Source organism: Acomys minous (assembly GCF_964271855.1).
Source record: "Acomys minous genome assembly, chromosome: 15".
Classification (NCBI taxonomy): Eukaryota; Metazoa; Chordata; class Mammalia; order Rodentia; family Muridae; genus Acomys; species Acomys minous.
The window spans coordinates 12947886-13481887 of record NC_140497.1 but is presented as its reverse complement, the minus strand read 5'-3'; the positions used below and the strand labels follow the sequence as shown (position 1 = coordinate 13481887).

The 534002-nt window shown below is 44.1% G+C and overlaps 16 protein-coding genes, 4 long non-coding RNA genes and 1 pseudogene across 45 annotated transcripts; 10 read left to right on the top strand and 11 right to left on the bottom strand.

Annotated features, from left to right (window-relative positions):
• Positions 1–26297: 26297 nt before the first annotated feature.
• Positions 26298–45717, bottom strand: MRPS31 (mitochondrial ribosomal protein S31). Its single transcript, XM_084759314.1, has 7 exons — positions 45499–45717; positions 39884–40171; positions 39008–39166; positions 36820–36963; positions 32586–32665; positions 28014–28157; positions 26298–26591 (listed from the first exon to the last, which is right to left on the bottom strand). Exons 1-7 carry the CDS (start codon positions 45621–45623, stop codon positions 26359–26361), a joined length of 1173 nt encoding a protein of 390 aa, XP_084615440.1. The 5' UTR covers positions 45624–45717; the 3' UTR covers positions 26298–26358.
• An 18332-nt stretch (positions 45718–64049) lies between these two features.
• SLC25A15 (solute carrier family 25 member 15) lies at positions 64050–84348 on the top strand. The gene is made up of 7 exons (XM_084759317.1): positions 64050–64184; positions 66617–66731; positions 72848–73106; positions 77790–77927; positions 79567–79736; positions 81605–81763; positions 83670–84348. Exons 2-7 carry the CDS (start codon positions 66677–66679, stop codon positions 83792–83794), a joined length of 906 nt encoding a protein of 301 aa, XP_084615443.1. The 5' UTR covers positions 64050–64184; positions 66617–66676; the 3' UTR covers positions 83795–84348.
• A 1919-nt stretch (positions 84349–86267) lies between these two features.
• On the bottom strand, positions 86268–169934 carry LOC311584715 (phosphatidylinositol 3,4,5-trisphosphate 3-phosphatase TPTE2-like). Of its 9 annotated transcripts, none has more exons than XM_084759297.1 (28): positions 167575–169934; positions 160066–160161; positions 157277–157330; positions 151823–151861; positions 149664–149717; positions 148045–148098; positions 146576–146629; positions 144394–144441; positions 139066–139119; positions 133486–133539; positions 132213–132281; positions 129708–129758; positions 127936–128097; positions 125807–125926; positions 123562–123661; positions 123380–123443; positions 122616–122680; positions 117314–117374; positions 116484–116565; positions 116275–116363; positions 113478–113539; positions 110977–111057; positions 107048–107153; positions 104490–104581; positions 99434–99526; positions 91599–91669; positions 89793–89874; positions 86268–89528 (listed from the first exon to the last, which is right to left on the bottom strand). In XM_084759297.1, exons 2-28 carry the CDS (start codon positions 160122–160124, stop codon positions 89439–89441), a joined length of 2010 nt encoding a protein of 669 aa, XP_084615423.1. In that variant the 5' UTR covers positions 160125–160161; positions 167575–169934; the 3' UTR covers positions 86268–89438. The 9 variants fall into 9 exon arrangements, with proteins under 9 accessions (XP_084615423.1, XP_084615421.1, XP_084615420.1 ...); XM_084759295.1 differs by lacking the exon at positions 167575–169934 and adding an exon at positions 163855–165010; XM_084759294.1 differs by lacking the exon at positions 167575–169934 and adding an exon at positions 161724–162472.
• A 2535-nt stretch (positions 169935–172469) lies between these two features.
• On the bottom strand, positions 172470–205210 carry THSD1 (thrombospondin type 1 domain containing 1). 3 transcript variants are annotated; one of them, XM_084759284.1, is made up of 6 exons: positions 205074–205139; positions 193187–193290; positions 192901–193051; positions 188657–189616; positions 178623–178781; positions 172470–174117 (listed from the first exon to the last, which is right to left on the bottom strand). In XM_084759284.1, the coding sequence occupies exons 3-6, from the start codon at positions 192956–192958 to the stop codon at positions 172739–172741; spliced, it is 2556 nt and encodes an 851-aa protein (XP_084615410.1). In that variant the 5' UTR covers positions 192959–193051; positions 193187–193290; positions 205074–205139; the 3' UTR covers positions 172470–172738. The 3 variants fall into 3 exon arrangements, with proteins under 3 accessions (XP_084615410.1, XP_084615409.1, XP_084615411.1); XM_084759283.1 differs by lacking the exon at positions 193187–193290 and having other exon boundaries at positions 205074–205210; XM_084759285.1 differs by lacking the exons at positions 178623–178781; positions 193187–193290 and having other exon boundaries at positions 205074–205210.
• A 3799-nt stretch (positions 205211–209009) lies between these two features.
• VPS36 (vacuolar protein sorting 36 homolog) lies at positions 209010–237822 on the bottom strand. The gene is made up of 14 exons (XM_084759315.1): positions 237664–237822; positions 230558–230626; positions 228515–228585; positions 224711–224825; positions 223679–223768; positions 222313–222399; positions 219853–219885; positions 219688–219765; positions 218469–218603; positions 216764–216829; positions 214173–214237; positions 213571–213655; positions 212272–212348; positions 209010–212149 (listed from the first exon to the last, which is right to left on the bottom strand). The coding sequence occupies exons 1-14, from the start codon at positions 237757–237759 to the stop codon at positions 212056–212058; spliced, it is 1161 nt and encodes a 386-aa protein (XP_084615441.1). The 5' UTR covers positions 237760–237822; the 3' UTR covers positions 209010–212055.
• A 1453-nt stretch (positions 237823–239275) lies between these two features.
• On the top strand, positions 239276–262067 carry CKAP2 (cytoskeleton associated protein 2). 2 transcript variants are annotated; one of them, XM_084758886.1, is made up of 9 exons: positions 239276–240744; positions 249580–249661; positions 251213–251285; positions 251375–252165; positions 252958–253162; positions 253733–253903; positions 255120–255189; positions 260170–260395; positions 261556–262067. In XM_084758886.1, exons 1-9 carry the CDS (start codon positions 240636–240638, stop codon positions 261800–261802), a joined length of 1974 nt encoding a protein of 657 aa, XP_084615012.1. In that variant the 5' UTR covers positions 239276–240635; the 3' UTR covers positions 261803–262067. The 2 variants fall into 2 exon arrangements, with proteins under 2 accessions (XP_084615012.1, XP_084615013.1); XM_084758887.1 differs by lacking the exon at positions 239276–240744 and adding an exon at positions 241514–241568.
• Positions 262068–266407: 4340 nt separating this feature from the next.
• NEK3 (NIMA related kinase 3) lies at positions 266408–297119 on the top strand. 5 transcript variants are annotated; one of them, XR_014774978.1, is made up of 15 exons: positions 266550–266710; positions 271323–271491; positions 274964–275057; positions 275139–275236; positions 276819–276902; positions 280030–280097; positions 280185–280271; positions 285211–285265; positions 287483–287683; positions 288781–288853; positions 290235–290378; positions 291417–291551; positions 293814–293937; positions 295170–295368; positions 296986–297119. XR_014774978.1 is itself a non-coding variant. In XM_084759310.1 (14 exons), exons 2-14 carry the CDS (start codon positions 271375–271377, stop codon positions 295273–295275), a joined length of 1386 nt encoding a protein of 461 aa, XP_084615436.1. In that variant the 5' UTR covers positions 266408–266543; positions 271323–271374; the 3' UTR covers positions 295276–295661. The 5 variants fall into 5 exon arrangements, 3 of the variants coding, with proteins under 3 accessions (XP_084615436.1, XP_084615435.1, XP_084615434.1); XR_014774979.1 differs by lacking the exon at positions 296986–297119 and adding an exon at positions 296722–296968; XM_084759310.1 differs by lacking the exons at positions 266550–266710; positions 296986–297119 and adding an exon at positions 266408–266543 and having other exon boundaries at positions 295170–295661.
• Positions 271404–301138, bottom strand: LOC311584729. Its single transcript, XR_014774983.1, has 3 exons — positions 299834–301138; positions 272241–272427; positions 271404–271535 (listed from the first exon to the last, which is right to left on the bottom strand). It is a non-coding gene; the product is annotated as an uncharacterized lncRNA (long non-coding RNA).
• On the top strand, positions 299264–340726 carry NEK5 (NIMA related kinase 5). Of its 3 annotated transcripts, XM_084759303.1 has the most exons (20): positions 299264–299909; positions 301145–301282; positions 302256–302340; positions 306011–306108; positions 310474–310557; positions 310969–311039; positions 312796–312882; positions 314340–314394; positions 316971–317171; positions 317253–317335; positions 320288–320354; positions 321140–321256; positions 323669–323755; positions 324709–324801; positions 326690–326758; positions 327983–328109; positions 328559–328684; positions 331911–332045; positions 336190–336301; positions 338144–340726. In XM_084759303.1, the coding sequence occupies exons 2-20, from the start codon at positions 301166–301168 to the stop codon at positions 338265–338267; spliced, it is 1938 nt and encodes a 645-aa protein (XP_084615429.1). In that variant the 5' UTR covers positions 299264–299909; positions 301145–301165; the 3' UTR covers positions 338268–340726. The 3 variants fall into 3 exon arrangements, with proteins under 3 accessions (XP_084615429.1, XP_084615430.1, XP_084615431.1); XM_084759304.1 differs by lacking the exon at positions 301145–301282; XM_084759305.1 differs by lacking the exons at positions 336190–336301; positions 338144–340726 and adding an exon at positions 332976–334019.
• Positions 315293–319372, bottom strand: LOC311584733. Its single transcript, XR_014774987.1, has 2 exons — positions 318882–319372; positions 315293–315606 (listed from the first exon to the last, which is right to left on the bottom strand). It is a non-coding gene; the product is annotated as an uncharacterized lncRNA (long non-coding RNA).
• A 2353-nt stretch (positions 340727–343079) lies between the features above and the next one.
• ALG11 (ALG11 alpha-1,2-mannosyltransferase) lies at positions 343080–350386 on the bottom strand. Its single transcript, XM_084759307.1, has 4 exons — positions 350305–350386; positions 349263–349493; positions 345289–346220; positions 343080–343737 (listed from the first exon to the last, which is right to left on the bottom strand). Exons 1-4 carry the CDS (start codon positions 350346–350348, stop codon positions 343466–343468), a joined length of 1479 nt encoding a protein of 492 aa, XP_084615433.1. The 5' UTR covers positions 350349–350386; the 3' UTR covers positions 343080–343465.
• A 230-nt stretch (positions 350387–350616) lies between these two features.
• On the top strand, positions 350617–418721 carry ATP7B (ATPase copper transporting beta). 5 transcript variants are annotated; one of them, XM_084759279.1, is made up of 21 exons: positions 350618–351084; positions 384566–385790; positions 390780–391025; positions 392515–392678; positions 395590–395751; positions 397647–397723; positions 400246–400420; positions 401743–401976; positions 402590–402681; positions 403185–403312; positions 403419–403573; positions 403989–404123; positions 406853–407047; positions 408524–408706; positions 409640–409781; positions 412195–412338; positions 413813–413955; positions 414487–414690; positions 414771–414888; positions 415991–416093; positions 416707–418721. In XM_084759279.1, exons 1-21 carry the CDS (start codon positions 351001–351003, stop codon positions 416969–416971), a joined length of 4374 nt encoding a protein of 1457 aa, XP_084615405.1. In that variant the 5' UTR covers positions 350618–351000; the 3' UTR covers positions 416972–418721. The 5 variants fall into 5 exon arrangements, with proteins under 5 accessions (XP_084615407.1, XP_084615405.1, XP_084615406.1 ...); XM_084759280.1 differs by lacking the exon at positions 350618–351084 and adding an exon at positions 353983–354000; XM_084759278.1 differs by lacking the exon at positions 350618–351084 and adding an exon at positions 373913–374395 and having other exon boundaries at positions 390783–391025.
• Positions 398962–400231, bottom strand: LOC311584731. Its single transcript, XR_014774985.1, has 2 exons — positions 399849–400231; positions 398962–399608 (listed from the first exon to the last, which is right to left on the bottom strand). It is a non-coding gene; the product is annotated as an uncharacterized lncRNA (long non-coding RNA).
• Positions 418722–437559: 18838 nt separating the features above from the next.
• LOC311584721 (putative protein FAM90A7) lies at positions 437560–449642 on the top strand. The gene is made up of 5 exons (XM_084759313.1): positions 437560–437604; positions 445988–446125; positions 446962–447173; positions 447374–447455; positions 448373–449642. Exons 2-5 carry the CDS (start codon positions 446015–446017, stop codon positions 449303–449305), a joined length of 1338 nt encoding a protein of 445 aa, XP_084615439.1. The 5' UTR covers positions 437560–437604; positions 445988–446014; the 3' UTR covers positions 449306–449642.
• On the bottom strand, positions 438111–442418 carry CCDC70 (coiled-coil domain containing 70). 4 transcript variants are annotated; one of them, XM_084759318.1, is made up of 3 exons: positions 442352–442370; positions 441422–441549; positions 438112–439028 (listed from the first exon to the last, which is right to left on the bottom strand). In XM_084759318.1, the coding sequence occupies exon 3, from the start codon at positions 438948–438950 to the stop codon at positions 438273–438275; it is 678 nt and encodes a 225-aa protein (XP_084615444.1). In that variant the 5' UTR covers positions 438951–439028; positions 441422–441549; positions 442352–442370; the 3' UTR covers positions 438112–438272. The 4 variants fall into 4 exon arrangements, with proteins under 4 accessions (XP_084615445.1, XP_084615446.1, XP_084615447.1 ...); XM_084759319.1 differs by lacking the exon at positions 441422–441549 and having other exon boundaries at positions 438111–439028; positions 442352–442418; XM_084759320.1 differs by lacking the exon at positions 442352–442370 and having other exon boundaries at positions 438111–439028; positions 441497–441549.
• Positions 449643–462817: 13175 nt separating the features above from the next.
• On the bottom strand, positions 462818–465407 carry LOC311585053 (beta-defensin 12-like; the record flags this gene model as incomplete). The annotated part of the gene is made up of 3 exons (XM_084759823.1): positions 462818–462951; positions 464935–464976; positions 465338–465407. 3 exons carry the CDS (start codon positions 465405–465407, stop codon positions 462818–462820), a joined length of 246 nt encoding a protein of 81 aa, XP_084615949.1.
• A 2425-nt stretch (positions 465408–467832) lies between these two features.
• Positions 467833–470172, top strand: LOC311585052 (beta-defensin 15-like; the record flags this gene model as incomplete). The annotated part of the gene is made up of 2 exons (XM_084759822.1): positions 467833–467881; positions 469982–470172. The coding sequence occupies 2 exons, from the start codon at positions 467833–467835 to the stop codon at positions 470170–470172; spliced, it is 240 nt and encodes a 79-aa protein (XP_084615948.1).
• An 8780-nt stretch (positions 470173–478952) lies between these two features.
• LOC311585050 (uncharacterized protein) lies at positions 478953–499325 on the top strand (the record flags this gene model as incomplete). Its single annotated transcript, XM_084759819.1, has 4 exons — positions 478953–479013; positions 480784–480828; positions 497022–497174; positions 499025–499325. 4 exons carry the CDS (start codon positions 478953–478955, stop codon positions 499186–499188), a joined length of 423 nt encoding a protein of 140 aa, XP_084615945.1. The 3' UTR covers positions 499189–499325.
• On the bottom strand, positions 488001–488528 carry LOC311584476 (ras-related protein Rab-2A-like; annotated as a pseudogene). The gene has a single exon. The product of its transcript is annotated as a ras-related protein Rab-2A-like (transcript).
• A 15080-nt stretch (positions 499326–514405) lies between the features above and the next one.
• LOC311584477 (beta-defensin 14-like) lies at positions 514406–515372 on the top strand. Its single transcript, XM_084758830.1, has 2 exons — positions 514406–514516; positions 515184–515372. Exons 1-2 carry the CDS (start codon positions 514459–514461, stop codon positions 515330–515332), a joined length of 207 nt encoding a protein of 68 aa, XP_084614956.1. The 5' UTR covers positions 514406–514458; the 3' UTR covers positions 515333–515372.
• A 9179-nt stretch (positions 515373–524551) lies between these two features.
• On the top strand, positions 524552–527311 carry LOC311584684. Its single transcript, XR_014774960.1, has 2 exons — positions 524552–524948; positions 527073–527311. It is a non-coding gene; the product is annotated as an uncharacterized lncRNA (long non-coding RNA).
• Positions 527312–534002: the final 6691 nt, after the last annotated feature.

Genomic DNA, 534002 nt, shown 5'->3' with positions numbered 1-534002 from the left:
AGTTCTTCATGTTGTGGCGACCCCCAACCCTAAAATTATTTTCGTTGCTAATTCATAACTGTAATTTTGCTACTGTTTTGAATCGTGATGTAAGTATTTGTGTTTTTTGATGGTCTTAGGTGTCCCCCTCTAAAAGGGTCATTCAACCTCCAAAGGGGGTCACAACCCACAGGTTGAGAACCGCTGGCTTAGAGGATGATGCACACATTCCTGTTACAATGTTTTTCTGAGGATTTCCAGGTGTACTGAGAAGCCCTCACTGACCTCTCCCTCTAATCCCCTGTGGTTTGTGCTGGACAGCTGCTGATAGATGCACAAGTGAGTATAATCACATCCCTACCGGGTTTGCAAACCCTTCTGGCAGTTTCTATGGCTCCTAATGCCAATTAAACCACTTAATTTGTATAAAAAATTCATTGGAACTTGTTTAATGTTTTTCTCCCCTTTAAAGAAATAACTAGCTCCTCGTGGGCTGGCCTCCTCGGACAGGGCCCGATCACTAGGTGTGTGATTCAGATTCATGTGAGGACTGGGGTGGGTGCTGAGAGCTTATGGATAAGAAGACAGACTCACTAGGCTGGGTTGTGGCACAGGGCTTGCCTGCCTGGCCTCACGTTTGATTTCTTTTCTTTGAATACTTATCTTCTTGTGTTTCAATGGCTCTGATGGGTGGAATTTCAGGCTGATTTGGAAGAGATGTATTATGTAAGTAGAAGATGTTCTAGTCTGTCAAAATTTGGACTTTCCCTTTCTTCCTTTAAATCAGGCATGGCTGGAAAGTGGACATGGGGACATTTTCATGGGCTCCTTCTACAGACCTGCAGGACTGGCTAGCTCTTAGCCGTTTTTGTATTCTGCTATAGCGAGATGTCTTCAGGCCACTGGGGGTGTACACCCCAAAGCAGATGGTGAGACCCTGGTCTCTTGTTTCCAAGCCACGAGGTGAGCGGCATTGGGTGCCCTTTCTCCATATACCCAGAAAGCAATGGGTGTAAACGCTGAAAATGTCTGTGGGTAAGGAGAGGTGTTGGCATAGCCCACTGTTGAGAGAAGAATTTTGGGATCTCTTCCCTCCCTGTGTTTCTCCTTTTCCACTCTTATCTCTTCAAGTTGACATTTAAGACATTTCATAGTCGGCTTGGCCTAAGACTGCGCGTGACCTTGAGTAGGGTTTTTGTTTGTTTGTTTTTCATGATTAGAGTTGATGCTTGAAGTGTCAGCAGAACGTATGAAACAGCCCACAGCCTCCAGAACTGTGGGAAAGGATTGGAATCGCTTTAAAAACTCCCACCTGGTAGACTTTAACTAAAGCAGTTGAGACGTGGGCATGGGATGACCATTTCTTATCACTGTCTATACTAAGTGTATATCCAAGTGTAATTGAAGAGGAAGCAATTCACTTTCTTACCTTCAATCGTTGTTAAATCACACCTGTTAGTCAATGGTCTTACAGCTCCAAGCCTTGATGGAACACATCTCTCAGTAAGATGCAGACGTGTGAGACTTGGAGACCGACCTCTGCTTTGCACTGACTCTGCCTTTGCTTCTTTTGTCCCCCTTTCCTTAAATAAGAGTAACTGGGGCTGGAGAGATGGCTCAGTGGTTAAGAGCACTGCCTGCTCTTCCAAAGGACCCAGGTTCAATTCCCAGCACCCACATGGCAGCTCACAACTGTCTGTAACTCCAAGATCTGACACTTTCACACCAATGCACATAGATTAAAACTAAATAAAATATTTTAAAAAGAAATAAAAAATATGAGAGTAACTGAATTGTGTAACCGATGGCCCTCTGGGTCTGCTCTGCAGAGCGGTGGGGTTTCGGTCTCCTTTAAAAGGCCTCTTGCAATCACTGTGCTCACTCCACCCTGTAACTGGAATGCTCACCTTAATGTATTCTCACTGCTTCCTTATGACCCTAGGCTAACAGGGAAAGGGAGGAAATCAAGGGCAGGCTGCAGTGCTTCCCGCCCTGCGGTTCCTCCATCTGCAGGCTCTATGTTCTCAGGATTCCACCGAGACTTAGCACTTTACAGCCTTTGGGCTGTATCTCGGGTTCTCAGGGGTGGGGGTGGGGGTGAGGGCGGGGAGGCAGTGGTGGCTGCCGCAAAGCCTTGCCGAGCCAAGCCCTATCGCTAGACCTACCTTGATTCCCATTACGCCTCCCCCACCCTCCCCCGCTCTGCACCCCACAGTCAGCTGTGGCTTTTGATCCGTTGCTGGTGCTTATTGGCTCCCTAAGGCTTTGTCCTAGTCCCAGGTTCTCCCATGGTATGTCTTGGATCCTGTATTATACTGAAGACAAGGAGCTAAGTGTTGGAGGAAAATATTTTGCAATTCCTAGGGATTGTGGTAACGTTTATCTGACCTCAACTTAAATCACCAGTATAGACAGCAAAACACTAGATTACAGGCACCAGAGGCTGTTGGTTATTTACCAAAAAACAAAGAGAACATTACGTTATCTAGCAGTACATACTCATTAGGGGAGAAAAGGAAGTTCTTTGAAAAATGTCCCCACTTGCATATAATTTGCTATTATGACCACCGCAGAGTATGCGCTTCATATCGAGTGTAAGCTCATTTTCCCTCTGTCTCTTTCCCACGGACTCCCTGCAAGGCCATAGCTGATTTCAACACCGCTGGACTCCCAGAAAACGTCTTTAGTAAATTACAGCTCCGGACCAATTCCCGGTCTCCCGCTCCCTGCCTCACTCAGTCAGCTCTAGGAGTATGTACCTTTGACTCTGTTAGCCTGTTCCCCCCTGCTTTGTTCAGGTTTTGCTGGAGTCCCGTGCAAGAGACATTGTCTTCAGTCATCCATCTCTCCCTCCTGTTAAGCCAACAGTTTCCTTCCATCAGTGCAGCTGCCAGAGACCCCACTCTTATCGCCGCATCACAGGAAAGTGCCAGCAAATCCAGAAGAGGTTTGCTTAGATTCTTTAACACACAGTGCTGTATGGAATCCCCTGGTTTTCATATTCAACAACAATAACAACAACAAAAAAATCATCTTTCAAATGGAGAGCCTAAGTCTCATCTATTACCTTGATTATGGTAGCATACGGAGCTGCTACTTTTAGGAGCAAAACTTAATATTTAGGATGCTTAGATGATGTATTAGAATATATAAAAATGGCATTGATGCTGGAAAATGTGTCAGTGTGGCTCCTCCTTTATCGAAGGCCAGCTCCTCATACCACATATGCTTAGGGTCTCTTTAGCCTGCGCAGAATCTCGACTCTTATATAGATTTCCTGTCTTTCTATGTCTGTCTGTCTGTCTGTCTGTCTGTCTGTCTGTCTCTCTCTCTCTCTCTCTCTCTGCCTCTTTCTCTCCTGAATATGCATTGTGTATGTATGTGAGCATCTATATCTTTACACATTCAAGCGGAGGTCAGAGGCCAAAGTTGGGTGATCTCCTCCATCCCTTCTCTAGCCCTGTGTTTCTGAGCACTCACTAGCTCAGCATGACTGGCTGGGTATTGAGCCCCTGGGAACGCCCTGCCTCTGACTTCCTTTACCATGGGTGCCAGGGATCTGAACTCAGGGTCTCATGTTTGCATAGTTAGCGCTTTGCCCATTGAACCATCTCTCCAGCACTGAACAAGCCTTAGAATGATGTGATTTGTAGTTCATTTCTGCATTTTGAGTTATTTATCTTGAGTTCATTTAATCCCCAAATCTGGGCATTTGAATCTTTCATCAACCTCTGAAATTTTCTTTTTTTTTTTTTAAAAAGATTTATTTATTCATTATTATGTATACACTGCTCTGCTTGCATGTACTCCTGCAAGCCAGAAGAGGGCGCCATATCACATTACAGATGGTTGTGAGCCACCATATGGTTGCTGGGGAATTGAACTCAGGACCTTTGGAAGAGCAGGCGGCGCTCTTAACCACTGAGCCATCTCTCCAGCCCCAACCCCTGAAATTTTCATGCCACTGGATATTTGATAATTAGTTTCCATTTTCATCCTGTGTGCTTTGTATTTCTTCATTTTCTCATTTATTATTTCTGTTTTCTTTTCTATATGTTTTCACTCCTTTGTCTCTCTGTGTTGAATTCTGGGTAAGCTTTTTGGGTATATTTCTATTCATAATATTTTCCACCTTTTCTATAGAAAATCTTATTCAAAAATTGATTTCTCTTATTCTCTCTCTTCCCTTTCTTATCCTTGATTTTAATACCAGTTATGACATAAACATTCAAGTACTTATTAGTTTCCAAAAAAGCATATATATATATATATATATATATATATATATATATATATATATATATATATATATACGAAAATGAACATGTAACAATGTGGCCCTTCCTTTATTGAAAGCTAACTCCAGTGCGTGGTTTCTGTACACTTGTAGACATCCTAATTGTTCTCAGTGGATTAATAAAAAGAGGAGGCATGAAGTTAGGAGGAAGAGGTATTATAGGCACAAGGGTGGAGGAGCTCAAGCGGGAAGCGAGAGGGGTATTTTATCATGTTTTGTTATATAAACATATCGAACTTTTAAACAATAAAAGAAAAAAATGTAAAGGAAACACGTTGAATCTCATGGTACAGGCCTGTAATCCCAGCTACTTGAGAGACTGAGGCAGGAGGATCACAAGTTTGAGGCTTGCTTTGTTTGCAGTGGTAGTCCCTGAGCAACTTACTGAGACCTGCCTCAAAATTAAACAAAAATTAAAAACTGGGATAGAGGGTGTAGCTCAGTGGTAGAGACCTTCCCTCATTCACAGGAGTCCTGTGTTCACTCTTCATTGCCGCGGGAGAAAAAGAGAAGCTCTCAGTTTAGAAATCCAAGTCTTCCTGCTTCCGCTGGCTGTAATCAGCAGGCACTGAATGGAAACTACTGGCCATTGGGAACTTCAGGATGTGTGGCTGTTTGCCCTGTTTGGCATGGGCTGGGGCATTCCTTCTGCCACAGTTGGCAGAGTGGTACTCAGGTCCTCCAGCTCGAAAGGAGATACATTTAGTTGGATGTTTCTCGGCCTGAATAGCCACAAAGATGGAATTTTCCAGAAAGTTATAGAGGATGCATGCGTAAGTGCGCGCGCGCGCGCGCGCGCACACACACACACATACACACAAACACATACATTCACACACTCCTACTCAGCCTAGAAAAAGAGCCCGTTATGATTTAGAGGAAACTGCTATCAACATTAATGTCAAGTCTATTTTTTGTTTGTTTATTTTTGTTTTTGAAGACAGAGTTTCTCTGTGTGTATACCTGGCTGTCCTGGACTCACTATGTAGACCAGGCTGGCCTTGAACTCACAAGGCTCCACCTGCCTCTGCCTCTCGAGTGCTGGGATTAGAGGCGTGCACCACTACGCCCGGCCTCAAATATATCTTTTAACCTATTCTTCAAACTCACCCATTGACTTTTAATTTCCATCATTATTATTTTTGGTGGTATCTTATTGTTTCTGTCATTAATTCATTAAATGACCTTTATTTGTAAAAACGTGTTTAAATGTGTGCAATTCTCCCAAAAGATCATTCTAAATTAGAAGTTCCTGACTCTGGGAGTTCTGGACAGGGCAACAGTTTAACTTCACCCCTAAACCCACGTAGAACAGTCACACATTTTCATACCAACACACACACACACACACACACACACACACACACACACACACACACACCACCACCACCACCACCACCCCTTTCATCTATAACCAAGACCAGTGCAAGTAAATTTTCCTCATTGTGGGTTTTCTGGTGTGAAGTCTTTCCTGTCTGTATTTATTGCGGGTCTCATTTCCAGCTGCCAAACTGTGTGTACCCAGGGCTTTGCCTCTTCGCCTCGGGAGGCCACCAGGACACAGTACACTTGGAAGCTAACGCTGTCCACTCTTCCATGACTGCCAGAGCAGGCTGCCAGAACCGGTGTACTGCCACAATTTCATGCTTTCTCTTCTAATTTTTTTTAAAACTCTTAAGAATTTTCCATTTTCCCCCAAAATATAATTTCATATTCAAGAGAAAAACCTTTGAAATGTATCATGTCCAGTATGCTCACGTCCTGTTTTACTGGGGTGTGTACAGCAGTGGAAACACAACTACTGTAAGTGCTCACTCAGACAAGGTGCCGCATTTAGCACGCTGTCTTGGCACAGGGTCTGTGCTCAGGGTAAGAGAGAATGCCACAGGTTCTGGCTCACTTGACCTAGTTTCCTTTTGTTTTCTCCCTTCTAATTAATTCCTTGCTGAAAGCACAGGAAGCAAAACTCTCCTGTAATCCTGTTTGAATCTTTCTCCTGCCACTTTCTAGTCAAGTGACCTTGCGGCGGGTCAGAAAAGTGACACACATCTTGGCTCGACACACAAAGCTTTGCAGTTCACCCATGCAAGTTGGCTGTGAGTCCAGAGAAGCTGTCATCTCTGCAATAGCAAAGCCACACTGGCTGGCCAGGTCCCCTGATTCCATATGACACCTCCACGGGGAACTGGGGCAGGTAGGCAAGGGGCATGGGCAAGGAAGAAAATCCTGGTTCGGCCATCGCAATTTTCTTAGTCTCCTCACGCACACTCATTTCCCCCTCTGTCTATAAAGTGTAAATAATGCCTCTGAAGACTGTTGTGAGGGTGAGCGGTACAAACAGAGAAGCAATAATGCATACATCAGGGTCCTGGCAAGACACGGATGACACAGATGTCCTTAGAAGAAGCGATAAATGGAAACAGGTACATGAGCCTTAAGAGAACGGAGAGTCATGCTTGCAGCGCTCCTCGGCTCTTTGGTGTGTAGTGTTTTCATTTTCATTTAGTTCCAGGAAACTTTTTTATTTTTATTTTTTTCTTGATTTCTTCTTCGACTCATTCATCATTCAGTAATGAGTTGTTTGATCCCTATGAGTTTGTGATTTTACTAGGGTTTTTTGTCGTCTTTTTTTCCCCATGTTTTATCTCATTGTGTCCACGTGTATGCACAACATGATTTCAATATTTTAGAATTTATACAGATTCATTTTGTGTTCCAAGATGTGGTCCATTTGGGAAAGCTTCCACGTGCTGCTGTGGAGGATGTGTGCTACTTGGTGTTTGGATAAACTGCCCTGCCGATATCAGCTAAGATCATTTGCTGGTGTTTCTTCACTTATTTTTTGTGTAGTTGATCTGTCTATTGGAGAAAGTGGGGTGTTGAAATCACCTACTATTGATGGATGGATGTTAACCTATGTCTATCCATTAGTACAGTTTTTTTTTTCCTTTTTATGAAGATGGGTGCACTGGGGTATAGTGTGTATGTTTATGATAGTATTGTTTTCTTATTTAATTGTTTCTTTGATTACAATGAAGTGGATTTGTCTCCTCTGATTAGTTTTAGCCTGAAGTCTATTTTGTCAGATATTAGGATAACAGCACCTGCGTACTTCATGGTCTCATTTGACTGGAGCACTTTTGTCCGTCTTTCACTCTCGTTAAAGCTGTGTCTCCCTTTAGAGCTGGGATATGGACAGAGCCCTTTGCACGGCCTCCACTCTCCAACTCCATATTCAGACTTCCCAGGTTCTCCTCCAGGGCACAGCTTTGAGTGCCCCCCCACCACCCAGTATTTATTTTCTATAACCTACCAGATCTGGCCTGGGACCCGTAGCCAGTGCCTCAACCTATTTTAACCAGCTCTGACTTGCAGCCACTGAGTTCTAGGCTTCCACAGGGTCCTTCGTCCTGAACGCTGGTCTAGCCCCAGCTCCTCCTCCTGCTCTGCAGTCATCGTCTATGCTTCCAGCAGGACCAGCCCTAGCTGCAGCCGCCCACAGGACACTTTTCTCTGCCTCCACCACCCAGATTTCCCACATCCTCCTCCAGAGTCCAGCCTGGTGGGTACCACTGACCTCCTCATCCACACCTTTTCTGAAATCTATGATATTTATTTAGTCTGGGTCCCACAGCCTACTTTGTACTTCCTAGCCGTCACTGCAAAGGAGCTCTATCTTGAGCCAGTATCCTTCCTACCTACCCTCTGGACCCTTCCACGTCCTAACCAACATTTCCAGTAAGACCTATCTACTCCCACACTCCTGGCTTGGAGCAGGATGCATATCTTATAGACTCGCTCAGTCCCCTCTGCCCACGTGACTTCATCCCCCGCAAGCCCTTCCCACCTCTGGGACCAACCCACCCCCAAAATCTTCCCTCTCAACTAATGCTCCATCCATAAAAAACTCAGAACTGACAAAGCCAGCCCAGATGCTCGGAACTTATTGAAGGAATACCAACAATATGAAACATCACGCCAGTGTCTCGTCTCTAAAACCTACCAGTCCTGTAGAAATGCTTGCCTCTGAGAATTACCTAGATGAACTCTGGGACACAGAAGCTAAAAGAAAAATAACCATAAACCTCAACAAAGAATCCCAAGGGTTTAAAGAAGACACAAAGAAGCAGCTCAGTGAAGTCACGGAGGAAGCGCTAAAGGAGAATCAATCCCTGAGTGATGCCGAGGAGAGCACACACAGGCTGCTCACGGAAATGACGGGGACTACGCAGGACTCGAAAACAGAACTCAGTCAGGGCATAGGAACACCGAAGACGACTCAATCTGAAATGAAGATGGAGTTGAAAAACCCAACAGCCCAACTAGAAAACTCAAAGGAAAGCCTTACAAGTAGAGTGAGTCAAGCAGAAGACAGAATATCAGGTCTCAAAGATCAAATAGAGGACCTAGACCAAAATAAAAAAGGAACATAAAAAAAAATTTAAGAATACAGGAAAGGAACACACAGGAAATGTGGGACATCATGATAGAACCAAATCTCTAAATTATAGGCAAAATGAGGGGGAAGGGCAGAGGCATAGACCAGCTCATCAACAAGATCATAGGAGAATATTTCCCTAAACTACACTAAGACACAGCTGGCCAGGCGTGGTGGCGCACGCCTTTAGTCCCAGCACTTGGGAGGCAGAGGTAGCCAGGTTACTGTGAGTTTGAGGTTACAGGTTACAAAGTGAGTCTAGGACAGCCAAGGCTACACAGAGAAACCCTGTCTCGGGAAAAAAAAATCTATCTGCTGCCAACAAGAAACACATCTTAGTTTTAAAGATAGGGCCCTCCTTAGAGTAAAAGAATGGACGAAAGCACGCCAGTCAAATGGGATCATGAGCAAGCAAACAAAATAAACAAAATAAACTTCAAACTAAAAATAATCAGACGCAATAAAGAGGGTCATTTCCTTCTAAAGAGTTAGCCACAAAATCTTCACTATCCTAACTACACATGTATCACACCCAGCAGTGTCCAATTTCATTTTTAAAAATCTACTAGTGGAATTAAAGACTCAGATTATGTGTTTTTCTTTTTTTTTAAGATTTTATTTATTTTATATATATGAATGCTCTATCTGCATGTGCACCTGCAGGCCAGAGGAGGATATTTGATCACATTACAGATGGTTGTGAGCCACCATGTGGTTGCCGGGAATTGAACTCGGGACTTCTGGAAGAACAGACAGTGCTCTTAACCTCTGAGCCATCTCCCCAGCTCCTCAGATTATGTATTTTTCAATGTATTTTCTTTTTTTTGTATACTTACTGTTTAAATTATGATATGTCCTGGGGGATTTTATGTGCTGGTCTTGTATGCTTGGTGTCCTGTATGCTCCCTGTATTTGTGTGAGTGAGCCTTTACTTAGTTTGGGGAAGTTTTCTTCTATGATGTTGTTAAAGATCTGATCTACGCCACTGACTTCAAATTCTTCTCCCCCATCCATACCTATAATTGTTTAGTCTTTTCATAGTGTCCCACATTCCCACATTCCTTTCCTGTGTTTTTAATTTTTGTGTAGATCCTTTACTTTATCTTCTAGTCCTGAAATTCTAAATTCTATCTTCTGTCTTCTGTTTGATTCATTTTGCTTGTAAGGCTTTTTTTTTTTTTTTTGATTGTCCAAGACAAGGTTTCTCTGTGTAGTCTTGGCTGTCCTAGACTCACTTTGTAGGCCAGGCTGGCCTTTAATTTATGGGGATATACCTGCCTCTTCCTCCCTGAGTGCTGAGATTATAGGCATGTGCCACCACGCCCAGCTTGTAAGGTTTTCTTTTGAGTTTTCTAGCTGGGCTATTGCACTATTCCATCTTCATTTCAGGTTGAGTTCTCTTCGATGTTGTTATCCTTTACTGATTTCTGTTTTTAAGCCCTTGGTGGTATTCACCATTACCATCAGCCCTATGTTTGTGTTTTCTTGGGAATCGCACAGATATTTGTTCTCTTTAAGGTCTCAGTTTAATTTCATCGAGCTGTTTCTTTGTGTCTTCTTTAAATTCATTGGATAGTTTGATGACATTTATGACATTTATGACACTTAAAATTTTTTCTCTGTCCTGAAATTTACCTAGGTAGTTCTTGTGGGCAAATCTTTCTGCAGGACTGGTAGGTTTTGGAGAAAAAATAGTGGCTTGGTCTTTCATACTGTTTGTATTTTTGCAGTAAGACCTGGGCTTGTGGACTGCTTTTGTTAGTTTTGTGTTGCATATGAACAGATCAGGCTGGGCCTTGAGATTGGAAGAGGAGGCTGGGGTGCTATGCAGGATGTGTATGTCCTGGTTTAAATATGTAGTCCAAAAGAAAATTATTTAATATTAAAAAAGTAAACTTGTTTTTGTACTTTTTAATTTTGTAACTTTGTACTTAATTAAAAATTTTTTGTCTTTATACTTCATTGTAATGTATATCATTTGAGAAACGTACTTAGAGAGCCATATAATAATCAATCAATCAATCAACCCATCAACAAATCAATCTCTCTATATATGCATATATATGTTTATGTATTTATGTATCCATTGTAGAGACACACAGGTGTCTCCTTTTCCTCCTTTCTAACTGCTTATACTTAAATTTGACCTGTGTACTATCTCAATTTTATACTCAATAAACTGTTAGGTTTGCTTTCTTCTCACTTGTACTGAAGTTGTTTTCTGTAGCTCAGCCAAGCATCTTGTTTAATGTGAGTGGAAGCTCCTGCTGTGAGATTCCTGTGTCTCCTTTCAGTCACTGCTATAACGCTCACGAGGACGACTTTCCCACCGCGCCTTCCTTCTTTCTCCATCTCTCTTGTGCTATTTTCTCTCCCTTCAATGCTTTCTTTTCTGAATCCCCATTTCTGCTGGTGAGCAGCAGAAATTTGACCAGGCAGTCAAGTTTCTAGCACCCAACATCCATGGATTAATCTGTATTACCAAATTATAGGATGTTAGAGATGAAGCAACCGTGCTTAACCCCACTCATTAAGATAAAGAACCCAAGCCCAGGAAAGGATTTGCGCAGAAAGAGACAGGAAAATCATAAGACTCTTGTCTTCTCAAGGCTTGGCTGAGAAAGTCCTGTCCTTATTGGTCATGAGGGGACTCTCCTAAGCCTTTTGGTTTTCCCATGTGCTCTGGGTATCTGACAGCGCATCCAAGTTGCAGCATGCCTCAGTATCTTTTTTTTTTTCCTGTGACTCCCACAGAGGGATGGTTGACAGGACTGGTCTTTAAGATCTGTAGGTTGGGCTCCACACAAGCTGCTGACCTTTCTAAAGCTGTCTGCTGTATGGAAAAAATCGCACAAACTCTGCTTCCAAAACTGGCTGCTTATCTAGAAACTTCTAGATGTCAGCTGGTAGCAACTTCCCATTGTCTATCAATCTTCAGTCTCACAGTTCTTTTCCTATCAAGTAGCAATCTCTCTCAAAGATAAAGATGAACTTGAATAGTTGAGGGCTTTAAAAGGTCAATAATTCAGCCGGGTGCAGTGGCACATGCGCCTCTAATCCCAGCTCTTGGGGAGGCAGAGGCAGGGGCTTCTCTTTGAAAAGCCAGGTTCTTTTTTCATATAAAACAATTTGCAATCACACACACACACACACACACACACACATACACACATACACACACACACACACACACACACACACACACACTGAGTACAAAGTTCTTTTGTTTTATTCTTGCTTTGTTGTTTTGTTTTGTTTTTCCAGACAGGTTTTCTCTGTGTAGCCTTGGCTGTCCTGGGCTCATTTTGTAGACCAGGCTAGCCTCGAACTCATACAGATCCACCTGAGGCTCGAACTCATAGAGATCCGCCTGCCTCTGCCTCCCGACTGCTGGGATTTTTGTTTTACTCTTAATAACTGAAAACTGGGAAATATTCCAAATGTCAATCGGCCAGTGAGTAGATAATTGTGCGACCCATACAATGGAATACAACAGAGCAATAGAAAGCAGTGGAAGAGTAAAGTCCTGGCACATGCGCGCCGTTGCTGAAGCTTAAAATAGTTTTGCTACTAGAGACAAAGGACTGTGAACTGCACAGACCTCCTCACGTGAAAACAGAAAAGGTAGCACCAGGTTGACCAGTGTCTATTACAATGCACTTAAGAGAATGGTTTGCTGGCAATGAAGATGACTCAGTGTGTGGACTGCAGGGGTGATCTGAGGCAATTCCAAGAGAAAGAAAAGAGACTAACTCGTGATGTCACTTACCTGAGAGTGACTCTGGTTCTGAAGAGTTCTGATCTCACCGCTTTTGAAAAGCCATCCTCTGTGTTTGTTGATGGCCACTGCAAATATGGCATTGAAAAATAATGAGGAACTTAAAAAAAAATATTTACTTTACATCTCTATCGAAGCTTCTTCCCTTCTCTCCCCTGGGTCCCACCCTGCCACCCTCTTCCCTGTTCTCCCCCCTCCTGCCCATCAGAAGAGGGAAGCCCCGCCCACCAAGGCGCCTCTGCACATCAAGTCACATCTGTTTTTTGTTTTGTTTGTTTGTTTTTCAAGACAGGGTTTCTCTGTGTAGCAGAGCCGTGGCTGGATGTGCTTTGTAGACCAGGCTGGCCTTGAACTCACAGAGATCTGCCTGCCTCGGCCTCCCAAGTGCTTAGGATTGAAGGCATGAGCCGCCATCACCTGCCAGGTCACATCTTTTGTCCTAATTAATCTGCTACAGCAGTCTCGCAAGGGAGGAAATCGTTTTCTGGTCTCAGTGGCTTGAAACAGCACATAAAGCCATGTTCAGACGTTATCAATCTATGCTCACTTGTCACTTTCAGCACTTTTGTGTGTGTGTGTGTCTGCATTTTGTGCACACATTCATTCTTCTGAAGGCTAAATAAAGAATTGGTAAAAAACCAAACTATACAGTCAGCTCAGCTCATAGGGGTTAATTATATTGGGAGTACAATGCATAGTAAAATTGATTACACTGTTTTTCTTAAAGGTCTTAAAAGCCATACGTACTTTTTCTTAAAAATCTACTTAATTTTAACTAGGCTGAAAGCAGAATGAACTATCATAAACAATGTCAACCCACACTATTTACTTGGTTACAGGTTGGATCTATGTTTAATTTGTGAAAAGCAAGCTCCAAATAGCATTTCTCAGAAAGCTCATCCCAGAAGTGTTGTATGCATTTGTCACAGCCCACTGAATTGCAATTTTTCTTTCTTAATTTTGTTTTTAAAATTAAAAATATAATTACATTTGCCTTCTTTCCTTTTCTCCTTTTAACCCTTCCCGCCTTCCCCTCCAACTTACTCCCTCTCAAAATCATGACCTGTTTGTCTCTGTTAAATACGTATATAAATTCATTTTCATATTTCGCATGCATACACACACATCATGGAGTCTATTTAGCACTGCTTGTCTGTATACGATTTCAGGGCTGAGCCCTTGGCATTGGATAACCAATGAGGGGACCGTGCATGGGGGTAGCCAGTTCTCCTCCTCTCAGCACTCCTCAGCTGCCTGTAGTTTTTGTCTAAGATTTATCTCTCCTACATTATCGTGGCTATTGGTGTTGTCTTTTTTGAGGTCTTGTTAGGGCAGCCGGATGGTTGCAGTATCACGAGGATAGCTTCCCTCTTGTTTCTAAGACGCACAGCCTCACAGCGTGCTTCCTCATCCTCCTGCCCTTGTAATCTTTCCGCCCCATCATGCCAAGTGTCTGTGAGCCTCGGGTGCAGGAATTGTGTTTTAAACTTATCCACTGGGTCTAGGCATCCCATGATCAGTTGTTCTCTGGTTGTGGCCAGTTGTGGTTTTCTGTAATGGTCTCTGTCTGTTGCAAAGAAAAGATTTTTGGTGGACGAGAACCCAGGTCAACTGTAGGCAGGATGATGAGTATTTTAAATGTAGGTAGAAGTCGTAAGTTCTCCTCTAAAGTCCATGATCTCATGGACTCTCGGGAGATGACTAAGTTTCCAGTACCCGGCATGATTTCCCTCCTATTGACTGGACCTTAAGTCCAATTAGAGAGCTGTTGGTTACCCCCAAGATGTGAGTGCCACTATTCAACCCTTAGGCATGTCTTTTGGTGTTGATCATTTCCTAGATCTGACATAGTTAGGTGTGTCTGTACAGGGCTCAACCACACATGCATATCCTAGAAATCTCAAAGGTGGGACAATTACACACATGTATGCCTGAGTTCTGTAATAGATGTGCATGTGCAGGATCACACGCATGCATTTCCTAGCTCTGTCATAAGTAGATTCACACAAATGGGTTTCCAAGGTCTGTTATGGGTAGGTGCATAAATGCAAGTTAGCAAACATACGTCTCCTGTCTCTGTCATGGCCAGGCCTATATGTGTGTGCTTATTCCCATGAGTATGTTCTAGCTTCCTTGCACCTAGGCCTGTCAGGGGTAGGTCTAGCCATGCATTTTCATGGGCAAATGTATTTAGTAGCTCTGTCATAGGTAAGACAGCATGTGCAGGCTCATCCACTTCCATTTCTAGGTTCTGTATGTTCATGTTCACACGCTCTGTCTTGGTAGGTGTATATGTGCAGTTCCTCAAACATGTGTTTCACATCTCTGCAATAGGTATATACATATGTGCAGTTTCACATCCATGTATCCCTTACCTTTCCCATAGGTAGTTATATACATGTGGCATCACACACAGATGACGTAGCTAGGTGTATATGTGAAAGTTCTCTTACATGTGTTTCCTACCCTTGTCATGGCTGCATGTGTGCAGATTAACACACTTGGAACTGCAGGATCTGTCTTAGGTAGGTATCTGTGTGATGTTTGCACACATAATTTCTAGCTCCATCTTAAGTAGGTACAAATGTATGTGTGCACACATACACATAGTGTGACGGTTGGTATTGATTGTCGGCCTTACAACGTCTGGAAGCAGCTAAAACTCAAAGACCCACTCTACGTCTGGGTCATGACAGGTGTGCAAACCGATGTGCCACATGGGTGTGCTTTGGCACAGGTTGGCATAAAAGTAAGTGAGTCCTCACCAACGAGTGGTGATAGTAGGGCACGGCTCACATATAAATGAGTAAGTCCAGGATGCCACATGGGGACACTGGGACATGGCACACATGTGAACAGATGAGCCTAGGATGCCATGCAGTGGGGTGGGACATGGAATACATGTGAACAGGCATGCCTAAGCCACCATACAGCATCTCTGGAACATGACATGCATGCAAAAAGACATGTCCAAGCTTGCCCTTTGGTGGCACGGGGACAGGACATGGATCCAAATAGGTGGGACCAGGCTGCTGTGTGGTGGTGCTGGGACATGGCACATGTGAGACTAAGAGAGCTCAGGTGACACATGCTGCCTCTGGGACACAGCAGACCTGTGAACTGCTGTGGCCAGGTCACCACTTACAGGTCCTGAGATATGGTAAACATGTGAACAGACAGGCCACCATGTGCCATTGCCCAGACGTGGAAAACATGCAAACAGTGGCGTGCCCAGCCTGCCATGTGGTGGTCCTTGGGCTTGGCAAGTGTGCAAACAGGTGTGCCTGGGCCAGCAGGTGGTGGCACCGGAACATGGCAGGCATGCCAACAGGTGTGAGCAGATGTTTCCAGGCAAATAAAGCAAAAAGGCATGCCCAGGCTGATACGTGTTGGTATTGGGACAGGCTCTCAGGTGAACTGGCAATACTGCGCCCCCATGTGGCAAATATGGGACATGACAGGCATGTAAACTGACAAGTCTGTCACATGGCTGCCCTGAGATGTGATAGGCATGCAAAAAGGAGCATTTGCAGTTCTTGAGCATGGAAGGAGTGCTAACAGGCACGGCCAGGTCTCCAAGTAGCAATGCTGGAACATAATAGGTGTATAAGTCATGTGTTAGTGCATGGACACAGTATGGCTATACCATGTAGCTGCCTAGAGACAAGGCGGGTGTGAGAACAGGTGTGCCAGCCTGGACATGGTAGGTGTACAAATGTGTTTGCCCAAGCCACCGCATGACAGTGCTGGGACACAGCAGATGTGAAGGCAGGCATGTTCTGGCTGCTGGCTGGCAGCACTAAAACATAGTAGGTGTGCTAACAGGTGTGCTCAGGTTGGTGATTTGAGGTTCTGGGACAAAAATATATGTGCAAAAAGGTTATGCAGGCTGGTACTAGGATGTAGCAGGCAGTGCTAGAACATGGTATACACACGAACAGGCGTGCTCAGGTAGCCACATGAAAAGGTGTGCCAAGTCTGCCGTACTGAGGCTCTGGAAAATGGTAGGTGTGCAAAGAAGTGTGTGAGCAGGTATTCCCAGGCTGCCACGTGCTGGTGCTGGGACACAGAAATCATGCAAACTGGTATGCTTAGGCAGCCATGTGGCAGTGCTTGGACACAGTCTGCGTGCAAAAAAGGTAAAGCCAGGCTGCAATGTGGTGGTGCTAGGATATGGTGCATACATGAATAAGCATGTCCAGGCTGCCATGTGGTGGCCCTGAGACACAGTGAACAAAAATAAGCATGGCTAAGCCACCATTTGATAACCCTGGGATATGACAGGCATGTAACGGGCATGCCCAGGATGTCATATGATGGTGGTGTGACCCAACAAGTGCAAACAGGTATGCTGAAGCCACCATGTGGTGGTACTAGGACACAGTAAGCAGACAAATAGATGTACCTAGGCCACCATGAGGTGGCGCTTGGATACAGCATGTCTGTGAACAGGCATCGTCAGTGAATGTGGAGGTGCTGGGACAGTGCCACCATGTGGCAACTCTGGGAAATAGCATGTGTGCAAAAAGGCATATTGAGGCTACCCAGTGGCAGTACTGGGTTATAGCATGTATGTGAACAGGTGAGGCCACGCTGCCCTAACAGCCATGTCTAGCCTGCCATATGGCATGCCAGGGACAAGGCAGGGCTTCAAACAGGTGTGCCCAGGCACACAAACAAACATGCTCAGACTTCCAAGTTTGTGGTGCCGGGCTATGGCAAGCATGCCAACGGGTATGTTCCTGCCACCATGTTGCAGTGCTGGCATGCTCATGAAAGGCATAGCCAGGCCACCAAGTGGCAGCTCACCCAGGAATACCTCAGGCATGTGAACAAGCACCCGAAGGTGGCCAAGTGGCTGAGACCTGCAAGTGTGCAAACCTGAGATGTGCAGGTTTCTAGTTGATACGGTTTTGCCTATGGCAAACAGGACTTGCTGTCTAGGCAGATACTGGCCATGGTCCCTTCTCAAGGGGGAAGAGCAGATGTTACACTCTTGGGAAGGGAGGAGGGGCAAGCAGGTTTACAGGGCAGATGTCAGTAGATCAAGGTTAGCTCTGCTGGCTCAGATCAGGATACGTTCTCATTATGTTTTCTTATGCCCGTGTAATCTAATATTTCCTAAGTCAGATTGTTAATTAATCATCATTAATGCCAATGTTCAATTTTAATTGAAAATATATTTTTCATACAATATATTCTGATCATGGTTTCCCGTCCCCTAACTCCTCTCAGATTCTCCCCACTTCCTCAACAACCAAAATCCACAGCCTTTCTTTCTCTCTCTCAGTAGAAAACAAACAGGTTCCTAAAAAAAAAAACGAAGTAAAATAAAACAAAAAAATAATGTGACAAAACAAACAAGCAGGGGTGAGGGAAGACCCCAAGAAAAAACATAAGAAACACACACGGATGCTGAGACAAAAACATTCACTCATGGGGGTGGGGTGGGGTAGGGGTGAGGCTGGAGAGATGGCTCAGAGGTTAAGAGCACTGGCTGTTTTCCAACAGTCTTGAGTTCAATTCCCAGCAACCACATGGTGGCTCACAGCCATCCATAACATGATCTAGTGCCCTCTTCTGGCCTACTGCCACACATACAGGCAAACACTGTATACATAATAAATCTTTTTTTAAAAAAACCATTCTCTCATATAGAAACATAAAACAGAAAATCAGAAAATATAATATATAAGCAAAAGACCTGTGAGGTTAAAAAAAATAACCTAGACAAAGCAATATAAGACAAAAAGTTTCAAAAATACCATTGAGTTTGTTTTGCGTTGGCCGTTTTCTGCTGGGCATGGGGTCTACTCTTGAGAGTAGTTTGAATGGCCAGAGAGAGACTACTGGAGAAAACCAACTTTCCCTGTGTGGGTGGTTATCAGTTGGTGACAGCTTCTGGGCTAGGGATGGGGTAATGTGTCTATTTTCCCTCTCAGTGCTGGGACCTCATTGGGCTGTTGCAGTCTCTGAGAGCTCGTGTGAATATTAGTCCTGTTGTATTTAGAAGGCCTCATTTGCTTTGTCCTCGATCCTATCTGCCTCATAGACTTTTCTTTCTTTCTTTCTCTTCCACAGCGTTCCCTGAATTCCAAGGGGAGGGATTTGATGGAGACATCCCGTTTAGGGCTGAGTGTTCTGTCTCTCACTTCTGTGAAATGTCTGGCCGTGGGTCTCTGTATTTGTTCCTATCTGCTGCAGGAGGAAGCCTCCAGTGATGGCTGAGTGAGACACTGATCTATATGTATAGCAGAATGTTATCAGGAGTCATTTTATTGCTACATTTTAGTTTTTTAAAAGTAGTGTTTGGCCAGGCGTGGTGGTGCAACCCTTTAATCCCAGCATTAGAGAGGCAGAGGCAGGTGGATCGCTGTGAGTTCAAGGCCAGCCTGGTCTACAAATCAAGTCCAGGACAGCTACACAGAGAAGCCCTGTCTTAAAAAAACAAAACAAAAACAAACAAAAATGTAGTATTTGGCTTTACCCTAGGTCTCTGGGTTACCTAGTCTCGGGTTCTTGGCCACCCCAGTGGCACTGGGTATGGGCTCTATCTCATGGTGGGGGCCCTAAATCCAATCAAATATTGGGTGGATTAGCTTTGTGCCACTATGGCGCTAGCCCGTCTTGCAGCCAGGCCATCGCTATAGACGGAAAGGCTTATAGCTAGGTCAATGTTTACCTTTCTCCTTCCGTAGCACACAGAGTCACTTCCTGTACCACGCACACTAATCATTAGGGGTGAAGGTTCTAGCTAGGCACCAGCGTGGCTTCTGTGTGTTCAGTGAGCTCTGTAAGTGCTATGGGACCATCAGTCTGTGGAGAAAAATCAACAGCCTTGACAAACAGCCTGAATTGTTTGAAGGCTTCCATGGGGCTACTTTGTCCAATGACTCACTTAAATATACTCCATTACTGGTACTGGAGGTCTCATTTGGTGACAAGAGATGTCACAGGGCTGTAAAAAGAGACCACATGCATGAATGTTCTCACGCCCGCCATGCACCTGTGCTGTCTGAGGTGGTATAGCATGTCTGTTCACACGCCTGCTGTGTCCCAACACAACCACATGGCAATGGAGGCTCGCCTGTTTATACACCTGCCGTGCCCCAGCATCTCCACTTGGTTGTGCAGGCATGTCTGTTTGAACACAGCCACGTGGTAGTGTGCTCATACATGTTCACATGCCTGTGCTGTCCCAGGGTCTCCACATTGTGACGCTGCCTCACCTGTTGACGTGCTCTGTGTCAGCCAAAGGCCGAGTGAGCACAGCTGTTTGCATAGGTCTGGTTTGGTGTCTAAGAGCCCCCACATGGTGGGCTCCACTTGTCTGTGTGTGCCATGTCCTAAGATACGGCCTCATAGTATGAACTTACCTCTTCATATATAGGCACCATGACGTGGTAGCATAGTTAACCTGTTCACATGCTGGCCATGCCCGAGGACACAGACTTGCCTGCTCAGGTGGCTGTTGTGTTCCAGTGCCACCACATGCTGGTTCAGGAATGCCTGTTCACATGTGTGCTGTGTCCCAGCACCACAATGGGGTAGCCTTGTCATACCTCTTTATAAGTGGACTATGTCCCAGTGCTGCCTTGGCGTGGCATATGATTGTCTGTTTACATGCCAGCCATGCCCCGGTAATGGCACCTGGTGACATAGGCATGCTTGCTCAAATGTCAGCCATGTCCCAGAACCTCCAGGTAGTGGCACTGTCTTGCCTGCTCACACACATGCCATGGGCACTAGCATGTCATGTGGCACCCTGAACATGCCTGTTTTCATGCCTGCTGTGTCCTTGTACCACCACGAGGCATTGCAGACAGGCATGTGTGCACTTAAACCTTGACCCATCTCCGTCACATGACAGCACAAACATACCTGTTCTTACGCCTGCTGGTTCAACGACCACCCTGAAATGGCACAGGTAAGCCCATTCTGACCCCATGAAATAGTGCTGGCACCTTTGTATGCACACCTGTCATGTCCCACAACCAATGAGTGGTAGTGTGACCTTGTGCCAGGCCCCCCACTTGGTCCCATGGACTCCCCTGTTTACATTTCTGCCATGTTCCATAGCTGTGACAAAGACGAATGGGCGGAGTTGTTCTTATGCCTGCTGTGTCCCAGCACTGCCACACGGAGGCCAGGCGACTGTTCGAACACCTACCCTCTGTCAGTGGCAGCACATGATGGCGTGTGGCACTGGGTACACTTATTTGCAGGAGTACTTGTCTCTGAGCTGCCATCTGGCTTTGTGAGCGCACCTGTTTGCATGCCTACAGCCACCATAAAGTGGCACTGCTGTTCCTGATGTGCCCTAGCGCTGCCCTGTGGGGTTCCTGGCATGCCTGTTTGTACAAAGTCCATATCCTAGTGCCACTGCATGGCAGTGAGGGGACACCTGTGGGCATGTCTGCCGTGCTCCTTCATCACACCTGGTCATATGTGTGCTGATTCCCAGCACTACCACCTCTGAGTGTGATCTCTTCCCATTTGGATGAGAGCCCTGTCCCAGCTCAGCTACAGGGTGCATCAGATCCCCTGTTCACTTGCCTACCAAGTCCCAGTGCTGCCTCATGATGGCGTTCAAACACCTGTTCACACAAAAGCCATACACTGCGACATAGCAGCCTGGACTGGGCCTTCACATGGAACTTGTGTCCTAGCACCACTATATGGTAGTACAGGCACACCTTTTTGCACAGCCATCATGTCCCCTGCTGCGTACAACTACTGCCATACCATGGGCCTGGTCATGCCTGTTTGCACACCTGCTGTGTCCCAGAGCTGCTACCTGCCAGCACAGGCACACCTATTTGCACTCATGAGGTGTCCCAAGGCTGCTCATGGTCATGTGGGCTTGCCTGTCGGTATGCCTGCCATGTTCCTGTGCCACCTATGGTGGACGGGGCACATCTGTTCACACGTGTGCCACCATGTCCCAGGGTGAGTCCTGCTTTCTTGTTTGCATACGTACTGTGCTCTGGATTACCTTATATCCGCCATGTCCCAGCACTGCCATATGGTGGTGTAGAAATGCCTGTTCCCTCGTGTGCAATGCCCACACTTCCCACAACACCATGCGGTGATCTGGGCTCACCTCTTCACACATGAGCCCTGGCACAGGGGCTTGATATGACAGTGTGTGTTAGCCTGTTCACATGTCAGCTGTGTCCCAGCACCACCATGCGGCAGCAATGGGCTCACTTGTTCACACCCATACTGTGTCCCTCTTGGCTCAGGTTCATCAGCCCAGAAAACATACATACAAGAAACATTATATGGTCTCAACAGGTTATATTTAGGAATATATATATATATATATATATATATATATATAATATATATAGGTGCATAATAATGATCAGTGAAATAAGAAGCCATGAATTTGCATCAATGAGGAGGGATATATGGGAGGACTCGGAGGGAGGGTGAAGGGGGGGAAATGTTGTAAGTAAATTGTCATCTCAGCCAGGTTTTGGGCACATACACCTTTAATCTTAGCACTTGGGAGATGGGTCTCTGAGTTCAAGGGCAGCCTGGTCTATAGAGTGAGTCCTGGGACAGCCAGGGCTACACAGAGAAACCCTGTCTTGAAAAAAACAGAAACAGTGGGGGTTGGAGAAATGGCTCAGAGGTTAAGAGCGCTGGCTGTTCTTCAAAAGGTCCTGAGTTCAATTCCCAGCAACCACATGATGGCTCACAACCATCTATAATGAGATCTGGTACCATCTTCTGGCCTGCTGGCACACAGACACTGTATAAATAATAAATAAATCTTTAAAAAAGAAAACCAGAAACAAACAATATAAATACATACATATATACACATATGTATATACTCTCAAAAATAAACAACAACAAATGGACTTCTCTTTCTAGTGTCACCAGAGAATCAGGACGTGGGGTCCCAAATCAACAAGGAAGAAGCTCACGATGAGCCTATACAATAGCCACCTACTCTCCTGGAAGTAACTCCTTACACATGTTCTGTAAATAAGCCCAATAAAATTCCTTGGTTTACAAAGCTGGACTCCGGTAGAAACCTTACTTTCCTCTTACTGGCGACTCCTCGGGGGTGAACAGATATTTGTTCCCATTTCCCCAGGAGTGAATACAACAGCCTGGGACACCCACTCCATCCCTCTGTTTTACATCTCTAGGATAAATCTCTAGCAGTTCGACAGAATACGGGGCTATGAGCCTGACAGAGCCCTGACAGGTAGAATAGGGAAAGAGGCCCTAGAAAGATAAGATGCCAAAAGTCCAGCTTTTCCCACACCCTCCTGACTTGAGACTCCTCCTTCACCCCCTCCCCCTTGACCAGTCCGGACTGCTCAGACATGGTCAAGGCTGGTCCTGAACATGTTTACCTGAGGCTATGGGTGTTAGATCAAACTTGATGGAGGAGCTATGGGAGTAAAAGCAAGCCCAGGCCACAGCTTCTTCAGAAGCAGATTGTTCCTTTAGTCAGAACAACTGAGGACCACCTGTCTCCCCCTGGAAGTGAAGACTGTGCACACGTGGTGCAGGAGGTTTGGCGTTTTATAGGGCAGAAAAGGGGAACTTTGGGAATGGAAGAGTCCATCTTCAGGTCAGTCAGCACTTTATCGGAAACTTCCAGGATCCTGCCAGCCCACAGGTGTTATCTGTCAAGCCGGCTTTCCTGTCTCAGCTCACCTGAGGCCTTCAGAGCACTAACCCTTCATTCCAGACCCCGAGAACAGATAAAACAGAAGGAGTGACTATTCTCACTGATGGCTTCCTGCTGGAGGGGTCTGTGGTCTCACTGATGGCTTCCTGCTGGGGCTAGGCTCAGACTCCTTCCCCAGGATCTAAGACGGCATGGGTCAAGTTACCTTCACGCAGGAGGAGGGTTTTGTGGTTGTTGTTTGTTTGACTGTTTTGGTTTTTCAAGACAGGGTTTCTCTGTGTAGCCCTGGCTGTCCTAGAACTCACTCTGTAGAACAGGCTGGCCTAGGAGGGGGATTTTAAGTTGATTGTCTGCAGCAGATTGTACAATTACCATCATGAGCTCCTGGAGAAGCTTTTTGAGAGCTATTAATTAGACAGAGGGCTACACTGAGTTAGATGAGAGCATGGTTTAGTGGCCCAGCTGGTGATCTAGCCTGGATAGCCATTGTCCTAATGTGGACCTAGTGATGGCAATGATTTGATGCAGGAAGAACTTCTGCAAAACATTTAAAAGACAAGGTAGAAATGTGAGAGGATAATAAGGAGTGATCATGGGGAGGAGCCAGAGTGGGAGGAGCCAAAGCCCAACCTTAGGAGGCCGCTTGTCAGTGAAGTACCGTTGGATTCTACCTTGAGCCATTTTGGATTTGCTATTGCATCCTGCTTGTCCCAGGATGAAGGTACAAATCCCATCCATATTAGCTGGTTTTATGTCAATTTCCACAACTAAAGCCATCTGAGAGGAGAGAGCCTCAACTGAGAAACAGCTCCATTAGAGCAGCTGTAAATAGCTGGACACGCACACCTGTAATTGCAGCATGTGGGGAGGCAGGTGGACGCACACACCAGCACTCAGGGAGGCAGAGGCAGGCAGATCTCTGTGAGTTCAAGGCTAGCCTGGTCTACAAAGTGAGCTCAGGACAGCCAAGGGTACACAGAGAAGTCCTGTCTCAAATCAATCAATCAATCAGCTGTACACAAGCCTGTAGGGCTTGTAATTGATGTGGGAGGGCCCAGCCCATTGTAGGTGGTAGCACACCTGGACTGGTGGTCCTGGGTTCTATAAGAAAGCAGGCTGATGGGCTGGAGAGATGGCTCAGCCATTAAAGGCTAGGCTCATAACCAAAAATAAAAGCAGGCTGGGCAAGCCACGGGGAGCAAGCCAGTAAGCAGCACCCCTCTGTTGTGGTTAATTTAAAAGTATGGCCTAATAATTGTTTATTATTAGGCTAAAGTCATTATTACAGCATTATTTTCTAACCCACTATCAAACAATAAAACACAGACACCTGTTATATTTTTAAATGGCCTTGGTTCATCTGGGGCAGGGTAGATATTAATCCTCTAAACTACCTTCCATTTTGGGGCAGGCATCCCATACCCTGAGCCAATGCCATCTACTTCTAATAATTTCTATCGAGTTACCTCCCATCCATAATCCAAAATATTTGCTTATGCTCTTCATCCAGGCCAAATCTTCCATCTACGTCAGCTTCTCCTCCACCTCACCATGGTGCCAGCCTCCTTCCATCTTCCTCTCTCAAGCCCAGGAACCTTAGCCACACCTTTCCACTTGCCCTGCCCAGGTGTGATGACTTTTTATTGGTCAAGCAGGAATAAGTTCTTAGGCAAGGTTAAAAACAATTGGGTTATGTAAGCCTGCTCATTTGGGCAGCAACCAGAGCAGCCCCAACACCCCTCCATGGCCTCTGCATCAGCTCCAAACCTGCCCTGACCTCCTTTGATGAGGAAGTTTTTTTGTTTTGTTTTGGTTTTTTTTTTTTGCTTGTTTGTTTTGGTTTTTCGAGACAGGGTTTCTCTGTTTGGGGAGGACGTAGACAGACTTTGGGGTATTGAGAGTCCCACGAGCTGTTCTGTAGCCGCCTGGAGGAACGCTGAGAGCAGTGAAGAGATGGAGGCTCAGCTTGTGATACTTCAGAGGGAAGCAGAGACTCCCCGGGCCATTTAAGAACCTGTGGTTCTGGCTGGGCGTGGTGGCGCACACCTTTAATCCCAGCACTTGGGAGGCAGAGGCAGGCTGATGTCTCTGGAGTTCCAGGACAGCCAGGGCCACACAGAGAAATGCTGCCTTGAAAAGACAAAACCAACCAACCAACCAATGAAGAACCTGTGGTTCTGGTTAGTTGGGGCTGAAGAATCCACAGTGATTAACAAGATACCAGGGCCACTATAGTGAAATCTTTGCTTGGCTGGGATAATGGATGCTGCTCAGCTGGGGCTCAAGAATCAGCTCCTTCCTGCATTCCGCTGTGCTGGAGGCTTGGTCCTTATTGTAGGAGGCTTCGCTCCTTAACAAGTGGGCTTGTGTTCACCTGCAGCCAGGAGGACTTGAAGGTGGGAGGAGAACACGTTGGGAGGGTCTGGAAGGAGCAGGAAAGAGGGCCAGGGTGGATATGACCAAGACGCACTGCATGTATGTGTAAAACTGTCAAGTAAGACATTTTAAATTTCAGTTAAAATGAAAGAAGTAGGGGGCTGGAGAGATGGCGCAGAGGTTAGGAGCACTGACTGCTCTTCCAGAGGTCCTGAGTTCAATTCCCAGCAAGCACATGGTAGCTCACAACCATCTGTAATGTGATCTGATGCCCTCTTCTGGCATGCAGGTGTACATGCAGGCAGAGCACTCTACATAATAAATAAATAAATAAATCGTTAAAAAAAAATGAAAGAAGTGGGGCTTGGTAGAAAAGTCCCAAGTTTCTGGAACTATGCCCTCAGAAGGGCTGTGGGCTTCACAGTTCCAAGGTGTGATCTCTTCCTCCAACGTGCCCTCTTGCCTTTGTGATGAAGCTTTTCCAAAGTCTATAATATGTTATATTAAATAAATGTATTTTAAAAAATAACATTAGCCTAAGTTGAGTATTTTGTTATAGGTAAAGTGGACTAATCACACAAGGATTTTGATGTTATCAGCTTCTACAGCTAACAATTTTATACCTCAAAGCAGTAAAGTCATGTAATGAAAAAAGTTAGGGAGAATTCTCTTAGAGGTACCACTAATTCTCAGAGACATACAAGAATACATTTCAGGTTAAAATTAACTTTACAGTTACATGAGTCAAATCAGGTACAATATCAACACAGGAAAATTTTAATAAAATTTTATTTAGCTATAATATACATCTTCAACAGCTTAAATAAAAAAATTCATGATGTTAAGTGAATGTTATTTTCTTTGAGAATATCCATTTTTTCATTAAAATAATTTCTAAACCACTCTATATGCTCAACTTTCTGTTTAACACTCAGATACGGGTTTTTCGAAAGGCCACAGGTCACCAGCTCCATGAAGAAGCGAATTGGTCCTTGCTTGGGGAAACCCTCCAGGTGCTTATCCAAAAATATATGCTCATGGAATTCTGAGCCATCATCATCAAAACCTGGGAAACAAAGTAACAGAATTGTGAACACAAAGCCTACATCATAAAATTAACATTAATGATGTACTACAGCATAGTTAGAAGTAAAACAAACAAACAAACAAACAAACAAACCCTGGTAAAACTAGACCTAGCCTAACCACCAATTTAACACACGTCACTGTGAGCATCAGGTTCTCCAGACCCAGCCTGCAGGCTAAGGGGACACTGTCCCAGGGTGGTTGTAGAGCCTCAATAGAAGCAGCAGGGACTCACATATGTCAAGTCCTCCACTATAGAAGCAACTGTTGCTCACCAATATTGCTGACATCTGGGGAAACTCCTAAGAAAGTATACAGGGTACATTTAAAAGTAAAATAGGATAAAATCAAATGGAGGCAGAGGCAGGCAGATCTCTGTGAATTCCAGGCCAGCTGGTCTATAGAGTGAGTCAGGACAGCCAAGGCTACACAGAGAGACCCTGCCTTGAAAAACAAACAGACAACAAGATCATATAAGATGTTCAAGCAGCCTAAGAGAAGAAAACACGAATGCTAAATACAAAAATGAAAATAAAACAAGGGGCACAGTTATACTCTAACAGTTCAGTAAACTTTTTGTTTTGTTTTGTTTGAGACAGGCTCCCACATACGCCAGCCTGTTCTGACCTTCTGGCACTCCTGCCTCCATATCCCAGATGCTAGAACACAGGTGTGTGCACCATCCCTGGCTCAACGCTTACTGTAAATGAAATGATCCAAACCCAGCCCAAGCCATGTATTGGCACCGTGGACAGAAACTTGTGCAGGCTTGCTGCCCAAGTCTGATTGCCTGAGGTGAGCCTCAGAGGCCATGTGAAAGTGCCAGATGCAGCAGGGCAAACCTCTGTAACCACAGTGTGGCCCCTGCTGGGACTCGGGGGTCCAGATGGGGAACTGCTGGACTCCTCTGGGGGTCAGCCAGCTTGACACACAGCAGCAAACTCAAAAGAACCCGTCTCACACCATGGTGACAGGCGAAGACGGACACCCACGGCTGTCCTCAGATTCCGTATGTGACCCTGACAATGATAGCAAGTTCTGATTCTCTGTCTCCACCTCCCAAGGGATCAAAGCCGCATGCTACCATGGCCATTTTATGAGGTTCTGAGGGCCGACCCAAGACTGCGTGCACTAGACACACACTACTGACTGAACTTCATCCCTGGTCCCTATGATGCATTTTTGACATATAATTTTTCTCCTTTATTTTTATCATCAAATATCTAGAACTTAATAAAATTCTGACAATCTTTAAAACAACAGTTTAAAATAACATTGCTAGATTTGTTCTCAGAGACCATGGTGTTCTGAGATTAATATATGCACTTACCCACTCTGACACGGAACAGTTTCCCAAATGATCTCTGGCTGGTAACGTTAAGAGCGCCTACGGCACACCCACCTGCTTCGTTGTTGACTGGGAACTCCCACAGCTTCCCTTCCTTTGTCCACTGTATCATCTCCTCAAATCCATTCCCAGGGGGCTGCTCGCTGACTGCGGCCAGCTGTTTAGCAAACTCTATCTCCCAGAGAGAAGGGGCTGCTTCTGTGTGATTAAAAGACAGATTTTACGTACAGGAAGATATAAATGTCTTCTTAAAAATGTAATTATTAGCTCAGAGGGGCAAGGCACTGGCCACCAAGCCTGACTGCTCAAGTGTGACGCCCACCGCCATCCATACACAGTAGAGGGAGCGAATAAACTCCTGAAAGGTCTCCTCTGACCTCCACACTCAAACCCGTGCTCACACATATAGACACAACACAAAATGAGTAAAAATGTAATGAAAATTAATCTTAAAGCTTATTATCAACTCTATATTGATACACATTTTCAGACCTTGATATTCAGAATTAGTTTATAATGAAAGACTACCAGGAGCTAAAATTGCAACAAACATGAAACCCACAGGCTCTAAGAATAGTAACATGGCAAACCCTAGCATTTACTAACACCATGCCAGGTTACAACTGCACCTCTACTGGAAAAGAAAAAGAATTTTCAGTTTAAGCATGGCTTTATAAATCTGATGTTTTTCTTCGAAACAGAGCTCCTCTCTGCAGATTGGAGGTCCTCTTGCCTTGGTTTCCTGGGGCGGGTACTGGTGTGTGGGATGAATCATGTAATATATGTGATTTTCATTGTCAAGGCTCAGTCTGCCCAGACTAGTCACTAGTGAGACCATGGCACCATATGGCTGTGACCCTAGCACCCCAGAGCTTGAGTCAGGAAACCACAGTCTAAGGCACCCTAAGCTACAAAGAGAGGATACGGCCAAACTGGACTACACGAATTCTGTCGAAACCATCCTCCTAAAACTTTTTTTAAAAAGAAAATAATTTGGTAATGATAATGGCAAAGATGGTTGTGGTGGCGACAGTTTGTGGTCACAGCACTAAAGAGACAGGTGCTGGGGCCTCTGGCAAACACCGCGGCCAGCAGTAGCCATCAGTGGAAGGCAAGAAGGAAGTCTGGCGCAATTCAGTAGCTAGTGTTGGTTCATAGCCTGACCTCAGGTAGCTTAACTCAGGCATGTTGAAGGACAGCACAACCTGGAGAAAAGGTTCCTGGTGAGAATGAACTCAGTCCTGTGTGCACAATAAAGCTTAAGACCTGACTACATGGAAACTCTTCGTAAAGTACATGTGACATCTTCTGTAAAGATGGGCCCTAGAGATTGACTACATCAGATGCCTTCCGTTAAGTCAGGAACTATAGGCTGACTGAGAAAAACAGCTCATGACAGGGCCTGGGGAGGAGCTCGTGTGGCCCAGCTATGTAGAAAGTACAAACACCACCAGGCTGTCAACCACCTCCACTCCCTTCTTGTGTGCAGAAAAGAGGCCGTACATCTTCCTCTTAGAAGAGACAACTCAGTGTGTTTAACTTCTGGTTTCTATGGTGCTTATCTGTGAGCACATGGACTCTTGTGCCTCCTACAGAGACAAGAAGATCAGAGTTCAGGTCATTCTTGACTACCCGAGCCTCAACTATAGGAGTCCCTAGCAAAAGAAATAACAGAAAAAATACTAATGGATACCGAGCATTCAGTCTGTCTGTGAAAACACTTTTTAAAATATATTTTTTTTAATATTTATTTATATATATTCTGCCCACATGTGAGCCTGCCCGCCAGAAGAGGGCACCAGATCTCATTGTAGATGGTTGTGAGCCACCATGTTGTTGCTGGGAATTGAATTCAGGACCTTTGGAAGGACAGATAGTGCTCTTAACCTCTGAGCCATCTTTCCAGCCCACATTAATATATTTAATCTTCACCATCAACCCCATGAGTAAGGTAATACTACAGCAGCTGTGTACTGCCATTTCATATCTCTCCCTCTCCCTCTCCCCCCACCTCAGGTTTTGAGACAGGGCTTCTCTATGTAACAATAGCTCTGATTGTCGTGGGCTCACGTTCATAGACCAGGCTGCCCTTGAACTTACAGACATCCACCGGCCTCTGCCTCTGTTTCCTAGGATTAAAGGTGTGCACCACCATACTTTAGTCCTTTGTTTACTCTTGAAACTTAAGTCATCTTTCTAGAATGGTATAGGCACTTTGGCAAAACAATATAAGTTAATTAAAACGTTAAAAGCAAGACTACCCTCTCCCAGGAACTCTCCATGGATGGAGACAGAGGAAGGTAGTTACACTTTCCTTCCCAGTGACCCTTCATTTCAACCCTGATTGGTTGTGGGCCAGGAACTGCCACTTTCTCCTGGGCCCCTCTATCCTTTGGGGCTGTGCTACTTGCCAGGGACTACCACATCCTCCTGCCCTCTCCAACTCTTTGAGTCTCACCAGACCCCAGACTGGTTCTACCTTATTAGGGTTTCTATTGCTGTGATAAAACATCACAACCAAGCCGGGCATGGTGGCACATGCCTTTAATCCCAGCACTGGGGAGGCAGAGACAGGCAGATCACTGTGAGTTTGAGGCCAGCCTGGTCTACATAGTGAGTCCAGGACAGCCAAGGCTACACGGAGAAACCCTGTCTTCAAAAACCAACAAAACAAAACAAAACAAAACAAATAAATAAAAACACCAGAACCAAAAGCAACTTGCGGAGGAAAGGGTTTACTCCATCATACAGAGTAATCTAATGCACAGGGAAGTCAGGGCAGGAACTGATGCCATGGCTATTGCTGACTGAGGAACATTGCTGACTGGCTTGCTCCTCATGGCTTGCTCAGCCTATGTTTTATATACCCATGGACCACCTGCCCAGGAATGGCACAGTGGAATGGACCCTCCCACGTCAATCATTAATCATCACCACCACCATCATCATCCTCCCACAGCTTGCTCACAGGTCAATCTGGTGGGGACATTTTCTCAACTGACATCCTCTCTTTCCAAATTACTCTAGATTGCTATCAAGGTAACAAAAAAACTAACCAGGACAGGGGCCGTCAGGGACCTCCAGAGACCAGTAGGCTACCTGGGCCTCCCAAGCCAGCTCCCTCCATTCTGACAGCCCTACGCCAAGACCACACTCGCCACTACCAGTGGACGCACCTTGGCATAGCGGACTGAAAGAAGCATTCCACGCAAATAAAGTAAGAAAACTCAGGCGTAACTGTTCTAATACTTGACAAAATAGGACATGAAACCAAAATTAGTGAGAACAAACATGTCATACTTACTAAAGGAAAAAAACCTACCAGGAGGTTAATATAATCTTAAACATACACTCAGCAGACACAAGAGCACCCAACTTCATAAAGGAAACACTGTGTGTTAGATCTAAAACCACAGACCGATCCCAACACAGTGGTGTTGTGTGACATCAATACTCTACTGTCACCAACAGATGGTCAGCCAGAGAAAACTAAACAGAGAAGCTCTGGAGTTCAATGACATCAGAAGCCAAACAGGCCTACAGGACACCTACTGAGCATTCCACCCAAACACTGAAGAATACATGTCCTTCTCAGCAGCAATTTCTTCACAGTGCACCATGCTTCTGTCCAAAACAAATCTCAAAAAGTATAGAAAATTCTACCTAACCACAATGGAGTAAAGCTGTTTAATCGCAGACACTACATAAACACATGGAGACTACACAACATGGTGCTGAATGATAATCTGGTCACAGAGGAAATCAAAATGGAAGTTTACAAATTCTAGAATTGGCAGGGCATGGGGGTGCATGCTTTTAATCCCAGTACTGGGGAGGCAGAGGCCAGCCTGGTCTACAAAGTGAGTCTAGGATAGCTAAGGCTACACAGAGAAACCCTATCTTGAAAAATCCAAAACAAACCCAAACCAAAAATTCCTAGAATTGAACAAATACACATAAAAAATAAGGGACATACTAAAGCCAGTCCTAAGAGAATTACAGAACTAAGTACCTACACGAAAAACTTTGAAGTCTCAAATTAATAATTTAGTGATACACCTGAAGGCACTGAAAAACAGTAACAAAGCCCTAAAAATCATCAGGAAGAAATCATCAAAATCACAGCTGATTTAGTATTTCAGAAACGAACAAACAACAAAATAAAGAAAGAATAAAATGAACAGTTGGTTCTTTGAGAAGACTGACAAGCAGCCAAGTTAACCAATCAAAAAAGAGACTATCCAATTTACTAAGTCTATGTGTGCGCTCTGCTCTGGGCTGTGAGCTGCTCAAAAGCAGGCAGCCGGGCTTACTTATCTTCACTAGCAGCAGAGAGGCACCCTGCAAATGCCGGGCGAAGAGTGCTTTCTAACCAAAGTGGCAGCCAAGCCACAGCTCTGGGGTATTCACTGGGAGTGCTGACCTCTCAGGATCCCACAGAATGCTATATTTTAAGGGGGAAGCATGGCCCAAATTAGTAGTAGTTTCACTCATAAGCGAGAGCTAGGTCAATGACAGAAGAAATGTAAAAGCAAATACCCAGCTGTTATAACCACACCACCATGGCCTTCTTTGAAAGACTGAGCACTTCTCCCCTGGACAAGTGCTGCTCTCTTCTTAACAAACCTGGTTCATCAGCAGGTGCTTCATCAGCAAACGCCTTAGCATCAAAAATTGAAAGTCTTTTCCCCTTGAATAAAATTTTCCTAAGATAAAAACATTTAAAAAACACATCTTAGTAAGATATATTTGTAAAATGCTAACAAAAACGCTTAAGAAAAAATGCACATGAAACAATCAGTTGCAGATAATCACACTGACCAACATCAGACATTTTAGCTAAATTGCCATGATTTTAGGACTCATAAGTAAAAAGGAACACTCGCCCTTAGATTTTTGTTTCATAATACAACAAACCAGCTAAACTTAATTTTCAGAATACTCAACTGAAAGTTCTAGAAAACTCAGTGTTGTGGAAAGCTATAAGATATGCAAAAACAGAAATTGCTAAACTAACCATTTGTTCTTGAGGACAAAAAACAGTGCAAAGTTTAATTGTAACTATAACTTGGGAGGCTGGAGAGATGGCTCAGCGATTAAGAGCACTGGTTGCTCTTCCAAAGGTCCTGAGTTCAATTCCCAGCACCCACATGATGGCTAATAACCATCTATAATGAGATCTAATCCCTTCTTCTGACATGCATGAAAACAGAGCACTCATATACATAAAATAAATAAATCCTTAACCAGCACCCCCCCCAAAACAAAAACAAACAAACAAAAACTATAACTAAGGAGGCAGAGGTAGGCAGATCCCTGTAAGTTTGAGGTCAGCCTGGTCTACAAAGTGAGTCTAGGACAGCCAAGGCTACACAGGAGAAACCCAGTGTCAAAAAAAAAAAGTCTTCATGAGTTCTTTACCAGTTTAAAAACATTATTTAATAGGGCAACAACCTGCAATTTCACTCCCATCATCCACCATGGAGCACCTGGCACCTTGTTACTCCCCCATTCTCCCCTGTCACCTCTTAACACACAGTGTAGAGGCGACTCTCTGTCCCCTGTTTACTTTTTGACGTTTGTTTTGTGCTGCTTTTCTAAATGTGCATTTTATGAGCCAGGGCCCCTGGGTGGTTTGACTGGGAATGGTCCCATCAGCTCCATATTTTAACACGTGGTGCCTGGCTGGTGGCACTGCTTGGGAAAGGGGTGTGGCCTAACTGGAGGGAGGACGTCACGGTGGCTGGCTCTGAGAATTAGTAGCCTAACCCCACTTCCACTTCCGTCTGTCCACTTTGGGCTTGTGACCCCTTAGCTTCCTGCTCCAGCTGCCATGCCTCTGCCCCGTCACAATGGAACTATAATCCCATTTAAACTCTTGGGCTATGCTGTCTTGGCCATGGTACTTCATCACAAGAGGAAAATCACTAATACAGCTGCACTGTGTACCCCAGACCAGTTTCAAACTGAGCCTCTTCTGTTTTAGACCCCCAAATGTTGGGATTACAAATATGTAGCACCATGCCTGGCTACTTCTAATTTTTACATTTACTTATTTATTTATTTATTTTTTAGGTTTTGTTTGTTTTGTTTTGTTTTGTTTTTGAGGCAGGGTGTCTCTGTGTTGGCCTTGGCTGTCCAGGACTCACTTTGTAAACCAGGCTGGCCTCAAATTCAGAGATCTGTCTGCCTCTCTGCCAAATGCTGGGATTAAAGGCATGCGTCACCACCGCCAGCTCATTTATTTTTAAATGTGTATGCTAGCGTGCCTCACCTGTGTGTATGTGTGCTTGTGCCACTGCCAATGTCCATATGAACGAGCTACTTCATTCAATATGTTAAGAACAATAAATCACTTTAGTAATTCAGACAACCATTTGAAATGTTAACTACTGGCGCTTCCTGTATAAAGGCTGACAGCTTTTCAGGTTCCCTATAAAGCAGTAATGTTAACACCCAGAAGAAGCTAAGTCATTTCCGAGACTCTACTTAAAACCCACGGAATGCACATAATGCTGAAGGCCCTCCAACTGTATGTCCTGCACCTGAAGGCAGTTTAATAATCATGGGTCCATGCCAAACACCTGGCCTTTTGAACTTAAAAAGCTATATTTATGTATGTGCATTTTGTATTTTCTTAGAGCCTTATTATATAGACCAGGCTTGTCTCAAGCTCAAGAGCCATTTGCTTACACCTCCCAAGTGCTAGGATTATAGGTGTGCACCACCATGCCTGGTCTTGTCATTTTAGGGACAGTCTCACTCTAGCCCAGGCTGAAGTGGAACTCACTATGTGTGAAATCCACAGTGGCCTGAAATTCATGCTGCTCCTCCTGCTGCGGCCTCCTCTGGGTTGCATTACGGTTAAGCTACCATGCCTGGCCTTTTACTGATTTCTCTAAGGCATGAAGAAAGGGAACCATAACTCTACATGCAAGGGCAGAGGATGCTCAGTGTTAGGATCTTTCAGAATTAAAGGAAATGCTTCTTAAAGTCACTTGTTCAGAATTTGGTCGCCACCACCTATTCTAAGTGAAGGGATCACCATTCAGTGTGGGTGATGTGAGTCAAACTCACTCTGATTTATCATGAGTGATGTATCTGCTTTATACTGTTAAACCTAGGGAATTCCTCCCCAGGAAGTAACACAGTGAGTTCCAGCTCAGCGTGGGCATACCCTTACACTCAGTACTGCAAATTGCATTTGTTGGGTGGTGGGGGCACAGAGGTCCTCGTACCCACGGAGAAGCACTGAGAGAACCAGGAATGTTAACCACACAGGGGTGTCTCCTCAATGGAGGAGATAAAATCAAATTCCTGCATTCCACCCAGAAAGGTGAGAGTGGGTTTTGTTAACCTGGTGACTTATTTGCTGTCTGTGGAGGCGGACCTCACCCACCTTAGCTGCAGAGGCGGACCTCACCCACCTTAGCTGCAGAGGCGGACCTCACCCACCTTAGCTGCAGAGGCCGACCTCACCCACCTTAGCTGCAGAGGCAGACCTCACCCACCTTAGCTGCAGAGGCCGACCTCACCCACCTTAGCTGCAGAGGCAGACCTCACCCACCTTAGCTGCAGAGGCCGACCTCACCCACCTTAGCTGCAGAGGCGGACCTCACCCACCTTAGCTGCAGAGGCAGACCTCACCCACCTTAGCTGCAGAGGCGGACCTCACCCACCTTAGCTGCAGAGGCCGACCTCACCCACCTTAGCTGCAGAGGCAGACCTCACCCACCTTAGCTGCAGAGGCAGACCTCACCCACCTTAGCTGCAGAGGCAGACCTCACCCACCTTAGCTGCAGAGGCCGACCTCACCCACCTTAGCTGCAGAGGCCGACCTCACCCACCTTAGCTGCAGAGGCAGACCTCACCCACCTTAGCTGCAGAGGCAGACCTCACCCACCTTAGCTGCAGAGGCGGACCTCACCCACCTTAGCTGCAGAGGCGGACCTCACCCACCTAATTCCCCAGAATGGTTATTCCAGACTCTTCCCTCTCTAGACCATCACCCATCCTTGGGGAGATGTCATTGTACTTTATGGCCACTGACCCCTATGATATCTCAGTCAGAGAGCACACTAGAGCCTAGGCCTCTTAGCTATAGACCCTCCCCCCCCCCCACCATGGACACATGGTCTTTGTAAAGGAGTTCCTATGTAGTCACACCTTAAGCTTTATTGTGCACCTGGAATTGGGACTGATCTTGCTGGAAACCTTTTCCCAAATTGTCACTGTCTGCAATGACACCCCCTGGGACCCCCTAGGCACTAATGTGCATATATATATAAGACAGCTTCTTAAGAGATGGGTCTCGGTTGGAATTCCAGAGGAGACAGCTGTCCTCCTAGTTTTATGTCAACTTGACCCATGCTAGTGTCAGTTGGAAAAATGCCCTAACCAGACTGGCCTGTGGGCAAACCTGTGGTGCATTTTTAAAATTGGTAATTGCTGTGGGAGGGCCCAGTTCACTGTGGGCCGTGCCACCCTTGGGGTCCTGAGTTGAATAACACAGCAAACTGAGCAAGTCAGGGTGAGCAAGCCAATAAACAGCACTCCTCCAGGGCCTCTGCTTCAGTTTCTGCCTCTAGGTCCCTGCTTTGAGTTCTTGCCTTGACTTCTCTCAGTGACTCTGTAACCTGAAGTGTAAGATGAAATAAATCCTTTCCTCCCCAAGTTGCTTTTGGTCGGGGCATTTTATCACAGCAGGAGAAACCCTAACTAGGTATCCACAGTGGTCATGGATCCATCAGTAATAACATGCAGAATAAATTAAGATTATAGTTGGCGTAAAAACAACAACAACAACAACAACAACAAAAACTACACAAACACACCCTAGAAGGCCACAACATCTGAATACCTTTTTCTGAAATCAGCTGGGTTCTCCTTATTAGGAGAAGAATCCTCCATTCCTTCGTCAAACTGAATCTGGTCCTGTGGTTTTGTGTTAACTCTTGCAGAAGTGGATTTGACAATTTTCATATCCGATATTATGTGACTGAAACTGAAATAAAGAGGTCAAGAGCATTAGGAATCCTACCTGCACTGGAGTAGCAAATTTTTCTTTTGTCTTTTTTTTAATATCTTGAGGGTTTAATTTTTTTTTTTAATTACTTATTATGTCTACAGTGTTTTTGCCTGCATGTATGCCTGCATGCCAGAAGAGGGCACCAGATCTCATTACAGATAGTTGTGGGTGACCATGTGGATGCTGGGAATTGAACTCAGGACCTTTGGAAGAGCAGACAGTGCTCATTATCTCTGAGTCATCTCTCCAGCCATGCAAATTTTTAACAGGAGATATAAGATTTAATTCTTCATTTTTAAAAAATAATTAATTTAATTTTATTTTATGTGTATTAGTATGGGGGCAAGGGTGTCAGATCGCTTGGAACTCGAGTTACAGACAGTTGTGAGCTGCCATGTGGGTGCTGGGAATTGAACCCAGGTCCTTTGGAAGAGCAGACAGTGCTCTTAACCACTGAGCCATCTCTCCATCCCCTCTAACTTCATTTTTAATGCCCCAATGAGAGCATGAAGATTTATGATTACATAAAGTCACATGCTTATGCTCATATGCCATAAAGATGTGTGTCTCCAATTTTTTAAATATACTCTTGAGAAATCATTATGTGAAGGATAAAAATGTCAATGACAAAAGTTATTTTTTTTAAGATTTTTATTTATTATTATTATTATGTATACAGTGGTCTGCCTGCATGTACACCTGCACACCAGAAGAGGGCATCAGATAACATTACAGATGGTTTTGTGAGCCACAATGTGGTTGCTGGGAATTGAACTCAGGACCTTTGGAAGAGCAGGCGGCACTCTTAACCTTTTTTTAAAGATTTATTTATCTATTATGATGTATACAGTGCTCTGCTTGCATGTACTCCTGCAAGCCAGGAGAGGGCGCCATATCACATTACAGATGGTTATGTAGAGCAGGCGGCGCTCCTAACCACTGAGCCATCTCTCCAGCCCCCGACAAAAATTATTACATCCAGAGAAACTAATAGGAAAATACAAACAGGTAATTGTACCTGCCACCTTCACTAACAGTTACGTTAAAATTGAAAATGGGCTGTTTGCTGTCATGTGACAGTTGCGGAGGTGCTTACTCCACGGTTCTCAGGGATTGATGTGCTCTAACGCCCACTGAGAACAGGAGACTCAGATCTCCCTCCAAAGTGAAGCACTGCTACTCTTTATGACCTCCGGCAGCAAGCAGTGAAACATGGCATCAATTAACACAGAGGCAGAGGGAACAATGATAGGACTGGAGAAATGGCTCAGCAGTTAGGAGCACCTGCTGCTCTCCAAGAAAACCTGGGCTCTCCGGTTCCCAGCACCCACAGGGCAGCGCAAACCCCCGGCAACTCCAGCTCTTCTGACTCTGCAGGTTCCTGCACACACATGGTGCAGATACACACACTTAGACACCTACACACGAAATAGCCTTTTAAAGGAAAATGGCCACGTTGAAAAGCTCAGCTCAAACATCAGAGGGAGGAAACAGGTTGACATCCATACTGTGAGCAAACCCAGCAGAGAAAAACTAATTTTCTCAAAGAAACTACTTACTCAATTACTTTTTTTTTTTTTTTTAAATAACACTACTGATTTAATCATTTCTCTTTCAGTGGCAAAAATCTTTGTAACTTCGTAAAGGAAAAGCTAAGCCATTCAATTAAACCAGGATCTGGAGAGATGGCTCAGCAGTTAAAGGTACTTGCTCTTATGAGGTGAATGTTTTAAATTTTATTGTTATGTGGGGTGTGCATGTGTGTAGGCATGAGCTTGACACGGCACGTTATGAGGTCAGCAGAGAGCTCATGGAGTGAGTTCTTGCCTTCGATCATGAGGGCTTGGGGATGAAAGGTCATCAGGCTAGGCAGTAAGCACCTTTACCTACGGCGTCATCTTCTTGGTCCATAAGGTGGGTTTTAGATGGAAAAGAAGTGGGTACCATCACCATGACCGCCTACATGAAACTTGCCCTTCTGAGACCTCAGCATCACTGATATCAACACCCGAACACTGACCTAACCCGGCGCTTCTCTCTCGCCTTTTGAGCCTTCACCTCCTCCTCGTGTTGCTGAAGCTGCCTGAGCAGCTCAGACTTGGTCGCGCGCTTGTCAAAAGGGAGAGAATCTGCAACAGCAGCCGCCGCTGCCACCAACTCAGGAGTCAGGAGCTCATCTCTAAAGGGGGATGAAATGAGGAAGGGAAAACAGAATCGGTTAGTACATCGCTAGTTTGTAAAAAGAAAAACAGTGTGGGGAGAGAAACTAATTCATAAAAGTATTAAATTTCTGACAAAAGCAAGAATTCTTCAATAGTCAACACGGTTTTCTGGGTGGTTTTGTTGTTTTGACATGGGATCTCATTAGGCTGGCTGTAACTCACAGTTTCCCACCTCAGCCACAGAACTGCTAGGGTGACGTAGCTCCATTAGACACACCACATATATAAAAGACCGTGCTTTACACGCTGGCAATATATCAACTTCCAAACAGTAAACTCTAAGTTAATACATACTTGCTGCCACAAACCCATGTACTACATACATTGGTAATCCCAGCATTCCTAGGGCCAGTGACAAGAGACAGGAGAACTGGCTGAAAGCTCGAAGGCCAGCACCCAGAACAGAAGCAGAGTCCAGAAGACCCTATCCCAGAACACAGTGGGAAGAGAGAACCAACTCCAAACCCATTTGTACTCTGACCTCCCCATTCTTGGACACACACACACACACACACACACACACACACAAAGTAACTATCAGAGGCCCTGTACTTCTGCTCTTCAGCCCGACAGTGTCTCTTGAGTACTATAATTTAATACACTGTTTACTGTAAGAAAAGGCTTATTGGAACTGTAGATTAGTCTCACGGAACACTCAACTGGAGTTCAAGTACCTCTTCTTGGGAGGCTCTCCTGGAGCTCGCTGGAGCCTGCCAGCTGTAGCCTGCAGACTGGCGGGAGCTTTCCTGCCACGTGGCTTTGCTGTTTGCACATTTGCTGTGCTCACTTCAACCTTCATGTCCTTAATAATGTCCAGCAGGTCTTTTTTCGAAGTCTCCTTTCCCTTGTCTCGACTTTCTGTTGCATTCCGGGAAATTTCATTGTCTGGAACAGACTGATTATCTTTCTTGTTATAGATGGAGCTACTGGTACCAAAGTGTCTTTGGATATTATTTTCTGTCCTGGAATGACATATTAAAGAGTAACAGAAAAGCATAATGCAAAAATAATAAAGCAGTACTGAAAAACCTGCTTCTACATTTAAAAGAATTTCAATTTAAGCCCTTCCTATTTTCTTTTGCTTTCCATTATTATTAATAATTATAAGGGAAGCAATTCATCCAGTGTTAGCATACACTCTGGGCCTTGCTTGTACAACAAGACTGTGGACAATTTTTCACAGCCACATCAATCTCAAAGTCAGCATTATCCTTTCCTAACAGACAAGGAAACTGAAAACCACCAAAGTAACCATGCAGGGTATTTTAGTTACTCTCCTGTGGCTGAGAGAAACACCACAGCTTAAAACAATCAGTGGGAGTCACCATGCAGGGAATTTTAGTTACTCTTCTGTGGCTGAGAGAAACACCGCAGCTCAGAACAATCAGTGGAGGAAGGAACCTATTTGGGCTCCTGGCTCCAGAGGAGAGCAGCCCTTCAGATAGAGAAGTGCTGCAGAAGGGGCAGGCATGCCAGCAGGAGGCTGAAGCAGAGAGCAAACTGCCGGCATCACAGGGCTTTTACTCTCTCAAGGCCCACCCTCACCTTGACACACTGCTGCCAGCAAGGCCGCACCTCTTAAACCTCCCCAAAACAGTGCAGCCATGACAGGAGAGCATCTTCAAATACCTGAGCCTGTGAGGGAGAGTCTCACAGGCTGCCCACAGGCTCATGGTCATATCATAACGCAAAATATACTTGGTCCAATTTTTAAAGTCCCCTTAGTCCTTTACAGTTTCTGCACCCTTTAAAAGTTCAAAGTCATAGCCAGGCATGGTGGCACACGCCTTTAATCCCAGCATTCAGGAGGCAGAGGCAGGTGGGTGGCTGTGAGTTCGAGGCCAGCCTGGTCTACAAAGTGAGTCCAGGACAGCCAAGGCTAACAGAGAGACCCTGTCTCGAAAAACCAACCAACCAAACAACCAAACGAAAATCATATAGTATCTTGGTGTAATTCTAGCCAAGCAAGTGAAAGACTTGTATGAAAAAAACTTCAAGTCTCTGAAAAAAGAAATTGAAGATTTCAGAAGATGGAAAAATCTCCCATGCTCATGGATTGGTAGGATTAACATAGTAAAAAAAAAAAAAGGCTATCTTACCAAAGCAATCTACAGATTCAATGCAACTCCCATCAAAATGCTTGAAAGACCTTGAAAGAACAATTCTTAACTTCATTTGGTGTAGGAACCAGGCCCGACTGGGCTGCCTGCCTGTCTTGCTGTTCCATGTCCTGTTTCTAGCAGCTTCCATGTCTGTGTTTATCTTGGTTAGCTAGTCATGTTTACTGCTTTGAGATCGTGCCCCTCCCTTCCTTGAGACTTGTCCACCTGTGTGCAATTACCTCTTGAGGGATTTCACCTGGGAGGAGGATTCCTGTTTTGATGCCTATAAGAGGTCTCTTTGGAACTCTGGAGGGACGAAAAATAATAAACCCCCGCCTCGGCTGCTGCTCTTTTAGCACGAAGGACCTGCTGTGTTAGAGAGAGAGAGAGAGAGAGAGAGAGAGTGAGTGAGTGTGTGTGTGTGTGTGTGTGTGTGTGTGTGTGTGTGTTGCTTGAGTTAAATCCGTAGTCCCTCGCCCCCGACTCGGTACTGTGGTAGCGCGGGCACCACAGTTTGGGAAAAGAAAAAACCTCAGACTAGCTAAGGCAATCCTATACAATAAAGCATATTCTGATCCCTGATCTCAAGCTGTACTAAAGAGCAACAGTAATAAAAACTGCATGGTACTAGCATAGAAACAAGACAGGTAGATCAATAAGAATAGAATCCAAGGACCCAGAAATAAGCCAACATACCTATGGACACTTGAATTTTTACTAACAAGCCAAAACCTACAATGGAAAAAGATAGCACCTTCAACAAATGGTGCAGGTCTAACTGGATGTCTACTTGTAAAAAGTGCAAATAGACCTTTATTTATCACCCTGCATAAAACTAAAGTCCAAGTGGATTGAAGACCTCAAAATAAAACAAGACACACTAAATCTGTTAGAAGAAGAAGTTGGGGGAAGAGCCTTGAGTTCACTGGCACAGGAGACAACTTCCTGAACAGAACACCAACAGCTCAAGCTCTAAGATCAACAATTAATAAATGGGACCCTGTGAAAGTGAAAAGCTTCTGTAAGGCAAAGGATGCTGTGAACAGAACAAAACAACAACCTAAAGACTGGGAAAAGATCTTTACCAACCCTACATCTGACTGTGGGCTAATATCCAAAATATATAAAGACTCAAGAAATTAAACACCACCAAACCAAATAATCCAATTCAAAAATGGGGTACAGAGCTAAACAAGAATTCTCAACAGAGGATTATCAAATGGCAGATAAATACTTAAAGAAATGCTTAACATCCCTAGTCATCAGGGAAATGCAAATCAAAATGACTCTGAGATTCCATTTTACACCCATCAGAATGGCTAAGATAAAAAACTCAAGTGACAGCACATGCTGGCGAGGATGTGGAGAAAGAGGAGCACTCCTTCATTGCTGGTAGGAATGCAAACTTGTACAACCACTTTGGAAATCTATCTGGTGCTTTCTCAGAAAATTGGGAATAGTGCTACCTCAAGACCCAGCTATACCACTCCTGGGCATATACCTGAAAGATGCTCCACCATACAACAGGAACATTTGCTCAACTATGTTCACAGCAGCTTTATTCATAACCAGAATCTGGAAACACCCTAGATGCCCCTCAACTGAAGTATGTATAAAGAAACTGTGGTACATTTACACAATAGAATACTACTCAGCTATTAAAAACAAGGAAATCCTGACATTTGCAGGCAAATGGGTGGAACTAGAGACAATAACCCTGAGTGAAGTAACCCAGACCCAGAAAGACAAGCATGGAATATCCTCACTCATAAGTGGATATTAGCCACATGATACAGGATAACCACACTACAATACAGACATGAAGAAGCTAAATAACAAGGAGGACCCTAGGGATGATGTTTAATTCTCACTCAGAACGCCAAATAGGATAGACACCTGAAGCGGTTAAAGAGAAGGCTACTACAGAGATCCTCTGCAAGACCCCACCCAGTGGAGGATCAAAGCGGATGCTGAGACGCACAGCCAAACAGTGTGGAGCACAGGGAGTCTTATGGGAGACAGAAGGGCCTGGAGAGGACAGGAGCGCCACAAGGAGACCAATGGAGCCAACAAATCCGAGTAGGGGAGGGGGCTGCTGCAGAGACTGACGCACCAACCAAGGACCAAGCATGGCGTGGACACAGACCCTCTGCTCAGATGTAGTAGCTAGGCAGCAGTCTCCTTGTGGGTCCCATAATAAGGGGAGTAGGGACTTCTTTGACATGGACTCTGGGCCCCACACATTGATCACTTCCTCCTGGCAGGGCGGCCTTGCCAGGCCACAGGGGAACAGGATACAAGCAGTCCAGATGAGCCTTGATAGGCTGAGGTCAGATGGTGGGGGAGGAGGGCTCCCCCTTTTCTGAGGACTAGGGGAGGGGAAGGGGGGTGAGGGAGGAAGGGTGGACTGGGAGGTGATGAGGGAAGGGCTACAACTGGGATAGAAAGTGAACAAAAGAATTTTTTTAATTAAAAAAAAGGGATCAAGATGGGCAGTGGTGGCGCACGCCTTTAATCCCAGCACTCGGGAGGCAGAGGCAGGTGGATCTCTGTGAGTTCGAGGCCAGCCTGGTCTACAAAGTAAGTCCAGGACAGCCAAGGCCACACAGAGAAACCCTGACTCGAAAAACAAAACAAAAAACAAAACAAAAATAAAAGGGATCGGGTGTGCATCATTTGGTCACAGATCTGTCCTTTGAGAGCTGCCCACCTGTCTGTAATCATCTAACAGGCACTTAGCAACTGCTTTGCTAAGAGGCTAAGGGACCATAAGACAGCTGAACCAATAAACACCCTGCACCGCGCTCCCACTACCAGAGAATGAGTCTAGACCTCAAGCTCGCTGGCCGCATGCTCTGCACTGAGCTGCACGCCCCCCAGAGGTCCCTCACAGAATCTCACTGTCAGTTTTTACGATGTCCTTAGTCCAGCCTCCCACCAAGCTACACCACACCAAGCTTCTAGGCAAGATAAACTCTGAGCAGGAGTCCTCCATTTTCTTCTGGCTCCTCAACTACAGCTGCTCCAGCACCTTGCCCCATAGCTACATTGGTTCGTAGTGATGTGCTTTTCCTTAGTCTTTAGTATACAAGGAAACTATCTATCCTACTTGCTGCAACATAGATTCTTCAGTCCCAGGATAGAATTCTGATTTAGTGCCTTCAAGGAGAAACTAATGTTTTTAAATTTGAGACAAGTTCACTAGTCAGAGGAAGTCATTTGAGAAGCTACATTATTTAATCCATCTGACCTTACACAATACATTCTCTAGCTCTTAACTGCTACCACGTACAGGAAACGGATTCAGGAGACCCCAGATTTTCACATTTGGAATGGAACTTGGGGGTTTGCATTTCAATTATCATCTAAGGTAGTTCAGCTGTGATTTGTTTTCCGCATTGCACCTTGGGTCAAATAATGTAGTGTTAGAAATGGCAGTTCCAGACTTGGAACACGTCAATGAAAAAAATTTTTCCTAAACTCCGAAACTATATAATTTGCTTATGAAAATGCCCTAGGCTACCTCATCAGTCACTTGAGAACTAGGGTGAAAAGTAAGTTACAGAGATGGTATCGTCATGGCCAATAAACAGAATGCTGATAATATGAATATGGTGCAAATTAGGCATTTTATATTTCAAATTATTTCAAAACACTTAAAATTGGAAAAGTTCATTATTATTATTATTATTATTATTATTATTATTATTATTATTATTATTATTAATTTCTGATAGTTAATGTTGAAGGCTCCTTATCAGACAAGTGAAAATCAGAATGGCAGGACTGTTTTATTAAGAGCTCACCACCAGTAACTGATATATGGTAGGCACTTTAAATAATGCAGTAAAGAACGAAGGAGGGAAGCATTAACGAGGCCGTCAAAAAAGGTCGGGAAGCACAGAATGAAAGAAAACGACTTTTCTTTTGGAGTCTGTACAAACAGAAGTAGCAGCAATATGAGGGGCTGGTGTGCTGGCAGAAAGACCACAGGACAAGAGACAAGACAGGCTGTCATGGTTGTTTGCTATAACGACCGTGACCTTGGGCAAGTTGACTTTAAAACAACCGCGTCTAAACGCCTCGGTCACAGTATCAACACTCAGCCCGGGTTACAGCTACACGTCAAGGAGTAGGAAGAGGAATCCTGGAAGACCGGCGGAGCCAACCACTCTGAATCGCCTTACCTGACAGCTCCGGACCGAGCCGCGGGCAGCGCACCCAAAGCCACGGAGACTTCCCGGTTTCCAGAGGAAAAAGGGAGGCCCAAGAAAGGGCGAGGGCGTACAAACGCCGGGATTCTATGGAGCATCGTGTAAAAACCAACTCCAGCGAGAGCGCAACCGGAAGCACGAACTCAAGCAAGAGCACAACCAAATTAGGGCGTCCCTCCTCCAAAAAAGTCCCCCGAGATGTTTTCCGCCTGTGCTGGTCCTTGCCTTTAGGGTTCCGGCTGGCAACATAGACCTGCAATTGTGTTCCTGTGTTTTTGGCTGACTTGATTCTGCAGTTTCATTGAGTAGAGTCCTTATCAAGGTTCCATAAGGGTATTGGTCGGATAGATGAACGGGATAATCAACTGAATCAAAAGTTATTGGGACAATAAAGAACTGACCGCATTTCCTGTCCCTCCCTCCCACGAGAGACGGGAGAGTCTGCAGCGCTAGTCTTTTTACAGCAACCCCTGGTCAAAGTCTGGGCTAGGTGTTTCCAAGTTCTTATCCTCTTTTCCAGTGAATTGAAAGTAAGGAGTCCCACAGATTTGAAAAATAAGCTAGATAATTTTATTAAGAGTCAAGTGAAAATGCAAATTAAAGAGGGAAATACTGTCAAGATCAACAGGGGGCTACATGAGTGAAAATACTGAGGGGTCATGATCGTGGCTGGAGGCTTATGGGGACTGTGGGCGGCGGGAGCTGGAAAGAAGCTGTGGCTGCAGAGACTGGTTGGTTAAATAGCACCGTAATACTTTGGAAAGATTGGAATGTTGCAGGTCCAGAAACTAATTTAATTACTTTATTTTGGGCTAGTTCTAGCGCTACTCCCGCCCCAAACCGTTCCTTCCCTTCTGTGTTGGGACTAACCTTTTGGAATCCTGGGCCTATAGAAAAGCTTCCCTGTCTTGCTGTACTTGCCTCTCTGATGTACCCACCGATGTACTTTAATCTTGTCTTGATTTATAATTTTCCTTGTTCTGAAAAACTATTTTAAAAATTAATGAAACTGCTTCCATGTTTGAACGTGGAATTTGAGTTAACCTAGATCTGTGTGCCTGAGCCACGGTTACTCAAAATGCCTCCAGAATGAACTATTTCTTATTCCATTTAAGATGAGAGTTGCTCCCAGCACTTGGGAGGCTGAGGCAGGAGGATCCCTACAAGTTTGAGGGCACTCTGGTCTACAAAGTGAGTCCAGGACAGCCCAGGCTACACAGAGAAACCTTGTATTGAAAAACAACAAAGATGAAAGTTACAGGGTTTCTTTGTTTGTTTTTAACAGGGACGAGTATTGGCACCACAATGTGGGGACCCAGGACAGATCCACTTTTTTTTTTTTTGAGACAGGGTTTCTCTGTGTAGCCTTGGCCATCCTGGACTCACTTTGTAGACCAGGCTGGCCTCGAACTCACAGCGATCCGCCTGCCTCTGCCTCCTGAGTGCTGGGATTAAAAGCGTGGGGCACCACGCCCAGCCTGACAGATCCACTCTTTACTGGGTGAATCTCTGAATGGAAGCCAAGTACCTGCTTGAACCCATTGAGTCCAGACCATCTGGTGTTATTTTCTCAGGGATTTTTCTGGGGGAACACTTTCATAAAACCTGATGTAACTGGGGCTGGCAGGTATAAAGACATTCTAAAGAGACTCTTGTATCTTTCAACCGGACTATCTATCAGACTGCTGAAAGAATGGACCTTAAACCGGACAGTGGTGGCGCACGCCTTTAATCCCAGCACTCGAGAGGCAGAGGCAAGCAGATCGCTGTGAGTTCGAGGCCAGCCTGGTCTACAAAACGAGTCTGGGACAGCCAAGGCTACACAGAGAAACCCTGTCTCGGAAAAAAAAAAAAAGAAAGAAGAATGGACCTTAAGGCTATGGGATTTCCCCAGGACTCTCATGATGGGAGATGGAAGGGGCCCCAGACAGACGAGTAACTTGTCTCCCTGAACATCTTGTCTAACATCTTGTCAAGCCACTTTACAGGATGCAGCTAAAGCTCAGATGATGCTGAACCAACGGAGAGCGTGACCGCGCCTTGAGAAGGATGTGCTTGGATGTTCACAGAGCCTGTATTTAAGCTCTGATCTTACGTCAGGACCCTAAAGGTGGACTTGAGAGGTTTTCTAGACCTCTGTCCTCGCTTCCCAGTGTGAGAACCATATATACATATAGACATAGATATAGATAGATAGGTAGATAGATAGATAGATAGATAGATAGATAGATAATTAGTTTTTCACTTTTAGTTTGGTTCTTTTAATAGGCTCATTGTGGAAGAGTGACCAGACCTGACTTGTTGCAAATTGTGACAGTCTATGATAATTGTTTTCTTATTATTTTTTGTTCTCAAAAGATTTTTTAAAGCAAACTGTAGTCACTTCAGTTCCTTTTTAAAAATTCACTTTTGCTATGTGCTAAAAAATGTTTTTTGCATGCTGAATTAAAATGCATATGCAGTTTCAAATATAAATATTGCAATAATATAGTAAGGCCTGGCAAATTCATACTGTTTATTAATTTGAGTACTTTAAACATATTAAAACCTATTGTGATGACATCTTTGGGAATTCAACAAACATCTCATTGAACTGGAAGCTCAGCCTACCCGCCCCCACCCCCTGGCCCCCAGCCACTTAGGACTTCTGATTTTCTTAAGCCAACAGGCTAAGGAAAAACTGTGTTAGGAGGAGTGATTGATGCAGATCACCAAAGCGAAACTGCGTTGCTTCTCCACAATTGGAGGTAAGAGAGGCTACAGAGGTAAGAGAGGCTATGCCATCGTGTTCTGGAATAAAGTCAATGGGAAACCTCTTTCTACAGACATTTCCCGAGTGCCACAATGTGTCAGCAACTGCTCTAGATCAGTGATGTTGAATAGACTTTAGGGAGAAGAGGAATTGTCTTGGGTGTCCTGCCCACAAGCCACAGCTGCTTCTGGGCTCTTGAAATGTGTCTGGTGCTAAGAGAGTCTAAATTTTAAAGTTCTTATTTTGGGGGGGGGGGAGGGGTGTGTTTCAAGACAAGGTTTCTCTGTGTAATAGCTCTGGCTGTTCTGGAACTCTCTTTGTAGACCAGACTGGCCTGGAACTAATAGAGATCTTCCTGCCTCTGCCTCCTGAGTGCGGAGATTAAAGGTATGTGCCACCCTGCCTGGTTTAAACTTCATTTTATCATATGGAAATTAAGCAGCTAACACCTAGTTAAGAGAGACCAAAGAGTAGAGAAACACCAGGTAAAAACATCAATAAATCTTTGCTCTGGTTGATTTACAACTGCAGGTGGGCTGGCAGTGAAGAGTTCCTGCCAACAACAAACAAATGAGGAAATGAGTACATATATATCATGTTTAGTGCTATAGAAAATATAACTGTATCACTTTTTTAGATAGTGTTGTATCTTTTAAAAGATACTGTATCTTTTACAGATAGGAAGGAGATGTACAATGCTTTAAAATAGGTTGTTAGGGGGCTGGAGAGATCCCTTGGTGCTTAAGAGCACTTAATCATTCTCTTCCAGAGAATACAAGTTTGAGTCCCTGAACTCATAAACATTGGCAACTCCAATTCCTGGGGTTCCAATGCCCTCTTCTGGCCGATTTAGGAACTGCATGCGCTGCTTGTGATGCACAGGCTGATGCACACATCCAGACACAGAAGCCACTTCCTCAGAACTCCTCCTCCTCCTCCTCCTCCTCCTCCTCCTCCTCCTCCTCCTCCTCCTCCTCCTCCTCCCCCCTCCTCCTCCTCCTTCTCCTCCTCCTCCTTCTTCTTCTAAGAATTTATTTACATGTTAGTTGCCTGCATGTATGTCTGTGTGAGAGAGTCATATCTTGGAATTAACAGTTGTGAGCTGCCATGTGGGTGCTGGGAATTGAAACTGGGTCCTCTGAATGAGCAGTCAGCTTTCTAGTTTTGCTTAACAGAAAAGGATTTCACCCCGCTCCCCCCCCCCAAAGACATAGATAATCTTTGCGTTTCCGCTACTGTGATCAAAACCCAGGAGAAAAAAAAGAGATTTCAGAGCTATCGGGTTGGGACAGCCATTGCTAATAGTGCCAAACCAGGAACTGCTGCTCCTGAGTAGTACAGTGAAAGTACGGTGAAGAAACATGTAAATTTCCAAACTGATGGCTGATCCTTGGCAGCTCAGGTTAAACTGCAGTTTCCTGACTGGTGCCCTGAGATGGAAGATAAGCAATGGCAAGGGAGAGGAAAAGGTGACAACAGCCTCACATGACTGTCTCACAGCCCTTTCTAATACAACAGGACCTACTTTAAGTACAAAGTTAATCTTCTAATTGTGCCTTTTATGGAGATTGCTTTTTTGAGAATTTATAAATGTGCTTGTAATATTTATTTTGGATGACTAATTTGGCAATGTAAAAGCTATGTGAGGTTTTTGTTTTGTTTTATTATTGGGAAAGTCTTGATAAGAAGGACAGGCCTTCCTGCCTCATCACCCCTGTACCCGGATGATGGGTGTGTGTGCTATCATATAGGCTAATGTGGCAATATTTTACTATGATAAAGACTATTGTTCACTCTATTTCTCAAGTGGCATTTATTAACATATTCAAAATAATAATATTGATTTAAACTTAAATAAAACCACCTTCATAGAATGTAGACATGACTCAGTGAGTAGTAATTGAATGCTTCCTGTTTTTAAAGCAAGGGGACTTATAGCTGTGTCTAGAATTTTGACACTTTGACATGCCATTCTCATCTACAACTATTTTGGGTCACATTCATAGGATGTCACATCCTGGGATGCGTGTGTGGGTCTCAGATTAGATACATCTCCTAGAGAATAATGCAGGTATACCAAGATAGAAATCAAGATGAGGGGGCGTGGAGAAGAAACTCCGGTAGAGACAGACAGAGCTCTGTAAATCCTGGTGTAATCTATCAAATTGATTGCCATGATTCATTTTGACAGAAGTGACGAAAGCACACCAAGGCATGGGACACATCACAATTCCCAGGCCTCAGCAAGGACATGGTGTAGGTACAGTAAGAATTAGCCCTTGCTGGAATCACAAGGTCACGAGAGGTCAACAGGTGGCTACTGTTTAGTGATCTAACCCGGGATCTTGAGCTGCCTCCTGTGGCCTCCAGCCAAACCACACTGGAGAAACATTCGCTCAAAGCAGGCTACAGAGGGCCTTGATGTTTCACAGCCCCCGTGTCTTTTCCTTTGTGTGTTTCTCTGACCAGTCTAGAGGTTGCCTATAGCTGCTTAGTGTGGTTTAAACTCCTTGTCAGTTGGGGGCGGGACTTTCTTAACACTAAAGTGAGTCCTGCCTGTTCAAGGGAGAAAGCAAAATCCAACCTTGCCTGCTCCTATGTAGAGACGGCTAAGGCTAGAGAGCAGGGCTGGGGCATCCGTCAACTGCCACTCAAGACCTGTTGTTTAGAAATGAGAAACACCAGGCAGTGACAGCATGGGATGATTTCCCCTGCAAGCTTGCTGAGGATCCTCCCTAGCTTTGGAAGAACAGAAACACAACGGTAGCAGCAGCACAGTGTGGGAAAGACTGAAAGCTTTGTCACAGGTGAAAGCAGTCTTGGCAGGCTTTACCTTTGGACACACCATGGATACGTTGAGATAGACTGGGTGGAGCCATCCTGGGCCTGGAATTCAGGAAGCAGACCTTGGGACTCCATCTGGACTATTGTTTTTCTAATCACAGGAGCTCTCCTCTCTAGGGCAGGGGTTTCCAGGGCAGACCAGCTCCACGGGGTGGCCCAGAGAGTGGCCTTGCTTAAGGAAGGTGTTCATAGAGCCCTAACTTTCCATCAGAGAAGTCAAAGTATCCCTTTGATCAAATGCCTTTTGTGCCTCATCAAATAGAGGCTGCTGCTGATTTTAGTTAAGAGCCCTATGGAATGCAACAATTGAAAGGGTCCATATTCCTTGCACAACATACCCTGCTGTGGGCTGTGGGGTTCCTCTGACACCTGCTTTTGCATCCTCAACTCACACCCTGCAGGGATGCTACCTGCAAGGGTTATTTGTTTTGTTTTGTTTGTTTGTTTCTTTTTTTTTGTTTGTTTGTTTTTAGAGACAGGATCTCTCTATGTAACAGCCTTGGCTGTCTTGGACTCACTTTGTAGACCAGGCTGGCCTCGAACTCACAGAGAATTGCCTGCCTCTGCCTCCTGAGTGCTGGGATTAAAGGCATGCGCCACCACCACCTGACTTGTTTCATTTTCTGGCATAAAGTTTCACTTTGTAGTTGAAGCTGGTCTTGAAGATCAGATTACATTGGCACCCTGGGATTACAAGTATGTGCTACCACACTGACTGTGATTTGGATCCCTGTAAGACCCCCAGCACGGTGGTCTTAACGTGGAGACCCCCACCAAGAACCAGCGAGACCAAGGTTTCGGTTGCAACACGCAAGAGGCTTTATTGTAGGGGGACGGGTACCCAGGCGTCTCAGTCTCTGGAGAGGCTGGCGCCCCGAGCGAGTCTTTTTGGGGGCCTTTTATAGGGATTTTAGCGGGAAGCGCAGTTACAGAAGCGAGAAGCATAGTTACAGGGCTCTGATTGGTAAATTTAAATGAGGCGAGGTTATGGTCCGGTCATTAGATGGGAACAGGGGAGTTTACCCGTTCTCTGGGCCAGATGGCCAACCATAAATATCTTGTTTGACAAGGACAAACTGTTTCTGTTATCTCAGCACGCTTTTATCTTTCTCCTCTGGGCCCCAGGCCTTATCTTATCTCGGGAACCTATTATTCTAGTCTTGCCTTGCAAGATAGTGTTACTGCTGCTATGCTTGCTATGGCGGGTGCACAGGGGAGGGGGTCTTACATTCCCCCCTCTTGTTGTAAATTGAATGAAATCTTTCATTCAATGACCTCTGGTTTTACCTGTTGGAGCTGTTGGTATTGTTGGGTTAGAACCAAGGCCTGTACAACCGATAGGTGGTCTCGGATGAATTGCATCAGTCTGTTAAGGAAGGATGCAGGGCCCAAAAAGTAGGAGCAGGATAATAATTAATAAAGGGCCCGTTATGGTAGATATTAAAGTGGTGAACCAAGGAGCCTTATTAAACCAGTTTTTATACCAAGTTCGTCCTGATTTAAATTGCAACTGTCGCTGCTTGAGCCTTTGACTCGTTGAGGAATCGGAAGGGGTCACAGGCAAGGAACCTTGGGGAGTAATGAGATTAAAGGGGCTGATGGTTACTGGCATAGGCGGGAGAGGTGCTAGGACAAGGGGTCTGGCAGGTGAGCCTTGTTCTGGAAGGACTTTGTTGGTCCTACAGGCACTGGGGAAGGACTTGTTAGGGTCAACTTAATTTTAAAAATCAACTCAGGGTCTTTCCCCGCAGCATATAAGCGCAATCCCCAGTTGTTTTCTCTAAGCCAGCTCTGATGGTCTCATTTTCCCATGTTAGTGAATCTCACGGCTATGGGGTTGCAGTATCTGTTTTTACAAGGCCCATTTGGGCTATTGCTGTGGGCGCACCTATTCTCAGGGTATTAATAACTATCTCTTTCTCCCTGGTTTGGCCTGTCATAGCTGTTTCTTTTTACCGTGATCAGATCCCAGGTGGAAGTAGGGATCTAATGAGTCTTACCAGTAGTTTTACAACCCCATGCAGCACAATAGAAATCAGAGGTCCCCCCACACTTGTGTCGAAGCTTTTAACTGTGGCCCTGACCAGGGCAAACATAAAATTTTGAGGACCGGAGGTTGGCCCGGTAGAACTGTCCTGAGCACCCGAATGTGCTCCCTATCCCACCCGGGACGCACTGTTTTTTAGCCAGTGGTTTAGAGAGGTCTGTGTGGTCAGGGAGATCCCAGGTGAGCGATCCAGCCACCAACTTACAAATATCTGGCGTTAGATCCGGCCACCAAGTCCATGGGGGGGTGCACTGCAGTGATCGACCAGACAGTGTTCCCCTCTTTATTGATCACCTCCCAAGTCTGTTGCATCGGGGCATGAGGGTTGTTGTCCTGACTCAGGGTCGCGCCCGTGACGCAGACGCAGCTTAAGAGGATTATCTCCAATTTCGAACTGATGAGGAACTGTAGGGTCTCCAACGGCGTAAGCGTCCTTTAGCTGTTCCCAAATCTCTCGCCTGATCGTCTCGAGAGCCTTTAAACGGGCTAAAAGATGAGTGGAAGGCACAAAACTGTCATCAGGATGTGCCACACTCTCTAGGATTTTAAACAGAGGTGGTGGTGCACCAAACAGTATCTCAAAGGGTGTCAGTCCCAATGGTCCAGGCGTGTTCCGTACCTGGAACAAGGCAAGGGAGAGAAGGGCTGTCCAATCACCCCCGCCGGTCTCTAAGGTCAATTTTGTTAAGGTCTCCTTTATAGTTCTATTCGTCCTTTCTACCTGTCCTGAGCTCTGGGGTCTATAAGCACAATGCAATTTCCAATTTATCCCCAATTGTCTGGCCAGTCCCTGACTTACTTGGGCGACGAAGGCAGGCCCGTTGTCCGACCCAATTACCTTAGGTATCTCGAACCAGGGAAGGATTTTTTCAAGTATCTTCTTGGCCACTACATTTGCCGTTTCCTTTTTCGTGGGAAATGCCTCGACCCACCCCGAGAAGGTGTCTATGAAAACTAGAAGGTATTTATTACCATATCGGGCCGGTTTGACTTCAGTGAAATCAAGCTCTCAATAAGTTCCAGGTCGATCTCTCCGCAAGCACTTTTTTGCACAGTGTCTGCTGGAACCGGCATTAGTGAGAGCGCAAGCCTTGCAGTTTTTTACCAGATCCTCTACTGTCTTTTGTAGTCTGGGGATGTGATAGGGAGACTTATTGACCAGTTCTGTCATCTTCTTGGGCCCTAGGTGGGTAATGCGGTGTATACTAGCCAGGTATTCTACCCCTCTTTCTCTGTGAGGATTCTTTTCTCGGGAATCTCCTCAGCCTGTTGGGGCATAACCTTAGCTATTAGAATCATTGGTCCTTGTGCCGCCTCTTTGGCCATCTGGTCAGCCATTTGGTTCCCCCTTTTTATAGGACCAGTCCCTTTTTGATGTCCTTGGCAATGGATGATCGCCACCTTGCGGGGCAAATGAACAGCCTCTAATAAACTAAGAATTTTTTTTTTATTTTTAATGTCTTTGCCAGCTGAAGTCAGCAGCCCACGTTGTTTATAAATCACTTTATGGACATGAGCTGTTGCGAAAGCATGCCAGCTATCAGTGTAGATATTGATAGCCTTTTTTTCCGCCAGTCTTAGTGCTTGGGTCAAAGCAATAAGTTCAGCTTTTTGGGCCGACGTCCCTTCTGGTAAACTGCTGGCCCAGATAACAGACTTTCCGTCCACTACCGCTGTCCCAGCCCTCCGCTTACCTGCTACCACAAAGCTACTTCCGTCGGTGAACCAAGTTTTTACCCCAGGCCACGGCTGGTCAGTGAGGTCTGATCGAGTCCCTGTTTCTTCAGCCAGTATCTCTTTACAATGATGAACTGGGGTCTCGCCAGCTTCAGGTAGCAAGGTGGCAGGGTTAAGGATGGCGGGCGGAGCGAAGGTCACCTGTTCTGTCAGCAACAAGCTCTGGTAGTGGGTCATCTGGGCGTTGGTCATCCAACAGTCTGGTAGTTGTCTGATAATGCTCTCGAGGGTGTGGGAGGTCACCACTATCACATTTTGGCCCATGGTTAACTTATCAGCATCTTTTACCAATACAGCTGTTGCTGCTATCGCCCACAAACAAGAGGGCCACCCACTGGCCACAGGGTCCAGTTTTTTTGACAGATAGGCCACTGGGCTCTTCCAGGGTCCTAGAGTTTGGGTGAAGACCCTCCTGGCAACTCCCTTCCGCTCGTCCATGTACAGAGTAAAAGGCTTGTTCAGATCAGGCAGTGCTAGGGCAGGGGCTTCTAGCAGTGCCTTTTTAAGGTTCTCAAAAGCCAATTGGTGTTTCTTAGTCCAAGTGAACTCCCCCCTTTCTCTTGTTAGAGGGTATAATGGGGCCGCCAGAGTGGCGAACCTGGGAATCCAAAGCCTGCAGAATCCCGCGGTCCCTAGGAATTCTCTTACCTGGGGAGGAGTGGTTGGGGTCGGGATCTGAGTCACTGTTCGTTTCCTGGCTTCTGTGAGCCACCGTTGTCCATCTTTCAGGGTGTATCCCAGATATGTCACTTCAGTCCGGCACAGTTGTGCCTTTTTGGCAGAAGCCCGATACCCCAACTCACCTAACTCAGCCAGGATTTTCTGAGTCCCAAGCTCGCATTCTTCACAGGTCTCTGCAGCCAATAGGAGGTCATCTACATACTGTAGAAGAGTCACCTGGGGATTATTAGCACGGAAAGGGGCAAGGTCCCGATGTAGGGCTTTATCAAATAGGGTGGGGGAGTTTTTAAACCCCTGGGGCAATCTCATCCACGTAAGCTGTCCAGTTTTTCTGTTTTTAGGGTCTTGCCACTCAAAGGCAAGCAGGGATTGGCTGTTAGGGTGCAATCTCAGACAGAATAAGGCATCTTTGAGATCAGGTGGCAGTGTTCAATCTTTTCTGGGTCTCCTTGGCCCCTGCCTTCTGTTGTCGCCCAGGTTCCCTGTCTGCCTAGGCCTGCCTGTTCCCTGACGCCTTCCTTCTCCTACCACTGTGGCCAGTACTCTCGTCAGATTCTTTTCCTGCCTTTTTTTTTCTCTTTATCCTCAGCTCTCTCTTTCTTTCCTCTTTCCTCATCCTCAGCTCTCTCTCCTTCTTTTTTCTTTCCTGTTTCACTTCCTCTGTCTCCTTTTTACGATAAACTTTCTCAGCTTCCTTCACCACATCCCTGATGGTATAATCGTGCAATCCCTCAATGCGCTAATGCACTGTAGTTTCTTTCTAATATCAGGTACTGACTGTCCAATGAAAGCCATGATTACAGAGGCTCGCTGTCCCTCTGACGTAGGGTCAAAAGGGGTATATCTCCAGTAAGCCTCCATGAGCCTCTCTAGAAACACCGAGGGGGGCTTGGTCGTTCCCTGCATGACTTCTCTTACCTTCGCCAAATTGGTGGGCCTCCTCGCGGGCCCTCTGAGACCTGCCACCAGAGCCCGGCGGTAAATGGACAGCCGTTCCCTACCTTCTGCCATGTTGTAGTCCCACTGAGGACGGGTCAGGGGGAATCCTTCATCTATTTCGGCCAGGGTCTGGACGGGGTGTCCAGCGTCATCTCGGATATTCTTTCGAGCCTCGAGGAGAATTCTTTCTCTCTCCTCGGTGGTGAATAAAACCTGCAGAAGCTGCTGACAGTCATCACACGTGGGTTGGTGGGAGAACATCAGGGACTCTATCAGACCTGTAAGTCCCGTAGGGTTCTCTGAAAAAGGTGGGTGGTTAGTTTTCCAATTATAGAGATCAGAGAAAGAAAAAGGCCAATACTGTAGGAGTTGTAACGCATTTTTTGCCTGTCGGGGCCGGCCCGACAGCACTAAGGGGTAGAGCCACGGTGGAATCAGGCCCTTCAGGGGTGGCTCCAAGGCGGCTCCCAGTGCCCGCCGAGGGTCCATCACCCATTGCCCCGGAAGCCGCGGGCAGGGCTGAGGTTGGGGCTGCCGGCTGGGGAACTCGGGGATATGGTGGGAGCAGGGGCATGGGCCATTCGGCGGAACAGAAAGTCTCCCATTTGCCCTTGCGGACTTCTACTGACAGATTGTGTGCAATGACACGGACCTCCTTGAAATGCTGTAAGGTAAGGGTTAATGGAGTGGCAAGAGTCTGACCCATGGTACCAAAAACATAAAACGAAAGACAACAGAGGACAGCCAGACACAAAAGACCAAAAACAGCCTGCGCGGGACGCTTGCGCCAAAACGAAAACAAAGCAGAGGTTGGAGACACAGGGGGTCTGGATTCCCCGTCTCCCAGATGAGGCGAATAGCCTCTCAGATGGGCCGGAGCCCCAAATTCGGATGGGACGCAGAGTCCCTACGGAATCCCGCCGGGACGTCTCCCGGGGGTACAAGGAAGAAGTCCGAGTTCGTCAACTCCTTCTTGTCCTTGCCAGATTCAGAGAGTCTACGCAGACACCGAGACACGTAACGATTAACAGAGAGACGACAGAGAGACGAAATGACAACAACGACTAAGCCGGCTGGCACAAAGGCTTACCTCCCGAATTTGGGTCGGTGGTCCCTGGGCGGGGGTCTCTATCTCGGTGGAACCTCCAAATGTAAGACCCCCAGCACAGTGGTCTTAACGTGGAGACCCCCACCAAGAACCAGCGAGACCAAGGTTTCGGTTGCAACACGCAAGAGGCTTTATTGTAGGGGGACGGGTACCCAGGCGTCTCAGTCTCTGGAGAGGCTGGCGCCCCGAGCGAGTCTTTTTGGGGGCCTTTTATAGGGATTTTAGCGGGAAGCGCAGTTACAGAAGCGAGAAGCATAGTTACAGGGCTCTGATTGGTAAATTTAAATGAGGCGAGGTTATGGTCCGGTCATTAGATGGGAACAGGGGAGTTTACCCTTTCCCTGGGCCAGATGGCCAACCATAAATATCTTGTTTGACAAGGACAAACTGTTTCTGTTATCTCAGCACGCTTTTATCTTTCTCCTCTGGGCCCCAGGCCTTATCTTATCTCGGGAACCTATTATTCTAGTCTTGCCTTGCAAGATAGTGTTACTGCTGCTATGCTTGCTATGGCGGGTGCACAGGGGAGGGGGTCTTACATCCCAAATGTCTGAAAAAGGCGTACGTGTCGAAGGCTCTGTTCCAGGATGATTATGTTTTGGGACATGGTGGAGCTTTTGGGGGTGGGGCTTACGGGGAGGAAGTTAGGTCATTGGGGTGTGTTGTTAAGAAAAATTAGATTCACTTATTTTGTTGTGTGCATATGAGTGTTTTGCTTGCATGTATTGTCTTGTATAAAAATACATTCCTGGTGTCTTTAGGTGTCAGAGAGGGCATTGGTTCCTTTGGAATTATGAACTGGTATGAGCCCCCACGCAGGTGCAGGGGCTGCAAAAACAACAAAAATTCTAATTTGCTGAGGAATGTTTCCAGCCCACTGGGGGTATGACCTTGAAAGGGATGTTTGCTCTCACTGCTTCCAGGCCACCAGGAGGTGAGAAGCTTCACTCTCTCTTCACCTGCCCTGCTGTGGCTGTCTCACCACGGACTCTCTGACTTACCCTGCTATGATGGTTATCTTACCACAGACCGCCCTGCAGAAGGCGGAAACCTCTGATCTACAATAATGAGCCCCCTAAGTTGATACATAATAACAGAATGAAACTAAGACAAATGCCATGAGTAAAAGCAATTTGGAGGAGAAGTGGGTTTATTTTGGTTTAACCTTTCAGGCTACAGTGTATCATGTGGAGATGTCACAGAGGCAGGAGCATGGGACCATGGGTCACACTACATCTGCAGTCAACAGAATAGAAAAACAAATGTACCCACACTGCCTGCCTGCTTGCTTGTGCTTAGTGTTTGGCTAGCTTCCCCCTGCCCCCTTATTCTTTTCTTTTCTTTTTCTTTTTCTTTCTTTCTTTCTTTCTTTTTTTTTTTTTTTTGCCCCCTTATTCTTATACAGTGCAGAAGCCTGCTTGTGAAACGGTTCTGTGACTGAGGCAGGACTCAGGACAGTGTTGCTGTCACATTCAGAGGAGATTCACAAACTCTCAGGAAGTGTCTACAAGTGTCTCAAAGGAAGTGTCTACAGACCATGAGGCAGTTCAGCCACAGCCTCTGCAAGTTCATCACCTTGGTGAATTACTATGAGAAAGCCCTGGGTAGGTGTGACTCTTGCTGCCAGTGACTATCTCAATGACTCTGTAAAGACGGGGGAACTGGCCTTTGAGAGTCCAAGCTCTTTGGAATTCAGAGACGTCCTCTTCCAGATGATCAAAGTCTAGAACCAGCTAGAGGAGACACAGAAGTCTTTTCATCATGACCTGCTTGCCCAGCTGGAGCAGAAGATAGAGCTGCACACTGGGGACCTGAGTACTGCACCACAGGCATACCAGACAGCACAAAGGAGCAAAGGAAATGCTGGGCACAAGAGCCCGGAGAGGTTGAAGAAGCTCCCCAAGAAAAGCCAAGTACATCGATAATGCTATGTAGTCGTCAGTATCAAATATTTAACTAAGATTTAATTCTTTACGTAAAAATAAATATGCACAAGCATCTCAGAATATATAAACACTCTTTTCTTCATCTTTTGTTTTTGTTTTTGTTTTTTGTTTTTTGAGATAGGGTTTCTATGTGTAGCTTTGGCTGTCCTGGACTCACTTTGTAGACCAGGCTGGCCTCAATCTCACAGCGATCCACCTGCCTTTGCCTCCTGAGTGCTGCGATTAAAGGTGTGTACCACCATGCCTGGCTTTTTATCTTTTATAAATGCTAAAATTATATGCATACCAAAGAATTGTTTTAAAACAAATTTATGATTGATTATCAGTAAATGTTTGATGTGTATATCTGTGTTATCTCCCCAAATGCCTGGGTTTACATAAAAATTTTTGAGTGGCTGGGCATGGTGGTGCATGCCTTTAATCCCAGTACTTGGGAGGCAGAGGCAGGAGGATCATTGTGAGTTCGATGCCAGCCTGGTCAACAAAGTGATAAAGCCTGTCTCAAAAAACAAAACACAACCCCCTCCCATTTTTTTTTTTTTTTGAGTGAAAAAAATTGCTACTAGAAAATTTCTGGAGACCTTGCTTTCTTTTCTCTTTTCAAGAAAGGGGGCTTTTGTCTCAGAGAAAGTGGGCCCCTCCTACAGAGCTAAAGGAATAAAGCACACATTCTCTAACCCTGCTTGACAGGTGAGCCTGCTAGCCAAATCTACTCCACCAGCTGTTCTAAATGCTTTAAAAAATGTGGCCTTAAGTAGTTGAAGTGTGAGAAGGAGTTAATATAATGTGAGAAGTAACAATTATATGCTGTCACAGTTTTTGTCAAGTTGATACAAACTTAGATGTGGACTCTGATCTATAAAAGGAACCAAATTGCTTTAAGTCAACACACACACACACAAACACACACATCGCCCTCCCCCTAAATCTAACACATATGGAGTGAAATTTCCACACAGGAAGGTTAAGTCTTCTGGAACTCAGCTGTGCTTATTCATGTAGTGTCTTGGGCTTCTATGGTGACAAAGAGGAATGCACATAATAGAGACAGGGTGTCCGGAAAAGTCTGCAATGTTTGCTAGCTGGCCCTTTTCAGGAGTTTGCTTGGCCCTGTTCTACATGAATTATGTGTAATCCTATTCTTTGCCCACCATTTGTTATTATTGTTATCACTGTTATTTGTGGAGGTGACCTTCGCTCACATTGTATTAAGGTGTGTCTTTGTACATTCCACTGTTACTGCTGAACCGGCAGTGAGTTAAATGCTAACGGATTCTGGTATTGTCACTGATATTGAAGAGTCTCCTGTCTCTATGTTGTGTAAAAATTACTTCCACAACTATCTCTGATTGGTTAGTAAGGAAGCTGAAGAGCCTATGACTGAGTGGAGGAGACAGTAGGGGAGACTTCCACTCCTAGTCTGGGGGGTCCCAGGAAGAGAGAGAGGGAGAAAGGGAGACGTGAGAAGGAGGTCACCATGGGGGAGTCACATGGGGACAAAGATGGGGCAGGAGCAGCCAGGGCAAGACTAGAGGACAGGTGAAAAAAATTGTGAGCAGTTATGAGCACCGTCCATAATTATTTTGCCATTATATTTTATCCTTTAAAATACATGGTTTTTTTGCCTCAAACAATACACATGACCTGACTTTCCTTCCCTCAATTTTGCAATACTGTAAACAATTTCCAAAGAAAAGGTGCAGGGAACAGAACTTGCCTCCCTTTCTGACATTGTTCTAACCACTGTTTTTCACTGATGCAAATTCCCCCCTTTATTTCACACAGTTTCATAGAAATACAAATCTCGGTTTGTGTTTTTCAATTTAAAATATTGCTTGTGCTGATTTCAAACAAGACATGAGGGAGTTTTCAACAAAAGTTCTATTGGTAGTCAGTGGGTATTGAAGTTGTGTAATTAAAGCATTATTTTCATGGGCTAGGTATGGTGGTGCACGCCTTTAATCCCAGCACTCAGGAGGCAGAGGCAGGTGGATCTCTGAGTTCAAGGATAGCCTGGTCTACAAAGCAAGTCTAGGACAGCCAGGCCTATTATACAGAGAAACCCTGTCTCAGAAAAAAATAAAAAGGCATTATTTTATTTTTCCTCATTTACCAAATGCACATTTGAATCCAAGATGTGCTGGGTTTGTAATTTGTTTGCAACTCCAGTGACCACACTTTGTTACCCTCCACCCCACCCCCAACCCCAGTGATGTCATTAACTTGCACATTGTGAAATTCTAGTGCACTGACAACGGTTTGATTCCTGCCCTCTCACCTGCGTCAGGGTAGCCACACCGATATCTTTCACAACCCCAGGAGTAGGCAGCACCTACCTGGAGCAGAGTGGCCAGTGTGTGGCTGTGTTTGCTCATTTGGAAGTCAGCCCTGAGATACGTCTTGTTGTTCAGACAGAGCAGTCTTCCAGGCCTGTAACACAACATTTTCAAGAGGACAGGAGGTGGCTCAGCCATTAAGAGGCTACTCTTCGAGGGGACCCAGCACACACACATGGCAGCAGACCACCTGTAACTACTTCCAGGGACAACAACTTTCCCATACAGCCTCCAAGGCACCAGCACGCAGGTTTTCACATGTACACATAAATTTTAAAAATTCAATGAGTCTTAAAAAAAAAATGAATTTGGGTGTGGTGGCACATGCCTTTAACCCAGCACTCGGGAGGCAGAGGCAGGCAGATCGCTGTGAGTTCGAGGCCAGCCTGGTCTACAAAGTGAGTCCAGGACAGCCAAGGCTACACAGAGAGACCCTGTTTTGGGGGAAAAGAAAAAGAAAAAAAGAAAAGAAAACGATTATAGGGAGGCTGAAGCAAAGTGGGTAGGTGGTAGCCAAGTGTCACAGGAAGCCCAAGGATCTTTCAATTCAGTAGGGCTAGAGCTTAAAGATAATTAATTCTATCACGTCCTGGAACCACAGGTCCCTCAAGTATTTTCAGCTTCATTTGATTTATACTTTTTAGAGATTTACTTTATTATTTTTATTTATACGCAGTGTGTGTACCCCGTCAGGTACAATCAGATACCAGCAGAAGCCAGAGAGGGGAGGTGGATCAAGCCAGAAGGGGCTACTCGAAGGTACCAGAGCTGGACTTGAGCTGTGGGGTTCTGGGAGCTGCACTCCAGTCCTCTGGAAGAGCATTGTTTTAGTTCCGTTCTGTTGCTGCAATAAAACATTCTGACGAGCAGCAACTTGCGGGAGGGAAGGGTTTTTCTGGCATACCCTTCCAGGCTGAGAGAAGTCAAGACAGGAGGCCACCAGGAAGACAGATCACTGCCTCACTCTCGAAGCTGCTGATCCCTCGCTCGAGGCTTTGCTAGCTTTTTTTTTTACGCAGTCCAGGAAGACCTGGCTAGGGAATGGAGCCACCCAGAGGTGGCTGGGTCCTACAGCATCAGTTACAGATCACGACACTGCCGCACAGACCCGTCCTCAGAGCGACGCCATCTAGGCAATTCCTTTACTGAGGCTTCTCCTCTCGTGAGTCTAGACTGAATCGAGTTGACAAGCCTCAGGAGTTCTTTCCCTCTGCGCTGTTGCTCCAGTGCCACTTTCATCTTCTGAGTAAAGCGTCAGAGGAACATATTGCCGGAACAAAAAACACTAGGGAGGCTGCCTTGCAGCAGCAGTTTAATTTACATGGGTGCCTTTTCCGCAATGTTCTTGGGGATGGATTTCCTTGGGGAAGAAAGACTGAAATCTAAAACACAACAGGCAAGCAAATAAAACCTGAGGCAGCGCCGGGCGTGGTGGCGCACACCTTTATTCCAGTACTTAAGAGGCAGAGGTAGGCGGATCGCTGCGAGTTCTAGGACAGCCTGGTCTACAAAGTGAGTCCAGGACAGCCAAGGCTACGTAGAGAAACCCTGTCTCGAAAAAGAGAAACCCTGTCTTGAAAACCCAAAAGCCAACCAACCAAACAACAACAACAACAAACTCAAAACCTGGAGGTACGCACACACCTGTAGTCCCTGCCCTTGGAAGGTGGAGGTAGCGAGATCAGAAAGTTCATGGCCATCTTTAGCCACACAGCGAGTTAAGCCCGGGCTATGGGAGACCCTGTCTCTAAACAAACAAATAGATAACTGAAAAAGTTGGCCATTAAGTGAATTTGTATTTCACCACTACCATTCTAGTACTTTTTATCTACCGGTAAGGTAAGTTTAAAGCCACAGCCTCCGGGGCTGGATAACGCCGCCGGGAAAGCCCAAGGTGAGTCCTCCGGGAGGGTGCCAGGAGCCCCCAGGGCCTGCCAACCTGGCAGCCAGTGTGCACGGCAGACTTCCGTGTCCTTGGCCCGGCCTCGCGAGGGAGGAGCAGAGGGGCCTCTGGTGGGGAGGGCCGGTGGGTGGGTGGGTGAGGGCGGACGGGGGCGGGGCCTCTGGAGGGAGGGACCTCGGGTGGGGCGGGCCGATGGGGGCGGGGCCTCAGGAAGGAGGGGTGTCGGGAGGGAGGGCCAGTAGAGGGGTCTCAGGAGGGAGGGCCCAAGGGCCGGACCCAGACCGCGACCTTAAAAAGTGTCCCGGGCCGCAGCCGCCAGCGGAGCGCAGGCGGCGGAGTGCGAGCGGGACATAGCCAGGCGCGGCGGTGAGGCGGCCGGGGCGGGAGGGAGCGGGCGGCCCCGGGCTCGGGAACGCGGCCTGACAGTCCCCGCCCTGCCGCACACGTGCTGCCGCCCCGCGCGCACCCGGCTGGCGGCAGGGTCCCCGGAGGCGCAGGGGTTCGGGGCGGGCTCTTGTCCCCAGCGGTGACCCGCGGGCTGGAATCCGGGTCGGGCCGGGTGACGCGCACCGCAGCTGCAGCTACTGTAGTTGGCACCCCCGTGCCCGGCGCTCGGCCGAAGGGGTTCGGTGGCGGTGGCATGCGGCCTTCTGCAGCCCAGATGCAGCCGGAGACAAGTCTGCCCTTCCACCAGGGATGTTATTTTCCCCTAGGAACCAGTAGTAGTGTTGGCGTTGTTGCTGGGACTGCTGGGTAGTTGGAAGGAAGAGGGTGGGACGCTGAAAAGGTTCGGGTTTTCTATCCAAATGGCACAGCAAGCTTTAGGAGTTTAAATCCATGCGGACCAGTCTTGCATTCTCTCCAACACACACTTCATACTCAGTTCATCACTCTGCGTACTTTCTGGGTTCATCTCTTAGTAGCATTTCTGTTTTCTGTATTTTGACAGAGATCTCTGAGAAGGAGACTAAATGGTGGAATTTTTGGCTAGTATGCTGGAAGTCTTGTTTATTAACCCTAGCACGCACGGGAAGACATTTTTCTATATAATCGGTTTTTGAAGTTAGAATTGATCTCTCTGTTTGTTTGAGACAGGGTTTCTCTGTGTAGCCTTGGCTGTCCTGGACTCTTTGTAGACTAGGCTGGCCTCGAACTCACAGAACTGACTGCAGTCCGCCTGCCTGTGCCTCCTGAGTGCTGGGATTAATAAAGGCATGCCCCACCATGCCCGGCATAATTGACATTTCTTCTCTTCCTGTTTTTTTTGTTTTTGGTTTTGTTTTTATTTCTAACCCTCGCCATGTAACCCTCCCACCCACATTCATGGCCTCTTCTTAATTGTTATCACACATGCACAAACGCACAAACATAGACTTAAATATATAAATACAAACGTCTCAATCCATGCAATGTGACTTGTGTGTGTATGGTGGATGACCGACTGGGGAACTCTTCCCCGAGGAAGGCTGTTCCCACCTACCTCTGCCATTCCTTAGTTCCTGTAGTTCTTTGTTCATGGTTGAGACCTCCCGAGATTTCCTCCATGTCAGCGGGCCTGTTGGTATCATCTTCATGTAGGTCCTGTTTCCAGGTTGATGAGACTTCTTGGTTTAGCCTTTGGCATTGCCAGGAGACTCAAGCTCACAGCAAACTTCCTGTTCCTTTGGCTCTTGGGGGCGGGGAATTAAAGATTAATTCTGTATATATTATCTCTCTAGAATTTGAAATGTTTACATTCGGCTTAAATGAAGGGATTGGATTTATAGTGACTGCAGAATTAGATACACTTTTCTATGCCTCCCAAGTTAGTAAAGTGTTGTTTATGTGGGAACCCCCCCCCCCAACCCATTGAAGTTTATCTGAGGCCAGTTTGAATGTTCCCCCATGCAGCTTGTCGCTTACTGCATAAATGTAGGCATGGGTGCTCCTTTTCGGTTTTTTGAGACAGGGTTTCTCTGTGTAGCCTTGGCTGTCCTGGACTCACTTTGTAGACCAGACTGGCCTCGAACTCATAGCCATCTGCCTACCTCTGCCTCCCGAGTGCTGGGATTACAGGCCTGCACTACCACATCCAGCTGGCATGGGTGTTTCTGTAGCTACCAGGTTGTTAGTTTTAGTTTAAAAAGGACCTTTTTGTTTGTTTGTCTTTGTTTTCCGAGGTAGGGTTCCTCTGTGTACCCTTGGCTGTCCTGGACTTGCTTTGTAGACCAGGCTGGTCTTGAACTCGTGGAGAGTCTTCTTTCCTAATTATCTGGGAGCTTAGGCTGTGAGAATCTCTGGTCCTACTTGTGGCCTGTTGAGAATCAGGACCTTACTGCTGAGAGGTGGTGATAAGAACAGGCTCTTTTGTGGGCCTTGCGGCACTTGTGACTGCCCGTGTGTAGTAATTCTATAGCAGCCGCTCAGTGGAGCTCCTAGGCTCTGGCACTCAGCGGTACCCCTGTGCCGTCTGAATTTACGCCTGAGCTCGGCTGATGGACTTTCACCATAGGCCTCTGAAACGGAGTCTGGTGTGGTCTGGGCCATTTGTGGTTGGTTCCTTATTTGGTGTTTATTGTCGAGGTCTTCATCAAGGTTGGTTGAAGTGCGGTAGGGGCTATAGCACTGATATCCAGGGGAGGCTTTTTGGTGTGTCAGCTGTTTTCAGAAGAATTAGATCACTTAGCTGTCTTGATACAGTAAGCCTCGTTAGGAACCCGTTTTCCCACTCCGGGGGTTTAAGGTTCAGTAACATAGCAGGCTTAGAGGATAGGGGACCGCAGAGGCTGGGCTAACTGCATTTCCCCCCCTCTTTTCAGGGATTTGTGGTACATGTCCTTCGCTCTAGAGAATTGCCTTCCACAGAACCCAGTCGCAGCATGAAGTCCAATCCCGCCATCCAAGCTGCCATTGACCTCACGGCAGGGGCCGCAGGTAATCCTGGTGTGGGGGAGCCTTCCCCCTGTATTCCTGAACTAGGTCCTCAGAGCGGCTTGGAAATACAGCCGCTGTTACCCCAGAGGTAATATACTTTAACCTCAGAATGAGTCAATTTGATGGAAATGTGATCCTGTTCAGAGCGTGGCAGCAAGGATAGTACGGTAGTGTTTAATTCTACTAAAGCCTTATCAGTCAGAGCGAAGGATGGAAATGCCCCTGGCACTTCTAGAAAACATCTCAGCTCCAAAATGAACTCACTTGGCCACTGTCACATGCTAGGGTATGCAGGTGGCAACAGTGCCCCAAGCTGCACAGTCTTTTGTAGTACAAGATGCCAGTTACTGGTTTGGGGTTTTAAGATTTGTTTTTCTTTTTAGTCATGTGTGTGTATAACCTAGGCCCTAGAATGTTTTCCGCCTCTGAGACCTACTGCTGAATACGCTCACCTGTTTTTTGTTTTTTGTTTTTTTTCCTTACTGAGCTGGTTGGTTCAACTCACCTCTTCTGGCTCAAACTCCTCTCCAAGCTGATTGGTTCAAACTGGCTCCTCTCAGCTTCTGACTGAATTGCTGTGCCTGGCCTTATGCTAACTTTGGCAGTTTGTACTGGTCTTCTGGCTCTTCATTCTCTGGCTCGTTTTCTCTCATTCTGTCTTCACCTATGTCTACCTTGTTCTTTCTATGCAACCTGTCTCTGTAAAACTAACTCCCCCCCCCCCGCCCCTGCACTGTTCTAACTCCTCTTTTTCCTCTCTCTTCTTGTGAGAGTCGGGTGTCTCCTATCCTAACTTATTCTGTCCACTCTGTCAAAACTTTCACTTTGTCTGCTTCTCAGTTAGACGACTCTTTCTTTTTTTTGAGACAGGGTTTCTCCTGTAGTCCTTTTGTAGACCAGAGATCCACCTGCTTCTGCCTCCCAAGTGCTGGGATAATAGGCATATGCCACCATGTCTGGCCCTAGATGACACTTTGAAACATGGGTGCTTCCTCCTACAAACTAACTTTACCTTCATTGTTTGGGATTAAAGGTGTGTGGCACATCTGCATTCCAGCCAGGACACATAGACCTAGGTCCTCAGATGAGATCTCTTGCCACAGACAGCAACCACTGCCACGGACAGCAGCCACTGCCACAGACAGCAGCCACTGCCACAGACAGCAGCCATGCTTTTTCTAGTTTAAAATTGCTCAGCCAGGCATGGTGGCACATGCCAGAGGTAGAGGCAGAGGTAGGCGGATTGCTGAGTTCGTGGCCAGCCTGGTCTACAAAATGAGTCCAGGACAGCCAAAGCTACACAGAAAAACCCTGTCTTGAAAAACAAACAAGCCAAAAAACCAAAATTGCTCTACAGCTCCCTATAGCAATGAGATTTGTATTCCACAGTGTCTCCCTGTGTGCTTGGGAAGAAGGGAAATGGGCAGTTGAGGCTGATCCTCAGCTCTTGAGCCTAAGGGCAGACTGTAGCCAGGTATGGTGATCCACAGCCATAGTAGAAAGACATCTTTAACATGTACGCATAGGGAAAAGCTTAGCCTAGGGCAAAAGGAGCTGGGTGCCCCCCTGATAGTCTTTTTTTTTTTTTCTTCAGAGTTCTGTGTCACTTTAGGGACAAAGGCACACTTGAAGGTTTCCCAAGTGAACCTTTGGTCGGCCCTAGCCCTGCCCCCACCATCCATTCCTGTTAGCGAGGGAGGCAGAGCACCACATTGCTTCATGTTCTCCTACCCAGTATGACCTCTTCGGTCAACAGATCAGGTAGGGTCAGGGGACTACCACCTCTCACTCTGTCCTTTGTCCAGTTGTAAAAAAAAAATCCCTGTACAGACAACAACCGCCTCTCTTACCCTCCCCTGACTCTTCCACCCGCCTCCATGAAGCAAAGGTCAGCTGAAGTTGGCTCCACAGGAAGGCTGATAAGGATACCTGGGCAAGAGCACCTCTCCAGTTAGAGCCAAGGAGTGCTCCCGTCTGATGAGCAGGCCCAACAGCTAGCAAGCTTGTATCCCAATGTGTGACTAACTCTACTCTGTGGAGTAGAGGACGGACGACTCGTTGAGCCCCATTCTTTCGCTTTGGTCCTTATGCCATGTTGTGGAGGATGCTGATTGTAAATGACAAAACATCCACTAGCTCTGGAGAGTAGAGACTGTGGGTACAGATAGGTCTTGCTTATGCAGTAGGAAGGTGTATAGTCTCTTTAGAGATTTACAACTGTAGGCTCTGTATGCTCTTGTCAGGAAGAACAGAGCTTTACAATAGTAATTTCTAAAAAAGCTTAACCTCTTTCTGTGTGCATTCAGACAATTGAGCAGTACAGCTTAGTTTTTATGTAAATTGTAACAATATTGTTGGAAGCCTTTTATAGAAGACAACTGCTGGTGGGCTTTTCTTTTTCAAATGATGACAAAGTATCTAAATATTGACATTAAATGGTCCGCTGCTTCCTGTGGTTCCGGGTCTCTCTGGGCTTGGAAACACCACGCTGCCCCCTAAGCTGTTGGGTTTTGTGAATTTTGAGCCCAACAAGTTTCTTGGCGGGGGTAGGAGCTTTGTTGTGGGGGGCCAGTAAGAGGAGATGCTCATCAGGGACTCCCTGTTCTATCATGAGGGACCCACAATGCAGTCAGGAAGGAGCAATCTCACTTAAAGGGTCTCAGAGCGGTTGATATACGAGTCCTACGTACCTATGGGTAGCAGCGCTATCTACGAAAAACCCCCGATCTTGGCTCTGTGTTTGATTGTCATCTTTGTTGTAGTGTGCCCAGTAGGGCAGCAGCCTTCTGAGGTAAGAGGTGGTTTGAAAACTCTTTGCTACCCTGACTCTCTGGACTGGCAAATTCCTAGGGTTTGGGATTTTTCCCCCTTGCACAGAGAAGCCATGTCCATGTCCACGCCTCATTGGTGTAAGCATAGCGTCAGCTGTGGGCCAGGCTTGTGGTGAGGTGTAAAGTGAATATAAATATATTCTCCCTGTCTCTTTTTGACTTTAAGCAAAGCTGCTCCCCTGCCAGGCAAGCTTCCCAAAGCCAGCTCATTTCTGTTAAAGTGCCAAGAAATCTTCTTTGGTCTGGCCTGCACTTGCTGTAGGAGAGGTTCCAGGGAAGGACTCGGGGCAGCTAGGAGGAGGTGTGAGGTGAGGCAGAGTTAGGCTATGGGTTAGGTACCCAAACAAGGCTGTGTGCATCACAGAGGTTGAATTTTGGAAGTTTGGGCGGAGCTTTGAGTTAGTTTAGTATCTCCCTCACATAAGGGCAAAGCAGTGCCCAGCAGTTCTTGTAGTGTGCCTCACTAGCTGGGAAAGGAGGAAGGTTACCGCCTTGAAGTCTATCTTCTCGGTGTCAAAATGACAAGCACCTCAAAAACCAACCCTCCCAACCGTCCCCCAAACCCCCCCCCCCCCCCCCCGCCCCCAGCCTCCAGACAGTGTTTCTCTGTGTGGCCCTGGCTGTCCTGGACCAGGCTGTGTAGACCAGGCTGGCCTCGAACTCAGAGATCCACCTGCCTCTGCCTCCCGAGTGCTAGAATTAAAGGCTTGCACCACCACACCAGAACATCTTAGCATCTAAAGATCAACCTAAGTGAGGGAGGATTTATTTTATTTTGACCCACAGTTTCAGAGGTTTTATTCCAACATGGTGGGAGGAGGTGGCAGAGCAGAGCAGCTCACATCATTGCAGCCAGAAAGCACACATGTCTATACATATACATGTACACATACATGCATGCATACATACATACATACATACATACAGAGGGGCGAGGGAAGAGAGAGAGAGAGAGAGAGAGAGAGAGAGAGAGAGAGAGAGAGAGAGAGAGAGAGAGAGAGAGACCCAGACCCAGCCCAGGCTCTGCCTTGCTCTTGTCCTTTTTCTTTCCTTTTAACATTGTATTATATCTGGGCCCCAGCCTGTAAAGCTTCAGAGTGGGTCTTCCTGCCCCACCAAGTGCCCCCTGGGACTTTAGTCATACCCAGGGCTCTGCTTTGTTAGTCTTGTAGATGCTTCTCAAGGCAAGCAAGCTGACAGAATTATCGACCACAGTGACTGTTAGTTAAATGTTGAGCATGATCTGGTCTCAGTACCTTCTCCTAAAGAGTGAGCGGAGGGAGTGGGCTGTGATATCCCCTAAAGAAGACAGAAGCGCTTTCATTCTCCTTCAAGGAGAATGATCAGAAATCATGTGACTTCCATGCAAGCAGAGGTGCGTCCAGTGTGCTTGCTTACTAACATGGTTTGGCCGTGTGCTTGCTGGCTGAGGCTGGGGGTAGGCGCTGCATGGAGTCCTGTGGTGAACATTATTAGCCCCGCTTTCCTGAGGGGATGACGTGGTTTCATTCTACTCATAGCATTCCTTAGCCCCTCACCTTCCAGAATGGACACGGAGCCATCACGGATACGTAGCAAGCATGTGTCATAGTAACTGTTGTCTGTGTATTCAGGTTAGGTTGGTTATCATGCAAGTTAGGGCATTAATGTGCTGAGCTGCTGGCTTTGTTCAGCTTACCAAAAATATACACTCTACACATCCTGACAGTCTTGTAGTCTTTTGGAATATTTACATTATTTTGCTATATTTGAGACCACATAAACCTAGCCCAGCAGTGTGCAGGAGAGAACAGTTCTGATTGTAGGAGGAATCATCTTACTCTGTTTTTCTTGCTCTATTCTCACTAAGTAGCCCAGGCTAGCCTGGAACTAGTCCTCCTGCCTCCACCTCCTGGGTATGGTATTACGGGCGTGCACCACCCACTCTGCTGTAGCATCTTGTGAATTGCAGCAGATAATCAGGTCACACTGTACTGTTACTTTTCTGGAAGAAGCGAACAATAGGAAGAAAGTCACAGGAATCATTTTGATTGTTCAGTAGGCCCAGTCAGAGCCTTTGGAAGTAACGCCTTGCCTCACAGTCCTCGGGGCCCTCCATCTCCGCCTCCCACAACACAGGTGGGATAACTACCTATAGCATCAGAGCTGGGGAGTTGCACTCCTTAAATACTTTGTGTAAGCTTTCCTTTTTGATAGCATTTTAGTGGCCTCATCACATAGCTGCTGTGTTTCCTGGCCTAAGCAGGGCTGTCTGAAATGTGGGGCCTCTGAGGCCTCAGAAGGGAGGTAAATATTAACCAGCAGCATGTCCCAAAACTTTGGTCCTAGTCCAGGGTCTACAGATTATTATGGGGTAATCACAGTTTGCTCTTATCCTTACGTTCAGAAATCTTTCTGAAGTAATCTAATGCAATTTAGACCTGGTACATTTGGTATTCTTACAGTGTGAAAACAAATGCGAGGCAGATTTCAGTCCATTTATACTAAGCAAAGGTAATTGTAGTCTATTCCCTAGGTAAGTACAAATCATTAATTGATAGAGTTAAAATTGAAGCGATTTTTTTCCCCCATGGTCAAAAGTTTTGCCCTCAAGAGGTTAATTAGCAGGCGCCTGTTGTCCTTATCTGGCACCTGACTCTGTTTTTCTAATCGTCGCCACACACTGGGGCATTAGACAAGAAGAAATGCTTGTCTTACCACTGTACCCACCGTCCCTTCTGCATGGCTTCTCTCTCATGTGTCCAGTGGCTGCTGTTTAGTAACCACTTGTGTGCCAGGTTTGTGCCAAGCCCAATGTGTTAAGTTCATGGTAACCCTGAGATGACAAGAAGAGCTGAGGCGTATCCTCTGTCTGGGCTGGTGCATTCAACCCAGGTTCCAGCCCACCCCTCTCCACTGCATGGCTGAGCCCCAAACCTAGGGTGTGTATCTTTGTATGGGGCTTGGAATGTAGAAACCAAACATCTCTTGGCGAGCATGGATCTCTTTAGGTGGGCCTCTGGTGCTGGCTGGCATGGGCACCTCTAGAAGTTGTTTGTTGAACCTGGCGTTCAGTGTGTGCCTGTTTGTGTGTGTGCATGCACGTACGGGCAGGTGTGCATTCTGTTTTTTTGAGGAAGGATCTCTCACTGGAACCTGGGGTCCAAAACGCTTTTTATCTCTGGGATTTGGGGAGGTGGAAGGCAGTCATTAGGAACTAAAGTACTGGTAAACCATGGACAGCCAACCGCTGTCCTTGCTTCCGTGGCTACAGACTCATTCTAAAGACTCATGTCCTACCTCTAGGGGGCACAGCATGTGTACTGACGGGGCAGCCCTTCGACACGATGAAGGTGAAGATGCAGACGTTCCCAGACCTCTACCGGGGCCTCACCGACTGCTGCCTGAAGACCTACTCCCAGGTGGGCTTCCGTGGCTTCTACAAGGGCACCAGCCCTGCGCTGATTGCCAATATTGCAGAGAACTCGGTGCTCTTCATGTGTTACGGCTTCTGCCAGCAGGTGGTCCGCAAAGTGGTTGGATTGGACAGGCAGGCAAAACTGAGGTGAGTCAGGACACTGGCACTCCGTTGTTTTAATGACATTTATAGGAAAGAGGTTTCCTTTTTAAAAAATGGATCTGATGTCCTATACTGTCATGGTGTGAACCAGGGAAGGCCAAATGGTTAAATCCTGTGTGCGCTTTGGACTCTGTGAGAAGATGCTTTTCTCATGGACAGAAGTGCTGGGCTAAGACTGTGGAACACGAGACTTAACCTATAGCTTCACTTCCATGCACAGAGAGTATGGAAAGAGGTTACCCGATGTTAGACAAGTAATTTGGAATTTAGGATGCTACAGATGGACCCAGATTTCTTTGGTTGACCCTTCCCTATACATCCGACTTCCATTTGTGCTTGACCATTTTGGTTCCATTGGTGCTATGGTGTCTGTTGTTTAGAGACCAGACAGTACACAATCCACTAGGTCATCCTTCCTTCAAATGTTGATTCCTTTGAAATGGAGTACAGTTATACTGGGGGAGGGGTTGGGGAGAGTTAATTACTAAAGTGCATGCAAGGCTCTGAGTTAAATCCCCATCACCCACGTACAAAGCTGTACGTAGTATGTGCTTATACCCAGTACAGAGAAAGCAGAGATAAAAGGAGCACTAGGCCCCATGTTCCAGTGAGAGATCCTTCCTCAAAAAACAGATGTGTAGTTCCTAAGAAACAAACACACACACACACACACACACACACACACACACACACACACACACCCTTCATCCTTGCACAGGGCAGGCTTGCTGGCTCTGTCAGTAGGTATTAGAACCTCAATTGCACCCACAGGTTGCACACAGCTGAAATAGACTGCTTGTACATGGACGTGTGCTCTACGAGATTCAGATGTGGTACTTTATAGGCTTGAATTTGGTCATGATGGGTAGACCTTGTGTTTAAAAACTGGGGCCTGGGTAAGATAGCCCAAGGAGACAGTGTAGGACAGAGGAAGTGTGATGCTCTAGCTCCAGCTAAGAGGGAGTAAGAAATAGAGTCTAAGGAGACAGAGGCAGAGGGCCGAGAGATCAGCATCCCATGGGGGAGATCAGGCAGGAGCAAAGTAGTAGGCAGCTGGCTCTCTCTAGCTGAAGCAGACGCATTCTACCTCAGGACACGGGTCATCTCCCTCGGCTTCTTTAGAGAAGAATGACATGGGCGAGGAGCCAAAGGGACAGTGGGTACCCAGGAAAGGTTCTGGTGGAAGACTCTTTGCTCTCTTCTGGGTAAAGTAACTGTCTCTGGCTGTAGGACAGAGCTGGTGATAGGAGCAAACTGTTGAGGTTCCAGCCCTACGTGTCCCTCCTCACTCCTCCCTACGTGTCCCTCCTCACTCCTCCCTACGTGTCCCTCCATACTCTCCCTGCTTTTTTGCCTATGATCAGAGACAGGTTTGAGCACGTTGCTTTTTCTCCTTTGTGTTTTATTTGAGACATGATCCCACTGTGTAGCCTGGACTGGTCTGAAACTCACTGTTACGGTCTTCTTGCCTCAGCCTCCCACACAGGGATGGTGTGTGTGTGTGTGTGTGTGTGTGTGTGTGTGTGTGTGTGTGTGTTACGATGTCCTCTGGGTGCTTTTCTGATGGTGAGCTTAGGACACTTTAGAGTTGTCTTTCTCCGCACCCTCTCCAGAAGCAAGAGTTGATGTCACTGAGAAAGGGTTGGAAAATGCCTACTGTGTTCCTTGTATGTATCTTTCAGTACATTTATGTCATGTGATACCCATAGTGTGTTGCTTTTTACCATACATGTTGTCAGTAAGGAAATCAGCTTGGTTATTGTGCTAAAACAGCACTAGAACCTTTTCTGAGCTTGGAATCTTTTTCCTTTTCACTCTTAGGAGAAGTTTTTGTGTTTTACCTGTTGGGAGAACACTGCCTGCAGCCTGTTATCCTCTCACATGTAGGCTGTGTTTTTATGGCCCCTATATGGCCATGTGGAGGTGCTGTTGTCTCTGAAATAGTTGCTGGACCAAGGACAGTGTCATGTGAGCCCGCTGCTCCCCTTCAGCCCCATCCTCTTTCTGTTAGCCCAGCAAGGGTCAAGATCTAGAGGGAACATTTATCAAGAGGAGCAGAGGGAAGCAGTTACAGCGAGCACTCGCTGTGGATTTCTGCAACCTCTTCACAAATATTTGTGTGTCCTGCCTTGAACCTAATGCAGCGTCTGCTTTGACCTTTGGCTGACTGAGATCTTACACAGCACAGGCGGTAAAGCCGTGACTCTTACTCACCAGCATTTGACAAACAGCAGGTTCAGTCTCTCTCAGGTTTCATACAATATATTTTGATCATATTTTCCCCTCCCTACCAACTTTGTTTTTTTCTCCTTAAAACAAAAAAGCAAGAAGCACAAATACACACAAAAACATGAAAACAAATCAAAACAAACAGACTAATAAGGCAAAAAAAAAAAAAATCCAAACAAAGGGACTAAAACATCTACAGTAGATTCTTACGAGACCCCACCCCACACTGACTGCTCTTTTGGTCTGTGTGCCTCATTTTGTGGCCTGGTAGATGAAGGCATTTATGAGAAAGCCAAAGTCTACAGAAATGCTGATTTGGCCTCCCCCTTGGGTTCTGTGTTCATCCAGATTCTGAAACCCTGAGGTTGAATTGGCCTCCATGTTTTTTGGCTGATACCTCTGTTCTAGCAAACTTGGCACAGTCTAAGTAATGACCCTAATTGAGAGTTGCCTGTCAGCAGGTTGATAGAGAGTCCCTGAGGAAGGCCAAATATGGTTTGTAGGCTGGCCAAGAGACCATTTGAAGCTTTAGCTTTTAACAGATGAGCTAAGGAGCGATGTGGAGGAGTGCATTAAATAACACGAGACATGTGTCCTACATCATCAGAGAAGGCTATGTGCAAGGATGTTGGTGTGCCTGCTTGGCTCTTTGTGGTTTGTGGTGGTGGGCTTAATTCTGCCTAGCCCCCAGCCCTGCTTCTGACAGCACCATGGTAAGCCTGCTCTTCTGAGCCCAGCTCAGCCTATGGACAGCAGCTGCTGTCTTGACACACAGAGGCGAGACTACCAGAAAATCAAAGCCAAAGTTGGAAGCAAGAAAAGTAGCTTATTTAGTTCACAGTAACAGGGGTACAAGAGCTTGGGGTGGCCTCTGCTTGGTCCTTCTAGGGCGTCTTCTGGCTATGTGACAGCATTGCAGATAGCATCATGAGGGGTAAGGGTTTGATGAGGACATTTCATGTAGGACTAAGCACTTCAAGTCTCACTTTCTGCACATTGTCCATTTGTGAGTCTTTGTGTTAGTTTCTGTCTACTTCAGGAAGCTTCTGTGATGAAGGTTGAGTGAGGCACTGATGTATGAGTGTAGCAGTGTGTTGTCAGGAATCGTTTTATTGCTATGTAATAGAATAAAAGGCTTAGGCTCTCCCCTAGGCCAATGGCCTGTCTGCTCCCAGATTCTTAGCCTTGTCAGGTATGGGTCCTAACTCATGGTATCGGCCTTGGAAAGCGGTTGGTTATTTCTTTCCATACCGTCTGTGCCACTATTGCACCAGTGTATCTTTGCAGGCAGGCCACTGTGTAGGTTGCAGGGTTTGTAGCTGGGACTGCTGGGAATGCTGATGACTGCGTTTCTCCTCTGGCGGTGTGCGCAGTGCCTTTCAGTACTGTGAATGTGAGTCAACAGAGCTGAAGCTTCTAGTTAGGCATCAGCTCCACGTCTCTGCATCTGACGACACATGTAAGTGTTCTCTTCCTCAATAGGGCTTTACCATCACGTTGTGGAGAGGGACCAATAGCGTTGGCAATGGTGTGTGATGTTTGGGGTTCCCGTGGGTGGGCCCCACCTCTTAAAGGTTTTGTCAGCTCAACAGCAAGATGCAAGGATCTGAGCTTCCATCACACAAACGGTTGGGTAATTGCAAACCATATCAGATCCTATCAGAGGTCATAGCTGAATTGGGAAATCTTTTTCTGACCACAGAAATCTAGACCCTTTTTATCTGAGGTAGTTACATTACATTACATGTAGGGTTATTCCAGGTTGGATTTCGGGCCAAAAGGAATATTGTCACAAATATACTAATTAATTGAATATATTTGGAGTGGTAGAACTGTAGGTAATTTCCCCTTCTCTCCTATGGACTCCCCCTTTTTATGTGCCTTAGCTTGGCTATTAAACAAAATACCATCCATCAGGAAGCTTAAACATTTCTTATTATTCTGGAGGCTGCAAAGTTAAAGATCAAGGTGCCAGCAGGCTCAGTTCCTGGTTCAGACATGACTTGTTACTATGTCCTCACCCCGCAGAGAGAGCAAGATGATAGGCCCATGATCCCATGATGAAGGTCTCATCCCCAGGAACTCGTATATTCCTAGTTGCCTCTTAATAACCCTTGCTTTAAACATTGTCACACACTGGGAGTCAGGTACTCAACTAGTGGATTGAAGATGGGGACATAGGCACTGATGGGACAATCAGGCAGACCTGGATTTGATTCCTAGCATGCTGCTTTCTGGGTGTATGGCTTTGGGGACATACATTACCGCCAAGTGCCATCCCTCCTATGGAGCTGGAGTGACGCTTTCTGGTACAGGGTCTTGGGATCCTTAGAGGGGACAGGACAGCTCACCTAGATTTCCTTCTCCCATCCCCATGCTTGCTCTGGTGTGGTGAGAGCTGAAGGGACGATGACGCTGATGGTGACTCTTTTCTTTCAGTGACCTCCAGAATGCAGCCGCTGGGTCCTTTGCCTCCGCCTTCGCTGCACTGGTTCTCTGCCCCACGGAGCTCGTGAAGTGCCGGCTGCAGACCATGTATGAAATGGAGATGTCAGGAAAGATAGCTGCAAGCCAGAAGTAAGCACTGTCCATTCATAGATGTTGGGTAGTTCGTCTTGGTGTATGGTGGGTTTATTTTATATTGTTAGATTTTTAAATGGCAAGTGGAGAAATGGCCTTCCCTATTCTAAAATGATGTGGCAGGGGCTAACCTTCGAAAAAACTGTTACTGTGCTTGGACTCACTGCTCGCCATAGAGGGTGTCTTAGGCAGCTATTTAATTGTGCAGAAGTAGAGACACCAAGAAGCCAAACATTTTGCCATCCTGGGTGCTTAAGGCATCATCCTCAGCCGTATTTGGACTTAGATTCTGGAGTGAGGGTTTGATGCCCTTCCTCAAATTTCACATGGGTGTTGACCACAATCTGGCGGCAACTCCCACCCTTCCCAGGCACCCTCCACATGTGTGTGTGTGCAAAGGGTCAAGTTCTGAAGACATTCATCCGAAGTCTTAAGTAACTTAGAGCTGCTCTCTCCGGTCAAAGCACTGCTTTGCAAGCACGGCCTGCTACAGTGAGGATATAGATGCCACACGGCGTGTCTCGAATTGAAAACTGTCTATTGTCCTTATTAATGATAAAACTTGCCTATTTATCTTGACATATCTGGCTGAAGGTCTGGTCAAGGGTGTTGCTATCACCCAAGGTCTGTAGATCTTGTGAGGAGCCAGTCAACAAATTGACCACTGTCATCAGTTTCCTCCTGGCTGTTCACAGCCGAGGGGTCTACTGGTGCCATGCTTTAAAGGGTTATTTCTCAACTAGAACCTACTTACAGTACTGCGAATACATGCAGCTCCTTGTAAGCATGCGGAAGAGGCCTTTGTAGCCAAACAGTGAGAAATGGAGTGAGAACTAGGACGTTACCAGCACCGCCCCACGGGCTCGGATGCAAGCTCAGTATTGATTTGGGCGTCACCTTGACAGAATCTAGACTCACCTAAGAGGCATGTATCTGGGCACACCTGTGCAGGGGTCCTCTTTTATTCAGTCAACTGTGGTAGGAAGACCCACCTAAAATGGAGGTTGCACCATTACCTGAGCCTGAGTCCTCAACTGCATTGAAGAAGACAGGCTGAGCAGCGCAGTCATTGGTCCCTGCTTCCTGACCGCAGATGCAATGTGACCAGCTGCTCCAGGCTCCTGCTGCCACTACTTTGCCCCCACAATGGACGCTGAGCTCCAAATAAGCCCGTTCTCCCTTAAGTTCGCATCTTGTCAGGTATTTTATTACAAGTAACTAACACAGCACGACGCTTGAGGGGCTGGGGCTCCAGGGGATAAGACACTGGGCAAATCTCCTGTTGTTTATTCACTGCCAGGTTTGGATGACTCCTTAGTGTAGTTTACTTTTACTTAATCACTGCTGAGAAGCAGGCAGTGATCCTTTTACATGTCGGGGCGATGTGACTTAGAGAAATGTGTACCCAGTCAGCAGGCCTGGCTAGGCGTAAGGAAGGAAGCAGCTGGCTTGGTGAACAAAAGTACCAAGAAGTCTAAAAATACCAGGTGTCCTTTGAAGGGAAGGGCAGGTCACAGGAAGGCATAGACAGTTACAGCAGCATTGGTCGCATGTCATCCTTGGTCCGAAAATTCCCACTGCATGCGCACACTCTGGCCACCTGCACTGACTGTGCCTCCTGCTTTGTCTCCCCCAGTACAGTCTGGTCGGTTGTGAAAGAGATCTTTCGGAAGGACGGTCCCTTGGGCTTCTACCATGGACTCTCAAGCACCTTACTTCGAGAGGTGCCAGGCTACTTCTTCTTCTTTGGTGGCTATGAACTGAGCAGATCATTTTTCGCGTCAGGAAGATCTAAGGATGAACTAGGTAAATGGATCCAGATTGGCAACACCAGGTAGACTGTTCCTCCTGGGTTTGCGGGTTCCCACAGGGTTTGAGTTCAGTGTGCACCTCTCTGGGAGTTCACCCAGCACCGGGGAGCTTCTGGGTGCCAGAGGGTAAAATGGCATCAGGGGTTGGCTAGCACCCTCTCCCGAAGAAAATTTCCTAAAGACAAACCCTACAGCCTTACACCCAACCGTCTTCACTGGCATTGATGTTGTTATAGCCACTCACCCCTCTGGGTGTTGGTAACTGTCCTGGGTCCATTTTAGAGGAAGAAATAAAATTATTTTCCTCATGGAGAAGTCAGCTATCAATAATCTCACCGTAAGTTTTAAAAACTTGTTTTCTTCTCTTTTTAGTTGATTAATTGCCTGTCATTGCAATTACATCTCAATAAGATTGTCTACTAAGCCTGGCAGCTGACATCAAAGCACAAATCAGTTGTGTTCCTCAAACTTTTTTTTTAAGTTTATTATCCATTAAGTAAGTACCTACTGGTACATTTAGGCACTTAGTGAGCAGGATTTCTCGGGCTGTTCAGTAGCATCCCTGGCCACTTCCTCACTACAGGCAGCAACTTCTCTCCAAGGAGAAATAAAAACAAGCCGGGCGTGGTGGCGCACGCCTTTAATCCCAGCACTCGGGAGGCAGAGGCAGGCGAATCGCTGTGAGTTCGAGGCCAGCCTGGTCTACAGAGCGAGTCCAGGACAGCCAAGGCTACACAGAGAAACCCTGTCTCAAAAAACAAAAAAACAAACAAACAAACAAAAAAAGAAATAAAAACAAACAAAGATTCAAGAATTGTCAGAGTTCCCTGGGGAAACAAAGTCAGCCTTATTTAAGAACCACTACATTAGATATTAAGGACATTTGAGACTAACAAAACAAACCACTCCCCAAACCAACCAACCAAACAAACCGAGGCATGTACCATTGGTAAGATTAGTCTCATTAAAAAAAAAATTAAATGCACTTAAAAAAATACAAGATTTATTTAGTTACTTTGTATAGAGTGCTCTGTAAACCTGCATGCCAGAAGAGGGCACCAGCTCCCATTCTATTTGTTTTGTTTTGTTGGTTTATTTTGAGACAGGGTTTCTCTGTGTAGCCTTGGCCGTCCTGGACTCGATTTGTTGACCAGGCTGGCCTCAAACTCACAGTGATCCACTTGCCTCTGCCTCCTGAGTGCTGGCATTAAAAGCGTGTGCCGCCACGCCCAGCTGTAAAACACACTTCTGATGTTAAATTGTATAACTAAATATTAAATCATCACTCGAAGTTCTATCTCTATCTTAAAAACCTTAGCTCCAAGGGTAAGGCAGGCAGGTAATGAAGCTGGTCAGTGCTTATCAGTGTCATAAGCAGAAACAGTCCCAGTTGCACCTGTTTAATGTAATACATTTTAAAAACACAGTAACAAATCATGTTCAGAGACCAAAGAAGAGTTTTTGTTGTTGTCTTTTTTGTTGTTGTTTTTTTGTTTTTTGAGACAGGGTTTCTCTGTGTAGCCTTGGATGTCCAGGACTCGCTTTGTAGACCAGGCTGGCCTCAAACTCACAGCAATCCACCTGTTTTGTTGTCTTTTTTGTCTTGTCACAGTAGAGGAAGATTTGGAGCTATTGGGAGTTAAAATTTGAGAGAGGCATGGACTGTACTTCAGTGGCTTGTTTTCTGCAGGAAGTGAGAGTTGTTGGTTGTAGGTGGGCCAGAGTGGGGACCCAATACACGAGTGACCAGCTGGTCTTGTGAGGCTAGGGGAGACTCCGCTTTCTTAGAAACTCTAACGTGTTTCAAGGACCTGTGCTTCTGGAAATGCCATCTAAGACAAAGTACTGCTGCTTCCTCCCTAGGTCCTGTCCCGCTGATGCTCAGTGGTGGGTTCGGTGGCATTTGCTTGTGGCTTGCTGTATATCCAGTGGATTGTATCAAATCTAGAATTCAAGTTCTCTCTATGACTGGAAAACAGACAGGTTTCCTCAGAACCTTCCTGAGCATCGTGAAGAATGAAGGTGAGTGTGCCCTCTGTGGTAATGGATGTGTTCACTGTGACTAGTCTCCAGGATGCCTTCATCCAGGGCTAGCCGGGCCTGCACCTGTCTCTCTGCCTCATGCCCTTTCCTCAGCACTGTGTTCAAATGTGTGCATTTGTATCTCCAAAATGTTTAAAGTTCTTTTCCTTAACTTCTGGGCCAGGTATCTGGCAGAATTCCTTGTGTGTGTGTTGGGGGTGGGGGTGGGGCGGTTAATAATACAGATTTTTGTGTACAGGGAAGATTGCTTTAAAGGTAGTAGCATCACCTCATCTCATTTACACAATCAGATTTGAGAAGATTCTTAATAGGACCACTAAGGCTTTAAATGAATATATTGTTATATATACACACAGATGCACATATATGTATGTATGTATATACACATATCATGTGCATGTGCACATATATATGCACACCCATAATTATATATATAATATATATTTACACATATTGATTTATTGCTTAAAATGATATATAAAATGTGAGGGTCCTTTGAAAATATCCCCCCTCCATTTATTTATTTAACCACTTTACATCTCAGTCAGCCCCTCCCTCCTCGCCTCACAGCCCCACTCCCCTCCCGTCATTATCCTCCTTTCTCCCCATTTGCTAACTGTTCACCCTGGTATCTCAAGTCACTGCAGGACTAAGCACATCCTTGCCCACTGGTGAGTGACAAGGCAGCCAGCTAGGGGAGAGTGACCCAGGGTCAGGTAACAGAGTCAGAGACAGCCACTACTCCTATTGTTAGAGGCCCACGTGATGACCAAGCTGCACATTTCCTGTGTGTGTGCAGGGAGCTAGGTTCTGTCCACACAAGCTCTTTGGCTGGTGCTTCAGTTACTGTGAGCCCCACTGGGCCCAGGTTATATTATTACGTTATATGTAAAAGAATGTAAGACGATGTGTTTGTCAAGATGATTTCTGGGATGAGAAACGATCGGAGCAGCTTTTAAAGACAATTTGCTCTCAGTTTTTAGTTGTTCAGGAGGATGTAGAGTTGTTAAGTCATGTCTGTGTGACATCAACTTCACGCAACCCAAAGACCTGTCTTTCTGCCATCCACCATAGATAGACATCTTTTTATATTCTTCTTTGGTTTTTTTGAAACAGGGTTTCTCTGTGTATCCATGGCTGTCCTGGCTTTACTTTGTAGACCAGGCTGGCCTCAAACTCACAGCGATCCAACATCTTAAAACTAGGGTTAAGGGAAGGTTTGAGCAGAAGAAAGGGTGGAGGTAAATGATAAAGTTATAAAAAAAAAAAAAAGAAAAAAACAATTTAAAAAGTAAAGTAGATGAAGTATATGGTCAAGAATATCATTGTCTGAAAAACAGAACAACAACAAAACCCACCTTGGATTGTGAACTTGTGCATTGGGTTTAAACAGAGGAAGCACAGTGACAGACATGTCATGTCCTAATGGGATGCGGGTATCCTGCGCATCACCATGATGCCTGAGTGCTTCCTCCAGTTTTGCCTGCTACACCCTAGTTCAGTCCCTCATCTGGGTCTCCCCTCGTGACCACACCGGGTAGGCCAACACTAGAAACATATCTCCAGGTTCTCTTGCTGGCCCCTTGGCTCTTCAGTTGCTTGCATGTGGCCACACTAGGCTTTATCCCTGCCATGTCCATTCTGCAGGAGTCACCCGGGCATAGAAATCTGTTTGTTATAAGAGCATCAACCAGATTTGCCAGAGAACTTGCCACTTACCTTATTTCTGTAGTCTGTTGACGGAACCTGAGAACATCCGCCTTTGCCTCATGGCTTTTAGTGCTGTTGTCTGACTTCGTGGGCACGGATCACCTCTCCTGCGCATTTGCCGGTGTGTCCTCAACAAAGTGCTGTCATGATCCTTGGTTGCGTTTTTGTCTTCCAGGAATAACAGCCTTGTATTCTGGACTGAAACCAACTATGATCCGAGCATTCCCTGCCAACGGGGCGTTATTCTTGGCCTATGAGTACAGCAGGAAGCTGATGATGAACCAGCTGGACGCATGCTGACGTGTCCTGGTGGGCCCGGATTCATTGCAGGCGTTCGGAGCCTGTTGTCAACTCAGGGTTTCACAGAGTACGAGAACAATGGGATTATTTGATTAACTGGGACTTTTGTCCTTGTCTTCCCTTCTTCTTTTCTAAGTCTTAGATTTTGTGGAAGGCTCTCGGTTCTACACAGTATAATATCTGCCTATCATTGTACCAAAAGAGAAAAGTCTGTTCTTGCCCTTGGTGGGATGCACAGGGCAGCTGGTGGCCTTACGCACCACTGGCCTTATGCAGACCGTGTCTTCCCAGGACAGAACTTCTGCGGAAGTCAGAGGTACATGTGCACTTTAGATGGTTCTGTGTTGAGGAAAACACAATTTTGTCCCATGTTTAATTGTAAATGGTGACCAATTTTTATGCAGATGGCTGTAAATGATGGCTCAACTCATCCTAGACACAGGGCCACAGAGATAAATTAGATAAAGGCTGCTGAGCCTCGCATTAAGAGGCTAAAGTTTTTAACTTTTTGTGGTACATTAAAGCTAAAACACCCATCTATATTTTTAGATAAACTTATGCATACTTGTGTGGCTTCTGTATTCTTCATGAAATTTCAGGGCGGGCTTCCTGGCTTTGTTTCATGATGTGGTACCGCTCGGTTTCAGGGTGGGCTCATTTTGCACTCACTGGTATTGGTAGGCGTGGCCCAGAGCGTTAGTGCTCTCGAGAGCAGCAGAGCATTCACCACCTTTCCTTCTCACCCCAAGAGCTTCCTCCCTCTGTGGTAGACTCCTGACAGACAAGGACTGTCCTGCCGTGCTCCCTAGAAAGCCAATAGCTGTTCATATCTGGACTCAGCAGGAATCCAGGGTACTCTTGATCGTGGCTCAGAAGCCACTCTGAAGCCACTGTCCCCTGCCCCCATCAGTCCGAGGCCCTTTCAGGAAGCAGAGAGAGTGTCTGGGATCCCTGCTTTCATCACGGGGGCCTTACTCCTGGAAGTCCAAAGGAGCTCATTAATGAGGTACCACAGCATAGGCAGATCAAAGCTCACCCTCCTGAGGCTTAACCTTTGGGTCCATAACTCCTTAATTTGCCTCTGGAGCTGGCAGTCTATGAATTTTAATAACTGCAGATGATATGTAACTTTGGAAAGCATTGTGACATAATAAAAACATTTTTATTAAACTAAGCAGTATATGTATATAGTAACCAAAAACTCAGCCCCACATTTCTTCTCACCCCAGACACATGGGATGGATAATTCTTTGGCCACAGGGTCTAAGAGGGTCTTATCACTGCAGAGGTAAACTCAATGTCTGTGCTACTCTAAGACCAGAGGGGTGACAGCAGGATTTGTTCTTACCCTGCCTAGAAAGCTGAGGAAGTAGGCTGACTGGGTAATGCACCTTTGCCACACTTGCCAGGAGCACAAGGGTCAGGAAAGCAAAGCATTCCGAAAACGGGACAGCCGCCTGCCAGCCTCCCTGGATTGACACTACATGAGAAATGTCTTTTACGTTAGTTTTCTCTGTTCTTTGGTCAGTGGCTACTGAGTGATGCTTCATCTGATCAGGTCTGGATCGAAGCAAAAGAGGCCTGGCCAAAGCCATGGTGTCACTGTTTGGTGCCTGGGCTCAGTCCATATCAGCCCTGTTGGCAGTGTGTCTTTCCACAGTCTGTCTGTTATGGTCTCTTTTATAGAAATAGTTGGAAACAAGGGGAAGTGAAAAACAGAGGCCTGAAGAGAATTTTTTTTAAAAATTATTATTCTGTTGGTTGATTTGGGTACAGTTGTATTTCAGACAAAACCAGAACTTTAAGATGTTTTGTTTAAAGAAATAAGTGCTCTGCCATTATTATCTAACCCTAACGTGAGTCTGATGGATTTCATTTAAATACATTATGTTTATATTATATTAAATACATTTCATTTAAATACATTATACTTACGTTAAGGACCAGTAGAAGTATAAAGGTGGCGGCTACATTGGAACAAGTATTCTTTTGTCAGCAGAGTCCTGATTTAAAATAATTTTACTGTAGGCAAGTTGACAGAACATTACTTGTGTACTCTACAGTTATGAGACAGCCCGTTAGAATTGCTCTTTCCCTCTGCCTGTGTGGCGGTTTTAGTGAGAATGGCCGCCATAGGCTCCCAGGGAGTGGACCAGTTTGATAGGATCAGGAGGCGTGGCCTTGTTAGAGAGAGCGTGTCACTGTGAGTGGTCTTTGGGGTTTCAGAATCCCATTCCAGGCTCAGTCTATAAAGCATTCGGCTCCAGGGTCATGTGTCTGGGTTCTCCTTGCTAGGATGATGAAGGACTAACCCTCTGACATTGTAAGCCAGCTCCTGATGAGATACTTTACTCTCTGAAAAGATGCTGTGGCCATAGCATCTGTACACAGCAAAAGAACAGCTACTAGTTATTCATTCATTTATTTATTGTATGTATGTGTTTACTCACCCATGCATGAGCGTGTGGCTGCCAGAGGTTAATAGTGACTGTTTTCCTCTTTCCGTTCTCCGCCTTACTTTTTTTTTTTTTTAATAATTAAAAAAATATTTTTTTTTTCGAGACAGGGTCTCTCTGTGTAGCCTTGGCTGTCCTGGACTTGCTTTGTAGACCAGGCTGGCCTCGAACTCACAGCGATCCGCCTGCCTCTGCCTCCCGAGTGCTGGGATTAAAGACGTGTGCCACCACGCCCGGCTTAAAAATTTTTTTTGAGATCAAGTAATTACATCATCTTTCCCTTTCCTCCCTCCAATCATGTGCCCCCACTTTGCCCTCTCATTCAAATTCATGGCCTCTTTCTCTTCAGTTGTTGTGATGCATACACACACATATTCATAGGCATCACACACACGTAATCTTGTGTATTTGTTTTCAGAGCTGGCTGTTTGGTGTGGGACAACCTATTGGTGTGCTCTTCCCCGGGGTAGGGCTGTCTCCTGCTCTCAGCATTCCTTAGCTGCCTGCAGTTCTTTTGTCTAGCCTGGTGAGCTGTCTAACTTCTGTGGTACCACCCACGGCTATTAGTATTGTTTTTGTTCAGGTCTTCTTCAGGCAACCACGTGGATGAGGCTTCATGCATTGTAGCTTCTGTGACATTTCTAGGAGACGCATTCTCACAGCAAACTCCCTGTTCCTCTGGCTCTTACTTTGCACCTCTTCTGCAATGACCTCTGAGCCTCAGAAGCAAGAGTTGTGTTGTGGGTGGATCTGTTGATCTACTGGGCTCCACAACTCTGCATTGCGATCATCAGCTAATGGTTCTCTGTTGTAAAGGCAAGTTTAATTGGGCTTAATGCCCACTTGACAAGAGGGACGCTATGCCTGGTGCTGGAAACCTGGCCCAACTGCATGGGCTACTGTCATGCCTGTCTTAGGTTTTGTGTGTGTGTGTGTGTGTGTGTGTGTGTGTGTGTGTGTGTGTGTGTGTGACAGGGAGTGGGTCTCACTGGGCCTGGAGCTGGCTGGCTGAGTAGACTTGAGTGAAGCCTTGAGATTTGCCTGTCTTTGGCCCTGCGGTGCTGGGGTGACAGGTGTGTGCTTTTGCACTGGTGCTGAGATCTGAACTCAAGTCCCCATGCCTGCTCAGCAGGCCCCTGTGCAGCCCCTCACTGTATATACCCACTTCCTAGAAATAAGTAAAGTACTTGCTATTAAATTGCAGAAGATTGTTTTTCTTGACGGGTCTCACTCTGTACCTCAGGCTGCTCTGGCCTTCGCTATTAAGCACACAATGGCTTTGAACGGAAAGGTGGCCTTCTCTCCCCAACCTCCCAAATGATGATTGCAAGTGTGCAACATCATGCCCCAAAAGTGTTCTGCCCCAGATACCTTGCATTCTGGGATAGTTCTGTGTCAAGTTGGTAAATTCTATTTAGGACAACTAGTATCATTCATCTATGAGATAAGTTTCTCAGTTTGTTCTAAGAATTACTCACTTGGTTATCTGAGACAGCAAGAGGCTTAAACAAGCTTCTGTATGTGAACAAAACCAGAATAGCATGGCAGCTTGTAACTGCTGGAAATTTTGATGAGTCTTCAATGATGGGAAAGAAAGCTCCAACATTAAGCTCTTTTCAGAGAGCACTTTTTTGTTTGTTCATTTTCAGACAGGGTCTCTCTGTGTAGCCTTGGCTGTCCTGGAACTCACTATGTAGATCAGGCTGGCCTCGAACTCAGAGATCCTCTTGCCTCTGAGGCTGCCTCAGTGCTGAGTGCCAGCTAAAACCACTTTTTAAAAATTGAAATTTACTTCTCTCCTCATTGCCAGTGTGACAAGCTAAAAGGCTAACCTGCCATGGACTCTGCCTCTGGATCAGGGCTCCTTTTGTTCTCACAAGTTGTTGGCTTTAGAGAGGCTTCTACACAATGTGGGCTTTTCCAGGAGTTACACAGTCATGCCCTGCACAGTGATGTTCCTGCCAACAAGGGCCGTGTATGTGATGTGGTCCTGTAAGATAATACTGCTCAGTAGCTGCTTTTACTTAGTGCAGTCACTCTATGGTCTTCCCATAATGATGGAGTTATCTATTGACCTTTCTTCAAAGGTGTCCCTGTTGTGAGAGCAGACAGAGTTTTACGAGTTGCTACCTTTCATTTCCAGATGAATTCACCTTGGCCTGAATTGTTGACATCCTTGCTAATAAAGAAGGAAATCCAAATAAAGCTTATTTTGGTAAAGCCAAGATGGCATCCTTTTCAAGGACCATCATGGCTTTGAGATACTGTGGCCATAAAAGGACTTAGATGAAGTTGCATTTGATTTCAAACAGAGTCCTATGTGGACACAAGACTAGCCAATGCTTAAAGGTAACGTTGTTCAGGGTTACGTGGTTTAGGGGAGCAGGGGCAATGGACTTTATACATCTAGATGACTTGCTTTCCTTTACCTTCACACAGTGTAACAAACAGAGGTCACTAAGGGTTTTGCTTTTCATGTTTACTCGCATCTTCCTTCATATGTGTGTGATTAAAAGGAGTTTGTCATGGAAACTGCCTGTGTGTTGCTTAGAAAAATAAAAAGGAAAGTGAGTTAGTTGGTGGTGGTACTTGTTTGTTTTCTTCCCCTGGATTTAAAACTGGTTTTGCTGGGCTGGGGAGGTGGCTCAATCTGTAAAGGACCTTCCTGCCAAGCCTGAGAGCCTCAGTTTGGTCTCAGAGCCCATATGATGGAAGAAGAGAACAGTTTCCCACAAGTTATCCTTTGAAGGCTACATGTGCACCATGGCACATGCACAGACAGGCACAAGTGTGCAAGCCAAATAAATACCAAAACAATTCAAAAACTTTGGCATTGCTGCCAATCTGAGATAGCTGACCAATCTGTAAATCAAGTAGAGGCAAGTTACAAAGATGAAACAGAAGATAAACACTTGTTCAGAAATATGTAAGTACATGTGTGTTTCGGGAACACAATTTTTTTATAGCTCCATTCTGAAAGGAAAGGTCTGTTATTTAAAAGTTCTTCAAAATGATACCTCATGTCTCTAATATTGACATGAAAGACTGGTTGCTTCAGAGTTCTTCAAAAGGATACCCAGTGCTCCCATGTACTCTGTGTTCCAAATAGTACAAAGAGAGGTAGGCATGGCGGTACACACCTTTAATCCCAGCACTCATGAGACAGAAGCAGGGGGAACTCTGTGAGTTCACATCCAGCCTACACAGTAAATCCCAGGCCAGCAAGGGCTACGTAGTGAGGCCTCCTCCCAAAAAGGGAAAGACGATACAGTATATGTCTTCAGAAGAAAAAAAATAGTTACCATTGACATACATTTTCTGAATATATTTAATATATTTCCCAGAAACATATATACATACACATACACGCACACAGGTGTATGTGTATATATATATATGATACAGACATACATCAAAGATATAGGTTAGAAGACATAAATATGTGGCATGGATTGAGAAGAACATGATTCTATCCAAGAAGGGGACTGATCCTTATTCAACATCTACTCCATAATCTCGTCTTGGGTCTCAGTGAAACACACCTCTACTGCAAATTTTGGACCATAAATCTTCCATGTTTTTTGTTTATGGGGATTATCCAATTCATTTCTTCGTAGATAAAGCCTAAGAATAGGGGGAAAAATTATTACATTCTCTTCTAGGGCTAACAGGAGGCTATACAGTAGATTACCTTGTTGGCTCACCAGAAAAAGGCCTCACTAGTGGTCAGAGCCTCAGCCTTGTGTGTTGTTAGCTCCTTCCAACTCTTCAAGATACAAGATACCTTAATAAGGACATTGTTGCTGATTCTTCCAACACTGGTTTTTATTATCTTATTAATGCTATTTCTGTAGGTGAGAAATATTCCAGGGATGTGTAATAAAACCCTGTAATAAAATACTGTTTCTCCTCTAAGTGAAAAAGTTGGTGTTTTGGCTAAATAGCCACCTCCTGACTGTATAAACAGCCTATCTTATCCATATGCAAATTAAGTGTTACAAACATCTTTAGAACCTCATAAAAATGAGCATAAAAATATTAACATTGACTATAAAGAACAAAACTGTCCTTTAGCAAAAATCACTCTTGAGAAATAGCAACAAAGTCCTAGCTGGCTTTCAAAGAGACTCTCGTGAATCAAAGGTTTTGTACATTCACAAGCAAATGATAAAAATCTCCACCAAATCCAAAGTCTTTTACAAATCTAAATTTGTGTGCATTGCAAGCCTGGGCCACCAGTTTACTGCTGTTGTCTTACAAGGCTAGACCTGTTACCAGGTCTCAGTCAGGTCTTGATGAGAAGGTTAGAACTTAGTGGATTCTCATTGTCTGTCTGTCTGTCTGGCTGGCTGGCTCAGTCTCTCCCTTGCTCTGATCACAACAATAAAAATCTTTGAAATAATATTCAAATCCAATTGCTTTTTGTTTGTTTGTTTGTTTTGTTTTGTTTTTGTTTTTGTTTTTTCAAGACAGGGTCTCTCTGTGTAGTCTTGGCTGTCCTGGACTCACTTTGTAGACCAGGCTGGCCTCGAACTCACAGCGATCCACCCAATTGCTTTTTAAATAAAGATTTCCAGTTTAATTTCTAACAAATGGTTTTTCTAATCATGCTTAAGCTATCACAGGGATGATTTTGGGTGACTTCACTAATTCTGTCGTAGATGTAGGTGTACCAACCAGCTTCTAAACTGGATGCCTGGATGACAAGTGGAATTAGGTGGCTGGGTACCAGTTAGCCGACGCTTACTCCTCTGCGCCTTGCCAAACTCAAGGAATTGAGCAGATGCACATTAAACTTCCATGGAAGGAATTTACTAGCACACTCAAGCTCCTAGTATGGTGCCAGGCGTGGTGGCACATGCCTTTAATCCCGTACTTGGGAAGCAGAGGCAGGCTGATCACTGTGAGTTCAAGGCCAGCCTGGTCTACAGAGTGAGTCCTGGTCAGCCAAGGCTACACAGAGAGACTCTGTCTCAAAAAGCCAAATAAATAAATAAATAAATAAAAATACCCTTTACCAAGTCACACAATGTCTCAAGTAAAGAGGGTAGAGTGGTGGTGGGAGCAGCTAATGGGACCAAGTTCCATGAAAAAAAAAAAAAAGACAAAAGGAAGCACAAATGTAAATGTATATTATGTTATATGTATATTTCATATTAATAATAAATGTAAAACCTCTCTAAGGATGTTTCTATTGATTTTAAAACCACATTAAGAGGACTAATGCATTGAAGTGCTCCCTTGAGGATGTTGTTTTGTTTCTATAACTTGAGCTTGTGACAGTGGCCTATACCTTGTCATACTACATGGAACATTGAGCTCTTGCTGTTGATTACAGTGTATCCTACCTGTTGTTGTATATAAAAGCTGTATGAAACCAGAAGAAAAAAGAGCAGTCATCATAGTAGTTAGGAAGATTCTAAAAAAGACATGGTGGAAGGAAAAGGTTAGTTTCATAATAAAATTGATACGAAGAACTAATGATTCTAATGAGTTTACATTTTCTTCTCTTATTCCTGTAAGTACATTATCAAGCAGTCACACCCACTAAATACGCAGCACTTTATCGCTTAGAGTGATACACTCAACACACAAAGAAGGCCTTGAAGAATGTTGTTTTCTCTTGGTGTTAAACATGTTAAGGAAAGGTATTTATATGTTATTTAAGCTGGACGTGGTGGTGCATGACTAATCCCAGCAGATGTAGGCAGATCTCTGTGAGTTCGAGGCCACTTGGTCTATAAAGCAAGTCTAGGATAGGCAAGGCTATACAGAGAAACCTTGCCGTGAAATTTTTTAAAAATGTGTCATTTAGCTGGTATTTTCAGTTAAAATATCAATCTTAAAGATAGTGCAATGAAGTAAAAGAAAACAGATAAATTGAACTTCATTAAAATCTAACTTTTATGTACTAAAGTGACAGTGTTTGAAAAAGCCATAAGGAATAATTTTTATTAGTCTAAACTTACATGTACTACATGTAAGGGTGTACGTATACTTATACATAAATAGTTTAAATCAAGTTATGCTGACAGTGGTTCTGCCCCAGAGTAATAGACTAAAAAATCTAGGCAGTTCCAGGTGTGAGAAACTTTCATTCCAAATTATTGGCAGGGAAGACCCAGAGACTTCCCTAACAATATAGGTTCTTGCTGTTGCTCTTTGTTGCCTCCCAGTTAAAATCCCCATCCCATTCTTCAAAGAAATAGGGGGGGCGGGGGGGGGAAAACCATAAAATTCATTTAGAATCACAAAAACTGGATAGCCAAAACCATCCTGAGGGAAGATAACACTGCGGGAGGGACTACCAGCTCAGATTTTAGATATATCACTGAGCCATAGTAATTAAAAAATACATGGTATGGACATATGGACAAATAGAACAAAATCAGAGGCTCAGACATGAGTGCATGTAACTTCAGCCACTTACTATGTGGCAGAGATGCCAAGAACAAACGCTGGAGAAAAGTTCGCATCTTCAACAAATGGTGCTAGGTAAACTGTATGTCCACATACAGAAGAATAAATGAGAGCCGGGCGTGGTAGCGCACACCTTTAATCCCAGCACTTGGGAGGCAGAGGCAGGTCAATCACTGTGAGTTCAAGGCCATCCTGGTCTACAAGGTGAGTCCAGGACAGCCAAGACTGCACAGAGAAACCCTGTCTCGGAAAACAAAACAAAACAAAAAGAATGAATTAGAATTGTATCTGTTATCTTGCACAAAAACTGACTCCAAATGGATCAAAGACTGAAACGTGAAGCATGAAATGCTGAAAGTGCTAGAAGAAAACATAAGCAGCACCCCACATTATACAGGTGTAGGAAAGGACGTTCTGAAAGGGCTGTTTGCCCAAGGAATTAAGGCCAACAACTGTCAAGCGGGATTTCATAAAACTAAAAGCTTCCACATGATTAAAGAAGCAATCGACTATGTGAAGAGGAAGCTCACAGAATAGGAGAGAATTTTTGCCAGCTTTGCATCTGTTGAGGATTATATCCAGAATATATAGAGAACCCCCGCCCCAAAAACCAAAGAGCAACACTAACAAAAAGGATTCATTTGAAAAATGGACCTGGACCTGAACAGTGCTCTTAAGAGAGGGGGGAAATGGGTAAGAAATGTCCCCCCAAAAGTTTATCATCCCTAGCAACTAGGGAAATGCACACTTGAGATTTCGCCTCACTGGTAAGAATGGGAAAGATCAGCAAAATGAGCTGTGGAGAAAAAGCAGCTTTAGTTCTCTGCTGGTGGGACTGCAAACTGCTGTGGGTACTGTGGAAACCAGTGTGGAGAATTCTCAAAAAACTAAAATCCACCATGTGACCCAGCTATCCTTCTGACGTATGCCCAAAGGACTTACCCTCCTACTCCACAGATACTTGCTCAGCCATGTCCGTTGCTGCTCTAGTCACAATAGCTAGGAAACGGAAACATCCTAAATGTCCTGCAGCAGTAATGAAAAATTGGCACCTATATACTCTGGAATTCAACTGTTAAGAAAAATGAAATTGAAGCATGGTGTGGTGGCGCACGCCTTTAATCCCAGCACTCAGGAGGCAGAGGCAGGCGGATTGCTGTGCGTTCAAGGCCAGCCTGGTCTACAAAGCAAGTCTAGGACAGCCAAGGCTACACAGAGAAACTCTGCCTCAAAAAACCAAAAGAGAGGAGAAAGAAAGAAAGAAAGAAAGAAAGAAAGAAAGAAAGAAAGAAAGAAAGAAAAGGGGGGGGGAACCAGTGAAATCAGGGAACTGGATGGAACTAGAGGAGGTCATGTTGAATGAAGTGACCTAGACCCAGAAAGAAACATCACGTGTTCTCCTCGGAGACTCAGAGCTCCAGACCTTCAGATGTGAGTACATATCCTGGAGCGACTGCAGAAACCAGGAAAGTAAGGGTCATTATCTGGGCAGAGAGGTTGAGAAGCTATAGACGGGGATATCAGGGTACAAGTGGTCTGGGAGGAAACATGGGGGAAAAAGGAGGGATCCAGTCAGGGCAGTGCAGGGAGATAAATACAGATTTAGGAAGAGAGGAAGGTAAAAACAGTAGGGGTGTCTGAAAAAGTCACAAGGAACCATACCACTAACTATTAACCTATAAAAACTTGTAGTACACATAATTCTGTGCATAAAACACATATAGTATAAATAAAATTTTATCATTTGGGCTGACAAAGTTCCCTCCAAAGGCCAAAGGTCATCTATCAAAACCCTAACACAGGGCCTGAGAAGCCCTCTTTTGAGTTGTTCATTAGGCCTGTCCAAGAGACCCCCAAGAACATCACAGGCCAGTGCTATTGCCCTTTGCTGTTACCGCAGGGGTGGAGGGTAAGTTGCTGAAGATGCCATGGACTCCCCACACAGGCCCAGAGGGCACTGGAGCTGGGACTGTTCTGACTATCTCTTCCTTAGGAACTAGCTTTCATGGTGTGGGCTTCTAAAGGAGGGAAGCAATCAATAGTTCTACCCAGTGGTGACGCCAATAAACCCAAAAGCAACAAGCATGGCCAGATAATACTAAGGGTGCAGTAGAGGCATTCATAGCTGGTAACCAAGAGCTCTCCAATTGGACTTGAGACCCACGCATCAAGAGGGAACTCAGGACTGGTGCTGGGAACCTAGCTAACTGGGGCTAGCGAAGTCACGAACGCACAACCCACTACATCGCTAAATCAGCACAGTCCCTAATGACATCCTAATTGTTCACCCACAGGTAAGCATAGTCCTCACTCTTGGGGAGGAAGTTTCTCTTTGCAACATACAGAGACCATTACAGAAAACTACAACCAACCAAAACGCAGAGTTGTAGAGCCCAGTCCCGGCAGATACATCCAGAAAACAACTCCCGCATCTAAGGCTCAGAGAATATAGCAAAAGAGGAGGATGGAAGGTTGCTAAGAGCCAGAGGACCAGGGAGTTTTCTATAAGACTATTCCCCTACCACACCCATAAACTCTCACCAGCATGACTGCCTAAACGTGAGCTGCCAACGTGGGGGAGGGGGAGAACGGGTGACCGCGGCCTTACGCAAGGACCTATGGGCATCCAAGGAATGTGGAGATGGGAGAAACTTTCTTCTCCAGGGAAGAGCCTCTACTTGGTTACCCAGTACCAAATGATCAGCCCTGAAGACACGACTACAACTAAAACTACATAGACGGAGAAGGTTTGATTAGGAATTTATATGCATATAAGTATGCATATGTGCATGTGATAATAATTAGTTTAAAAAGACCCCATGAATTTGAAGGAGAGCAAGGAAAGCAATATAGAAATGTTCGGAGGGGGGTAGGGAAAGGAGAAATGATGCAACTGTAATCTCAGAGGGAAAAAAATAAAAGAGCATCCCCATCATATTGAAATGATAACCTCAGAATGGGACAAAATGGTCACAGCTCATGTTCTGATGAAAGCCTTGCATAAGGCACTTCAAGTGGCAAAAGAGATCCCATAAAAACCCAAGTGGCTTAGACAGATGTGTGTGGTGAAGGTAAGGACAGAGAACTTGCACAGTTCAATGACCAGAGATAGCCCAGGAAAAACTCCAGGGACCCGGGGTTGAAGACCAGATAGTTTAGTCTCACAACTAAGCTTAGTTGGTTAGGGATTAAGATGTTTTTAGATCTAGACAGATGTTTTAAGTTAATAAAGATGAGATATTCTGATTTTCATTCAGAATTTTAGACCCAAGAAGAAAGGAAAAGTGTTTACTTCAAGTTTCCCAAATACAAATAGCCAAATCACCATGAATGCAACATTTATATAATTCCTGATTGCTTTGTGGTTCTTCCTGCTCTATGTAGCTTAGTTTATTTATGTATAATGATGTAAATGTATATGTTAAAAAAGAAATATAATAATAATAATAATAATAATATTAAAAATCCTATTTTAAAAAGCAAGCATTTCTGCAAAAATGTGTTAAATTTTTTAGATTGATGATTAAAATTTTGTGTGTCCCCCACAAAAAAACCCTCAAGGTACTTGCACAGGCATTTCCCCTATGATGTTTCGCAAGCACATGAAAGGACTCTCAGTCACAGAGCCAACAAAAATCTCCAAATGTTTTAGTGTCACCAACTTAAAATGACAGGCAGCACTGTCAGTGAAGATGCAGAAGACTGCTGTCCCTTGGGCGTTGCTGGTGGGAATGCTCAGCCTGCAGCACTGTGGGAAACTGTTGAGTGTTTCCTCAATAAGTGAGGCTGAGGCTATCAATGCTACCTCTAGGCAATGCATTTTTCATGACATTTACTAATTAGACACCATTTTCCCTCCTCTCTCTCCCCTCTCTCCTCTCCTCTGCTCTCCTCTCCTCTCTCTCCCCTCTCTCCTCTGCTCTCCTCTCCTCTCCTCTCCTCTCTCCTCTCCTCTGCTCTCCTCTGCCTCTCTCTCTCTCTCTCTCTCTCTCTCTCTCTCTCTCTCTCTCTCTCTCTCTCCCTCCCTCCCTTCCTCCCCCCCCCTCTGTGAAGTCAGCAGAGGAATGTCTACGTTAATTTTATTTGCTTTCTGTTTTTATTCAAGTATCTTTAACATTTTATTTTATTGTGTGTGCGCAAGCTACTAACTATCCATGTGACTATAGAGCTTGTCTGCTTGCTTTATAGCCATCCGGTAGATGCCCTGTGGTACATCCTGGACCCCAGTAAAGCTTTGATCCTCAGGCCCCTCTGTTTTGCTTTTAGATAGCTTCCTTTTTCCTTCCCATGAGGCATGCTGCTCTCTCCTGTCGGAGCTCCTCTAGTAATAGAACACTGCTCCTCTTGTTCCCTTTTGTGCCCTGTGATCATCTCCATCTTACCCACCTACCACACCCGAACCCAATGCTCCTCCTTCCAGGCCTATTCTAGAAAGTGGCCATCTTTATAGGAATAAACCGGACAGGGCAGGCAGAAGGCACAGGGTATCTGTAAATATAAATGGGTTTCCTGCACGAGGGAAGCCCGGTCACTGACCAGACACTAATTAGGCTGTCTAGCAGGACAAAGAAATGGTTTGGGAAAGACAAATAAGTGTATATGACCACTCCACCAGGAGCTCCGCTAGAAGAAGGCTAAACTTTATAGCCACTCTCCAGAGAGCTCTCAAGAACAAACTAAAGGAAAAGAAACATTTCTTACTGATTTCATCAGTAAGGGGAAGCAACACTGAGTAATTAATCATCAACGAAGATGATGGTAGAGAGCCTGTATTTGGGGATGTACTTTCATGTGCTGCCTCCGATGATCACAAAGGCCATATATTACCAAAGTCCTTGGGCCAACTGTCCTTATGGGGCCAGAAAGAAAGACGGGGACACTCTGAAGACATGAGAAGGGAAAGGAGACCCTTCATCCTGGTTGATGCCTCTTGCCAGCTGGGAAGCAAGAATTTGAGCACAGGTTGACATCTGTCATACAGGTTGCTGACAGAAGTTCTGTTCCTTCCATATGTAGATATTTACGTTAAAATAGCATCGAACCAGGCTTAAGGCCTGAACGTATATGGCCTTGAGAAGGGCGTCATTCCTCACACTGGTCCTTTCTGAACTGTTGATACCCTACCTTCTGTTAGCCCTGTGATCTTATCAATTATAAACTTGTCAGAGGATCCCCAGGAGCCACCCTATTATCGCCCTTGGCTTCCAAGCAACCCTTTCATAATGTCTTCAAAAGCCACCAAACAGGATGGCTAAAATGACTTGCTTTGCTTCTGGATGCTTGTCTTTCTCCTAATCCTTTTTTAATTTTATTGTTATTTTTTTTTCCGAGACAGGGTCTCTCTGTGTAGCCTTGGCTGTCCTGGACTCGCTTTGTAAACCAGGCTGTCTGGCCTCGAACTCACAGTGATCCTCCTGCCTCTGCCTCCCGAGGGCTGGGATTAAAGGCGTGCGCCACTACTGCCCAGCCGTAATCCTTATTCTTAACATGTATATCACAGGGTCTTCATTAACACCAGTCTGGTTCATACTTGTCAGCCCCGAAATTCCTTTCTGCCTCAAAGCCAGGAATCCTGGCTTGGCTCTGGTCAACGGCTCTCAAAGTCTAGGCTCAGGCTAACCTTTTAAGGGGCCTCAGGCTGCCGTTGTAAGTGCCCCTCACAGATGGCACTTGCATTACTGCCTTTGGTTAGAGACTGCTGTTCGAATGGCCATTCAGAGTGGATCTATCATCCAGTGGCAATCAGCCTATATGGAACTGCTCATGTCACCTGCTTCAACGTATTTATAACTCAAGTAGCTAACAGAGAATAGGCAGAGAATTAAAAAAAAAAGGTAAGAGAAATTTAAGGTTGACTAACATGGTTGTTTGTAGTTCAGATGAGCAGTTTTATAGAAAGAAAATGAGACTACTTTGCTACAAGCAGTAAATACCCAGACACAGCATTTATAACTGACGATATAAATTACATAGTTCAGATGTTCTGAACAATGACCATGGAAGATGGTCCCATTTTCCATAATAAAATAATAAAACTGTAACATTGTCTACTGATTCAAAAGTAAGTTTACAAACCTTTATTTTTAAAGTATGCTAGAAATTATTGGCAACCATGTGGTGTTTTGCTTGCTTGTTATTTTTTTTTTGTTTTGGGGAAGCAGAATCTCACTATGTAGCCCAAGTGGTCTGGAACTCACAGCATAGACCAGGCTAGCCTCAGACTCACAGATTCACCTGCCTCTGTCTCCTGAGTGCTGAGATTAAAGACATGCGCCTGAGCTTCCCCTGGCTACAATTTGTTTTAAAGACACAAAACACAAACCACGACTCTGTAGTACTTCTGTTTTTAAAAATCAAGATGCTTTCATTTTATTTGAAAACTAATATATGTTTATTATAAGGAATTCATAAAAATTAATAAAAACATTACATATGTTCTTTTAGGAAAAATGTTACAGTTTTTATCTGTTGCTTTCTTCCAGTTTACTGGCCATGGGCTGATGTCTGCCATTTTTCTTTTGGGAATTATAGCAAAGGAAATCCCAAACCAAAATCATTCAAAAGACTAGACAAGGAAGTCATGCTTGGGGACACAAGCACTTAACCCCAGTACTTGGGAGGCTGAGGCAGAGGAGCATATGTTCAAGGCTAGCCTGAGCTACATGATATGCTTCAGGCCAACCCAGACTGTGCAACTCTGTCTTAAAAAACTAAAGCAAAAGAAAAACATTAGACAAGAACAAGGCATATATTGATTACTCACCGGACAGAGAAATTTCACTTTCACATCATTGTATAGAGCTGGGCAGTTGAACACATTAATTATTACTCTGTCTGATTCAACATCATGAAATATCTGTGAATAAATATGAAATTCTGAAGTATATGCCCAGATAATAAATATGAGAGTAAAGCCCACTTTTACACCCAAAATTATCAAGTATCCTTGCAGCCCAGTCATTTCATACACACACACACACACACACACACACACACACACACACACACACACACGCAGATGTTAATCCTTCTATGAAGTCGTAACTTGGTTGTTTAAATGAACTCTACTTCTGTTGAAGGCTATGATGGAACACTGTTCGAAAATACAGTATTAAATATAGTACAGTTTACCAAAGGACACATTATTGTTGAATATACATCATCTGCTTTTTCTATGTTGAAGCCTTTTTTTTTAATGTACTCTGAATGCCATCCCCAAACCCATGCCTAGTTCTGGTCGTGCAGCCGCTGTGTCCACCCATCCTGGTGAGTTCCTTGCAACCTCAGTCCCCTCCACCATCCCCAACACTCAGGCCTAGCTCCGTTCACTCAGCTGTGCGCTGACCTGGTCTGGTTGTCACAGAACATCACCCTAGCTATGCCATTCCTCAACCCAAGGCCTAATCCTGCTGTCAGAGCCTGCGCACCAGCCTAGCTTGGTGAGGACCCTAGCTCACCTGTACAACCTTCAGATTTCTATGCATCGCCTGAGGGGTGTGGCTTATACCCAAACCCAGCAGGCCCAGCCATTAGTCCCATTCATACATTTCCTTGGTTACCACTAATTGAATTACCCATCCACCTCTAGTCAAAAATCAACATTAAAGGGTTAAAGAGATGGCTTAGCAGTTACAAGTACCGGCCATTCTTCCAGAGATGCTCCTGCCTCTGCCGCCCGAGTACTGGGATTAAAGGCATCGTGCGCCACCACATCTGGCTCTTCCTACGGCTCTTTTTCTTCTGTGTGATTGTTTGTCCTATTGTGGCTTATTTGTGTCTGTTTTATCTTATTTCATTATTATTCCTTAGATGTCTGTTCATTTTAATTAATTTATTAATTTTTTTTGAGACAGGGTCTCTCTGTGTAGCTTTGGTTTCCTGTCCTCACTTTGTAGACCAGGCTGGCCTCGAACCCATAGTGATCCACCTGCCTCTGCCTCCTGGGTGCTGGGATGCCCGCTCATTTTTAAAGGAGAGACAGAAAGGGTGTGGATCTGCATGGGAGGGGAGGTAAGAAGAATCTTGGAGGAGTTGGGGAAGGGGAAACTGTAATCTGAATGTTATATAAAGAATCTGTTTTCAATATAAGAGCCTTTTAATTAAATTAAAATTAATTTAAAATGTATGTTCAGAAATAGAGGGCACACCTGAAAAATGGCTACAGAAGGAAAACAAAGGAATCTATAATTAATGGAGTACAAAATAGAAACAATAATAGAAATTGCAAAAAAAAAAGTGACAGCACTGAACATATTTCTTTCAACAGTAGCTTTAAATATAAATAGCCTTGACTCCCCAATCAAAAGACATAGGCTAACTGAATGAAGAAACAAAATGTATCTTGGAGTTGTTTACAAGAAGCCCCATTCATCTGCAAGGACAGGTACCAGTTTAGTAAAAGGATAGAAAAAAATAACACAAGCAAGTAGGACTAGGGAATAAGCAAGTGTTGCTGTTCTAACATCCTACGAGTAGACAACAACCTAATATTATCCAGAAGATATAAATAAAGGTTATTTGCTCAAAAGAACAATCATCCAAGAAGACATTGATACATACCAAATTCCTAGACAATCAATTGTGTGTGCGTGTGTGGCTATTGAACATTAAAACACATAAAAAACCACATATTAACCCCAACTCTGTAATAATAGGTGACTGATTTCAGTAACTCACTTTCTCCAATATAAAGATAATTTGGACAAAAAATATATGGAGAAACATTGGAAGTTTATGTATGATATCAGACCTAACAGGCATCTATCAAGTATCCTACCCAAATACCAAAGTTATTTTTGACTCAGCAGCCCACAGAACTTTCTCTAAAATAGACCATATACTGGGTGGGATGCAAAACAAATCTCAGCAAATACAAAAACAATGGAAATAATGTCCATCCTATGTGGCCACAATGGGATAAGGCTTAAAATCAACAAAAAAAGAATCTCTAATGAAACTTGGGGCATGATGGTGCATGCCTTTAATTCCAGCACTCGGGAGGCAGAGGCAGGCAGATCTCTGTGAGTTCGAGGACAGCCTGGTCTACAAAGTGAGTCCAGGACAGCCAGGGCTACATAGAGAAATCCTGTCTTGAAAAACAAAACCAACCAACAAAAAGAATCCCTAATGGAAAAATAATCTCAGAAATCAACGCATTACTGACTGATCACTGGGTCAAAGAAGACATCAAGAAAGACGTTTTTTTAGTTCCTGGAACTAAATGAAAATGAAACCATAGCACAACAAAACTCTGAGGTATATTAAAAGCAGTACTGAGAGAGGGAGAGATTGACTCATACAGGCACACACATGTACACAAAACAAACAAACAACCAAATAAATGAAACCAAAGAGTGCTTCCTGGCTTTGACCACAGGCACATTGTACACTTTTTTTCCCTACTTATATCTTTTCACAGTGAGACAGAATAGGACTTTATATGCTATATAAAAGGTGGATTGTGAGGAGACTCTTTTAGAAACTTAGATGTGGGCAAACAGGAGTCTGAGGAAATAGTAGCAGAGAGGCATACAGGAGCGGAACAAGAAGAAGGATTTCAAAGGTATAACCAAGAAGAATTATCAATTGATTGGACTTAGGGTACATATTAATGAATCAAGGACAGTATCACATCTTAATATTCAAGTGGGCAAATACTGGTGTCACAGAGCTAGGCAGGGAAACGCTTCCCTGATAGATGTATTTTAATTACTGGGGTGAAGAGTGTTCACATTACAGATTTTGCAGCTACCCCACAGAGAGTACTCACAAGCATCCATAAAGTAAATGAAAGCACAAATTATAATTTAAAGAAAGGGAATGTATTTAGCCAATGGACAGAAAATTCTCCACAGTTGAGTGGAGAGTGGGGTATGACTTTCACATGAACTCTGGTGCCTCATATTTGACCATGTCCCCTGGAGGGGGAGACCTGGTGGCACTCAGAGGAAGGATAGCAGGTTACCAAGAAGAGACTTGATACCCTATGAGCATATACAGGGGGAGGAAATCCCCTTCAGTCACAGACATAGGGGAGGGGAATAAGGGGAAAATGAGAGAGAGGGAAGAATGGGAGGATACAAGGGATGGGATAACCATTGAGATGTAACAAGAATAAATTAATAAAAAATTTTAAAAAAGAAAGAAAGAAAGAAAGGGAATGTAGCTGGGTGTTGGTGGTGCACGCCTTTAATTCCAGCACCTGGGAGGCAGAGGCAAGTGGATACCTGTGAATGCAAGGCCAGCCTGGTCTATAAAGAGAACAAGGACAGCCAAAGTCACACAGAGAAACCCTGTCTCGGGGAGAAAAAAAAAAAGAAAAGAAAAGAAAAGAAAGAAAGAAAGAAAGAAAGAAAGAAAGAAAGGGAATGCAGAGCACCACCAAGAGCAGAGTTTCTGCAAAGATAAGAGCCAAACACTTGGAATCAGGTGTGAGCAGATGGCCTCTGCCAGAGGAGGCCAATAGCCACTGTATGTGGCAGGAAATCATGTCAGTAATACCAGAACTTGAAACAAAACCTGGGGTGAAATTCTGAACGTTTACTTTCTTAGATACACAAAAGAACCGTTCTTACTGCTTGTCTTAGTCACTGTTTTATTGCTATGAAGAGATGCCATGGCTAAGGCAACTCGTAAGAAAAAAAAATCATTTAATTTGGCGCTTGCTTATAGTTTCAGAAGGTCTATGATCAGTCTCCATGATCAGTCTAATGGAGAGCATGGTATTGGAACAGTAGCTTAGAGTCCTACATCCTAATCATGAGGAAGAAAGTAGAGAGAGCGAGACTTAGCCTGGTATGGGCTTTTAACATCTGAAAGTCCACCCCTACCTCCTCCAACAATGCCACACCTCCTAATCCTTCCGGAATAGTTCCACCAACTGGGTGGAATATGAGTCTACATTATCTTCCTCTCAGGCATCTCTCAGTGTTATCTAAACGTTACCTCTTGGCTCCCACTGCTTGAGGGAAAGAGGTTTCTTTCTAGTTCATAAACTCCCTGTTTCTCAGGATGCTAGCTTATAGAACATACAAGTAACAAAGTCATTAAGGACACAGCCAAGTCTACAGATTTCTAGGCCTCATTTCAGATTTCCTGACTCAAACTCAGAGAACAAGCTAGGAATATGTCTCTAGAAGCTCCTGGGTAATTTTTCTTTATTTTAAAAAGTGACTGGAAAGAAGATAAAATGGCCAATGCTAACAAGAGTTTAAACATGACTATACATTTAAACCCTTAATAGATTACTGGGAATGCACTTATTCATTGTGGGAAAGTGAGAGGCAAAAATGCCTTGCAAAATCCATTTTGAGCAGTGAGGGGAAAAAAGCTCTGCTTTGCAGCTAAACCAAGTATCACTAAATTTACTGGTAACCGGTGAGCAATCAGCATCTCTTTGTGGCTTGGGGGCTGAACATGCTATTTTAATGCTGAGTTTTCAATTAAACACCAGGGCTAGGAAATTTGGTTGATTGATAAAGTGCCTGTTGTGTGAACACGGGGACCTAGGTTTGGATCCCCTCAGCATCTATATTGGGTGTGGTGCTGGGTCTCTGCCATCCTAGCACTGGGGATGCGGAGACAGGAAGATCCCTGGCTTTCCTGATTTAGTGAGCACCAGGTTCAGTGAAAGACCAAGTCTAAAAAAATAAGGCAGACAGCCATTGAAGAAGGCGCCTATTTTTGCTCCCTGGATTCCACGTGTACACAGACACACTTCCACTCATACCAGAACATATGCTATACCTCTACGCATATATGCATGCAAACAAAAGCAAAAACAAGCCACCAGAAAATTCAGTTCATATATTTTCTCTTACCATACAATTTTTGGAAGAAAAACAGGAAAAAATAATCTCCTGCCACATTACTACTTGTATTTTTAGATCACTTCCATTGCCCTTTCCAACACCTGAGTAAAAGTGAAAAACACACACTTGTTAAAGTCAAAACATCTCACCAATCGACACCGCAGTTTGAGATTAACGACCTCATTTCATAATGTAGACATATTTTATCATTTGACATTGTATAGATTTTGTTTTTGAAAAGCAAGACTTCAGAAGCCCAATTTTGTCTCCTAAAGCAGAATTTATGAGACTAGAGAGGAAAAGAGAGAATAAAACATGTAATTTAGTTTTCAAGAGTTAGAATTCCATTGCTTTGTCTTTTCAGAAAAAAAAAAAAAGCTGGGCATGGCGGCACATGCCTTTAATTCCAGCATTCAGGAGGCTGGAAGATCACTGTAGGAATTCCTTAAAATTTCCAAGGTAAACAAACAAGATATAAATAATCTTGGTAGTTTTAATTTGTATCTTCTGGTTTTTTTTCTTCAATAACTGAGAAAATGTTAAAGGCTGTACATCTAGATCTTGTTCTGTGCTGCTCAGAAAGCTGGATATCCTAGGTCTTCTGGAAGATGCTAGTGTCTGGTAATGATTCCCATGGCAGCCAGCACATAGGACTCTGTTCAGTCCATGGCTTAGCTGACACAAGACTCTTACAGTTCAGAAGCAATGTCTTTAGCTGCTTTTCTAGCAATGGAAATGGCACAGCCCGGTCCCTTCTAGGTGAGCCATTTGCGCTTTCCCACTCTGTCTGAGAGCAAGGTGTGTGTGTGTGTGTGTGTGTGTGTGTGTGTGTGTGCGTGTGTGCGTGCACGCGCGATTGCGTCACAGAGAGTGATGGAGAATTAGGCACAGATGCTACCATTTCTTCTCATCTCTCAGGAAAAGTTAACTAGGTTTCCTTCCTTCCAAGGGTGATGGTGGATCTTAGTCACAGCATCTCTCCTCTGACATCCCAGAACACACCACGAGCTACATGGACGATGATAAGAACTTTTGCTACTGGGAATTCTTTGTAGCAGCTAAGAGGATATGGGACAGCGTGACAGAGATGTTTTCTTCTAACCCTCCCATCTTCATGTAGATCCAGGTAGAGACGAAGCAAGGGCCCTTAGGAGCCTTTCTTCACTTCCAACCCTGTGTGCTCCAGCACGCTGGCTGGCCCACTATCTATGCACTATTTCCCTCTATTGCCAACCACACAGGAACTTCCTTTTAAAAAATATTTGTATTACCATATTTTTTCGGACCACAAGATGCACTTCCTCCCAAAAGTGGGGGGGATTAGGGTGTGCCTTATGGTCTGATTGCTGTTTTTCCTGTTTTACTAGTCTAAAAACTGGGTGCGCCTTATGGTCAGGTGCATCATATAGTCTGAAAATATGGTAGTTCTTTGAGAGCTCTGTATAACTTGTGATCATATTGATCCCGTATGACCAACTCTCTCAGATCTACCCCTCCTATATCCTACTTTATATATTAAAAAAAAATTAAATCCATCAAAGCTAGTTTGTACTTCCCAAATATTCTTGATGTGTGGTCTTCCACTGGAGTGTGGCTGGCTTACCAGAGGCAGCATGCTCAGAGAAGCTGACTCTTCTTTTCCCAACAGTTATCAGTTGTTTAAAGCTCCTCAGTGAAACAGGAGGATTTCAGGCCCCACTTCCCTCTTCATGCTGGGGTTTGGTCTGGCTTGGGCTTGCACAAGTCTTGTGCATGCTGCCATATGTGCAGCTTCCCCGTATGTTCAGATGAAACTGTTTCCTTGCAGTCATCCACCGCCTCTGGCTCTTACACTCTTTCCCATGATCTTTGAGCCTCGGCATGGTAGAGGAGTGATGTGTGTGTGTGTGTGTGTGTGTGTGTGTGTATGTATATATAATGGAATGTATATGATGTTCTATTACACATACTATATTATATATCCCATTATATGTATGTATGTGTGTGTATTCCATTATTTTGCAGTTGGCAGTTAGCATAGAGACCCACAACTGCAGAGAAGAAGAGACTGTAGAATCTACCCAAGAGCTTCTAAGGGGAAGGAGACACTGGACTAAGCCTAGTTAAATGTAAGTTTTTAGTTTAGTAGTTATATGACAATAAATAAAAACATTTGCTGACTGGATATTTAAGGCATCATAGCAGAGATGCCCGTGAAGATTGCAGTAGGAGGAAGGGGTAAATGAGGAGATCAGGTGACAATAAAAAGCATCTCTAGGAGGGCAGGTGAGAAAATTATATGGGGATGCCTCTGACGAGGTGAGCATGAGAAAGAAAGAAGCAGTCTCAAGCACTCTCCACGGAGGCCAGAGAGGCAGTAAGAAAGGACAGGGATGCTTTCCCAAACCCCAGCACCAGCTGATGGAGGAAGGGAACACTGAGCAGCTGTCAGCACGCTCTCACATGGCCAGTGGCAACTACGGAGGTAGGGATTCATGTGTGAGTCATTGTAAATAGGCAGCTACTCCTCCAAACATGAAAACACTGGCTCTTCTGCCCAACCCTTCCATTCTAAATAAAGCACTTACCATGAATAGAATAAATGATGAATTTTTTTATCACAAGTATTTTGCTTGGAGGGAGAGTCCATCGGTAGCTACATTTCAGTTTTTCAAAATATTTAACATATCTGTTCTGCAAAGCAACAGAAGCCTTGATTAAAGTGGGGATATCAGCCATTACTGACCCTGACCCTTCCTTGCCCCCCCATCTCTCTCCCTCTTATGAAGTGTTTGTCAGCTACAGTTAAGGTAAAGAAACAACTCTAGAATGCTATTACATAGCCGGGCATATTTCATATATGTTGCCTCATGACTGAATATCTACCAAGAAAAAAATCTGAATTTGGTACTGGGTGAATGAACTAACATGAAAGGAGCCAATTCTTGCCCATGTTTTTGGTTTTGTATATGTGAGATATATATTTATATATGTTATATATATATATATTTATATACATATATGTTATACATATATATGTATATGTAGCCAAGTATGCATGCATGTGGGTATGTGGGTACTCATGTGGAGGCCAGAGGTTGGTGCTGGCTATTTTGGATCACCACCACCATCATCATCATCATCATCAAGATAAGGTCTCAGTGTGTAGCTCAGGCTGACCTAGAATTTACTATATAGACTAATCTGGTTTAGAACTTCTAGAGATTTATCTTTTTTTTAATGCAAGGACTTTCAGTAAACTTGGAGTTTATCCATTTAGCTACACTGGCTGGCCAATGAGCTCTGTGGATTTACCAGTCTCTGCCGGCCCCCTATCCCTCCCCAAGTGCTGAGGTTTCAGACTTGGAGAACCAGGCCTTTGTGTGGGTGCTGGAGATCCCCAATTTAGATCCTCAAGCTTGACTGGTGAATGAACCACCTCTCAGCTCCTGGCTCGTGTGTGCTCAGGAAAAAAACAAAACAAAGCATCAAAACAGCCTCAACACTCCAATAGAGTGGTTGAAACTTAGTGATGATGACGACCTTAGAGGATAAATGTGGTCTGGAGAGGAGAGGCCCTGCTTTAGCAGAACCACGTATCTGAAGACTCTAGAAAAACGAGATTTATATCCCAGTAGGTCACGTGCCATTCTTCTCTGTCTGTCCAGTCTGAGTGCCTTCACTCTCCATTTGTCTTTATTGCCATTGGGAGGAATCCTGGAGGATCTCCAAGCCTCACATCGTCCCTGTGCAATGTTGCTCACAGGACTTTCCTTGCCTCTCTCTTCAAGAAGTGTTGAAAGTGCTACTAAACTAGCAGTCATGCTTCCTATTAGAAACGGGAGTCTGCGGCCAGCGAGATGTCTCAGTGGCTCTCCCTTGTCATACGTGCATAGGAACTGGCTTCAAATCTCAAAAACCCTTGTGAAAAATCCAGCCATGGCTGTGTATTCCTGTAACCCAGCACTGTAGTGTAGAGGCGCATGGACCCTGAAACTCACTTGCTAGCTAACCTAGCCCTAACAGCAAACTTCTGGTTCACTGGGAAACCCCATCTCAAGAAGATCAGGTGAGAGCCATAGAGGAAGATGCCTGATATCTTTTTCTGATCTCTACATGCATATACACAGCAATGCATCTGCACATTCACATTCACATGCATGACCACACGCACAGGCACACGCACACACATGAGCACATGCACACATGAGGGGAATGGAAGTCATGTGTCTTTTTGAGTTTGTCATTTTTTTATACAGAACCTAAATTAAAAATTACATATGATTTGTATGTACATGTGTGTATTTATATGTTTGTATGTGTATTATATAGCTCATGAAGCTAGAAAGGGCATAATAGGAGAGAAGAAAAAGATCTTAAAGGAATGGGGACACAGAGAGAATAATAGAGCACATACAATAGTACAGGAGAAGGAGGTGCTAGCTGAGGGAATAAAGGAAATGAGCCAGAGGATGGGTGAAGACAGTGGGCACAGGAGTGAGGGGGTGAATGAGAAGACATGTATGACACATGTGACACATATGACACATGCATGAAGATATCATGCTGAAATCAATTACTTTGCTAACCTAAAACATTAATTTAAAAATTTACAGTTATAAGAAAGGTTTCAGAGAAGGGGGAGGGAGAGAGAGGTTTTTACAAGTTCTTGACTTGGAACTGGTTGCAGTATGGCTGGTAGTGTGGTCCACAAGTGACTGTGATGGTGTGTAAGCACCACCACCCAACAGAGGGCACCCTGTTCCATGGTCTTGCCAACACCCCTCAAGCCTGTAGTTGAGTCCTTGCATTGATAGCCTTTGATAACCAGTGTTAAAGAGGTTTTGTTTTGAGGCAGGTTCCCTCTATTCTGGAACTCTCTAAGTAGACTGGGCTGGCCCCCTTGAACTCACAGAGATCCACCTACTTCTGTCTTCTGAGCACTGGGGTGACACGCATACACTACTAGGGTGGGTATTAAGGAATTTTAAAGAGAGTCCTTATGTCAGATGTCATAGTGAAATACTTGTGGGATGAAATAGTCTGTTGGCTGGAATTTCCTTAAAAATAATTCAGGTTTAAGGGAAAGAAAGTGTGGAGAGGGATGTTCAGGGGTTTGAGGAAGAACAGGTAGAGAATGGACACAGCGCAGCTGATGTGGAGCTGAGATGATGGTTGACGTGGACACAGCGCAGCTGATGGGGAGCTGAGATGACGGGTGACGTGGACACAGCGCAGCTGATGGGGAGCTGAGATGACGGGTGACGTGGACACAGTGCAGCTGATGGGGAGCTGAGATAGTTGACGTGGACACAGCGCAGCTGATGGGGAGCTGAGATGACGGTTGACGTGGACACAGCGCAGCTGATGGGGAGCTGAGATGACGGTTGACGTGGTACGACGAGCATAAAGTAGTCGACTCTGTTTTTGTGTGTGTTGGTTTGAGGTAGCTCCCTCAGGCCAGGGAGGTGCGCGCTAATGGCCATGAAGCTGACACTGAACTAGACAAACTTCCCCACCTCTAACTGCTTCACCACATATTTGCCGTAGCAACACCAATCCTCACTAGCACACTGTGTTTGGAAAAGTACATGATAAACTGTGTTTGAGAGGCCAAAAGGCAATAATATATATTTCACCACAGTCAGTATGTAGAACTGAGCATGGTGTATAGATACACACACATATATGAAATACAATATTATCTAATATGCAGTATTTTTTTGAAATGAGGTCTTTCCTAGGCTAGCCTCAAAACTGAGATCCTCCTGCCCCATTATAGGATTATAGGTGTGAGCCATCATGCCTGACTCAATAGTATTTTCCAAACTACTTATCTTTCTTGTATGTATGTATGTATGTATGTATGTATGTATGTATACATGTATGCATGTATGTATGTATGTGTTTTTGAATTTGTGAGACAGGGTCTCTCTGCATAGTCCTGGCTGTCCTGGATTTCACTCTGTAGACTAGGCTGGCCTTGAACTCAGAAATCTGCCTGCCTCTGCCTCCTAAGTGTCCGAGCCCATTCTTCTTTAAAATACGATTTTTCTCTCTCCTCTTTCTCCTCTCTCTCTCTCTCTATCCCTTCACCCCCTTACACACACACACACACACACACTCATGTACACAGGGGAATCATCTAGAAACTACTCTTCAGGCACTGAACTGTAGGCGTGTCTGTGAAAGGCTCTGTTCCTCCCCGGGAATTGAGTGGTAAGCTTTATACGATAGCTATAGGTCAGAACCCTCCTACCTTGGGGGCAAATCCATTCCTGAACTCTAGGAACAATAACAAACACAAAATGTAGAGTAGACTGTTCTGGGCAGATCACAGAGCTTAGCATCTGAGGTGGGGGGGGGGGGCTCTCAGCCTCAGGGCGGGAGCAAGGCCTGTCCCAGGGCACCTCAGTGCTGTCACCTGATCATCAGCCTGGAAGGGTGAGATGTGAAACTAATGACAAGTGCTGATGCCTCCTGCCCTCCCACAGAACCCTCAAGGCAGAGATCTTACCTGAGAAGGGGTCTCAATTCCTTGAAACTTAGAGCTGCTGCTTTTATCTGTCCGCCGTGCCCCAAAAAAGTAAAGACTTTCCTAGGGGAAAGGGGGCAACACAGCCACAGTTCAGCTGCGCTCTTCCTTCCCCTACGCCAGGCATTCTTGACTGGCAGTCCCTGGGTAGAGGCTACCCCAAATACATGGACTGCTAGACCAGGAAAGGCCAGGAAGCACTTCAGGGCTGACCTCTGGGCCTCACAGAACCCTGAGCTCATTGATTCAGCTAGCCTGGCCAGCAAGCCTTGGGAATTGGCTTGACCTCATTCCCCTGGACCTGTGGCCCTCTTGTTCGGGTTACAGGGCACACCACTGTGCACAGCTTTTTCCTTTCTTTCTTCCTTCTTCTTTCCTCCTCCTCCTCCTCCTCCTCTTCCTCCTCCTCCTCCTCCTCCTCCTTCTTCTTCTTCCTCCTCCTCCTCCTCCTCCTCCTCTTCCTCCTCCTTCTTTTCTTATTCTTTCTTCTTCTTCTTCTTCTTTTACATAGGTGCTGGGAGATCTGAACTCAGGTCCTCTTGCTCCAGCTGCAGGATCTTTACCCACAAAACCATCTCTGCACTCCCTGCAATTCACTCTCTGAGGCTCACTGACTTGTTCAGGCCAGCAAGCTCCAGGACCCGCCTGTCTCTAGTGTCCCACCTAGCCCTCCTGGAGTGACGGACAGGCACATGTTGTCACTCTCTTACATGGGTACTAGGGCTCTGAATGCAGGGCAGGTTCTTGTGCTTGTCCAATAGGCCTTTTACTGACTGAGCCATCTCACCAGCCCCTCACTAAGTTTATTTTTATCACTCTCTAATTATTGATCTATAATTTTAAAAAAATCATTGCCTTGGGATGCTTTTTTTCTTTCACCTGTGCCCTTGACTCCCAGGCACTGGATGAACTGGCCCAGCCCTAAAGCAGGCATGGCGCCACCTACAGCCCCCAGAGACTATATAGTAAACCAGGAAAAAAGACTTTTGTTGTTGTTGTTGTTTGTTTGTTTGTTTGTTTCTATTTTTTGAGACAGGGTTTCTTTGTGTAACCTGTCTGTCTGTCCTGGAGCTCATTCTGTAGACCAGGCTGGCCTTGTACTCAAGAGATCCACCTACCTCTGCCTCCCACCCAACTGCTGGGATTAAAGGCGTGCGCCGCTACCATCACTCCGCTAAAGTACCCATTTTTCAAAGCCCATGTGTCAAATTATAGAAACAGAGAGGGTGCTGGGATGTGAGAAATGCACATGTTTGGAAGTCAAAGTGTCTCTTCTACACATTGTAGGAGAGATGAGCAGGGCGTTTGGAAGTGCTGAGTTCTCAGCTCCAGGCAGGCAAAGGAGTGAGAGTTCTGTTTCAAAGGGCGGAAACAAGACGAGGACGATGTCTCAGTGGGCAAAGAAGCTGCCAAACCCCATGACTGGAATTTGATGCCAGAACCCACAGAGTGGAAAGAGCAAACTAACTCCTGCACCTGTGCATGCACATACACACATGTATGCATAAGCACTAAATAAATGTTTTGGTTTTTTTTTTTTTGGTTTTTCGAGACAGGGTCTCTCTGTGTAGCCTTGGCTGTCCTGGACTCGCTTTGTAGACCAGGCTGGCCTCGAACTTACAGCGATCCTCCTGCCTCTGCCTCCTGAGTGCTGGGATTAAATAAATGTTTTTTAAAAAGATGTTTAAGGAATTGTAAACAGCCCACCTTGTCTCCTCAGAAATTTCTGGAGAGGCCATATATCTCCCACACATTGACTTTGACTCAGCAGAGATAAAATATAATAATATGCTGTTGTGAGTTGGAAAGTGATAACTTTTAATGACTTACCAATTATAAAAAGGCAAATCCTTTGGGGGCACTTAGCTAATTAATCTTGATACTATTCTTGCAGCAAAGCAAGAAGCCATGTCATAGTGGTGGGAGGAGAGGGGAGGGGCGCGTTCTGACCACTGAAGACTTTTCCTTGCCTTTCCTTTCTTTTTTTCTTTCTTTTCTTTGTCCTCCTCTGGCCCAGGCTGGCCCTGACAGTAAGTTCTTCCTGCTTCAGTGTGAAATGCTGGGGCCAGGGGCAGGTACCTACAAACATGACCCAGCCTTTTTACATTTGCATGGCTGGTTTAACTTATCTTACCTTAGTCCTGCAGTTACCATGCTCCACCTCTATTAAAATGTTGATATTGTATATATCATCATCTTTGTACTAATTAAAAAATATTACACTAAAATGTGACAAATCTTAATTACTGGGGTATTTTACGTTCCCTTAAACTTTGTGTCTCTCTGACCTCAGCTGAGTCCTGGCCCAGGACAAGAGTTACCAATCTCACATGAAACAAGGGAAAAATAGGGTTCTGAAAAACCACCTCTCCAGTTTAAATTATATGAGCCATGACTCACAGAAGCAGCATGGCATTTTACAGTGACGCTTCAGAATAAGTAGGTTCCGTCTACATGAGGGACTACAGTGACGTCGTTCATACCTTCGCATTTAAAACTACTTGGCCAGCAATGAGGCAGGCACAGATCATGGTTCCGGTTCTCCCTGGAAAGAAAAGGCCATTTAAAGAGTCATCGTTTCTCATAGTGCTCAGTTTGAAAACTCACTCAGAGGACTTGGGGCGATGGCTCATTTTCTTGATGTGCAGAAAGCACCAGGACGCGAATGTGGATCCTAGAGGCCACGTGAAAAAAGCTGCTTGTGACAGGATTAACCTTGACCTCAGCACTGGGGCATGGAACCAGGATCCAGAGGCTTGTTAGCCAAAACAGCTCTCTCTGGGCTCAGTGAGAGAACCTGTCTCAAAAAGTAAAGTGGAGTGCCGGCAAGATGGCTCAGTGGGTGAGGGCACTTGTTGCATGAGCCGACAACCTAGGTTCAATCCCTAGAACACACACACTCACTCACACACATACACTCATACACATATCCACATCCCCATACACTCATACTTAGACACACACACTCACCCACAAGCACACTCACATACACAGTCATAAACACACATGCACACACACATGCACACACACATGCATGCACATACAACACATGCACTCTCACACACATTCGCACACACCTACCATACACACTCATACATACACATGCACGCACACTTAAACATATATGTGCACACACACTTCATGCATGCACATACACATGTACTCTCACACACACTCATGCATGCATGCAGACTCACACACACACTCACACATACACTCATATACACACAAACACACACACACACACACACACCATATAAATTAACACAATAATTTTTTAAAGGTTAAAGCAATTAAGAAATCCCAAGGTCAACCTCTGGCAACACAGCAGAAATGCCCAAAATGCATTTTGTATAAGTAAATATACCTGTTCCAAATATTTTAACTCAGAAATAGCCCAAGTCATTGCTCTGTGGCAATACCTGGAATTCAGTGTCCTACTGTGGGGATGATGCACAAGTGTTGCTGTGGGCTTTTCGTCGTCTGTCTCTAATGTTGACATTGTGGAAAAGGTGAAGACAGTCGTCTCTGCCAGGACTCTAACACTAAACCACTACTTATATACCTGTTTTTAAAATCAATTAATTAAATTTCTTCACAGCCTGATCCCAGACCCCTCCTTCCTGCCCTCCCAGTCCTGCCCCATGCCCCCTCCCCCCTCTTCTTAGAGAAGGGGAGTCCCCAAGGGGTATCAACCCAAACTGGAACCTCAACTCGCAGCAGGACTAAGCACGTCTTCTCTCACAAAGGCCAGTCAAGGCAGCCTGGCTAGGGGAAAAGATCCAAAGGCAGGCAATGGAGTCAGAGACAGCCCCCGCTCCCATTGTTAGGAGACCCACATGATGACCAAGTTGCACATCTGCTACATGTGTGTAGGGGGCCTAGGACCAGCCCATGCATGCTCTTTGGTTGGTGGTTCAGTCTCTGTGAGCCCCCACGGGCCCAGGTTAGTAATATCTGGCTTTGGTAACTAATATAAACACTCATAACATGATGTAGCCTCTGCAGTGCCTATCATTCCTTCCATTTAAGAGTTCTTAGCTAATTAAACAAACAAACAAACAAACAAACAAACAAACAACTACTCAGTCCCATGCAGTCCAGACTACCTCAAAGTCTCTACGTACCCAAGGATGCCCTTGGACTTCTGATCCTCTTGCCTCTAACTGGTCTTTTCTTTGTTATGGTTTCTAATTTTGTGTGGGCTTTGTTTGTGTGTGTTTCTTGTTATTTAAATTGCTTTCAAATTTCTGATTTTAAATATTGCCCCCCCTCCCATTTTTTAAAGAGAGAAAGAAGGCACAGAGTCGGATGGGTGGAGAGGATCTGAGAGGAGATGTGGCAGGGGAGCCATTATTAGGATACGTTGTGCAGGACTTCACTAAGAAGAGTCGCTCTTTTCTAAAACTAAGCCAGGGCCAGAGAGAGTACTCACCCCTGTGATGGCAGTATTTGGACGGAGACAGGAGGATGGTGAGTTGTAGGCTTGCCTGGAACATGAAGGGTAATTCAAGGACCAGCTGTGCTACTTATTGAAACTTTGTCTCAAGGGAAAAAAAACTCTCTCCAAATAAGACCAATAACAATAAAAACAGCAAAAAAGAAGACTGGAAAGATACTTCCAAAGGAAGACATGCACATGGCCAAAAGGTATATAAAAATGTTCAATGTCACCGGCCCCAGCTGTGCTACTTATTGAAACTTTGTCTCAAAGGAAAAATACTCTCTCCAAATAAGAGCAATAACAATAAAAACAGCAAAAAAGAAGACTGGAAAGATACTTCCAAAGGAAGACATGCACATGGCCAAAAGGTATATAAAAATGTTCAATGTCACGGGAGAGCACATTAACCACAATAAAATAAGAATGATAAAATGATACATATGTTAATTACTTGGATTCAGCTACTGCACAATAAATATAACTACTAAAATATAATGCATATCATAAACACATATAATCTCTATCAATTAAAAAATAGCCTTAAAATAAAAAGGTGTTATACTATCCCAAAGATAAATATCATTGGTATTTTAACAAACTTACATTAGCAAGCCAAAAGTAAAATAGTCCAACTATGTAGTAAGCAAGGGGAAATCCTCCCAACCTTCCTCTGCTTCCTCCTTCTTCTCGTCTCAGTCTTTTCCTCCTGTTTCCCTCTCCTCACCGTCTTGAAGCCCATAGTTTAAAGTGTTAATCATTGACGTTGCCCAAATTGCTTTTGCTCTCATACATCAGCATTTCTTTACAAGAAGGGAAAATTTAAAAGGCGGTCTTACCTTTTCCTCCCTTACAGTGAACTGCCACGACATTTTCAGGGTCTCGAACCAGCCAGTCATTTACTTCCTTGGTGAACAACAACATTTCCCTGATTTCAAATAGAAGATTTTTTCATTCAATTAAAAAATTTCCAAAATATTAATTTTCTAAGACACCAAGCCCAAGGTATTTAGCCCTTTTTCAGACGTCCGATGTGGCAGAGACTTACTCGAGAGTGGGGACATTATGGTCATCAATCATGATTCTTCGGACCCTATAGTGAAAGTGCTTAGGGTCATAAGCTCTCTCACCTATGGCGAACAACACACATGTCATGTATCTATGCCTGATAACATAGCAAAAGTTATAAACAGACATACATTTTCAATTAGAAAATTCCTTATCTATCTTCAAGTATAGCTCTCTGTTTACTCTAAAAACAATCTTTCAGAGTTGCAAAAAAATAAAATAAAAAAATAAAGTTTGGTGATTATTCACCTCAGGCAAAGTAAGCTCATTTTTAAAAGAGGTGTCACCAGTCCCCTGCTAATGACATCTCAGTACATCACCATGGGTGTTAGAAACCACAGAGCAGAGACAAATGTGTCTGGCAGAGATGCCGGCTCCTCAAGCGGTTCATTTAATACAAGGCACTGACCAAGTCACGAGAGACAGGGTGGTACACTGCGCTCCAATCTATTTCCTGCAGAATTGCGTCTTTGTTTTTGTTCTAGTTCAGCGCCCTCTACTCATAACACCTACTCCAGGTGGGTTAGAAAGCGGACTTGTTAACTTTTACATCTCGGCATCATCTAGAAGGAAATAATCACTAGAACAGACGTCCCTCACATGGATCACCGCTGCTCTGCCTGTTTGGTCCTTCCAGGCCCACCTCGGCCTCCCTCCTGGGTACATTGTGCGGATGAGCTAACTTTCCTATCATGCAAGGGCAACACTCTCCACTGCTAAATACATATGACAAAATGAAATGCGAGGGAGGGGTCCTCGAACAAACTGCTCTCTATCTATAGTAGCTCAGCAGTGAGTCCGTGTACTTACTGCACAGATTGTAGACTTGGTAGTGGTTTGGGTGCTTGGTGTCGAGAAACCGCACAACCTCCTAAGGACAGACAGACACAGATGTTACCTAGCCCGCATCATCCAGAGGTAAGCCTGGAGCAAAGAGGAAGGACCGACGAGGAGTCATTAACAATGGTTACTTGCTTCACCTGCTTCTCACTGGCATCTTCTAGGGAAAATTCCTCAAATATGAGGACATGCAGATTTTACACCCTTGTAGCCTGCTAATAAAGAAGGCTGGGCATGGTGGCACATGCCTGTAATCACAGCACCCTGGGAGGCAAATGCGGGCTTATCTCTGTGAGTTCGAGGCCAGCCTGGTCTACAAAGATAGCCAAGCCTCACGGAGAAGCCCTGACTAGAAAAACCAAAGAAAAGGGAGAGAGGGGGAGGGGAGGGGGAGGGGAGGGGAGGGAAGAGGGAGGGAAGAGGGAGGGAAGAGGGAGGGAAGAGGGAGGGAAGAGGGAGGGCTGCTGAGGTTCTCATACCAGCCTTTGCTGTAATTTGAATTGGTTGCGCCCTATAAACTCACATGTTTAAACACTTGGCCCAACGGCTGGTGGTAGATGCGGGGAAGTTGTGGGGCCTTTGGAAGCTGAGTCTTGCTGGAGGAAGGCTACTAGGGGATGTACAGAGCCTTCACATCCAATTTTCACTTCTTGTTCATATTCTGCTTCCTGAGAGTGGATACAAGGTGACGGCAAGAGAAATTCCCCATGGCACATAATAATCAAAACACTGGTCGGGTTGTGTTGGTGCAGGCCTTTAATCCTGGTACTCAGAAGGCAGAGGCAGGTGGATCTCCGTGACTTCAAGGCCAGCCTGGTCTACAGAGGGAGTTCTGGCTTCGAGGCTAGCCTGGTCTATAGAAGGAGTTCTGGAACATCCAGGGCTACACAGAGAAGCCCTATCTCAAAAAACCAACTAAGCAAGCGAACAAACAAAACCAAAACAATGTGCAGAACAAGGAAAGAAATGAAAAGCTGCAAGGGGAAAAGATCAAGTAACATATAAAGTCAGACCTATTAGAACAACACCTGCCTTTTCAATGAAGACTCAAAGAGCCAGAAGGGCCAAGACACCAGAGATACCAGCTCAGAGTACTATACCCAGCAAAACTTTCAATCACAGTAGGCATTCCATGACAAAGCCAAATTTAATTTGTGTCTACCTACAAATTCAGCTCTATACAAGATGCTAGAAGGAAAACATCAATCTGAAGAGGTTAAATCTTTCAAACTCTTCCACAGAACAGTCTGGGGTTATCTTACCTGTGTTTATACATTGGTCCTCCAGGAAACTTTTACTTAAAAATGTGGTAATGAGGCATAATGTTAGATTCCACTCTCATTGGCATCACACACTAATAACTGGATTTCATCATGCTTTTGAAATGCTTCGATGCCTCTCAAATAGCGTGGTGGTGCACGCCTTTAATCCCAGCACTCGGGAGGCAGAGGCAGGCGGATTGCTGTGAGTTCAAGGCCAGCCTGGTCTACAAAGTGAGTCCAGGACAGCCAAGGCTAACACAGAGAGACTCTGTCTCGAAAAAAAAAATCAAATACATTAAACTATTTTACTATCCTGTGTTTTTTGCATTGTTATAATATAATATTCTAAGTTCTGGGATTCTGCTGTTGTTTTGTTGGTCATCATACTATAGAACACAAACAAAATTCTCTTAATTTATAAGAAAATAGTAGGATATAAATTTTAAAATGGTTGTAATGAGCCCTGCAGTTCTATCTTTATCATATAAGCACTGCTCTTACAGGTACTAGTGCAGCCTAGACGTCTTCTAATTGTGTTGAGATGGCTTAACTGCTAAACCACTGTGTTGCCAACTCTTTACTTCATGAGCAGAGAGCTTCAAACAAGGGGCACTGGTATAGGTCACAAATCTGACTTCTGGTTTTATAAATTATTTGGTCTTTTGACTACTGTTCTCTCTCCTCTCTCCTCTCTCCTCTCTCCTCTCTCCTCTCTCCTCTCTCCTCTCTCCTCTCTCCTCTCCTCTCTCCTCTCTCCTCTCTCCTCTCTCCTCTCTCCTCTCTCCTCTCTCCTCTCTCCTCTCTCCTCTCTCCTCTCTCCTCTCTCCTCTCTCTTCTCTTCTCTTCTCTTCTTCTTCTTCTTCTTCTTCTTTCTCTCTCTCTCTCTCTCTCTCTCTCTCTCTCTCTCTCTCTCTCTCTCTCTCTCTCCTGAGGTTCGCTTCCCTGCCTGGATACCTAATGGGATCCCTCTCAATGTACCACCACATCCTTAACATCCTTTTTTTTTAAGGAGTAAGAAAACCACAGGGCTGCTATATCATGATTTTCATGGTATTCACTGGTACCTTTGGAGGCCACACAAGCTTCAAGAGGAGAAAATCAACTGACAGCCGTACCCAGCTGTGACACATATGAGCCACAACAGTGACCAACAAGGTACAATAACCTTCACAGTGCAATAGTGGCAACCCACATCTTGATGGTATCCAGCAGTTCTCTAATTAGACTTAAGACCCTCTCAACAAGATGAAAGCCAAGTTGACACTGGAAACCTAGCCAAGGAGCCAGGGCTAATGAAGTCACGGATCTTGGAGGAGAACCTATAACTGCCACTTTGCTGAACTAGCCTAATCCCTGAGTCCAATCTAAGCAGTTGTTCTCATGCCCAGAGATAACTGTGGTCCTCAGCTCTCATCAAGGAAACCGCTCTTTGCAACAGATGGAGACAACTACAGAAAACCACAATAGATCAAAATGTAGAGCTGTGGTGCGCAGTCCCAACTGGTAAGTCTACAACACAGTCCCTGCACCGAAGCTTCAGGGACCACTGCAGAAAAGTGGGTAGAAAGACTGCAGGGCGTTTGCTGTGAAAGCGTGTCTCCTAATGTTAGAAGGTCTACACACAAAGTCTCCGCAACACGGCAGCCTAAGTATGGGCTAAACAAGGACAGCAGACATGCTAACACGGCTGGGGTTTTCTCAAGGAACAATGGAAACCTCGCAGACAGGAGATTATCTGTGACTTAAATGAGAATATCTCACCCGGGAGCATTTTACCAGATGTCTTCTCAGAAAGCCTTTAAAGAAAGATATTTTGTTTCTGTTTCTATAGAAAGAAATTTTATTTTATTTGTTGTGTGAATGGCTTTTGTGTGTGTGAATTTGGGAGATTTTTTTTCATCTTTTGATAAGTAGTTTATAATAATGAAATCTCAACAAAAATGACTTTAATAGCTTGTGGGGGTAAAAAACAAATCTGGGTATTCAGTTTGTGTGTCTTTCTTCAGTTACATTTGTTGATAGTCATAATTTTGAAAACCTTATAATATGGCTTTTTGGAGACTATACTGGATTCATTGACTTTATGAAGTAGTATATAAGTGTATCATTTCTTTATATAAGTAGTTGTATTTTTAATATAGTGATAACTAGTGTTGTAATTTTTTAAAAGAACTGCCATTATACATAACTATTGGGTGGATCTGAATAATTTACTTTGAAGATAAAAGTGCAGTCACAAAAGGTGAAATTGAAGAATGAGTGGTGACAGAATGAAAAATCATGATTACATCTAGTATGTTAGGATGATGACCAAGAGAAGGTAAGATGCTTAATTCCTTGGTAAGGCGTACACAATTTCATTAAGATACACATTTAAGATTAATTCAAGTTAACATATACCTTGCTCTAATACTTATACAAGAAGGTACAAATATGAATATAACCATGGGCCACCTAATGAATTTTTATTTATTCTTTCATAATTTCATACATATATTTTATTGCATTCTTTTCCATGTCCAACTCCTCCTAGATATTTCCCCTTACCTACCCCCAAACTTCATGTTCTCTTTTTTAAAAAATTAAAAACAAAGGAAAAGGCTACTAGAAAACATGGAGTCTGATTTGTGTTGACCAACTGCTCTGAGTTTGAGGGCTGCCCTGGGGTGTGGTCAGTATACCCAGTGTCATTTGAAGAAAGCTGACTTTCCCCTTCCTAGAAGCTATCATACACACACACACACACACACACACACACACACACACACACACACACACACCTTCTCTCTCTCCTCTCTCTCTTCCCCCTCACACACACACACACACATACACACACATGCACATGTACACACACACACACCTCAGGGAACATGATGGAAGGGAGGACAGAAAGAAAGAGTTGGAGGATGAGGAGAGTGCTGTGAAGTGCTTGTCTTTTGGAACTGATATCATGGTTGCACTCGCAAGTTCACACTAACTGTGGCTGTCTGCACGGAATCAAGCCAGTCAATGCCAGCCTGGATAGGGGAGGGGCAGACACAGGGGGCTCCGCTGAGGAGCTACCGACAGTTGATGACTGCTTAGGGAGGGTTTTTTCCTTTGAGAGTGGCTTCTGATAGTTTGCACATGCTCCAGTGAATGGCCACACACGATGTATGTGTAAGTAGCACTAGCTGGCTGCAATGGGTTAGTAAAACAGAAAGGAAGAGGACATGAAGATGGGAGAATTTGTTGGGGAGCATCCTGGGGGACTTAGAGGGGACAATGGGGTTAGATATGATCAACAGTCATTGTACAGATGAGTGACATTCTCAAAGGGTAAATTAGTTACCATATATCATATATATTTATGTATTTTAAAGAATACATGTTTTACTTATGACATAGCATTTTCTCCCTTGTGACAAGGTAACAGAAACATAACCACGATACCTTACAGATCCTTCCATTGAGAGATAGAGTCTGTTTTCTATTCCTGTCATCAAGCCTGGCTCTTTCATTTACTTGGTTCACTAGAAGGGCAGAGGCAAGCACAGCATACTAGGGTTGAGCATGATTTGCAGCCTCTTGCCACTGCTGCTTTCTAACCCTTGTCAATGCATTATGTAAAAAAGACTGCATGTTGGCCTTCTTGGGCTGGACAGAGAAGTCTCGTTTTAAAAGAGATGTCATATAGAGCCACCTGGCCACGCTCCTGAGGACTGCCAAACCTTCAAGTGACTCAGTAACTGCTCACAGACTCACGAGAGTACCCAGCTGAGACAGCCAGTCCCCTCCTGGCTCACTAGACCCACTCCGATAAGCCACAGTTTAAAAGAATGGTTATGAGCCAGTAAAATGTTAGAGTAGTTTATACATAGAAGAAGCAAACCGATGGCAGTCCATCATGAGTTTCGGCTGAAAGAACAGCATTTGTAAACTTTAAGTATACTAACATCATTAACAGCAAATGTTTGACTCCAGTGCATACTCGCTGGAGCAGTGAGCACGAGCTATGCAAACAGCCTTACCTTAATCGGATTTCTATAGAAAGACTGCCTTCCAGATGATGGAAAGGACATGGCAATAATACGCTCTGGAAGCCAAAGTGATTGTAATTATAAGGGATATCATAATAGAGATGATGAAACATACAAAACTCCATTTACATATAATGAAACTCTTTCCTAAATAAAAAATAACATTTGGGATAAGAGAGAGAGAGAAAGAACACAGTCTCTGAATAATCAAAATGATATAAAATATTAAATTATCCAATAGACACAATGAGCCTAAGACTCAGTTTGTTCATCCCTAGGCCAGAGACTGTCAGCCTAAGTCTGCAGCTCCCTCAATGGGAGTAAAATTTCTTTTCTTCAGCAAACAAAGAAACAAACAAAAAAAGCCCGAGGCTCCAGTAAAGGCAGGAACTGCCACGGTACTTCCTAGTCCATGTGACTCAGGAAATCTGAGATGAACAGAGTAGAAACCTCAGTTTCTGGAGTCGTAAGATGATTAAGAAATCTCTCAGGACCAAGGTCAACTACCAGAACTGAATAAATGAAAGTCCAACTAAGAATATGTCAGCCAATAATCCATTTCCCCCCTGTACCACAAAGTAGCTCTAGTTTGAAATGACATGAGCAGACACTTCCATTGTTGCTGTCACACTGCCACAGTGACTTATGTACTCAGAGATAAAGAGTGTTTGAAATAACATAGCAGAAATAAAAGAGAATGCAGTATCTACCACCTACACGCAAAATGACAATGCCAACAGGTAAGTGTCACTGACCAGTAACGTAAGTGAGGTCTAGGTCAAAGCCGTCCTTTCTGTATCGCCTTTTGTTCCCTGAAACCTGAATTGGAAATTGTAAGGTTGTAGAAGATAAGCCTACAGGAAAATAAGCATGATATACACACCTAAAACCCCCGTAGGTATTTCCCAAAACAGAACAAGCATGGTCTGGTACTCACCAGCCGCCTCGTCAGTTTTTCAAGTTGTCTTTTCTGATGAGCCAGTTGCAAAATTCTTACCAGAATGAGAAGTCGTAGAGGTCGAAGTAAAACTGCTAATCTAAAAAAATTATAGATAAAAATGTAAGTCCCATTTTGCTATAAAAATATGGATTAAGTTTAATAATTTTATAACTAATTACTTTTATTTTATTTTATTTTATTTTTGTGGTGCTTGGATCAAGTCCAAGGCCCTGAGCATGCTGGGCAGGTTGCTCTGCACTGAGCTGTGCTTCCAGTTTTGTTTTCAGTTTGGAAAAGTGGTTCTTGGGAAGACAATGTCATTTCCCCCTATGTAAAAGATAATTGCTAATGTCTAGAGACACTTTTGATTGCCATACTATTATGTTGGTGTGCTGCTACGATATCAAGTGGATACAGGCAGGAGTGTTGTGGTAAACACCTCACCATGAATAGCATCCTCTCTCAGAATTATCTGACCTAAAATGTCAATAAGTATGGGAAAGACATACTCAGAATTTATAGTTTAATATCTGTAGCATCCTTTGTCATTTTCTTTTCTTTCCTTTGTGTGGTGTGTGTGATGTGGTGTGTGTGTGTGTGTGTGTGTGTGTGTGTGTGTGTGTGTGTGTGTGTGTTCATCAAAACACTGCCTGTGGCCGGGCGGTGGTAGCACACGCCTTTAATCCCAGCACTCGGGAGGCAGAGGCAGGCGGATAGCTGTGAGTTCGAGGCCAGCCTGGTCTACAAAGCGAGTCCAGGACAGCCAAGGCTACACAGAGAAACCTTGTCTCAAAAAAAAAAAAATTGCCTGTGTTATTTATACCACTAAAGAGGAAAGATACATCAGAAAACACGCTGATGTACTTACTAACTATGTACGCTGGTTGGCATATCTCCTATCAAAATCACCAAGGCAGAGAACCACTGTTCTGACATACTGGATCTTTAACTTGAGGCCACATGAACAAGCCTCCTTGAAAAGCTCTTCAAAGTTCTTTAAGGCCTTGGGGGTGGACTGAAGGGACGGCTCAGCAGTGAAGAACACTTGCTGCCCTTTCAGAGGACCTGGGCCTGGTTCCCTGCACCCGCGTGGTAGCTCACCAGCATCCGCAGTTCTAGTTCCAGGACAACCAGTGCTCTTTCCTAGTCTGTGCAGGCACTGCTCACATGTGGTGCACACACATACATGTAGGCAAAACAGCCACATACATAAAATAAAAATAAATAAGTCTTTTTTTCATTTTTCTGAGACAGGGTTTCTCTGTGTAGCCTTGGCTGTTCTAGACTTGTATAGACCAGGCTGGCTTCAAACTCACAGTGATCCACCTGCCTCTGCCTTCCGAGTGCTGGGATTATAGGCGTGCACCACCACCGTCCGGCAAAATAAATAAGTCTTTAAAAAATAATAACAATAAAGCATGGGGTAATAGGCCCCAGAGCCACTAATTCAGTGCCTCTAAGGTGGCTCTTGAGAGATTGCTCCAGTTCCAACACATTTAGTTGAATCCTGGATTGAAGTCTCAGGAAGTTAGGGTACAGGAAGAAATCAGCTATTTGACCAATGATAAATGTACTTCTCAATCTTCATTTCAATTCACACATTTTTCTTTCTACAGTGCCACAGTAAAGAGGCAGGGGCAGTGGAAGAGAAAGAGGGAAGGGCAAAGAAAAGAGAAATCTTCTAATAGATCTTAACGGTTTGGACTCACAGAATTTTCTCATTTCTACTACAACTATTCTGTAACATTCTTCTTTGCTGTTGCTGTCCATGTCACCTTCTGGTTTCTTGCTGTTTCCTGATCTCTTAGGACCTTAATTGGAGTCACTTAAATTATATGCTTAATATTCTCTTGGTTACAGGGAAATTCCAGGACTATAGAACTTTACATATAAGGTATTTGTGGTTGAAGCACATATGGGGATTTATTGACAATTTCATAATGTGGCAAAATTAAAGTTAATATAAGAGGAATTAAGTCTAGTTTTTTCTTCTGCATGTTTTCTTTTATTCTGCTGATGACTCTTAGTATGTACACCCTCAACTGGCCCCTGAATGCCAACATCTTTTAGTCTCAAAGCACATGGAAATTTATATAAACATTTCACTTTTAAATCACTTACCAGGTACATAACCAGAGGGTTCAAAGCTAAAATATTAAATAAAACCAGGAAGATGCAACAAAACAAAGGAAAGACACAGCCCAGCAGAGCAGCAGAGGAGTTTTGAGGGTAAGTTTCCTACCTTGGGATATCTCTAAGAATCTTCTTGTCATAAAATATGTAACTCATGGCAATGAGCAGGGTCACACCAATAACGACAGCATCTAGGGTGTTCAGTAGGTCAGAAAAATAACGCTGTCTCCTGGAGCAGGGGATGGGCAAGGCGCAGAGCAGAAGTTACTCAGGAGGGAGTCTAACTTCAGCCATCCTGGTGTCCCAGGAAGAATTAGGTAGGTTATCCTATCCTCACCTGACACCCCCACTCCATCACCTGCATGTAATTCTGTCCGAGGCACATATACTTTCGGTTGTGAAGGTAGCCATGCAGCTTTTGAGAGTCATCACCTATGTTAACATACTCACGCTGCTCATGCTTCTGTAAGTAACCTCAACAAAGTCATCAGTTCACCAAAATAAGAAGAGAATGCTATCTTAATGTTTAAAATGCATGGCTAAGACTACTGGACCAAGGGGAAAATATAATATCAATATAAAGTTTTCAAGTAGTAAATTTATATTTATGCATCTTTATTACTTATTTATCATCTATCTATCATCTATCTATGTATCTATCTATCATCTATGTACCTATTAACTATCAACTATCAATCAATCAATCTACTATCTATCATCTATATCTATCTATCTAATCTACCTATTATCTATTATATATATATATATATCTACCTATCATCTATCTATTTATCTATCGTCTATCTACCTACCTATCTATCATTCATCTAGGTAAAGGTGTCAAGATAGCAATTCATACTTGATAAGTAAGAAGTAGGACGTAGCCATCCGGCAGGAGGCAAACAGTGCCTTCTCCTCTGTAGGTGGGGAAGTGAGATGCTGCGCGTTGCTGGTAAGCGAGTGAAGCTGAACATGGAGCTGTGGTTGTGAGGGATGTATACACGGGTCCCACAGGCGGAGAGAGCTACGTTATTTTGGACTCAGGATCTGGCTTTGTATGCATACTGGGGTTTCAATGAACTGATACTGTCTGCAGAGGGCAAAGGCAGACTTCTTTTCTTTAGACGTGAGCATTGGTTTCCTAGAGAAAGTTTCTTCTGATTCTGAGATAGCATCTAGTTTCATATTGATATTTTCCAATATCTTAAAGATTTCTTTATGCCTTTATTAGCATATGTAAGTTGTACAAATAATAGCTTTCATTTTGACTTCTAACACATGTGAATAAACTATTCTGACCATATTCACTTCCATGCTTTCCTCTCTTGCTTCCCACTCCTGCTAATCCCTTCTCCTCCCAACCAGCCTTCCTCTGCTTTTGTGTCTGCTTTGTGGTCTGAATGATTATGTCGGTGAAGAATTATTTATAGGAGTACGGCTACCTTGCCATGGGTACCTTGTCAATGGCTACACCACTAAAGGGAATGTTGAGAAAGCCTTTTTTAGACCCCGAGAAACTGGGCCATGGACAATTGTCCTTAGCTCCAAAAAGGGCATGAGGAAAAAAGAAAAGAAGAAATCTTAGGAAATAGGAGAAATTGCCCTCTGAGGTGCTCTGAGAGTAAAAGGAAGCTGGAGAACTTAGTCCCTGACTCCCAGAGCAATCCAACCTCAAGGAATGGCCCTCCTGTCCGCCCTTGGAAAACCCAGAAGCAGAGGTCAGTGTCTGTTTTACTGTGGATGCTGTTATTGTGAGGAACATGACTCTGGACTCTCCTGCACCACAGTTAAAGCGTTTATATTTACGGAAATATACATTTTTGTGATGTATTCTTTTAGTGTGTTATCAACTCCTATGTGGAAGTCAAGTCAAGCAGATAGTAACATTTGCACATCACACTCAGGCTCCTTCTAGTCACGTACATGTGGACACAATGGCTGCCTGCCTCATCCCTGAAGCCCTTTTGCATTTTTAGCAACTGTAGAATCATCTACACTATTGTACAGCAGTAACTCTGGTAAAGCCACTCAATGTAAAACTGGTTTAGACTGTTGCTTTTTCTGTGGAACATACCTACAACGAGAAATCTTAATGAAGAAGGTTCCAATTGGGTGAGCTGACCTGGCAACTCTCATAGGATCCGTCTTCTATCGCTACAAAAGTGACTTTATGCTTACAACAACAACAACAACAACAACAACAACAACAACAACAACAACAACAAGAAGCATACTTACCCTTCTACATACACTCGAAGGAGAACATCCATGAGGAAAAATAAAGCAATAGCTAAAGAAACTGAATGGCTTTCCACAGGAATATAAAAATTTTTTTCAGTGATACGTAGATCTACAGCCACAAGAAATATGTCCACAAAGATCAGCAAAACTCCAAACATTCTAAAATAAACAAACAAATAGACTGGAGGTGTTGCCGCCGTGGCTACACAATATTAAAACCAATTATCAGATGCCCCCAAAGGTCCTTATTTGGAGCTAACCTGCTCTATGGGAGAAAGAATAATGTTGCTTTAGAATCTGAAGAAAAATGCTGAGTTTTCACCCAACACAAGTAGTGCTTGGTAGATCAACCTACACCAAGCCCTCCCCACTGCCTAGGGCAGCGGTGTCACTTTAGTGCTCCAAGCTAGAGCAGTAAATGCAAGTTAAAGTCACAAGCTTCTTGGTATAAACTCTTCGAATGCTCAGACGTCATAAGGGGTTCTTACAAATTTCTCATAATAAATAATGAAGTCACAGTAATCCAAATACGCTTAAGACTTTAGCAACAAAAAGAAGTGAGAGCACGAGTGACATATCCCTTTAACTAGGAAGAAGTTCTCTCGGTGAAAATTTATTAAAAAAATACATGATTATATATTTATGGGTGCACACATGGGTCCTATACACGGGACAGATCTATGAGAACTAAATTCCATGAGCTTCGCAGGGTTATTCGAACTCGTAAGTGTCCCTAAGCCTCTTCTTGCCTAGTCTCAAAAAAGTCCTTAAATTATTTATTTTATTAAACTATGAAGATGAATCACCCCAACTTTAAAGTGCTTTATCTTTAACAACTAAAGAGTCAATTAACATGTTATTAGTCTGGTAGTTAACAAGATAGCTCAGTAGAAAAGCACTTGCTACTCAAGTCTGGGGACCTGAGCTCCAGCCCGGCACACTGGCAGAAGCCTGGGGCAGCGCATTGCTGTGAGCCCCGCTCTCAGGAGGTGAAGTGTAAGGGTTCCTGGAGCTCGTGGGCCCATAAGCCTAATCAGCAGGCACTACAGTGATAGATCCTGCCAAAAAAGGTTAAGATGACAAGAGAGCGAAGACATCCAACATTGATTTGTGTCCTTACACACACACACACACACACACACACACACACACACACAGGCACACACACAGACACATACAGACAGACATAGACATATACACACACACAGATACACACAGACAGACACAGACACACAGACAGACACAGACACATATACAAACACAGATACACACAGACATATAGAGACATACATAAATACATACAAACATACATAGATACAAACATACACACAAAATACATGCACACATGCACATACACACAGACACACACACATACATATAAACACAGATATACACACACTTGCAAATACATGTGCACATACCTATACAAATAGGTAAAACTCCATGCACAGATACAATATTAAATTTAAAGGAAGTAATTACATTTATAAATCTGAGTCATTATGTAGAAATCTAAAATTATTCTAGAATTCAGTAATTTTGGTTATATAGGACATTTAGCCTATAATTACAGAATCTTAAAGTGCATGCTCTCTCATTTATGAGTAGAAAAATATTAATATGCCACTACTTAGATTTGAGCAAATGTTATTTCTTTGTATATCTTTCAGTTTTAACCAAACTTCCAAGATAGATTAGATCATAGTAAATGTGGATATATGAACTAATTGCCATAAATATGTTACTTCCATTTCTAGATCCTCACATACCTGAAGGCAACTGATGATACAAGGCGATGCACCATTTTCTTAATCTGGTTGCTATGAAAATTAGCAAAATTAAATAAATCACATATTCCCCTAATATATAAATTTAACAAAACAAAAGCCCTTTATAGGTATGATTTTTTTTGGAGACAGGGTTTCTCTGTGTGTAGCCTTGACTGTCCTGGACTCGCTCTGTAGCCCAGGCTGGCCTTGAACTCACAGCAATCTTCCTGCCTCTGCTTCCCAAGTGCTGGGATTAAAGGCGTGTGCCACCACTACCTGGCTATAAGTATAAATTTTAAATAAAAGTCTTCATCAATTGTATACCAAAATGTTATGCGATAGTAACTAAAATGTTTACATTTTTACTTTTTTTTTTTGTTCCTATCTAGAATATATGTGAAGGAAACACCAGGTTTTGGGCATTTAGTAACATATCTTTTGCATGTAAAGCTCCAACTCCAGCTTTAAGGGAACACTGAGCTTGAGACTAATCAAATGAAGCATCGTGTCATGGAGATGGAAGAGCGGCTTAAAAAAAAAAAGGGTTTTCCAATGTCAGCTCTTCCATTAGCAAACTATGATCTTGGGCAAATCACCAGACTCGGAGAGACCTCACTGTCGTAACAACAAAATAATGTATTCTTTAAAAACAGAGAGAGTTAAAGGAGCCTCCCACACTCATTCTGTAAAGCCAGAATTTTCTAATACCCAAAACTAGTTAAAATCACAATAAAACTACAGACAGACATTCCTGATAAACACAGACACAAAATCCTCAGTAAAATACTAGTACACTGAATAAAAACACATATTTAGAAACACATATTTATCCTCCATGATAAAGTTGTCTTGATCTTGGAAATGCAGTGTTGGTTAAACATACATAAGTCAATAAATCATACAGTTAACTTGTATGAGGAAAAAAACCATATGATTGTTTCTAGAAACATAAAAACAGCCTTTGGCAAAAATCCAACATGCTTCATGATAAAAAGCCCTAGAGAAAGGAGGGGGGGGGCATTGCTGCACCTCAACATAATAAAGGCAATATGTGCAAACCCATGGCCACTTTGCCCTAAATGTAGAAAAACCCAAAGCAATCCCATTACAACCACGATGAGCCAGGGCTGCCAATTATCCCTATGATATACTGCTGGAAGCACTAGCCAGAACAATAAGGCAAGAGAAGAAAATGACAGGTCTACAAACAAGAAAAGAAGTCAAATTATCCTTATTTGCAGATGATATATTGTACATAAGCGATTTAAAAAATTCTATAAATAACAGTTTCACCAAAGTGGCATGGTACACAGCTCACAAACAGCTTTTCGATACCCCACAGCAAACATACAGAGAAAGAAAGCATGGACATGATCTGACTTACAACAGCGGTAAAGACAATAAAATATGTTGGGATAAACCTAACCAAGGAGATGAAAGGCCTCTACAATCAAACTTAAAATCTCTGAAAAAAAGTGATTGAGGAAGGTATCAGAAAATGGAAAGACATCCCCTGTTCATGGGTTGGTGGCATGACATTGTAAAACTGACTGTCCTCCCAAAAGCAATGCAAAGAATTCAATTCAGTCTCAATCAAAATCCCCATCTCATTCTTCACAGAAGTAGAAAAAAAATTCCTAAAATTCATGTGGAATCAGAAAAGACCCTGGATTTCCATGTAATATCGGAACACCAACAAATTACAATAGTGGCAGGCTAATTTAATTTCTATAGCAGGAATGGGAGCAGACAGATGATTATCCAAGAGATCAGAGTTCTCAATATAGCTGTAATCAGACACAGTGATTTTAAGAACATATTACTTTGTTATGGAGAATACATATAAATGCTATTGGCTATATGCAAGAGGAAGTATCCCAGGTAAGATTATTCATAAATAAATTAAAAACTAATAAAATCACACTGAGTGCGGAGAGGTCTTTTATCACCAAAACATACTCCTTTTCACTTCCATTTCTCATAGACAACATCTATAAACTGGGAATCAGAAGATACCCAGGAAAAATAGAAAGAACCAATGTTAGAGAATAAATAGAGAATAAATAGAATTCTACAATTCTCTTTAAAGATATGCTGTAATAAAATCACTACTAAGCCAGGAGTGGTGGCACATGCCTTTAATCTCAGCACTCAGGAGGCAGAGGCAGGCAGATTGCTGTGAGTTCAAGGCCAGCCTGGTCTACAAAGTGAGTCCAGGTCTGTCAAGGCTACACAGAGAAACCCTGTCTCAAAAAAATCAAAATAAAATAAAATAACTACTAAGGAACAATAATTATCAAATTTTAAACTAGAAAAACAATTATTTGTGAGTAAACAAAATGTTTTTTCAAACATGGTACTTGTCTGCAAATTCAATTGGTTATTTTGAGTAATTTTCTACACTTTTCTTTTTATCATTTTTGCCTCAGTACAAGCTCTGTTTTCCGAAAGACAAAAGATCCACCAATGGCTGTTTCTCTCCCTTCAAACACCAAAGTCACTTACTGGTATGGCTTGCGAATATCAACATCTTTATCATCATCATCATCCAACCTGGACATCTGATTTAACTTGCTTTAGCACCAACAAATGCAAAGACATATTATTAGATTATTAGATATTGCTATATTTAATAGTAATATGACAAAATAATTGAACTAGAACCCCTTTGAATATAAGAAATACAACTGTGTAGAAGTTGTAAATATTCTAAAATATTTAGAATCATTGTTCAGAAAACTTTCTTCCATGGACAATTCCAAGTCTTAATTTTACAAATGTCTCTCTTCTCTCATAATCTGTGTCTCACTTTGTCTCTGTCCATATGTGTGTGTATATGTGTGTGTGTGCGCATGTGTGTGTACAATCTTTGATGACACCATCATTGCAACATGAAATATATCCATCTTTTAACAAAGTAATCTAAGACTACTGATCTCACTGTATTCAAGTCAGTACTAAAGATTAAACATAATTATGTAAGAATTAAGTGGGTTCAAGGACTTTTGGGGTGTTGAAATACACACTATTGCCCTAAGTTTATGTTATTAAACATCTAAAACTTATATGCCAATTAGTTGTCTGAGACCTTGCATACTGTAAAGAGAACTTGTAACCTCATAAAGCAACTCAATGAATCAAGACTGAAGTGCAATTTTTAAAATTATTACATCCAAACCAATCTCTAGCACCATTTTTGAGGCTACATTTATTTCAAAATTCAACTTGCAAGTGTAAGTAGTCAAGGATGTCGCCCTTTCTAACTTTATGACTTGCAAGTCCTTTTACCACCCTGGACTTTTTATAAATCATGGAAAGTTTTTCTTGCTGTTGGATAGTATTAAAATAACTAAATGCCTGAGAGAAGGACTCCACGGTGATCATGGCTATGGGGTTGAGACATCAGTATTATACAGAGGCCAAGCTCTGGAGAGTGAGAGATGGGTTTTAGGTCTAAAATTTGATTCTTTTCTTCTTGCTTACTGTTACCTCCCTTCTTGCTCCATGTAGGATTTTTTTCCTCTCTTGCTCATTCTAAGCAAAATGTTCCTCTAAGCATTTCCTCTTATTTTCAACTAAGACAGAAAGGAACCTACAGATGCTATGACAAGAAGGCTTTTAAAAATAATATCACAATCTATATCGTCACTGGTACTCCACAGAACTCCCCAAATCTTAGTATCTTTCTTTCCTGTGCATCCAAACATACTGAGATGTTTACATCTCTCTGTATGTATATATGTGTATGTATACATAAATATATATTTTTAGACCTCACCGTTGATTGATGTTATCTTCCCGGATTTCCGATGATAAATCAGATAAGGTAGTGCTAAAGTAGTTTTAAAAAAACATGTAGTCAGGTACAACATGATTTCCCAGACATTTTAATTCAAATTAGCTATATATGATGACTGTTTGACATTCATAAACTTTTTAACTTTTAATAATTTAATAGAAAAGGTCAAAATTTAATATACCAAAAATGACAAAGCTCTAAGAGCTGTTCATTCATACTGAAAGTAACCCCAATGTAAAATAGTATTTCATAGTTTTGAACTTAGTTTAAGGTTCAATTTTTATATCCATTTTTATAAAACTTATATGACTATGGCATTTCCACACAGAGCTATAGAATGTATTCAGCAGATACCTCCAGTCTCCGTTCACCCATCGCCCAGGGGCCTTCTTGGTCCCTGGTAACCACTACCCTGCTTTCAAATCAACTCTTGTTTTTCCTCATATATAAGCAAAATTATGTGACACTTGTCTTTCAGTATCTACCTCACTTTACTTAACAACGGTATCATCCAGTTCCACTCATTTACTTCAGATGAAAGAGCTTTATTCTTTTGGGCTTAACAATATTCCACTCCATCCATATATCACATTTTCTTGGTAAACACCTAGGCTCAATGTATCTCTTAACTATTGAGGATAGTACAGTGATACATATGCAAATATCTTCATTATATATAGACTTTATTTTCTCTGAGTCTATGCCAAGGCATGGGACATTTCTTCAGATTGTTTGCCATTTTTATTGAACCACCTCTGCATGCCTGGAATGAAGCCTACTTGGTCATGGTGAATGATATTTTTGATGTGTTCTTGGATTTGGGTTGTGAGTATTCTATTGAGTATTTTTGTGTCAATGTTCATAAGAGAAATTGGTCTGAAATTCTCTTTCTTTGTAGAGTCTTTTTGTGGTTTAGGTATCAAGGTAACTGGCGTCATAGAATGAGTTTGGTTGTTCCTTCTGTTTCTATTTTATGGAATAGTTTAAAGAGACTTGATATCAGCTCTTTTTTGAAGGTCTAGTAGAATTCTGTGCTAAATCCATCAGGTCCTGGGCTTTTTTTTTGGTTGGGAGACTTTTACTGACTACCTCAATTAGAAGTTATAGAATTACTTAATTTGTTTACCTGATCTTGATTCAATTTTTGTAGTTGTTATCTATCAAGAAAACTGTCTACTTCATTTAGGTTTTCAAATTTTGTGGCATATAGGCTTTTGAAGTATGACCTAATGATTCTTTGGATTACCTCAATGTATGTTGTTATGTCTCCCTTTTCATTTCTCATTTTGTTGATTTGATTACTCTCCCTTTGCCTTTTAGTTAGTTTGGCTAAGTGTTTGTCTATCTTGTTGATTTTCTCAAAGAACCAGCTCTTGGTTTTGTTCATTCTTTGAATTGTTCTCTTTGTTTCTAATTTATTGATTTCAGACCTGAGTTTAATGATTTCCAACAGTCTACTCCTCTTTTGTAAGTCTGCTTCTTTTTGTCCTAGAGCTTTCAGGTGTGTTGTTAAGTTGCTAGTATGGAATCTCTCCAATTTCTTTATAAAGACACTTAATGCTATGAACTTTCCTCTTAAGCACTGCTTTCATTGTGTTCCTTAAGTTTGGTTATGTTGGGCCTTAGGATTCATTGAATTCTGGGAAGTTTTTAATTTCTTTTTTTAAAATTTCGTTTCTTATCCATATATCATTGAGTAGGGAGTTGTTCAGTTTCCATGAGTTTGTAGGCTTTCTATTGTTATTGAGTTCCAGCTTTAATCCATGGTGGTCTGATAAGATGCAAGGGATTATTTCAATCTTTTTGTTTCTGTTGATGTTTGCTTGGTGACCAAGTATATAGTCAGTTTTGGAGAAGGTTCTGTGAGGTGCTGAGAAGAAGGTGAATTCTTTCATGTTTGGGTGAAAAGTTCTGTATGTATCAGTTAGGTCCACTTGATTCATGATGTCTATTAGTTTTGTTGTTTCTCCATTTAGTTTCCACTACAGTGATCTATTGGAGAGAGTAGGGTGTTGAAGTCTCCCACTATTAAAGTGTGGGGTTCAATGTGTGGTTTAAGTTTTAGTGATGTTTCTTTTATGAATGTGGGTGTTCCTGTATTTGGGGCATAGATGTTCAGAATTGAGACATCATCTTGATGTATTTTTCCTTTGATGAGTATAAAGTGTTTAATTAGCTTTGGTTGAAAGTCTATCTTATTAGATACTAGACTGGCTACTCCAGCTTGTTTCTTGGATCCATTTGCTTGTAATATCCTTTTCCAGCCTTTTACTCTAATGTTTATCTTTATTGCTGAGGTGTGTTCTTGTAGGCAGCAGATTGATGGGTCCTGTTTTCAAATCCATTCTGTTAGCCTGTGTCTCTTCATTGGGGAGTTGAGGCCATTGATGTCGAGTGATATTAATGACCAATGGTTATTGGTTCCTATAACTTTGATGTTGGTAGTGGGAGAGAGAGAGAGAGAGAGAGAGAGAGAGAGAGAGAGAGACAGAGACAGAGACAGAGACAGAGACACAGAGAGAGAAAGAGAGAGAGAGCGCGCACATGTGTGCGCGTGTGTGTGTGTGTGCTTCCATTTTTTGTTTTTGTGGATGTGGGGATATTTATTTCCTTTGTTTTCCTGTGTAAAATTACCCTTCTTGGGTTGGAGTTTTCCTTCTAGTATCTTCTGTAGAGATGGATTTGTGGTTAGGTACTCTTTGAACTTGGTTTTGTCACAGAGTCTCGTTTTCCCCATCTATGGTGATAGAAAGTTTTGCTGGCTATAGTAGTCTAGGTTGGCATCTGTGGTCTCTTAGTGTCTACATGACATACATCCAGGCCCTTCTGGCTTTTTTTTTTTCTCCATCGAGAAGTCAGGTGTAATTCTAATAGGTTTGCCGCTATATGTGACTTGGCCTTTTTCTCTTGCAACTTTTAACATTCTTTCTTTGTTCTGTACATTTAGTGTTTTGATTATTATGTGGTGGGAGGATTTTCTTTTCTGCTCTAATTTATTTGGAGTTCTGTAGGCTTCTTGTATACTTTTGGGCATTTCTTTTCTTTAGGTTAGGTAAGTTTTCTTCCATGATTCTGCTGAAAATATTTTCTGGGCCATGCAGTTGGGAGTCTTCTTTTTCTTCTATCCTTGATTCTTAGGTTTGGTCTTTTCATAATGTCACAGATTTCTTGGATAGTCTATATCAGGAGCTTTTTAGATTTAACATTTTTCTTTGAATGCTATATCTATTTCTTCAGTCATGTCTTCTATCTCTGATATTATTTCTTCTATATCTTGAATTCTGTTGGTAATGTTTGTGTCTGTAGAGTCTGTCCTCTTCTCTAGGGTTTCCATATCCATGATTATCTCAGATTATGTTTTCTTCATAGCTTCTATCTCCATTTTTAAGTCCTTTTATTCATTTTCTTCTCTTGTTTGATTGTAGTTTCTTTAAGTTATTTGCTCAATTCTTTCACCTCTTTCTTTGTGTATCCCTGTTCTAGTTTGAGGGATTTCTTTTCCTTCTTTAAGGCCTCTATCATTTTCGTAACTTCAGATTTGAAATCCTTCTCTTGTGTATCAGCTGTGATAGTTATCTCCAGAGCTTGTTGTTGTGGTGGGGCTGCTGGTTTCTGGTGATATCAAATGGTCCTGGGGATTGTTGCTTGTGTTCTTATGCTGACCTCTTCCCATTGTAATGCCTCTGGTTAGAGTGTGTGCCCAGTGTCTGCTTAGGTCTTGGAATTTTCTGTGGATTTTCTGGGTGACCTGAGGTCAGATCCAGTAGTGTTTCCGACTGTGGTGCCTCCTAGGTGCTAGAACTCACCAATGCTGGTGTTTTGCAATCCCCAGAGAGTTCAAGAGCTGCCCACAAGCCAGGCATGTAGCACAGCCTTCTAAGGCTATGCACCCATTTCTGTGAAGACCAAGGGCTTTGTGGTTTTTCTGTGTGGCTAGAGGCCGGACCTAACTGTGCTCCACACAATTTGGACCCCTCTCATCTGTGGGTCACCTGTGCCAGTGTTTTGTGGTTCTCAGATTGGTTCTTATGTTGATGAATAGTAGCTGCTGTCCTGCTGAACAAACAAGGTGTGTTTTAGGTGCCACCATCTTGGATCTCTTCTGTTTGCCATTTTTAAACTGATTGGTTTTTGCTATTTCTTGAGTCTTTAATGTATTCTCAGTATTGATATCTGCCGTGAATGGTTGAGAAACATTTTCTACTGTTCTGCACACTGTCTCTTCACTGTATTATTTCCATTACTCTTGATAAACTTTTTAAAAATTTAAATTATATTTGTGTGTATGTGCTTGTGCATGCATGCACATGCCACAGCCCAAGTGGAGATCAGAAAACAACTTGCATAAAGCAGTTATTTTATTTAGCCATAGGGGCATCAAGTTTGGCAACAGTGCCTTTACCTGCTGGCAATCTTGCCCATTCATCTTTGTTTACTGGGTTTTTTATAGGGTCTTATACAGATAAACATCACCTGTACCAATATCTTAGTTTTCCCCTGGTAGTTTTTGAGTTTCTGGCCTTAAATTAAAGTCTTTGCTACATTTTGTGCAGGGTGGGAGATAAGGATCTAGCCTTAATTATTCTGCATGTGGATTTCCAATGTTCCCAGCACTATTTGTTGGAAAGGATCTCCTCTTTCCAAAGTTTGGTTTCTGGCACCTCTGTTGAGAATCAGCTAGTTGTAGGCATGTGAATTTGCTACTGGGTTTTTATTCTGTTACATTTGTCTGTGCGTTACTTTATGCCAACACCATGTGGCTTTACTGTGGGCATGTGCTATGGCTTTGCCATGTCTTGGACTCGGGTGCTATACAACGCCTCTAGCTTTGCTCTTTGTGCCTAGTACTGCTTTATCTCTTTAGAATCTTTTGCGCTTTCAAACTTATTTCAGGCTCACCTTTCTAATTCTGCAAAGAATGCCATTAGCATTTTATAAAGGTTACACTGATCAAGAACCTATTTTAGTGCTTAGGAACCCACCTGTCTTTGAATACCTTCTTTTACGATTCTCAGATGCATCCACCATTGTTGGATCTTTCACGAATTGTGATTGCTCCCCTGTATCCCTCAGATGTGGCAGTATCTACAAACCTGAGGCAGAAGGCCCTTTCAAGCTGTGGACTGTGGCAACAGCCTCACGTGGGAGGAGCTCAGGAGGGCGAAAGACACAGCTATGGTTTATGATCTCCTCTTTTTATTGTTTGAGAGCACCTGCCCACTGCTACCTCCTTTTTACTTCTAAATGGATATTTCCTTACTCTTGGCCTACACCACTATTCTGTCACACACAGACTTTCTAATGTTCTCAGGATTTTTGGCTGCTAAAACTAAGAGTGAAGGCAAAGAATAAAAAGGTTTATTCTTTGGTACAGTCCCCACAAAGAATGTTGCCTACAGAAGCTCACCATGATAGAACAGGAGACTACAAAAAGAGCTGTGTCCCCTTGCATGGTCCTGACAGTAAATGCCCCAGTCTTAAACTCTGTATGTGATGCAGGAAAGAATCCGCAGAAAGGAAAGTGGCAGAGAAAGTGGTATTAATTTATTTATAACTTACAGCATATTGGTGGACACAGTTGAGTCTACTATTTTCAATGTACTTGAGACTAGGCTGAAGGATTAAGAAAAAAAGATCGTAAGACACTGTGTGATTCAAATGAGTTCAAGTTAGTTACAACCTAGTGATTATAATTGTCATTCAATCTGTAAAGTATTTGAACCTTAAGATTTTTCACCTCTAGGGATGTGCTGTAGTCCAATGGGTAACACACCTGCCCAGTATGTGCAAAGGCTCTAGCAATAAAACAAAACTTCACATGTAAATCAACTGTCTGCAGCCTAATAAGTCATCGTCCCTACAAATGATGTTTCATAGCATAACAACCACTGTGGCCTTGTTTAAGCAGATACGTGGCTGGATGCTGTGGCATGCCACTCTAACTCCAGTTTTTTAGAACCTGAGGCAAGACAATCACAAGTTCACATTTAGCCTGGGCTACACAGTAAGACCTTGCCTCAAACAAACAAACAAACAAACACCCAAACAAACAGCAAAGAAAAGTTTTTAAAAAAGAATGTAAAGGTCTTGCTACTGAACCTGGGCCAATATGTAAGTATTATGGTGGAATTTATTTCAAATCCAATTTGGTGCATCGTAGCGAATCCAGCTTATCACAGCTAAATCTTGCTCCCTAAGTACCTCCTTTACCTTTCCATGTCCACTAGTTGTTTTTACTACACCAGAAAGGGTCTCATAGGCCTGAGTCAAAGCCCTTCAATATATGATGTTTTTGGTTTGGGGTTACCCACTTCATCAAGTAGCTGAGGTCTGGAGAGTAAGGAACACCTTAGGGGTTCATTGTTTATGGTTTTTTTCCACCATGTGTCCCCCTGCTATTTCATTGCTCCAAACAGGAGCCTCTTCTTTGTTTATGCAATGTAATAAAATCTAAATTGGAGATACTCCTTATCATTTTAGCTGGTGGTTAATCAGAGTGTTAAACACACCAGGAGGTGGGGAAAGCATTGCTCTGTGAGATGTATGAGGTGTACCCATCCAAGTTGTCCAAAATGATAGAAAGGTTCATGCCAGTGGGACCACTCCTGTGATTCTCTGAATCTTAGTCTCTGTTTCTGTGGATATGTATAGGGTGTATCAGTTTTATGTGTGTGAAACTACAAATAGCACATTTTTACATCCATATATTTTACATTATCCATTACTGATGCATTTTGTTAACAAATTAGTATAAATCTCACAGTTTGCTGGAATCATGTAGTGAAGTAGTCTGGGAAAGGCTAGAAGACTTAAAAAATACATAGAGTCAGATATGATATGGCTTCCAAGGCTTAACTTTCTGGCTCAATTTCCCTTGAATTATTCTACAAACTGGCTAACATTATTCCACATAGAAGTTTTTTTTTAAAGGTACTCATATTTATGTATATGAGTACACTGTCTTCATGCACACCAGAAGAGGGCACCACATCATATTACAGATGGCTGTGAGCTACCATGTGGTTGCTGAGACTTCAACTCAGGACCTCCAGAAGAACAGTCAGTACTCTTGACCACTGAGCCATCTCTCCAACCGGAAGCTTTTTATTTAAAAACTTTTATATATTTTTCCTAAAAACAAAATTATGGCAAGGCTCTGTTGCTGAACACAACACATACACAACTCACTGAACATGGAAAAGTCAAGCTGGTGGCTACACAGACCCTCCAACCCTATGTACTAATGCTAGCATCTTTGGTACAGGGAGGTACCTGTACTCTTCACTCTACCAAAGGAGAAATGTAAACACTAACCCAATGGCAAGCACTTTGATTTACAATGGTGTCCTACCTGTAAGATATGTTAGGGCAATGATGGCACACATCTTGTATGAGTAAACAACCAATATCTGATTTGACTTAAGGCCCACTCCATCAGATGGAGCCCATACCCAAAAGTGCTTGGATGACCAAGAACAAAATAGCTCAGGGACCAAGGGGAAAACCAGATACAACATCACCAAGGATTCTTTGGAGAGTGAACTTCTGAATCTAAATTTTACCATGTTTGTATGCTAGTATGATGTATATATGTATAAATATGTATATAGTTTATATTTCACAATACACTGAAGAGTCTACTCTAGGATACTGAATTCAACTCATACTGGGTAGTTTTAAAGGATCAAAAGCAGCATAGTGTCTCCTAGTGTTGGAGGCTATGCAGGAGGAACTGTAAAACCCTATTAGAACTCATGGCCTGCCAGTTAGGACAACCCACAGAGGGTGGGCCTCAAGAGGCAGAGCCCCAAGGACTACGTGACCTGAGGACTTCATGCTGTCATGGAGCCTCACTCTGCTTGTTGCTTTCGCTGTCACTACGTCCCTCATAGCATATGGGTTTTATAAAAACTCTAAGGGGGTTTCCAGCCTCTCACTGGGCAGAATCATTGGCACAAATAATAGTGGTTGATTTTTTTTCAAGCATTGTTGCTGGAGAAAGATTAACGCTTCAATCACCATCCCCAAAAAGAACTTGGAGACGTAGATTATTAGCAATGACCACCACCCTTAGGAAAAATTTGGAGAAGTAGATTGTTATTAAATTACGTTAATATGTTTTTGTTAGTGGCTCTGATATAGAAAATCTTAGGGATAGATTTGAAGTTTAGAAAGGCACACTCTTTGCTGGTTTTTTTTCTGAGGTGGAGTCAAGACAGGGTTTCTCTGTGTAGCCTTCACTGTCCTGGACTCACTTTGTAGCTCAGGCTTGCCTCAAACTCACAGAGATCCATCTGCCTCTGGCCTTGAACTTACAGCGTTCTGCCTGCCTCTGCCTCCCAAGTGCTGGAATTAAAGGCGTGCACCACCACGCCTTGCTGACAGGCACACTCTTAATAGTTGAGCTAGTGATTTCTTTGAGGTCGAGGAACAAGAACAATGGCAACCAGCTGGCACTGCCTAGCATGGCTCTCTTGCTAAAGCTGGGCTGGTGATCAAAGCAATTATTAATTTCTTGTACACATTTTTTGCCCTCAGTTTCCTGATATGACTTAATAAGGAATTGTTAATGTGCACCTTGAGGATTTAAAGTAGAAATTACTGATTGTTTCTTTATATGAAAGTTTAGATTTGTGATTCTTTTAAGATTTTTAAAAGATTACTTTTTAAGATAAATAATAAAATAATTGATTCATTTTTTGTAACCACAAATTGCAGCCCGCCAGTAAGAGACACTGGCTGATAAAATTACCTTGCTTGCTTACACTGTTAATCTACAACAATTTGCTTAGTGACAAATATATGTGGATTTTTGGGAATAATTTGTTTTTTGGTCATAATATGTAAAGCACTTGATCATATGAACATATTGGTAACAATGTTTTTTAAAAAATCATTCATTAGAAGAAAAATAGAGTAATCACCTTGTAATTTTTATACTGCTTGAAGGATTTTTTCTGGGATACATAAGCCATGGAAGAAAAAGTTGTTGTAACTTCACTCTATCTATCAAATACATATGTATATATGTAAAGTTGTTGGAACTTTGTTCTACTCACCAAATGTTTGTATGTATGTATGTATGTAGTATGTATGTATGTAGTATGTATGTATGTATGTATGTATGTATGTATGTATGTATGTATGTATGTGTGAAGTTGTTGGAGTTTGCTCATTGGAGCCTGCTTCATTCACCAAGTGTGTGAGTGGGTACCTGCTTTACATCATTGCCAACCCCACATCCCCTTCTGGATTGCTGAACACACTGTTAAGAGCTGGCCTTCAGCATTCTAGAAATGTCAAAAACCTACACCCGTGGAGGTATCATCAACATGACTGCCTAAGCATGACCTGACAAGGTTGACACCAACAGACATGCTAACATGGAGGGGGGAAAACCAATGAGAACCCAACCCTAGCCAAAGAATTACAGGCAACTAAGGAATGCTTGAAAGTGGGAGAAATAGTCTTCCTCAGGAAAAGCCACACCTATTGGTTATCCACTACCAAGGGTCAGCCCTGAAAACATACGTGCAGGTAGTATACAGATTGAGCAGGTTGATTGATGTTATTTATAAACATATAGATAACTTTTTAAAAAAGATTTATTTATTTATCATATATACACAGTACTTTGCCTGTATGTACACCAGAAGAAGGTAGCAAATCTCATGGGAATTGAACTCAGGACCTTTGGAAGAGCAGCCAGTGCTCTTAACCTCTAAGCCATCTCTCCAGCCCCCAGAATATATAGATAACTTATTCCTCCTTTTGTCACCTTTACTCAAAAGGCAAAGTAAATTGTGAAAAGTTTACATGAGAAGTCAGAGTGAAAAGGAGACTTGTTATTCTATAAATGTTCCTGAAAGAAAAATCTCATCTCTCTCAGGGGTGGTGTTTGTGTACAAAGTTTTGTGTGTAGGTAAATACACATGTACACATAAACATATATGATTAATTTCCTTATATCCTACATTGTATTGGTGCTGACCTAGCTAATGATAGCCTTTTCGACTCAGGTAGAGCATGACTAATGTGTTAAAAGGCACTGCATGATTTCTTAGATTTCTTTAGTGAAAACTAGTTAAAATCTTTAATTTGTAAGTAAATAGAGCTCTAGAAAATGCTGTTATCTGAACTTAAATATACCATTTTTTCTGGAAATTATATATACATGTGTGTGTGTGTGTGTGCATGTGTGAAAACTTACACCCATGGAGTCTCATCTACATGGTTGCCTAAGCATGACCTTACAACTACACACACACACACACACACATACACACACACACACATTTTTGTTATAACAAATTTCTTAGTCCTAAATATAGTATGAGCCATGTAAATATGTGATAATATATTTTGTTTTTGTAATTCTAGAGATGAGACACAGGCCTTGCATGCACTGAGCAAGTTCTGAGGCAAAGTTTCCATCTAAGGTAGCTACATTTTCAGAGCCCTGGAACCACAGATGGGAGAGCTCTGGAGCTGAGGGAAAGATTCTGGATCTTTAACCTGATTCTAAGATGCTTTGGTAGCCTCTGCTCCCAGCCCACTGCTGCCTGCTCCTGGCTGTAAAGAGGATTTCTTTGAATTGTGAATATTAGAACATTTTACATAGGGGTTAAAGGTGACAAACAACAAAAGTAACAAGACTATAACTTGTTCTCTTTTTCTACATGATTCAAAAGACAAAGAATATTCATGAGAAGACTTTAGAAACAGTTAAAAGGGAAAAGTGACAAGGAATGACATGGATATCAGTTGCTGTGTGTACATGTGTATGTGAGCACACACGTACACACTCACACACACACACACACACACATATATATATATATACACTTTTACATATACATATATATCATTTACTCATTTATAACTTACTTTTCTTTCATTAATTCACTCAAGGAATTGAGTTCATAGGTGGATGTGCTAAGGGATAAAAACAGACATAGTAAGACAAGATGTAACTATTTGGAATGTCATATGACATTTTCCATAGAAATGATGCTTTTCAGGATTATTATGAGTAATGCTACAAAAGTAACTCAAGATTGAAATACAGTTTCATTTTTACTGTTAAACCTGACACAATAGCTGGGTGGTGGTGGCACACGCCTTTAACCCCAGCACTTGGGAGGCAGAGGCAGGAGGATCTCTATGAGTTTGTAGGCATAGAGTTCTAGGACAGCCAAGGCTGCACAGAGAAAGCCTGTCTCAAAAAAAGAAAAAAAAAAACCAAACCTAACCACACCAAACCTAACTAAGCCCACAAAAATCCTGACATAATACTAGCTGCTATTAGCCTTTCGGTGCAACTTCTTTGAAACTCCAATTCATTTTGTAGACACTCAGATCTTCAATCTCACTGAATGTCCTACTTCGCAAGTCCCTCTATTATCTCCGTGTTTTCACTCACCTTTGCTGAATTATCTGACCATGAGCTGTGACCAGGTACTGAGCCCTAAGGCAGTGTTTCCATCCCACACAATGGTGCTCTGAGGTCTGGTGCACTCGTCCAGACAGCAAGGGACATTAAGCGTTTACTAGCTCCATTTCTTCACACTGAGAGCTCCAGGGCTCCCTGTCCACTGCTAATCTCTTCTCGTTAATAAAGAGGGGAAATTCCCTTTTTCTTGCTCCACGTAAAACACCAATCCCTCATTTTTTATGTTTCATGAATATATGTGTTTGCTGCATGTGTATTTTCTTTATTAACATAACATACACATTTTCTTGGTGATCCCATCATAGGTAAATAATATGAGAGTTGAGATTAAGTTATATATAACGAGAAACTATTTAAATTCATAGACCCTTTTAAATCCACGTGCAGGCATACATGCAGGTGGAACACTGTGTACATAACAAACAACAGGCTGTTCTCTACAAATGCACCAGGATGAAGGTTTAGAAACACTTCAGAGACACTGTTTTGCCATGGATGCTTCTCAGACTGCAGCGCCCGGATTCCATCCTCTTCATCACCAGCTTTAGGGCTCAGGTTTGAATGTGCACCAGTATACTGCGGGAGTGTGAATGTGTGCATACATTTCTATATGGCTGTCTTTGTATTTTATAACTCATGCTATTGGTGATTCCATCAAATATTGAATATCAAAGTATATGAATGTAGGCTAAAGGAATATGAAAATACATGCTCATACCTGAATTACAGAAGTCTTTTACATTACCTTTTTACATATAACTCTAAAACTACATTTTATATACTAACAAATGTTGCATAACTTAATAACCAATATTGAAATATTCATGTAGGTGTCATAAATTTGAACATGGGATTTGTTTTTACTAAACATGAAGCTTTATATGACAGCACTAAACACCTCAAATCTCTAAACTGTTACTTTAATCTTTCTTCGTTGTACTTATCTCAGATTTCACCTGCATATTATATGGAAACCTCCTTCTTGTCTCAATTTATTATTCTCAAGAGCTGTTTATTACATCATTACTTCCATCAATCATGCTGTCTTTCCGGTATGATGGGGGAGGTCGGGAACGAGCACTGTGGTGGCAAGCTCTGCGGGGGGGGGGGGGGGGGGGAGACTGCTCTCTATCTCCTGTGACTCTCCTGCTGAAAGTCCTACTTTTAAGTCTCTCTCTGTCTCTGTCTGTCTGTCTGTCTGTCTCTCCTCTCTCATTGGCCACTATTTAAAGTGACAGATTAGCTGGATCCTCTCTTCCTCAGACTGGTTTAAAGTAAATGCTGTTAACTACAAGTCCTACAATGAGACTAGTTACATACAGTTTAAAAGGCATTCTGATGTCAAAGATAGTCTTGAAATAGTTTTGTCAAATCTCAACCTCTTCTCATATTTTTATGAGGTTTGTGTGTATTTTTCATATATATATATGTAAAGCACACATATGAAAACACAACAAAATTTATGAAAACATATATAAAAACATAGATATGTTAATAGGAGTTTGCTGATCTGTGTATGAGCATAGTGTGTGTGTGTGTGTGTATACGTATACATGTGGGTGTATGTGTGTGTATACGTATACATGTGGGTGTATGTGTTTAATTCAGTTCACTTACCTGTCACTCATGGTTCTGTCAGGGCTGTATGATGATGGCTCATTTGTATATATTCTAAATTATTGAAAAGTACACAGTCAGTAAAAAGCACATGTGTATAAAATATAATTACTTTATGGGGATCAAATAACTACTTTTACTGTACTTATTATATGGTAGTTGAGTTTTACGTATTCATATGAAAACCACTAATTTCTATCTCACAGGCAACTGAGGAGGGCTGGGGGAGGGCGAGGGGGAGGAGGTGCTCTCCATGGAAGAGCACAGTCGCTTGTCTGGTGCCGAACGGTCATCTCTGGAAACATACAGACAAGTAACATTATACGGACTGAGCAGGGCATATTCAGGAATATATGTGCATATACATACACAGATATGCATGCTTTGATAATTAATGGAAAAAGAGGCAATTAATTTGAAGGAGAGTAGGGAGGGTATGGGGAGGGCTTAGAGGAGGGAAAGGGAAGGGAGAAATGTGATTATAATACAATCTCAAAAATTAAAAAATGCAATGCATCCTGATTAGCTCCCAAGAATTTTTCGTGCACTTATTTCAAATTCCACTGCAGTTTATAGAGTTCATGGCTTTCTCACCACATCTTAGTTCCTGACTCATAACTCTCTTCTGCCTTCTTACTTTCACCCACTGTGGTTCTCTCCTCCCCATGAGATAGGACGAAGTAGCTGCAGATGGGAGGCCATAGCTCCATCTAACTTACACCCCCATCAAAGCATCTCATTGAGAGAGATTTACACAGGCACAGTGACAAAGGACTTTGTTTTTGCCATAGGTACATGTGAGGGTAGATTGTTACAGACTTCAGTTTCCTCCTATTCTCTTTTTATTAAGTTTTTTTTCATTGACTATGCCACGTATGTTTAGAGTGCATTCTCACCACTCTCACCTTCCATCTCTTATCCTCCTCCCACGCCTCCGAGGCCTCCTCCAAATAAGCCCTTTAACCTCTTTCATGTCTATCTGTGGTGTTCTGTGACACAGGGAGTTTGCCCATGGCCACCCACATGGCATAGGTGTGGAAGGAACCACTGGAGCATGGCTGTCTTCAGGCCACGCCACGGAAGGCAATGACTCCCCTTCTCTAGCCAAGAGTTTGTGGGGAGAGAGAAGCAGGACCTCTCTCCTTCCTCAAGCCATGAATGACCGATCTCAGGCCCAGTCTCATGCAGACCGCCATGAGAACCGTGGCGTGCCCTGAAGATGGCGCTCCACAGCACATGTGCTCGTCATCCGGCCCTCACGTCCTCTCTACCCAGTCTTCTGCGGTGCTCCTTATGCTTCAGCGGGTGAGAAACAGTCCCCTTCAGGGCTAGGGATTCAACTGTCACTCCAAGTCGACTTCTTCTGTCCTTTATTGTTCAATGCATGTGTATGTGTGCATGTCATTATAGAAATGTGCATATGCATATATACTCACATATATGTATATATTTTTGTTTTTTCAACTCACCTGTCACTGCTGGACTTGAGATAATTTGACGATGATACTCCCTCTGGATATAAACTAAGGGATTATAAAAGTACAATGTCACACACACATTTTTACTGGCTTTTTAATTAAGAGAGAAAAAAAACTATAGTTCTGTAAACATTAGCTGGTTAACCTTTAAATATCAATATACAGATCATTATTTGAACTTATATTACATTTTTAGGACTTTATATGTTATTGGCATCTTGCCAGACATGATACCTTAAGCATATAATCTCAGCAATAAGGAGGCTGAGGGTTCAAGGCCAGCCTACATAGTGAGCACAGGCTAGCCCTACTTAGCAAGCACAGGCTAGCCCAACATAGTGAGCACAGGCTAGTCCTACATAGTGAGCACAGGCTAGCTATGGCTACAGAGTAAGATTGTTAAAAACAAAACAGAAGTGACCAAAAAGGAATATCTTAGGCCTATGAAAATAGAATATTCATAGGTTTACTTATTACCTTAGTATCAATGTGTAAGAGGCTTTTGCAGTTACATTAGTTCAGACTCAACTTCGGTGTGTAGTAGGGACGCATCACCATGACCTCACTTGGTTCCTGACTCTGAACTCTCCTCACCACCTGCCTATTTTCACAGTCTATGTGTGTCTTCTCTGCCTGTCAGATGGGGTTTGATAGCTCACTCCAAAATGATGGTGACTGCGTTGGGGGCATCAGCCCAGCCCAATTCCAGAATTTTTGGAGGATTAGAGACAACTGGGCATTTATGTGCTTCATTTTTTTCTGTTGGAGCTCCACAGCCCCATGTTTGACTGTTGTTGCCTTTGCCCCAAGTAGGATTTCTCCTCATTTTGAATAATATCTCCCAAGTTAACTTGTTGATGTCCCAATCACTGTCATTGCAAGCATAAGCAATTATGAGGTACAATCTCATAGTCTCACTCTTTTTTTAATTAATTAATTAATTCATTCATTCATTCATATTACATCTCAATTGTTATCCCATCCCTTGTATCCTCCCATTCCTCCCTCCCTCCCACTTTCCCCCTATTCCCCTCCCCTATGACTGTGACTGAGGGAGACCTCCTCCCCCTGTATATGCTCACAGGGTATCAAGTCTCTTCTTGGTAGCCTGCTATCCTTCCTCTGAGTGCTCACAGTCTCACTCTTACATGAGTGGTATCGAGATGAAACTTTCGCAGTAAGGCACACATGGGAAGAATGCTACGTCCAAAACGGAGGCAGACACACAGAGAGAGAGTGTGCATGCCAAGGAATGCTGGAGATTTTGCACAGCCAGTGGCGGGGCGAAAGAGGCCCACAACGTACTGCTCTTCACAGCCCTCAAAAAGAGCAAGCCTCGCAGTCACTTCGTATCAGACTTCTACCACTGAGGGTTACAGGATTAATGGCTGCCGTTCAAGCTACCTAGTGTGGAATGCTTTACCACTGAAGCGACAGCTTCCAGTGAGGTCTCACATACAGGCAGTTTCTCCTGATTACGTTTCTCATTTTCTCAACTAGATCCAAAACAAGAAGAAATGTGATATACAGGAGCTGGTATTTTAGAAATACCATCCCAAACACTCTGCTTCGTGCCCAGGTATCTGTATATATACGCATATGTAACTGACCTTCCACTGTCGCTTCTGGTATTAGTCACTGTTGTCTCTTCATTTGTGTCGTAACTAAAGGATCAAAGTTGTACGTGATCAAATACCATTTACATCACAGATTTACCTTTTGCTAAATCTGCCTATGACTTATGAATTGATTTAACAAAAAAAATTTTTTTTGACATGATAGGGGAGAAAAGGAGGTAGGAGGTTGGTTAACTAACACTAAGGCTGTGTGAAAACTCTTATGGAAACGCACTACTTTGTAAGCTAATGTCTAAAAAATGGAGGTACCCTGCATGAGTGGACAATGCTGCTTCTAGAACTCATGAGTTATGAAACAAAATCTCAACACTGGGTATGGATGGAATGCTTCGGAAGGTCCCACAACACCCAAAGCAACACAGGTATTGCTTTTGCTTTGGGTTGCCCACCAGATGTACATAGCAGGACTCTAGTGCTGAAGACATTACACACTTGGGCTAGAGGACATGGGAAGATCGATCTGGAACTGACTGGAAAGCCTCCCGTCTGTGAGTTAGTTTCATAAGTAAGGAAGGTCCCGTGCAGGTTACGTGCGGAAGAACATACACCAGTGGTCTCACTCAGTGCTAGCTGTAGTGCATGTATGTGCATGATTTGCAGGCACGATGTACGCACCATGGCAACAGGGGCATAAATGTTATTGGGGGTAACCAATTGTTTTCTGGCTGGGTTTGAGGCCAATTCAACAGGGGAGAATTCATGCTGTAGAGACCGTAGGCTTTAGAAGGGGACCTATTACTTTTATTTTGCTAAATGGTCATGTTGCTAAACTGCCTTCTAAATATTTATATGCTTATACCCAAAAGATCTGTGTTAGTCTCACTCTTGGTCTTTTTTTTTTTTCTTTTTTCTTTGCAGTAAGCTGTGGTTAATGAAGAGACATAATTGGTCACAGCAACGATATTAAGTCACTATGAAGGCTCAGTCTGTAAATGGGACATCTATAAACTCCCTGTTCTCAAGGTTCAAGGAACATCATGGAAGAAGGGACAAAAAGGAATGTGAGAGCTGGAGGCCAGGAGGAGTGCTGTGAAGTGCCGTCTTTTAGACAGGGCATGGCCACAACCTAACTCACAGCAGCTGTGGCTGCCCGCACAAGGCCTGCACAAGATCAAGCCGGGCTGCACTACGGCATGGGCTGAGGAGCGGTTCACGTGGCTCCAGCCCTGGCTGCGGAGCGATTGGCCGTTGCTGAGTATTTGGCCAGGGAGAGTCATATTTCTTTGGGTATGTGACTGCAAGCAAAACACTCATGTTCCAGTGAGTGGCTCCATGCAGGGGGTTATTTCAAAATAAAAAAGGAGGGAAATGAAGCTTGGAGGGGGGAATGTATTGGTGAGGAGGGGTGAACTGGGGTGGAAACGCACAAAACCCTCGCGCATGTATGCAATTCTAAAAAGAATAAAAAATTACATAAAATCTGATATGCATTTAGGCACTGCAGCAGAAGCGTTTCCATTTGTCCCTGGAAATGTAGGTTTATGTGAACTAAGTACAGAGGCTTGAAAAAGAAACTTTAACATATCAAGGTTCAAGAACTTTAATTGAAAACCTAATGTGATGTGGGACTGTCTTCTTTGCTGGTGTGATTTATTTTAAACTCAAACTTTTACGGGAACTCGCCCTTCTTATCCCTCCCTTCCAGTTTTCCGTTCCCTAAGTCCCTGCGTTTCCCCACCTGGCTTCACCTATTAAGGCTGTCTCTCTCATAGGCGCGTGAGGTCAGGACCGGAGGTGGAAACCGGAAGTGCTGCTCGTATGCGAGTGGGTGTGGGTTAGGGGACCTGGCTCCCATGGAAGCAAAGCCCTGGAGCAGGTTTCTTTGCTGGGAGCTCTTCCACTGCCCACTAATCCTACCTCTCTGCTTCTGAATAAGGCGTTTCTCTTCCTGGGTCTCTGTGAATAGCGCACTCAGGCGTTTTAACAGTTTAACTAGGAGTTTGGACTGCTCAACTGTAAGGTTCCCAGCAGACTATGGTCATGTGTCTTTTGCTCAGGCCCATCACTGTGTATCTAGTCCTCAGGCGAACACACTGCACACAGATGCCCGATGGTTGCTGCTGCGTGTGCCTTGCACTGTCATGACTACTTTAAAATGGTTTTCCATTGGGGGGAGGGGAAAGTCAACTCACAGAAAGCTGTCACTTTGCTTCGTTGCCACCTTTTTATTTCTGCAAACAAACAAAAAATACACACAAATAATAAAATAAGACGATTTCAAAGAATTTGTGATTTTCTCTATAGGGCACAAAAATAAGTTACAGATGACAAATTGTGAGTCACATGACAAAACCATGGCTTCAGGTTGCCAGAGTGGAAATATGAGCCATTCTCAGGAATGTATGTGTGCATGTATGTGTGTGTGTGCACACATGCATGTGCATTACTAGTGATTTAATATCAGCACTTTGACCAGTTATACCTCTTCATTAACCACAGTTTATGCAAAAATAAGCTTCTCTAACCAAGACACATGCACTTTTACTGGAAACAGAAGGACATTAACAATAAAGAATCAGCAATAATGATTAATTATTTTTCCATTTTGGTCAGCAGGCTGCTTGCAGGACTCAGAGTAGTGTGGTGAGACCGGAATAGGGAACTGGAAGGACAGTGGACACTGCCACCTTCACCTCTGCCCAGTGTGTCGCCAGGAGTCACTGGTGGAAATTGCTTCTTCAGGCCAGTGGCTGACACAAAATAATGGATATGTGCTAGGAGGGAGGGCTGTGGGGTTCCATGGGAAAGATCTAGGGGGACCACTCTATATGCAATTCTTGAGCAATAAAAAATAAAAAATAAGTAAAATATAGCATTTGAAAGTTTCAAAAATGCTATTAATATTATAATTATACACATGTATACTACGATTAACAATACTAAAAATATTAAATAATATTAAATGAATAAATTAGTAATAATTTTAAAATTGCTATGCAGCAACCATGCAAACAGACTTACATTTAAATTTTTGTAATATACATGTATTTTATTAAATTAACACAACTCCTATGAAACATTTTCTCATTACTCATTCCTAGCAAAGCGATAAGTAGAAGTATGCACAGCATTCTCCATTCCAAACCACAGAAACAACAGAATGGTTGGTTTCAAGAAATGACAATAAAGTGTTACTATCGCCATGCCCATGCGTTGGGAGGAAAGCACCACGTTGTGCTTCCTTTGATCCACAAATCAAAACTCTACACTCGCAAACAGGTTGGGGGACACCTCTCAGAATGAGTGGGTAAAGTCATCAGCCTTAGATGCTGTGCGTTAGTTTCTTTTAAAGAGTTTTATCTCATTCATGTGTATGTACGCATGCTCATGCCACAACATGCATGTAGAGCTGAGAGGACAGCTTGTGAGAGTTCACTCTCTCTTCCATCCCGTGGGTCTTGGAAACAAACTCAAGTCATCACGCTGGGGGACAAAAGCACACTAACCACTGGTCCATCCTGCTGGCCCTATGTGTTATTCCTTTTGTTTGTTTGTTTGTTTGTTTTTTACATTCTTGCTTGTATGAACTAGTTACTGTTTACTTATTCTATATTATTTTGCCACTCTCTTTCCTGCTGATATTGATGTAATGGTATTAGTTACTTTGTTTGTACTTTTATATCTCATTTGTTCATGTGTTATGGTTGCTTCTGCTATTTGTTTTCTTCTTTCTGGGAGATGCTGAGGACAGATCCCAGTGCCCTGAGCATGTGGGTTCATATTCCCATCCCTGTTTGGAGAAACCATACCTCAATCCAGCTCTGATCCAGCACTCACTGAACTTGGAAAAATACTTCAAACGTCAGAGAATAAAATAGATAAAACATCCAGTTATGAACTCTGCCCCAGATAGGCACAAACAGGGGCGACCTGAAGAGCCAGGCTCCATTTTACCTCCACTGCAGCAGCAGAGAGCACTCAGTCTCTATGTATACACCTCAATAGGTGCCTTAAGCATTGGTTGCGCCCATAACTTTCCAGACTGCATGCTGCTCAAAATCCAGAGGAGTAAACAGAATTCACACCCTACATGCACGGCTGTCTGCTAACACCTGCCTCAACTCCCAGAGACTCTCCACTCTTGATATAAGCCACGGAGAAGATGGGCCATACAGTCAGTCACACAGGCTCTAGTGTCCACAGAGAAGATGGGTCACACAGTGTCAAAGCCACCAATCACTGCCAAAGAAGCTATGGAGAAACCACACCAAAAGTTCACGTGGGACTAAACACCACACCACACACACACACTGATTTCCCTGATTACTTCCTAAGAAGGATCTTACGATGCACAAAACACAAAATAGAAACACAAGGGGTTTCAAAAGCCAGGTAACACAGCTTCTCCAAAGGCTAAAAGTGCTCTAGAAACAAACCCCAAAGACATAAAATTAGATAATATAATATAATAACATAATATAATACATAGCCAGATAAATAATTCAAAAGAATATTTAAATTATCAATAATTAAAGACAATATAAATAAGCATTCGATTGAATTAGGGAAGACAATAAAGAATATAAAAGGTAAATTCAGTAAGGAGATGAAGATTCTGAGGGAAAAACCAGAAATCTTCTAAATGAAAAAAGATCAGTGAGTGAGATGTTAAAGTAACTCAGTATAGTCTCATAAGAAAAAGAGGTAAAAGGAAAGCAGGACTTGGGACTGGAGAGATGGCTCAGAGGTTAAGAGCACTGTCTGCTCTTCAGAGGTCCTGAGTTCAATTACCAGCAACCATATGAGGGTTCACAACTATCTATAATGTGATTTAATATCCTCTTCTGTCATGCAGGTATACATGCAGGCAGACAGAGCACTGTATACATAATAATAAATAAATATGGGGAAAAAAAGACCAGGACAGTCAAGGCTAACACAAAGAGACCTTGTCTAAAAAAAAAGAAAAAAAAAAAGAAAAGAAAAGAAAAGAAAAAGAAAGAAAGAAAAGCAGAATTTGAAAACAATATGGACAAATTAGAAAACTCAAACAGTAAGAAATAAAAACAGTATTTTAAAAGGAGTGAACAGAAAAATTCAAGATCCCTGAGACATCATTAAAAGACAAAATGAACATTAGGCACAGGTAAGGGTTGGAATGGAAATGCTGGCTAGCAGCATACACAAAAAAAGTGTTCAGTGAAATGACAGAGAATTTCTCAAACCATGACAAAGATACAAACAGCTAAGCACAGAGATAGTTAGAACCAAAAGGAGGCATGACCAGAAAATAACCTTTCCACAACATTTAAAAGAGAACACAGAGAGATGAAGATAGTGGTGAAGGTACATAACATTAGAGAGTTTGAGGCAGGAGGATTGTAAGTTTGAGGTAAGCGCAACGGGCAACACAATGAATTCCAGGTAAACCCGAGCTGTATAGTAAAACTCTGTGTCAAACAAATCAAGACCAGGAACATACCAAATAAACTAATGAGATATCTCATTACCTTAGGAAAGAAATACGCCAGAACTGGTAGAAGGAAAGAAATAACAAAGATCAAAGCAGAAATAAGTGAAACCAAAGTTAAAGTAATAATAAAGGATCAATAATACAAAAAGGTGGTAACTCAGGAAGGTTAAAAAAACATCATATGAGGTATTTGAATCCTATCTTTTCTTTCTCCCATCTCCTACCAGACCCCATTTCTTTACTCACTCAACTTCATATTCTCTCTCTCTCTCTCTCTCTCTCTCTCTCTCTCTCTCTCTCTCTCTCTCAAGAAACAAAACCATGGCAGCTAGAGAGATGGCTCAGTGGTTAAGAGCACTGACTACTCTTCCAGAGGACCCAGGTTCAAATCCCAGCACCCTCATGGCAGCTCACAACTGTCTGTACTCCAAGATCTGACAGCCTCATAGGCATACATGTAGGCAAAACACCAATGCATATGAAATAAAATAAGCAAAAACAGCACTTGGGAGGCAGAGGCAGGCAGATCGCTGTGAGTTTGAGGCCAGCCTGGTCTACAAAGCGAGTCCAGGACAGCCAAGGCTACACAGAGAAACCCTGTCTCAAAAAAACAAAAAAACAAACAAACAAAAAAAGCAAAAAGAAAGGCATACACAAAACTCCCAAATTTTTAAAAAGAAAAACTTTAATATTAAAAAAGAACAAAAACTACCTCATTAACATCTGCATATTAAACCAGAAGTTGTGCTGTACTCCTTGGCAGGTGGAGGCAGCAGCTTGTAAGCCTGAGACCAGCCTGAGCTACATAGTCCTGCCTCCCAACTTCATAAAATATTGTCTACATGTTGAAATATTATTTAAAATATATTGTGTTAATTATAATATATGGTTAATTTTTAAAAAATTAAAAGACACAAAAATCAAACCAAACTAGCTAAAAGAGAAATTAAAAGACCCAAATAAATAAAATCAGGCAAAAATGGGCATTAAAAAAGATACCAATGAAATCTAGAGGATCACAGGGAAAGAGTTTGAAAAATATATGACAATAGGAAAATATAGAACATGTGGAATTTTTCCCTTCATAGGACCTTACAAAACCAAACTAAGAGGGAATGTAAAAAAAACAAACAAAAAAGGAGATTAATAACAACAATGGGATCGAAGCAGCAAGAAAAGGCTGAGATCAAGACAGGCTCTTTCCTGAACTCTATAAAGAAACATTAACGGGTCCCTGTGACATCTCCACACATGTATGCACCCTGCCTTGACTACATCTATTCTTGCAAGCCCTCTTACTCTCCATTTTGCTGTTCAATCCCTTCCCATTCCCTGGGGTCCCCCTTATGCCTTCAGATCATCTTTTTTTTTTTTGATAATAGCATCCACTTGTTGGAGAAACCATGTGATACTTGGGTTTTTGTGTCTGGTTGATTTCACTTAAAATGATGTTGACCAGTTCATCCATGCTCCTACGTGTGTGTGTGTGTGTGTGTGTGTGTGTGTGTGTGTATACATATATAAATCAGTTATTTGAAATTTAATGTCATATTCTCTCGAAATTATGCCTCATATGATTGTCATATTAGAGTCATATTAAAATATAGGGATTGGCGCAGCTTTGGCTTGTTAGCACCCCGTGAGTCTCATCTAAGCTCTTGTAACAGTTCTTCTATCCCCCCCTTACTTTCACACACCATGTCTGCTTTTCCTGCCCTTCGGATGAGTAAGGGATAGCAGCTACAGGCCTGAGCTGGGGTTCAGCTCAGTTTGATGTTTTGAGTTTGGGGTATCCCTAGTGGCAGAGCTCTGGAAGGCGAGGCACACTTTCAGATCCCATTATGCCCGCTTCCCTTCTCTGTTGGGGGGCTCTTCTTCTATTTTCACACCCCCCATCTCTTCCAGGTCCCAAGCAGGGTTCTAGGCTACACTCAGAAAGGGTCATATGCAGAGATTCTGATAGAATCCTAAGAATTCTGACTGCTATGTATTAAGAGTTATAAACAAATTATCACAAATTTCTTCCTGGTGATCAGCTCTTTTTTTTTTTTTTTCCACTTCGCTCCTAAAAGAAAGAAAGTTCATATAGACACTTTTCACCTGTAAGAAAACTGATTAGTGCTATTTGCGCTCACAATATACATTATAGCTCAGATCAGCTGAGACAACTCACGCGCTGCCAGTGGTTTCGTAGGATGTAGAATACGCTGTGAAAGTGTCCACAATTCTGCCAAAAAGTAAGAGGATGCAAATGAAAAAGGTAATCTTGAGGGGTAAGTAGAGAAGAAAATGTCAAATTCTCACCTGGTTGAAGACCATTAAAGCTTTTTCTCAGAAACCAGCAGTGACTGCTCAGGTAGAAATTAGGGTAGAGTAGACAAGCCTACGGGTCAGGGAAGGGCCCAAACAAGTCACTGGGTCTTGATTCTCTCAGTCCCTCCATCCCCAAAGGCCAAGTGACACCTTGGAGACTGCCTCCTCTGGGGCTGCCTTTCTCAGGAGCTTGAAGGAGATGTAGCCTGACCCAAGCTGTTGCCTATGTACAGTGTTTCCCAGGATCTGAAACTCTGCCCCGGGCCTCTCTACCTCTCCTAACCCAAGCTAAAGAAAGGCAACGACTTCAGTCTCGGCTTTCAATAAGGGTGGCTTTGTAATTCCTCACATTACCCAGGAAATTCTCATATTATTCTGAGACAAAAGGTGTAGATTGAGGGCATCCTAGGCAGGCCTTCAGCTCTTTCCCTATGTAAGTCACCAGACAGATCAGCCAACAGTTCAAGGAATATGAGCTTACAACTCAACAAAATTAGGTACAAGAAAAGTATAACTACTGAGAAAAAAAAACCACAGCATTTGAAACAGCATATAAAGGAAGAAATTGAAAATTTTAAAACAAATATGAAAAATACACTTAAGGATAAGCAAACAGAAAGGTGATGGGGAACAGCAGGTGGGTCGGTGGCTACAGGCACATGCCTTGTAAGTATGACCACCTAAGTTCAGTCTGCGTGTAAGGTGCAAAAAAAGAACTGACACTACCAAGCTGTCTTCCGATCGTCACCCATATTCTGTGACAGATGCACACACAATGAATAATCTGTCAAAGATGTTGGAATAAGTCTTATATAGCTGTGAAGCCTGAGAGCTGTTATAACAACTAGCCTGGCAAGGTATGTCCGTGAGGACAATACTGGCACGGATGCTATGGAAGTAACCAACTTATTACTGATTGCAATTAGGCCTGCTCCACAGGAAGAAATCGTGGAACTGTAATTCTGAATGAGAACCTATGGATTGGGAGCTTATAGATTCTAGGGGTAAACTTACTGTCATAACTTTGCGAAATATATAAAGTTTCATAGTATCATTGTATCAAGCTGCCTTCTAAGTATATTTCGCTGTACCCATAGATTATAGCAACGGTCAGTCCTCATTAGAGAAACTTCTTTGTGCATGGGTGGTGGTCAATATAGAGACTCAAAACTAGTCAAAATTCAAATCAGATTTTTTTAGGTTGTAAAAATACTAATGTGCATCTTCACCAGCAATATCAGTATCGCTCTGAAAGTGAGTCTAGTCTTTTCAAGTTTGTGCTTTGGTTGTTTTCCATGAGTCATGACAATAACCAAGAAAGTGAGTGAGGGCTGGAGAGATGGCTCAGAGGTTAAGAGCACTGGCTGCTCTTTCAGAGGTCATGAGTTCAATTCCCAGCAACCACATGGTGGCTCACAACCATGTATAATGAGATCTGGTGCCCTCTTCTGGCCTGCAGGTGTACATGTAGGCAGAGTGCTGTATACAAAATAAATAAATAAATAAATAAATCTTAAAGAAAGAAAGAAAACGAGCACTGATAATTCGAAGCAGATATAGACATTTTAATGTCTTAATTTAGTTCTTATTTATCACACACTTCAAGAATATCTAGAAGTAGACTTTAGGCATTCTATCTGGTCTCTCTGTATCAAATGAAAATTTCAGAGTTTCCAATTTCTATTATTTTCACATCTGTCCTTTCAACACACTTTTCATTAATTCTTTTTCTTTACATCAACTTCTAGATACCACACATGGCAGTGAACTTCAAGTTTTCAACTGACAGTTCAACTTTACAAGAACATTTTCTCCCAGGCATATTTCAAATGAACATCCTAACATGTTCATACGGTATGTTTCAGTCATATCGAAGGGAAGTATTTATTGACGTGTTTAAAAGGGAGCAATTATTTGGGGAAATATTACCAGGAAATAAGAAGGAGCATGTACAGATGCCCATTGAGCAAAACACATCTGGCAGCCGAGAAGAACAAATAGTCCCCATAAGCTCTGAAGTACATTATGGTGTTTGGACATTACTATACATCAAAGACGTGTTTCAACAGATTGCCAGTATTACAGAGGCCAAACTCTTTACATGCCATGGCTGAAGACAAGACCACATAGGGACCAATTCTCACATGTCATGCCCACAGGTGTACAACAGAAGCCTCATAGGAATCTCATCTTGTGTTCTCATGTGGGGAAATTGTTTAAAGTATTGTAGCTTTTCATATAACTCCAGCATCCATTCATCTAAGTAATAAAAACCCACTTTTGACCTTCACAGGGATGACAAACATCATTTGAGGAATGGAGTTGGGTCAACTGCAGTGTCAGTGGTGGCCATTTCTGTGGAATGACTTTCCTGAGTCGCATGGTAGCTTACTACCCCTATGTACAATACCCATATCACGTCAAACAGCTGTCCCTACAGGCGAAGCTTAAAATGATTGGAATATGCTTGTCATGCTGCCTAAATTGTAGTATTTTAAAGGAAAATTATGAGCATAGATTTCTTTAACCTGTGAATTTGTCAAGTGCCACTTGTATTCAGTTTACCCCTATTAGGAAGGTGCACATATGTTCCTGATTCTGCTAACCCCGAGTGAGAGCTGTGCTTGACGTTTCGGTTATGTCACTCACCTGTTATAGCCATACTGTTCCAACCAGAAATACAAAGGCGTTTTCTTGAAACTCTGCATGGTATTATCTTGTGACTAAAGTTAATTCACAGTTAGTCTAAAAAAAAAAAAAAGGAGAAAAAGAAATGGCGCATATGAATTTAACATTCAATAGGTTAAAAGTGCATGTTATTGAAATCAGGATGGAATTCATACATAGAATTTCTGAAGTCTTGAATCTTTACTATTCTTAAATCTACAATATGTACAAACTTGTCATATATATGAAACATAAATTCTGTTTACTTTTGCTATTTCAATCCCAGAAATACAAGAGCAGACTTGTTGAATGTTCAACAAATGTTAAGCTTAGTTTAAATACAAGACGCTTCAGAGATTATACACTGGCTACAAGAGGCAAAAAGTGCAATAAAACCTTTTTTGTTTTCTTGGTTATTTCTGTTGTGGTTTCGACAAGGTGGTGTTTTGTAGTCAAAGCCAGGCTAGAAGTCCATATCTTCCTGCCTCCTTCCCCCTTCTGAGGGTTGGTTTGTGGCAGCATGCCTGGCTGCAAACCAACTTAGATCAACACGGTAATTTACAATACTTCCATCCTGTAACAGTCTGGTCAAAGAATATTCAAGGTCCAAAGAAAGAGAGAAGAGAGTCAACCTCAAGAGTTTACAAGTGGATTTATGTTAACTTGAGAAAATTGCAAGTCATTAAGGAAGAAATATTGTCCAACGATAGGCCAAGTTAATAACATCACAGTGTCTGAGGAGGTGGCCATTTTTTTTTTCCGTGAAACAAAAACAAACCAGCAGGGCGTGGTGGCGCTCACCTTTAATCCCAGCACTCGGGAGGCGGAGACAGGTGCATCTCTGTGTTCGAGGCTAGCCTGGTCTACAGAGTGAGAGAAGCCCTGTCTCAAAAGACAAAACAAAACCCAAACCAAAACAAAAAAAAGACCAGTTTAGACAAAGATGGAGGTTTTTTAATTTGGGGACTGCAACACAGCCACCTGTAAGTTCTATGCCTTCCCACAGTGGCGGCTGTACACAGTGGAAGCCGAATCTATCGCCGCTCAGGTACTGCCCGGAGCTGCACAGGGGTGAACTACGACAAACCAGGCAGAGGCAGATTTCTAGGGGTCCCACCCCCCAGCAAGTCCTGGACCCATTACTTGTGGGCAGGGCACTGCCTTTTCTGCACTGCTGGGGTTTGGAAGGAGCTAGAGCTGCCCTGACCCCGCAGCAGGGCTGGGAGAGGGACCCTCAAGGCCGAGTGTCCTAGCTTAGCCACCCCTCAACTGAAGGGGGAGCTGACTTCACCCCAGTTCCTGACACCAGTCTTCTTGCCTGCTGCCCTTTAGGATAACAGCTTTTCTTTTATTTTTTTCCTCCATTTTTTTTTTCTTCTTAATTTTCCCCCAAATTAAGCTTGGTATGTCAATGAAACCAATCAATTCATGGAAGAAGACTAGTACTACATCTACCAACTTAAAAGTTCTTGTGTCCAGGGTCGAGGCTCTGGGCGTTCCTCAAGGAAGGAAGACACATGTCTCTTTTCTCATCAGCTGAGACAAAGCCAACTTTCCTGTTTAAGTGCCCCTAACAACCCATAGTACGCTCTCTCTGCTCTCCAATCCCACCCGCCAGACCTTCCCCCTAAAACTTTTACTTTTAAAATCCTCCTAGTGAGAACAAGGTACCAATATTAGCCAATGCAGAGCCAGAGGACGGAATGGAAAATCCTTACTAAGACCCTCACAGGAAGGTCTTTATCTGTTGCTAAGAAACAAGCCAATATGTAAACAGAACTCCATGTCATGGCAACCCTAAACCAAAGATTCTAGCGGTCCTGAGGTTGCTGTAAGCTGGGAAATACAATGAGCTCGCGATTCCCTATGGTAGGAAATGAGAAACAGATGCTTTCCCCCTTAAAGAGTGCAGGCGAAGGGGTTAAGAACTTACCGAGATCAAAGCTCACAGGGCAGTATCTCACAGCACCAGTTGTATGGCTTCTGCTTTTTCCTCGTGAATCTCAGAGAAAGGATGTTTCTGCTTTTGGTGGAGTGAATGAGTGAGAACGGTCCCTATAGTCTCAAGTACTTGAATACTTAGCCCCTATTGGTGGAACTGTTTGAGAAGGATTAGGAAGTGCGACCTTGTTGCAGGGAATGTGTCACTGGGGGTGGGCTTTGAGGCATCAAAGGACTCGCTACATTTCCAGTGTGTTCTCTCTGCCTTGTGATTGTGGCTGCCTACCACCTTACCTTTGCTCTATCACCATGGACTCAAAGCCTCTGAAACCGTAAGATCCTTTTTAAAAGCTTTATAAGTTGCCCTGGTCATGATATCTTATCACAGTGACTGTAAAGTGACAAAGACACTATTTAATCAAAACTTTGAGACCAGTGTATCTGAAATGTAACAAAGACACTACTTAATAAAAAATTTGAAACCAGAATGTCTCTGAAATAAAAGTTTATCAAGCAGTTACTGATGCTGGCCTAAAATGAAAGGAGTGATTTGGACACAAACTCAGAGAGCCACAAGCAGTGTGGCCAGTAAGAAATATGCCCACCAGATAGAGCCAAGGAACCAGATGGCCAGTAAGATAGCATGGCAGATAAAGGTGCTCGCCACCAAGCATGACAACCTGGGTTCAATCCCAAGGACCCACAGGGAAAAAAGGAGAGAACCAACTCTCACAAGATGTCCTTTGACCACACACACACACACACACACACACACACACACACACCATGACATGTATACACACACATATGCACATACTAAATTTTAAAAATGCAAAGCCAGTGTATTTTTTTTTTTACATTTTATTTGAGCATGGAGCCCGGGGTTCCATCCCAGCACTGCATAAAAAGGCATGAAAACACACTCCTGTACTCTCAGTACTTGGAGGAGGACCAGAAGTTCAAGGTCACCTTGACTACATACTGAGTTCAAGATCAGTCTAGAACACACAAGAGCCAATGTCCAAAAATAAAAGTGGAGAGAAAGCCCTAGGAATTCTAATTCCCCCAACAGAACGGAGAAAACAGAATTTGTAATACTAGGAGATTTTGGAACAAATCAAGATAGCCAACAACATGGGTTAAAGACACTCACACTTAAGTAAGGCCTATAGTTTAATAGTATTGTGTGAGTTCGAGGCCAGCCTGGTCTACAAAGCGAGTCCAGGACAGTCAAGGCTACACAGAGAAACCCTGTCTCAGAAAAAAAAAAAAAAAGTATTGTGTCAACGTGGACAAAGGGACTGTGGCCATGCACTTTGTTAGTGCCAGCAGGAGCCAGGCAAGGCTGTACACATAGGCTCTGCTGGCTTCACAAATTCACTAGCATATAATGATATTTACAGTTAATTTTTTTTACAATTAAATTTTTAATTTTAAAGCCTTGATTTAATTTAAGCTCTAGTTTTTTAAACTTGGTGACTTTTAAGTATTTATTTCCTCATTAAAGAATGAATTGGGATGGGTGCTCCTTCAACTCCACTTGAGCCGCACAGAATGACTTTTCTTTTCATTAATTGTTTTATTTATTTACTTAACATCCTGATCCAAGCTTTGTCTCCCTCTTCTCCTCCCAATCCCTCCCTCTCACTTGCCCTCCCCCCATGCCTTTCTCCTCCCGTGGATATCAACCCGCCTTGGCTTTCTTACTTACAGAGTTTGTCCTACTTTATTCCAACAAAGCAAACGAACATAGGTGAGCAGCTGGTGAAAGGGGGAATCTTGGAAAAAATCATGGAATCATATTTGAGGTAATTCATCTCCACTGCTTACCTTTTCCAAACGCTAGAGGCCTGAAGAATTATTCCCAGCTGGTATGGAGCCAGAGCCTCTTCAAAAGCTATCAGGCCAAAAGGAAATTTACTCCGCCAAAAAATATTTCCAGAAAAGAGATTTTGTTTTATTTGTTTTTCTCAGATAGGGTTTCTCTGTGTGGCCTCGGCTGTCCTGGGCTCACTTTGGAGACCAGGCTCACAGATCCGCCTGCCTCTGCCTCCCAAGTGCCACCGCGCCCGGCTTTGAAAAATATAAAATAAAATTGCTAGAGAACATAAAAATACAATACTACCCGTTGGAGAGTAGCGGAATTTGTTAGATAGGGACTGACGGAGGCAACGCGAAAATGAGCCAAGGGAGGCATCTCCAGAAGCAGAATTGTTCCTTAATCAGAACAGCGGAAGCCGCAGTCTCTCCCGGAAGTGAAACTGTGCGGAAGTGGTGTGGGCTCTTAGGGTTCTATAGGATGGAAAAGGGCGAACCCTGTGGATGGAGGAGTTCAGATGCGGCTCGGTCCCCTAAGTTCCGGACGTGTAGGCTCCAGCACGGCTGGTATGCGGGTCTCCTCACCAGAAGCTTCCACAGGTGTTACCAGTCAAGTTAGCTTTCCAGTCCCTACCTCTCAGCCCACCTGAGGCTTTTGAGTCAATAACCCTGCCGAACTGATGAGTTATTTTGTTCCAGTTTTCCCCTAGGGTTATCAAAGCATTTTAAGAATTACACAAATAAATTTGTTATTTGCCGTTTAAACTTAACATTGTGACTTAAGTTCATTTGAAATATGTAATTTAAAATACATCTGCTTGTACTTGTGGAATTGTTGAAATTTATATTGACTCTCTAGTCCTAGCAAGTAGGGAGACTATCCCAGGAATGCTTTTGGCAGTCACAAAACCAGAGCTACTTGGCAGCGATCATTCCCCTAGCCGGCCTCCCACACCCGCATACTCATCTCCCCTGACTGTGTCTGACTTTCAAGGCTCTCTTCTTCCAACAGTTTTTGCCCCCTCTTTGTTTCTCAGTGGCTCCCTTATGCCTGCATCTGATTCAAGCAAGCCTCCGAATCGAAGGACACTGGCTCACAGGAGGACTCTTTTTTTTTCTTTTTAAAAAATATTTTATTAATTTATTCATATTACACCTCAATTGTTAGCCCATCCTTTGTATCCTCCCATCCCTCCCTCCCTCCCGCTTTCCCCTTACTCCCCTCCCCTATGTCTGTGACTGAGGGGGACTTCCTCCCCCTGTATATGTTCATAGGGTATCAAGTCTCTTCTTGGTAGCCTGCTATCCTTCCTCTGAGTGCCACCAGGCCTCCCCATCCAGGGGATGTGGTCAAAAATGGAGCACCAGAGGACTCCCTCTTTATTCTCTTTAGAAAGTCCCCTTTTCGTCTCCTTTCACAGTTTAATTCATGACCAGTCTCCTTCAACACAAGCTCTGCCTGTATTCAATCGGTAGCCTTTGTAAGAGTGTTTTGGTTTGTTTGGGGCTGGGGTGGTTTCAAGTCTCACTGGAGCATTTCTACAGTCCAGTCTTTGTAGAGGAGCTATCATCTTAAAAAACAAAACAACAACAACAACAACAAACAAAACACCTCTCCAGGATGCCATTTAGAATGGTGTGTTTCCAGGGGAACTAGCAAGACCGTTTTAATGACTTAAATTTGGGATGTGCTCAGAGCCAGAAGGTCCTGGAGAATTTGCTCTCCACATTCCTCAGTATTATTACTATAGGAAGAAAGCTATAGACGGCAGTGACAGTGCTCGGCCAAAATTTTCAGGATTATATGACCCTTTCAGCTGCTTGGAGTTGCACTTAGTTGTTTACTATTAACTATTTATTCCTAGGTCTTAGCTTTAACTAAGGTCTTTTATGGTCTTAGACTATATCATAGAATGACTTTAATTCCTATCTGGATTGATTAAAATATCCGGAGTTTTATCCCTTTAAGGACCAAAACAAAAAATGTTATTTAAATTGTTCTTTATGGGGTTGTCATCTATATATTCTGCCTTGCATTTAAAGCAGGCTATGCCTGAAGATTCTAGATGAAACCTATTATGAAACATGATGCCCCTGGAGGAGGGACGCATACAGTAGTACCCTGATTTCATCTGTTATCCCAAGCTCACACTCTTTAGAATTCTTATGTCATGCTTTACCTAGAGTGCTGTGTGTGTGATGCCACTCACATTAACATATGTAAGCTTTGGGTATGCCCCAAGAAACGACTTCTCAGCAGACCACAACTCCTATTAGCCTTCTTTCTCCCCTACCTCTGGCTGGTGGGTTAGAAGGGAGGTGGAAGCATTTGAGAACCCTAAATAAAGTAGGTTTTGAAAAACATCTAAGCCTACAGGCTCGAATCCTGACTTTTCCTTGACTAACTGTGACATTAGACGAACAAGTGATTTAACTTGACTTTCCTCGTCTACACAATGAGCATCATATCTCATAGAGTTGATATGTGAATTCAGCTAATGGGATACATAGAAGAGCTAGAGATAATGTCAACACATAGTAGTCAGTCAGTAAATGCTAATTATTTTAATTTGGTACAATCTTACAGCACACTAGGATTGCTTAAGATCATGAAATCATTATCCCGCCTTTCCTAGCTGAGCATACTAGGAAGTCATGTGTTGCATAATGAAACGATGTCCGAGAGGTGGGAGAAGCGTGAGCTCACTCCTGCGCAGAGATTGCTGGGTACTCTTGGGAATTCCTTACTCTGCATTTCCCACAGTTGTGCAAAGGTCATAGGTGACACACACCTACGCACCATGAGCCTGGTCCAGAAATCCACATTATAAATGCTCCCTAGTTGTTCAGGAAATGTGCAGTTATATTTCTGGAAAACACTTCATAATGAGCCTCCCTTTTTATCTTTCACAGACAGTAGCAATAAACAAAACCCTTAGGATGAAGACTAGTGATACAGATCAGCTGGTAGAGTGCCTGGCAAGGATGCAAAAGCCCTGCGTTCAGTGCCCAGCATCACATAACCAGGTGTGATGGCCCATTCCTGAAACCCCAGCATTCAGGAGGACAGACACAGAAGAATCAGAAATTCAAGGTCACTCTTGGTTCTCTGTCTACACACACACACAGAGAGAGAGAGAGAGAGAGAGAGAGAGAGAGAGAGACAGACAGACAGACGACAGACAGACAAAGAGAGAGAGAGAGACCAAGACAGAGAGACAGAGACAGAGAGACAGACAGAAAGAAAGAGAGACAGAGAGAGGGGAGACAGAGAGAGACAGAGACAGAGACACAGATACAGGCACATACAGAAACACACATAGACACCATGATAAATTAGACATAAGAGACACTTATAATAAATTAGAAATATCCTTGGCAGGATATTTCTGAGCAGGAGAAATAGTTCAGTTGATAAAGTACTTGCTGCATAATCATGAGGTCCTGAGTTTTTTCCCAAGAACATACATGGAAACCAGAGTCAGAATTGTGAATTTATAATCCCCGTGCTAGAGTGGCAGAGACAGAAGGACTCCTGGGACCTGCAGGTCAGTCTAGCCTACGTAGCAATCCCAGACAAGTGAGAAACCTGGTCTGAAAAATGAGGTGGAGAGTGAGTGGGGGAAACATGCATATGTGAGCATGCGCGGGGGGTGGGGGGTGGGGGGGCTGCACACACAATCTATAATGTTAGTAATCTTAGTTAAGCCAGTTTCCAAGACTAAATCCTACCTTTAGGCCACTTGGCATCCAAAAGTCTCTCCTTCCAGTTTTTGCTTCCTTTAAGCTTCAGGAGGATGGAAAGCTGTGCTAATGAAAGGAGGAAAAGAATGGAATCTTAACCGACCTTTGGAAAGTTGGCCCGCAGAGCCTGGCCATAAGCAGGATTCCCATCAACGGTTTGTTGTTGTTAGTGTTCAGAATGAATGTGTAGGCTGGAGTCTGTTCTCATAAGCCCGCTTCTTTGTTGTTTTTTTGTTTTTTGTTTTTTTTTCCCTACCTGGGTGCGCTAAGTGAGGCTAGCCTTAAATGGTAGTCACTCTTATTTCGTTTGCTGAAGTCTTCACTCAGCCTTTCTTACTGAATTCTTAGACGTTTATTCAAGATTGACATTTCCACCGATCTACCGTCCAGCAACTCTGCTGGCACCACACACGCCTGGCAGCTGGCCACCGCAGCAACAGATTACCTCCTCCCGGGAACTCATTAAAGCTGTGTGTGATGGCGTCGACTGCAGCCATCCCACATCCACCCAACAGGTATTTACAGAGCACCTCCTCTGAGCTTAATGAAGAATCCCAAAGGCAGCTAAGGCATGATTTCCCATTTCTCATCTATTTAAGATTGTTTTTAGTTATTTTTTTTTTTATGAGTGAGTTTTTTCCTGAATGCATGTATGTGCACTACACACATGCCTGGCACTTTCAGAGTAAGAAAGGGGTATCTGATACCTTGAAACTGGAGTCAGGGATGGTTGTGAGCTGGCCATGGTCTCCACAGTTACACAAGAGCAGCCAGCACGCTTAGCTGCTGAGCCATCTCTCCAGTCTTCATCACCAGGTCTACTGAAAGGATTTAAATAGAGCAAGTCCAGGCACTGGTTTTCTTTCTTGTTATGCTAAGGATTGGATCCAGGTCCCTGCACATGCTAGGCACATGCTCTACCACGGAACTAAATCCCCAGCTCTTCAGTTGTCTCTCTGGAGAGATTGGTGCCTAACAGTTGCCAGGAGTAAGACAGTCCCCCACCCCCTTTGTTATTTATAACTAAAATCACAGTTCATCTGCTTCTAATATTTTAATCTTGCTCTTGCCTATGGGCTTTTATTTTTATTTTTATTTTTTTGCTGGTAGTGGCTGTGTGAAACGAGCCGGGGACCTCAACCATACTAAGGGAACACTACTGCTGATGTGTGCCTCTTGCACTTGCTCAGCGGTAGAGATCTTGCAATTATAAGTGATAGCCAGTTGAAAACCAAACCAAACCTCATGTGGGTGATGATGTACAATTCAATAAAAGTGAATGAAAATTCTACTCTTGATGTTTATTCAAAGTGTATAGGAATTAAAATCAGTAAGACTGTACTCAAAGTCTCTCAGAAAGGCAGACATGGACAAAGCAGTTGTCCCTGTTGGATGCTATCAGGGAGGACTTGAACGCTTACCAGATAGACAGAGCACAGAAGGGTCCCGTGCATTGAGAACGTCATGTATGGAACCCACAGGTTGAAGAAGTGTGCTAACAGCCTATGACGTAGGCAGAGTTTATGTGTCAAGTGGATGTGCCAGGTCCTGAAAGACCTATGCTGAGGAGTTTGTGTGAGTTCTGCCGCTGGGAGTAGAAGAAATGATATTCCTTAAGGTGAGTGGAACGTTCAGATTTGCACTTTATAAAGAATATTCTGGCTCCTGTGAGTGGGGCGAATCAGATGAGAGAAAGCAGAACAAGGACATTTTATAAATTTAATACAAAAGATGATCCTGGGCAAAAAACCTATGCTAGACAGGCCGCAGGCCCTAGAGAGGAACCTAGTACCGGTACTCTGCTTAGTGGACCTAGCATTAAACCAATTCCTTATGCCCGAAGATTTAAGGCAACTCTCAAGGGAAGCTTCTGTCAACAATGATCAACACAGAAACCTGCAACTTATCAAGGTCTGAGAAGAGACTACAGAATGCTCAGAACTAAAGAGAGTAAATTACCTCACAGGCCTCCTTCCAAGTCTCAGGGATCATCAGAGAAGATGGGGTGAAAAGATTGTAAGACACAGAGGTAGTGGGTGTCTCCAAGGAAACAGTGTTCTGGATACAGTGCGCTAGCTATACATGTGCACTCAAACAGTTGTGACGACGTGCATAAAATCTGACGGGCCTAAGCCAGACTGAACTTCCACTCCCAGCTGAGGCGCTGTTAACACTTGCTGGCCTCCCCGAAAGCAATGTCAGTGTTCTCTAAAAGTCAAGCCATAAGCCGGGCGTGGTGGCGAACGCCTTTAATCCTAGCATTCGGGAGGTAGAGGCAGGCGGATCTCTGTGAGTTCGAGGCCAGGCTGGTATACAAAGCAAGTCCAGGACAGCCAAGACTACACAGAGAAACCTCGAGAAAACAAACAAACAAACAAACAAAAAATAAAGGTCAAGCCATGACAGGCCCACCATACTCCAGTGGAAGGCCACATATTAAGGAATATTTGGGCAATTGGCCTTGATAGGGAAAAGACACAAAACTAGGTGGGAAGGGAAAGGAGAATGGACCTGGGAAGAGGTGGAATAGGGAGATGGATAGGATCAAAAGTTATTGTACAAAACTCTCAAATAAAAAAGGTGATGCGCCGTCCAACAGGGACCGAGAAAGCAGAGACAGCATCAGTAGAGTGGGAGGATTACTAGCTGTAGAGACATAGTGAAGGCAAGTTCAGAGTGACTCAGGTCTCCAACTTTGGAGGTCAGCTGTGTGTAGGTGTTGTACCTGAATGCAGAACTGCTGACGGAGGACAAAACCATGTTTGGGAATCTACGATTGGATGACCAGCTCAAAGATTTCCAGAAGGATAATAGTCAAAGGGCTGGGAATCATGTTTGGGAATTTTTATCTGTGGATGATGGCTGAAGGCCTGAGAGGATGGGCTTGCCTGCAGGAGTCCTGAGTGGGGAGAGATAAGCGACTAAAACGATAACAAGATGTGCCCACGAAATATCAACAATCCGGCTGGCTAAACAAAACCGGCACAATGACAACACTAGTCAACAGGGCAGCATGACAGACGGAATTTCACAGGGTCCCGACCCTAGATGACGAGCTACAGTCAATCAATGGCTCCTAAGAGTGGGGAATTTTTCTCCAGGGGCATGATCCCTGACAAGTTTCAATTAAATCTTAAGTGGCCCCATTTCTACACACACACACACACACACACACACACACACACACACAGAGAGAGAGAGAGAGAGAGAGAGAGAGAGAGAGAGAGAGAGAGAGAAAGAGAGAGAGAGAGAGAGAGAGAGAGAGAGAGAGAACAGTTAGAGAAGGAGGAAGGAGGAGTGGAAAATATGTAAATATAATACTTGAGTAAAATTCTAAAATAAATTTTAATTTTAAATTTTAGATTAAAAACTATATTTAAAAAGTGTCACACACCTTTAATCCCAGAACTCGGGAGGCAGAGGCAGGTGGATCTCTGAGTTCCAGGCCAGCTTGATCTACAGAGTGAGTTCCAGGACAGCCAGGGATATGCAGAGAAACCCAGTCATGAAAAACCAAAAAGTAATAAAATGAGATAAAAAAGAACATTTCTTCTCAGCAAAGTGAGCATGGACACATCACAGGGAAAGCTTATCTAGATTGCTGGAACCACATATAGAAAGGTAATCTGAAACACAGAACCAGCAAAATGCTAGCCAAGCCTCCCTAATTGGTCAGAGGATGGTTGGAAACACAAACTGGCAACACCAAAGTAATAAAAATAAAAACAAAAAAAAATACTTAAACTGAAATCTCATATTGTCTCCTGAACACATTTCCTTTATAATGCTTTACATAATGTATACATACATTATAAAAAAACCATTCTAATCCAACCATACACGGTCTTAAGGCATTTCACCAGGCGGCCACTTATTCTCTCCCTATGGAGCCACTATTCTATAGCAGCCACTGGGGCTAGTCCACAGAGACAGGATGGTAAGAAACAGGAAATCTCTCTACTGAGATTTACAGCTCACACATTAAAGACTGATGAAGCATCCCTCTCTCATAGGCAGGACTTCCCTGTTAGTGAGAGCCCCAGAAAACTGGGTTAGGTGGATGGTGAGCGAAAGCAAGTCAGCTCAAAGTGTTTGTCATGAACCTCCATGTCTCTGAAGCTGTTGTGGTCTCAGTCTGACACTGCTGGATAGTTTACTGGGAAATCTGGAAATGAGCAAACATGGCGCCCTCTGTGTCAAAGGTCGGCACACAGGCCTGCGCACTTGGATAAAGAACAAAGCATTCTGCTGTGATAAACAAAGAGAGTGGAGAACAAGAAGCCCGGCCCTTCCTTCATCCGTGCACAGCAGTTGTCAGAGAGCTCTGGACAGTTTACCCCCTCCTGTTTCTGAAAAGCAGACAGTCATCACCAAATCAGTTCCAAAGGAAGCACATTTTAATTAAAAAAAAAAGTCATGAGTGATACTTCAACAAATATTAACATTTGAAACCCCCGTGTTTTCATTTGTGATTTCCCCCTATCTGAAACCTCTGGGGCTGGCTGACATCCTGATCAACTCCAAAGGAAGGAAAGCCATCCAAAGGCAGGATGGGTGTGGCCGCATGGAGGTCACCATGGAAACGAAGAAAACTGGGGCTATTTATGTATTCGCTAGTTGGTCATTCGGCCACTGGGCTGGAGGGCATTGTGCCACTTGGTACCTTGGTAACAAACTTCAAAAGAAGCAGCCCCATTTTTAGGCTCTTTTGTTTAGTTCTCACTTCACAGCAAAGCAAGTTGCAAGCTCACCCCTGTAATAGTTCTGAGCTTGCGTGCGTGCGCACACACACAGCAAGCAGCGGGAGGCCTCCTCCCCTTTGGGAAAAGCCCCCACATTCCTAAATTAGGAACATCCCAGTACAGTGTTCAAAATGCATCATACATATTTGCCTTCTTGAAATTTTATTAGTGGTAATAAGCCAATAGAAAAGGGATAACAAAAAAAGAAAAGTTAAGGATAAATACCTTCTTCCTGATTAATTACACATTTACACACACACACACACACACACACACACACACACACACACACACACATCCTCTGGGTGAACTAATTCCCACAGTTACACAACATAGTTGACAGAAACTATGTGTGCAGTGGATCTTGGCAGCTGGTAATGGACCTTGGATGAATCCTGCCAATTCTTAGCCTAGATCACCAACTTCTCCACACTAAGTGTACTTGTGGTTTCATCCTCTTCGTTGGAGCCGAAATATCCCGGGAGGTCCAGCATTCTCTGCTCAGCCTCAGTGAGGCGGAAGGAGGTGTTGTCATAGAAGGCGAACTCCGGGTGAATGGGGTAGCTCTGACACTTATCTTTTCTGCAGTGAGAAGGACTAAGCTGACTGACTTTCTGGTAGCTATCTTTGAGGAAGATGGGGGAGGACTGCTTCCTGGAAACACTCTTGTGACTTGGGGACGGTCCCCTGTGAGCCCGGTGAGGTTCCATTTTCTCAGCTCCTGCCACCAATCCTGTCTGGCGATCCCCCAGGTCCGGCTTCCTCCTAGGGTGCCCCACGGTGTAGGATTTAGAAAGAGGGCCCAAAGGACTACCGGTCCGACCTGCCCCTTGGAAGTGTTCGGGTCTCTCTGGAAGCACGTGGGCGCTTCGACTGGGAGGCCTACACCTATCCTCCAGATGGTCCCAGGTCCTCATCCTGGAACTGTAGGCCGGGGCCTGGCGGGGAGTGAGGGCTGACAAACTTCTCTCCCGGAAAGGGCGGGACTGCTTGGTTTCGTGAAAGCTAGCGGTCCTCCTGAAGAGGGAACTTCTGGAGTGGCACCTCTCGGATGAGCCATCTCTCCCACCAGTGGATCTCAACTGGGACTTGCGGATCAGGGTCTGGCTGGGACTGACTGCACAGCTGGGCGGAGGCACGAGGCAATCCAGTCTGGAGGGGGGCCTCTCCCCTGTACTTGCCACAGGCTGGTCCAGAAATGGAGACTTAATTCGGAACTTGCTTGCTGCGGCCTCTTCGGGGCACTCTAGGTCTAAGGGAGGGCTGGCAGCGGCATCCACTACAGTGTCTGTCAGGGGATTCTGAGACACGTGGTACACTTTGGTGGTCTCTGTCAGCCCTTTCTTCTTCATCTCCTTCAACTGCTGCTGGGCAAGGCGGTAGCTAAACAGGGGCGGGATGATCTTCTGAGCGTTGGACTGGAAGCTCTCGCTGCCGGAGGCCTCATCCTCGGGAGCCGCTGGTGCACTGCACCTGTAAGTCAACGGGATGCCCGAGTCCCCTGGGCTTCCCCTGGGTCCGTCACCCGCATCCGAGAAGCTTCCTCGAGGCTCGCTCAGCTCGCAGATGTTCTCCTCATCCGAGTTCTTCCGGAAGCCAGGGGAATGGATGGAGTTGTGCCGAGCAGGGGTGCTGCATTTGGGGGCCCGGCCGAATCGCCTCCAGAGAGTGATGAGCACCGTGACAATGACAATGAACAAACACAGGGATATTCCTGTGACGGTCACGACGTTGTTGGACTTCACCGGATCCTGGGGCGGAATGGGTGATGGGCCTGGTGGCCGGAAAACTTGGAAAAGAAAGAAAGAAAAAAAAGTTTAAACCAAGCATAGTCTCCTATGTTGATTTCTCTGCGTGATTTTAGGGCCTAAGTAGTTGCCCCAGTTATCGGAGCAATTTAAAAGGAAAAAAACCAACGACTTGGATTCCTGCTGAGTGTAGGCAAACCAAGGTGACCAGTAAGGAGAAAACCCTGCAAAATCTGGGACCACAGAAACGAGGCTGCCAGAGAAGCCACAACCAAGAGACTTCTGTGCCCGCCTGCTCCTGCCAAGCCTCTCCTGCTTGGGCTACCTATAATTAAGTGTACCCGCGAGAGGTATGTGGGGAAAGCCTAAAACTCAAAACCATGACTTGGGTAACCATACCTAACCTTTCACAATTAGCAAAACCCACGGAGGAAAATCACGGCTGTTAGTTGTGTAGTACACCACTTGTCCCTTCCTGATAATCCAGAACCCGTCTCCTGCTCTCAACGGCCACGACCCTTCCCAGCATCCACCTGGCAAAGACTCATCTTCATATCTGAACTCTCTCCAACGTGTGTCCAACAGTTATCATGGTTTGTGAAACTGTAAAACCCTATCCAAACACCTGGAAACGTAACTCGGACTATTGCCTCCTAACCTCATTGGCCCCATTACACCACCTGCGCATGCGCACCTTGGTCACTGCCCACTACTGAAGTCCTTCTAGACGCCTGTGTCTTGTTCTCTATGGTATCAGTGTTTCACTACCTCACCTGGCTCCCGATGTTTCCCTTGTGCTTTTCTGCTGTTCTCTAGAGCACACCTTATTCCAAATGCCTCAGGCTCCTTCATCTATCTTCGTCTCTCCTCATCTCAGGTGAAACCTGTCCACCCAACAGAGCAACCTCCGCCCCGCCCCCCCCCATCTTCCTCCCTCCCCAACCCTCTCAGCTGGAAACTGTAATGCATGATATGTCTTTGTTTTGTTTTAAAGATCAGGGTCGTGTGTGCGTGTGTGTGTGTGTGTGTGTGTGTGTGTGTGTGTGTGTGTGTGTGTGTGTGTGTGTGTGTTTCAATGATCACAACTCATTTTATTAGAAAAGCACAGGCAGGGCTGTCTATATCTTACATCCTTCTAGAGGACCAATCCAGGGCCTCAGACCTCTAAGGACTCTTACTTCTGAGCTACATTCCTAGCTTTTTCTCCTCCTCCCCCAAGAGCCTGTGAGAAGCTTCTCCTGATATACCCAATTTTAAGGGTACATAGTTTCACAGGCCATTCAATGGCCAGTACTAAATAGAGTCCTTCATCCTTCATGCCCGTCCCTTGCCACACCCAGGGGCTTCGCATCCCTCTCTGCCTGAATCCCTATGGCCACCACTCAAGTTTTCACTTAGGGTACTGAAAACTCCTTAAGAGGCACACTATGCAAACCTACCCTTTTTATTTGTATTCGTGTTATAGCAAAGATATGTCTATAGTGCAGGCTCCAACCTTTGGGGCCCACTGGGATGCTTTGTTCTTCCCCTCGCCTCCAGGCTCACCAGCTTCTAGGCACAGTGAGCTCTCTGCGGTTTTCCGGTCTCTCCTGTCCTTTTGGCTGCTGCTCCCTTAATTAAACCCCTTTGAACATTTCGCCCACCTGGGTGATGCAGTCTCTCTTCTCAGACTTCAGCTCAAGCAAGAAGAGCTCCTTTATTTTTTTGGTTTTTTTTTTTTTTTTTTTTTTTGGTTTTTGGTTTTTGGTTTTTTGAGACAGGGTTTCTCTGTGTAGGCTTGGCTGTCCTGGACTCGCTTTGTAGACCAGGCTGGCCTCGAACTCACAGCGATCCGCCTGCCTCTGCCTCCCGAGTGCTGGGATTAAAGGCGTGCGCCACCACGCCCGGCTTAAGAAGAGCTCCTTTAAAATGGATTTTCACCCTACAGGCTTCTGTAGAGGGCTGTGGGCTCCTTTACCACTTCAGGCTTTGCACTGTATCATGTATCTCTATGCACCTTCCAGGATACTATATCTCATTTCAAGCTGAGGATATATCTTTTAAGTAAATTCGGTATTTACTTACAATCCCAGTCATGGCTAACTGTAACCTGCACATAGATGGTACCCAATAACCAGTAGTTTAATTAACAGATTCATTCATTATTAAAAAGGACCATAGTAAAACGATCACTATTACACCAGATAAGATATGCCTACAGTAGCAATGGACTCCTCTTGCTCTCTTATTGAAGTGTCACATAGCTGTATCCAGACAGTGGCACAAAAGCATGTTCTTCTACAGCCAGACAAAACTCTAGATCCTCGATTCAGTGAAAACAATCAGTGAAAGATTTGTTCCCTGGTGTATCACTGTTATCGGCGATGACCGTTGATGACAGTGTCTGGCCCATCCCTGTCTCCTTTAACCCTTTCTGGAGATGCCTCTGACCTTTAGCAGGACCTTTACATCCCTTGGAAATGACAGACAGAATAGGAAGAAGCCAGTGCGTGGAAAGATCATCTTATCCAACCAAGCATTTATCTCAGGCCCTCCGTGTCCAAGAAGGGGCATGTTCAGCTCTTAGCTGTCTTGTTAGAAACATATGCATGTCCAGTGCCCACCCAACATGACAAGTTAGAAAGTGAGAACATGAAATAGAATCACGTTCTCTCCCCGCCACACACACACAATTGCTAATTCCACTTGCTGATGCCTCCTCCAGAAAGCCACTCTGGCCTGAATACAAAGGGAAAGTACTTAAGAACAGGCTGCTTATTGTGTGCAGTTGGTACCACTCCCTTTGGTCCCTCACTTTGTGACTCTGGGCAGGGCAACTCCATGTGCCCAGAGCCTTCCTCTAAATGTGGAGACAAGGGTGTGGTGTTGAGTTGTCACTCAGTACCTGAGCACTGTCTCCTGGGTTCTTGGGGAGATCAGATTCTGCAGGGGTCATATTTGCATAGAGTTCACACACATTTTTTAGGTCACCCACAATGCCCAGTATAGTATAAAAGTTATGTAACTAGTTTTCATACTGTATTGTTTACAGAATAATGACAAGAACAGCTGGGACTGGCATTAATGGCAGAGCAGGGAAAGACACCTGCCACAGAGCCTGACAGCTTGAGTCTGGCTCCTAGCACGTTCACGGCAGAAAGAACAAATGCTTGCAGGTTATCCTATGACCTCTACACAAGCACCATGGCACATGCGTGCACTCCAAAGCTCATGTGCATGTGTCCATGAAAGATGTTAAATGTTAAAAAAAAAAAGTGGGAAAATGTCTTTACATATTCCGATGCAATTTTTTTATAAGTTTGGGACTTATTAAATAAGGTGGGGAGAAGGGACCCTAGGTTAGGGCCACAAGAAGAAGACAAAATGGAGAATTACATTCTTCAGATGTTAAAATAAAGAAAATAAGGCCCGTGGTACTAGCTGAAAAGGTAAAGTAGCACGAAAGACCATGTAAGACCACAGGTGAGGACACTGGGAAAGGCTGCTGGGTGCCTACGGTTTGGGCTAGAAGGTTCTTTCAGATTCAAGCACAGGAAAGCATCTAACCTCCTTCCAGTCCCCAAAGGACAAGAACTAAGGGTGCCTTTGAATACAGAACAGAGAATATAAAGAAGGTGGCCTCAACAGAGGGACATTATCTAAAAGTCAGGGCCACAGTGGAAGCTGGCCACCTAACCCCAGCTGCTTCTCAGGAGGTGGTTGGTAAATCTGGCTGAGGTACCATCACCTCCAAGGACCACTTACATCAAATACCCTTCGAGCACCTATCACGGCGAACCTTGATGATGCTTAGAAAGGCAGGAAAGTCCTCTCCCTGGGGATGGCAAGAAAAACTATCCCTGCCTCCTCCCAGATATAACCGGTAACAAATGACCTTAGGCTTCTGTAAAGGAAAACACAGGGTGACCTGCTCCAATCCACACGCCACCCTTTGCACAACCTCTGAGACGACACGGATAAAATAAAAGAGAGGTTTTTCCCTAGGATTTTTTTTTTCTCACATTCTGTTTTGGTTTAAGGTAGGACAGAAATAACACCAACTAGCTGCGCATGGTGGCATGCCTGCAATCCTAGCATTCCAGGGGCTGAGACAAGGTAACAATTCAGGAATAGCCTGAACTAACAGAGCAAGATCCTCCCCCCCTCTGCAAAAAATCTGATGCCAGCAAGATGGCTCAATTGGTATGCCACCTGCTGCCACGCCTGAGAACCTGGATTCCACGTGGGCAGGAAAGAACAGATTCCTGCAACATTCTCCACCAACAAGTTCTGTGTTGTTTTTTTTTTTTTAAAAAATAACTTAATATGTCTGAACCTTTAGACATAGTCCTGTGTAACTTCCCTCACCTCCAATATTGAATCCTGTCATCTCACTGGCAAGTTACTGTCCCAGCTACTCCAAGTTTTAGACACTGGTGAGTACAAAGCCAGAACAATCCGTGGCGATCAGAGAAGCAAGCTTGCACTGAGCAGACTGGTGCTTCCCGGACAGGCCTGGTTGACAGAGGCTCTGAGGAGTCACCCGAAAAGAACCAAGAACACCTACCAGCACACTCCTCCAGGGAGCACAAAGAGGTCTCGGAGGACATTCCAGAACAGCTGGGGCTGGAGGGGAAAGAAGTGAGACACACACGGCGACGCTCCCGGACAGCATCCCCGCACGTGGTGCTACACTGACTCCACGGCTGCCATGGTCCCCAAGTTTCTGCAAGGATATAAGCCATGGTTTTAGTGCTGTTTCCCTTGAGACTCAAGATTTCACTGCCCGGCCCCCTAGACGAGGCAGCAAAACTCAAAGCTCTGGTCTTAAAAAGCTAGAAGTAAATAAAAAAAAAAATCACGTAGATGTAAAAATTTGTTAGTCTTAATCTCAAAAACAAAGAAATGCTGTATAGTCTATAAAGTCTTCGCCAGTCTTAGCATTCCTACAACCCACCAACCAAAGAGCTGAGGTCAGAGGGCAACAGAACAGCCTGCACTGAAAGGAGAGTCAGGCCCCTCCAAGGAAAGAGGGGGTGCAACTCTTGTTTGCCTGGGACACAGTCCAGGACCCACCCACACAAGCTCATCAGACAGACACATCTAAAATGAAGTGAGTTACTGAGCTACTGAAAGAGCAGGATGAGAAGGCAAAGCCCCTGGGGATGAGGTAGGAACAGGAATTTGTACCCACTTGTTCTCTTCTCCAGGAATCCCACCGGGAAGACTGAGGTCATAGTATGGAAGCAGACAGAGCCTCCTCACCATGTGTGTCTGAAGGTGGAGTAGGTCACGGTAACAAAAAGACATCAAACCTTATAGACCTTTCCTCTCATCTTCTCAACTGAACAACAGCCTCAGCCATTGAGAAAACCGTAGCAAGGCCAGGCGTGGTGGCGCACGCCTTTAATCCCAGCACTCGGGAGGCAGAGGCAGGCGGATCGCTGTGAGTTCGAGGCCAGCCTGGTCTACAAAGTGAGTCCAGGATGGCCAAGGCTACACAGAGAAACCCTGTCTCAAAAAACCAAAAAAAAAAAAAAAAGAAAAAGAAAAAGAAAAAAAAAAAGAAAGAAAAGAGAAAACCGTAGCAAACTGTCATGCTGAGGGTGTTAACTGAGGCCAACAGCCAAGACAGACTGGAAAGAAGGAGGCTCCTTGGCTCTTGGGGAAGAGCTGAAAACATCCTGGGCCCATGCTATCCGAAGCCTTCCACGGCTACAGATCACAGAGGCCTACCTCATCTCTGAGATTCAGATACACAGCACTGGCTTCAGATGCGAGAGAACCACCACAAGGCAGCTAGTAAGTCAAGCACCTAGTAGCTTAGTATTAGCAACAAGTAATACCTCCAGGTTAGAAAATTAAGTTCCGGGCTGGAGAGATGGCTCAGCAGTTAAGAGCACTGACTGTGCTTCCAGAGGTCCTGAGTTCAATTCCCAGCAACCACATGGTGGCTCACAACCATCTATAATGTGATTTGATGCATACTGTATACATAATAAATAAATCTTAAAAAAAAAAAGAAAGAAAGAAAGAAAGAAAGAAAATTAAGTTCCAAGCGCCAAATGCCAACACCTTGGAGCCAGCAGAAGGCAAGAGCTAGAGGCGAAATCCAGTCTGAAGGCTGGCAATACGTCTCAACAGGAAAGGCTGCTTGCTACTAAGCCGGAAGATCTGACTGAGGTCAATCTCTGGAATGCACATACAAATCCTCCAGGATGACCTCTCATTTCCACATGGGTGCCAAGACTAAAAGTGACGGTCGACCAGAAACATGAAGACGATCCTGTTGGCAGCACAATGTTTGCCCTAAACACAAAGTTAACGCCGACAGAGACTCTGTAGGAGCTGGGCTCAGTAGGAGTTGCCAGAGCAACACCAGCAGCCCAAATGTGGCCCAGTTGTTACCACATTAACCCAAACCCCACAAAAATAGCCTATTGAAAGCAGATGTATGCCATTTCTGGGACTAAATTACATTTGTCTCAGTGTCTACAATTTTAGACAATGCCAAGGTGCATTAAAAAAGTGAGGAAAAAGAATAAAACCACAGAGTGAGTTCCAGGACAGTCAAGACTACACAGAGAAACCATATCTCAACAAACAAACAAGACTAATGTGTTAAATTAGACATTAGTGGGAAATCCAAACAAGATATACAGGCGCATGAAAAGGCATCACTACTACGGTAAGCTGAAAAGATAAATGGAAACGCTAAAACCACAAAAATCCCTTCCCCAGCTCCCAGTATATTCAACACACCTGAAGAAAATAAATATAATTATAAGTAACTAGAAATAACTCAAATGGAAACATAAAGATATCTGAGTAGAATATGCATGCAAAAAGCACGTGGTGGGAGTGTGACACAGCCCAACCCCACCCTGTGCAGCAGTGTTGGGAGGAAACCTAGTGGAAAGTATTTCGGTCCTAAAGGCTCTGCCATCATGAATGTTGCTAATTGATTTCATCCCAAAAGATGTGGGATGTGCATTCTTTCTCCTTTTCTCCTGTTTCCCTGGTGACATAGCAGGAAGGTCCTCACCAGATGCAGCCTCCTTGGCTTTGGCCTTCCTAGCATCTTGAATTAGAAATAAACCCCAGTTCTTTATAAATTATCCACACTCAGATATTCTGTTATTATATATAGCACAAAGATGGACTAAGATAAAAAGAGGAAATGACCCGAGCCACTCACATGAGTGAGTAAGAGAAGCCCAAACTGTGGGTAGCTGGAAGATGCCAAGTAGACTCTCACATGTGTATTTGGAATTCTGGAAGGATACGGCAGAATAAGGGAGAAAAATTACTTGAAAAGATATGTCTTAAAACCACCCAAAATTAATAAAGATGCTACAGGACAAATTCAAGATGCTCAGGAAACATCAAGTAGGAAAACATACATAAAGAAAACAGAGAAACATGTCACTAAGATGATTTGATGGATAAAGGCACTAGTCCTGTAACTTGGAAGCCTGGATTCCAGCCCCCCAAAACTGGGGTAAAGGCAGAAGGAGAAAACAGACACAAAGTTGTCCTCTGGCCTCCTCACCTGCAGGAGGATGATACACACTCCCGGCTCCCAGGCAATAATAATAAATAAATACTTTTTTAAAAGTTAAGCTGGTGAGATGGCTCTGTTGGTGAGTCACCTGCTGCCAAGCCTGAAAACTTGAGGTCCATCCCCTGGACCAACATGGTGAAAGCAAAGCACCCACTCCCATGAACTGTCCTCTGACCTGAACATGGGTGCTGCCTAAAGGAGACCAGAACAATGAGAATGCTAGGAGACACGCCATTGTGAAAGGGGGAAGTCTTAAAGGGCCCCACCCCCAGGAAAAGAACCACAGGAAGCCAATACCCGATAAGAGAAGAATTAGTCTTCCCCAGAAATCAGCCTCCTAAAGTTATATAACACCAACTGGTCAGCCCTGACACCATGTACATAAGCACAACACTAAACAGACTCAGCAGGTTGTATGTACGTGCTTATGTGTGTATACATAGATGCGTGTCTGCATATGTAACAATAATAAAGAGAAAGAGGCCATGAATTTGACACAGAGTAAGGGGAAGTGGAAAGGACTGGGGGGAGAAAAGGCAAGAGGGAAAATGATGAAATTATATTTTAATTAAAATAACATTATTAAAGAAAAAATGAAACCATTTCTCACAGGTAGATAGAGGTAAAGATATATATTAAAACCCCTAGGACAACAACTAAAAATATTTTAAGGTATAAATTCATGGTTAAAGTAAATCATAAAAGTCTTCAGTTAACCTAGAAAAAACAAAACAAAAAACAAAACAAAGATCTAATGGAAGAAATATAAGTCAAGAAAAAATAGACTTTAATCCAAGCATGTAATAATAATACTAAACATAAGTTGTATAAGCATACCAATGCGTGGTGGTGCACGCCTTTAATCCAAGCACTCAGGAGGTAGAGGCAGGCGGATTGTTAGACTGGATTAAAAATTTGGTATGACCTTTGTGTGTGTGTGTGTGTGTGTGTGTGTGTGTGTGTGTGTGTGTGTCCTGTTTGAAAGTAAGAACTTTGTTTACATAAACACATATAAACAATGTATAATATATAAAACAATATAAGAAACTATACCTCATGAACATTGAAAGAAAATGGAGTACCTATATGAACAAAATACAAGGGGCTGGAGAGATGGCTCAGTAGTTAAGGCCACTGGCTGCTCTTGCAGAGGACCCAGGTTCAATTCCCAGCTCCCATGTGGCAGCTCACAACTGTCTGTAACTCCAGTCCCAGGGGATCCTACAGCGTCTGGCCTCCACAGGCACCAGGCATGCCCATGACGCATAGCCATATACGTAAGCAAAATGCCTATATACATTAAAAGACAAACAAACAAACCAAAAGACCAAACTGGCTGTGGAACCAGAGATATTACCTGAATATAGAGGAATAACACATGACAAATGAGTCACTTTACTCTTTTCTCTCAATAGTCCTAAAGGCAGATCCGCCTATAAACAGAGCCTCAAAATACACAAAACTGCCCCCAAACAGCTTTCTTCCAGGCCTGGGGATGGAACCCAGAGCCCCTGGCAATCAAAACAAGTGCCCTACCACTGAGCTACAGCCTTCAGACAAGAGGCTGCTGATAAATTCAAACTTCTCCTCAAAGCAGATAAGAAATCGCGGCCACACACAATAACTTATCTCTTATTGCAAATCAATCCAAATCCTTCTCTATCAGTCTGCACCGACCCTACTATCTGCCAGAGCTCGCCCACATTACGAATCCTCTGTGTAACAACGGTTCTTCATCCATCGTGGACAAAAACTTCTAAACCCGGCTCCAGGTATGCAAAGCCCTGCAAAGCCATCAGGAAAGTGCGCAGGGCAGGTGTGTTCTCGGCGGAGCCAAGTGGTGCAATCGTTGGGAGTGAGTCATGGAATATGAGTTCGTTAAGGTAATTAAGGCTCTGGGGGTTTTCACGAGAGTATGGGCATCATAAACGAGTATCATGGACCAAAACGTCAGCTGAGATGTGGCAATGATATTCCACACAGAGGTCCAACTGAACACAATATCGGTTCTGTGCCTCCCGGATCACACTGTAGTGCGTCCCGCAGCAGAACAATGAGCCGGCTTTGTCTGCAAGGCTCCGGAGCAGCTCAGGCAGAGTGTGCCCCGGGCCTCCACAGCTCTGGGAAGCTCCTGTGAAAGTCGCTCTGTGTTCACCTAACGTGATTTATTTCCTAAAAATCTACTGGGAATTCTGTCACTGTAAGATCTACAGAAAATTAGGTCAACATACAGTTCATTTACCATTTTCCTGTGTTCGTGCCTCATAACACAAAACGGAGAATGACAAGACAGTGGTCCTCTGGTTTCTCTCAGCATTCCAACTGAAAGCCCAAGATTGGTAAATTGGATTTAAAAAAACAGGACCCAGCTGCTTTAAAAAGACTTTTGACTTTTTGTAAATATAGTTTCTTTAAGTCATTTGTGAAAAAAAGCCAACAGGCTGAGCGTGGTAACATAGGCCTTTAATCCTAGCTCTCGGGGAGGCAGAGGCAGGTGGATCTCTGTAGTTCAAGGCCAGCCTGATCTACAAAGCGAGGGCTGTTACAGAAAGAAACGCTGTCTTGAAAAACCAATAAATAAATAAATAAACAAATCTTAATGTAAAAACTTTTTTTTAATTTTAAAATGTTGTGTTTGGGACTTAAGAGGTGGCTTGTTTGTTAAGAACTTTTGTGTGGGACCATGTCCCTTGGATGGGGAGGCCTGGTGGCACTCAGAGGAAGGATAATAGGTCACCAAGAAGAGACTCGATACCCTATGAGCATATGCAGGGGGAGGAGGTCCCCCTCAGTCACAGACATAGGGGAAGGGAGTAGGGGGGAGGGGAAGCGGGAGGGAGGGAGGAATGGACGGATACAAGGGATGGGCTAACAATTGAGATGTAATATGAATAAATTAATAAAAATTTAAAAAAAAATTAAAAAACAAAACAAAACAAAACAAAAAACAACAACAATAACAACAAAAGAACTTTTGTGTGCAAGCAAGCGGGTCTGAATCCAAATTCATCCCCAGCACCTGTGTCAACGCCAGGCATGGCCGCCTGTGCCTGCAATTCTAGCACTGACATTGGGAGCAGGCACAAGCCAGCTGAAACAGCTTCAGTTCAGTAAGAGACCCTAGCTCAAAAACAGCAAGAAAAAGAAGGTGGAGCGCGTTAGAGGAAGACGCCGGAAGGAGGCGCCTTCTCATCAAAGACACTGGCACTCACACATACGTGTGCACGTGCATGCACATCTACCATGCAGATGTTGTGCTGTTCCCCCAGAACGTAAAATCATGGCTCAAAGGACAACAAAAAGTAACCATTTAAACTACTCTTAGCCGGGCAGTGGTGGCACACACCTTTAATCCCAGCACTCGGGAGGCAGAGGCAGGCGGGTCACTGTGAGTTCGAGGCCAGCCTGGTCTACAAAGTGAGTCCAGGACAGCCAAGGCTACACAGAGAAACCCTGTCTCGAAAAACAAAACAAAAACAAAATAAACTACTCTCTTTTTTTAAAAAAAATCTATTTCTAAATCAAAATAACTAAATAGGAATTACTTCTGTTCAATTCAATCAATGATCAAATTTACACAGGAAAAATGTTTAAGTGCTTAAGCTTCAGAGCCCTGAATATAATAAACAACTCTGAAGAACATACTCTGGTGTGGGAATTCATTAGACATCGTTAGTCCAAACATCACACATGAAGAGCAAGATGACCACTACTCCAAATAGTTGTTCTTCATGAATGAAAGGTAATTTTATTTGGTCCCCCTTAGACTTCCATAGATAAATATCTATGTGTCTATATCTATACTTATATCTATAGGTAGGTAGGTAGGTAGATAGATAGATAGATAGATAGATAGATAGATAGATAGATAGATAGATAGTTTAAAACAAGCTTGTTTGGCCAGGTAAAAATGCCTTTCCAACCACCACAAGAGATCATTTCTGAATGAACAAAATTTGTCTGGAATGTGATAAGAAAACTAGTTTCTGTCTTTAAGACTATGTGAAGAACAAAGCTGAAGAGATAGTGACATTTGTACGACACTGTGCTCTAGAGACCAAGGAAACAAAACATGCTGAGAAGAAATCCCCCAGAGTGAGTGAGACTCAAGGACACCCGGGAGAAGCAGTTAAGATTTTTCTCTGCACAGAGCAAGGCTCACCTCTACTGAACAGGTCATGTGCATCCCTGGCTACTGGACATATATACATTACAAGTCTTCCAAAAAAGGCTACACAGTACAGGACGGATGAGGAAGGGAAAAAAAAAAAAAACAGGATCTTTCCCAGTCGGAAAGTATTTTATTATCTTATATAGGGATTGACGTACGGAAGGCGACCACAGGACAGTGGTAACAGCTCCTCGCCAAGCTGGTCTGCTTAGCCTCTGGTCTCCGCTTGGTTTGTGGCTCCGGGAATAGAAGCTGGGGCAAATGCACAGCTGCTGAGAGACATCCCCAGTTTGTCTGACGCATCGCTCACACTTCCTGAGTGGCTTACTTCACTTTCCTGTGCCTTCACTTCCCCCTCTATAAAACCGACAATTCAGTGAGCCTAAGTGATAGGGTAGATAGGATTATAAGGCCCAAACAGGTTAATAGTGACAAAAAGCATTTAGAACAGTACCAGGGATGAATTAATCGTGTAAAGAACGTGAGTCCGTTTGGCAACACCCGAAATGTACTGTATCCTAGGATCCTAAGATACGTTTGGAAGAAGAGACGGACATAAACACATTTGTCCATTAACAAGAGATTTAGTGAGTCAGTGACTCACGAAGGATGCAGTGAGGAGGCTGGAAGATTTATGGGTAAAGTGCTGCGATGGGAGGACCTCTCCCCAGTACCCACGTGAAAACCTGGGAGTCATTTCTCAGGAGTCACCCACTTTGCTTCTGTCTGGACATGATTTCTCACCAGGTCCTGGGACCTCTCCATTAGGCTAGACTGACTGGCCAGCGAGCCCCAGGGATCCCTATGCTCACACCTCCCCAGGTTTTCACACCCCCGCCCCCACGCACACACCCCACCCCCACGCACACACAGACTAGTGTTTGTGATGCTGGAAGTTACCCTGCACACTACCAAAGGAGAAAGGTAAACACCAAAACAGCTACAAAACCTTCCATCTACAATGGTGATCCGCCTGCAAGATATGCTGGTTGGTGCAACAGTGGCCCAAAGCTTTGGGGAGTAACCAACCAGTATCTTATTTGATTTAAGGCCCACTCCATGAGATGGAAGCTGTACCTTACGCCATACCTTATGCTGTGTGGGTAATTAAGACTCTGACACTAGATAGTCCAGGGACTTAGGAGGAAAAAATGATGTAGCAATAAAATGACTCCTAATGATATTCTGCCATACTCATAGATCAGTGCCTTGCTCAGCCATCACTGGAGACACTGTCTCATGTAGCAGATGGGAACAAAATACAGAGACCCACGGCCAGATATGCAGAGAGTGAGAGACCTTGGGACACTGACCTCTAAATGGGATGTCTCCATCAAATTCCTCTCCTCGGAGCTATGGAATTTACAGGAGACGAGACAGAAAGATTGTAAGATCCAGAGGGGGTGGAGGGCAGCAAGGAATACAGCAGGACAGATGCACACACGAATTCGCAGAGACTGAGGCAGCATGCACTGGAGCTGCACACATTTACAGCACATGATGGGGTCCTAGATCTGAAAGGAGAAGTGGACACATGTCCCCACCCCAGCCCAGGAAGTGGACACATGTCCCCACCCCTAACCCAGCAGCTATCTTCAATTGATAACCACTTACAAATGAAAAAAAAAATTGGTTTTCTCTAAGGGTATCTTAGTGGGGAAACAAAACACATTTAAGGATAGGCCCCGTGCTCAGCAGAAATGGCCAACACAAAGTGAGCTCAATGGCGTCTGTGGAGGTTCTTTGTCTCCTAATGTTAAGATGAAGTTTGTTTGTTTGTTTTTTTTAACCTTACAGGTCCTTCCCATGCATCCACACGCTTTCAGATTTGTGTTTTTGTGGGATTCTTGTGTATGGACACTCGTGCTACTCCCTGGATATATGCTTTTCTTGTGCTTTTTCTTTGGCTCTTTTTTCTTCAGTTTTTTTTTCCTGTTCCAATTTGTTTTACCTTATTTTATTTTATTATTTATTATTCCTTGGATGCCTGTTTGTTTTCTAATGAAGAAGGTGTGGATCTGGATGGGAGGGAAGGTAGGGAAGAACTGGGAGGGGTATGGGGAAGGGAAACTTTAATCAGAATATAGTATATGGAAAAAATCTATTTTCAATAAAATAAGCTATAGTGTCACCCCTAAGTGTCAAAGACCATACTGATAGAGGACACAAAACACTGAAGGAGCCAGAAGTTGGGGCGGACAGGAGTGAACCGGTGCCTTTTGGATGTGGCATAACCTCTGCACTCAGGACCTCTCTCACAGCGTCTGTAGCTGCCTGAACAAGACTGCCACGGAGTGGAGAGGGCCTCATGAGCCTCCATCACTAGCTGAAGAGCTGCTGATGGTTAATAGTCTTTGAGGGGTTTCGCGAATCTGATTAGTCCAACAGTCATATGGTCCCCCAGCCTCCAGCGAGCGCCACATCCCCACAATCTATGTCCACAGACTCAACTAGCTATGGCTAGAAAGCATTCGCGGGAAAATACCGCATCTCTACAGAACGCGTCCAGACTCTCTCTCTTCTTCCCATTGCTCTGGAAACAACACAAAATAACAGCCACTTACCCAGAATTACACTGTAACGTTTTACAAGGAACCCAGAGATGACTCGAGGTTCACGGGATGTGGCATGCTGGTTTTGTAAGAATCCTATGCACTGCTGGTACCGGGGGACCCCCAAACCAATGTCCCACAGAACCCGAGAGACCAGTATGCTCTTCATCTTTCAGAGATGACAATAATGCTAATTGGTACCTGAAGGATGAATGAACCGTGAACATCACGGCTCACCTACATCCTAGCAATTTTGATTACACAAAGGCACTGCTTTGATTTGTTTTTAAATGCTGAGAAATCTCCATACCAACCTATATTTCTCTGAATTAGCATGCACTCCTTTGCAGAAAAATGGCTTTTCCTCAAAATCCCAAAGTTAAAGCAGTATTTGTTCTTGCCCACATCAAACAAAGTGCAGTTAAACACTGTTCTCCTCTCTCCCAGGGGCAGGCTGTTCTCGGCCAGCTGGAAAGTTCTCTCATCCGGGTGTCTGGGGGCCTCTTTGTAAACAGCAAGCATTCCTTGGACAAAGACACAAGGAGGTGGCAGTACCATCACCTCCACCACAGATTCACATGTGACTTCTGGCACCATCATCAATTTGTATCCGAATTTTTGGGCCAGGTCAATAGGTCCCGTCGTAGCAATGACTGCGTCTTGGCCCAGCAACCTCAGCACCACCGTGACGTAGGCTTCCACCCCTATGGGTGCACAGCCAAACTCAACCCACTGGGCTTGAGTGAGTTTTGTCCTTTTGCTGGCTCTGATCTCCAGCGGCTGTGCCAAACTTGTCCTTGCCTCGGGAAGGCGGTCAGTGAAAATAACGTCCACCAGCATGTCCGGCTTGTCCACAGGAAACAGGCAGAGTGGCTGGGAGGTAAAAAGCCCCACTTGGAAGGTGCCTTCTGCTGCCTTGGTGGTCCTATTCAAATCGATATGAAAGACGGGCCACTCTACTTTCAGAAAGGCACTTTTCTCCCAGCGGGGAACTTGCGTGCCATCGTCTGTCACTTCTGGAATCATGACAAACCAGTAGTCACCAGCCTTCTTGAAGTAGAAGCATTCAAACTGAAGTGCCCCCTGGGACTGGTTGGTCAGGAGGTACTTAGTGGTAAGAGTCTGATTAGTGTTGGCCTCCCACAGCATGACAGACACGTTCCTCAGGGTCCCGTTAATGTCATCGAGATAGTGGAAACCCACTGACACTGTTCTGTTGCTCAGTGCAACATGGACTGGCTCTCGCAAGAGGAGGTAGTCAGCTTCTCCAAGGACTGAAAAGAAAAGAAATGGTCAGAGTTGGATTTTACAGGGTGCGTTTGAGTAGGGCTATTAGTGAAGCAATGAAAACAGCTTTTTTAGACACTAGAGAATGTGGAACCAAGCCAAGGATGCCACAGAATGACACCTGCCCTAAGAGGCTGAGCACCCATCTTGGTCTTTTCTAAGTGCTCTGCTCTCTCATCACCTTGTGTTTAAAATGGTGGTAAGCATTCTGAATTCACAACACTCTAACTGCAGTGAACAGCTATGAACATTGGGAAACAACTGACAATTCTCATACCTACAATTCAGTCCCTCACGTTTCTTTAATCATTTTCTGGTATTTAGGTATTTGGGTGGGGGGGGGCGGGGAGAGACAGACAACAGTTAGAGAACGTTTGATTTAAATGGAACAACAGAAACGGCTCTAGATTAGTTTAATTGTACAAAATTTAACTTTTCTTCAAAGTAATTGTTGCCCAGTATTCAAGATAAACACTTAGACATTTTTTTTTACTGGTAAAAGAATCAGTGTTCTCCCCGTGGGTAAGGAAGGAATTTTCAGGTGGAAAAGATATGTCATTTATTCCTTCTCCATTGGTTACCCATAATAGCATGAACATTTCTGAAATAACTAGGCACGTCCTTGGCAACTTTAATGACATTACAGCAACTGCTACTGGCATCGACAGCAGACATGACTACTAATTTCCCAAGTAGCATTCAGTTATGATCAACCATATCTTTTAAAAAGAGACCCAGCAGAGCAGCTGAAATGGTACAAAGGGTGCAGACACTAAGAATCTTTGTTTCTTTTCTGAACCGAATCCAAATACATATCAAAGCAGGCAGAATTTGGCAATGCAACAATCAGCTGGTCCGTGGCCGGGTAAGACATTATTCTATAATGAAAGAACTTCCAGGACCTCATTTTGGCTTGAAAAAAAAAAGTTGCATTGATTAAAAAATGTATTTTTCTTACTGTATATGCCCATGCGCATTAGTATATACAGATCATACTGTAAGTGTCTAAAGGAGCTCATGTATGTTTCTTTTACACTTACCGTCTTTAAACTCCCCTTATCTGTATTTAATCAATGTGAGCTGAGGAAAGTATGCACTAGTGACAGAGACTAAGAGACCAAAGTAATTTTAAAGATGTTTTTTCAAAAATAAATTTTCAAGTGTGTGTGAGAGAGAATTATCTAAGTACATATGTATGTACGTATGTATGTACGTATGTATATATGTATGTACCAGGCACATTGGATTCCCTTGGAGCTGAAGTTACGGATTATTGCACAGCCCCTGACATGGATGCTGGTAATGCAGCTCATGTCTTCCCACTTGCTATTCACTGCTGAACCATATCTCCAGCCCCACTATAGTCATTTTTATATAGTCAAATTTAAATCTGAAAGGGCAGGGTGGCTCTCTAGCGCATCTTAAGATGAAGGGGCACGGTGTCACTCTGTTAATGACTTTGTTAGGGTTTCTGTTGCTGTTATAAAGCACCATAGCCAAAACCAGCCTGGGGAGGAAATAGTTTATTTCAGCTTGTAACTGAATAACTTATTCTGGTGTCTAGGTATTTGGGGGTGGGAAATGGATATACAACAATTAGAGAAAGTTTGATTTAAATGGCATAATACAGACTTCTCTAGATTACTTAAAATGTAAAATGCTTAACTTCTCTTCAAAATTATGATTGTCTGATATTCAAGATAAACACAGATTTATTTTATTTTATTTTATTTTTTACCAGTTAAAGAACTAGTGTTCTTTGCTGGGGTGAGGAGGGAATTTTCAGGTAGATTAAAGATGTTATTTATTTATTCTTTGTTGGTCATCCATAATAGCACGGACATTTCTTAAGTTACTAGGTATGTCAGACTCCATCACTGAAAGAAGTCAGGGCAAGAAACCAACACAGGAACCTGGAGGCAGGAACTGAAGCAGAGCCATGGAGGAGTGCTGCGTACTGGCTTGCTTCTCAAGGCTCACTTAGCTCGCTTCCTTTCAGAACTCAGGGCCACCACTTGACCACAGCCGGTACCACCCACAGTGGTCTGGGCCCTCCCGCATCAATCATTAATCAAGAAAATGGCCTATAGGCCAATCTTACGTTGGCATTTTCTTAGTTGAGATTTCCTCTTGCCAAACGACTCTAGCTTGTGTCTCCCTGACACAATATTAACCAACACAGTTAACTAACAAGTGTGGTGTTGTTTGGTTTGGTTTGGTTTGAGCTTGGGTTCCATGTAGCAATCCTCCTGCCTCTACATCCCAAATGCTAGGAAGACAAGCATGCATCATGCCCAATGATCCACAGTCTATTATAAATGACAGAGATTGTCAATGAGGCTGGACAGATTCTGATTTAAATGGGAGCCAATTTATGAAAGCAACATACATGCCCATTGAAAAAGGAGAACAGAGAAGCAATGGGTGGTTCCCAGTGGGAGTAGAAAACACAAGGTATGCATTAAAGGAAGAAGTTGCTACTGTACCCCAGAATTCCTGCGTGTGTGGATGAGAAGACACGCTCCTTCTAAAAACTACAATCTGCTCCTACAACATTACTACACCATTCTAGGGTTTTGTTTTGTTTGTTTCTTCTGCTGTTTCATTTTCTTTTCTCTCACTTTTTACAGACTTTAAAGTAATTGGTATATTCATAAAAACATGTGCATATACACACAGGTGGATAACCCATAATGATAGATTTCATCTATATTCAGTAGATATAAAAAGGCAATAAAAAAAACTTGAGAAATTATCTTTTTGGTGAGGCATAGTGGTAAGGAGGCATATATATGACACATTACAGGCTAACCAGGGCTACACGGTAAGGCTCTGTCTCAGAAGAGAGAGGTAAGGCAACGTGTAATGTGATTGCTTTCATTTGTTTAATAGTAGTGAGAAGCCAGGCGTGGTGGTGCTCGCCTTTAATACCAGCACTCAGGAGGCAGAGAGGCAGGCGGATCTCTGTGAGTTAGAGGGCAGCCTGGTCTACAAAGTGAGTCCAAGATGGCCAAGGCTACACAGGGAAACTCTGTCTTGAGAAACCAAAAATTTTAAAGTGGGTTTAAAAAAAAAAGAGTTAAAACACATTTAAATCAAAATTTGAACCAACCAGGCAAAATCCCCATGGTACAGTACTTCCAGAGAGGTCAGGCTGTGGCTTCAGAAGTGTTTGGTTGGCTCCCTCCACCTCTCCCGTGCAGGGCAACTGGTATCAGTGCATCTGTTTCCCACTGACGCCAACGGTTTGTCGCGTTCTGGCCATACTCACCGCAGTCACAGAGCATCACCAGCAAGAGATTTGAAAAGTCCTTCAACATTGGTTTCATTCTGATCAGTAAAAGCCCAGGCCTTTAGTCTCCTCATGTCCTTCCTCACATCAAAATTGTGGGTTTTCTTTTTTTTTTTTTTTCCGAAAGCACCTGAAATTAGAAACCCAAAATTGAATACTTCATTTAACGTGATTCATAGAACCATAAAAACCACAAATGGCATTTGTTCACAAAACCACGAAGGCAGCAGGGCCTGGCTAAATGGATGTGGTTAAGAACACTTACTTTACTGCTCTTTCAAGAGTATCGGCGTTTGGTTCCCAGCACCCATGCTGGGCAGCTCACAGCACCTGTGTAACTCCAGCTCCTTCTCTGGCCTCTCAGGACACCTGCACACATGTGGCATACACTCAAGTGGATACCCACAAAACATCCATACATCAATAATAATAACAACAACAACAACAAATTGTGATTGTTCTTATTATTATTACTTATTTTAAATGGAAAAGCTACTCTTCTGAGAAGTCCAACTTTCTAGGCAGCATTAAAAGAAAGACAGAGAAGGCACTAACTTTCCCTGGAGAAAGGGCCTAAAATCACCTAGCGTCAAACATTCAAGGTACTTTCCATGGCAACACTATGCTACAAAAGACTTCCATCTTGCACCTTTGTAGCACATCCTTTAGTAGAGAGAGTCTGTTACTTGCTAAATTGTTTTTTTTTTTAAGATTTATTGATTTATTGTGTATACACAGTGCTTTGCCTGCATTAGGCCTGCAGGCCAGAAGAGGGCACCAGATCTCATTATAGATGGCTGGGAGCCACCATGTGGTTGCTGGGAATTGAACTCAGGACCTCTGGAAGAACAGCAGACAGTGCTCTTAACCACTGAGCCATCTCTCCAGCCCCTACTTGCTAAATTGTATCAAAGCTAAGAGCTGATAAAAAATGTTTTCAGGGAGATGATCCAAGATGGCCACACCTAACACACACCTTGTTTGAGCAGGAGGCCAGCAGTGAACGTTCAGCAACCCAAGGACTGATCTGAGACCTATACAACAACAGCACCAGTAACTCAACGCTAATAGCTAAGCTGGGTAATACTTTCACACTGCTCATATGTTTGGCATTCCACACTTATCAATTTAGTAAGTCTCCAAATTTTCATTTAATGCCATACTATGTGTATCCAAATCCTCTTTACATTGCTCCCACAAATGGGTTATTAACATTTTGCTTGCAAATTGGTATATTTATCTGGTTATGTACAAATGATGTCCCTTTAAAAAGATACCCAAGGTACCCATCTGGGATCCCAGTGGGCTATGTTCTGCTTCTCCCATACAGAGTGCTCCTAAACCTGTCACTGCCTGCCAGCTCGGGCCCCACCTCCCAGACCACTCCATCACTTTGGAACTCAGCTTCCTGCTGTACACCAGGGTCCCTCTTGTTCTTTCCTGCCATCCCTTTTCGTCCATTCCTCCTAGCCCGTCTTTATTCTTTAGAACCTGCAGAACTGCTCTCTACCAGGGACCCATAACTAGATGGGGTCACATTAGATGGGGTCACATTAGATGGGGTCATATTAGACGGGGACCCACATTGGTGCGACAGCAAACAAAGCAGGAAACACCATGCAAAAAAGGCAAGATCAGCTACCCACAACAAGAAACACCACAAATGTTACCATTCTAGATGCGTATTCTGAAGCACAAAACCATAAACATAAATTTAGCTGGAGAAGAGAAGGACTTCAAAATAGCAAGTATGGGTGTGTCCAAGTATAACAAAGGAGAAAAGAGTAAATGATTTAATGGGAACATTAATTGTTTTTTTTAGCGTTTTCACTTGATAAGTGTAAATGATTTAATGAGAACATAAACAGTTAAGTGAAAATGCTAAAAAACAATTAAAGACATAAAAATAGAATTTAACAAAGAAATAGAATCACTAAAGAACACCCAAACTGAAATAAACCTCAAAATATACTCAGGAAGGAAAGGGAAAAAAAAAGCTTAGAGGTAAGTCTCACCAACAGATTAAAAGACATAAAAAGGAGAATTTTGAGTCTTTAAGACAATGTAGACGAAATGGATAGCTTGATTAAAAAAAAAAAGATAAAGCTAAAAAACTTTAGCACAAAATATCCAAGAAATGTAGAATGCTATAAACAGGACAAACCTACAAATAATAAGAAACCTAGGTCAAAGGTACAGAAAATATTTTTACAAAATCATAGAAGATATGACCTATCAAAGTTACATAAAAATGAAATAAAAACAATTTTAAACAGGCCCATAACACCTAGTCAAATAAAAGCAGTAATTAAAAATCCCCACCAGAGCCCAAGGTCAGATGGGTTCAGCACATAATTCCATCAGCACTTAAAAGAATCATTCTGCAAAACAGGAATTCAAGGAACATTTCCAAATTATTTTTATGAAGCCACTATTACCCTGATACCAAAACCACACAATTACTTCGAAAAAGGGACATTTTAGCCCAACAACCCTTCTGAATATAGATGCAAAAATTCTCAACATAACACTTGCAAACCAAATTCAAGAACACATTAAAAAGATTGTCCATAACGATCAAGCAGGCTTTGTCCTAGTCATGCAGGGATGGTTCAACATGTGTAAATCAGGAAATGCGGCCCACCATACAGACAGACTGAAAGACAAGAAGCACATGACCTTCTCACTTGATGTAGAAAAGGCCTCTAACAAAATCCAACATCCCTTCATGACAAACGTTCTGCATAATCTAGGGATTTAAGAGACATGCCTCAACATAATGAAGGCAATATACCATAATCTCATAGCTCGAATCTAACTAAATGGGAAAAAAGCACAAAGCATTTCCACAAAACCAGGAGAAGGAGGAGGAGGAGGAAGAGGAGGAGGGGTGGGGAGGAGGAGGAGAAGAAGAAAAAGACAAAGCCATTCACTCTTTTCATTCCTGTTTGAAGTCTTAGCTAGAAAAGTAGGGCAACTGAAGAATCTCAAGAAAATACAAATAGGAAGAGAAGAAATCAAAGTATCTTTATTTGGTATGATTCTATAAGTAAAAAGCCCTAAAGATTCCACCAGAAAATTCCTACAGCTGATAAACATATTCAGCAAGATAGTAGACACAAAATTTACTTATAGGTACAAATACAAGCAGTGCACGTCTTTAATCCCAGCATTTTGGAGGCAGAGGCAGATGGATCGATGTGAGTTCGAGGCCAGCCAAGGCTGCACAGTGAAACACTGTCCCGAAAAACCACACCATGATCAAAATAAAGCTGGCTTACATTTCTACATCAGAGTTCATCATCAAAGGAAGTCAGGACAGGAACTCAGAGCAGGTACCCGGAGGCAGGGAGCCAATGCAGAGGCCATGGATGGGCTTGCTCATTGTTATTTGCTCAGCCTGCTTCCTTTCTCTCTCTCTCTCTTTCTTTCTTTCTTTCTTTCTTTCTTTTTTCCAGCCTGCTTTCTTATAGTACACTGGAGCCCAGGGATGGCCTCACCCACAATGGGCTGGCCCACTTCCATCAATCACTAATTTATAAAACGCCTTACAGCCGGATCTTGTGGAGACATTTTCTCAACTGATGATTCTTACGTTCAGATAACTCTAGCTTGCATAAAGTTGACATAAAACTAGCCAGCACATATATAAATATATGTACTTATAAAATATATTTACAAATGACAAACACACTGAGAAATAAATATAAGAAGCAATACCTTTCACAATAGCACCCCCTCTCCCCAGATAAAATATTTTGGGATAATTCCAACCAAGTAAGTGAAAGGCTTACATAATAAAACTTCAGGACACTGAAGGAATAAATTGAAGAAGATATCAGAAGATGAAAAGATTGTCCATGCCCATGGTAGTATTAATATAGTGAAAATGGCCATCCTACCGAAAGCAACCTGGAGAGTCAATGCAAGCCTCATCAAAATTCCAACACAATTCTTCACAAAATTTGAAGGAAAAAAAAAACCCTCAAACTTTATGTGGGAACACAAAAACACCTAGGATAGGTAAAACAACCTGGAATAATAAAAGAAAATCACCATTCCTGAGCCAAGTTCTATTACTAAGTTGTAGTAATAATAACCAGCATGTTATTTGCATAAAAGTAGAAATGATGGTCAAGGAATCAAATAGAAGACCCAGACACAAGTCCACATACCTATGGACACCTGATTTGTGATAAAGAAGCTAGAAACATACTTTAGAAAAGTCAGCATCTTCAACAAACGGTGCTGGTCGTACGGAGGGCTGCGTGTAGAAGAATGCAAATAGATCCATATCTATTACTCTATACAAAATCCAAGTCAAAATGGATCAAGGACCTCAGTGTAAGACCAGATACCTGAATCTGACGGAAGCAAAAGTAGGGAACAGGGAAGGGACTGTCTGAACAGGACCAACATTTTTTTCTCTTATTGTGTTTTTTTTCTATATAATATTTTGATCATGTTTTTACCTCCCAACTCCTCCCAGATCCTCCCTACTCACTCATCCTTATGTACTTTTTTCTTCTTCTCTTTCAGGAACAAAAACACAAAACAACAAACACACGAGGCCAATAAGATAATAATGAATGAGTTCATCCAGAAGCAGAAAGCGTCCAGTGGTATATACCCACTTATAACTGGGCAGAAAGCGTCTAATGGTATATACCCACTTATAACTGGACCCTAGCCCAAGGGGCATGTCCCATGAAAGTCTTCACTTATCAGGAAAGTGGAACGGAGGGGAGGACATCCTGTTGGGACTTTAGGCGAGAGAAGTATGGGAGAATGGGGAAACAGAAGGATCCAGAGGGTCCTAGAAACCTACAAGAAGAACATTATGATGGGCAGATCTGGGCCCGGGGGTTCTGCTCAAACTATGACACCAGCCAAGGAATATACGTGCGGTAAACATCGAACTCCGACCCAGATCTGGCCAATGGACAGGACATTCTTCACAGTTGAGTGGAGAGTGGGGACTGACTTTCACACGAACTCTGGTGCCCCATATTCGACCACGTTCCCTGGATGAGGAGACCTGGCGGCATTCAGAGGAAAGATAGCAGGCTACCAAGAAGAGACTTGATACCCTATGAGCATATACAGGGGGAGGAGGTCTCCCTCAGTCACAGACATAGGGGAGAGGAGTAGGGGGAAAGCGGGAGGGAGGGAAGAATGGGAGGATACAAGGGATGGGATAACCATTGAGATGTAAAATGAATAAATTAATAAAAATAAATAAATAAATAAATAAATAACAAAACAAATCCCAAAACAAAGCAAAAATAAAACAGACGTTCACAAAAATACCATTGAGTTTACTTTGTGTTGGCCAACAAGATCTAACCCATTCCTGGCACTTGGGGCTTCACTCGGTGACACAGGATGCCTAGTTGGGGCCCTGACTCCCCTATTATTTGGTGACTCGGTGACACAGGATGCCTAGTTGGGGCCCCGACTCCCCTATTATTTGGTGACTCCATTTAGATTCCTCTTAGATACGTGTACATTTCGGGAAGCGTGTATGGCGTTAGGTTTCCACGTCACTTTTTCAAATGATTTTCTCTTACTTGTCCCTCCACACACTCCCTCTTTTACCCTGTTGCCCATCCCCCGCCCGTATTTAATCCTCCTATTCCGGTTGCCCCTTCATCTCTCCAGAAACATTGTGTACTTCCTCTCTCTGGGGAGATACTCTCCTCCCCCCTGCTCTCTTGCGAGCTACCTAACCTCTGTGGTTATTTAGTTTCTTGCACACATTTTGAAGGCTTACAAACTATCACCTCCATATAAAAAGGAACATATAATATTTGCCCTTTCTGGTCGGGATTACCTCATTCAGGATGATTTTTTTTCCTAAATTCATACATTCGCCTGCAAATGCCATAATTAGACATTTTAACCTATCAATAATACTGCATTTTAAAAAAATGTACCATATTTTCATTATCCGATCATCAGTGGATGGAGATCTAGACTGTTTCCAGTTTCTGGCTACTATGAACAGAGCAGCAATGAACATGGACGAGCAGGTATCTCTGAAGTAAGGATATACGCCCTGGATTTTGAGGTAGATCAAGCCCCAGCTTCCTGAGAAACCCGGCGGCTAACAATATTGAACATTTAAAAGAGTATTTTGCAGCCACTGAGTTTCATCTTTTGAGAAGTCTGTGGTTGGTTCTGTGCCACTTGGTTGTTTTCTCATTCAGCTTTTTAAAGTTCTTTATATATTCCAGATGTTAACCCTCTCTAGATAGGTAATTGATGAAGAGCTTTTTTCATTCTGTAGACTGCAGCTCTGCTCGAATAATGGTTTCCTTTTGCTATACTGAAGCCTTTCAGCATCTGAGATCCCATTTATTAATTGCTGGCCTTAGTGCCTGTGCTACCAGTGTCCTGCTTAGAAGTCCTTTCCCGTGCCAATGAGTTCTGCACTTTTGCTTCTGCCCCCACTTTTGCTTCTGTCAGGTTTGGGGTTTCAGTCCGTATGTTGAGGTATTTAATCCCTTTGAAGTTGAGCTTTGTGCAGGGTGATGGCTATGGATCTGTTTGCATTCTTCTGCATGCAACCATCCAGTTTGACCAGCATCTTTGTCAGAGACCAACAGTTAACAAGTGCCCAAAAAGCTTCTGTAAACCATCATTCGAACCAAGCAGTGGACTACAGAGTGTGGAGAAATCCTTACAAATACATCTTACAAATGGATCGTATCTAGAATATTCAAAGAACTCAAAAAAACTGAACTTCAAGAACACAAACTATACACCTAAAAATGGGGTATAGGACTGGACTAAAAACATTCTCTAAAGATGAAATACAAATTGCTCAAAAATGCTTTTTAAAATGATAAGTATCCTTGGCCGTCAAGGAATGCAAATTAAAACGGCTTTGAGATTACATCTTACCCCAGTTAGAGTGGCCAAGATTAATAAAACAAATGACAGCACAAGCTGGCAAGGGTGCAGGGAAAGGGGAACACTCACTTATTGATAGTGGGAATGAAAACTGGTCCAGTCACTATGGAAATCAGTGTGGAGGTTCCTCAAAAAAGCTGAAAATTGATCAACAGGGGATCCGCTCTTGGGCATATACCCAAAGGACTTGTGCTGGCTAGTTTTATGTCAACTTGATTCAAGCTAGAGTCATCTGAGAGGAGGGGATCTCGATTGGAAAAAAAAAATAGCTCTATAAAATCCAGCCTTGGGGCATTAGTCATTGAAGGGGCAGGGCCCAGCCCTTTGTGGGTGGTGTCATCCCTGGGCTGGTAGTTCCGGGTTCTATTAGAAAGCAGGCTGGCTGAGCAAGCCATAATAAGCAAGTCAGTAAGCAGCACTCCTGAATGGCCTCTGTACCAGCTCCTGCCTCCATGTTCCTGCCCTGTTTGAGTTCCTGCCCTGGCGTCATTCAGTAGTGGACTATGGATATGGAAGCAGAACTCATATAAACCCTTTCTTGCCCAACTAGCTTCTGATCCTGGTGTTTCATCATAGCAATTGGGAACCCAAGCTAAGACAGGGCTCTATACCTTATGACCGAGCACCCGCCCACCCATGCTCACTAACGTTTTATTCACAATAGCCAGAAACTAGAAACAGTCTAGATATCCACCAACTGATGAAAAGATGGTGAAAATGTGATACATTTACACAACAGAATATTATTTAGCTTTCAAGTAAAATGGAATTTGCAGGCAAATGGATGGAGCTAGAGGTGATCATCCCAAGTGAGGTGGCCAGACCCCCAGAAGACAAATGGTGCATGTTTTCTCTCACGCATGGATATTAGCTTTTAAGCTTTACATGTGTCTGTTTCGGTTAAAATAACCACAAGCTTACACAGATAGCGAGGGACTAAAGAAGAGGCGCTCAATGTCTAAGGAGCGGGAAACAGCATATAGTATTATAAAGAGATAAAGGTGAAACTAGTAGGTTTAAATGTAGAGGGGATGGGAGGACAGGGTAGAGAGAGGATTATGGGGAGAGACAACTCACATCAAAGGTCTTTTGAAAATCCATACGAAGTCTACTACTATAGATGCTTCTTTATATACAAATATGAAAGGAATTTAAATGGAATCACCATCAACTGGGGGAGTCAGTGCCCCAACTAGACATCTATGCCACCACGTAAAAACCTCAATGCCAAGAATGGGATTCATCTTATTGAGTGGTTGGCCCAAGGAGTCCCATGGACTCCCCCAAATATCAAGGACATTATCAAGGCTATTGGTTTCTCTCCATAACCGGATGGTAAGGCTCTACCACTGAAAACACAAGCTACATGTGTCATCAAACATGAGGAATTCAAGTTGGTACCTAACTCGAAGCTTCTCCTCCTTTGACTAGAGTTGATGGTGCTAGAAGGCACCGTGCACACCACGAGAGGAGAATCATCGGTCATCAACATCTCCCAGCTACAAATCCTTTGACCTACAACAGTGACCTTCCTGCAGTATACTGGTGCAGTACTGGTGTAAAAATTATGGGAGCAACCAATCTCTTTTTTACTAGATTTAAGGCCCCTCCATGACATGGAACTCATATGTGTCATTACTAAAGTGGCTGAGAACCTAAGGATAGGTCATGAGTCCTAGGGACAACCTATTATTCTGTTAAAGGAAACTAGCAATAAAATGACTCCTAGTAAACTATTGCCATACCCACAGATCAGAGATTTGCTCACCCCCAGCAGAGAGTTAACACAGAAACTCACAACTGAACAATGTGCAAATCAGATCTCTCCCCTCGAGGCTCAGGGATCTATGTGGAAGAGGAGATGGAAAGATTGTAAGAGGCAGAGGTGGTGGATTAGCTCCAAGGAAACAGTGTCTTTTAAACACAACAGGGCTGACACACCACATGAACTCACAGAGACTGTTGCAAGCATGCACAAGACCTGCACAAGTTCAAATCAGACAAAAGTGGACACAAAGTCCCACCCCAAGCACAAAACTATTAGCATATAGTACCTGCTGGGAGACGGAAAATCAGTTTTTTCTAGTGAAGTGTCACTGGGCATGTCACTCATACCATAGGATTGACCCCTTGCTCAGGAGTAGCGGCCCAACATAAATGAACGCCTTGGGTTTTTGTTTTTTGTTTTTGTTTGTTTGTTTGTTTTTTGTATGCTTTTTGTTTGGTTTTGGTATTATTTTGTCATTTATTTTTTGCTTGTTTGTTTTTATTTTTCCTTTTTTGTTTTTGTTTTGTTTTTGAGAGACCGAAAAAGAGACCATGAGGTTGATTGGGAAGGAAAGTTAGGAGAGGCTCTGCGAGTGGCTGGGGGACGAGAAAGAATACGATTAAGATCTATTGTCTGATAACGTTATTTTTATGCTTTGAGTGGGAGACCTTGGGACACTCAGCCCTAAGCGGGATGTCTCCATCAAATTCCTCTCCTCAGGCCTCAGGGAACTGAGGGAAAGGAGACTGAAAGACTGTAAGGCCAGAGGGGATGGGGACGTGAAGGAACCAAGGCCTTCTAGACACAGCAGGGCTGTTAGCCGTGTGAACCCACAGAGGCAGAGGCAGCATGCACAAGGCCTGCATCAAATGGGGTCCTGGAGCTGAGAGGGGAAGTGGACACATGTCCCCATCCCAAAAGCCAGCAGCTAACTCCAACTCATAGCCACTTGCAAATGAAAAAATTAGTTTTGTCCAAGGGAGTCTCACTGAGGAAACAAAACACTCTTAAGGGTCCTGTGCCCAGCAGTAGATGCTAACAGAAAGGAACTCAGTGGCACCTTTGGAGGTTCTTTGTCTCATAGTGATAAGTCAGGGCTTTTATTTTTGAGCCTTACAGGTCTTTTGCATATATATTATGGTTCTAGTTTTGGGTTTTGATGGGATTTCTGTGTCTACAATGTGTGTGTCTCTTTGCCTATATGTGCTTCTTCTGCTTTTTCTTTGGCTCTTTTTTGTTTGTTTGTTTGGTCATATTCTAATTTTTTAAATTTATATTATTGTATTTTATTTTATTACTGTTCCCCGGTTGCCTATTATCTAATGCGAGACAGAAAGGGTGTGGCTCTGGAAGAGAGTGCAGGTGGGGAGGAACTGAAAGGAGTGGGGGGGGGTGAAGAAACAGTAATCAAAATACACTGTATGAAAAAATATATATATTTTTTCAATAAAATACAAAATGTTTTTAAATTTTTAAAAAATGAGAAAAAAAAAAACAACCCAAAACAATAGATACTCAGTATATTGCTACGTAATGTGAACTCTATGTGGCCCTGCTTTTCTTGTTTGGGTAGTCTAAGGAGAAAATAGACAAATAAAAATTACCACCTCCTGTCAGTCTTCCAGGGGATGGTGACTCACACAGCAATCTTCCCAGACCACCTAGGTGGGCAGGGGAAGACCTTACTCGCCTACAGGGAATTGTAGGAAGGAAAACTTAGACAGAAATACTGGATTACTACAGAATAAACCGTGGGGTGTTTAAAGGTAGTTCGGGTTTTTGTTGTTGTTGTTGTTGTTGTTTGTACTAGAATCTAGCAAACTATTCTTATTGAACATAACTAAACACGCGGCCTTGTGCATGCTAAGAAAGCACTCTGCCACTGAGGCGCCTCTCTATCCCGTGTATACCTTTGCAAACACATGCTACCCACCGCCTGGTAAGAAGACAGAATTAACAGAATCAAGCAGGCGGACTGAACTCAGGCAGCATCCGAGGGAAGGAAACTGGTGTGTCTCTACCAGCTTTTGTTCAGTAAGAACTTGTTTAACAAAGGAAACGCTGCCTTTCCTGCAAGGGAAGCAGGGTTGCGGTTTGATTATGCTGATGGCTGGGAGCTCTTCCCTGCTAGGACACCGAAAAGAAAGCTCTGTTTTAGTGGGGCTAGCTACGGATTTGATCTGATTTCCTTGAGTTTGGATGGGGAACATGGCTGAAGACTGCAGACAAGAGACTCAGTGAGAGTGTCCTATGATGCCCCCAGCATCTGGAGTTCCTCCCCAAAAATCTGAGGCAGGAGGTGCCTTGAGTCTAGAAGCCGGAGACCAGCCTGGGGAACATAATAAGACCCCACCCAGCAGCAACCTCTGGAAAGATGAGCTCGGCTTTCTCAGATGGCTCACTTCTCTAAGATAATATTTATTCCTTTTAAAACTCTTAACTGGTTCTGTGATTATATTTTCTTGCTTATGAAGATGAGCGGTTGAACACAGACTTGTGTAATAATCTGTATTTAGAGCCGAAGAGAGATGAAATTAAAGAAGCACCCAATCTACCTGTACATCATAACATGCATTATGATAATAATCATAATATGCCTCTAATTTTGGGGGTGGGTGGGCTGCTGCTACCTGAATTTTTCTTCGCCAGGTTCCCAATTCCCTGAGTAGTTACTGAGTAGAATACTTGGTGTGAGAATCGTTTTAAGAAAATAAGGAGTTGGGTACACTTTCAAAGACATTTGAAAGACTTGTCCAGGGTTTTGGTTCAGTGGTAGAGTGCCTACCTAGCATGTGTGAGGCGTTGGATTTGAACCACAGGAATTAAGAGGCAACACATAAAGGTTTACAGATAAACTGTAAAGGCACCAGCTGAGAAGGTAGAGAAAAGTGTGTGTGGATCTTCTCAGCCGCTAGCAGCGTCACCTCCCCCATTAAAGCCATGGTTTTCAGAAATCAGCTAGGTAAACCTTTCATAGCCGCCAACAAAGGAAAAGTAATTAACACCTACAGGACATTATCGAAGCATAAAAGGAGAAGCAAAGTGATTTTACAATAAAAGCTTCAGTATATATGTGCGTATATCTTGGAATAATGGTTTGTAGGCAGAAATCTCAACACCAGAGCCTAGCTTGTGAGCCTAACCCTAACCCTAACCCCGAGTTTTCTCTATCCTGGAGCGCGAAGCCACGCTCTCCCACCTACTCACTTCCAAACATGCCGGTCAAGTTCACGCAAACAACCCGGCTCAGCGGTTGTCAGTCAGTGCAGAACTTGTTACTGAAGGTCACTGCTTATTGTTAGTATCCCGGAAAGATTTCGCTACCCAAAGCCACAAACTTATGTCGCAACTCTCGAGTTTCCAAAAGGTCCCAACCTGAACTCCACCCTTGCCTGAGTCCTGTCACTCTGCCACGCCCGCGCCAGGTGCCCGGCCTGGTAGTGGGCCACCTGGGCTTCGGAGTCCTTACCTCGGGTCTGGTCTGGCTGGCACGGCGGAGAGGGGATCCTCAGCGGCCACGGGGTGGCTGGCCGAGCTTCTAGCGTCCTGCAGCTGCACACCGGGACACCCTCCCAGTGGCCTGGGACCACGCCCCGAGGCGGGCTCTTAGAGGGCGGGGGTCAGGCACAAGAAGTACGCCCCGCCCCCATTTCTGGGCAGCGCATCTTCCTTTCCTGCCCACCCTTAGCTTGCCCTCTAGCCACCCGACAGGAAACCTGCAGGAAACCCTGGGCACAGAGGCCCTGCGAGGAGGTGTGGTTGCCGTCCGGGCAGGGTCACCCAACACATGCTTACACCCCTAGCCCACCTCCCACTGCACAGAGCCAGGGCTCTGAGGGCGAGCCAGCACTTAATTCTCCCCCAGGGTAATTTTCTTCTCCTTCTTCTTTCTGCTTCTTTTCTTCCTCCTCCTCCTCCTCTTCTTTTTTGGTGGTGGAGAGGGGGAGATTTAAATATTACATGAATTTAAAAAGATAAATTACAGCTTTATTGAGATATTTCATCATTTTTATATTAATTATAGTTCATAACAAACTGACTATCCTGGCTAGTTTCATGTCAATTTGACACAAGCTAGAGTCATTTGAGAAGGAACCTCAATTTAAGAAATGTCTCTGTAAAAATCCAGCTATAGGCAAGCCTGTAGTTCAATTGTTTTTTTAAATTTTGTTTTGTTTTTAATTTTTGAGAAAGGGTTTCTCTGTGTAGCCTTGTCTGTCCTGGGCTTGCTTTGTAGATCAGGCTGGCCTCGAACTCACAGAGATCCACTTGCCTCTGCCTCCCGAGTGCTGGGATTACAGGCGTGCACTACCACCACCTGGCTTGTAGTTCATTTTCTTAATACGTACTTAATGGGGAGAGCCCAGGGCATTGTGGGCAGGGCCATCCCTGGCCTTGGGTGCTATAAAACAGCAAGCCAGGGGAACAAGCCAGTGGGCAGCATCTTTCGCGGCCTCTGCATCAGCTCCTGCCTCCAGGTTCCAGCCCTGATTTACCTCAGGCATGGACTGTGCTGAAATAACCCCTGTCCTCCCCACATTGCTTTTGGTTGTGGTCTTTTATCACAGCAATAGAAACACCAATGAAGACACTGCATTGCTGTCTTTATTAGACAAATATGGTAAAATATGCAATAAAGGCAACATAAAAGGAAGGAGAAGTTTTCTGAGGGACAGTGGTATGATCTCAGTCCTGAGCTCAAACTGGCTTTTGTCCTACACTGAATTCTGGCTGGAGATGTATCTCAGTGAAGGAGCACTCACCTAGCATATGCAGGGCTCAGGGTCCTAACCCCAGCTCACTGAACTCTCTGAGTCAGCAAATATTCTGGTGACCTGTGTGACTGTAAAATTTACATGCTTAATAACCGCCTTATACAAATGTTCTTTATTTTAATAAGCAGTGATCTGGAAATCATAACTCAATGATTTCACATCAGGACACAAGGAAGGACGTAAATGACCCAGTTTTCACAGTGTAGTAGTACCAGCTTGTGAAAGCAGGATCTTATATGTGAGCATCCTGACTTTTCAGGAGTGTCTCCTTCACCGTGGATAGGGCTCGAAGCTTAGACCTGGCATAAGACAGGGCAGATCTCAGGCTGGCTGAGCTGGTTGTGAAGCCTCCTGGAAGGACCAAACTGTTAGGCAGTTAGTGAAGCTGACAATTAAAAACGTACTGTGCATGTCCAATGGTGCAGGACAGTGAGGAGTCAAAGGAAATGCTGTGTGACTGCCTGTAGCGAGTGGAGGAATCCCCAAGTGACTGACGTCCTGATGGGAATGTGTGTTTTGACATGGGCACTGCCTGTTGATGACTCCAAAGCCAACTGGCCCTCTTGTAAATGAGCAAAGCTGTTACCCGTATGGGTCAGGCTCAAGAAGAATAGCAAAACTTCCCTTGGGAGCCCAGATTTGAGCACTTATGATCAGAGTGTGGAAAGACTAGCTACTGTGCTTCCTCCTCCTGGCGTTCAAGGCCGGAGACTTCGCCTGCAGAGATGAGGCTGGAGGCCAGATGGATGCCTCCTGTGCCAATAAACACGCTGAGGTTCTGGGTGGTGGTGCTAATGGTTAGAGCTCCACCCAATGCCAGATTCACTGTGCGTGTTATCTTTTCTTTATTCCCTCTCCACCCCTGGCCAGGGCTCTGGAACCCAAGCCACATAGGATGTGACAACTGACAATCTCTGAACTTAAAGAAACTCTGTGTTTTCTTGTAGCCTCAAAGCAACAGTTAAAAGAAAAAGAAAAAAAATATACAGTTAAATATATAAGGCAGACAGCAACTTTTACAAATTTCAAAAACAGAGCTGTGTATACAGGAAGCAGGTTTTTCAGTGGCAGGTTGGACGGGGCAAGGTGTGGTATGATTTAGGCTATTCCAGATGAGTGGAAGTCAATAAGGAAAGAAGTCTGGACAGACCAAGGCACACGCCAGAAACAGGCCCTCTATGCTCAGCCCTGCCTCTTCCACTTACTGACATTCTCTGGCTTTTGAGACAAGGTTATCACCATCAAATTCTTCTACAGAGCCTCCAGAGTCTACCACTCAGACAGAAGGCTCCAGAGAGTAACCAAGAGCACTGGCAATAGCCCATAATGTTTGGGGGGCTCCATGGGAGCTCACTTGCCAACAACTCCAAAAGAGGTAACCCATTCCTGTGGTGTTTGCTGCGCAACTGAGTCATAGAACATGGAAACCAAGCTGGTGCTCACGTGGAAGCTTCATTCCTGCTTCCATGACACTGGGATGTCCTGTGTATGGTGCCGGAGCAGAAAGGGGATTGCCAGTCTCACCCAGCTGTAACCCGGAGAGATGTCCACTGGTACAATAGTGGCACTGGTGCCATGGGAGGAACCAACCACACTCTGATCAGATTTAAGGCCTGCTCTCTAAGTTGAAACCCATACCTGGCACTGTTATCAGGCTCAAGAACCTGTAGCTAGACAGGCCCTGGGGAGAACTCAGTACCATCACTCAACTGAGCAGGCATAGAATTAAACTACTCCTAATGACTTATCATTACACCCATAGATTAGTATGTCTCCCAGTCCTCAGCAGAGAAGCTGCTGTTGTAAGTAGATGGCAATTAGCAGAGACCCACACTGGCCAAGGTGCAGCGAATGAGAATTCTCAGCCCTAAACATGACATCTATATTACATCCCCTCCTCCCAGGGCTGTGCGATCACAGCAGAAGGGGGGCTGCACGGCCAGAGGCAGTGGATGACTATAAGGAAATCACGTTTTCAGGATCCAGCAGGGCAGCTGCACATAGGGAATCCACATCAGTTGAGACCATATGCATATGATGTGCACGGCTCAAGCCAACCCAAACCTCTGCCCAGAGATGGACGCTGCGCACGAAGCCCCACGGCTGGCTAAGAAACTATTGCCAGTCTATAGCCGCTGGGAGGAGAGAGTCTGTTTTCTTTAAGGGTGCGGCCCATGGCGGGTTAGTGACCCCCTCAGTAAAGGCCACACATCCTCGAGTGTACGAGGAGAGGAAGCTGACTTTGAGGGGCTTTAAAGAGAGACAGCAAAAAGATGAGTGGGCAGGAAAGGCGTGGGGCTGGATCTGGAGGAGGAGGGGGGGGGTTTATGACCAAAGTACATTGTATGAGATCCTCACAGAACTAACACAAGTAAGAAAAACTACAAAAAGATTAGAAAGCTTTGAAATCAGGTGTGACGGTAGCACACCTGCAACCTCTACCTTCAGTGACCGTTGCTTCCATGGCTGTTTTCCCAATGAGACCATACTCTTCTCAGAAATTCCTACACAAAATCCCTATGTATCCCAGAAAACTCTGTTTAACTAAACTGGAAGGCAGTGAAAGGTAAAGTGCAGCATAGTTATCTATCTATAATCAATATCTGTATATCTGAGGATTATTTACTCAGTACATATTTATTGAATGCTTACTGTGTGCCAAAGCTTGTCCAGACTCTGGGGAATATATCTATGAAAAAGTCAGAAAAATCTGTTAAGCTTGTACTCCAGGTCTATCATAAAAGATAGGATTGACAACAAATTTACATAACTCCAACTATAGCTACTGGGGAAAAGGGCAATACACATATTTAAACAGTGTAAGTATTGTTAAACATCCACTGCTGGCAAGCACATCATCATGTACTGTATTTACCATGCATAATAAAGTCACATCTGCACATCATTTCCCGGGGACGCACACTATATGACCACACTCTACTGTCAATTCCCAAGAGATGTTGAGAGAGTCATTCTGAACATGCTTGATTTTCACCTAGTCACCTAACAACTGTGACTCCACTGTATAAAAATGAAGATGCAGAGACTGGTGGGCAAAAGAAAACCATTTCAGTATTTGCCTGTAAACACACGTTCTGGTCAGCTTAGTCTAGGAACACATGGTAACACATGCACGTGAACGCACATAGTGGGTCCATGGTATCACATGCATGTGAATGCACACAGTAGGTCAACAGTGAGATCCGAATCGAGAGTTAAAAAAAAAACTTCATAACTTGTTTTCCATTTTTAAAGATAACTAAATTATAAAATCTTAAAGACAACCAATAAGCAATGCTTAATTATAAAATAGAAAAATTTTCATACTGCCTTATTATGACTAGATGTTTAGCATTTTCATGTATTTACAGAGAATTTAAAAAAGAACATCAAAGTTAAGAAAATCAGTTTAAAATTTTACAGTAATTTTACTATATATACATCAGTACCAATCATCAAACCCCAAAAAGAGCCTTCAATTACACAGTAAGCTATTTTTCTTGACAGTGACTAAACTATTCCATTGTCCTAAGCTTACACACGCATGCTCCTAAGAACAGGTTAGGAGCAGAAGCTACAGAGTGATGAGCACCAGAGCAGAATGTTTTTGCACCTAGGGCTTGACTGGTTTGTATCCAAACACAGCCTGTACCAGAGGGACCAAAACAACACATTTGGCAAGAAGAGAAAATGCAAAAAGATGTGGAAACAGTGATTTTAAAAATACTAACAAAAGAATCAAACAATCTGTTTTTTTTTTTAAAAATCAGCGTTGACTTTAAGTATGTTTATGTCACTTTTCTTCATCCTTTAATCACGTTCTACAAATGAGACACCTGCTCCATTTTTGTTAATCTGCTGCTACACTGAATAAACAAATGTATTATGTGTCTGTTGTGATGAACTCAATCCATTAGAGCTGGATCTGGCAGCTCCTGCGACCTACAGCCTCACAACTGGTAAGAGATTATCAGTGACCTGCTAAGAACCTTACTCAGATAAGATATGTGTGTGTGTGTATGTGTATGTGTGTGTGTGAGAGAGAGAGAGAGAGAAAGAGAGAGAAAGAGAATATGTGTGTGTGTGTGTGTGTGTGTGTGTGTGTGTGTGTGTGTATCAGAGACATGTGACAGACTATGTACAGCCCAGAGAGAAGTGAGACACACTAATAAACGGGCACAGTGGTCTAGCCAGGCCCTGGAAGATTTGGGTAGCCAAGAGGGACTTAATCCTAAAGTAAACCTGCGATAAACAATGAGGCGATTAGGGGAGATGTCAGTGGCAGATTTGAAAAACAACAGTAAGGGAGGCAGCCTTGGCCACAGCATTGTCATGATCCTGGAGGACAGTGGCAATGACAGCCACCTCCCAGGAAGGGGTCAGGCGTGGCACTCCCTGGTTTGCAGCTGAGGACAGTGGCGCTTCTCCACAGGTCATCTGCAGTCCCCACCACCTCCTCCAGAGAGTGCTTGCCAGCTCCCACTACTCTGACCCTTCCACTTGCAGCTCAGCCTCCGAAGGTGGTCACCTTTGTCCTATGGGCTCCCTGAGTTTGAGGTAATGTCAACATGCTGTACATGTGAAGGCAGGCAGCCTGCCTAAAAGCTCCAGCAGTCTGTGGGTGATGTTAACCAGTCTGGCTTAGTCGGGAGCTTTCTCCACACAGTGGACAACATGCATAGAAGGTATATGGCTGGAAAACGATAAGAATATGTTTGCAGTTGAGTGCTGAGGCTCCTTGTGAGAGGAGAAAGATGACCTGTTAACTTCCCACTTCCTATTTCACCACTCAAGGTCCTATACAGCTAGCTAATGCCCTTTCCAGAACTATCCAACTCTCCGACTTATAATTACAGCTTTGGGTGTGTCTATACAGCTCTTTAATTCAGTTTCAAAGTCCACATTTCGTAAACAAAATGATACTGCTGCAGTATTTGAAGATGCCAGTCATGAAATTATCACTTAAAAACTAAAGAGACCCTAATTGAGGAGTAAAGGTATAGCATCTCCTCACGCTCTCTTCCCCCCATGTTTGGGTGGTAGGCCTGAAGCCCGAGGCCTCTGCACCCAAGGCAAGTGCTCCTCAGGTGAGCTGGACAGGCCCTAGCTGTCTCTCTCCCTTCTCTTTGATCTGGTGGAGACATGCCTACGTCGGCTTCCAAAGGCCCGAAGGAAGAGCCTGGTATGGCTATCTGCAGTTTGATTTTTAATTTCAGTGCTGTCGTTCTGAAACTACAGTGGAGCTATTACTTCCCTCATGAATATCCCAAAGATGGCACATCGGATGCAGGGAAAAATATTTACAATTCAGTGAAGTTTGGCCACAGCAAAATGATTATACCTACCCAAACATGCAACTTGACTTTTTCTTCCCCCAGGACCTAAACTCAAGGATCAACTTAAAATCCACCATGTTTGAAGCTAAATCCCAAGAGTTCTCTAATCAACTATAGCACTATTTTAGATGCACACTCATACTCAGTTTCCTGTATTCTCCTATGTGTACCCTAAATAAGTTTCTGAGACCATGATTTTAGGGAAAGATTAAAAGTTTTATATTATACTGTGAAGTGCTAACAAAGTCTTGGTTTATTTGGTTTTATCTCTTAGCTCAATGTCATATGACCTTGGCATAATGCAAGCGCATAGCCAAAACGCATCTCAGATACAAAATTCTTAGTTCTGTGTCATAAATAAGTTTGGGTAAAACCGCAAGCCTTCCACGGAGTCATCTCGGCAAAGGTGGCCCATCTTCTCTGCGAGAAGCAGCCTGGGAACAAAAAGAAAAAAACCCATGATGCTCTGCTCATCCACAAACACATCACATACCACAGCGAGGGCAGGAGCTTGCGTACACATCACATACCACAGCGAAGGCAGGAGCTCACGTACCTTTCTTTAGCCAGGAGGACAGACATCCCCACCAGCTTGGCAAACTCTTCCGAGGTTAAAGATCCCCTTTCTGAAACCTAGTGGCAACAGACAGCAGAAACAAAACAAAACAACCCAAAACAGTCAGCAACAGAAACCAACCGTAAGTATTTTAGTACACTTAGAGGAATATATAGTTAGCATATGCAGGAAATGTTTGACAGGATTTTCTACTTGAATCCAAATAGTCACCATAAAACTAATTTTTTTTTTCTAAATTTATTTTAGAGCATTTTGCCTACACGGATGTACACCGCACTTGTGCCTGGTGCCTACAGAGGGGGGTCAGCTCTCCTAGAACTGGAGTTTCGGATGGTTGTGAACTACCATGAGGGTTCTGGGAACTGATCCTAGGTCCTCTGCAAGAGCAAGTGTTCTTAACCATCGAGTCATCTCTCCGGTGTAATAGAACTAAATGTAGACTGATCCATTCCGCAAAAGATAATGGGCCCAGAACAGAGCAGAGGCTACATGCCAACACGAGGCTGTCCATGATGTAAGAAGGCACTGTACGAAAGCCTAGAAAAACCTACTTGGGGCCAGGCAGTGATGGCGCACGCCTTTAATCGCAGCACTCGGGAGGCAGAGGCAGGCAGGTCGCTGTGAGTTCGAGGCCATCCTGGTCTATAAAGAGAGTCCAGGACAGCCAAGGCTACACAGAGAAACCCTGTCTTGAAAAACCAAACAAACAAACAAACAAACAAAAACAAAACAAACAAACAAACAAAAAACTACTCAGTGTTCTGAAAAGGAGCATAGCAAATGGTGAACCACAGGCTATGGTAGGGGCCCATAGACTGTAATCAGGTGCAGTAAAGGGTGTGACTTGAGAACCTGTTCCCAGTGCCGAGTGTCAATAGGAAAGCAAGCACCTCTGGTTATTGTCTGTTGGAGGCCTGCTCTTTTCTGAAGGGAAATGGAGGGGGAGTGGACCTGGTGGAGAGGAGACGTGGGGGGAGCTGGGAGGAGTGGGGGGAGGGGAATCTGTGGTGGGGATATATTGTACGAGATTAGAGTCTATTTCAATAATTAAAAAAAAAAGATGATAATAAAGAAGATGTCGAGAGGGACAAGACTTCAAAAACATTACCATGAATGCTGATTAAAAGAACATATCCTCATCCGCCATACACCACTAAGCCTGTGGATGACTTTTTAGCAAAGCTAAATTCCACAGTAAACCCTGCTTCTCGAGTTGCTACGCATTCGGCTCTTTGTGGCAAGCCCTAACAAGGATGGAAGGAAACAGGGTTCACATACTGTCTCCAGGGCTGCGGCTACCATTTCCTCTTCCTTGTGGGTCTGAAGCTCAATCACCATGACGCCGCTGTCAAAAACCCGGAGCCTGAAAGCACAGATGTAAGAACCAAGTGTGGCTATAGCTAGGATGTTCAAGCCCAGAGAAGCAAACCACATTCTACTAGGTTCTATGGCCAGGCCTGAGGACAACCAAACAATGTTTAAGCCATATGATCACTTGTAACTATGACAGAGTTAAAGAACTCAAGAATTAACAGACAGTAAAACTATGAACTATAATCTACATGTCGGGGTGCTGTTAGGCTGAGGAGAAGGAAAATGCAACCCAGAGTTCAACATGTGTCCTGCTGAAGGTTGAGGTGTGCTAGTCTGAGTCTCCTCTCTGAAGTCACAAGAATCTGAATAAGATCTATGCCAGGACACACCCATCCTGATAGGATGAAGGTCAGAGGAAGAAGATGCTGGCATCCCAGGGGAACTCAGGTCACATACTGCATCATCTCCAGAGGATGTCATTTGGGCTTGCCATGCACAGTGGTAAGCTTGGTGACTTCAGGTCTCCTCTGGGCAGATGAATGGCTATAAGTGGCAAACTCCTTTACCTGATAGGTAATTTCAGTGCTTCCAGCATCTTGCACGCATTCACTAAATCTTCTGGTGAGAGTAACTAGTGAGGAAAAGAAATCCAGTTTACACTGCAAAGCAGTGGCGTGGTCCTATGAACTGTAACAATCACTAAATCAGAATAAGAAGCCGATGATGTGTAACCCAGTTATTTCACTCCTGAGCATGTGCCCAGAGATCTCCACTCCCTACACAACCTATCTGCACCCCCTTGTTTATTGCTGCTTTATTCACTATAGCAAAGAACTCAACCAAGTTGTCCATCAACAGATGAGTGAACAATGAAAAGTTGATATATATATATATATATATATATATCAAATATTAACAATATCAAATAATAACAAAAATATTATTCAGCTCTAAAGAAAAACAAAGTAAAATATTTTACAGGAAAATGGATGGACTCAGTGTATAATATTAACTGAAGTCACACATTCTCAGAAAAAATAAAACCCTACATGTTCTCTCTCATATGTAGAAGCTAGCCAATAGAGTGTAGTTCGTGTGTGTGTGTGTGTGTGTGTGTGTGTGTGTGTGTGTAAAATAATGTACATGTGGGCACCACTTAACAGGAAGGAGAACAAGAAAGGCTTGCTCTCTTTGTTCAAACAAAAGGGGATAGGGAAGAGCTGAATGTAAGTGACAGACACAAATTATGAGAGCATAAAAAGCTAATTATTTTTCTAGTTATCATTCTGCTGTGGAATTTTTGGTTTTGATGTGGATATGTATATAAAATATGCTGATATTGAAAGTGTAACATCCAATGGGAAGCCTGGTAGCTTCCATTATGAATGCCAACTCTAACTATAGAGAAGCTTTGGGTCCAGTTAGTTTTGATATGTGATATTTTTCTTTCCAAGTTCTTGGGTTTTAGGGGTTTTTTGGTTTGGTTCATTGGTTTTGGTTTTCCGAGACAAGGTTTCTTTGTGTAGCCTTGGATGTCCTGGACTCACTTTGTAGGCCAGACTGGCCTCGAACTCACAGAGATCTGCCTGCCTCTGCCTCCCGAGTGCTGGGACTATAGGATTGCATATACCATTGCACCTAGCTTCCAAGTTGTTTGTGTTTTAATAATAAAATATAAAACACTTTTTATAAAGTAAAAGAAAATGTTATCCATCCAGCAGTGTAGCAAGAGGACTGAACAAAGAAGGCCAAGTCTTCACTCCAGCAGTACTGTCCGATAAAAGTGCAGTGAAGGCCATGTGCATGACTTCACAATTTCTAGGACCCACATCAAAAGCAAAAAAGAAAACAGGCTGTTGACGTAGCTGAGTAGCAGAACTGCTGCCTAGCATGCGTAAGGCCCTGGGTTCAAGCTTCAGCATTGTACGTAATAAACAGTAACAACAAAGCCTTTTGGAGACACTGACCTTTGGAGACTTGTATTGTAATTCACAACTGTTCATGTGGCTACTAGCAACCTTCATTTTGGATTGTGTAGCCTTAATAAGTCAGTACTGTGGCAGACACAAGCGTAGCTCTGAGTCACATGGGATGGCTCCAGGGGCAGGCAAGCCCAAGTACAATAGTGGTCAGACCACTGTCTCTAGGTGACCTCAATCAAATTATTTACACCTTAATTTCCTCATCCCCAAGTTATCTTCAAGGTGAGGACAGTAAAAGCAGCTACCTCAATGAGTAACAGGGGATAAGTGGGGTAACAGGGTAGGTGTGCCAGATGACAATATATATATAAAATACATACATCCTGATGACAGGATGACAGCTGCACTCGTGGGACTTGGGTGAGTCATATGGAAGTGACTGCTTATGCAAGTCTGCACTAGACTGCAGGGGCACTACAAGCACCAGGGAAGAGTCTCACAGGCCGACACACTAGGTGTGATTGGGCAAAGGGAACGAAGAACAGCGCCTAATGATACACAGCCAAAGGAGTGAGGTGCTTTGTCTCCACACTACCTACAAAGAAATGAATCCAGCTGAGTCCGTGTCAAAGAGTTCAACACCACAGAGAAAAGCTTGCATTCTACGGTGCAAACACAGTAGAGCTGCTGGGCACCGCTCACTTCAAATCTTTGCTTTTAAGGTAACAAGACTCAGCTCCAAGCTGGGCATTGTAGCGCAGGTCTTTAATCCCAGCACTGAGGAGGCAGAGGCAGGCGGATTGCTGTGAATTCAAGGCCAACCTGGTCTATAAAGCAAGTCTAGGGCAGCCAGGGCTACACAGAGAAACCCTGTCTCAAAAAACCAAAAAAAACCAACCAAACAAACAAAAGACTGAGCTCCAAGGCCATGAAGTGCAACAGGCAAAACCAGGAACAGAATCTATTATTGGACCCCAGGAGAACCTTTTTTCTCTCACCACACTACTTCTGAAAATAGCATTGACGTTCACACTCTTCCTCAACAGGTACTCACTAGCGGGAGGTCTACCTTTATGCCTGTGATCCCACCGTGGGGTTGGCAGAAGCAGGGGGAACGCTGTGAGTTTGAGGCCAGCCTGGTCTACAAAGTGAGTGTAGGATAGCCAAGGCTACACAGAGAAACCTTGTCTCAAAAATCCAAACAAAACAAAATCATGTAAATATGCCATTCTTACTTCCATTCCTCGGGCTCGGTTCACTAAACAGTACACCTCAGTGAGCGACATGATTCCTCCACGTTCCTGGTGAAACAGGAGAGAGGCAGCATGAAGCACTTCTCAGCAGAGATCACAGCCTGAGTAAATCACACATGAGAACATTGCTTTCCTTTAAAAAGCAGCACTTATACACAAGAGAGCCCACTCGCGTGCTTCGCGGTATTTCCAATTCTATCTACGGACTTCAATACCATTTAAATGAAAAGAGAGGAGCCCCACTGTGTTTCAGGGAGTGGACTTAGTCTCCAGACATGCGATTCAGATTAAGAAAGGTCTGAGAAGTCAGGGGCCTTGTGCGCCACAGCCACAGTCACACTGGTGAGCACTGGAAGCATCAAACAGGCCAGAGGGATGCTGGCAGCATGGGTCACCACAGGGTGAGCGTCAACAAACCTTGGCTAATTCAGGAAGGGTGGGATGAGGCGACACCAGATCAGAGGGCTCAGAGCCTCTGTCAAAATCCTCAGCCTTGATGAACTGTGGTCATCCGGCAGAGAACAGAAGAGGTAAATGCTCCCACAGACAAGCCTGGAGACACCCCCACCACGGGCAAGTGCAAGGAGGCTAGGATGGAGTTTTGGAGAACCTTCCTGGTGCTCAGCAGGAGAGCTGGGAAGGTACTAGGGCCACGTGGCCTGGCAGCTTGAAGCCTCTCCGAAAAAGGGTCATTAAATGCTAGCAAATTTTAATGTGCATTGAATGTTCTAACTCATTTCAGTTAATAAAGGAAGAAAGTACACAATTAAGTGATAGCATAATTTTGCAGGGTTTTAATCAAATAACATCTAGGTAATGATTGCTAATGGCTGCTCACTAGCTAGCTGTGTGTGTGTGTGTGTGTGTGTGTATGTATGTGTGTGTGTGTATGTGAATACATTTACAAATGTAAATTGATAGATACTACATACTTAGTGATAGAAATGTACAACATCTCCTATGAAATAATCTTTGATAAAAAAAAAAAGTCATATTTCGGCCGGGTGTGGTGGCGCACGCCTTTAATCCCAGCTCTTGGGGGGCAGAGGCAGGTGGATAACTGTGAGTTTGAGGCCAGCCTGATCTACAAAGTGAGTCCAGGACAGCCAAGGCTACACAGAGAAACCCTGTCTCAAAAAACAAAACAAAAACTGTATTTATAATAGTTTACAGGGAACACATAGGATGACAAACATGTTAATACTACATAGTCAGTCAAACTATACCTTGCAGTGTAAACTACCAGTTGCTTCAAAAAGAAGTAGGAAAACAGGAAAACTTCTCATCAAGCAGACTTTTTTTTTTTTTAAGACAGGGTTTCTCTGTGTAGCCTTGGCTGTCCTAGACTCACTTTGTAGACCAGGCTGGCCTTGAACTTACAGCGATCCACCTGCCTCTGCCTCCTGAGTCCTGGGATTAAAGGCATGTGTCACCATGCCTAGCATCAAACAGATTTTTAAAAAGTATAAACATCTGAAATGGAAATTGAGAGCAATTTTGAAGATTATATTCAAAACCTAATTAATTCATATACTAAACTAATTTAACATTCCCGGATGAAAAGCCATGTCATTTAATGTTAACCACAGCATGAAAAAAAAAAAAAAAAACAGGCTCTTGAGATTTCTGATGACATGAAAATAATTGAGCCGAGTTTTGAAAACCTCCTCTGATTTGGTTTACCTACCTCTAAAGGTGCCTGCAGTATTCCGGCCAGCTGTTTGGCTAGCTGCATGTGGTACTGGGTGCCTGAGCCATAGGTTTCCCTGGTAACTGGGTTGGCTATCCCCATACTCAGCAGGTAGGACTTAAACCTGATGGTCTATAAGAGAGGGAAAAGCGCATCAACAGACGGCAAAGTCAGTCTCTCCTCACAACACCGGAAATTCCTCATCACGAACACGAGGTGCTGTATCGTCCCTCTGTAACCGTGCCTTCTGCTGTGCTTCCACGCTGTGAGCCACAAGGCAGTGACCGCCACACTTGTTCCTTAAGGACAGCGAGCTATTCTTCTTCCTTCTACCCCAGTCTATCAGTCTATCTATTTTCAAAGTTTTATGAGAGAAAAATTAGGTAACAATTATGCTATTTTTAATACTAACCAAATGCTAAAACTAAAAACTTAGAAAGGAAAAAAATGGATATGACCAGATTATAGCCAAAGTTAATAAAGCAGACATCAAAATCAGGTATGTATGAAACAGCTACTCTTTAGGCATTTCAATAGATTTATTTTCTACAGAACATTGAAATAATCTTGAATCCCTGTAGAACTGGCAAAAAAGAGTATGATCTAGTTTCTCCTTAGTATTTTTACATGCAAGAAATAAAATAATTACATTAAAAACAAAACAAAACAAACAAAAAACCAAGGGGCTGGAGAGATGGTTCAGAGGTTAAGCGCACTGGCTGGTCTTCCAAAGGTCCTGGGTTCAATTCCCAGCAACCACATGATGGCTCACAAGCATCTATAATGAGATCTGGTGCCCTCTTCTGGCCTGCAGGCACACATGCAGGCAGAATACTTTATAAAAACAAAACAAAACTGTACATTAAGAAAGCAGGGCTGGAGAGATGGCTCCGTGAGCAACTGTGCTTGACACCAAACCTGAACACCTGAGTTCAATGCCCAGGACCTCCATGGTAGAATAGGGAGGACCAGTTATTGCAAGGTGTCCTCTAGCACAGCTTGCCCAAATAAGTAAGTAAGTAAGTAAATAAATAAATACTAGAAATTCTTTGGAAGGAAGCATATTTTCAGAAACTACAGGCAAAACTCAGTGGGAGGGAGAGAGACCTGGTGAATGGCAAGGACATCACTGCATTCTATCTGGTGTCTAATACTTTACAGATTAAAAAACAAACAAACAAACAAACAAACAAACAAACAAACAACCCTTCCTTACTTCATCTTCTGTGACATCACCTTGCTTCTCTTTAATCTTATTAGCGATTGATTTTGATAACTCCACCATTTCCTTAGCCTGAAAAAGAGAAGACAAAGACCCATTTAAGAAAATATACTTTCAAGATCATTATGACTAACCCTGAGTGGAGTATGAGACACATACCTTGATCATTAGCTTGCTAAGGTCTTCAAAGGCCTGAAATGAGAAATGAAGTTTGCATCTCAATCTTTTTAGAGAATTAAAATGTTTTAAAGCAATGATCCAAATATAAGATTTTCTTTCAAATATCAATTTATTATTAATTGTATAAGCAACATATCTACCTCATTTTTAAAAAATCTACATTAAGCAACTGTAAACCTCCTCAAACTACAATTAAAATTTTCATAGATAGTTATTTACTGTTCTTGGACTCATATAAGAAAATCTGAATCTGGGACATGGTTCAGTGATAGAAGTTTTTCTAGCATTTGAGAGGTCCTGGGTTGTACCATTGCTAACACACACACACACACACACACACACACACACACACACACACACAGAGAATAAAAAGTCGCTGTTTTTTTTTTTTTTCCTTCTAGTAGATCAAAACCCCAAAGACTGTAAGACAGCTTTCCAGGTTGAAAATGGCAACACCCAGCTGCAGGAATATCTTTTTTAGACATAATTATTTTGGTTGAAATGCAGGTGTGGCTTGTCCGAGCCTTCATATTTGAATGCTGAACCATGACACCTATGGTTTTGTATGCAGTGGCTCCTGGACACAAAGCACCCAAAGGCCACCCGAACAGTTAAAATGGAACCATCACAGCAAATGCCCACCTTAAGGGCTTCTTCAAACTGAATCAGATATGTTTCTATAAATTATCTCAGGTTATCGAAAATATACTGTCACTTTCTCAACTGAGTGATGTGCACAGATACTTTTTTTTTTCTTTTAAACTAATCAAGAAGCTTGTCACTAAGTGAAAACCCAGTCCACACAGTGGTCTGACACACACAACAGTGGCTCTCCTCAGCTATGGCAATCCGCAGGAAAGCATTTTTTTTTCTTTTGTTCAAAGAATACTGTGAGAATGGTTGTGTAAGATCCTTACAGACAGCTCACTAAGCTGAGAACAAAAAGAACGTGCACACACACACCTCACAGGAATTTCCTCAGATAAACAAAGGCTGAAACATGGGGCTCTTATCAGCAAGGGCCAGCAGATGCAGGAAGCCCTTTGTTGGGAGGCTCTGGGTACCAGCTAGGAAACTGAGTCAATTCTAACATTTAAATCACATACCAACCTAGTTTTCAAAACTACAATAAAGATACATCCTACAAACCTGGATCTGTACACTGACTACACAAGCTGTTGAGTAAAAACAGTATAAGAAATCACTATTGCATATTTTCAGAGAAAAAATTATAAAATACTGAGTGGACACAGAATACATCCTTTATCACTTGTAATAAAAAAAAAAGTATAAATACCACAGCCACAGTGCCTTATAAGAACTGGCTATAAAACATGTTAATTACAAACAAAAGATTCCTTGCTTTTTTTTTTTTTCTGTTTTGCTTTGTTTTGTTTTGTTTTTTCAAGACAGGGTCTCTCTGTATAGCTCTGGCTGTCCTGGACTTGCATTGCAGACCAGGCTGCCTCGAACAGGCAGAGATCTGCCTACCTCTACCTTTGGAGTGCTGGGATTAAAGGCTTGAGCCACCACACCTGGCTCGTTTCTATTACTATTATTATAAACTATAGACTCAGCAAGCTATCAAAAAAAAGTGTGGGAAGGGATGTAAACTAAAAATTAATGACAGACACACACGCCCATCTTGTTATGTCCTCGAGTTTACAGAATGCTTTATCTTTTCAATTGTGTGGAACTGAAAAGGGCACTTGTTCTAACCCCAGGCACCCATGCGCTGGTCTGCACTGGCTGCAGCCACTACACTGGTTATTCATTTCATGAATGACTCACACATGCCTGACTTGTCTGCTTCAGTACAGTGCACGTCCCATCCCTTCTACCTGGGCCTCTCTCATCCCTGTTGGTGCTGCCAACACCTACTCATCTTTCTGGCCTTTGATTCCATCTTCCTTCTGCTAACAAGCCTGCCTTGGACCCAGCAGGCATTAAGGATCCTGAATTTTCTCTTCACAAGATGTGTGTCACATGTCAATAGCACCAGTGTGCCTGCCTCCCTGTGCACCATCACGGCAGCCACAGGTCCTCGTGTAGGTCCACGGTGTGGAAGACAAGAGCTATTTCCTAAATAATCCAGTGTCTGTGCAGAGTACAATGTCTGAGGAGAATTCTTTGAGCCGTGAGAATCCAGGAAAATGGAATAGTTTCTTTCTTAAAATGGAATAGTGTTTTTATAAATTAAGGACTTTATTTGGAATATCACAACAACCTACAGAAAAGGGAATATAAATAATAGACAACATTTCACTATTCCAAACCCTCTATGTAAGTGTGAACACAAAGAAAACAATGTTAAGATACGCCAAGGTGAGATAGATCTGTTACAGAAAAGGCGACTATGGAGCTTTAGGCAAACTAAAAATATTTGAAATATTACAGACTGGAAGCTGCCAAACCCGTAAGAGGATGTTTAGGGATTACCTCAGAAATGTTTTTGTCAGTTTCTTTCCTTTTTTCTTCGAGTTTCCTTTCAATACCTACAATTCCTACAGCTCTTACTCTTCCTGGCTGGGAAAAAAAAAGAAACAATAGAAAAAATAAGTAGCTCATAAAATATAGAAAACAGGAAGGAAACAAAACCTTTTGTAAACTACACTGAGTTTTCAAGGGTGGGAAAGAGCCCACAAAGACAATAGCATACAATGACATATAGCTTCCTTTCAAAACATTTGTCTATTTCTGGTTGCACAAAATGACTTTCAACTATAAAGGAAAAAATAAATATATAATCAATGGCATGCATGGTTTTCTCTGTATTTTAGGTATAATTAAATTTCTTATTCTTTTTTATTCTTTGGGGCGCTATCATATGTTAGATATATAATAATTTATCAAATGTATAAAAAACTGCAGCTAAAATTCTTGTACTTGAAGCTATTAAGCTATTTTTTCACATCTGAATGCCTGGCCACAGCTGGGTGATAGATTCAGACTAATTTATAGAAAAATCCATTTTTTAAAAAATTAGAACTCATCTGGGTGCAGTAGCACGCACCTGTACTCCCAGCAGTAAGAGGTAGGAAGTAGAGTAGGCGGCAGAGACAGGGGGATCTCTGTGAGTTCAAGGCCAGCCTGGTCTACAAACAGCCAAGGCTACACAGAGAAACCCTGTCTCAGAAAACCAAAAGCCAAAAAAAAAGAATTCTACTGTTTTTGTTGTTGTTTTTGTTTGTTTGTTTGACAATTTTGTGATCAGAAAGTTCCTCCTCCTCTTCTTTGTTTTTTTCTGACAGTCTCTCTATTAGGCCTAGCTGTCCTGGAATTCACTGTGTAGACCAGCCTGGCCTTGAACTCAGAGATCCTCCTGCCTCTGCTTCCTAAGCACTAGAATTAAAGGCGCGTGCCACCTTATGGCCAGAGGAGTCGTCTTCTCCTCCTCCTCCTCCTTCTTCTTCTTTGATATAATTTTTATTTAGCTTTATTTTATATGCATTAGTATGTAGGTACCAGATGCCTTGGAAATGGAGTTACAGACACTTGTAAGCAACCATGTAGGTGCTGAGACTTGAACCTAGGTCCTTTGAAAGAGCAGACAGTGCTCTTAACCACTGAGCTATCTCTCCAGCCCTGGCCAGAGTCTTCTGAAGGGTACTTAAGTGCAGCAATGACAGCATTGACTCAGCTCGGCCCTGTGGCTCACACTTGTCCTCCCAGGACTTAGGAGGCTCAGCCCGGAGAATCACTTCAAGACTGAGGCCAGCGGGGCTACATACAAGTTCTAGGTCACCCTGCCTTAAGAACACAAATAAAAGGAAGATAGAACATTTACAAATAACTTTAAAATTACCTGGGGCCCTTTATTTGTTTGTAATGACTGAGAAACTGGAACATTCTCCCATCTCCTCTGTGTCATTTCCTCTGATAAACGCCTGTAAAACTGCAGCAAATATGCAAACACAAGTCAGTCAAGTGGCAGCCATCACATTTGTATTACTAAAGCATTTCTTTAGTATAAAGTTCTGTTCAGTCATCAATAACTAGACTCCTTAGACATCAAAGGAAGCCAACAGTTGCTTTCTAGGACTGGCTTCGGAAAGCACAAAGACATCAAAACACACACACAAGACTAATTTGTCTAGTTAAACTATAAGGAAAAAATTAGGGACAAGCCAGATGCAGTAGCACACACCTAAAATCTCAGTGGGAGGAACAGTTCTGGGCTACCCTCAAATATATAGCCAATTCAAGGCCACTATGGGCCACATGATACTGTTTCAAAAAACAAAATAAAACAAAAACAAAATCAGCCACAAAATGTGTCTAGGCTCACACACACACACACACACACACACACACACACATACACAAAATAAAAATAAAATGTATTTTCCAACTACAGAGAAAGCACCTTCGGCAAAGTCACTTCAATTGGCTTTGGAACTACTGCGGAGGACTGAGTGCGGAGCTGTGGAGGCAGCGTGCGTGGCTGGCGGCGACACAAATGCACCTGCTGTCTTCAGGGTAAGTGTCCAGCAACCGCCTAATTAGGTCCTCTAGGCCACAACGGCCGAAGCAGCCTACCTGAGTCATTCTCCGTGTGGGGATGGCCAAGTCAGCCACCTGCTGGTGACCTTTCAGAGAGGTCAGCGCAATACCGTCCCGAGACATGTTCATCGAGAAAGCGCTACAAGCCTATAGCCAGGGAGGTGGGCTTCCAGCTTTAATGCCATGTAGCCACACACTCCTGCTTGTCACATGTTGATAAGGCTCAAAACACACCAAGTTGTTTTTTGTTTTGTTTTTTTATAATACTGTCTTCTACCACATTAACAGACAGCACACACTGCTCAAGTCCAACTGTCGTCCTAAGGAGGCTCACCTCGATCTGGCCATGCTCTTTGAAGGAGAGTTTGATGTAGGAGTTCTTACTGCTCTGGAATGGGCCGGGCTCTTTGTTAGAAGGAGCTGGGTGCAGGTGAACCACGATTTTGGCACTAACGGAACAGCAAAAATGTTGCTTTATAATTTTTATATTTTTATTTTATAAACATTATATTTATTAATACTTAAAATATAACATTTTAAAAGCACGAGTTCTCTTTTTTGTTTGTTTATTTTGGCTTTTTGGTTTTGTTTGTTTTTTGTTTTTATTTTTTTGAGACAGGGTTTCTCTGTGTAGCCTGGGCTGTCCTGGACTTACTTTGTAGACTAGGCTGGCTTCGAACTCACAGAGATCCACCCGGCTCTGCCTCCTGAGTGCTGGGATTAAAGGTGTGCACCACCACACTTGACTCACTAATTCTGTTTTTATACCTTCTCATTTGCTTACTTACTTATTTAAGTATTGTTTTGAGGCAGGATCTCACCATGTTGCTCTGGCAATGTAGACCAGTCTAGCCTCCAACACAGAGATCCACCTGCCGTCTCCCTCCCACGTGCTGAAATTAAAAGTATGTGCCACCACAGCCAACACTATTTTTCAAACTTCTTTTATATTTCAAGTGACTCTCTTACATTCATATAAAAACAAAGAATTTCCTAAAAAGACATTCTTACCTAATTTATATTTAGGATCACTAAAGCCTGCAAAAATAAACCTCATAAAATATGAACTAAATGTCATCAGCTGTATAAATGAAATAAAAGCATGGTTTTAGAAATGAACTCAAACTAAGGTCGTAACATGCTAAGAGGCCTGTGACTAGGCTTCCCTCGTACAGAGTCGACACTGAGGTTAGGGGCTGTGATTCCTGCCAAAGCGTTCTACCTTACTCATCTGAAAACAACATGGGAGAAGTTATCTGTAAAAGCAACCAGTTGATATTTTAGTAAAAACCCACCTAAAACTAACATTCCGCAGTCTCATTTGTTGGAAAATGCCACTCAGGCCACAGTGATCTAGAAGACCCAACAGTGAAAACACGTCACAATCTTGCTGCCCTAAGGAGAAGAGCTGCTGCCCGTCAGGGGAAACCACCAGCTTCAGGACCAGAGCATACACTACCAGACACGCCTCCCCGTGGTCTAGCCTGGCCTACGCGATCCTCCCTTCCATGCACCCTGCCCCAGTCCCCACATCTCTACCTCTAGACACTAGAAAAAGGAAAGAGCCCATGCTCATGGATGGGTAAAATCGACCCTGTGAAAATGACCATCTTATCAAATGCTATTTACAGATTCAACAAAATCTCAATCAAAGGCCCCATCTCATTCTGCACTACAACAGAAAAACAAGACAAACAAAGACCCAAACTATCCTCAAATTCATATGGAACCACAAAAGACCCAAGATGCTCAGAAAATATTGAAGAACAAAAATAAAAATATTGGGAAAAAAAAACCAGTTCTAGAGAGGTTACCATTCCAGATCTCAACATAAATAAATAAGTAAGTGTGTGTGTGTGTGTGTGTGTGTGTGTGTGTGTGTGTGTGCACGCACATGCGCGCGCGCTTTACAGAGCCATTTATAAGTGTATATATACACTTCAACATCTTCAACAAATAGTGCTGGAAAACATGAATGTCCACTCACAAAAGAATGAAATTACACCCATACTCAATACTTTGTGTGAAAACTAGTTCCAAACGGATCAAAAACCTAATTAGAAACACTGAAACTGCTAAAAGAAAGCACAGACAGTATCCTCTGTGATATGGGCTAGGGAAGGGCTTTCTGAAGAGGACTCCATTTCCCAGAAATCAAGGCCAACAGTTGACAACAGCTGAAGAACTAATCATGTGAACAGGAAGACAGAGAACGAGAGAGACTGTCAGCTCTACATCTGACAGAGGATTACTACCCATAATATGTAGAGAACTCAAAAAACAAGGAATCAAAAGGACAAAGGACCCATCCAATAAACCACAGAGAGTTCTCAAAAGAAGAAAAAAAAAGTCTAAGAAATATCCCTCAAAATGTTTATTTTTCCCTAGCAATTAGGGAAATGCAACCCAAACAACTTTGAGATTTCATTTTGTTCCGGTCAGAATGGCCAAGATAAGCAAACAGCTGACAACAAATGCTGGAGAGGACATAGGGAAAGACACCTCATTCACTGTTGACAGGATTGCAACATGGTGCTGCCACTCTGGGGGAAAAAAAAAAGCTAAAACCAAACAACCACGTGACCCAGCTACAGCATCCATGGCTTACGTCCAGAGGACTTGACATGCTACTGCACAGGTGCCCAGCCATGCTCACTGCTGCTCTGTGCACAGTAGCTGGGAATTGGAAACAACTACATGTCCTTCAACCAGGAAAGAGACACGGAGACATAGTGCAGGTGCACTGCGGACCATTTAACTGTAAAGATAAACGCAGTCATGAACCTGGCAGGGGAGTATAGAAAGTACACTGACTGAGGCAGCCCAGACCCAGAGAGACAAATGTCACAAGCTGCCTCTCATCGGGGGATCCTAACGTCTTCGGGTTCTTCAGTGTAACAACATATCCTGCAGTAACTGCAGGAACCAGGAAAGTAAAAGGGACCGAAGTGCGGGGAGGAGGAATAGAGAAGGGACCAGAATAGCGGGCTGCGCCTGATGTGAAGGAGAAGACGGGACCCATGCGGGCAAGCGGCTTTAGTCAGGGAGGTAGACGGAGGTCAATAAAAAGGAGGAGGGAGGACGGCAAAAATAACAGGAAGGATATCTGAAAACTCACAAAGGAAGTTGTATTATTATCTATCTATCCAAACTTACTTACAAAATGTATAAGTCTGTCTACACACACACACACACACACACACACACACACACACACATGCACACTCACTCATACACACATACACACCCACACACATGTACAACACATCACACACAACACACCTACACATACACACACATAAACACATATACACACTATACCACACACATACACACACACACCACACACACACCATACCCTACACACAGACACACACACACACACACCACATTCCCCCCCACCACATCAACCACACATACACTACACACACATACACAACACACACACACACATACACTACATACACATACACAACACATACACACATACATACACACACACAATTTAAATGAAATGTTTCCTTTTGGCTGACAACACTTCCCTCCAGAGCATGAGATGCCTGCTTTGGGGTGTTGCTCGGGGCCATCAAATACTCTCCAAACAGAGTAGGCTGCTGTGGTTGCCCTTAGTTGTGATAAGTCCTATTGCTGAAGACACCACGCACTTCAGACACATGATCTGGAGGGTCCCAGATGCTTCTGACTTTAAAGCCTCCTCCTGAGAACGAGCTTCCCTGGCACCAGAAGGCGATGTACTAAGGAACACCCTTAGTTCTACCCACCTGTGACACCTAGGAACCACAATGACGACGACGGAAGGACCCAGCAGTGACCCTACAGGGATAGGGCTGCCAACAGTTATCAGTATCCATAGGTTACCAATAGTTATCAACATCAATAGGTTACCAATGTCAACAGTTCTTTCCCTCAGATGAGGTGTTCCTGAGTTTACATGCTAACAGGCAGCACACACATGAAAGACTGGGTGTGTGTATGTAAAAGTATACACAGTGGCTGCAGGGCCATCACAGCAGACCTTACTACTTTATTCAGACTTCAAGAACATAGGTAGAAAAATAACCTTGACCAATACTGTGACAGGAAATGGTTTTTGTGAATAAAGACTGTGAGGCCTCACCTCTTCCCGATTCCAGCCGCCTGTTCCTCAATGAACACGATCTGCGACAGGGGAATGGCCATGCAGCACTCCTGCGGGGGAAGCAACAGAAGGAGCTCCATTACACGTGTCAGAAGACGATGGAGTCCACCATCACTGGAGTGCTGTGCTCCTTAAAGACTGTTCCCTCTCCTCTTGGGCAGCAAGGCACGCGCCTGGCAAAGGCTCTACCACAGCGACACTTCCAATGACCTTAATAAACGTAAGGAGCACTTAAATAAAACTCTGTGCTGGCATTTTTGGTGCATGGGAGGACATATGAAGAGTCTTAAAGGCAAGCACAGCACTGGCAAGATGGCTCAGTGGGTAAAGGCGCCTGCCCCAAATCCTAAACCTGAGTTCAGTCCCTGGGACTCACATGGTGGAAGAGAGAACCAGTCTGCAAGCTATCTGCTGGCCTCTACAGGTGCATAGTGGTATGACACCCCCCCCCCAAATAATAATAAACAAAACATGACTAAACCAGGTGGCCAGGCATATCTAACCTCAGTACTTGTGAATCTGAGACAGGAGGATAAGTTCAAAACCAGCCTGGGCTATACAGTGAGACCCAGTCTCAAACAATAAAAGTAAACGGGGCTGCAGAGATGGCTCAGCAGTTTCGAGTACTTGCTGCTCTTGCAGAAGACCCAGTTCAATTCCCAACACTTATGTTGGGCAACTTCAGGGAATCCAGTGCCCTCTTCTGCCCTCTTCTGCCCTCCCTGGGTACCAGAATGTTCATGCACATACATGTGAGCATACACATGTAAACAAATAAACCAATAATAAAGCATTTTAAGTAAAATAAAACAATTATAACGACCTTTGTTTTTACAGATGGTATATTTTTTTTCAAGTAAAATTTATGAAAACATTTTGAATATCTTCTTTGTAAATTGTGATCTATATCCAATGTAAAGTAATTCACCATTTGCACTATGAAAGTTTCAAATCAAAATGAACTTACATGAAATAAGTCTGTTGTAATATTTCTTACATGAAAAACAAAATCAAATAAATCAAAACAATTATAAGAAATGCATTTTATATGGGTGATTTTTCTGCTTCTTTATAATTTTCCACTTTACAGATATGCACACACGTATATACATTTTAAGAGAAAATACTAATATAGCTTTGTTATTACTAAATATAAATTTTTAAGTAGTTTATAAGTCCATATGAAGCAACACGTGCCTATGATCCCAACTATTTGGGTGGGTAAAAAGGACCACTTGAGTTCAAGGCTAGGCAAGGCAACACTTTAAAACCTTGTAAAAAAAATTAGTTAAATTTAATTTAAATCATTATACATGACTGGTATATAATAGGTCAAAGAATTCAAAACTAGCTTTTTCATCTTTTTTTTTTTTTTTTTTTTTTGCTTGTGTGTGCACAAGCATGCACACCCATGCAGGCTAAAGCCCCATGGTGCATGTATGGAGGTCAAAATTGTGAACATCAATTCCCTCATTCTACCATGTGTTGTCTGGGGATAGAAGCCGAGTCCCTAGTTTTGGAGGCAAGCATCTTTACTGGCCGAGCCATCTCAGGGGTCCCAGTGAGTTTCACTTTAGCATTTCTGTGTGTGCATATGTCACTTACCAGTCAGGTCCGTCTTCGCTCCAAGCTTCTCTCCCCTTCCCTGCCCTTCCCCAACCACCTGTAACTCCAGTTTCAGAGACCGGAGACCTCTTATGACCTTTGTGGGTACTGCACACACATGGTGCACAAACGAAACCTATAACACACTAGGTGTGGTGGCGCACGCCTTTAATCCCAGCACTCAGGAGGCAGAGGCAGGCGGATCGCTGTGAGCTTGAGGCCAGCCTGGTCTATATAGTAAGTTCACGGTCAGATGAGGCTGGAGGGTAAGACCCTGTCTAAAAGAAAGCAAGCTTAAGATCTTGAATGGGGGAGCTGAGGGTGTGATTCAGTGACAAGGCCAGCACTAAGTTCCAAGTCACACTTGCAAGGCACAAATAACACAACCCAGGTCAGATGCTAAAAGCTGTCTCTTACATTATTTTTCTGGTCCCTCCAAATCAGCCGGTGTGTACTAAGGAGAAGAGTCCCAGCATCAAATTTTATCTGAAATGATAAGATCAATAAATAATATCAATATCATATTATCCAGATTTCCTTACCCAAGAAGCATACAATATGAAAATATTACATATTTTAGAATGAGATTTACTACAAATTAAAAAGCAATGCTATATACCTCTAAAGATAAGCTATACATAATATACAATTCTATAATGGATATAAATGTATATATGCATACATATATATGTGCATATGCATATATCCATTATACAACTATGGAAAACTTTGAAGTAATCTAGATGTATAATTAGGGATAGTTAAATAAAACATATCTACAGTATAACACGCATCCCAAAGTTAAAAGAATAATGAAGTAGAACTTCACACATTATCATAGACTGCTAAGACCGAGCTGATGGGAAAAAAGGAAGCTGGAGTCTATTACACAGAATGAAATTCTCCAACAGAATGTGCTTTATATGTGTGTGTACACATCTGTACCAAAATAAGGGTCTAAAATGAGTGCACAGTTAACAATGAGTATCTGGGGGGAAAGGGTGAGGAAATGGGAGGGAGAGAAAGAAGCAAAGTACCCGTTGTTAAGGGACAATAGTGCGCATGTGAGTGTGTGTCTGTGTGCAGTGTGTGCACGTGGCCGCTGGTGTCTGCCAAGGCCAGAAGGTGGCGTTGAGGCTCTTGGAGCTGGAGTGAGGCCGTGTGAGCTGTGCTAGGAGCAAACAGGTGGTCTGGAAGATCAGTGGTGCTACCAACTGCTGAGCCATCTCTCACCAGCCCCCCTCCCCCTGTGCTCTATAAAACCGTCCAGGTGATGTTGCAATGAGATTAGACTCATACATAATACCTGTGTAGATTTTTAAATTATCTTTATAAAAGACAATCCAGAAATAGATATAAACATATAAGAAGAGGCAGTGGTAGAAGCTCACTTACTGACACTTACACTTGACACACTTAACCACAACAAATTAGAGGAAACAAATATTTAAGAGAAAAAATGGGGGGCTGGAGAGCTGGCTCAGTGGTTAAGAGTACTGTCTGCTCTTCCAGAGGACCTGGGTTCAATTCCCAGCATGTTCATGGCAGCTCACAACTATCTGTAGCTCCAAGAGCTGACAGCCTCACACAAACATACATGTAGGCTAAACAGCAATGCACATAAAATAAAAATAAACAAATTATTTTTAAAAAGGAGAGAAAATGAAGACTTGTTATTTAAAAAGTAGGAAAATGACATATTAAAAAAAAAATCTCAAGATAGAAAAGGCATTATCAAACACTCTGGCATTGAGGGGAAAAATCCTCAATTATATGCAGATGTTCATCCATAAACCACTGATGGTACAAGCTATGAACAGCAAAGACCAAAGGAATGGCAGACTGGGGGAAATATCTGCAGCTCACACCATGACAAAGAACAGCCTGCAGTCAACTAGAAAACTGAGCGAGGCTCACAGAAACCACAGATGACGTCTACTCCCGTTAGCTGATGCCTGGCCTCACTAATAGTACGCCAAATACAAATACAAGATATTGTTTATCTGTGAGATTGACGAGGTCACCCACTGATGTCTGTGAAAGCAAATGGGAGGGGAAAATTCAAACTTCCATCAGGAGGAAAATGGATCCCCAAGTGGTGGACTAGAACATTAAATAAAATGGAGGCTGTGCACTTAGAATATTCAGTAAATTGAGGACTGTGCATTTCAGTGTATCGGATAGGATGCCCTCGACTATAGCAACCGTCCAGGGTTTGTTTTTTGTTTTTATTTTTGTGGGTTTTTTTTGTTTTTTGTTTTTTTTTTGGACAGGGTCTCACTGTGTAGCCCTAGCTGTCCTGGCACTTGATACATAGACTAGGCTGGCCTAAACTCACAGAGACCAAGCTGCCTCTGCCTCTCAAGTGCAGGGATCAAAGGCATGCACCACCATGCCTGGCTAGTCACCCAGATTTCAAAATAATGAAAATGTGAAAGGTATGCTGAGAACCAATAAAATAGAGTATAGTCTCTAGACTTATTTTTTTTTTTTTTAGGTAAGAAAAGAAAGCCGAAAAGAGTATGCACAGAGTATTTCATATCCACCTGTTGATAAACTGCTTGTCTAGCATACATGAAGCCAAGGTGGGTCCCCAGCACCTCAAAAACTGCCATGGCTGCATGTGCCTGTGAGCCCATTGCTCTGGAGACAGAAGCAGAAGGTTCGAGGCCAGCCTGGGCTTTGTAAGATCCTGCTCTCTTCACTTCCTCTCACAAACAAAAACAAAAAAACTATTATACAATCATGAAAACGATGTCATCTGTGTCTTTATGATTGAAGTTTTAATTTCATACATTATTATTCCTGAAAATTAGACAATGAACCAATTTAGAGTTAGAATCCAAGAGATTGAGAAGTCAAATCCTTTCAATGTTGTTAAATTTACATATATATGTAACATATATTATATACTTATATTTATATAGTTATATATCATATAATATATGCATAGATGTATACACATCTATACATACACTGGAGATGTCTATTTCTCTAAGTACTAGAGAGCAGAATTTGCTGTAAGAATTGCTTGAATCATTTCTAGGAGTTTAGTTGTCTCTAAAGTTACAAGGCTTGACCCATTTTAAAGGCTATCTCACACCATACACTTAACAAAGAAAGATTTTAATAAGGATTCAGTTCATTGCAAATCATGACAGAATTCTTTGGAGTTTATATTTATTTGGTAAATAATGTTTGTTATAAGCCAGACAAAATCATAGCATGGCTGGGGGGCGGGGGGGCGGAAATCATGAAGCTAGGAATCATCTCTTAGCTGAAGGGAGGCTCCCAGCAGAGGCAAGTCAGTTTTCTTCAGGGATCAGTACCCTTGTCCCCAAGATTACCCATGCTCCAGTGGATGGGATGACTCTACAGCTCCAGTGGGTGACCCTACAGCTCCAGTGGATGGCCCTACAGCTCCAGTAGATGGGATGGCTCTACAGCTCCAGTGGGTGACCCTACAGCTCCAGTGGATGGCCCTACAGCTCCAGTGGATGACTCTACAGCTCCAGTGGATGGCCCTACAGCTCCAGTGGATGGCCCTACAGCTCCAGTGGATGACTCTACAGCTCCAGTGGACGGCTCTACAGCTCCAGTGGATGACTCTACAGCTCCAGTGGATGGGATAGCCTTACTGTTCCAGTGGATGGGATGGCCCTACAGCTCCAGTGGATGAGATGGCCCTACGGCTCCAGTGGATGAGATGGCCCTACAGCTCCAGTGGATGAGATGGCCCTACAGCTCCAGTGGATGAGATGGCCCTACAGCTCCAGTGGATGAGATGGCCCTACAGCTCCAGTGGATGGGATGGCCCTACAGCTCCAGTGGGTAGGATAACCCTACAGCTCCAGTGGATGAGATGGCCCTACGGCTCCAGTGGATGGGATGGCCCTATGGCTCCAGTGGATGGGCTGGGACTACAGCTCCAGTGGATGGGATGGCCCTACAGCTCCAGTGGATGGGATGGCCCTATGGCTCCAGTGGATGGGATGGCCCTACGGCTCCAGTGGATGGGATGGCCCTACAGCTCCAGTGGATGGGATGGCCCTACAGCTCCAGTGGATGGGATGGCTCTACAGCTCCAGTGGATGGGATGGCTCTACAGCTCCAGTGGGTGACCCTACAGCTCCAGTGGATGGCCCTACAGCTCCAGTGGATGACTCTATAGCTCCAGTGGATGGCTCTACAGCTCCAGTGGATGACCCTACAGCTCCAGTAGATGGCCCTACAGCTCCAGTGGATGGCCCTACAGCTCCAGTGGATGACTCTACAGCTCCAGTGGACGGCTCTACAGCTCCAGTGGATGACTCTACAGCTCCAGTGGATGGGATAGCCTTACTGTTCCAGTGGATGGGATGGCCTTACTGTTCCAGTGGATGAGATGGTCCTACAGCTCCAGTGGATGACTCTACAGCTCCAGTGGATGGGATAGCCCTACGGCTCCAGTGGATGGGATGGCCCTACGGCTCCAGTGGATGGGATGGCCCTACGGCTCCAGTGGATGGGATGGCCCTACGGCTCCAGTGGATGGGATGGCCCTACGGCTCCAGTGGATGGGATGGCCCTACGGCTCCAGTGGATGGGATGGCCCTACAGCTCCAGTGGATGGGATGGCCCTACAGCTCCAGTGGATGGGATGGCCCTACGGTTCCAGTGGATGGGATGGCCCTACAGCTCCAGTGGATGGGATGGCTCTACAGCTCCAGTGGATGGGATGGCTCTACAGCTCCAGTGGATGGGATGGCTCTGCAGCTCCAGTGGGTGACCCTACAGCTCCAGTGGATGGCCCTACAGCTCCAGTGGATGACTCTACAGCTCCAGTGGATGGCCCTACAGCTCCAGTGGATGACCCTACAGCTCCAGTGGATGGCCCTACAGCTCCAGTGGATGGCCCTACAGCTCCAGTGGATGACTCTACAGCTCCAGTGGATGGGATAGTCTTACTGTTCCAGTGGATGGGATGACCCTACAGCTCCAGTGGATGAGATGGCCCTATGGCTCCAGTGGATGAGATGGCCCTACGGCTCCAGTGGATGGGATGGCCCTACGGCTCCAGTGGATGAGATGGCCCTATGGCTCCAGTGGATGGGATGGCCCTACGGCTCCAGTGTATGGGATGACCCTACAGCTCAGGTGAATGGGATGGCCTTAGTGTTCCAGTGGATGATCCTACAACCATACACATATTGGCAGTACTTAAGTGGACTCAATAGAAATGAAAAACGGAGACCATGAAATTAGGAGGGAAAAGTGATAGGCTAGGGAAAGAATGGAAGGGGAGGGAATTTGATCAAATGACAATATACACATATAAGAAATTCTCAAACAGGAAAAGAATATTAAATAAGTAACCAATAGGATCCTTATTAAGTATCATTCTGTACAACTTTGAAAATTTTTACTACATATATTTGTTTGTTTACTGTATATCTATATTAATATCCCAGGGCCATAGCACACATACAAAGGTCAAGAAAACTTTCAGGAGCTGGTACTCCTAGCATCTGAGACCTGAGGATCACACTTAGGTTGCTGTTGGCAGGTGCTTGCCCACACTGAGCCACTTTGCCAGCCTTGAATCATGCTCCTCCTCCCATCCCCTCGTTCTGTTTTGAAACAGGCCTTCTCTGTGTAGCCCTAGCTGTCCTGGAACTTGCTCTGTAGACCAGGCTGGCCTTGAACTCACAGAGATCCATCTGCCTTGTATCATTCTGAAATAACTGGACATAAAAATTATGTATTCTGTTAACAACACTATAACGTATCATCATATCTTATTACATTAAAAAGTAAATTTTTCACACATGATGCTTATATCAAGCCTATATGCTATGCAAAAGTAATTACTTCTGGTAGAGATGCTACTGATTATTTCAAGTTCTCTCTTTTTTCTTTTTCTTTGTTTCCTTCTTTTATTGTTGTTATTGTTTACTTGTACTTAACCAATATTTTTTCTCTGTTTTCCCCTGAGTCAGAAGCAAAAGGCCAGCTGTGCACATCCTTAACCCCAACACTGCGAGTTCAAGGCCAGCCTGGTCTGCATAGCTAGTTCTAGGACAGCCAGGGCTACAGAAAGACCGTGTCTCAAATTGGGATTAGGGGACCTGGAGAGATGGCTCAGCAGTTAGGAGACTTGCTTCCTCCTCTAGAAGACCCAGCACCCACATGGCAACTCACAACCATCTTTATCTCCAACTCCATGGACTCTGACCCCTCTGGCCTAGGCTGACACTTGCACTTATGTGCACACACCCACATGTAGACACATACACACCTACACACAATTAAAAACAAGAAAAATGTTTAAAATAAAAAGTAACGCTCAAGTACTTACAGAATGTAATTCAGCCTAATTTTAAGTGTCTTGGATCATCTGATTTACACAAAACAACTGAATTTATACCTTAAGGATCTCTTTTTTTGCTAATTAGTATAAATTCCCATTTCCAAAACAAATGCTTTGTTAACTTGACTGTGCGTGATGGATCCTTAGATCAGGACTGTTCTGGCTAAGAACCTTTGCATTTTATCTTGTTGAAATCAGAGCTTAGCACATACAATTAAAGCTCAAGCCAGGGTATGCTCCACTGCTGTGTCAATCAACAGGCATGAGGAAATGTGAACGGTTGTTGCTCTAGTGAAGAAATTGTGCGTCAGGTCCCTTCCGGGGTCTTCCTGAAGGACTAGTTAGGCTGGTTTATATTTACTACTCAAAGCCAGAATAATCTAAGCTACTTAAAAAGTAAATCAAACTTTATTTAAGCAGCTGCGGAGAAAGAGCTAGGCTCAAAACCAGCAGTAGCACTAAGTCCACAGAAAAATATCCTAAGACCTGAGTTAGCTGTAAGCACTGACCAGGAAAAAGTGTGTCCAAGTGAGTGAGGGAGGCTTCATTTCCATAACAGGGAGGCGGAATGAAAACTGGAAACTAAAAGTGCTTTGGGGAACGCAAGTTCTTTCCTCACTCCTGATTTCAGGTAGTACTTTTAAATTCCGAATAGGACAGCTTGTAGTTTCCAGTATGTACAAAATACTTCCATTCGGTATTTCTCTTATTTGCAAGCCCATCTCTTAACCATTTAAGCTTTGCCTTACAAAGCAAGGTCTTACCGCATTACTTCTTAAAAAAAAAAAAAAAAAAAAAAAAAAGAACCGTCAAACCCACTTCTTAAAGAAATTACAAAGCAAACAGAAAATCGCAAGGGGCTGGCCCCCGCAGCCTCCTTCGGAAATCCTTTCGGGCAAGGGACAGCGGCTCAGCCCTGAATAAATCATCACCCATCCATCCAGCAGGCGGGCGGGGAAGGCTTTTCGTTCCGGCGGCGCGCTCGCCACCAGGCGGAACTGGGCTGTCCCGGGCTCCAGCCCACCGAGACCTCCGCTCGCCTGCGCCCCAGGCTCCGCCGTCCACCGTGCTGGGAGCCGCGGGCCCCAGGCCGAGGCCGGGAGCCCCAGGCGGGGGGCGAGGTGGAGCCGAGCCCAGCACGAGGGCCCACGGGGCGGGTCGGCCTCCGCCCTACCTTCTCCTCGCCGTCGTAGACGCGCACGCCGCGCTGCTGGATCACCAGCGTCTCGTTGATCTCCAGGAGGCCGCTGGTCCACACGAAGCGGTCCATGGCCGCCGCCCGGCCGGCCTCCGCCACTCGCCGGTGCTCCGGGCTTGCGAGCGGCGCCCCCTGGTGGCCGGCGGGGGTGGGGCGGCGTGAGGGAGCGCCCCGTGGTGGCGGCCACTCATGTGCACATTTGTCTCCCTGTCAATAGCCAAGCCTTGATGACTCCCTTCTTCAAGGCTGTCAATAAGAACACCCCCGCCCCACCACACCACCAGCCGCTGCCAATAAGTGTCGACAAGCAGGGATTGTTTTTAATACATTTTTAATCCATATATTATGTAATACCCTCTTCTCTCTCCGGTTTTTGTTTTAGTCTAACTTTTATTACATTGTATTTATTTTATGAGTGTTTGTGTGGGTGGGGACACATGCAAGGGCTCGCCTGTGGGAGTCAGAAAGTCAGAAGACTCTTAATGAGAGCTGTTCCTTAGACCATGTGGATCTTAGGGGATCAAACTCTGGTCATGGGGCTAGAGAGATGGCTCAGCAGTTAAGAGCACTGTCTGCTCTTCCAGAGGTTCTGAGTTCAATTCCCAGCAACCACATGGTGTCTCACAACCGTCTATAATGCGACCTGATGCCCTCTTCTGGCCTGCAGGTGTACATGCAGGCAGAGCATTGTGTACATAATAATAAATAACCTTTTTTTTTTTAAAAGAAAAGAAAGCCGGGTGTGGTGGCGCACGCCTTTAATCCCAGCACTCGGGAGGCAGAGGCAGGCGGATCGCTGTGAGTTCGAGGCTAGCCTGGTCTACAAAGTGAGTCCAGGACAGGCAAGGCTACACAGAGAAACCCTGTCTCAAAAAACCAAAAAAGAAAAAAAAAAAAAAAGAAAAGAAAACCTCTGGTCACGAGGCTTGGCAGCAGGCACCCTACCAGTTGAACCACCTCACCCACCTACCACACACCTTTTTTAAAAAGTGAGTTTGATCCAGATCGATGGAGGTGACATGGAAACAAAGCAGATTACCTTTAGAAGGAAAAAGGAAGGGGAAAAAGGAAGGGGAGAAGGGAGGGAAAGAGGGAATAGAAATACGGCTGGTGTGTTTGGCTTCTATTTAAGAAATATTTGGAGCTGGAGAGATGACTCAGCAGTTACGAGCACTGGCTGTTCTCCCAAAGAACCGAGGTTTAATTCCCAGCATACACATGGCACCTCACAACTGTCAGTAACCTCATTTCCAGGTGACTCAAAGCCCTCTTTCTGGCCTTTGAGGGCACTAAACATGCATTTGATGCAACATATACACATATATAGGCAAAGCACCCATACACATAAAAATACTTTTTAAAAAGGAAAATCTTTGCTCTAAACACAGCATTCCTCCTGTGTTTTCTTCTATTTTGTAGTTTTCTTTATTATACCAGGGATATGCTTCATCTTAAAGTTGTTGGGTTTTGTTTTGTATAAAGTTGAGGTAAAGAACAAGTTAGCATTTTGCATGTTGAAATTCAGTTGCCATGACTGTTTATTGAAAAGTTATTTTTGGAAACTGTAAACATCAATTGGCCAGATAGGCTGGGTCATTTTTTTCTGAAATCTATTACATTCTGTCTTTATTTCACACTGTCTCGTTTGTCATGGTTTTATAAGTCCCGAAAACAGATCCAGTTCCTCCTCCAACCCGCTTACTATTTCACAGTGGTCTTGCCTACTCTACATCCTTTGCATTTCTTGTTAATCTTTAGAATAACACTATGAGGTCTTCTGATCCAAGACCACAATCTGTTCACTTAGCTTTTCTAATTCCTGTTATGCTGGGGATGGTCTTGTGCACTGTGTCCTCAGATGCTGATTTATGTGTCCTCTGGTGGCAGCCAGGACACTGGCACGGTCATTTGTATGAGGAATGTCCTGCCTCAAGGTTATGTTAAAAAAAAAAATCGTTCTCCATCACCTCTGACTGGTCAATAAAAAGCTGGTTCAGCCTATAGCTGGGCAAAAGAGGACAGAAGGCAAGACTTCCAACCCCAGTCAGGAGTTCTCAGGTAGGGACAGTGAGAAGCAGAAGGAAAAGTGGAGAGAGGAGGTTGGCATGAGGAGCTCAGTGGTCTTATATTGGTGCTATGTATAAATGACGGGAATGAAAGATTATGGCAGCACACCTAAATATACAAACCTTAAAAAAGTGTAAAACAAACACTGGCTAATCTTCACAGGAGATTTACATACTGCCTTGGAAGAACAGAGAGTTATAGCCTCATTATTACTATTATGATGATGATGATGATGTCTCCTATCCTTGCTTGTATTTCACAAATGCATATATAAAGGCATGGAAAGGGCTGGGCATACACTTGTCTCGTAGTCTTAGCACTCAGGAGGCCAGGAAGATTGCGAGTTCTAGACCAGCCTGTGGTACATAGGGAGACTTTCAGTAAAGTATCAGCACAAAGGTAGATCTCAAGGTTTTGTTTACAAGCTGTGGAAACGCCGACACGTACCGTCTGAGCTCATCACCTCGCTTGCGAGTTGTAATCGCAACCCACTTTAGTTCAGCAGCTAGCTCAACCGAGCATTTGTGAGTACATCCTCCTCAGGGAGGCTCTGGGCTGTAGCCTCAGCGAGTGCACCAGCGGTTTAACAGGTACGGCCATTTCCTGTCTTTTGCCTTCCTCGGGGCCGTGTCTGAAGACATGTCCTGACTTGTCCACCCTAGACCTGGAACTTTCTGAGGATTCAACGAGCCCGCTCTGCCCTGGTCATCCATCCAGCTGGAAGAGCGTCTTTTGATTTTGAAATCTCGCCGGCTGCCAACGGTACAGACTGCGGGACGGCCAGAACCGTGGTCCATGCCCCGCCCCTGGCCCAGGCTCCGCCCCTCCACGCTCATTGGTCCATTCAATCCACGCCGACGCCGAGGCGGGCGCATTAAGAGATGGCAGAGTCCAGGAAACGCTGCCCGGGCCGTGCTATGAGGAACACCTTGCCGGTGCCCCGGGACCTGCAGCTGCCCCCGACCAAGAGAGACCAGCCAGCTTTCAGAGGTGAGCGGCGGCTCCTCGGCCGCTAACCCGCCCCACGCCCTCCTGAGAGCTTAGGCCGCGGGGAGCGCCTTCCGCGGAGGCTGTCAGGGGCAGCGGTTTAGCGTCGCGGTCGGGGTCTGAGGGCTGGGGGGCGGGGCTGCAAGGACCCTGGACCGCGCCTGCGCCTGCGCGCTGGCTCTCCTAGTTCTGTGAGGGTCGGGGCTGTTGCAGGAAGTCCAGGACGTTTTGGAAAAACTGAAATTGATCAGTCTGTAGCAATAATACGGAAAACATCCTCGCCCAGCTTAATTCTGCGAGTTGCTCAAAATCTGGCCACTAGTATGTCGTCTCCACAGTTGTCCCTTGTAGACTGGCTTTCTGGAACCGTGTATTGAAACGGTGTTCCCTACGATTTTCACACGATTAGGACGTTTGATGTTTGTTTGCTTGCTGCTGAGGATGGAACTCAGGGCTCTGTATGTACTAGGCAAGTGTCTGTCATCGAGTTGTAGCCTCAGCCCCGAGGATGCGTTCTTATTGCAGAGTAGTTGTGAGCACCATTCTGGCTTAAGTTTGTGAGGACTGGGAGGAGGGACGCTAAATTGAGAAAATGGTTCCATAAGGTCAGGCAGGCTGTAGGCAAGCCTGTAGGGCATCTTCGTAATTAGTGGTCGGTGATGGGGAGGGTGGGGCCTTCCCGTGGGGCCTTCCCGCTCCTGGCCTGGCCCACCCCTGGTCTGGCCCACCCCTGGCCTGTTAGTGCTATAAGAAAGCAGGCGGAGCAAGTCAGGAAGCAACACCAGATTCCTACCCTAGCTGCTTTTGGTGAGCTGTTCTATGGGAATGTGAGTAAAATGAACCCTTTCTTCCCTAACTTGCTTATATCTTTTCCCAGGAAGGAGTCACTCCACAGCCTTAGTGGTTAATTAAGGTAAAATTCCTTAGTAGCGCTTGTCCTGCTCTGGCTAATGCCTAAGGAAAACCCAGCCTTGAATGGAAGATTCCAGTAGCTTTGTGTGGTGCTCCTTCCCCTCCTCCCTCTTTTTCTTTTTTCATTCTTCCTTTTTCTTTTATTTTCTGTCCTCCCCCCCCCCTTTTCTTTCTTTGAGACAGGGTTTCTCTAGTTCTGGATGCTCTGTAGACCAGGCTGGCCTTGAATTCAGAGATGAGAGATCTACCTGCCTCTGCCTCCTGAGCACTGGAATTAAAGGCATGCGCCACCACCAACCAGCTAGGTTTGTCCATTTTATATTGCTGTCATCCTTAAATCTCTTTTAGGTCCCAGCCCCAGGTTACACTTTGAACAATTTACAGGGAAAAACAGAATGACATGGGGTGGCAACTGGCACCTGTGGGCTGTGGGGAGGGGTGGGGGTGGGGACGGAGCAATTTAAACAGAGACAGGAGACTATTAAGTCTGGCCACTTGGGCAGATGGGCGATCAACACAGCTCACCCCTGGCCTGTTGTCAGAGTTATTGCCAGTGTTTTTCTTTTTCGAATAGTTACCATTTATCATTTCCCCTGTTGGAGTTACTAAAAATCTTTTATAAAGCCCCAGTCACAGGGGACCGACTCAGTGTTCTCTTGTTTTCACCAGCTGATACAGTAGCTCTGAGCTCGGGACCATCTGTATCCAAGATGGTCCTATCAGGGCCTCTACCCGAGCAGCAGTAGACCAGCTCCATCAGTTCAGAATGCGTGGTCCAAATGATAGGGCTAATACGCTCAGAAGGAAGGGCCCTGCCGGACATTAACCAAGCCTTTAAATCCCAGTAGCCATTCTAAGAGCACCAGGGGCCCCTAGGCAGGCCCTTCTGTTGGCTACGCTTTCCTTTATCCGTCTCCCCTGTTTCTAACTACTCCTGACCTGTCACTGTAGTAACAGCACTCTGTATTCAAATAGAGGCACAGAACCTTCCTTTCTCTGCAGTTAGTAGATTCAGGCCTTTTACAGAGCTGCAAGGTTCTGTTCATTTTCAGAAAAATACTTCATCCACATGTACCAACTATTGTTTGGATGCACAGCCACCATAACTCAGTAAAAGAACTCAGAAAATTGTTTGCAAACTTACTGTTACCGGATATAACAGAGCTAGTAAAACTCTTTGTGTGAGAGTCTGGTCCTGGGGAGCCATGGTGGCTAGCCCTGTAGGAAGCATTATGGCCAGTATTACCATGAGTGCAAAAGTCACCATGATCCCCCATCTCCAGATGCCTCCTGCTGGATCCCTCAAACTTCTGCCATGGGTAGCAGTAGGACAGGGCTGAAGAGCTGTTTTCTGTCAGCTCTGGAGGGAGACTCTGAGTTGACTTTGACAATCCAGGTCTCTTCCTCTTCAGGCGTTGTTGCTTTCTTTATGCAGGCAGAATGGCACCTGTAACTTAGTGTTTAAATGAGGGCCTGTAGCTCAGTGCAGCCTGTTGTGCTGCCTCTGACAGAGGTGGGGGCACTCCTTACACAATCAGGTATTGGCCTCTCAGCCTGGCACTGGCTTTGCCAAGAGGAGGAAAATGGAAAGCCAAGATAAAGGGCATGGCCAATTGAACTAGCAAGCAGATCCCATATCAGTTGGGTGGCTGACGTATGTAAAAGATCCCCCATTCTCAGCGTCCTTTGTCAGGAGATCGTGAGTGAAGAGTAATTGCTATATTGCTGTTTGCCTCTGTTGCTTGAGGCACTTAGGATGTGGGTGCAGATTCTAATATCCTCCATTGGGTGAGAGAATCCATCTGCCTATCATGTGAGACATGAGGACTAACTCATCTTCCATAGTCTGGTGTGCACAGTTGGGGATGGGAGCAGCCCACTGGCAAGTCTTTTTTTTTTTTTAAGATTTATTTATTTATTATGTATACAGTGTTGTGTTTGCATGTACAACTACACACCAATAGAGGGCGCCAGATCTCATTCTAGATGGTTGTGAGCCACCATGTGGTTGCTGGGAATTGAACTTAGGACCTCTGGAAGAGCAGCCAGTGCTCTTAACCACTCTCCAGCTCCCCAGACTGGCAAGTCTTATTTCTGCATGCAGCCTTATTCTGTAATGAGATGAGCATATAATTTACTGTGATGGTGTCTGTGTCCCCATCCAAGCCCGCCATGTAAGTGCCATTTTACTTGAGCATTTAATTCTCATTCTGTCTCTCTCTCCCTCTCTCTGTCTTGGACTCTTTTTGTAGACCAGGCTGGCCTTGAACTCACAAAAATCTGCCTGCCTCTGCCTCCCCAGTGCTGAGATTAAAGGCATGTTCCACCACACCTGGCCATTCAGTTCTCCATAACTAGTTGTTTTTTTGTTTGTTTTTTAATGTACCTGATTTTGAATAGTATTTTATATCAAACTTGTTTTGCCTTACCTGCTCAAGCTTAATTTTGAAAATGTATACAGAAGACTATATAATAGGGCATATAAATTGGTCTCTCCTTCCAGTCTTAAGTCTAAATGAATTACATTTGTACTTAATATGACTACAAACACAATTCTGGGCACATGAAGGACATTTAACCACTTTTTAATTTTATTTTATTTTGAGGCAGGGTCTCTTTATATAGCCCTGGATGCCCTGAAATTCACTTTGTAGACTAGGCTGGCCTTGAATTCACAGAGCTCCATCTGCCTCTGCCTTCCCAGTGCTGAGATTAAAGGTTGTTTTAACAGTTTATAATTAGCATCTCTCACAAAATTAGGATTGTGTAAACTAAGGTAATGTATCCCTGTTAAGATTCTAAGCCTTAGCCTGGCGTAGTGGTACACACCTTTAATCCCAGTACTCAGGAGGCAGAGACAAGCAAATCTCTGTGAGTTCAGGCCAGCCTGGTCTACAAAGCAAGTCTAGGACAGCCAGAGCTGTTACACAGAGAAACCTTGTCTCCAAAAACCTAAAAAAAGAAAACAAGATTTCTGAGTCCTAAAAATGATAATTTTTTATTGTGTTTTTTGTTTGTTTGCTTGCTTGTTTGTTTGAGACAGGGTTTCTCTGTGTAATATCCCTGGCTGTCCTGGAACTCTCAGCCTGCTTCTTCCTCAGAGGGCTGGGATGAAAGGTATGCACCACCATGCCTGGCTTTGATTGAAGTTTTTAAAGCACCAAGTTAAGACAGTTTATATGATAAATACAATCCAGGAAGAGACTGGGAACCTCATTATTGTGCATAGTGTAGGTTTACAAAACCTAGGTCAATTTAACAGATCTTCTATATTAAGTAGCTTATTTAATCTGTGTAATTATAGCAGAGAGCAGGAGGCTTGGTTGTCATAAGGAGACATTGTCAGTTCTCACCACGGTTTCTCCAGATATTTAAAACTTAACAAGGTTAGCAAAGACACAGTGATGAGACATTCATCTTTACGTCAGCTTTTGTTAACATGAATAGACCATTGTTATCTATAGGAACATTAACTAAGTTTATCCATTAAGTATATTATCTTTAAGTCTTATCCTTTATAAGTCCTGTTTGACATAACCAACCTGTGACATGGCCTCAAGCTTTCATGGCATTAACATTTTAGAGATATAACTTCAGATTTATATCTTTTGTTAATTTTTATTGTCTCACTGATCCTGAGAAAGTTCAGGTCTCAGCAAGAATCTTAGAGACAGCAATAACTTTAAATGAGAGAACGGTCTCTGTAAATAAGAACAAACAAGGATGGTAGAGTACTCACAGAGCTAAAGTCCTGGAAACATTCAGTTATCTTAAACTTAAGTATAAATCACCTTGACTAGACAATTTTAAAAATGTTGGGGCTGGAGAGATGGCTCAGTGGTTAAGAGCACCACCTGCTCTTCCAAACATCCTGAGTTCAATTCCCAGCAACCACATGGCTCACAACCATCTATAATGTAACCTGGTGCCCTCTTCTGGCCTGCAGGTAAACAAGCAGACAACACTGTATACATAATAATAAAATAAATCATTTTTTAAAATGTTAAGTATCAAGCTGGACGTAGTGGTGTACACCTTTAATCCCAGCACATGGAGGCGGAGCAGGCACCTGAGTTGAGGCCAGCCTGGTCTACTGAGAGAGTTCAGGACAGCCATAGCTACACAGAGAAACCCTGCCTCAAAATGAAACAAGCAAAAAATTAAATAACATGAGACATGACCATAACAAATTTATCATTTGCTGTGTGTGTGTGTGTGTGTGTGTGTGTGTGTGTGTGTGTGTGTCTCCTCTATTATCTCTGGGGCTTTACCACTGTATGTGACAGCTTTCCCGTGGCTGCATAAGTGTGCCCCTCCCTTAGCTTTTCCCAGTCCTTCTACTCCATCTCCAGAAACCTTGGGCTTCATGCAGTTAGGGCCTCACTGCATACAGTTAGCTTAGGGGAGTGCCTGGCCACTCAGGTGAGGGGACGCTGACCTGGACTGTCTCCTTGAAAGGATATTAACATTTAACAAGTCCAGCAGTTCTGCAGATGGCATTTGTTTAGCTAGAACATATATGCAATATCACCTTAGTAAAGGAGGCTTGAGTCCAAATTAAACACATAGGTAATGCAATTGTTGGGTTTGGAGTGGAGGCCAAGAAAACTCACTTCATATGCAGAAGCTTAAAATGAAAGCTTCATTTTTCTGAGCTCAGGGCGGCATGCAGTTCGGGATCTGAACTGTGTTCCTGAGCGGAAGTTATATTGTATATTTAAAGGTAAAAACCACAGTTAGCCCATACAGGGGGCAGATGGTGGAACAGGGTGCTCAGCTCTGATTCAAGTTAATTTGCTAACAAGAATTTCTAGCTAACCTTGAAAGTGTGCCTGGCAGTAGGGGGCAGCTGGGGGCAGTAGGGGCAGCTGGGGGGCAGCTGGGCTTATGGTTGGGGAATTTCCAGGAACAACAAGGCCACAGAGTTTCTTTTTACATAGGCTGAGATGATGGGGCTGGTGGGTCTGAAATAAAAATATCTGTAGTTATGCTACCCAAAAGGAGCAGAACTCAACACAATAAATTAATAGTACCTATGAACATGCTGTTAAACCATTAGGCCCCGTATGTTTCCCAGTGAGCCTCATAGAAAGCATAGGCAGCCTTTATGACTCACAGCACACAGGGCTTTAGATTCATGTTGATCTCATCTAACAGAACTTGGCTGAGGGAGCTCTGTGTTGCAGGAGTTACTACTATTGCGATTTCACACAGTGGGTCTTTTATCTTCCCCATGTATGTTTTTACTTAGCTATTTGTATTATAGGCAGCTTTGTACCATGAGCTAATTAATACTAGTAGTCTCTATTGGCTCAACAACCTCTTAGCTGTTCTGGGGCACACAATGTCTTTTTACAGGGCTGTTCTGTTCTTATCACAGAGTCAGGGGCCAGACTGAAAGGGCAGGCCGAATCTCACCTCCAGAGCCAGCTTGTGACTGTTTCCCAGCATTACCTGTACCAAAAGGGCATTTGTTTCTCTGCAAGACAGAACCTAGTGGTCTCCATACCCATAAGGAGTTTGTGGGTGTCTGTAGATGGGGCAGGCAACGTGAAAGCCTTAATAAGCATTCTCCCATTATGAAGATATCAAGTTACAGAACTTGATTACACAGAATATAATGACTCTATGAGGCCGGGAGATCTTGGCTCCTTGATGGATCAAATCTCTAGTTTATTGTTCCCTTTTGGCTCTTTTAAGTTTATGGATACATATAACCATAAAAAGCAAACATCTAAGGGAACTGAGGAAATGTTGACATGAGGTTTTCCCCTTAGTTTATGTCTTTATAGGTGAAAAGTGGGAACAAAACCAAGAGTGTATAGGGTTGGTGAGGCAGATGCTAAGGCAGACCATGGGTATAAGGCCAAGGAGTTCCAAGAATGAAGAGCGCCCCCCCCCCCCCCACAGGAAGCAGGCTTGCAGAGTTAGTCCAAAGGGCAGGCATTTGGGCTAGCATAGCTTGTCTTCAGTCTCCCTCTGGAGATCACAGCTAATGGGCTCTCCAGCCCCCAAAACTGGCTGTGTATCCCGAGGCCACTCTGAGATGGTGTCCCTGGCTGGCAAGGATGCCTGGGGAATTGGCCAGTGTCTCTGAACGGGAAGGAGCCTTTAGTGGAGGACAGCAAATGGTCACTAATGCCTGCCGGGTTTTGGGTGTTTTTTTGTTTTTTTGGTTTTTTGTTTTTTTTTTGTTTTTCGAGACAGGGTTTCTCTGTGTAGGCTTGGCTGTCCTGGACTCCCTTTGTAGACCAGGCTGGCCTCGAACTCACAGCAATCTGCCTGCCTCTGCCTCCCGAGTGCTGGGATTAAAGGCATGCGCCACCACGCCCGGCCGGATCCCCAAGTTTTCTTTGGACCTTTTGTGTCAAAAGGGAGCTGGGGGGGGGGGGAGGCGGAGAGGAAAAAAAAGATCTGTGAGGGAGCAGCTCCTATCTGGAGCGCAGGTGGTGAAAGTGAGTTTGCAGTCTAGTTTATCTGGCACAGCCAGCTGAATAGGCAGCTAGTTTTCTCAAACAAAGTTCTTCTTCCCCAGCCTGGGGAAAGAGGTTCTCTGCAGAGGAGTTCTCCTGGCTGACAAGATGGCAGCACCTTCACTCACACGTTCATCCCAAGGTTCCTGACAGTTTCACTAGCAGGCTTCTTTAGGGCTTGTTCAGAGCCCTCTTCTGCCCCAGAGGCTGGGGCCTGCTGTGACCTGGGGGCATCTTGGCATCTGACTTTATCCTGCAGGTTGCCTGTTGAGTTTTTCCTTGTCTCTGAAAGAGCCTGGACCCATGCTGAGCAGTCTGGAGTGCCCTCAGAAGTAGTGTGGGGAAGCCTTGGGAGCACTCTTTCTCCCTAGCCATGTGAGCCTTTTCCAGCAGCACAGGGCTGCCGTAGAAGGACATCTCATGGGGACCTCCATATTTGTTACAGAGATAACTGGTCTTTCCAGGGAGCAGTCACCCCACACACTTAGAGATTGGTGAAGGAAGTGCTTTAATAGCATTGTCCAGCTCTGGCTAATGTCCAAAGAAGAGCTGGCCTTAAGAGAAGATTTCACTAGCTTATAACCATACACCCTAGGCTTGTCCATTTTACACATATGCTGCCATTATTAGATCTGCTTCAGGTCGTAGCTCCAGGTTACTCTTTGAACAATTTAAACAGAGACCAGAGAGTCCAGAGTCTGGCCACTAGGGCACGTGGGCGATTGACACAGTAACGATGTTGCTTGAGTTATTTCTTAAGCACACAAGATTTTCTTGTTTTTGTTTTTTCAAATAGTTGTTACTCAGCATCATCTTGCCCACCGATCAGAATTATGTTTTTTGGTTTGGTTTTTGATTTGTTTTTGTTTTTGTTTTTCTTTTCTTTTTCTAGACAAGAGTTCTCTGTGTAGCCTTGGCTGTCCTAGACTCACTTTGTAGACCAGGCTGGCCTCGAACTCACATCGATCCACCTGCCTAAAGGCGTGTGCCACCACACCCAGCTAGAATTATGCTTTTACTACTAAGAGCACCAGAGACTTCTATGGCAGACCAGGGCTGAGTGATGGTTGTGACATTTCTCTGCCCACCTTGAGCAGCCTTTAGAGGAATGCCCTTTGTTGTGTGACAGCTAAAGGCTGGTCAGTCCTGGAGAATCAACATTTATATCCTAGCGTCTTAAATCTTTCCTCTAACCTTCCTGGGTAGCCTCGACTCACCTGCGGGGTGCTTAGCGGGGCAGCGCTAGCTTGACCAAATTCTACTTTGTATGATTTCATGTCTCCTAAGCAAATCAATTAGCAAACATCTTTATAACATCCACTCTATTTTGAATTTCTTCTACATCAGTATAGAAAATACTATCTCAAAATGATCTTACCAAGAAAAATAACCTTTTACTGAGCCATATTTGACATTTTAGCTGAAGTTGACTTTGTTACTCCTTCCTCTTTAGAACAAAGAAAACAAAAACTCAAAGAATATCTGCTAATACGGAAAACAGGGTTTCCGTCCAAACAAGGGAATCAGACACCCAGGTGAGGTCAAACTTCATTCTGGAGAACTACGGTAGAGTTGTCCACTGAGAGCCTAACGTGTGCTCACGTGTAATTTTTACTTCCTGCTAACCACATTTAACTTCAAAATGAAATGAATTTTAACACTTAACACAGTTATGATTCCAGATATTATTAGTATTTCAACACGTGATATTTAAAAGTATTGAGAGAGCTGGAAATGTATTTCAGTAGTCGGATGCTTGCTCCCCCTCAGCATCACAAAAGAAAATGTATGTGTTTTTAAAGTTTTACTTTCTCTTTTGGTATCTGTTAACACGTTGTCCCATCTCAGTTTGTCCAGGGGCGACTTTATGTGGATGATGTGCTAGATTATCATTTCCTATATACATTTAAACCCTTAAAGGGAAGCAATTGCATTTGTTTTTTTTCCTGTTTATTATTGCTCACCCACTTGTTCAGGTGTGTGTGCTCTCTGAATCAAGCTGAGTCAGTCAGGCTTTGTAGCAAGCACCAGCATCTGCTGAGCCATCTCACTGGGCCAAGAAAAAACAGCTTTAAAGAGAAGTTTATGTACATGTATGGAAATACTGACTTAGGCGCTGTGCTGTGCTGTTAATGTCAGTGTTTGGTTTTGAAGATCTGCAATCTTAACACCCTGGTCTCAACCTTGAATTCCTTCTGTCCCCAAGTACAGACCATGGGTTGGGACCACTGCAGCTCTGATGGATCATGTCCTGTGTCTTTTAGGCTACCGTGCCCAGTTGTTTGGTAAAACAGTAGCCTAGATGTTGCAGTGAAAGAACCTTCAGGCCAGGTATGGTGGTGCCCGCCTTTAACCTCAGCACTCAGAGGCAGCGGCTGGGCAGGCTCTTGTCAGTTGGAGGCCAGCCTGGTCTACATAGCGAGTTGCAGGACAGGAAGGACTAAATACAGAGACTGTGCCTCAAAAACAAAACAAAACTAAAAGAGAGAGTCTTTTAGGTATGACTAATATTTGAACCAGTGACTTTGAGGACAGCAGGTGGCCGACTGTGTGGGTGGACTTTGTCCAGTAGGAAGCAGAGTTTGTGGATGTCACTCTTACCCTCCACTTGGTAGGAATTATAATTTCATTAGCTATAAAAGACCCAGTTCTGTCAGTTCTACCATGTAACACTTTCACCCCCGTACACATTGTAGCATACTCTCTGCATCTGGATTGGTGAATCTGTTTTAGAATACTGGAGTGCCTAATTGACAATATTTTACTTTCTATCTTGATTTTAACACACAATTGGTATAATTTGCTAAGGCTTGTCAGATATTATACTAATCTATAGCTATAATAATTTTTTGCTAAGACTTTAAAAACCATCTTGTTTACACTGTTAACTATAATCTGCCTAGAATAAACAAATCTTAATTCATTTCTTGCCTTAATTTAAAATTTAAAAATGTGGTACCTTGAATGTAGCTCAGTTTGCTTAGCCTTATACATGGAACTGATACTAGTTGTTAATATTCTCCTGCCTCTACCCTAAAGGTAAATTTCCTTTGTACAGAAATAATTGATTTTTTTAAAACTAATAGAGATCAGAAAATGATGACATTGGAGGATCAGGCCCAAGAAGAGAAAAGAGCTCTGAAACTCAAAACAGAAATGGTAAGATGCGTGTTTGTAACACTCAGACCTTTCCTATACTCTCTATGAGGAAATGAGCTCTGAGATACTGATTTCTTTAACTCTTCCAGGCTGATAAAGAAAATATTGGAAGCACAATTGAAAAAAACTGCATTCCGTTAAAAGCCGAAGTAAGCGGTTCAGAAATACATAACCTGAAGGATAACATTCAAGCTGTGCCGTTATTATCATCTCTTGGCCAGACTATGACATTAGACCAGGCATGTCACCTTAAAGACAACAAAAAGATGCAAGTGACTGCAGAAAAGCCAAAACACGATGCCAACATGCCTAAAACCCGAGTGCTTGGCTATTATCATGGCCAGATTGTTCAGTCTAAGATTAATTCATTTAGAAAGCTTCCGAATGTCAAAGGGGAGAGTTCTGTAACAACCAAGAAACTTCCCACTGCTGTGTCCAAGACCACAAAGGCTCAGGTTGAGCCTGGAAGCGTTGTTGGAGTAAGAGCCTCAAATATGACTGCTACCACCAAGTTTACAAACACTAAGTCTGCGAGCGCTGCTTCCAAGAACACGCATGTGCGACCACCTATTAGAAGTCTCCACACTAACAACCAGGGCACTGTGAAACAGGGCCTCAGCAGGCCCCCTGCCAATGTCACAATCAGAAAAGGGGCACTCGAAAAAGAATTACTTGGATCAAAATCAGGTGTATCTGTCGTTGAAACCAGTTCTTCTCAGGACACAAAAAGAAAACAGGCACCACCAAGAAGCATAACATCTAAAGGCGTAACCAGGACTAATGCGACTAATGCCAGACTGTTAGAGCAGCGCAGATACACAATAGCAGGGGCAACTGTTCATAGGTCAGTTCCGCCCAGAGAAACCACAGGAGAACGAAAGTGAGTAGACGAAATTCACCTTCTTTTCTTAATTTTCAATAGAATACCATTTGTGAACTTGGATTGTAATTTCCTTGAATGTATTAGAATTTCTTTAATCTACTATTTTCTGCCACACAGGTAGATTTTATATATGGAACAGTAAGACCAAAAAATTATGTTTTTAAGTGTGGTTTGCTGGTTGCATTTGATCTTAGCCTAATGCTTAATAACAGTTGAGAGATACTTAAAACTTACCATTTAAAATGCATTCTTGGGTTCTTTGGGGGACAGGGTATTTTTATTTTTCTTATATGTGTAGAGGGCTCCCCTGGAAGGGGAGTCAAAGGTGGTTGTGAGCTTCCTGCTGTTGGTGTAAGGAACCAAGCCTGGGTCCTCTGCACGAGCAGTAAGCACGCCTAACCTCTGCTCTGTCTCCCAGCTCCGTCTGTGGATTCTTTGAACATGTATTCTTGTCATGTTCAGGTGTTCACCTCTGCCAGCAAATGCTTGCACGAGCTTAGAGCTATGCAGAGGGTAAGTTGTTTTGATTTGCATGCATGTATGTCTTCATACCATGTGTGTTCCTGGCGCCCAGAGAGGCCAGAGGAGGGCGTCAGACTCCCTGGAACTACAGATGCTTGTAAACCACCATGTGCGTGCTGGGAATCAAACCAGGCTCCTCTGTAGAAGAATGGCTGCTGCTGCTGAGCAAGCTCTCCAGCCCCATTTTGAAATATATTTAACTACTCTGTTTAGCAGGATGCCATCATCAAAATCAAAGTAATGTTTATGTACTGCTTCTAATTGTAGAGCTCAAGTGACTGAGTGGAAGCCTGACAGAGGAAAAGGGCTAAGAAGGCCTCCTAAGTTAACTGCTACCCAGGCCGAGCCAAAGGCACAAAGTGAAAGCCCGGTTGGGTCCTTTTGGACTACGATGGCAGAAGAAGATGAACAGAGATTATTTACTGAAAAAGTAAACAAAACAATTTCTGAATGCCTGAACCTGATTAATACGGTAGGGTCTTTTATTTTTATTTATTTTTTAATGTGAATGGCTGGTTTTCCTGTATTTGTTTCCATGTATGTGCCTGGTGCCTGAAGAGGCTAGAAAATGGTGCCAGATGCTCTGGAACTGGAGTTATATATGGTGTGAGCCACCATGTGGGCGCTGGGAACTGAACCCAGGTCCTCTGGAAGAGCAGCCAGTGCTCGCAAATGCTGAGCCATCTCTCTAGCCCTCTAAGGTAGAGTCTTTATCTTTCTACATTTTGTAATTTAGAAATGTTTTCTTTTAAGATTTTAAAAATTATTTTATTTATGTACTAAATGAATTTATGTGTGCCACATGCATATAGACATCAGCAGAGACTAGAAGGTGTTGGACCCACTAAATCTGGAGTTCACAGTTTGCTGTGAGTGGCCAGCATGGGTGCTAGGACCCATCAGCTTGGGTCCTGTGGAGGAACACCACGTTCCCTGGACTGCGCGCTCCGTTGGCTTTCTATGCTGCACACTGTTCTTGATTACAGTGAGATTATTAATTGCTCATAGTTTGTAGCTCACATTTTATTTCTTGGTATTTTAGGGATGCCCAAAAGAAGAAATTTTAGGCACATTGAACGACTTGATTCATAATATTCCAGATGCCAAAAAACTTGTTAAATATTGGATATGTCTTGTACGTATTGAACCAATCACAAGTCCTATTGAAAATATTATCTCAATCTATGAGAAGGCCATTCTGGCAGGGGCTCAGGTAAGAGCAAAATTTGCTGGGTTTCAGTTTTACACTATAAACAATTCCAGGTTATTTTGGAGCAGATCATAGTGTAACTTGATAAGACTGTGATTTTTGTATGTGGCACTAATGGGCATTTAAAGGTCACAAAAGGACTGGAGAGGATAGTTCAGTAGCAGAGCAGAGGCACAGGCTTCAGTGTGTAGCAGCAGGAACAGTGAGGGCCACAAGGATCATATTAGGCATGTTTCTTAACATGTATGTACCAGGGGTTGTAAGACTTTAGAATATAGATACTAACTGAAATATAAATGTAATGAAACTGAGAATATTTTAGCACAAAATATCCTCCTGGGCATTTTTTATAATGGACCAGAAGGGACATTACATAAAGTAAATTATGGCATTGGTGCAGTGATATGAAAATGAGAGCCAAGGCTATAGATTGAAATTGTAGTATAAAGCCAAGCGTGGTAGCGTACGCCTTTAATCCCAGCACTTGGGAGGCAGAGGCAGGTGGATCGCTGTGAGTTCTAGGCCCTCCTGGTCTACAAAGAGAGTCCAGGAGAGCCAGAGCTGTTACATAGAGAAATCCTGTCTCAAAAAACAAAAAAATGGGAAGAAATTATAGTGTAAAAACAAAGAGATGACTCTGAAGCAGACATTGGGAAACAAGAATCAAAATTGGCCAGGAAATGGAAAATAGAATTGATTATTCTAGAACTGAATTCTGTAGCTAGGGCTATGAACAAGGGCTTCCATTTTATAAATATTCTTGTATTAGCAAGCATGGTGGCTCTAAGGAACATAGTAAGTGCTTTTAGTATCTATCAGATCATACAATCTGAATAAGTAAAATTTGTTGGGTGACCAACCTTAAGGTACTCAGCGAGGAATTTACTAGTGTGAGACAAAGAGCTTGTTAGGCAGTGTGATCAGCTGTTGAATAGATGGTAGCTTTCCATCTAGTCATTAATATTGTTTATATCAAGGAAGCATTGTTAGCTATCAAAGAACTAATTATTAGGGGACTTTTTTTTCTTAAAATTCAGTCCTTTTAAGTTCATTTTTCTTATTCTAGTAAGTTGAAAAAAGAGTAACCATTTTCAATTTTAACAGCAAATGTTTGTTTCAAAATAGGAAAAATATCACTGTTTCTGCTTTTTTGTTTATATAACCTAATTTTTGATTATGTAAACTTCTTTTTTTTGTTAAAACATTTTTTAAATCTAAGCCTATTGAAGAGATGCGGCAAACAATCATAGATATTCTGACAACAAAGAGTCAAGAAAAAGTCAATCCGGGTAAGTTTCCCTCCCTCGGGTGACTTGTGCTTGTCCTAACATCTCCTGCTGCAGCTCCCTGTTGTCTGGTCCAGCTGTTCTTCAGGCCAGGTCTTCCCCACGTGCGTCTGTTGACCTGCTTCACAGATGCCCTGATGTCTGTAGTGGGTAGAATTCTTAAGTCACACATGGAAGCTCACATCTGTAATCCTAGCAGTTTGGGGATGCTAAGGTAGGGGGTTGTTGAGGCCAACCTTGAACAACAACTTTTCCTTTTCTTTTTCTTTCTTTTTTTTTTTTTTTTTCTCAAGACGGGGTTTCTCTGTGTAGCCTTGGCTGTCCTAGACTCGCTTTGTAGACCAGGCTGGCCTCGAATTTACAGAGATCTGTCGGCCCTGCCTCTCAGAGTGTGGGGATTACAGGCATGTACCACCACACCAGCTCTTTTTTTTTTTTTTAAATGAGAGTATTTGCTGAGATTCTCTCTCTCTCTTCCCTCTCCCCCAGGGTTTATCTGTGTAGCCTTGACTGTGCTGGAACTCACTCTGTAGACCAGGCTGGCTTTGAACTCACAGAAATCCACCTACCTCTGTCTCCCGAGTGCTGGGATTAAAGGTGTGTACACCATGCCCATCGAGATAATCTCTAAAGACCTTTTAACCTGTTAAATTCCGAGATCTGTCCTGTACTCTAGCAACTTTGTGTATTGATAAAGTTTCAAAGTTGTAAAAGACATCAATACACATATTCAAAAAGAAAGAAAATTCATTCAGAACATTATTGCTAGGCATAGTAGTAAATTCCTGTAATCCCAGCACCGTAGGAGGCTGAGGCTGGAGGATTACACATTTGAAGATTGATTGTATAGTAGGATACTCAAACGGCTTTAGTTGAGGATTCAGAGATCTAAGTCAAGAGCAAAACATGAAATTGTAGCAGTGATTGTACTGAACTCTTAAGTATGTTGTGTTTCTGATTTCTGATTATATGCAAGATTCAAAAAGTACTTACTGTTCCTTGGGGTTTACATGTTAATGATATGGTAATTATGTATCAGTTTGACCAGGAGCCCTATTTCTATTGGAGTGACAAATTCAGCTTCAATGGGAGCTGTTAATATGTCCAGGGGAACATGTGGACCATGTATATAACCTGATAGTATAAATCAAATTTAATGATGGTGTTTGCAAAGGGAGTAAGAGAGGGGAAGCTCACAAAAGACTAATACCAGAAGCAAAAGCAGGTGCATCTCTGATTTCATGCCCAGCCAGATCCATATAGTGAGACCCTGCTTCCAAATAAATAAATAAACAAATAATTTTTCTGAAGCCTTGCTTCTAGTTCTAACTGGCTCTAAAGGTGTCATGTACATTGAATTCAGTTTCTCATTTTTCCCCTTAATAGAATATTGGTGTTTTCAAGCAGATAGTCTTTAGATAGAAAGAAAACATACCTTAAAGCTTTGATGTCCTGAAATTTATAATACTCAAACTTAAAATTGGTTTTATTGATCAAAGTGAATTGTAAACGACAAGAATCACATATGGGAAATATAAGACAAGCACTGAGAAAATACTAATAATAACAGATACTGTAAGTCTCTCAGGTACCCAAGCTCATATATCTAAAACTGAACAGATCATGTTTCCTTTAGCCTAAGCCTTTGGTTCCTTTCAATAAGTGTTGTTGTTCATGGCAGAATCTTGCAGGTGATTTTTTTAAAAATAGATTTATTTTCTGTGTATGAGTCTTTTGTCTGCATGTATATACGTGCACCAAGTGCATGCCTGCTGCTGTGGAGGTCAGAAACAGCATAGCATCCCCTGGAGCTGGAGCTACAGAACCACGTGGGTACTGGGCCTCGAACCCGGGTCCTCAAGAGCAAGGGTCCTAGCTGCTGAGCCATCTTTCCAGCTCTTTGGGGTGACAATCTTTCTACTTCTCTCTTCTAGCCAGTCTATTTCAGTCTAACTTTCTAAGTATCCCTTAAGTAATTTAATCTCCATTCTTTCCATCCTTACTTCACACAGTGTGGTCTGGCTCACCCTTGCTCTTTGCTGGCACACAGCACTAGTGTTCTAACTTAAGTTGCCTGCTCCTTGAAAATCATCCTCAGCAGTGCAGGCAAGATGCCCTGTCACTCACTTGTCGGCTTCTTGCTCTGTCTCTTCTCTGCATTATTGAGTTTTTCTCTTCTCCTAGAAGGGGTTTTATTATCCCTTCCTTCAGTATTCTGTGTGCCATTCTGCTTCTTTCTTTCTACTTAGCCTTTAGATCTCAGTTCCTCAGGCAGCTTTCCCAGACATGAGCTGGTACCCACCTAACACATTCTACCGAGCCTCCATGAGATGTGCCTGGTTTTGTACCTTTTCCTTCCCTATGCAGTATTTGCTGGACTCGAATACTTGTTTAAAGTACAGAGACTGATAATGTACAAAGCTGATCTTCCTGACTTGTATCTGTAGTACTAATGCAATGTCTCATATATATTGGACACTTAAGCATTTCAAGAGTTAATAGTTATGTAGCCCTTCTTTCTCTACTTCAATTTCCACCCCCTAAAAACTGTAGCAACAGAGCATGCTACTGATAAATCTTTTAATCAAACCTTTCTATAATTTTCCTGATAATTAAGGCCAGAGGTCTTTTTACATTAATAGATGTGGCTGGAGAGATGGCTCGGTGGTTAAGAGCACTGGCTGTTCTTCCAAAGGACCCGGGTTCAATTCCCAGCAACCACATGGCAGCTCACAACTGTCTGTAACTCCAGCTAAAATTTAAAAAAAAATTACATTAATGGATGCACACATGCATGCACGTGCATGTACGTATACACAAACACACAGAGAGAGAGAGAGAGAGAGAGAGAGAGGAAGAAGAAGAAGAAGAAGAAGGAGGAGGAGGAGGAGGAGGAGGAGGAGGAAGAGAGAGAGAGAGAGAGAGAGAGAGAGAGAGAGAGGAGAGAGAGAGAGAGAACCAAAAGTAAATCTTAAAAAAAAATAAAAAAAAACAGAACTCAGGTCTAACTGGGTATGGTAGCTCATAGCTGTAATCCAAGCACTTAGTAGGCAGAGGCTAGCCTGATCTAAATAGCAAGTTTTGGGCCAGCCCGGGCTAAATCATGAGGCTCTAATTTCAAATCTGGTCTGCTTTATTTTGGACTTTGTCTTTTTACACTGCTTCCTCATCCATTATCTTTTTCTCCAAAAAAGAAATGAAAAAACAAAAACCCTCTTTTGGCCTTGATGACTCCTCAGCAGGAAGCTTTAGACAGGACAGCAGACACACAGACACTCCAGCAGACACACACACACTCCAGCAGACACACAGACACTCCAGCAGAGACGCCTTTACATACTCAGTAAGGCCAACCTCAGACTCTCATATTTAGCCTTTCCTTCCTGTCTAGATCTCCATTAAGCTGGTTATTATGTTTCAGCTACTTTGATTTCTTAGCTTCATGGGTGGTCCCTGCCATTCTGGGCAGTCGTTTATCTCAACCAAATCTGAAGTCTTCAGTGATTGCCCCCACCCCAATTTCTTGCATATAAAATTTCCTCACAGTGCGGCTTCCATCTTCCATCTGGGTTCATCACCACCTCTCTTTAACACTCCTACACCAGCTGGTCAGGGTAGATGAACTTCCTTTTTTTTTTTTTTAATGTTAATTTTTGGTTTTTCAAGACAGGGTTTCTTTTGTAGCCTTGGCTGTCCAGGACTTGCTTTATAGACCAGGCTGGCCTCGAACTCAGAGAGATCTGCCTGCCTCAGACTCCTGAGTGCTGGGATTAAAGGCATAGGTCACCACTCTCAGCCCAGATGAACTTTCTTTTATGCTTCATTAAAAGATTGTCTTCTTTGATCTTTTCAAATACTCATTTTCAAGACCCATTCTAAATGTGACTTTTGAAGTCTTCCCTAACTGTTTCCCTGTACCAGAAGCACAATTCCCTGTTTTAGTTAGGATTTCTATTCCTGTGTAAAACACCATGACCAAAAAGTAGCTTGGGAGGAAAGGGTTTATTTCGGCTTACAGTTCCACATCACTAAGGGCAGTCAGGGCAAGAACTCGTGCGGGGAAGCAGCTGTTGCAGAGGCCATGGAGGAATGTTGCTTATTGGCTTGCCCTCCCTGGTTTGCTCAGCCTGCTTTCATGTGTCATCCAGGGCCACCTGCCCAGGGCTGGCACCGAGCCCTATGCGGTGGGCCCAACCACATTATCATTAAGAAAATTTCTCCCGCCTTTAATCCCAGCACTCGAGAGGCAGAGGCTGATGGATTGCTGTGAATTTGAGGACAGCTTGGTCTAGGACAGCCTGTCCAGGATAGCCAAGGCTAACACAGAGAGATCCTGTCTCGTAAAACCAAAAAAAAAAAAGAAAAAGAAAAAAAGAAAGAAAAAGAATTTTCCCCACAGGCTTGCCCACAGACCAGTCTGGTGGGGACATTTTCTGTTTAGGTTCTCTCTTCCCAATGACTCTAGCCTTTGTCAAGCTGACACAAAACTAACAAGTGCATTCCTTTTTATAGGTTCCAACAACTCTTTGTTCTTTATTCACTTACATTGTTTTATTTTATAGTTAATTGTTTTTTAACTGAGTCTTTCATAGCACGTAGTCTTAAGAACTGGGATGTTTCCATTCTTAAATTTCTATCTCTGCACAAGGGATATTAAATATTTGTTAAAGTGTTGGCAGCAGTGTGTACATATGAAAAGTAGCATTAGTACCAAGAAGAGACTTGATACTCTATGAGCATATACAGGGGGAGGAGGTCCCCCTCAGTCACAGTCATAGGGGAGGGGAGTAGGGGAAAAATGGGAGAGAGGGAGGAATGGAAAGATGCAAGGGATGGGATAACAATTTAGATGTAATATGAATAAATTAATAAAATATATTTTAAAAAAAAGAAAAAAGAAAAGTAGCGATTAGGAGATGCAGTTTGGTTCTGTCATTTTGAAATTTTGACCGTAAGTTTAAATATTCATTAATTTTTCTATAGGAGAAAATATCGAAGAGGCTCATGCAACCAAGGAACATATCCAGGAAGTAAAAACAGAAGCTACAAGTGTTGATCTAGGGTCAGGAAAGCCAGAAGAGAATGAAGTTTATGAAAATGAAGATGACAAAACAAAAGACCCAACCAGTGACCTTACAACCCCTGATTCAAAGGCAGAAGCAGGCTGCCTGATTAGATATAATGTGTCTTCTACACCACGCTTGGAAAGGTGAGTGTTGAAGACGTACTGTGCTCATGCTCCAGGGATGACCCTCTTAAAAAGTTATGCTAAGTAAGCATCAGACCCAGAGCCCTCAGCATGATGGCTCATGGGTAATCGGAACACACTGGGGGGAGACTGAGGCAGGCAGATTGCTGTGGATTGAAGTCTAGCCTAGATTACCATTTCAAACAAGATGAGAAAAGGTCTTTGGGGCATTTCACCTTTTCATTACTACATTGGCTTTGGTTTTTCCACTTGTCAAAGGCTAGACTTGGTCCAGATTGCCTGTGCTGGAAAACCCTCACCTTTTCCTAGGCAAATTTTTCCTCCTTGGAAGATCTTTAATACAAACTCTTATGCAAAACAAACAAATTGGAGTGATGAGGCTGCTGAGACCTGGGAAACAGCATTGGCCTGCACCCCACGCAGGCACCCCCTCAGCTTCCTTGTCCTGGCCAGGGAAGAAGCTCAAGCACCAGCTGCTTCACACGAAGGCTCTGCCAGGGACGCCATTCCCAGGTTAGGAGAAGCCGTGGAACCTGCAGGGCAGTGACAGGAGCCCAAACCACCCAAGTTCTGCTCACAAAAGAGAAGGGTCTGGACCTCGGTGTTTTCACCTGTCATGAGCTCTGAAACCAGATAGGAAAATGTTTCAGTCATTTTCCCTCCCAGGCAGTTTTTTAATGTAAATTTTTTGAGATTTATTTTTATGTATGTGTATCTTTGCATTATGTGGATGCAGTACCCACAGAAGCTGGAAGAGCGTGTGGAATTCTCCTGGAACTGGAGTAAGCAGGCAGTTTGAGCTGCTTTGTGGGGGCTGGAATCAAACCTGGGTTCCCTCTCCCCCCCTCAGGCATTTTCAAAATTAAAATTAAGACTTTTAAAACACATTTTTAGTTTACATTTATTACTGTATAGTTAATAGTTGTAGGGCTTGGAATGGAGAAATCAGGCTTTTCCACAGCTACTCAAGTGTCTACATAATATAAATTGTATCAACAAATAGAAAGAAGTGTTAGGTTGCTCACTTCCAGGAACTTGTAGTGCCTGTCCTGTTCTATAAGAAGGTCTGTCACATGGTTGCCACATAGAAACAGCAAAAGTGTAAGATAAAACATGAATGTGCTTTTGAATTGTGGGGATCATTTTGTGTTTTTTTTTAGTGTAAAAAAGAAGATGCAACAGTGTGAAAAGCCCACATTTAAAGAGCTGAAGTTTCTGACACCAGTGAGACGCTCACGACGTATTCAAGACAAGACGTCACAACTACCAGATATGCTAAAAGACCACGAGCCTTCTGTGTCTTCACTGGAGCAGCTGTCGGAGTTGGGGGTGGATGCTTTTGTTTGCCGCCCCAATGCAGCCCTGTGCCCCCTGCTCTCTGAGACTGACACAGCAGGGGAGAAGTAGCTCTGAGAGCAGGATGGTTAGAGTATTCCTGTTGTGTGGTACAGCTTTACAACAGGTCTGAAGTTGTCCACATGCCCAAGTATAGCACAGGCAAACTTCTTTAGCTTGTTTATTGTGTTTTTAAAATGTAATGTTACCTTCTTCATTTTACTAATTTCTTACAGTAAAGAACCATAATCAGAAAATGTAGTCTATATAAATTTATATGTTTACATTAACTTTGTTCCTAATATGTTTATAATAAATGTGGATGATGTTCCAATCACAGCTTGTTCATTGATTGAATTATTTAATGATGGAACTGACTTTAGGACCCTCAGCTGCCATGAGTCATTTATTTCAACAAACATGTTATGGCGCCTCAGGCTGTGCTCCCAGTAGAGCACTTGCCCTGGATCCAGTCCTTTGCATGGCAGGAACAGATACTTTGTGAAATGTCATTTAACCACAATAACCAAGTTTAAAGTTAGCTTTTGAAATACATTGCTAAATTTGAATTTCCATTACTTTTTTATTGTGATAAAATACCTGACAGGAACAAACAGGAGTTTATTTTAGTTACAGAGTACAGTCCATCGTGCTGAGGAAAACATGGTGGAGGAATGGATAGAGGGTCTGCTCACACGGTTGGGTGAACCCAGGCCACAAGCTCTGCAGGCTCACTAGTGACGTGCTTCTGCCAGCCTTCAAACAGCGCCTCAAGCTGGACACCAGGCACTCTAAGCATAAGCTTCCTAGGGATAATTCAGATTCAAACTCCATGGATGCTAATCACATACTGTATGGAAGAGCTTTATGTTCAGCCCTGTTCTCAGCCTTTGATGTCACAGCTAGACTGGGTTCTCCACCAAGGGCAGTCTGTGTCACTTCCACCTTTCCTTTGGTATTTTCTTTTTTGAGATTGATTTATTTTTATGTGCATGTCTATCTATGCACCACATGAGTGCTGTACCCCCAAAAGTCAGAAGAAGGTGTGAGACTCCCCCCACCCCCAGCCATAGAAACAGACACTTGGGAGCTGCCAGGTGGTGATAGGACACAAACCTGCGTCTGTCCTTCCCTCCAGGCATTTTCAGAACCAAGACACTTTTGGTTGTCACTCTCATGGTTTAATCGCAGCAGAGGTGCCAGCTCTGTGATGTCCAGGCCGGTCTGGTCTTGAAACCCTGCCTCAAAAAGTAAAAAGATGGAGAGATAGCATAGCAAGCACTCCTGACATCTTGCGGACAGCGGCAGAGACACTGACAACAGCCGTAGTGAAGAATTAAGAGTCCCAGGTGTCAACAGTGCTGCAGCTGAGGAGCCCTGAGCTAGACTCCTCTCCTTGATGCTGCTAATGACTTGCCAGTCTCATCCTCACTGTCATCTCCCTTGACTACTCCTTGCACTGTCACTGTTTGCTTGTTGACTTCCTTTACAGTTCCCCAGATCCTCTGCCCCGTTGTGACCTTCCAGAGCAGCATTAGAAGCAAGTAGGTTGCCAGGGACATAAGTAATAATAATAATTAATAACAACAACAGCAACAATAAATGCTCTTGTGGCTATGATTTTGAAGCATAAACAAGTAATTTGTTTATTTTACTTAACATATCCCAAATATTATAGCATCTAATTACTGTAAAAATTATTAGAAACAGTTTGACATATTTTGTGTTGTTGCTGTCTTTAAAGTCTTACAGTATTCAGACCAGTCACCTTTAAAAGTGCCCCCAAACTAGGCCGCCAAGATGACTTAGTAGGTAAATATTGCCAATTTTCACAGCTTCACATGGGAGGGGCTTGTCTCCTGGCCGTATACACATGCTTTGCTGCATGCACACACACACATTTTATTTATTTATTTATTTATTTTTAAAGAACTGTAAGTGCTTCTGGTACTTGGGAGGCCTAGGCAAGTGGATTACTACAAATTCAAGACTGTCCTTGGAGGTACAGTGAGTTCTAGGACAGCCTGCATTATAGAGGAAGAACCTTTCACAGTTGAAATAGATGACTGTGCTTAAAGACTGCGGTGTGGTACATTGCTCGCCTGCCATTCCTGAGGCTCTGGGTTCGGTCCCCACACGCCACAAAAATGAGATGGCATGGCCACACATACCTGTAGTCTTATTTACTTTGGCGCCTGGGACAGTAAAATCACAGTTTGAGGCCAGCTCAGTACATGGCTAACACAGACATTGTGTCAATGGAAAAGGAAATTGATAGTCAGACAGCTACATACAGATGGTGTTGGGATGGTCTTTCTGTGCACTGTGTAAAGGTTGCCTTTGTATTATTCAAATGTTGGTTTCTATACCTGGCAGAGAGTTGAGTGCAGACTGGTATTCTTTTTAAACATTTAAAAAATTCCTTTATTATGTATACAGTGTTCTGCCTGCATGTACATCTGCATGCTAGAAGAGGGCATCAGATCACATTATAGATAGTTGTGAGCCACCATGTGGTTGCTGGGAATTGAACTCAGGACCTATGGAAGAGCAGTCAGTGCTCTTTTTTGTTTGTTTTGTTTTGTTTTGTTTTGTTTTGTTTTGCTTGTTTTTCAAGACAGGGTCTCTGTGTAGCCTTGGCTTTCCTGGTCTCGCTCTGTAGACCAGGCTGGCCTAAAACTCACAGCAATCGAAGTCAGTGCTCTTAACTTTTGAGCCATCACTCCAGCCCTGGTATTGTTTTTATTTATTGGATCATGACCTGCCTTAACATTTTGTAAACATACACCACCCTCACATTCTGATTGGCTTAATAGCCAGCCGCCTATAGTTGAGCAGGAAAGGAAAGGTGGGGCTTCCGGACAGAGATAGATTCTCGAAGAAAACGCCTTACAGCTGGGTCTTATGGAGGCTTAAGGGTCTTAAGGAGGTTCTCTCCTCTCAGATAACTCTAGCTTGTGTCAAGTTGACATAAAACTAGCCAGCACAAAGGTCATACATATTTAGACCTTAATCGTGATTCATTGCCATTTTAACATTCTTTTTTTTTTTTTTAGGTTTTTCGAGACAGGGTTTTTCTGTGTAGCTTTGGCTGTCCTGCACTCACTTTGTAGACCAGGCTGGCCTCAAACTCAGAGCAATCCGCTTGCCTCTGCCTCCCAAGTGCTGGGATTAAAGGCGTGCGCCACCACGCCCGGCTCATTTTAACATTCTTATTTGAAACACCTCAATATAAAAAGGGTATTCAGTGTTGGCATTTGTTTTGTTTTGTTTTTTGAGACAGAATTTCTCTGTGTAGCCTTGCCTGTCCTGGATTTACTTTGTAGACCAGGCTCACCTCGAACTCACAGTGATCTACCTGCCTCGGCCTCCAGAGTGCTGGGATTAAAGGTGTGTGCCACCACCAAGTTCAGCCTGCATTGGGACTTTTGACAGTCAGCTGGTGAGAGACTTTGACCAGACTCTCTAGCGATGGGCTCCTTTTTCTTCCCTTGTCCCCTTACTGTTCCCTTTTTATCCTGCCTCACATCTGTACAGGGTCAAATTCTCTGCATCCTGCTGTAGGTAGGTTTTACTGTCACCTGGCTGGTCATGTGTCCCCTGCTCCCCACTGTAGTTCCTTCTGGGATCTGTAGGGAAGGGGAGGAGAGGAGGGTGAGGTCTTGCTAATAGAATGTTCTGGCTGCAGAAAACCAGATGTTCTCCTGGAACTGTCTTGATGTCATTGCTCAGCTGTTACCGGTCAGCTGCCACATCGGCGTCTCAGGGAGAAAACTATTTCTTGAGATAGTTCTCAAGACAGCCTGCTTTGCGGGGGCAAACAGTTCCAAAAGGAAATCGTAAATTTCTCAAGAATGTCTTAATAACCCTGAGTCAATTTCCTCATACTCAAACTCCACACCTGCACCTCTAAGAGCCTTGGCCTGGGGCTCCATCCTGTTTGCACAACTTCCATTCCCGAGGGAGGGAGGCTCAATGCCCCTTGTTGTGCTAAGAAACAGTCTCATCTCTTGAGGTCACATTTTGGCCTCCTGACTTTTGTTCCTTTATTCTGCAGCTCTGAATCTAACACTTGAGGCATAGCCCTGGCTGGCCCACCTAGATCTAGACCAGGTTGGCCTCCAGTCCTGGCTCTTCCTGCCTCGGCCTTCGGAGTGCTGGGATTACAGGCATGTGCCACTAAATTGAACACCATTCAGTACAACTAGAGTCTTTTTAAATGTATTTTATTTTATTGTTTTAGGTTTTTGAGACAGGGTTTCTCTGTGTAGCCCTGGCTGTCTTGGAATCACTCTGTAGACCAGGCTGGCCTCGAACTCACAGAGATCCAGCTGCCTCTGGGATTGAAGGTGTGCCCCACCACTGCCTGGCTTTTTTTTTTTAATAACTAGAATCTTAATGACTTTTTACTATGTAAGGGAAGAAATACACAGATTTCAGAATGGGATGTAGAGTTCTTGGGGTGGTGGTGATATTTTTTCATTTTTTTCCAAGGTCATACAGTAAATGCTAGTAGTGTCTCTGTGAAATTTGTATTTTGGGGGTTGTCCGCCCAATCTGGAGCAATCACTCAAATTACTCTGAGCCCGGACACTAATCTACCGCAAGGTGGCAAAACTACTCCAGTGGGCCCCCTTACTCAGAGAACAGAGCCTCGGGCAAGACCAAAGCAGTTTCCTCCGCCCACAACTAGAGTCACGCCCCGCCCACTTTGCCCCGCCCAGTGCGGGCTCGGGCGTCCAGTGAAGAAGCGACGCGCCAGTCTGGAGGTGGATTCGGAGAGCGGTACGGGCCAGCAGCCTCGGAGACAGAAGTGGGTGGGGGCCTCCCTGCGGGGCCTTAAGCCTCTGGTCGGCGCTCCCCGCTGCGGGGCGACCGGAAAAACTCGTGCACGGTGCTCAGCCGCCGCAGGCTTTGCTTCGGGCTCGCAGAGCTCGGGTTGCGCATGCGCGCCAGGGAGACCTGCTGGTGTTGCTTGGGGTGAGCAGCGGTGGGAGGGGTGCACTGGGATGAGTTATCTCCAGGCTGTGTTGTTCCCTGGGACCGCTACCTTCCAGCCCTGACCCTGCTTCTGGGCACTTGCAGATCACTTTAGGCTCTTATGTTTTTAATTTTTATTTTTATTTACTAAGTGCGTATTTGTTTATAAACCCGGGAAAGAACCGATCGGCTTTCGCCACACCCAATGTATTAAGGCTTGTGGGTGTGGTGCTGAATATGAGGCACCGGGAGAGTAAATGTACAAATGTGATTTTCAGTCAAGGGAAGCCTGGTTGCTCATCGGTTATTTTCAATAGCATAGGTTAAAGTCCTTTAGCACTAGAAATGGGAAAACAGCAGTTGAAACCAGAGGCCACTTAAGAGTCCTGCGAAGGACTTGGTGGTTTTGTTATAGGTTGGGGGGCGTGGCTTGGGGAGGAGACCTTGCCTGGCCTGGAACTCCCTGTGTGGACTGGTTGACCTCCAACTCAGCAGGTTCCCCGCTATGGTTCACCAACTTCTGCCTCCTTAGTGTCGTAGGTCTGTGACTTGTACCTGGGTGTGTGCAGATACGTCCCTTCTGGAAACAATGCCTCTGCTTTGTCATATGGAGCGTTAATTGCTGTGGTTCCTTGGTAACTCTGATAGGCTGGAAAGCAAACTGGAAGATGTAGTATATAACCAAGTATACTTGGTTAGTTTTTGAGACAGTGTCTCGCCATGTACCCCTGGCTGGCCTGGAACCCGTGGTGATCATACTGCCTCTGTCTTCCAAGTGCTACTATTACGGGGTGTTCAGCACCCCACCCCAGCTACAGACTGGAAGTGTTAGAGGCCCCTGTAAGGCTTGATCCATGGTGTTCGCATTACCTTTTGTGCTCTGTATCTTACGATTTGAGTGTGGTTTAAACAAATAGAGCACTCGATTTGCAATAAAGCACATAAAAAAATGCATGCTGGTATTTTTCCTGGGATGAAAAAAGTGTGTCGCCTCTAAGTGTAGTCCCGCTCCCAACTTCTACCCCCCACCCCCACCCCCATCTAGTCCAGGCACCTCCCACTAATGTTCCCTAAGATTGTGCTTACAATCACAATTGCTTCTTGTGTAGCTTGTATGCCAGCAAAAGTGTATTAAAAATCCTGCTGCTTTTGTGTGGAGACTGAAGTCAGTCAGTGTTTAAGTATCCCTTTGCGTCCTAAGTAACTCCAGCTCAATTTGTCCAAAATGGAGCATGTCTTTCTTCTCTCGTGTTTCGTGTTTCACCGTACCCAGCCACACCCCCGTGCCAGAAAAGTCACACAGAGGCCGCACATATGATTCGAAGGCCTGAACTTTCTCCCTGAGAATGAAATATTACCATTCTCCAATTCTCACCGGAGCCCCGCCTCTTCCCTGTGTGTTCCCCATAAATCTGCTATTGAAGATAGATTAATTGTTCTTTTTTCCTGCTTTGTTCGTCCTCATCACCCCATTGCATTTCATCACCATTTTCTCAGCTCTTCCACTGTTGGAGCCCTGTTGTTGAGCTGGCCCACTTGGATGGCTTTGATCCAGTCCCTCAGTGCTGTGACCTGGGGCTATACAGAGGAACCCTGTCTAGAAAAACAAACAATAACAACAAAGTGATTTTTTTTTTTGGCTATGCAGATATATTATGTTGGTCTCAAGAGCCATTCAGAGACAGACCATTAATTACCTTGAAGTTAAAAATCCAGCAACAAAGGGGCTGAAAAGATAGCTCAGCTGTTAAGAGCTATTGGTTGCTCTTCCAGAGGACCCGGGTTCAATTCCCAGCACCCACATGGCAGCTCACGGCTGCCTGCAACTCCAGTTCCAGGAGATCAGACACTATCACACAGACATATTGGCAAAACACCAGTGAACGTAAAATAAAAATGAGTTACTTTTTAAAATCCAGCAACAAAATTTGGCTTACCATACCAACCTGTTCAGCCTCATTTCAACTGCTCAACTGAGTATCTTTTTTTAAAAAAAAAGATTTATTTATTTATTATGAATACAGAGCTCTGCCTGCATATATATCTGTAGGCCAGAGGAGGGCATCAGGTCACATTATAGATGGCTATGAGCCACCATGTGGTTGCTGGGAATTGAACTCATGACCTCTGGAAGAGCAGTCAGTGCTCTTAACTGCTGAGCCATCTCTCCAGCCCTCAACTGAGTGTCTTAAAAGGCATGATCCCCTCTGTCTTGCTCATTCCTTGTCTCCCCTTGCCTAACACACTTCTCGTCATCTGTCGTTCTTCACCTAAATGTGCATTTCCCAGTTCCCCTGAGAAGTTCTGCTGGGAGCCAGCACTTTGCTTTCCACGCCTTGCCTTGCATTTGCTGAGGATTATTGTCACCTCTGTATGGGTGGCTGTGATGTCCGGGGTAACCCAGGGGAAGGAAAAACATTCTCTCCGTCTTCTTAGAGATCCTTCAGGCTTAACTGATGAGAAATAGACTTTTAGTGGGATCAAAAGGAGTGGATATAATGTATATAAATGTAAGGTCTTGGGCCTTGGGACTCACTATTAACAAGTAGTGGTACATTGTGGAAAAATAGGCCAAAGGGAGAAAAGGGGGCGGGGGAACACTTGGGGTTCCTAGTGTTATTAGGTAAGGATGAGGGTGGGGGCGACATGCATGGACGTGATAAGTGCACTGCAGTTGGTGCTTTACCCTCCTAGTAAAGGAGAGGTAGAGACATGGACAAATGGGAGTTAGCTGCCTTTGCATAGGCAGAGTCAGTGCCTTTTAGTTAAAAACAAACTGTATGTCAAAGTAACATCCACTCGCTAGCCACCTGAAGAAGTTGCTGTTGGCCTATCACAGTGACACTAGATACTTTGAATTGACTTTGGTTTTTGGGTTTTGGGTTTTTTGGGGGGTGGGGTTTGGAGATAGGGTTTCTTCGTGTAGCCTTGGCTGTCCTAAACTTAACAACTTTGTAGACCAGATTGTCCTGAAACTCACAGCGATCCGCTTACCTCTGCCTCCCAAGTGCTTAGATTAAAGGCCTGCACCACCACACCAGGCTTTTTTAAAGTTTGCATTTTAAAAGTAAATTCCTTCTCAAGTCTCTGATGGAGTTGAAGACCAGGTAGCCCAATTTTACAATGAAGCTTTTGTTTCATTGTTTGTTGTTTAGGGGTTAAGATGTTTTTAGGTCTAGGTAGATGTTTTAAGTTTATAATGACAAGATGTATTGGAGATTGATTTACATTTAGAATTTTAGACGCATCAAGGCTGTCAAATACAAATAGCCAAAACACCAAGAATGTATCATTTATATAGTTCCTGATTATGTCATGGTTCTTCTTACTATAGGTAGTTTATTGTATATCTGTGTAATACTATAAATGTTTATGTAAAAAATAAAAAATGTTTAATAAAAAATAATAAATAAAAGTAAATTTCCAAATGATCCTCTTTTAGTAACTGTCACTCTTATAATACACTTTAAACGTACAGTAAGGTAGCCTTATTTTGAGGTGGTCTTAAGGATAACAAATGAATAGAATCCAACCATTTGAAACAGGTGAACTACTGCAGTTAAAAGCACCTTTAGGAAAATTGTGTAGCTCTTACAAGACCACAATGTAGTTTCATTTTGTACATTTTAAATTGTAACTATGCATAATAATTAAACAATTAAAAGAATAGAGCATAATAAAAAGCATACATTTGTCAGTTAAATACACTGGATGCATACACATTTTAAGGGAAAAAGCAAAAAAAAAAAAAAAAAAAAAAAGGAAAATGGTAATTTAAGTGCAGACTGATGACCTAGACAAGAACAAAACAAAACAGAACCCCCATAAGAATATACCATTAAGAATATACCATTAGCCTCCAGCTCCCGTGACCACTGTCCCTATGGTTGGAGTACGGTCACTATGGAAGTGATTTTGTTATGTTTGCATATGTTGTACTTTATTGGTAATTTACATGATAATGTCTTTTAAGGCCCTTCTGGCCCTTCTGTCTTTTGGAAACAAGATGATGATGATGATAATGATGATGATGATTATTATTATATACAGTACTTTGACTGCATGTATGCCTGTAGGCCAGAGGAGGGCATCAGATCACATTATAGATGGTTGTGAGCCACCATGCGGTTGATAAGAATTAAACTCAGGACCTCTGGAAGAGCAGTCAGTGCTCTTAACTTGTGAACCATCTCTCCAGCCTCAAGAGCAGATTTTTAACGGGAAGATATGAGCGAGGAGATAATAATCGGGTGTAATGTGAATAAATTATAACAAAAAAGGAAAAAAAAGATTAGATTAAAAAAAAACATTGCTAACAGGCAATACATATACTTCTTTTTGTTTTATTTTAATTTTTATCCCCCAGATCTCAGGAAAGGGGGGATAATCCATCAGAAGAACATCCTACTACCCAAATGCCTCAACCTACACATTTTAGATTTTTGAAAAACACCGGTTATGTTTCCTAACTTCATTACTGAAAGACATTATTTTGGCAAATTAAATCTTAAGCATGGTTTTTCAACAGGATTTAAAAAGTGACTATAGCTACTTTGGATTAACTTTACATTTAAAAAGTATATACACAAATGCTTCTGTCTTTTTAACGTAGTTTGGGAGAGCCAGCAGTGGTGGCGGAGTGGAGCCCGACTGCGCATGCCCAGATGGACGGCTACACAGTCCTGAGAGTGATTGGCGAGGGCTCCTTCGGCCGGGCTCTTCTGGTTCTGCAAGACAGCAGCAACCAGACGTTTGCCATGAAGGAGATCAGACTTCTCAAGGTAACCGCTCACGGAATAGCTCGCGCTGAATGTGACCGTGCAGCCTGTACAGAGAGAAGGTTCTTGGGCGTTAGTGTGGCGTCTACCCTTCCCGTAAACATGTAACAGTTTATTCCTCAGCTTTACAAAGGCTTGATGTATTTTATATGGTAAAATTAACAGAGAAGTGGTCAAAAGGTACTGGTTAATTTCAGTGATAACCGCTTCCAACTTTGTATACCAGCAGTGTGAAAAACCCGCTGAAAGTGGTCAGGTACAAGGTGAATGGTAAAAGAACATAAAATACAGTGAAGACCAGGCCTGAAATACAAAGTATCAGTTGGTTGCCAGGGAACCTACCCAAGAGGATCTATTTTTCCTTATTTCCCTGTGGATTGCTTGTTAATGTGAATCGTAATTGTCCTGTCTGAGAATTCATACCATGAACATTGATTAATAATATTTCGGTCAAGTTTTTAAAAAAAATATATTTTAATAAAATCCTCAAGAGTGCTAGGTGTTTGTCCCAATGCATCCTTTAAAAACATTTGTATTAGTTTGGGGATTTAATACGGTGTATTTTGATCACCCCTTGCTCTTCCCACCCTAACTCGTCCCACATCCGTCCCCTTCCCCACACCACACCCCTCGCCCCGCCCCATTAACTTCGTGTTATATTTTGTTTTTTGAGATAACCCCTGTCATGTCCACTTTGTGTTGCCCAGATACTCCTTTGTGTGGGACCATCTATTAGAGCGTGGGCCACCTACCAGAGGCCATACCCATAAAGAAAACGGACTCCGTCCCCCAGAAGCTGTCAGTTGTCCACAGCTCCTCCTCAGCAGGGTTGGCCTTCCGGAACTCCTTCCGCCTCTGTGCTGGAGTATTGACCGGCATGCTCTTGGGCAGGTCTTAGGCAGGCAACTGTGCTGCTGTGTGCCTAAGAATGCAGGGGTCCTGTCATGTCCAAAAGACACTGTTTTGGTTCTGGCTTCCCTGACTTCTCATTCTTACAATATTTCTGTACCCCTCTTCTGCGTGGATGCCCCCCCCCCCCCGAGACTTCGGGGGAATGGGAAGTGATAACAGTTGTTCCACTTATAGCTGACTGTTGCACTGATTCTTATTTTTCTGCGCTTGGAACAGCTGTGAGTTTCTGTGTTAACCGCTGTCTGATGCACAAAGCAAGTTCACTAATGAGGTCTGAGAGCATCACTAATCTACCGGTAGAGCTAGTAGTTAGAGGGTGGTTTGACACTATGTTCATTTAGTAGAATAATACTAATAGGTTCACTCCTGGGGCTTGTGAGCCCCCTATCCCCCAACAATGGGTCAGATTATAGCAGTGTAAAAGAATGCTAATTCAAAACATGGCTGTCCTGGCAGGAGATCACTTCCAAAGACCTTTTAGGTCTGTGTGATCTTGCTGGTATACAAACACCTTTAACCAGGAGACAGAGGCAAACAGAGTTCAAGGCCAGCCTGGTATAAAACAAGTATCAGGTAAAGAAAAGCTTAGGTCCAGGCACGGTGGTACATGCCTCTAATCCCAAAGGAAGGTAAAGTTAGTTTCTAGAAGGAAGCACCCATGTTTGAAAGTGATGTCTAATTGAGTGGTAGAAAAGGTGACGGATCAGACAAGATTTGACGAAATAGGATACGCCCAACTCTCAGGAGAAGAGAGAGGGAAGGGAAGCTACTTAAGAGGCAGTTTTAATAGGACAGTAAGAGATGGTTTGCAGAGAGAACTCAGGTGAAGATGGAACAAGCCAGAAAATGAGAAGAAGCCAGAAGATTAGAGCAGATTGCTGAGTTAGTTTGAGACCGGGCAGAGCAATTCTGGACCTAGAGAGAAGCCAGGATAAATAAGTCAGCTGGGAGAGGAGATTGAGCCAGAACAGCTGAGTTGAACCAGCCAGCCCAGAGCTCAGAAAGAACAAGTCAGGGTGAGCTCATTAAGCAATAAGTCTCAGAGGCTGAAAACATTCTAGGACCAGGTTAGATTGAATGGAGTCTAGAAGCTTCCAGGACTAGGCCTAGGTTAGCAGAAGAAGGCAGTAAGCCTCCCAGACAACACTTGAGCCAGGAGAATAAAAGTTACTTTTACATAGCATCAGACGTGTGTTTCTTCCTGTGGACCACGCCTTACATCTATTCAGAAAGCAGTTGGTCACCTTTCTTGTTCATGCCACTGTTGCACCCATGGGCATATCCTGCCACACGGATCATTACTGTAGTTCAGAGAAAAGGACGGCCTGCCTCTGCATCGGGGGATTGAACCCCCCCTGGGTGATCGGCAGGGGCGCTCATTACACTGCTATGCTAATAAGCACAGCTTTGTTTTGTTTTTGAAACAAGGTCTCACCGTGTAAGCCAGGCTGGCCTTGAACTTGTCATCCTTCCTTAGCCTCCCAAGTGATGGGGTTACCAGTGTGTACCATCACACCTGGCTCCCTCTGAAGTCTTGATTTCAAACTAAATGAAAATCTTCCTGAAACTGAACATTTTGTTCTACTTCCATGTAGGTCTGCTAGGCTGTGAGTTGTGTCAGCATGGTCACACTTGATGCTGATGCTGCTGGTCGGAGGCTCCACAGATTTCCCTCTCTCTCCTTCATTCTCTCTCCCTTCCCTCTTCCCTTCTTTCCTCCTCCTCTTTTTTTCCCCTCTGTGGTACTGAGGATCTAAACCAGGACAGCAGGCTCCATAGTAGTTTCTTGGTTATAAGTCATTTAAAATTCCACCCTTGGAGAAGTTTTGAGTTAGTAGTTTGGGAAACTTAATTTGCATTCGTCTTTGTCCATCTTTGCATATTGTTCATCTGGGCCAAGGGACTAATTAAAGGATGCTTGTATAGCCTCTTGGCACGAAAGCTTTGATTTTCTTTGAGGTTCTAGTGTTTTCAGTAGAATGCTTGCTGTCCTATATAGCTGATGTTCAGGCAGGTTTGTTCTTGTTTTGGTGGTGATGGAGATCAAAGCCCAGGCTATGAGCATTGCTGGGCATGGTCTCTACCACTGAGCCACAAACCAGCACTAGTGCACATGAAAATTAGTTTTCCGCGAGTGGTGCTGGCCCATGTCTTTAATCTCAGCACTCAGAAGACAGAGGCTGTGAGTTCGAGGCCAGCCTGGTCTACAGAGTGAGTTCCAGGACAGCTAAGACTACGCAGAGAAACCTTGTCTGGAAGAGAGGGGGGGGGGGAAGAAGAAGGAGGAGGAGGAGAGGAAAGAAAGAAAAAGAGGAAGAAAGAAAATTAGTTAGCATTCGTTATGTGTAAGGAAAAAATATGTATGTTCCAATGAAAGCTCAGCCCCAGCATGCAAAATAGTCGTAATAAAAAATTTACCACATCATTCTAGAATTTGACAGCTGGAACAGAAGTAGATTGACAAGCCTGCATGTAGCACTGAAGTCTCATAAAACTATACAAAATTTTAGTTTGAAGCTGTATTGAGTTTATCATTATTTAAAGTTTATTTTTTCCCTCCCAGTCTTCCTCTGATACACAGAATTCGAGGAAAGAGGCTGTTCTGCTAGCTAAAATGAAACACCCCAATATTGTTGCCTTTAAGGAGTCATTTGAAGGTAAATATGAATCCCCCTAATGTCCCTGCATTCAGTCTGTAGTGGCCTTGGCTTTCCTAAGGAGTCTCCCATGTGTTGTAGCTGAAGGGCATCTGTATATTGTGATGGAGTACTGTGATGGAGGGGATCTGATGCAGAGGATTAAGCAGCGAAAGGGAAAGCTGTTCCCTGAGGACACGGTAAGAAACTGACTTGCATTAGCTTCTCATAAGCTTTGTGTAAAATAAGGTTAAGACATGGGCATCTGTAATTACTGGCCTGGGCTGGTTTCTGAGTCAGTGTTACTGACGATTTCCTCAGGTGATGTGCTTAGGATTTCTCCTGATGTGCTGAAACACCATGACCAAAAACAATTGGGGAAGGAAACAGTTTATTTGGCTTTCACTTCTTTTCATTTATTTGTTTGTTTGTTTGTTTGTTATGTATATAAAGAGCCAGTGCTCTTTAACCTCTGAGTCATTTCCCCAGCCCCTGGCTTTCACTTCTTATCATGTTCATCGTTTAAGGAAATCAGAACAGGAACTCAAACAGGGCAGGAACCTGGAGGCAGGAGCTGATGCAGAGGCCACAGAGGAGCGCTGCTGACTGGCTTGCTCTTCGTGGATTGCTCATAAAGAACTTCTTATAGAACCCAGGACCACCAGCCCAGGAATGGCATCACCCACAATGGGATAGGCCCTCCCCCATCAATCAATAATTAAGAAAATGTTCTCTAGGTTTGCCTATAGCCCTATCTATGGGAATTTTTTGTTTTTTTAAATTTGGCGTTCTTTCCTCTCAGATGACTCCAGTCTGTGTCAAGTTGACATAAAATTAGCCAGCACACTATGGCTTCCCGAAATGTTTGTTTGGTTCTTTGAAATGGTTTCACCCTGCAGTCTAGCCTGGTCTAGGTTGTAGCCCAGGCTGACTTCAAATTCTTGGCAGTGTCCTGCCTTAGCCCCCTGAGTGGTTGTGAGCACACTCATGTCCGGCTGAGATGTTTTTATGAAGTAGGTGGGCCAGGAGTGGTCACACGTGCCTTTAATCTCAGCTCTCAGAAGGTAGGGGCAGGTGAATGCGGGGCAGCCTGGTCTGTATCGCAAGTTCCAAGCCATCCAGGGTTACACAGTGAGAATCTATCTGGGGAAAAAAAAGGAAAAAGAAAATGTAATAAGAAATACTTAGAGATGGACTTGTAGCTCATTGGTGGATCATTTCCTGGCATCCACAGAGTCCTGGGTTCTCTCCCAGCACCACATAAACTCAGTTTAGTGATGCACACCTGTAATCCCATTAGTTGGGAGGCAGAGGCAAAAGGCTTAGCAGTTCAAAGGCATCCCTGGCTACATAGCAAGTTTGAGGCCAGCCTGGGATACAGTCTGTCTTTTCCTCATCTCCTACCATAGCAAAAAAGAAACTTCTATTCACTTGCAAAGAAGAAAAACATAGTAGACATTTCATCAAAATATACATCTGAATCATACATAAGGTGACAAAACATGGGACTCAGAGCCGGGCAATCTTGGTGCACGCCTTTAATCTCAACACTCAGGAGGCAGAGGCAGGCAGATCTCTCTGTGAGTTTGAGACCAGCCTGGTCTACAAATAGAGAGAAACCCTGTCTCGAGAAACAAACCAACCAACCAAAAACCATGGGAATCAAGTTTCTGAATTTCTCAAAGTAATACTGAATTTTAGTTGAGCTGTGTGATTTTAATGAGTTTAGAATTCACTTTTAAAATCCTCCCCCTAAATCATCTGGATACCTTTTTCTTACAGATACTTAATTGGTTTATACAGATTTGTCTTGGAGTAAATCACATTCACAAGAAACGTGTGTTACACAGAGATATCAAGTCCAAAGTGAGTATGAGGCATTTTAGAGTCGGGGTGGGGGTGGGGGAAGAAAACTATTTCATTGTCTTTTTCCTGTTATTTCCTTTTGTGGCATTCTGTTTAGCTTAGCTTAAGAAAATGTTTGGCAATCTAATATATTTTATACTTACTTTTTAAATTAAAAATATTTAGCCAGGTATAGTAGTATGAACTTTTAATTCTCTGTTACCCAGGAAGCAGAGAGAGGCAGATTTCTGAGTTTGAGGCCAACCTGGTCTACAGTAGGGCTACAGAGAAACCCTGTCTGGAAAAATAAAAGCAACATAAAAACAACAACAAAAATCTTTCACCGTATCCAGTGCACACTATGATGTTTTAATACACAAAGTATACATATTGTAACATGATTAAGTCATGTTAATTGATGTATCTATAGCCTTACTTTTTTAGATGTATTTTTATTATTTTAAGTGTATGTGTGTTTGTGTGTGTGTGTACTTATTCATGTGAGAGGGTGGATGCCTAGGATGGCCTGGGCTTTGCATCCTCTGAGCTGGAGTTACAGATAGTTGTGAACCACCTGATGTGTGTGCTGGGAACCACACTCAAGTCCTCTGAAGTACAACACGTGCTCTTAGCCACTGAGCCATCTCTCCATCCTCCTCCATTCTTCTAGTTAACCTTAAATCCTTTTTAATCATCGGAACATTTAACATCTACTCTTCCACCAGACATGGTAGTACCTGCCTGTGATCCTAGCCCCCAGGAGCACAAGGTAAGAAGATTTCTAGTTTGAGGGCAGCCCAGACCACTTGAGTTGAATCCCTATCATATAAAAGTAAATACAAATTTACTGTTTCAGTAATTCTCAAGAATATCATATATTAACTATGGTCACCGTGACGTACAATAGACTTTTGTTGTTGTTGTTTATTTGCTTTAAGACAGGGTCTCACTTTGTAGGCCTAGCTGTCCTAGAACTCACTCTGTAGACCAGCCTGGCTTCTAACTCCAAGAGATCCACTTGCCTCTGCTCTCACATGAAAGATGTGTGCCACCATGTCACCCATACAGTAGATATTAAAGACTTATTCATCTGAAGTAAAACTTTATACCCTTTGACTTAGAATTTATAGTAGCCAAATAGAATACTATATGAAAAAAAATGGAGTTAAAAAGTCTCTGTTGGGCTGGAGAGATGGCTCAGAGGTTAAGAGCACTGACTACTTTTCCAGAGGTCCTGAGTTCAATTCCCAGCAACTACGTCGTGGCTCACAACCATCTATAATGAGATCTGGTGCCCTCTTCTGGTGTGTAGGTGTACATGCAGGCAGAGTACTGTATACAGAATAGATAAATAAATTCTTTAAAAAAAAAAGAAAGTCTCTGTTAAAGTATATGTGAATGTAGCCCCTTTAATGTCCACTGAATTAATACATGTGTCCTTGGGTAGAAAGTGGTCATACCTGCACCAAAGGCTTGAGTCACCCTGGCACAGGCTCCCACTGGTCACATCTGACACTACCTGAGGTCTGCCTCTTAGACCTCAGAGCAGTCACCCTGAATCCCCAGGCAGGGGAATGCATAGCTGTTTAAGAGGGAATCTTGTTATTTTATCGGTCTCTCTGGGACCCAGTTGTCAGAATTCCACCCTTATTTCCACCATCAGCAGGCTTTCAAAGGTGCTCTGGAGAATGCTACCTAATGCTCGGATGACCGAGTCATAGTTTGCCCAGGGCCTTCCCTGGCCCCACAGAGGAGATACAGAGAGGGGGAGGGAGAGGGAGATGATCCGGGCATCTCTCAGCTCTGACTGACTAACAACCAGGTGTTTCTTTATTTATACAGGTTTCACAGGACAAAGACAAATGACTCTCAAAGAAGTACAGATTATGTGCTTGAGTTTTCATTACATGTCCAGGGCTACAAGTTCAGTCATAATTAGAAAATGCAAACACAGGGGCTGGAGAGAAGGCTCAGAGGTTAAGAGCACTGGCTGTTCTTCCAAAGGTCCTGAGTTCAATTCCCAGCAACCACATGATAGCTCACAACTGTCTGTAATGAGATCTGGTGCCCGCAGGTGTACATTCAGGTAGAACACTGTATACATAATAAATAAATAAATAAATAAATATTTTTTTAAGAAAAGAAAATGCAAACACAGTGGGTTTTATTTTTTAATTTTTAGCAGTTCTATAACTCCAATTTAAAGAATCTAAAGAATATCTCCTCCAAAGCAAACACATGTATTATATGACACCTGCTTTTAGGCTGGCAGTGTTTGTAGTTTGAGAGCACTCCAGACAAACATAAAATATCTGACCCGGTCTTCTTATAATAGCAACTACTAATATGTAACTCCTTTTGCTATAGGTTTTATCACCTACGCTATAAAGTAGGAAACATTCATTTTAGCCAATCTATCTTATTTACTGAGTACTAGTCCTCCAGGGATGTACCCATCTGACCACCCCCTCTATCTTTGAACTACATTTTCAGAGAGCTCTAAGTGTATTGTAAAGGGAGGCCTTGAGTCTGTAACAGTTCTCCTGGCCAGTCAGAGTTTGTCGATTGTCTCTGTTTATCGTGCACCAATTATAGTGTTTGAGTTAGCTCAGGGGCAGATACCCCAAGAAGATTCCTGGAGTAATGGCCTCATCTAGCTATGTGCTTATCTGTGCTTAATGATCTCCAAGACATAAGGAAGACTTTTAAAAAAGAATTATTTATTTACTATGTATATATTGTATATATGATTACATGTGTGCCTGGACATCAGAAGAGGGCACCAAATCTCATTATAGATGGTGCGGCCTGGAGAGATGGCTCAGCCGTTAAAGGCTAGGCTCACAACCAAAAACGTAAGGAAGACTTTTAAATACTGGCCAGATAAAGTTAATTTTAGGATTTTTCCTAAAATGCCTCAGACATAATTTTCTCAGGAAAAGCCATAAAATGAGTCATAATGCAGAAAGACCCAAGGATGCAACACGCAGAGACCAAAACCCAGAAGTTAGAGACAGAGTGACAGTGATAACAGCATTTGGCTCAGCTTTGCTGCAACTGTGCCCAGCAGCTTGCTAGCTTCGTGGCTCTTGCCATTTCCAGTGGATATGGCTGTGCCAATAATCTACGTTCTTCTTTTTCAATGCAGAATGTCTTCCTCACCCAAAACGGAAAGGTGAAATTGGGTGATTTTGGCTCGGCCCGTCTTCTCTCCAGGTATGTATCTCTCCTACTTAGTGTCAGAGATCAGAAGAGCCATTTTCAGAAGAGCTTTGGAGTCACTTTGCCTGTCTGTGGTTTCAGCCCCATGGCCTTTGCATGCACATACGTGGGGACCCCTTATTACGTGCCTCCAGAAATCTGGGAAAACCTGCCTTATAACAATAAAAGGTAAGCAGTGTCCTTGTTTGGATAAGGTTGGCTGCTAGCTTGCAATCTGGTGCAGATACATGGAGCTCACCTGCTTTAAACATTTGGTGTGTGTGTGTGTGTGTTAGCCGGGTGGTGGCAGTGCACGCCTTCAATCCCACCACTTGGGACACAGATGCAGGTGGATCACTGTGAGTTCCAGGCCAGCGTTGTCTACAAAGTGAGTCCAGGACAGCCAAGGCTACACAGAGAAACCCTGTCTTGAAAAACAAACAAACGAACAAACGAACAAACAAACAAACAAACAAACAAAAACAAAAAGAAAGAAAGAAAAAGAAAAAAATGTGTGTGTGTGTATGTTTGTGTATACGTGTATACATGTGCCATGGCCCGTGTATGGAAGTCAGAGGACAATCTTTTGGAAGTTGTTTCTCCCGCCTTGCTAAAGGTCTATGTGTTTTGTGTTCCTGCCGATACACTGCATATTCCAGGCTAGCTGGCCCCAAGGCTTCCAGCCAGTGCTATTTCACTTCCTGTCTTGAGGTAGGAGTGCTGACATTACAAATATATTCATCTGACATTTTTATGTGCAGGTTTCATGTGCACTTGATCAAAATCATGTGGCTAAGCTTGTGGAGCAACTGTTTTTACCTGCTGAGCCACCTTCCCAGCTCTGCTTTCTCCTCCTCCTCCTCCTCCTCTTCCTCTTCCTCTTCTTCCTCCTCCTCCTTCTTCCTCTTCCTCTTTTTCCTCCTCCTCCTTCCTCTTCCTCCTCCTCCTCTTCTTCTTTTCTTGTTCTTGTTCTTCTTGTTCATCATTGTCATCATTTTTCAACATGGGGTTTCTCCGTGTAGCTTTGGCTGATAACCTGGACTTGCTCTGCAGACCAGCCTGGCCTTGAACTCAGAGATTCCACCTGACTCTGCCTCCCAAGTGCTGGGAATACATGTGTGCACCACTATGCCCAGCTCTTATCTAAAATGTTTTGTGTGTATGCATGTTTTGCCCGCATACATGTCTGTACACCACATGTATGCCCAGTACCTACAGAGACCAGAAGAGGGTGTCAGACCCTGTTGGGCTCCACTGTGTACCTGGATCATCTATAAGAGCAGCCAGTGCTCTTAGCCACTGAGGCACTGAGTGCTCCAGGCCCTCTGAAATCACCTCCTGACAGCGGAGCTGCAGCACTGTTTAATTGGGATTTACCAGTTGATAGATTCCACATACATTTGGCATTTTGGGTTTTTTTTTTTCACTTGTATTGTCTCATATTCATTTCTCCACACAGTAATACATACGTATTTCTCTCTGTCTCTCTGTCTCTGTCTCTGTCTCTGCCTCTGTCTCTCTCTCTCTCTGTGTGTGTGTGCATGGATGTGCATATCTATTCAGGTGCATGTGCACATGTGTGCACGTCTCTGCATATGGGACAAGCTTTGGTGTCATTCCTCAGGCCTGTCCACCTTTTTGTTGAGATGGAGTTTCTCATTGCTTTGGCACTCATCAGGAAGGTTACACTAGCTGAGCCTCTGTGGACCTATCTGTTCTACCCTCTGGGCACTGCGATTATCTGGAGTTTTGGAAAACTTATTCCTTGTATGTTTAATTTTTTTCTTTCATATTTTTTCTTTTAAAAAATGTATATCTGCATGTACACCTATATGCCAGAAGAAGGCATCAGATCACATTATAGATGGTTGTGAGCTGCCATGTGGTTGCTGGGAATTGAACTTATGACCTCTGGAAGAGCAGGCAGTGCTCTTAACCTCTGAGCCGCCTCTCCAGCCCTTCTTTTATTTTTTGAGACTATAACATAATTACATCATTTTCGCCTTCCCTTTCATTCCTCCAAACTCTCCCATACAACCTTCCTTGCTTCTTTTCATTAATTGTTACATGTATATATGCATGCACACATGTGCGCATGTACGTGCGCGTGCGCGCACACACACACACACACACACACACACACACACACACACCTGCATCCTATAGTTGATTTATTTTTAGCTTTTTGAGCATCATGCACACTGATTTCTATAGTGCCAGCACCTGTTTGCAATCCCCCCAACAGTAAATAAGAATCCTTTTTCCGGGGGCTGGAGAGATGGCTCAGAGGTTAAGAGCACTGGCTGCTCTTCCAGAGGTCCTGAGTTCAATTCCCAGCAACCACATGGTGGTTCCTAACCATCTGTAACGTGTTCTAATGCCTTCTTCTGGTGTGCAAGTGTACATGCAGACAGAACGCTGTATACATAATAATAAACAAATTAAAAAAAAAAAAGAAACCTTTTTCCCTGCACCTCCCACCCCAGCATTTGATATTGGTTGTAATGTTGACTTTTGCTATTCTAACTGGGGTAAGACAAAATCTCAAATTGTTTTGATTTTCTTTGTTCTTAATTAATAGGGAGAATGAAAAATTTGAGGAGTATATTGTAGTCATTTTTTCATCCCTTGAGAACTCTGTTCATTTACGGTCCCATTTTTAGGTTTTTGTTTTTGGTTGGTTGGTTGGTTTGGTTTTTCGAGACAGGGTTTCTCTGGGTAGCCCCGGCTGTCCTGGACTAACTTTATAGACCAGGCTGGCCTCAAACTCACAGAGATCTGCCTGCCTCTGCCTCCCAAGTGTTGGGATTACAGGCGTGCACCACCATACCTACCTGGGTTTTTTTCTTTTTGAATTCTGTATATATTCTTGATGTTAGTCCTCTGTCAGATGTATAACTGGGAAAGATTCTGTCCCATTCTGTGGGCTTTCTCATCACTTGGTTGATTTTCTTTATTTATACAGAAGCTTTAGTTTTATGAAGTCCCACTTGTCAGCTGTTGCCTTAATCCTTGGGCAGATGGAGTCTTAGTCAGAAAGTCCTCACCTGTACCTTTATCATGCAGGGTACTGCCTCGGTTGTTTTTTTTTTTTTTCTCCTAGCAGTTTCAGTGTTACAGGTTTCACATTTAGTTTGTTTACAAGGTGATACATATGGGTCTGATTTCATTCTTTTGCATGTGGACATCCAGGTTTCCACTTGTTGACGATGTTGTCATTTCTCCATTGGCATCTTTGCCAGATATTAAGTGGCTGAAGTTACATGTGTTCATGTTTAGGTCACTTTTGTTCCATTGGGCTACATGTCTGTGCCAGTACTGTACTGGTTTTGTTACCAGGATGCTAAAAATACAGCTTAATATAAAAGAAACTTTTATTTGTCTGTTTCAGTTGTTGTCTCTTAATGAGCTCACCTTTTCTTCTTCTCACTGGGCTGGCTGGTTCAACTCAGCTGTTCTGGATCAAACTCCTCTCCCAGCTGACTAACTTAGTCTGGCTTCTCTCTCCGCCTCTCAATTGCTCTGCTTGGCCTCAGACTAACTCCGGAAATCTTTTCTCATCTCCTGGCTCCTTCTCATTCTCCGTCTCGTTTGTCTTCCCCTGTGTCCAGCTTGTTCTCTCATTCAACCCCTTTCTGTAAAACTCTCCCAGGAAAACTGCCTTGTCTTCTCATTCTCTGTGTTGCTCCCTTAAGTAGCTTCCCTTTCCTCTCTCTTCTCCTGGGAGTTGGACAGAGAAAGTTCTGTAAAATCTTTCTCTGATTCATCACTTTTTCTCCCAGTCAATTAGACATCACTTTCAAACATGGGCGGTTCCTTCTACAAACTAACTTTACCTTCATAGTTTGGGATTAAGAGCATGTGCCATCACACCTGAACCTAAGCTTTTCTTTACCAGAAACTTGCTCCATACCAGCCTTGAACTCAGATCCGTCTGCCTCTGTCTCCTGGATTAAAGGTGTGTTTGTATTCCAGCCAGATCACACAGACTTAGAAGATCTTTGGATGTGATCTCTTGCCAGAGCAGCCATGTTCTGAATTAAAATTCCTCTACAGCTTAAGATCTGAAATTGCAGCCGGGAGTGGTGGCGCACTCCTTTCATCCCAGCACTGGGGAGGCAGAGACAGGTTGATCGCTGTGAGTTCCAGGCCAGCCTGGTGTACAAGATCTGAAATTGTAATCCTTCCAGCATGGTTCATTTTGTTCAGGATTGTTTTGGCTGTCTGAGGTCTTTTGTGATTCCATATGAATAAGATAGGTTTTTAAAATTATGTTTGTAAAGAATGAGATGTGGAGTTTGGACTGCATTGAATCTGTAAATAACTTTTGGTGAAATGACCATTTCTTACAATATTAGTTCTACCAATCCATGAGCATGGGATATCTTTCTGGTGTCTTTCTTATCTCTCTCTTCAGAGGTTAAAGTTTTCCTTGTGGAAATCCTTCACTACGTCGCTTAAGTTTCTTAGGTATTGTGTTTTCTTTGAGGTCAGTGTGAATGGGGTATGTCCATGATCTCCTCTGTATGTTTGTTCATGGTGTACAGGAAAGTTATTGGTTTGTGCAAGTTGATCCTGTGTCCTACCATAGTCCTGAATTCATATATCTAGAAGTTTTCTGGTAGACTTTTTGAGATCGCTAATGTCTCTATCATGTCCCCTGCAAACAGGGGTAGTTTGGGTATTTCTGGGTGGAATGGTTGGGCATGGCATGGGATGGACCTGTTAGCTGGGGCAGACAGTGCGTCCTGGAGGACACTTAGAGGTTTGTTGCTGTGCAGAGGGGGTGGCCAGAGTAGCTGGGGCACTGATTGCGGGGCCAGGCTAAACCTGGAAGGGTATCATAAAATGTAGGCCCAATGAGATTGGTTAGTGGGTAAAGCATTTACCACCAAGCTTGAGTCCTGAGTTCAGTCTCCAAGACATACATAGTGGAAGGAGAGAACAGACTCTCGGGACTTGTTCTCTAACCTCCACATATACCCTGTAGCTCGTGTGTGTGTGTGTGTGTGTGTGTGTGTGTGTGTGTGTGTGTGTGTCACACACAAATGTAATAAAAAGAAAAGAAAATGCATGTTTTGCCGTGATAACTCCTAACTGTTGCTGTACTGTCTCTTCATGCTTGTAGTGACATCTGGTCCTTGGGGTGCATTCTGTATGAACTCTGCGCCCTGAAGCATCCAGTAAGTATAATGCCAGACCAGATGGCCACTTGTCATGTCCCAAGTCCTGAGGGGTGTGACAGGCTTGACCTGGGGTTCACTTCCCAAGGAAGAACTTGATTTAACAGTTTCCATTTGTTCCCGTTGTTTATCTCTGTGTTCAGTCACTCTGTAGTTCTGCACCAAAAGGAAATGTCTACTATTCTGTGATTCTTTATGTAGCTTTTCTTTTTTGGGGTGTGAACCCCCACAATATTTGCCATTCTAACCATTTAAGTTCACAATCCTGTGGAATGAATAATATTGATGATATTCATTAATTACATTTGTGATATTCACTGATTACATTCACAGTATTAATTCGGTCAACTACATTTACGGCACTCCTTAATTACATTAATTATATTGATTAATTATATTCATGATATTATGTCCTATATTACTGTCCATTTTCAGGGCCTTTCCATCACACAAAACAGAAACTCTTTATTAGGAAATCATTGCTTTGTGTTCCTTTCTGCCGCAGCTTGGGGTAACTTCCAGGGTTTCTGTCTCTATGGTTGTGTGTTCTATATATTTCATGTAATACAATTCTATAGTATTTGTTTTTGTGTTTTTTAAGATTCATTTATTTTATATATATGACTGTTTTGCTTGTATGTATGTGGACCACATGTGTGCCTGGTGTCCAGAAAAGGGTGTTAGGTAGTCTGGAACTGGGGTTACGGATGGTCGTGAATCCCCATGTGGGTGCTGGAAATCTAGGTCCTCTGCAAGAGCAACAACTACCCTTAACCTCTGCAGCCCCAATTTGTCCCTTTTTTTTTTCCTGATTCCCAATATTTTCTATGTTGTAGCGTGTGCCGGGATTCCATTCCTTTTAACAAATGAGTAATATTCCATTGTATATATGCACTGTTCTGCGTACTGACTTACTGTCCATGGGGTGGCTGGTTGTTTGTGTGTTCTTTCTATTGTAAACAATGCTGTAAGCACATAACTGCTGAGAGTCCCTGGCTCCGGTTGTTAAGGGATGTACTGAAGAGTTCGTCTGTGGTCATGGGCTACTGCACACTTAGTGTATTCGCTTTGTTTCCGTTGCTCTGATAGAGCACTGACCGAAACCGAATTTGGGAGGAAAGGGTTTGTTCCATCGTACAGTCACAGCCCATCATAAAGGGAGGCCCGGAAGGCACCGTGGAGGAGCTGCCTGGCGTGCTGGGCTCTCCCACATCAACCATGCCTGTGAATTGTCCTCTTTCTCTTTGGCTGCATAGTCTATAGATAAGTTCGGTCCATTTGATGTATGATGCCATGTAATTGTGTTTCTCTGTTTATTTCTTGTTCAGGTGACGAGTCTACTAAACTGTAGGAGACTCTGTCTCAAAAAATAAAGCCTGAGGCGGGGCAATGGCATAAATATTTTTAGGGGCTGGAGAGATAGGTCAGTGGCTAAGAGCACTCGATGGTCTCACAGAGGACTCAAGTTCAGTTCTTAGCACCCAGCTGTCTCTAACTCCAGTGCTTGGTGATCTTGTTCATCTTGTCCTTGTGGGTACTTGGACATTCTGTTGTTCACACACACACACACACACACACACACACACACACACACACACACCTTAAACAATATTTTAAAATATTTTTTTAAAAAACATGTTTTAAAAACGAGAATAGTTTAAAGAACTCTTTTGAATCTCCAGCGAGGTTTTGAGTTTGAGTTTTAAAACCAGAGGATTCTGAAGTGCAGCCCAAGTAGGGAACCCCGGTTGTCTGATGCCACCCCACGTTTGCCCTTGCCGGACTCGTACCGATCAGGTGCCAGAGCAGACACTGATAGACACCATGTGTCCATGTCCTCCAAAACAGGAGGCTGTGACCTGTCCTTAAGGACATCTTTAGAAGGAAAGGGGCCTGTCAGCAGGTACCTTTCCAGAATGGAAACAACGTAATGAAAATGTGACTTTGCTTCAGCTGATATTTCCTGTTTTTATATTTTCTTTCCATGTATCTGATTTTTTTTTTAAATATTTTATTCTGTATACAGTGCTTTGCCTACTAGTACACCTGCATGCCAGAAGAGGGCATCAGATCACTATAATGTTGATTGTGAGCCACCGTGTAGTTGCTGGGAATTGAACTCAGGACCTCTGGAATTCAGCCAGTGCTCTAAACCTCTGAGCCATCTCTTCGGCCCCCATGTATCTGATTTTTAAAAGTGTCATTTCTACTTTTCAGTTTCAGGCAAATAGTTGGAAAAACCTTATCCTGAAAATATGTCAGGGGCCCATCCAGCCTCTGCCAGCCCTGTATTCCTATAAGCTTCAATGCCTTGTCAAGCAGATGCTGAAAAGGAACCCTTCGCACCGGCCGTCCGCCACTACCCTGCTCTGCAGAGGCAGCCTGGCCCCGCTCGTCCTGAAGTGCTTGTCCCCTCAGGTAGGACGACAGCGTCGTTCATCGTTCATCGAATCTAGCGTGGAAAGGTGGGCATGGAGATGTCAGCAGACGGCCTGGCTCGCTCCTCCCATCTTTAGTTGAGTCTCCTGATCAAACTCCAGTTACCAGGCTTCGCAGCAGCTGCTCTTAACCATTGAGCCATCTCACCAGCCCCAAAATGGTTATCTTTTAAGCATAATTTATTCATCATACACACTTATAAAAACATAATTCCGAAGTATGTTTGGAATGGCTGAGCATCCTTTCCCTCTTCTCCTCTTACTGCTGATACCAGTAACTGGTTTTTTGTTTGTTTGTTTGTTTTGTTCTGTTTTGTTTTTTGTTTTTCAAGACAGGGTTTCTCTGTGTAGCCTTAGCTGTCCTAGACTTGCTTTGTAGACCAGGCTGGCCTCGAACTCACAAAGATCCACCTGCCTCTGCCTCCGGAGTGCTGGGATTAAAGACATGCGGCACCACTGGCTGGCAACACCAGTAACTGTTACATCCTGTGCTGGGATGGAATCTAGACCTTCAGGTGTGATGGGCGGAGCCTAGCGAGCATCACAGCTTCTGTTTGCTGGTCCCTCCAGATGTGTTGCTAGGCACATGTTGGCCTCACTGTTTAAGTTATGCTGTTATTTGACTTTGTTTTCCCCTAAGGATCAAACTTGGGCTATGGATTTTGGGTCTCAAACTGGTCTCAGCCCCACAAGCAGCTAGGATTATACTTACCTTCATGCTTACTTTTAAGCTTCTAGTGATCTTGTGCTGAGAAGCTGTGATAATTATGTGGCATTATGGTGTGTTTTTCTGTAGCTAGGTCTGGGTATGCCAACTAGTAATCTCTGCTATGTGGGCTCAGGCAGGGAGACCATAATTTCTGAGCCTGCTTGGGGTATAGAAAAGTGTTTTTCACATCTTTAAATTCTCAACTTTAAGCCAGTGCAGTTGTGCATGCCTGTAATCCCAGCACTCAGAGGCAGAGGCAGGCAGATCTCTGTGAGTTCATGGCCAACCTGGTCTACAAAGCGAGTCCAGGACAGGCAAGGCTTCACAGAGAAACCCCGTCACAAAAAATTCTCAATTTTAAATTTCAGATAATCAGAGAATATGGAGAACAGATATTGGATGAAACCAAGATATCTGAGCCTAAGAAAATTAAAATAAAGGGTAAGAATTTTGGGAAGCTTATTTTTCTTTTTTTAATTTTGGTTTTTTGTTTGTTTTGTTTTGTTTTTTGTTTGTTTGTTTTGGGTTTTTTGAGACAGGGTTTCCCTGTGTAGCTTTGGCTGCTCTGGACTCACTTTGTAAACCAGGCTGGCCTCGAACTCATAGTGATCCACCTGCCTCTGCTTCCCAAGTGCTGGGATTAAAGGTATGTGCCACCACACCTGGCTGGGAAGCTTATTTTTTAAGTGTGTAAGTTACTAGAACTGTTTATCAGAGATAGTCTTCTAATATTTTTAATTTTGGTACTTCAGACTTAATGTTCTTTTCCTTTAAAAAAGATTGATTTATATAATGTATGAATGTTCATGTACACCCCCAGGCCAGAAGAGGGCATCAGATCACATTATGGATGGTTGTGAGCCACCATGTGGTTGCTGGGAATTGAACTCAGGACCTTTGGAAGAGCAGCTGGTGCTCTTAACCACTGAGCCATCTCTCCAGCCCTCTTTTCCTTTTTTTAACAGCTCATTTTTTTCCCATTTATTTATATATTCACTTTATGTCCTGATCACAGCCCTCTCCCTCCTCTCCTCCCAGACCCACCCTTCCATCTTCTTCCCCCATTCCCCCTCTTCTTCCCCTCAGAAAAGGGGAACCCCAACAATAACAACAGCCCACCCCTGTTCATCAAGTCACATCAGGACTAAGTGCATCCTCTTCCACTGAGGCCAGACACGGCAGCAGGCAAGAGTCCGTGTCAGAGTCAGCGCCCCGCCCCCATCCAGTTGCTAGAGGACCCACATGAAGACCAAGCTGCCCATCAGCTACATGTGTGTAGGGGGCCTAGGTCTTGTCCGTGCATGCTTTTTAGTTGGTGCTTCAGTCAGACCTAATGCTCTTCAGATCCTATACTGTTACAGAACTAATATGCTTTCCCAGTAAGAAATCTCTCCGCACGCATGACTAGTTGTGGTAATGCACGGAAGGAATCCGGCTTCTATGAACCTTTGATTTGCACATCCCACACACACTGTCACCCTTAGATCTCCTTCAGGTCCCAGCCCCAGGTCACCAGCACAGCAAGCTTTGTGTGCATGAGTCCATGGGAGGCTCACTCCTGTGCATCACGCAAAAGGTCAACTACGCACATTGAATGCATCCCTTTTGGCAGGTCATTCTGGATTGGGCTGTCATTTTGCATGATGTCATTTAGATGGTCATTTCCTTTGTTCCTAAGACTGGACAGGACTCTTTCTACACACCTGAATTTGAAGGACACAAGACATACTTCTGCCCTGTTGTATGCGTCCATGTGTAGATGTGGGAGAATAAACAGAGTGACACTGTTGACGTTTGGTCCTTTCCCACATTTGACAATCAGGGACTTCATCAGAGGACCAGAGGAGCACCGTTCCAGCAAGCCCTCACCGGCAGCGGTGGGAGACACACGGTCCCAGTTCCGCGCTAGCAGCTTTGGGAAAAGCACCCATCCTTAACTCTAGCGTCACGGCAGAGGGTGACAGAGGTTAGCACCATCACTGTCCATTGGGGTCTGGTGTCAGATACTAAAGTCCATGCGTGCGCAAGTGCCTCGTGTGAAATGCATGCAACACCCACATCCTCTAGACCATTTGTACGTAAGGCGACGTAAATGCTATGTATATAGTTGCCACACTGCCCTGTTTGGGTGCATATGTCAACATGTTCAATATAGACTTAACCTTTATTTTTTAATTTTAATTTTATCTGTGCATGTGTCTGTCTGTGTAACAACATGTGCATATGTGTATGAAGCCAGAAGAGAGTGTCAGATCCCCTGGAGCTGGAGTTAGATGCAGCTGTGAGCTTCCCAGTATGTGTGCCAGGAGCTGAAGTCTGGCCCTCATAACTGAGCAACATGTGCTCGGAACTACTGTTTGTTTGTTTGCTTGTTTGTTTGTTTGTTGCAGGGTTTCTCTGTGTAGCCTTGGCTGGCCTGAAGCTGATTCCTGGACCAGGCTGTTCTCAAACTCGTGGTCCGATCTGCCTGCCTCTGCCTCCCTAGTGCTAGAATTAAAGGTTTGAGCCACCATGTCTGGCTCCAGACTTGTTTTGTTTTGTTTTGGTTTTGATTTTGGTTTTTTGGAGACAGAGTTTCTCTTTGTAGCCCTGGCTATCCTGAACTAACTTTATAGACCAGGATGGCCTCGAACCCACAGCGGTCTGCCTGTCTCTGCCTCCCAAGTGCTAAGATTAAAGGTGGGCACCACCATGCCCAGCTCCCAGACTTAACTTTTTAAAAATAGCTTAGATCCAAAAACTTGGAGCCCTTGGGCACATAGGGAAGACCATAGCCAGACTGAATATTATTATTTTACTATAGAACACTCTGTAGAAAAACCAGGCTGGGGTTTTAGTTTATATCAGTCCTCGAGGGACACTTGACACTTCTCATGGAGGTGAGTGAAGTAGATTTTCAGTGAGAGTGAAATATAATGACATTGCTGTAAATACGATCTGAAAGCTAGGGTCCGGAAATTCTTCTTTTTTTAACCTGGTACTAATGACCCTCTTTTACAACTAGGTGGTTCTGTAATAAAGTACAGTGAAAATAACACCCGAAGGCAGTGGCTCCGGGAGCCCCCTGAGGCCTTGCTGTCAATGCTGAGGGATGCTGATCTCAGCCTTGCATTTCAAACCTACACAATACAGAGACCAGGTACTGTTAGCCTGTTATATGATCATATGAATTATTTTATTTATTTATTTATTTTGGTTTTTCGAAACAGGGTTTCTCTGTGTAGCCTTGGCTGTCCTGGACTCACTTTGTGGACCAGGCTGGCCTCGAACTCACAGAGATCCACCTGCCGCTGCCTCCCTAGTGCTGGGATTAAAGGCGTGGGCCATCATGCCCAGTTGAATTCTTTGATTTTAAACATATGGTAAAATATGAATAAAGTTGACCATCTTAATGACTTTTTAAAATATTTATTTTTACTTATGTGTCTGTGTCCATGTGAACGTATATCCGTGTGTGCAGAGGCCTGGGGAGGACAGAAGGGGGATTCAGATCTGCTGGATCTGCAGTTACAGGCTGTTGTGAGCCGCCATGTAGGTGTGGGAAACAAATGCACGCACGGCCTCTGGAAGAGTAGCAAGTGCTCTTTGTTTGGTTTGGTTTTGGTTTGGTTTTTTTTGGGGGGGGGGGGCGGGGAGGGGCTGGTTTTTCGAGTAGCCTTGGCTGTCCTAGACACACTTTGTGGACCAGGCTGGCTAGCAAGTGCTCTTAACTGCCGAGCCGCCTCTCCCTAGGCCCTTCATCTTAATAATCTTCAGTAGATTTACACTAATGCGCATTAGTGTATCCAGCCTGCACATTCTGTTCCTTGGCAAAAATGGAGCTGCGCGCATAAAGTAACCCCATTTTCCCTCTACCCCAAACAGATCTTTGTGACTTTAAAGTTGTAAAGCTGGGGCGGGAAAGATGCCTCAGGAGTTAAGAGCACCCTGAATTGTAGAGGACCAGGGTTTGGTATTCAGTGCCCATGTGGCCATATTCAGCTTTAATGGATCCAGTGTACTTTTTTGGTACACAGGCACACGTGTGGTACATACATAAAGTGTGGACACACAACATACACATTAAACGAAGGTAAATCTCGAAAGTTCCAAATTTGTGCTTTCAGATATTCTTGAATCATTTATGGCTAGTCTTTTAAAATTATTTTTATTATTTTATTATTTTTTAATTAATTTTTAAATTTTTTAATGGCCAGTCTTAATCTGTTTAAATTTTTCCGTTATAGATATTTTATTTCTGTTTCCTGATTTTAATAGTCACTATGTTAGAAAAGGGGTCCTTTTTAAATGGTTGGTGGTGCTGGGGACCACACCCTCGCTATTATGCCTGAGGAGCTGTACCCCAAGCCCAGAACAGCTAGTTTTGCCATGAAAATATACAGTTGTCTTAGAGATAACTCAACATTTAAGTTTTGTTATATTAAATAGAGCCTTAAAATGAAGGATATTTAGGAGTTATTTTCTTATTTGTGATAGGGTTTCTCTGTGTAGCCTTGGCTGTCCTAGAACTCACTCTGTAGACCAGGATGGTCTTGAATTCAAAGATCCACCCGCCTCTGCCTCCTGTGCTGGGATTAAAGGTGTGTGCCACCACTGCCCATCTAGTCTTTAAATTTTAAAATATATTTTCATTAAAGTTAGACCACTTATAATATTTTCCTTAGGACTTCAAGCCAAAGGCTGCACTTACGGATTGTATGTGTATGCATATAACTTTGATAATTCAAATCCCAACTCTTCTTGCTTACTTAGAATCTGAGGTTAAATTATATCAAGTAGAGCCTGTAATGGCATGGCAGATTTTGATGATGTTGTGAGAAATTTAGTTATATTTGTTTATTTAAAGAATGGCTATTGAATGGCTAATATAGATTATGATTCAAAAAGAAAAAGAGGGCAGATGTGTAGCTCAGGAGTGGGGTGCTTTGTTTAGCATGCATAAGGCCTTGAGCTAACTCCTTAGCTCTTTTTTATTATCCATTTTGAGACAGGATCTTCCCAAATTCCTTAGACTATGATACAGACTTTGTTTTTTCTTTTGAGACAGGGTTTCTCTGTGTAGCCTTGGCTGTCCTGGACTCACTTTGTAGACCAGGCTGGCCTCGAACTCCCAGTGTTCCACCTGCCTCTGCCTCTTGCTGGGATTAAAGGCATGTGCCACCACGCCCAGTTTAGATTCCTTGTATTTTTAGTGTATCTTTCCCCTCTCTTGGAGACAGTGTTGCTTTAAAGCTTAATCCACATTCTGATACTATTTAAATGGCCTGCCTTCCCCGGGCACTATAGCTCCTGCCTGTAGTCCTAACATTTGGAGAGGAAGACCAGCCTGGGCAGCATAGTGAGACCCCATTTAAAAACAAATAGGTAAAACGTCACATGTTCTGTCGCTGTTCCCCTGAAGGTACGGAAGGACTCTTGAAAGGTCCCCTTTCTGAAGAAACAGCATCAGACAGTGTCGATGGTGATCATGAGCCTGTCGGTTTAGATCCGGAGAGATTTGAACCTTGGCTGGATGAAGAAGACACGTACGTTGTAACAGACCTAAATGCTTTAATTGGGGGAATGGAGCCTGTATGCATGGGCCACGTCATATATACTGCAATAATTTCAGGTTTAGTAAGCACTGTGCCATTTCCATCCCAAATGAGCACTTCCGTTTGCTGCTGTGTGGTAGACAATGCTAACATTTTACCGTGGATTCCCGACTGTATCCTGCACATGGTACTTTTCAGCGTGGACTTATTTTTGTTTCTGAGTTTTCTCTGCATCTGCTTTCAAGTGGTGGGATTATATGCATGTGCAACCATATCTGGCTTTCATTTTATAATACTTTAGGGTTATTAAAAAAAAACTAATCTTTTTTCCTATTCAATTACTTTATAAAATTGAGTTTTCAAAATTTTAAAATAGTGTATTTACAGTAGAATAGTGAACCCATCAACAAATACATACCATGCCTCTAGTACAGAGGTGTAGTTTTTAATTGAAAATCCCAGATCAGTCTATTTTTACCAATAAAAGACTCAGGAGCCAGATGCTGGGGTGAAAGCCTGCTAGCTCAGAGGGACCGAGAAAGCACCCAGCTGACCTTCCTCCTCGGCTCATGTCCTGATGGAAAAGATCCTAAAGGCTCACTAGCTCAGGAGGAAAAAGCCAAAATCCCAAGACCAAAGGCTTGCTGCCTCAAAGCCCAAAAGGCCAAAGACCAAGGAGTTGATGAGCTCAAGAATGGAGAGATAAGAGCCAAAGAGCTGAAAGCTTAAAGCTAAAGACCTCTAGTTCTACACACTTTTTAAATATCCCCTGACCTAAAGTCCCTCCTACTCTTTAATCCCTGTCAGTTGGTTTCTTGTTCTGCCTCTTGACCTATGCTTAACTTTATTTTTTAATTTTTATTTTATTTTATTTTGGGTTTTCAAGACTGGGTCTCTCTGTGTAGCCTTGGCTATCCTGGACTCACTTTGTAGACCAGGCTGGCCTCGAACTCACATCAATCCAAGTGCTGGGATTAAAGGCGTGTGCCTCCACGCCCAGCAATGCTTAACTTTATTAAATCCTGTGTACAGACAGCTCTTGGATTAAAGGTGTGGGTTAGGGATCAACCACACCAAACAAAAGACAGGTTTTTACAGTTCACAATCTCAGGGACCACAATGGACTCAAATATAGGTTTTTACAGTTCAGAATCTCAGGGATCACATTGGGATCAAATATCCTGCAACACAGAGGCTTATCATGCAAATTGTTTTTTTCCCAGGGACTTTGAGGATGATGATGAAAACCCTGATTGGGTGTCAGAACTAAAGAAGCAAGTAGGATGGCAAGACGTATGTGATAGAAAACTCCTCGAAGAATGTGCCTGAGCCATGTGGGGAAGACGCTGCCACCCATGTCTGGAAATGGAGATGAAGGCTGAGAAAATGTATCTCAAGCTTAAGGAGCATTCCAGAACCCTTGTGAGTTTTTAGCACAGGGGCGGTCTAGCAGATGCTGTATGTCTCACATTCTGAGGGAAGAGCTGTGGAATGCTAGCCTGCTGGCCACAAACTATGTGATAATAGGAAATGACTTGACTTCTCTGATCCCTAATTTTCTCAATTATACAGTGAGAACAACAGTGCCTACCTCATAGGAACGCTGACCAACACAGTTACAGCAACCCGTGTGTTGTTATCCACAATTACTATGTAACACTCACATTTCCTAAAGGTTTTTAAGGATCTAAATATATTAAGTTGTGACATAAAGATTTGTGCTAATTTTCAAAAATACCCAGTTTGGGTATGCTTCAAGATGATTCCAGTGGTATTTACCAACCACCAGCTGCCCTAAATGTTCCTCATAGGATTTACAAAAGCGCCACAGGTCAGGGGATGGCAGAGGATTTCAGTCCTGGACCCCAGGCAGGAATCCAGCCAAAGAGGCACACAGATGTCAGCAAGTGGCGAGTGTTATGCAGTGAAGTGGAGCACCATGCACATACATGCTGGATGCTCGGTCTCCTCATTTAATGCTATGACACTTTAGAGACGGGAGAATCTTTCCCCAAAGAAGGAAAAGGCTTCTCCTGACCCTGTGTGTTGAAGAGTGGGTTGAAATTATAGTCTGGTTGTTCACCAGGATCTGCTGAAACACAGGCTCTAAGTAGCTTTGTTTTGTTTTGTTTTGTTTTGTTTTTTGAGACAGGGTTTCTCTGTGTATTCTTAGCTGTCCTGAACTCGCTTTGTAGACCAGGCTGGCCTGGAACTTACAGCGATCTACCAGCCTCTGCCTCCCGAGCGCCTGGATTAAAGGCATACACCACCACACCCTGCTCCTCTTAAGTAGCTTTTTACAGCTTAACTCTCCCTTTTTCCAGGGCTGGGGATCAAACCCAGGACCTTCTGCATGTTAGGCAGGAAGTGTGCCACGGCTACCCCACAGCCTAGCTCTCGTTTATCCCTGCACTTGAAGGCTGCTGTCTAAATCTACTTCTACCTGTACAGCTCCCTGTATTTAGTCTTGCGGTCAGGGTTAGTCTCCCAGGGTCTCTCTGACATCAGTCCATCTTTCCTTGCCATTTTTAAGCGTTCTTATAGTGGATATAAACATGTTTTGTTTTGATCCCATGTATGGGATGGGGAGCAGGGGATGTTTATCCACTTAGAAGTCAAACCACTTTGTGGGGGACTTGGTTTTTGCCAGCTGAAACATATTCTAGTATAGACTCTAGAGGATATCTATATCTATATCTCTATCTATCTATCTATCTATCTATCTATCTATCTATCTATCTATCTATCTATCTATCTATCTATCTGTACCCACAGCAGGAGGCTGGAATTTTTTGGGTCTTCCTATGGTTTGGCTGTTCATCACTCCACTTCGAGACTCTCCAAGAGAGAACCGCTCCAGCGAAGGCTTTGAGGCTTTGGGCTTGGGCTGAGGCTCTGGGTTCCGGTTGCTCCAAGTTCCAGCAGCAACTTTGGTGGAATTGCTGGTCGGCTGACCACACCAGGGGAATTGCTCCCTGGAACTAAATCCAACAAGATCTACTTCCCCTCTTCCCCTTAACCCTCTTTCATTCTGTCTAGGGTTGGAAGGGAGGTATAAGCATTTAAAGAACCCAAATAAAGTAGGTTTGGAAAAGGCAAAGCCAACAAGTTCTGGTTGAGTGTATTGTTTTTATCCTCAATTTGGTGTGTCCAGGGATCATCACAAAGGTAAGGCCTGTGTTCTTCATGCCCTGTCAGGGAGGATGTGCTCTCAGCATGATGTGCTATTGACACAGCTTGCCCTGATCAGTAGTTAACTCAGTATCCACTGGGCTCCCCACCATTGTAGGAACTAGCCTCCTTGTCCCTGTCTGTTCACTGAGGCTGGGAGGCTATAAGCCCTGCCTCTTCTATCCAGATAGCGCAAAGTTGCACCAACTCACTGGCTTGCCCACTTAATTCTTCCCAGGTGGTTTCTGTGCCCTTTTGTCATATCCGTGTCCTTTTAAATTGCTACAAGATGAAGCAGGATCAACCTATACCTTCTCTGTTACAGCCCTAGAATCAACCTTTTTTTCCCTCCTAAGAAGGCCTGGTTCTTCTCACTGGGCTGGAAGCCAGCGTCTGGGTGCTGTGTGTGCTCACTGCGTGCGCAGGTTGCTCCTGGGGTATCTGGGCCCTGTCTGTTCTGCGCACCTGTGTATTCTGCGCATCCTGGTCACTGACCAGGAGGTCACTGACTAATCCAATATCATAATGTTAACTCAGGCTTCTCCTCTTGCTCCTTTGCTATGTCTGTTTTCCCTGTCTGTGAGAAACATGGCTTGTAGCCGTCCGCTCAGTTGAGACAAGCACACATACAGAGCGGTGTTCAAATCATTCATTCACTCTTGATGCTTCGAGGAACACATTAGCAACTAGAGTATAGAGCTTGTGTGTGGCTTCTGTTGTTGGCTTCACCCTTCCTACGCCAGCCCCTTGAAGGCTCGATACTTTTCTGATGATGCTTCATGTTCAAGAAGGCATAGGTTGTCCAGGAATGGTGGCCCATGCCTGTAATCCCAGCACTCAGGGAGGCATAGGCAGGTCGATCTCTGTAAGTTCGCGGCCAGCCTGGTCTACAAAGTGAGTCCTGGACAGCCAAGGCTATGCAGAGAAACCCTGTCTTGAAAAACCAAAATAAATAAATAAATAAATAAATAATTATATTGTTATAAAATTCTGCTCCAGAAAGTTGAATGTAGTAAAGGAGAAAAGGGAGTAATGTACATTTTAGAGGAGTGAGGGGCTTTTTGGGAGATGGGGACAATGGTGGGATAAGAAATGGTCACAGGAGGTCTTAGAATCTGCTGGATATGGCTCTTGTGTTAGTATTTACCGTCCTGAAATTTTGTATATTTTCCATGGATAGTCCATTGCACCTTGATGTGCCAGTAGGAAATGGAGCTAGGTTGAGAGGGGTGCATTTGCAGGCCTAGGTTTCCTTCTCGCACCCCTCAGCAACACTGAAGACATGCCCCCTCCTGGGAATGTATGTTACAGTTGAACACTAGGCGTCATCCCCCCCCAACAACCAAACCAACACATTTCTTACTCATAGGAGACTTCTATAGGTGGCAGATAGCAGAGAATATATGTACCAACCAAACCAAAGCAACTCCCCTACCCCATGTGCAATAGTCCAGCCAATAAACACATCCAAGGCTTCAAAAAAAATCTGCTGCCCATAGAATTATGGGAAATGGCCACCCCACCACACACTCTGGAACCTGAAGTTGCAACAGGGCAGTCTGACTTATCTTCCACCATGCAGTTTTGGAAAAGTACTCTTGTCCTGGAAGTGGTTTCTACCTGCTCTCTGCTCTGCACTACAGAAACCAATTCTCAGGCCTTGCACCACACTCTCAGATACCAGCTACAGATTGCCAACCTCTCAGACAAGTGTTTGCCTTGCTTTGAGGTTTAGCTCATTCCTTCATTTTTCCTCCTCTGATTTACTTCTTCTCCTTTCTTTCTTTTCTTCTTCTCCTCCTCCTCCTCCTCCTCCTTCTCCATCTTCTTTTTTTGCTTTCCGAGACAGGGTTTCTCTGTGTAGCTTTGGCTGTCCTAGACTTTTGTAAACCAGGCAGGCCTCAAACTCACAGCGATCCACCAGCCTCTGCCTCCTGAATGCAGGGATTAAAGGCGTGCGCCACCACGCCTGGCTTTCCTGATTTACTTGTTTTTTAAAAAATATATTTTATTAATGTATTCATATTACATCTCAATTACCTCATCCCTTGTATCCTCCCATTCCTCCCTCCTTCCCATTTTCCCCTTACTCCCCTCCCCTATGACTGTGACTGAGGGGGACCTCCTCCCCCTGTATATGCTCATCGGGTATCAAGTCTCTTCTTGGTAGCCTGCTAGCCTCCTCTGAGTGCCATCAGGCCTCCCCATCCAGGGGACGTGGTCAAATATGTGGCACCAGAATTCGTGTGAAAGTCAGTCTCCACTCTCCACCCAACTGTGGAGAATGTCCTGTCCATTGGCTAGATCTGGGTAGGGGTTCGAAGTTTACTGCACGTATTGTCCTTGGCTGGTGCCGTAGTTTGAGCAGGACCCCTGGACCCAGATCTGACTGTCATAATGTTCTTCTTATAGGTTTCTAGGACCCTCTGGATCCTTCTGTTTCCCCATTCTCCCATGCTTCTCCCACCTAAAGCCCCAATAGGATGTCCTCCCCTCTGTCCCACTTTACTTGTAAGTGAAGACTTTCATGGGACATGCCCCTTACGCAGGAGGGTGAAAATGCGTTCTTGTTGCTTGTTTTGTGGATCTGTCCTACCAGGGCAACTGGAAACAAGAGCACTCCAGCACTTGTCAACCAGTCCTCTCCAGTCCGCCCAGCACTCCGCCCACTCCCCGGACTCCCCCTTTGGGCCAGGTGGGGTGGGGGTGGCCTTACCCTAGCTTCCGGAGGTTTAGCTGCGTTCCTCTAGGACACACTTCCAGCTTCTCTGCCCCAAACCCCCGCTGAGCAGGTAAGCTGAGCGCTCACAGCGCTTGCTCTCCAGGAGCTATCCCAGGCAGGAGGAGACTAGGGCAGCCCCTAGGAAGCCTGCTCCCCGGGCTGCGTCGGTTTCCAAGGCAACACAGAAGCTACAAAGTCTAGTCCCTCCCCAGTCCCTTCAGTCCCTTCCTGTGCTCCCCCACCCCCACCCGCAGCTCACAACATACCTACAGCTTCGTCCTCTGACGACCTAGTAGTACCTAACTGACTTGAAATTATTTGCAAACGACCTGCCCAGTAGACCACCCAGGGCGTTGGAAGCCTGCATTGTAGGAGGAGCCCTACCGGAACGACTTAGACCTGCTTCAATAATAGTCTCCCAAAAGAATTAGATATAAAACCCAGTGGTGGACCGCTTACCTAGCATGAATGTGGTCCTGAGTTCAAGTCCCAATACAGCAAAATGAAAACCTCCACTATGCCTCTAACTGTGGCGTAACAGGGAAACAGAAGGAAAGCAACCTACAGGGAAGTGCTATTTCCACCTGTAGCGTGTTGTCAGGACAGTCATCCAGCCCGTAACAGGATGTTTTCCCAAACTGGGGAGCAACTCCTAGGGAAGTCCCCCAGATCCAATCAAGCTTTGATTTATATTCTAGGAAATCCGGTCCTAGTTAATACCATGGGGAGATACTTAGGTAGATTTGAGCGTTTGGTTCTAATTGGGAAAGGAGTTTTCCATTTACACAAGTGTATGCAGAGGCTTTGCGGCAACCGGCAACCCCTTGTTGTGTGAGACCAGGGACCTTTGAATGGCGCAGGTAGTACCCTAGACCCAAACCCAAACTGCCTCTTAATGGCTTCACACCGACCGAATCAATCCCCAGGGTTCCCTGTAGAGGGCAACAGCTCCCCAGTAAGTCATGAACTGTGCTTGCCTCACCTTTAGACTTCCCACCATTTTAGAGACACTAAGTACTGAGGACGAGGTGTCTTTCCTTTAAACACAAGTAATATGACATCTCAGAAGTTAGAGAAGAAAGTTTTTGTGAGGTGATGCCTTATCTAAGATCACAGAGCTGAGCTACAAGCTAGCGCGACCTTGGAATTAACAACCAAGCCTCTTTTCCACGCTGTACCTACAGCCGTGACTGTCTCAAAAGCTGCGAGGAAAGCTTTAGCAAACCGTTTCCTTGCCTTTCCTTGATCTTCTGCTGGCTAGTTGTCTTAAGAAACGTGCAGTAAAAGTTTATTACTTGATTTTAGGAACCTGTGAACTCAGAAACCATGGATAAATTTGACCTGATTAAGGTCATTGGGGAAGGCACCTTTGGGAAGGTATACTTGGCTAAAGGCAAATCAGAACGCCATCACTGTGTCATAAAAGAGATCGGTTTTGCAAAGGTAAAGTTAATAAGTTCAGTTTTTTTGACAATTGAAAGTGGTATACTTAGATTTTTAAAAAGATTTATTTATTAAATATGTATATATATATGTGTGCTCTTGAGAGTGGATGTACACCATGTGAATGCAAGCACCTGCAGAGGTCCCAGGGCTTTGAGAGCTCCTGAACTTGATTTACAAGCAGTTGGAAGCTACCTGATTAGGGCGCTAAGAACTGAACCTGGGCCTTCTGCACAAGCAGCGAGCGCTGAGCCATCCCTCCAGCCCCCATGTTGTTAGTCTAGTGTGAAAGCAAATGTCTTTCTCACGGTTGTGGATTTCAAGGCTCAGTTGGCCCTGTCTTCTTTCATCCCATTGAAACCCGATCCAGGAATATGTGTTGCATTCATTTTCTCTGTCTCCTCTCCTCCTACTGAACAAAGGACAGAGGCTGTGATACCTAAATCTCTCACCTACCCACCTCTGTGCTTTCCTTGTCTTTCTTCCCTCCTCCTCCTTCCCCCTCTCTCTTCCCCCTCCCCCTTTCCTTCTTCCCCTTGGCCTCCTACCCACCCACCCTCCCTTCCTTCTTCCTTCCTTCCTTTCTCTCTCTCCTTTGTTTGTGTGGCAAGGTCTGGGTTACATTATATAGACAAGCTTAGATAATGATTAAAAATCTAGTTACTGCTTTATTTGTAATTTGCAGGGTAATCTCAGCCTCCAGGTGGCTGGGAATACAGTTGTGCATCCAGCGTAACCACTTTCCAATTTTTAGTGTGATAATCTCTCCCCAGGATTCTCCTGACTATAATTTTCATTGACAAACCATTGGTTAGATATGAAGCATCCCACAGTGGCCCCACCTTCAAGAGCTAAGTTTTAAAAGGGACATTAAAGCCAGCAGCATTTTGGGGAATTTGGATGGGGGTGAGCAGGATGCAAGTTACCTCTTTAAAACACGCCACCTCTCAATGTAACTTGGATGCCCTCCCAGGAACAAGAAGCTTCAGAGAAAGAAGTGATTCTTTTGGCTACGATGAAGCATCCCAACATCGTCACCTTCTTCAACTCATTTCAAGGTCAGATTTGCCAATCATCAAAGTATACCAGTAACCTAAAGATCTTCCCAAGGGTTGTGTATTTATTAAAGCTTGTAAGTGTGTTCATTTTCCTGTCTAGTTAAATTGTCTTTATTTCCTATCTGGTGAGGTTTGTCTTTTGGGAGAAGATCTTTAGTAGCCCAGGCTGCTCCCAGTTCACTGTGTGGTTGGATGTAACCTTGAACTCCACAGCCTTTTCATCAGCCGCCCCAGGGCTGAGATTACAGCTGCATCCCACCACGCTGAGCCCTCCTAGTGACTTTATATGGACAACTTCCGCTTCCCTCTAATAGGTTTTCACACTTCTCCTTAATCCTTACTCTACTGAACAGACTGTGGTTGCTATGCCAGATGTGAAGTGAGAATGATGCTTAACCATTGGCCGACAGCAATACACATAAATTACTCAGTCCCATTACTTGCTGGCTAGTGGTGGAGTATGAGGTCTGGGTCCTGGATGAAGGACGACCAGAAGTGGAGTGTGAGGTTTCGTAAACATCAGAAAGGAGACAGAGCCCAACAGGCACACATGTTAAACTGGGTGTGTGTTAGGGGTTAGGGGTTCACTCAGCCTGAATTTGGTTCCTCGTATCCTGTGATAGTAGGTGGGGGTGTGTAATCCTCTCACAGAGCGGCAGCAACCTGCCAAAGCAGAGCAGAACTTCAAGGAGCTTTAATCTAGGGAGCCCTTTTCCAATCATTTTCTACCTTACTCATTGAGACAGGGGCTTCAGAGTTCGCATAGCTCACCACTAAAGTTAGTCACTGGCCAGCTTGCTAAGCGGGCATGGCGCCAGGTCTCTGTGCCCACCAATGTTTACAGGGGACCTTGTGGAGCAAGTGCTGTGAGCTGAGCCATCTACCCAGCCCCTACTAAGGTGTTTGTTCTGTCTTGAAGCTAAGAGAATATTTGTTGGGTAGATTCTTGCTGAGTCATCATTACCATAGTTACCAGGGTGAATGCAGCAAACAAAATACACAAGAGCCTCTGTCCTGGAAGTTTGCATTATAATCAGAATAGACAGACAGAAAACAGTATACAATATATTGGGTGCTTGTGACGCTGTACTAGGTTCCATAGATACCCACAGTTCATATGGGACCAGGATTTCCCTAACCCAACCTCTAGCGCTGGGTTGTAAGTCATGGGTTGTAGGTACTAAGATATCTCCAAGTGACACTGGCTGGGTAGAAAACAGCGAGTAAACCCATACATACACCCACTATTTCCCCATCCTTTTGTAGTGTGCAGACCTGGTGCTCTTTGCTGTTTAGAAAATACTACATTCAAAGCAGTTATGAGGCCACGGACAGTCTCACACTCCTATAATCCCAGCACTGGAGAACCAGAGGCAGAAGGAATGTTGTAAGTTCAAGGCCAGCCTGGTCTTCAAAGTTGAGTTCCTGGCCAAGCAGTGGTAGAGTAGTGAGGTTCTACCTCAAAATCAGTATAAAATTAAGTTAAAAGCAGCTCTATTTGCATGAGGACCAGCCTTTAATGTCTGGTATTCAAAGGAGCTCTAGGGATTCCTGTGAGACTTTTTCAGGGGCAGGACACTGAGCTGGACTGAACAAGTGTGCAAGTGCGCATGCTCGACCCCTCGGCCCTGAACTCTGACTTTTAAAGGCAGTCAGGGAGTCAAGTGCCCCACACTTCTATTCGCTATTCTCATCTTTCAGAATCTCATCATTTGAGCTATTGTTGAAGTCCTTTGTCTAGCTGAATTCTTCTCATCCTCAGACTTCCCCAAGCCAGGTGCCTCCACTAATCCCCTAGGGTACTCTTCTACTAATGTGTTGTGTCTCTCTGTGCATATACATTCAATTTTTTTTTTCCCTTCAGATAGGAAACTTGGGGGTTGAGAATGTAGCACAGTGGTAGAACACTCGTATAGCATGTATAGGTCCTGGGTTTGATTCCTAGCAATGTGCATGCACACACGCACGAGCGCACGCGCGCACACACACACACACACACACACACACAAATATAAACATTAATGTCCCCTCCCATCCTGTCCATTGGGACTAGTTGAACAGGGTCTCTGAAAGCGGGAGTATGGATTGAGGGGGACAGAGACATGAAGAATGGAGCCAAGACAAGTCCTTATCAAGGCTCAACTTTATTTAAGCAAGCATGGCTTATATAGCAAACCACCACAGCTCTTGTTACAAAACTCACTTCCCCTGTAATCCCAGCACTTGGGGAGGCAGAGGCAGGGGGATCTTTATGAGTTTGAGGCTAGCCTGGTCTATAAAGCCAGACCAGGAGAGCCTAGGGCTACACAGAAAAACCTTGTCTTGAAAAACCAACCAAATAAATTTTAAAAGTGCTTATTTTTAATCTGTTTTATTTGGGTTCCTTAGGCCTCTACCTCCCTTTCAACCTGTATCCATCCTAATACCTTTCCAACAGTAGGTAGGAAAGAAAGAAAGAGTGGATGGAGCACAGTATGTCTCTTAGCTCCTTCCTGCTGGTTAGGAACGAAGTTGCTTGGGGCAAAATCAATCTTCGTTTCAGGATTTCTCCAACTTCTTCTCATCAAACTGCGTCAACAGCAACCAGGAGCAGCAGGGGTTAACAACAGCAGCCTCCCCCTTTTTTCTCAGAGCTCTCTTCCCCTCTACCCGGCCTCCACTCGGGTATTTATACCCTCCACAGCGCCCTCAGACTTCAGCTATCTGCCGCTGCAAAGACCACGCCCCTGCCAGAGCACGAGACAATCGTAGTTAACAGCTGTGGACAAACTGAAGCAGCCCCATACACCTGGGATTAAAACATGTTTACATAACATAACTGAGTTTTGAAAGAACCCGAAACTTCTGCTTACAGGGCTGAACCATCCTGCTGGGCCAGGTGACTAGAAAATGGAGCTGCAAGTCTATCTTGCTTCAGTTTTTGATGCCCAGACTCAGATTTGCATAAATCATGTGATCAGGCCAGGCCCACCCGGATGATCCTTTTGCTCTACTCAAAATTTGCTGACTAGTATAAGAGATGAGGTTTTACAAATTTGAAGCTGGGTAAGAAAATAAGGAGAATTTAGAGATGTTTTCCTAAGGCCAAATGAATTCCATCCATGAATATTAACTCTTAGCTGCTTAGAGCATGTCCTAGAACCAAGAGCTCTGAATGTCGAACAAAAATAGACAAACCCCTCTGCACTGGTGAGCCCCTTTTCCCTTGCTGTGAAACAAATAGGCATATATTTACAATCTTCAAACATTTTCCTCGCTCAGTTCACTCCTTCCCAGCATATTAAGTTAAGGGATCCACCCCTTGGGGTAGGGCCATCTGCGGGGAGGGCAGGCCTTCTCTCCTTAAATAATCCAATTTAGAAACTCTCACAGAAATGCCCAGAGGCTTGATTCCAGACTATGCCAGATCTAATCATGCTAACAACTGATGTTAACTCAGTGGGCCCCACAGACATACCCTCTCTCAAAGGTCAACGAGACAAAGCAAACAGAAGAAATGTAGGCTGTATAGTGGGATGAGAAGCCGGCCCATTTTTGGGTCCCCCGCCCCCCACTAAGACGCACTGCATTTTTCTGTTATAGTCTTCACGGTCTAGGTCTAGATTTTGAAACGGAACCGATTGATGGTACCTAAGGGCTCTCAGCACACACTGATGTTGTTTTCCTGCAGAGAACAGCAGGCTGTTTATTGTAATGGAATACTGTGATGGAGGGGATCTCCTACAAAGGATCCAGAGACAGCAGGGAGTGTTTTTCAGCGAAGACCAGGTAAATCTACTCCCAATGTTCATGGAGTGTTAAAGTTACAGTGTTTCTGGCAGGAAGATCTGAATCATTAAACTGTGAGCTAATATTCCTTTTTTTTTTTTTTTAAATATCCTTGATATTTGAATTGAAATGGAATCTTTTGTTTTGTTTTGTTTTGTTTTTGAGACAGGGTGTCTCAGTGTATCCTTGGCTGTCCTGGACACACGTTGTAGACCAGGTTGGCCTGAAACTCACAGCCATCCTCCTGCCGCTGCTTCCCAAGTGCTGGGATTAAAGGTGTTCACAACCACACCTGCAAAATGGAATCTATTTTTGAGAATGATGTTCTTTTGTATGAAAATATATGATGCTATGTAGCTCATGTAGGGTGAGCTTCATGTCTAAAACACTCATGAGAACGGGGCCAGAGAGATGCGTCTACTTTTCCTCTTAGCGTGCGGGAATCCCATGGGGCCCACATCTGTGCAGGCCCTGTCCATGCTGGCTCAGCCTCTGTGAGTGCACATATATGTTAGTCCTGCTGTGTTTAGAAGGCCTTGTTTCCTTGATGTCTTCCATCTCCTCTGGCTCCTACAAACTGTCTGCCTCTGGAAACTTCTGTAGAGTTCCCTGAGCCCTGAAAGTGGAGAGGGGTTTGATAGAGACATCCTATTCAGGACTGGGTGTCTGAAGGTCTCTTACTCTCTGCACATTGTCTGACCCTGGATCTCTGTATTTGTTCCCATCTGCTGCAGAAGGAAACTTCTCTGATGATGCTTGAGCAAGGCACTGATCTATGAGTGTAGCGGGATGTGGTTAGGAGTCATTTCTTCTGCATCCCTTTAGCACATCAGTAGTATCTGGAAGCTGGCCGTGGTGGTGCAAGCACTCTGGGAGGCAGAGGCAGGTGGATCTCTGTAAGTTCAAGGCCATCCTGGTCTACAAAGCAAGTCTAGGACAGCCAAGGCTACACAGAGAAACTCTGTCTTGAAAAGCCAAAAAAAAGAAAAAGAAAGAAAGAAAGAAAGACAAAAGGAAAAAGAAAAAGAAAAAAGAAAACTGCAAAAGAAAAACAAACAAACAAACAAACAAACAAACAAAAAAACCCAGTAGTGTTTGGTTTTCCCCTAGGTCCCTGGCCTATCTGGTCTCAGATACTTGGCCACTGAAACAGTATCAAAGATGGGTTCCATCTCATGGACTGGGTCCTAAATCAAATCAGATATTGGTTGGTCACTCCCACAAGCTTTGTGCCATATTGCACAATCATATCTTTTTTAAAAAATATATTTTATTGATTTATTCATATTACATCTCACTTATATCTGGACACTAGCCCAAGGGGCATGTCCCATGAATGTCTTCACTTATCAGGAAAGTGGGACAGAGGGAAGGACATCCTATTGGGACTCTTGGTGAGAGAAGCATGGGAGAATAAGGAAATAGAAGGATCCAGAGGGTCCTAGAAACTTACAAGAAGAACATTATGACAGGCAGATCTGGGCCCAGGGGTCCTGCTCAAACTATGGCACCAGCCAAGGACAATACGTGCAGTAAACTTCGAACCCCTACCCAGATGCACAGTCATATCTTGCAGGTGGGTCACCACTGTAGATAGAAGAGAACCCGGTTGGTGTTTCCCTTTCTTCTCTGGTGGCATGCTGAGTCCCTTCCAGTTCTGTGATCACTAGTCCATAGGGTGAAGGCTCTAGGTAGGCACCAGTTCAACTTCTCCACGCACAGTGAGTTGTATAGGTATTGTCTTCTGCAACAGGGCCTTGCAGTCAGCTTGTGGATAACAACCGACAGTCTTGGCATAGCCTGGATTGTTTTGGGATTCCCATGGGATCCCTTCAGCAAACAACTCAATTAGATACACTGGAGAGAAGTCCAGTCAAGGCTCTCTCTCTCCCATTGTTTGGTGATTCCATTTAGATCACTGTCGTCATTTACGTATGTATTTTAGGAAGCTTCTTCTGTATTAGGTTTCCATATGACCCCTCAAATGAGCCTTAGTTTTAACTGTCCTTTGCCATCTATCCCTTGATCCTCGCTGACCTCCTGCTCCCCATTTGATCCTTCCATTTCAGTGCTTCCATCCATCTATAACTATCTATTCCCTTTTCCCTTCCTAAGGAGATGCATTCCTGCCCACTTAGTCCCTTGCTCTGTGCTTAACCTATGTGGTTAGAAGGATTGGAGCTTGATTATCAATGAGTTAACAGTTGTGGTATAAGTGAATACATACCATATTTGTCTCTCTGGGTCTAAGTCACTTCACTCAGGATAGTTTTCCTCTTAGTTCCATCCATTTGCCTGTGAGTTTCATTATTTCATTTTTTAAAATTGATGACTAATATTCCATTGTGTAACTGTACCACATTTTATCTATTCATCCATTGATGGACATTTAGTGGTTTTCTGGCTAATATGAATAGAGCAGCAAGGAACATGATTAAGCAAGTGTCTCTGTAGCTGGATATAGAGCCCTTTGGGTATATGCCCCAAATTGGTACAGCTGGATCTTGAGGTAGATCGATCCTCATCTTCTTGTGGAACCGCCACACTGGTTTCCATGGTGCCTGTACAAACTTGCATTCCCAACAGCAATGGTGAGTGTCCCCTTACTCCACATCCTCACCAGCATGAGCTGCCATTTCTTTTATTGACCTTGGCCATGCTGACCAGTCTGAAATGAAGTCTCAAAGTAGTGTTGACTTGCATTTCCCTCATGACTAAGGATGTTGAATGTTTCTTTAAGTGTTTCTTAGTCATTTGAGTTTCCTCTTTCGAGAATTCTCTGTTTATATGAATATCCTGTTGTAACTGAATTATGTTTTCTCTATGTTTTGAGTGCTTTATATATTTTGGACATTAGCCCTCTGTTGGATGTATAATTGGTAAAAATCATTTCCCATTCTGTAGGTTGCCACTTTCTCCAAATGACAGGGTCCTTTGCCATGCAGAAGCTTTTCAGTTTCATGAAGTTCTATTTATTAATTGTTGATCTTAGTGCCTGTGCTATCAGAGTTCTGTTTAGAAAGTCCCTTCCTGGGCCAACAAGCTCAAGACTCTTCCCTACTTTGTCTTCTATCAGATTCAGTATATCTGGCCTTATGATGATCCATTTGGAGTTGAGTTCTGTGCTGGGTGGTAAATGTGGGGTCTATGTGTGTACTTCTACAGTTAGCCATACACCTTGACCAGGACCAGCTGTTGTTTATCAATGTGTATTTCTGGATTCTTTATCAAAAATCAGGTGACAATAGTTGTGTCAACTTGTGTCTATGTCTTCAATTCTATTTCATTGATCAATGTGCCTATTTTTATGACAATGTCATGCAGTTTTTAGTACTAAAACTCTGTAGTGAAATTTGAGAGAGCTGTGTGATATCTTCTTAGAGAGAAAAGTGCATAACTTTGAATATATGAATGATTAAAGAATCAATAACTTTAGTTTCTATAAATTTAATCAAGCATTTTTTCCATTCCATCCATATTATATATTAAATCTATATTTACAGAAATATCTCCTTTCTTATCTAGGTATTATTTTGTTTTGTTTCTTTGTTTTGTTGAGACAAGGTTTCTCTGTGTAGCCTTGGCTGGCCTGGACTCACTTTGTAGATTAGTCTGGCTTCGAACTTACAGAGATCTGCCTGCCTCTGCTTCCCAGAGTGCCAGTATTAAAGATGTGCACCACCACACCCTGCTTGTTTTGCTATATTTTATAAAAATACTTCTTGTGATTAAATTTTAATTTTATTTTCTTTGGGAAAATTCCAAGATGTCAACTGACTCCCAATACCTAGAATATAGACTTTCTTCTTACTATATCTTTTAGCAGATAAGGAACCTGTGGGATTTTAGAGTATTTTAAATGAATTTCTCTAAGTGTAGAACACATTTTATAAAGTGATTTCCTATCCACTGATATAAAATACAACAGAGCTGGACATGGCAGCACAGGCTTATAATCTCCCTGTCTGGAGGTCGAGGTAGGAAGTCTGCCATAAGTTTGAGGCCAGCTTGTGCTATATAGTGGATATAAAGCCAGCTAGGGCTATATCAAAAGACTCTGTCTCAGAAAACTAAAGAAACAACGAGTAAGCAAATAGGCAGATAGATAGATAGATAGATGAATAGATAGATGGATAGATAGCCACCCAGCCATGAGTGCCCCCATCTCTTCTTGGATTTTATTCTTTTCTTTCCACATACATATTTCACGTTGATACCAATGACCTTTCTGGGCTGTGAAATGGAAATAATGTGTTATAGGCACCAACTCCATTTCTATTATTATTCCCCTCCTTGTGTGTGTGTCATCATGAAGCTGTCATGACCAGCAGACTGTTCAGTAGATTTGTTCTGCCCCCTCTGCAGATCCTGTGTTGGTTTGTACAGATTTCTCTAGGGCTGAAGCATATTCACGACAGGAGGATATTACACAGGGACATAAAATCACAGGTAAGAGCGCATACAGATGTCCTAAGACACAGTGAATTAATTCTTTCTTGTTTTCTTTCTCTCTTCTTTTCTCCTCCTTCTTCTTCTTCTTCTTCTTCTTCTTCTTCTTCTTCTTCTTCTTCTTCTTCTTCTTCTTCTTCTTCTTCTTCTTCTTCTTTTCCAAGACAAGGTTTCTCTGTGTAACAGCCCTGGTTGGCCTGGACTCACTTTGTAGACCAGGCTAGCCTCAAACTTAGAAGAATCCACCAGCCTGTGCATCCTGAGTGCTGGGATTAAAGGCATGCACCACTTATGTCTGGCTTTCAGAGTGACTTAATACACTAACCAATGTTAATAAAACACAAGTCAAGCAGTCAAATGCAAATGTGTTTCAGATTACTCTTTTTGAATGTGATTTTTCTTCACCTTTAGAATATTTTTCTTAGCAAAAATGGAATGGTTGCAAAGCTCGGGGACTTTGGAACAGCAAGGACACTGAATAAGTGAGTACTTGTAAAATTCAAGTTTTCTTTCTTTTCATGATCACCAAGGTGTTCATTTTGAGGCATTCTGTATTAAGATAGTATACTTTTCATTATCTCCACAATTTTAGGTGACTATGACTACATCAAATCATTTAACCATCTATGGCTAAAATATCAAACGTCTGTGGGGGTTGAGAAATGATTTTTTTTTTTGAGAAGTTAAGAGTACTTGTCCCTCTTGCAGAGAACTTGAGTTTGGTTCCCAGCACCTACCTCTGGCATCTCATAACCTCCCATGACTCCAGCATGCCAGGACATCTGGTGTGTCTTCCTTGTCTCTGTGGTCACCTCCCACACATGCACATATGTATGTACACACAAACAAACAATGAAAGGAAAATCCAGAAAAAATTTTCGAGATAAATTGTGACTAATTGGATGATGGTGGGAATGGTGTAAAGCAAAGCAAAACCACATCCCTGACTTATACTGTACAAACAAACCAAACAAAAAGCCCCGCCCACTTTGTTTTGTGGACTTCTTGGTATCATAAGGAAGTATTTTCCTATGTGACATAAGGAAAGTGGAATTCTGACTTAAAGAGACAGCATGATGACAGCTCTACAGAGCATGTCTGGGAACAAGGGGTAGGAAAACATATCTGAGCTTAACAGTAGATTTTTGGGATTCTTAGACTCTGAGTGAGTAAATATTTTATTCACTTAATTCTTTTTTCTGATGATGTTGGGGTTTAATACACGGAACTACATCCCAGTCTAATTCCTTTTTGTATTTTCCACATTTTAGAATATATAAATTGCATTGATAGTTGGAAAAATAGAAATCTTGCATTATTGGAAAATTATTTATTTATTTATTGGTTTTTTGAGACAGAGTTTCTCTGTGTAGCCTTGGCTGTCCTGGACTCGCTTTGTAGACCAGGCTGGCCTTGAACTCACAGTGATCTGCCTGCCTCTGCCTCCCAAGTGCTGGGATTAAAGGTGTGCGCCACCACACCCAACACACATTATTGGAGATTTATTAGTAATTATGTTCCTAGTGGGATCTTTAAGTCTCTCTTTATATATCTGTATCTATATCTATAGCTATCTGTGTGTGTGTGTGTGTCTCTCTGTGTGTGTGCGTGCACATGTGGGTCCTCTGAAGGAACAAGTGCTTTTAACCACCTTTTTAGCCTGTGTATACTTATTTGTATGATAGGGTCTCATGTAACCCAGGCTATCTTTTACCTTGTTATGTAGCTGAGGCTACCCTTGAACTCTGTATCCTTATGCCTCCACTTCCCCAGTACCAGACATATAGACTCATGGGCCACCATGCCTGGGTTTCTTCCTCTCTCTGTCTCTCCACGTATGTATGTATGTATGTACGTATGTATGTATGTATGTATATGCATAAATTTAGGGATTGATTTTGTATTGTTTTGTTTTGAGATAAGGACCTCTCTGAGTCCCTGGCTGTCCTGGAACTCCCTATATAGATAGTTCTGACCTCCAACTCACAGACATCTGCCTGCCTCTGCCTCCAAAGTGTTGGGATTAAAGGCATACATTATCACACATAGTTGGGGTTGAGTTGTAAGGTCAAAAACCTACTGTCTTTCTTAATCTGTCATTCAGATAAAATCTCTTGATTTCTTCCAATATATGTACAAATACAATTTTTTGTTCCTGTTTACAATTTTCCTTGCAATATCATGTCTTCAGACTTTCCCACTAGTGAAACATTTTTTTATTTACTCTCATTTTCCTAGTTCCATGGAACTGGCTCAGACATGTGCTGGGACCCCTTATTACCTGTCCCCAGAGATCTGTCAGAACAGGCCATACAACAATAAAACGTGAGTGGCTCTTGGTTGGAGAGTATCAGTCAAAACTAGTGGGTGACACTGAATGGCACAGACTGATATTATAATCTCTCTTCTGTTGGTTATTTGTGCATTTTCCTTTCTTCATGTGGGAAACGAGACCTCCAGTGGTTAACTTATTCAGTGACTAATAATATTCCCTAAAGATATTGGAGTTATTTAAGACAAAGCAATTTCTCTTCATTTAAAGATGCAAAAAAATATAAAGAGCAGCATTATTGGGGCTGCAGAAATGGCTTCATGGTTAAGCGCATGCTGCTCTTGCAGAGGACCCAAGTTCAGTTTGCAGCACCCATGTCTGTAGCTAACAATCACCTAGGGGATCTGACAGCTCTGGTCTCCATGGGTACTTGCACTGATTTATACAGACACACAGAGACACCCCTGTTGTGTCACTCTTGGACATGTGACCTCACTAGGTGACCTACTTACCAGGGACCACACCTAAAGAGAAACTGACTCTTCTCCCAGCAGTGGGCCTGAGAGGAAGGGGTGTGTGTGAATGTGATTAAAATGCATTATATGAAATTGTTTTTTAAAGAAGTTAAAAATGAGAAAAACTAGTAAACAAGAAAAAAAAAACCCACCTGAGAAAAGCCTTTTACTGTGACAGTTGGTTGCAGTACTCGAGAGGCAACCCAAGAGATGTCTCCCAGCTGGCTAGATCTGAACTCACAGAGATCTGCCTGCCTCTGCCTCCAAAGTGCTGGGATTAAAGGTGTGCACCACCATGCCTGGCTAAGTAATCTTAAAGATAAGTGTGTAAAGAACAAAATTCAGGCTGGAGAGATGGTTCAGAGGTTAAGAGCAGTGTCTGTTCTTCCAAAGGTCCTGAATTCAATCCCCAGAAACCACATGGTGGCTCACAACCATCTATAATGAGATCTGGTGCCCTCTTCTGGCCTGCAGGCACACATGTGGGCAGAATACTGTACAAACAATAGACTAAAAAACAAAACAAAACAAAACAAAATTCAAGTTCTATATTGCAAGCATGTTTTCCAAACGTTTGTTGAGACTGTGCTATCACTTAATGTAACCGTTGCTTTGTCAAGTGCTTTGAATAGCATTTATCTTCCTAAATCAGCCACTTTCCATCTTAGGAGTCAGAGCAAATGCATTCTGCCATCTTGACTTTTTCCTCTAATGTGCCCTCCAATTCCATTATACATGTTTTCTTTGGGCACATGAGGCAAATATTTAGCCATAACACTATAGTAATGTTTATTTAGTCTGCCAGGATCCTGACAAACTTCAAATGATTCTTATTTTATTTTTGATCTTAGAATTGATAATATATCTGAAAGCACCTGTAAAAACACACCAACCTAATAAAATGAAGCTATTCCCACGTAAAGCAATTTAAGAGGTAAAAACTTCCATGAGAGTTGACTCCATTTTCTGACTGTGCAAACCCTTCTCCTCTCCAGGGACATTTGGTCTCTTGGCTGTGTCTTATATGAGCTCTGCACACTCAGACATCCTGTAAGTATGTTGACCATCATGTGAACTTTGAATCAACAAAGGCATATATGTGAAAGTAGCTTTGAGGAGAAAAAGATTAGTGTTTGACTTTATTAGATTGTTTAATTATATGTGTGTAAGAGACAGACAGACAGAGATAAGAGAGACAGATATGTAGCCAGGTAAGGTAGCATGTGCCTATGGTCTTATCAACTCAGGCATTCAAGATAAGGGTGAGCAGCAGACAAGGACACAGCTTTTAAAAAGTCAAAACCAACTGCAAACTAAACTCAAGAAATGGCAGCAGAAGGATTTAAGGCCAGCTTAGGCTGCATAGAAATATGGTGTGAGTGAGTATGTGTGTGTGTGTGTTTCTCTGTTTGTCTCTGTCTGTCTGTCTGTCTGTCTCTCTCTGTCTATCTGTCTCTCTCTCTCTCTCTCTTTCACACACACACACATATACACACACAAACACAGAGAGAGAGAGAGAGAGAGAGAGAGAGAGAGGGAGGGAGGGAGGGAGAGGGAGGGAGGGAGAGAGGGAGGGAGGGAAAGAGAGAGAGAGGTGTATTAGAACTACATGTTTGGCATGGAAAGAAGTCTAAGTAATACTATAAAGTAAAAGGTCTGCCAGGTGTGGTGGCACACACCTTTAATCCTAGTACTAGGGAGGCAGAGGCAGGTGAGTTGGAGGCCAGCCTGGACTACAAAGTAAGTCCGCGAAAGCAAAGGCTACACAGAGAAACTCTGTCTCGGAAAAAAAAAGTCCAAGTCTGAGAATAGCATGTGGAGTATAATTCTATTATACATATGTTCCTCAAAAGAAACGGTATGGGGGCAGAATTGCAGGAAATGAAACACAGAGTTCTAAGAGTCCCAGTTATCACATGGGCTGTGCTGATTTTTCCAGCACCAAGCCTTTTTTTTTTTTAAGATTTATTTATTATTTATACAGTGTTCTGCCCGCATGGGCACCTTCCCGCCACAAGAAGGCACTGGATCTCATTACAGATGGTCGTGAGCCACCATGTGGTTGCTGGGAATTGAACTCGGGACCTCTGGAAGAGCAGATGGTGCTCTTAACCTCTGAGCCATCTCTCCAGCCCCCTGCAGCACCAAGTCTTGATGGGTGTGAAGCCTTGAGTTCACTACGTACCTTATTTCTATGATTTATTGGAAGCTGGCCACGACATAGGCACCATCTGCCTGGCATGTACAAAACATCTGAGGTTCCTAGTAGGAAAACATAAGTTTAAAGTAAACCATATTATTTGCAGAAATGTCTTAGACAAAGAGAGCCACTCTTGGCATTTAGGCAGGAGTGGGATTTCTCTATAAATCTCAGGTCCCAGAGACTTCAGACAAGGCCAATACTGTACACCAGACTCTCCAGGGATAGCTTGTTTGTCAACTCATGTCTATACAGCTGCCTTCATCATCACTGTTGTTAATGTCAAAGGCCACTTAGCTCATGTCTGAACAACACCTACCCTTTCCTGCCACACTATCATATTCATCATTATTATGAATAACAAATGAATGATACTTTCATACAATGGAAGACTTTATTGTGGATGAGTTTATGAGTAAATATTTATGTTATAGTATTTGAAAAATCAAAAGGACAAATGTCATATCATCATGAATATTTATGTAAAAAATCATTCTTGAAAAGGCTATAAGGAAATATTCCTCTAGGATGTGAAATTATACATGTTTTTCTGTTTATAACTTCCCATGCCTTCTATTTTTTCTTTTCTTTCTTTCTTTCTTTCTTTCTTTCTTTCTTTCTTTCCTTCCTTCCTTCCTGCCTTTCTTTCTTTCTTTCTTTCTTTTTTTTTTTGAGACAGAGTTTCTCTGTGTAGCCTTGGCTGTCTTGGATTTGCTCTGTAGACCAGGCTGGCCTTGAACTCACAGAGGTCGCCTGCCCTGCCTCCCCAGTGCTGGGATTACAGGCATGCACCACCACGCCCAGCTTGCCTTCTAGCTTTTAAATGTAAATTAATAGTATTTTGTTAATAAAAATTTAAAAATAAAGGAAACTATTTTAGCTTAAAAAATTAAAATAGGGACTACAGGTGTAGTTGATAGGTAGGTCACATACTGTACAAATGCAAGGCCCTGGATTCAACTGACAGTGCCAAAACCAAAACCAAAATGAAAATGTTAAAAGTATAAAACTAGTCTTAAGCAACACAGACTTTCTTAAAGGAACTGCCTGAAGTATCCAGTTATGACTGAGAGTTGATGACAAGATATGGTAGAGCACAATGCTTCCAACTGTGGCTTAGAAATGCTATGGGCTGGGGATGTGGCTCAAGGGTAGAGCATCTGTCTGGCAAGCTCAAGGCCCTGTGCCAATGCCAAGCACAATGACAGACAGACAGACAGACAGACAGACAGACAGACAGACAGACTGGCCATTAGCTAGGAGATGGGTAGATAGATGATAGATAGATAGATAGATAGATAGACAGACAGACAGACAGATAGATAGATATTCAAGCAGTTAGCTTTTACTTCTTGGTGTATTTCTTACTTTAATTGCCAGCACTCAGCTTGTCTCTGATGTGTGGTCATCATCCTTGTCCTTTCAGTTTGAGAGTAACAACCTACACCATCTGGTTCTGAAGATTTGTCAAGCACGCGTCGCTCCCATATCCCCCCACTTCTCTCTTGACCTACAGTCCTTGGTACCTCAGCTCTTTCAAGTGTCTCCTGGGGACCGACCATCTATTAATTCCCTTTTGAAAAGGCCTTTTTTGGGAACTTTTGTTGCCCGATACCTGTCTCCTGAGGTAGGTTTGGGGGGGGGGGTGACTGTAGATTTTGGGAGGGGATTTTGGATGGTGAGTTCTTGACACATGTATTTGGCTTAGGTCCCCTCCAGAAGAGTTCAGTCCCATGTGCATATGCAGAACGCTGCTGTTGGCCATACCACTTGCTGGGGAGGTAGTCCATGGTAAGGATCGCGTTACCACGTAACCAAAGAGCATCTGATGGTGGCTGGGAGTGTAGCTTGGTGGTACACCACTTACTTAGCTTGCACAAGATCCCTGAGTTCCATCCCCAGCAACGCCAAAAATGAAATAATAAAACCCAAAATTAAGTTCTTAGCAGGGCATCACCACACATATGACCCCAGCACTTGGGAAGTTGAGGGACAAAAGCACCACAAGTAATAGGCCTACCTATGCTGTGTCTGACCCCATAAAAGGAAATCCTAGAGCTTTCGTCTCATATCTTGGACCACAAAAGAAGTCCAACTCTTTGGTTGGTGGCATTGCTCAGTGGTGTCGCATGAAGAGGCAAGGAAAAAACAGAACAAGAAGTGTCCATATCCTTAGTTGATTCATAAGTGTAACTGTGTTTCACACCCCTGTGTGAGATGTGCTCTTCTCAAGCCTTGCTGCAATGCCAGCACACCAATTGTGTTATATAGAAAAAGAATTAAAAAAAAAAACATTATCACATCATGAGTTTTGACATATTACTGACGTGGGAGAAAGTCTAATAGCTATAATGAATGACAATGGAAAATATAAGTGTATCAGCAGGCTAGGAGTTGCCTGGTCACATGAGGATGAGTCAGGTATTCCTAACACGTTGTATATCTAGCTCAGCAGTGACCTGGGGACTCAGCTCCTTTCTTCTCATTGGTCAGACCTTCCCAAAATGTAACATCCTAGTAGAGATGCTTCAAGTGGCTAAATCAAAGCTTACTTTTTGCTGATTTGAAGGAATGGGGGTAGGGTCAGGGAAAGGATAGAATAGGAGAATATTCAGAGATAGATAACGAGTTATTATACATTTATGGAGTGGAAGTTATTCAGTAATAAAAAAAATAGTCTATGGGGCTGGAGAGATGGCTCAGAGGTTAACACTGACTGCTATTCCAGAGGTCCTGAGTTCAATTCCCAGCAACCACATAGTGGCTCACAACCATCTATAATGTGATCTGATGCCCTTTTCTGGCCTGCAAGTATATATGCAGATAGAGCACTAATAGACATAAAATAAATAATTGCTTAAAATTTAAAAAGTAGACACTATCCATTAAGACTTTAAAAGCTCCTTGGAGCTGAAGTTTGGATCTTGAACCTAATAAAAATAAGGTGAGAACTTAGATGTAACTCAAGGATGCAGGTAATGTTTTATGGGGTGATAAGTGAGGAGAACAAATTAGCCAGGTGTCAAGAATTAGCTGATGTGCTGGGCGGTGAGTGTGTGTGTCGGGGTGAATATTAAGAAAGAAAGAGTAGGGCTGGAGAGATGGCTCAGAGGTTAAGAGCACTGACAGCTTTTCCAGAGGTCCTGAGTTCAATTCCCAGCAACCACATGGTGGCTCGCAACCATTTGATGCCCTCTTCTGGCGTGCAGGTGTACATGCGGGCAGACACTCTATACACAATAAATACATACATCTTAAAAAAAAAAAAAAGAAAGAGTAAAAGCAGCAGGATGCAGCTGGGGGCACACATCTGCATGTTAAATGAACTTTCACTCACCTGATTTAACTGTTGTCACCTGTTTCAATTGTCATCTCAGGCTTACTGCTTCTGTCTGCCAACGTAGGCCTAGGCCTGGAAGCTTCTAGCCTTTGTACAATCTAACCTAGGCCTAGAATGTTTTCAGCCTCTGAGACTTACCGCTAAATAAGCTCACTGTTTCTAGCTCTTTCTGAACTCTGGGCTGACTGGTTCAACTCAACTGTTCTGCCTCAAACTGCTCTCCAAGCTGACTGATTCAATCTGGCTTCTCTCAGCTTCTGACTGAATGGTTCTGCTTGGCCTCACACTAACTCCAGCAATCTGTTTTAATCTTCTGGCCGTTTTCAATCCCTGGCACATTCTGTCTTCACCTGTGTTTAAATTGTTCTCTCTTCAACCTGTCTCTGTAAAACTCTCCCAGTAAAACTGCCTCTGAATTCCACTGCCAAGAACTCAGCTCCAGTGAACTGCCTCTAACTTACTGATGCAACCAAGCTACCTGAACAGAGCTGACTAGAACTCAGAGATCTGCATGCCTCTGTCTCTTGAATGCTGGCATTAAAGTTATGTGCCACCACACCTGGACTTAAGCTTTTCTTTACATGAAATTTGCTCTATCCCAGGCTGGCCTTGAACTCAGAGATCTTCTTGCCTCTGTCTCCTGGGATTAAAGGTGTGTCTGTATTGCAGCTGGATCATAAATACCTAGAAGGTTTCTGGATGTGACCTCTTGCCAGAGCAGCTATCTTTGGAATTAAAATTCCTGAGAATTTCTGAAAGGAGTCTATGATAGGGAAATGCACACAAGAAACTGAAAATGAGGCAATATTTTAAAAATATTTATTTATTTATTTATTTATTTATTTATTTATTTATTTATACAGTGCTCTGCCTGCATGTACACCTGCAGGCCAGAAGAGGGCATCAGATCATATTATAGATGGCTGTGAGGCACCATATGATTTCTGAGAACTGAAATCAGGACCTCTGGAGGAGCAGTCAGTGCTTAACCTCTGAGCCATCTCTCCAACCTGAAAATGAGGCAAATTATAAAGAAAATTAATGAGCTTATTTGTTGTGTTTTATTTTGACATTACATATCCAGTTAGAAGTTAGTGGTTCTTAACCTGTGGGTAGAGACCTCTTTGGGGGGTCAAACAACCTTTCACAGGGGTCACCTAAAACCAACTGAAAATGTAGATTTACACCACAGTTCATAGCAGTAGCAAGTTACAGCTCTGAAGTAGCAATGAAAATAACTCTATGGTTAGGGGTCACCACAACATAGGGACACAGCATTAGGAAGGTTGAGAACCACTGCTCTAGACTGAGTGCTTAGAGGAGGAGGAGGAGGAGGAGGAGGAGGAGGAAGGTGAGAGTCGGGAGGAGGGTTATGTTTAGGCGCTTCATTCCTGTTTTCTCAGGTCTGCCGCGTACCTTCAGAGGAAATTTGAAGCTCAGCAATATAAATTAAAAGTGGAAAGACAGCTGGTGAATAAGACTCCAGCTATGGGAGTGCTCGGTGTCTCCTGACAGCTTCTCTGCTCTCAGACATTTATGAGCTCAAATTCTTTCTGCTATAAAAATCAAGGCCACCCAACGGACGTGGTGGCGCACTCCTTTAATCCCAGCACTCGGGAGCCAGAGGCAGGCGGATCGCTGTGAGTTCGAGGCCAGCCTGGTCTACAAAGTGAGTCGAGGATAGTCAAGGCTGCACAGAGAAACCCTGTCTCGAAAAAAACAAAACAACAACAGCAAACCAAAGCCATCCACCACTTACTTTAGTTTCTATTTATAGACGAATGTTACTTTTTAGCCCAGGACTGCCTGGAACTCATCATGTATAGCAAACAGACCTCAAGCTCCTGTGGATCCTCCTGCCTCAGCCTTCTGGGTGGAGGATACAGGCATGGGCCATCAGGCCTGGCTTATATCACTCTTGTTCTGAATTGTTCAAAAGTTCAAGTTCTTATTCTCTTTCCCACACCCGGGGGCTGCTAAACCTCAGAAGAACTTAATCTACAGCTACAATTGACTGAGTCAGCAGGTGGACACAGGTGATAGCACAAAAATAAGCATTGCTTATAGATAACATCAGTGGTTCCATTTAAAAATGCTGTTTTAATATTTAGTTTTTCCATTAAGAAATGCTGCTGCTCACCATAAAAATCTCCCATGTAGATTGTTTGGTGAGATTCTTCTTCTCTTGAGTAAATAGTCCAGATTATGCCAGAATATGCAAGTATGCCTTATAATTGATTTCATTTAATAAACAGGGTCTTCGTCTGTCTTCTGCTGAGCCACATCCCAATGAGAGAGAAATGCTACAAAGCCATGAAGAGGAGTCTAAATTCCAGGAGCTTCAGTGCAGGAAGAATAAAGTGAAGGACAAGGTTTTAAATGTCCAGTTCTCTCTGCTGTTGGTGTAACTTTTTAAACTATTTTATTTTGGTTTCTTATGTCTCTTCCTTTCTTCCTCCTCCTCTTCTCTCTCCTAATACCTTATAAACCCCCAATGCTAGGTAGGAGAGAAAGAAAGTTAGTGGGGAAGGGGACAGAGTTCTCTTTAGCTGTTTCCAGCTGGGTAGGGTTCGTGGGTTCTTTGGGGGCAATACCAGTGTCAGTAAGGATATCCAGCAGTCCCACTAACCAGCTGTCTTCTTCCTCCTCCTTGAAGGCTCCATTTCTCTCTCTCCTCAAAGAGTCTTTTTCTCATCAAGCATTCTCCTCTCTCTCTCTCTCTCTCTCTCTCTCTCTCTCTCTCTCTCTCTCTCTCTCTCTCTCTCCCTGGGCTCTGATATTTATAACCTCTCTGAGTCCTCTGAATTCAACTAAGTGCAGCTGGCAAAGACCATGCCCCATAACACAAGGCTCTTATCAGTTGTGGACAAACTAAGGCAGCCCCATATCCTACGCTTGGGATTAAAACAAAAACATGTTTACACAACTGAGTTTTTAAAGAAACCAAAGTTTCCACTATACTCCGCCACTGTGCGTGTCATGGTCCTTCACACATATGGAAGCCTTTCTTGTTATGTGCCAACATTGCTTCTGGCATCTCTGTAGACACAGAGCTGAGTTCACAAGCATTTGAAAAAGTGATTGTCCATCATTAATTTAGGGTGATTTTTAATAGTTCTTTTAGGGTTATTGTAATGAAATACAAACTTAGAATAGCAGCAATATTATGTCATACTTTTGGAGGCTGACATAGGGTACCTGTGTGGGCAGTCATGTGTCTAGAAGCCTGTACACAGTAGGGACGCTGGCTTCTGGAGGAGACATATGTCTTGGTTAGTCATGTGTATCTTTGTTCTGAGACCCAAGTGTCTGGAGTTATGATGTTTAAGGTGCTTTTTGGTGTGGATTTCTGGTCCAGTTTTTATTGGAGAGGTGTTCGGTTCTTTGGTCACTGCTGCATCATTTGAGTCCTAGCCAAGTGTGGTGGCCATAGGGTCTCTGGTAGAGAGCTGTTCTGCAGTTCAGCATGGAGCCACAAAGGGATGGAGATGGGCTAGAAGGAAAGACTGAGAAAAGCTGTTGGAAAGAGCAAGGGAAAGGTCCCGGGTTTGCACCAAGTGGATAGGGGTGCTCTGGGAGGAGGGGCTCCTGTGGGCAGCTGCTCCAGGGCTCAGGGCAAGTCTGGAGAGACTGTAATGGAGAATAGGAAGAAGGATGAAGGCCCTACCTGAGTCTCCACCTTGTCTAGCAGCTTTGAGCTCCTGGTAGAGAGAGGCTCGTTGGGTAGGCAGAGTCACAAAGGACTGGAGATGGTAGAAGGGAAGGCTGGAAGTAGAAGTAGAAGGATCCTGAGTCCACACCAAGCAGCCAAGTCCCTAGTGGTTGGGAGTGGACTGAGCTCATTTTCTCATAAGGAGTCTACTCACATTGATTGAAGGGCCACTCTACTCCAGCAGGACCTCATTTTAACTAAATACATCTGCAAAGACCCTGTGACCAAATAAAGTCACACTCTGAGGCACTGTGTGGTAGGACTTTAGTATAGAGGATGATGATGATGGTGGTGATGATGATGATGGTGGTGATGATGATGGTGATGGTGGTTGTGGTGGTGATGATGATGGTGATGGTGGTTGTGGTGGTGATGATTGATGGTGATGGTGGTGGTGATGATGGTGGTAATGATGATGATGGTAGTCATGATGATGATGACGATGATGACGGTGATGGTGGTGGTGGTGGTGGTGATGATGGTGGTAATGATGATGATGGTAGTCATGATGATGATGATGATGGTGGTGGTGATGATGGTGGTATGATGATGATGATGGTGGTGGTGGTGGTGGTAGTGTGGTGGTGGTGGTGGTGGTGGTGGTGGAGGTGGTGGAGGAGATGAGTGATGTCTCTGCTTGCTGCCCAGGATAGTCTTGAACTTGTGATTTTCTTATCACCCTTCCATGTAGTGAAGACTAAAGGTGTGCACCCCAGCTTTAATGTATCTTTTGAGGGGCAACACGTTCAACTGTCCCTCTCAGGCTGTGAAGTACCACAGCTAAAATGAACATATCATTGTTCTTAGAAGCAACTCCTTTCCTTTTCTTTTTTTTTTTCTTTTGGTTTTTCGAGACAGGGTTTCTCTGTGTAGCCTTGGCTGTCCTGGACTCCCTTTGTAGACCAGGCTGGCTTCGAACTCACAGCGATCCACTTGCCTCTGCCTCCCGAGTGCTGCCACCACACCTGGCTTTTAGCAACTTACTTCCTAATGCCTACTTATATTACATGTTTCAAAAATTGTAGGGTATGGAGAGGTTATTTTCAAGTTTTAACTTGGCTTTGCTTTTCAGGAATATTGGAAACAGCTGGAGGAAATCCGCCAACAGTACCACAACGACGTGAAGGAAATTAAAAAGAAGATGGGGAGAGAGCTGAAGGTAAATTCCCCCTTCTAGAGTCAACATCATTCTATTAATGTAGAGGTGACAAAATGACTGGATATTAAAAGGAGCTTAATGAGAAGAGTTTATGCTTAGCATATCCAAGGCCCTGTGTGCAATGCAACACACACACACATGTACACACACATGCCCACACACATCACACAGTCTTTCTCCTGCTATAAATCTCTAGCTACATATGAGGTAAAGTATGTATATTTATCATTCTTTCTTCCCCAAGAACATTTCAGTTAATGACAAACCACATATAAAATGGTGGTCTTGCGAGACTGGATTGTCTGATGTCATTGCTGTCTTAGTCTGTATAAATGCACACTGCAGTGCTCACGGTGTTCGGGACAAGCTCCTTTCATTTACAAGACCATGTAAGGCAAAGTCTGAAACAGTTGACTCCATTCTTGGAAAGCCCATAATGGTGCCACATTAGAGAGCCATCCTTCTGACTCTCAGGCTTCTGGAGTTGCCGCAGACGGCCTTGTCTTTAGAAGGTCTGAGCTAAGCGACCCATACTGAGCTAAGTGTGCCTGTGCTGGGTGCCAGGGGTGGGTCTCTCCAGAGCAGAGCTTCATTCATGCTGCAGAGCCTTGTGCCACCATCAGCCTTACGTGGTGGTCTACAACGGGAAGCCTGCATCCAGAATAGCTGAATAGCAAGCCTCCTTCCCTCCTTTTCTTTTTTCTGCCTTTCTTTTATTTTTGGTCCTGGGGATCAAACTCAGGATCTTGTGCCTACTGGCTAGGAACAGGGAGCAAGTATTTCTAGAGAGTCCGTGAAAGAAGCGTTTGGTGAAAACGAAGTCAGTCTCAACGTAAAGGAGGAATGAAGAGGGCCTTGAGGTGTCTGTGACCAGCTCTTTACACTGTCAGAGAGGGACAGTCGTGAGTAGCCCACAGAGCCCAGCACATTGACTGTGTCGATCTGTGTTAAAGGAGAATGCAGACCTCAGCCGTAAAACCTATTTGGTGAAGAGGAGTAACCTGCCCTCCCTCCCCGATGCACCTGAGGAAGAGGCCAGGACACAGGTAGAGATGGCCATTGCCAGAGGTTTGCGAGCTTCCCTATGAGGGTGCTCCCACCTCAGGCAGGGGTGAGGGAGAGGTCTCACCTCCTGCTGTGACACTCAGTCATGTGGGGACCTTTTCAAAAGTCCAGATGCCCTTGGTAAATTGTCCTGTTCCTCCCAGCCTCCCCTCCACCCCCACCCCCACCCCCACCACATCATCTTGAGGCAATTGCTCCTGAGCGTCCTGTCACAGTGGATTAGTCTGCACTTTGTAGATGTGAGCATGACGTGCAAATGCTCCCCTTTCAGCTGCCCCCTTTCACGCAACAGGAGGCATCATTATGCTCAATGGTGGTGAGTTCCACCCATGTTGCTCATAAGGTTTGTCACCCCTTGTCACTGCTGAGTCTGTTCCACTGTATAAATACATCAAAATTTGTTGTCAACTCCACAACAGATGGATATGTAGGTAGTTTCCAGCTTTTGGCTATTGCAAGCAGCTGGGACCATTATGGGCAAGGGTTGCCCATAAGTGTTAGGGTTTGGTCTCCCTTTATTCCCTTGGGACAGGGTCTACATCTAACCCTGAAGCTGACCCTTTAGCCTAGGCTGGCTGTCCAGCAAGTTCCAGGATTGGCTGTCTTTTCCCATTGTTGCAGTTGAGGCACACATAGCCATGCCCAGACTTTTGTGTGAGGACAGAGAACTTCAATGCAGGGTCTCTTGCTTAGGCAGCAAGTGATCTTACCTGCTGAGCCATCCTCCGGCCCTAAATGGCAAGTCGTAGAGTGACAGGCTCACCTCTTCTTTGGCATAACTATATTGGCCTGGGATGGCTGGAGCATATAGTAGGCATATGTTTAGTCCACCCACCCCCCCCTTTTGAAATTCTGGGAACTGACCCGAAGCCCTCACATACTCTAGGCAAGGGCTCTAACACCGAGCTGTTCCCTAAAACCCACTATTTTTCTTAGAAGAGACAGGATTTCATTACATTGTTAAGGATGGCCTCAAACTCAAGATCTTCCTGCTTTCCTTCCAAATAATTCATGACTATTTTGCCTCAGCCTCTCGAGTAGCTGGAATTACAAGCATTTGTCACCGTGCCTAATTGGTGTATTTAACTTGTGTGTATACACCTATGTGTGAGTGAACCTGCCCGTTTGTGTGCATGCTTGTGGAGGTCAGAGGTCAAGTGTTGTTCCTTAGGAGTTGTCCACGGTCTCTCACTGGCCTGGAGATGGCCATGTTTGCCAGACTAGTTACGCAGTGAGCCCAGGAATCTGCTCCTGCCCCCCAAGCACCGGGATTGTAAGTGTGCGCCACCTTGCCCAGCTGTTTTTACACATACTGTGAATCAAAGTCTCAGGTTCTTATGCTCACAAGACAAGCACTTTTCCAACTGAGCTCCTCCCCGCCATATTTAATTTTTTAAGAAACTGCCACTGGGCGCCGTGGCACATGCCTGTAATCCCAGCACTTGGGAGGCAGAGGCAGGTGGATCGCTGTGAGTTCAAGGCCAGCCTGGTCTACAAAGCGAGTCCAGGACAGCTAAGGCTACACAGAGAAACCCTGTCTCAAAACAAAACAAAAAGGAAAAAAAAAAAAAGAAAAGAAAAGAAACTGCCACATTTGTTCTGTGAGAGACTTGAAAAAATTAGGCTTCAGAACATAAAAGAATAAATTTCAAAAGCAAAGACATAAAGTTAAGGCCTAAACGTTGTCTTTTGCTTGCATATTAGAAAGATTATTGAGGTTCACTCCTTACAACCTATCCCCCTATCTTTATGAAGCAGCCCTACTGTGTAGTGCTTACTATGTGTGGTGTCAACATGAATTAGCCTTGGGTTGTAATCTGAAGATTTTATTAAACTGCTAAGCTAAGACTTTTTTCTTGCTTATTCTAGAGAGGAGTAAAGTTTGAAATTAGCCTGGATAAGTGTATTTCTGAGGAAGACACAGTCCAAGGGAACAAGGTATGTCATTATGTATGTGCTGCCATGATCAGCTATGACAAAGCGAGTCCGTTTTCAGGTTCTCAAAACTGTTGCACAGGCTGTAAGGAAAATATTCTTAAGCAGGGCGGTGGTGGCGCACACCTGTGATCCCAGCACTCGGGAGGCAGAGGCAGGCAGATTGCTGTGAGTTCGAGGCCAGCCTGGTCTGCAAAGCAAGTCCAGGACAGCCAAGGCTACACAGAGAAACCCTGTCTCGAAAAACCAAAAATAAATAAATAAAATAAAGACAAGAGAGAAAATAAAATATCTTTAAATGAGTTATTTTCCTGCTAATGTTAACTTTTTATTATTGCCAATAAAAAAGCATGGTATGTCATGAACTGTTAATATGCTGTGTGGCTAGCGTTACCGTCTCGTCAGCAAGAACGACGCTGCACACACAAACAGGATCCTTCTGCAGTAAAGCTTTACTGCCTCTTGAGAGGAAGAGCATAAGCTTACAACACGAAAAACGGAGACAGAGAGAGCAAACAGCAGAAACCCCTCCCTTATATAGGAAACTGTCCTCCGCTTAGGATGTCAGTCCCTGATTGGCTGTTGCTCATCGGGCGAGATGATGCCACGGGAGAGGCAGAGCACAACGAGTAGAAAATCCCTTCGCACATGCGCAGATTAGTTGTTTGTCAGCATGGGACACAGGGTGTCAGCGCCATCTTGTAATGGCGAATGTGGGCGCGGCTTCCCACAATGCTGACTTAAAGATCATTGAGCATCAGGACAGTGGTGGTGCACGCCTTTAATCCCAATGTGAGTTCTAGGCCAGCCTGGACTACAGAAGAGAGTTCCAGGACAACCAGAGCTGTTATACAGAGAAACGCTGTCTGGGGATGAGGCCTGGGGGGAGATCATTGAGCAAGTGTATCTTTATTTTAGGTCTTAATTTGTTCTAATAGCTTTTCAGCTGCCTGTGGGTAAATCTCATGTTTAGAAAAACCCAGATTTCATTTTATTACTTGATTTTAACACCTTTTAAAATTTTACCTTTCATCAGAAATCTAACACGTCTCAGTGTCAACATTAACTGATTTCCCTCTTCCGTTATATTTCCTCCGAGTTCACCTTTTAGATTGCTAAAAGTGAAGCATGGATACTCACACCTGACGCTCATTTCGTGTGTGTTTGTTGCTAGGGACTAGATCGTATGTGGCTTCTTTCTCATGAAAGAGTGTGAACTTTCCTTAGGCAGCGGTTAAGCTAAATGATACTTTAAGCTTTGAAGATGGCATGAGGCTCCAGGAGTACAGATGTCTGAAGGAGCCTGCAGATTACACAGACAGAGCCTTTGAAGAGCTCTGTGGCCCCGAGGCAGGTACATGTTGCTTGGAAGCGGTGGAGGGGAAAGGAGCTTTTTGTTTTGTTTTGTTTTTTTTCGAGACAGGGTTTCTCTGTGTAGCCTTGGCTGTCCTGGACTCGCTTTGTAGACCAGGCTGACCCACCTGCCTCTGCCTCTCTGAGTTTTGGGATTAAATAAGCGTGATTTGCAATTCATCTCCAATGCTCAGTGCACCAGGCGTTGGTGGCACATGCCTTTAATCCCAGCACTCGGGAGGCAGAGGCAGGCGGGTCACTGTGAGTCTGAGGCCAGCCTGCTCTACAAAGTGAGTCTAGGTCAGCCAAGGCTAATACAGAGAAACCCTGTCTCAAAAACACCAAAAACAAAATAAAACAACAACAACAACAAAAAGTAAAGGAAAGAACTGCTCGGTGCTGTTGTTATACTCTGGCTATGGAACTAATGAGTTCTTTTCCTACACCTAGAGGCCTTCTTTCAGGATATGGTTGCTGTGAAGAGCAGGAAGCAGTGGGATGCCAGAGCACCTCAGACTCTGCTGCAAATAATGGCAACAGCAGATGTCACCTCCCCCTGCCCCACCATGCCTGACGGTGAGTCTTTGGTCAATTGTCAACCAGCACCAGGGCAGGCCAGGGCCTGGCGCACCCCTGCTGCCAGCACACACTCTATTGGGAGAGTTGCTACTTCTCAGTCACTAAGCATTTTACAAAGACATTGTTTTGGCATCATGAGTGTCACGTTGAGACTTGTCTTCCTGTTATCTCAGCAGGTGATGATGCTGGTCATATAAAAGTAAAGAAAGAACATTGCAGCTGCCATCTTTCCTTATGTGAGAGAGGGAGAACAGGAGGAGAGTCCATTTGACTTAGTTCCACTTGACACCAGCTTAATTACAGACTTGGAATTTCAGTGGTGATTTTTCCCCCTCACCAATAAAATCAGTCTTTTTTTTTTTTTTAAAGATTTATTTATTTCCTGGTCTACAAAGCGAGTCCAGGACAGCCAAGGCTACACAGAGAAACCCTGTCTCGAAAAACCAAAAAAAAAAAAAATTATTTATTTATTATGTATACAATGTTCTGCCTGCATGTAGGCCTGTACTCCAGAAGAGGGCACCAGATCTCATTATAGATGGTTGGGAGCTACCGTGTGGTTGCTGGGAATTGAACTCAGGACCTTTGGAAGAGCAGTCAGTGCTCTTAACCTCTGAGCCATCTCTCCAGCCCCAATAAAATCAGTCTTAAGATTAGCTATGCAGCTCTGCTGTCAATGGCTTACCTAACATGTACACGATTCTGGGTTCACGCGCCAGCAAACTCAGATGATCGTGCATGTACAACAAGCAGCTTTTCCTTGCTGAGCCGTTTCCCAAGCCTCTGTGCTCCCTTTGTTCTTCTTCGACGCTCAGCCCTGAGAAAGGGTTGAAATATAAAACTGGGCTGTAAGTTGATCGGACAGTCACCTGTGTCCCTGGATTCAATTAACCACAAATGGAAGATGCTCACAGAAAGCAGCTTTCGTCAATGCTGAGCACATGCAGCTGCTTTCTTGTCCTCGTTCCATACGCAGCACAGTCCAGCAGTCATTTAGTGCCCTTTGCATCATGCCGTGCTGCATGTAAGTCATCTGGTGTTGACTTAAAACTTATGGAATAGGCTGGAGAGATGGCTCAGCAGTTAAGATTATGCACTGCTCTTGTTGCGGAGGACTCAGGTTCAGCTCCCAGCACCTAACTGTGGTGGCTCGCAACCCTATGTAACTCTAGTTGTAGGAGACCCAACAGCTTCTTTGGGCCTCTTCAAGTAGCTACATACACAACACACCCTGTCATACATACATACATACATACATACATCATACATCATACATGCATAAGGACTAAAAATTAAGTATGTAAAAAATAGGTATGTATGCAGGGATTTTAATTCAGAACATGGCTGCTCTGGCAAGAGATCACATCCAAAGACCTTCTAGGTCTGTGTGATCTGGCTGGAATACAAACACACCTTTAATCCAGGAGACAGAGGCAAGCAGATCTGAGTTCAAGGCCAGCCTGGTATGGAGCAAGTTTCAGGTAAAGAAAAGCTTAGGTCCAGGTGTGGTGGTATATACAGTTAATCCCAAACAATGAAGATAAAGTTAGTTTGTAGAAAGAAGCACCCATGTTTGAAAGTGATGTTTAATTGAGTGGCCGAAAAAGTGACAAATCAGAGAAGCTTTGACAGAATAGAATATACCCAACTCTCATGAGAAGAGAGAGGGAAGGGAAGCTACTTAAGGGAGCAACACAGGGAATGAAGGAGAGGGGGCAGTTCCACAGGGACAATCATAGAGAGACAGGGTGCAGAGAGAGAGAGAGAGAGAGAGAGAGAGAGAGAGAGAGAGAGAGAGAGAGAGAGAGACAGAGACAGAGAGAGAGACAGAGAGAGAGACAGAGACAGAGAGAGAGAGAGACAGAGAGAGAGAGAGACAGAGAGAGAGAGAGAGAGAGAGAGAGAGAGGGAGAGAGGGAGAGAGAGAGAACTCAGGCAAGGACCAAAGAAGCAAGAGAATGAGCCAGAAGATTATAAAAGATGACTAGAAGCCAGGCGGTGGTGGTGCATGCCTTTAATCCTAGCACTTGGGAGGCAGAGGCAAGCTGATCTCTGTGAGTTCGAGGCCATTCTGGTCTATAAAATGAGTCCAGACAGGCAAGGCTACACAGAGAAACCCTTTCTCGGGGTGGGGGCGGGGAAGAAGATTGTTGGAGTTGGCTTTTGGCCAAACAAAGCAATCCAGAGGCTGAGAGAAAAGCCAGAAGTCAGCTAACAGGCAGAGGAGTTTGATCCAGAACAGCTGAGTTGAACCAGCCAGCCCAGAGCTCAGTATGAACAAGAAAGGGTGACCTTATTAAGCAGTAAGTTTCAAAGGCTGAAAACATTCTAGGTCTAGGTTAGATTGTAAGGAGTCTAGAAGCTTCCAGGACTAGGCCTAGGTTAGCAGACAGAGGCAGTAAGCCTCAGAGATGACAATTGAAACAAGTGAATAAAAGTTAATTTTATAGGCATAGTGGCACTTCCTATAATCCCAATATTTGGAAGGTAGTGATAGAGACCAAGAGGACCAGGAGTTCAAGACCATCCTCAGCTATGTAGACAGTTCAAAGCTAGCATGAGCCACATGAGACACTGTTTCATTCCCACCCCAATGAAAGTGTATGGGAACATGTGCGTAGGTGTTATGCAAATAGTGCACACTTCATATAAACTACTTACTCATACACAGATTTTAAAAATATTTTTATTGTTTTAAATTACGTACTCTTGTATCTGTGTGTGGATTTATCTACATTTGGCAATGCCTGTGGCCAAAGGCATAGGATCTTCCTCAAGCTGGAGTTCCAGGTAGCTGAAAGCCTCCGTGTGGGAACCAAACTTGAATCCTCTGCAAGTGCTTTCAGCAGCTGAGCGGCCTCTCCAGCTCGCATGCTCAGGCTTTTCTATCATTGCATGTTTGCATATCTTTCTTGGGTGCCAGGGGGTGCATGGGTATCACTGAAAGTGTTTGAGTTGTCTTATAACTCAGTATGATGTCTGAGGATGAACTCAACTTACAAAATAAGCACATGGAACTGCATCACAGTTTGCCCTGCAGAACATGACCCTCTTTCTCATCAACCTGTGAGGAAAAGGCAGTAAAGTTTGTTTGTTTTTTAAATACTGGTTTCTTTATGAACAAAGTGAGGAATGTGATCATGAGCACGGTTCTAACATTCTGTGGTGTTTGGCGGAAACAAAAAAGCGTCTTTACTTTTGCTAATGCAGTATCCTCTTTCAGATGGTCCAGTGATTGTGATGGAAGGCAATCCAGAAAATGGGAAGCAGTGGTGGTGGGATGCGCCCAGGACCCCGAGTGCTTCAGCAGCAGCAGATGCCTGCAGGAGCTCACTGTCTGCCAGTAAAGGAGAACCTGGTATGTAGTTTATTTTCAACAAACTCACTGCTGCCTCCAAGGAGTGAAGTCACTGCTTTACAAGTGCAGAGAGGTCCTAACAGTACCTTTGGCTTGCAGAGAGAACCGGGCTGATTTGCTCTAACCAAGCTGGCTCCAGGGGAAGTAACAAATGGCACGCACTGCCAAGGACAGAGGTGTAGCTTTGTGTAGTGTTTCTCAATGACAACTGATGAAAAGGGTTGATAAGCTAGCATTGCTCAGCTCTGGTGGCTATTGGGTGGGTCACCTTGTTTTCCTATGGGTAGTAAGAACGCATAAGTGATCCTCCTGCCTCTTGAGTAGCTGGGATGACAGGCACACACCAAAACATGTGGCTACATTATATATTATGTTATGTATTATATAACTGTATTATATAACATGATATCTATCATCTATCGACCTATCTATAATATATATATATATGTATTCTATCTATCATCTATCTATCTATCTATCTATCTATCTATCTAATTTATTTATTTATTTTGGTTTTTCGAGACAGTGTTTCTTTTTGTAGCCTTGGCTGTCCTAGACTTGTTATGTAGGCCAGGCTAGCCTCGAACTCACAGCGATCCTCCCGAGTGTTGGGATTAAAGGCGTGTGCCACCACATCTGGCTATTATCTAATCTAATCTGTTTTTATCTCATACACACTGTGCCTGTGCCTCCAGAGTGTTGGAATTAAAGGCATGCACCACCACACCTGGCTAATCTATATTATATTTTTATTAACAAATTTTCTTACTGAACCCAAATGGCTACTATACAATTAACTATCTTTGTTTAGGCTTAGATTCATCAAGAGTGATTTATTTTCCACTGAATCAGAATACGGTTTTCCATGTTATTATTTGACTTTTCCCCTGCAATGTTTATATCTGTGTTATTGTTTAACTTTTTTCCTAGGATGCTGGCTCTGGAGAAATGAAGCATAGGTCAGGCACGGTGCTGCACACCTGTGGTCCCAGCACTCTGGAAGTAGAGATTGGGAGATTTTGAGTTCGAGATAGCTTGGGTGTTAGAAATGAGTCCAAGGTTTCCAAGAGAATGACCACACAATCCAAAGTATTTCAGCAAAGCAAAAACATTCTGTTTCTGCAGAGAGTGGACACTTATGCCTATTAAGCAGTCAAGTACACACAGCTGGGGCCCTAATGGATTTTTATCCCAAACACAAAAGGAAAGAGAAACAAGCAGATATAGCTAGTCTAATACCTGAAAAATAGATTTAAAAACAAAATTAGTCAAAATATAGAGAATGACATTTCTATGCTCCTTAAAGGAAAAAAATCAAGAGGATATTACAGTCCTAAACATATGTGCACTAGAGAGACACCCAGTTTCACAAAAACAAGTGCCATGAGATCTAAGTCACAGGCTGACCCTGGCACAGTGACACTGGGAAACTTCAGCTCTCCACTCTCACTAATCCACACAAAAACTAAATAGAGTAATTCTGGGTCTAAATGACGTCATAAACCAAATAGATCTAACAGACGTCTGCAGGCCACTCCACCCAAACATTAAAGGATACACTTGATTTATTTTCAGTAGCCCATGAAACTGTCTTCAAAATCAACCACATATTAGGACACAAGGTAAGTCTTAACAAATTTACAAAAGAAAATTGAAATAACATCCTTCATATTATCTGACCACAATGGGATAAAGCTGGCTGTCAATGGCAACGGAAGTGACAGAAAGTACACAAACCCATGGAAGTGAAACAACACAGTACTGAGTGAAAACTGGGTCAGTGGAGACATCAAAAAGGAAGTTTAACAATCCCAGAACTGAATGAAAATGAAAACAAAACACACCCAAATATATGGCACACAACACAAGCATTCATGAAAGCAGAGTTTATAGTACCAAGTGCTTACATAAAAACTTGGAAAGAGTTAATAGTAGTAAGTTTATGTTGAACCTGAGGGTCTTGGAAAAATAAGAGTCACACTAAAAAAGAGTATATGAGAAGAGAAAATAAAAGTCAGGGCTGAACTTTGGAAATCTATCTGGTGCTATCTCAGAAAATTGGGAATAGGGCTTCCTCAAGACCCAGCTATTCCACTCTTTGGAATATACCCAGAAGATGCTTCAGCACACAATGAGGACATATGCTCAACCATATTCATAGAGGCCTTATTCGTAATAGCCAGAACCTGGAAACAACCTAAGTGTCCCTCAGTAGAAAAATGGATAAAGAAACCATGGTACATTTACACTATGGAATACTACTCAGCTATTAAAAACAAGGAATTTCCAAAATCTGTGGACAAATGGATTGAACTGGAAATGATCATAATAAGTGAGCTAACCCAGAAGCAGAAAGAGTCAAATGGTATATACTCACTTATAACTGGACACTAGCCCAAGGGGCATGTCCCATGAAAGTCTTCACTTACTAGGAAAGTGGGATAGAGGTGAGGACATCCTATTGGGACTCTGGGTGAGAGAAGTATGGGAGAATGGGGAAATAGAAGGATCCAGAGGGTCCTAGAAGCCTACAAGAAGAACACTATGACGGGCGGATCTGGGCCCAAGGGTTCTGGTCAAACTGATGCACCAACCAAGGACAATACGTGCATTGAGCATCAAACCCCTATCCAGATCTATCCAATGGACAAGACATTTTACACAGTTAAGTGGAGAGTGGGGACTTTCACATGAACTCTGGTGCCCCATATTTGACCATGTCCCCTTGATGGGGTGGCCTGGTGGCACTCAGAGGAAAGATAGCAAGCTACCAAGAAGAGACTTGAAACCCTAGGATCATATTTAGAGGGAGGAGGTCCCCCTCAGTCACAGTCATAGGGGAGGGTAATAGGGTGAAAGCTGGAGGGAGGGAGGAATGGGAGGATACATGGGATGGGATAACAATTGAGATGTAATATGAATGAATTAATAAAAAATTATAATGAAAAAAAAGTCAGGGCTGAAATTAGTGAAACAACAACAACAAAGTATACAAAAAATCAATTTAAAAAAGAGTTGGGGGCTGGAGAGATGGCTCAGCGGTTAAGAGCACTGACTGCTCTTCCAGAGGTCCTGAGTTCAAGTCCCAGCAACCACATGGTGGCTCACTACCATCTATAATGTGATCTGATGCCCTCTTCTGGCCTGCAAATGTATATATGCAGGCAGAGCACTGTATACATAGTAATAAATAAATCTTTAAAAAAAAAAAAAGAGTTGGGCCAGGTGTGGTGGTGCACACCTTTAATCCCGCCACTCGGGAGGCAGAGGCAGATGGATCGCTGTGAGTTCAAGGCCAGCCTGGTCTACAAATCCAGTCCACGACAGCCAAGACTACATAGAGAGACCCTGTCTCAAAAAACAAAACCAAACAAGCAAAAGAATACAAAGACACGTGGCCACGATGAAGGTTCGTGCGTGTGTTTCTAGTTTGCTCTGCAGGCCGCATCACTATGTGCATAAAGCACAGAAACACACTGGGTTCACAGAAGTGAGGAAGAATAAAGGTGGTTTTGGCAAGACTTCAGTTTTGAGGCACATACTTTTCTTAAAATTTCTATGTATGCTCCAAACGGGGTCATTTTTGTCTCTTCCTGCCTGATCTTTATTATGACACTCCCTTTTCATGTCTTCTTGATTTTGCATTAATCACTTTTCTCATCACTGATACTAAATACTCAACGACAAGCAACTGCAGCAACAAAGGGCTTCTTCTGGCTCATGATTTGGGGAGCCACTGTCTGTCAGGGCCAGGAAGGCATGGCAGAAGATGTCTCTGTGGTGGCAGAAGCATGTGGCAGCTGCTTGCACACATCTCTGTGCGCCAGGAAGCAGAGACGGACAGGGAGCAGGACTGGGCTACAAACCTCAAGACTCATTGCTCAGCAACCCTCTTGCTCCATCTAGGAATCACTTCTCAGTGGTTCCACAGCCTTTCCACATAGCACCAGCAGCCGGGGCCCGAGTATTCCAACACACGAGTCTGTGTGGCACATTTTACATCCAAACCATAACATGTGTCTGTTGCTGTCCCTGTCAGTACCTTGTTCTGCCATCACGAATGGTATGCACTGCAGGATTGTGGGTATATGTTGCTCTCCAAGTACATAGCTTCATCTACTTTCATTTTCCTTGTTTCTTTCAGTTGTAATAATAAAACCACAGCTCCCTAAAGAAGACCAGGGAGAGTTAGAAATAGCCTCTGGCATCATAATGGATGATGAGCAACTGGATCCAGGATCGCAGGATGATGAAATGTGAGTGGGCCAGGTGTGGTAGCGCATGCCTTTAATCCCAGCACTTGGTTTTGTTTTTGAGACAGTGTCATCTTTAGCTTGTCATCCTTCTGCTTCGGCCTCTCCAGTGCTCGGGTTAAAGGCATGAGCCACTATCCCTGCTGGCATTGTCGTGTGTGTGTGTGTGTGTGTGTGTGTGTGTGTGTGTGTGTGTGTGTGCGCGCACACACACACACACGCAGAGAGAGAGAGAGGGGGGACAGAGAGAACTCATTCATGAAAGTTTGTCCTCTGTTGATACCCTATGAGCATATAAAGGGGGAGGAAGTCCCCCTCAGGCAGTCATAGGGGAGGGGAGTAAGGGGAAAATGGGAGGGAGGAAAGAATAGGAGGATACAAGGGATGGGATAACCATTGAGATGGAACAAGAATAAATTAATAATAAAAATTTTTTTAAAAAAGAAAGAAAACATCAGGATTAGAGGTATGGAAAAATGACCAAGTTATATGCTACAGAATTTCCATCTTCAATGAAAAAAATTGTGTTCAGTGTTCACACCAAGGTTGAAATTAAATGGGCTATAATTTAAAAAAATTAAATAAAAGCAGCTATGATTTCTATGCAAAAAAAAAAAAAAAAAAAAAGAAAAAAGAAAAGAAAGAAAATTTGTCCTTTGATTTCCACCTGCTTACCCCATACATACACATCCCACTCATACACACAGTTAAAAAAAAAAAATCTTAGTGTTTGGGCTGCTACAACAAAATGCCTTAGAGCAGGTTACTTATAACAGAAGTGTACTTTAGTTTTACACTCTGTTGGATTCAAGATCGAGGTGTTAACAGATTTGATGTCTGGCTAGGACTAAGTCCTGGGTTCAAAGACATTGTGTAGCTTTGTCCTCAATGAGTGGAATGGAAAAACACCCCATCAGCCTCCTTTTATAAAAGCCACGTCCTGTTCATTAGAGCTTTGCCCTTATGACCTGGTCACTTCTCAAACCCTGTAATTTTCCATCTTTCCATTATAGGTTTAGAACTTACCTGATGTGTATAGGGCCAGCGGTGTTTTGGATAAAGGATTCTCATCTGTGCCTGCTTTTTCTCAAGTATCTAAGCATGCTCAGATCTCTTCCAGGGCTGGGCTCCCTGAGACTATCCATGAGCTAGTTGTCCCTTGTCACTTCTATCGCCTCCCATTGCTTTCTCAGTCCATTTTATGGTGGCCCGTGCTGCCTGGCACTCATAGGAATGGGGAAACATCTTCTCCAAGGTCATCTGTTACCATGACTTACCATGTCATCTGGCTTCTCCCTTGGTTAATTATAGCCACATGTTACTTAATAATAGGACCAGCTCAAGGAAATTCATGGCTAGGTGATTTTATCTTTGTGTGACCCTCACAGTGTGCGCTTACAGAAACCTACAGTGGTCTTGGGTTTGCTTTTTTCTTCAGTTTTTGAGGCAGGGACTTAGGTAGCCAAGACTGGCATCAGACGTGCTATGTAGTCCAGGATAATCTTGAGTTTCTGACTTCTGCCTCCACCTCCCCTGAGTTGGAATTACAGTGATGTGCCACCATCTTCGGTCAGTGCTGTGTATCTAACCTAAGACTTCGCACCTGCCAGGCAAGCACTCTGCCTACCTCTCAAGCCCAGTGTAAAAGTGTTACACAGTAAACTTTCTCCCCTCTAGATAGGAGTGGGCATGAGGACTTGTGTTTGGGGCCCAGAACCCACCTCTAACAGCCTGACTTTGCTGTTAATCCAGCTCGCACAATGTTCAGGTGGCAGCAAGGAATGGAAAATGAAACTAGTTCTTTATTAGTGCTTTTAGATCATAACATGGACTTGCTTATTTCAGAAAATTTGAAGAATCTGAAGATGAGTTGAGAAGCGAAATAATAGAATCCCTAGAAAAACTTGCAACGTCCACAGAAGAAAAGGAAGATGTTCCCAGCGCCTCTGAGAATGCTGACAAGCTGTGAGAGAAGGAAGGTTAAATTTGCTGGCCTAGAAATTCCAGTGAAGGTCTGGAAGCTGGTTTTGCCTGTCTAATCTGTATTTCTAAGACCAAGGACTACCAAACGCCGGTCAAAATATTTCTCATTGCTGGGAAAAGCCCACTAACTTGCTGACCATAGTCTTGAGGGACAGCTGTTTTTAGCTTTAACTCATCGATTAAACTGAAACTATCTGTTCATATCTCCATGTATTTGTCTTTAGAATAAAATATATTAGGGGGAAAACAAACAAACAAACAAACAAACAAACAAACCAGCTTTGGCTATGACAACCTTTTCACTGGTCCCTGCTCAAGTGGTAGTAACTGTGTACCAGCTCTTCCACTTCCCTCCTAAGTGCCTTGTAACACTTATGTAGAGTCCAAGGGAACAAACAGCAGCAGAACACTGGAACTGTTGTCCCAAAAGAGTGATCTTAGGTTTGGGGGTGAGAGTTAGAGGAAGAACAGTGGGAGAAGTGAGGTAAATTGCAGAGACCAATTTTCTTCTAGAAGTTTGCAAAAGTTCCTATCAGTTATGTAATGGAGGTAACTTTTCTGTTGTGTTCGCTCTGTGATCACAGACGCACTCTCATTTATTCACTCATATCAACGCTTCGGAGTCAAGGATACTTTTGCATAATTAAACACATCCTGAAAGCACTAATAACAACACTGGTACTTATAATTTTGCTTATGTGAAGATCCTGTAAAATGCTCTGTAAATTATTAAAATAGGGTATATGGCGGCTGGTGATATAGCTCAGAAGTAAGGTACCTGCTTAGCATTTGAGAATGTGGGTTTGGTCCACAATACCAAAACCAAGTATGTGAGATCTATCTATATGCAATCTGCTTAAAAAGTCTATAAAGGGCCAGAAAGATGCTTCAGCTGCCAAGAGGACTTGTTCTTCCAGGGGATTCAGGATGTTTGTCCCTCCCACAAGAGCCACAGGCTATCTAATAAACCCCCCAGTAGCAGGCATCAGAAACATCCTTGAGTTGTTGGTCGGGGAGATCAAGAGACTCCCCAAAACAATACAGGCTACTGCTTACTGCCCTGTCGCCTTACAGAAGTTGAAGGTAAGTCCCTATTAGTGAAGACATCACACCTTTTGGACACAAGATTTGCAGGATTCGAGCTGATCTGACTGGAAAGCTTCCTCCCTGAGCACTAGAGTTCATAATACGAGAAGGTACTTTGCAAGCTGCCGAAGTGTGTGTGTGTGTGTGTGATAAAAATCAATAGTCCTGATCAGTTATAAACAACAATGACCCAGCATGGAAAGCTGTCCCAAAAATGTGCAACAGTGGCACTTACATATTGGTAACAAACAGCTGCCAAACTGAACACAAGGCCCACTCAACAGAAAGAAAATCATGCCTGGCTAGTGAGGATGTGGCTTTAGGAGAATATATTATTGCCATTTTTATATGCCAGTGCAATTACTAACTGCATTCTAAATACTTATCTTTATGCCCACAGATAACTTTAGCTTTCAGCTCTGATCAAAGAGGCTTCTTTCTGCAGCAGATGTAGCTGCGTATGGTGGAAATGCGGAGATCAGCTGTCTGTGGCGTGCCCAGCCCCAACTGACAGGCCTACAACAAAACCCTTAGACCTAAGACTCAGTGAACACTGCAGCTGAGAGGGGCAGAAAGACTGTAAGAGCCAGAGGACCAGGTGGTCTGCTGCAGTATCTGTATCTGTTAGATATGGCAGGGAATCTACACCCACAAAATCTCGACAGTATTCCCCAACAAGACCTGAACACTGACCTCCCAGTTGGTATGTCAGCATGGACGGGGGAATCTTACATGCCCAACACCCAGATGAAGAGCTACAGGAATGAATAACTGCTGAGACAGAATTAGTTATCCTCAGGGATGAGCCCCTAACTGGTTATCCCAAGTGGTCATCCCTAAAAACAAATCCATACAAGCAGCACCGAGCAGACCCAGCAGGTTGCACTTATATGTTTATTTGCATACAATGATAATTAAAGGAAAGGACACCATGAATTCCTAAGAGGGTAGAGAAATCATGTAAATGTTTTAATTGAATTAAAGAAATCACCTGTCAGATTTAGATACTTTGTATCAATAGCTCTACATTTAACATAAACTTCATAATTGTGGTATCACAGAAAATAGGAATGTGTATTTCCACTGCTATGGACTCAAACCACAATGCTTGGACTAATGGGGGGAAAAATCACAGTTGTAGAGAACTTAGCAGCCACTCAGACGTTTCCTAGAAATAGTTAAAGACAGCCTTTACCTTTTGCACAGTCCCTGAAATCTAGTAAAAAAAAAAAAAAGTATCTGTAAACGTTTTTAGGAACACTGGAAAAGAATATACATGTAAATAATATTTTATGCTTTTGATACATAAAAATACTTTTGAAAAATTCGGGTAAAAGTATTTTTAAGAAATTAGAATTCTAGCTGGGCGTGGTACACGCCTTTAATCCCAGCACTTGGGAGGCAGAGGCTGGCGGATCACTGTGAGTTCAGGGCCAGCCTGGTCTACAAAGCAAGTCCAGCATAGTCAAGGCTACACGAGAGAGACCCTGTCTCGAAAAACAAAACAAAACAAACAAAAAAACAAGAGCATTAAAAAAGTAGAATTCTTTCTTCTTTCACTACACCCTCTATTAACGTTGTTCATTCCAGTTTGTATAACCTTTAGTCCTATTATTTTGTGTGGATGGGTAGGCTGTGTGGGCTATAGCCAAATGTTACCTAAAAGACTGGCCATAAAATAACAGTGGGCTCAGAGTTAGAACACCACGTCACATCCTGATTCTGTCTTTAAACACCTTTGTGATAATGAAGTCTACTCATAGGTTCTTTCAATTGTTTTTGTCTCTAAAGTTGAAAATAAAAATAGAGACTGTGTAATGTTCCATCCACTTCCAGCCTCCACAATCTCTTTGCTCTGTTGGTGTGCTACACCAGGGGCTGTGCTTTGCTGCTTTCCCACTGTAGTGAATCAACAATATAACTGGGAGTAGATCATGAAGCTAGCTAGAGCAAAACAGAACAGCCAAAATCCAAAACCAACCAAGCAGCTAGAGGAGCCAGCAAGGAGTAATGCGCCTCTTCTGTATGCCCTAACACAAGTGTCAGACAAACTGTGTGGACAGTCCGCTTACCTACAAGGAACTGTGTCTGTACAAACTGGCAAATACTATCTTGCTGTGCTGTGCCTGGAGCTGGCCTCACACACATTACAGCCAGGCACTCCAGTCACATTCTTGGTCCCCACACTTTCAGAACAGAGACTAGGTGAAATTTATACTGATTTCCAAGTACTAGCTAAGAAACCAACAAACTACAGAGTGGTAAACACATCTGTAATGTGGGAGTACAGACAACCTTTACTAGTGGTTGTTACTTTTGTAAACAAACAAGTTTAGCTTGATATTCTCTTGAAAGAATTGAGGCCGACTTTTAACCTTAAGTGAGGTTGTTAAGGGATAAGAAACCCATACAGGCAAATCATGGTAGGCACTAACTAAAACTCAATTTCCACACATACCTAGTTATGGGAAAGGCTGCTGCATGTGTTTTGACTCCAACATATCTGTACACACCCATGAAGAAATCAGCCCATCTCATCGCTTGACTGATGCTTTGGGATAGCATTAGAGATGCCTGTTTGAAGTTTCTTTTTCCTTTTAAGAAAATTATTACCTATAGTTAAACGGGTTACCCATGCTGTTGTTTCCCAGGACTCCTGGTGTTGGGGCATAGTGGCTCTGTGGTTAGAACACTTGTGTACCATGAGCATGGCTTTTGGTTCAATCTCTAACCTAAACCCACCCCTTAAACAGAATTTAACCCAAAGATATAAGAACACATTTTAAAGTGCCAGCTGATTGCCTGCTCTGTGTGTCTTTCAGCACTTCTTCCCTTTCCTCTGGAAGGAAGTCTTTGGCTGAGGTTGCTCTGTGGTACCCAGAATTCAAACATCCCTGTTCTTGCTTTTTATTCTTTGAGGCTCTACATTGTATCTCCAGCAATATAAGACAAAAAACAAAACAAAACAAAACAAACAAACAAAAAAACAAAAACAAAAAACCCTAGGAAGCTTTCTTTTATGCATTCTAAAGTAAAGTGATCTGACAATCAGGATTGCCTGGGCATGGTGGTGCATGCCTTTAATCCCAGCACTTGGGAGGCAGAGGTAGAGGCAGGTGGATTGCTGTGAGTTCTAGGCCAGCCTGGTCCACAAAGAGAGTCCAGGACAGCCATGACTACAAGAGAAACCCTGTCTCGGAAAAACAACAAGAAAATCAGGATTTGGGGCTCAGGATGGTAGAGTACTTGTCTAGACTGTGGAGGGCCCAGGTTCTATCCCCAGTGCTGCATACACTGGACTTGGTGGTGCATTCCCACAATCCAGTGGAGGCAGAAGCATTCAAGGATTAAAACAAGGAAAAGTTAAAAAAAATTTAAAAGATACATAAGTATATAAAATTTTGATTTGTAATTTTTTTTTCTTTGAGATATGTACTGTTCAGATTTTTGAGATCAAAAACTAATGTAAATTCTGTACATTAAGCTACATGAAGCTGGGTGGTGGTGGCGCATGCCTTTAATCCCAGCACTTGGGAGGCAGAGGCAGGCGGATCTCTGTGAGTTTGAAGCTAGCCTGGTCTACAGAGTAAGTTCTAGGACAGCCAAGGCTACACAAAGAAACCCTGTCTTGAAAAAAACAAACAAACAAACAAAAGTACGAGATTATAGATAATTTTGATTTTTGTTAAATACTTCCTTGTCTATATACATATTACTGAGAATATTATTCAAGTTGCCTTTATTACTATAAAGAATGAATTTTAAAAATATTTATGGGCTGGACAAATGGCTCAGTGGTTAAGAGCACTGTCCTGAGTTCAATCCTAGGAACCACATGATGGCCCACAACCATCTATAATGTGATCTGATGCCCTCTTCTGGCTTGCAGGTGTACATGCAGATAGGGTACTCATACATAAAGATAAATAAAAAGAAAATATGTACATCTGAAGGTGTTTCCAAACGAGGCATTTCCTTTTACTTTCTGGTGCTGGAGATGGAACTCAGGACCTCGCAGACACCACACACATGCTCCGCACTATCTACATCTGCAGCTCCACTGTGGATGAATTATCAAGAATGTGCACAGATTTGGCATTATGTAAGTAACTTCTCCACCGAAGACAGGAATGCTACTTCAAAGTCCTGGTCAGAAAATCTGCTTACAGATGCTCTAGCATTTTTTCTGATTTGAAGTCTCTCTTCTGCAGACAGAGAAAGAATATGAGCCATGGTTTCAGCATAGCCTTCTTCACCCTCAGCCAGAAATCCAGTTATTTGTCCTTCATGAGGAATGACAATGTCAAGCTTTGGGCCTCCTGAATTGTGTGCAAGGATGATTGTGCCAGCTGCCATGCACTCGACAACTCCTGAGGAAGAAACAACAAAAACCACACAGACCTTTTAAGTTTTTGATGACCACATCCCTTCAAAAATTCTGAGACCTAGGAAACATTTGATTAGGTATTTGTGCATCTAGAAGTTTGCTTATTTAACATGATACAGATAAAACAATTTTAAGGTGTGTGTGTGTGTGTATGCGCGCACGCACGCACGCACATGTGAATGTACCTGTGGAAGCCAGAAGTTGACTTCAGTTTGCTCTATTGCTTTCCACTCATCGTAGAGACACTTTCTGATCTGGGGTCTAGACTGGCTGGCCAGTGAGCTAAAGAGCCACTAGACTGGTCACTCTCAACCTGTGGGTTGATCACGATCCCTTTAGGGGTCAAATGACCCTTTCACAGGGGTTGCCTAAGACCATCAGAAAACACATATTTTACACTGTCATTCATAACAGTAGCAAAATAACAGTGATGAAGTAGCAACAAAAATAATTTTATAGTTGGAGGTCACCACAGCATAAGGAAGGTTGAGAACCACTGTATTAGAAAAGTTGTAAGAGGTCTAATAACATCAGCAGACAAAAGTGTGAACAACCTCAGAGAACGTAAGTGTGCCCCTTCTCACAAAGCGTACGGCTGCCTGACTTTGTGTTCAACAGCAAGGTGGAACTGGGTAGGTTTTGGTTATTGCGTGGCAATGATGCACATGAAGGTTTAAGTTACTCTATCCAGCATTTCCTAGTGCACTCCTCTTTCACATCCTTTAATACACAGCGCAGGCAATGGTGCTCTGGAAACTCCGTGCTCAGCTTACCGCAATCTCACCTTGCTTCCTGTTCTCTCGTCCCACTGCTTTCCCTTGGCCACCGATGACCTTCCTTTCCCCAGTGCGTAGCCTGGGTCCCAGCTGCCCTTTCTTGTTGTCACAAAACACCAGTTCTGTGTTCTCAAAGCACACTCCACATCTGTGTTCTGCAGGCCCCTTCCTTCCGCCTGCTCACCTGCTCCCCCTCAGCTCTTTCTTGAGGCTCCTCTTGCTCTCACACTGTCCCCCCAGCGACCTTCACCACATCTGCAGCTGCCTGTGCCACTCTGTATTAGTCAGGGTTCTCCAGAGGAACAGAACTGATAGACTAAGTACATATATTTATTAGAGGGATGTAGAGCCTTAAGTAGAGGCTTCCAGAACAATACCACTTTATGAAAAGAACTGTAGTGGTTTGAAGGAGAATGTTCCCCATAAATCCATATAGTTGGTTATGTGGTTCCCAGTTGGTGGAAGTCTTTGGGAGAGATTAGGGGATGTGGCCTTGGAGGAGGTGTGCCACTGGGTGTGGGCCTGAATGTCTCAAAAGATTCACACCCTTCTCTGTGTGTCTTTCTGCCACCACGCACGCCTTTGTGCTGCTGCTGTGGACGCTAACTCTCCAAACAACGAGTTCCCAGGTTTTCTTCTCTAAGTTGCCTTGGTCATGGTGTTTGTTACAGCAACAGGAAAGTAACTAAGATCAGGACCTCATGCACATCTAGCAGTAGCAAACAGCTTGCTTAAAAAACCCAAAGAACAAAACTCACCAATCCCAAAATGCTCATTCCACATGGTATGCAGACCGATCGTTGCTTCAGACAAGTAATTCTTCAATTCACTGAAGGGAATGTTTATTTTAAAGTCCACATCTCTATGAACTCCCAAGTTCTCAGACAGTCTTCTCAGTTGGTTTACTCTAAACTCATCGTCTTTGTTTCGACACCCTCCAATAAGGACAAGTTTAAGTGAAGGGCGTGACTCAGCCGCCTTCTCTCTCAGCAATTTGGCAAAGGCTTTGATCTGCAAAGCATGATTCTTTTCAGGCCTGAACTGGCCAATGGAAATCAGCAAGTGCTCTGGGGTCACCCTTTTCTCATGTAAGGGGATGTCCAGAAACGTCTGCACATCACAAGGTGGATAAACAATGTTAGTGCAATGCCCAACTTTCCACAGCGAGAGAATATGGTTTAGTGTCCAAGAAGAATTCACCATGACTACATCACTGCAAGAACCAACAAGGCCATAAATAAAAGCAAATAAATGGTAGTAGACGAGCTTTGCTTTGCTGAGAAGAGCATTTCTGCTAATGAAAGCTGCGTTGTTAAATCCAGTGTTTTGATTCTTCACTACCGAGAGCATGTCAGTGCTGATAGTGGGATAGTGAACATAGCTCCCCACTCGGCACCCCCCCACATATCGAAACAGAGGGAGCGTGAAAGCGTACCCCATGGAATCGATGTAGACATCGGGGACGCGCTGCATCAGAGCTTCCCAGCCGAGGAAAATGGATCCAAGGCTTTGGCCTAGCAATGTGAAGTGAGGGTAACGAGAATCTTCCACAAGGTAGCGTTTCCTTAAGAAAATGAACTGCACTGGGCGAACTAACTTGATGTTAAATCTTCTGAAAGCACCTTCTAGTATCTCTTGACCACTGACATTGATGTCACCAGTATACACAACATAAATGGCTTCAGGATACCTGAAATAAAATGTCATTTAGGTTATAATTAAGCCAAAGGTCACAATGTCCTTATAATCATAAGCAAGCTCATATTTATACTAAAAATGTTTTTTACTATTCTTCATTTATTGAATTTAAACTATGCGTCTATCCTTCCTTGAGGGTTTTATTCAATCTTTCAAATGAGACTGTGTGCTATATATGTTTCTAAGATTTACTTATTATGTATATGATGTTCTGCCTGCACATAAGATGGTACCAGATCTCATTGTAGACGGTTGAGGCACCATGTGCTTGTTGGGAATTGAACTCAGGACCTTCGGAAGAGCAGCCAGTGCTCTTAACCTCTGAGTCATCACTCCAGCCCCTCTGTGCTGTATTTTGATTGTCACTTGCAAATTCATCTGTTGAAATCTAATCTCTAGTAGAGTGGCATTAAAAAGAAAGGGACTCATAATGGGAATAATAGGAATTGTGCCTTCTTCATTTTTTTTTCCTGCTGAAGACTGAACCTAGGGCCTTTGCATGTGTAATATACACTTTGCTACACTCTCAGCCCCTTTGTGGTTCCCTGTAAGAGGGCTAGAGGAATCTGCTCACCACACCACAACATGAAGGCGCAGCAAGCAACAGCTATCTACATAGCACAAGTGAGTGACACTAGGAGCAATGCACTTCTCTGTTTTACAAACTATCTAGTCAAGTATTTTCTTATAGGCAGCCAATGAGACTAAGATACCAAATCTTCTAAATATTTGCCATTCCTTCTACATGGGCTCTATGTATGCATGTATGTTTTCCAAGCAGGGTTTCTCTGTGTAGCCTTGGCTGTCCTGGACTCTCTTTGTAGACCAGGCTGGCCTCGAACTCACAGCGATCTGCCTGCCTCTGCCTCCCAAGTGCTGGGATTAAAGGCGTGTGCTACCACGCCCAGCATCACATTCGTTTAAGAAATTAATTCCTAGCAGGGCATGGTGACACGCCTTTAATCCCAGCACTAGGGAGGCAGAAGCAGGAGGATCGCTGTGAGTTCGAGGCCAGCCTGGTCTACAAAGCCAGTCCAGGACAGCCAAGGCTACACAGAGAAACTTTGTCTCAAAAAACCAAAAGAAAAAAGGAAAAGGAAAAAGAAAAAAGGGAATTCATTCCTGGTTCTGGAGCCATGTCTCAGTGGCTAAGAGTACTTCACCACTCTTACAGAAGACCTGGGTTCAATTCCCAGTGCTACACAGTGGCTCATAAGGATGCAATGCCCTCTTCTGGCTTCTGTGGACAGTGTCTGCAAATGGTTCACTTTCATACATGCAGGTACTAACACACATAAAATAAAAATAAGTAAAATCTTAAAAATAATATTTCCCTTAGAGTACAGATATACACATATTATTCTCTTTTTTGATAACCTCAATTTTCAGACAGATTTCCTCTGCTACTTAACTAATTCTAATGTAACAAATTCTCTTCAACACATTGTAAGTAACATATATACATAGCTATATCTTGATTGCTAGTATGATATTGAAATGACACACTTGGGCCAAGGAGATGGCTCAGTGAATAAAGCACATGTCACACAAGTGTGAGGACCAGTGATTGCACCCATGAGCTCTCATAAAAGTGATAGGCACGGTGACTGCAGAGACAAGTGGCTCTCTGGGCAAGCTGCCTAGCTAGACTGGCAGGGATCTGATGCCAGGTTCAGCTAGAGACCAATCCTGCCTCAGTAAAAAGTGGAAAGCAACTGAGGAAGACATCGGGCATCAACTTGGGACCTCTACATGCATCCACACACATGCACACATGAATGCTCCCTCAAACTATATACTATATACTAAGGAAAAAGTTATGGCATTTAGATAACTTGGGGTTGCTTTTCTAGGGGAACCTTGGAATATTTTCTTATGTGGATAGGTTTCATACAAACCCCAGAGATTTATATATTTGTATACACTTAGAAAACTACTTTCGAGCCAGGCATGGTGGTGCACGCCTTTAATCCCAGCACTCAGGAGGCAGAGGCAGGTGGATCTCTGTGAGTTCGAGGCCAGCCTGGTCTACATAGTGAGTCCAGGACAGCCAAGGCTACACAGAGAAACCCTGCCTCAAAACTTCACAAAGAACAAAACAAAACAAAAACCAAAACTATTTTCAGCTGGGCATAGTGGTGCACACTTTTAATCCTATCACTAGAGAGGCAGAGGCTGGCAGATCTCTGTGGATTTGAGGCCAGCCTGGTCTAGTGAGTTCCAGGACTGTCAGAGCTATGTAGTGAGTCCCTGTCTCAATAGAACCAAAATTAATTATTTTTCACAATGTTACTGCCCCTGCCCCGCCCTCCCCCACCTGTGTGTTTAACCTGCACTTAGATCATCGGTCATGTCACCCCATAGCTTACCATCTTCCGCATCCCAACACATCGCTTCTCCCTGGCAAATCTTTTTCCTATCTTCATGTGTAGGCATTCAGTTAGGGCTGTCTATGTGAGCACAGGTGGAGTTATTTACTTAAACAAGGGCAGCCTACTAGTGGCTACAGCACAAAGGACCTTGACACCCCCACCCAAGCAAGTATTAACTGTCCTTAGCTTTTCATGAAAGCTAAATACATCTCTATAGATGTTTGACAGAATGCTGGAGGGTCTAGTCTCATATAGGTTTTCTTCATGGAGCTTAGTGGGATGTTTTGGTTTTTTGAGATAAGTTTCTCTGTAGCCTTGGCTATCCTGTAACTCTCTTTGTAGACCAGGTTGGCCTTGAACTCACATAGATCCACCTGCCTCTGCCTTCTAGCCACAGCTTAGTGTTTTAAACTGAGAGGTAAGAGCGTATTTTTAAAGCTAGCTTCCCCCCCTTGCCCCACCCCCACCCCCCGCTTTTGAGGACTGATTCTCATGTTGCCAAGGCTGGCTTACAACTCCTGGGCTAAAATAATCCTCCCATTGTAGCCTGTAGAGAAAACGGGGTGGCAGCTGGGCAACACTGCTGAACCTAAAACTCAGCACAATCTCAGGAGGCAAGCAGCAATGCAGCAGATTAAACGCTGAGAAAGATGCATACCTACTTTATCTGCAGGGCTCTCAAAGCACACCATAGAACTCTCTCTCCTCCACCGCCCGCATTGCAGTAGGGATGGAAAAAGGCAACCACCATTTGATCTTTTCCATTTTTGCTTGTTGACATTGACTTTTTCTTTCTCTGTAGATGTCGCCTGATTATCCAAAGGCCAATGACCAAACATACACACAAAACTCCACATATAATTAGTGCAGGAAAGAATAGTGAATAAAAAAATCTGAAATAAACAAATGTTAAAAATCAACCCGTTGTCAACTTAATAAGCAAGCTACAAACTGAGTAAGCTACACATCTAGTGGTGGTGATTGAATTCAGGGCCTCATACATGCTAGGCAAACACTTTATTCCTAGATTTACCCATATTTAAACGGAATGCTTTATCACCATTATAATGTGCACAGTACAGAACTGGCAGCATTCCAGTTAGCAGGAAAAAAGCAAAACAACAAAAACAAGAATGTGCCAGAACAAACTGGTCTACCCATATTTTTAACAATCACCACAGAACTTTAAGTTGAAAGTACAGAAATGAAGGTGTAATACAACTTTGGCAAGAATGCTCGTAACCACTGCTCTGAATTTTCTACCTAAAGTACACAGGTTTAAAAGAACTTAGGTAAGCCTTCCTAAGTTAGGAACATCTTTTGAAATATAGAACCATTACAACAGTAGTAATCACCAGGTGGTTAGCATTCCTCTTTATTTCTATTTACTACCTACTTTTCACACAAGAAACGATATGTATCTTAAAACAAAACCAATACATTTGTAATTTAAACACCAACCAGGAAAAAGAAATAAATCAACAGATGGTCAAGAACCAGAGAATTAACCAACTGGCTTATGAAGCAGAAAAGCAGCTGTAAGCGGTAAGGAAACGGCTGCTCAGCCAGTAGTGAGGCATACGAAACGACCGCGGTAAACCGAGGCACGACAAAGAAAACTCTTCCGCTGACTTTATCTGTGCTGCCCCAACTAGTCATCCAAGGAGGGCACGGACTCCTGAGCTCAGGCCACCAGCTCCTCACCTCAGCAGCGCGTATAAAATCGAGCTCCCTCTGTCCGCCGCCATCTTACTCCCTCCCTCCCTCCCTCCCTCGCCGTCCGGAAGCGCTTAGGCTGTTCTATTGGTTCCTGACGAAGCGTGTGCCGCTAGCCACGCCCCTCCTGCCAACGCGCCTTCCTGCGGATTGCCAAATAGCCGCTTCCTGAAGGCGGGGCGCACATGGGCCCGTCCCACTTGGGCTGCACCACTGTGGCCGTGGGCGGGGGGGGCGTGGCCTGTGATGGACAGCCGCCTTCCCCAGCCTCCCCCAACCCCCCCTTCTGGCCCTCCCCTCCCGGGTCCCGAAGCCCCCTTGCTGGCTCCACGCCACGCCCCCACCGCGGAGCAGGCAACCGTTTGGGACCCAATGGGAGATCCCGGCGGGTGGCGAGCTGATCCTCAGATACCGAGTCCGCTCATTCAGAGGTGGCGGCCGCAGGAGCGAGGCGAGGGGTGGAGAGGGGTCTCTGAGGGAGCCGGTGCCCCGCGGCTGTGGTCCTCGCTGCACCCCATCCCCAGCGCACCGCCGACTTCGCTGCAGCAAGTCCGCTGCTCCCGGGGCTGGGCGATCAGAGCTGTGTGTTTCCCGGGAACCACAGATGCTCGTCTTCGCGCCTCCTCTCCCTGGCTTGTAAAGTCGCTTTTCCCTCCCCCGACCGGGTGACCTTTGGGCTCGGGGATGGATCCCAGGAAGAAGTTGGCGTTTGTGGGGACGGTGCCTGAACAGGAGCGACAGGTCCCAGCCAGAGAGGCCAGTCAGAAAGTAAGTTTCCTTCCTTGGACCGCGGGGTTTAGCACCTGCCTTGAAGCGCTTTCCTCCAGTATTCGTGACTGAGGACACGTACCCGATAGAACCCAGCTCAAGAGAGTGGATTGGGGAGGAAAGCCCTCTAGATCAAGTGTGCCACTGATCCTCTGGTGTTCGTTCAATCGTTTCTAGCTCAGCACTTTTCGGTTCATATTTAAGGGCTCTGAGCGGGTGGTTTCTGTGTAAAAACTAGTTCAAAAAGTAGTTACCCGGGAGTGGATTAGTCGCTTGGCTAATGCCTGGCTCCTCGTACAGTTTTCATTTAAGTCCTACAGCTTAGAAGCATTCACTTTAATAATACAAATAGTTAATTAATGCAGTCTCTTAAAGATGCAAACAGCACAGAAATATTTAACGCGGAAAGCAGGTCTGTTTTGCAGTTCTTTTCTTCAATCAGCAAATACTTACTGAAACTTGTAGGTTTTGGGCATATGAAGAATACTTGAAGACTTCCATGTTTGTGTGTTGTTTTAAAATATATTTATCTTTGGTGGCCCATGCCTGTAATCCCAGCACACGGGGAAGCAGAGGGCCTGCGGATCTCTGAGTTTGAAGCCAGCATGGTCTACAAAGACAACCAAGGCTCTGTTTTGGAGATTGTTTCGCAGAGTGTCGTAGGTGTCCCAATGGTTGGTTGATGATTCCCTTGTGGGTGGTCATGATGGTTGCTTCCTTTCCCTATTTCAAAGTCGACATGATCTTTGAACTTGAATTGTGTGTGCTGTGGCGATCAAGGACATCTTTCCCACCATGTGCGTCCTGGGAATGGAGCTCAGCTCATCTGCCTTAAAGGCAGGTGTCTTTACCCACGAGTCATCTTGCTTTAACTTGTACTTGAATTTAAAAAACAAAATCCAAAACAAAACAGAAGCAGCCAGGCTTGGTGGCACATGCCTGACATCCCAGCACTCAGGGAGGCAGAGGCAGGTGGATCGCTGTGAGTTCGAGGCCAGCCTGGTCTACAAAGTGAGTCTAGGACAGCCAAGGCTGCACAGAGAAACCCTGCCTGGGGGTGGGTGGGGGGCTTATTTATTTATTTTATGTAAGTATGGTGGAGTGGGTCGAGGCGTGAGAGGTAAGAGGATGGTAACTTTCAGGAGTTGGCTTCCGCTCTTTCCATCAAACTTAGGTCATCAGGCTTCTTGATGGTGCCTCCCCCCACCAAGCCACGCAGCTGGGACTAGACTTGACCTTTAATACGTACACTGGAGTATTTCTTTAGATTGCTGGTCTGGAAAGCAGCTTGCTTCTTGTGTATGGGTCTCTGAAGTTAAGCCAGCTTTTTTACTGAGTGTCCCATGTCAGTGAAATTCACTTAGACTCTGGTGTGTCTGGTGTGTAGAGATGAAAGAAGAGTGTGTTAGCGGATGGAGAGAGAGAGGCTGGTGAGTAGGTGTGAGGACAGCACACACTGGGTCTGGGTGGTCAGGGCAGAGGAGGAGACGTGTCTCCACGAGAGAGTGAGTGAAGTCCTTATCTAACCAGATCAAATTCAAGACCTGCCCTTGTCCTTGAAACAGTTGGTTAACTGCTCCAGCCCAGGTTGACCTCACCCTCTTCTGAGTTTCACTGATAAATGGCTTTAACCAAAGTCGCCGAGCTTACTGTGTGCTGTGCTGTTTTATTTTATGTTCCTGTATGTTCGCTCAGTCAATCCTCACAACCCATGCCCCTTGCTGTCTTTATTCTGTTCGATGGGCTTGAGCCCATGAATGCTTTGATACTGATTTTTGTTTTGAATTTTGTGCTGAGGACCATCGTAGGGCCTGTAGCACCCTACCAGTCGCTGTATCCCCAGGCCCGGGCCCGATACTAGCTTTAATCATTCTGTTACCTTGTTGTTGTTCAGCGAGTACTTCTTTGAGTATTGTTTCAGAAATGCTAAGGTCTGAGGACTCAGCTATGACTTAAGACCTTTTCTTTAGGGAAATTACATTCTTTTAGACTGGAGCAGGAGGGCTATTGTAAACAACAGGTGGAAGGGGGGCACAGAGGCCCTGAGAGAACCAGGAATGTTAATCACACAGGGGTGTCTCCTTAGTGGAGGAGATAAAATCAAATTCCTGCATTCCACCCAGAAAGCTGAGAGTAGGTTTTGTTAACCTGGTGACCTATCTGCTATCTGTGGAGGCGGACCTCACCCACCTTAGCTGCAGAGGCGGACCTCACCCAAATTCCCCAGAATGGTTATTCCAAACTCTTTCCTCTCTAGACCATCACCCAACCTTAGGGGAGATGTCATTGTACTTTATGGCGAGCTGACCTCTGTGTTATCTCAGTCAGAGAGCACAGGAGAGCCTAAGCCTCTTAGCTGTAGAGTCTATGTAGTCACACCTTAAGCTGTACTGTGCACCTGGATTGAAGCTACTGTTGCCTGAAAACTTTTCCCAAATTGTGTTTTCTTTTCTTTTTTCTTTTTCAAAAGGGTTTATTTACTTATTTTATATACATGAGTGCTCTGAATGCATGTACACCTGTGTGCCAGAAGAGGGCATCAGATCCCAGTATAGATGGTTGTGAGCCATCTTGTGGTTGCTGGGGCTTGAACTCAGGGCCTCTGGAAGAGCAGACTTTGCTCTTAACCACTGAGCCATCCTCTAGCCTTCCCGCCCCTTTACCCTCCCCACCCCATTGTGTTTTCAACACACTGGCAATGAGCCACCTGCCATTAGACTCCCTGAAGTCTGGTCCAGGTTGACCGGGTCTTCATTCTCATCTCTTTCCGGTTTCGCTTCCCTCCCTGGACCCCTCAGGCAGGGGCGTCGGGGAGGATAAGGACAAAGAAGGTTAGTAGATGATCAGACAAGACTTCCGGGGAAATAGAGATCCAAGTGATGCAGATTTCCAGGAAGAGTCCCGAGATGAAGGCAGGTAGTGTCCAAGGCCTTAGGCACGAGTGTGGTAATAGGAAATACATATTTGATTTTTGTCCTGGGTTCCTGACCAGAGCCAAAGCCTTGGGGTTTCTTGAGAGTGAGAGGAGCCTGTCTTACTGTTCACAGTTAAAGCCTTTCAGAGTCACGGAAGTCTGTTGAGAGGCAGATCTTGATGTACGTGCTTTGGTTTTGTTTTGTTTGTGTTTTTTGTTTTTCTGAGACAGGGTTTCTCTATGTTATCTTAGCCACCCTGGACCTGCTTTGTAGACCAGGCTGGCCTCAAATTCAACAGCAGTCCTCCTGCCTCTGCCTCCCGAGTGCTGGGATTAAAGGCATGGGCCACCACACCCGGCTTTGGGATTGGGTCTGGGCACCACAGAAACCGGTCATGTGGCTCAGGTGTTAGATCTTTCGGCCCATCCCCCAGCTTCCGAGGAGGTGAAGGGACTCAGGGTTAGTTAATCACAAATGACTCATGATTTTATCAACCCAGCCTACCAAGTGGAACCTCCATAAACCCCCAAGTGACGAGTTTGGGGGAGCTTCTAGGAGGTAACCCTTGTGAAGATTCTGGGTGTGGATGGACTGTCTGCCGGCGGCATGGAACCTCGGGAGCTCGTTCCCTTTCTCTTGCTCTGTGCGTCTCTTCCACTTGGCTGTTCTTGCATTGTGCCATTTACAATGCATGTCTGTGTAAAATTAACTTTTGTTCACCTCGTTTAATTGTCCTCTCTTTGTCTGCTAAGGTGGTAGGTCTAGCCCTGGAAGCTTCTAGCCTCTGTACAAGCTAATCTAGGCCTGCAGTATTTTCCTCTCCTGAGACTTACTGCTGAATAAGCTCACCCTTTCTTGTTCTTCCTGAGCTCTCACTGGCTGCTTCAACTCAGCTGTCGTACTCAAAACTCCTCTCCAAGCTGACTTGATTGAGACTGGCTTCTCTCTCGGCCTCTGGCTGACTTGTCTTGCTTGGTCTCATGCTAGCTCATGTCAAAGTGTTCTACCCTCTGGCCCCTCTCTCTAGCTTGTTTTGTCTCCACCTGTGTCTAGCTTGTTCAACCTCTCGCAGTAAAACTACCTCTGAATTCCATGAACTGCACTGCCTCTCAAATCACTGACTCAGAGATCTGCATGCCTCTGTCTCCTTAGTGCTGGGATTAAAGGCCCATACCACCACTCCTGGACCTAAGCCCTTCTTGCTCTATACCAGGCTGCCCTTGAACTCAGATCTTCTTGCCTCTGTCTCCTGGCATTAAAGGCGTGTCCATATTCCAGCTGGATCATACAGACCTAGAAGGTCTTTGGGTGTGATCTCTTGCCAGAGCAGCCATGTTCTGAATTAAAATTCCTCTACATGTCTGTGAGCTGCTGTGTGTATTACCCATGCTGAATTTGTGCAAGAACCCGCTTTACAGACAGCCACCCAGATGTACAGTGACGCTCATAGAATTAGAGACTTATAAGACCAGCCCTTGCCCCATGGGATCTGTGCTGACTTCAAGTACTGTTAGAACTGCAAAAGGCATGCAGGCCTTGCTGATGGGGAAACTGAGGCAGAAGTTAACAAACTTACCCAAGGCAGCTTAATAAGAGAAAATTAAGTAATATTTGGTCCTACGCTGGCTTGACTAGCTTTCTCAAAAACACATAGTCTTTGAGATTTTGTGATATTGGTCATACCATGTGGTGTTACTAAACTAATGAGTTTGTCTTAACTTTGCGACAATGGGATACTTAAACGTGGCGAGCAGCCTTACATTTAAAACATATTCTCCGCAGTATGCCTTTCCAGTACAGGCTAGGTTGTTTAGCCCCTACTCCAGAGGCCAGGGAAGTCCAAACAGCAACATAGATTTTAGTTAGCTCTTAAGTGTCTGAGTAGTATTGAAGGGAGTGAGAACTATATTTAGTAATATAGTTCTTTCCCTAAGATTTGGGGGGTAGGGTCTTGCTGTGTAGTGCTGGCTGGCTCACTACTTACTGTGTAGCCCAGACTGGTCTAAAACTTACGACAGCCCTCCTACCCAGTGCTGGAATTACAGGTGTGAGTCACCACACTGGCCTTCCTTCTTTTCCATAGTTGGTAAAGGTGCCCTTCAGTTGTTTAAGAATGAATGAATTATAGCATTATTTCACCCATTGTGTTTTTCTTCCGGGACCTCTCTGTGGGGCAGGCATCACCATGTGATATAGGTACCTTAGTGCCCAGAGTACAGCTGTATACCACCAAGCCTGGCTTTTTTTTATTTTGTTTTAATTGTTTCCTTTTTAGTTTTTTTTTAACAGCTTTATTTCATTTATTTTCATGTACGCGAGTGTTTTTGTCTGTGTATATATCTGTGTACCAAGATGGTGCCCAGTGTCCAGAAGAGGATGGTAGATTCCCTGGAACTGGGGTCACAGACAGCTGTGACCTGCTATGTGGGTGCTGGGAGTTGAACCTGGGTCCCCTGGAAGACCAGCCAGAGCTCTTAACCTCTGAGACATCTCTGTAGCCCCATGGATGGATTTTAAATGCTTGACTGACAGTCATTATATTTTGAATCAGAAGGAAGACCACGGTAGTAACATGGTTGCTGCTCACTGAAGTATTCTTGGTCAAGTGACTGGATTCACAGGAGAAAAGAATGTTGCTAGGTGAAGCTCTGAAAATGCCTGTTAGTGTTGATTGAGTGATTGTGATGTTGGGGGTGGACCTCCAGCCTTATGTGTACAAGCTACATCCTAATCCCTTGTTTCTTGTTTTTAAAACTAAGTTAAAGAAGAAAATGGCAGATCAAATCTGGACTCAGTAGAGCAAGGCAGAATAGCTTTATTTTTCTTTGTGTCGCTAGGGGTGTGTCCAGTGCTGTGATAAACATCATGACCAAAAGAAACTTGGGGAGGAGGGGATAGATTACAATTTACAGTCCCACAGCGCAACCTGTCAGTGAGCGAAGTCAGGACAGGAATTCAAACAAGGCAGGAACCTGGAGGCAGGAGCTGATGCCTAGGTCATGGAGGGGTCATGCTTACTGGCTTGCTCGGCCTGCTTTCTTTCTTTCTTTCTTTCTTTTTTTTTTTTTCCTCTTTTTGGTTTTTTGAGACAGGGTTTCTCTGTGTAGCCTTGACTGTCCTGGACTTGCTTTTGTAGACCAGGCTGGCCTCGAACCCACAGTGATCCACCTGCCTCTGCCTCCCAAGTGCTGGGACTAATCAGCCTGCTTTCTTATAGCACCCAGGACCACCAGGCCAGGGCTGGCACCACTCTCTGTGGAATGGACCCAACCATATCAATCATTAATTAAGAAAATGTCCCACAGGCTTGCCACAGTTGAGGCTTCCTCTTCCAGAACGACTCTAGTCTGTGTCAAGTTGACATTAAAATTAGCCTGGACAAGATGGAACCAGGGACTCCTGCTTGTACACAGAGCTACACCCCTAGCCAAATAATGACCAGAAATTGTGAAATCTGCCCTTTCAGAATATAAGTTTGGCTGGTGCCAAGAAGTCAGGCAACTGTGCAGCTGGTTCTAGCCATTTGTTTCTTAATTGTGCCTTTGACTTGTCCTTTATCCATTTGGCTGTGGTCTTAACAGACTGTCACCATTTGTAGGTGCACCCTTGGCTCAATCTTGTTTCTTGGTACTTTGCTTGTTTGAGACAGGGTTTCTCTGTGTAGCCCTGGCTGGCTTCAAAGTCACAGTGATCTGCCTGTCTCTGTCTCCCAGAGTGCTGGGATTAAAGGCCTTATGCCCTCCCAAGCCACTGTATTTGTTTCTCCTTATAGAAAGAGTCCTCTGCATTTCCTTGGTTCATTTTCTTTGATCACTTTGCATTTTTCTTGTTATTTTGTCAGTTTACTGGATATGAAAGAAATACACGCTAGGCACAGTGGCGCACACCTTTAATCCTAGCACGCAGGGAGGCAGAGGCAGGTTGATCTCTGTGAGTTTGGGTCCAGCCTGGTCTACAAAGTGAGTCTAGGACAGCCAAAGCTACAGAGAGAAACCTTGTCTCAAAAAAACCAAAAACAAAAAGAAATGCTCACATACAGCTATATCCAGTTATAAAATGTAATAATAGTTTATACCTAGGTTACACAGAGAAACCTCGTCTCAAAAAAACAAACAAACAAAAAAACACAAGAAGTATACACTACCATCTATATCCAGTTATATAGGTTAGGCCTCTGTACTTCACCTGACCTAAGAATAAAAGAATACTGGGGCTTAGCAGGGCAATGGTGACACACCTTTAAACCCACTTGGGAGGCAGAGACAGGAGGATCTCTGTGAGTTCCAGGACAGTCAGTACTACACAGGTCTCAAAAAACCAAAAAAAAGAAAAAAAAAAAGACTACTGAGGCTGAGGAGAGGACTCATGGATAAGAGCACATGGACAAGCATGAGGACCTGAGTTCGAATCCTCAGCACCCGTGTAAAAAGCTGGCCATGGCAGCGGTTGCCTGTTAACCAGCATTGTGGGCAGTGGGGGCAGAAACAGGCTTTCAAGCAGTACAAAGATCACAATGTAGTTACGTTCTACCTTTCTTTAAGTGAACTATTACAATGAGTATGCATAGAAAAACATGTTCCCCAATACCCTCATGTGATCAAATGTTTTGTGTATTGTGTGTGGGAAAAAAACCCCAAGTTATTCCCAAGAACTCACATAGATTTGTAACCAAGCAATTTGTAATAGATTAACAAAGTAAGAAAGCAAGGTAATTTTCTCAGCCAGTTTCTAGTACTGACAGGCTGCAATTTGCAGTTGCAAAGAAAGGATCAATTACTTGATCTTAAAAAGCAATCTTATAAAAAAAACTTAAGAGAATCACAAATCTAAACATATATACAAAAACCAACCAACCAAAAAAAAAAAAAAAAACAAACCAAAAAACAACAACCAAGCAGGGTGTGGTGGTACACACCTTTAATCCCAGCACTCAGGAGGCAGAGGATCTCTGTGAGTTCAAGGCCAACCTGGTCTACAAAGTGACTCTAGGACAGCCAAAGCTACACAGAGAAACCCTGTCTCAAAAAACCAAAAAAACCCAAAGCCCCAGTCCAAAAAAATCCCACAAAAACAAAAATAAAATGATCAGTTAGATCCGGGTGTGGTGGCGCATGCCTGTAATCCCAGCAGGAAGAGGCAGGAGGATCTCTGTGAGTTTGAACCTAGCCTGGTCTATAAAGCAAGTCCTGGGATAGTCAAGGCTACATAGGAAGAGAGAGAGAGAGAGAGAGAGAGAGAGAGAGAGAGAGAGAGAGAGAGAGAGAGAGAGAGAGAGAAGGAGGGAGGGAGGAAGGGGGGAGGGGAGGGAGGAAAGCAGAGTGCATTTCCTTTCTCTTAGGCTCTCTCTGAGGGCAATTCTCACCTTCCTGTTCCTTAAATAAAGGGACTTGGAACTACCTGCTTCCTCAGTTTAGAAACCGCTCCCACCAACATCCCGTAGGAAGATCCTCATTCCATCACCTCAGAGAATCTTGACTCACACATGACCTCAAAAGTCACTTCCCCAGTGGGCGTGGTTGTGCACGCCTTTAATCCCAACACTCGGGAGGCAGAGGTAGGCAGATCGCTGTGAGTTCGAGGTCAGCCTGGTTTACAGAGCGAGTCCAGGGCAGCTAAGGCTACACAGAGAGACCCAGTCTAGGAAAGGAAAAAAAAATCACTTCCCCCAAAATACTTCATTTAAACATCAAGCATCCTTAACTCCCCAGCAACCTTCCTTGCCTCATTCTCTCCCAGGGTAGTCACCCAACACGTGCTACAGTGATAGATATAGTTTGCTGACTTGTTGGGGGCCTGCAAGAGGGACAGCAAAACAACAGCAGAACTCATGGAATGCGGCCCACCTGTTAGCACAACCATCTTATGCATGCCTGGAGAGGCAGAGCCCTGAGGACATCGTGCCCTGAGAACCTCGTGCTCCCTCATAATCTAAGAGTTGTATGAGAACTCTAAGGGGGTTGCCAGCCCCTCACTGGGCAGCGTCACTGGCACTTGCAATAATAGTGATTGAACTTTTCCAAGTATTGCTGCGGGAGACGATGAATGATCCAACCACCACCCTCAGAAAGAACTTCATAGATGTAGATTGTTAGCAACGACCACCACCCTCAGGAAGAATTTGATCACCACCCTCAGGAAGAATTTAGAGATGAATATTGTTGGTGAAGTTAGAGTAAGGTATTTTTGCTAGTGGCTTGGACTAGAGGATCTTGGGGGCGAAATTAAAGTTCAGAAAGATGCACTTTTCATAATTGAGCAAGGGTTTTTTTGAGGTCAAGGAACAAGAACCACGGCATCCTGACTAGTTGTAGTTGACGGACCTTTCTTACTAAAGCTGGGCTGGTGATCAAAGTGGTTATTAATATCTTGTATGCATTTTCGCCATCAGCTTCCTGATACGATTTAATAAAAAATTGTTAATAAGTGGATGTGCACCCTGAGCATTTAATGGAGAAATGACTGCTCGTTTTGTTTGTTTTTGGTTTTTTGAGACAGGATTTCTCTTGTGTAATAGCCCTGGCTGTCCTGGACTCCCTGAGTGGTGCTTTCTTACAGATCATTGTCAGGATTGTAGGTTCTACTCTTGAATGTGGCGAACATCCTGGGATCCTCTCTTCCTATTTATTAAATAAATTATTAATAAATTATTATTATTAAATAAAACCTTCCTATTTATTTATGGGCTTCTGACTTTTGCGTTGAGAAGCAGAGGTCACATAGGAATTTTCCTCTCTTCTGCCTTTTATGGCAGAGACCTGTTGCCTTTGCTGGTCTAGCACTTGCTGTGTAACTCAGGCTGGCCTTGAACTTGTGGCGGTCCTCCTGCTGCAGCGTCCTGAGTGCTGGAATTGCAGGCACACCCTTCCAAGCCCTCTTTAGAAGTTTAAAAAGGAATACTTTTGAGGTGGGCTGGCTCTGGGCTGGAGAGACGGCTCAGATGTTAAGAGCACTGCCTGCTCTTCCCAGGGAACTGGGTTTAATTCTCAGCTCAGCCCCACACAACCATTTGTAACTCCAGTTCCTGGAGATTTGGCACCCTATTCCGGCTACTGAGGTGATCAAGCATGCAAGTGGTACGCAAATATACATGTAATAAGCGAAACACTGTTCGCATAAACTTTTTTAAGTGCTCAGGTGGTTGGCACTGGTTGTCTTTTGATGGTGGAACTGACAGGGTTTGATGGACATTTACGGCTGCGTTTGAAAGGAGATACTTCCTATCAATAGTGACTTCTGGGCCATGGCTCGGAGGAATTTCATGTAGCGATGCAGACTGAAGAAGCAGGGAGCGGGAGGCAACTGGGAGCTCGGTTGTAGGAAAGCTAAGCTTGCTGTGCATATTAAGCGTAGGGCAGGGAATCATGGTAGCAAGGAAGAGATAAAACATGGTGTCCAGCAGTGGGAAGAGTGAGGGGACTGGGAGGTAGCTGGGCCTCCAGGTGGCACCAGAGACCTCTCCAGGTTAGTGGGGAAGCTTGAGAGCATAGGCAGGCCTGGGTGGATGAGTGGGTGGGGGCGGAGTTTTTGCTCATTATCCAGCAGACTTGTGTGCATCCCTTGGAGCTCACAGCAGACTGGAGTTTTGTAGGGGGATCCAGGTGCAGAGAGAGCCAGGGAGGGGCTGTACACATAATGACTGACCTGTGAATAGAAGTATTGCCTTTTGCTTTGATATTGTAAGTCTCCACCCCCCACTCACTCCCCCACATCTCCCCCCATCCCCCCACACCACCCCTGCCCCATCTATCCTCCTATAATTTACTACTGTTATTTTTCCACTCCAGGCTGTTTAACCAAATGGAACTTTAGGAACCCTCTCCATCGAGCTTGCTCATGATTGGTTGGCTTATTTCCGGTTCCTATTCATGGCCTAGTGTAAAAAAGTCCTCCTGAGCCAGCTATTTCATGTTGGAAATCTCTTGCCTCCGTGGGGTGCTTTGGCCGGCAGCTGTCAGCCCCACCCCGGTGCCTGAAGAGTAAATGACTATGTTCACGTCTGAATGCTACCCTCTGCTGTTCTAAGTGCAAAGGCTCTGTTTGCTCCCATAGAGTCTTTTTTAACATTACTTCTTTAGTTTTTGAGGTTGTATTATAATTACATCATTTTTCTCCTTTCCGTATTAGAGTTTCTATTACTGTGATGAAACACCGTGACCAAAAGCAACTGGGCAAGGAAGGGGTTATTTTGCTTACACTTTCATATCATTGTTCATCATCAAAGGAAGTCAGGACAGGGACTCAAGCAGGGTGGGCATCTGGAGGCAGGAGCTGGTGTAGAGGTCATGGGGAAGTGCTACTTGCTTGCTCCCCATGGTTTGCTCAGCCCACCTTATATAACCAAGGATCACCAGTCCAGGGGTGGCACCTCTGAAATGGGTTTGGTCTCCCCACAGCAGTGACTAATTTTTAAAAATTGCCCTATTGGCTTTTCTATAGTACAATCTAATGGAGTCATGCCCTTGCCCCCAATTGGGGTTCCCTCATCTCAGATGACTGTAGATTAAATCAAGATGACATAAAAAACTATCCCTCACACTCTGGCCTCTCGAAACCCTCCCACATAGCCTCCTCACTCTTCCAAATTCACAGCCTCTTTTTTCATTAATTGTTGTTACATACATGTGTGTATATACATATATTCCTACATACATAAATGTACTCTGCTCAGTCTGTATGTTACTTGTATATGTGCTCTCAGGGGTGACCATTTGGTGTTGGATAACCAGATGGGGTGCTCTGCCCTGGGGAAGACTATTTCTTCTTCTCTCAGCATTCTTTAGCTCATAGAGCTTTGTGTACGGTGAGGACTTCCGTGCTTCCACCCAACCCTCCATCTGCCTTAGAATGTCTTGTTCTTGTTCAGCTCGTGTTTATGCGACCGTGTTGTGGAGACTTTATGGGGGGAGCTGTTGACATTTCCAAGAGACAGTCTCACAGCAAACTCCCTGGTCCTTCACTTCTTACAGTCCTCCTGGCCCCCTCCTCTTCCGCAATATCCTCCAGCCTTAAGTGCCGGGATGGTTTTGGGGATGTATCCGCTGGGACTGGGCTTGACAACTCTGCATTTGATTGGGTGTGGTTTTCTGTAATGATGAGACATTTCCTTGGTGAGGGGTCAGGACTATCCTTATCTGTGGGTGTAAGAACGGGTCTTTAGGATGTAGTTAGGAGTTATGCTGGATTAGAAAAGTGGAGATCCATGACTTCACTAGCCCTGGGTGGTTGGCTACCTCCTTGGCATGACTTTGTTGTTGTTATTGTTGAGCACATTGTAAGTCCAATTAGAGAGCTAATTGGTTACTGCCAAGGAGTGCATGCCACTACTGCACCCTCAGTGTTGTCTTGCCATGGCTGATCTTGTGGTTCATACTCGTCATAGCTGGGTAGGACTATTGAATTTGGAAGCTTGCATGGTACCCTATGGTATCATGAAAGCTAGTCCTCAAGGAGGCTTCCAAAAGATCAGTTTTCTTTCAGGGGCCTCTGGGTCTTGAATATGATGCATAGTGTCTTCAGCAATAGCAACTTACGTTCTACCTAGGGGGTGGGGGAGGGTAACAAAGGGCAACAGCAATGGGCCTTATGTCTGGGGAGTCTTTTGACAGCCCAGGCCAACAGTTCACAGGAGGGCTTCTCATGTCTGATGTCAGGGATTTGTTAGATTATGGGTCTTGGAGGGAGCATTGCCAGCTTGCATGAAAAAAATTCATTTACATCTATAAACGCTTATATATATTATAGTGTGTTTAAGGTAAATAACTGATGGTATAATTTTTTACGACTTTTTCAGACCTCCTTACTGTTATTTTGCCCTCCTCTTGATCTTCTATATCTTTCTCCCTCCTACGTAATTAAAGACACCCCCATGTTTTCCATTTCTCCAATCAGGTCACTTGTACCCTATTTTCCTTCCCTATTGCCCCCCAACACTCCTATTCTAGCAAGGATCTGCTTTTCCTGGTCTCTGTAGTTACTGCGGGATATGAACTCAATATGAAGATCTGGGAATTAGCAATGTGTGATGAGAGAATGTGTCCTTCTGGGTCTGAGTTTCCTCACCCAGTGGGGTCTTTTCTCATTACACCCCGTATCCCTGCAAAGTTCATGATTTCATTTTTCTTTACAGCCGAATAGTATTTCACAGTGATATGTACCACATTTTCATTATACCTTCATCTTCATCTGTTGAAGGACGTTTAGGTTGTTTCCATTTCCCAGCTATTGTCACTAGAGCAGCCATGAGCACGGCTGAGTGTGTGTGGAGTAGGATGGTGAGTCCTTTGGGCACATGCTAAGGAGTGTGATAGCTGCCTCATATGCTAGGTTTACTTTTGGTGTTTTGAGAGTTGTCCACGCTGATTTTCCGAGGGGGTGCACCAGTTTGCAGTCTCACCAACAGAGACTGAAGGTTCCCCTTTCCTCACACTCCTTGCAGCATTTATTATCTGTTATTTTATTTTTTATCTTTATTATTCTAATTGGGTAAGATGAAATATCCAAGTTGTTTTGGTTTTTATTTCCCAAAGTGCTAGGAACAATGATGAACATTTTTGGAGATATTTTTAGCTATGTTTTTAATGGACCATCTTAGTTTTGTTTTTGATTCTTTCTTTTTTTTTCTTTTTTTAAAATATTCTGGATATTAATCCTGTGTAGCTGTCAAAGAGTCTCTCCCATTCTGTGGGCTTCTTCTGTGGGCTGGTTGTTTCTTGAGCTGTGCAGAAGCTTTTAATTTTATGAAGTCCCACTTGTCAGCTGTTGGCCTTGATTCTTAGGCAAATGGAGTCCTACTGGAAACTCCTTTCCTGCAGTTGTATCACAGAGGGGACTGCCTGTGTCTTCTTTGAGCACTTTCAGTGTTGCAGGTTTCACATTGAGGTCTTTGGTCCATTTGGAGTTAGTTTTTGTGCAAGGTTATAGATTTGGGTTTATTTCATTCTTCTGCATGTGGACATACAGATTTCCAAGCATCATTTTCTGCAGATGCTTCCTTTTCTCCAGCTTATGCTTTAGGCATCTTTGTCAAATATTAAGTGGCTGATGTTCTGGGTACTTATGTTTGTGTGTTCAGTTTTGTTCCATTGTCCTACATGTCTGTTTTTGTGCTGCAATCATTTAGTTTTTATTACCATGGCTCTGTAATAAATCTTGAGTTCTGGAATGGTAATCCCTCCAGCACTGCACTTTTTGCTCAGGATTGTTTTGACTCTGTGGGATCCTTTTTGATTTGATGTGAATTTTAGAAAAGACTTCGTATTTTTGTGAAGAATGAAATGGGGATTTTGATTGGAATTTTACCGAATCTGTAAATAGCTTTTGGTAAAATGACCGTTTTTTTCTAAGTTATTTGCATTTTTAATTAATGTGTCTTTTTTCTTTTTCTTTTTTTTTTTTTATTAATTTATTCTTGTTACATCTCAATGGTTATCCCATCCCTTGTATCCTCCCATTCCTCCCTCCCTCCCATTTTCCCCTTACTCCCCTCCCCTACGACTGTGACTGAGGGGACCTCCTCCCCCTGTATATGCTCATAGGGTATCAAGTCTCTTCTTGGTAGCCTGCTATCCTTCCTCTGAGTGCCACAAGGTCTCCCCATCCAGGGAACGTGGTCAAATATGAGGCACCAGAGTACGTGGGAAAGTCATACCCCACTCTCCACTCAACTGTGGAGAATGGAAATGACCATTTTTTTTTTTTACAATATTAATTCTATCAATCCATGAACATGAGATGTCTTACCATTTTCTGGTGTCTCTCTCTTTCTTCAGCAGTTTAAAGTTTTCATTGTAGAGGTCCTCTACTTCTTTGCTTAGACTTATCTCTAGTTATTTTATCTTATTTTACTGTTGAGGCTGTTGTGAATGAGACCAAGCCCACGATCTCTTTCTCCATTTGTTTGTTGTTGGTGAATAGAAAAGCTTTTGATTTGTGCGGGTTGATTCTGTGTCCTGCCATATTGCTGAATTCGTTTATCATTTCTAGGAGTTTTCTGGTAGACATTTTGGGATCTCTAATGTAGTCTGTCACCATCTGCTATTAGGGATAGTTTGATTTATTTTCTTTTATGTCCCTTTAATTTTTTTCTGTTGCCTTATTGTTCCAGCCAGGGCTTGGGTCCAAATATTGATAAGGAGTGGGGAGAGTGGCCATTCCTGTCTCATTCCTGATCCAAGCTTTCCTCTGTTTAGGATGACATTGGCTGCTTTTTATTTTTATTTTTTATGGCTTTTATTACACCAAGGTATGTTCTCATTAGCCCTACATTCTCTTGGACTTTTATCATGAAGGCATGTTGGATTTGGCCAAAGACTTTCTGCATCTGATGAGATGATTATGTGATTTTTGTATTCAAGTCCATTTATGTGGTTTATTATGTTTATTGCCTTGTGTCTAGTTATTGAGCCATCCCTGCACTTCAGGAATAAATATAACTTGGTCATGGTATATGTATAGTCTTTTTGATGCATATCTATTTTTGTTTGCAAGTATTTAACTGAATCCATCAGGGTTCTTCACCAGGGTTGTTTCTTTTTGTGTATGTCATTACCAGGTTTCGCTATTAGAGTGATACCAGGTTCACAGAAGGGTTTGGGAATGCTCTTTCTGTTTCTGGTTGTGTGTGTGTGTGTGTGTGTGTGTGTGTGTGTGTGTGTGTGTGTGTGTGTGTTTTAAGAATGCTTGGCCCGGGGCTAGAGGGATGGTTCAGTGGTTAAGAGTGCTGTCTGCTCTGCTACCAAGATGAGACTTGATAGCCTATGACCATATAGTGGGGGAGGAGGTCCCCCTTGGTTTTAGATCTAGGGGAGGGAAATAGGGTGAAAGCGGGAGGGTGGGCGGAATGGGAGGATACAAGTGATGGGATAACAATTGAGTTGTAATCTGAATAAATTAAAAAAAAAAAAAAAGCACTGCCTGCTCTTCCAAAGGTGCTGAGTTCAATTCCCAGCAACCACATGGTGGATCATAATCATCTGTAGTGTGATTTGGTGCCCTCTTCTGGCCTGCAGATGTATATGCAGGCAGAACACTATACATAATAAATACACTAAAAATAAATTAATTAAAAAATAAAAAGAAGGGTTGGCTGTAAATCTTTGAACGTCTAGTAGAGTTCTGTTGTTACTCCATCTGGACTCTTTCCCCCTAGAAGGCTTTTATTATTACTTCAAATTTTCTCTTTAGGTTGTTGACTTCTTGGCTTAATTTTGACTGAATCTAGAAACTCACACATTTCTTGTAGGTTTTCCAACTCAATGTTTTAAAGCGTTCCTTTATAATATTCTGTATTACTTTAGTGTCCTTTTTGTCCACATTATGGTGATACCTATTTTTAAAAGCTAAGATGTGTTTCTTGTAGGCAAAAGAAAGACGGATTTTGTTTCTTGATTCCTTTAGTCAGCCTGTGTTTGTACGTCTTGTTGACTTGTTGCTTGTGTTCTCAGTGGTACTTTGTATTTCAATAATTTTGACTTTATATTTCTTTCCATAGTCTCTCTGCTATGCTCATGTCTCTCTTCAGCCTAAAATATTACATTCTATATTTTCTTTAGGTTTGGTTTGCTGGATATAGTAGTAGTAGTAGTAATAATAATAATAATATATTTTTAAAAATCCTGTCAGTCTTTTTTTTTTCTTTTAGCTATATTTATTTAGGTATACAGTGTTTTGCCTACATTACATGTACACTTGCATGCCAGAAGAGGGCACCAGATATCTTTTTAGATGGTTGCAAACCACCATGTGGTTGCTGGGAATTGAACTCAGGACCTTTGGAAGAGCAGCCAATGCTCTTAACCTCTGAGCCATCTCTCTAGCCCTGTTGGATATTATTTTTAAGACCACTTATATCACAGAAAGTTTTCTTTCTCCTTCAACTATGGCAGATGGTTTTGCTGGGTTTGTTAGTCTGGGCTGGCCTTCGTGATCTTTCAGAATTTGGACTGTATTGCTCCAAACTCCTGGCTCTCAAAGTTTCCATTGCGAAGTCAGCTGTTACTCTGTTGGATTTTCCTTTATGTGTTACTTGTGTTTTTCCTCTTGCAGTTTTCAATATTGTTATTTATATTTACTGTTCATCTATGATGTGTCATGATGATTTCCTTTACCAGTCTTGTGTGTTTGGGCTTCTTTGTGCTTCTGGTATCTGTATGAGTGTATTTGTCCTTAGTTTAGGGAAGTTTTCTTCTATGATCTTGTTGATGATTGTGATGATGCCACTGGCTTGGGGTTCTTTCCCCTCATCTATGCCTGTATTCCAAGGTTTGTTGGTTTTCTTTTTTTCTTTTTTTTTATGGTGTTCCACACTAAATGTATGTTTTCTTCCTTTGTTTTTTTTTTTTTTTTGAATAATTTTGTATTCCTAGTTTACTTGGTCTAGATCCTCTACTTTATCTTTAACTCCTGATGCTCTGCCTTCTGCTTGATCCATTCTACTTGTAAGGCTTTGTGTTGAATTTCCTAGCTGGGCTACTCAGCTCCATCTTCTTCAGTGTTTCTATGTCATTGTTGAATTTGGTTCTTAAGCCCTATATTGTCTTCATCATTTCCATCAGCCTGATGTTTGTTTGTGCTCCCCTGCGCCTTGGTTCATTTGTTGCTTGGTTGTTTGGTGTTTTGAGACAAGATCTCAGTATTGTGCAGCTCTGGATGCCCTGGAACTCACTACTACGTAGACCAGGCTGGCCTTGAACTCACAGACCAGGCCGGGCCCCGCCGCTGAGCGTTGGGAGGTGTGCCACCACCCTGGCCGTTTTCAGTTTGCAAACGCTTACAGGTGTTTCTTCTTAACTTCAGTGAGTTGTTCCCGTGTGTCTGATTTAAACTCCTTGAATTATTTGAAGTTTCTCATTGTTCTTTTACATTCTGTGCCTTGGGCTATAAAGTTAATTCTCATGGGCAGTTCTACAGGACTGGTGGATTTTGGTGGGAGATACTGGCTTGATCTTTCATATTGTTTGCATTTTTGCTGTGATATCCGGGCCGTGTGGACTTCTTTTGTTCTGTGTCTGCTATGGATAGAACAGCCTGGGGCAGAAGAGAGCATGTGGGAGCTGGGTTGGGCCTCGAGGTTGGAATTGGCTTAGGTGGAATGAAATCAGGTGGTCGGATAGGATGTGTGCTCCAGTTCCAGCCTGGAGTGTGGGGTTACATACTGCTGGGTGCAGGGGTTTTGTGTGATATGGGGTGAACTCGTGAGTTGGGTGGTAGGCAAGGCTGGTCATGACAGAAAGCTAGCAGTTGGTTGTGGTGCAGGCAGAGATGGCCAGACTAGGCCGGGACACTGGACGAGGGACCTGGTAAGTTTTGGAGGGTGCATGGAGGAGACCATCCAACAGAGTTTTGGGATCTTGTGTACACTTTAACGTTTGGCACTCAGTCTCACTGACCTGTGGTCTGTCATGAAGGACGGATGAGCAGTGGGCCCCTAGCAGGTGAATGTGCTGTTTGTGCTAACTATACTCCTGGTGTGGGAAACTTCTAGGCCGCTGTGTCCAGCATGCAGCTTAGTGTCAGATTCTGCCATCCTGTCCTGTCGCAGAATCGGAGACTCTTCTTGTGCCTTAGAGGGCTGACCCGCCCCGCCCCAAGATCTTTCTTGAAGGCCCTTCCTAGTCAAAGCTTCACTGGGTTGAGCTAGTAATCTTTTTGAGTGCTGAAATGCTTTCTTCGCCAGATGTCCCTCCCCCAAACAGGGCCCTTTTGTCCTAGGGGCTCACGGAAACATGAGCTGCCCATCTGCCTTTGGGGCCCAGGCTTCTCAGCTTGCAAAACAGTTGTTTGGGACAGTGAGTGGGGGTGGTGGCCTGTGTGTGTGTGTGTGTGTGTGTGTGTGTGTGTGAGAATTTTGTTTTAGGCAGGTTTACACATATGGGAGTCAAAATACATGGGTGCAAGAAGACCCTGCTGTTCTAGAAGGAATGAATAAGAGGAGAATGGCATTTGCCCTTGGGTTTGTATAAAGAGGACAGAAAAGCACCATGAAATTCTAGGTAAAATTTCTAGGCATGGTATATAATCCCGACATTCAAAAAGCAGAGGCAGGAGGATTGCCACAAGTTTGAGGCCAGGCTAGTCTATATGCTAAGTTTAAGGCCAGCTGGGCCTATAATAAGACCTTGTCAAAAAGAAAAAACGGAATCAAAAACCCTAAGGAATTCCAGGTAAGAAGGCATACAGCTTTATAAATGCAGCTCAACTCACTTATTTAAATATATTTAAACTTGGGGAGGCAGAGGCAGGCGAGTCTCTGTCAGTTCAAGGCCAGCCTGGTCTACAAAGTGAGTCCAGGGCAGCCAAGGCTACACAGTGAAACCCTGTCTTGAAAAACAAACAAACAAAAAAGGCTTATGTAACATCTGACGCTGCTCATTAGTATAGGTGGAAAATCCTTGCGTTCCAGAGCTTCGCCATTGTTCTGAGCGGAGGACTGACTAGACAGTGGCAGCAAGAGAGGACGATCGGGGTTGGTGGACAAAGGGCACTGGGCTCTGAGAATGATGGCAGCAGATGATGAGAGAGGAAAAAACCCCTATACATACACATATGCATACATGTAGGCACACCTAAGGAAACCAAATGATCACACTTTGTTATGATAGCTTAGTAGGACTCTTTGCCTTGTACCCAGAGGGCTATGCAGAAGTAAAGGAGTTAAAGTTCTATTGAAGTGTGCTTATTTCTGTGTGCTTGTTAAAGCCCCGACCCCTTTGGCTGGGAAAAATAAACACTGTCTAGAGGAGTAATTACCACAGCTATCTTGGCAAAGGTCACACTGCAGATCCTGTTTGCCAAGAAGGATATCCTTTTACCTGCCGAAGTCTGTATGCCTGAATTGCTGTTAATGCTGTCAAACCTAGGGGGTCACAGCCTATGCCCCAAGGCAGATCTGCCCTCCTGCTCTCAAATTAAAAGTGGAAATCAGAAGTCGATTTACTTACCATGGCTGTGTTGGGAAGATACATGGGGCTACCTTGTCCTTCTTCCCAATTTGACCACATTGAAGTAAATGCTTATGTACGTTGATTGCTGCCTCAAAACATCTACGTACAAAAATGTCTGTTCCAGGAAACATGGCTGACAGGAATTCCTTATGGTGGACATGGGATTCGAAGACTTACCCCTGTTATCAGACCTATAAAAACTGCAAGAAATTGTGCTAACCTTTACAAAGTGTGCGCTTGGATCTCAGCCTCTCATAATTAGTTTCTTCTGTCTCTTCAAGCGCATGCTCTGTTCTTGCTGGTTGGAATTTCCCTAACCATAAGGACTGAATACCTGTGCAGTTAGTGGTGACTGTAGTGCTGTTGGAATTCCCACAGGGGACTGAGGCAGCTCGGAAGAGAGGCAGGGTAAGTCAGGGTAGTCTGGGGGATTAAGATTGCGAGAGAGGACTGGGGTCAGATGTAAGGGGAAGATGAAAGCGGTTTGGACTAGTGACTTGTGCCTGTAGGCATCCTGTGTCTTCACTCCCCTTCCAACAGTACTATATTTCCATATCACAAATGCACCACAATTTTATAAATCTTCTGCTTAAGAATGTTTCCAGGTGTGCTTGCCCATCATGCAGGAGGCCCTGGGATCTACCTCAGTATACACTGAAACAAAAAACAAAACCAAAAGCCCAAACACACAGGTGCGAATGCGTGCCACAGCGGCCGCACAGAAGCCTCCAGGTGATTCACCCTTATCTCCAGGACAAAGTCCAGCCTTTCTGTCCTTCCCAAGCTGACCCTAGTTCTCTTTTCTGGTTGTGTTCTGGATCTGGGGGATTATCTAGGAGACACTTTGGACAAGAAAGCATTTACATTGTCCATGGTTGATGATTTAACAGAATGCACTATCTAAAGGAATGTAGGCGATATAGTGAGACCGAAGGGCGAGCAGATGGGTTGGCACAGAGCGCAGCGAATCAGCTTTTGCAAAAGGAAGCTGGAGAGTGGCAGCAAAACCAGTGGATGGCAGCAGCCTGGGCCAGAAGGCTCATAGCTCAGTGTACGGCATCCTATTAGCATGCTTCAGTCTCCATTTGGTCCTTACTCCTGCCTCCTGGCAAATACACGGCACAGTCAACTCCAAAGTGACTTCATCCATTCATATGATTGATCTCAAGCTAGTGTCAAGGGCGCCAGGCACATTCCCAGGCCGGGATCTGATCATAGAGTTCCATACCATTATCATGGTCTTTACTGTTTGTGACATAAAGGGAACTATTTTGGAGGAAACCAACCAGGGTAGAATCACGATGTTATGACTTAAGATGGCAGCAGTCAAGTCAGGTTGAATCCAAGTATACATTCCCAGTCACAATGCGGAAGCATTTGTATTTGTAATGATCTTACATCATCAAGGAAAAGTTAAAAGGTTAATCATTCATATTTTAAAAGATATTATGCCCCTGGGGAGGATTTCTTCCAAAATGTTTAGAAATTTATAACAACAGTCTAACGGAGAAAAGAGATAAACCTCAGTTTCCACCTGTGTTTCCCCAAGTGCAAGGTTCAGCAAGCTTTCAGGAGCCTGACATTCCACCAGGAAATAGGCCACTAGCCAAGCAGGCTCTGCGTGGTCTCAGCTGCTGCAGTGCTGGGCTCTGGCTGGAAAGCTGGGAGCTCCCGCCCTTAATGTCCTAGTTGTCTTTCCATTGTCGGCCCTAGGTTGGTCAACATTTCTTGGAAATTTAGGCAGGTCCAATGTACTTGGGGGATAGAAGCAAAATGCATACACATTTTGGAGGAGTTAACTGACCGAGCATGCTTCACAAGTTGTAGCAATGCCAGATCCTTATGGGAGGGAAAAAACAGTGAATGTCGTTGGCAAGTGGGCCACTGGTGGGCTTGCTTTCCTTCAAAGAAAGCAGGCTTCCTGTTATTTGGTAGGCTGGTTGTTGGGTGGGTGAGTTGGTTGGTGAGCTTGTTGGGTGGGCTGGTAGGTGGGTTGGTGGATGAGTTGATTGTTGGGTGGGGCTGGATGGTGGGTGGGTTGCAATATTGGAGTTGGAACCCCAGGTCGAGTATGCTAAGCTGCTCTAGCTGAGTTGTATCCCTGAGCGTCCACTAGCCAAGAAGCAATCTCTTGGTCCAGAATTCTTAAGGTCATTTTCAGGTAGAGAGAGGGTGTCATTGTGTGGATCCTGAAGGGCATGGGTTCTAAATACATGTTCTAGTGACCTGAAAGTGACATATTCAGCTTTGAGGAGTAGTGCAGACATGAGCAGAGTAGCTGCTTTACTTGCTGGCTCAGTTCTCTCTACACTGTGTCTTCCACACACCAACAATAGGTGCTGCCAGGATTAGTATCTGTTTGAGCTGTTCCTCCCATGGGGCCTGAAGTCACCTTCTTTTCAGACTCTGAATGGGTCAGGTGGGGGACGGGAATGGAGACGTCCTTGCCTTACAGAGGGCAAATGCCTGGATTTCCACACTGTTATGTGCCTCTCTCTGCCTGTTAATCCTCAGGTGGAAAAGCAGGTAGCCTGAGAAGCCTGAATTATGGATTAGTCCCTGCCAATTGTGCCAATATAAAGGACGGATGAGGCTTGTCAGCCATGAGTTTTTGCAGTCAGTTCTTACTGAAGTCAAGGGAAAACAAAGCTGCCGGGGAAACACGGAGCTTTCTGACACTTGTTTGGGAATGCAAATCATGTTGTCTGGGAAGTATTTCTCTTACCCAGTGGGCTGCCCTCTGCCAGTGCTGGAGCTCTGGGAGAGGCCACTGAAATTATTCCAGGAAACCACTTGGCCCTACAAAAAAGTGGCTGGCCCATCACTTTTGTCTCTAGCCAGGTTGCTAGAAGGACAGGTGGCCAAAAGGAAGCTGTGCCTAGATGCACTGCTTGCTGTTCAGGACTGTGTGTGTGGATCTTGTGCTGGGGTGTGAAGTACCCCACTGCTGTACCTGTGCTGACTGAGAGGCTGCCGGTTGGGCTGGGTGGAGATAAACAAAGCAAATAGGCCCACAGCAGCGGGGCGGTATGCAGTGTGTGCAAGTCCCTGAGCTGGCTGCAGGCTGAAGACTGCCTCTCCCTGCCTGCAGTTTGCCGAGCTGGGAAGGGTGCCTGTCCCTGCTAATGAGCAAGACCCTTTGAAAGCATTTCCCTCACACCACCAGAAGTGTGACAAAGCCGAAGTGCGTTAGTGGGAAGGCAAGGAGTGACCATGGACCTGGCTATGGAGAAGGCTCGGGGCAAGGAACACCAGAATCCGGAGCAATCTTTCCTGGCAACTCTGAGTAACCCATGGGTGACACTGCTGTCTGTGCAGAGGAGAAGCTCCTTCAGGAGGGGCTCGGGGCCCAGGAGCGCCGCCAGACCAGAGTCTTCAGAAGACAAAGACTCTGCCCAGCCCCAGGAAGAATTGTCACCAGGTGTCTTAACTAGAACCATGGAAAAGAGTTCCCAGGTCAGTGCCTTAGAAGACAGGCTGAGAGAGAGGCTGGGACTCAGTTTACACGTGGAGGTGGCTCCAGATCTCGTGTGTGTGTGTGTGTGTGTGTGTGTGTGTGTGTGTGTGTGTGTGTACACAAGGGTCATATTGACAGGAGTCAGGTCTGGGGTTGGGTGAAAGTGGGAATGAAGTAATTTGGATCTTGTTGCTTTATATTTTCAGGACATTTTGTTTAGCATAATCTTTCCAATAGGCGAACGGGTCTTCCATCTGTTTGCTTGTGATGCGCGTGCTACACAAATGCTCTTCCTTTTTTTCTTTTTTATAAAGTATGTTTCTTATTTTGCTGATCTCAACTTCTCAAATAGAATACTTTAAAAATGTGGCTTCAGAGCAAATAGATGTAACTTTTGTTAGGCCAAAGGTCACTTGTACTTGTGGGGAGGGGGCAGTACAGGACTTTGGAAGCTCCCTGGTGTTTTTAATGGCCTTTTTTTCCTAGTGCGACTGGTTGATGGTTGATATGGGATTTCTTCTTCCAGTGTGGGGAAAATAATTTCGAAGGCATTCTCCTAATTAGAGTCGGAAGTTTTCATTAAACACTTTTCCTCTTTTAAGAGTTTTTCTGCTTTCATTTTTGTTGGTGTATTGTTGTTTGTTTTGCTTTTACACAGGATTTTCTCTGTAGCCCAGACTGGCCAAAAACCTGCTATCAATCCCTCAACTTATAGACATCCTCCTGCTTGAGTGTCCCAAGTGCTAGGATTACAGCTACCCCCATGCCTGTCCTTGTGGTCACTCACTGAAAATCCCCAAACCAAATTTTGTGGGTTTTTGTTTTGTATTTTGTGTGTGTGAGAAAGATTGGCGAATGCTGAAGACCCATCATACTTTGGCATTGAATACAGAAACAGTTGTATTTAAACATTCTCTATTTTGCTCTCCTCTCTTTAACCAGAATGCTCGGACATACTTACATACTTACTGACCAGGGATGAGGCTTTAGCAGTAGGTGTAGATCATGGGGAGCTAGGCTGAATCCCCAGAATACACACACACACACACACACACACACACACACACCACCCCTGTGCCTCAATTTTTAGTTGCTTTTTATTTTTGATGAATTTATAGGCAATTCCAAGAGGTTCTTTCCAGGTTTCTTCCTGGGCTGGGATGTGTGAAATCGGCTAGGTTGGTTTCGCTCTCAGGCAGGCCATGTGCGAACTCCATGTTCACTGCATTTCAGTCACTTTGCTGTCCAGAGTCACCATCCAGTTTTCTCTTTGTAGCTCTTTAAACTATGTTGATCAGACAGGCATACCGTTCAATCTTTGAGAATTTTCAAGAGTAACAGAGCTTTTATTTGCTAGGTCTTGTGTCTTGGGTGCCCTTGACTCCTAGCTGACATGTATAGCTTTATCAAGTACTTACGTTAGAAGAGCAGTAAATGGTTTTTTGGGGAAAATGCTCTAGCACTTCTTCAGAATGCCCAGACTTTGTAAACTCAGTTTCTCTGAGGTTTGGGCTGTGATGCATCTTAAAGGCCAGTGCTCATCTCTTGGCCTAGGGGTTCCTGTGCATCTGGCTAGGGTAGCAGCCCTCTCTGAAGAGAAGATGATGAGGAAACCTTAGTATGCATTCTTCATTGCATTATAGGCTGTGGGACCTGGACAGATGAGTCTTGGACCCTCAGCATCAGATTTTTCACTTCAAAGCTCGGGAGAGGGATCTCTCTTCAGAGGACTGTGAAAGCACTGTGAAGCATTGAAAATGGAAAAATAGGTTTTTAATATAGAATTTGCAATTCATGAGCTGTGTTTTTGTGCTGTCTGACTAAGTCTAAGTTACTGACATAGTTGTCTGAGCACAGTTACAACTCCATTGTGTGTGTGTGTGTATGTGTGTGTGTGTGTGTGTGTGTATGTGTGTGTGGTGTGTGTGCGTGTGTCTAGAGGGTAGAAGTCAGTGTTGGGTGTCCTCCTCTCATTCTCCACCTTGTTTTTTTAAGACAAGGTCTCATTGAACCCAGGGCTCACCAATTGGGCTAGACCAGCTGGCTGCCTCCCACAGGGATCTCTTCCTTCCCCACCTCACTGGTGTTAGGATTACAGTGGTGTGTGGTGCCATGCTTTTTAAAATGTGTGTGCTGAGAAATCAGTGTGGTGGTGGCACCGGTGCACACCATAAATCTCAGCAAAGGCAGGCGGATCTCTGTGAGTTCAAGGCCAGCCTGGTCTACAGAGTGAGTTCAAGATCGCCAAAGCTACACAGGGGAATCCTGTCCCACAAAACAAGACATGTGTTCTGGCCAAATTCAGACCTCAGACTTCCGTGGCACGCAGTTTACCCTCTGAGGCACAGCATTGGCTGTGACACTGTACTAGCTCATTAGAAGAGACAGATTTATGATGGAATGAGAGAAATATGGACAGATAGAAAGAAGTGAAAGCAATCATCTTTTCTCTACGTGCATCATAAGTGTATGTATAGGAATGTGTTTGTATGTACTTAGTGCATATTCTCAAATATGGAACCAAATCTTTCTGCCTCAGCCTCTCAAGTGCTGGGGTTATATGTGTGAGCCCAGTTACATGCCTCACATTTTTAACTTAATAGTTAGTGGAACATTTTATGTTTGAATGTAGTAGGTACATCTACATAATAATTTTCTATTCAAGTACCATTTTTAAAACTTGGGATTGCCTTTAGAAAGCATTTAAATAATCTTCAAACAGGAGGAGTTTGTAGCAATTGGTTGATGATCATAAGAACCAAACTACAAGCAAGAGTGTATTGCATCCAAGCCTATGGGAGTTTGCTTGTTCATTTAGCAGTTGTATGTGGTGCACACCTTATATGTGTCAGTTGCCACTTACTTCAATCATAACTTGAAGAGGTGTCTTCATCTGTAACAGCTAAGAAAGCTCAGACTGGCTAGGTGACAAACCACTGAAGGATTAGTCCCAGTTCTGTTGACAAGCCCTTGCTCTTTGATCCACACTGAAATCCTATTTAACATCATCAGTGAGACAGAATTTTTCACAGTATGAAGTATTGGAGAGCTTCTGGATTCTGGTGAATGGAAAGATAAGTCGCAGGTGCCACTTGTGTCAATAGACAACAGACGCTGCTTTGAGGAAAGCATTTAAAATATGCTTTGGGCCAGTGAAATGGCTCAGCAGGTAAAGGCACCTGCTGCCACAAATTGCACCAACAATGTGCGTGCTTCCGCTTCTGTGGGCATGGATTCTAAATGCAGGAGAGGGATGGAAGGGTGACTACCTCTGTGGTCTTGCCCCTCCTTACTGCTTTTGTCTTCAGTGTCTACTTTACCTGGGGAGTGGGAGTAGTTAGGTCCACTGGAGAAAAATGTACATTCCAAAGCAGAACAGTGCTCTTGACTGATGTGTCTGATGGAGTAGCTGTTACTGAGCAGCAGGAGTAAGTTAAGGTGGTGGTGGTGGTGGTGGTGGTGGTGGTGGTGGTGGTGGTGGTGGTGGTAGGGTGTCTTTAAAGTGGCTGATGTAAGTTGTGCAGCAGGAAGCTGTGAGACAGGCTAGAAAGGGAAGATAATGCAATCCTGGGAGGAATTGGAACCCTCTGCCAGTCTGGTTGAAAGTCTTACCTGCCAGCTGAGAATCAAGGATTCCAGCACTGTTGACATTTGCTCAGGGCCTTCCTCCCTTCTCAGGCGAAAACCTTCAGTTTCTAGGACTCACATCAGAAAACTGCTGTAACTCCCAACCTATTCCTCCCTCCCATTTCCCCCTTACTCCCCTACCCTGTGACTGTGACTGAGGGAGACTTCTTCCCCCTGTATATGCTCATAGGGTATCAAGTCTCTTCTTGGTAGCCTGCTATCCTTCCTCTGAGTGCCACCAGGCCTCCCCATCCAGGGGACGTGGTCAAATATGGGGTACCAGAGTTCATATGAAAGTCAGACCCCACTCTCCACTCAACTGTGGAGAATGTCCTGTCCATTGGCTAGATCTGGGTAGGGGTTTGATGTTTACTGCATGTATTGTCCTTAAAGAATATGGATATTAAATTCAGGGCTACCGTGTACTGTGGAGAACAGGGGAAGCCACATTGGAGTAGTATGTCTGTGGTGGTGGCTCTCACAGCTGTAGTGGCCTTGTTGCTGATGGTGGGAGAAGCTTCAGCTCATCCTGCCTGCATTTGAGTTAAATATACCTGCCAGCCAGAAGCTGGGAGAGACCAGCCTGCATGGCGGGTCAGGGAAAGGAGAGGGTTGGGGTTAGTGGTTTGACAGGCTCTGCAAACAGAGGAGACCTATTGTAACAGTTGTCTGTCCTGTGGGGACAGGTAATCCTGTGTTCATAGGAACGGAGTGAGGGTTAGAGGAGCTGGGTGGAAGAGATTATGTAGAGTTGAAAAGGTTTTTTGTTTGAGAGCCTTGCGTAAGATCAACAGTGGATTTTGATACTGCCATGACCCATCTTAGTAGCCATCCTGCGAAGTAATTTTGTTTTGCTCTGCTGTAGTAACAGGGGAGCCATGTTACTTTTTAGAAGGACGAGTGTGTGTGTGTGTGTGTGTGTGTGTGTGTGTGTGTGTGTGTGTGTCTTATTTAGCATACTTGTCAGCCAAGCTATCAGTGATAGAAACATTAGGAGCTTGGCTGAAGTCCCCTGCAGTGAATGGTAGTGGCTGTTTGGGCTTCCAGGCTGTTGTAAGAGTTTGAGTATAAAGGTGCCATTTTGAGTTGAAGTGGCATGTTGAATGAGGAAGCCTTATTCCCACGAGATGACTGCATCAGAGTATATCATATGGCATGTGTATTTGGAGTCCATGTACAGTCAATTATGGTATCTTTAGCCTGTTAGGAGGCTGTGCATGGGGTATGAGCGATATGCTCTAGCATATATATATATATGGCTTTGCATGCTTCAGGCATGTTTTGTATAATAGTATAACAGGACTTTTTGTGCCCCTTAGAGGAGCATGCATCTAAGAACCAGTTGGGAGTATTAGGTATTGTTTGATCAGTGTTAGTCAGTGTTCCTTTGATGTGAAGAGATACCAGGCCAACTCTTATTTGAGGCTTACAGTTTAAGAGGTTTAACCCATTATCATCATGGCAGGGAGAATAGAGGCATGGATGCAGACATGGTACTGGAGAAGTAGCTCTACATTTGGATCCACAGACAGCAGGAAGAGAGAGACACTGGGATTGGCTGAGGCTTTTGAAACCCCAAAGCCTACCCTCAGTGACACAGTTCCTCCAACAAGGCCATACTTACTAAGCCTTCTCAAGTAGTGTCACTCCCTAATGACCAAGCATTCAAATATATGAGCCTATGGGGGCCATTCTTAGTCAAACCACCACATTTTACTCCTTGGCTCCCGTAGGCTTGTAGGCTTTTATATTATTATATAAAAGTACATTCACTCCAACTTAGAAAGTCCCTATACAAGCCAGGTGTGGTAGCACACACCTTTAATCCCAGCACTCGGAGGCAGAGGCAGGTGGATCACTGTGAGTTCAAGGCCAGCCTGGTCTACAAAGTGAGTCCAGGACAGCCAAGGCTACACAGAGAAACCCTGTCATGAAAAACAAACAAACAAACAAACAAAGTCCCCATACTCCATCACAATCCCAACCCTGTTTAAAAGTTCAAAGTCTCTTCTAAGACTCATGGCAATCTCTTAACTGTAATTCGCTGTAAAATAAAAATAAAAAGTTAGATCACATACTAATAACATATAGAATATACTTCTAACATTGTATACTTCATACATGTACTTCTAACATTGTACCAAATGTACATTACCATTCTCAAAGGCAGAAAAGGGAGCATAGTGAGGAAATACTGTACCAACAGCTGGAAAACAAGTTGAGCAAACTCTGCGTCTCCATGTCTGATGTCAAAGAGCTCTTCCGATCTCCAACTCAGGTTTGTTGACTGCAACATACTCCTCTCTCTTGGGCTGGTTCCACACCCAGTCTGCAGCTTTCCTTGGCAGGTATCCCACACCTCTGCCATCTCCAACAGCTTGTGGTTCCAAGGCAGTCCTTCACAGCTTCAAGCAATGGCTTTTCTGGGCCTCCATGCAGGGATATCTCTGACACACACTTGGCCGTAGTAGCTTTCCTTAACTGTGAGGGAAGACTCTACAACCACTTTTATGTATCCTTGGCCCTAAAACCAGAACCATGGGGCCAAAGCTGCCAAGTTCTGCTGGAACATAGCCCCTCGTTCAGTTACATTTGTACCAGATTTCTGTTTTTGATGGTTTTTTTCCTTTCACTTTCTAAGCTTTTCTTTAATTCCTTTTCACAAGTTGGAAGATTAGCTGGATGGAGTCTTGCGCTGAGGTCACCACTCCTTTATCATCAGGCTTTCCTTTAAGATTTTATCTCCTTGAGCACTGAACTTAACTCCATTACATTTCCTGGTCCTTCTTTTATCCTCAAACTATACATTTTGTATTTTTCCTTACTCAGGTTGCTCCATTTCATTATAGATCTCATAAGAGCAGTCACTAATAACCAAGACAGTCAGTACTAGACTGTCTTGAAATCTCTTCCGCCAAAGCCACCAATCCAAAACTACAAGGGCAAAAAGCAGCCACATTCTTTGCCAAATATTACAAGAATGGTCTCTAGGCCATTCATTAATATTCTTTTTCTCTAAAGTCTCCTGAGCTATGTGATTATAATCTACATTGCTCTCAGCACCACTGCCTTTCACAGCCCTACTAGTATGGTCCAGTAAGCCCCTCTTAGAGCATTCAAATTTCTTTCCTAATCCAAAGTCCCAGCAAACAGCTTGGTCAGTTGTCATAGCAATACCCCACTCCTGGTACCGTGACTAGCTTGCATATTTGAAACACCACAGTTTACCCCCAGTGACACAGTTCCTCTAACAAGGCTATACCCACTCCAAAAAAGGCCATCCTCCCTAATCCATCTGAAGCAGCACCATTCCATGATAACCAAGCATTCAAACATATGAGCCTATAGGGGCTATTATTATTTAAACTAGGACATATATGCTGAAAGGAATATAGGACGAGATCCACTAGAAGTTCAAGTATGTGAACAGGAAGTTAATGAAGATAAGGAGACATCAAGGGGTTAAGTTGTAAGGTTAAGGGTTGGACATGAATGCAAGAAGTTATCGGAGTCTATGAGGTGAGACTATAGTGTGTGAATACAAGAAGGAGAAGGAGAGAAAGGCTGTGTGGTGAGAAGATAAATATAGTCATGAGAAGTGAATATGGAAAAGAAAAGATACAGATCCTGAACTAAAGTTGTGTGGTTAGGAGCTATGCATCTTTGTTGTGGAGTGAGGGTGATTCCTACATAGGTAACGGAGGTTTGGTGTCCCCAAACAGAGAGATGTTAAGGATATGGTGGTCTAACAGACAGTCAGAAGTAGAAGGGCTGCAGAAAATAGGAGTCAAATGTATCAATTTCAGGCCAGTGGTTTTGGCTATCAAATAGATATTGATGCCAGATCTGAATGGAAAATTGAACAAAGTGGGGGGCATTAAGATACAATTGAATAGCTGGGCATGGTGGTGCACACCTTTAATCCCAGCACCAGGAGGCAGAGGCAAGCGGATCTCCATGAGTTCAAGGCCAGCCTGGTCTAGGGAGGTCCAAGACAGCCAGGGCTACACAGAGAAACCCTGTCTCAAAAACAAAACAAAACAATACAAAACACACTTGAACCCCAATTGTTTGAAACTTTTTAGAAGGCAAGCCACAGGGTTGTCTTTGGCATAGAGGGGCTATTGCCTATGTTGTAGGTCTAAACAGGACAGACCTACTCTGGAGTGTTTCTAGAACTGGACCTCACACTGGAATGAAGTTCCTGAGAGTCCTTAGACATCCTCAAGGGAGCTGTTGGGAAGGGTGACGTGCCCCTCAGTGCTGACATGAAGCAGAGTCTGAGTCCCAGGTACCACTGTGAAATGCTGGCCCTTCTATGCTGAGCAGGAGAGTGGATGGTGTTGAGTGTAGCTTTAGAAAGGGCAAAGATGGCCCCTTTGGGCCCTGGAGGTCAGGTTAGAGAATAAGAAAAAGAGTGAGTTTATGACTCCTGCCAATAGAGAGTAAAAACAAAACCATTGCTCTGTTCATGTGGCCTTAGATGAGGTGAAGTAGGCATAGCTGTTGTGAACTCCAAGGCAGAGTGGCTCTTGGAAGGCAAAGAAAGATGGAAAATGGGATAGAGGGTAGAATAGAAGCCCGGTAAAGGGTCTGTAATACCTCCCAGGAACTTTTCTTTTTCCTTCAATTACAGCAGATAGTTTTGCTGGGTACAGTAGTCTAGGTTGGCAGTTGTGGGCCTTTTGAACTTGTAATGCGTTGCTCTGTGCAGCTCCTGGCTCTCAAAGTTTCCATTGAGAAATCAGCTGTTATTCTGCTGGGTTTTCCTTTGTATGTGACTTGTGTGTGTGTATTTCTCTTGCACTTTCTTTGTTCTGTATATTTAGTGTTACGCTGTGGTGATCTGTCTGTCTGTCTTTCTTTTTTGGTTTTTCCAGACATGGTTTCTCTGTGTGTGTCCCTGGTTGTCCTGGACTCACTCTGTAGACCAGGCTAGCCTGGGATCACCTGCCTCTGCCTCCCAAGTGCTGGGATTAAGGGTGTGTGCCATCACCGCCCTGCTGCTGTGGTGATTTTCTGTTCTGGTCTTGTCTGTTTGGTGTTCTGTGTGCTTCTTGTATCTATGTGAGTGTTTTGAGGAAGTTTTCTTCTATGATCTTTGTGAAGATCTAGCCTATTCCACTGACCTGAGATTCTTCTCCCGCATTGTAGTCTTTCATGTTCTTTCCCGTGCTTTAATTCCCCCCAGATTCCTATGTGGTTGGTCTGGATTCTCTACTTTAGCTTCAAATCCTGATATTGTTTCTTCTACCAGACCCATTCTACTTGGAAGGCTTCCCCCTGAGTTTTCTGGTTGGGATATTGGGTTTTTCTGATTCTGTCTTTGTGGTGATTTGAATGAGTATGTCCCGCATAGGCTCATATATTTGAATGCTTGGTCTGGAGTTGGTGGAATTGTTTGGGAAGGATTAGGGACGTGTGGTCTTGTTGGAAGAGGTGTGTCATTGAGGGTGGGCTTTGAATTCTTTGAAGGTTATCATTCTTTTAAGTTCTGTGTCTTGGAGTTCATCTAGGTAATTCTCATTGGAGAACATTCTGTAGGACTGGTGGATTTGGATGTGGCTAGAATACTCTATTATTTTTCACACTTGTATTTTAGTCCAGAGACCTGGGCATGTGGACTTCTTTTGTTAGTTCTGTGTCTGATATGGACATAGCATGCTGGGACAGAGCACAGGATGTTTGTGGTGGGCTCAGCTTAGAGTTTCCATATGGTGTGGGTGAGACGAAGTCAGGTAGACACAGGGATCTGGGCTGGTACACAAGATGCATGTTCTAGTCTGGGAACAGAGGGGGCTGGTCTGACCAGAGTAGGAAAGAATACTAGATTTGAGCCTGGGCTAGATTTGAGGATTGAGAAAGGTATGTGGAAGGGAGGAGCTCATTAACTGGCCACAGTGGATTCCAGTGCAAGATGGGTGGGGCCAGACTGGGCCTGGAAGTTGGATATGGCTCAGGAGGGATGAAATCATGTGACAGGAAGAAGGGCCTAGGCTGCTGCACAGGGTGTGTGCCCTGACCAAAGCCTGGAGATGGTGACAGCACAAACAGTGCTGCCCAGACTAGCTGGGACACTGGACATGGGACCCAGGCTAGATCTAGGGGTTGGAGATGGTGCCTATAGGGGAAGATCTGGTGGGCTCACCGTGCTGTCCCCTGGTGCAAGATGTGCAGTCCCAGGCTGCATGCTATGAAAGCCTCGTGTCTCCTGTTGAGTGGCTGTTTCAAGCTTTGTTTCCTGTTACCACAACTTATCAGGTGGTTGATCATCTTTTGGGGGCTTAAGACTCAGTCTTTGGGCAGTCTACTGTTGACGTTTTCAGGAGTAGTTCCAGCCCAACTCAAGTTACTTGATTTCTACGCCCAGGAGCAGACCTTCTGTGGAGTTAACGGGAGTCTCAAAATCTTCAGGTGCTTTTGGGAGGCGCGCGTGACTTTTCCTCAGGCAGTGAGCGCTTATGGAATTGGCAATACAAGTAGAAAATCCCTACCCAAAATACTTAGTTTTAGGATGAAATGGTTATTTCCTTTTCTTTTAGGTCTTATCTAAACTTGGTTTGCCTGCACGTCCCTGGGAACAAGCAATGAAGCAGAGCTTCGCCTTTGACAATGTTGGCTTTGAAGGGGGTCTGGACAGCTCATCCTCTGCCATCACCGGCGTGGTTAGCATCCTGGGCATGACTTGTCATTCTTGTGTCAAGTCCATCGAGGACAGGCTCTCCACCCTGAAAGGCATTGTGAGCATTAAGGTTTCTCTGGAACAAGCCAGAGCCAGTGTCACATACGTGCCATCAGTCACGAACCTGCAGCAGATTTGCCTGCAAATTGAGGATATGGGCTTTGAGGCCAGCGCCGCAGAAGGAAAGGCTGCCTCCTGGCCTTCCAGATCCTCCCCAGCCCAGGAGGCAGTGGTCAAGCTCCGGGTGGACGGCATGACCTGTCAGTCCTGTGTTAGCTCCATTGAAGGCAAGATCCGAAAACTACAAGGAGTTGTGAGAGTCAAAGTCTCCCTCAGCAACCAGGAGGCAGTCATCACATATCAGCCTTACCTCATTCAACCCGAAGACCTCAGGGACCACATCTGTGACATGGGATTTGAAGCCGCCATCAAGAACAGAACAGCCCCCTTAAGGCTGGGACCAATTGATATCAACAAGTTAGAAAACACTAACCTGAAGAGACCAACATTTTCTCTTAACCAGAATTCCAATAATTCTGAGACCCTGGGGCACCAAGGGAGCCACATGGCCACCCTCCACTTGAGAATAGATGGGATGCGCTGCAAGTCGTGCGTTTTGAATATTGAAGGAAATATAGGCCAACTTCCAGGGGTTCAAAATATTCACGTGTCCTTAGAGAACAAAATTGCCCAAATACAGTATGACCCTTCTTGTATCACCCCCTCAATCCTGCAGAATGCCATTGAGGCGCTACCCCCCGGGCGCTTTAAAGTTGCTCTTCCTGATGGAGTAGAGGAGAATGAGTCCGAGAGTGGATCTGCCAGTGTTCCCTCCCCTGGCCCCTCCCAGAGCCACCAGGAGCAGGGCCCATGCAGCGCTGCCGTCCTTACCGTCACTGGCGTCACCAGCGCATCATCTGTTCAGACCATCAAAGACACCCTGTCCCAGCGGAAAGGTGTGCAGCAAATATCCATCTCTTTGGCAGAAGGGACCGGAAGAATTCTTTATGATCCCTCAATGGTTAGCTCAGATGAACTCCGAATGGCTGTAGAAGACATGGGATTTGAGGTGTCCACGAATCCTGGTAAGTCACTGTTACGTGTTTGAAGTGTGTCGGGGTCATCTCTTGATGTCTCATGACGGTACTTGGGAAGTTGAGTAGGGGGTCCCTGTTCACCACCTCACACGTTGATAGTTACAGCAAGATGTGCTGACTTTGCTTATGTGTCTGTAGGGTGGAGAGAATGGAATTTTCCATGGCTGCCTCTCATGTAGCTGACACTTAAATGATAGGTTTTGGTTTGGTTTGGTTTGGTTTTTCAAGACAGGGTTTCTCTGTGTAGTCCTGGCTATCCAGGACTCACTTTGTAGACCAGGCTGGCCTCGAACTTATAGAATTCCATCTACCTCTGCCTCCCTAGTGCTGGGATTAAAGGCGTGCGCCACCACACCTGGCTAAACAATGGATTCTTATTTGGGGTTCTTGTCTAGAGAGAATTAATTGGGAGTCTGCATTCTAAGAAAGAACATTGTAAGACTATTAAACCCTCCTCTAAGCAAAGGAACAATCATTACTTTCTCTGAAGATTTCTTCCCATACAAAACAAGATAAAAGCAACAGCCCTTTAGTCTTACGGGGCATGATGGCAGAGAGACCACTGAAACAAACAAGAAGCTGATGCAGGGGGATGTGTGTTAAGGGCTGGTTGGCTAGGTACCATGATCCCTGCCCTAAAAACAAAGTGCCAGGCACTGTGGCGCATTGCACGCCTGTAATTCCAGACCTTATGGGGAGGGTGGAGGCAGGAGGCTACGGGACAAGAGATTCCTCAACTACATGGCAGTTCAAGCCTACAACCAAACAAAGCCTCAAAATCCAGAACCTCAAAACTTGCAGCACCTGTAGGGTTGTCTGTTCAAAGTAGAAATTCAGGGGAGGATTTTACAGCCACTCTTCCTGCCTTTTTTTTTTTTTAGCTTAACTTTTTAAAAACTTTGACATATATTTGAATACATAATTTATATTATTACACGTGTATACAATAAACTACATACAGCAAGAAGGACAGATAGCTGTTAGACAGGGTCTCTATGAAGGGTGGGTGTGACAGGGCTCACAAAGAAGGGGTCCCATTTTGAGGTGGCCCATTATCAGGCCACCCCTGCTCTACCCAGCACTATAGTGACATACGAGGTGTCTGTGTACCACGTGCTCAGGGCCTGTGCTAGTTGTGGGGCTGCTGTATGAGAAAGACCATCTGAGAGCTCCCTTGCAGTAGGAGGCAGTGGAGGAGTTAAAGTGCGGCTTGATCTGTGTGAGTCCGGGCTATGTTTTTTTTCCAGGTCTGTGTGTGGTGGGAAGCGGGAGATAAGGAAGGAAGGCTCTGAGGGTGTCGGAGCACCCTGGGCAGTGAAGCTGCAGGTTTGGGGGAAGCTTTAGAGGAATGCAGAGTGCCCTGAGCAGGGTCAGAGTCTGCTTCTTGACCCAGCGCCAACAGGAGGCTAGAGGTCAGAGGTCAGAGCCACTGTGTGGGGTCAGGATGAGGAGTGTTTATCATGGGAAAGAGAGCCCAGGATGATCTCTTCCCTGATCCTGGCAGATGGACAGACAGACAGCGTGGCAGAGCTGGGCATGTAGATCTGAGGGAAGGAGCCCCGGGTGAAGAGGGAGTGAGATGGACCAAGTGGGTTGAGAGCACAAGTAGCATTTCCAGGTGGCAGCTGCTGGAGAGGGCAGCCTCTTACATTAGCTTAAGAGGCCGTGGAGCAGAGGTGAGCAGCTTCTTTCAGGATTAGCAAGGGGGAGGCTGTGGGCCCTCTGTATACAAGGAAAGTAGGAGCCCAACCTTTGTCAGAGGTGGGAGGGCCTTCAGTGGAGCAGGAGGGGTATAGAGGGGAATGGGGAATGGAGCCAGCATACCAGAGAGGCCCAAGATGAGGAAGGATGAGTTTGCTTTCTTTTCTTTCTCTCCCTCTCCACCTCTACTTTTTGGTTTTTTTTTTTTAAAGGCAGAGTCTCACCTTGTTGCGGAAGTGATTCTAAGTGGGGGACTCTAAACTGGCTGGCTTATTTGCTGAGGGGACAGTTCTGTGAGTGGTGACAAACACCTTGGTTTCCTGATCTGTAAACTGGGCTAGAACATAGTAGCCACAGAGTCTGTTGCCTGGAACCTGCAGTTTTGTGTATTTGTGCTGGCACTGGGAGCTACTTACAGAGCGTCAAGGCAAAGCTCCAGCAGCCCCTGGGCCCTGGGGCCTCTGGATGCCATATCCTCTGACCACAGGCCTGAGCTGTGTCCTTGAGAAGACTGCTCTGTTAGGGTACTTAAAGCCTCCCTCTGTACACAGCCACCCCCAACCTGAGCAGGTGCAGTGGATGAAGCGTGGGGGCCCCAAGCTTTGTTCTACTACTAAGTGTTGTTTTGTTTTCACACCATGTTCTCCACGCCCTGGAAAGAATGTGGTGTGTGTGTGTGTGTGTGTGTGTGTGTGTGTGTGTGTGTGTGTGTGTGTGTGTGTATTTAAACAAAGTCAACAAAGAAAATAGCAGAGCAGTAAATCCTGTACTCTAAGAACTCATTGAAGAGGCTCGATGTAAACTGTTTTGTGTAGGACTTACTCTCTCAATGGTACAGTCAGGTTATTGACAGCAAAAGAGAAAAGACCATGGAACTACATATTGAGAGAAATTGAACTCGACAGAGAAAACATAGGAAGAAAAGAGCGAGTTTCTTCTATTAGGTAGAACTATGAGAGTTATCCTCACTTAGGCCAAGAGATGCTTAGAGTGTGTGAGCTGATGAATAAAAGTATAAACACCCAGCTGAATTTCAGATAATTACTCAGATGAGTTCTTTTGTATAAATATCCCAGCATTGAAGATATATTTACAGTAAAGAAGGCTGACATTGACGTTTAGCTGGGCATCCTATATGGGCAGTTTTTCATCTAAGTTAAACCTCCAGTGAGCTCATGAGTGTACTGTTTGCACACTGAAGAGCTGTTACATCCTCGGATCAGTGGGGGTAATTTACCAGGTAGCAGGAAACGAGCGACACATCCCGATAGACGTGTGAGACTCATTCAGAAGAGGAACCGAGACCCCTGGCTGTTGTCAGTACAGGTGGCCACTACTCATCCTGTCTCCCGCACTTGTGGCAGTCTGCCGGCAAGTCCTATCATTTCCATTTTCACATAGACTTAACGGGCATTTCTCATTGTCAGAGGGAGCGATGAGTATGCTTCTTTATTAGTCTGGATGGAATTTGTCTTAGTGGCCGTTCTATTGCTGTGAAGAGACATCATGGCTGAGGCAACTCTTGGAATAAAAGAAAACATTTAATTGGGGGCTTGCTTTCAATTTTATCGTCTTGGTGGGAAACTTGGTGGCGGAGAGACAGGCATGGCACTAGAGAAGTAGCTGAGAACTCTATCCTGATCCACAGACACCGGGCCTGGAATGGGCTTTTGAAACCTTAAAGCCTAGTCCCAGTGACACACCTCCTCCAACAAGCCTTGCCTCCTAGTCCTGCTGAGACAGATCATAGCTGGTGACTAAACGTGCAAGTACATGAGCCTATGGGGGGCACCTTACTCAGCTCACCACACATTGGCTGGTTCATCTGTGTGTATGTGTATATGGTAGATAAAAAAAAAAACGGTCCCCAAGGGAACTTATGATTGTATAACCTTAAATTCCAAATCAGACATTATACATGTCATGAAACAGTGGATCGTAAGCAGGAAGACACTGAATTATCCAAGTGGACCCAGCCATGTGCCATCATCCAGTAAAAGTAGGGATCCTTTCCTGGCTGGACTAGATGGATGTGACAACTAAACAGACATTTGGGGTTGCTAATTTTGAATGTGAGGAAATGGGCTGGGAACCTGGGAATAAACAGAGTCTCCAATTGAGCCTCTTGAAGGACACAGGGCTGCCGCCTTGATTATATGTTGTGTAGCTGACTAGAGTACCCGAATACTTTGTGATCTTTCAGCTAATAAATTTATGGCAATTTGTTACAGTAGCAGCAAGAAGCTAGTTTAAGGCCTTTTAGAACCAGAAAAGTACTTACCCTTTAGATTTATGTGTTGTATTCTAATAAAGCAAACAAAACACAATGCTGCACTAGCATGTGGATAGACAGAAAAAATCAGCAGATATTACAGGGCCAAGCGCAGCTCTGTGGAAATGTCCTCTTCCCATTTGTCACTGGGGCTCTGGGGAGAAGATGGTGGTCTTTTTAGGTTATGGAAGAAGATCATAGCTGGAAAGAAATTAGTCTTGACCTTATATGCTGCATAAGAAATACTTGAAGTTTATTATAGGCCTGGAGTTTATCAAACCATCTAGACGGACTAGGGAGATAGCTTAGCAGGTGCAGTGCCTGCCACACAAGGGTGAGAGCTGGGTTCCGGGTTCCCAGCACTGACAAGTCCGCGCAGGCTTGGTGCCCCACTTGTAATCTCAGCACTCAGAAAATAGAAGCAGTGGCTGCCTAGAGCACACTGGCTAGCTGGACCACCGAATCACAGGCTCTGGGGCTGATGAGAGATGCTACCCCAGGAAGTAAAGAGTAATCAAAGAAGACGCCGAACTTCAACCTCTGTCCATACCCACATGTGTGCATACCCACATGTACCTCCACATGTACATATGTAGACCTGTGGTATTGACCTGCACTCTCCTCATGTATTTATAGCCATGTGGATCTCCCTCCCTGTGCTTTTAGAGGAAAATTCCGTAAATATTTTTGCTAAGTTGAGGTAGAATCTATTAAAAGAACTAAACATTTAATAAGATCAATTTTATTATCATAAGAACTCTGTTTACCAAAAGACAGCAGAAAGATGACAGCACACAACACAGGCTTGGAGGAGACATTTGCAATGCCCGTCACTGACAGAATGTCATTCCTGAAAGATAGAGGAGGGAGAGGCCGTGTTGGAAATGCCAGTCCCCAGTCACGTCTCTAGGACCTTCAGTCTGAATATTGTCATGCTTGACCCTCCTGTGGTGACAAGCAGAATTGCTTTTTGTCTTCTAATTATTTCTCACACTTTCTTATAGAAGATGTTCCCATTAACCACCTCAGAAACTCTAGCCCTGGGAATTCTGTGGGTGATACACCAGGGTCTGCGCAAACAATGGCTTCCAACACCAGAGGACTCCCCCCAAACCAGGATCCTGGCCACTCGTCAGATACCCCACCACCCACAGGAGCAGCAGCACCACAGAAGTGCGTTGTACAGATCCGAGGCATGACCTGTGCGTCCTGTGTGTCTAACATAGAGCGGAGTCTCCAGAGACATGCTGGTAAGAAGCCGTGCAGCCATGACGGGCTTGGAAGTACCCTGCACCAACTCCCCGCTGACTGTATTTATCAGTAGCCGTGATAGTCTGACAGCAAGCCCGTCATGTGATAATGTCGGTGTTTGTCTAATGTCCCCATATAACTGGCATGCCGTGGTCACGGCATGTTCTATGGAGAGATTTCTCAATTAGCTTTTCCCAGTATTAGAGATTGTCCCATCAATCTCTCTAGAGAATGAAACACCAGCCTCTGCTTAGAATCTCCAGTTTCAGACACTCTGTCCTGTTGACTGCTGAAGCTATAAATTCTGCATTTGCTGGGTTTGTCCTCCAGATGATGTTTATAATGTTGCTTTAAAAAAAAAAGATTTGTTTAGTTATTATTATGTATACAGTGTTGAAGAGGGCATCAGATCACATTATAGATGGTTGTGAGGATGTGGTTGCTGGAAATTGAACTCATGACCTCTGGAAGAGCTGTCAGTGCTCTTAACCATTGAGCCATCTCTCCAGCCCCGTACTATTGCTTCTTAAGTGCAACAAAAATCTTGCTTGGGTCATTGTCCTAAACGGAGGTGTGTTGCAGGAGGACCTCTGTCAACTGTGTTCTGGCTACAGATAAAATGAAATTTCACAGTACTCGCTTTTCTGCCCCTGACTTTAACTTCTCGTTTTTATCTTTTTTGTTTGTTGGTTTTATTTTCTTTTTCAAGACTTTTTTTCCATGTAGCCTGTCTCCGGCTGTCCTGCCTGAGCAGGGTAGCCTCAAACTCCTGCCTCTGCCTCGTCACGTGCTGGGATTATAGGCGTGCACCACTGCACCTGGCCTCCCTTCTGTCTTTTATGATGTAGTTTTTAAAGCACATCATGCCTTTCATTTATTTATTTGAATGTGACTCTTCTTCTTTAACTAACACAATAGTATTAGCCAGATGGTCTATAGGTTTTTCAGTTTTGGAAATCCTTAAAAGCCTGAAAAGAATAAATAAAACCATGTTTGAAATTTTTAAATTTTTCTCTTGTACGTCAGAAAGGGGAAGACAACCATGCCCTTTCTGTCATCGTTACAGCTGCATCCCTAGTTTGATGTGTATGCAACCATGGGCCTCCTAAAGGCGTGGCATCCCTGGGGCATGGGCATCTGTAGTCTCAGACCCACTAAGGCAGACTCTGATTCAGCAGGTCCTCAGAAGGCTCCTGTGCCCATTAGTGTCCAAGAAGGGCTGTTCTGGAGAAGTAGCTCTGACCTGACTATAAGTCAGAATAACCTGAAAAGCCATTCTAAAGCATCATTTGGCATTTACCCTGGGAGATAGTGAGCTGCCCAGTCTGTGTTAGGAGCCATGAAAGTTGTCATGGCTCCCCAACTGATGCTCATGGCTAACCAGATATCACAGCCACTGCTCTGGAGGTCTCCTGGTTGAATCTCGCTGATAGCAGTATTAGCCGAGTTGCCACGCCCAGAGTGATGCATGTCATCTGGTGGTTCCAGGTATTCTGTCTGTGTTGGTGGCCTTGATGTCAGGAAAGGCCGAGGTCAAGTACAATCCAGAGGTCATCCAGCCACCCGGAATAGCTCAACTTATCGAAGACCTGGGCTTCGAAGCAACAGTCATGGAGGACAACACAGCCTCTGAAGGTGATGTCGAGCTGATTGTAAGTACAGTGCCTATCTCCTGGAGCCGCGGCTCTCAACCTGTCGATCTTGACCCCTTTGGGGGCAAGGTGGGACTGGCGTCCAATGACCCTTTCACAGGGGTCATCTAAGGCCATCAGAAAACACAAATATTTACATTATGATTCATTAGCAGTAGCAAAATTGCAGTAATGAAGTAGCAACAAAAAGAATTATATGGTTGGGGGTGTCACCACAACATGAGGAACTGTATCAAAGGGTCACGGCATTAGGAAGGTTGAGGACCACTGCCCTAAGGAGTGCAGGCTATGAGGGTGTGGGATGTATCCTTATTCTTGTTGCTGCTGGGCAGCATGCTTGGTTTTGTTTGACTGGCTCAGTTTGTGAAGGAGGGTTGGTTGTGTCAGAGAATGAGAAGAAGCGTCCTATTGGGTATAGCCAAGGTCAAGAGGGAAAGGTGGTGAAGCTTAGGAGTTGAGAGTGGAGAAGGCACACAGGGCGGGCTTTGTTAAGGCTAAAGCCCAGTTACCTGCTGGCATTTCTAGACACAGCCCCCAAGTCTTCAGTGTAGTAAGCTCCATTCAGCGATGTCTCAAGGGCCGGAGGATGTAGATCTTGGCTTGGTCTGCGTAAAACCCTGGATTCCATCTTGTTTCTCTGCAAAATGAAGCAACACAAAAGTCGGGAGGACTTGTCGGCATGCCATCATCTGCAAGATGAGTGACCAACAGTCTAAAACAGTAGGGGTGCATTGCTAAGAGAGCAGCTGTTCCCACAGTATTATTTTTCTGTCTGTATCTGCTATTACAGTTGCAGGTTTGTAAGTTATTGAAAACCATAGTTAATTCTGAAATTTCTGTATCTTCTGTTCAAATCATGTTTGTAGAAAATGCTTTTGGTAAAAAAAGGAAGATGTAAAGATCCCCCTACCCCCACCAAAATTGAATAATATAATTTTACTGAGGTAAGTGGGGCCTTTGCCTCCATGCATATTTAGTTTCTGCCGTTAATGGTAAGTCAATGAAGAAAAAATATGGAGGGCATGAGGTACCTTGAGCTCTTGATAAGTGGTATTCTCTGCAGAGCCTACCCTTTGTACTAGTTCCGGGGCTGTGTGCAGAAGGTCAGAGTTAATATTTATTGGCTACCACAGGCATCACAAGATGGGGAGGAGCCCTGATGCAACGATCTAGATCCAACCATGGCCCACTGAGACACTGCAGGAGAGCCTAAGTCAAGAGATGACTGGGAAATAACAGTGCACTCACTCACTATGCCATCTCGAGTGAGGACTAGAGTTCAGATCCCCAACACAAAGTTAGGTGGGCTGGGGGCTCTCTGCAATGCCAGGGCTCAGGAAACAGAGACAGTCAGACTAGCAGAGTCAGAGACATACAAAGTGAAAAGCAATCAAGAACAGCTCTGACATCATCAACCTGTTTTCTGCTCACATGTGCACTTACCATGCTGTGAGACCGATGTGACTCAGAGTAGACACAGAGTAGAACCAGGTTTTCAGGGTTTAGGTTTCAGTTCTGCCCCTCACTGGTGTGAGATGATGCAGGATGTACAAGTTAGTAAGCCTGTCAGCACCTCAGGGCAGGGAGAGGCCTCCCTCCTAGGCCTTCTGAGAACAGTTCAGTGCCTGAGGTAGTGCCCAGTGTGTTGCAAGTGTGTAATAAAATGATTATTGCAGAAATGAAAGAGCTTAGAAGTAACAGTGAAATATCTGTAGACTTGTTAAGTGCCTGTTAGTTCACCCAGCACTAGGCGCAAATGAGCTGCTGCCTGATGGTCTTTCCTTTCTTGTCTTGCTCTTGGGTACCATGCCAAGCTGAATGTTGACTGCGTCAGTAACTGGTGAATTCTCTTCTTGCTCTCTAATTCCAAATGGATCTCTGGTGGCTCTCTGGGTATTTATTTCTTCTGGAGTTCTGCTGCACACATTGAAGTGCAGTTCTGATTACATTGTCTTGGTGTTTGCCACCCCTCCCAAAGCTTTGCATCAGTCAGCTGCCAACTTAGCAACAGTTTCCAGGTGAGTGCTCATGAGCCTTCCTGCTGTGGATCCAACCAATGCTGCAGACTTGCCTCCTTCCTTGTGTACCCAGTGCCCTGCCAGGCCTGGCTGCTGACGGCCACCTGAACAGCTCATGCTGTGCTGCTGTCACCTGTCAGCACCCTCTCTGAGCTTTAGGGCCAGCTCATATTCTACACCCTCCATTAGTCATTTACTAAGTCCTGTTCACTTGATAAGGTGGCACCAACACTATCTCCATTGGAACCAACAGAGCACTAGAGGAGAGGGCCCAGATAATGAAACTGTAGCTGTTAGGAGCTCCAAAGATGCTGGGGGTGGTAGCATGCGCCTTTAATCCCTGTACTTTAGGAGGCAGAGGTAAGCATATCTCTGAGTTCGAGGCCAGCCTGGTCTATAGACCGAGTTCCAGGGCAGTCAGGGCTACACAGAGAGAGAAACCTTACCTCAAAAAAACAAAAACAAACAAACAAACAAACAAACAACAACCCCCCCAAAAAAACCCAAAACCCCCCAAACCAAAAAAAAAAAAATCAAAACAAAAAAGAATTGCAAAGATTTTGCAAAGGTGTACTTGTATATATATACTTGATGTGCAGTGATTGCTGTAGTGTTGCTGGTGAGAAAGCACAGCACAGTGTGTCTTCCAAAAGCCCATTCGTAGCCAAAAGCCAAACCTTGGTCTGCAGCCAGGGCCTAAATGGTTGCTATTGCCTACACTGGAGTTGGGGTGGAGCCACTGAGGTCACTGGGGGACTGACCGGGATAGAATCCTGCACATGGACTTAGGAGGCCATCGTCTGGAGGGGAAGTAGCTACCTGTCACTCAAGTCCCCAAGGTACGGTGGAAAGGCTCCTTTCAGTCTTGGGACTTTTCTCCTCCTGTCTTGCAGATCGTAGGGATGACCTGTGCTTCCTGTGTTCACAACATAGAGTCCAAGCTCACGAGAACAAACGGCATCACGTACGCCTCTGTGGCCCTCGCCACCAGCAAAGCCCATGTGAAGTTCGATCCTGAAGTCATCGGCCCACGTGATATCATAAAGATTATTGAGGTAGTTAATTCCTGAAAACCGCTGTAACCACTTTTACAAAGTAGTAATACATAGTTGTTGAAGAAAGGTAGTTAAGGCTGATTAAAAAGTCATCTGCAAGCCATGGGCTTGAGTCGTGAGGTGCTTCATTCACTGAAGGTCAGTAAATGGAGGCGGGCCAGCAGAGTGTCGGTGAATGGGTGAGAAAGAGATGAGGCTGGGCCAGCAAGGGCGCTCAACAGGTGAGGGTGATTTCTGTGAGAGCTTGACAACTCTAGTTTGATCCCTAGAACCCATGGTTGGCAAGAACTGACTCCCAAAAGCCATTATCGCTTGACTTACACACACACACACACACACACACACACACACACACACACACACTTTTTTTTTTTTAAGAGAAGAAGACATTATCATTTTTAGTTTTAAATATTTCCTGAAAATCCTCAGTCTTGACAAGATACCTGGTGTGGAGAGTTAAGTTGCCCAATTGCCCTTTAAAAAATACTATCTCTGCCTGTGCTGGGTGTGTGCAGACTCAGGATTCTGGCACTAGATGGTGCTCCCTGTGTCTGTCCACAGACCTCCCGTTTCCTCCTTAATGTCTGTATTATCCCAGGACTGAAGAGAGTGAGCATCCACAGTGACTGGAGTGGATTGAGACAGTCCAGACTAAGTAAGATTAGCCCAAAGCAGCCAGTGGTAAGGGTTAATTAAGCCTGGTGAGACTGACTGCTTCTGAGGTGAAATGTTGCGTCAGCTTAATGCCATTTTAACCTTAATTTTCTCTTCTGTGGCCATGTGTGTATAGAGAAGTATTTGTTGTGTGGCCCAGCAGAGCTTTTGGATATGGAAATGCTGCTGCTCCTTCTGTACAAGTAGGCTAACTTCACAGCTTGCTCAGTAAATGAGGATAGAGCCTCAGAGAAGTTGGGTTTTGTTCACTGCTACCCAGCTCACCAGAGGCTAAGATGGCACTCCCAACTCAGACCGCATTCTACTAGAGACTTGTGTCCACATATCACCCATGGGGCTAAGGAGTCACCACGATGCTATGAACAGGAAGTGAGAGCTCTGGAGGGGGGTGTGTTCAAACATGTCTCACGTGCGTGTTGACTTCTCATGCCCTTAGCTCCATTCTGCTCAGGGATTTGGTGCAGCTCCTGGACCTCTGTCCTCAGTGGAGGAATATTAGAACATTGCCTGGCTTCCAGGCTTGTGACTCTGGGGCATCTCTTCCTGATTCAGCTAGGCTGAGTTAGTTATCGGAGTACTTGTCTTTAGTGCCTTTGGTGCCCTTCTGCCATGACGGTTCAGTCTCTCCAGACTGAACCTGGGCTTAGCGCCTGCATCCTGGGCTGTGTTTATGATGCCAACAGGACGCAATGCTCAGATAAAGGTGGCTGCAGCAGAGCTTAAAAGGGAGCACAGGGTTAGGTATAGCCTGTCAGGACATCTAAAAAGCCATCCTTCAACAGAGCAGTGAGACCCTGAACACAGTAGGAAGTCGCTGGGCCAAGAAGCCCAGAGACCTGCAGCGCTGCACCGAGTTACCTCAGCATGCCTGTTCTCTGTGACCTTCACTTTCTCGTGCATGAAGTGCCAGACCACAGGGCATCCGGATCTGGTCAGCGGAAGTGAGGGTAACAGTACCAACTGCCTTTACTTACAATAGGGACGGGAGTTTCCATTCAGTGCCATAGCTGCAGGGTGGTTCAGTCAGCGCACAGCGTACTGAACCTCTGAACAGGGTTTGGCAGCCCTTTGTGGACAAAAACGTCACAAGAGAGGAAAGCTTTAGGTTACCAGAGGAACGTTGGGATTTTTAACTTCCAGTGCTGGAAATGCTTTGTACCTGTGCATATTTTAACCAGAACTTTCCCCCTTGCTTCCCACCCCTCTGTTTTCATCACAAGGAAATTGGCTTTCGTGCTTCCCTGGCCCAGAGAAATCCCAACACTCATCACTTGGACCACAAGATGGAAATAAAACAGTAGGTAGAACGGTAGCCCCAAGTCTATGTTCTCTTCCTACTGACTGTGGCCCATGCAGATGCTGTCATGTGCACCTGTGGCCCTGTATCCCAGCTGTCTGTGATGCCTCCAACCTGGGGCCATCACCTTTTACTCTTGTGCTGTCAGCAGCTGAAACCATGCTGTCTGTAGATGTTTCTTGATATTGGCGGCATCTGTGGCTGAGCTACCTAGCTTTTGTACTTTATTATTTTCTTTTTAATGATTTTATGTATATAGTGCTCTGCCTGCATGTACATCTGCAGGCCAGAAGAGGGCACCAGATCTCGTTATGGATGATTGTGAGCCACCATGTGATTGCTGGGAATTGAACTCAGGACCTCTGGAAGAGCAGCCAGTGCTCTTAACTTCTGAGCCATCTCTCCAGCCCCCAGTGGTGTACTTTTTTTTTTTTCAGTTTTATGTAGAGGAGTGCTCTACATGTACACCTGCATGCCAGAAGAGGGTATCAGATCACATTTTAGATGATTGTGAACCACCATGTGTTGTTGGCAATTGAACTCAGGTTCTCTGGAAGAGCAGCCACTGCTGTTAACCTCTAAGCCATCTCCCCATCCCATCCCAGTATCCCACTAGTGTGAAGGCATTTAAATGACTGTAGAACTGAGGGTTTTTTGTTTTTGTTTCTGTTTTCTATTAAACTACTTTAGTAACCTGTAGTTGGTGGCTATTTAAATATTCAATACTACTATTAAGTTTCATTAATTTTAACTACTTTAAGTAGTCACCTGTAGTTGGTGGCTTAAGCTGGGATGGGGTGGAGAAGGTTGGCTTTTTCTTTTACAGCCTATTTAGCCTTTATTCTCGTAAGTACTAGAAGTAAAATCTGAAGAGTCTTCAGAGCTAAGTGGAAAGAAAATGGCCAGCGTAGAGAAGGACATGGAGCTCAGTGAGAGTGTATGCTTAGCATGCACAAAGCCCCAGAATCTCCTGACAAAATGGGCGAGGGGTGGCCTAGGATGTTAATTCTTTGTCTGGGATGCTCACTTACTCTTTGAACACACTTGAAGACTGCTGGTGTATAGAAGGTGGTGCCTTAGAGTGCCCCCTTGCCTTGCTGGGAAAGAGAGGGTGGAGTATGACATCAGTGGCTTATGCAAATTCTGGAAAGACTAGGAAGCAAGGGACCCAGGATTTGCAACCCAGAGAAGCATGGTAATCTAAAGGCATCTGCAGGGAGTGAGGATCCTTCTGGAGCTTTGGCAATGCCTCCAGCTTGATTCATTTGGCTTGCCAGAGATGCAGGGGACTGGCAGCTGAGGGTTTGGGAAACTAGAGGTCTGCCGGTTGGATGGCCTCAGGCAGCAGCAGCCTGAGCACTCAAGACTGCATGATCTGCGTTAGGATACAGAACTTAAAACAACCTTCAGTGCCGGTTCCATACTGCGTGTTTGGAATATCATGCATGTCATAGCTTACGTGAAGCCACAGGTGTCATCTTCTGATTCACTAATTTTTATTTTTTTAATAATTTATTTTTATTTTATGTGCATTGGTGTTTTGCCTACACGTATGTCTGTGTGGGGGTGTCAGATTTTGGAGTTACAGATAGTTGCAAACTGCCATGTGGGTGCTGGGAATTGAACCCGGGTCCTCTGAGCAGTCAGTCAGTGCTCTTTCTTATTTATTTTTTAAAAACAGGTTTATTTTACTCCTGCATGCCAGAAGAGGGCAACAAGTCTCATTATAAATGGTGTGAGTCACTATGTGGTTGCTGGGAATTGAACTCAACCTTTGGAAGAGCAGCCAGTGCTCTTAACCTCTGAGCCGTCTCTCCAGCCCCAAGACTCATTAAACTTACACTCTTGGTTTTTGTTTTTTCAAGACAGTGTTTCTCTTTGTAGCCTTGGCTGTCCTGAATTCACTCTGTAGACCAGACTGGCCTTGAACTCACAGATATCCATCTGCTTCTGCCTCCCGAGTACTGGGATTAAAGGCGTACGCCACCATGTCTGGCTAATCTTATATTCTTATTTTAAGTAGTTGTTTAAAAATGTAATGTTGGCTGGATGGTGGCGGCACATGCCTTTAATCCCAGCACTTGGGAGGCAGAGGCAGGCAGATATGTGTGAGTTCAAGGCCAGCCTGGTCTATAAAGTGAATCCAGGACGACCAAGATAAAATAGAGAAACACTGTCTCGAAAACTCAAAAAAAAAAAAAAAAGTTGAATAGGCTTATACTAATAAAATACTGTTTACCATCTCTTGCATTGAGGAATCTGGGTAAGACTATAAAGAACCCTAGGCAGCTGTAACTAAGGGTTCACCTCTTTGGGGCCCCAGCTGCTGCACCTATAAATTGGTGGTGACCAGTTACATAAAGGCTGAGCCGAGCCCAAATGCCCTTCTGGTACTGTCTGGCCCTTCAGATTGCTGGTAGTGTCGGGTGGGCCTCACTTTTGTTTTAGTCCATCTTAAGTCTAATCTCGTCCCAGTGCCACGTGGTTCTGATGGGCCTGTGCTGCTGACTTTTGCCTTCCAGGTGGAAAAAATCTTTCCTGTGTAGCCTGGTGTTTGGCATCCCTGTCATGGGCTTGATGATCTACATGTTAATCCCCAGCAATAAACCGCACGAGACGATGGTCCTGGACCACAACATCATCCCAGGACTATCCATTCTAAATCTCGTCTTCTTCATCTTGTGTACCTTCGTCCAAGTATGTATTGGAAAGCTGGGCACACCTCTGCCAGCCCTTTGCGCCCAGGCACAGCCAGTGAATCTCTACTCTTTGGCTGTGTCCACAGCCCCTTAGCGTGCTTCCAGTGATACTTCTTACAGCTTTGCTGCCTCACCTCTGGGGAGCTGCTGCTGTTATTTCTGTCTTATGACTTAGAGGGAGGACAGTTTAGAGGCGGGCTGCAAATGTGGGAACTAAGAACAGCCTGGTTTCACTGTCGGCTTCATGGGAAACTGCAGATGATTGAAACTTGCCAGAACAGCCACCTTGCCCTTGTAAGCATAGCAAGCCTGTCTACTGCTGGCGTGTGTGTGTGTGTGTGTGTGTGTGTGTGTGTGTGTGTGTGATCACTTGGTCACACCTGGAGCCCCCATTCCCCTGATTGCTCATTACTTAATTTAGTTTACCTTTGTTAGAGTTTTCAGACGAAGGTCCCTAGAACTCATGCTTCCTTGATGTTCTATCCTAAACGGCAAAGTCAATGTCTTTCTCTTTGGGTAAATTTATCTGTTAACACAGGCAGGCTTTATGAGACACCTGCTGCACATGCATGCATTTGCGTAGAGAATGTCTGCATGTGTACATTTTACCATCTAAACTAGGACTATTTAGAGATAACCATTTGTAGGCTGAGCCATTAAGATGTATTTTTCTTTTTAACTGAAAATGTGCTTTGCCCTTATTGTAAGTAACTCAGCACTCTGACGGATTACAGCCTCCCCTGGCCCAGCCCTGTTTCCTAGTGTGGCTGCCATAGTTTAGGAGTTAGGCATGCATCTCTCTTAGCTCACCTTTGTAGAGCAAACGTCTCTCTCTCTCTCCCTCCTTCTCCTCCTTTCCCTCTCCTTCCCTCCCTCCTCTCTCTCTCTGTATGCATGAATGTATGTTTATGCATGTGAATGCATGCTCATCTAATACAGATACAAATGTTTGTTAATGCAAGTGGGCGTCATGTGAGAACACTAATGGAGCCTGGCTTTTAAATTTGAATCCTAGCTATATTTTATGTCATTGGTGTACCTTCTCTTTTGAGACCATTCACAATATAAGTGAGTCATCATCACTGCTACCGTTCTATGATTACGGGCTTTTACATGGTGTGCCTGCGTTCTAAAAGTCTTGTATTCTTGGTCATCCATTTCTGTGGCCAGTAGTACTTTCAGTGAGAAAGTGTGTGTGTCATCACTGTCAGGCACCCAGAAAGGAGTGCTGCCACATATGTACATGAGCCTAGACCAGTCATCACCCTGAGGCTCCGTCTCCCTCCCTCCTTGTCCAACCCTCCCCTTTCTTTCTTTCAGTTCCTGGGTGGGTGGTACTTCTATGTACAAGCCTACAAGTCTTTGAGACACAAGTCAGCCAACATGGACGTGCTCATCGTACTGGCCACAACCATCGCCTATGCATACTCCCTGGTCATCCTGGTGGTTGCAGTCGCTGAGAAGGCAGAGAAGAGCCCCGTGACCTTCTTTGACACGCCCCCCATGCTCTTCGTGTTCATCGCCCTGGGGAGGTGGCTGGAGCACGTGGCGAAGGTAGCTACAGCTTCAGGTTAAAAAAAAAAAAAAAAAGAACTATTCCTTGGGTAATCTGAGTCTGCCTCCGTCTGCAATTACTAATTACACACACTATGGAGAATGGCACAGAGGAATCTGAACCCCCATGTAATTAGGGGCTGCTGCAGTCACTAATCTCCCAGTTGGTTTGTTCCTTCTGAAATCCCAGCTAATCTGGCTAATTAGTAAAAGCTTTGTTCGGGTAATTGTGTAGTGGAACAAGCGCTGAACTTTACACCAGAGCTGGCATGGTCTCTTAGTGCCTAATGGGTTGTAGTTAGCGTAGGAATCCACGCCTCTACCCCAGGCCTGGGTGATGGTTAGTACTCTGCAATGGAGCCGGTGAAACAGGGCAAGGAAATTATAGTGAAAGTGAAAGAGAATGGCCATTGGAAAGACTGGCATTGATTTCATCTGAAATGGAGTTCTAAGCTCTGCTTTGGCAGCACTGGGCCGGGCTTTCCCTGTGGCCTGGCATGCATGGCTGCCATAGTGGTGTGGCTGTGTTTCTTGTCCCAGCCACCTTTGACACCATGCTTGTGCTTGTCAGTCTGGGTTTGGGCAGTCAACTCTTGTTCTGGTTATTTCCTAGAGCAAAACTTCAGAAGCCCTTGCAAAACTCATGTCGCTCCAAGCCACAGAAGCCACAGTTGTGACCCTCAGTGAGGACAACGTAATCCTCAGGTTCGTTGGGATCTTTTTACATCCCCTACGTAGTAACAGAAAGTGACCGTCATGCAGTCAGTGATGTTGTTCAGGTCCCGTAGTCATTACCCTGAAGCACTGTCCTGTACCTGCATTGCCTGCTAGATGCTTTTCCACATTTGAACCAGTGGAAAACCTTTCAAAAGGTGTACATTGTACCAATCTGTCTCTACTGCAGTGTAGCAAACCCTTCAGCAAGTCCCTGCTCTCTTAGGATAAAGTCTATAGCCCTTGGCATGGCAGTGAGATTCTGATATCAACTGTACTCTCTCCCCTGGAGCCTTAGCCCCATCCATTGCTCAGTGTAAAGCAAATGTAATCGTCCTCCAGTATCTGTGAACTGTGGTTCTAGGACCCTCATACACAGGGGGCTATGAACCGTAGATCCATAGGGGCTAGCTGTAAAAGGTCCAGTAGCCAAAGTCTAGAACCCAGTCTGATTATAGTTGAGGGGGATGCTACCTGCATGTCTTCTGCTGCAGAGAGGAGCAAGTGCCCATGGAGCTGGTGCAGCGAGGTGATATCATCAAGGTTGTCCCCGGGGGCAAGTTCCCAGTGGATGGGAAAGTCCTAGAAGGCAATACCATGGCAGATGAGTCCCTCATCACAGGTTAGCTGGCTTCTTTTAAGTACCCTTTGGTGGGCATCCTCGTAGTCATTGGTGCGTGTGATGTTGAGTGTGCTGGGTGAGTGACTGACTTCTGCCTCTTCTCTAGGAGAGGCCATGCCTGTCACCAAGAAACCCGGGAGCATAGTGATTGCTGGCTCTATAAACGCCCACGGCTCTGTGCTCATCAAAGCCACCCATGTGGGCAACGACACAACTTTGGCTCAGATTGTAAAGTTGGTGGAAGAGGCCCAGATGTCAAAGGTAATGAGGAGCCATAAAACCACGTAGTAAAATCCTTCCTTTGAGAAAGGGTCTCAGGGGGACTTAGCTCCGTGGTAGACCACCAGCCTAGCATACCAGAAGCCCTGGATCCAATCTCCAGCACTGACTGAAACGGAGTGGTGGAGCCAGAGTCCTTACAGTCCTAGCTAGTCCCGAGGTGGAAGCTGGAAGGGCAGGACTTTGAGCTCAAGCTTGGCTTTAGTCAGCTCCAGACCACCTGGACTGCATTATAGCCTCCCTCAAAATATGAGAAATGCTCTCAAAGGTTCATAGCACCACCTGTCAGTTACCGAGTAGAGACTGATTCCCAAACACAGTAGTGGAGGGCACTTGGACCCAAACCTGTCTTTTGTAGGTTGTAACTTCCTGTGGTCTTAATCCTTTATTTTTGTAGGCGCCCATTCAGCAGCTGGCTGACCGGTTTAGTGGATATTTTGTCCCATTTATCATCATCATTTCAACCTTAACATTGGTGGTGTGGATTGTCATCGGGTTTGTCGATTTTGGTGTTGTTCAGAAATACTTCCCTGTAAGTCGGATGCCTCGCACAGGATGGTTGTCGGGCTTTGAGTGACTTGCTGCCATTAATCTGTCCTTTTGGGTCTCAGACTCCCCGGGCTCTAATTATCCATCTTAACTTTATTCACTTCTTTCACTAATTATCAGCAAAATCTCAGTCATGGTAGAATGGCTGTCTCCTTCTGAAGGTCTGTATTGACCTTGCTCATTGAAGGCCAAGACTATAGCTCAGGGGCGGAGTGCTCACCTAGTGCGTGCAAGGCCCTGGGTTCTGTCACTGCACAGACATCCACATGCACAAACGCCCTTTGCTTTCTACTCAGAGATAATTTCCACCACTTCATTTGGTTCTTAGCTGGAATGCTTCAGGGATTTACAATATGCAATTCATTGGCCATTCCTGAGTTTATAAGACATATACATGCTATAGAAAATAAACCAAAATTGTGATGGCACAGTACCGTGCTAGAGCTTAGGAGAAAGTGTAGCCACTTATACTCAGTAATCCCGATTTAACATCCCACCTTCTCTAGCAATAGTGCTTCCTGGGGTTACTGAAAGGCTATATATATATCATTATTGGTAAAGCTCTGTGTGTGTGTGTGTGTGTGTGTGTGTGTGTGTGTGTGTGTGTGTGTGTGTGTGAGATAATTAAACATTTATTTCACAGCAGAATAAGGAGATGTGCATTTTTTAACTTGAAGAAGTAGGTGAAGAATGCTATCCTATATCTTTGGAAGTACTGTTTTAAGTTCAAAAAAATCAATGGAAAATCCTCAAAATGTATCAGCTTAAGAAACAAGAACTAATTCTTAAGGACACTCAGCAGTGTCTAAAGATATTGTGGTTTTCATGAATGGGGTGCTACATGCATCAGACACTTGGAGGCCAGGCCAGGATCCCACAATTAAGAGGCAAGTGATGCCAGGACTGGACAGCTGATGTCCTACCAGTGCTGCCAACTTCCTGTGAGTGGAGCGTCATTTCATCTTACCTCACCTCAGTGCTTATCTTAGTTTAGAGTCATGGAGAAAAGCGCTAAATACGGAGCCTGCTTCTTCTTTTAAAATAGTCTCTCCTTGCAGAGACAGGCATATCAGCCAAAGTGTTGGCTAGATCCTTTCTCCCTCAGTGTTCCCATGTTAAGTTGAAAACGTCTGAACCCAGTGCTTTGTGGCATTAGGCAGCCCTCGGTGCTCTAAAGAGTGACCTGTGACTGTGTCCCTAGAGCCAGCAGCAGCTGTGCGCAGCCTGGCTGTTAGGGGCTCTTCCTTTCTGGGACGCTGGGACTTTGTTGTTCTCAACCGGTCCATGCTTTGCCCTCTTACTCTGATTCTTTTGTTTCTATTTGCAAAATCAGCATGCGCTAACAACCTGAATGCCACATGCTCCTTCCAGACGCTGTCATCATTACAGCAAGAATGTCACTTGTAGGGAGGGCTTGTGTTAATTTCCAGAAGTCTACCAGTGCCACTGAATGCCAAGTATCTTTTTTTCTTTTCTTTCATTTTTGAGTCAGGGTTTCTCTGTGTAGCCTTGGCTATCCTGGACTCACTTTGTAGACCAGGCTGACTGCAACCTCACAGAGATCCGCCTGCCTCTGTCTCCCAAGTGCTGGGTTGTGTCACCACCACCACTGGCCCCAAGTATCATTTTAATAAGCATGACTGTTTAAAAAAAAGTCACATCATCTTTATCTCTTAAAATCACGTTTGTTTAGTATGTTCTTTTACACAAGAACAGCAGTTTTTATGAAAATTAAACAACTTGTACAGTATACCTTATTTTAGAGTTGTGTCTTTTAAAATGAAAAGTAAAGAAGTTGTAACTTGTGTTCTCAATGCAGAAAGCACACTTTTGCTTGTGATTAGTGAATGCCATGGCTCTTAGTATAAGATGAGAGATCCTAGACATAGTAATCTCCCTGTGTGCCACTGCACTGTAAAGCAGACCCCTGCTTTATTTGTTTGGGTAATGAAAAGTGCTCAGAAGAATAAAAAGGCAGCTCCATGTTCTGTTACTAGAACGGATGCCAGAGTTGCCCGTTGCAGCTCTCTGTGGCCAGTACATCAGGCAGAGAATGTAATGGCATGAGTAGAACACAGCACATGTCCTTATGTTGCGTTTACAGTCCACTGGACACTGATACTGTTCCGCAGCCATGCATGTAGGCTGTGCGTCATCTTCCTACAGTCCCTAAGACTCGGCCGTTATGCCTGTCACTCGATTGGCCAGCTCCCTTTTGGTTGTCCCCAAGTTTTGCTATTACAAAAATTAAACTGTGATAGATAGATGGCCCTGTATCATCTGCAGTAATGAAGCCTGAGATGGTGATGACGCCATGGCTGTGACCGTGATCTGCCGTGCCAGTGCCGCTCTGCGCAGATTTCTATGTTATGTGCATATTGCCTCACTTGAAGCACAAAGCACTTTGAGGCAGAGAGGGGCAAAGTTGGCGTCAGAGCTGGGCTGTGACCCGTGGGCTCCAACCCCCCAGCTTCTGCTCCATCAGGGTCTTCCGAGACTCTTCCTGTCCCACCCCACCTCTTTGAAGGATGCTGTGGGAAGAAGTTGGGGAAGCAGGGAGCGGGGCAGTGAAGCTGTACTTCTGGTACTGGAGCTGCACGTAACACAGCTGTGCTTCCTAGAACTCAGCCCGTTGCGCCCTCAGCTCCCGCTGCCCCGCTGAGCTGGTCTTAGAGTGAGCGTGAACTTTCTGTCTGGTGTTTCTCTCTGCAGAACCCCAACAAGCACATCTCACAGACAGAGGTGATCATCCGCTTTGCCTTCCAGACGTCTATCACCGTGCTGTGCATCGCCTGCCCCTGCTCGTTGGGGCTGGCCACACCCACAGCAGTTATGGTGGGCACTGGGGTGGCTGCCCAGAATGGTGTCCTAATCAAAGGAGGCAAGCCATTGGAGATGGCACACAAGGTGGGCCCTGTCAGGTCCTGGCTGTTCTCTGTGGGACCTTGGATAGCAGTTTTTACAGTGTCCTTATACAAATAGTGTCTCTTTACTGTTGGAGAGAAAAGCCCGGGGACAAGTGATGAGGACTGGGGTAGGCAGCTGACAGTGCCTGGGAGCGCCAGCGAAAGCAGTAGCAGCTAATGGTTGTGCAGTTTGCTGCTTCATGGATCTTCACTGACTCTGTCTCATGTGATGGATGTGATTCATTCCCATTTCATAGATGAGACTACAGAGGAGGGGGGTTGGTAAGCTGCCCAGAAGCCCGCAGCGGTTAGCAGAGTTGCTGGTGCAGGTGTTTGGGATTAGCAGGGTCCCGTGACTGGGGTGGAAGGCGACAGTGAATATTAAGACTCTTCCTTTAGGCTAGTGTGGTGATGCATACCTAAAGTCCCGGCTCTCGGAGGGCAGGGAGGAGGGTCTGAGGCAGTGGGATTATGAGTTCACGTTTTACCCGAGCTCTTTAGTGAGACCACATCTAAAAAGAAGAAACAAAAGTCTTCCTTTTGCCCAGCACACCAGTCTACGCTCCCGTTCATTTCTGTACCATTTACCACACACTTGCCGCAGGTGGGCCCTGCACCAGGTTCTGGCACGAGTCATGGCTCCTAGCTTCCAAAGACCTTACAGAGTAGTGGGAGGGACAGGTATTCCAAAGACTATTAGGAGCACAGCTCCATGAGGACACTGTCCTGGAGCCTGGACTATTCAGTTCTTCAGCAGTGCTGGTGGCCCGGGAAGTTGAGCAAGAGCTAGCCAGATAAGTGGTAGCAGGGCTGTCGCTGCGGTGAAATAATAGGTAGGTGAAGAGGCCCTGAGGGGCCCATGCAGCTGGGTTGATCAGAAGCTCCATGACGTCTGCTGCTGTGACCCTGGCATTCAGCCTGAAAGCACCCGGAGACAAGAAAGCATCTTGTTGAATAAACCAATGAGCAACTGGAAGGAAATCCTAGACGGAGACCGTGGTGAGGGAGGGGCCAGTCAGGAAAGTTTAGAAGGTTCGCGTGCTAGAGGAGGGTGCTCCTTTGAGCCACTCAATTGCACGCTGGGAAAGTTAAACTGGCTGTGCAGTAAGGGAGGAGTGTGGGAATATGGGAGGCAGGGGTCTTTGGAGGGGGAAGATAAACCAACGGTGTTGAGGGCAGAGGGCAGCACTGAGCTTGGGAATTCAAACAGTGCACCTGCTACTCTTGGAGCACGGTCTGAACAGAGCACCTGCTGCCCTGTTTGGTTGGTGGTAAGGTATAATGAACCCGTAGACCGGAGATGGGTAGTGGTGTCTTGGTCGTAGCAATTGTTGCCTGAAAAAGGTCAGACTGACAAGTGTTAGGAAGTTGACAATTGTTCCCCGCCCAAAGCAGGCTGGGAGAAGCTCTGCCTTAGGACATGGGGACTGTGAAAGCTTCTTCCGTGTAAAGTCCTGACATGAAGTTGCTGTTGCAGATAAAGACCGTCATGTTTGACAAAACTGGCACCATTACCCATGGGGTCCCCAGAGTCATGCGCTTCCTGCTGCTTGCGGACACAGTTACGCTATCCCTCAGGAAGGTTCTGGCTGTGGTGGGCACTGCAGAGGCCAGCAGCGAGCACCCCTTAGGCGTGGCAGTCACTAAATACTGCAAAGAGGTAAGTAGACCTTGGCGTTGGCCTTGTATCCACCTCTCTCTCATCAGCCTTGTCTTCCCTACCTTGCTACATACTCAGTTGCTCAGCTGCCTCCCAGGGATCTTCACTTGTACGCAGGGCTTGCAGCAGCCCTACCACAGCTATTTGTGGATAACACCAGACTCGAGGCAGAATGAGTGAGATGTGACCCCTCTGCCTTCTGAGAACCCGTGTCAGAGGCCGGGGTGGGGGTGGGGTACTTGAACAACTTCTTTATACAGCCGAGGTGAGTGGGCATGGCATTCAGTGGGGTTACTTGGAAGGAGCTAGCACAGATGAGCTGAGAAGTCTGGACTTGGGAGTTTTAGGGAATCACTGTACCCCTCCTTCTGCCCTAGAACAGGTCCTGTTTCAAATTGAACATGGAGGCAGTGAAGTGGATTAGGAACTGTGCGACAGTGTCTAAATGGCTTGAGCAAAAATTTATCATTGACATACCTCAGAAAACCATTGATAAGGGAATGTTTGAGAAATTTCATTCTGTGCTTGTCCCTCATAGGGCGCTCAGCACACTGCTGTTTGACATCTACCCATATGGGCCAGGAGGAAGACTTAGGCTTTCTTGCTGTTCCAAAGACTTCCACCACTTCCTATCCCTTCCCCCGACATCACACGTGGGCAGTGGTCCCTATGGCAGTTTCAGAGTAGCCTTGCCATTCACCACTTACTTAGCCCATTGTTCTAAAGGTGTGTGTGTGTCAGCCTCTTCTTGGAGCTGCAGCCTGCCCGGTCATGAGGTATCCATGAGGGAGGATTTAGCTGTTGAGCCTGGTCCGGGTGACTCTGAGAGAATTCTTGCTGGGCTTCGTGGTGCATTTTCTCACATTTGCCTTCACTTCCCTCTCTCCTCTCACTGCCCTCACCCCAGACTCTCCTGCTCTCCTGCTTCCACAGGAACTTGGGACAGAGACCCTGGGATACTGCACGGACTTCCAGGCAGTGCCAGGCTGTGGAATTGCCTGTAAAGTCAGCAATGTGGAAAGCATCCTGGCTCACAGCGATCCGACGGGGGTTGGCAAGCCTCCAGCAGGAAAAGGTACTCCTCACCTTTGTCCCTCCTGGATCTCTTGGTGCTGGACCCATCTTGGGTGAAAGTGGAGGCAAGCCAAACCATTCCAGACCCACCTTATGGGATTTCCTCTGCTGCAGACGTGGGAGGCTCATGGCTGGCCACCCCATGCCCAGGCTACCCCAGGAATGCCTGTTGTTTTTCTGGCATGCTTTGGTATATCTAAAATCTTTATGTATTTTGTTTGGCTTTTTGATTCTGTAATGGGTTTTGCTGTGTTAGTTTCCAACTTGGGACTCGAGTGACCCTCCTACCTCAGCCTTCCAGGAAGCTGAGACTATAGGTGTTTATACGACTGTCCCTGGCTTCCTGCCCCAAGACTCTGATGCTTATGGAAGGCCAAAGTGGCATAAGACTTAGATCCATAGTTACTTTTCCCCTGGGGGTCTCCAGTGTGAAGTGTAGTGTTTTCAGAGCTTATAGAAAACAAGGGCAACAGGAAATGCTCCACCCACACTAAGAAAGACTCTGCGCAGTGGCAGGTGCTATTTTCTGTTTCACTATTTTATTTTAATTTAGTTTTATCTTACCTTATTTTGCACAGTGTGCTGGGATTGTAGGCATGCAGCACTACCGCACCCCACCTTGTCTCCCTGACTGCCTTCCCAACTTCCTTTCTTCTCTCATTCCTGTGTGTATATGGTGTATGCTTAAGCATGTTCATGTCCGTGTGGGGGCATGCTTGTGTGCGTACATACAGGGGCCAAGGCACTATGTTAGTTACCCTGCTCCATCAGCCTCCGCCTGATCCCCTTGGAGGGTCTGTCGCTGAGCCCAGGAATCACTATTTTGAACGAGGCTGGCTGGCAGGAAGCTCCAGTGGTCCTGTCTCTGCTCCCTCCCCTAGTGCTGGGGTCACAGGCAGCCAGGCGTTTATGTTAGTGTGGTGGATCAAAGCTCAGGTTCTCCAGCTTGCCTAGCAAACGCTCTTAACCACTGAACCTTCTCCGTAGCCTGCCTTTTCTTTTAATCTGAGGACATTGTCCAGCCATCACACTAAACTGGTAGGGAGTATGTCGAATGCTAACCCTTCATTTAGGGCATGTTATTAGATGTCCTGTGCTACCTTTGACTGGTTTAGAGCCCTAAGGTGAATTTTCCATTAGGGCATCCAGAAGCTGGGTGGTGTCCCATCAAGGGCCACATGCTATTAGAAGGTGTCAGATAAAAAGCCACCTGTGCTTTCTTCTAGAAGTGTTGTTTTAGGGCATGTGATAGAGGCTGGGTGTCTGCATGTCTGCAGTCCCTCCCAGCACTTGGGAGATGGGGGCAGGAGTACCAGGCGTATAAGACCAATACATTGTCATAGGAGATTCCAGCCAGCAAGAATAAAGCGTGTACACACACACACACACACACACACACACACACACACACACACACACACGCTTACAGCTTATAAATCAGGTAATGGGTTGTCTTTGTGCTCCATGCCCACCAAAAGGAATTTCTGTCACAGGCCTATTTACAAAAGCAGAAATTGCAGGAATATCTGTACAGGTAGTAATAAAAGTATGTAAGCATTTGCAAGTAGCAGCAAAAAGAATTCCTTCTTCAGCACATAGGACCTACAGTGTGGCGTTTGTACAGAGAGCTGCGAGGGTCACTTCTTTAGGTCTTCTTTGCACATGCGCACATGCTTGTCTTTCAAAGCTAAGGAGCAGGGCCTCACTGTGAAGCAGGGAACAGCATGCTTTAGGTGAGGCTTTAGCTCATACTGTTTCTACATAATCGTAGTTTCTAGGTTGTCATGACATAGAACAGTAATTTGATTTTGTTAGATGCATATATCACACTATATACATATTCATATCTCTTCATCTCATCAAGATAAGACTGCCTCGAAAAATAGTACCTATGTTGTGTATCATAGAGATGGACTTACCTGATTTTGTTGATTCACTTTGGGTCATCTAAACCTACCAGAAAAGAATTTAGTTAACTCATTCTTTTGTCTGACCTAAAAGGCCAGCCTCTGACCCCTAAAAAAAGGAATGGGGTTGGGGTGGAGAGATGGCTCAGCTATTAAGAACTCTTGCTTCTCCTGCAGAGGACCCAGGCTCTGTTCCCAGTATTCACTGTGGCTCACAACCGTCTGTAACTCTAGAGAGACCAGACACCTTCTTGCATCTGTGAGCATCAGGCATGTACATACATGCAGGCAAATACTCAATTAAGTAAGTCTTTTAAAAAACCAGCACACACCTCTAATAATGTTGACAGCATTTTTCACACATGTAGAATGCATAAAACACTCCGTGTAATCTATGTTGGTGTGGCTTTCTGGCCCTTCAAGGAGAGTGCCATGAGAGGCTATAGTTTACAGAGCAGCCAGATGTGAAGTTGGACGGGTTGGGAGTAACCAGTCTCTTCTGGCCAGGTTCAGGCCCCCAGACCTTCTCTGTGCTAATTGGAAACCGGGAATGGATGCGGCGCAACGGCTTAAGCATCTCCAGTGATGTCAGCGACGCCATGACAGATCACGAGATGAAGGGACAGACGGCCATCCTAGTGGCTATTGATGGTAATCTCCGTCTGCGCTCAGAACACACTTCACCCTTCCCCGGGCCATGCGGAGGCCCACTCTGCCCCTTTCCTCCCGATTCCCCCCTTCCCTCCTTGTCAGCCTTCCCTCTTTCTCTCCTCTTCCTTTTGCTTGTCATTGTTTTTCTTTCTTTCTTTCTTTCTTTCTTTTTTCTTCTTATTTTGGAAACTGTCATCCTTTCTGTTAATTTGAGATGTTCTTATTTTTGAGATTGGAATATAGTTACATCATCCTTCCCAACCCTTTTCTTCCTCCGACCTCTTGAGTATACCTCTCTTTGCTCTCGTCAAATTCATGGCCCACTTTTATGTTAATTGTTTTTACACACATATATGTATGTGTGTACAACTCAGTCTTTATATTGTTACTTGTATGTATGTTTTCAGGGCTGACCATTTGGTACTGGATAACCAATTGGTGTCTCTTCCCTGGGGAAGACTAGTTCTCGCCCTCTCAGAGTTCCTTAGGAGTTGAGGCCCTTCCTTTGTTACCATCTCCATCCTGATCCAGCGCCTCTCTCTGCTCCTAGAAGTCTCAAGTGCTTTCTGTTGTCTTTGCTTCTGTCTAGGGTGCCAATTCAAGTCATCCTTATAACAGACAAAAGATGAATCCACTTCCCCAGAGGCCTCACTGCAGACACATTAAAGTGAGGAGGCCCCTGCAGCTAGCTTCCCACTGTCTGACTTGCAGACTGACGTGGTCTCCTGTCACTCTGAGTGTCTTAGCATGCAGAGTACACCGGGCTGTATGCCTGAGAGATTGGAACCTTGGCTTTGTTCACTGAAGTGTTTCTTATTAGAAGTAAAACTGGATTTGAATAAAAAGTAGTTTACAACACTGTATTCTGAGTATTCCAGCCACATATGTCTTCCTGGGCCCTAATCCTTATGAACCATAGTCTGCAACTCCTTATAGCAGAATCAGGTTGAGTAGAGGATCTGTGTTCTTCTGGGTCCCTCTTCATGTGTCACACCTCGACCCGCATCCCTCCTCCTCCTGTGTCTAAATTCAGGAAGAAGGTGTATTGTACCAAGCATGTTTTCTGTAGGAAAAGACAGCATTCCTAGGTTAGTTGTCTGTCACTGTAAGCAGCATTTGTATATTTCTTGCATTTTAATAGCAGACATGTGCTCGGTTTGTATCACGCCAAAGATACTTGACAAAGTAATATATGTTCCTGGTGGGAACTGTAAACAGAGCCCAGGGCTTTGGAGAGCCTGAGGTTCTCCCTGCTCCTACCTAGCCCTTCAGGAGCAGCTGCACATTTTGTTGTCTTCCCGAGGCTTGAAACACAAAAACAAGTCAACAGAACCCAGACATTGCATCACGTACTTTGGAGGGTCATTTCCTGTGGATGAGAGGGTGTGGTGGGAGCCACCTTCCCAGGCCCTGCTGTCTTGTGTGCGGGAAGCCTCCTGACCTGCTGGTGCTGACCGCTGCTGCTTTGTTTCAGGTGTGCTCTGTGGGATGATCGCCATTGCAGATGCAGTTAAACCAGAGGCTGCCCTGGCTGTATACACACTGAAAAGCATGGGTGTGGATGTGGCTCTGATCACGGGGGACAACCGGAAGACAGCCCGAGCCATTGCCACTCAGGTATGCCAGTGGCCAGACATTCTTTGTCCTTGGAAATCACAGATAAGCTCACAGATGCAAAAATAAATAATGAAATAAAATAAAAATAAAAGTGTCTGGTGTGAAAGCACACCTTTAATACTAGCACTGTGAGACAGAGGCAGGTGGACCTCTGAGTGCAAGGCCAGCCTGGTCTATATACCAAATTCTAAGACCTCTCAGAAATAAACCAAAATAAATAGACAACAACAACAAAACACCGAACGATCATTTAATTATTGTGTTACAGGGTGCTTTTTTGGTTCAACTTGCTTGTGTAAGATGAGTGGCTTGATCTTGACCCATTTAGTTCTGAGCTTGGGGCCTGAGGACAGTGTCACTGGATGACTGCCTGTCCCCATAAGCCACAGCTCTAGTGTGAATCCCTGAACACTGTACTGCTGCCCCTGCGCGGCCAGACACACGCAGTGCCGTGGAAGCTGAACCGCTGCTGCGGATCTCTGCTTTTGTTAAACTCTCAGCTCCACTAGCTGTCGATTGGCTTCCTTTCAGGTTGGCATCAACAAAGTCTTCGCTGAGGTATTGCCTTCCCACAAGGTAGCCAAGGTCCAGGAGCTCCAGAACGAAGGGAAGAAAGTAGCCATGGTGGGAGACGGGGTAAACGACTCCCCCGCCTTGGCCCAGGCGGATGTGGGCATCGCCATTGGGACTGGCACAGATGTGGCCATCGAAGCAGCGGACGTGGTTCTGATCAGAGTGAGCACGGCTGTATCCAGGTCACAGGAGGGGCTGGGGTTGGCGTGAGTCCATTACTCAGCTGTGCTCCTCTCCTGTAGAATGACTTACTGGATGTGGTGGCCAGCATTCATCTTTCCAAGAGGACTGTGCGGAGGATCCGGGTCAATCTGGTGCTGGCATTGATTTATAACATGGTTGGGATACCTATTGCCGCAGGTAGGTAGGGGCAGCTCTCACCTGTTCTGTCACCTTTGGTCTCTCTGTTAAGTCCCTGATGAGCTAGTGGATCACCCATCTCTGGCTGGCCAGACCAGATATGGAAAGTCCTGGCAGGGCCCCACAGCCTCATTCACTCTGGTCCTCTATAGGTGGCTGATCAAGAGGCTTGGCCATTCATTTAAGGTGTCCCAGTTCTTAAGGTGGCCCAATTCTCTGAAGCCTTATTAAGACACGGTCTGAAGAATAAGCCTCAGGAGGATTTTGAAGTACCTGCTATGCCAGACACAGTGGCTGTTGTCTCAGAGTCTGTCTTAAAAATGAACCATGCCCAGCTCCAGTCTAATTCGCACAGATGACCTGCTTTGAAGGTGTCCTTTCTCTCTACGTGTGCGCACACACACTCACACTCACACTCATACAAACATACATAGAACCAGACAAGGGAACATTCTAAACACTTCTATAAGCCTTCATAGGCTGAAAGAATGTTATTTTTTTTATCATATTTTACATGTGTATGCATGAATGTGCTCACACATGTGCATGTGCATACATACATGTGCACATGTGCCTGGAGGTCACAGGACTTTTGCCAGAATCAGTTCTCTTCATTCCATTATGTGGGTCCTCAGGTCATTGGGCTTGGCAGTGAGTTCCTTCACCCACTAAGCCATCTTGTTAGACCCTGACCTAAAGTTCTGAAGCACAGCTTTCCTGCCTCAATTTCTCTGTTGTGTTCAAATGGTGAGTGGTCACTTCCATAGTAGAGATCACCCAGTCTGCCTCAGCCTCCTGAGTCTAGAAGTTATTTTTCTGTCCTCAGAGCCAGCTCAGGATCTTCGCTCCCTCCTCAGCCTCCTGGGGATGTCTGGGACCAGATTGTTCTCTTTGTAGGCAAGGAGTACAGTGTTCCCCCTCCCCGCCGCCAACCCCTGCGTTGTGTGGTGCTACCTATGTAACTGAGCAGGGAACAGGAGGGACCCTTCTCCCCTTCGCCTCGCTCTATCTCGGAAGCTGGTGGGCACGCATCTCCTAGTTCTCTGAGGAGAACTCTCAGTATTCCTTGCCTGTTGAGTGATGCGCGCCCCTTTTTGGGCAGGTGTCTTCATGCCCATTGGCATCGTACTGCAGCCATGGATGGGCTCGGCAGCCATGGCAGCATCTTCTGTGTCTGTGGTGCTCTCCTCTCTTCAGCTCAAGTGGTAAGTCCTGGGCCTGGGCCACCTGCCTATGCTCACAGCAGGTGGGAGTGCACTAGCATGCTTCCCAGTTTTTGTTCCCGTTATTTATCTGGGAGCAACACCAAAGATATGAGTGGGTTTTTTAGTGATTTTTCAGCACCCCAAGTAAGTGACTGCCTACTACCTACTTGGGCCTTTCTCAGGCGCTATTTATATAAACACATATTAACTATATGGCCCCTGTGTAATTACCAGTTTTTCTCCTCAGCAAAGATGTTCATGGAGTAGGAGTACAGCTCACTAGTAGAACATCTGTTTAGCATATGCAAGTCTCTGGGTTTAGTCCCTAACACCACCAAAACAGAAAAACATGCATTTATTTATTTATTTATTTATTTATTTATTTATTTATTTATGCATTCATTTAGCAACTGTGAGCCACAGCCTGCTGTGGGGAGGGGGTATTTACGTAGGAAGCTTCTGGATTAGGTGAACTTGAAGCGTGGGAAATCAATGTCTTTTTTTCTTCAAAGCCCATGAAGTTGTGTTACTTGTATTACTGAAAAATGTAGATTTCATGAGAGAAAAAAAGAGTCCAGAGTGATTCAAGTACTCCTGGCTTCTTGCTTTCCAGCTACAAGAAGCCTGACCTGGAGCGATATGAGGCGCAGGCCCACGGCCGCATGAAGCCTCTGAATGCGTCTCAAGTCAGCGTGCACATTGGCATGGATGACCGACGGCGGGAGGCCACCCCATGGGACCAAGTCAGCTATGTGAGCCAAGTGTCTCTGTCCCCCCTGACATCGGACAGACTGTCTCGGCATGATGGTACAGCAGACGACACTGGGGACAAGTGGTCCCTGCTTCTGAGTGACAGGGATGAAGAGCAGTGCATCTGAGAACTCCAGGTGGCAGCCCTAGGCAGGCCAAGGTGCTCCTCCTAACTGAACCTGCATCAACTCCGGGCAGGCGTGGCCTCAACAAATAGCATGGGGTGATTGGAGCTTCTCATGAGCCCTGAGCATCCTGCTAGCCTTCCCAGCAGTGTGTGGTAGCTTAGCTGGTGTAGCTGCAGAGGCTGGGCAGGATTGCTCTGTCAGAAGCCTGCTAGGATGGGCAAAGCACACTCACAGCTCTCCCTGTTTTCCATGAGGGCAGGGTCACCCCTGCTTGGATTCTAGTACAAGGAGAGGAAGCCAGCTCTCTTTACAGGGCTGTGCCTACTGTTTATGAAATGAGAAACAGGCTCATCAGGACCAAAAAGCCTAGCCAAGGCCCCTGGAGAGCTCCATCCAGAGCTTTCCCCTACCACGAGCTCCGGTAAAGCCTGGAGTTAGGCAGCACACACGGGCCATGTAAACCTAAGGATACCTCAGATGAGCCTGTTGTTTTCTGCCTTGTGCAGTGGGCATCCTTGATACTGGCATGTGTCTGCCCTCTATCCTCCGAGGGCCGAATTCCTGTCTTGGGTCAGATGTTGCGGCTCTTGCCTGTCTACCTGCCTAACCCAAGAGCTCCCTGAAATCCCTCTTTACTCTGAGGAGAGAATTCCGTCTCGCTTACAGCCACCACACATGCTGCTCCCAACCAGCCGGAGGGAAGCCCCAGAGCCTGACCAGAGTCTATTTTCCTGTGGGACCCATGCCTTTGCCACCCAGGGCACCCTATATGGCCCTGCCATGACCTGTGGTGCTTAAAGCAGTGTCCCTTGGGAAGTGTACGTATATAAGGGAACCTTCCTGTCACCTAGTGGGGTCCAGCGGAGTTTGTCACAAATGCCTAGTGTGTGTCTGGAGGGAGCGGTCCCATCAGAAGAGAGTGAAGCTCTCTTGAGAGAGTTGTCTGCTGCTGAGGGAATATCCACAGCTCCCCAGTGAAAAATACTTTTGTATTCAGCGACTGTGATTAGGTGGCATCAGAGGGCTTAACTGAGTAGCCGAGCCACCTTGAACAGACTGGGAGACTCTTATTTGTGACACACACAAAAAATATTCCCTTTATTGGATGCCACTTACTGGCCAGGGCAGTTTTGTACCTTTTGCAGGTGACTCTCCTCTTTGCCTGTAAAAGTAGCATAGTAGCTATTGTCTACATTTAAAAAGCAAGGACAGTTTCAGGGCGGGCTCAGAGTCTTCCCAGGAACTCACAGCCAATATGCAGTTGGGCTGGCTCTGAAGGCTTTTCTGTGCTTCCTCTGCTGCCTTGAATACCAGTTTGCTTGCTAAGAGTAAACTGGACAAAGGTCCTTGTCCCTGGAGAGCAGATGTGCCAGGAGATGGGTTAGTTGTATCAACTTATAGCGCAGCTGGTCACCAGGCTACTAACCTCCACTCTGCATGGCGAGTTTCAGTTTTACACATTAGTGTTTGCTGAATTTTGTCTTGTAGAATCCCAAGTCCAGGGATTTGGTGTGCTCTCACTGTTTCTAGCCCCCGACCCCTTCTCCAGCGACCTCCAGTCTCCCCCAATTCCATCCATAGGTTGTTTTCAAATTTTTCTTGTTTTGGACTATGGTAATCATTTTCTAAATAATCTAATTGTGTTGATTTTTAAACCCTCTAAGAACATAAGCATCATGTTGATGTGTAGACATGAAAGTATTTATATAATTGTACAAATAAATAAATAACTTACTTTTTAGACTTTCAATGAGTCGGGAATTTTTTATGACCAGAAACAGTTCCCTCTTCAAAAACTTCCTATGACTTTTCATCCAGGAGTTGCCTGTGGCTTGCTCTGCCTGGTCAGCTCATGCTCCCGGCTGGTGAGGACTTGTTTGGGAGGATTCTAGCAGTGTGGACACGAGGTGTTGGGAACTCTTTTGTCTTGCCCTGGCTAAACGGCTCTGCTGAAGTCTACAGGTAGCTGCCTGCCTGGCATTCAGGACTGCTGAGAAGCCCTTGTTGAAGTCACTGCCCCAATAGGTTGACAAAGGGGCTTTGATGGCCCCCTGGAACACATCAGTAATCCTTGCCTTGAAAGGGTATAAAAACCAAGTCAGGGGCTTCTGCTGGGGAAGTTTTGAGGGTATCTTGGGGTGGCCAGGGACCCTAAATGAGGTAGCCTAATGGTATAATATGTCACCCTAACAAGGACACTCTGAAGACTGGAAGCATACACTAACTAGAGATGTGCTGATGACTTCATTCTTTACCAAGGTCAAGATCCTCCTCTGAGTATCTGCATCCCAGTACCAACATGTATCTCTCGTGGCTCAACATGAACACATTCCTAGATGACCCACGTGCTTGTTCACTGTCCAGTTGTTCACTGCTTGGTCCCTAGCACACCCTAGAGGTCTTTGTAGTCCAGGCATGGAGTTCCCACATACCATTGTGGAAGGCATGTTGTTGCTCACTGAAGGGAGGATTTAGCAAGCTTCCCTGAAGGGTTTCCTCAGGTACCAGGCTGGATCTCAGCATCTTCCATCCAATTCCTAATAACGCGAAGAATTAGGGTGGTATTGCCTTTATAATAAATGAATGATAATTCTAAATTTCTGATGGCATCTGGAAATTGACATGCCCAAACCAAACCAAAAGAAACAACAGATCCATAACTATTGTGCTAATTTATTAAGGAATTCAGATTAATAAAGGCGAGTTTCACTTTAAGAAAATCCAGCTGGCCGTGGTGGCACATGCCTTTAATCCCAGCACTCAAGAGGCAGAGACAGGTGGATCGATGTGAATTCAAGGCTAGCCTGGCCTAAAATGTGAGTCCCAGGACAGCCAAGGATACACAGAGAAACCCTTATCTCCAAAAACAAAACAAAGCAAAAAACCCAAAACAAACAACAACAATAACAAAAAACCCTCTGTATTTAAGCAAGGCATGGTGGCACACACCTTTAATCCCAGCATTCGGGAGGCAGAGGCAGGCAGATTGCTGTGAGTTCAAGGCCAGCCTGGTCTACAGAGTCCAGGACAGCCAAGGCTAATACGGAGAAACCCTGTTTCGAAAAGCCAAAAAAAAAAAAAAAAAAAAAAAAGAAAAGAAAAGAAAAGAAAAAGAAAAAAAGAAAATCCAGCCAATGGGCGGCAGCTCAGGCTCCATGTGGGTCCTCTAGTAAGGGGAGTGGGGCTGTCTCTGACATGGACTCTCTTGCCAGCTTTTCCAATGACTTTTCCCTGGCAAGACTGCTTTGCCAGGTCTCAGGGGAAAAGGACATGCTCAGTCCTGATTTGACTTAATGAGCCAGGGTGGATAGGATGTGGGGTAGAGGTGGGGGCTCCCTTTTTCTGAGGAATAGGAGAAGGGGTTTGGGGAGAGAGAGGGAGGGCGGGGCTGGAAGGTGAGGAAGGATGGGTCTAAAACCAGAATAAATAAATCTATTTAAAGAATTGCAAAAGCCAAAAGGAAAAAGAATCTAGGCCACATTAAATTCAACCGTTCATATGATTCAGTTAGAGAATGAGTCCTTGAGTAAAGGGTTTGGAGAGGTTGAAGGCTATTATGGTAGGTGCAATCTCCAGTACGAGTCAAATAAAATAGGATTTCCTAAGACAAATTCCCTAATGGGCGTGGGCAGGGCCAGAAGCATCATTGTCTGGGGTCACTCCATGGGGAGATGTGTCTCCTGTCTGCCCTTGTCCTTTGTATGAAGATGATGACAACCACTGAAATTATAGAATAAGATGCGAGAAGACTAAGCAAATCTGAGAAATCGCTGAGGCTGCCTTTCTTCTATTCAAAAAGATGTAAAAACATCCATTCAAGGATGAAAATCAAATAAGATTGAGGGAAACCTGACATTTTCTCCCCCTGAGATAGAAATGGCTGTTGTATTTCTTAGCATAAATAAAATGGGCCAAGAAGGTGTAACTTGTAGCTCTTGCCTACCATGCACAGGACACCTGGCAGAAATTCTAAACGAACAAATAAGAAAGTTGGTGGGAGGGGCTAGAGAGAGGGCTCAGAGGTTCAGAGCACTGGCCTCTCTTCCAGGGGTCCTGAATTCAATTCCCAGCAACCACATGGTGGCTCACAACCATCTATAATGAGATCTGGTGCCCTCTTCTGGTGTGCAGCAGTACATGCAGACACAACATTGTATACATAATAAATAAATAAATAAATAAATAAATAAATAAATCTTTAAAAAAAAGAGAAAGTAAGTTGTTGGGAAAGCTGCCCTATAACCCAGCCTGGCTTCAAGAGGAAAGCTCAGGAGCAGGATTTTGAAGAGCGATATCCTTTGTCTGTGTAGAAGGATGCATCTGGGTACATGTGGCAGTCTCCATGCTCCCTATGTTCTAGCTGCAACCACTGAGCACAGAGATGATGCTACAGGCCCCGGCTCTCATTTTGTGCCTATGGTCCTCACATTGCTCATAAAAGCTATCTGCATAATTCCATTTTTACTGACGGAGCCATGTTTGTGGAACTAGCTGACAGCTGAGTGTGCCCACCCTGTCACTGTGTCCCCAGAGCTCACAATCCACTATGCTGGACCCTCTTGTTCAGTAGAGAGGTGTCTGTCCTTTGGCAAGGCAGTGCAATTGAACTTGAGAGCCACCAGATGTCTCTCTGACCAAACAACACCCCAGTCCACAGCCAGAACCCAAGTTGTCTTCATGGTTATTTTAGAAGCATCTGAAAATGGATGATGAAGAAAGAAGAGTCAGAGAAAGGGAATTGATGGTGATTAAGAGAGAGGAGGAGAAGAAAAGAAAAGGAGCAGAAAAAGAGGAAGAAGAAGAGGAGGAGGAAGAGGAGGACAAAGGAGGAAGAGGACGAGAAGGAGGAGAAAGAAGAAAACTGTCACAGAAGGTGAAGAACATGAAGCAAGAGCTCATCCCTGGATCCTGAGATCATGTAAACTTTAACATATTTAACGTATCTCTGAATCTGGGGCTTCCCAGCCTCTGTAGAGTTTGAGTATATGGTGAGGTGATAACATGGCCATCATATCTATCATAACGTTGATGAATTATGTGTTATGCAGGGTGATATATTTGTTGAAGATGCTGTCCATCTGCCCCGCCCCACTCCCAAGTATGTCGTTCTGGAATCTTTGTCAATAATCAGACGTCCATGGGTCTGGGTCTTCAATTCTTTTTCATTGATCAACCTGTCTGCTTTTATCCTATACCAAGCTATTCCTCTTTAAACTTTAATTAATTAATTAATTTTTGGTTTTTCAAGACAGGGGTTCTCTGTGTATCCTTGACTGTCCTGGACTAGCTTTGTCGACCAGGCTGGCCTGGAACTCCGAGCTATCCACCTCCCTCTGCCTCAGGAGTGCTGGGATTGAAGGCCACCACTGCCTGGCTCAAGCTATTCTTATAACTGTAGCTCTGTAGTACAGTTTAAGAGCAGGGATTTTTTTTATTATTTATTATTCAGGATTGTTTTAGCTATTGTAGGCTTTTTAACTTTTTCAAACCTACTTTATTTGGGGTTCTTTAATGCTTATACTTTCCTTCCAACCCACCAACGCTAGAAAGGAGAGAAAAGAGGTTAATAGGAACAGGAGAAGTAGACTTTTAAGACTCAATTCCTTGGAGAAATTCCACACTTTGTAGTCAGGATTTCAGCAGACCTGTTGAACAGCAAACCATCAATTCAGCAAAGGTGACTGCAACCGCAGCAGCCAGAACCCAGAACCTTGAAGCATTCTCTGGAGCGTTTCTCTCTAGGAGCATCTCAAAGCAGAGTGATGAACAGCCAAATGACAGGAAACGATGCCAAGACCAAAAGCCCAAACCCCTTGTTTTAAGGCTCATATATGTATATGCATGTCCTAGACTGTCTCAGTTGGGTTTAGGTTCTTGGGGTCGGAAGGGTCAGTGGGCAAAAGATAGCCGAGTGACAAACAGAGACAAACCCAGAGGTAGTGTTTGAATTTGAGTGTGTTTTGTAGACTAGCAAGCCAGGTTTTTAATACATTTCTGAAACGGGGATGTTTTTTCGTGGTTACATTTTTTTCATACAATTCAAATTACAGGATGCAGAGTAATAATGTCATCAATCTTGAATAATCATTCATAAGTCATTAGATTAGTATCAGTGCATGTGCCTTCTTTATCAAAGATCAATGCTCTCTCATTATGCCAACCATCTATGAGTCAAGACAGTTTTTTTTTCTTAGCTCTTCCGTCACTACCTGGAGCTTTGTCAAACATTTTATTTGTAAATAAATTTAAACTATGAGTAATCCTTAGCCACGTTTTTATTAACAAGTGGTAAAACCTCCTGAATGACCCTTGGTTGCAGTCTCAAGTTTAGTCATTTCCTAGCAGCACAGTTATATTTGAAAAGTTCTTGATATGATAGTAGGAAAGAAGAAGAAGGAGGAGGAGGAGGAGGAGAAGAAGAAGAAGAGGAAGAGGAAGAAGAAGAAGAAGAAAAAGAAGAAGAAGAAGAAGAGGAAAAAGAAGAAGAAGAAGAAGAAGAAAGAAAGAAAGACAGGGTATTCAAAAAAAATGAGTGAGAAGAAAAACTGCAATCATTTACTCCTGGCAGGAACATCAGGCCCCTTACAGGAGGCTCTCCCTTGGGTAGGGTTCGTCGCCTCAGGTTCTGTAGTAACCTTTGTCACACAGACTCCACTGGAGGGATTCTGTATCATCTCCTCTCAGAGTCCTAATGAGGATGTCCATCAGCTGGCAAAGACCATGTCCCCATACAGGGCAGTTCCTCTTCTAGTGGTCAAAACCATGTGTCCTCTAACAAGTCGGCTTCCAACGGACAAACATCACACACCGTCACACAAGTCTGTTTTACATCCCACAATTGGGATCAAAACAAAAACATGTTTACATCCACTACAAGCTATTCTGGATTTTTCGACGTGAAGCTGAAAACTGTTTTGTTTTGTTGGTTTTGTTCTTTAATTTCTCTGATTAATTCTTTTGGGATTTTTGATGGGGATTGCATTGAATTTGCAGATTGTTTTTGGGAGGATGGCCATTTCCACTATATTAATTCTCCTGACCCAGCGGCATCTTTTATCTGCTGACATCTTCAGTGTCTCTCCTGGAAGTCTTAAAGGTTTCCTTATACAACAAACCTTTCACTGGCTGGGTTTGAGTTATGCCAAGATATGTTTTTCTGGGAGTGTGGAGGAGCTGTTATCATGAATGGATAAAGAAAGTGGTACATTTACACTATGGAGTACTACTCAGCTATTAAAAACAGAGAAATAGCTGGGCTTAGTGGGGCATGCCTTTATTCCCAGCACTTGGGAGGTGGAGGCAGATGGATCACTGTGAGTTCGAGGCCAGCCTGCTCTACAAAGCAAGTACAGGACAGCCAAGGCTACACAGAGAAATCCTGTCTCAAAAAAAAAAAGAAGCTCCCAAATAAATAAATAATCAACAAATAACCAAGGAAAGCTTTAAATTTTCAGGCAAGTGGATTCAAGTATAAATAATCATCGCGAGTGAGGTAACCCAGACCCGGAAAGACACACATGGTATATACTCCTTATAAGTGAATGTTAGCCCAACATGGACGTCCTCTGAGAGTCTTGACTTAGTGGGGCATTGGGGATGTATTTTTACCTCATTTCTTCCTCAGTGTGCTTGTCATGTGTAAGAGGAAGGCTACTGTGTTTTGTATATCAATCGTGTATGCTGCTACTTTGTTGAAAGTGCTTGTTAGCTGTACAAGTCCCCTGGTGTGTGTGTGTGTGTGTGTGTGTGTGTGTGTGTGTGTGTGTGTGTGTGTGTGTGTGTTTGTGTGTGTGTTGTTCCAAGTACAAATAAAGCTACTTTCTTTTATTTGTATTTCCTTTCCTATTTGTACCCCCCCCCCCATCTCATTTGCTTGTATAACTGCATGGATTAAGCCTTCTATTACTTGAAGGGTGTGGTAGCACAAGCCTTAATCCTAGCACTCAGGAGGCAGAGGCAGGCTGATCTCTCTGAGTTCCAGGTCAGCCTGGTCTACAAAGCAAGTCCAGCACAGGCAGGGCTCAAGAGAATCTCTGTCTTGGAAAAAAGAAAAAAGACTTGAAGTGCTGCATTGGACAGGTATGGAGAGATTGGAGCAGCTTGTGTTGTGGAATTGCTTTGAGTTCTTCTCTGTTTAGCATATAGGCTTGTTATATATTGCCTTGGTCATGTCCAGATAACCCCCTGTATCCTCAGTTTCCCTGGGACTTTCCCCCCCATTCCCCAAAGGCAGGGTTTTTCTGTGTAACCTTAGGGGTCCTGGATTTGATTGGTAGACTAGGCTGGCCTTGAACCCACAGAGATCCACCTGCCTCTGCCTCCAGAGTGCTGGGATTAAAGGCTTGTGCCAGGAAGCCTGGCCCCTCCCTTGGACACTTATTGTGAAGGGATGTTGGGTTTGTCACAGGCCTGTTTTGCCTCTAAGAAGAAGTAGGTGGAGATTAAGTTGATAGTTTGCCTACGAGGAACCATTGCTGTGTCTTCGAGACGGAGCCCACTTGATCAGGGTGAACAAGCTTTGACGCATCTTGGATTTGGTCTGTAAGTATTCTTTTGAGAGTTTTTGCTTTTTGGTTCTAAAGGATCTCTAATTTCCTTGTTGTGTCTGTGTGTGGTTTATGGATCAGGGTCAATTTGTCTTTGCAAAAAGAGGTAGGTAGTGATCCTTGGGTTTCTCTTTTGTGGAATAATTGGCCAGGAATAAATGCCAGCAGTATTGGCATTAGCTCTTCTTTGAAGATCCCAAAGAATTTTATGGGGAACATAGTTGGCCCTGGTTTTGTTTGTTTGTATGTTTGTTTGTTTGTTTGTTTGGGGGCTTCTAATAACTATTTATATTTCTTAAGGGCTGTGGTTCTCAACCTTCCTAATGCCAGAACCTTTTACTACAGTTCCTCAAGTTGTGGTGACCTCCAAGCATAACATTCTTTTTGTTGCTACTTCCTAACTCTAACTTGGCTACTGTTATGAATCATAATGCCATGTCTGTGTTTTCTGATGGTCTTTACAGACTACTTTGGAAGGGTTCTTATTCCATCCCAAAGGGGTCGTGACTCACAGGTTGAGAAGCCCTGCACCATGAGATTTAGGTCTGCTCAAATTGCTTATCTCCTTTGGATTTACCTCTGGTAGGTCCTACATATCAAGACAATTATCTATGTGTTTAGGGTTTTCCAGTTAGGTGGAATGCAGGTTTTAAAGTATGTCTTTAGGATTCTCTGGGTTTTATTGGTATCTGGTGATATTCCCCTTTGTCTCTCTTTTTATGACTTTGTATCTTTTCTTCTTGCCTTTGGATTAAGGTGGCTAAGGGTTTACCAATTGTCTTGATTTCCTTAAAGAGCCAACTCTGCTTCCTTGACTCTTCATATTTGTTGTTTGTATTTTACTGATTTCACTGCTGAATTGGATGTTTTTTGCCATCTACTCCTTTTGAGTGTTAATTTGGATTAACCTCTTTGTTCTAGAACCTTCAGATGTGTCATGAAGGTGCTAATTTTAGATCGCTCCCATTTTGTATTTTTGGTTTTGCTTTTTTGGAAATGTGGCACTCAGTGCTATGAACTTGCCTGCTAGAACCTCCTTCATGGGGTTCATAGTTTTGGGAATGTTGTAGTTTTGTTCTCATTCAGTTCTGAAAAAGTTTTAAATTTCATATTTAATATTTGTGTCCTTTTTGTTCTTTAATTTCTATGAATAGTTCTCTTGGAATTTTGGGTGGGCACAGCATTGATTTTGTAGAATGTTTTTGGGCGGATGGCCATTTCCACTATATTAATTCTCCTGACCCAGCGGCATCTTTTCATCTGCTGACATCTTCAGTGTCTCTCCTGGAAGTCTTAAAGGTTTCCTTATACAACAAACCTTTCACTGGCTGGGTTTGAGTTATGCCAAGATATGTTTTTCTGGGAGTGTGGAGGAGCTGTTATCATGAATGGATAAAGAAAGTGGTACATTTACACTATGGAGTACTACTCAGCTATTAAAAACAGAGAAATAGCTGGGCTTAGTGGGGCATGCCTTTATTCCCAGCACTTGGGAGGCAGAGGCAGATGGATCACTGCGGGTTCGAGGCCAGCCTGCTCTACAAAGCAAGTACAGGACAGCCAAGGCTACACAGAGAAATCCTGTCTCAAAAAAAAAAAAAAAAAAAAAAAAAAAAAGAAGCTCCCAAATAAATAAATAATCAACAAATGACCAAGGAAAGCTTTAAATTTTCAGGCAAGTGGATTCAAGTATAAATAATCATCGTGAGTGAGGTAACCCAGACCCGGAAAGACACACATGGTATATACTCCTTATAAGTGGATATTAGCCCAACATGGATGTCCTCTGAGAGTCTTGACTTAGTGGGGCATTGGGGATGTATTTTTACCTCATTTCTTCCTGAGTGTGCTTGTCATGTGTAAGAGGAAGGCTACTGTGTTTTGTATATCAATTGTGTATGCTGCTACTTTGCTGAAAGTGCTTGTTAGCTGTACAAGTCTCCGTGTGTGTGTGTGTGTGTGTGTGTGTGTGTGTGTGTGTGTGTGTGTGTTGTTCCAAGTACAAATAAAGATACTTTCTTTTATTTGTATTTCCTTTCCTATTTCTACCCCCCCCATCTCATTTGGTTGTATTACTGCATGGATTAAGCCTTCTATTACTTGAAGGGCGTGGTAGCACAAGCCTTAATCCTAGCACTCAGGAGGCAGAGGCAGGCTGATCTCTCTGAGTTCCAGGTCAGCCTGGTCTACAAAGCAAGTCCAGCACAGGAAAGGCTGAAGAGAATCTCTGTCTTGGAAAAAAGAAAAAAAGACTTGAAGTGCTGCATTGGATAGGTATGGAGAGATTGGAGCAGCTTGTGCTGTGGAATTGCTTTGAGTTCTTCTCTGTTTAGCATATAGGCTTGTTATATATTGCCTTGGTCATGTCCAGATAACCCCCTGTATCCTCAGTTTCCCTGGGACTTTCCCCCCCATTCCCCAAAGGCAGGGTTTTTCTGTGTAACCTTAGGGGTCCTGGATTTGATTGGTAGACTAGGCTGGCCTTGAACCCACAGAGATCCACCTGCCTCTGCCTCCAGAGTGCTGGGATTAAAGGCTTGTGCCAGGAAGCCTGGCCCCTCCCTTGGACACTTATTGTGAAGGGATGTTGGGTTTGTCACAGGCCTGTTTTGCCTCTAAGAAGAAGTAGGTGGAGATTAAGTTGATAGTTTGCCTACGAGGAACCATTGCTGTGTCTTCGAGACGGAGCCCACTTGATCAGGGGGAACAAGCTTTGAGGAATCTTGGATTTGGCCTGTAAGTATTCTTTTGAGAGTTTTTGCTTTTTGGTTCTAAAGGATCTCTAATTTCCTTGTTGTGTCTGTGTGTGGTTTATGGATCAGGGTCAATTTGTCTTTGCAAAAGGAGTTAGGTAGTGATCCTTGGGTTTCTCTTTTGTGGAATAATTGGCCAGGAATAAATGCCAGCAGTATTGGCATTAGCTCTTCTTTGAAGATCCTAAAGAATTTTATGGGGAACATATTTGGTCCTGGTTTTGTTTGTTTGTTTGTTTGTTTGGGGGCTTCTAATGACTATTTATATTTCTTAAGGGCTGTGGTTCTCAACCTTGCTAATACCACAACCTTTTACTACAGTTCCTCAAGTTGTGGTGACCTCCAAGCATAACATTCTTTTTGTTGCTACTTCCTAACTCTAACTTGGCTACTGTTATGAATCATAATGCCATGTCTGTGTTTTCTGATGGTCTTTACAGACTCCTTTGGAAGGGTTCTTATTCCATCCCAAAGGGGTCGTGACTCACAGGTTGAGAAGCCCTGCACCATGAGATTTAGGTCTGCTCAAATTGCTTATCTCCTTTGGATTTACCTCTGGTAGGTCCTACATATCAAGACAATGATCTATTTGTTTAGGGTTTTCCAGTTAGGTGGAATGTAGGGTTTAAAGTATGTCCTTAGGACTCTCTGGGTTTTATTGGTATCTGGTGTGATATTCCCCTTTGTCTCTCTTTTTATGACTTTGTATCTTTTCTTTTTGCCTTTGGATTAAGGTGGCTAATGGTTTACCAATTGTCTTGATTTCCTTAAAGAGCCAACTCTGCTTCCTTGACTCTTCATATTTTGTTGTTTGTATTTTACTGATTTCACTGCTGAATTGGATGTTTTTTTGCCATCTACTCCTTTTGAGTATTAATTCTTCTCTTTGTTCTAGAACTTTCTGATGTGTCCTGAAGGTGCTAATTTTAGATCGCTCCCATTTTGTTTTTTTGGTTTTGCTTTTTTGGTAATGTGGCACTCAGTGCTATGAACTTGCCTGCTAGAACCTCCCTCATTGTGTTCATGGTTTTGGGAATGTTGTAGTTTTGTTCTCATTCAGTTCTGAAAAAGTTTTAAATTTCATACTTAATATTTGTGTCCTTTTTGTTCTTTAATTTCTGTGAATAGTTCTCTTGGAATTTTGGGTGGGCACAGCATTGATTTTGTAGAATGTTTTTGGGCGGATGGCCATTTCCACTATATTAATTCTACTGACCCAGCGGCATCTTTTCATCTGCTGACATCTTCAGTGTCTCTCCTGGAAGTCTTAAAGGTTTCCTTATACAACAAACCTTTCACTGGCTGGGTTTGAGTTATGCCAAGATATGTTTTTCTGGGAGTGTGGAGGAGCTGTTATCATGAATGGATAAAGAAGGTGGTACATTTACACTATGGAGTACTACTCAGCTATTAAAAACAGAGAAATAGCTGGGCTTAGTGGGGCATGCCTTTATTCCCAGCACTTGGGAGGCAGAGGCAGATGGATCACTGTGGGTTTGAGGCCAGCCTGCTCTACAAAGCGAGTGCAGGACAGACAAGGCTACACAGAGAAATCCTGTCTCAAAAAAAAAAAAAAAAACAAGCTCCCAAATAAATAAATAATCAGCAAATAAACAAGGAAAACTTTAAAATTTCAGGCAAGTGGATTCAAGTATAAATAATCATCGTGAGTGAGGTAACCCAGACCCGGAAAGACACACATGGTATATACTCCTTATAAGTGAATATTAGCCCAACATGGATATCCTCTGAGAGTCTTGACTTAGTGGGGCATTGGGGATGTATTTTTACCTCATTTCTTCCTCAGTGTGCTTGTCATGTGTAAGAGGAAGGCTACTGTGTTTTGTATATCAATCGTGTATGCTGCTACTTTGTTGAAAGTGCTTGTTAGCTGTACAAGTCCCCTGGTGTGTGTGTGTGTGTGTGTGTGTGTGTGTGTGTGTGTGTGTGTGTGTGTTGTTCCAAGTACAAATAAAGATACTTTCTTTTATTTATATTTCCTTTCCTATTTCTACCCCCCCACCCCATCTCATTTGGTTGTATTACTGCATGGATTAAGCCTTCTATTACTTGAAGGGCGTGGTAGCACAAGCCTTATTCCTAGCACTCAGGAGGCAGAGGCAGGCTGATCTCTCTGAGTTCCAGGTCAGCCTGGTCTACAAAGCAAGTCCAGCACAGGAAAGGCTGAAGAGAATCTCTGTCTTGGAAAAAAGAAAAAAAGATTTGAAGTGCTGCATTGGATAGGTATGGAGAGATTGGAGCAGCTTTGTTGTGGAATTGCTTTGAGTTCTTCTCTGTTTAGCATATAGGCTTGTTATATATTGCCTTGGTCATGTCTAGATAACCCCCTGTATCCTTAGTTTCCCTGGGACTTTTTCTCCCTCCCTCAACACAGGGTTTTTCTGTGTAACCTTAGGGGTCCTGCATTTGATTGGTAGACTAGGCTGGCCTTGAACCCACAGAGATCCACCTGCCTCTGCCTCCAGAGTGCTGGGATTAAAGGCTTGTGCCAGGAAGCCTGGCCCCTCCCTTGGACACTTATTGTGAAGGGATGTTGGTTTGTCACAGGCCTGTTTTGCCTCTAAGAAGAAGTAGGTGGGGATTAAGTTGATAGTTTGCCTACGAGGAACCATTGCTGTGTCTTCGAGACGGAGCCCACTTGATCAGGGGGAACAAGCTTTGAGGAATCTTGGATTTGGTCTGTAAGTATTCTTTTGAGAGTTTTTGCTTTTTGGTTCTAAAGGATCTCTAATTTCCTTGTTGTGTCTGTGTGTGGTTTATGGATCAGGGTCAATTTGTCTTTGCAAAAGGAGTTAGGTAGTGATCCTTGGGTTTCTCTTTTGTGGAATAATTGGCCAGGAATAAATGCCAGCAGTATTGGCATTAGCTCTTCTTTGAAGATCCCAAAGAATTTTATGGGGAACATAGTTGGCCCTGGTTTTGTTTGTTTGTATGTTTGTTTGTTTGTTTGGGGGCTTCTAATGACTATTTATATTTCTTAAGGGCTGTGGTTCTCAACCTTCCCAATGCCACAACCTTTTACTACAGTTCCTCAAGTTGTGGTGACCTCCAAGCATAACATTCTTTTTGTTGCTACTTCCTAACTCTAACTTGGCTACTGTTATGAATCATAATGCCATGTCTGTGTTTTCTGATGGTCTTTACAGACTCCTTTGGAAGGGTTCTTATTCCATCCCAAAGGGGTCGTGCCTCACAGGTTGAGAAGCCCTGCACCATGAGATTTAGGTCTGCTCAAATTGCTTATCTCCTTTGGATTTACCTCTGGTAGGTCCTACATATCAAGACAATTATCTATGTGTTTAGGGTTTTCCAGTTAGGTGGAATGTAGGTTTTAAAGTATGTCCTTAGGATTCTCTGGGTTTTATTGGTATCTGGTGATATTCCCCTTTGTCTCTCTTTTTATGACTTTGTATCTTTTCTTCTTGCCTTTGGATTAAGGTGGCTAAGGGTTTACCAATTGTCTTGATTTCCTTAAAGAGCCAACTCTGCTTCCTTGACTCTTCATATTTGTTGTTTGTATTTTACTGATTTCACTGCTGAATTGGATGTTTTTTGCCATCTACTCCTTTTGAGTGTTAATTCCTCTCTTTGTTCTAGAATCTTCAGATGTGTCATGAAGGTGCTAATTTTAGATCGCTCCCATTTTGTTTTTTTGGTTTTGCTTTTTTGGAAATGTGGCACTCAGTGCTATGAACTTGCCTGCTAGAACCTCCTTCATGGGGTTCATAGTTTTGGGAATGTTGTAGTTTTGTTCTCATTCAGTTCTGAAAAGTTTTAAATTTCATACTTAATATTTGTGTCCTTTTTGTTCTTTAATTTCTATGAATAGTTCTCTTGGAATTTTGGGTGGGCACAGCATTGATTTTGTAGAATGTTTTTGGGCGGATGGCCATTTCCACTATATTAATTCTATTGACCCAGCGGCATCTTTGTGTCTCTCCTGGAAGTCTTAAAGGTTTCCTTATACAACAAACCTTTCACTGGCTGGGTTTGAGTTATGCCAAGATATGTTTTTCTGGGAGTGTGGAGGAGCTGTTATCATGAATGGATAAAGAAAGTGGTACATTTACACTATGGAGTACTACTCAGCTATTAAAAACAGAGAAATAGCTGGGCTTAGTGGGGCATGCCTTTATTCCCAGCACTTGGGAGGCAGAGGCAGATGGATCACTGCAGGTTTGAGGCCAGCCTGCTCTACAAAGCAAGTACAGGACAGCCAAGGCTACACAGAGAAATCCTGTCTCAAAAAAAAAGAAGCTCCCAAATAAATAAATAATCAACAAATAACCAAGGAAAGCTTATTTTAGGCAAGTGGATTCAAGTATAAATAATCATCGTGAGTGAGGTAACCCAGACCCGAAAAGACACACATGGTATATACTCCTTATAAGTGGATATTAGCTCAACATGGACGTCCTCTGAGAGTCTTGACTTAGTGGGGCATTGGGGATGTATTTTTACCTCATTTCTTCCTGAGTGTGCTTGTCATGTGTAAGAGGAAGGCTACTGTGTTTTGTATATCAATTGTGTATGCTGCTACTTTGCTGAAAGTGCTTGTTAGCTGTACAAGTCTCCGTGTGTGTGTGTGTGTGTGTGTGTGTGTGTGTGTGTCTGTGTTGTTCCAAGTACAAATAAAGATACTTTCTTTTATTTGTATTTCCTTTCCTATTTCTACCCCCCCACCCCATCTCATTTGGTTGTATTACTGCATGGATTAAGCCGTCTATTACTTGAAGGGCGTGGTAGCACAAGCCTTAATCCTAGCACTCAGGAGGCAGAGGCAGGCTGATCTCTCTGAGTTCCAGGTCAGCCTGGTCTACAAAGCAAGTCCAGCACAGGAAAGGCTGAAGAGAATCTCTGTCTTGGAAAAAAGAAAAAAGACTTGAAGTGCTGCATTGGACAGGTATGGAGAGATTGGAGCAGCTTTGTTGTGGAATTGCTTTGAGTTCTTCTCTGTTTAGCATATAGGCTTGTTATATATTGCCTTGGTCATGTCCAGATAACCCCCTGTATCCTCAGTTTCCCTGGGACTTTTCCCCCCCATTCCCCAAAGGCAGGGTTTGTCTGTATAACCTTAGGGGTCCTGGATTTGATTGGTAGACTAGGCTGGCCTTGAACCCACAGAGCTCCACCTGCCTCTGCCTCCAGAGTGCTGGGATTAAAGGCTTGTGCCAGGAAGCCTGGCCCCTCCCTTGGACACTTATTGTGAAGGGATGTTGGGTTTGTCACAGGCCTGTTTTGCCTCTAAGAAGAAGTAGGTGGGGATTAAGTTGATAGTTTGCCTACGAGGAACCATTGCTGTGTCTTCGAGACGGAGCCCACTTGATCAGGGTGAACAAGCTTTGACGCATCTTGGATTTGGTCTGTAAGTATTCTTTTGAGAGTTTTTGCTTTTTGGTTCTAAAGGATCTCTAATTTCCTTGTTGTGTCTGTGTGTGGTTTATGGATCAGGGTCAATTTGTCTTTGCAAAAAGAGGTAGGTAGTGATCCTTGGGTTTCTCTTTTGTGGAATAATTGGCCAGGAATAAATGCCAGCAGTATTGGCATTAGCTCTTCTTTGAAGATCCCAAAGAATTTTATGGGGAACATAGTTGGCCCTGGTTTTGTTTGTTTGTATGTTTGTTTGTTTGTTTGTTTGGGGGCTTCTAATGACTATTTATATTTCTTAAGGGCTGTGGTTCTCAACCTTCCCAATGCCACAACCTTTTACTACAGTTCCTCAAGTTGTGGTGACCTCCAAGCATAACATTCTTTTTGTTGCTACTTCCTAACTCTAACTTGGCTACTGTTATGAATCATAATGCCATGTCTGTGTTTTCTGATGGTCTTTACAGACTCCTTTGGAGGGGTTCTTATTCCATCCCAAAGGGGTCGAGACTCACAGGTTGAGAAGCCCTGCACCATGAGATTTAGGTCTGCTCAAATTGCTTATCTCCTTTGGATTTACCTCTGGTAGGTCCTACATATCAAGACAATTATCTATGTGTTTAGGGTTTTCCAGTTAGGTGGAATGTAGGTTTTAAAGCATGTCCTCAGGATTCTCTGAGTTTTATTGGTGTCTGGTGTGATATTCCCCTTTGTCTCTCTTTTTATTACTTTGAATCTTTTCTTCTTGCCTTTGGATTAAGGTGGCTAATGGTTTACCAATTGTCTTGATTTCCTTAAAGAGCCAACTCTGCTTCCTTGACTCTTTGTATTTTGTTGTTTGTATTTTACTGATTTCACTGCTAAATTGGATTTTTTTTGCTATCTACACTTTTTGAGTGTTAATTCTTCTCTTTGTTCTAGAACTTTCAGATGTGTCGTGAAGGTGCTAATTGTAGATCACTCCCATTTTGTTTTTTTGTTTTTGTTGTTGTTTTCCTTTTTTTTTTTTAAAGAGGCACTTCGGTATATGAACTTACATCATAGCACCTCCTTCATTGTTTCAACTTCTTTGGGTTTATTGTATCTTTTTTTTCATTTAGTTCCTTAGAGTTTTTAATTTCATACTTAATATTTTTTTCTTGCCAGATTTTTAATTCAGTAATGAGTTTTAAATTTCTGTGAGTTTGTATACTTGTTATTCCTATTGTTATTGATATGCAGCTTTAATCTGTGGTAATCAATAGGATGCAGGGTGTTATTTTAGTTTTCTTGTATCCTTGAGACTTGCCTTGTGTCCATGTATGTGGTCAATCAACATTCCTATCTCGTTCTTATGGCTATTGAGAGCAGGCTTATGACAAGAAGACTCTTGACTCTGGAGAGAGGCAGGGTTATAAAGCCCCAAACCATAATTATATCATAGCAGAGGCAGAAGTTTCAAAAGTTTTTGTTAACAAAGACTCTAAAAGCCCTGGTTTATGAAAAAACAATGGACTTCCTGCAGCTGCCCCGGTGGCTGGACTAGAATGTTCTGCTCAGCAGGATGTGGTTAGTAAAGGCCAGGGAGCGGTTGTGTGAAGCATGCAAAAAGCAGGACGCTAAAGGAAGCTGGGGTTGCCTTGGTCACTCCACTGTCTTCTGAGTTTCAGGACTCAGACTAACTCAGAGCTTTGGTTGTTAGAAGAAAATGGAATATCTGAATTGGGAAAGTAAAGAATTAAAGACAAGTAAAAAGGAAAAAAAAAAGCCATGATGTCTCTATACGCTTTCATTTAGGAATCATGGGTAGAGATGTTCCCACTGACTCACTTAAAAAGACAGTGGTGAGATGCTTGAAGAGGAGGTGTTATGCCCAGATTTTGAGAGACTCCCTCAACAGACCACCTAAGAGCCAAGTCCAAATGCAATGGCAAGGAAGTCTTTACTGCAGGTTCGAACCCTGGCCACCCTCCAATGCACTGACACAGCAGATGCCGGGAAGCAGCCTCAAGGCTTAATTGAAAGGGATTTTTTGTATGTTTTAGACAAAGAAATGGGTTTTACAGTATAGGATTGGATGGCACTTGGGCAGAAAAGCTGCAAGTAGGGAGTTACAAGCCTTGGCGTTTCATATTGGGTATTAGGTATAGGGGTAAGTCGGCTTATAGAAAAGATTGGTTGCAGCAGTCACGGGGGCATTAGGAACTTTGGCCTGGCTTCCCTAATTGGTTGTTGCTATGGGCCAGACCACCTGCTCAGGTCAGCTTGACCAGCAGAGAGTTTGGACTTTCCCAAGGTGAGCTGATTGTGTTGCGCAGGGAATATTTTTATGTTTAGACTCGTTTGTGGTATTTCTGGAATCTGGGTTCAGCCCTTGGCTAGGTTTAACAGAAAACGGAGTTTCTTTTTCAAAATGGAGTTTGTCTGGTCCTTTCAAAGGGCCAGTGGTTAAGAGTGCTTGCTGCTGTTCCAGAGGTCTGGAGTTCCATTCCCAGTGCTCATATTGGCTGGTTGAGAACCGCCTACAAATCCAGCTCCCAGGGAGCTGAGCACTGAGCAAACAGGTTATGACGGAGACCTGCAATCTTGTGTCCTGGATCACACTCGTCACTCCCCTACCTTTCTTGGGTTTTCTTGAGGAGCCTACACATCTTGGTTATCTGCTTCTCCTGTATGTTCAAACCCCGGCCGTCCTGTCAGAGGCTGATCTGCCTCTCAGGGGCTCTCCCAGATGCGCTTCCTCCCTGGCGTAACCCCATTCCGGCTTCAGCCTAAACCAGCACTGTTTCCCTGGATTCTGCTGTGACCAGGTGAATGAACAGTCTCACTGCAGCTTCACTGCCCACCCCTGTGCTCACTCATATTACAGAAATATGCTTTCAACTTTAACCCAGGGGCCTTATTAAACAGGACCCTAGATCAATAGATTGAGTTGAGGCCTATGATTCTATATAGTCCTAAGAAGCTCCCAGGTGAGGCCAATGTCATTTCCCTCTGTGTCATATATGAACAACCAGATGCTGGTTCTAAGATTTAAGCCTGAACTGGAGGTGTCACGAAGGAGGTGAATGTGTCTAGCAGGTGCTAGGATTTGATCTTTAGCATCAAATACCATCACCGCATAGAGATACATTGTCCCATTCACCTGCCCATTTCCTTAGCTAATTCCAGAAGAACAGAACCTGGGACAGTGAAAAGCCACAACTGTGTGTTGGCTAACAGAAAGAAAGAGATCCACAACCCTCTCTTGGTAGCTTCTTTAAGGCACACGTCAAATGACAGCTGTCACTTCCAGTGGTCTCCGTGGGCCACTGAGAACAGGTTTCTACTCACTGTGTACTCCTAATTCCCGCTTCAACCTGTTCTATATTTTCTTGTATGTTCCGTTTCCTTTTTGTTTGTTTGTTTGTTTGCATGCTAGGAACCAAAACCATAACCTCGCACATGCTAAGCAAAGCTTTACTGCTGAGCTGCCTTTTGGGGGTAAACTATGATTATTTTTTCCCCTTTTGGTAGAATCTAGGGCCTGCTTGATCTTTCCCTTTTGCTTCTCTGGGTACCCCTGCCATTCCACATACCACCCCCAGACTAGATCTTCTTGGGTATGAGCCTCAGCAACCACTTGTGAAAAATCTGAATGTTTACATCACTGTCTTGTACTCAGTTTTCTCATTACACAACACCCAAGGTACACTCCCCCTCCAGACTGGAAGGTTTGCTTGGGCCTACAGTTCTAGAGGTTTTGATCCATGGCTCAGACTCCTGTGTTAAATCCTGTCCCCTTCAAGGACACAGTCCCAGGGACCTAAGCCTCTACCTCTTAAGGTAGGTGGCCTCTAATGACAACTACTGTGAGCCAGGTCACATTGAAGAAGGATCTGGACACCAGGGGAGAGGACATGTGTTCTGTTCCTGGCCACATGTAGTCACGTTGCCTTTTTGGGTCTCTGTTCTCTCATCAGTGGATGTAAGTACCTTATGTGTCAACCCAGAGTAATGAGAAAGCTTACACAAGTCAGCATGACAGGGCTGAGGAACTGACAGCACAGAGATCTGTACAGTGAAACTATCTGGGTGCAAAGATACAGAGGTAAGGTAGGGTAGGTCCTTACAGCTCCCTGAGGAGTGCTCTTGAGCCTCGGGCCACTGTTACGGCCCTTTGCTCCTGCTTCCAGGAGTTTGACAGACTTCTAGAGGTCTGTCAACCCAATTCAGGCCTCCTGGACTGGCCAGAGTAAAGAAGAGGTCACCCCTACAGAGTGACAGAGGCAGACGTCTCAGCTCCTCTCTGTCCCTGTTGGTCTCTGTCTGACATCGTCTGAGTCTCCCTTATAAAACCTTACAAACTCCCACACAGGCAGGGGACATTGGGAACTGTCTGGAGCCAGCCCTAGTGGTCAGGCGGGTAGAGCCTGGAGGATGGGATCCAAGGATCACAGCATCCGGGGGCCATAGCAGGGAGGATGCAGTCAACCTTCCTCGAAGAGCTGTTTCGTCAAACCTCTCTTCAGGACTTTATTATCTCTTTCATGGCTAAGAGGCAAATTAGTGTCTATCTCCTCTAGTACATGGGGTCACCCTGGACGTGGATCCCCGGGGTGTCTCTACCCCGTGGCCCTGTGCGTTCAGTGTTCACTAAGCACGGCCTCGGGGGAAGGCTGTTGACTGTGGCTCTTCGTTGGCGTTGGCGTTGTAGGGACCATTTTGGGGCCTTTGGTCCCCAAGGAGTTGGAAGCCTGCGCCTCCCACCCACAGGGCTTTCTCTTCCTCCCAGAGCGCGTTCTCTTCCTCCCAGAGGGACTTTTTGTCCTCCCAAAGAGCCTTCTCTTCCGCGAGCAGGGCTCTCTCCTCTAGCCATAAGGCCTTCTCCTCCTCCCACAGGGCCTTGTCCTCCTGAAGAAGACTTCGGTCTTTTTCCCATAAAGCATTGTCTTCTCTCCAGAAGGCCTTGTCCTCTTTCCAGAAGGTTCTGTATTTTTTCCAGAAAGTCTTCTCTTCTTCCCGGAAAGATTTTTCCATTTCCCAGAAGGTTTTTTCTTCCTTCCAGAAGATCTTCTCTTCTTCCCAGAAAGGTCTCTCTTCTTCCCAAAAGCCCAGGAGCTGGCCCCGGAAAGCCCGGATCTTGCCTCGGAAATCCCATATCTCTTCCCTGAAGTCTTCTATTTTCTCATGGAAATTTCTCATCTCTTCTCGAAAAGCCTTCTCCTCTTGCAGCTTGTGTATTAATTTCTTCTGACGAATACTGGCTGAGGACAGCACCAGTGACCGGAGGCAAGCCAGCCCCATCCATTTGCTCACCTTGAAGGGAAACATCCCCCAATCAGTCGAGATGGTGGGTGGCTGTGTTGGAGGTCAGGGCTGTCGGCCACGTCCAGGTCAGTTGGTCAAACCCTGTGAGTACACCAGAGAGAACACAGCCATGAGTAACATTTGATAGAGAAAATTGCTTGGGAACATGCACTGATGTGAGAAAGTTTAGCCTCTGCTCTCTTAGTCCTATGAGAGAGGGGGGGGGGAGGGAGGGAGGGAGGGAGAGAGAGAGAGAGAGAGAGAGAGAGAGAGAGAGAGAGAGAGAGAGAGAGAGAGGCCTTAGTACAGAAGCATGCTGGGTGGCAGTGGCTTTGAGCTGGCTCACGTGTGAAAGTTGTTTTTACACAGCATCTGGCCAATTGGATAGCGAACCCCCCCCAATGGAGGGAGGAAAACTATTTTAGCAAAAGAGCATTATGCGGTAAAGAGAGGTTTAATTTAAAAAAGCGAGACAATGCCAAATGTTAGTGAGGCTGCGGCAGCTGAAAACCACTCATATGATTTTATTACTTTAGCTATGAAATCAATGAGCCAGCAATTTCATGTCCAGATACCAGCCAAAGGAAACATGCACACACACAGCATATTCAAGTGTTTGTCCACAATCAGTCTGGAAACAGCCCAGCGATCACAGCAAGAGGGAGTGAGAAACATGGTGGCTAACGCACAGCAGAACTGCATGCAGCAACTTGAATGAAGCCTATGAATACTGTGATGAAAGAATCCAGGGATTTCAAAGACTAAAGAGCGGAGACAAGCAAATCCCCCACTGTGTAGGCACACGCACTTTAGTTATAACCCAAAGAGGGAAAGAACTAAGTGAGCTTTGTAGTCAGGACAGTGGCTGGGGGGGGGAGCACACGGGGAGCAGCCAAGAGCCGATTACTGAGCAGCTGAGAAGACCTCAGGGGGCACTGGCAGTGTCCTGTGTGTTTGTGTGGGTGGTGGCTGCATATACGTTATATAAAAATATGGTCATGAAAAACTAAACACCAGGTAAAGAGAAGATTTCTCTCTACCCATCTCTGCCTGTCTGTTTATCTATCTATCTATCTATCTATCTATCTAATCTATCTCTGTGTCATGGGCGCCCTCCCCCTTTCTCCCCTCTTCTCCCTTTCCCACAATAAATCCCCCTTCAAACCAGAAAAAAAAGGGAAGAGGAAGAGAGGGAGAGAGAAGATGGGAGAAGGGGGGGGGGAGATGGGAAGAGAAGAAAAAAGAAAATAAGAAGGGATGGGAAGAGAAGGCAGGGAAATGGAAGGAGAGAAGATTAAAGGAAGGGGAAGGAAGGGAAGGAAGAGGAAAGGAAGGAAGGAGGGAAGAAGAGAGGAAAGGGAAGGAGAGGGGAGGGGAAGGGAAGGGAAGGGAAAAGGTAGGAGTGGAGGGGAAGGAAGCGATAAGGATTCTAAATACTGTCAGTATCAGGGCAACCCACAGGTAACCACCAAGGCTGGTCACATGGTGAGAAAGATGAGTCTAGCATGCAGGGAAAACTGAATGTGGCTGGTGTGTGCACTCAGGGGCACAGGTCCCAAGTGTGCTTCCTGGAAGCTGGAGTTTGTCCTCAGTAAAGCATCACACTTAGCACCATCCACACTTGCCCTGTTTTCCTGTTTTGGTTTGGGATCAGGGAATAAAGGACACACAGTGAGCTCTCTCTCTCTCTCTCTCTCTCTCTCTCTCTCTCTCTCCTCATGTTTACTGGGTGGCTCACACGTGAAAGTTGCTTGTTACAAGACACCTGGCAGTTGGATGGTTAACCCCACCAATGGAGGGTGTGTGGTGTGTGTGTGTGTGTGTGTGTGTGTGTGTGTGTGTATGTATACATGAAAAGATGTATGTAGCTATACCATGTGTGGCTGTTGACCTCGCTTCCCTCCAGTAACAAAACCCAGAAACCCAAGGCTCATCTCTGGCCTCTTCTCCTATACCAGACTTCTTCTCAAGCACCAAACCCTATCACTTCTGACCTTTCACATCTCTTTTTGTTGTTGTTGTTGTTGTTTTTTGTGGGGGGGGGGAGGGCGAGGTTTGAGACAGGGTTTCTCTGGGTAGCCTTGGCTGTCCTGGACTTTGTAGATGAGGCTGGCCTTGAACTCACAGAGACCTGCCTGCCTCTTCCTCCTAGAGTGCTGGGATTAAAGGCATGCTCTACCAGGCCCGGCCTTCTTTTACATCTCTTGAAGGCACACACTTCCTGTTCCATCTTCCCATAGTCACTTCTGGGCAGTATGTCTGTCACCTCCTCTATGGTCTCTGGTATTGATCTTGCTGTCCAGATATCTGCCTGCACAGTGCTGCCTCCCCCGTGGTCTGGAAATCAAAGCCAACTGACCACTACATGCGTATATTTTCTTTCCTCTGTCTCTACACTGCTCTGTGTGACATATAGTTAGTTCTCTAGACACAGCCTGAACATTTTTATGTCTGTTCCAAAGCACCAACTAGGTCCTGTCTAAGAGTTCCATCACCTTCTGGGTGGGCTTCAGTTCTTGTTTCTGCCTTCTTCTCTGTGTTGATCTACCAGGGTCCTATCATTACCTGACCTGCTTGACATTCTGTGTGGATGTGTCTTCCTGCTGCCTCTGTAACCCAGCAGCTAGTAAAAAAAAAAAAGTTGGGTGAATATAACTGAATTTAGAATCTTGATTTTATGTCATTATGTGGTTCTTTGTCTAGAACATCTAGAATATTCTAAGTTCCCCACTTCTATTCTCTTTTCCCCTCCCTCTAGGTAGCTAGAACTAACTGCCCTAGCTGAGCCTTCCAGATTTAGGTAAGGAGACGCCTTTGCCAGGCAGCCTCTCTTCCTCATAGCATCTCTCGGACTCAGGAATGTCCTCTCATCCAGTTAGTGGTACCTCCGTCTCCCATCCCTGGGCACAGTGCCCTGTGTAATTTCTGCCACAGTGCAGATATGCAAGAAACAGCAGCCATATCGATGGCAGTTTCCTGAAGTAGAATATTAGAGGAAAAATTATCTCCATGTTTTTCTCAGGTTACCACTACCTTATCTTTGGGAAGGATGGCAAGGCGGCTTAGGGGGTACAAGCACTAGCTGCCAAGCCTGGCGACCTGCGTTTGATTCCCGGAAGCCACATAGTGAAAGGAGAGTGCCAACTCCTACAAGTTGTTCTCTGACACACACACACACACACACACACACACACACTGGTTTACACCCGCATACCTATACACACAAACACATTTCACAAAATGTGAAAAGCAAGCACTCTTCAAAGAAATAAAATTGGTAAAATTGAGTCTCTATATATGCATTATATATTAAGACTAATAGAAAACTGACATGTGTCTATGTAGATAGTTTTAAATTCAATTAAAAAAACATGTCTGGTCTTCATAACCATACTAGGCTGAGACTTATTTTTAAGGCTACTTACTGCTTAGCTGCTTCCCAACTGGGAAGGCCCTGTGCCTTCAGAGTGTAGGTGGTCATTGTCACATCAGAAGGCTGGTGATGCATCTCTTGTGCTTACCACAGCAGTCCTCACAGTGACCCCTTTGTACTCAGTTCTGAGCCACGGGTGGAGGCCAAGACGAGGCCCTAGGTAAGAAACCTGTGAAAAGGAGAGTGTACCCAAGAGGTTGGAAAGATGGCTGGTACATGGCAAAAGCCAATTAGGAGAGACCAGGCCAAAGTTCCTAATGCTCCCCCTCACAGATACATTTTTTAAACTTGCTTCAACCAATCTTTTCTATAGGTCAACTTGCCCCTTCACCTATTGCCAACCACGTTACACCAAGGCTTGTAACTCCCTGCTTGTAGCTTTTCTGCCCAGATGCCATCCAATCATATACTGTAAAACCCATTTCTTTGTCTAAAACCTATAAAACCCCCTCTCAATTGACCCTGAGGCCACTTCCTTGCATCTGCTGTGTCAGTGCATTGGAGGGTGGCCCGGGCTCAAACTTGCAGTAATGACTTCCTTGCCACTGCACTTGGACCAGCTCTTGGGGGGTCTGTTCAGGGAGTCTCGCAAAATTTGAGCATAACACCACGAGTCTCTGGAGTTTAATTTCGCTTGCTTCCTTCTTTCTGTCCTTTGGACTGTACAGTCTCAATGGATCCATTTTTGGCTTCATGGATACTTTTCCTATCAGCTCAAGTCTGCTATTAACTTCAATTTAGCATTTCATTTTCAACACTAGAAGTTTTTCTTCTTTTACATAGTGAAATTTTTGCTATAGCCCAGAAAATCAACAAATATGTTATTCCACAGAGGTGTTTTTCTTTTGGGGGATAGTAAGAGCACTCAAAATTTACTTTCTTATTAAAATCTTATCAGAAACCTTTGAGGCAGCACAATTCTATCTCAAGAATTATGTATCCCACATATGTACTTGCTGATGTTTGGCTTGCTTCCTGTTTCACCCCTTTCTACCCCATGTTGTTTAATATATTTGACTGTTTTTTTTCTTCCGAGAGTCGACATATAAGTGAGACCAGATAGTGATTTTTTTTTCTATGTCTGGCTTAATTCATTTAGCATAGTGTCCTCAGGAAGCAAATGGTAAGATCTTCTTAAGGCTTACTTTGTTCCTTTGCTTAACACAATTTTCATCATAGCAGGACACGGTGGCACACACCTACAATTCCAGCACTTGGGAGGCAGAGGCAGGCAGATCTCTGTTGAGTTCAAGGCCAGCCTGGTCTACAAAGCGAGGTCCAGGACAGCCAGGGCTACACAGAGAAACCCTATCTTAAAAAACAAAATGAAACAAAACGAAACAAAACACAATTTCCCTCTATATGTCCCTGCATTTTAAGATTTAAGTATCATTCAATTAAACTCTTCTCTGAAGTGGACTTGACAATAGTCCCAGCACTTGGGAGATCACAAGTTGAAGGCCAGTTTGAGCTGTCAAGTGAGTGTAAAGATAATTCTAGCTTTATCTAAAAGGAGTCCCCCTACCATATCCATTGTAATTTCATGTTTGCTCCGTTTACATTCGCTATTTATAAGTCTTTTGCTTAATTCTCAAGTATGCAAAACATTTTCCGATTTCACTGGTGAGGTTGGAGTCCTTGTGATCTGATAATCCAGCCTTTAATACATGGCTTTCGGGGGAGATGCTTAGATTCTAGTGAAGATAAGGGTGTATTTGTATCTCTCCCATGCTGTGGAGAGCCTGCAGCTGATTTCCTAGTTTGTGATCCTTAAATACCTGAGCTTAGTCACCTCACCCTAACACACATGCACATGCACATGCACATGCACACTCAAATGCACACACAGAGAAGGAGCCTGTGGCAAACCACAGCTATCAAGATGCCTGTTTGCAGATGCTAGCTCTGGGTACAGCAGCAGCTGTTCTCGAATGCTGGAAAGTCACAGAGAGGCCTGGATGTCTCTGAAGTGTTGCAGCAATCTTTACGTTAATGTAGCTGATGATTTATCAAATATTGGCAAAAAAGAATTCCTGTCATTACTCCTTCCTTCTCTAAATCTTGTGTCATAACAAACTTAGAGTCTTTAGATACCTTGGTACATGTAACTAAAGGAAAAAAGTAAGGAAAATATGTCAGTAGAAAAACCAAGCCGTGCCTAGTGGCACAGGCCTTTAATGCCAGCACTCGGGAGGCAGTGGCAGGCAGATCTCTGTGGGTTCGAGGCCAGCCTGGTCTATGACGCGAGTCCAGGACAGTGAGGCTCTTGTTAGACAGAGAAACCCAGTCTCAAAAAACCACAAACAAAACCAAAAACAGACAAACAAGTGTGTGTGTGTGTACATAAGCACACTTGCTTCTCACGCCAGCTGGAGTGCCGGGAAAGGCACGTATGCTTCCTCTCTCTTTAGTGGACACCAGCTGTTTTAGTCCGTAGGTAATTGCTGCAACCTGGTCAAATTTTTGGCTTTGAATTTCCTTGACGCCGAAACAAGATACTAAGATGAGCTTATACAGTAAAATCTATTTCCCCTCTAGAGAAACATGGGTTAGTTGTGAAAGAGAATGCTTATATGTGTTAAGGCCTAGAGGGGCCCCTAGTGATGGGACAGTCACCTTGAGCACACTGAATGGACTCACCAGCTGACTCCAGCCCCCTCTAGTGGGTGGTGAGTGTTTACTGTGAGGCCCAGGCAAAGGCTCTACTGTTGTGCTATTTTGCTTAGTCCAAAGCTGACAGCCACACAGTCTGTCCTTTGAGTGACCCCCTGCCTGAGAGGTAGTATATTGATAGGAAAGCCCAAGAGGCTCATGGCTGTATTTGCTGCCACAGACTGAAGGAGACTTCCAGCAGTGGTATTAAATGGGTAGTGTGCACCCAAGGTTTCAAAAGTGCCTACGTATGATAGACTCCCGAGTGCTGGGATTAAAGGAAGGTGTGGGCCACCACACCAGGTGCCATGATCTTGACTAGACCCACTGAACAGCCTGTGGAACAGTTTCTTCTCACTCTGGTAACACTGGCCTCCAGAAAGCTTCCTCCTGCTGGTGTGCAGCTCCCATCTCCACAGCTCAGAGATGCTGCTCGAGAGACCCTGGCGAGGCTGATGCCCTCAGCTGGGAGTCTTTATCAGATTTTCCTTGAGGTCAGTGGTTAGCAGCATAGGAGCATTTGGAAATGATTGTGAGGTTCTCTGATGAGGTTCTCCTGTGAGGGCAATGGCATTTCACTTAAATAATATTTTCTTGAGCAGAACTTGACAGCTTTAATTAATTAATTAATTTAAAAAATTTTTTATTTTTTTTGGCTTTTCTAGACAAGGTTTCTCTGTGTAGTCCTGGCTGTCCTGGACCAATTTTGTATACCAGGCTGGCCTTGAACTCACAGAGATCTGCCGGCCTCTGCCTCCTGAGTGCTGAGGTTAAAGGTGTGTGCACCACTTCCCAGCAATTAACTGTTGCTAACATGACATATTCCCAGAGTGTTCCCACTTCAAGTCCCTTAGTGCCAGTTTGAATGTGTTTGGGAGGTGGAAATACAGAATGGGGTGCATTTGTGGTGGCCATCAGCACAATGTCCTGAAGCTTAACTGTGTTGGTTCAAACTCTTTTGTTTCTTTCTGATTAGGAAAACCATAGCCGACAGCCCCAGAAGATGGAGTCACTCATGAAGACCCAGGGTACCGTTGCAGCCCCAAGAGCCCAGGGAAAGCCGAGACGCCCATGGGCACAGAAAGTTCCCCCACCAGAAGAGGAGAACCCTAGGGTAAGTGTGGGTCTATATGTGTCAGCAACTGCAGGGGCTAGGTGACACATGGACTGGGCCTCATGACAGAACCCCTGTGTTGTTGGGTATCCATCAGAGAAGACTGTGCTGGGAAGTGGGTTTAAGACAATAGATGGTCCCGATTAGCCATCTGGCAGAATGCACTGGGAGGGGATGGGGGTGGGAGAGGGCTCTATATCCCATTGGATCACTGAGCCTTTCTCAGGGTGAGGTTTTGAGCATGTTCTGGATTGACAACTTCGGTTCCCCAGAACAGTAAGCCAGAGGCAGAAATGCTGAGGTAAGAGACAAGGACAATACAGTTAGAGACTTTCCAAGAACTATGGACTTGGATGGATCGGGTCTTGCTTTCATTTTGGTAGGTGGTAGTGGCTGTGGGTTGAGTACTATAGCCTGAATGGTGTTATCATGGCGTCAGCTGGGCCAGTGTCTGGGGGTCTATTAAGTTCTGGGGCTCTGTCAAATTTATTGCACTGATCCATAGTCCTGACCATAGCAGAGGTTTTAGAAGGCCAGGCAAAGGCACTGCTTCCCCTGCATGTGGACCTAAGTAGAGAAGGAAGTAGGTCCAGCTTCTCTTTAGCAGGATTGGTCCTTTGGCAGATACAAGGCTAACTGACATCAGTCATGCATCTTTCAAGTGTGCTTGCCTCTCCCAGGTTCACAGAAAGGACCGTTTGATGGTTAAACCCATTCTGTAGTGTGTGTCCTCTCTGGAGAACATAATGGGTCTTTGAGCCTTGAGTGGGGATTGTGGGGAGAGAGGTCCCTGCATCCCTGTTTTGACGCACTGATATCTCCTTTGCCTCTCACAGATGAAATGCAGAGAATGTGGGTCCTTTGGCCACACTGAGAAAAGCAAAAGGTGCCCCATCAAGTGTGGCCATGTGATCGTAATTTCACAGCCTGTGAGAGCTAGGAGCGAGAAAGAGAACCAGCATCCTGGCAGGTCCCAGGGTCTACAGAAACCAGGGTCCACAAGCCAGGCCAAGAGAGACAAGAAACCCAGTCAAGGCACTGGACCGAGGTGAGTGAGCAATGAGGGAAGGGGCTGGCAGGAGGGAAGGCTCCAGGGGCAGCAAAGCTCATGGGGGTCCCATATGTCATCTCTCAGTCCCCAAACACTAAAAGGGCCAGAGAGTTTGTAAGTAGTCTGCTAGTGAGTGAGCGAGTGAGTATTTGAGACTAAAGGCTGATATGTTTCCTACACTATTGTCTGTCCCACAGGGGTGATGAGCAGCAGAGGGAGGCTCCCTTCCAGAAATTTCCCATAGATCCTCGAAGGAGGGACCAGCACGTCAGCTTGGCTGTAAGTACTAGCAGTTCCTCTGTTCCTGAAAGTCCCTCTCTCTGTGTCCTGCCACCTGCCCCTTTCCTTCTGCATGGCCTATTTGCTCACCTCATGTGCCCTGACATATAACATTGCATCAATCTGTTGCAGCAAGGACCCATTTGGTCATTTTTATAGCTCAGACTGCCTTGGGTTTTGATGAGTGGGTGAGCCTTTGCTGTGTGCTTCTCCTTTGGTAGACCAGCTCTCCTGGAGGATGGGCCGGCTCCTCCTCACTTGTCTTGGTCTCCAGGTGGCCCCTCCTCCAGAGGTCAGATTACAAACACGGACTGCTCTCCTAGCTTTCTGGTGACCTTCCTTTCTCTCCATAGATTGTGCTGTTGCCATTTTGAATTACTTTTGTGTGCTACTTCTAAAATCTAGACTTTGAGAACTTTAAGGGGAATGAATACATCTTTTTTTTTTTAATTCCACCCCAATCTGTTGGCTGCAGAGTTGACCTCAAAGACTCCTTTGCCCTTTCCCCTGTTGAGATGATGAGGGGTCTCACATTTGAGTCATTGGAGCTCTGTTCATGTAAAATTTACAAGGAGCTGGAGGCTCTTCACATTTCCCCACTCCACATGCTAATTCTGCAGATTTTGAATGGCTAATATGCACCATTGCAGCCTGAGTAATTTCACATTATAGTAGCCTTATACAAATATTTTCCTATCATGATAATATTATGAGCTCCTTGTGTTATTTGGAAGATGCACAATTTATGCTAACATAGGGGAGGGGAGTAGGGGGTAAGCGGGAGGGAGGGAAGAACGGGAGGATACAAGGGGTGGGATAACAATTGAGATGTAATATGAATGAATTAATAATAAAAAATAAAAATAAAATTTAAAAAATTATGCTGACAAATTGTTTTTTTTTTTTTTTCCCCACAGCACACCAAGATGCCAGTGTTCAGTCCCGGAAACACAAAGAAGCATATGATCGGCCTAGTTGAGACTACTGTGCCGACTGCCAAAACGCCTCCTGGGAAGCAGATGTGCCTTGGAAACCCTGCCAGGCAAAGCTTTGATGCCTCCTGCATCTTACCTTCCAGGCACGAGGGAGGTCAGAACACGGCTGTCCCTGGTGTCACCAAGCAGAATGGTAGAAACGCCGCTTCAGAAAACCTGGATCAAAAGCGTTTCTTGCATCAACACCCCGCTGCTGCTGTCCCCAAAAGGAACGGAATCGGCCAAGTGTTCCACGGGGAGTCAAAAGTCCAGGGTCCCAGTGGGAAAACCCAGCCCAGCCAGCACCCTGCCCTCCACCAGGATACACAAAACCCCAAACTCAGCCTCTGGGTCCCACGGAACAAAGCTTCCAGGCACTTCCCAGAGCCTAGCCAGAGTGTCCGGAAAAAACCAAGAGTCAGCTCTCCCAACAGACCAGGGGAGAGCGACGCAAGGACTGTTTTGAAGGCCTTCCCAGGGAGTCCGTCACCTCCCATTGGCAACAGACTTGAACTAAAAGCTGCAGCTGAAATGAGCAAGGAAATAGCAGCCCAGGTGCCTAGCACTCAGAACCAGCAGCTGCAAAGCAGGGCAGCTCTGCTCTCATCCACACCCTGCGCTGAGTCTCATCCGCCTTCGGCTGGCCGTGTTGCACGCCAAGCCCTGAGAATGGTCTTTACTAAACTCCATAGTGATTGCTGGAGCTCCAGGTTCCTAACAGTGTCTCCAGAACTTGCCACTGAGACGCAGACGGCTCCTCCTGAGAGCCCCGCCTTCCCGGAGGAAGGGGAGGCAGCAGGCTCCCAGGTCCCCAGGAGTGTCCTCTATGAGGATCTTCAGGTCTCTTCCTCTTCAGAAGACAGTGATGGAGAGTGAGCTGTCGCAGGGAGAGCAGATGCTACCTCCCCGATCAGACTTGCCAGACACTGTCAGACTGACTCTCTCTGAGTTAATCAGCTGGGTGACGTGACTGTGACCTGTCAGGCCCACCTCTGAATGACTGCTCCTATCCTGGGTGGACTCATAGCTCTTCGCCTGTAGCCTCACCTCGGCATGGACTTTGGACTCTGGACTCTGACCTCTGCCACTGATAAGCACTCTGAAGAAAGGTCACCTGTCCTCTCCTTTGTCATTATCAGTGGACTTCTGTGTGTCTTTTCAGCTATTTTAATGTTCATAGTGATGTATGACGTTTTCAGCTTTCAGCAATAAAACTGGCTCAGAATTTATGTCTGTACTGCAGTTCTTGTGCTGAGGACCCCTCCCCCCCACTTTTAACACTATGGCCCCCAAACAAGCCACAAACAAAAGTTGCTCTCAACCTACCCCATCGTGTTCACGATTCCAACATCATGCTTGGTACCCACATCATGTGATCTTAAAACCACTGAAAGATAGAGTTATGCCCTGATCATGAGACCCCCAAAGACATCCACCCAGGAGCCGTGTTTGACGCAAGCACAGGAGGGTAGTTTATTTAAGCTCAAGCCAGGGACTCAACGTTCACCAATGCGGAGTTTAAGGAGTTGAGAGCCCCGAGTTCAGGAAATGTAGGGTTTATATAGGTTTTAGACGAAGGAATAGGTTTTACAGCATACAATTTGATGACATTTGTACAGAAAGACTTGTCTGTCCCAGATTGGCTTTTGCTATGTGCCAAACCACTCACTATCAGCAGAAAGTGTATTTGGACTTTGGGTACTTTCCCAGAACGAGCTGATTGGCTGTTGCTAGGGGAGTATCTAAGGAGCTGTTGCTAGGGGAGTATCTAAGGAATGCAAGGTCAGATACTTGTCATGGGTTTCCTTGGAATTGAGGTTCAGCCTAGGTCATGCTTAGTATAAAATGGGGTTTCTTTTCTCAAAATGGAGTAAGTCAGGCTCCACAGAGGATATCTCCTCTCAGAGTCCGTAACTAGGATGCTTATCAGTTGGCAAAGACCATGCCGCTGCAAGAGGCAGATCCTCTTCTAGTGGACAGACATTACCTGTTCTCTCACAAGTCTGTTTTTAGCGGAAAAACACCACACGCCCTCACACAAGTCTGCTTCACATCCCACACTTGGGATAAAAATGAAAACATGTTTACATCCTCTACAACCGGTGGAGACCAACAGAATGGTCAGAACATTTGGCTAACACGTTGTTTACTGATAATTCATCAACTAGTGATGGAACCAAAACTAATGGAAAATGGCAGCCCAAAGACCAAAGCATAGAACGGTCAATCATGAGAAGGGACCCACAAAGGCAGTGCAGCACTATTGGCTACAAGACAAACAAGCAGGAAAGCAAAAGAAAAAAGAATCTGTCTTCTCCAGTTCATGGTGCATGTACAATGGTATAGGCATGTGGCCATCAATATGGAAAACTATTAATTGGCAGATAAATGGCAAAGATATCTGGTCATGGGAGGCATGAGTGGAAATGGCAAAACCTAGCAAAATTTAGCAAAGAGATCAAAGTTTATGTAGCTCACTCAGGCAAGGCCAACAAAACGTCAGAAAATAGTGAATTCGTGGACAAATTGGCATCATATTTAACTAAGACTTGAATATTAAAAAATTGCCAGGGAACAAATTCAAACTAAGCCATCAAGAATAATAGACTGCACATTCAAAAAATTCGGAAATTTACCATTAACATTAAAAAAATGAGGGGAAATGGAGAACTAAATTAATCCAGGACAAACCTATGACTATAAGGCGTGCACAGCCAGGCAGTGGTTCACATCTTTAATCCCAACACTTGGGATGCAGAGGCAGGCATGTAAACATCACAGTGATTTAGATTTAAAAGCTGCTTGCAAAAGATGGGCTGAAGTTAAAAATGCATGTCCTTTGTGATCTAAAAATAAATACACTTAAACTTGAATTTATATATAAAGAGAAAGGGGAATATAGATAAATTTACCCACATACACTAAGCTATATTTAGTTTCAAAAATTCAAAAGAATTTAAAAAAAATTTAAAGTGAAAGATAATACTTTTCTGTTGCCAAAAGAACATTTTTCCTAGGAAAGACATATAACCTTAAAAAAAAAAAAAAAAAAAAGGGACCCTTCAGAGTTAGGTCTGGGGCAGGGTTTTGTTTTTATCTTTCCAGGAGAATAAAAACATCCAACTAAGCAATCTGGAGACCACTGGGCAGATGAAACATCTGAAGAAAAGGATGGGCCGTCAAAATAAACCGTCTCAAGAAAAAGAGTAAATTGGCTATGCAGTCTAGCTGACATCTAGTTTGTCTCTGCTGCCCTCTACAGACCGAAGTGGCAAATGGTCTTTTTGTGGTCCCAATAGAATTAAAAATTAAAGCTGGCTTTGGGGTTGGAGCTTGACTCTCTCCTTCTCTAAACCCGTGAGTGCTTGTTAGAGGAAAATTCCAAAATCTCTGTCTCATAGTTTTTCTTAAGGTATAGATATTATCTCAAAATCTATAAGGTTATTATCTCTCTATAAACTTTCTGTGGTGACCCTAGTGGTCATACAGAGTACTAATTCTAGAAATAAGTTTCACCTGGCTTCTCGTGAGTGTTTTCAGGTTTGAGTCTGCGGCAGATAATTAGGAACAAACTCTGTGTACCTCAGGCGTACTTAATAGATGGTCCTCAAACCGTTCGGAGATCTGCTGAGAACAGCATTTAAAATGTTTACATTTTCTACGATAAACCGTGACCATTCCTAACAGCAACCTTTGAGGTTTCTAAGAAGATGATGGGGTCAGCATTTGTCTCTGCCTTCCCAGACCTGGGATAACAAGCAGGGGCCATGGTCTGGGCCCGGCACTCAGGTCTTCATGTTCAGGGGGTCAGTCACCTTACTGATGAAGGTACCTCCCCAGCCTCAACAAGACTCCCAACCACAACCTTCCGACTGAGCTGATTGCTTTAAAAACTAATTTTAGCTTCATAGTTATGGGCTATAGGAATTATGTGTGGATTTAACTTGTTTTAAGATACTAGCTATTATTTTGACAGATAAACGTAGTTAAGGGGCATCTTTCTAAACATCGCCACTGTTCACATTTGGCTCAAAAGGGCTACAAGTCCCATGAGTACTCTATCATTTCCGCCATGTGTGCTACTCGCCAATTAGCATATGTCTGTCCAGACAGCAAAGGAAAGAAATACAGCATAGTTAGCAGTGCCTTCAAAGAACGAGTTTATTGAGTAAAGGGGGGTGGGGGTGGGATAAATGCTATACCAAAACCAAACCAAACCAAACCAAACCAAACCAAACCAAACCAAACCAAACCAAACCAAAAAACAAACAAACAAAAAAGCCAAAAAACGAAAACAAAACCAGCATGTAAAGGAAGGGTTATTGCATGATATTTCCACTAGAGGGCGCGATTGCCTAGCTTCTGATCTTGGCTGCTTCCTCCCGTCTCAGAATCCAATGTTCATATATTTTATTTTCTCTCAGTAACTTTCTATTCGTTGACCTCTATTTTGTCTCTTATCTTTTCCCACGTTCATGTACTATATTTGGACTTAACCCCCCAAATCTCACCTCTACACACACACACACACACACACACACACACACACACACACACAGAGAGAGAGAGAGAGAGAGAGAGAGAGAGAGAGAGAGAGAGAGAGAGAGAGAGAGAGAGAGAGAGAGAGAGAGAGAGAGAGAGAGAGAGAGAGAGAGAGAGAGGCTATTTCAATGGCTCATGTCCAGAAAAAGATCTTCCTTTAATAAGGGTCATGGAGTATTTTCTCTTTGACAAAGGGGAAAAGATTTTAAAAGGGCCTTAGCACTCTGAGAAACTCTGAATTACAGCCTAAAAGAGACCAAGAGAATTATGTATCACAAAATGGAAGTACTAGGGGCTGGAGAGATGGCTCAGTGGTTAAGAGCACTTACTGTTCTTCCTAGAGGACCCGGGTTCAATTCCCAGCACCCACACGGCAGCTCACAACTGTCTGTAACTCCAACTGATGCCCCCACACAGACACACATCAGACAAAACTCCAATGAACATAAAATAAAAATAAATTATTTTTTAAAAAAATGCAAGTACTAATCGAAAGATAGAATATAAACTATAAAATGGAATGAAACAAAATTTTGAGTGTTTGAAATGCAAATATCCTCAAAAACCCTAATATCAAGAGAGGAATATTCACACGATATTATAAGGTTTCGTAAATCACACGCTTTCTTTGAACATTAGAGTTTTACAAAGCCACTGTTCTAAATCTAGACCAAACAGGCTTGTGGAGAGCCTCTGTTATGCACAGTGTGTAAAAGGGCATCGCATTTACTAGCTATCAACACAGACACAGACAGACAGACAGACAGACAGACAGACAGACACAGATGCAGACAGAGTCTCTGGCTGCTGCTTTTGCTTCAGGATTTTTCCCCCCAGAGGGTACTCTGTGGGATGCTCCCTCTTCGGTTCTCCTCCAGGGAGGGGCCCATGCTACTGTTCCTGGAAGCCAACATTCTGGAAGCTACTTTCACTCACAGGCAAATGCTTAAATGCCCCATCTGTGAGAAGTTGCTCCCTGTGGCCATAGCATCTTTCCCGATGAGCTTCCAAAAGCCTTTGGATAACATTTCGCCCTTACCAGGCATTGAGGGCACCTACTACAGGGGACAAGATGCATCATGTTTGTCATCTATGTGAAAAGAGTCTCCAGTCAGGGTTCTCACCCTCAGATCCTGTGACAACCGTCAGGCGTCCCTGTGGGGTGTGAGCTACAAAAGCAGCGTGTGAGGACTGTATAATTCTCCAGTGATGGACAATCACTGGGCCTGGTAGACACCAGAGTCTAGCCCTTCCCTCCTGGAGACCAATCAGGGTGGAGGTTGTACCAGGTAGTTAGCCACAGATAAGTTTCTTATCGTTACAGGCCAGAATTACACTTACAAGCACATGCATATTCGCAGTCAAATTCATATTTTTAACAGCAGATTAAATTATTAAAATGCTATGGCTTGATGATGTTTAAAAATAATTAAGACATTTTCCAATATAAACTGACAACAAGGAAGAATTCTTTCCCCAGGTCTCAAGCAACCTCATAAATATAATAGATCTTTATTTGTGAACACCTGCTGCCTGTAATAGCCGCTCATGAGCAGTCATCAGAGACAGCCAGCACAGATAAGCCTGTGTGGGATGCAGGGGGAAGAACAAGGAACTAAAATTAAGGTAGGAAGATGTCTTTCTGGCACCAGCTCCCGATTCTGTGGCATTGAGCTTCACCAGGGCAGTAGGCAGTCATTAAATTCTTCTCTGCAAAAAGAAAACATTAAGAAGAATTATCAATAAGATTCCTTCTCATACTGATAGTGAATAACTTCAGTGTCTGCAGACAACACGCCCCGCCCCACTTCCTAAAACCCTATAAACAATTTTGTTTATGGAATCCATTTCTGAAAGATCATATTAATTCCACTAAAAGAAAAATCACTTCCAAGTTGATTTACAATATATTTAGAGTGTGTTTAACAGAGGCTCACCATAGAGTAAGTTAACTTCCAGTGTTAGAGTTATAAATTCATGCCAGGATATCATTTATCTTAAATGCGTATATGTGTACTGCAAAGACACAGCTTAGACATATGTGCATACTTTGTGTATGTGTGCATGCACATGCATGTCATACCCAATCAACACATACATGATTGATTATACAGTCATTTCCAAAATTAAGATACACAGTAATTCTTTCACCTACAAGAATTCTCTAAGCCCCTTGGAAGTCAGACACTTTAAGATGCTTTCAGATCTAGATAGGTATTTTAAGTCGATAATGATGAGATATGATAGATATTGATTTACATTCTGAATTTTAGACTCACCGAGAAAGGAAAGATGTTTTCTTCAAGGCTGCCAAATACAAATAGCCAAAACACTATGAATGTAATATATATATATATATATATATATATATATATATATATATATATAATATAAAATTCCTGATTGTTTTGTGGTTCTTCTTGCTATAGGTAGTTTATTGTATATATGTGTAATAACATAAATGTATATGTAAAAACATTTAATAAAAAAAGATATAGCTATGGAAAAAAGATGTAAGACACAAAAGCCAGAACCCTAAATTATGAGTGTAGTAAGTCATAAACTGAACATGGGCTCCGTAGGCTGTCTGCACAGGCTCTGATTTAATTTCTCACCCTAAGTGGCCAGTGTGAGACAATGCTCACTGTACAGCCTCCCCGAATTTCCATATGATCTCTGTTATATATGGAACTCAATGTTCTAGGCTATGCAGTGTATGGAAGGCAGCCAAAATAATTTCTTGCAACATATGGCAGGGCTATTTTGGAAACAACAAGCCAATTTACTGTGAGGGTCAAGTTCCTTTTACTTACATGTGTTAGAAATCTGGGGGAAAGACCCATTGTCAAAGATCTGCTTAAAGCTAGGGCGAGACCCAGACGAGGTGCCTCACCTGAGTCATGGGCCAACTCTTCATCTTACCTGCTTTTGTGTGCTTTCTCACTCTTCTCAGCCAATGAAACAGTCCAAGGACTCTGCCGGAAAGACAGTGTATAGAACTTACAGGACATTGTGTTGGCGCCACAGAAGGCCAGACCCAAGGAAACCATTTCCTAGAGACTAAATGGAGCTGACTTCAGAAAGTTCCAAACTGAACAGGAGGCGGATGAGAGACAGTGCAGGGAAGTTCTTTCTGAGATGAAGCCTTGTATCTGGTGCCGAGAATTCAGTGTTTCTTTCTTTTTCTGCAGCACAGTGGTGTTAAGTCGGCCCGGCAGCCCCCTATCTTTTCTTCGAAGGTAAGGCAGTCAATTTCACATCGGCCTTGCAGCTTTGAACAGAGGTGTCTTCTGTAAACTGCGCCCCTGGCTGGGGGAAAAGAACCGCCTTAGTTATCTAGTAATCTTTTAATAATCCTTCATTACTAAAATCAGAGAGGCAGACAGACACATAGACAGAGTGAGAGAGAGAAACAGAGAGAGAGAGAGGGAGAGAGAGAGAGAGAGAGAGAGAGAGAGAGAGAGAGAGACAGACAGACAGACAGACAGACAGACAGACAGACAGACAGAGACAGGAGACAGAGGCTCAGCCTCCTGTTAAATCATGTGCAATCAGTGCCCTTAGCAATCATTTGGGAAAGACACAGGTCGTGTAATTTCTCTGTTCAAATCAGCTAGCTCACATGGAAAGAAAACGTCTCTTCCTAGTAAGCAATCAACTTTTCCTACAAGAGGTTTTTCTCTGTATTTCTAATAGTGTCTGATAGAGATAGAAATTTAAAGACAGTGCAATTAATATTATAGGCAGACCAACAGTAAACCCACTATCATATGATCTTAAAGTTTCAGATGTAAAGTTAAACAACAACCTCTCATTAGTGACACTTGCAGAAAAGAAATGCAAGCACCGAGTTCAAACACTTTATGAGGATCAGAACTAAGAATCTGCCTCTGCTAGTTGAATCATGTTTGTTGCCTCCTATTAATTGCTGAATTCACTTGCACCTCTGAGATTCTGTGTGATTGATTGTCTTGGTGATGGGGCGGGGTGTCACAGTTTTTACCCCTGCTTACTGGAATTCAAATAGGAGTAGGCTGAGTTCTGGGCCAGGTAAGTTGTGTTGTTCTGGATACAACAACACAAGTTGTGTGTTGATCTGGATACAGTGAAGTCCTGAGGTAGGAGGAGATGGGGAAGCAGGACTGAATCACTTTTCTATTCTGTATCCATTCTCTGACCTCTCGGCAAAGAGGGAAGACAAGCTAACTAGAGACTTGGTTTGTAAGGGGAGCTCAGCACAGACCCTGAGACCTGGTTTGTAAGGGGGAGCTCAGCACAGACCCTGAGACCTGGTTTGTAAGGGGGAGCTCAGCACAGACCCTGAGACCTGGTTTGTAAGGGGGAGCTCAGCACAGACCCTGAGACCTGGTTTGTAAGGGGGAGCTCAGCACAGACCCTGAGACCTGGTTTGTAAGGGGGAGCTCAGTACAGACCCTGCTCCCTGGATGCTCCTCAGCTCCAGCACTGCCTCTTATCAAAGGTTCATTTTAAAACAGCTTCTCAGGAGGCCTTTCTGCATCTCGCAGTTAGCATGAGGCTTGACCTGCTGTGGTTTCTCTGTACTTGGCATTCTGGCTTTTAGGAAAACAGTTTTGTGTTAAAGTTCCATGTATGTATTCTTTTGTTTGTTTGTTTTTTGAGACAGAGTTTCTCTGTGTGGTTTTGGATGTCCTGGACCCACTTTGTAGGCCAGGCTGGCCTCGAACTCACGGAGATCTGCCTTCTTCTGCCTCCCTGAGTGCTGGGATTAAAGGCGTGCACCACCGCTCCCGGCCCATTATAAGTTTTTGAATGACTTTACTCTTTCAGTGATTCAGGTTTTTTTTATTAACAGAAATAATAGATCAATATATCTCCAGAAAATTAAGGACAAAGGTTCTGTTTAATTAAACTCCCCGGTTCATTTTGTGTAACTGAATGAATGCAGCTGGAGGCAATGTCTTGGGAGTGGTAAGGACATTCCTCAGGATCTCTTGTCTCGCTGGAGCATCTGGGGTTGACACACATACCCAGGAAGGCAAGACACGGAGGAGTTATGAAGGAGGGACGGGGAACCTCAGACTACACATAGCAGGTTTCAAGGGCATTTGTAGGAGGCTAGCCAGGTTGGTATAGGTTGTACGCTGCTGTAAAGCACCCTGAGTCTCAAGTGCAGACAAATTAGGATGGTAGCAGTTTCAAGGAGATCATTTTCCATTATATACTCGATCTGAAAGAAACTAGAATAATCTCAGGGTAAGATATTTGAACCAGCTGGGCATGGTGGCACACGCCTTTAATGCCAGCACTCCAGAGGCAGAGGCAGGCAGATCATTGTGAGTTCGAGGCCAGCCTGGTCTACAAAGCAAGCCCAGGAAAGCCAAGACTACACAGGCTACAAGACTTCACAGAGAAACCCTGTCTCGAAAAACAAAACAAACAAACAAACAAACAAAAAAGATATTTGAACCAACTACTGAGACATGGAAAATGTTGATGTTTTCCCCATTTTAAAGCTGTCACTTTGTCATATGCTGAGATATGTTAAAGATTTGAAAATCAGGGAAGGGACCTGAAAGAATGAAGAAGTCCAAATTCCTGTGCAGACTGACTAGGGATGTGGACCAGGTGCCCTAGCTGTCCCTGATCTAAGTCAGTGTAATTGGATCCATCCGTTTTTCGGCTCAGAGAAATGTTTCCAGCATCGGTTTGGCCTGAGACAGTTAAAGACCACAGAGGTAGACGATCCAAAGACAGATCCCGGTCAACTTGCCAGCACCACCTCTCCGGTGACTTTCCTCTTACCTGGGTAGAGTTGGACGAGGAGGAAGAGGAGGCCAGTAACAAGTACGGAGAAGATTCGCATGTCTCCAGGCAGCAGTGGAGAGGAGATGAGGGAGGCACCGGAACGGAGCCCAGCTCCTTTCTCTCAGAGAGGAGAAGACCCACGCTACTGCTCAGAAACAGCCTGAAGAGAGATCTGTTTTCCACGCTCCATTGAGTAACGTGTGGGCCAGCCGATGGGCTTTTTGTCTAAGTCTTTTATTAGAAGCAAGGCAGAGAAAGAACCCTGCCTTCTTGCCTGGAATATTCTATTTCCTTTCTTCTTAGGCTTCCCCCATTTTCCTTCACCTCCATCTCAAGTTTTCACAAAATCTATAGCCGCCCACCCTTTTCTTCCTGTGGTAAAGTTTTATGTATAGCATACCCTTTTACAAGTTTTATCTACCGGTTGTTAATTAATTGATTGCAAACTGGCAAAGTGGCTTTTGGTATAGAATAAATTAGCTATCCTAATAGATATTAAACGTCATAGGAGAATCCAGCTCACTTTTGATTTCGTTTCTTCCATTAGGATTTTGCATTAGTGTTGTTTAATTTTCTAGTGGGAAGCTGTGCTTAGAGCAATTCATGACTAAACAAACAATTAGATGCAAATTGTGTTAAATCTTTCAAGCTTATGGTATACTCCTTAATACTCTTTCCATAACCATTTGTGGTGCAAAAGCCATGTGTGTTTGTGTTACACAGATGCGTGTGACCAAGAAGCCTTAATTTTGTCCTAAAAGCAAAGAAGACAGTGTAAGTTGTGGTTTTTTTTGTTTTTGTTTGTTTGTTTGGCTTTTTCGAGACAGGGTTTCTCTGTGTAGCCTTGGCTGTCCTTGACTTGCTTTGTGGACTAGGCTGGCTTCAAACTCACAGCGATCGGCCTGCCTCTGCCTCTGGATTGCTGACATTAAAGGCATGCACCACCACGCCTGGATAGTGTAGGGTTTTTGTGCAGAAGAGTTGTCTGGAAGAATAAAAGCCAAAGTCACCAACAGAGTGAGAGCTTAGCAGATCAAGTCTCACATTAATAGTAAATTCATTTCCGGGTATACCAGAGCCACCAAAAGGATGTGAAAGATGCAGCGGAGTCAGGCCTACTTTGGAGAAAAGGCACCATCTAGGTAGGGATGTAAACTAGGGTGGATTGCCAGCTTTCCTTAATGTGTGAGGTATAATGGAACATTTAATATGTAGAGTTTAAGCCAAGCAGTGGTGGCACACGTTTTTAATGCCAGCACTTCAGAGGCAGAGGCAGGAGGATGATGTGAGTTCGAGGCCAGCCTGGTTTACAAAGTGAGTGCAGGACAGCCATGGCTACACAGAGAAACCCTGCATTGAAAAAAAAAAAAAAACCAAAAACCAAACAAAACAAAAAAACCAAACCAGAGTTTCAGGCCAGAATGGGCTACATAGTGGGTACCAGCCCAACAGGGCCCCAGACTGACTCGGTTTCAACCAAAGTAAAGTAAAACCAGCAAATACGTGAACATTAGAATAAGCTAATTAGGTCACTGGGGCCACTGTCCTTACGAGGGGTTAACATGGTTCTCACGGGGACTCTGGGTCTCCACAGAGATGCAGAGACATTGCTACAATAGGAATGTCCCCTCCCTGTTCTCTGGCTTTTTGTTTGTATTTTGCTCTTGTCCTTGTTCTTCTTCCAGGGTGCCAGCGACAAGGCTTAACATGGGAGACCCTCTCTGAATCCGAACACAGATGTCGCCTGATCATGGGACGTTAGCCTGTGAGTGGAACAAACTTTTCTTTATAAAGTACTTAGACTTAGTACTATGATCTTTAAAAAGTACTTAGACTTAGTACTATCTTTATAAAGTACTTAGACTTAGTACTATCATCTTTATAGAGTACTTAGACTTAGTACTATCGCACACAGTTGTATGATAGCAAAGGAAGGCTAGATGAATGTTAGGGCTCTCTCCTCACCATTCACCTGCACCTCACCTCAGGTGCCTACCCTGCTCAACACTTTATGAGAGACAAAGCCAGCAGAGGAGGTACTTACAGCTCACATCCCCCCCCCCCCCGCCCCAGACCCAGAAGCCCAGAGGCTCCTCTTGATCCCAAGTGTCACTTTTCCCCTCATTTCCTAAGAAAGACTGGTGTCATTAAAGTGACACTACGTACTTTCCATTGAAAAGTAGGAAAAGTGTCTTGAGGGTGAGGTTCCATCCCACTGAAGGGCCCAGGGTGGAAAAGTACAAACACACGTGAAAGCCTTTCTGAGAGAGGGTTGCTTAGGGCAACTTTCCCCAGGTTCAGCTGGGAAAGCACTGCAGGCCAAGAGGGCCTAGTGACCTCTGAGTTGGTAGTAGAACTTGGTGTCCTAGTTTTGTTGGTTTGCAGAATGCAAGACTGGTGGGAATGCAGAGGCTGTCAGAAGGTTCCAGAGAAGAGCCTGGGAGACACAGGACTTACAGCAGGGCCAAATCCTCTGCAAAGAGTCCTGGACCAGGCCTTGCACAAAGTTCTGGGAGTGAACTCCACGATTCAGCTGAGACCCTAGGGCATTAGGGATACCAAGACTGCTGGATCTCTGCCAAGGAAAGCCACACTCCCCAAATGGGCCAGTCTAAAAGAAGCCATATTTGCTGCTGCAGGAGGCAGGGCTACCCAGACCCCCTGGAGTTCACAAGATGTCACTCCATGCTCCAGACGTCAGGCACTGAGCAGAAGGCTTTAGTGTTTGCACAGCTGGACTTGGGTCGAGGGTTGGACCTTCCTTCCTTGCGAGCCTCGTGATTCTTTTTGAATGGAGATGTTTTCTCTGTGACATTGTGTACTGGGAGCATGTCACTTGTTTTATATGTATGTTCAAGCCGAGAGTTTTCATTGAGTCTTGGGAAAGACTGGACCTTAGAGGTTTGATTGTGTCAGTTTTCCTTCAATTATTTTAGGGTTCTGCTTCAAGGTGCAGTATTGTGTCTCCTCTCTTGGATTGATTCTTCAGTCATTAAACATCTTTGTCTCTAGTAACAATGTTTTTGTCTAAGTCTGTTTTACATGCTATTGGTTAGAATTTCCAAAATGTTTCTTTGAATATAAAGTTATTATTATTATTATTATTAAGACAGGGTCTCTCTGGGTAGCCTTGGCTGTCCTGGAATTGCTTTGTAGACCAGGCTGACCTCGAGCCCACAGAAATCCACCTGCTTCTGCTTCCCCGAGTGCTAAGATTACACATGTACTGGCTGAATGTGAAGTTTTAAAAATATATTTTTAAATTTTAATATTTAAAAATATATTCTCTAATTACTCTCTAATTGGGGGGAGGGAGTTAATTGATTTTCTCTTAATGGAATAACCAGTGAAGTTGAACCAGTTACAATTTTTCACCTGCAGATACTCTATGCTAAGGGACATTTTAATTAATCTCTAACCCTTTCCTCTTGCAGGCAAGAGGAACAATGTAAACTCAGTACCACAGGCATGAACAGGGCAAATGGGAGTTGTTTTTTTTTAAAAAAGATAACATCATACTTGTTATAACCAGTGCCTAATAATGCATTACCTCATCAAGAATACAGTGAAGGAATTCTTCTTGTAGTTTGTAGAACTACAGTACCATCAATAGAGCAGAGAATGGCACATTAGTTGTCTATTAATCCCATGAGAATTAGCATGTTGGAGCGATACACAGAATGAGGTGTCGATACACATTCTGCCCCTTGTCTCCCAGCTCCTGATTCCTACAGGCAGCAACCTTTCTGGATTTCAGTTTCCCCAAAGGAGAATGATAAAGTCGATCTCTCAGGGGATCCTGAGGCATATGAGAAAATTCTGGAGAGGACTTATAAATGACAAGTGTTCAGGAAGTGTTCGGTAGTGTCTGATTCGGTAGAAGGCATTTATTGCTCTTTTGATTTTTATCACCTTAAAAATTGAAGGAAGCACAGAAAGAAAAGCGGGGCGAGGCTGGGCCCGAGCCACGCTGATTGTGGCCCAGTTAAGCCAGGGAAGCTCTCTCCTTGGCTTCAGGATGGCTTCTACGGCCCAAGGAGCGTCGGTCGGTCGCCACCGTCACCGTATTCGGATCCTCTCCCGACAGCAGAAGAAGTTGAGCTTGCACATCCCTGAGGCCTTCTCACTGTCTGTGCACACCCTCCTGCATTTCCCCCGACCGAGCCTGCACGGCTCACACACAGCAAACTCCCCTGCGCCAGGAAAGAGCTGCTGAGATGTTTGCTGGGGCTTTGTGGGGGATGGGAAGACCATGTAAGACCGGCTACACAGGCAGGGTTTGCAGCTACGGTAACAAAGAGTATTTTCTACGATGAGCCCAGAGGCTAGGGGATAGCTCAGTTGGTAAAATGTTTATTGGGTGAGCATGAGGGCTCCAGTCTGATCCTCAGTGCCTGGATAAAAAAAAAAAAGGCAGGCACAGTGGCGGACACTTACAGCCCTGAAGCTGGGGAGGCAGAGGCTGTTTGGTATCTGAGGTTCAGTGGTCAGCCTAGCTGAATTTGTGATAGATCCTGTCTCAAACAAACAAACAAACAAACAAACAACAGCAAAAAACCCAAAAAACCAAGGTTCCTGAGGAATGACATTTAAGTTTGACCGCTGGCCTCTACAAATACACACACACACACACACACACACACACACACACACACACTGTGTAAGAAAAGTCCTACCCCATAGCTTATGCTTACCACAGTGTGGAACTGGGAAGAGTTAAAAACAATGAGTAGCCATCATCCATGTTCCATGGTTTTTTACTGTCTTTCATGGGCCCAGTGGAAGTGACAGAGGGACATTTATCTTTCAGAACTATTAAAAATGCGTGCCCGATACTACTGAAAATTTACTGGATGAAAATGAGAGAGACAGCTTTGGGTTTCAGGTCCTCGAAGCTGGAATGAACAATTTGAGTCTCAATTCCTGTGTGGGCCTGGGACCAGCTCCATACACTCTCAATACACTGCTTAACTTACCTTGCCGCATTCAGCTGAGGGGTGGACCGGAAGCACCTGCGCACAGTTTTAACTTGCTTAGTGGTGCAGCAAAATAACTAAGTGAAATGTTTGTGCTTCATAGTATTTACTTGTAAGGCTGCCTTAGGAATGTAGTGGCGTGATTCATGTGTGTGTGTGTGTGTGTTAAGCACTGAGGAGGTTAGTACTGCAGGAGCACCACATTTCTCACTCTGGAATATTGTCTGAGTCTATTCAATTAGTTATTAATTATTATCGTTATTATCATATGAGAGAGAGGGGAGAGGTGTATTGTGTGGCACACATGCACATGTGTGTATGTACACAAAGGCACTGGGTATCCTTTTCTGTCATTTCCAGCCTTGAATCAGGGTCTCTCTTTGAATCCCAGCTCATTTATTTTTTCAAACAGGCTTTCTCTGTGTAGCCTTGGCTGTCCTGGACTTACTCTGTAGACCAGGCTGGCTTCTAACTCACAGAGATCCACCTGCCTCTGTCTCACGAGTGCTGGGATTACAGGCCTGCACCACCACACCTGGCTGTAGCAGCTCATTTTCCCCCCTAGCTGGGCTGGCAGATAAAAAAAAAAGTCCCACCGAACCCCCTAACTCTGCCTCCACAGTGCTGGGGTTACAGGCTCAAGCAAGAGTGTGTGTATGGATGCTGGAGTCCAAACTTTGGGTCCTTATGGTTGCATGGCACGCGCTCCTAACCATTTTCTCTAGCCCTCCAAAATAGTAATGGTGTTTGCACTGTGCTGCCGTCTTCCCATGTAAGAGAACCAGCTGTGCACAGCCAACGCTTGCGGCTAACCATTATGACCGGCTCTTGTACAATGGAGGTGACTTCTCACTAGACTTTCTTCACCCTTCTGCTTGCCCCTCCTTACCCAGCAGCATACACTGGTGCAGACCTCATTCAGTTTGAGCTGTAGGATGAGGGAAGTCACGATCTCTGGCTAGTGCTAATGGGTGGGGATGAGGTTGAACCTAAGTACTACAAATGAACCAGAAAGTCACAAGAAAAAAAAAACACAAATATGACCGTGGTCACAAGAGTGACAGCAGATGGAGGCAGTGGACCAGAACTCAGTCCTTTCACAACTGCCTTCCCTCCTTGGCTTTGTCAGTCAAAGAAAGCTAACTGGGCCTGAGTCCCTAAGAGAAAAGGAGGAAGTTCAGGTAAAGGGTATAAATTTACCTCCTGGAAATGACTGGGAATACTCAAGTCCTGCCCAGGACCCTAAATTTAGAACAAACAAAAAACATTTTAGGAAAGAATATCAAAGCAATAAATGACACATTTCTAAATGACTTCTCCCACATGTGACATGTCTCTTGAGGGACTATGGGTGTTATGGTTGCCACCTTTATTTGAGCTCTCAGGACCAGTACTCCTGGCAGCCAGAAAGAGCAACGTACAAAACAATAAAACAAATATTAAAGCTCTGTTCAGCTGGCTCTTAGGAAACATTAGTGCAGGTCCAAAGAATCCTTGGTGGAGAGAAGATTAACTCTCAGTTTCAGGGCGGTGCATGGAAGAGTCATTGGGTTTCATGATCTGCTCCCATAACCCCATCAAAATCCCATCAATATTGATTTACCTGGCAGCAGCTGAGCTACAATGAAGAACAAAGCAAAACCAAAATAGAACATCTCTCTGCTCAGGGCCATGTTTGAGGGGAGATTCTTCAGGAGACGGGACCAGGGTTTCTTTGAAGGAAAGCATTTATATTTGAAAGTAATGGGTTATGTTCTTGGTCACTGAAGTGAATCAATAAAGAAAGCATAATTACATGCTCCATTTGCCAGGATCAAGAGCTGTGCAGTGGGTGATAACCTTGGAACCTTCAAAGCCCCTACTTCTCAACAGCCCACAGAAGAGTGGATGCTTGTCCGAGACTGGGGGAACCCAGCACCATGCACACTTCCAGGAATCTGTGGAAGGGGATCTCAATATGTCTCCATCTTCCCAAGGATCAAGGCACACACATTGCCTTTGCAGTGTGTCCTGGGGATCCGGTATGACTTCAATCCAGGGGCTCTCTGAATGTCCATAGTGTTTACAGAGCTCTGGTGGGGACCGGAAAGCAATCCCTAGATGTACATGCTTACCCTCTTCATCCTCATTGTGATATTTATAAATATGTCAGGAGAACATGAGGAGTGATGCCCCTTTGCTAAGTTAGCTTTTAATCACAGACTAATGCCATAATCACATCCACCTTTCACAATTAAAAGTGTGAGTGTCGTGTCACTCATGTCACCCCCAAACTAGGTCCTGAGTCCTGCCACATTGCTGTGTATAGTTACATGACATTTTGGTCTTCAATCTTGGATGCAGAGGCAGGCCTGGGCTCACAGGTTTGTAACCCAACTACTCCAGACACTGAGGCAGGAGCATCACAAGCTAAAGTTCTGCTTGGCCTACACAGAGAACTCAGTGAGTTCAAGGCCAGCCTGTTGTAACCTCCATGAGACTTCATCTAAAATAAGTAAAAGTGGGGCTGGGGTGTGGCTCAGTAGTAAAGTGTTTGCCTGGTACACACAAAGCCTTACCTTCAATTCTCAGCAAACCCCCCTCCCCACACAAGAACAATGTACACTCTATAGTTAGACAGATGCCTATCAAGTAGACTACCTTGGATGGGTTGACAATGTTCAAGACCTCAGCCTCTTTATCCTTAAAATTGGGTTATAACTATTAATATCAGCTTCAGGGGGCTTTTGAGAGCATTGCACATGGCATAGACTTGTTTAGCAGAATGTCTGATTATTATTGCGACTATTATTATTATTATTATTATTATTATTATTATTATTATTCATCTTTCTATATAACCTTGAACAACCGCTCTGCTAAGTGAGCATAGTACCATGACTCCTAATGACACCTTCTATACTCACAGAGTAGAGCACCGCTCAGTCCTTACAGATGACCTTCTTCTTACATCATATGGTAATTGACCCAGAGCTCCACAACTGGGTAGTGTGCACTCAAAGCTCAGGGATCTATGTGGAAGAGGAGATGGAGAGACGGTAAGAGCTGGGAGCAATAGGTAACGACAAGGGAGCTGGTCCACATACTGCAAGGCTGATGCACACATGAACTCACCGAGACTGCGGCAGTGTGTACCCAGGGCCTGCACATGTTTAAGCCAGAAAAAGCTGCAACGCAGAGAAGGGGAAGTAGATGCAAAGCTCACTCCTAGACGAGAGGCTACTTATTTATTTGGATTTTGGTAGCTTCTGGAAGAGGGGAAATTGGTTTTCATCACTGGAGTGACACGGGGTGTTAACAAGCACACTGCTGGACAGGCCTTATACTCGGGGTAGTTGGCCAACACAAATCAAACAACAGGAAGTCAGGTGGGTAGTGGGGAGGATCTGAAAGGAGTTATGGGGGGGAAGGGAAAGAATATGGTTAAAATATATTGTATGAAATTCTCAAAAATTAAGTAAAGACATAAGCTAAATAATACAAAACAAAAAAAAAACCTTCTGAGATTAAATAAGATGATGTAACATGAGATGGGCTGCCTACTGTAAAATCTAGAATTAAAAAAAAAAAAAAAAAAAAAAACAGAGTGTATGCTTAGGTCATGTTCTTTTCCCAGTTCCTTTTGCCAGATTGAATCCTAAAGCCTGAATCCTAAAGATTGAATCTAGAGTTCAGAGTCCACTTGACCACAGTGCACCTGTTCTTAACTGAAACATTGAGATGTTGTATACTTACACCCCCACTACACCCGTGATCTGAAACAATTAAGGAACAGCCAAGATGAGCAATACAAATGTCTGCGCCCCAGATTCTCTCACCACAAAACCTGCACTCAGTCATCCATCCCTGCCCGCCTTTGTTCTACTCTGATGCCTATTTTCCTTTTTGGAAACTTTCCAGAACCAGAAAAACAGCAGCGACCCGTAGGTTGAGTGACACCCACTGAGGCAGGTGGGCTTTTTGTAGCAGGGCGTGGGTTCGTTCGTTCCGATGAGCTTCGTTGATCAAGACCCTGTTCAGTCTGGAGAGATTATATAAAAGTGGTGTTGGCGCCGTTTCCCATGGACTTTGTACTGACCCCTCACAGCCCTCCAGGCCATGAAGACGTTCTTATTTCTCTTTGCTGTTCTCTTCTTTCTGGATGCAGGTAAAGAAAATGAGCATCTTTATGTGGAGGGTGATGTGTGGTGATGGCTCAGACACAAGGTCTATCCAGATGTGCCCAGATGTGATCGACCCTAGGACGGAAGGGTACCTTTGCTCTGTTGGCCTTGAAGGAGAACAGTTGTTGTGGAAGGGAACTTCCCCACCACCTATTATTCATCAATGAATCATGTATCAGTACATTGCATTTCCAATTAGTGAAGAGGTTTCACGGGTTTGAATAAGTTAAAGGGAATCAAGAAAGTTGTATTTTGATGCCCGGGTTTGTGCTTATTAACAAAAATAATGGACAAAAGTTAAAGAGGGGAATAAAAATGAAACAAACCCACAGATTATTTTAAAAATGTTTTCAGTATAAAATAAAATAGACAATGGGGAGACAGAAAAAGAAAGATGCGGAAGAAGAGAGTTAGGGGGCAAATATTCACGTCTATCATGGTGAAAGGTCGCACAGGAGACTCATTTGTTAATTGCATGTCTAAACCTGGGTGCTGAGTTGTAGACTTCTGATAACAAAACACATCCAGTTCTCCAAAGCTAGCATCTTTAAGGAGAATTCCGTTTTTCCTTTTGGCTTGAAATATTTACCATATGTATATTATATGTGGATGGAGGCTGGGACTCAGTTGGGCAGGGCTTCTTTCCAGGCCATGCAGGTAAGGTGGTGTTGGTACTCTGTGTGGCACAGTAACAGCTGTGAGGGACATCCTTCCCACCTCAGAGTTCTCTGCACTTCCTCACAACTTTTGGCAACTTTGAAAAGATGTGGCTGTATCCACTCCAAAATTAAAGTGGAAGAGTAGACTCCTGCCAATTCCGGGGATGTAGAGAAAGGGACTCTCGGGAGTCGCAGGGAATCCATGTGACAAATCCACACGAGTGGGTTCTGTATCAGGACATGGAGATCTAGACCTTCAGTGAGTGAATGGTGTGCCGTGCATCCTGCTGGCACCGATGTGAACATTGGAGGCTGAGGAGAGGTTTTAAGACCACTCCTCCACTGCTGGGGGTGGTGGCTCAAGCCTGTAGGGCAGGTGGATCTCTGTCAGTTTGAGGCTGGCCTGGTCCATAAAATGAGTCCGGGACAGCCAAGGCTACACAGGGAAACCCTGTCTCAAAAAACCAACCCTCCGCCCCCCGCCGAAAGACCACTCATATGTACTAGACGGTTAGCCAACACTGTGCAAGATTATGCAGTATAAAGTTATCAGTTGTACCAAATGTATGAAATATGACTCCATTTGGACTCATTAGGAGGCTATAGGCAAAGCTGCTCTTTTGGTCCAGAAGCTTCTGGCTCATCACTGTCAATTGGATGTGCCACAAGGACTCTTGGTAGAGTAAGGTCTTGAACCTGTAGTCTGACATGGCCTTACTATGTTAGGAGAGGAGAGAAAGCACTGGACATTGCAGAGAAAGCCGGAGTTCAAGGCACTTTGAAAAGGTGGGCCACTTATACTTGATCCTGGTAAGATGGCTTGTCTGTCCTTAGCACCCAAACCAACAAATAAAAGTCACAGGCAGCTGGTCTCAACTACTCCAATTTTCTCTAAAGTGTTTGGTTTGTACAGTGGAATTTTGGTGGAATGTGATAGAGAAATCAGATAATTATTTGTAAGGATCATTAGAAACCCATGGACTAAGGTGTTCTTTGGTTTCATCTGCCTGGACATCACTGTGAGCTGGATACACGACAGGCCAGGCCTCTTCACTCTTACTGAGCAGCAATCTTTGAAAGCACATCAGGGGAGTTCCAGGCTGTGAAAGCGTTTATGAGTTGAGTTGATAATTTTTTCGAGTAGATTTGTGTTAAAGGATGTTAGCTTCTATCTTCCAAAGTCCTGACCAAAGCCGTTCGGGTGCTTAGCTAGCTAAGTCTTTCTGCTCTTTCACCTTGTGTGACAAAAGACAAAGTACGACGTAGGAAACGCTTCGACCAGAAGTTCTTCTACTGGAGGACAAAGCACTAAGACACGGCCCAGAGAGAGACTGTTGCCGATGTTATACCGCGATAACAGGTAATGATTCCACACATTTGAACTAATTAAAGAACTAACCTGGGCGGGGTTCTTCTTCTGTGTAGCCAAGAACGCATTTTTCGATGAGAAATGCGGCAAGCTGGATGGGAGATGCACAAAATATTGTCAGAAAAACGAAGAACTTATTGCTCTTTGTCAGAAGAGTCTGAAGTGCTGTGTGACAATCCAGCCATGTGAGAAGAGCAAAGGGAACAATTCGGATGAGGACCTGGGGGACACGGAGAGCCAGGGATGACGTGACGCTGTCTTTCTGCTGCGGCGCCTGCTGGAGGCAGAGACTTCAGTGAAAATAAATGGCTGCTTTTCTTTAGCTTGTCATGTCTCTCTCTCTCCTTGCTTATTTTCCTATCGTTTTGTGGTGCAGCAATTGTCCCAAAGTTGTATGACATTTCTCCTAAAACCAGGGGACTAGAGTCACTTAGGCTTGGGCAACTGACTTCAACAAAAGGGAGGGAGAAAGGAAATAATTAAACGGAGAAATGAGCAGGTATCTAGATGGGTACCTGTGTTAACGATAGGTGCTGGACAGGCAGTCGTGTGATAAACACCTGTTCAAAGTCTTTACTCACCTTGAACAGTGCCTTTAATCGGGGTTGATTCGCTATTCCTGTGGATTGCCTCTAGCTTCTACCCTTCCTAGACTGCTTCCTGATATGAACACGCTTATGTTTGTAGGTTTTTCAGGGAACATATCCCCTCTCCACCCCCATGCCAGAGAAGAAGGCCTTTTGGGAAAAAAAAAAAAAGAAATGATGTGCAAGAGCAAGAAGGGTTAAGAGGGGATAATATATTAAATTTATACATGTATAATTTTTTTTTGAGACAGGGTCTCTCTGTGTATTCCTGGCTGTCCTGGACTCACTTTGTAGACCAGGCTGGCCTTGAACTCATAGCAATCCGCTTGCCTCTGCCTATCGAGTGCTGGGATTAAAGGCGTGCGCCACCACGCCCTGCAAACATTTTTGTTAGAGAAAAGATGTGGCACAAAGGTTGAGAAGCGTGTAGAAACAGGCTTCACAGAGAAAAGTAAGAAACAGCCCCCATCTCCAGTGCTGGTTCACAGGGGGTTTGGGTGGGGGGAGGCTGAAACCTCAGCCACAAGGCTTGGGTGTTTGTTCGCTGTGGGTACACACACTGAGGGGGTTCTGAGGCAAGTGACAAGCTGACAAGTTCTGCAAGGTTAGCGGAGGTTCCAGGTGTGGAAAGCCAAGAAGCTTCTGCCTCTGCCATTGACTGACTCAGAGGACATGCGCAGTCTTAGGCTGAGCCGAGGGAACGTGGCAACTATTAGAGCCAGCTAAACCTCTCTCCTCCCCAAGCTGGAAAATTCCCAGAAGAAGCTGTCTTCAAGTCCTTGTCATTTTAAAGACCACTTTCCCTCCTCTCCTCCCTCAATCCCTCTTTCTCCCACTCTTACTGCATTTTAATATTGTTTCGAACTAATTTCATTGTAAAAACACTTAGATTTTTATTTCTCTTCTTGCCTTTATCTGATTTTATTTACAAATATCTATTTGTCATCCGACACTTTTCCCTCCTGCTCCTTTCATATTGTTTTCTATGGTTATCAGGAGTAGAGCAGTTGCCTTCCGTGGCCTTCATTGTATTTCTGTGTCTAGTTTGTTTGATGTTATTGCTGCTATGGTGGTTTGCCTTCACCTATCTGAGACCGTTTGCTAGCATGACCCTCAAATAACAGCCAGAGTGGATCCCCAACAATACAAACATCACAAGTTAAAAACATGATGTGAAATTGGAAATAGGAGATAGCAGAAAAGGAGCATAACTGCTGTCAAAGCTCCCAACTTTGAAGTAGGTGAATTCAAACTCCCAGGTGTTTGGAATGCCAAGGAATACTTAATATATATATTCATTTATTTATATTACATCTCAATTGTTATCCCATCCCTTGTATTCTCCCATTCCTCCCTCCCTCTCATTTTCCCCTTACTCCCCTCCCCTATGACTGTGACTGAGGGGGACCTCCTCCCCCTGTATATGCTCATAGGGTATCAAGTCTCTTCTTGGTAGCCTGCTGTCCTTCCTCTGAGTGCCGCCAGGCCTCCCCATCCAGGGGACGTGGTCAAATATGCACAGGAAACATAGTCAATAAAATTATGGATGATAGATTTCCCAAATCTAGGGAAAGGAATGATATTTAAGCATAGGAGTCTTTTAGAACTCAGATAGTCATGGCCAGAAATGAACATAGCCATATATAATATTACACTTAAAATTCCAGGAACATATATAGAACGGAAAGAATACTGGATGCCGTGGGAGAGGAGTGCCCGGGTTCTTACAAAGGCAGATAACAGAGTAAATAGCATCAAGGACAGTAGATGCTGGAAGAGCAGGAAATGACCTGGTTCAAACCCTGAGACAACACAACTGCGCACAAAGACTGCAGTATTCTTCAGTATTAAATTGTAAAAGTCAGAGGTGATATGAAGACCTTTCATGATGAACATATATCAGAGCAACTCATGGTCACCAAGCCAGCACTACAAGAGGCACTTAAAGGGATATTGTATAGTAATACTATAAACAGTGTCAACTCCCCAGTTAAAAGAGAGTGAATGTTTTAATGGATTACAAAGAAATATACAACTGTTTGCTATCTAAAAGGCAAATGTGACAGTGAAGATTTTAAGCAAAATTAGAAGGGATAAGAAAAGTCACTGTATATTAATAATGGGAACAATCTAGATATACAAGCTAGGAGATATAATGATTTTAAATACGTATACGTAGAACTTTAACTCACCCAATGAACAACTATGAGATTTAAAGGGCAGATAGGTCCAACACAATAACAGTGGGTGATCTCAATACGGTACTTTTGCCAATAGATGAACCATCCAGACAAGAAAATTAAAAATAGAAACACTAAGGTTATATTGTGCCATGGATCAAGTCACGTACAGACTGTCCCATCCAATGACTTCAGAACAGTCTTTTCAGAAGCCCACAGAATCCCTTTCCAAAACACATTATATTTACAACATACAGTAATTATTCACAAACACACAAAAAAAATCAAAGTAATTTCTGGTGCCTTTATCAATTGAAACATAACTAAAAAGAAATAGCCCCCACTCGCCCCCCAAAAATCCCTACAGAAATTGTAGAAATATATGGACATTGAGCAATTCTAAACTTGTGTACACTTGATTTTCTTTTCCTTTTTTGTCACTTGTTGCACCAGCCATAACATTCATTTGTGGATATTTTTGCACACACACACACACACACACACACACACACACACACACACACACACACCATTGGCTTTGTGTTGAACATATAATTTAAAACTACATCTTTTCTCCAGCCCCACAGTCTCTTCCACAATGGCAGGAGATAAAGACAATGCCACTGCCCACTAAACCGTGAGTGAGGAGACCGTTTCCGGGGCTCATCCCCGACCCCATAAAGCACATGCAAGCCATGGCGTACACGATTTCAAGACTGTTCACTGTGATGCTTCCTAATGGTTCCCACTTGTCTACTGTGAAAAACACACCAAGCAGTGTCCACTTGACACACATTTGCTGAGTGAATAGCACTGTCACCTGGGAGGCTTCCATTTGACATATAACGTAAGCACACATGGATGCAGGGCTGGAACACGTCTGCTAACATGTGCTCTTCTTTCTCTGGGGTCTCCTTTTAGCAATTCTGAGGCCTTCTGGACCTCATCCCATCTCTGAAGCTACTAACAAACATGAACTTGTACCTCGGATGTTATTCTCTTTCCCTCTTATTCTTTATATTACCTGAAAGGTACCTTAGAGATCAATTCTATTTTCTTTCTAGGTCTTGGTCCTTCTGACCCCCAACCAGGTGATTTGGGGATATCTAGTTGTTTGCCCTGTTACTGCATAAAGGGGAGCAGTTATAAGCAGTTGCTTTGTAGGATACACAAGTGCTCCCTTCAGCTAAGATGTATGAGCAAAGTGCTGCCTGTCCGATCTGGGATCTAAGAGGAGGAAAACTTGTTCAAGGACGTCAGCTCCCAAGGCCAGGCATTTGTATTTTCCCTAATGTACTCCATTAATTTTTCTTAAGGTAATGTTACCTGGAATGATGCCCAAGGGTAAATGCAGGCACCTAAGTGTGTGTGTCTTGCCTGTGGACAGGAATAGGGGTCAAATCCCAGCGCCCCCATTCCCTGGAAAGACAAAGACTATTTCAATGAAGGCACCACACCATGCCCATGTGGGACAACCCCCAAATACTGGGCTAATGTCACCGGATTGCTGTCTTTATCTCACATGCTTTCTGTTCCCAAACTGCACTTATGACTGCTGATGGCATACATCACCCTCATGTGCTGGACCACTTTTCTTTGACGTGATGCATTTTTTACTTCTTTATTCTTGATTTGGAGGTTTCTAGGTGATGGTGGGTGTTAACCCCACTTACCCGCATCGTTATCTTCTACAAGACACGCCTCTGTCACGATTATGTGGGGCCTTTGGATGCCAGTTTAAATGAAGCAGAATGCAAAGTTCCTTTCTTAGAATCACAAAATGTCAGAATTTAAAAAGTCTTACAGGAAGTTACTTCAAAAGAACCAAACCCACAGAGTGGCATGGCACCATTCCTGTGAAGGGACTAGCCACATGTTCCGTGTCCCCCAAATCACTACTCTAAAAACCAGCATACAGCAGATGACATCACTAGAAAGCCTGGTCTGTTCTGAAGGGAAACGGAGGAACAGTGGATCTGGGGGAGAGGGGAGGTGGGAGTCAGGGCAGGAGCTAGGAGGAGTGGAGGAAGGAGAGGCTGGCACTCAGGGTGTATTGTAGGAGAGGAGAATAAAAAATAAATTAAAAGTAGAAGCATACAAGTTTGTATATTTTTGTCAGCACAGGGTGCTAATTTGCACCAGGTGTATACTGTACTGTGTGCCGGTTAGGGTGATCAGCACTTCTCTCTCTCTCATTATCAATCTTTTGAGAAGCTGAGAACCTCAGAGCATTTTTCTTCTAGCTCTTCATAAAACACAGAATTGAGTTTGGGAAACTTCAGCCACGCGTCTGTACTGTCACCAGAGCGTTCCATGCGTCACCTAGCTGGTGTTTGAGTTGCTGCTGTCCCACCTTCCTTTGTCGCCTTTCTCCTTCCCAGCCTCCCTGAGCTGAGTCTACCCTACTTCCACGAAGCCCTACACTTTCTACATGAATTTTCCCACTGGGTTTTCTTGGTGTGCACACAACACAGTCGGGTCCAGTCTTCAGTGTGTAGCTCATATACATGGCCACGATGCTCACTCTGTCGCTCTGCCTGAACTTCTTAAAATAGTGGGTGAGACAGGGCCTTTGTACATATATTATGGCTTCCAAGTGAATGTTTCTGTGGGATTCCTGAGTGTGCATGCTCTGTTTCTTGTGCCTTCTCTTGGACTCTTTTCCTTCTATTTGTTTCGTCCAATTCCGATGTGTTAATTTTTGTTTTAACGTATTATATTTTACTATCATCCCTCATGATTCTGTTTGTTTGTTAATGAGAGACATAGAGTGGATCTGGATGAGATGGGAGTTATAGAGAGAGGGGAAACCATAATCAGGATATATTATGTGAGGGGAAAATCTATTTTCAATGAAAAGGGGAAAAAAAAAAAAGAAAAGAAAAGGAGAAAGCAGAAAAGAGGAAGACAGTTTTCAAGTCTACAAATTTATGATTATTTCATTAGAATTGGCAGCTTCAACAGACTTATTTAAATCTGCAGCAATGGGAATATTTGCTTCAAAGGCGTTTGTTATTGCTTAGAATTCTTGTAAGAAGATTTCTTCTGCCCCTTTGTGAATCATTTGAGTGGCTCTGCTAAGAAGGCTAAAATCACCTCATGTCAAACTGACAGTGGGGTTCATTCTGAGACGCCTCGCATGCCTGAAAAATGAAGAAAGATAACATGCCTCTCGGCATTGTTTGCCATGAGCACGCTGACCTTTGTCCAATTCTGCAGAGCCTATTTGTCTACCGCTACCCCAAGAAGTTTCCTTCTGATTTCCCTTTCCAAAGACGCTTCAACTGTGCTTTGTCTTCCCCATATGTCAAGCTCTTTCCCCAGAATGTCCTGTGTGGCCCTGTGGGTGTTCTCCTCACATGGCTCTCTTCAGTCATCTGTCTCCTCTAGGGTAACCTTTTCAAAACTCTAACGTGGTTCCACAGAAGCCACTAAGACCAAACCGGCCTACTCTAGATTTTCCCTTCCCACACTCATATTTCAAGGATCAATTGCCTCCACCTGGGAGGCAATAAAGAGATGCCAAGGTTGGAAGTCTTCTCACATACATAGCTATGCATTGTAATCAGGGCAAGGCTAGGCAACATATAACATCCTCCTTAGCATTGACATCTCTCGATTTTACTTCACATCATCAAATGGGCACAGGGGAATGAGGTGTCACACAGAAAGCAGCGTCACTACGTTTCACAGTGTTGAATTCCTGCCGAGGCCTAAAGCAGTGTGAACTGTGGGACACTGCTGAACTTGTGTGCACCCGTGTTCCCAGGGCTCGCCTTCCTGCATTCTTCTTGCTTCCTCAGATACCCAGGTTGCTATGGTTGCCTCCCTTTTCTCCACCCACTTTCACTTTTCTCCACCCCCAGATGAGCATTATCGTTTTAAAAAATATTTAAAAAATTTTTACATGTACATTTATATTATATATATATATATATATATATATATATATATATTAAGCTACATGCAGCAAGAAGAACCATAAAAATAATGAATTATATTAGTGTTACATTCAAAGTGTTTTGGCTATTAATATTTGGCAACCTTGAAGAAAACACGGCTTCAAATGTGGCAAACAAGCCACTGGGGAAATATCTTTGTTTTGGCTACAGACAGAGTTCTGCCTAAAAATGGGCAAGTTTGGGCGCAAGCTGAGTCAATGGCCAAACTTTGCCAAGACAGGGTAAGTCCTCAATAGTTCCTGCTCATAAATATGTCTGTCAGATATACTGGGCTAGAAGGCTGAAGATGATGCTCCAATGTTATAGAGAGTTTTGGGTGACTGTTCAGGCAGCAAACTGTCTCTGTCATTTTTTTCACTGCTAATATATATTTCTTCTTTACTCAGATAATTAATTTTATTCCTTTTCAAGTCACTGATGGGATTGAAGACCAGATAGTTTAGTTTTACAATTAAGCTTAGTTGTTTAGGGGTTAAGATGTTTCTAGGTCTAGATAGATGTTTTAAGTCAATAGAGATGAGATATGATAGATATGGATTTACATTTAGAATTTTAGACTCACCAAGAGATGAATATTTTCAGTTATACAAATAGTCTAAGACATTTCCTGTTGAAGCAATATATGTGCAAACGAGACACTTTTGCAGTGTTACCACAGTGACCCTTCCCAGGAGTTGCTGACGTTACACAGAACTCCATCATGGGAGTCTAGTTTGAGTCCTTTTACTCTGTTGGTGCCAGCAGTACTCTGTGAGCTGGGAACTACCATTGCTTCATACCCCTACTTCGAAGACTGACCACTTTTCAGTTTTCACTTGCTTTGCATACCCCACTCCCCCATTCATAATTGTAAGTGATTTCTCTTTAGACAATATTGTATCCCCATAAACCAAACTGACCTCTGCCCCAGGATCCACCAAGGTTTGAGTTAGGGTAATTGGCCCATTTTACAATAGATGGGATCTTATGTAGAACCTACAATCTTCCTGAGTCTCCCTGCCCCTCCCACAGCAGCATAGGAGGAGCTGTTGGAGCAATGGGGACCAGGGGAGCAGTCTCATCGGGAGATGCTGCTCTCCTGGGATTCTCTTGGTCACACCCTCCAGCTGAGAGTTTTGGTGCCTGGGGCTACCCCAGGCAGTTTCTACTGGATGGTGTATAAGTGTCTACTTCAATGCTCTATTGTCTTTCTGTTGCTTTTTAAAAATCATTATTATCTTTTTATTCCTGCTTGCTCTATACTTAGTAATTTCATCCATTCAAAACTGCAAGTACCAGTATTGTAGATTATTTCCTGTGCAAAATATAGTCTATTTTATAACTAAAATAACTCTTGACCTAAAGCCTATGCTACTTTGGTTTAGTCTGGATCCTGTTTCCTGCGTCATGCATGCTTGAGAGAATGTAGTGAGACAACAAAACAAAACAACAAACAAACAAACAAACAACAACAAAAACACTTGCCTAGTAAAAAGGTGAAGGATAGAAGGAAGAAGAGGCTCTCATGTGGTTATTGTTTTTAGAGAAAATATGGGCTGAATTGTAGGACATTTTCCTGCAGAATTGGATGGGATCTAATGGTGTGACCAGGAGATGCCAAGGAGTAGAATGAATGAAAGGGGAAAGGGAAAATGAAGATGACTCAGTAGCTTAAAATGAAAAGAAAGCGGGTCAAAGGAGATGAAGGAGAAGGGAGGAACAAAGCAACAGGGAAAGGGACCGAACAAGAGAAGAAAGAGCAGCGATAAAAAAATTTTAAGAGCCGTGACTACCTGGAGCCCTTCCTAGTGGTGTGTCTTGTATTTTATGTAAAACGTTTCCCACTAAAATAAAACAGTTTTGTCTTATGTTTTATGTAAAACATAACCCTACTAAAATGAAAAGGTTCTCCAGGCAACATAGACTCAGCGTGGTAGCTTTACAGCCATCACTGTTTTGATGCCTTTGGGAGCTACTGGAAAGTAACCAGGGAAGTTGGTGGTGTGCTAAAGCCCTTCATTCTGCCTCTCAAGGCCTTTCATCTTAATTTACCTTCCTGAATTCTTGTATTCATAAAGCCCACCCAAAGCATTCAGGCATGTCATTTACTTCCTGAAGAACACACATAACTCAAAAGGTTGTTCTGGGAATAAGGGGGGAGGGTGTGGGGGGGAAACAAACACATCTTTTGGTGACTCTTGTGGCTGTGCACTCTGTCTGGAGGCTCCCAGCCCACTCTCCCAGCGCAGCTATAAGAGGGCCTGCAGCCGCTGCCCAGCTACCTCGGGCACCATCTCTGCCTGCGTCTCCTCTATGGCCATGGAGCCGAGAGTCCTCCCATCCTTTGTCAGCCTCCTCCTTGTGGTCCTGTTGCTTCCAGGTAAAGCAGAAATGTGGCTTTAGTCCTTGGGGTCAGGCCCTTTCTGCAGTTGTTGCTTTGGGGACGGAAGTCTAGGGTGGGCCAGAGGAACATCAAAGCACAGAGCACATTTCCTAATGGGGCTCTTGGGCAGAAGTCAGTGGGGTGGGTTCTCAGAGGCTCTGGGCCATGAGTTGTCCTCACTCTTCCGTCTTATACAGAGGACACTGAGTTTTCGATGGAGAGACTCTTGGGGAGTGTATTTTTGATGTCCAAGACAAAAGCTGAGCTTGCTGTAGTTGAGGTGCTCACAGCCACTGCTCCCCGCACATTATTTTTTTTCACATGCCACTCTTTCCATTTTCTCCACACATATATTCATCTGGGCCAAAGTACATACATAAAGAGTACACGCAATCCTTTATAGTGCATGCCAGCCTCTTGTCGGCCCTCACTCATTGTTTAAACATGTTCTGTCCTCCTGAGTTGCTGAAAAGAGGGTTACAAATATCTTTCATTTCAGCAGGGCTGCCTAGTGCCTCTTCCATTCACCACTTGGTCACTGAACTTCCCAGTTTCCCCAACGAAGAATTTCCTGGGCAAAGAATAAATGGATCTCGGCTGTTACATCGCAGAGTGAGACACTTGCCTCCACGCACTCCCCCTTTCCGTGGTAAGTAAGTCATGTGCCAAGGAACAAGGCAAGTTCATCCACTTGGGAAATGTTGGCAAGGGTGGACGGGATGAGGTGAGCATCATTGCTTGGGGGCAGGGGGACACAGTGTGGTTGGTGCGGTCTTTCCTAGACATCAGGAAAAGTCGGGAGACCTCGCAGCTTCTGCTGGAACTGGATCGTGGAGGGTCTCAGGAAACATAGTGTTCTTGATGGGCCAAGAGATTAATTGTTTGTGTTCATTATGGTAATCTCTCGGTTGATTCAAACAGTAACCAGAGGAGATGATTCTTCTGCCAGGTTCCTTATTCCCCCAGCTTTGGAGGTCATTTACTAAATAGGAATATAGTTTCCCAAATTTTATTTACTAAATTTTATCTAGTAGGAATTTATTAAGTACTCCAGGTGTGGGATGAAGTTCTGGCAGGGGTCCCTGAGGAAGTAGGTAGAGTGTGCTGTTTGCCAACTCTAGTGGGGACAGATACAAGGCACTGTCAAAGTACCATAAGCCCAGGACATTCTTCTGGATTCTTCTGGTCAGATCTAGGCTTCTTGTCTATCCCTAAATTCTAGCCCAGAGCCAGCCTCAAACCCACAAAGGCCGGAGGAGCTGATGGCTTCTGAAATGATCTTAATCTCAAAGTCATGTCTGACCTTGAGACAAGAGTCAGTGGGCAAGGAGGACAAGTGAGTGCTGGTAAATTCCTGGTGACATTCTATGGTCACAGTCCTACCAACTCTAACTCCTGCCTCATCCTACCATAATCTATGTGCCTTTGGAGTTCACCCTCTGTTCTAAGGGACTTAATAGACCAAGGGAAGAGAAAAAGAAAATGCAGCTGTCACATTACCAATACAGGCACAATGGGATGCCTGATAGAGTGCTGTGAGGCACGGTACCGTCCTGTGTTGTTAATATAGGAACTTGGGAGACTTTAAAGGAATAGAGCTGTGTGTCTGGACTTGTGTTCATGGTTTAGCGTTTGAAATTATGAACGCTAACAGGCCATTTTCCGTCTACTGCCACTCCCCACATCATAGCCTTAACTTTGGAAATGACCACTGGCTAATTCTTGACATAATCTTACGATACTAATTCAGATGTTCTTTTAATGCAGAGCCTGAACCAAATTACCAAATTGTCAACTGCAAGAGAAGCGAAGGTAAATGCCAAGAATACTGTAATTATATGGAATCTCAAGTGGGCTACTGCTCCCGAAAGAAAGATGCCTGCTGCACAACCATGATGAGATGATACTGCTGATAACTGGAGCCGAAGCCCAGCACACCTGCCAGCTCTCCTGAACTATAATGGTTTTCCGGGTGTGGGAGCCCTAGAGAAGTGGCTGAACAGACAAAGGCAGAGGCATTTCAACCCGTGTCAGGCAATCTAAGCGTCTTATTACTACAAAGCTAAATAACAAAAGCTGTCTGCACACTAGCTTACAGAAGGCCCACTAGCTTCAGACATATCTTCAAAGGCATACCATTCATGCTGGGGGATGATGTGGCTGTAATAAACCTTCATAGAAAAGCATTCAAGTAACGTGCTCTTTCATTTAAGGAATAATTTAGGTTACTCTCTTTTGTCACGGGTACTGAGAAATGTGAATTGGAAACATGGGGAAGACACACACAGAACTAAATATCTGAATGGACAGAAATAATGAATGAAGATTTATGGCTTTAATATGATGTATCTTAGACAGTAGTCATAGAGAATTCAGAAGTGGCTCCTGGGAAAAGTTGAGGCAGCATTGTAAGATGACCAGGAACTTGTTTACTTAGGGGAGGGGCAGGAATGTCCAGGCATAGGGTACAGTTTGTATGAAGGAATAGGGACGTGGGAGGATGGTTAGCCAGTTAAATGGGAAGAGTTCAAGTAAAGCAGCAACGGAAGTCAATTCACGGGAGCAGGTGTGCTTCCTGTAGGAACTGGTGCAATGCCACCGAGGCTAACAGAGGGCTAAAACCTCCCCAGCTGCTGCGACAGGGAGTTGTATCAGGTGCCCTCGGGGGAGGGGGCAACAGCCTTTCAGAGTGCATTCTAACAACAGTTAAGAATGTGCTGGAGACAGGAAGGAAGAAGACTAGGGGAGAGATGGTTGCCACCACTGAAGTCTAAGAAAATCAGTCATGACTAAAATTGAGTTGACAGTTGAGAGAAAGTCACCAGTCAGAGGACTTTAAAGAAGTGGAGCTCACCAGACCACCAAGAAGGAGAAACAACAAGACAGGGTTGAGTCATATTAGCCAAAGCTACCCACGTGGTACAAGAGCAGGCCTAGAGACCGCTTGGATGTGTTGAATGCTAGGGCATTTACAGATGTCTACAGGGAGTTGAGTGGGTGTACGTAAGTCCAGGGGGAGAAGAGGAAATGGAGAGCTGCAGATTGAAGTCATTTGTCAGTAGGTGCTAAAACCCACAGTTTTTTCTGGGAAAAAGAAATCTGTAATTCAGATATGGCTTTATGGAGGTTGTGGGGAGGTCCTAAGTGAAGTATCTGAAATAACACATTCCAAAAGATGGAATGGAGTCAGTTTGGTGGAATGGGAGGCCGAAGAGAAGTCACTTCACACCAGTCAACAGGAAGTGATCATGGGAAACAGTGATGGGTAGCTCATCTGTCCTTCCTTGACCTACACACCTTGGTAAGGGGTGGGACACTTGGCCTCCAGACTGAGAATTGAGTTCCATTATCAATAAAGGCTTGGATGTTCAGGTGTAGGAAGTCAGTGTTGCTTAAGTGAAGAGGAGAAAAATTTATTCAAGAGAGAGTGTTGTTTATTTGTGGTATAAAAGTTAAAATACTAAGATTAAACCATGAGGGTGGAATGTGGGAGTGCATGTCCGAGTGAGAAGTACTCAAAGCAGGAATAAAGATGAGAAGGAGGCAGGGGAGGTTTCCTGTAAAATAAAGTGTGTAACTATTTCATTATTAGTCTTAAATCCAATATTATTTCTGTTCCTCACTCACTTGCTCACTCAATTACTCAACAAACATCCGGTCAGCATCCGTTGTTAATTTAGGTTCAAGCATTCAACCGTTAGCCAAACCCACTGTGCCCATGTATTCTGTGTTCTACCTGGCATGACAAACCATGAGAAATACATGCAACTGAGATATATGGCATGCTAGAAAAATAGTAACTATAAAGAGAGGAGAAGACCATGGATGGAAATACAAGTTGTGAGGCAGAAGGCTGACTTTTATAGAGAGGGGTGACATAAAGTCCCACCGAGAAGGTTGACACTGGATGAAACCCTAAGGGATATCAGGGTATGGTGGGCATGGGCCCTGAGGGGATGGGACAGTGAAAGGCCACGCACTGAGGACCAGCCTGGTGTGGTGTATTTGAAGAGTATTGGGAGGACACCAATGTGATCAGACCAAAGGGAGTAAGAATTCAGGGTGAGCCAGGGAGGTTGCTAAGTGAACTTGCAGGCCAGGAGGAGCTGGCAGCACAGCTGAGAGTATTTATTGGGAAGAGGACCACTGTCTTCCTGGTGGGTTAGAGATTTGGGAATGCTGGAGGGCAGCGTCCCACTGCTCAGCTCTTTTTTCCAAATAGGAAAATGTCAATCTATTGTCTTCTAATTGGCTCCCTCTTCCTCCTGAGCCATGATAGATGAGGCATGGCATGCACTTCAGTGGATCTGGACCTCACTTATTTTAGTTGTAATATGCTTCCTTGTCTGTTTAGTTCTAGAAGTTCATTATCCAATCTTACAAGGTCCAATTTCCACAGAGCACATTTAAGGAAACTCTATGCAGATTCAACTAGAAGATCACTTTTATACAGCTTCTTAAAATGGCATCAAGGAGATCTGTATTATACATAATATGTAGTGCGATCCCTTTTTGAATGGCTCTATAAATTCTGTTTCTTGGATGGGCCCAATATTCACACATTAACACATAGTAGGCTACCACCTTTCGATATTAAAGACAATGACAATGACAATCAGTTTAATTGTCTTTAATAAATGTACCAGCTAATACAATTAAAACTGTTAGGTCACAGACAGTAGGATTATTGTTATACTATGTGCTCAAATTTCCTTTTAAAGAGAATTTCTATTCATTCTCTATCAGCAGTGTATTAACACCAAATTATATACATTCTTTCTAACTCCTAAGATGATTAAAAGTTAACTGGACGGAAAACAGTAGCTGACCTCTTGCTAGCATACCACTTTTTCCTTTTTCTTAGTGTATATATTTAAAGAATACTAATGATGTGATTTGGTATGCATATTCATTCTTATATGGTTGATATTTGTGAATGTCAGAAAGCTTGGGCTCTTCCAAGTCAGCCAGTATTGGGTACATAATATAATAGTTCTCACTGGAGTCCTGACACCCCGAATTCTAGACTCTGGTCCTGTATAACTGTGCCTTTGCACCTGTTGAATTTCCTCTTCCTGCTCCTCCCCCAAAAACCACCTTTCTTCTTACTCTTCTTTGATATTTGATTTTTTCCCAAACCTATACTTTTAGGTTCTTTTTTTTTTTTTTTTTTTTACATATTTAATGTTTATAATATGCATTAGATTCCATTATGGCATTTTCAGACAAAGTGTGTTTTTGTAGGTCTCCTTGTCCTGGTCTGCCACGCCCACGGCTGCCTATACTCTCCCTTTGTACTCCCTACCTGAGACATGTCTTTTTCATCTAGAGAGTGAGGAAGAATGTAAATGCCAAGAAGCAGAGAGAAGCCCAGATGGCACTAGTCTCAGATATGCGGCTGGTCACTTGACTAGCACGACATTACTGAGCTCAAGAACCACGGATAGGCTTGGTTGATTTTGTCCCAACATTCCCCAACCCTCTATCAGGCTGGCTGGCTGGAGAGGGTGGGTGAGGCCGCCTCTTTCTCAGCCATTAACCCTCCTCTCTGCCTTCTCACCTTGTCAATTCTCAAGAAAGCACAACCCGAAGGAAATTCACCTCCCGCCCTCCCCTCCCCACCACCCCTGCTCTGCTCATTTACATTTTACAGTGACAGACGGAACACCCAAGCCCTTCTAACTTAGCGAACATCAAGTACATAACTGTTGGGGTGCACTGTGTGAGGGTTGTCTCTGTATATTCAATTGCTGGTTGCTCTACCCACAGAGACACTAGCCAGATCTTGGTATGTTTATGCTTAGGCCCTGTCACTGCCTTCATCTTCTGTAAACATTCGCTTCCCTCAGTTGCTGATTGGCTTAATGGCCATCTGACAGCCAATAAGTAGGCAGGATGTGGAGGATGGACCTTCCTTGCTTAGGGAGGGTCTCTGGGAAAGGAAACCATGGATTTGGCAGTGGGACATGGAGGCACACGGACATGAACAGGTGAAGGACCAGTCTGGTGGCAGGAAGTGAGCTAGGATAGTCAGGATAATTTAGGTGAGCTAGCTGAGAGTCTGTCAAGCTATATGCTTAAGCTTTTAAATATTAAGTCTCCATGTTGTTATTTTAGCCGTTGGCAGGTCCGAGAGAGTCCTGATATTTTTGGTGCCCAATGTGTTGGCACATAATCCAAGCTTAGGCACTAAATTCAGGCTTTAGCCCAAAAGCTCTGGACACGGGAGCCGGAGGTTTCCTAGCAAACACACTACTCTGTGAATGAAAGTTTAAGGCGGTGGCCTTAAGTTCAGGACAGGTGGAGTGACTGGCATAGAGTGGCAGTGCATGCAAATCCAGGACAGGCGGAGCTGACCTAGCAGTCTGGCAACCTGCCCCAAGGCCCAGACTGAGGCAGCAGTGCCCAACTGGCTGCTGCCCCTGCTGCCATCAACTGGCTCTGCCCAGCACCTACTCTAGGGGTGCAGAGGCTGCTGCCAGGCTGACTGCAGGCAGTGGAAGCCAGGCCCAGATTGAGAAGTTTGTAGGGAACCCATACCACCCGAACCACCACCACCACCACCACCACCACCACCACCACCACCACCACCACCACTTTCCTGAAGCCAGTAATGTATGTTTAAAATGTGCACATCCCAGAAGTAAGAGTTTGTAGAAACTTAGGTACAGAGATAAATATTAAGTTTGAAAGCAGGAAAAGAAAAGCAAATAGTAACATTTTGGAATGCACTTAGGTGCTGAAGAAAAAAAAATATTTAATTTGAAAACAGTAAACTGAAGTCTCTGGAGGAAGGAGAGAAAGAGGTTAAAAAATAAAAAAGAAAAAATTTTCTGTGTTAAAAAATGGAGAACACAGTGGTGAGGATACTTGGACCCCAAATGATTTTGTTTTAATTATCAGCATAGAAATAATTATATGCTCAGTAATGATTGCAATTTTATGTTCTCCTTAAGAAAGATCAGAATAAGTCATACTTAGATAAGGAGAGGACTGAGAAATGGAATGCTGGGCTACAAATAGGACAGAGATTAAAGAATACTTTGAATCAGAATAAAGAAGCTTTAGAGAAACTCAATCTGGATCCTACAGCGCCACCTTATGACAAGGCTGCAAAATAACAGTCCAGGCCCGTTAGAAACCCCATGGTGATTTTTTCCAGTTACAGTAAGGGAATTTCTTCCAGATGAGGGAAACCCACAGTAGCATAAAGAATCTGGGTGGCAGCCCATTCAGGTGCTAGACTTATAAAAGTTTATAGAATCAATACTGTCTCATGGCAGGCATTCACTCTATGTAAATCAGATAATAACTGGGCCACATAAAATTGTATAACTTCAAAACAAAACAAAAAATGTGGATTACTTTTATGTCAGCCATCTTAGAACCTGGCCCTCAACTATAGTGGCTAACATGTTGGAAAGATGAGGCTTCTGTTATGGAGCAATGAAATCAGACTAGAGCTGGTAAATATTGTCAAGGATCAGTTTCTAGGTGAAGGTCAATATTCTGAATCAAGAGTACAGATCATGTTTAATGATACCACTTTAGAGCAATATTGTACAGTAGCTTTCAATGCTAGAGGCAAGGTTCAACAGCAGGGAAAACAATCTGAATATTTTACAAAGATAACTCAGGGTTCAGATGAATCTTTCACTGACTTTTATAAAGCTTAACCACAGCTACAGCAGATTCAACTGCTAGAGAAATTTTAATTGGATCTTTAGCTGTTAAGAATGCTAATGCTAAATGCAACTTTGACCATGTCCCCTGGAGGGGGAGACCTGGTGGCACTCAGAGGAAGGACAGCAGGTTACCAAGAAGAGACTTGATACCCTATGATCATATAGAGGGGGAGGTAATCCCCCTCAGGAACAGTCATAGGGGAGGGGAGTAAGGGGAAAATGGGAGGGAGGGAAGAATGGGAGGATACAAGGGAGGGGATAACCATTGAGATGTAACAAGAATAAATTAATAAAGAAAAAAAATGAAAAAAAAAAGACTATTAGACCATTTTTCCCCTTTTATAAATTGGATTTTATTTTTCACTGCTGCAACAATTTCATTCTAGACCAAGGGAGGAAAAAGAAAGGACAAAACCACCGCAGTGACTAAATGACTAAAGTCCTCTCCCTGTGGCGCTCACTCTTGGAGTCGCCTACTGTTGGGATTTCTGCTTCTGCCCTTCCCACTCATCACACCGCCTTTACCCAACAGCATTTATTAAGGCAAACAAATCCTTTTGTGACACAGTCTCAGGAAACTGTGGACAAACAACAAACTTTTGGCATTAAAACGGGCTAACATGCACACAGCCTTTAGTAGTGCACAGGAAGCTGGTTTCCTTGGACTAGTGACAAGAAAAGATGAGCATGCTCGTTAATGATGTCAGAAAGTTTAAGTCAGTGTCCAAGCAATTCCTAACAATGCTTCTGCAGCCTCAAGCTCTGAACAGTATAGAATCTATGCAAATGTATAGAGTTCAAGCTTGGCAAGTCACGCCCAAGCAAACTGTTAAACTATATATACAAAAAAGCAAATGATAAACACAGAATCCAAGAGTTCTTCTGTTTTTCCTTATGTTCTTGAAAATTGACAAACCTTTGAGGACAATCCTATAATATTAAACATTAGGTAACCACAAGCGTTGGGAAACCCAATTACACAAACTGATTTAAAATATTCAGCATGACTTTGTGGTGTTTAATACAATTCAGCTCATAGTTAAGGGCACAAGACAACATTTAACAAAAATAAACACATCAATTGACTTAGAAAATAAATGCAAATAGATCTGAATACAGACTCCAAAATCTGTCTTTTTAAGTGAACATTAACCATTTATTCAAAGTTATACAAGAATCTGAAGGATTAAAGTCTCCCGTGACATGAAGCCATTTCAATAGATCCATGTCTCAGCTGAGTGTGAGGAGAGAGGGTGACAGTGCAAGGTTCCACTGGGCAGCTAGCCCATGACAGCAGACTCAACAGCAGCCTTTCCCCCCCCCCCCCCACTGTCCTCCTTGGTTGCCTGTGTGTGTTGCATTGGTAGCAGCATGCTGAGGGCCAATTTTAATGCCATTTGCCTCATTATTAATGTCAAAGACGCCTTCTCAGATTTTTTTTTTATAAATTTCTTTTGCTGTGTTAGGAAATGCCTCCTCTACATTGGAAGCAGGCTTGGCAGAAGTTTCCATGAAGATAAGTCCATGCTCTCGAGCAAAAGCTTCACCACCTTCTCTTTTCACTTCTCTCCTAGATTCTAAGTCACTTGTAATGTCATACACTAGTAAAGCCCTTGCTGCACCTCTGTAATATGACCTTGTGACAGAACGAAAGGTTTCTGCCCTGCTGTATCCCAGATCCGGAGTTTTATCTGTTTCCCATCAATCATTATCATTTGAGCACCAAACTCTATACCAATTGTGAGGTCATGCACTGGCTGAAACCTCTTCTCTGTAAACTATAGCAATAAGCATGATTTACCAACACCTGTGCTGCCGATGATCATGTACTTGGCTATTAGACCTTTAAGGGTCAGATCCACACCTATATATGACTGGATAAAAAATACTTCAGATATTGGATCTAATGCTCACAAGCCAGTTGTGATTGGGCAGGCATTTGCAAAAGGTGTGAGAGCTCAGAATATCCAAGGCTTTGTCTGTGGAAGACCAGGTCATTTCCTAAAGGACTACAGACAAACAATTCCTAAATATAATTTTTTTCTAGTAATAATTCAGGGAGAAGGTTTCCTGGGAAATGCAAAAGATGTGGACATAGGGCTTATCAATGTAGATCATCCAGAGATTTTTGAGGCAATTCCTTACTGTCAGAAAATGACTCAGGGGCTTTGCTTGGGCCAAAACCAACATGAGCCACTCATTTCCTGCCATCCAAGGAATGTTCTAGAAAGTGACTAGAAAAATTAAAGCCTGAAAAGCAGCACCACTCAAAACTTAACAGGATAGGGCAGTGCCAATAGATAAAACAAAAGATTCTGAAGGTACCAGAAACAGAACCAACCAACCAACCAAACAAACAAACAAAAAACCAAAAAAAAAAACCAAAAAAAAAAAAAACCCCAGATATCTTGGCAAGCTGCCTAAATGATGAGAACAAAGTTAAAATTTACAATTAGATAGAATTGAGATTGAAGGCCTAGTGGGTACAGGAGCAGATGTCAAAATAACTTAAACAAGATTCCTAGAATCTACTTGGCCACTTCAAAATATAATTACACAGCTCCTAGGGAGTGGAATGTTGTCCCAGGTAAAACAAAATCTAAAATGGATTAAATGTATAGGACTAGAAGGTCAGGAAGAAAGGTTAAGGCCTTAACATAAAAGCTTAAATAGTGATAGAAAATGCTTTAGGTACAGAACGCATGGGACAGAGGGTGAAATACTGTCTCCAAGGTTGCCAAATACAAATGGACTGAGCGGTGTGAGTGTAATTCTTACCTGGCAGCTCTCATAATTGTTCTTAATGTAGATAGTTTATCGATGTTAGAGATACAGCTATTTTTCTTGGACAAAAGGAGGAGATGTTGGGGTACATTGTGCAAAGTTTGTCTCTGCATATTTAATTGCTGATAGCTGTACTGGCTACTCATGGCTGGTGGTGGCCTAGAATAATTGGGATAATTTAGGTGAGCTAGCTGAGAGTCTGCCCAGCTACACCTCAGCTTTTAAGTACTGTCAGTATTTTAACTGCTGGAAGGCCCAAGAAAGTCCCACCATACATAGCACAATGCTAGTCTCTGGTCTACACACACACACACACACACACACACACACACACACACTCCTACACAAGTACATATGCACAAAAAAAATAATAAAAAATAAAACTAGCTGTTAGTTCTCTGTAAATTCAGGACACTTGAGAGCACAAAGCCTCACCCATGCCCAGGGCCCACTATAGCTCAGTTGGGAGTTGCACATTTTGGGCTCTTTTTTTGTTTCTGTTATTTCTTTATTTTTCGGTAAGGTTTTACGTTGCCTACACCAGACCCAAACTCAATACTTAAGCTAGAATTGTTGGGATAATTTAAATGAGCTAGCTGAGAGTCTGCACAGCTATATATCTAACCTGTTAAATATTAATAAGTCTCTGTGTCAAGGATGACCTTGAACTCCGGCCCTCCTGCCCTTACTCTGCAAGTGCTGGGGTTAAAGACATTCGGCACCATACCTGGCTTACAAGTTGAATTTTTGACATGGAGACAAAGTTCACGCAAGGAAACAATGTGCAGGCAAATCCCTCGAGCCGTGAATCGGATGCTGGGACTTGTGTCTGCTACCCTTGTGTTGTATGCAAGGGCTGCCGCAAGACCTTGTAGCCTGTTTAAAACCACCCCCTTGCTTTAGGAACACACAAGAGTGCCTATCTACTCTCAGGGCTGGATAAGTTGGGAGCCAGATTCTATGGAGCCCTCGAGGAGCACGGACAACCTATAAAAACTTCCTTGTAAAGCAGTCTCTCTGTATGGATGTGAGACCCAAAGATGTGTACTCTTGTCATTTCAGTTGCTCCACCTCTCAAAAATTATCCCCAGGTGATCACAAAAATATTTAAGTTTTGAGGGAAAAAAATCACTGTGTTAAAAACAGAGCAATGCCATAGCAAGCTATCTCCTTAAAAGAATATTACACGTCACTTAGATGCAACAAAGACAAAAGCAGTGAGAAGCCAAAGAAAAGCTAATGTAGTTGGACTTTTGGGCTACTTTAATTTTTTAAAAAATTTACCACCCTTCACCACCCTTCCAACAACACTAGGTAGGATACTGGGTGTTGAGTTCATTGGGGGCAGGATTGATCTTTGCCATCAGGATATTTGATTTATTCTATTTTTCTCTTTGCATAGGGCCATTTGACAAACCACAACCATCAACAACCAACAGCAGGAGCAGCATCAGCATCAGGAGCAGCAGCAACAGGAACAGCGGCAGCAGCAGTAGCAGCAGCAGCAACAGGAACAATGGCGGCGGCAGCAGCAGCAGTAGGAGCAATGACAGCAACAGGAGCAGCAGTGGAAGCAGCGGCAGGAGCAGTGGCAGGAGCAGCATCAGCATCAGGAGTAGCAGCAATAGGAACAGCTGCTGCTGCAGCCTCTCTTGGGACTCTAGCACTTCTATATCCTCTCAAGAGTCCCCAGAATTTCAAATGTCTTACATTTGCAGAAACTATCCGCAGCTGTCCAAATCACACCCCTGCTAGAGTATGAGGCAAATCACAGTCAGCTGCTATGGATAATCTGAAGCAGTTACCTGTATCCCACAGCTTGGATTAAAACAAAAAACATGTTCCCATAATATTTCTGTGTGTTTTTTGTTGTTGTTTTGTTTCTGTTTTTTCTTTTTCTTTTTTGTTTTGTTTTGTTTTGTTTTGAGACAATGTTTCTCTGTGTTAGCCTTGACTGTCCTGGACTCACTTTGTAGACCAGGCAGGCTTTGAACTCACTGTGATCCACCTGCCTCTGCCTTCCAAGTGCTGGGATTAAATGTGTGAGTCACTATGCCCAGGTGTGTGTGTGTGTGTTATTTATTATTATTTTTGATTTAAATAATTTATTCAGATTACATCTCAATTGTTATCCCTTCACTTGTATCTTTCCATTCCCCCTTCCTTCCCTCTTTCATCCTATTCCCTGTGTGTGTTTCAAAGAAACCAAAATTACAAACTTCTCTCTACAAGCTTAAGATTAAAAACAAACAAACAAACAAACAAACAAACAAACAAACAAACACAAAAACCAAAGGCAGCTTTCTGTCCTTATAGGAAACAAATGTTAACATAATTTTGTGCAAAATTAATTGTTAACACTGTTTAAAATCAACCTAAAGTCCAACATAAATATCATTGGTGGTTTTAATTATTTTATCTTTCCAGGGTAGCCCGTAAAATTATTGCGTTATTCTTATTTGTTCCATGCTAAGGAAGAAAAAAAAAACCCTATACTCCAGGGTATGCCTGTGTGTACAAAGCTGTCTCCAAGCATAAAGTAATATTCTATAGTACCTTTAAACAGGACTGAATGGCAAATTTAACCTAAGAAATAACTTTCTGGACATTAACATAACAAGACTTTAAAACATGTTACCAGGAAGATTGTGGAGCCTCCCTGGAATCAAAGAAAAACAAAAAACCAAACCAAACCACAACTTACTTTTCTCCCACCCAGCTGAGGTAATATTTTGCACTTCTGTTTGCGGACGAGGAAGTGGACATAATGGTCCCATTAGTCATTTTGTTTCTGTCCTTTTTGCAGAAGCTGTTTCTTACCGAATCCCAGACAATGACACCAGCTTTATGGACACCAGGTGTACTCTAGTGGGAAGCTGCTCTGGTCAGCAGCACCTCAGGCTACTCAAGAGTCAGGAGAGGCACAGCTGACTGCCTGGCCTTCTGATTTCCACAGCACCTTACCCACATAATGTCCCACCCACGGAAAGGAGAAGTCTTCCAAGGCTTTGATCTCTCTGGTTTGTTTACTGCTTGAGGCTTTCCCGTCATTGGGAAATGTGATTCTTTCTCAGCACCCTAAGTCATCTGGGCAGCAGGAATGGGGCTGTTAAGCCTGTCCCCAGCTTGGCATCATCTGACCTGTCATGACCACTCCTAACATTTTCTCTCCGTCTGCGTATGTGGTGCGCAACCCTGAGGCCTGGGCTGCTCTGGCCTGACTCTTTCCCATTTCTTAGGTCACGGGAAAAGATATCATGGCTCCCAAGAAATCTCCTTTGGCAGTAAGAAGGAAAACTATTGGGAGACTGAGTTCATAAACACTTAGGCTCTGCTGCTGTCTTGATGAAACGAAATAACTTCCTGGAGCAATCCAAGTATCAGCTTCCCTAGGCCAACGACCAAGGAAGCAGGAAAACAACTCGTAGGCCCCCCTACCCCCATGTGGCAGGGATCTCCTCAGAGGGCTTTGTTGAGTTTAAGTGCTTGGCAGATGATGGGGTGATGCATCAGGCCACTGTATTTAAGCTTTGAGGGAAATAGGGGAACATTCTAGAAACACTTCCTTCTGCCCCTACTTCTTGGGGACTCTCTGCTTGGACGCCCGCCCCATCCTCTAACCTCTAAGAACTCTAGGCATAGAGAATTCTAGTCAGTGCGTGCTACACTCCTATCCGAGGCACCAGCTCTGGGCCGGTTGGTACCCCTGTTTCACTGTAAGACACACAGTACATAAGGGGCTGAATCTTTAAGCATTCCTTTGTCCAGAGATCCAGGGCTCTGAGAAGGCAGAGAGCTAGCGCCTTGAAAACAAGCTGTCTTTTCTCTCATCTGCAGCCAGCCGGCCTCACAGGTAAGGGAGGGCCAAAGGCAGTCAGTCTTGCAGGAGCTCAGGTTTGCCCCTGGGGCCAGGTCGTCGGACACATTTATGAGATTTGTGACATGTGTGCCTCTTTTATCACTCCCCTGCACTCTTCCGCATTCTCTGGACGTCTGGGCTCAGCGACTTCTTGGATGACTGAGTCACATCAGTGTCTGCAGTGCCTGCCTGCAGTGTTAACTCAGAGGAAGCGAGTAGAACAATCTGTGCTCATTAAGCAGCTAATGCCAAGTACAGAAGACTCCTTCCCACGCCATTCCCTTGTTTTCTACCCATGGGTCTGATAATTATAAATACGAAGCAAACATCGAATAAGGATGGGTTATTTAATTAGCAGGGATTAATTTTTGCTAATATGGGGGATACCTTTGTCTTCTGATTCCCTCAGTGGCTTAAAAATAGGGGAGTTCTTTTTATTTGGTTTCCCCAATAATTTCCCCTTACCTTTACTTTGTAGAGTGTATTGCTTACTCATGTGTTTACTTAAGGTCTGTGTCTGTTGGCAAATAGGTTGGCTCATTTGGTAGATGCTTACTGGTACCTGCCATATGCCGAGCAACAGTCCAGATGCGAAGTTTACAGCAGAGAACGAATGAACCAAAGCTCTCTACTCTTGTGAGAAAAATATGTGGGAAAAAGCAAATGGCTTTACTCACATTTGCTGGGCAGTGGGGTGGTTCTGTTTCAGTACCACCTCTGTCTCAGGTAAATGTCATTCCTGGACCAGTTCTAATTCTGTCCAGTCATTCATTTAGTGACTGCACTGGAGATAAATTGGGAGGAAGATCTTTATTGTCCACTTGGGAGGCAATGTCAGAATCCTTCCATCAAAACCTGATCTAAATTGGGTGGAGCTACCCAGTGGCCTGTGCCCAGATTCCTGCAGAGCTTTCACCCTCTGCGGGATCCGGCCCCTCCACATTGGGGGCTATAACACAGAGGTCTGGTGGGCGTGGGCTGCCAATCACTTACTAAGCACCTAGCGTTGCAGACGCGGTGCTAGGACTGTAATAGCTCCTGAAAGTTGTTTTTACTGTTCTTATCATTCAGATTCAGAGCCCAGAGATAAAACGCAGGCAACGTTCAGTTATTTAGTGAGTGGGGACTTCCTCCCAAATGCTGAAGCAAGACAAGAGAGGATTCAGGCTGTTAAGAATTAGGATGTGTGTGTGTGTGTGTGTGTGTGTGTGTGTGTGTGTGTGTGTGTGTGTGTGTCTTAGCCTGCAGTCTGTCACCTGCCTGTACTCTGAAAGGTCTACTCACCTCAGTTTCTAACTGATTACTACTTTCAGTTTTCATTCTATAGAAAAAGGTATTTGACAAAAGTCTTGACAGTAGAGAGAGACTAGGTGAAAACAAAGGGTTCAGAGGGTGGCGAATAAAGAGAGAGAGGGAGGGGTGAACGCAGTAATAATTCAGTATTCAGTCACACATTTGTTTAAACAAAAAGTACGTTAAGCACTACTAGTAACATGGCTATGAAATTACAGTTCAAGTTTGAAAACTTCATGACCTGGGTTCAGCTCACTGCGGGCGGACATAAATGAATAACATCACTATTTATTTCGCTTCCTTCTCCTCCAGAGATTAGTCGGCTTCAGGGAGGAGACTGAGAAAGTGAGTCCCAAGTAGGAGTTACTAAGTAGCTCTGGAGAGCGAGACATGCTGTCTTAAAGGGGAGAACTGAGGAGGCCAGGCTCACTGACTGGTCTCATCAACAGCCCAGGAGAGATGCAGGTTCGCGTGTATGGTTGCGGGGTCGTGCGGAGCCAAGCTCAGCTTGCTCCAACACACAGCTTAGCTACCAGTCTGACTTTGACCCTCATACATGCATATGTTTGGTATCAGCTTTGCATCCTTAATTTGTAAGTATCACGTAGGGTAAGGATCCATTTTATTCTAATTTATTTTTATGGTTGATTGATTATGGGTACAGAAGCAATTGCAGGGTCCAAGTTACCCCAAGGTTTATTTTCATCGGTACTTTTATTTTTATTTTTCATATTTTTGCATTAATTCTTTGAAAATTTCACACACATTTGTTTTTATCCTAGGCGGCAACTTCCTGTACTTTTACAAAGGACAGACAGGCCTGTGCCTCAGGCATTGGTTGCCAGGGTCCTCAGGCTTTGATCACTGATCTGGAGCTGGAAATGTCAGATGGGCCCTTGGCTGTCCTCTCTGTGGAGGGAACTCACTGTCTAGTCATGCAGTCGGTCTGGCATCATGTTTGATGCCTCCTTTTCAAAACTCTGTCTTTGCTCAGACTGGAGGTCAAATATGTGGGTGGTAGCCTGGTTAATTGAGGCAGATGTCAGCAGACAAGAACATTATGAAGCTGTTACAAAAATAAGAAATCTTTCCATGTTCCCACTGAAAGCATCTCTCCAGTATATGGCAAATGAGCACAAGAAAGTCCAGAATGAGGTGTGGAGCCTGCTGTTTACATGGCAATGAGGGGATAGATGCATATACATCTACTTTCATGTTGGAAGCCATTGCAAGGGCTAATGAGAAACTGTTAGGGTTGCCATGGAAATACTGAGTATTACGATTCGCTCTTTTTACTCTTTGGTTTATAATTGATGCATATTAATTACGTATAACGAGTTTCACTATGACAGTTTAACACATGTATACTTTATATTTTGGCCACGTTCGCTCCTAGTGCTCCCTTGCATCCCCTTCCACTTCTGCACGGCTCAGCCGACCTTTGGACTCCCTACTTTGGTGTCTTTTGCCTTTTTGATTGACCTAGTGAGTCACATCAGGGTTGGTACAGGAACACTGGTGAAGGTTCTTCACAGGAGCATGGAGACCTTAGCTATTATCCACACCATTGGATAAAATGTTTCTCCCTCTTTTGGCAACCATTAACTGTGTCCATGTCCTCAGAGAGGGGCTAGGCCTGAGTCCCGCCCCTCCTCCATGGCTGTTGGCCAGCTCAGTATTGGGCAGGTAACACAGCTGCCCTGAGTTCAAGCACAGAGGCTTTTCAGTTTTTATTGGGATTTTAAGAGAAGTAAATCCAACTGACCAGATACTAAAATAGAGACGAGATGAGTATGAGCTATGCCTTCCTCTTCCAGTACGGATAACATTCTGGCTTTCAACAGTTTGAGTTTTGCAAATCTGTGGATCTGGCATGTTATATTCGGCCTTTTGTTTACGTTGCATCCCTATATTGTTTCTATTGCCCTTTATGTTCTGTTTTTACTGCCCTGTGGGAAATTACTGATTGTTTCGTCATGTTGTAATGTGCCACTTAGACTCTGCCTACTGACTGTGATGTGCCACACGACCCTGAATGTTCTAGGTGCACGTGGGGCTTTGTTTCTGCTGAGTGGCTGTTGGGGAGTGCCTTCTGGCCAGAACACTGCTTGTGCTGTCCTCAACTGGGGTGGGTCCTGCCCAGTTGAATGCTTCGAAGGCCGAGGACACTACCATCCTACCATAGTGCTTGGTGCAAGTGGCCAGTCCCCAGTGTTGGTTATCTTTCTGTTTCCAGTTTCACATGCCCAACTGGCCTATCCCAGCCTTCTGCCTCCAGGGAATGCTACGATATCTGTCTATTTTTAGGCAAAGAAGAAAGATTGCCTGGTGCCTTCTGCCCACAGCTTAACCCAATAGAGCAGATAAATGCCCTCACCCCTGAGTGGTGTTCTCCGAGGCTATAAAGGTCTTGCATTCCCCCTTCCTCAGCTGGCTTAACTCAACCCTTAGTCGCTCCTGCATGGAGAGCAAGCCACAAAACATGAAGGCTTTGCTACTCTTCGCTGTTTTCTTCTGCTTGCTCCAAGGAAAGTCAGGTAAATGTCGTCTGACTAGCTCTGGAGAAGGCAGGACATCCATTTGTGCTTGTGGACAGCGTTGAGATATGTTTGGGTATAGACAGAGGGCACAGGTGGTGGGCTACTCTGGGGCTCTGGATTGGACCACTTTCATAATGAAGAGGTTTGGGGGTTTTATTTGTTTTGTTTTGTTTTTGAGAGTGGTAAGGTTTATAACACAAGACATAGAAGCCTGCTTTTCTCGAATACAAATAGAAAGGTCTGAGGTCTGGTTGCAATCTGAGATAGATTATTCAGCCAGGAATTGCAGTGATACAGCGTCAGAGCTGGAAGGGGACAGAAATCTTCTACGGCACACACCTTTAATCCCAGCATTCAGGAGGCAGAGGTAGGCGGATTGCTGTGAGTTCGAGGCCAGCCTGGTCTACAAAGTGAGTTTAGGACAGCCAAGCTGCAGAGACAGTGTAAACTCACTGCTATGCAGTAGACAGGGAAGGTACTCACATTTGTGGCATTCCCCTAGCTTTTGTAAACAACCTACTACTACTACTGCTGCTGCTGCTATTACTACCATTCCTCTTCCTCCTCCTCCTCCTCCTCCTACACACACACACACACACACACACACACACACACACACACACACACACACACACCCCTCAGATGTATCCTTTAAATGACTTTTCAAATGAAAAAACATGAGTTACTCAAAGAAAACTAGAGTCCAGACCCCGAAGCCTGTGAACTAGTGGCTCTTCCGTCAAGGTGGACTGCACCCACATCTCCGTATCGCCTCAGCCTGTGGTGGACTTGATAGGCACAGAGTCATAGCCAATACCCATTTGAAGTTTGGCTATTTCAGGAGACTGTTTTTCTAAACAGATCAGATCTATGACGTATTACTGTTGCTTTTAAACACATGATGTGTGTGTAGCCTTGTTAGAAAAGTCTCTTTTTTTAAAAACTATCTCTTTCCCGTGGTGCTTTCTTTGTTTTTGTTTTTCGAGACAGGGTTTCTCTGTGTAGCCCTGACTGTACTGGACTCACTTTGTAACCCAGCCTGGCCTCGAACTCACAGTGATCCGCCTGCCTCTGCCTCCCGAGTGCTGGGATTAAAGGCGTGTGCCACCATGCATGGCCCATGGTGCTTTTTTAATGGGGACTCTATTTTTTTTTTTTTTTTACGTAGAAGGCCATACACATCATATTTCCTTCTCCTTCTCCTTCTCCTTCTCCTTCTCCTTCTCCTTCTCCTTCTTCTTCTTCTTCTTCTTCTTCTTCTTCTTCTTCTTCTTCTTCTTCTTCTTCCTCTTCGTAGTAGTAGTAGTAGTAGTAGTAGTAGTAGTAAGAGTGAAAATCCTGCCACAAGCCAGGAGGCAGACACATTTCTAATTTTTCTACAGCCAGAGACCTGCCTCCTGTTGCTCTGTTCTGTTTTCTAAAATTTCTAATTCAGCATAGAATTTCAGTAATACCTGTGTGAGAGCTATACGGGAACAAGAGATCTTCTAAGGCACCCACCCCAGAGTCTGTGGGCAAGGAACCAAGCTGCAGAGAGAGTGTAAAATTCCCACTATGCAGTGGACAGAGGAGGTTCCCACCCCTACACTCTACCTCTATCTCCAGGGAGCTGAAGTAACTCTGATGGAACCGAAGTTTCTCAGGGCTTACAGTGTGGGCCAGGGTATTTCACACATAGCATGCCACACCATCCTGGTAACACCATGAGACATAAGTTATTGCTCTGAAAAGCTAAGGAGTCAATTCTCATTGAAACTGGGGCTTAGCCGTGCAGGAATATAGTGAACTCAGTACTGGGCTATGGGCTGGACTTGCTGTTTATCTCCGTCTGTTGCATCCACACACAGCGGACATGCCACCGGGAATCAGAAACACAGTCTGCCTCCTGCAGCACGGCCACTGCAGGCTTTTCATGTGCCGTTCTGGTGAGAAAAAGGGGGACATCTGCTCTGACCCCTGGAATAGATGCTGCATCCCCAGTCTCATGGAAAACGGGACACAGAAGACTTAGGTTGGAAGATCTAGGATGTGGGGTACAAGCTCCTGGAAGATGGATGTGGGGTACAAGCTCCTGGAAACAACCCCAAAGACCTTGAGTATGTGCAGCTGATGGAGCATGCTCAATAAACACTTGTTGAATAATCTATCACCAAGGCAAACGTTTGGTGAAAGGATTTTTTTTTGAAAGGTGTTAGTTTGCCATTTATTTTAAAGGACTTGGAGGAGTTCCTGTTACTTTATTTTTCTGCTTTGTCCTTTCTTTGTAACAGGTGACGTTTCCTATATACCCAGGGACAGGGTAGCACAGAGAACAAGTTCAGCTCCAAACGCCATTTTCAAAGGGACAGGAATGGCCAACTTACTGGCCTTATGTCCTCTATGGCAACCCTCTTATCAAGCCTTGTGCTAGCTTCTTCCTTCTTGCTCAGGCCACTAGGGATCCTGCTCCACTCCCAGGGCCTCCTCACATTGTAACACCGACACCCATGTAGAATATGGTATGTGAATTGTGTCTTTGTGTACTGTGTGTGTGTGTGTGTGTGTGTGAAAGAGAGAGAGAGAGAGAGAGAGAGAGAGAGAGAGAGAGAGAGAGAGAGAGAGAGAGAGAGAGAGAGAGCCCCTGCTCTTACCATGTGCACATGCGTGGTAAGGATTTGGGGGGAATGAGTTCTCCCTTTATGGGCCCTGGGGTGGAACTCAGGCCATTAGACTTGCACAGCCAGCGCTTTCATCAGCTCAGCCACCTCCCTGAGCCCATCCTGCTATTTTTAGAGAGTATATTCCTGAACACTTGAAGCTCTGAAGGGCCCAACAGTGCGGTGTTTGCTGGTGTTCAGCTGTGGGGGCAGCTGCCTGAGAGTGGTGAGTTAATTACAGATGAGGAGTGCAGATGGTCTCTGAGGGAAAAGTGCTGCTGTATCGGAGACCACATGCCAAGCAGATAAAAAGCCACGGTCTCACCCGGAGCATTTGACATCCTGGCTTCCACCTTTCCCCAGCCTCTTCTGGGTGTATTGATTATCCCGCCCCCTAAATATAATCCCTGGGACTGCACAGACGGGAGCCTCCCTCAGACACTAGCATCTCCCTGAAGCCCTCTCTTGTGCCCGCGGAGGGTGGAATGCATCCTCCGTGTTGGTGGGACTGCCTGTGTGGGGAGGGTGCTGGCTCCAGGTTCAGCCTCTGCTCAGAGCTAGTGAAACTTTTGCCCACAAAGCAGGAGAGTCACCTCTCCAAGCTCAACAAATCTAGCCAGAAGTGGCAACCGGTGCGGGGGTGGGGTGGGGTGGGGAGGGCGGGGGCTACGGAGGTGTGTGTCAGGGGCGTGGCTCCACCCTCCCAACGGCGCGGGGGGGCGGGGCCGGGAGTGGCTGTTTCTTATGTTTTTCAAGGCTAGATGAAGAAGTTGGGCGCCAGCACAGGACATCACCAGCTTTCCAGAGCAGGTGACACTTAGTGGCTCTGGGTGGGATTCTTCACAAGCAAACGGATGAGAGAACCTACACCTTCTTTCCCCACCACACAGCCCAAACAGGGACAACGGAGGACCGGGCCAGATGGATTTCATAAATCCCTAGTATACACTAATACCATAGACTATATTGCTCACCGTATAGTATATTTTAAAATATGTTTGGTTGTTATTTTATTTTTGAGGACACTTTTTCATGTAGTTTAGGCTCATCCTCCTGTGTCCACCAACTAAGTGCCGGGGTTATAAGGGGTGGCACACTGTAATCCCCAGTATTCAGGAGGCAGAGGCAAACACAAACAAACAAAAACAAGTGTGCACGTTACACTGGCTAATCAATACTGGGCATTGTGTTCAGTTCCCACACATGCTAGGCATTCTAATAATCTGAACCAACACTGTAGCAATGTTCGTTGGTTGAGATGCAAAACTTCTTTGAAAGAATGGTTGTGTACTTAATATCCGGAGGAGATGAGGCACCTGCAGTCTTACTTACCTGCTGGAAACTGAGGCTTAGACTGACAATTCCAAGTGACAGTAGGAAAGAACCTCTTGGCAGGGCAAGACGCTTCTGCCAGGTAGTTTAGAGCCAATCTGATACTTAGTTTACCTGTAAATGGTGCCCCTTTAGTCTGAAGGGATCAGTTTAGAGATCCTAATGGGCGCCAAGAACAATATTCACTCCTCTTCTCCATGCCATACATTTTCTTATATGATGAAATGAAAGTATTTTTGGTCCTAAACAGTCCTGACCTACCACTGATGCTTATTGTCTTTAGAGGTGATAAACAAACAAACAAACAAAAAAAAAACCCAAAATAAAACAAACAAAAAACCCTGATGGGCCGCGCGACGATACCAATAATGACCACAAGAGGGCGTGCCGCCACTGCTAATGCCAAAAGGGGTTTTGGTTTGGTTTGGTTTGGTTTTCGTTTTTAATTTTTGTTTTATTTATTTTCTCCACTGAAGCTGGTCCCATGGTTAAGAAAAATCCCCCTAGATTTCTGCAAGATTCAGAATTAATTGCACCTTTAGCCTGAATTTCTTGGTACTAACAGTAGTGTCTTTATCTCTGTCCTACACATGATAGCCCTTCAGTCTGAGTCACTCTAGGGAGTGGAAAAGAATTCAGTTCAGACTGATCCATCTGGATATTTATTAAAGTATCCCCGTGATTATCCTGTTTGGGAGCAGAGTCCAGCGAAGCTGCAGATAACAAATTGAGAGCCCGTCTGCATCCCACTGCTGGTCTTCAGTGGCTGTGATCCCAGCAGTTCCTTTATTCAATGTGCACCAACCAGGAGGGAGGTCCATGACAGCAGGAGCCCAAAGGCCCAGGGCTGGCTCTGCGCAGGGTGTGTGGGCTCTTTAGCCAGCAGCAGAGCTGTGCTACTCCAATGCCTCCTTGGAGGGATTACACTGGAAGTTAGGAGGTCCGCCCACAGTCCGCCGCCACTTCCTCACTCCACGGAGAAGCAAATCCTTGTCAGTTCCCAGACAATGAATGGTTCTCTAAATTCCTGAGTCATCAGCGCAGCTGGGTGCCAGCTGGACCTGCCAGGTCCCCAAGCTTCCTCCAGGGAGATGCGTCGTGTGCATTAGCTCACATTGGACTGTAGGCTGCTCCACAGCTGACTCCTTTGGAGGCTGTCATGAGTCTCACCAGTAAGGAAACGTGCTTCCTCCAGCTGACTCTGAGGAGTCAGCGTGCTCTTCCTACCAGTCTGGCAGTCAGGGCTTGGTAGTTTCTGTATGAGCCATAGAGAGGCATCTTGGGAGACAGAGAACATCGGTGTGGCCTGACTCAGGACCATGTAAAACTCAGATGAGATCTTCTCAGCATCCAGGCGCAGACACATTCTGGTAGCAGGGCCCCGAAGTCCAGGCAGCATTCCAAGGCACACCCAGCTTCATCCTTGTGTTTGCTTTCTGTTACTATGACAAAATGCTGGAGATAATTAACTTTCATACATTTATTTTTAAAATTAGCATACAGGGTATCACACGGATCCTAGAGACAGGGAAATGGAAACCTGAGTCCCTGAGTCGGGAAAGCAGTTTAAGGCTATGGAGCTAAGGAGGTAGGGGAGAGAGAGAAAGAGAAAGAGAGAGAGAGAGAGAGAGAGAGAGAGAGAGAGAGAGAGAGAGAGAGAGAGAGAGAGAAGCCCTGTTGACCTCCTTTGGCGGGTGTATGTGAAAGGACTTTGGGACTTCTGCTATACCTTGGGTGGGTGTTTCTAGTCTGGAAAGTCACCTTGAGTGACTCTAGAGTAAAGGCCACGGAACTCCTGCCTTGGAAGAAGAGAGGAAACAGGTGTCCAGGTGGCCCAGGAATGCTACAGGCTGGCAGTAGAAGCAAAGGATTTTAACCCATCGTGTGGGCTCCACACTCTGACAAGCAGCTTTCCCACCTTGACATGCGAGCTTCCAAAGAGAGCTTGAGCCAGTTGCTTCTAAGACTCTAAAAACTAAAGCACAGACCCTCTGCCGTATGCCTGCTACAGGTGCAGAGCCAGTGGGAATGGGGGTAACAAGGACAGGGTCCCTCTGCCTCTCCCATGGCTTGGACTTCCCAAGTATTTGCAATTATCCCCCAGCATGATTCTGAGCCTCCTCATATCAAACCCTGCTAAATCCAGCCGCAGCTGTTCCCTTGGCAAGCTTTAATCAGCTCAAAGCATTTTAGACTCCTTACCTCTCAGACCATTTACTTCCCAGCTTTTGTGCCTCTGTTTCCCATGCCCCAATGCATTTCTAAGCTTTGCAATGCATTGCTCAGGCCCCAGCCTCCTGCCTCAGCGGCTGGCCTTTATGTACAGTGCCTGAAACAGTCATCTGTCACCTGGTCCCACCCAGAACACCCAGAGTGGCACTGTTCTTTCTCACATCCTAAATGGTGTCTATTTTATATTTTTGGACAGAGAAAAGAAAGAGAAGGAGAGAAGGGGCAGGAAGAAAGGAAGGAAGGAAAGGAGGGAGGGAGGAAGGAAAGGAGGAAGAAAAGAAGAAATGTTGGGAGTTGTTGTTGTTGTTGTTTTTTTTTTGTTTGTTTTTTTGTTTTTGTTTTTTTTTACAAAAGGACACCCGAGCCAGTCTGGCATTCGGATAAGAGCCTCCAGGATATAGCGACGGTCAATGAGGCCCCTTTGACCTTCTGGTGCTCCTGTTGGCTCATTCCGGGCAGCCAAACAAGGGAACCTAGGGGAGAAATAATTGCTTCCAGGTCAGGCGGAAGCTAAGGAGGAAACTCTCTGGAGGGCAGACCAGGAGACAGGTTACTATGTGAAGTCCTCAGAGGAAGCATTTCTGTGTCACTGTGTGCGCACCTCCATCTTCTTCCTCTATAGAGGGAGCGTCTCTTTATCCCATTCCTTTCACAAAACACGTGTGTCACCCCACCCCACCCCACCCCTCGAGCAAGGAAAGCGCAGTGCGGATGTTAGCTGGCTGGCTGGGTGCAGACCTACACTTGTGAGACAGGGTATGGATCTGGGCCTGTCCCAGGGGATGGAAGGCATTGGTGAGTCAATCCAGAGCTTCCTGGACTCCCCATCTGCCCAACCAGTTGCTAGCTGAGACTCACGAATGACTCACTTAGCTGCCTGCAGTGTAACACTAGGTGCGGTGTGCATCACAGGCGAGCATGGACATAGGAACCAGAAAGTGTCGCAGTTCACTGTTGTCATGGGGAGGGGGTGGAAGGACCTAAGGTCCTTCCTGCCAGTTACTAGGCAAGGCTCGTCTCTCTCCGCCATGCACTTGTCCTCACCCTTGAGGAGTCAACTTCCTCCATCTTCAGAGCTTTGAAACTTACGATTACACCCAGGCTCCTCCATAGAGACCTGCCCTATGCAACCAGTATAGTGCCTTGACTATTTTTTTTTTAAATGAAGATTCTGGAGCAGGAGCAGCGCTTGCTTTGTATCTCTAGGTGAGGGCCATCACCCACACCGTGGAATCCCGGGCCCTTCCGAACAGTTCGTGAGCCTCCCTCAGCACAGCCACTCTGCTGCTGTTGCTCATGTGCACTGGATGGTGTTTCCTCACCAGCAGCTCACAGAGAACCAAGATAATTATCTCCCGCTACCTCGTGTCCTCAACCCCCCTAACACACCCAGAGGTGTCAGATGCAAACAGAAATGGCTTCAGGGTTTCCTTAGAGAAGGCAAAATGATAAAAATTGAGCAAATTTACATTTTTTTTCTCTTTTGGATTCTAAAAGAAAACACTCTTACCCAAGCCCCCTTAAAAGTTGGTGTTCCAAGTGGTGTCTTAAGTGTTCCAGGCTCGGTCTCTTGCTCAAAAGCCCTCTCTCTACTCTATTTGTCTTCCCTCTCTTACTTACTCTTGGAAATTTCGTTCCTGACTCTATTCCTATCTGGGGACCCTGGCAAATGGCCAGACTGGATCGCCCACCATGAGGTGCAGAAGGACAATTGTGGGCGTGTAGCGTGCCCGGGTTGAGGAGGATGAGCTCGTTAGAACTGGGAGTTCCGTGGCACTCTGTCTAGAATGGCGTAGGTCCAACCCCTCAGACTTCCTTCTATGCGCCCTTTAGCACGAGCGTGGATAATCCCATCTTTTTACATCACAAGCTTGCTGGGTGGAGTATTTGTACTACTCCCTAGGACGGGCACTTGCCTTTCAGGGTAGCACAGTTGTCGTGACACTGATGAAGGAAATAGTCCCCTCATCGCTAAGACGTTCCTCACTTCCCAAAGTCTTACGAATGCATTTGGTATTTTCCCCATCTCACCTCCTATCTGCTGGGGCACTTAATACACTGGTTACTCTCTCTCTGTATTTGAGGTGGTGATGGCGGATTCTTCCAGTTAGGAGCCACTGAAACGGATGTGTCTTCCTGAGGAAGTTGAACAGAGGATGTTCAGACATTCAGGAAATAGTAAATCAAACATGCGGTGTCAGAATCATATGACGCCTGACATACTTAACTAAACTGAAGTAAAATGCATAGAGAGGTGCCGTGTAGAAATATAAAAAGTGTGAAGAAAAAGGCTTTTCCCTTTGGATAAAGACTGTTTCTTCATGACAGGGGATGCTCTGTAGCACTCTCATGCCATTGCTGGTGCAGAAAATGGGCGAGGCTTGAGAGGGAGGCCAGGTTATCACTTCTCACCCCCCCCCCAACCTTCTCCTTAAAAGGCAGAGTGTTGATGCCACCCCCGACCAGCAGGAAATACACCAACACTGGGAACTCTTCTTGCCGCAGTTTATTCAGGATCCTGGACTACTGGAGTGACCCTGGGAAAAGCTCCCACAGAACCTTTATAGTGTGCCTGGTCCTATCAGAGACTGCCACGTTGTCGCTCTTGGTTGGTGTGTTCGGATCACGCCACCTCACGCTATGCCTTGTTTGGATCACGCCACCTCACGCTATGCCTTCAGGCATGTGCATAAGGGGCTTGCTCAAAGGCGCATTGCGCATGCGCATAAGGGGAGCACTGCGCTGGGGAAGCAGCAAGGGGCGCTGCTATCTGTGGCTCTCCACAGCAGAGCTCAGTATGTTTTGGAGAAAAGCTGAAACATGGTTCTGGCTGTGGGTGTGTCTGATGGTCTGAGCAGCTCATAATCAGACACACAGAAGACACCTAGCATTGAGATTGATTGATTACAGGCATATGCCACTGTCCCTGCCTTTATGCGGGTGCTGGGGCTTGGACTCAGATCCTTATGTTTGTGCAGAGGATTGCGAAGACAGCTCTGTCAGTACAGTGCCAGTGAGGCCAGCCTCTGATTCAAAGGAACAGAGCACACAGCACAGGTACCAGGTGGCATAGACCACTGATGCCATTGCAGAGACTGCGCACCAGACACATTTTCTCCTGAACGTATGCCAGAGGCCAGCAACCTACAGCACCAGCTAAATCCAGATGCCACCTGGATTCATGTAGATAGTGTTCTCTATTGGGGCAGAGCCATAGGAATTTGGTTATTGCTCCTGATACATTTTGCACTATACCTGCGAAGTTGAGTAATTGCAATAGAAATTGTGTGTCCGGCAAAACCTAAAAGTCCCTTACTGTCTAAGCTCTGTAGAGGGGACCCACTGATTGCTACCAGATGGAATCACAAAGCTCGGAAGCATACAGAAGAGAAGGTGAGAGCCTGTGACTGGATTTCTCTTCAGTACCAGCATCAAAGATGCCGCAGCCAGCTGGGTGCGGTGGCACCTGTCTTTAATCCCAGCACTCGGGAGGCAGAGGCAGGCAGATCGATGTGAATTCAAGGCCAGTCTGGTCTACAAAGGGAGTCCAGGACAGCCAAGACTATCACATAGAAACTTTGTCTCAAAAAAGAAAAACAAACAAACAAAACAACAAAAAACAAAAGATGCCGTAACCTACACTTTTATAAGGGGATTAGCTGTAAATTCTCAAACCCAGAATGGCTCTGTGGCCTACTGAGGCTGTGAGGCATTTCTTCACTTCCTAAACTTTTTTCTTTCCTACTTCCCCACTTATAGCCAGTGCTCGCTCCATTGAGAAAATGAACTCCTGAACCTTCGGCGGAAAGGTGGACATAAAAACAAAAGGTGAGCTCAAGTAGGAAAAAAGATTTTAGCATAACAGTCTGCTAGGCAGATGGCTTAGCCTCCAAATTTGAGTTCAAAAGCTATAGTTTCATTACTTTTACAGCACATATTATAATACTATCTTCACATCATTTGGGGCAGAAAAAAAAAGCATTAAAGTTCAAATTAAAAAAAAAAATTCAGCTGCAGGGCTGGATTTGGGTGTCAGCCATCACAAACAAGCAGTGTTTCACCCTTGCCCATTGCACCATTAGCCAATAAGTTAATTTTAATAACCAGCTCTGTTAATGTGATTGTGTCAGACATCCTATTAAAAATAACCCCTGGGGATACAAATTCAAAAACAAAAAGTCAAATTATCTCTATTTGCGGATGATATGATGTATATTATACATAAAAGATTCTAAAAATTCCACCAGAAGACATCTAGAAAAAAAATCAACAATGTCAGCAAAATAGCAGGGTACAAAATTAACTTGCAAAACCCAGTAGGCTTTGTGTACACCACCAATGAATACACCGAGGGAGACCAAGGGCATACTCCCATTTACAATTGCACCAAGACTTCCCAAGCTGCACAGCCAGTTAACTCATGGTACTTATGTACTAGAATCAAAGATGATACAATATTTTGGAATAAATTTAACCAAGGATGTGAAAGACCACTACACTGAAAATTTCAAATTTCAAACAACAACAACAACAACAAAACAAAACAAGGAAACAAACAAAAAAACCCAGATTGATAAAGACACTAGAAAATGGAAAGACTTCCCTTATTCATGGATTGGTGGAATTTATATTGTGAAAATGACCATCCTACCAAAAGAAATGTATGGATTCAATGCAATCCCAATCAAGATACTACGACATTCGCCACAGCACAGAAATAATAAAAAAAAAAAGAGCATCCTAAAATTCATGTGGAACCAGAAAAGACCCCAGACAACCAAATCAATACCCTCCCTGCAGAAAGAAGAAGAATACGAGGACATTGCTATTTCTGGCCTCAAGGTACACTATAGAGCAATAGTGATGAAAATAGTATTGTACTGGCACAAAACACACGTGTAGACTAGTAGAAGTAAATAGAAGACCAAACATGAGAACTTACAATTACAACCAAGAGGTATTTAACAAAGAGGCAAAGCCAAAAACCAAAACCAAAACCAAACCAAACCAAACCAAACCAAACCAAACCAAACCAAACCAAACCCATGATAGAAAAAAAAGGACAACACATTCAACTAATGGTGCTGGGGAAACTGGACATCTGCATGCAGTAGAATGAAATTAGACACACATCTCCCACAGTGCACAAATTAGATGCAATTACATCAAATATCTCAATTTGAAGCCTGAAACAGTAAAACTGATAGAAGAAAACAAAGTTAGTTCCCTACAGGATATAGATGTAGGAAAAGATTTTCTGAACAGGACTCCATTAACCAAGGAATTAAGGCCAACAACTGACAACCCAGACATCATAAAACTAAAAGCTTCTGCACAGCTAAGGAAACAGTCAATAAATTAAAGAAGAAACCCATAGAATGGGAAAAAACTTTGCCAGTCATATTTCTGGCAGAGGATTAGTATGCAGAGTATACAAAGAACTAAAAAAAAAAAAAAAAAAAAAAAAAAGCTAAGGATCAAACAGATAGTTCTCAATAGAAAAAATAAAAATTTCTAAGAAATACCTGAAAAAGTATTCATCATCCTTAGTGTGATAATTTGGATGAGAAGGATAAGAGTACCCTCCAAAGGCTCGTTACGTTTGACTGTTTGGCCCCCTGCTGGTGGAACTGTTTGGGAAGGATTTGAAGATGTGGCCTTGTTGGAGGAAGTGTGTTTTGGAAGATGAGGTTTGGAGTTTCAAAATTCCATCCATCCCCATGTAGCTCCTCCCCCCACCCCCATGTTTGTGGGGTCACATATGAGCTCACATCTACTGATCCAGTGTCATGCCTGCTTACCTGCTGCCGTGCTCCTCACCATGACAGTCATGGACTCGCTCTCAGAAACTGTAAGCCCAACGAACTTTTTCCTCTGTAAATTGCCTTGGTTATGGTGTCTCCTCACAGCAATAGAAAAGACACTTAGTTAGCCAAATAGTATTGCGTTGCACAGTACTTTCATTATCCATTCATCTGGTGAAGGACCTTTAGGTTGTTTCCATTCTCTAGCTGTCGTGAATAGAGCAGCAACAAATATGTTTACAAAATTATTTGTGGAGTAGGGTTTCATACCATTTGGCATATGTCAAGCGTAGTATATCTGGGTCATGTGGTAGATTTATTTTTTTGTTTTGTTTTTTGAAGATTCTCCATACTGATTTCAAAAGTGGCTCTACCAATTTGTGTTCCCACCAATAGTGAATGAGGGTTCCTGTTCCCCCATTTTTCATTTCCCATACATATCCCAGCATTCACTGTTGGTTGCTCTTTTGACCTTGGCCATTATGACTGGGGTGAGATAATCACCAGCATGGAAAATACACCTGGATGTGCACTAAGTGCACTCACATGTAGGCAGCAACCAACCGCTATCTAGTTGGACTTTAAAAACAAATTCAGAAAGTTGTATTTATTACATGTTTGTGCACACACATAAACACATATATGTGTGTAATATATAATAATAGCAATAATCAAAGAAAAAGAGGCTACCAACCTGAAAGTGGGGCTCAAGGGAAGGTAGCTGGGAGGAGCTGGAGGGAGGAAAGTCAAGGGGGGAATTTATGTAATTCTATTTCAATTAAAACATATTAAAAAATAAATAATTAAATAAAATAATCCCCGGGACCCCCACCTTTTGCCTTTGGACACGTGATTTTTCTTGATTCCAGTCCCCAGCCTATGAATGAGTTGACTTCAAGATCATTTTATAAGAAACATTTATGCCTTTCTTTTAGAGAATGTGTAGGGTGTTGGCAAAAAACTGCTTCATGGTGAGGTCTCTCTGGGGCTGGGTCGTGAAGTGCAGTTGGAGGATCTGATGCGAGAGTTAACAGTGTGAACAAAGATGCATTACTGTGCATTCATCCCACTGGGCATGGTCCTATCCCCGCTGGACGTATAGCAGAATGTCCTTTGGGTGACCTTATATAGACTTCGATGTACCATCTCTCGCTTTATTTCAGCCTTAAGAGTTGGGAGTCAGCCATTCCCCTCCCCCTCCCGATGGTGGGGGGGTGTCGGATGTGATTTTGCAAACTATGACAGAAGCAGCTATGTCCTTGCTAAGATTTAAGTTCTTAAACTAGTTTGAGCATGTTAAAAGCGGCTGTGACTGCCTAAGCAAAGACTGTGCAAGATCAAGCCAGACAAAGTCTCAGCATGTGTGGGGGAGGCCGCCACTAGGTTCCCCCTGGAGCTGAAGTGCGATTGGCAGTTGATGGCTACAGGAGAAGGGTGTGTCAGTTATCTTCAGGGCTGGGGCCCCTAGGAGAACACCCATGCTCCTGTAAATGGCCATTTACCCATGAACATACTGGTACTAAGTGGACTTGGTGATTTAAAAAAAAAAAAAGAAGAAACATATGAAATGCGGGGAGAATTATAGTGAGGGACAGAGTAGAAACTGGAGGACGGATGGGGACGGAGTCCATCACAATACATTGAATATAATACACAAATGCATCTGTTAAATTATCAAATAACAAAAAAGTGGGAAATCTTCATCCTAGTTCTTTCCAGATCATGTCTTCTATTACCATCTGTCACGTGTCACCACTAACTCTCCTCCCTAACAGTACCCTCACCTGTTACGGGGTCCCTACTGGTACTATGGCTGGCAGAGGAGCAAAAGGTGAAGAGCCAAGATTGAAAACTCACAAAAGTCTTCACTTACCAGAAGATTGGGGTAGATGTAGGACATCCTGTTGGAACCCTAGGTGATAGAAGTATAGGAGAATGGAAAAATAGAAGGACCCAGAGGGTCCTAGGAACCCACAGGAAGAACCTCATGATGGGCAGATCTGGACCCAGGGGCGTCTGCTCAAACTACTGCACCAATCAAGGACAATACATACAGTAAACATTGAACCTCTACTCAGACCTAGCCAATGGACAGGACATTCTCCACAGTTATGTGGAGAGTGAGGACTGACTCTGACATGAACTCTGGTGCCCCATATTTGACCACTTCCCCTTGGTGGGGAGGCCTGGTGGCACTCAGAGTAAGGGTAAGCAGGCTACCAGGATGAGACCTGATAGGCTATGATCATGTGATGGGGGTGGAGGTCCCCCGCAGTCACAGACCTGGGGGAGGCGAATAGGGTGAAAGCGGGAGGAAGGGAGAAATGGGTGGATACAAGTGAGGGGAAAACAATTGAGATGTAATCTGAATACATTAATTAAATTTAAAAAAAAAAGAAAGAAAGAAAGAAAAAGAAAACTTGGTACAGCTGGGCTTGGTCACTCAGACTGGATCAAAACCTCCAGAGGGTCTGATCTTATGGTTTCATTCTCTTGTACATTTAAACACAGTCAAACTTTTGGGGGGAAATCTCCCTGTTACAATTCTCATAACAAAGCTTTAGGCATAGCTACATAGAAACTTTCCAGCAAAGCACCCATCCTTGACAATAAGAATGAGTTCTGTTGGCTGATAAATAGAGCTCAGGCCTAGGGCCCAGAGAGGAAGGGTTTGTAATAAGCACAGGGATGGATTCTAATAGTGGAGGGGTGCAAAGCATGCGGGGCATCTCGTACGGGTGGATTCTGTTCACTGAGAGGCTAAGCTCAAGATAAGGGCCTAAAACAGTCCTCAAGATATTGTAAGGGCCAGGAAGGCTGGCTCCATAGAATAGCAAAAAGATCACCAGGTTGTCGGAAACATCCACTCCAGCCTTCTGGGTGACCAGGCATCAGTCATCTTATTCCACTGAAGAAAACAGGCCTGCGTGATTTACATGTTTTCTCCAGTGCTTACTCTAAGCAGTGCTTCCTGCACTCACCCGCCCCGTGTCCTGAGCAGCCTTCATAGCCTGCTACCTTTCATGACTTCCTTAACTTGAGCTTACCCATGCTATTAACTTCTGTTTCTTCCTTCTAAATGACTCTGGCTCTCAAGTGCATCAGCACTGAAATATAACGATTCCTCCATCAGCGTTGTCTCCTGGTCTTCATTTCCACCTTCACCTAACCCCACCTTCTGTATTCATTTACTTGTAAACTTATTTCTAGTTGTACTGTTGCAACTATTTTGTGTGGTAACAAGAGGGACAGGAGTGAAAAGCTCATCTCTAACCAAGAGCATGGGGCATTTTATCACCTTGTCTAAGCCTCAACTCACTTATCTGTAAAATACATATAACTTTATCAAACTACTGGATGACTCAAATGAGATAAATGCAATTTTATTGCTTAGCGTTGTGTATGGTATATAGTGTGTGCTTGATAAAGATTGACAATGACCACAAAGCTGGGAGAAGGAAGAAAAGGATTGTCAAATTCTTAAAGATGTTTTATTTATTAATTTTTTAAAATTTTTACCATTTTTTAATTAATTTATTCATATTACATCTTGATTGTTAGCCCTTCCCCTGTTTCCTCCCATTCTTCCCTCCCTCCCACTTCCCCCCTTCTCCCCTCCCCTATGTCTGTGATTGAGGGAGACTTCTACCCCCTATATATGCTCTAAGATTATCGAGTCTCTTCTTGGTAACTTGCTATCCTTCCTCTAAGTGCCACCAGGCCTCCTCATCCAGGGGACATGGTCAGAAAAGGGGCACCAGAGTTCATGTGAGAGTCAGATCTCACAAAGATGTTTTATTTTTAGCAAGATTGGGGAGTAGGAGAAAGAGGAGACAGCCCATGAAGAATTAAAAGCAGCAACCAGGACTGGCCAAAATGGAAAGTGTGTTGTCTTGTCATGCCAATCTCGGTGGTTTTTCTACCATCTAACTTGGAAATAGTGATGCACACAGAGCCCAAATACCAAACAGTTTGACTCTTGTAAAGCACAGGGAGTGCTTAATGACTTCTGGGTGGTAAGTTGAAGAAGAGGGAGGATCAAGGTACGAATGTGCCCCCATGATCACATGATACAAAGATCAAGTGAGATGGCTAAGCAAAAAAGCCACTGGATTGAATATGTAAAATTCAATGTTGAAGTTTAAAAGAAAAAGTTTGGTGGTTTATTGAGACAGATGCCAGAAAATAGTAGGTTTATGGGCAATGGAGTGAGTGCAAAATAGGTAAATAGTCAGCTGCTGAATTTATATCTGGTGGAATTAACTGAACCTTGGCCTTCTTTATTTTTTATTTTTTCCTTTTCCAAACCTACTTTATTTTGAGTTCTTTAATTCTTTTTAAAAAATATTTTATTAATTTATTCATATTACATCTCAATTGTTAGCCCATCCCTTGTATCCTCCCATTCTTCCCTCCCTCCTGCTTCCCCCCTACTCAAGCTGGGTCTTGAGGAAGCCCTATTCCCATTTTTCTGAGAAAGCGCCAAAAGAGAAGGAAGATGATAATGAAAGAAATGAATAAAATCTATAAACAACTGCAGGAGGAGGCAAACAAGAGGGCCTTCTTTAAAACATCCTGGAAGTCTGCAGTGTTGTTTTTGAAAGCCTCTCTGGCGTAGGGATAAGATGAATATTCTCTCCTTCTCTCTCTCTCTCTCTCTCTCTCTCTCTCTCTCTCTCTCTCTCTCTCTCTCTCTCTCTCTCTTTTCAGTCAATGATGAATATCAAGACAGGTTTCATTTAAACCAGAGTACCCCTATAGCAAAGGCCTTTTTAAATATAGCCCAAGTTTACTTTTATCTTCACTATCTGAATTTGAGTTCTGTTTCTCACTTCTGAATACATCTAAAGCTGAACCGATTTTGTTCTCAGAGGACTTCCAGGTTCCTTCCATGCTTTTGAGGTAGCTTACAATCACATTCTAAGGCAATTCAATTCAGTTCCAAGCTACATGTCCTGGGGTCACCCCAGAAAAGGAGTATCTTGTCCATTCCAGTCCTGTCTGTACCCACAGCCAGAAATTGATCTGGAAACACGCCCAGGGCCTGGAGGACCTCAAGAAAGTCTCATCAGACTTGACTACACCCATCAGGTTTGTAAGCTCCTGAGTGAGTGGGTGTGTTCTTTGCGGTGAGAGACACTGGAAAAGCATGTCAGGAAATATTTCATATCGTCATCACTGTGACATTGCAATAATTGTAATCATGGCTTACCTCGTTATATAGGTGGAGAAGCACACCTTTTGGCCCAGTCTCAGCTTGTTGGGAAGCAGTCAACTATGAGGCTCCATTATCTGCTATTTGCATTCTTCTTGTTGTTCTTGGTGCCAGCGCCGGGTAAGATGGGTTGGGAAATAAGGGGCGGAAAGGGTTCATAGTATGTCAGTTAGTCTGCCCTTCTCTGTCCTTCTGGGTGAGCATGAAATCAGCTGGAGTTGTCGACTGGAACCGAACATCCCCAATGTTTTTTTTTCTCCCAATAACAGTCATTAAGGGCCCTAGAGCAAGCTTCTGGGTCAGTCCTGTCCCACTCTTAGAAGACTAACTAGTGTCACTAATGCCAACGCCCCACCCACCTCATCATTGGAGTTTTACAAAGGAGACATGGGAAAGCTGATGTGAAATTTTAATTCTGGCAGAAACGAAGAACAATTTAGTCTGATGCCCAAACCCACAGATATCTATTCTAATGGGCTCTAGTGTTTGGAGGGAAAGAGACATGGTGAGCTGCTTGAAAGTTCATGGGACTATGGCGGTCCCAACCCCCAGTTCTCATGATATGGCTTAGAGACCAGGCCACTGTGTGTTCACGGCTGTGGGGCAGCCCATAGAGACATCATCTTTGTTTCCTGCTTAGACCACCTTTAACTTGTGATTTCCTAGGAAAAGAGAAAAGAAACAAAAGTGAAACGGAACTAGTTCAGCAATGTATAGTTTGCTGGATCCAATGTCTTCCTAACACTCTTTTTTTTTCTAAACTATTCTTGTATTTTCCCTCTTCCAGGGGATGGATTCATCCTAAAGCGCCTCCAAAAATTCTTCTGCCGAGTAAGAGGTGGCCGATGTGCTGTGCTTAACTGCCTTGCCAAGGAGGAGCAAATAGGTCAATGTTCTAACAGAGGTCGTAAATGCTGCCGCCGAAAGAAGAAGTAGAACGCCCGGATGAAAATGAGAATGTTGCCGTGTTGGGGGGGTGAGGGTAGGGAGGGAATCCTCTTGGGAGTGTATAAAAGTGAAATTAAATTAATATATATTGTTTAAAAAATCCTAGTAGCTTAATCTTTTTGAACATTCTGGTCATTGTTAACACGTGGGCAACTAAGAAAGTCATTAGACTCAGTCTGATTTGAATGAAACAGCTTCTCTTTAGTGGTCTACAAGATACCCAGGCTTATTTCCCAAGGGCCAAGGATGCCGGTAGAGGTGTATGTGTGTAACACATATGTAAATATGTGTACATATATGGAGTGTACATACATAGACAATCTATATTTTGTATATTTTATACTCCACTGAAAGGGAGTCATTATCTCTTGAAATACCTTTTTGTGTCTTACTTTGAGTTTTCTGGCCTTCACCCCAGGATTTCATTTTCCTGAATCTAAGATGTTAGTTCACTCCAAGTCAACCTTAATGTCCTTTGAGAACCTTTGCTCAGAGAAAGGGGAACCTGTGCTTCCTCAGGCTCTCCCTGCTCTCCTGCTGTGAAGGCCTTTCCTCCGCTGCTTCCTGCCTGGTGAGGACTCTACCCACATGTTGCTCAACTCTGGCTCTGTCTTACCGTTTCATCTTCCTCAAAACAGCCAGCTTCCCAAATGGGAGCAGCCTTAACCTAGGTGTGCTTGCCACAAGGTTCTTACTGAGTCCTCTATTTACAGCTCTTGCTTGGTTGTTTTTTGTTTGTTGTTGTTTTAAATTAATTTATTCAGATTACATCTAAATTGTTCCCCCCTTGTATTTTTCCATTTCTTCCTCCCTCTCTTTTTCACACTATTCACCGCCCCTAGGTCTGTGACAGAAGGTGACCTCCTCCCCCACCATATGGTCACAGCCTATCAAGTCTCATCCTGGTAGCCTGCTTATTCTTTCTCTGAGTGCCATTTTTGTTTTTTGTTTCCAACATAATATTTCTATTGGTTATTTGAGAATGGGTCACATCACGCACACCAATCACACTCACTTCCCAGGTCTCCCAGGTTTGTCCCCTCACCCCAAAGAGGAAGGAGAAGGAGGAGGAGGAAGAAGAGGAGGAAAAGGAGGAGGCAGAGGAGGAAGAAGAAGGGGAGGGGAAAAAGGGGGAAGAGGAGGAGGAGGAAGAGGAAGAAGGGGAGGGGAAAGAGGAGAAAGAAGATGAGGAGGGGGAGGAAGAGGAAAACAGAAGTCCATATACTCATTGGAGCATTGTCAAACTTCTAGTAGTCAACCCCTTAAAGAAAACAGAGTCAGTCCCTACTTATGCCCCTACCAGAAGCCCTCACTTGTTTTTGATCTGTGGACATTCACTCATTGCTACTTTCCACATTTTGTTGCATGATTATTCATTCTTAGCAGCATAGCCTTGATCTTCAATTCTAGACACTTAGTACCCTGACAGTGGAACTAGTTAACAGGTATCCTTTGAGTTGATGGACGTTCATGTAGCTTAGAGGTACTTTCTAGATGTTCTAGCATACCCAGGTAGTGTTGTTCTCCCCTCTCAGCAACACTCAGTTAGAGGGTACACAGGATAGCCGGGCTACCAGCAAGGGCAGAACCATACTGCCTAACAAAGTTTATGGAACTCATCTTCCATCAGAAAAGGGTGATGTGAAAGGCTGTTTTCAGACACTAAACAACAACCAGTGCAGGAGAGAGAGAGAGAGAGAGAGAGAGAGAGAGAGAGAGAGAGAGAGAGAGAGAGAGAGAGAGATGAAGACAGAGAGAGAAATGGAGACAGAGAGAGGCAGAGAGAGAGACAGAGATAAAGAGAGAGGGAGAGACAGAGAGAGGGACACACAGAGAGAGACAGACACAGAGAGAGAGAGAGACAGAGGGAAAAACAGACAGACACACAGAGAGACAGAGAGAAAGACAAACAGATAGACACACACAGACAGAGTGAGACAGAGAGAGAGAGAGGGAGAGACAGAGAGAGACAGAGAGAGAGACAGAGGGAAAGACAGACAGACACACACACAGAGACAGAGAGAAAGACAAACACACACACACAGACAGAGTGAGACAGAGAGAGACAGAAAGAGACAGAGAGAGACAGAGAGAGACAGAGACAGACAGAAGGGGCACTGGGAGGCAGAGTCACGTGACCAGCAAGCAATGCTGCAGCATGGAGCCATTGAGACAACAATTCAGATAATACGACACAGCCCTTAGTCCCTTCAGAGGTGGGAAAAAGAGGGGAGGATCTGGGATGAAGACAGTGTTTGAGAACTGCACCAGAGAGGAAGGTGGTACTTCAGTCCTAGGGTAAATGATGACTTAGAACAAAACATCACGTGGCCAGAGAAACTCGAGAGCACAAGAAAGGAAGTAAGTGTGTGGATGTTTTGGGAGAACACAGGCCTGGAAAATGCATTCCTACCAGCACAGTGGGGAGAGCGCTCTATCATCACAAAGTAGCATGGTGCCCTTAGTGAGATCTTTACAAAAACCTAAATCTGAGGCAGAAGAAAGCCCGGCTCGCCTTCAAAGGAGATGGTCAAATCCATCATTCACCAGTTCAAGCTGTCCGTTGTGCTAGATCCCATAGAAACTACCAGACAGGCAGAGAAGCAGGAGAAGGACACAGTCCACTACTAGAAGAAAAGTCATGCATTACGATGGACTCAGCGAAGCCAAGGACAGGAGAATTAGGCAGCAGAGGTGTAAATGAGTCACTGTAAGCATGCCCAAGGCGCAGGGTAAAAATGCTCATGGAGATAAGTAAAACATGTTAAGGGTCAAATGGAATTTCCAGAGATAAGTAATAGTTATCTGAATAAAAAATATCTTGAATTATGGCTGGAGATGTAGCTTGGTTGGTTGGTAGAGCATTTATCAGCATGCATGAAGCCCTGGGTTCGATCCCCAGCACAGCATAAAACTAGGCATGTTGGCTCATGCTTGTAATCCTAGCACTTGTGAGGCCATGGTGTGAGGACCCAAAGATGGAGGTCACTCGACTTGATAGGGAGCCAAGGATGGCCTTCACCTTAAGGGGACACTGACAAAGCCTCACCACAAGATGGCAGTAGCCTGCAATCTGATTCCTGGCAAATTCATCCTTGCTCTTTATTGTCTCAGAGCACTGGAGGGGTTGATGGCAGTGCCAGGTAAGGCTGGTGTTCCATAGCGTATCCTTCAAGTTTTGTGCAGAAGAAAAGTGAAGGGGTAAAGTTATCCAGACACCTTGGTCATTGCATGGGGTGAGCAGCAAAGAATTTGAAGACAGGCTGGTTTTGTTTTCCAGTGACAGCCCTGTCTCTTAGTAGTTGGTTAACCTCCATGTCTCTTAACTTTCCCAAGTCCTGGGTTTTCAGGTGTGAAATTGAGTCCTTCCTCTCCAGCAGGTTTGTGGACGAGGATTAAATGACACGACTCATATTCAAGTGACCAAACTAGAGCCAGCCTCACACTTACACAGCTCAGTGTTGAACGAAAATACAGGGATCTATGAGAGGATCAGGGGAAGGGACTAATGGTGAGAACAAGCAGATAAAAAGCTTTCTTCTTTACTAATAATTTGTAATTTGTAAAATGTAACAAGAATAAAAGCTTTAGGAGACTAATAGCACAGGTTTCTAAATGGTAAAAGGCTATTTTAGTTGTTAAAAATTTGGAAAACAATAATTTTTAATGAAATATATTGATTAATTATTTGATATTTTCTGGCCAGCATTTTTACAAATTAATTTCTTAGATCATTTACACATACTTTAAGCAACTTTGTTACTTTTTTAAAAAGGGCCAGACAGTGCACTATGAGGGAATGAAGGGTATTTTGCAGACCAAGGAAATATTAGGATAAATTATTATGAAACAAAAACATTTCTATATCTAGAAATGTTGATTCTTCTTTTTAAAAAATAGTTTAAATTTCCCTTAGAATTTCATATGTAAGTACTGTATTTGCATCATTTCCATTTCTTCCTTTCCCTGCATGACTCTTCCTGTGCCCTCTCCTAAAATTCATGACTCCTTCTTTGATTATTTTATATAAATATACCCATATGTATATATAAATACAGCCTGCTGGGATCATTTAATGTTGCTCACGTGTGTGTGCTTTTAGAGCGAATGACTTGGAATTGGATAACGTGTGAAGGGGTGCCTTCCTGGAGAAGACTGAGTCAGCCTCTCTCAGAAGCCATTAATTGCCCGTAACTCTTCCTGGTCCTCTGGCTCTCACAACCTTTCCAACTCTTCTTTCATAACGTTTCCTGAGCCGTAGGTGTAGGAGCTGTGTTGCAGACGTATCAGTTTGGAATCCAACAGTGGCACATACATCTTGAAGATGATGATGATTCTTATAAAGATGCTAATATTTAATTCTTTAAATGTTTTAGTTTCATGTGCATTTGAATTTAATTTTACTTATTTTGTTATGAGACTTACTTATTTATTTATTGGTTTTTTAAGACAGGGTTTCTCTGTGTAGCCTTAGCTGTCCTGGACTCACTTTGTAGACCAGGCTGGCCTCGAACTCACAGTGATCTGCCTGCCTCTGCCTCCCGAGTGCTGGGATTAAAGGTGTGCATCACCATGCCCGGCTCGAGACTTATTTATTTTAATGTTATGTGTGAATACTTTGCCCGCATGTCTGTCCATGCACCATATGACAACAGAGAGCAGAAGTGAGTGGGTTAGACAACCTAGCCACCATATTGGTGCTGGGAACCAAACCTGGGTCCTCTGCAAGAGCAAGAAGTCCTCTTAGCCACTGAGCCGTCTCTTCAGCTCTTTAATTTAACTTTAAATAAAAATGTTGACAGTGGGGTTTTGACATTTTTGCTCATGTTTTGTGCAGGTGAGGTGGTGAACCCAGTCCTATGCTTTTCTATAGTTGATTTCTCACTCTGTTGTTGCCCTCAATTGCTGCATCTTCACTGCGAGGGAAAGAAAAGTGAAAGTTAGAAGCATCATCATTCTCAGTAACAATGGAGTTATCTGGAGCGTCACATGAAAATGGCGTAATTCTCTGTTGAGCCCAACTCTCCACACACTGAGTCTCCATTTCAGGGGCTGTATTGAGCATTGATGTTTCCAAGCCCCTGTAGGAATTTTTAGAGCTCTGGTGGTTTTCTGCCTTTTAACATGGTCACATCTAGTTAGAGGTGATTCCTTGACTGCTGCAGGGACCCTTGGAGTTCCAGCCAGAGATTTAACACTTGTGCACACATTCTGGGATAAAACTTTCCAAAGTTGGCCCACATAGAGAGCATCCTTTTTCGCCGAGCTGGAGTCACAGCTGTTACCATGACTATCACCGGTCTGGACCCTGAGGTCCCTAAGCTGCTCCTGAGATGCTCAGAGTGGCCAAGTCAGCCTTGCCCTCTGGGCTGAGCCTGTGGCTCTGTCTCCAGAAATGTCCAGCCTCCCAAGAGCTTGCTCCATTGCTTCCCTGCACTTCACTTGCACGATGTCAAGCTAAGAGGGGAGAAAAAAGCTAAGATGATGGCAACAGAGTGTGACATGAAGTACCACCCTCCTTATAGTTCAGGGCCCTGTGTGACACCCCACAACATTCTGCGCCCTCACCCTACCCCATCAGGAAAAGAAGGAAGATAGAAAACGACTTTTTAATAAAAGAAACACTGAAAACACCACCATGCTGAGAAACCTTATTTTCCAGAAATCATATCTATGAAAGATTTTGCTTTTTAAAGTCCACCAGTAGGCTTTCCCTTTGCCTGGTGACTGGCCACTCTCTATGAGGGCACAGACTCTTATTTGCTTTCCTCAGGTGTAGGTGAGAGATGTGGGGGTGTGGTCTTTATCTCCCCTTAAAAGAGAAGGGCAGTGAGTCTGCTCTCTCCAAGCTCCCAGCTTTGTAGGCTACTATTGTGCCCACAGCAGGAAGCTCCCAGGAAACTAAAACTCCTTTAGGTTAAGGTTTATACCTGAGCTTACTCCAAAAGCTGCACAACATCGTCTCCATGTTTTGGTGAGGGGTCCTTCTTTATGATCGCTGTGTGGCCTTCCAGGCTGAGGCACAAGAAGTGACCTTAGCCCATGTAAAGAGAGCAGTATGAGCTGCAGGGAGGAGAGTTCTTGAAGAGACACTCAGTTCACTGTCCTCAGCAGCTAGGCTGATGTCACCATCTCTTTGAGGTACTTGTCCTCAAAGGAAGCAGGGGGGGCAGGCAATTCCTGCCTCTCCTCCTCCCCCTTCTCTCACTTCCCTTCCTACTCCCCTCCTTCTCCTTCTCCTTCTCTCTCTTCCCTCCCCTCCCATCGTCTCCCTCTCCCTATTCTCTTCTCTCTCCCTCCATCTCCCCTTCCTCTCCCTCTTCCCCTCCCCCTTGCCCTTCCCCTCCTCCCTCTCCTTTTCACTCCTTTTTCATATCATCTTGGCTGCTTCTTCTTCTTCTTCTTCTTCTTCTTCTTCTTCTTCTTCTTCTTCTTCTTCTTCTTCTTCTTCTTCTTCTTCTTTTTCATCAAGGCCTCTCTCATTCATAGAGTTCAAAACAGGATAGACATCATCCAGGAAAGTGCTACTGGCTGTTCTGTGGGATTGCAACAGGTCTTCATGGGAAATTCACACTTGTATGGGTGGGTCTTTAGATGACAGCACATTGCTTTGATAGCAATTGGAAGCAGATGAGTCATCAAAACAGGATGAGTTAGAGCTAATGCTAAACAAGTTATGTGGGAACCACTAACTTCATTCAACCTCTAAGCCCAATAAAGCCTCTGCCCTCCATTATAGGAATTCCTTAAGACTGTTTGCTCAAAAGCAAAACAGAAATCTACAAATAAATAATCATACTAGCCTAATTTAAAGTGTGTATTTAGATTTAAAATGACTCAGGGGAAAAAAAATAGTTAAGATGATCCTACTTGTAAAAATGGGAGGTATATAAATATTGGCCAGATTCTAAATTAAATTAAGGAGTACTTCTTCATGTATATAAGTAGGACTGGGATATATGAGGGAAGTTTCCCTAAAGAAAGATATGATAAGATAATTAGGAAAAAGTTTGGTGAAGTTATGTGATTCAGAATTTTTAAATAACTTCTTTCGCTAGGCAATGGTGGCGCATACCTTTAATCCTAGCACTCTGGGAGGCAGAGACAGGAGGGTGTCTGAGTCCAAGGCCAGTCTGGTCTATAGAGTGAGTTCTGGGATAGCCAAGGTTACACAGAGAAGCTCCTCCTGAGTAGATGGGATTAGAGGCTATTCACTACCATACTTGGCTTGGCAGAGATTTTAAATGTCCACAAAAAGACAAGCATTAGAGTTTCGGTTAGCCTGCGGCTGCTCTGGGCAATGGTGGGCCCTTCTGCAAGCGGGCCTAATAGAATCAAGCTAGGTCTTTGGACACACATTACAACCATGGGTGTCCATATACCAAACCCCTCCCTTCTGCTTCCTGGTTGCCAAGAGGTGACTGACTTTACCTCCACCACATGCTCCTTTGCCAAGATGTCCTGGCTTGTGCCAGACCCCAGAACCGGGGTGCCTACTGAATCTATGAGCCTTGAACCAAAATAACCTTTCTTCCAAGTTGATCTGTCCAAAGGACTTTGCCACACAGATAGAAAACTAATACATTTGCTTTTTACTGTCGGTCAAAAGTGAGATGAACATGCAAGCAGAGAGGGATGGAGTGTTAATTGAGGCTGAGAATTTTCAGACAATTACCTCCCCACATTCAGTTTTTTGTATGTGCTTCCCTGGCCTGGAAGAAACATCTTCGTGTTGAGGATGAGTGAGCTTGCTTTTCAGTACAAGCCCGCATCACACAGGGAAATAAAGTCCCAAAAAGGGGTGTGATGGCATTTGGCTATCCTACAGCCTCAGACACGGCTTTGTTTATAACTTGCAACAGCACCCTGACCCAGCCCTGCCATTCCCTGATCCATCAGAAACTTCCTCTTTGGATTAAACCATGATTACAGATCCATCATCAGTTATGTTTCAGAAAGCTTCTAATTACAGAGTAGACTAATAATGACCAGAGAAAGGCAGGGGTGAGGGGAGTAGGGAGAATTTAGTGTTTAAACAAAAAGATAGGAAAATTAAGTCCTTTTCTCCACTGTATCTATTGTATATTATTATCACTGGAGCTAATGAGGGGTGGGGGTGGGGGGTGGAGCTACTCTTAGTATAGAAAACGTATGCAATTTGAAGTGATGGATATGCTAATTATCCTGATTTGATCATTGCTTATGTATGCATATACTGAAATAGTACACAGTAATCCACAAAAACACATACTTATTGTGTGTGATTTAAAAAAAAAATCTCTACTGTATGCCAATTTAAAGATACCTCCACCCAGCCCAAGACCATGGGTTTTCAGCACACAGTGGTGGGGATAGTGTGTGTCTAAATGCTTTATTCCCCAGCCTCAAATTTCTTGGCTTGGAACTTCACGACAGCCTTTGTCAAAACTGATCTTAAGTTATAGATTTCTGCCTGCTTGATTATTTGTTTAATCTTCCCGTAAAGAGGAAGAAATCATGATTAATGGAACTTATTTTTCCTTAGAACGTCCTCATCTCTCAGTTGTTGGCATGGGTTGTGTTCTGACTCCTGCCAATGCTTTTAGAGGTTGAAAATGAACAACTGGATTATGGGCTGTACAAGAGATCTCACTCAGCCATGAGCCACACGCCCTCCCCCAGAACTGATGCCACCCAGATGCCAACAGGGAGATAATGGGAGGAGTGCTTTGCCACTGCTATGGATTCTCAGAATCCAAGAAGCAACTTGACCTTTCACCTGTGATATTCACATTGTCTCAGAAAACCAAGAACTGCAGACCCAAAGGCTATCAAGGTCCATAGAATTGCACGTCACCGTCACCTAGTGGCCAGGACTACTCACTCACTGTTTTCAGTGGGCATAGGGAGACTTGTTCAGGCAAGACATTGCCAGCTTACTGCTTTCCCTGTGAGAGGAAACAGCACACTTACCTGACTCCATGCCTACCACATTGGGTGGATGGAGAATTGCTAGAGGCTTTCTAGTAGTAAATGATTTTCACCCTTGTGTGGTAACTTGGAGAAGCCTATGAAACTAGGCCCATGTTCTGACCTGGTAAAGCCTGACTTGGCTCACATCCTGTTGCATCCAGCAGCTGAGCGTGCCCAAGCCCAGATGGGTCTATGTGAAACTAGTTCCCACTGGGACCTAAGCATGTTGCCAGACTCTGAGATGACCAAGTTAAAGCTCTGAGCAACAGGCATGTAAGGTCAAGTTGTAACTGATAAGTTTGACCCAGGGCAGCCTGGGCCCGCGTACACCTAAAGAAGCAAGGCAGGGAGCGTCTCTTGGTGTGCAGTGCAGGAGGAAACTGTTTGGGGCTCCCACATTTGCATAAGTGACACTGAGCGTGCTCTCAAAGGGCCACTCCTTGGCAAGAGAGGTAAGGCGCTCTGCGTTTCATACCTGTAATTACTGGGATTCTAGCTCGGGTAGACTTCTACCCAGGAGCCAGCACTTGGACCTATATAAGGCACTGAGCTCAAGTCCTTCTGCCTCTCTGCAACTGACCGCTGTCTTCAGTCATGAAGCTCTATTACCTCCTCATCACATTTCTCCTGGTGCTGCTGTCGCCTCTTCCAGGTGAGGCAGGGAAGTAGGGTGGTTCCCAAGGGAAATGAGAGACAGTGTTTGCTGTCTGTCCGTCTCTCCTTTTCTCCTTCTCCCCTTCTTACCTTTGTTTCTTTGTTTCTTTCTTTCAAGCACATTTTAGACAGCATGCACTGTGTGACTGCTAACACAAACCCAGGAGCCTCTCTCCTTACTTTGAGGGAGCCTAATGTAGACTTTTTTGAGCTGATCTGCAGCACCTGACTTCCATTTCCCAACTCTTCATGCTAAACTGGAAACGAGTCTCTTACAGGTGACTTTAAAAATGATAACACGAAAAAAGTTTGACTCTTAGCTGAAGGAAAAGGTATTCATATAGAAATCTTTACATTTAAGGAGCAGAGTCTCTGCTTACTGTAGAGAGTCCTGCAGGATAACCAGCTCAGCCTCTATTTAAAAACTTCCTGCTCCCCCAGCCCCATGGAACACCCTTAAACATATACTCTCTAAAAGGGTAATGAGGCTCACAGCTCAGGGGAGGCCACAGAAAACAGCTTCCCAAACTCTGTGTTAATTGTATTTTGTGAGAAAGGCTTATTTTCTTTTAAATTATGTGTACATGTGTGTATCTGTGTATGGGTATGGGCCAAGGAGCAAAGCATCCACAGAGGCTATAAAAGGGCATTGAAGCTCTCGGAGATGGAGAATAAGCAGCTGTGGACTGCCTGAGGTGATCTGGCCGTAACTGATACCAAGTCTTCTGCAGGAGCCATATGCCCTCTTAACTGCTGAGCTGTCTTCCCAGCCCCCAAATTATATTTCATCCTTGTTGTTTGGCAAACAGAGCAAAAGGGACAGAAATCTCAAGAGAAGGGGCTAAAACGAGTAAGAGAGAATGTGATGTGAGTGAATGAAGCAAGGCCTGGAACTGCATCAGACACAAATTGTAGAAAGAAAAACATAATTTCATTAACTTTGTTGATGGGCTCTGGTTTACAGAGGAGCATTTGGGTTCCGTGAGATACCCAAACACTTAGTCTGTCTGACAGTAAGCTGGGTGCGAAGAAGAAAAGGATGAAGGAAGAATGAGATTAAGGCCTAATTTTAGACATTAGAAACTCGGCGGCGGGGGGGGGGGGGATAAAAAAGGCTATTTTTACTTTTGACTTTTGTTTTCCATTGTAAGTTTACTTAGGCATCAAGTTTTCATTAAACAAGTCCTATACATTAAGCTTTGGGTCATACACTTAGTTAAAATATTGCCAGGCCACAGAGAAAGAGGGTGCAGGCGGTCCTTTAAGACTTGATAGGCTGGGGTCAGTTGGTAGGGGAGGAGGGCTCCCACTTTCTGAAGACTAGGCAAAGGGGGGAGGGAGAAAGAGGGAGGGAGGATGGGACTAGGAGGAGACAAAGGGGGAGGGGTTATGATCTAGATGTAAAGCGAATAAATTAAAAATAAAATAAATTTAAATAAAAAAAATCTAGCTATCTGCAAGTTAAAATTCCTTAGTTAAAAATAGGAAGATGGCTCAGCCAGCAAGTGCTAATCTTGCCCGTGTGGAACAGTTTCCATGTAGAAACAGAGAAAGCTGGCGCACTTCTGTAATGTCACTGGCAAGGATGCCAGGGGCACGCTGGCCAGCCAGACAAACCTACTCACTGAGTTCCAGGTTCAGCGAGAGATTCTGCCTCAAAAAACTGAGGTGGGGAGCAACTGATAAACACATCTTAGGGCAACCTCTGGCCTCTGAATATATGTGCACATGTGTACATGCATGTACGCACTCATACCCACCAGCTGTTTCTGATACTAGAAGAAAGGGCTTGTGTGCAGAAAAGCAGAGGAAGGGCTGAAGTGAAACAGCTAGGGACTCACACAGAATCTTCACTGAGCTCCAGCCTGCTGGCCATGAGAGCTCCGAGCAGTCAGCTGTGGGGCAGTCTCTGCAGCATTGGGGTCCCAGGAAAACCAGCGGCCCCCCTTACAGAGCAGCAGTGCCAGTCTCTACCAAGAACTGAACTCAATCCTGATCAAACAGGCGCCACAGTCTTGGGGGAAAAGCCTGCTGGGGTTTCCTCAGGATAATAGCACATGGGTATGTACTTCTGACGTGACACTTTCACTCTAACATGTGATTTTTCTTACTCACCTTTCAGCTTTTACCCAAGCAATCAACAATCCATTCACTTGTTTTATCAAAGGAGGCATATGCTGGGGTCCGTGTTCTAAAGATTTTCGACAGATTGGCACTTGTGGCATTCCTAAATCCAGGTGCTGCAAGAGAAAATAAATAAGAAGACCAAGAACCAGTGAGACAAACAAAGCACCAGAATTTGTTCCTCCACGAAGACGCAGGATGCTTAAACCAAATTAAAGTACTTCATTTAAATACAAAGATGGGCTGCCCAGCGGCTGTGTGAGCTTGCAGTTTGTTTTCTCATGGGTTGGGAAGTCAATCAGTGGACAAGCAAGGCTCTCTTATACTTGGCAGGGTTATGGGCATCTTGTTCTTGGTTCTGATGTACTGGGTGATTGTCTGTAACCAGCACTCACCCTACCCCTCCTGCATCCCTTGCCTCTTCTAAGCTCTTCGCTCCATCCATCCAATCCCATCGCAAGCCAAAGAAGCCATTCCCAGCTTCCCTTTCGCTTGTGCCTCTTAGTCAGTTGTGCCTATGTGGCTATGGTTAAGGCTTTATTACACTCTTTGGCTATGAGATCTCTTGGATGTGGGTTTGGCCTTATTCATTTATGTACCGGCCACCGAAGGGAAATATTGCATCATATGTTATTTTAAATTGAATGGCCAAGCTGAGTCAGCAAGGGACTTTTCTTATATGCAGACATAAGATGTCTTGTTATGTCCTTGTTATGAAGGAAAACAAGACCTTAGCAGAAAGCAGCAAGAGGTGGGCATGGTGGTGTGTGCCTTAAATCCCAGGACTCAGGAGGCAGAGCAGGGCGGATCTCTGTGAGTTCGAGGCCAGCCTGGTCTACAAAGTGAGTCCAGGGCAGCCAGGGCTGCTACACAGAGAAACAAAAACCAACAACAAACAAACAACAAAAAGCAACAAGAAGGAAGAGCTGAGGAAGATGAAAATGAGACTTTCATATAGTTAGAAAGGAAGAGAAGTCAGTGTCTGTCCTAAGCCTGACTTTCCCAGGGCATTTAAAGTGTGATGGGCCCTGTGTTTTGCTTGGGCAAAACTCTTTCTTTAGCTTAACTTTTCAGTGTGTCTGTGTGTGTGTGTCTGTGTGTGTGTGTGTGTGTGTGTGTGTGTGTGTATGTGTGTGTGTATAATTCAGCTCCAACATGATGCCTTAGATTTTCTAAACTCCCAGACTGAAAGAAGAAATGAGAGCTCATAATAAAAATATTTCCCCTGGATAGATGCAATTGATAAAAGGAGCATTGGTCAGATAATTGAAGTGTAATGAGAGAGGTTATCTGCTGAAGATAAGGATCACAATGCAATATTACTTTAAATTAACAGTTGGAGTCTGAAGACTGAGCACAGTCTTCAGTCTTCAGACACTGCACTTCTGTCACATCAGAAGCACATACCCATTTGCTATTATCTTGAGTAAAGTGTCCGCTGTGCAGGCTTGCATATCTGATTTTGATCCCAGCATCCATGTAACAATCCAGGGATGGCAGCACATCTGCAATCCTAGCCCTGGGGGTTATGATGGAGGCACATCTGCAATCCTAGCCCTGGGGGATGGGTGGGATGGAGGCACATCTGCAATCCTAGCCCTGGGGGTTATGATGGAGGCACATCTGCAATCCTAGCCCTGGGGGTTATGATGGAGGCACATCTGCAATCCTAGCCCTGGGGAGTGGGATGGAGGCACATCTGCAATCCTAGCCCTGGGGAGTGGGATGGAGGCACATCTGCAATCCTAGCCCTGGGGAGTGGGATGGAGGCACATCTGCAATCCTAGCCCTGGGGAGTGGGATGGAGGCACATGGATCCCAGAACTCACTAGCCAGCCTGCCACACCAAATGCACGAGCCACAGGTTCAATTAAAGATTTATCTAAAAAAATGAAGATAAGAGGCAGATGCACCAGAGAAATGGGTCATCAAATAAGATCACTGGCTGCTCTAGGACTCAGTTGGGTCCCCAGCACCTACATGGTGTCTCATAACCTTCTGTAACTCCAGAAGCGGATCCGGCACTTTCTTTTGGCCTTTATGATAATTGTACATGCCATACATACAGGAAAAACACCACACACATAAAATTAATAATAATAGTAGTAATGATAATTTTTAACATAAGGTAGAGAGCAATTGAAGAAAACACTTGACTGCCAGCTTTCACATGCGTGAACACATGTACTTACCCATATAAACAAATGCTATACAAAACACACATATACACAAATGAGAGCGATCCAAAATATTCCCAAATAATGAAATAATGAGGCATTTGACTGTTATATAAGGACAATATCTGACCTTGTGATCGCACTACTAACCCCACACACATACATCTGATGCTGGGCTCCTCAGATCCTGTCCTCAGCTCGTTTGATAATCTGTATTTTTATCTATAATAAACGTGTTGTTTCGCTGATACTCAAAGCCACTGTCTTAGGTTGCAGAAACGAGACCAGGGTTACTGCAGCAAGTGGAGACAGTTGTTCTTGTCTTCTACTGGATGCTAGGTTTCCACAGCAAATCCCACCCGAGCAAAGACTTCAATGGCTATTTTGTTTTTGAAGGCAAGACCCTTGAATGCCTAGGTAAAAACGGATAAAAGCAAGGAAATTCTAAATAGCTTCGCACTTCTAAAAACATAGAAGGACCCTTTGCTTTTCTGATAAAACCAGAGCTAGGGGGTGCACACACAGAAGCATACCACGGGGCTTCAGAGACTAAGCCAAACAGAAGCGAGGTGTTCCTAAAGGAATGAGCGTGGCTGTCCTGGCAGAGGCTGTGTTGGAGAATGCTTATCCATAGGTTAAGAAGGAAAAACAATGCAGCTTGCCATCCCTGGGTAGTGGCCAGCGTTTTCCCGTTCTCATGGCTGTTGGCTTTTGTCTCTTGGAAACCTATCTAACATGGAGGTGGAGGCTACAAGTCTACACTTTACAAAGTCACTTTACTACAAAGGTTGTTGCAGAGGCCACCAGGGAGCGGGAACCTGAGGGGTGTGAAGGAAGGAAGATGGTTTGTTTTCTGTCTTCCTGGGATTCCCTGACTCTGGGCATGGGAATTAAAGTGACAAAGGACAAAGCAGCAGACGCCCGCGTTTTAAGAATGAAGGACTCATTCCCTGGGAGGCGTGCACGTGGTGCCCGACCTTAGGCTGCATCTCAGCAAAGGGCACAGTGGTTCTACCGGAAAACAACAATCAGTGGCCAGCATTTTAGGGGCAGCAAAATGGGAGTAAAACATATGGAGGGTGAGACTTGGTTTACTAAGTTTGATGGGCAGATTTTGCTCGGTTATTATTTTTAAGTTTGTTTATTTACTTTACGCCCCAACTGCAGCTTCTTCTCCTCCCATCATTTCCTCCTAGTCCCTCCCCCTCACCTCACTTCCTCCTGTCTTCCCTTTCTCCTCAGAAAAGGCTCAGAAAAAGGGAGGCCTCCCAAGGCTATCAAATCCACCTTGGCTCAGCAAATTGCAGTAGGACTAGGCACATGTTCTATTATGGCCAGGCAAGGCAGCCCAGTTAGGGGAAGAGGGTGCAAAGGTAGGCAACAGAGTCAGGGACAGCCCTGGCTACTGCTGTTAGGAGTCTCACATGAAGACCGAGCTGCAAACTGTGACCTGTGTAGACGGCCTAGGTCCATCTCACGCGTGCTGTCTGGTTGGTGGGTCAGTCTCTGTGGGCCCAGGTGAGTTGATTCTGTGTGTTTTCTTGTGGTGTCCTTGGCTTCTCTGGCTCCTTCAACCCTTCGCATCCCGTTCTTTCATGGACTTCTCCAAGCTCCGCCTAATGTTTGGCTGGGGGGTCTCTGCATCTGTTTCCCTCAGTTGCTGGGTGAAGTCTCTCAGATGACACTTATGCGAGGCACCTGTCTGGAATTATAGCAGAATATCATTAATTGTGGCATGGGTCTCAAGTCCAGCACCACTTGTTGAAAATGTTTTCTTTTTTTTCCGTTGTATAGTTTTGGCTTCTTTGTCAAAAATTCAGTGTCCATGGGTGTGTGGGTTTGACTTCTGTTTCTTCTCATCTATTCCATTGATCAATCTGTCTGTTTTTATGCCAATACCATGCAGTTTTTTTATTACTATTGCTCTCTAGTACATCTTGAAATCAGAGATGGTGATACCTCCAGAAGTTCTTTTATTGTACAGGATTGTTTCCGCCATCCTGATTTTTTTTCTCCCCGATATGAAGTTGAGCATTGTTCTTTGAAGGTTTGTAAAGAATTGTGTTGGAATTCTGATGTGAATTGCATTGGGTCTGTAGATTGCTTTTGGTAAGATGACCAATATTTTACTATGTTATTCCTACCAATCCATGAGCATTGGAGATCTTTCCATCTTCCAATATCTTCTTCAATTTCTTTCTTCAAAGTCTTGAAGTTCTTGTCATAACAAGTCTTTTGCTTGTTTTGTTAGAGTTACATCAAGATACTTTATATTATTTGTGGCTATTGTGAGCAATTGTTGTTTGTATATAGGAGGGCTACTGATATATATATATATATATATATATATATATATATCATATATATAAAGATTTATTGATTTATTATGTATACAATGTTCTGCTTGCCTGTGCACCTCCCCACCTGAAGAGGGCACCAGATCTCATTATCGATGGTTGTGAGCCACCATGTGGTTGTTGAGAATTGAACTCAGGACCTCTGGAAGAGCAGCCAGTGCTCTTAAACTCTGAGCCATCTCTCCAGCCCCCCAGTGGTGTACTTTTTTTTTTTAAAGGATGTTTTCCCATGGCTTGTTTGCTTGTTTGTTTGTTTTTCTCTTTCTGTCTACTGTCCTGAGTGGCCTGTGGTACTGGTGATAACTAGTTGTCAGGTCTGGTAGGGGGTTTCCTGTGGGTTTTTGTGGCCTGTGTGCTACCGTTGCCTCTGGGGTCCTTAGTACCATTGTGGCCTGGGGTCCTTGGTGCTAGCAGGCCTCCAGGAAAGCAGGGTGGACTGTGGAGTAGTAAATGGAGTCCAAGTGGTAGGTGAAGTTTAGGTTGATGGGTATGTGTAGGGAATATGGTGGGTAAGGGCTTAGGGTGGGGCCTTCCCTGGTTGTCCATGGTTGTGACTGTAGGCCTCTAAGAATACAGGCTGTGCTGTGGGGAGGGAAATGGGGCACAGGGTATATGGTGCAGTGTAAGGCTGTTGGGGGTGCATTCAGGGGAATTGGAAGGCAGGGGTTTGAAGGTGGGGCTTACTTGGTATCCCTGGGTCTGGGGTGCCTCCAGGAAAGCAGGCAGAGCTGGGGGGTGGGAAATGGGGTGCAGTATATAGGGTGTGATTTCCTGCTGTTGGAGAGCTTTCACAGGAGTTAGCAGGGAGGGGCTTGAAGCCTACTTAGTAATTTTGGCAGCATGGATGCTTCTAGAGTTAGCCTTGGTGGTTCAGAATCTAAGAACACTTTTAGGGAAACACAGGTATTTCCAATCCCAAATAATCCACCCTGGAAAGTAACATATTTGGGGGGAAGTCTATCTCTTAGAGGAGACAAGAAAGATGCTCTCTGTAGGGGTAATTTGTAGATGAGGAGATGATAGAAGATGCGAGGGTCCCACAGTATTTGAGAATGATTCTCTCCTCAGCTGATTTCTTCTCTTCTGTGCTGTGACCAACACAGAGCCCTATGCACCCTCTTTAGAGGCTCACAGTATACTGCGGTCTGCTGTTGCAGGCCGAGAGATAGAGACTTCACCACGGTGCATGTCAGGGATGAGGAGGAAGCTGCTGAAGGAAAAGGGTAGATCTCTGTGGTGCTGAGGAGAGGAGACACCGGAGCAAGGGTGGGGGTTGGGGGCAGAACTTGTGGAGCACAAATTCACATGGAAACTTTTCAGAAACAGAGATTTGCCCACATTCGTCATTAGGATTTTTAGCCGTGTGGCTGGGGATAAAGACTGGGCCTTTGGATTGATACATTCATTAGTAGTTTTACAAAGTAGAGCCTTATGGACAAAGAGCCAGGCTCTTCTCCTTGGTTTTCTTGGTTTCCATGTCTCTAGCGTGTCTTTCAGCGCTGTTGTTCTATTAGATCGGTGCTTCTCAAAAACACTAAACAATCCACAAACAACAGGGAAATAGAAAATACAAGGGTAATCAATAGAAAGTGGCCCCCATGAATTCCACAAACCCACCTGTCTGCCATATACTAAATGGAGGCCAGAGAACACAGATTCACACCAGTAGCAGAGCATATTGAAACAATACCTAGAAAATGCTTAGCTCCTGACACAGTGTAAGTGACCCCAAACCACAAATATAGGTTTATTATTACCATTGTTAGGAGGACCAATATACATTGGTTATTTTTGTATGCGTGCAGCAAATAGATGGGTTAACACATTAGGCACACATGGGTGTAGACAAAGGAAGAATTGTTGGTTATTAAGTCTTGCTCCCCATTTGACCCCCTTTTAAGAATGGGTACTCCAAGCTAAAGCATACATAATTGGCCCCAAGTAAGGACAATCCTCATCAGGACTGACAGGACCCTGTCACTTTGGCATTTGCCTATTGCGCAAAAGGAGAGGCGAACATCTCTCCTTGTCTGAGGCCAGAGTCTTCAGATGGGTGGGAAGGGTGTGCCCCGCCAACTGCTCTCACAGCACAGCTACCCTTTGTTTGTAACTCTGGCCTACTGGATCCAGTGTGGTCAGTCCCAGCTTTCAATTCTGCTGAGCTGCGTGTTGCATGAGGCCGGTTAAGTGCTTTAGGTTTCATTTTTAATGAGTCTCTGTTTCTGCAAGACATTGTGTGTCCAAATGTTCCCAAAGGCAGCTTGTTCTTCAATCACGAGGCGGCTTAGGGAGGCTTCACTTGAGTCCCTAATAGGCCCAATTTGTAGTTGTTGCAGCTGAGAAGGCCTCTGTGATGTCATAAGGGATGGGAAGCTTGCATGCGCTTCTCCGTCT

What these genes read in the sequence shown, in the direction of transcription:
- MRPS31 (XM_084759314.1), bottom strand. Translation starts at nt 45,623, where the DNA reads ATGCTCCATAGAATCCCGGCGTTTGTACGCCCTCGCCCTTTCTTGGGC. An exon ending in AGAGAGAAGCGCCGGGTTAG is followed by an intron (nt 36,964 to 39,007) that starts GTCAGTGTTCGG and finishes TCTTTATTTCAG; the next exon opens with TTTCAGTCACATAATATCGG. An exon ending in CCCAGTCAACAACGAAGCAG is followed by an intron (nt 26,592 to 28,013) that starts GTGGGTGTGCCG and finishes TTTGTTTCCCAG; the next exon opens with GTTTTGATGATGATGGCTCA.
- SLC25A15 (XM_084759317.1), top strand. Translation starts at nt 66,677, where the DNA reads ATGAAGTCCAATCCCGCCATCCAAGCTGCCATTGACCTCACGGCAGGG. An exon ending in AAGATCTAAGGATGAACTAG is followed by an intron (nt 79,737 to 81,604) that starts GTAAATGGATCC and finishes CTTCCTCCCTAG; the next exon opens with GTCCTGTCCCGCTGATGCTC. An exon ending in GAGCATCGTGAAGAATGAAG is followed by an intron (nt 81,764 to 83,669) that starts GTGAGTGTGCCC and finishes TTTGTCTTCCAG; the next exon opens with GAATAACAGCCTTGTATTCT.
- LOC311584715 (XM_084759297.1), bottom strand. Translation starts at nt 160,124, where the DNA reads ATGCAGAGTTTCAAGAAAACGCCTTTGTATTTCTGGTTGGAACAGTAT. An exon ending in TACGAAACCACTGGCAGCGC is followed by an intron (nt 151,862 to 157,276) that starts GTGAGTTGTCTC and finishes GTTTGTTTGCAG; the next exon opens with AAATAAAAAGGTGGCAACGA. An exon ending in CTTCGAGTGTATGTAGAAGG is followed by an intron (nt 125,927 to 127,935) that starts GTAAGTATGCTT and finishes CCCCTGCTCCAG; the next exon opens with GAGACAGCGTTATTTTTCTG.
- THSD1 (XM_084759283.1), bottom strand. Translation starts at nt 192,958, where the DNA reads ATGAAACCAATGTTGAAGGACTTTTCAAATCTCTTGCTGGTGATGCTC. An exon ending in GGTGATGCTCTGTGACTGCG is followed by an intron (nt 189,617 to 192,900) that starts GTGAGTATGGCC and finishes TTTTCTTTTCAG; the next exon opens with TCCTTGGAGAAGCTGACTAC. An exon ending in CTCCCTGGAGGAGTGTGCTG is followed by an intron (nt 174,118 to 178,622) that starts GTAGGTGTTCTT and finishes TTCTTTTCCAAG; the next exon opens with TTTTCCGGCCACCAGGCCCA.
- VPS36 (XM_084759315.1), bottom strand. Translation starts at nt 237,759, where the DNA reads ATGGACCGCTTCGTGTGGACCAGCGGCCTCCTGGAGATCAACGAGACG. An exon ending in TTAGCAAGCTAATGATCAAG is followed by an intron (nt 219,766 to 219,852) that starts GTATGTGTCTCA and finishes TCTCTTTTTCAG; the next exon opens with GCTAAGGAAATGGTGGAGTT. An exon ending in ACCGAGCCCGAGGAATGGAA is followed by an intron (nt 214,238 to 216,763) that starts GTAAGAATGGCA and finishes TTTCCTCACTAG; the next exon opens with TTACTCTCACCAGAAGATTT.
- CKAP2 (XM_084758886.1), top strand. Translation starts at nt 240,636, where the DNA reads ATGGCAGAGTCCAGGAAACGCTGCCCGGGCCGTGCTATGAGGAACACC. An exon ending in GCCTGAACCTGATTAATACG is followed by an intron (nt 253,163 to 253,732) that starts GTAGGGTCTTTT and finishes TTGGTATTTTAG; the next exon opens with GGATGCCCAAAAGAAGAAAT. An exon ending in CCATTCTGGCAGGGGCTCAG is followed by an intron (nt 253,904 to 255,119) that starts GTAAGAGCAAAA and finishes TTTAAATCTAAG; the next exon opens with CCTATTGAAGAGATGCGGCA.
- NEK3 (XM_084759308.1), top strand. Translation starts at nt 266,676, where the DNA reads ATGCGCGCCAGGGAGACCTGCTGGTGTTGCTTGGG. An exon ending in AGCTGTTCCCTGAGGACACG is followed by an intron (nt 275,237 to 276,818) that starts GTAAGAAACTGA and finishes TTTTTCTTACAG; the next exon opens with ATACTTAATTGGTTTATACA. An exon ending in TCTGCGCCCTGAAGCATCCA is followed by an intron (nt 285,266 to 287,482) that starts GTAAGTATAATG and finishes TCTACTTTTCAG; the next exon opens with TTTCAGGCAAATAGTTGGAA.
- NEK5 (XM_084759303.1), top strand. Translation starts at nt 301,166, where the DNA reads ATGGATAAATTTGACCTGATTAAGGTCATTGGGGAAGGCACCTTTGGG. An exon ending in TGCTGGGGAGGTAGTCCATG is followed by an intron (nt 317,336 to 320,287) that starts GTAAGGATCGCG and finishes CTGTTTTCTCAG; the next exon opens with GTCTGCCGCGTACCTTCAGA. An exon ending in CTGCCCCACCATGCCTGACG is followed by an intron (nt 328,685 to 331,910) that starts GTGAGTCTTTGG and finishes ATCCTCTTTCAG; the next exon opens with ATGGTCCAGTGATTGTGATG.
- ALG11 (XM_084759307.1), bottom strand. Translation starts at nt 350,348, where the DNA reads ATGGCGGCGGACAGAGGGAGCTCGATTTTATACGCGCTGCTGAG. An exon ending in TTGAGAGCCCTGCAGATAAA is followed by an intron (nt 346,221 to 349,262) that starts GTAGGTATGCAT and finishes ATTTTATTTCAG; the next exon opens with GTATCCTGAAGCCATTTATG. An exon ending in GAATGAGCATTTTGGGATTG is followed by an intron (nt 343,738 to 345,288) that starts GTGAGTTTTGTT and finishes TTTCTTCCTCAG; the next exon opens with GAGTTGTCGAGTGCATGGCA.
- ATP7B (XM_084759277.1), top strand. Translation starts at nt 374,153, where the DNA reads ATGGACCTGGCTATGGAGAAGGCTCGGGGCAAGGAACACCAGAATCCG. An exon ending in GAGTCTCCAGAGACATGCTG is followed by an intron (nt 391,026 to 392,514) that starts GTAAGAAGCCGT and finishes TGGTGGTTCCAG; the next exon opens with GTATTCTGTCTGTGTTGGTG. An exon ending in AAGGTGATGTCGAGCTGATT is followed by an intron (nt 392,679 to 395,589) that starts GTAAGTACAGTG and finishes CCTGTCTTGCAG; the next exon opens with ATCGTAGGGATGACCTGTGC.
- CCDC70 (XM_084759319.1), bottom strand. Translation starts at nt 438,950, where the DNA reads ATGTTTCCCTTCAAGGTGAGCAAATGGATGGGGCTGGCTTGCCTCCGG.
- LOC311584721 (XM_084759313.1), top strand. Translation starts at nt 446,015, where the DNA reads ATGGAGTCACTCATGAAGACCCAGGGTACCGTTGCAGCCCCAAGAGCC. An exon ending in AGTCAAGGCACTGGACCGAG is followed by an intron (nt 447,174 to 447,373) that starts GTGAGTGAGCAA and finishes TCTGTCCCACAG; the next exon opens with GGGTGATGAGCAGCAGAGGG. An exon ending in ACCAGCACGTCAGCTTGGCT is followed by an intron (nt 447,456 to 448,372) that starts GTAAGTACTAGC and finishes TTTTCCCCACAG; the next exon opens with CACACCAAGATGCCAGTGTT.
- LOC311584477 (XM_084758830.1), top strand. Translation starts at nt 514,459, where the DNA reads ATGAGGCTCCATTATCTGCTATTTGCATTCTTCTTGTTGTTCTTGGTG. An exon ending in GTTCTTGGTGCCAGCGCCGG is followed by an intron (nt 514,517 to 515,183) that starts GTAAGATGGGTT and finishes TCCCTCTTCCAG; the next exon opens with GGGATGGATTCATCCTAAAG.